Below are 576,716 nucleotides of genomic sequence, written 5' to 3'. Positions count from 1 at the left end.
TGCAAAATACTTTGAAACAAGCTCCATAAACATTTATGGTAGTTACTGGAAGGAAGAACATTCCAGTAAGACTCCTGGATTCAGAAGCCTTATGGTGTGTGATCTATACTCACAGATGCACTTACTTGCCTACCTTTTGGAGGCCTGTGTCCCAGACAGCATCGGTAGCTCTGAGAAGGGTGTCTGAGTATTGACAGCAGTCGGCAAGCTCAGCAAAGAGCTACCTGCATAACCAACAGCAAATACAAAGGTGGAATTTGTGCCTGAAAACATGTCTTCTTGGGGCTTAGGTGTTTAGGCCTAAGTTTACTGCATGCATTTTTAGAGGCATGCAAGGCAGGTGCCTAGTCCAATCTGGAAGCTCATGCTCCCTTTGTAGTCAGTGGAGAATAAGCAGAGAGTGATTCATCCTACCCCAAGACCTGAATAAGCATTTAAGGAAACTTCACTGGCAAAAATCTGTATACCTGGGAAAGATTTTAATGACTGTGTACTTGGAATTCAGTGTTTAATATCAATCTCCTAAAAATCAACTTTTGCACAAAGGCCTGTTGTCTGGGACATCAGTCTCAGAGCCCTATCTGTCCAGCAGGGATACCAATACGTCCCTTTCTTTCACATGGCAACTTTAGGAGGAGAAACACATTTCTGTCAGCTATTCATATTTTGCAGCAATAAGCCATGTAGGTTCCTAAGAGAGATACTTTACATCAAAGGAAAATTGAGATTCTTACTTGGAACCTGCCTTCCAGCTAACCAGCTCTTCAGTTACACCAGTGAGGACTTTACCCTTCTTTTATACAAGCTAAACAGAAAAGCCAAAAAGCGGCCAACAAATTTTCATTACCTTATTCTACCTCTGTATCTATGATCATGGCAGTGTCTCTGAAAAATACCATGGACCTTCTAAATCAGATCCTCCTTAAAATATTTAACTTTCTGCAAAGTTTGACCAGCCTTAAAGAATAACAGAAGGAGAAAAAAGCCCCGCGAACTGCTACCTAGTACAGCACGTTGAACTGTAGGCCCAGTAACGTCAGCATATCAGGGAAAACAGCTCTAGGGGACTTAAAACATCATCCAGTAGAGAGAGAAATTTTGTATACAATGTAAATATTGTCTTTCTATATTGTTATTGCTAAGCTCTTTACTGTTTAACCTGTGTGGTACAGTACCTGTCAGTCTCTGTTGTACCTGAAAGTTCCTGTAAACAAACAGTATTATGATAAATCTCTTGAGTTTCCCTGAGGCATTTTTGCTGCCGCTGGAAGCCCGAGGTCACTGCGCAGTCAGTCCTGCAAATATCCCCCTTGACTATCAACTAAGAGGGCACAAGTCTGGATGCTGTGATACTGGAATGCTTTAATAAAAAACACAACACAGAGCTTCGGGAATCAGCATCTTTAGCAAGTTTGAGAAATCTTTTCACTTCTTCTAAGGATCAGGAAAAAAAATCATGTCTGTCAAACTGTCAATGTGCAGAAGAAATTGTCCCTGAGCATATGCTGTTAGTGAGCAGACAGATCTAGCAGTGAGAGTCCTGCTACTTTATCGTGATCCACTGACAATTCATACAAAGGTGCTTGCCTCCTCCAAGGCTTAAGCTACAGGGAAACTAATTACCAGTTTGGATTAAATAGACAAATGAATAAAATTGGACATTGTTTTTTCACTGATAGAGACTGGAGGTCAGACGCAAACAACCTAACACCTAAAAATGAGATGTGTAGATTTAGCACGATGACTCAGAAAATCTTAGGCTCTTAATGTAGAGCTACTTCTGAAAAGCAACCCGTGTAGCCAGCACACTGACTGTGGAGCATTCTAGAGCTGGACAGTGACTGACTAACTGTCCTGTCTAATTCAGGGCTATATGCTAGAGACAGGACACACCTACCCTAAATTCAGGCATCTGAAAGTCAGTTTTCTGTCTCTAGGCTACCTCTGTAGTCCAACACAAAGAAGCAGGATGGTTAAATCACGTTCCAGGAGACCGGTTCCATGAGGTGAAGTATTTCCCTAGATGTGCCTATTTGTCTCCACTGACTTAGGCTTACATAGATATTTGAATGTAAGCATTTCAGAGAGATGAAAGTCATCGTAGGTGGCTTAAGCTATTTCCCGTCAAGTTATATTAAGTGTATATATAAATATAGTACTATGAGAAAGATGTCACTTACCCTCATTGACTGGACCATTACGGGAATTACTAGTGTTCCCTATTTGTCTATTTATTTATCTGTGTCTGATTATTTTATTTTTTTTGTAACATGAACCAAAAGAAACAACCTGCGGTTTGCTCAGTTGTCAGCGAAGTTGTTCTGTATTTCTCGAAGTATGTCACACTAAGAGAAAACCTGACATTCCTGAGATCACAACACATAAGAGTTTTCTAACTTCATCAGGCAAAAAATACATATTTGCTTATATGAAGCACATGACCCAGTGCAAGTTTAAATCAACACTTCAACGGCTATGCTGTGGCTCTGTTCCCTTCTTCCCCACCACCCTACCCAAATCAAGATCTCTACTGGAAGTCAGAAGTTAGTTTTCAAAATTATCTTATGTCACAGAATGACTCACCTTTCCTATTTTACAATTTATATGTATGACAGGTAATTTTATATCATACATCATTACATGTATGAAAATATGAATATGTTCTACTTACAAATCTTAACAATGAAACTACCATTATCCCACTTTTCATTTCTGAGACAGGAAACAGAGAAAACCTTCTTCCATGTGGACTACTTGGAAAGGTGTGTACGTAAATTAATACTGTTAGACATGAAGAAAAACCCTGAAAAGCTTCCAAGGTCCTTAAAAGTCTTCCTTCTATTTGCAATAGAACTTCTGGTAACTGGAAGAAGACTTTGCTTGTGCCGTTATGAGGACATCAGCAAGATCAGTGTAAAAATGTTCCCATTTCTTTGGATGACTTAAAAGAGCTGGAAGATTAATTGATGATCAAGGAAGACTTATTCAGTCCATGTTTGCAGGCTAGCCTGGCATAGATATGGGATCTGCTCTAAACTGTACATCTGGGAGGATCCACAACACACTATTGCCCATCCATCTCTGTGTCCTTGCTCCCACCAGTAAGGCCTCCTCATGCAACAACCTGGGAAACGATGTAGAGGCTTATATACATTGGGTATACAGCCAATATTTTTTATTACCTCTGCTAACAAAAATTTACACAGACCCAAGCCCTTCTTTCACCCTCGCATTTTTCCATGACTCCTCACTGCTGTCCACGTGGGATGCACTTACACTATCACAAGCTGTATGAAATCCAGAGACCTGTGAGATCTATCCCAAAATGTCTTTAATGTCCTTATAAACAGTATACATTTGCAGTCACTCAGGAAGCCCAAACAGGCTCCTGGGTGCTTGCAAGAACCCCTGGCCATCTTTGTGTCTACAAAACGGAACAACCAAAAGCTTTGTAACATGCTGTAACTACCCCTGACACAGACACATGCACAATGCAAGCATCTACCATTGTGCACCCTGTTACTCAAAGGCACTTCTATCAGCAACCAATGTAGGTGGGAAATTCTTACCACCCAGAAGTGTCTGCTTGGCCAAGCATGATGCAGCCAAGCACCTCTCTCCAGCCAAGCTCTTTGTGGTGGTCAAGAAGTGTCCTACATCCGCTGAGGAAGAACAAACTCATGCACAAAACACCCTCTGCACGCATAGATGCTTCTGTTCACATCTCATCCTAATACCAGGTGTATCTTGTTCTTTACAACCCAAGAAGAAAAAAAAAATGCACACAAAGGAAGCATACGTGTATCTTTGTAAATATAGATCAGAATATCCTTTATGCGAGACAAGTTTTGTTCTGTAATATAGGAAATAACAGCCTTCCCAGAAAATGGTGTCATGCAGATTTCTAATATTTATTATCCCAAGTGAGATGATGAAGTTACTTTTGTTCTCCAAACAAAAGTGGGTGCGGTGAAAATTGTGTGCGAGTTGCAAGCACATTTGTGTTTTGAAGGGTTATTGATGTGAATAGCAGGTGAAGTGTAAAGAAAAGGCTCCAGCTGTTTCTTGTTTTGAATTCTTCCTTGGTGCAAGCACTGAGAGTAAATACTGGAATGGGAAAAGTTAAACTCATAAGTGGCCCAGTTACACTCAAAGAGAAAAGAATTAAAACCCTTTTTTGTTGGTGTGCTATGCAGTTCTGCAACATTGATTTTATTCACACATAGTGCACAGCTGTTTATTGAGTCTGACCCTTGAGGGGACGCTGAAGAAACACTGGAAATGAAACCACTCAGAAAAAGACAGTTTTCCTTTCCTGTTTACTTGATAGATGTTTCATATTTAAAAAAAAAATCAGAAAAAGAAGGAAGCATTTCTTATATAACAGTGACTTGCAAATCATTGTTTCAAATATTAGCATAATTATTTCAATACTTGTGATGTTTTCCCCATCTTATTCTCCAGAACAGTTGCTTTCACAAAAAATGAAAATAGTGGAGAAGCTGCTGTTGTTATTGTTCAGGAGACTGTAAAATAAAACTAAGCAATGCTGTCCTTTATTAGAATGATTTAGTAACCAGACTATCTCTCTTTTTTATACTGCCTTAAACGCTACTATAACCAGCCTTAAATATGTCATTCTTATTCTGTTTGATTGTTTTGTCAGAATAAGATATATAAAATACATAATGGATTCAAATAAAGAGAGATTGAAATGCAGTGAGCACATTCAAATCCCTGCAGATCCAATTTTGTGGGTAGGGTGAATGACTGGGAAGTTGTTGCCTGAGTACTTTTAGCTAGACTCCTGCAGAACCTCCCTTACTTAATACAATTCTTCTTGAATCGAACAGTACCATTACTGGAATATAAAAATTTAAATAAAAATGTGAGCTACCATTTTGCAATTGAAACTCTTCTTTAAATTAATAAAAAAAATAAATGTACAAAAAACGATGCCTTCAACCCCCTTTTTCCTTAGGTGCCTCTAACCTGCCACTGGCAAGATCTGCACAGCTGAAAGCGATTTCCACAGCCACCAATTCTGTTTTCAGTGCTGGGCAATTCATCACAGCAAGAGAAATGTATATTCTATCAACTTGAAATGGCAGACATCTATACTTTGAGACTTTTGCAGGATTCAGATTTAAGAATTCCTTTTCCTTCAGTTTACTTTATATTGCTATAGACTCAGTTCTAGTATATATGTCAAAAACTGAAATTCTAAGTCTTTGAGTAAAGAGAGACGAGCGGTCTAGTGATTGGAGAAAAGAGAAATGTTTTCCTGAAGGATGGCATGATAAAATCATAAACTACTGTGAGGATGCTACCAGCAAAACTACTGTTTGAACCTCTGGAAGGTTTAAAGAGCCAGGTCAAGGGGACTTGACAGAACACAGAATGCAAGATACAACCAGAGACAGAGCTGTCAAGAGCTCTGAAGACAGTTCAAACTCAGTGTTTATTAAAGAGCCAGTGGAACATCTGAATGACGAAACGACTGACATATCAGAAAAGCAATTTCTAGATCTTTGGATTAAGAATGCTGAATAAATGAAAAACATTACTACTTTCCAACAGGATGGTCAGTTGGCCGTCACAGGAGTGGTATGAGAAATGCAGATTTAAATAAATAAATAAATAAATCAGTACATCCTGTTCAGAGTTAGTGGGAAATGCTTCCCAGCGTGTTAACTTTCAGATTACTGCACCAAGACAAATGGGTACAGGTTCTTCTTCCTCCTTTTTAATCCATCTAAGCTGGAGGTCAAATGTTTGGATAAAAGTAAACCTATGCAAATTTGCCTTTTGTTATATATAGACTGTTTTTTTCCTATTACATTATTTCTGAGTTTTATGTTAAAGTTATAATGCTCTTAATCTTTTCCTCTGTGGTATCTACAGGAAAAAGAACAATGGTGGAAACCTTCAGCCTGAATAGTTCAGCAGCTTAGGTTAGCACATGCATTCATCACATGCAAATAATGTCCATGACAGTCTATGTTGTTCTGATTTATTTCAACAAATCTCAAAAGCTGTATTTTTTTAAAAAATAATCTCAGTAAGGGTTTAATATTTTTCTGCAATTAATGCTCTTCTTTGGCTTAAGCATACTGTCCAATCATTAAAGCTCTCCCAACCTCATTGTTCTTTAAAGGATCTGTTAAGTCTTTTCCTCTGAAATACACAAAGGAAATTAGTGTAAATTTAAAAAGAAAGGAAAAGAGTAAGCTACCCATTTAAACCTGCAGATTATGTAACAGTCCCCTTTTACAAATCAAAGCTCAGTATTATAGAGTCAAAACCTCACCTTGAAGAAACTGTGGACTGCATCATCATAGGAGGTCTCTTAAAGCCATTGTAGGTAAGAGGATGAGCCCTACAGATGTGAGCACAGCCCTTCGCTTAGTATTTCACACTAATACTGGCACCAAATGAACTGCTTTTCACATACAATAGTATGAGGGATGTCAGGCAATTTTCAGATCTTATTTTAAGGGCTAGATTCTCCTCCTTCCAACCATGTTGAACTATGTTTTACTGCACAAGTGGTCCACTCTAAGACACTGATAAAGAATAATAAAAGCAGGAGAACTTGCCCTTAGAGTGTTACACATCACTTGTACAAACAGCACTAAAGCACATGGTTTTATCATTAACTACATAGCTCTGTTTTTATTTCAAAAGTCTTTGGTTATTTTTCTAATGACTCATAACTAACTCCTTAGTCAGCCAAACTGCCAAGCACCAAAGAACACCAATGTCTGAAAGTTAAAAAAGACAAATTCATAATAAAACTAAAGATGCACCTTTCTAATTATAAATGTCAATTAGCCATACTGAATGATGTCATGTGATAACTTCAAATTAAGATGGAACGCCTTCCCGAAATTTGTTCTGTAACTCAAGCAAATATCAAAAGATTGATGTGGATAATAGAGAAAAAGAGTCCTTAGTTCTGTACTGAAAACTGAAAGCCCATCCAGACCTAGCTGGCCTAAGGCACCCCAGCTCTTTTCAACAGCACACAAGGTATGAATGTGGCCTAGCATCATATTTAAATGTGGTAGCAACCACAGCAGAAGTCACTGGGTACTCACAGCTTTATAGTAACTGCAGGTTTCATACCTGATCTAGAACAAATGAAAATCTGTAGCAAATTCCTTACCTGGCCAGCTACTATGCACTAGAAATCTAACTACTTGATCATAAGTCATCTGGGATCTTTAAAAGTGATTTTCTAATATTTATTTATTTAATTTTCATTTTCCTTCTTTTGAAGCCCTGCCAGTTACCATTTTTCTACCAGAGCGTCTCCTTCTATTCCACAATTCCCTCTCCCTGCAACAGACAAATATTGTGTTTGTCCCCAGGCCCAAAGCGGATGTCACTGGTCCTGGCTTGAGTCTTAAATCCACTTACTCTTTCTTTCAAATGAACAGTTTTTAAATATATCTGCTGATGGGATGTGCCAGAAGAAGCAATAGGGTTGACATCTCTTCTTTTGCCCAAGCCCTTCAGGATGAAATCGAGGAAATAAATAAACTAAGCTCATTGAAGTGCAGAATGGCAAACTGCTGCTGTAAACCCTACGAGACCCCTCTGCTCCCCATTCCCACTACAGCCTCATTCCTCACCTGCCTGCAGCTTTCATTGCTCTGTCACCCGATACTCTCACACACGACCTTTTAAATCATGTCTATATGGATTTTTTTACCTATCCAAGATCACCTCGTCCTCATTTTTTTTTGCTAAGTTTTGGCACAAACTAAATAATCTGATTCATAGTTTCAGCCTTCCGTTCCCTTTAATCACCTACAACTCAGCACCCACATTTACTCACTTATCATCTGTTTCCAACTAACTGGTCTGTAGCTGAGAAATGGTATTATTGCTGATCAGAGAGGAAGAGAATGGTTTTATGGTCCTGCCCCATTACTGAAATTCTGCAGCCAGATTAGTTACAGGGCAATGGTCCTCACCTCTTTCTGCATCCTCTTCATTGCATAAAAATGGAAAGAAAGATGACGGAGCTCCAATTTAATATTATTCTCCTCCATATTAATAAACAGCTAGCCTGGAAAACCAGTTTCCTCCATAAATTTGCAGATTGTTATAGATGATGCTGCGTATTAGTATTTGCATTTAGGGACTTCTACTTACAGAAAAACATGCAATTATGTCTTTGCTATTAACTATGCCACACAAAGATCAATGTTATTTAAACCTGCTGCGAATTCTAAAGGCCAAAGAGTTTTTATAACTAGGTCATTTTTAATGAAAATAATTTGAGATTGGGCAATTCCCCACCACTTAAAAAGAATAATCAGGAAGATAGAACATATTTAACTTTAGTAAGTTCCATCATTTCATGAAACAATTCAGCATTATGTTGCTAAATCTTACACTCTATGCTTCTCTTTTTTCAAAGAATTAAGACTTAGCCTCCTCAGATCACCTTGGGAAACTTTTCATTGCAAGACTTATCTATAACCAGAACTGAAAAATAATGGGATTATTTTATTTTTGTGCAAATGGCTTCTTATGCTGATATCTTCTTTTGTCTTTTGTAGCTTTAGTTTAGGAAAAGTTAATGCAAAGTCTCCACCTGGTGGCCAACTGTATTTTGGTGAAATCAAAATATTTTGCTACCTGGTCAACATAATATTTTAATCTCTCTTCTAATTAGTCAAGCCATGGCTTCAAATTGGTTGTTATTGTTAAATAAGGAAAAAAAATGGCTTGCAGAAACAATATCCCTAATCTACTGAGTATACAATCCTACTATGAGGTACCTCTCAGGTTTGTAATTTTGCACAGATTAGTACACTACTTTTGTCAGTGTTTTGTTATTTGGTTTTGATACACACAATCCCCAGGGAGCCCAAGCAGATAGAAAAAAATGTGGGGAAGGGTTTGACAAGGTAGTACCTAATACAAACCGAAAACTCTACAAGTATCTCCTGCCAGAAACTGAAAATGTCATAGCATATTTGGAGATAAGGAGTGGAACACTCCCTGAGGTAAAAGAAAACAAAAAAAAATATGGTAATTAGAGGAAGAAGACAGTTGGTCAAAGAACAAAGCTCAGAAAACTCATCTAGCAGTATCACTGGAATTGGCAAAATTTAATCACAATTTTAAAGAAATCTGTTTGTGAACTCCCATTTGCCATGCATGATAGTTGAATAGTCACTTAGCAGTGTTGCAGTGGATGACAATATGCCATCTGGTGATGAAGATATGTTTGTATTACAGGACTGAAGTTGCATAATTACTGCCCAAAAAAATTCTGTTCCAAGTACAAATTTAAAAAATTACAGTCATTGTTTAAATGTACTATAAACTACAGTTTTTTTCTTGACAAAAGCATTGCAAATATATTGTAAGGTTAATGCAAACACTAGATAAATATATTTCAAACAACAACTTAATTTCTCCTCTCTCTAAATCTTCCTTGAAACATTCTTGTGCATGATCCAGCTCTTCATCATTAATCTTTTGTTTTGAGCATCTCTGGTCAGCTAAGCCCATCACTACCACAACTGCTCATTGGTTTTGACAGGGACAAAAATAATAGCATGCCATAATCACCAGGACAGCTTTGGATCTAATGATCCAAAATTAAATGAATGTCTACACTCTCTTTGGCATCAGCTATCAAATCATAAATTGTTGGAGCAGATACTGTGGATTCATATTGCAGAATAGTAAATTTATAGGCCATTGGTTCTTTAGTCATTTTGAGAGTTTGCACCCTGATTGAATACTTGCAAAAAAGATCAAATAGAATGCTGTAAATAGTAGCAAAAATTTTTAATACAAAATCTTTCCTAAAGCCACTGTAGAAGAAACTGTCTCCTCTCATGGAATTAAACATTACAAATAAGGAAAGCTCAGATCATATATGCCTTATGAGTTTATAATGGAGACTAAATTAGCGATCAAAAAAAGTGTTGAAGTTTCCATGTGAACGGGACAGAGAATGTCTGTGCAACTGTACAATGCTGCTCTGTCCAGAATAGCAGGTGAGAAAACCCAACAGCCATCTCAGTTACGCAGTCGCCAACGCTGATGTAACCATTCTCCTACATGCTCTTCTTTTGGGGCTGCTCCACTTCATATGAAATACCTATACAGCCACTGAGGCAGGGAATAATGAAGTCTCAACAAATACATCTGGACTTTTACAGAGTAGCTTCAAGATTAGCCTCCAGGCTCCCTTGTGTACCAATCCAAACTGTGGCTCAGCCCCAGGTATGGCCTGAGATCACTCTCCAGCGCACGCAAGTCTGCACTTTACAGGTATGCTGAGCTCACCACGGGCAGCATTCCTGTCGGCAGAAGACAGCATCATGACCACACCAACCTTCATGCCACCCATGGATACATAGAGTCAAGGTTGTAAAGAAAATCACTTTAACTGTAAATTTTTAACTCTAAAACCAGAAAGAAAAAGGAAGGCATTTGTAGGGATATTTCTACCTTTGTCAAGTTATTCCTGATGTTGTATTAAAAAAGCTATTATTTTTACTCACATTCATTGTGATACGCATCAGTACAAAGACCTATAAAATCCTATTATGGAAAAAAAAGTTCATTTTAAAAATCACACAGAAGTATTGTAGAAAGAAGAGCACCTACAAAACATTCTTATACAAGAATGAACAAAACTTTCCCAGATGCACCACATCACTGAATAAAGCAATTCAGAAGCAAAAAAAAAAATACCTCTGAGGTCATCTCCTTCAGCCTTACAGGAAACAGCCCAAGCTTGCTCCCTTCAGGCACTTCATCTAATCTAGTTTTAAATAAGCCACATAATGAGGCTTCTACAGTTTCCCCTGGGAATTTATTCTACAGTCTAATAGAACTCATTTTCTGGAAGTTTAAATTATTTTTAATTTCCTCCCATTACTTGTAGTTATATATATCATAATATACTTCATACAGTAAAACTTCTTTGAAATACAGTAAATAGAAATTTTTCTTTGTAAAAAAGTAACACTCACCAATCATTAATAAGCTTACTAATTTCAACAAGGTTTTCTTTTGCAAATTAATTTAATCCTGTTGAAAGATTACAAAAGTAAAAAGTGAGTAAAAATGTCTCTGTTTATATATATATAGCACGCATGATAATGTTGTAAGGTATCCTACAAATGTGACCCACTCCAAAATTAAGGTTGTCAGCACCAAGGAGATATGTCAGGTGAGCATCCATTCCCCTAAATTGAAAACCTCCTTGTTGAAAAAGACTTGGAGTGTAAGAATGTCCTGAAAAATAAGGAGGAGGGGGCAAAAACTTACCATAATGTCTTACTGCCTGGATGGAACACTCGTTGACAAAATAAGCTCCCTGCTTATTAGCAAGTCCCATTTACCTCAGCCCAATTTACACTCCTAAGCACAGATATCTATATAAGGCACTTGCTGTGAAAAAGTCATTAACCAGAGGATGCATAAGTTTGAAGGAATATACAGAAAGGGCTTTGTGGTGCTGTAGTATATTATCTGTCATCATTAAATCACATAATGATGGCACCCTATTACTGATAGTTCTGCTAAAGGATATTTGCTCCTGGGGGGTGGGACAGATGTAATTAGGTGTGTCTATACTACATCTACACTATCGTGTATGTATGTGTATTGCTATAAACCAGCTATCCTGAACATGGTGTCAGTTCTAGTATTGAGCACTAACCAGTTGCCCAAATGGGACCAAGCTCTTATTCACCTCAGAGAAACCGTCTGTTCCCAAACTGAATCATCTAAAACTAGTTTAGGTACATCTACAACAACACTGTGCAAAACCCAAGAAAGTTATATTTATCAGAGAGTAACTAAGGTTGGAATGGACCTCTCAAGGCCATTTGCTCCAACCCCTGCTCAAACCGCAGGGGTAACCTGTGAGGGGCAACCTGTGCTTAAAAGCAGGGGTAACTTCAAAGCCAGGGCAGGTTATCCAGGGCCTTTTTCAGTCAAGGCTTGTTATCAACAAATAATGGAAAATCCACAGCCTTTCCAGGCAATCTGCACCAGTGCTTAGCTAGTCTCACTGGGAATAATTTTTTTCTCTTGTATCTGACTGGAATTTCCCTTGCTGCAACTTGTATCCAATGCTCTTCAACCTTCTACTGCCCACCCCTGAGAAGAGTCTGGCTGTGTTTCCTCTGTACCTTCAGTTTAGGTAGTTGAAGATGGTGATTAAATCCATCCCAGTATGTGAGCGGACTTCCTCACCACACAGGCGCACCACTCACTCATATTCAACCTCCCGTCCATCAGAAGCACAAACACCTAATACTGGATACACCCCTCTTTTCCTGCAGAGCTGCCTTCTAGCCAGTCAGTTCCCAGCATGTACAGGGTTGTTCGACCCCAGGTGTCTCTCCCTTGGACTTGTGCACGTCCAGTTTGCTCAAGAGTGGTCCCCTTCCTAATCCGTCCTCAAATACAAGGAAGTGTCACTTTTTGGTGGAAACAAACCAAAACACCAGCAGTAAGTTTAATTCTTAAAATCCATTAAAATATTTCTGAAGAAAACTAACAGCATGAATTAGGGTGCATGGACTAAATTTAATGAAATCTTACAGCAAGCATTAAGCAGAATTGCACTGTCCAGGTTCAAACTTGTTATTTAAAACACCTTGTTCAGCAGCTGCCGTACCTGCAGGCACCTGCAGTCACTAGCTGCCTCCCTGTCTGATTTCTCGACTCCCCAGGCACTGGGAACTGTGCTCCCAAGCATGCCCTGAACTACTTCAGTGTCAGCACCTCAGTGCTTATCTCCCACACACACCCAGCTGGAATCCAAGCGTGGGCCTTTTTCATCCTACATCCTTTAGGGGCTAAACATCGAAAAAGCAGGTGTTCTTACTTTCTAGCCCTTAGAGGTCCCCAATTATGAAAAGGCTACTCCGAGAGACCAGTTAGTATAAATCATGGGGCAGTGCTCTTAGCCTTTTTCTTTTTTCTTTTTTTTTTTTTTTTTGAGTTGCCAGAGAAGACAGCAGCAAACACTCACTAATCAACAGCTTAATGGTTAAATCATTCACCTAGAAAATGAGAGATGTTTTCAGCTTGAGTATCCAAAAACATACCTTCCATCACCCAGCTGTAATGGCATAAGAAACATCTTTCATTCCCTCTTCTTGAAACTGTCCTACTGCGGACAAAACAGTGAACCGGTCACAGAAGCAAGGTTTAGAATATGTATCTTAATTCCTCTAGTTCTGTGCCCTACCAGCTAGGCTACAAAATCATACTCTTTCTTCTTTTGCATACGGAATCCTGAGTGCTTTGCTGCACGGCTGCACAGCTTCAGAAAGAAGGGAAACTGCTCTTTCTCAAAATGCCATATAGTCCATAGGCACGTTCCCTGGGTTGTGTCTATGTTATGTTCTTGGAACTCCTAATATCTGAGCAAGTGATGTGAACAGTGCACACTGTATGAAAAGTTAGCATTACCTTCTTACGTGGTTGTGCTGGCTTTGCCTGGCACAGTTAATTTTCTTCATCATACCTAGTGTGGGGATGTTTTGGATTTGTGCCGGAAACAGTGTCAACAACACAGGGATGTTTTCGTTACTGCTGAGCACGCAGAGTCAAGGCCTTTTCTGCCTCTCACCCCACCGCACCAGCGAGTGGGCTGGGGGTGCACAAGGGGTTGGGAGGGGACATGGCTGGGACAGCTGACCCCAACTGACCGAACAGATATTCCATACCATATAATGTCACACGCAGCATATAAAGCTGGGGGAAGAAGGAAGTGGGGTTATTTGGGGTGACAGTGTTTGTCTTCCCAAGTAGCCGTTACACGTGATGGAGCCCTGCTTTCCTGGAGATGGCTGAACTCCTGCCTGCCCATGGGAAGTGGTGAATTAATTCCTTCTTTTGCTTTGCTTTCATGCATGGATTTTGCTTTACCTGTTAAACTGTCTTTATCTCCATATAGCCTGCAGGAAGGCTTGGCATTCCCCAAAGGATTCTGTGCCATAAAATTTTTGTAAGGCATTACTTCTCATTAAGCACAAAATAAGGCATACTAAGTTTCAGTCAACTTTTCAGTCTGGCTATCAGAGCAGACTCCGCAGCCCACGCCACAGCAAGAGGCAGATGTTTCAGGATATGGTCTGAACGACTCAGGAGTCCAAAGGGAGAAATGCCTAAACCAGCCAACCAGAAACACTGAGTCCAGGCACCTGAGACACCACCCTTCTTTAGCCAGCTTATGCTGCAGGTTCTGGCATCCACTCATTCACAGTCCTGCAGCTCTGCAAAAAATTAGAAGCCTAATTTCTCATGCTCAAATGTGTTTTATCCTTTAAAACGCAAAAGGAAGATACAGTGTATTATGAAGTAGGCTAGTGCATTCAATCCAAGTGAAGGAAATGCAAAGCTAATGCTTTATTTCAGACCAAAGGCGCTGGGTTTTTTTCTTCTCTTATTTTTGTTTTTAATTTTTTTCAGGTTTTTAATTTTTTTCCAGGTAATTCCAGAGCTATAAGGAATTTGATCTCTCTTGCTGGAGGTGTCCTGCTTTGCAGATAAGGATCCAATATTAGAGAAAAATAAAGGGTGCAAAACACAGGGAACATGACTGGATTATTAAAGTCCTAGTGTCTGCTCCCAGAGTTGTTTCATCAATGAGTGTTTCATACAAAAATGTGTAAGAATTCCTTTGAGGAGAAATTGGAGCATACGTTTCCCCTTGCCCCAGAAATTGTCTAGCTCCTAGACTTGACTCCTGTAGCTAGGCAAAGAGGGACATATAACAGCTCTTTAATACTTTTTGTACAGTAAAACAGCTTCAAGGGGGTGAGTAGCAAGCTTATAGCTTGAAGGTGGGAAATGAGAGATGAAGGTTTGAACCCTTGGAGGCAGAAGGGGGAATACTGGCTTAATGCAAAAGTAAGTGAAATTCCACATTATATGGAATGTCAGATTAGAGGAGATCAATGGCTCCATGGCTTAAAAGAAAATGAACATAATTAAATAGCTTGATCATATATTATGTGTTAAGTTCAAACTCCTATGAAATCAGGGTGATTAAACACTAAAAGAATTAATCAGAATCAAAGTCTGTCAAATAGCGTTTTCTCTCTTAACACCTTGGTATTCCTTTAAAGTACAAAAAAAAAAAAAAGAATATTAAACCCATTTCAACCCCACTTTTACTCCATTTCTTTTTTATTTGCAGCAAAATAATTTCACAGAACTAAGTCTAGTTGTATTTCAGGGTCACCCAGTTGGACTCCTAATGTTTACTGCTCACTAAAAATTACACTGCAATCACAGTTTTAATTCCCTCATTATGCAGATCTCGACATGGTAGTCCTAGAAACTTTCTTATTAAATCCACAGGAATCAAGGCAGCTGTCCCTAAAGTCAGTTTAGAGCTGAATACATTTTCTCATTATTTTGTTTTCAGTGTTTATTATTATGGAAAAAATGTTTCCTGAAGAGAAAGAAATAAAAAGAAATTATATTTTCAAATGTGTTTAAGTATTAAAAAATAGAAATTTACTGGGCATTAATGGGAATGTGCATTTTTAAGTGTTTCTGAATACCCAGTCTGTAAATACAGTATCTATCTTCAGAAATCAGGAATTTGCCAACAAACATTTTCTTATATCAGGCCGCCCTTAAAACAGCATCTCCAACCTTTTTCCCCCCACTCTGCTTATTCTAACGTTCTGCCTTTCCTCCGAACAGCAGCAGAGAGATCACCCCTGAAGGCAGCCTGGGAAAGGGGCGCAGGTCCTGCGGCCGCCGCGCAGCAGCCGCGCCTGCGCCCCCGCAGCCACCAGGTGGCGGCGCAGCTCTCGCGCCGCGATCGCGCAGCCTCCGCGAGCGGACCGGAGCTCATCGCCGCGGGTCTTTGAGAGGCACCGCCACCACACAACCTCCTTCTAGATAGATACGAAGAGGAGTTAAGCTAATAACACAAACTCCTTTCACGTCAAGTGTTTCCTGCTGCCCCACACGTTTTGAATGCTAAACAGCATTCCCAGCTGTAACTGCAGCAGCTTTCCTGGTGGCTGCTATTCCCACTCAAATCAGCCAGCAAAGCTCTTCACAGTAGCAGAGCTGTTATTTTGGGGGAATCCCTGCTCCCCCAGGACTGCTCAAACAGTATCATGATACTTTTGCCCAGGCAGATTGCATTGCCCGCCCCCCCCCCCCCCCCCACTTACAAACACCACCTTGACTTTATGAAGAAGTCATCTTTCCTCCCCTCTTGTACCTCCATGAATTTCTGCAGCATCTCCACTGAATCTCGTATCTTATATCAGTGTATAAATCTGAAAACATAGCTGATGCAGGCCTTTAATACCTATGACATGGAGTGCAAGATCAGATAAAACTGATAGATCACATTGGGTGGCAAGACATTTATCCACGCCAAATTTAGTGGTTATTCTGTAAGAATCATATAAAGCAGGTGTCTTCAACAAAAAAAAAAAATCAAATCACTCATTACTTTATATAATAGGGATATTTGCACTCCTATAATCAAAATCTTTCTTATAGAAGATTGCAAGTCTGGGACAATGAGTAGCTGAGCATACATATTCTTAAGAACGATTACCCCTTTGGATTTATGCCATTAGCCAACATACAAGCACTCTGTACACTGTTACCGATCGTTAGTGCAAGAGCCAAGCACACTGCTAAGGCTACAGCAAAGGAATGTATGGAGATGCTTTTAAACACCTTGGAGAGAGAGGAAGGGAGGGAGGGGCAGGGGATGGGAAAGATGAGACAAAAGGAAGTAGTGTTGATAATGCGGAGATGTTTTAGTTGTGCTAAGTAGTGCTTACACTAGTCAAGGCCTTTTTCACCTCTCCATGCGCTGCCAGGTACACAAGGAGCTGGGAAGGGACACAGCTGGGACAGCTGACCCCAACTGACCAAACAGATATTCCATACCATATGTTATGCTCAGTATACATGCTCTGAGGAAGAAGGAGGAAGGGGAGACATTTGGAGTGATGGTGTTTGTCTTCCAAGTAACTGTCATGCCTGATGGAGCCCTGCTTTCCTGGAGATGGCTGAACACCTGCCTGACCATGGGAAGTGGTGAATTAATTCCTTCTTTTCTTTCCTTCTGCGCACAGCTTTTGCTTTACCTATTAAACTGTCTTTATCTCAACACATGAGTTTTCTCACTTTTACTCTTCTGATTCTCTCCCCCATCCCACTGGGGGAAAGTGAGTGAGCGGCTGGATGGTGGTTAGTTGTTGGCTGGGCTAAACCATGACAGACAAACCACCTGGCAGGCTGACCGGCTTTCTGTGTACCTCAACCTATTGGGGCACCTCTGTCTTAGCAGTCTCTTTCCATAAACACAAACTGTTTTGCAAACAAGGCTTTCCTCAGTGGAAGTATCCAATCATGGCTGGAGAAAGCCAGACAGAATACCTACATAGTCCTCAGTCATTTGCCATTTACACTGAAATTGGTAGTGGGGATGGCTTGAATGAAAGTGGCTAATCATGGGCTAAAATAACATTCAGGGACTTTCACATGCTTAATTCCAGAAGCAAGTCTTTGAAATCTACTCAGATATGAGGAGTAGCTGCAGCAGTAACAGGATAATTCAAGTAACAAGGAGCCTCTAGAGTTCACGTAATCAAGCTCCTGCTCAGAGCAGGGTTAGCTATGTGGTCAGACCAGGTTTGTCAGATTTATCCAGTTGGTTGTTGAAAACTACCAAGGATGTGCAGTCTGCCCAATCTCCCTGGGCAACCTTCTGCAATGCTTGACTGTCCTCCTTCTGAAAAGGTTTTGCTTTCCAGCCTAAAACTCTCATTTCAATTTATGGCCATTTGTCCCTGTTACATTTCACCATGTTTCTGCTGCCCTGTAGCCTCCATGTCTGGATTGAAGCCCTTGAGGTGTATCAGCTGGTCCTCACAACTTGGTATAATGTGCAGATCTGATGAGCAGGTACTCCATTGCCTCCTCCAGGTCATTGATACAGATGTTTAACAGGACAGGACCCAGGATAGACCCCTGCAACAGTCCTCTTGTTAACAACCTCTAGTTAGACTATATCCCAGTAACTATCATGCTCTGAACCCAACTATCCAGTTTTTTACCCATCTGGACAGTAACATCCTGCCCCAGGTACAAGAACACTGCAGTAGAATGTTGAAAGCCTTGCAGAAGTCAAGATACATGATGTTCAGTATTCTCCCCTCCAGTTGGTCAAGACTGATTTACCCTTGGTAAATCTGTGCCAATTATTACCAATCACCTAGTTCTCCTTCGTGCCCCCAGAAATGCGTTCCAAGACTTGCTCCATGCTTTTCCCAGGTACCAAAGCGGGACTGACCATCCTGTAGTTTCCCGATTGTCCTTCCGGCATCTTCTGAAGATGGGTGCAACATTTGGGTTTTTTTCTAAACATAAACTTGCCTATTCTCTGTGAAAGTTCATCAGCCAATTCTCTCAGCACCTTTGGATTTAGCATGTCAGGCAAGCCCCATGGACTTGTATGGGTGGAGGTCTCTTGTAGGCTTTGACATCCCTTGAAAATCTGAACTCCAGCTCTAGTTCCTCCTGCTTATATCCCAGGCTGCATGCATTTGTACACACATACATGACATAGCCTCCTTTCCACTGTTTTAGTATTCTGAGGTCTCTCTTGTTCCCACAGCACTACACCCTTTTCTTTCTACCTCATCCACCATTTCTTCACTTAACTGTGAGTCACACTCCCTACCATCATTGTTCCCAGTTTAAAGCTTTCACCACATCAGCCAGATTTTTGGCGTAGATACTCTTTCCTCACTTTGTCAGGTGGATCCTGTCTCTGCCTAGTGGTCCACAATTCCCAAACGGGGTCTTGCTGTCCTGAAAAAAAAATTCCTGTTGATAACATCAGCTGTATAACCAGGTATAAATCCACAGGACCAGTCTGGTCCTCCCCCAGCCTCTTCTCTCCACCCTCAGGGCTAATGATGTCACCAGAATCACTGTATGAGGAAAAGATCCTGCTGGAGCACTAAGCCTCTCAATTAGCTAAAGCCTTTGATGGGAACTGGGACGGTGGTGAGAACTATCCAGGGGTGAAGATACCATGTGAGCACAGACCAGACTGTTCTGTTGCTCTGGTATTGGAAACTGCTTGTGCTTGATTAGGGTTAGGTAGAAGAGTGAAGACCAAGTCAGATAATTTTCTCTAGGAAGCATACAAAGTAAATGAAAGATAAGTAGCATGAACCAAAACATCAGAAGGCAGTCTTGGGGTACAAGGCTGCTGACATCTAGGTGACTGTACAGTAATATCATATAGGGCCCAGACTGCTTAGGTAACACTGTCAGAAATACCAAATCTAGGTAGGGATGTAGGACCAATGAAGAAAAAGTCATCCAGGATGGGTTTTTTATTTGGGAGGAGTGTGGGTGAAGACAAGGTGGCACAGGGGCAGCAAAAGGGCAGGCTTGGGTCAGGGGGGAAAGCAATAAAGGTTACTGTACCTTGTTCAAGCACCATTCCCACTGCAAAAGTGCAGTTGTCTGTGGACAGTGGTGAAGCTTACTGCAAGACTTAGGTCTATGCACACGCAAACATAGATATACAATCCTCTGTGGGCATAAAGGGTAATTAAAAGCAACATCAAAGGCTCTTCTGCATCCTTAAATTTGATTTTATGGAATAGATGATCATTCTAAGAGCTCCTCTTTCATGCTTTACACTCATATTTAATTTCCTATCTTTTTATTGCAAACTTTAACAATCTTCAAATACCAAGTTAGCACTGAAACCTGAACTTCTGCCTGAAAGCCAAAACTTCTATGCTTCCTGGCCTATACAAACATTCAACTACTAGTCAGCCATTTCAAAAGTCCTGAACCACCCATTCCATATCTCCAGTGAAACCTTTTCATTCCTTGCCTTTCTTCCTGCATGAATCCCTAATGATCCCAAATCTCCTTCTCTCAGGCCACTATTTCTGCTGGCTGAGGTTTACTCCTTCTAGAGGTACATAGGTTTGCTCCTAAATCAGCCAGGAAGGATCAGCAAAATCAGCAAGAGGCACTCTTCCTCTAGGGAGTAACACTGCATTTTAAGTTGCTAAAGCTCACATATCTTATTGTACAGTTATACCAATTAAAGCTCCCTTGGGAAAACAAAATAGAAAAAGTTACATGCATGTCCTCCCCCTGCCCTCCAATATCAGGTAAGCTTTATGGAACATTACAAAATCATCTAAATAACCTTTTTAAATGCAGTTTACGTGTTCAGCAATGCACATCTTTAAAAGTAAATAATGGAAAATGTTTCTCAGAGTAACTGCATATAAATCTAAAAAAGTTCTAAGCAATGGCATTACACCAGCGTGCCTGTCAGGCATGGAAGGCCTGGTTGCCTTTATGTAATGTGCCAGCAAGAGCTCATCTGACCAGCACAAAGCAGATGATGAGATGCGTGCCATGCTTGACCTTCTAAAAAGCCATACAAGTGAGCAGGCAGAACGCCTGTGCCATTTGTACAGCATTCAAAGGCAAACCTTGATTCACTGCAAGTAGGCATAATCCACCCCACAGCTGCCAGGCTACAGGGCAAGGATTGCTCCTTGGCACCATCCCACAAAGAACATACTGAGGTAACTTAAGATTTTTTTCCAATGCATTCACCAGCCAAAAAAAGTCACAGAAAGCTTCAAAATATTCAGGATGACTTAGGCAAGGCAAGTTACACACAGAAAATAAGCATTTTATTACTCATGACAAAAGGTATAATACTGAATACATCAGTATACATGGGAACATCTTTAATTCTGAAGAAGTGCCATCGATTATCATTTTCATTGACTAAAAAAAATAATCTAAGTAATCAACAACACAGTATAAACAAATACAGAAATACATTTAGGAAATATAACCAAATGATAAACAGTAGTTTCCAATTAAATTTTACCAGATCAGTGTTTTTGCTCAGAATTATCCTTGCCCAAAAACAAACAGGAAAACACACCTAAACTTCCAAATACTAAATGAATTACATTGTTTTTCAACTAGATTACAAGTATAGCCTCTCCTACTTACAAGAAAAATGGTGTTACAGCTAAGGCTGGGGGCAGGGGAACTACATACTAAAGAAAGAAGACTGGGAATAAAATCCATAGCCAGACATCCCAGCAACTTCTTCTAAGAACTGGAACGTAGCCTTAAAGGCACTTCCGAAAATCCATATCAACAATGGCAACAAAAGACATTCTGTATATTTACAGGTGCAGCACAATCCTGAGAATACTTTCAATTATCTTGTTTTTATCTTGAGCACTGTGGGTGACAGACGTTCAGAAAAGGAACTACTATCACAAGCTAGACTCATTTTGAGTTGAAAATGAAACACACATTCTTGCAAATAAATCTAACGTTTTCAATTCACAGAACATAAAAATAGCACACACAGAGCTCTATTTTTCCTTAACCATCCATAATTTCTAGGCTTCATTTTGTAACATTAGGTAAGCAGGGTTCTAAAACAACAAAGTTAAAGCACAATATGATTTACATTAGCAAAAAAGTTCTCTAAATTATAACATGCGAGTTGTGTATTAATACTACACCAACAAGGCTGGCATTTAGGGTATCCAGATGATCTTTAAAAAGAAAAGACACCCAAGCACCTGCTGTTCCAACTGAATGGTAGCCAGAAGTTAATCAGATTTAATTAACCCTTAAGCATCCATGCCTCTACATGAAAATTAAGTATTACCTGGCACTACAACGAACGTAGCCCAGTGAAGTAAATGTAAAGTTATCGCTCAAGGTGAGTAATGTTGCACAATACAACCTTTGTGCTTTATCATAAGAGCAAGCAGTACGTCAAACTATTGACAAAGAACATGCCAAGTAAGATTATAATTTTAACGGGGAAAAACTTTGAATTCTACAATATAATAAAATGGTGCAATATAAACAATCACAAATGGTTACAAAAAAATCCCTCTATTTAATCAAGACATTAACACTTCTGATAGTTTAGATAATTTATTTAGACATTTATATATATATAATTTATTTAGACATTTATATATATATAATTTATTTAGACAGTTTATCTTACGCATTTTCTGATTTGTTACTAATGGGCATCTTTCACTCGTATGCTGAAAATATTTGCATGCTTGTTCAATAATTCAACAGCAGAGTTAACTTGGTAAAGACCAGCTGGCATTGTCTTATCTCTTATTTATTCTGATTTCCTGGACATATCTCTGTCCTTTAAAAAAAAAAAATATTAAATTCTGTTTCCCAGTCAAGCTTCCAAGTTTTCACAGGAATTAAATATATCATAATATCCTGGGGGGGGGACACGACACGACTGGGGAGGTGGGTATGTTCTTAGATCTGATTTCCCTCTAAATGTGTTGCCTATCATTAGGGATGTATTAATTTTTACATTTCATTTCAAACAATCACAGGGCATACAAAGAAAGCCCCCCACACTTCAGGCCTCTTCATGCTTTATCTTCATCCAAACAACTGAGGAAGGAGGTAGGGGAAAAAATTAAAGGGAAAAAAAAATCAGAGGAACACCTGACTAACTTTTATAATTTCATAATGGTTACTGGGGAGAAAAAAATTTCCAAGAAATATACAGCACATCATCACATTTCAGTTCTCCTGAAGTTAACTCCTTCTGCAAAGAAGAAAAAAGGCTCTGAATTGTTCCCTTCAACATACAGAAAGACTAAGTGCCCAGAGAAAACTTCATTTTGACAGGTGTGTGGGGAGGATGAAAGAGAGATCAGGGGAACAAGCACACTCAGCAGAGTGCAGGACCGCCACTGTGATGCAACTTAGATACCAAGAGAACCTTGAGACAGGCCAACAGCATCTTCACACCAAGAGCTAAATGAAAACAATTTAATGGGTGTCTCTCCCATAAATAGGGATCCAAGTTTTCGGCTTATTGTTAGTAAACTTTCTCCTAACAAGAGAAGATACTTACTGGGGAACATTGGAATTAGAAACAAAGAGAAGAATATGCAAGACACCACCACTGTAAACCAGATGTTACTGCAAATAAAGTTATATATATATACACACACGAATTGTAAAAGCATTCTGCAGAACAGTTTGCCAAAAACATGATTGTCTAAATAAATATAAAAAGAAATCTTGGGTGGAATATACCAAGAGCAGTGTCTGTGGGTTTTTTTAAATACATTGAAGCAGTACTTTCCTAACTGCAGTCTACTTATTATTCAAGTAATTCTTTTGATAATACCTTCACACTGTCTTTCTAGACTGTGGAACATCAGAATCGCAAGTGTCAACCAGTGCTTCTGGTAGCAGATTTACTCTGTATTAAGTCAATTTTATCATCACAATGCTGAAAAGAAACCCCAACTTCTACACAGTATTGTCCAGAGTTTGCAGTTTTTTCTGTCAGAGTTACATGAACTCAGATCCTTTGTTAATGATATGCCAGCACCCGCTTTACCAGACTTCCTTATTTGGAATTTTAGTACAGACAGTCCTATGCTTCAGATACTTTTTTTGCTTCACTTTCTTGCTTTACTTCGGTCAGGAAAATAAGAGTTTTCATCATAATTATAATCTGGTTTACTAAGGGAAGCAGAGTAACTAGAATTTGGATGCTTAGTGTGCAAATCTATTTCTTCTGGTTTAATTCTGCCAACTGGAATGAGGCAGCACCTACTTCTAGAGTAGGCTGCATGGCCAGCCGCAATTAAGGCATGAGCTAGATTGTTCTCCTTGTACAGAACATCCACCTCTAATTTCATGTCAGAGCCGTAATGCTTAAAATGAAATATCAGACCCGGTTTACTAAGAAGCTTCCGAAACAGAAGTTTAGCTTCATCGCTCCAGTATTCCCCCTTGGCAGGAACTGTATCATGTAAAGAGCAAGAATGTGCCAAGCGTGGCAAATAAGACAGACTTTCTGGAATAACTTTAAGTTTATGGATATCGGAGTAAGGGATGCTCTTCAGAAAGCCATAGTCAATAAATGTAAGAACAACAGACTGACTTGTTACTTCACTAACTTCTGCCCTGTTCCACTGTGCTTCCAGTCCAAACTTGATCAAGCAGCTAGCGCCAGGAGCCACAAGCTCTTTTGGCAAAGCTGGCAAATTGTCAGGAAGGTCAGAGAGCAGCAGAGACAAGTTTTTCATGCAATCAAATAAGACTTCAAACTGAATGCAGAAGTTTGAAGGATCGGTAGCTGCAGTTGCAAACCCAGGATACGTTCTGCCACTCTGCAGCAGCGTCCACGTGATTGAATTTACCTTGAATGATGTATCGAACTCTTTACAGTCTGTACTATTAGATTTTTCTGATCCAACATTAGCCTGACAATGACTTAAGTGCTGGTTCAAATACTCCTGAAGCAGAATTTCCCCTATTAAAATATCTACTTCCCAGATATGAGAGGATTCCAAATACCTCAAAAATAAGATCCTTATTTCACGATCCAGGAGTGCATTTACTACCTGGACAAACTGAGTTTTCTTCAGTTTTTTCAACCAAACCCACTTACACAACACTGCTTGTTTAGGAATACTTTTAATATTGTCACTGAGCATCTTTGCATTATTGAGGGACACCATCTCACACTTGCCATAATCCATGAAAAAAACTAGCATTAACTTCTCCCTGACAAACAACTTCATCACTTTTGATCGATACCACTTCAAGTTCCTTTCAGATTTTGTCATACATTCCAATCCTTCTTCAATATCATCCACTCTAAACAAATCACTTCTTTGTGCTTCTTTGACAAGCATTACATTTAAGTCATGTAATATTTGCGAATTTTTAAGTAACTGTACATGAAATTCTCCACTCTCTGAAATACTGATTACTTCTGCTCCTTCTACCTGTCCAGAATTTAGATCCTGAGGAAGGACATTTAAGGGTGTTTTGGAAGTATTTTTCATCCTAACAGCCTTAGTTTTACTTTGACCACCTAAACCACTCCTAGACTTTCTATCCTGAGAATCAAAATTTGTAATCAGAATTTGTTTTGTCCTGTTTTCCTGCTTATGGACTGGTATGTTTTGCCACCTTGTCCTTTTGCCTTTTTTCTGCAGAAGGTCATCAGACATAGACTTTCCATCACAAATCACATCTATTTCCCACTGCTCTCCATGTTGCTGTAAGAACTTGCAAGTGACTGGCTTGTTACTTATTTCACTAACAAAATAGGAAGTACTTTTATTAGCCCAGCTTTTATTAAGAACACTCTTTACTCTGCTAAGAAAACAATGAACACTGAGCCTTGGCAGAGTTAAGAACTTTTTCTGAATCCTGCAGATCTTTGAAGGACTTACAACTGCTGCATTACCATAGTCAATGAACTCTACCTCAAAGGAGTTTCCTGATTGCAGAGTTTTAATAACTGCTCTGTAGTAAAAACAATCAGTGTCATGCTCTGCTAAAACGAGATCCCCTACCTTGAGCTCATCTAAGAAATTTTCGTGACCTATATTCACGATGCTTTCATTTAATTCTTCTGCTAGTTGTATTATTAAGTTTTCATCCTCCGCAAGCTGAACATAGAAACTTGACGGACTATTCATATGAGAAATATAGCCCACTACTTCAGAATTCACTTGAATATCACGTTGAGGAAGACTGATTAATTTAGGTGTATTTTTGTTACTCCTTTCCTGCTGACTTGTATAATTCAGTCTTTTGTTATGAGATTCAGAGAAAGCATTTACAGTTACTTCCTTTGAATTTAAAGCAGGATGACTGAGTGAGTGAGAAGTAGGCTCTCCAACCAAAGGTTCCTCTCTGTGCTCCAGAGAAGCACTGACAGTATTTCTAAAACCTGGTTCTTGACTGTCCTGTAAAGTTCGCGGTTTTGAAGAACCACCACACTTCTGTGTCCTAGGTGCAGTTTGCTCTTCATCTCTAACATTCTGCCCAATATCTGTCTGATCATACTTATACACTTGGCATTTCACTTCAGTTTCTAATTTAGCTCCCTCAGGATTTTTAAGAGCTACTTTAAAAATTTCTTTGTCATCTTCCACACGACATACCACTCCTCTATTACTCCCAACAAATTGTTCCGTATAATTTTTCAGTGCCAATTCTTCCAGTATTTTTTCTTTAATTTTCTGACTTACTTTGAGCTGTCCATCATACAACTCAACAACAATCTGTCCATCTGATTCTTTGGATACAACTACAGCCTTCAGCAGTTTACCAAGGAATGTTTCCTCAAACCATCTAGTAGCTCTTGCTGGAATTTTTGTCTCCCTAAGATCTGACAGACAGCATTTAATAGCTTGCATGGGTGTGAATATTAGGTCAGTGGCAAAGTCTGGAATAGGCATCAACTGGTCTCTCTCTACCATATTCTTATTTCCAAAATCCACAAAGTCAGCACATAGATAGGATGTTGATTCCACAGGAGAAACCAACGCTCTATAAAAGAGACCATCCTCAAAATATCTGGCTATACATAATCGTGTACTGCCGGTATCATATCTCACATTATTTGGCATTGTAGTTATGACACTAACTTTCTTCATCAATGCCTCTAGAGTTTCAGTGTTTCGATTAAGCTGACAATAGAATTTTGAAGGACTATGTATGTGAGTTACATAGACTTCCTCCTCGCTTCCAATTTTTATATTAAAAGACGAGTAGCAAAAACTGTACAGAGAACCCAAAGATGCAAGGTTTCTCAGACCAATATATTCAGACTGGGTGAGACCACGTTCTCTGAGGAATTCCTCCGCACTAATAAATGGAGTCTCTAAGTCAACTATATTGCATAAACAGTTGGGGCTAACAAGAATAAGAGCATAAATTATGCAAGTCAGTGGTCCTCTAGAAGCAGAAATGAAGTCTTCGAAAATGCTACATACTTCAGACCAATTAAGTGAGTCTATCTCTAAGGGTACATTTTTAAGTCTACACTGAAATGCTTGACTCTCCAGGGTTAGGAAATCTGGAATAACAGCCTGAAGATCTTTAAGTAAAACTCTTTCCCGATAACCATAGTCTACAAAAACCACATCAGCTTCATTTCTGGATACTTGCTGCACAACAGTTCCTCTGTACCATTTCCCATCTTTGGGACATTTAACAACACAGGCAACTTGTCCACTTTTGTATGGACTGGTATGCTCTTTATAGTAGATCTGAATTTGTTCCATTAAGTTATTTAGCTCTGGCAGTTTACTTTGCAACTGACATGAAAAATCTGCTGGAGAAACAATGTAAGAACAGACTACTTCAAAAACAGCCCCTGGTTTAAGCACAAATTCTTTGTAAAATAGTTTTTTCTCACATAACGACTTACGGCTTTTAAAGATTGCACCTTTTCCAAAACAGGACAGCACAACAGATTCTCTCAGCACTGAAGGCACACTTAATGATTTTTCCTTCTGAAATTTCTCGCCATTTCCATATACCTTATTTTTAGCAATATTACAGCTGCTCTGTGCATTTACTTTTTTTTTTTTAAATTTGTGGGGATTCAGGGCTCGACATCTTTTTGCCAAATTTAAAACAGAATCTGGTGTCTTTTCCAAGTGTTCAGCATACCCACCTTCAACCATACGCATGGCAACATCTTGCTGTAAACCATTTTTATACCGTGCATTAACAATATACTTGTTGCTTTGCTTTCCAATGACATGAAGCAGGAGCAGTCTGTTAAACACAATGTCTTTGAAGAAATCAGTTTCCTTTTTAACCCACACATCATCAACAGGAATTGTACAAGCAAGTGCACAACACATAGCTAAAGCTGGTAAATCAGAAAACTCAGGAAGCAATGTTTTCACATCATAACAAGGTACTGTATCTGTATTTCCAAAGTCCAAAAAATAAACAGTAATATTTACATTAAGCACTTCAATGACAACACCCCGATAATAATTCATGTCTTTGCTATACCGAGCACAACACAGCAGTCCAGGTTCTGGCTTTTTAAGGACCATTTCATCAGCTCCACATTGGTTATACACATCTGCAATATTTTTCATCAAGGCTTGAAATTCATTCTGATATTCAGATGTTTGAATCCAGAAGTTAGATGGATTTATGACATATACCACAAAGGCATTATGGAAGGAATTCATTTGCATTTCTACTCTTTTGCAGTGGCTTGACAAAGAAATGTCCCATTCAGGTAAGCAGGTTTTTGTATGTTTACGTCCAGCACAATTATTAAACGAATTGCATCTCTCATCACATGGTTTGCGGTTTACAGCAATACTTGTGATTTTTGTTTCCGAAAGCAAGACACACGATGCAGCTGCCTCATTCAGGTTTTCTGGATGCTTAGCACTATTTCCAAGATTTTCATTTTGCAGTGTAATGTAATACAAGCGTTTAATGTCACTGAATAAATCAATATGGACACATACAGAAGTTTGTCCTATCAAGGCCCTTGTAAGTTCTTTCAGCTGAATTTCTATTACTGTTTCATCCTGACTACTGAAACAAGACAGCGCACATGGAAATGAAGTCATTGGCAATGCCATGAACTCTACTTTAAGTTTCTGAATGCAGCTGGATGGCACAGCTTCAATATTGCCAAAATCCATAAACCAGACTTCAACTTGGTCAGAGAGAAGCTGTTTTATCACTCCTCTATGCCACTGTCCAGTTTGCCTTTTGGCAGCACAGAGTAGCCCTAAACTACCAAAAGATTTATTATCTTCTGTACTAATAGCTTCATAGTATGAATGCATAGCTCCTGTCAAATCTTCCAGCTCTTTCTGCCATTTCTGTAACTGACAATAAAATTTATTTGGGCTTATTGCAACAGTTATTTTTACATTTTCTTTACCACCAACAGGTAGTCGTGGAAAGAGGTCATCTGGAACTGGCCAAAAATCTGTCAGTTTCTCAGAATTACTGGAAGCAAGCAACTCCTTGACTGGATACTTCTGTTGCAACAATTGCGGTACTCTCTTACAAAGCATTTCTTGGGGAAATGCTCTTAATGTTTCTACAATAAAACAAAATGAATCTCCATCAATACATTTTCCTAACTGCAGTTCACGAACATCACTGACGATCTTTGGTACTTCTACAATGAACAGCTGGCATGGTAGAACAGCTTTCACATGACCTGTAATCTGTAATCCTACCAGAGATGAGAAATAGTTAATGGCTTTTGGACCCCATTTTTCCCCAGCAGGAACTATGCTTGCAAAAACACCCAAAACCACCTTTGGAGGCAGCTGAAACAATTCATCACAAGCAGAAGCAATATGTGTTTCCTCAACCACTAGCACTTGCCCAGTGTCTATAAGAAAAGCCTCATAAGTATCTTCTCTCTTTTCCAGAACTCTTCCTCTATGCCATCTTCCTTCTGTGTCTTCCACCAAACAAGACCCACCAACACAAATATTATCTTTTGCTTTGAATACACGTTGTATTTCATTTTGTAGTATGTAATAGTCAAGCTCACATCCTGCCTTGTATTGACCCTGGAACACTATAACCAAGCATTCCGGATGGCATTCTATTTGAGTTATCTTCAGATTCATGTCTACTATGTGTGGTGAGGGACTCGGGAGATTCCGTTCTGTCTGCAAAGAAAAAGGGTAAGATCAGCCCGATAATTTTCTGTATTTTTCTTTGTCAAGTAATTCCTTACATGAAATTTGTTTCAAAATGCTTTAATATCATATTATCACACTTCTGGTTAAAATGTACACTAAACATTTAACAGTGTCATGTTTTATGCAACGGGGATACACTTGACACGATTTTCTTTGTAAAGAGATGTTCAGATAACATCTGAAAAAAATACCTCTGGACTTGCTCTTGTGGCTAGACTAATTTTATCACTTGAGAATTATTTGTAATCAGAAAGCTGTTCCCAGAATAAAAATTAAAGAGAATTAAAGATTGTAGCAGAAAACTGAGGTGGGTGGGGCAGAACAACATAACACAGACATGCAGGGACACAGAACAGGACAGGACAGAAGAGCAGGAAGATAACTATTTCTTCTCAAAGAAAAGCACTTCTGCTCAAAGAAAACAAAAGAGTGGAAAGCAATTCATGTCATTTATACAACCTCTGCTCATCTCACAAGTGTTACTTATAACCAGTAAATTTAACTGCAAATCTCTCTAAAGGAGGCCACTTTCAGCATTTCATTGCACTGGACTTAGAGTTACAAGGAGAGTTTACCTACAAAAGTATTTCCAGCCTGCTTCTTTCTTTCTTTGTAAAATGTGAATGACCAAGGACCCCTCCCCTACTCACCCTGCTTTTCCTGTATAAATCACTTCTTCAAATCGATGCATCTTAGAGCTCTGCGCTTTAATGTTCACTTAATCTGGCTGTCTATACGCTATCAGGTATAGCTGTAGCATATTTTAAGTTTTTTTAATTGCAAGGACATACAGAACACATTATCTACATCCAACATTTCTGCACTGCCCATCAACTAACAATCATGCCAGGTGTGTTTTGTACTGTCTCAACACTCCAGTTCTGATAGTTTAAGCATCTTCAAACCCTTCAGATACATGAAGAGCAGAGAAGTATAATCTGGTTTTCAAGATGAGCTTCCAGTTCCATTCAAATTTGTCAATGGATCTGTGATTTCACATTGTTTAAGAAGGCTGTGCACACCCATAATTTAATCAAGCAAATCTATGAAATAAACTGCTGTTCTAACAAAGTAATTAGGGGCAGATCACATCTGTCAAATGCAAAGACAGTAGATAAATACACAAGGATAGCCTGGAAAAAACATATGCTTGATTTATTAATTGCTTATGTAAAGCTGAAACTTTCAGTTTCAACTACAAGTTATTAGAGCAAGATCTTCCTCAGCCAGCAAAAAATCTTCTACAGAACTACCACAATAGTTTTTATCACAAGCATACATGAAGTAGCTAGCAATCATACAGTGTGTTCAGAGTAAGCATCAATGCTTAGCATTTTAGTCCGCAAAAAATAAAATTAATAAATAAATGCGCACTTTTACTGTAAAGCTTACCAGAGAATCTTGGGCTGGAGGAGGAAGGATACATGGCTTCTCAAAAACAATAAAAGAAAACAACCACAAAACAAAAAAAAAACCACTAAAACTACCAGCCACCCAAAAAACCCCAACAACCTCCTAGTAAAAGCAGTACCAAATCCAGACCTGACAAACACCTTTTAAACAAACTCCCCTGATTTTCACTTCTCCAGGTAATAAAATACAAAGTTAAACTCCGAGGATTTTTTAATGAAAGCTAACAGCCTTCAGGAAAGGGTTCTGTTTGCTTGGATCTGATGGTTCCATTCAAACCAATAATGCACCTTATCATTAGAGAGAATCAAACTTTTCAAGATGCACCATTGATGCTTTGGGCACTTTTTTTTTTTTCATTGAAACAAACCCGTGGTTGCATAAATAACAAATGAAAACAATTTGTTCATCAACATTTGCTTGCCCATTGTCACAGCCCAAATAACGGCACCGCATCAATACAGCCACATTTCTACAGTTTATAAAATGACCTTTTGCTTTTTATTCACGTACATACCAGTTAACACTTTTTCATTCAGAACACACCTTTAGAAACCGCAGCCGCTTTAACAACTCTGCATCTCTCTGCAAAGATTGAAAAATCATTAGAAAAATATGCATAAACTAAATTCTTGTACTACTTCTCTAAAGCCTCCTACTGCCCAACAAAGACCCCCCGTCAGAGTTCCTCATACCCAGTTTAACTACAATGTTAAGATTTCAAAAAACGAAGTCACAAAACTGAATCCACCTTCCCAAAACTACGGTAAGGCCATTCCTTCTTCACTGCAGTTCAAGAAACACACCAGCCACAAGAACGCTGCACAGATAACCTACCCCCCAATTTCTAAGCCAGAGCGGTCACGCATTTCTATTTGCAATTGTTCAGCCATCAAAATCTGTACTCTATCGTGCACTACTACCATACAAACAAACCTACATCATAATAAAAGGGCTTTTAAATGCAACCAAACGCAGGAGACAAGCGACAGCTCAAGGTACCTGCGCTGCTCTCCACAGCGGCAGCTCTCACCGGGGCTGTTTGACGCCCGAGGCAGCGCTCGCCTGAGAGGAACACAGCGTAAAGCCGGGCTCCACTCCAGAAGGCGCGGACCGCCGGACGTACGCTGCCGCCGCCGCAGGCAAGGCCCGAAAGCGAAGACCACCAGCCTTCAGCTGCAGCACCAGCTTCCTTGCCACTCACAAGCGCGAAAGCGACATGCGAGACCCAGAACACGATCATTTTACACCACCCCACACCCACCCACGTCCGCCGCTCACCCCTCACGAACAAAATGGCGGCGCAAAGCCCAACTCCCACACGCTGCTCGACAAGGCGCATGCACCGCTACGCCACCGGGAACAGCAAGGCCTCTTTCGTGGCGGGTGGGGCTTAAGGTTGATTGGCGGGAGCTCCCAGCCAATCGGCACGGCCCGGTGGCAGAGGTGACGCCTCCATCTTGGGCTGAGGCAGGGGGGTGAGGCGCGTGGGCTGGTGTGTTGCTTGTCTGCCTGGGGGTGGCCTCGTCTGTGTCGGTTTTGTTTTGGAGTTACGGGTTTTTTCGTTTGTTTGTTTTGGTTTTTTTCTTTTGTTTGTTGGTTTTTCCTTTATGTTTGTGCTTTGTGGCTGTGTGTTACTTCTAAGGTGGTCTCTAAACTTTGTGAAAGTACCTGTGGGTCGCTAAATTTTCTGGAGCTGTCTAAAGAGGATTTGAGAGCTCTTATTCTTTCCCATCATTAGGAAGAAATTCTCCAGGCTGGAAAGAGTACATCTTAACAGAGCGCGAAGTGCTGCCGCATTTTCTTTTGCATACAAGTCTTCCTTTTTGGTGGTTTGTTTTGTTGTTGGTTTGTTGTTTTTTTTTTTGGGGGGGGGGGGGATGGTTGATTCCCCAAACAGCTCCACTTGCTGTATTTTGCACCTTAAGCAGTAATAATCTACATACTTCACTAGAAAAAAAAAAAGAAGTTGGACAACATAATTCAACTACTGGAAAATTACTCTGGAAGACGGAGTTTTCCCTGGTCTGTTTACTTCTTTAACAGAAAATAAGAATACATACTCATTCTGAACTGTAAAGTTTTACTTCCTCTCTACCGCAGTCGTCCTCTTTTGGGCTTGCCTTTTTTTTTTTTTCGTCTCCAACCCACACAACCAACATGCTATTAAGCCAGTCTCGGCTTTTTTTTTTTTTTTTTTTTGCTTCCTAGTGGCAGCAGTATGCTTCAGGGTTTAGATGTACGTACTTCTCTGGAAGGCCTTCCCACAGAAAGCACCTCACTAAGTACCTCTTACAGAAGGTGCAGACTTCGGGAAGCTTCTGAAATCTTACAAGTAAATGAGTCTAACGTAACAAGTCTGGAGTGGTACGTAATTTAGCAGCTTAGTATATGCCACACTTACCTTTTTTTTTTTTTCCCCTCCCCCATTTGACTGTTTACTTGCAAATACTGTGTTTTGTATTGGTGTATTGGCTGGGCTTAAACGGGCTCTCTTTTTAACACTATTCTAAAGTTACATTTCCTTGAATATACATCTTATTACAAGAACTGTTTTAAGGAGATGGACATCCAGTGTTATCTAAAGACTTCGGAGATCCTTACAAAACATCTGAGCGTACTTCTGTCACTTGTAATAAAAAAGAATACCAGTTTATTTAACATAGCAATATACTGCTGAAAACCTTGTAAGACTGAAATTTTCCCTTGTCTAAGGTGTTTTGAAGTTCTGACTAAATTTATTTGTGTAGTTGTACTTAGTGTTAGATGATCGGATTTCACATCCATAGAAACTCCATTAGTCTGTTAAGGCAGAGTTATGTAAGAATGGACTTATTTAGAGAGGAAAGATAAGACCCAATGTTTTAAACAAGTTATATTCTTGCAAGATCAAAACCTCAGACTGAAATCTAGAACCCAAGGTAGGTGTCTTGGCATCTTGTACAGCGTGAAGGGAGGGTGCAGCCTCACAATGACAATTCAGAAGATTCAGGTACTAGATAAGGAGCAGTCTTGAGCTTATGAGTACTAAATATTACAAAGGGGTGTGTGGTATGGCTTTGTTTTTCCCTGTAGCTTAGGCTAAAGTCAGTCCTGTTCTGACTACAATCCAAAACTCACTCCTGAAGGCAGAGTGCTACCACTGCCATTTTTAAAGGCAGCAAGATCTATATTTTTTCCTGCTCAAATTACGTTGGTGATGGCAGCTGTAATGTAATAAACTTACGGTCAGAGCAGTCAGAAATGGATTCTTGGAGCGTGAGTGAGTTAAAAAACGTGTACTACTTCCCTGCAGTGTGCCTTAACTGTGGGCAGCTACTCCCGGTGGAATACAGTCTGTCCCTCTTGTTTGAAGTTGTGCTACTATGGTGGTGGGAGAGGTGGGGAGGAAAAACCAAAAGGATTGACCAGACAATCTGTCAGGGCCGATTGGATGCTGGAGCTTTCTCCCGTTTTTCTGGAAGGAAAAACTTTTTTCTTTTTGTCTTTTTGTTACAGAATTCCTTTGCAATTTACACCGTTTCAGCCAGTGAAGAAATTATCTATTTTCTGACACAGTGTGGGGTTTTCACTAGGTCTTCAGTTTGCTCAAGAGTTGTATGATTCCCTCCCTGCCCCCAGGATGATATCTACATTGGAAAGTGTCAGGTATGTATAAAGTACTGCTAAATCTCGGAAGCAAGCTCCTCTGATAATATTTAAGACATGAAGTGTCACTATAGGCCATTGTTAAGTGTTTGTGAAGCACACAACAGCCGGAAGCAGAAATAAGTGTTCAATGTCCCAGAACACTACATATACTTTAGCAAACTTGCAAAACCCATTCAGTGTTTACATTTGAATTGCAAATGTTTTAAAATATTGGTGAAACTACACATTCCACACTGATTACTACTAAATCTCAAGGGGTTTTCCCAGTTTTGTTTACTGTGTAAGTAGTACAACCAACTCTGAGTTTTCATCTTTTCCACTTTATTGATCTCTACAAATTTTGTGTTGTTGTTATTCCCACAGCAAGCTGTTTTCCTTCCTTGCAGTTATTGTGAGGAAGCCATTAAATATTTCTGCTTTTTTTTCCAGTATGGAAGGTTGACAGACTATAAGAAGTTTATTTATATTCCATTGACAGAAATAAAATTTTAGAAGACTTTTGATGTGTGAGGCTTTAGTCTCTTAACAAATCTTGACTAAGACAAAACTCCTAAAGTGAGCCTCAAGTTGTTTTTTGTCTATATCAAATTACTGAGCAAGGTGGTACTTCATGTGTTCCAAGATGTCTCTGTATATCTACTCAGTAATTTTTCTCATCAGGAAAATTTTGCAGTGACTCTGCTATATGCCTTAAAGTAAGTTAATGAAAATGTAAAACTTTTCACTAAAAAGCCTAATGCGTTCATGGAATGAAGGTGCTTTTTTACCCGGTTTTATTCTGTAAGAGACAGTGGTACGTTTCAGAGTTTTACTACTTTCAGTATGCTTCCATGTGAGATTCCTTGTGAAGGAATAGATAATAGTTTTCCATATAGATTGAAGTGTAGTATAAAAAAAGTAAAAGTATTCTTCTACTACAGAATGTCGTAAATGAAGCTCTACTGCCAGCTATCTGCCAGGAAGTAGAACATAGCACTGTGTGGGTGAGCACCTGTGTTGAAATCAGATATTGAATAACTAATGACAGTTACAGCTAAATTCCAACACATTAAAAAAATTTATTTTGAAGGGAGGGAGCATAAGACAAAGCTATCTTTTGTTGTAAAAACTAAGGGGGATACTGCAACGTATTACCCAAATGATGTTTTTTGGATAACATGGACATTTATCTCCCAGTAGAAACACCAACAGTAGTCTGCAGCCTTCTTAAAGTAGTCTTGGCAGGTGGTAAATGTGTATTTGCTTTTATTTGAGCAGCAGAAATAAAAATGGAGAAACACTGCAATCAGTAGGATACTACATAAAAAGTAGAGAGGAATTATCAGCATCTTTTCTTCTTTTGAGTTTTGAAATAAAAGTGAGGCTAACTGAATTCCTTTGGGGTGGTATGTGGAAATTGGGTAACCACCTGCCTCCAAGGAAGGCAGGAGGAAAAGATTAAAAGAGGATGGTAGTATCTCCAAAACAGAGGAGCAGAGAAGTTTAAGACTTAAACTTCTCTTTAACATTTCCTTGTGGGTGACTCATAATGCTAGTTCTATGCACTGTATGCTGACGGGAATGAATCCCATTTTGAAGCACCTGACTGCCATGAAGAATTATGTAGAGATCATAACTGTTTTGATTCCATGTGGGGGGAGAAGGAGGATTAAGCAACGCATATCCTGCTTTTAATCCCCACAACTGTTCTGAGATCTCTCCTTAGCATTGCTAAGATTGTTTCTGAATATTGATATCATAAAACTGTTACTAAAATAGATAACTGTTACACTTTTGTCATTTTCAGGAAGGATAGCCTGTCATAACAAAGTACTTTGAAATTGTCTCCTGTGGGATTTGATTATGTCATGACATGCTAAAGGGTATGAGCAGAGGAACTTAGGCTCCGTGGCTTAGTTCCATCTGTCTCCAGCTTGTGTCTTGTGCAAACCTGAAAACACATCAGTGGTTTTTGATTGCCAGAAACATTTTTTTATAGCATGTAATCAAATTGCTCTTCTAAAAGGCACTGCAGCATTCCTTGTAATAGCATTTGTGCTTGTCTTTTAAATAAATAGCTTTGAAAGGGAAGGTGTATGTGGCATAACTACGAGTGAGTGGCAACATCACACATACAGGACATTCCAAAGTTCAAAAAATGCAGAGTGAAAGCACCTCCACCTAAGATAAATCTTACAATAAATGGATCATTTTTTGTAGCTTAGGTAAGCCCAGATTTATTGCTTAAATGATGACATTTACATTACAAGTAGGAGAGAGAAAAATAATCATGTTGTTCTATCAGTTTTTTCTGAAAAAAATCGGTGTGTCTTCAGAACCTTTCACACTATGAGATCTGTATAACACTTTTTTTCTCTGAAGTCAGTCCGAAAGGTGTGCTGGATTTTGTAGTAGTAAACAAATTTGAAAAACAACAGAACTCAAAGTAGTAATCTCAAAACAAAAGTTTATGCGCTTTTTCCTATTTTGTCTTTGAAAATGCATCCTCGGTGTGTTCTTAGTTTGCGTTTGTTAACTTGAACGATAGCCACTAGGTGGCAGGAACAACCGCAAGTTTAGCTGGGTGCTTGGAAATAGACTTGTGTTACTTCAGTAGAAGGAAGCACAGGAGCCATTGACGCAGTCTGACCTGTAATGAAATACGAGGGTGCAGGTGCTGTAGTTTCACTAGAAGGGTCGTCACATTAATCACACCGTCTGAAACCACTTTAAGTGTTTTCAGGTAACCTGAACTAACCCTTGAAATATTTTCAATCTATTTACAGTATCTATTTACTCAATACACAGTCAAAATTTCATTTAAAATATTTTACTAGACCACAGGTCAATCTTACCACCACTATATTTTTTTACAATTATGTTAATATCATCACTTATATGAAATCAGTTAATAAGTCGGCAGCTAACAAAAAAAAAAAGCAGAGGGTAGAAAAAGCTTTTATGAAATACTTTGACCAGTAGACTATAGGTATGGTTGCTTCCTAGAATACACATCATGCATTTCAGTGGCAATGTGTGAGAGGTGAGAGAAGATATGCCTGTTACATCAGAAGATACGCCCATTTTACAGGTGAAAGAACAAATTGAGACTTGTTAAACAGTGGGACAAAGTAGAAAGTAGAATTTCTGTTCATAGGGGCCTCCCAGGATGGATGAGTTTTGCCATACAGACTGTATCATACCAGTACTGCTGTGCAGACACAGACCCAGTATTAGTGGTGAGGTTGTGTTTCTCTGCTGTGTAATTTGTATGGTGCTGTGTCGTAAGGTCATGCCACTATGTCATAGAATCATAGAGTCGTTAAGGTTGGAAAAGACCCTTAAGATCATCTTACACATCAGTTAGACCCATAATGCGGAGCTGTGTATAAGACGACCTTGGATACATGTATCTGTTGTGTGGGATGAGAGAATGTCAGGCTCCATCTATGTTAGCAATTCCTGTGGCACAATCAGAATAGGTCTGTGAAGTTAAAGAATTGCTGCTGGTGATCCAATATCCAAGTCAAGAGGTTTTAAGGGAGGAAGGATTATATAAGATTAGCTCTAGTGTAGCCGTGTGGACTGGATGTCTGCTAGCATTTGAAAAGCTTTTTTTGAGTTAGTTTCATTCCAGAGAATTCATTTGTGCATGGTGGAATAGGTCTGCAGTGCTGGTCAAAGCAAGGTAAGTAGGAATGGTAGGGATATTCACCTCCTGTTCTAAACTAAAACTAATATAAAAGCACGCAGAGGGGAGCTAGCATGAGGCACTCTGTGGGTAAATTCCCAATTTTTCAACGTGGCAGTGGAAGAGTAGGGCTAATCGGGAGGTTGAATGACCATACAGGAAATGGAGTAACCATCTTCAGAACAGAACTTTATTAATTTCAATTCTTTAGATTCAGATAGTTCCATTTTGCATAACAAATACTGTATTTCTGCAGATCTATCGGTCAAAAAGTTTGCATTTTGTTTTTTGTTTTTTTTTTAATTCTGAGGTTAGTTTATTCTGAGGGGGAGAAGGAAGTCGTATATGCAGTGGCAGCTCTGTCATTAGAAATATTGAACAATATTTCTGATGAGTGGTGGAACGAGCTATTGCATGTAGTGATGGTGGGTGAGCTAACTGAATTGTGAGTCATGAAATCACAGGATCTAAGAGGTGGAAAAAGACCCGTTGGATCTTCTAGTTGTCTCTGAAGAGGCAAACTGAATGATCTAATAGGTTTTTACCATCATTTGTTTTTATGGTCCGTATTGATTAACTAAGTTCTGGCCCCAGCCCTACAAGCCATATGTGAAGAAAGAGCTGCAGTCTCTTGAAGAGTTTCATGAATACCATGACTTGTATGGAGAAGTATACGTTTTGGATTATACAGATCTAGCAGCACTTGTGTGGCCTTAATTTGTAGTTACGTAAAATCTTAGCAAACCTGTTTGTGAATTTTAGTCATTCAAGTAAAAATCAAGCTTCAAACACTCAACAAAAGAATTCTTTTCCCTCAGAGAATGTCTGTGCATGTGCCCACTGGATGCATAGTGCTTAACGAATGTAATCTTACCTGGAATCTCTATGCACAATTTTCATTTAAATGTAAAAACGTACAGTGGAAAAGAAAAATATTTTGGTTGCTTAAGTTTCTCCATCTCATAGTTCAGGTTTATGATCTCTAAAAGGCCTTTTTATTTAGGAATGTTGAACATCTCTATTTCCCACCATAGCCATGCTCAGCATCTTTTTCAAGCTGACGTCCATGGTTTAAGCTAGTCCCCTGTTTGTTCGTTTTTTCTTAAAAGCCTTTCAATGTTAAGCTTCAGTGTTAATCATTATATCCATCTTGTTAAATATTTTACATCTTGTCTCTGTTTACAAACAGAATGAGTTCTTTAAAACTTTTCTGGCATTTGTCATTGGTCGTTTGTATGAAATTTGAAATCACAGTGCAAACAATACCAATGTTCATTACAACCTATGCTTGCTTTTTGTACTTCCAGCACAACCTGTTCTTTCACGCTAGCGCTCTCAGATGTTCATATGTATGTGGGTGGCCTTTAGCACTAGCTCTGTTTTTAATGAATGACCAAATCCTACCTTAAGATAGGTAGAGGAAGTTTACTGTGTACTGAGATATCTCCATACATAGTTTCATCCATTGAGAGGTGAGTTTAGAAATAGATTTTAGGTAAAAATATCTTAAAACTACTTTTTCTGGTAAATTTTAGCTATTTATACAGCATAAAGAAAAAATATTTCTGCGCTATGGTGTTTCAGACTTATACTGGAAAAGTAGGATATACTACAGCAATTTTAATTGCTGCAGGGTGCTGATCCATCCTTGGAACTGAAGTACAGGATTTTGTCATCACATGTATTAAAGGGGCAAAGACAGGCTGAAAATCACACCAGCACTGGGAAAAAACTTTGTCCTTATTGAAGTCAATGGCAAAACTCCCACTGAATTCACTGGGGCAAGGATTTCTCTCCATATGTTTAATCAACAAGAAAAAGTATTACATGTGTTACTAATACTGTGTGGAAAGTAAAACCAGAAAGGTTTTCAGTATCTGTTTGGCTTTCTGTTGTTTGTGCTGCAGATTGGTTTTGTTTCTCAAGTCCCCTAAAGCAAAAATGATACATAGGTAGTTTTCACTTTAAGGATCTGCTTGCACTGTCTGACTTGCACAAGTGCATCCATGTGCCTGTCAGCGTTTCATTGAATTTTTCATCTGTGAATTTGATTGTAGGACCAAGACTCCAAAGACGACAGCGCCACAATTGAAAGATAGAACGTACTCAGTAGCATGATTTTTCATTTGAAATTCACTCCTGCTTGACCCAGAATTTGGCCACATTCAGGAAGTTATGTAAGTCACACCTCCCGATCCAGACTTTGTGCTAAGCTCTTTTCCCAGCATTCAGTCTACTCTTAAGTTTTCCCTTCTCTGTCATGTAAAGTGGTATTTCTGGGCAGGTGGAGATTTCTGCTTCATATAGTTTACTTTTACTTGCAGTCTAAGCCATGTAAAACACATTCAGGCTTTGTATGTAGTAGGTTTTTGGTACCAGCTCAACTGCCTTAGTGCAAAGCCTAGTCCCCTTACGCACTACACAGACATGCTGTAAGGTTTACCAGTGCATCATACCTTGGTTTCAAAACGGCAACATCTAAAACAGTGGCTAAAAAGGCTGAGTAAACATGATTTCAAATATTACCCTATGGATTCCCATATAAATTCTTATAACAATACTTTTTTTCTATATAGATTTCTTTATATGGTAACAGGGAATGTTCTAAACTAAGAACTCGTAAGGCATTACTGCATGTTGTTAACAGTGTTTCACTTGTATGTTAAGAATAGACTCAAAATACTGAGATAGCCAGTCATCTTCAAAATGAGTGCATTTCCAAGGGGCGGTTATGCACAGCTCATCTACAACCTATGTGTGCACAAAATTAACTGTCTAATTCCAACATACTGCTGAACATACCTATCACCGAAGTGCTTGTACGCATGTTTTATGTGATGCATGATCTTATCTTGCAATACTTAATGTGGTGAGACCAGCATTTAAGATAACCAGTATACTCTTGAGTAATAAATGATGATGACCTGCTAAGATTGCTACTGCTCTATCTACAAGATACAGAAGTAAATGTGAGGTTAATAAAAGAAACTTCACATAAAAATTACATTTATATGTAGTAAATGTAATTTATACTCTATAGGGTTTTTTTCTTCCCTCTTGTATGAAGAAAAAACAGTACTGATAATTAGTGTAAAACCTGAATGCTTTTGAAAATAGGGATATGTCATACAAAGGGATCTCCTGATCCTTCAGATCTAGTCTGTTGCTTTCCCGGGCTGTCTTATGCATGACTCAGCTCTTCGTTTACAGGCTTTGTGTTGAATTTATTTGGTTTGAGGATTTTTTATTTCCTTCTGCTGTCCTTGTTGAAATGTTCAGATACACAATTTTTTGGTGAGAAATAAAATATCTTTACCCTACTTGATATTTGCATGTATGGAACAATGTAATTCTTTTTTGTTTAAAACATAGCAAATAATGTCAAATAAGTAATTGCAATTACTTACAAATTAAAGGAAACTCACAGTTCTGTCACGCTGTTACAGAACATACCTCCATCAGAGAGAAAATATGGTAGTATTTATAGTTTTAGTATACTTTTTTCATCTGGATTTTAGATGAGGTTTGTGGGAAGGGAGGTGCCCTTTCCTATGTTTGATTGCAATATATTATAACTTTATTAAGAGCTCCCAGTTAATAGAAGCTACATTATATTGTCCACTTGGTTAATGCTTTTGTAAATTAGCACAAAACTTAATCATACTTAATCTGTGTAGGAAAAGCAGGACTGTTTAATACAAGTGGAGATTTTCAGGTCTAATTCCTTCAAAATATTATTGAATGTAACATTACAATGTTCATGTGGAAACTTTATTTAAGTCCACAAATTACAAGTGTTTTATATTTAATAAGAATCTTGTTCATATGTAAGTACAACAATGCTGAATCTTTCCTGAATATTGTACTTCCCAAAGAATGCTACTGTGAAACTGAAGTTTACACTTCAGACAGTTCTTGTAGGTTAAAAAGTGACTTGTATTTTAAAAAGTAAAAATTAAATTAAGCTCTAATGCTCTTTTTCTAGTTCGAGTTTAATTGAATGTTAGTATTTGTGAAGCAAGTTGTCAAATTCTTAGTAGACTTGCTGTGTGGAAGTCACAACTGATCCCTGACAATCTTCATAAAATGTTCATGCATCAAACTCTATAATCTATGGAGAGAACTTTGTCTATTAAAAACAAGCAGAAGGAATACTTCACTACCTCTACCATGTTTTAATATTGAAAAGTTATCTCAAAGCTAAATTCAGGTAATATTTTATGAAATTTGCACACGTTATTTCAAAATAAAGAGGAAAATTTACCCTTGTGGAAGTCAGTGACAGATTTACGACTGAATTTGGAAAAGTCTAGATTAGTACACTACTAAGTCTACTAGAGAATAGAAGGTTTAGATATGGTCACCTTGTTTTGGAGAGTAAGGAAGTTTAATGGTGAGGGTACAACTAGATTATACCAGTTGAGTGAAAGGGCAGAGAATAATCCCATGTCCTGTTTGGCACATCTGGGGCACAGATGTAGCATCTACATGTGGATTTCTAAGAACCTGACTTTATATTCCCACTGAAAAGGGTGCACAGTGACTTTTCTAGATATTTCACTGGAAAAACTGTATTGTCACTTCCCTAGTGTAAAAGAAGGGTTATTAAAAGTAGAAATTACTGTCTCCTCTGCATCTGCAGAGAGCACATCCCTGTTAGAAGAAAAGAAGCAATTTCAGTTTTGTCCAAACAAAATCAATTTGAAGCTGAGCTAACATGTTGTTACTGCAGTTTTCTTTGTTACATGGGATAACACAGGGGACTGGAAAAGGTAGGAGGAGCTTGAGGGTCACATTAATCCAAATGGTCATAGAGGTTCATGGAAGTGATTCGTTTTCGTTCATATGTTCTGTGTCGGGGCGACCCTTCAGCTGGGCAGGTCAGTGTGGTCTGAAATTGAACATTATCTGTTGATCTGAGCCCTAAAGTGTTTGCTCTGAATAATTCTTATCATTCTCCCTCCAAAATTACACAATGTGCAATACCTCTGAAAGGTCTTATCAGGAGTATTTGTAGCAAGAAGAGTCAAGCCTTAAAAGGCCAAAATAAAATTGAATAAATGTAAAATTATTCAAGAACTATATACCACTGGGAGTACATATCCAGCAAAATAAAAATCAGAATATAAATACGTATTGAATATGAGCAAGTCTATAATTAGAGTAGCTTTGAACTGGCTACCATGGGTAAACAGCAGGAAAGAGGTGATTGCGCAGACTTCACCATGGATTGTGCAATCACACTGGAGACCTTAGCCATATACTTCAGTTGCTATCCTGCTCTGACATCTGCAGTCTTCAAACAATGTATTTGGTGCTTGCTTAAACCATTTGCTGCTGCAGTCACACCTTCAGATGCAGTGTCAACATATGTAAGAGGAAAAGCTGCTGTGAATTCTCACAAAATAGACTGAAAGTCAAAATAAGTACTAGGTTCTTTGAGTTTCAGTATTCACAAATGTGTAAAAACAAGACAAAAAAACCCCATAGTAGTTGGATCCAAAGACTGTTTCAGTGAAAAATATTGTTTTGAAGATTGATGTTTTTCTTAACAGTCTTGGCATTTTTGGGACTTCCCCCCTAAAAAAAAAAGAAGAAGAAAAAAGACAAATACATATTTGGGACCAATTAAAACATTAATAAAAACTGAAAATCAAACAGAAGTATGAAAAATAACTCTTCTTTACAATCCAGAAACTTGCAAAGAGCTTTAACAGATGGGGGAAATTTTCTGCTAAATAAAAGAAAAATAGCCTTTGTAGGATTTTTGCTCCAGTTTTAAATTTTCTGTGAATACCAATTAATATTTCTGTCACATTAGCTGTGGACTTCTGAGACTCATTCAGAATTCTGTCCTGATCTGCCTTTGTCCTTTGATGCTTACAGCGAGGCTGGGAAATTTCAGGACCAAAGTGTATGTAATGCACTGATACAGATTTTTGTGGTTGCATAGAACTTCACAGCTTAATGGGTTTTGAGGTTGTATAGGCTTTCTAGACTTCTCTCTTAAGCAACTACATCCTGCCGGTTTTGCATTTTAAGTGCAGTTCTTTTTGAGCAGACTAATGTCTCTCTACCGCGCCATGTGAAACCTAACATGTATTTACAACATTATTTGGCTTAGTATTTGCATAGATGCCTTTGAAATCACAGGTGTGGAGACAGCCCAGTCCTGTTAAATTTCTTTTTCATTTAGAGTTTTAATATATATCAAAAAACTCTAATCATACTTGGAGTTCAATTGGAAATCTGACTTAAATGCTAAATGATGGGTAGAGCAGTGCTGTGATACCAGTGGTTCTCTTAAGGTCAGTTCATCTCACAAGGCTTCCACCTTCATGAGTTGAGTTGAAATTGTGTCTCAAAAGCTTTGTTTCACCCTGGATAGGAAAAATCACTATGGAATTAACCACAAGTGATACATAGTACCACATAAAGCAGTGACTGTCATTTTCTATCAAACTAAGAGCAATCTTGGGATTGGCAGATCCAACTCTACGTCTTTCTATTCAGCTACTTCAGACTTGAAGAAGAGGTGATAATTGGTGTCTCATAAGCATGCCTGCTCTAGGAATGTCTCAGTGTATGAGAAATTCTTAGCTGCTTCTGAAGGATATATTTATCTGCTTGTTTTATTTTTCCCTCACTGGAGATGGAAAAGCTTAATGTGTGCTAATTAAGTCTATTTGCCCAGATGCACTGAGGCCACATTTCAGGAATGATCTAACACCTGATGAAACAGTGACTTGAGAAAAGTGTCTTTGCAAACAAACCTGAAAGGTAATGCTGGATTGATAATTTTCAAGGAAAAAAAAAATCATTTTGCAGACAAGCTTCACAAACAGGTCTACAGAAAATAGACTAAAGGGTAATGATGCTAGTCTGTGTGCCTTCTCACATTAACCTTTCCATGGAATCAATAAATGAAGTCAGAGTCATAGTAATTTCAGGGAGTGAATCACTGAAGATAAACAGGGTACCTGATCTAATGATAAAGCAGAATAAATGAAGATTGTTCAGTCGGCAAAACAGGCCCTTAAAACTTGAGAGACTGTCCCTTGAATTTGGTGAACATGTATACTGTAACTATTTGAGCTAATTCATGCTAGAAACTGTGCGTATCTAGAAACTGCAAATCCTGAATTTATCTTGAAGATTGCTGTGTTGCTATTGCTTGTAGATTATTACCATGCAATTAATATTGCTGTTAATTATATTCATTACTGTCCTTGGCCTTGGTAACCACTAATTTGCGTTTTTCTGGGTCAGGGATATAGAGGTATCATTCATTTAATTTGATTTCATTGCTCTTTGCTTACCAAGAGCACTGGTCCAAGTCTCAGACTGCTAATTAATTCCTATTAATTACAATGCAGTATTTATGTTTTGTCACAATTGGATATCATGGAGCTAAAAAACACTGCTGTTGCCTTAAAAAATTTGCATATTGATATCATGACCCTGTCCTTACGTATGTGAGTACTCCTTATTCATACAGTTTATCTTACTAATGCCAGATTTCTTGGCCTGTATTTTTAATTGCCAGTGTTAATTCCAAGAGTCAGAATAATGAAAGGAACTGAACTTAATCAGTTGATGTTACTGAAACCTGGGAAGGTTAGGCTTGGTTGGTGGTTGGTTTTTGGACATTGGAGAACATTAGGCAGAAGAAAAGGGAGCAACATTTTGTATAAAAGTAATAATATCTGTGCTGCCAACAGCTCTGTAGCAAGTGACAATGAATGCTTGTGGATGGCTGTTCTGATAGCATAGTGCCTAAATGTCACTTTCAGATACTTCATCCCCCAGTGTCCCAGCCGTATGGTGTTATTTCTTTTCTGTCACATGATCAGAGGTACTGCAAACACAGAAAGCCTGTGCATGTCCAGTGTTATTTCTGAGTGCTTCTCTGAAACGGCAGATTTTTGTGACGAATTGCACTGCACAGCAACTGTATAGCACAGGCACATATTCATTGTCCATAATCTGCTCCTGCCTGTGCCAGAAGAGCAATTTAGAAAGATAGTGACTGGGAGTAGAAAGCTTCCGTCAGCTCAATTGAAAGTCTGGGTAAAGACAGGCAGAAGTCTGCATGAACTGTTCAGACATCACTATTACTCTTCCTCATCTTCTGTTGCTAGTGTCTCAGTACTTCGCTAATCTTCACACTGCCTACATGCCTCTCACATGACTGGAAAGAGAACTTCAGCCACCTCCAATAAACAGCAGGTAAAAGCTGGCCCCTACTGCAGGCGCATCCATCCTGCTGCGCCTGTGAGACCTGAGAGAAGCAGAGGCAGTGGAAGCAGACCAGTCACGTAAGGCTGTTAAGCCCTTTGTCTTCAGCATAAGCTGTCTTCATATAACCATGACAGTGACTATTACTGCCTTCCACAGAACTTCTAATGTCAGTGTAGCTTAAAAGAATAGCCCATCTATTCCTCTTCTTTAGACTGTTTGAGGAGAAGAAAGCAAGCTCTGTACTCTTATGGAGAATCCAATATGAGCAAAATACTGGAGACATCATTTCACCAGTATTAGAGCATCCTCAAAACATCTTAAAATTAGGGAACAATTATGAATCAATTAATTAAAAATGTAGATAGGAGAGTGTTAGTAGTAACAGACATTGTTTGGATAGCATACTAGGTCCTGGAAAACCAAAATACAAACAGTCACACAGGACCGAAGATATAAGAGGGGACAAATACGATGGGATCATATAGGCAGAAAGGGGAAACTGACAGGAATGGATTACCGAGAGGTTAGACAGTGAAGAAAGGTTGTAAGGAAAGTAAGAAGACATAAGGAGAAAAACATGTTTGGAAGACTTAGACAATTTTGGAAGTTTTAACTAATCAGGAATAAAGATTTCTGTTAATGTTTTTTCTCTGTTTCTAGGAATGCAAAGATATACTGTCAATAATCATGCAGAACAGACAGAAGTCTTATAGAAATATTCTTATTTTCATTTTGGGAAAGCATATTAGGTGATGCTGCAGTAAGGTCATGCCCAAATATTTTCTGCTCTACAAGTAACTAATGAAGATATTAGATGTCAGCCATTATAATGCATACTTTAAAACAAGCATATAGGGACAACTCGCATCCAAACGTGTTTTGGTTGGGTGTTTTTTTTTAAAGCTGCCAGAGGAGGCATCTGCACTTTTAATACTGATTTTAATAAGTCTTCAGGTGCTTCTTAAGAACTGGAAGAAAGCTAGCATTGCATCAACAAGTGGCTATTATTTATGTAGACTGTAGCAAGGTTTCAAAATAGTGTTTCATAGTATCTTGAACCAAAACTGAGGAGGTGTGTGCTAGGTAAGGCGGGACTAGGCTAGACTAGAAGACTTGGCTAGACTGCAGTGCTTCGGAGAGTAACAGTCTGCGGTTAGAGGTCAGCTGATAGTTGGTTACTAGTGACTTTCCTTGGGGCTCAATACCTGGCCTAAGACTGTTCAGCGTCTTTATTAACCTGGACAATGGAACAGAAGGCACTTTTAGCAAGTACATGGGTGGCAAAAAATGGGGGGAAAGTAATAGGTAAGCTGGAAGGCAGGACTGCTACTGAGAAGGACTTTGACAAACTAGAGAAGTAGGCTGACAGGAACCTTTTGAAGTTCCACAAAACTCAGTACATGGTCTTATATCTGGAGTAGAGTAAAACCATGTAACAGAAGAGGCTGGGGGCTGACTTGCTACAGAACAGGCTGGGGGCTGACTTGATACAGAACAGCCTTGCAGATCAGGGTCTAGTGGACAAGTTGAACATGTGTCAGCAATATGGCCCTCCAGCTATGAAGGCCTACCTTATAAGAAGCTGTATTAGCAAGAGAATAGCTAGAAGGCCTAGGGAAGTCTTGTATACTGAGCACTCTTAAAACTACATCTGGGATACTGTGTCTGGTCATGGGGCTCTGAAGTAGAAGAAAGATACTGGCAAACTGGAGAGGGTCTGGAGGAAAGCTACAGCATGGTTAGGAGTCTGGAACACATGATATATGAGGTGTGAGAGCTGGACTTGTTCAGTCTTAGGAAAAGAGAGCTATAGGGTGTCTTGTTGCTGTACTTTATAGTTACATCTTTTGAGAAAATGAAGCCACTTGGTTGTCAGGGATGAACAGTGGAAGGTTGAGGGAAGTAAAGTGCAACAAGGGAAATTACAGTTAGATGTAAAAAAGAAAGTCTTTCAGGGCAGGAGGGAGGAGGACAGTGATCAAATGATAGCACAGGTTTCCCGGAGAGGTTGCAGAATCTCCATCCTTGGAGATTATTCAGAAGTCAGCCGGACACAGTCCTAAGCAACCCAATCTAACTTTGAAGTCAGTTGTGTTTTGAGAAGTGGTTGGACCAGATGGCCTCTTGAGATTCTGGCCAGCCTAATTTCCTCTATGATTCTATGATCTAACCAGTAAAGGGGATCAGCCATTCAATGCTCAACTTCCATAATTTATGCACTTTCTTGTACACAGTTTGGATGGCAGGATTCTGTTACTGCCACAAATTAAGATGGAAGGTGTGTAAGATGTCTGTTTATAACTGTTAAAATAATTTAACTTTTCTGTTAGAGAAGAAAGGAAAACTAAAAGCTCAACTACACAAATACCACAGAATACCTCAAAAATATGAAGGAAATGTAAAGTTAATGGCACAAATGTACATAACATTTTGTCTAAGTTCATATCAAATATAGGAAAGAAATATCTTGTATTTGGGTGGTCCAAATTTGGAAGATGCAGATTTTGAAAACATTCTTCAGATGTCTCAACTGGATGCTTTAAATTCCTGTAATGTCACATAAATGCCTCTTTATTCTGAAATTAGTTTTAAAATGTTTCCTTTCAGAACAAAAGGATATAGTTCAGTCTTGAAAATACCTTCTCACCTTAAGTAGCAGTGACTCCAGTGTTGCTAACAGTATTGGCATTCATGTTGGTGCTTTTGATTTAAAATATCTAATGTAATATGTTTACAATATATCTTTACAGAAACCTGGTAGTGGGGGAGAAGCAAAACTGAAATCCAGTTAGGACCTGTCACAGCCTTATACTTCAGCACATATTTGAGCCATGAAACAGTACAGGGCAGAACCACCGCTGTGTCACCAGCTGCCATAAGAAGTTAAAGGGAACCTATTCTTTGGAAGTAGAAAGACTTTGGTACCAATTACCTATAGCGTGTGGTGGTCTTGGGGGTAACTAGCAGGCATCGCAGTGACAGCTCTGAAAACTGAAAAATGGACACAATAATAATAGGATTTTAATAATTTTTTACTGTTTCCTGGTAACACTAAGACCATTATCTGGAAGTGGAACATAAGTAATTTGTTTTCTGTATGGTCTTAGTCAGGGGTGCGTGAGTGCGTGTATTAAAACAGTTGTCAGTGAGTGTGTGCTTGCTCACTTAGTTATCTCACTTTTCTGGCTAGGTTTTGTAATTTCTTCTGTGATTTTTTTTTTTCATCTACGTATTTTTGTCATCCAGTGGAGAATGAGGCAAGAGTACTTACGATCTCTAGTTAATGGTAGAACAATGAACCTGTCCTAGATATAATGGTTCAGATTCAGTTTCACTGAAGAGACTACAACACAATCACCTGGTGTTTCCTGTCTACTATATGGGCTTGGAGAAGCTCAGGTACATTAGACACTGTAGGTGCAAGTACAGTATAGTAGGTTCTTAGCCAAAGACAACTTTGATAAGCACCCTTGTGAATTTTTTCAGCTGCAAGACCTGTGCGGTATTTGTACAGGGAACGGGAGTCTTATCAATAGTGCTGACTCTACCACTGTTTATCAGTATTTTGCATGTAGGTTAAAACTGGTGTCAGTGGGTGAATGAACTCAAGCCTGAAACCAGTGTCTGCCTGTACCTCCTGTTTACCCCAGTCCTTATCAGAGAAGTTATAAAGAAGCTGTTCTATCTGAACCCATTTGGATTATAAAGAAGCAACAAGAAATACCATGCTTTAATTGCTAAGATCCCAGATACCTGGACTTTGCACATAACAAATCTCTGTTGGCTGCAACCTTTGCACAGCACAATAAATAAGTCTGCTGCGTGACAATGAGCTCATTGAGTTAGTAACAGAAAAACAAAGAAATGGTTTGAAGTTAGTCGTGTAAAAATAATCTTAAATGAAGAAGGAGCCACTGCTTTACAGCAAATGTATGCTCTAATTTATTTGAAGAAAGAAATTACCTTAACAGAGGAAAAAGTCGTTGTCTTTCAGTACTGTTAATTAATCATAGTTTTATAGCAATATTTGAATTTTACTCAGACACGGAAGTGAGATATAAGCAAACAAAAAAATGTACCTTTTGGCTAGAAAAACAACTGTAATGCAAGATGTACTCTGATACACTTTCTGCAAAATTAAAACCAGATAAATAATTCAAATTGGACTGCATTTGTTTTCACCTAAACTTTTTTCTTTTCTGGGAAAAGCAGAGAAAATACACATGATATTTTCATAAATTTCCCCTGTGCATTTTTCAGTCAAGTAAACAGACCTATAGTTATAGCATTAAGAGTTGGAATTTTTAAGGCAACTGGGCCGGGAAGAGAATTTCTTAAAACATACAGGCAACGAAGTACAAGTGACGTAAATGGGGTTGTTTGAAGTAGTGGCATAAATGGAAAACATAAACTGGTATTCCCATTAGGTGCCTTTATATACCACAAGACTCTTAAATGCTTTTGGAAAGCTGGCTCTAGCCATTATTGTGTTTTCATTGGTTTTAATTGTTTTAGATTAGAAAAAGAAATGCAAGCTATTTGCAAATCACTATTCTTTTTTTCTTTAAAAAAGCAATCCAGGTGTAAATTTCAGAAATATTCTTTTTTTTTTTTTTTTTTAATTCCTAGTGTTTAAACTTATCTGGTTATTTTTAACATACATGTTTTACAGGGAGATAATGTAGAATACAGTGCATGGAAGTATACCGGACTAACACAAAGCCTGCATTTCATTCATTTGCTTTCAAAGGGCAAGGTAAAAATAATCTTTGGGCACATGAAATTCAATGCAGTTAGGATTTTAGGCAACTGAGTTCATTAGAGTATTTGGGCACCTAAGGTTTTGTGGGTGCTTATTATTTTAGTGAAAACTTAATTTGGTGCCAAAATGTTTTATGTTCTGTGAAGCATCACTGGCTTGGCTTCTCAGTGCTTCCTTTTCCCTTAAGGCTGTTTATGATTTACAAACAAGGCATTTGAACGCCAGCTCTCTTGGGAGGTCAGTTCAATCAGTGGTCTCTCGGCACCTCTAGCACACATGGACAGCATTTATTTCAACACAAAGTACAGCAGTCACAGACAGTTTCATCCTTAAGTACAGCTGGAGGAAGCATCAGGCTTGTGTATAACAGTCTCGAGAGTTAAACCAGTTGTCCAGGAAATGGAAGTCACAGTTTCCAGACTGTCCTCAGTCTATACATGTTCTGCCTGACTTTGCTCAGCTTTCAGGTGACTGCTCTGTCCCTTAGCTGATAGACAAAAATGCAATGGAAACTAGGCACCACTCCTTTTACTAGATAATTTAGTAAGTAAATTTGAAGAATGTTTCATTTTTACTTTTACTCAGGTATTTTATCTGTGTAGTATAGCCCAGCATTTCATGCTCAGTCAAAATTCCTACCTAGATAAGAAGTCCTGAGCAAGCAAAGAATACAAGGATAAGCTCTGTTTCTTACAGAGGTAACACTGACAAGCCAACAGCATCTTTTTTATTTTCTAGCGAGATGATAATAATAGTGGTAGCATACTGATTTCTTGAATTAACCTGAATTTAAAAGACCATTTTCTGAAAACCGATGCTTAATCTTGTATATTCTTTAGTGGGAGAGACACTGTAAGCCTTTTGCTTTCCAAACTACACAAAATAAAAGTAAAGAAATTAAAAAGAAGCAACCAAATCATTGAACAGTCAAGGAAGTAGAGAAACAGCTAAACTTTTCCAGTGGTAGCTGACTGTTGCAGGGATAAGAGGAGATACAAGACACTCCTTTCGGTTATTGTGCTAGCTATCTCTATTATGAGGGAGAGACAGAGGACCGAGAAGCAGGTTGTGATGCATGTAGGTACTCAGGAAAGGAGTGAGTCACTTCAGATGATCTGAAGATGCAGCTACATTCACTTCTTAATCTGGATCCAGCATGTGCTCCTAAAGCAACCCTCCTGCTTACTCTGCTTTGATTCATGTTACGGAGCTGTCTTGGAGTGCACAAACTGGATTCCTTTCAAATTAGATTAAACCAGGTGTGCACCTTAAGCTCTCCAGTCCTAACTTGTATTGTCTATGGGAGAGTACTTGCTGGTGAAGGTATAGCATGATTAATGCCCAGGAAGAAAGTACAACTTTCTACTGACGGTAGGTGAATCTTGAAGGATTTGCCGGTTCAGTGCCTAAGAATAGGTGGCTTAATAAGATTAGTGAATCTCATTATTTATTCTAGTTTTGCCATTAGCCACAACAGGAGCCTCCAGCTCCTTATTGTGAATGTGGCAAAGCCAAAGTTCATTTCCAAAAGTGTAGCACAGTTAGGAATTATTTGAAAACTAATACGAAGTTTTTCCTTCCTGAGCATTTGTTGTGCATTCACATTTCTTTCATGGTAGGAATTTGTTAACCATTTGTTACCATTTCCATGGTTTCCTCAGAATCCGTTTCCTCAGAAGCCTGGGTTGGTAGAGAGAGCAGTAAGCAGTATTGAGATCTCCCACAGTTTTCATGTGAAACCCCAGAGGAATGTTGATCAGAAGACAAGATACACAGAGGGAATGCAAAAGTGGGCAAAATGTGCCAGCTCAAAATAATAACCTCCTGTGACAAGATAGGACACCAGTGTTAGCTGCTGACAGTGGGCAACGTAGAGAAAAGTAAGCTCTGTAAGCCATGCTTGGAGCAACGTCAGAGAGAACTGACAGGAATGGCAGTTTTTAATGGAAATTCAAAATACATGAGCCAGGCGTGTTTCTGTAATCAAAAAAACACTGTAGCTTAGAAAAATAAAGCTAAAATATATCAGAGAGACAGAGCTTTGGACGATACCAGTAGTCCAAAAAGGTTAAAACTTATGCAGCTTTGAGGAGCAGTAGATGTAAAGTGCAGACAGATGATATAAGCATTGTAACCAAATGCTGGTCCATTTCAGATATCCATGACCATAATACTATATTTACTAAAATAAAAATAAATAAAACCTAAATATTAGCATTTGACTTTCAACTCAGATATAAGTTCAATTTATCTAGCTTCAGAAGTTATTTCATGTTAGCTAAGCTGATCTAGCTGTCGACGTACATATGCTTAACCCTAAGGAGATGTGAACTTAACCTGACACTAAGTTTCCTTTGCTGCAAGCTAGGAGTGAGCACATGGAGAATTATTCTAGTAACTTGGCTGTTCAACTAAACCTTCATTCTATTGCTAGTGGATAAGCATTCAGCCATATGAAAAAAAAACAATACAACTGTGTACCTTGCATATTATTATTTCTTTGGGGTAATAGAGATTGATATTTTTTATAATTCATTACAGAGCAGCGGGAATGGTTCATGACTGAAATTACACTGAGCTGCGACATGCAAGATTTTGAACCCTGAAAACTAATTCTGCAATTTATCTTTAACAAACAATAGTTCATTACACCTTTTTGTAGATGAATAGTGTGGCACATACTGACATTCAGAGAAACAAATGGTTAACGGTGAGGATAGCAAAATAATCTTTGTAGAAACAGTGGCCACCAAATAAATGTTTAACTAAAATAAATTTGCCCTAGATTTCTTTGGCAAAATAACCAGGACACTGAAAAGTACACAGAAGTTTTCCCAGCACTTTTCATTCCATTTTCATGGAAAACAATGGTTTAAAATTAAACAGAAAGATCTCCATCCTCAAAATACTCTGCTTTCTATTAGAATTTGTTCATGAAAAATTCTTCTTAAATCTGTGGAGGGTTTTCTAGGAAAAGTTTTCTGTCTGTAAAAGGCTTTTAAAACCTCACAAAATACGTGATGAATCTCAGTGTAAAAGATCTGAATTCAGTGGTTTTCCTTGTTTTTTACAGTGCATCTTTAACTGTAAATATTTGTGGCTTCAGCCTAGTGTTGGAGGGGAGCAGAGGTGCGAAGCCACCACTGGGAGGGACCATGGCAACATGGCAGCACATTACTGCTTTTAGCAAGAGAGATCTGGTAGAGCTGTGAACCCAATAGACCCTGACTGTAACTTTGGGCCAAAATCTTTATATTTCAGTAGCCTTTACCTGCTGTCACCCATCCTATGAGCAGTTTGAGAGTCTCAATCTGAGTGAGCATGTTCTGTGCCAACCCTTGTCCAGCTCAGATATCTGTGTGAGTGTGCTGATAATATAAGGACAGAGCAACCAGGATTTTTTAGCTTAACCTCTTCCCTTAGCAGATTTTTTAAATGGATAAATAATGAAGGCTTACAGGACTGAAAGATTTTTGAAGAGCCTGGCTAAGGCGAGCTCTATTCCTCTCTGTGAAAACTCAACGGATGAAATCCTGGCTCTTGTAGTTGATGGCAAAACTCCCATTGACTTCAATGGGGATAGGATTTCTTCCAAAGTGCACAGAATATTCCCAAGTCAAAATGTAAGCACACCGGCTTATTAATAAATGCACAATAACACAGCAAGCCAAAGGCAGTATAAATACTTAAACGGAGTGTGATTCAGTTTAAATGCCAATACCAGACTTACTTTTGGAATCTGTGAAGGATCCAGATGCCACAGCTAAGATCTCTCACGTTCAGACATCTGGATTCACTGATTGCTATTCAAAAGGAAATAATTAATAAAGAAAAAGTGGCAGAGTGGTGCTATGTATGTAATGGCACAGGACTTTATAGTGATTATGAGCTTTTTTTTAATGTTTAAGCAAGTGAGAGCTGGATTCTTTTTGTACAGTCCTTATTCCACCTTTTTCCAAGAGAAAGTGAAAAATAACAACTGGAGTTAACAGACTGCATATGAAAACATCAGGAAATTTTGAAATTGCAATTTAAAAACACAGTAGATGAACATTTTAATTAATTTGCTTTCCATTTTATGGCTATCTCTACAAATTAGTTAGCATTTGTGTCTGTGTTTGAGTTAGAGGTGAGTGTTCCATATTGACTGCTTTCTGCAAAGAAACAAGAAATACGTGTTTTGTAGATTCGATTTAGTGTGGGGACATCTTTCCTGCTGAGTGCAATGATCTGTTTGTTTTCTTTGTGCTGCAAAGGAACACCTCTGCTAATTAACTTGATGCAAATGAGAAAACTGTCTTATATTTGAATTTGCATGTTACTTTTCAGTGTCTCTTATCAAAGAGGAGTCTTGAAATCATTATTCCTGCCTGTAAGGGCCACAGAAAAGCTACTTCATGCCTTAAAAGAGAGAGAGAGGAAGAGGAGAGAGAAAGGCCCTTTATGTAAGTTGTTTTTTCTGGGTTTTTTAATCCTGTCTTTGGAGGACTGGTGACCCTAACCAGGGGTTGCAGCAACAACTTTTTAACAGAGGTCTGATAAGCCTGTGAAGTAATCACCTTTTGTCTAATCATTTCCACTGCCATGTCTTATACTGAAAGCATTTGCAAGTCAGGGAGGGAGGTACTTGGTAAAAAAATTTTCTCTGCACTCATTACTACATGATTTTTATTTTAAGAAAATCATTTTTCCAGTTTGTACAACCGTAAGAAGACATATTATACATATGTATAAGACTGACACTTGAAATTCACAGGTCTGCTTGTGTCACTGAGCTTGGAGAAGTGCTTATTTTCTATACTGTAGGTATCAAACATGAGCAAATGCTGACATCCTTTTATAATTTATGTTAAAAGGTGGGAACTTTACACATGAACAGAATAGTTGTTTATAGTGAATTCATTGTCCTCAATACAAGCAATGTAATTTCCCATACACTGCTTTCCTGAAGGAACGGGTAAAGGATCCTATTTCAGATTATAAAAGGCAATGTATATTTTATTCAGTCTCCCAAGTAGTAAATGTTTTATTATTGGTTTAGAAAGAACTGGGAATGATGACATAAACATAGAAAGCATATGCAAAAACAACTTAGATATCTGTAGAGCAGTAACTTAATCTCATGTTCTATAGTTTAACTTATAACGAGGGAGGGGTAATAAAAGTTTAGACCACTTAAGAACACCCAGAGGCTGACATTCAGCTCAGTTTATGTAACTGTAAACACATAGTCATTAGGCATCTGTTTTAAGTGACTCATCAAAGTTAGACTAGGTTAGATGCACAAAGTTATATTAAATAATTCCTAGTTAATTAATGTGTTTATAGTCTTGTTTAATTTCTGCAAGACTTAAGACTCCTGAGGGATGTTTTGTAAAAATTCTTAGACACCAAAACAAGAAAATAAGCACTTTCTGAGATTTTATAAAATCACAGAATCTCTTTACGCTTTGGAATTTAGGAGAATGCATCTTATAAATATTTATGTGTGTAGCATTAAAATGCGAACCAGCTGCCCAGGATACCTTTGTATCCAGTGGAAAGAGGTAGGCACATTTAGCATGAGTTACCTGCTGTATTTTAGCTTTAACTTTAGGAGGAGTTCTGCCTAGAGGTCCCTTTTTCTCCCATTAGGTCTGGGAGGAACCCAGGTTCTAGATGAAATACGTATATTTGTGTTAGAGGTGTTTGGTCAGATTAATCTAGATGTCCAATTTAAGATTATACATACCCAAAATTAGGTGAAAATAATCCCACTTTAATTCCATACCTGTAGGTAACTAAATGCCATAAAGTGTTGCCTGAGGATGTAAATTAAGAGAAAAAACCAAAATGAACAGCAAACTGGAGGTATTTCAACATAAACCATCTTGCTGTAATGTGGAATCTTCTGGTGTAGGGTGTCCCTCTACAAGCCTAGGAGGTTTCATGTAGTTGAAAAGAAAAGACTCACTCCTAGTAGGAAAATACCCTTCCAGGTTAAACAGGAGCGGACTTCATAGACAAGGACAAAATTTAGTATCTAGTGTACACCTAAGTTTTTTGGAATGAGGTGGGTAAATCAGTAATTTCCCATAGAATTTTTTATTGTGCATTGTTTCACTCGTTTTTCTACTTGTAACACTGTGGTGAGAGCATCTACTTTGTTTGTGGGAAACAAACGTTCAGTTCCCTTCTCTGCACATAAAATGATAAAAAAATCATACTAGTACTTGTCAGAAGAACCAACAGGCTTATACAGCACATCTATTTTAATCCTTTCATTTGGCCTGTTCCATTTTGTGTGCTCATCATGAGGAAGAGTCATTTAAAAATGAGAATCTTCATTTTGTTCCTTCTATATGAAGTTAAAATAATTCAGCATTTTCTCTGGCCATGAGATGCATAATGGGACTCGTCTGCCAGTAACTGGTTATGTGTGCATTAACACTGGCCGTGCTTGGAACCCTCGGGGAGATCTACTTTTACCCTAACCAGGAGACCACAAGGACTCATGGTGCTGGGGAAAGTGAGGAAATATATACTTTTAAAGTGAGAAAAGAATAAAAAAAAAAACAAAAATAATGGAAATTTTAGTATAACACAGCTTGCAAATCTTATCCTGGTAGAAGAAGTGTGGCGTGGAAATTTTGCATAGGTTTTACTGAATTGAACAATTAAGAATACTTTGGCTCCATGTCAGGTTATTTCATTATGGGCCCAGTGCAGCCTACCTACTCACACATACTTCTAAAAAACAGGCTGTAATCTTCTGTGTGTTTTTTCAAGATGCTGAACATCATTTCCTCAAATGACTATTTGCTTACTCCTCACCTCCGGAAACGTCATCTGCTCTCTTCAGCTGGGCTACTAAAGAAAGATTTGACATGGAAGGAGTGGTCACATTTGTTGGCTTTGATTTGTCTGTGTTCTCAGGTTATGCTTTTGTCAGATGACAACCCTGTAGTTCAGAAAGCCAACAACGTCCAGAGACTTCATTAATGCTTGCACCACATTTGACAAAAATTAGTGTAGGAAGAACCATAATAAGGCATTTAGTTATCCAGTTTTTTTAGGACACAAAACATCCTTGTCTGCTTCCATGGAACATACTGGTGGTGCCAGTGTCATCCTGGGGGATGAGACCATGTCAGCTGTAACAGAGCCTGCTCTGATATCCCTTGAAGATCTTTCCATAAGGTCTGGCTGTTTTTTATCTAGTCAAATAGCTTCTGTCGACCAATCATATCGTGGCAAACTCTTTCATATCAAAATATTATTGATTTAGTTTCTTCTTTTTTAACACCTTCATTATCTGTTAGGTTACCAAGTTTATGCTGAGTTTCTTCACTATGATCTTTCTTCTTTTTATCCCATGAACTTTGCTCGTTGACCCCTTCCTCAGTTAGACTGAGCTTGGCTCAGCATGTATCTGTATAGTAAGGACCTCAGTGCATAGAAATGATCTTGAACTTGGTAATAGGGGTTCTGCTCTCAAGCAGAGCCAGAGCAGGGCAGAGATCAGTGCAACTTCACTGCCCAGTCATTCATCCAGCTTCCGAGGTGGGGTTTGCTGCTTTCTCTCAACTTTTTTATCATGACTGATAACAATCTAAAATTGCCCTTCACTCTATTTTACTGTTAAAAACCAGAGTTGGTACACTACAAAACTATTATCTTAGCAGCTTTACTGATGCAGAAATAATTGATGCTGTGCATTTTTTTAATGTCTATAATTGCAGAAATACGTTGCACTAAAATAAATGCAAATTCAAAGACAAAGCAATTTTGATGGCACTGCTTACTTTCTTGGAGATATTCTGTGGAAGCAGCTACTGCTCTGTCCCAGAAACAATTGTTCTGAGCCTGTGACTCTCCCCAGGGTTTCACACAAATTCCCAGTCAACACAGGCCATGCATTTCACATGCAGTGAAATGGTATGTCAAGAATTACTACCTTTGAGGATTTTCAGAGGAAATTTCACCATTGTGGACAAGAACTCTGAGAACTAATTTATGCCACAGTTTTCCAAACACGTTAGTGAACACAAAGCATCTCGCTAGTGCCTTTAAAAATACTTTAAAATGAAACCTTTAAAAATGAAAAAAAAAAGAATTAAAGGTATAACTCACTGACAAGAAGTTATTAGTCTAACAAGGCTAAATGTTTTTAAAATGTTAGGCTCCCAAGTCCCTATTTAGTATTGGGAACTAGTAGCCTGATTATCATTGCAACTAATTTCATTGCAACTAAAAGCAGTCAGCTTTTTAAAATTTAATGGAGGCTACTGGATTCTGAAAAAAAACGCCGTGTTGTTTATTTAATTGGTTAAATATGCACCCATATTTAGCACAGTTAGCAGCCTCATGTCTTTTTATCACCATTTTTCAAAATCTTGGCTCAGATCTTTTCCATCATTAACTTTTATGGCTATCTATATCAAACACCAATACATATGTAACTTAAGAACATCTGTCTTTTAACTACATGAATGAGTTTTTCACTGTTGAATTATGCTTGTGCTAGTGAAACACAATGTACATGTTGTCCCCCCACATCACTTGGAAATCATTCCTTGGCTGACATAAGTAGCTAACAGTAAGCCAATGGAAAGAAATCTTTAAAATATTCATAGGAATTATCATGGCTAATGACAGCATAATAAATAGACACCCCCTGCAAATACGAGAATAGTCACTACTTTCTACCAGCAAAGTGTCATCATGAATTTACAATATCAAGTGCTTTATGAAGCTTTTTACATGGTCATCACATTGCCCAAATTGTAACAGAAAGATAAAGTTCAAAGAGAGTTTGATGAGTTGTGCTGTCATTCAGCAGTTCATTGAAATACCTTCTACTCCTCATAATTCTTTTCTTGCCACAGAATGGTACAAATTATCAAGCATGTTCTAATAAACAGCGATCTAAAAGGTTGATTTACTTAATTAAAAGCCCCACTGTAAGTAAAAATTTTTACACATGTTTTGGGAGAAAAGCCAGTGAAGGGCAAAATGGCACCTGGCAAAGTGTGACTGTCAATAGATGTGGCTAACCCTCCTGCTAAAGAAAGTTGGGGTGATCCATGGGTGGCTTCTTACAGTGTTGAAATCTGTATCCGTGGGAACGACTGTCCTTAAATCCTGTCCTGCACTTATTCCAGACATCTCTACATTAATTAATTCTACATTTAATAAGAGCAGTGTTTTATATAGGCAGAGTTCTTGGGAGCAGGCTGACTAACTTGGGTATATCAGATAGTTTAGAATAACAACATTGCCATGCTAAATTATATACCTCCTTGAAAACTGATGTTTTCTACCAGTTCCAGTCACTGTGGAAAAACATGTCTGATTTAATATTCTTTTGCATTATAAAGGCATGGGGTTTTTTGTGAGGTGTGATGAGGCAAGTTTCTTTGGTCAAGGCAAAATTTGACTAAAGATTTTAAGGGAAAGAATCTCTCAGACAAAGAATGTATCCATTGTAGAGCAGTTGCTCTGCCAGAACTCCCAGATTTATTACTATGATCACATGCATTTTGCATATACTGGTAGCCCTGTCTACATCGTTAATTGCAGAGATTATGGAACCTATATGCAGAGGAGAAATACCCCTTAGGCACCTAATTTCCATTGATAAACTGTTCTTGGTGCACTTGAAAACCTTGCTTTTTGTCTTCCTTTCTCTTTATGCATTACCTGACATAATTAATTTAATAAGAAAACATAAAAAGTGCGACACTGGGCCTAAGCATTTCAGTGTCGTAACAGTTTAATAATCTGTGTTTTTCTGCACAGTTGTCAGCTGTTGACACGGTTCTTATTTTAGAAACAATATGCTGGAAATCTCTGGTGTAGGTTTTTAGTGGCATTTTTTGCATTTTTGTTTTTTAAAAATCCATTAGTGTTTAAGGAAAAATACCACCTGATGTTGCAATGAGGGACTTCAGCTTTCAGGGTAATGTTTAACCTTAGGTGTACATGTACACAAACAGAAAAGTTCTTCTGTAAGAAAAACTCTGTAGATTTAGTCTACTGATCTTGTCAAAGAAGTAACTGCTCTGTATTTTCATCATTCTCTTGATTAATTTCTGCTTAGCAAAGTTCTGCAGCGTTTCTGAAGCATAAAACTGGAAAGAACTATTGAAATCCTTAGGACTACAGTCCTGCCTGCTATCACAAGCAACTGTGTTTTCTTATGCTAGTCATAAATTTATTAAAATGGACTCTAAAAATGTTTCGTTTTGGCCCCATAGATACCTCCGTTCCTCTGCAAAGGCTGTAGACTGATGCATAATTTCCAGTCTTCAACCTTTATGTACCTTTGACTGCTTTGTTTTGGGCCTGTAACAACATCATCCTTCAGCTTATATGGCTCTTCTCTCTTCCTGTGGATTTACAGGGGTGAGTCATAGCCCTCTCAGACTTTTCTAGGATAGAAGTGTCAGGCTGCTTTATCCCCTCTTAAAAAAACACTTTTTGTTTCTGTATTGATTGGAAGAGTCCTTCCATTCCCATCTAGTTTGAATTAATATTTGCTAATTATGGGTAACAAGAAGTGCTTAGAATGTTCTAAATGAGGTGCCAGCAGTACCAGGGAAAATAACCAGTAATTACTGTTATATTCGGATGAGGAATAGGTAATACATCGCTATGACTAGTACAAATTCATTGATTCAAAATTCACATTCACTGATAGAGCCTAAGATGGCAGCTGCTCTCCACTTATGCCACAGCTCGCTATTCACAGTTATCCTGCCCATGAATAATATATATACATCCTTCCCTTCCTGTTTTTTTTCCCAATGTACACATTTCTAGCTTAAAGCAGAAGTTCCTCCTATCCGTTCTTAAATGAATGACCTTTCCCTTTGTACTACTGAAATTCATGTTATTCCTAATGTTCTAGTTCTTAAGATCATTTAGTTCCTTCCTGGGTGATCTTCTGATCTCTTCTGTGCTGACTATAGGCTGGATCCACAGAAAGTTATAGTAGGATTCAGTCAAATGTTTAGGTTCACTGTTTTTGCTGATCACTATCTCTGATGGCATTGCTGTTGCTAAGTACCTCTCTCTGTCACTGGAAAGTTCCATAGCAGTTCTGTTCCTGCAGATGCCCCAAGCTTTGATAGTGAGAATTAAGGTCAATGTCAATTTAATTTTCAGACCAAGCTTAACAGTATCTTTCTATCAACTCCTTTCTTCCTATCCTTTGCATTCTTTTTTTTATAGCAGTCATACTTTTCCTCTGGAGTTTTGGCAGTTCTCCCTTAACCCTTCCAAGATCTAACTTTTTTGCTGATCTGCTCCTTTTCCTTATTCATTGTTAACGTTCTGCTTATTTTAATAATATTTTCTGAGGTTATTTATTCAGTTAGGCTTGAAGTTCTTCCTTTCAAGTTTTTTACCCTTGTTTAAAATGGAAATTCCAAAGTGGTATTGCAGTAAAGAAGTTACATTCTTCTTCCACATACTTAAGCTCATGCTCTTCATTTTAATTTTTTCCCTGGGAACAGTCTCTCTTCATAAATGCTTGTCAGTGGCTGAACATTTTTCAGTTACCTAGGAATAATAATCAATAGCCTACCTATATTCTTTCCCTTGTCAAATCTTTATCCTCCTCCTTTGGAAATAAAAAAACTCTGAAATTCCACTAGAAGAATCACTGGAAATAACAGCACTTTCTTGAATGTTTTCCTTAAACTGACATAATCTAGACCTGTTCCAGTATGAAACCACCAGAATCATTGCTTTCCAGCACACCTAGAAGTGAATAGAAAGTTTTTCAGGCTTCCTCAGATTCATATCTCATATCCTTACTTTTGGCAAACATTGCATACATTTGTTCCCTGGATGCACTTTGATGACAAAGTATGATGGCTTTGATGGCTTATTAAATATTTCTTTAGTAAGATGCTTCCCAGGTTTTTAGACCTGACCTTTTCTGGAGTTGAGAGGAATCCCAGCATTTTTCCTCCCTGCTTGTCTTCAACCCTCATGTCATGGCATTCCATTTAATCTTGCAGTTCTTTGTGTATTATCTTCATGTCTTCTTGGACTCTGCCAGGCTACACCTACTCTAGTAAACTAAACAGAACTACGGCAATTGGGCCTTACCTTTTCTCACAGCTAAACAGCACAGTCAACAGCAAGTTTTCAGCTCAGCCTGACAAACACTTTCCCAGATAATGCTCAGGCACCACTTCAGATTTATCTAAAGTCAGGAACCATTCCCAATTCACATACTGTATGTGAGCACTTTGTTGTTTGGTGACATGACAGAATTTAACTTGGTGGACAGGGACTGTACCATGACCCTTGGCCTCAGAGCCAGAAAGTGATCCTTGGCCCATCTAATTTTTTAGTACAAACAAACCTGATTTTCCTCATCACCCATTTCCCCTGGAACTAGTTTCATTTCTCTTCTTCTATGCCAGACATTTTCTGTTTGTATCTCTTTCATATTCTCCACTACAGCAAATCCATTTGTCAGTCAGTCTTTCTGTACTAAGGAGTGTCTTAATTTCTCTTCATGAAAGTTACTATCTGCGTTTGTGGGAATCTGCAGGTTTGTGAATATTTGAGTGGCCCATTCACTCTCTTAACTTCTCTGTTCCGTCCCTATTTGAACACCACCTTTCCACTGCCCGGGATTTTTTCCACTTATATTCTATTTCTTAAAATAGAATATTCATTCAGGTCCCCATCCAAAGACAATATACATTCTAGCTTTCTGGGCCTACTCTCTCCTAACCATCATCATCTTCTCTCTCTGGACCCTAACTTTAAAGAAATAGGGAAAAATTCCCATCCAAGGTAGCCTGTTTGTGGTCTATTTGACTCCTAACCATTTGGTGTTTCAATCTAATCCTACTTCTGTGCTCTGGCTGAGTTAGATGTCCATCAGCAATGATTAAAGGCAGAAAGCTTCCAGAACAGACTCAGCTAAGAGCTGAGATGGAAATGTTAAGCCTATGTGTAATATCATTTCAGAATAATTTTTTACCAAAGTGTAAAGTGATGGGAAAATTTCACTTTCCCAACATAAATCTCACATAACTGAAATTCAACATTAGGCATGATAGTAATCCCATAAAACTGAGTAATAAGAATGCAAACATCTGAATTTCTGAACACAACTGCCATTTCAAAGAATCGGACAAGTTTTACATCCTCAGCTTTACCTGTTTCAAACTCTGCCATCCATCACCAGGGAACCTGGTTCTACACTCTACATTCTTCGTTAATCTACATTCTACACTCTTATTTGGGTGCATCAGGAATTATTTCACTTACGATACAGGAAAATAAATGTCCATCAATGTAAGCCTGTTGAGAGCTAATTTTATGTGAGAACATAATTGAATCTTCAAATTTTTTTTTCTAGCCCCACTAGAATCATGGCTCATGAATTACTATTCAGGCTAAAAGATGGATTTTTGTGAAATATAAAGTAGACATACAGAAACAGCTACACTCTTTCTCCAGAAATGTCAGGTGATTCACAGAGTCAGGCTAGAAGCTGTCAGGAGTTATAGAATTACCTTCCTCTGAAGGAAAATTCTTAGCTCATATGCTTAAGCATGAAAATTTGGATAATTTCAAAACTGTTGTCTGTTATGCAGGTGTGTGCAGGTAATCTAAATGTCTAAGTTTCTGTTACAGACAGTGGAGATCTACGTGTTTAATCAGATCCCTAATCATGAGTGTCTGGTGCTATTTGAGATTCCTTATGTGCTGAAGTAATGGCAGTTATGACATGATGTCTATGAGAGGTTTTTACCCTTTCAGAGAGGCAGCTAAAAACCAGGCAAGATGCTCTAGTATGTGAGATGACAGAAAATGTCCGAGTTTTGACAATACATAAATTAGATCCTTTCTGTATCCTTGTATTATTGTATCTGTCTGTTTCAGTCTCTTTTGTTTGTATTTAGATCACCAGCTCAGTCAAGGAAAGAAGTATTCTTTTTTGTCTTTGTAAAACATACTGTGATAAGCTTCCAGTCCAGATAGAATAGGACATCCAGGACATATGCTAAACCAAGAGGTATGTAAATGAATAGGCTCAAAACAGAGGTCTCCAAAGCTACCTCTGGATCGTGTTTAATACTTGTTTTTATTTAGTTAGTTTAGGTTTTACATTCAGATTTATTGCCAACTTTCAAATTCACTGAAATCAAGAATAAATAGACTTGGGCATCAACTATCATTTTTTACTCAGTGGTTTATCTTCTCTGATCTTCAGTTCCTAACTGAGAAGGGTGCAAATCTCCTGTAAGATCCATGTCTTATCTCCAACCACTATACAGATGTCCTTGATACCCAAAGAATTGAAAATAAAATTGGATGGCTATGTTTCAGGAACTGTTTCCACACACAAACACCCCCCAGATGTCGTCTTGTACTGCAATAAAACGAAACTTTCAGTGCTTTTCATCTTTCTCTATAGTTGTAATTGATTTGTATGTCTTTATCTTATCTCTTCTTATCTCCTCTTCAAAGCAAACAATTACAGTCCCTTCATTCTCTCTCAGACTGGAATATTTTCTGTGGCTCTGACCTGCCTATCTCTGATCCTTCTCAATTTCCACTACATATTCTTTGCACTGGAACCACAGGAACTGAATAATAGCTCTGTTTGCTTCTATTATTATTATTGTTACTGTTGAGAACCTATTATTGTTTGCATTACTATAACACTGTTATAATATTTTTACACTGTTCTCCATTCTCTTCCTTTGTTGTTCCTGCTTTGCTTTTTTGCCCATCTCTACACATTGACCACAGTTCTGAATCGCTCGCAGCGATGTGCACATTCTCTGCCCGCCAAGTCCTTACCATTACAGTGGAATACATCTTATCTAAACTTGCCATCTGAGCATTGTAGGCCTGAAGTCCACATTAAACTAGGAAACTCTGCACAAGCATTGCATCATGAGCTTAGGAGAGTGTTATTTCAGGAAGCTACACAGCAAAGTACTCTGAAGTTATGTGTGTTAATGCAACAGAAGTGGCCATTTTAAGGAGCTGGAGTGGTGTGAGAATCTGCTAGGCTGTTCTCACAGAGGAATTCTTGATAGCATAGTGGATTACAAGGGCTTAGTGAACAGGAAGATAAAGAGGAGATTTCAGCAGTCTAACACCAAAGCAAGACTTAGCAAAATGCAAACTATGAGGAAGAAGTAGTAAAGGTAACATTGGGATAGTGTGGGGTATAGGTGATGTGCTGAAACAGAGAAAACAGGAAGAAGAAATGAAAGATAACACTAGAAAATAAAATTCTTTAAGTGCAATTGTGGCAATGGAAAATCAAACAGAGATACTGGATACAAAGGGAATTATGGTGAAAAGGAATAGAAAGGCAAACGGCAGAGCAGTCAACAGAGAAGTAGCTGCTGAGAGCATCAAGTAAGAACAAAGAGGCAGCTTCAGAATTGAGCCAAATCCTCACATCAGATAGAGTAACATAACTCTAGCATTGTCAACCAATTCATTCCTGCAGAGAAAGGGTCTCTTAGTGTTATATTTCTCTAATAAACCTGTCCTTTTTCATTACTGTGTCATAATTGACATGTTGATATGTTAGGGTTTTATACCAAAATGTATAGTTCAGAAATCTTCATTCTTGCCAGCTAAATAAATATTTAGATGTTTTATTTAACTTGATTAAGCATGTTTTCAAAGAACTTAAAAAAATTAACTTCTGGAAGTTTTCCTTCTGTTACTAAATAACATTTGAACTAAATAAAATCTGAACAACAGGATGTTCCTTTTTCTTTTCTGAGCCCCAGCTGCTATTGAAAGATGAACTTTAACCTATTTTTGCAGTTTATACCTTATCTGAGTGTTAAATGAGGTTTGGTTTCATTTGAGTGATCAGCATAATGAATCACTACCTTGCTGATAGAGGAGAAAATTGGGCAGTCATATACAAACATAAACCAAAATGCATCATCTTCAGTGAACCCTTTATGGGAAGGAGCTTTAGCTTAAGTGGCAACTGTTTGCAGCCTGATATTATCCAGAGAGACACATTTTTCAAAGATTTTCAACCCTCAGACCAGAAGCTGTATACAGAAGGAATTCAGTGCCCAATATGAGAATCTGACCACATAATTTGATACTTAAGATTGGAATCATGATACAACGTCACTCTAGCCTTGGGTCGTCATCAAATGTGTAGGCAATGCTAATAAGGGGTAGCATGTGTATTTCCAGCACCATTTTTTCTGACAGTATACTAAAGTTAACAAAAAGAACATATTTTACCAATTAAAATGTACTGATATTGGAAGTAAGTTTTAACCAAGACTTCAGGTTTGGAAATCTCTTGATTTTGGCAGAAGTCCATATTATCGCATGGAAGCGTGTATCTATAGGCAAGTGAGAAAATAACCATTCCACATGCAAGATGTTCACAGTAGAACTATTTACCATGTGAAATAATGTGAAATGTGAAGTTAGTATTCTGAATAAATACACTTCTCTCATGCTGATTTATATTCCATCAAGGTCATATTCCATCAGAACTGAATTCCAGTTGCAGACATATAACTCTTACTAATGTGGATTTTAGGAGACACATTTCCATCTTTGTCAATACAATAACAAAAAAAGTCTTATCCTAATTGGAAGACTTCTACTTTTTTCCTTTTAATCCAAACTGATAACTTCCATATACCCAGTGCAAGCTGTTGAACTCATTCTGTTCTGCTGAGAACAATTAATTAATTTCTGATCATGGCCACAGGCAGGGCTGGATTTAGGTATACATACGTGACTGACCCACCACAGACCCACAACAGAAAGTATAGAAGACAAAAATAGCCTTCCCCCTTCCCTCCCTTTCTCCTTCTCCTCCTCCCTCCTTCCTTGCTTTCTTCCTCCTTCCCTACCTTTTTTCCCGCATTCCCTCCCTTTTGCATATTAATACTGTATTTTTACCATTATCTATTAGTGGCTTATTAAGTACAGAGTAATCTAGTATTGAAAAGTTACATTCTTAACTGAATGAAAGGAGTGAAAAAGCACTCAGAAATAAATAAGAGCTCATATATAAGCTTGAATTATGCGATAGGGATATAAAGTCCTTAAAAAGATAATACAGTAGAACTGAAATAAGGTGACTTCAAAGAGGGGTTCTGGAACAAAAGCAATATATGAAGAGGATAATATTTGTCACTGTGATTTTGCTGTATGGAAAAGGATAATAAGAAAATAACGAAGAACAGGAAAGAGGATACTTACCAGTAAACTGAAAAATTAATGAAGTGCAGACAAAATGCTTTACTTAAAAAAAATACATTAAAAATGTTTAAGATTTGAGAGCACATTTTATATGAGTTGTAGTTGTGAAGAGTCAGTATGTAGTGTTTTTCTGCACCACAATGTTGCCTCAGATCAGTAAAGACATAAATATTTAATAATTAAACATATCCCAAATATCTGTCTTTAAAATACAAATTTGATTCGTGTCAGTTGGATGTTAAACTAGGCCGCTATATTGAGGTTAAAAAGGAACACAGACAGAGCGTAAAAAGACCTTTTTTTTCAGAGGACTTTTCTAAAAATCAAGAATTTTGGCTGTCATCAGTAGAAATGTGCTGTTTGATCAGCAAAATACTCAGGTGTATGGGTAAGCTGAAGTTACTTCAATAACACAGTGCAAAGCCCTAAAGATCCCTAAAGATAGGGATAAAAGGCAGGGTTTTTTTCTCAAATCTCTGTGACTCTTGGCCTGTCCTAGAATTTAAAATAACAACCGCTACAATAATGTTTCTAATTTTGAAAACATTTTTACCCTGGGAAGGAAACTAAACCCTCTGCTCATTAAGGCTATATTTATGAAGGTGACCAGAAAGTTAAAAGCCTTTGATGTCAGTACCAATAAGGTGAATGACATGTCCCCTTCCTTTCTAACTTTTCAGAGCCTCAAGCCTAACAGGTGCAGTTCATCATCCAGTAATGAAATTTATAACCTGGTCCATATATAGATTAAAGTTCAGTCCCCACCTGACAGCCATATCTGCTATCACTCTTGTGGCTTCGTAGGTTTCGTTATTGTTTCTAGTAATGTCATGCAAAAAGTAAGTGACTCATCTGGGTTTTTCTTCCTTGTATAGCATCAGTGCCTTAGTAAAATGAAAAAAACCCCAACTTTTTCCTCCTCAGATGAGACATTGGGTAACCCTAACTATTTCCTTAACTGTCATGTGTGAGCTTAGTCTACAGAGCCTTCCTTGTGGCCTTCAAGCAGCTAGTATGTCACAGGGGCGTCTTCTGCAGTATTAATTGTCTAACATTAGGAGAAGGCTAGCAGTGAGGGCTTCCTATGTTCTGTAAGGCAAGTTAGTCCATTTGTGGTTATTCTCCCTATTGCTAATGTGAAGACAGAATGTTTTTCCCTAAGGAGAACAGTACTTTGAAAAGGATCAGGAATGGTCTAGTAAAATTCCATGTAATATTGTGTAGAAATTTGTATTGCACAATACTGAACAGTTAAAACTATCAAGTTGATGAATCAGCTCAGACACTGAGTGAAGGCGACCTGTCAGGCTCTTTGACTTTGAGTGATTATTGAGCAGCTCTCAAAAGCAGAAAGAAGAATGAACTGCTCAGAGTGGTGGAAAAATGAGTTCCCAAAACAACTGGAAAAGATTTAAACATTACTCCTCAGTGTATCTGTGAGCAGCAGAAGCCAGCAAAAAGAAAAACAGCAAGGCAGTAGTTCTATAAATTATAATTGTTACATTCAAGGCTTCCATTTAATTGGAGTACAGAAGGTTAAGTATTTAACTGTAATGTGCCTGTTTGAGGAACATGGTGTTCTGCAGAAAATTAACATGTGACAGATAAATATTTGAAAAGAAAGAATAAAAAAAGGAAATAAACTGCTTCCATGTTGATGAACTCAACTTGTAAGTCTGGAAAACAAATCGAGTCTCTGAGAGGTGGTCAGATGCGGAGATGAGGAAAACCATCATAGAAAGCACAGTGGTGGTGTGAATTAATTTTGGGAAAGCAGTTGGAATTTTGCAGGCAGAGATGGCATCCTGTGTACATGAAAGCCTGTGGAGACAGCATGAGCTCTGGCAGTATGAAGATGATGGAGGGTTGAAACCATGGGAGACATGAAGCAAAAAGGCGCATAGATTTTCAAGTTGGAGTTCTCAAAAACCATGGTCACTGAACTACTGACATCATAACAGTCCACTGGAGTATGATATTTTGGCAGGGATGGCAATACTGGAACATTACAAGCTGGACAAAAAGGATGAAAAAAATGCCACTGTTTCAGTGGAAGTTACTAGAACAGCAGCATGTAATTTTTCTACAGGAAATCCCTGGATTGTCATTGTAAAAGTAAATGGGTTATTTCTTAGTCTTACTTTTTTCGCAGATGCACTGAACATCTGTACCAGAAACAGTATTATTAGTACTAAAAGAGACAGTAGAAGATCAATCTTCCAGTGGTGAGCTTAGAAGGGAGCATTTGAATAGAAGTATGGATAATTAAGAAATTGGAAGAAAAGAAGGAAACAGAAAAAAAATGCTGGTTTAGAAATACATTGAGCACTTCACCATGTCACCTTGTTGGTGAGAGAAGATAAAATAGAGGTTTGCAACATCTTTGTAGGAATCTCTCAGCAGAATTCAAAACTGAATTTAGAGATCCCAGCCTACCACAGTTCAAAAGTACACTCTTTGCCTAGGGACAAAACAGAATGAAGGAACTGGGGAGGTTTAATACTTTGTAAAGAGAGTGTGAATAAAAGGTTCAACAGAATTGGTACATTTTCTTACTAGTGCAAAAAGAAGACAGACCTTATGCCCAGGAATATACTCAGAAGAACTAAATAAATATGTAAAAAGGAAACATTTTCCACTACCTACAAGGGGAGAAATTCTGGAGGAGATGGCTTATGCCAAATATTTTTCTACTCTTGATGCCTCAGCAGGCTTCTGGCAGTGGTTCTTAGACAAACAGAGTGTATGTTTATGCACCTCCAGCACCTCCTTTGGGAGACACAGTTTCCTCCAATTGCCATTGGGTTATAGTCAGCACCATAGGTGTTTCGCCAGAAAATACAACCATTTTTCTCTGATGAGGAACATGCTAAGACCTAAACAGATGACACTGTGATCTGGGAAACACAGTAGAAGACTAAGGCCAATGTTTCCAGAGAGCTCCCAAAGAACCAGAGGTGCTGGGCCTTGACCCGCATGAGTAATAAAAAATGTGAACACCATGTAGTAGTGGGTATATTTCTTAGAAAAGAAAAGAAGAAAAGAGGAAGAAAAGTGGGAAAAAGGAAGGTGAAAGGAAGGAAGGTAAGAAGAAAGAGAAAGAGAAGGGATGCAGGGATGGACGGGAAGGTACACAAGGATTCTTTGAAATATAAGCAACTTGGTACCAAGCATAATTGCTTCGTTGTGTCCAGTGAAGGTGTCTTACCACGACCCTCTCTTAACAGTACTGTCAAAACATTTGACCAGTCTCCAGTGACAGAAGAAGGAAATCTCAGTATCATCAAGCAGGAAAAAAGACCATGGTCTATAATGTATGAAGTAACGTAGAATATACAATATAGTATAATATACATAATATAAGCATAAAATATATAATTAAAGGTTAATGGATTTTCTGTATTTATACTAGTATTAGCAAAGCCATTGTTGGCATTGCCAAAACAGGCGCAGCAGAACCAGTTCTTCACTGGAAAAGACAAGTGTAGGAAGGAGGGGGTTCAGTTTCAGATGAGTAATTTGATGCAGCTTCCTCTCTACAGCTGTGGAAAAAGTGTAGTGAAGTGAAGTCTGAAGACAAAATTTGATAATATAAGTTGTTCTTTCTAGAATAAAATCTAGACTCTGAATGTCAGGAGAATTCCTACATCTAAGACTATTGGAAGATTTGTCATACTTCTTACATTTCATAAGATCATTGATTCAGTCCATACACAGTATGTCTGATGAAGGAGTGGACTTTGTGAGCACCCAGTGTGGGCATGAATGTGTAACGCCTTCAGTTTATCCGTCATTCTTTACATATATGAACTGCACTTCGTGTTCTACAAAGAATCTGTGCGTGTTCTGTGTTTTTCATTTTAAATCGTACCAACATATGAACAGGCAGAACATCCTAAACCCATGGCAAGAATTTTTAGGAAAGAAGACGTAATTGGCAGAATTCATGAGATGTATGACAGCTCCAGCTTGCTTATTTCATGAGCATTAATAAATGTCCTGCATTTTCCTCAATAAGCCATGAAACTTCATTTCAGTAATGGTTAGTTACCAGATGCTGATGACATTTTTATCTCCTTTAGGGAATCTTCCCCTTACTAGGTTCTCCTAAGAAAAAAAGATGTGAAGTGTCCAGAAACAGTTCCTTTCTAAACATAATTTCATAATTGTTTTTAATAATTTTTACTATTGGTATTTAAGGTTTTTTAAGGGAATGTTGAACAAACTTAACAGTCTCTGGAAGCACCTAGTATTTCAACAATGCTACCTTACCATGGTGAGCACCAAGGCCCAAACTGTCCCTATTTCTGAGCAATGGGGACTTTTTCCTTTATGGGAAAAAAAAAATCTTAGGGGGAAAGAAATATGGAACACAGTACTCACCTCATATGGTGAGTGATCCAAAGACAGTTGGAGAACTTCCACTTTGGTGTTTGGTTTTTAGATCAGGACCAAATCTGTGCAGATTAGAGATATACAGCATATACGAAAGACTGGAGCTACTTCCAGTGTAGAACATCAGGGAGAAAAGTTTGATGTTTCTGTTGTCCTTTCTCTTTTCAAATCTGCACCAACACACGCTGCCTGTGTCATATACAGTGCAAAAGATGCGAAGATGTGTGACAAAGATACAGACACCAGGTTCCAGAATGGTTCTGTCTCCAAAGTCTTCATTTCACTTCCAAGAGATGCACTGAGAGGAGAGTGGGACTTAGCCAAAAGTAACTGAGAAACACAAAGAATGACATGAGATACTACAGTTTAAAACAGATCAGTCTGGAAGATAAGCTGTGTTCTGGGGTCAAAGCCCACCATTTCACAGAAATAGCTGAAAGAACAACTTCATGTTGTTTAACTCCATGTGAATATTGACTTCTCCCAGTGAGCTGAAAGCACAGGGATTCCTAGATTGAATAGATAAAAGTAGCGTGTGGCATTTTGTGGCACCTGTTGTGAAAAAAATGCAGTCCCTTGACTAGGTAATACAGCAATATAAACCTGTTACAGTAGAGTGCGCACCCATGTTACCTGTGTGCTTACGGGCTGAGTCATAACCCTGTAATCTGTTTATGTCCATGCAATGTCATATTAATACAATCAGTCAGCCTCAACTTGAGCCCAAATACCCATCTGAAGGCAGTGAGGAGACACAGGCAAAATAGGGAAATATTTATTTCCCTATTTATCTGCAGTGCTAAAGTGAACAAATAAATTTTAAGTAATAGTCAAAACCTCTTGGTGTTTGAATACAGAAAGGGATCAAATGCTATGGGCAAAAGTTTTTGTACAGTCTTTTTGGTAGAATTATACTACAAAGTAAAATCACATACTGAAGCAGCTGTACACACAAAAGTAAACAAAAACCTATGTTGCTTTATGGACTTAAAAACCAGTAATCTCCCATTGGTTGTTTTATTGTATCTGTGACTGGTATCCACCAAGGACAGAAATCAAAGCGGAAAAATCTAAGAAATGCTTTCGTCATGATGCCTCAAATACTGATGAATCCATGAAAGAAATTTCTGCAAGCAAGCTCTCTGAAATGGCATGATATTGTTAATGTCATCAGACAAAATCCTAATTGTAAGGAAGATGTCTCCCTATTGGAAAGTATGCCCCATCATACATCAGTCCTTACCATTTGGTTGAACCACTGTTAGGAGTTACGTGATCATAGTGTATCCTGGGAAATGTAACCCAGTTATGAAGTCCAAGAGAAAGAGGGTATTGTGGCAGGCACGCTTTCCCCCCTCCACCCCACCCCGGGAGATTGGGGCTCTTGGCATCATGATCGCTGGCTTTTTGCGCCCTTTGTGATTCACTGTGCCCCCAGTCCCAGGCATGTACCCCTCGGGAGTGAGGGGGGAGAGGTGGCACCCCTCAGCCCACAGCAAGGGTCCACGGTGGCAGGAAGGCACCTTGGTACAGAGAAGCTGCCGCATCATGATCAGTATCAGTGGGGCGCCGCCGGAGACCCCCTCGGAGCGGCCCGCTTGGAGCGGCCGGCCTGTGCTCAAAGCCTCTCCCCCCGGGCTGGGGGGGCGCCCGGGGAAACGTCCCGGCCTGGAGTGCCCTCGGCTTCTTGCGGGTGAGCGATTCCTTCTGGATCTATCCTTGAGTGAGCCCTGGCCCCGGGCGAGCGGTGGTGCCTCTGGGTACCCAGGGGAGGGAGAGAGCCTCCCCTTGTGAGTGGCAGTTCTGGTGTGTAAACCTGTAATAATAATACCCCAACTGACAACTCGAACCTGTCAGGTGTTAAATGTTATCGGAGGGTTGGCTGATTTCAGTTTACCCGTTTCTCATTGGTTTTTATTGTGGTTCTGGTTGTTTTGTGAAATAGAGTTGTTTAAGCTTGTCCTTCTTCTGGGTTGGTTTTAGTGTACCTCCGTGACAGTATGAAGAAATAAGAGACTTTAAAGATAACTACTGTGATGCATGGTACCATGGTAACATTTCAAGGGAAAAGAAATTTCCGCTTAGCTAAGCCAAAATTCGATTTTTGATTCAACAAGCTAAGAGGAAATATTTTGATTTGGGAATGTCAAAACATTTCCATTTGATCAGATATATGAAAATTAAATTTACTGAACAAAATGTTCTTAACTATTTCCACAGTCAATTTTTTAACTGCAGTTAGCTTTGATAGATATTAGTAAATAATTCAAGCTACTAGAATTTCTCATGACATAAAACTAGTCTTTTTTACCAATCCACATATTCATAAAAAGTTTTTTTGTTTCTTTGTATTTTAATCAAGTTTATCTTCTTCATAATTTATCTTCCTTCAGATAAATTTTATCATCTTATTTTCATATTTTTGCTATTAGCAAAGAAAAGGAATTTAATCTAAAAATAAGGAAACAAAAGAATTATACAGAACTTACTTTCAACATGAACATGCCCTGATTTACCAGAATCTTGCAAGTAAATGTAAAATTATTTTTAGAAAGGTACATGACAAAATTTGGTACAACAAAGGAAAAAAAATTGTAAACTTTTCATTCTCCTGACTATAAAGGGAGGATGTCTAAATTGCAGGATGTTCTCATTTTCTCAAGTACTCACACCCTTAAGCCTCTCAACGTCTACACTCAAAGCATGCTGCAGTGATCGTTTCTTGCAGCTGTAATTTATGTATTGTAATCATCCCATGTAGATGTGGGAAATTTATTTGAATACGTTGTTAGAGTCTGTAGCTGAGGGATTTTGCTTTTAAAACTGTTAAAGAAAAAACCCAATGAACTGGAAGAGTGACTTATCTCCAGTATATGCTTCTGCCTTCAGGGACTCCCAGCAACCAAAGCAGAGCATTGTCTGGAGCACAGTGAGGATCTGGGACTCTCACCTTTGGACCTTTGGCAATTTGCTCTGAGCTTTCTAAACCGTTTGCCTCAGCTGCTTGCTACAGACTATATAACTGGAGGTCCAAGTCTGAAGGCTCATTCGCCCTCTGAGGCGGTAAGGGAGAGGTGAAGAGAGGAGGGAAGGAAGAACAGAAGAGCAGCAAGAGGGTTCGGGGCTCACCATGGGCCCTGCGCAGCTCTTGCTGCTCTTGCTGCTGCTCAGCAGCGGTGTTCTCTCACGTAAGTACTGCCTTTTATGTTAGTGGGGTTTGCTGCTGTATTTATGAACCCATTAAAACAACAATAATGCAAAAATCAACAGGACAATGGGTTGTAGATTTCGAGAGGGAACATGTCGCAGATATCATCTCTTCTCTTTGTAGAACTGGGCAATCAAAGGAGGATCCCATCATAGAAAAAGTCACAAATGTTGCCTAGTGTCTTTTGATCAGTTTTAATGTATTTTGCAACTTGTAAGGAATTTGCGTAATTTATTTTGGCCTAATTGTTTCTCTATAATGCTGTCCTTTTAAACCCCCATGGAGATACTATACCTTGGAGGTGCCATACAGACTTACCCCAGCGGTTGCTAATGTGTTTTGCAGCAAATGTGAAAACAGAGCAATAAAGAAAAATGTATCTGGCAGGCAGTACTGACATTTGAAATACAGTTTTGTGTTAAAGGGACATAGTTATCAGTAATGGTAGTAAAAGAAATAGGCCGGTAGAGTTTTTTTTTCCTAAGATCAGAAAAGACAGCCTCGATCAATATAGTGCTGTGAAATGTGAGCTATCCTTGCTTCCTAAGAAGTGTCTTTTTAGAATATGACAATGTAATGTTTCTTAAGACTTCAGGAACCTTAAGGAGGAAAGTGAGTCTGGGGCCAATTATGCAGGTCTGGTTTTATATGGAGATCAAATTAATCATAAATACACCTTTGCTGAACTAATATTTTGTTGTTGACTGATGTTATACAGTTTTAAAGGATGCACTTTTTTCTAATGGTTATTAATAATGTTATTGTAATAGTAATAGTATTACTGTTGCTATTGCTGTTACTGTAACTAATGTTACACTCTATTTCTATAGAGTGGTCAGCCTTAGAAGTCCCAGAAATAAACCTGGGAAGTGTGCAGAGCATATTGTGAAAAATGCTGGCATTAATGTGTGACATCCCAAAGAATGACATAGCATCAAATGAATGCAGTAAATTTACTAGATTTTTAAAATTCTATTTTATTTTATTTTATTTTATTTTATTTTATTTTATTTTATTTTATTTTATTTTATTTTATTTTATTTTATTTTATTTTATTTTATATAGAATCATATGGGACATACCCAAGACAAACTGGAACAAATTATTCTTCTTAACTTGAATAGGCTTCCAATCAGTGTTCTTTTCCTCCAAGGAATGAACTCTCAATATTCAGAAAAGATTTAACGGCAGAGAATTGTAATATTAATTGTCAGACTTGTCCTTTTTTAAATGTACAAAAAGCAAAATATAGCCATTCATCCATTATGCGGTATTTTTGTGTGCTCAGATAGACAACAATTTTTAAAGTAAACCATGTTATAAGGTACATTTCATCTGTCTACCTCTACATCTTGTGCCTATCATTTATCAACTTTCTGTTTCACATAACATAGGGCTTTTAAAAATACTTGTTAACCCAGAAGCTGAACCTTCTCAGTTTAAATCAAAATGATTTAATACAGTGTCTTAAAGATCCTATTCTGAGGTCTTAGTTCACAATATCAAGGCAAGTTCACAATATCAATACTGTAACTCCCTTTAGATTTGACTCTGTACTCTGAATGTTAATAGTAGCTTTGTTACTTACATCAGTGTGCCAAACTACACCAAAAGCTGGTATGAATTAAAAAGGTCTTACAGTGGAAATGTAATTTCCATTTATATTTCCATAGCCCTTGTTTTATAGCTGTAAACTGCTTTTCCAGCTTTTAATACTTGTTTTTTATTCTTTACAGAAGAAGAAACATCTGAAAGTGGAAATCCAGGATGTTCAAGTAACTGATTTCTTGCATCTGCTTTTGTTATTTTATGTTGCTATATTAACTGAATATATCTTTCAAAGCTTGATTTTTCCTATTCCACAAATCTCTTCCTCTGAAATAACTGAAACAAAAACAATGGCAATATTCTGAAGTCTTTATTGCCATCTATTTTAGATATTTAATTATCCATTGGCTCAAAGAATTTCAAAAATTTCCAAAGATTGGAGAAGCTGAGATTGCATTTCTAAACTTTTATAAAGCTCCCATTAAGAAACTACTTTCCATTGTTTTGTTGATTTCTTAATTGACAGGTGCAAATTCCTTAATATAGAAATCCCTGTTTATCAGATGTGAAGCAGGGAGGTTACATACATTACACTTCACTGTGGGCTGAATCTCACTTCTCATGTACCCTTCACAGTGGCTGCTAAACCCACACAATTGCACTTGGCTATCTAAGTAAATACCTGTAGAATAGATCATCAACTCTGTCAGCAAGGATAGCAATTTCTTTAAACAAGTCAAGACTCAAGAAATGCTGACTTTATGCCCTGTCTTTATAATGAACTCTGACTGGCCCTGACTGCTCGGTTAGATACATAATGTTCCACCATAGGGTCAAAGTACCGAATGAGTTGTTTTGTTCTTTGTCCCTTTGGATCTTCAGGGGTTTTTTTTGCCCTTGATGGATGCTTTAGCACCATCTCCAGGCAACTGGGTTTATTTCAGCTGCCTGAACCAGCTCAAAGACTTCTGGGCTTCATTGGCAATTTCTTGTGTATTTTTGATACAATGAATTAGTTGGTATTTGCATTTTTAATCTTATCATTTCTCTATTCCTTTTCCATTTAGTTCTGTTTAAAACCAGGAAATGAAGCAATAATTAGCCTTTTGGCTTTAGTGTAGTAGATATTGGTGTTGCGAAAATTTCTGAGAATGTACAGTTAAGCAATGTTATAGTCCGGGATAGCCAAAAGGGACAGCAATAGTGTTGCATTTTTATAGCAGTTAATTTTAGGATTAATTAGATAATTTAATTCAGTTTTCAGGTGTTTGTAAGATGCTGATTACTGTATGATAGCTAGTATTAATTATATTAATTCTGTTTAGCAATCTCAGTTAAAACACTATTAAAGTATGTAAAGCTTATACAAATGATAGCCCAAGGAGGAAATATGAGATTTATAGTACTGTTATATTACTCCCTCTAAGTATGCAATTCTGTGACATAAAGGGCAAGATAACATTGCCTCTGAGATGACAAATATTTTATAAAAGACAAAGCATGAGCTACATTCATGGTAGGTATAAGCTGGCAAAGTCATACAGGTTTGATGATGGGTGTGTGGGTTTACACCACAATGTCATTACCTTTTTTTTTTCCTATAAAAGGAGATCAGGATTCTAGTATGTTCAGTCACAAATAACCACAGAGGAGCAATTTAGGAAATTGCATCACAACAGCATCACAATCCTAGTGAGCTGCTCAGTCCAAACAGATGGAACCATAACTTCTGGTTCGGATAGACCTAAAGTGCTCTAACACAGTCACTTAAAATGCCTGAACATCATATGTTCGGTTTAAAATGACGCCTGCAGTTATAATGCGAGTGAATTCTAATTGAGGACATTGTTTGGCCTACATTATGCATTCCAGACACCAAAAGAAGATCTTATATCCCTGTATTTGACACTGAGACAAAATCATTTTTTTCATGTCTCTATTACCACATTCATTCCTGCTTGTAGGGTTTAAAACTACAGAATTGCCTCTGCAGCAACAGGGGCATATTAAACACAGGCGAAATTCATCCCTTTGAGGAAGCCCATTAGGTTTGGGGGCTTCCTTTGTTTAAAAAAGAAACACGTCTGCAAATACTTCCTCCTGCCTTCTTCTTACTCATAACCTAGTGCTTTTGCCTTGTTCTGTATGCTCTTCATGTGACTAAAGTTTATCTCCATTAAAAAGAGTCTACTCTAGTAAAATTTGCGGATCTAATAAGTGAATTAGAGCAGATCAGGTTTCAGGAGAGTCTGGGGCAGCAAGATACTCTGTGGATTCAGGTGGAATGGGACTGAGGAATGCTAGTTTTGGTGTTCTGTCTCTTTCTGTGTTAACTTGCTTTCAGTCTCAGTCATGTGACTTAGATAAAGCAGCTCCTTGCATTTGAATTATGATGGAAAACTATGAGCTGAAATGAATCATTTTATTACCAATTTGAAAACTACCATTTGATTGATTTAATTTAAAAGCAATAGGGTCATTTTAAAACAGTTTCGTATCTTAAGTTTTCCCCCTTTTTTGTCATTAACTTAAGTGTGCATGATTTGAAAGCTAAATGGAGTCATATTGTTAGATCTCATTAAACAGAGCAGTGGACCCCAAAACTTACGTTTCCCCAACAGGTTTTGTCATATGCTTCAGAAAGTATCCAGCTGACATGAAGGCATTACTTCTTTGTCTGAAAGTTATTGTGCAAAAGGAAATAGTGGGAGGGTCCTCATGCTTTCTTTATATGTGGCATTCATTTTAGTTACACAACACTAAGCATGTATTGTAAGGACCTACCAAAGTCATAAAAGCACTCTTGTTTTCTCAATTGCAGAAGATGCGACCAGATTTAAACCTCTCAGAAAATATGTTTACTTATATGAAGCAGAAACATCAAATGGGATCACGGGAACAGCAGATTCTCGAAGTGGTTCAAAGATCACTTGCAAGGTAGGGAAAGAGGAGTAAATAAAACCAACTGGGACTGAATAACATGGGAGCTGGCAGCTGGGGAGTGTCCTACAATGTTTTTCCAAACAAGATAATTCTTTTGAAAGGCACATGTTGGAAGTCCTGAAGACTAAGCCCTCCCTGTCCTAGAAAGAAGGCACTGAGGATGGCAGAGGTCCTTCATACCTCTGTGCCAGTGCATTTCAATCCTGATCTGGCTGTACTCTTACACGAGAGGGGGGGAAGACTTGGTAGTTCTGTTTTCCTTCGCTCCCAGACTGCGTCTATCAACATCCATCAAACAATTCTAGAAGTTGAACTAAAACAGCTCACAATGTCATGAGTAACACTTGATAGCCTGTTGATGGTAACAGCCAAGCCAGGTTCAGTGCTGTAGGAGTAAAAGGTCCCGTAGGCCATTAAACTACCCAATGTCCATCCACCTTGCCCAAAACTTTCCCATCATGTTTTTTTTTTTTTTTTCCCTGAAATGGAGTAACTAGGGAAAATATTTTTTATTTAGTACACACTGTTCTGAACATTCATCAGTGTAATGACTCAAGTTATCATACAGTTCTTCTAGTACTATACATTTTCAGAACCTGTGTGGCTTGTTTACCATGTGTATGGTGTCCTCTGTGCCATTAGCCAAGCAAATACCTGTTTTTGTATCTTCTCCCTTAAGTTACCTTAAGCTATTTATTGTACTTTGGAATCTTTCCCAACAGCTGCTAGCAGGGTGATTGTCACACTTTACAAATAACAAGGGATACTGTATTTTCAAATCTGTAACTGGATGATCCTGGAAACATAATGAAAAAAGGATAAACACATCATATTTGTGTTTTCAGGTTGAACTGGAGGTACCACAGCTGTGCCACTTCATCCTGAGGACAATGCATTGCTCCCTGAGGGAGACATTTGGTGTTGACACTGAGGGAAGGGCCATGCTGAAAAAGTCAAAGAACTCTGACGACTTTGCAAATGCCATGTCCAAGTAGGCAATATCAATTATCATCAATACTTGTAGCCTTAACCTGGAACAGGCTGCAGTGTTACAGTGTACCCTGACTATATTCTTCCAGACATAGAACACATTTCATGGTAACAGGGTAGATGTATAAGCTGGTTCCACAGAAAACTCTCCCTGATATAATTTAGGGCTAACTTGGTACAGTTCTCTGCTGCTAGTAGGGAAGGTTTTTTTCCATCCAGAATTTTCACCTGGAATGTTTTTGTCATTTATATTACCTACATCAGGAAACTGTTGGGTAGCCCTCTAAAAGATAATTGCAAGTGGAATGTTCCTCCTTGTAAGCAACTTCTCAAGTGGCTGTGTGCAGCCATTTTAAGATAATTTTCCTTTGCTGACATTGTACAAAGACTGTGCAATAGAAAGGCATTTGAGACTGAAGTCCAGACTTACTATCATGATCTTTAATGACCTATGCAACTTATCTTTTCCTTACTTATCTGCTTTTGCAACATATTGCTACTACCCCCTCCACCCAACTAGTCCCTGGTGCTTGTCAGTGAACGTTTTACCTGTGCACCTTCATGCTTGTTTCAGTGCCACAGTATCCACTCCATGTTGTTTCACAAGCCATAGATCTCAAAACAACTTGAGAGAACTTGTTAAAATATGTTTTTTAGAAAACAATCAAGGTTTTATTTAACGACTGCAACTAACTAGAGAATCCTTCCCATCATTTTGTAACCTATTGCAGTAGTTAATAATTACCTCATTCTAAAAATTTACTTATCTCCTGTCTGAATTTGTGCAATTCCAACATGATGCTTTAGCTATAGCCCAGCAGTTTAATAATCACATGTTCTTCACTGTGTGGCTTTAACGTGGTTTCATACTAATGTTGGGGTTTTTTTGGGCAGGCATGAACTAAAATTCAGCCTTCAGGATGGAACAAAAGTCAAGCTGTATCCAGAGAAGGATGAACCTCTGAATGTACTGAATCTCAAGAGAGGGATCATCTCAGCTCTACTTGTGCCAGCAGAAACAGTGGAAAATGTGAAATCAATTTCAATGGTAGGTGTTTTGAAAGCATTTACTTTATTTCATTGACAAATGGAAGAAATCTCACGTAGCAGATTACTCCTGAACATCATTTTCAAAAGACCTGGAAATCAAATAAGAAAGGGTGCCTTTCAGGTGGATCAGAAAAAGTCTGACAGCATGAACAGAGTCACTGATTTCTTTCTTCTTTCCAGGATACTGTGTACGGAAGGTGTGACAGTGAAGTCGAATTCAAATCCAGAAAAGGAAATGTTGCAGAAGATATTTCAATTAACAGGGACCTGAAAGCCTGTGACAACTTCAGTCCCATCAGAGATTATGTCAGCCCTATTGCCATTGTAAAGGGACTGGTAAGTATACCATTAAAAACTACGTGATAACATTCTTCACTACATCACTTAAAATGATAAACAACTACTACAACAATTAAGTTTTGAATTTATCTTCTAAAAGTTTAAATACATTTTCTGCACCCTTGCATTAGATCAGACTGTGGTTTTGTTGGCAGGCAGTAGAGAAAAACAGATGCAGAGAAAGAGTGTAATTGCTTTCTGTCATGTTCTTCTCATATTTTTTTTAAAGGAGAGCTTTTCATAGATGGAGTTAGTACTGTTGATTACATGATAACCAATCAGATCATATCAAAAATTTTTGTTTTGTGGGTCAAAATTTTCAACATTGCAATTTCATGTAAAACGTAGTCCACCAAAAGCCTGATGTGTTAATGATATGCAGGAGGACGGGGCTCTACATGCCCCGAGGTAAATGGTTTGACATGCTGTTCAGGCTACCTGTTAGTTGACAATGATCAAACGCAGTTCCTTGCATGAATATTGGCAGATTTCTTGGTATCATGGCATCTGTGATTTTGAGTGTTTTCCCTTAAAAAGAATAATTAGGATTTCATATCAAGCTGAAAACACATTGTCTAATTTCTGCCACTTCTACAGCTCGTAGGAATCTTTACAATTTGTATAATAAGAGTGAAAATAAAAAGAGCATCAGCTGTTATGAGGGGCCTGAACTACTGTAAAAATTACAAACTGGTTTCTATGAAGGAGTCCTTTGTAGTATGCAGCAGGGACTCAATGACGAAGTAACTACTAAGCCAAGCACTTCAGTAAGGCCTGAGGAAAAATGTCAGTGGGTTTTTTGCCTGTGAAGAGCACTAAAGATTGATGCTGGCACAATTTTGTCTTTGTGTGAGAGTGATTCCATTTATGCACCTTTGTTTCCAATATGCTGTAACTGTTGATATTACAGTAATACTGTAACAGCCTTTAAAACTATGTTTGTTTCCCATACTATTCTGTAAATTGACTGCCACACTATTTATTGTACAGAACATCCCATTATCTACCCTTCTAAGGAGCACTCAGTTCTGTCATTACAACATTGATGCAAAGAAAAGGCATATAAGAGATGCTGTCTGCAGTGAGAAACACCTGTTTCTGCCTTCCTCATACAAGTAAGTTGCTTATTTATGATTACCCTTTATTATAAATACTCATTTTAAATGGTGATGTATCATATTCTGCCCTGACCTTATCCCCAAATCTGCATTTTGTTCTCAAGAAGGCAGGAGGCATGGCAAGACCCCTCAAACGTACTTAGACCCAACTAAAGCACTGAATTTTTCTTTGTTTGCTAGAAATCGCTATGGCGTGATGACAGAGGTCAACCAGACACTGAAGCTTGAAGATACCCCAAAGATCAATAACAGAAATTTTGATGGAGGTATAGCTGCAATTCTCAATAATACAAATACCGGGGAACTTATATAAATATAGGTTAAGTACAGGGACAATTTTTTTGTAAACAGTAAATTAATTCATTAAAGGTGCAGTTGAAGAAACCAAACAATTCATATTTTTTAATGAAATCTGATCAATTTAGTCAGGAAAAATGTTGGGGTATAAAATGGGAGAACCTGAAAAGTTTAAAACTGCTGTAATTTTACATATTCTTTGTCTTTTCATTTTAATTTTGAAATCATTCTTTATAAATAAAAATTTATAATTTCCTCGGCAAGTGATTTTAATCATGTTGGAAATTAGTTTAACGAACCCTTTTTACTGAACCATAATTTCTTATTCAACTTTTAGCTTCAGCTGCCAAATGTAAACAGTCCATGATTACTATATATTTGGTTCTGAAACACGCTTTTTTTGACTTGCAGTTGTTATTCCTAGTCATAATATTTCTCCTAAGATATATTTATTAAATGCTAATAATAAAGGTGTTAAGGAGTCATCTTCATGAAAATTTTAAAAAATTTACGCAACTAGGTATTGCTGGGAGCTTTTGGGAGAATTACATTTAAATTCCACTCCATTAATTTTAGAAAACTTTCAGCTGTTAAACTTCAACAGTTATATAAAATAAACTACAGATTTTATACTGAATGTATGACAGAAGATAAAAATGAATGTAGCTCCTTGATAAAGACATAAAGAATACTTTTTTTTAAATTGCTAGATGAACTAGAAGAGAAGGGACTTGCACTGGAAAGTACAGATGCCAAATTTCCCAGGCAGGGGGATGCTGTTCTGAAAATCCTTCAGGAACTGCAGAAACTTACAGCCTCCCAGCTGAACCAGCAGAGAGCAAGACTCTTTCACAAATTTGTTTCTGGACTTAGAAGTTTACATAACAGCACTCTTGGCTCTCTTGTACCAAAGATGATGGAAACTTCAAGGTACGTTACAACAGCTCATTGTGCAAGTACACCACATGTCAATGCAGTAGCAAATTCATTCTGAAGTTGATTATTTGCTGCAGGTGGTTTTAATTAGAGGTTAATTAGATGTAAAGAGTATCTTCCAGAAAGATAAGTATCATCTGAAGTATCTAGAGAGAGAAATAAGGAAGAGGGGTTAAAGCCTGTGGATTTCATATTTTTCTATCAGAAATACTCAGTTGTTAATTGGAACTTCATCATTAAATATATGAGAACAGTAAAAGAATTCAAATAGATCTGAAAGTCCTAGCCTTCTATGAAGAACTAATATTGTTTTGATCATTCCCCATCAAATCTTCCGAACTTATTGGAGGACCTGAACTAAAAATTAGAGTATAGCACAGCCCAGTACAGGGTTTTTCTCCCCACCACCGTCCCAAGAGTGTATGCCAGCACAATCCTGTGGATATGTTACTATAGTCAAATATCTTTCACGCAGTTTTGCTCAAGGACGACGACTGTAATTCCAAACTCCCAAGTCTGACTTACAACAAAAAACCACAGTTTTGAAAATGAGCTTTTTGGAGAAATGAGAGGGCACAGTTCTTTGGTCTGACCCTGCCCTCCACTCCCCATCCTTACTCTTCTGTCCTAGCTGGACTTTAGTCAATTTGCACATACTTTATGTCCTCAGTCTGTAGAGGGACTAGAGCCTCAGTCTGGTTCAATATATTATAATACTTAAAGTTTTGGGAAAGTGTTATGAAGAAAAAAAAAGATACGTCTGTGTAGCGGTAGTATTGTTAATACTTTCTTGTTTTGCATAGCTGATCATGCTATTAGCGTAAATTGTAAAAAACCTTATTTTTGATTAGCAATTGTATCATTTGCTTCCAGTCATGCATAAACATACATCATTTATACTACAAGACCTTAATAAACCTGTCAATGCAACACGCACTGATAACTTTAAACAGGGAATTAATCAAATTAATCTCTTTTCTTTCAGTTCCATCACAGTTCAGGCCCTGACTCAGTGCGGGACTCCAGAGTGCTATGGTGCAGTCCTTCAAATACTGAGAACTGGAAACGTGAATCCACTTGTGGTAGATCTGGTCACATATACCCTGGGACTATTGCCTTCTCCAACTCCAGAAAGAATACGGGAAATTCTTAACATGGCCCAGTATCAGCCAAGTAGAGCTTCTTTTTATGGCTTGAGTCATTCTGTTACTAAGTGAGTAATGGTAGCATGTAATTGTACAAAGCAACCTCAAGAAAACATGACAATGCTTAGAGTAAATCCTACAAGTAGTCACTTCTTGAGGATTTTTTGTTATTCTCATGAATGTGCTCTTTGGGAATGAAAAAGAAATAGGCATTTCCTATTTTGGCTTTTTGTTTCTAATGTGTTTCTCTATTTCTTTAGGTTCTACAATGAGAAGATGATTGTGACAGAGGAAATAACAGATGTTGCAGACTTCATGGTATCACTGCTTGGCACTGATTGTTCTGGGGAAGATGAACTCACGTACCTCACACTTCGGGTATTTTTATTTCCCTCCTTCCTTATGCAGACTATTATTTTTAATTGTAGCACACACATTACTCTACTTCTCTTGCTGGAGAAAAAAATTTTATCATCTTTCTGTGTTTTCATCACTGACAGGCTATTGGAAACATGGGTGCAGTAATGGAGAAAGCTAAACCCAACCTGAAATCTTTTCTTAAGACATGTATGAGAAATGAAGCTGCATCACTTTCAGTTCAGAAAGCAGCCATCCAGGCATTCAGGAAAATGACTATTACTGAAGAGGTAAATTGGGTCATGAGAACCAGCATAAACTGTCTTCAGTTCACCTTGACTGTTCACAGAAGTTACTGAATATGTAAAAACATTCCCCTTATTTCATAGTTTTGCTATCTCCCTTTTAGCTGTCTCCAGCTTTTTTAGAACTCCTTTAGTTAGTTTAGTTTCCATACACATATCTGAGAAGTTCTGCAGACTTCGGGCTTAATGGGTGTTGATCCTTTGAGATGCAGTTGCTTTGTATAGATAGTCTGCGTTTAAATGGGAAGTTTCGATCGGTTCCTGTTAGTGTGTCTTAAATGAAGTTCTAATCATTTAAAGGTGGTTTTAACTAACAAATTACTCCAGGTTTAAATGTATTCAACTAAGAAAAAATCAGGTCCCTATATATACTGGCATTTTGTTGTCCTTGTTATTAACAATACTGATTAGATTTATGTTTGCATTACAGTGACATTAAAGCACCTCTTACAGACTAGGTGTCATTATACAGAGCACTTCAGCCTAGTATAGTGAAATAGTTTCAATATCAACAAGTTGCTATCAACTTTCTATCAACAAGTTCTCTAAGAGACATGCTCTTGTTTCCAGACAAGGCTTAACAAGTCTTGGGAGCCTGGAAACACCTGGAGCTCACATACTCGTATTCAGTTTCATTTAAAGAATTTAATTTTTTTATTATTAATTTTCAAATAATGTTTTGAATTTTCCTGCAGTAGAAGATTTTGATCACCTTCTTTTCCTAAATTAAATTATCTTTTTTCCAAAATTTGAGAATTTGTCTGCAGACCAGATACTTCTGATTCCTGACAATCAAAAGTCGGTATTCTAAACAAAAAAAGTAACCTGGCAGATATGGGATAAGAAAATCAGTTTTAATAAATCCATAATTTCTATGGCATTTTCTATCAAAAGAAACTTTATCAAAATATCTTCAGTGAAAAATTTTTGGTCAGTTATAGAAATAATGTATAGAAATAGTTATACAGTCCTGAAAAAATAACATCCTGGAAATTATTTCCCCCTGTATATTCCCAAAATAGTTTAGCAATACCATCTACTAGCCAGCTCATCAATGCAAACCTTTCTTCATTTATACAGGACCGTTCAGCACTTCTGAAAGCATTCCAAGAAGGGGATGCACCCACAGACAAGCGCCTAGCAGCCTATCTCATGCTGATGAAAAATCCTTCCCCAAGTGATCTTGCAAAGATTTTGAGAGTCCTCACAAAGGAGAAGAACGAGCAAGTGAAAAGCTTTATTGCCTCACACGTTGCCAACATCCTAGACTCTGAAGAAGTAGGCATTGAAGAGTAAGTAAAACTTAATTATATACTAGTCTCCTAGGAAGAACAAATTTCTGACCATAATTGCAGTGGTAGTTTTTTAGCAGCGCAATTTTTGCTTTTTTTTGTTTGCTTGATTGTTTTCTTCATTTGAACAAACACATCAGCTGAGTAAAATGATGGCTTTGTCAGAGCAGTGCTAGCTTACACTCTTTCCCTTAAGTCTTAGTTTTACTGTTAATACATGCGGAGAGCTAGCCATTTATAGTCACCTCAGTTGTATGAATGTCTGCAGGTGACACAAGAAGTCCCTCAGCTAAGACTAAATGAGTTTTTGCGATTTATACTAATCACACTTGCATTGCTGTCCTCTTCCCTAGTCTAAAAAGCCGAGTCGAAGAAGCCCTGAAAGGAAACCAGGTTCCAACAGCCAAAGATTTCAGAAAATTCTCACAAAATTATCAGGTTTCGAAAAGAGTTTCTGTACCTGGAGTTGATCCCATCTCTGCCAAAGTAGAGGGAAATGTGATATTTGATCCAAACAGCTATGTTCCGAAAGAGACTATGCTGAAAACCACCCTGAATGTGTATGGATTTAGCCCAAGCGATATCTTTGAGGTACAACAATTATCAAAAAACTTTGCTAGTATTCAGCTTTTCTCTTTCTCATTTCTGTTTTCTTATAACAACTTTCTCTGAATAGTGTATTGTTTTTACAAGCTTTGGGAGAAATCTAAAGATCCCTATGCTTACAAGGGGACTTTCATTTGATCTCAATGGGCTTTAGAGCAAGTCATCCGTTATGTGATGTCACTTGCCACTGACTGGATGGACGACCCTGTTGGAGTTATTAAAGGCCTCAGCTAGGGTAAAATGAACCCATCTGTAACAAATTGACTTCATGCTAATGAATCATTACTGGCACACTGAAGTACTCATGGTAGATTTTAAGTGAGATACAGCCTATGTATAGGTTTTTTGTTGGACCTCACCAGAGAGATAAAATTAATTGCAACACCTAGTATTCTGTATCTTCCCTTAAGAATCATAGACTTGCAGGATACACTTAAAATGCATTATTTGTTCCCCAGAAAGTCTGTTTGTTGTAAAGCTCCAAAGAAGTGGGGAAACTGTCTCAGTTACTGCATTGTCCTGATCATTTCAGCTTGGCTTGGATGGAAAGGGGTTTGAACCAACACTGGAAGCTTTATTTGGAGAGAAGGGATTTTTCCCAGACACTGCAAGCAAGGCCTTGTACTGGGTTGACGGCAGAGTGCCAGCGCAGGTTTCCAAGGCACTTTTTGACTATTTTGGTTACTCCCAGGATGACAAGCAGGATCAGGTACAGCATGAAAACATTCTCTGTGCAGCATGGCATTTCTATCTTCACACAATAATTACAGCACTTCCCTCTTCATTGTATATAAGTCTTCTTCTCTTCTGGCAAGCTAAAATAGAAATCCTCAATGCTATTTAACAATGTTTTTTTCATAATTGTGTGTGGGAAGGGCCTTTGTCTAGAGACAAATCTGTAAGAAGTGCATATGCAAATCAGCTGACATTCACTAAGTAACTGTTCTAGATATATGATCTTACAGATTTCTCCTATGTTTGTTTTACTACTTTCTGACTGAATTTTCAGGATTTCATGAAAGGAGTAATGCTTAACCTTGAAAAATTGCTAAAAGAATTGAGCAACAAGGATGCTCCTGAAGGAAGAGCATATCTAAGAATCCTGGGAGAAGAACTTGGGTACATGAAACTCAATGATTTCAAATTGCTGGGAAGCATGATTTTAAAGAGCGTTAAAACTCTTCAGACTATTCCTGAAATGGTATGTTTCTGATGCACTAATGTGTATTATTAGTTTGTGTTTTTTTCTACAAGATTTTTTTAAGATTTAGGTTGTGGGTTTTTTATTATGTAAAGAATGGGTATTTGATACCAGAATAAAAATAAAATAGTTTAAATAAAATATCCAGGTTTAGTCTGAAGGAGTCTGAGAAACCCATGAAGACTTCTCAGTAACCAGGTGGATTCCTCCTGGAAGATGGGTGAGAGGAAGGGAAAAGGGAAGGTTCAGGTGTTACTGTATGATTGAGATACCTACAGTGCCTAAAATCTTAGTGTTGACCATTATGTTTTACTACTAAATTTCTAAATTTGAAAACGTTGATTAATATTTAGCAATAATTCATCATGTCAAAAAAAGGAAAGAAGATGTAGTATGGTTTAGGAATATTTGGTAAAACCCTTCTTTCACTAAAGTAAAAAAATGCTTTGCCATTGATGTTGGGGAAGCCAGAATGTTACATGCTGTCAAAACCAATTCACCTTTGTATGTGTATGTCAGGGTGGATGATTTGCTTGTATCAATGAAGGCGATAACATCTAGTATTTGTTTAAAGCTGAGATTTTGATGAAGAGACTTCAGTGCATTTTTTTCAAGCAAGGAATCTGTAGAAATTAGATTCTCTACTAAATATGAAATTCATTTTTGGATTACACACTTACAGTAATCCCATGATCAATTTTTAAAGTAAGAAACGTACATATTCCAAAGTGTAGACTTGTTAAGTGTTCATTTCCTTGTTTGATTCACAGATTGCACAAGCCATCTCAAAAGGTGTTGACAGGGATTTGTTTGTCCACTACATGTTCATGGACAATGAGTTTGAGCTCCCAACTGGAGCAGGTTTGCAACTGAAGTTTGCTTTGTCTGGAATAATGACACCTGGGGCCAAAGTAGCTGTGAAGCTTCATCAAAAAAGCGTAAGTCTCAACAGCTGTCTATATTTTGTCTCCTCCTAATAATCACAGTCTTATTTAGAATAAAACTGTAGCACCAGAATTTTAAAGACTACAAAATACTCTTAAAATGAAAAAAAATTGTACTTATTAGAGGCCTTAATTTAATTTGTGGATGGCATTTACATTAAAGTAAGAAGTAATATGTATAATAAATTAAGTATGAGACAATAAAATGTATGAATTAAAGGCGTTTTAATCACCCTTTCAAAAATAATCTTTTTAATGTCTGTTTATGTCTCTCTCCCTGCTCTCACATAGGAATAATACAAAATCTACAGCATGTGAATTTGCTGTTCCAACCAAACAGTTAGCAACAAATTTTGATATGGCCAATTCAAAGTGAAAATTTTTATTTTCAGTTAAAAAGATATAATGAAAATTGAGTTAAATGAGACATTTTTTGATCCAAAAGACAATATTTTAAAGTTGTAACAATTAAAGAGCACATAACACAAAATTAATTCTTTGGTAAAATAAATATTTCCATTCTTTGTTACAGTTTTAATAACTATTTGCTCTAATTTAGTCAATATTTTATATAAATTTCTCAATAGTTTCTGTTCACCTAAATTTTTAATTTTCCACCATATACACAATTTAAATAAAAATAAAACAGTCCTCAAATTTAGTACTGACTGCCTTTTAGTTGCCTCTGGAACCTTTTCCAGAATTTTGCATTTTGTCCCTTTTTTTTTGTAACAGCCAAACCAAAAGCTTGAAAATAAGCTGTTTTCTGTTAAGGAAATTCAAATCTTGGATACATTTCATTTTTGTCAAATAGTTTGCTCATTTTTTATAAAAATTGCTATTTTTTTTTACAATGGAAAACTGGCTGCTGTCTTCAGATTTAAAAATATGTGCAAGTAGTTCCGTGTACAAAATCTTTCTAAAGCCTGAGCATTTTTACATCAAAGTAGATGAGGTTCCTTGGTGCACCCATCTTGTTGTTACATTACAGTTACCGCTTCTGTGGTCCCTTTGCTTATGTGACTTGGGAATCAAATCTTTTGAAGAGCAAAATCACTTATATAAAACCTATCTCTAGATTATTAAGAATATTACATTTGTTTCATAAAACCAGTAAGAAGTGTATTGGGCAAATAAATACACTATTTTGTTTTTATTAAATAGATGCAAGCAGAATTCATTGCTAAACCTTCAGTAGCAATTGAGTTTGTAACGCACCTGGGAATAAACATGCCTGAATTTGCTAAAAGTGGTGTGGAGATGAATTCTAATATATTCCATGAGTCTGGAATTGAAGCACATGTTAGTATGAAAGCTGGACAGCTGAAATTTAGCATTCCTGCTCCAAAGACTCCAACAAAGCTCCTCAGTATCAGGTAATGAGAACTGAATGGGAACTTTTAAGGCTACATTCTTCCCTTCTCTTCTTGTTTTTTATTGTGATGGAATTAAGAGGATGGGAGTCATGGCTTAATTTGTCACTATTTTCTGAAATTTTCAACAAGACTCTTAGTATTTCTATTATTTTGTTTTCTTTCACATAAATTTATTACAATAACAATGTCTATTTTTAGACTGGATTTAAATGAACTACTTACATTAATTTTAGAGAGGGTAAATAGCTCAATGCACAGAATTACCAATAATGATACTTATACCACTTGATCATTTCACCACCAAATGTTATTTCATTAAGCCCCTACCTTAATAAGTGATATTTATTCAGAAAATAACCTTGTTAATCAGACAATGTCTGAACACCTGTCCTGGGAATAAATGGCTCACTTTTCTCTTCCAGCAATACGCTAAATTTGGTGTCTCTAGCCAAAACTGAAGAGATTCCACCTCTAATTGAGAACCGAGAAACCTGGACTTCTTGCAAGCCTTTCATTGCTGGTCTGAATTTCTGCACCAGATTATTGTACTCTAATGCCAGTGAGACAGAGGCAGCTCCATATTATCCCCTGACTGGAGAATCCAGGTAAAACATATCAGTTTTAACAATGTTTATTTTGAGTTAACTAACTTTCTGTCTTAGGGCTTAGGGCTTAGTATCTACAGTACACTCTCACATATAGCTTACCTTTAAAAATCTTTAAAAACAGCCTAGCAGGAGCAGCACAGAAAGAGAGCTATTGAGAACTGTATTCTTCTGTTTGTGGTCATGGACAAAATAGTTACAAGACATTTGTCTACTTCTTTAGATTTGAAGTTGAAATAGTGTCCACAGGTGAAGTGCAGGAATACTCTGCAAGTGCAAACTATGACCTGCAGAGAGAGGGAAATGACCTGATAGACACCTTAAGGTTTGCTCTCCAGGCGGAAGGTAAGAGTCTGAAAAAGCAATATGGTTTACCTCAGTTGTGGGCTGTGTAATTTAATGGGAAAAAGATTTGTATGAATAAATCATAATAGAATTCTTTACAGTATAGAACAGAATACCATTTTCACACCCAAACAGGCCAACACTTTAACTCACATTTAATTTCCTGTATGCAATGCCAGTGCAAGATTTTCATTATCAGAGACTGATTTTGTATCCCAAAAATGCTCCCCCATGATTTAAATAAAAATGTAACATTGGTGAATGGAACCAAGGAAGAGGGGAAGTTAATGTGTTCTATATAAGCAAAAGAAAAATACCATTTCTGATCAAATATGGAAGTAAAGCGTACAAATTGAGAAGAACTGCGTAAACAGCAAATTTTTCAAAGGGAGAATCAGTGGGATGGCAAGTTTTTGTAACAAAAGTAGTGACAGGATTAGTGGATCAGCCCATGGTGTGTTTAGAAGATGAGGAGAAAAAAGGTGACCCAGTTTCTGATTCAGACTCATCAAAGGTTGCTTTAGATCTTCAGGGTGATATAATTTCCAGTTGATTGTTTTTTGAGAAGTCCAAACTGATTCCATACTTGCGAATAACAAAAGTACGGTGCATTTTCCAGGTGTAAAGCAGCATGAGGCCACACTGACCTTCAGGTACAACAGAGACAGAAAGATTTTGACCAGTGATGTCCACATTCCAGACGTTGATGTTGACTTTGGTACAAACTTCAGAATTACTGATGAATCCATTCCTGGGAAGAAAGCATATGCCTTTGTCTTAGACTTTAATAACAAGAAGATTTCTGAACTTACTCTTACTGGCCATATAAGGTAACTCAGAAAACCACTTAGACTTTTACAGATTCCTTTGAATAAGATATCTGAAGGTTTTATTGAAGGTAGAAAATTCTGGGAAATTTTATCCCATTTTGGAGAAATTGGTTATATAGCGAGATATATAAACTTGTCATTCAAACCCTCTTTGAAAACCCTTGAAGTATTTTATTTGCAATCCATCATGTATCATCAAATAAATACATCTAATACACGAACTGATCTTTCCTACTATACGTATATATCTAATTTGTATTACAAGTTCCTTGAGCTAGTTCTTCCATGTTTGCACGGACATGACTACAAGAATGGCATTGTACTAGTGTTATTGCAGGTGTGATAATCCAAGGATATAAACAAGGCAAGGTTTGTTCTGAGAGGTATTATCTTTTACTGGGTATGTTCAGCTCTAAAAAAAGTTATTATATCTCCCCATGAAGAAATCAAATGGCACTCAGTAAGCAACAAAACTAAAAATAACTGAGAGCTTCCTGTAAAAATTCCCACGCTTCACGATGAGAATATTTCCGGGAACATCTACAGGGGAGCTAACAAAAATGTTCAGCCTGCCAGGGTTTCTAAAATTGTCTGCCTCACAAGCCCATAGTGAAATGAGCTGATCACATTCTTTAATAAACCTCAATTTTCCATGGAATTCTGTGATCTTGATGGTGCCCTGGGGAGTCTTTGTCTTTGCTGCTCATGCAGAATTGCCTCTGATATCAGTGGGAGCTTTGGACAGATGTCAGGGACCTCAATTCCCTTTCATTTGCACTAACATAATATTAGAAGTTTGCTCAAGTCAACAAAGTTACAGAGATATAAAATAAATGTGAGTAAAGGAAAATGAAGCCCAGTGGCATAATATATTTTGTCAAGTATTTTGTTTCTGTGTGATTCATGGCCACAGTCTGTATCCTTAGTAAAGAATTCAGCTTGAGTAAGGAGTTCAGAATTTGGTTCAGGTACAACTTTACCAAGACAGGTACATATTTCCATCCAATTGAGTATTATGAGATTAATACAAAATTATTACTGTGTATATCTGCACAGTAGAATTCTAATAATTTACCATAAATTTCCCAAAGTAACTAGCAGAAGCTGAAAACTTTCGCTGAATTGTAACAGAGTTCACAAGTTTGATTCAGTCTATTTTTCATAACACTGATTATGCTTTTACTATAGATTTAAATGCAGAAATTGCTCCTGAACCATAAGTGAAAAAGCAGAGCAAAATGTCTTACATTCACATGTACTTTTTGCTTTCACAGATATGCTGGAATGGAAGAAGCAATGTTAAGAGGCACCATTTCTGTTCCTCGCCTGCAAACCGAACTTGGAACTGAAGCATTGGTTAATTATTCACCAACCAAAGCATATCTTCAGATGAGCTCAACTGCAACAACTCCTGGAAACTCAATTTCAGGAAGAGTTCTTCTTAGATATGGTAGGAGCAAAAACATAATCCACATATATAACCTGTAAATTTAACCATCTTTTTACATTAGTTCATTGTATATCCCTAAATAGAATATTACTAATTTTACTCTTTTCTTTTAAACTAATGATTTTCAGAGTCTGAGAAAGTTGAGCTAGAGTGGAATTCAGGTGCCAGTGCTGCTGTGAAAAAAATATCTTCTGGCTTCCCAGTTGACTTTTCAGACTACCCAAAAACTTTAGAGAAGCATGCCAATGAACTGCTGGATCGGAAAGTGGCTCATACAGATATGACACTGCGACATATTGTGTCACAATTTATCGTGGTATGTTTCAACCTACAGTAGATATTACAGCTTGACCACATAGTCCTGGTGAATTCTCACCTCCCCCTTGGAAGCCAAAAGTGGAACTACTTGTAAAAACACTCATCAGATTCAATGAGATGTATATTTCCAACTTTGATCAAACTGATCACTTCATCAGATGCCTAGGGTTCAGTATGTGGATAGTTACAATGGCTTTCAGATAACTTACTGGGAAGCCCTAAAACTTGTTATTCACTTTGAAAAAGTTGTCTCCTCATTGCAGGCAACCAACACCTGGCTGCAAAAGGCATCAAAAGATGTCCCCTATGCCCAGACTCTGCAAGACAAACTAAGTGTACTGCAGGAACTGAACGTTCAGAAAATTAGCTTGCCTGTTATCACCATTCCTGAAGAATTTTTCCTGAAAAGGTAGGGAAAGATATTGGGACAGTCACACAGGAAACTGAAAATAGATATTTGTTCATATTTTTGTATTATTTTATTTTAGTTTGTTTTATAAAACAGCAGGGAATTGCTGTAAATATTAGAATAAAATTGGGATCATAGCAAAGAAATTAAGACCAGAGGGTTGAAATTATATGGAGGAAATGATGCATGTCTTTAATACAGATTTGACTTCAGAACAGTCATTCCTGCAGTGTGTCAATGTATTCTAAAGTATTGTGGTTTATAGTAATGAGAACTGAACAAAAATACAGTGTTCAACAATCTTTACTCTAAGCCACAGAACTAATGAAGCCAGGTTTCCCATACATTTGTGTCCTGCATCCCTACAGACCCTTTGTCTTTGGCCATAACCCTAATATCTCTACTTTTTTCCTGTGCAGTCCTATTGGACAGTTCTTCCCATTCCCTTGCACAGACTGGTTGACCTCCACCAGTATAGTACCCTGACCTCTTCCCATGTCTAAGTCCATCTGTCACTTGCTCAGAGGCAACACATGCCATGGTTGTACACACATAGACTGGATGCTTGCACTAGTTTGGGCCCATCTCCTCCAGCTAAAAGAGAGTTTCACAAACCTTGGATGAATGTAATTACACTTGAGGCTTTTATCCTTCTGTCAAATTTGATATAAATCATCCAATATGTTAAAAATTTCTAAAAAGTAGGGTTTGACAAACAAAAAAGGAGACTGGAAGGCAGATAGATAATGTATTTCTTCTATTTTTGGGAAATCAGACTGTAAGTCATCAAGAGTGGATCTAGACTTTAAAATGCTCATGCACCTGCCAGGATTTGCTCTCATTACAGTTCCTAGTACATACAGTTCTTACCATTTAGTGTGGATATCACATTGCTGCTCTACCCGTGCATAAGAACTCAAGGAACAGTGTTGCTTCAGAATATACCCACAGCTACCACTGTGATAAATAGAGACACGTCTGTATATTTTTCCCATGAGCTAGGGAAATATTGATGGCTGAAATGAATGTAAAGGACAACAGAAGCTAGTGTACGATTGGATTACAAAAAACAGATGGAGAACAGTCTTGCATTTCATTTCTCTTAGAGCTGTTTTTGCATGTACTGTCTTTCACTGTGGTAATATGAAACTGTATGTTAATGACACACATCTCTTCTATTATGTTCCTTAGCTAAGTCTAAGCAAGGAAAAACTGTATTTTTCTACTATGTTCTTATCAGCAGTGCACATTATAATAATAATAGGAATTTCTACTGCTCTGTGATGTTGCTTTTTTAACCATTTGACGTAAAGGAGCAAATTTCAAAAGCGTTCTCTTACTTTTTACCTTAGGATGTAACTTTAAGTGTAAAAAAGAAGATTTTGTAATATAAAAGACCAGTTAGGGAAACAAGAAAAGCATCTTTGCCAGCTTATTGTTCATGCACAAATTAAGGACTAGTTTCCTCCTGTTTTGCCTTTTCGTAATGACACTTTTTGCCCACGAGCTTTTCAGCTGACAATCCATTTTTTCCAGTCCGAGTTCTTTGTCAAATGGTTAGATTTCTATTTATTTTTATTCAGAATAAAATAAATACAGAATATTTGGATGAAACTTTTGAAACACTTATCATCAGAAAGATAAGTTCTTTATAATTTAGGTTCTTACAACTCCTAATGCTAGTAAGACTTTTCATGCATTTCTATAAGATTGCACCACTTTTTTTAAGAAGAATATAATGGCCTTTTTCTGGTAGTCAGTGTGCCACACTGCACAAGTGCGGCTGTGTTTTTGGAGGATTTTTTTTTCCTATATGTCAGCTGTTTTCATTCAAATTCCTTCAGCTTGAGGATCATTTTCATACCAATACCTCTTTTCATTAATGTTCATAAAGCAGATTTGGATTCTCAGAGTAGAAAATCAAATGCAAGATTTATAACAATTGTGTATTTAGCCTCTTGAATGACACTCTCCACCTGTGAGCTGAAGTTAGTTAAGCTCTGAACAAAGAATCAGGAACCTTTGACTTCTAATGCAAGTTATTACAGAAAGAATGTGTTTCTGGACTACTTGACCTATGAGTCTCCATGATTATGAAATAAGGGGAAAAACATTGACAGAATTCGCTCATATTGAAAGTGCTTTCAGTAAATTCTGGTAGATGAGTGCTTAAAAAGTCCTGTTGGTAATAGATAATCATTACATTTCTCTCTAAACGTGAAGTCAGGACATTGATATAAGCATGTAAGCAAGCTTAGTATCATGGGAATAGTAGGAATCGTGGAATTTTCTGTATGTGCTTCATGGACTTACAGTTTCTAATAGAGTAATTTTTATTTTCTAGTGAAGGCCGGATCAGATACAGCTTAAATAAGAACAGTTTTCTAGTTAATATCCCATTGCCATTTGGTGGAAGATCATCCCGTGACATAAGAGTGCCACAGACTGTTAAAACACCTCCTCTGGTAATGGAGTCAATGGGAATAAGTGTGCCATCTCAGGAATACAGAATCCCAACATTTACTGTTCCAGAATCCTATCCTCTTCGTGTGCCTTTACTTGGCTCTTTAGAGGTCTCTGCTAATATGTACAGCAACTTTTACAACTGGACAGCAGTATACACTTTGGCTAATAGCACCACAGAGAAAGCATCCAGCATAAGAACTACTTATACCACGAACGCTGATTCAGTTTTTGAGCTACTTTCCTACAGTGTGAAAGGTAAGAATGTGTGCTAATACTGCAATGTTGGCAAAACCATTTTAATGACTTTATTTTCGATGTATCAGGTACAGCACATTCATTTTCCTGTTGCTTATTTAAAGAAAGGTGTTGTATAATCTCAAATCACTTTCTCTTTGTTTTTAAAGATATTATGTGAGTCTGTTTATTCAGGCACTAAAGGTCAAGTCAGTTTAATTCAATAAAGACTTTTAGGGTCCATATTTTCCTAGATATTCCCTACTGGAGAAAAAGTCCTTCAAAACTGAAGGCATGATTCTACAAATACTTGTGTATCTGTCAAGTCAAGTGCTTTCAAAATCAGGTGTGCAGGTGAATGTATAGGTATGCTCACAGAGTTTATTTCTTGCTTTATTTTTATATATATACGCACATATATAATTTTTTTAACATTTATATATATCCATATACTGCCATAACTACATAGCAGTTATCCCAGACTCAGACTGGATAGGTCCTACGACTTTTTAAGACTATTTTTAAGTTAGTTCCGCTAAAATTGCAGTTTATGTTCTCAGATTGCGAAAGGACAAGCTAATTTCAGTATTTTCTAAACTCCCCACCATAAATGATGCATGATGAAGAAAACATTAAAAACCACGAATGTTAGATATGGGCTATTCTTGAGAGTATTCTTCTTAATTTAAGTTTAAATAATGACATAACTTCATGTCATTTCACATAATTATATTTAGTAGAGTAGTGTAGAGATTTAATTTATTCATAGTTCAAAACTTTAGCCCCAAATATCAAAATAATAACAATTTTAATAGCAATATTCAGGATTTACCAAAACATTTTGGACTTTAAAGCAAAATCATATAACAACAGTAATTGTAATTCAAGCAGTAACATAAAAACTTAGTGGCATCAGACAAAGTCTTAAAGACAAAAAGGTATAAATTCCACTGACATTTTTTGATTCCTTTTTCCCATTTCAGGTTCTGGAGAGGCATCGTATGATAGGAATGGATTCACCTATGCATATGAAAATCACCTGAAGCACAGACTCTTAACATCAGTTTTTAAGTTGGCTAGGACAAAGAGTTATGAACCTACTCCAATTGCAAACTACACCATATCGCTTATGGCATCCAGCACTCTGGGTCCTCACCTTTCACTTTCCGGTGATATTGTTTCTGAAAAGACAAATAATGTGAATATCAATAATGTCAAGATGGAAGGGCAGCTGGAAGTGGCTTCTGTCTTTGCAAGAAGCATTTACACTCTGTCAAGCTCATACAATGAAAAGAGACAGGTTTTAGAAGGAAAATCAAATCTGAAGTTTGATTCTTCTTACCTTCAGGCTACCAATCAGATATCTGGCAGATACAGTGATGATTTATTTACTGTTACTTCAGTTTCTGATGTACAAAGCGGACTATTAAAGAACACAGCTTCACTGAAGTATGAAAACAGCCAGCTGAAAATGTCATCTGAAACAAATGGGAGGTATCGACACATTGCAGGTGTCAATAAGCTTGAAGTAGTTTTGTCAAAGAAGACGGCAGCACTTCGATCTGAGTACCAAGCCACTTACAAGGAAACCCAGTGTTATGCCTTGTTCACAGGTTCTCTCATTTCCCAGGATCTTGTTTTCAACACCGATATCTCTATAACTGATCAAAGGAATCGAGCTGCACATAAGTCATCACTCAACATAAATCAGTACGGTCTAGCCAGCAGCGCAACCACAAATGTGCAGTTTAGTCCATGGACAATGCAGAGTGAAATGAATGCCAAACTTGATACTGCTGGAGGCTCCATGTCACTGTCCTCTTCTGGGCGTTATGGTAGAAACAATGCAAAATTCAATCTAGGTGGAAGAGTGAGCCTAGCAGAAATAACGCTGGGAAGTGAATATCAGAGTACAGTTCTGGGTATGGACAATAAGCATGTTTTAAACTTCAGACTCAATAGAGAAGGACTCAAGTTTTCAAATAATTTGCAAGGATCATTCAAAGAGATTAAGTTGGAGTACACAAATGATTTGAATATTCCTGGCTTATCCTTAACATTTGCTTCGAAGTTAGACAACAGCTTCAGCTTTGACAAGTTCCACAAGCATGTTTTTGACCTACAGCTGCAGCCTAGCTCACTTACAGCTAAACTAAGCAATAATATTAAATACATTAAAACAGAAGTTTCCAACCAAGCAGAACTACTTCTTGAGCCTCTGAAGCTTAACTTGGGTGGCAATGTCAGAGGAGCCTATGGAGCAGATGAAATAAGGCATACCTACACCATGACATTTGCTGACCTAGCTGCAAACTTTAAAACCGATACAGTCGCAAATGTTCAAGGCACAGCTGTGAGTCACAGAGTTAATCTGAATGTGGCAGGACTTGCTTCCTCAGTTACTATGAACACAAACTGTAATTCCAAATCCCTCAGTTTCAGCAACACTGTGCGTTCCACTATGGCCCCATTTGCGATCACTGCTGACATACATACCAATGGTAACGGAAAGCTGATTGCTATGGGTGAACACATAGGTGACCTTTACAGCAAATTCCTGTTTAAAGCAGAGGCTCTTGCTTTTACTTTCTCCCATGATTACAGGGGATCTACCAGTCATAGCTTGAAGTCTAGAGGAAGATACACTACCCTGCTTGATAGCAAAGTGCATGTGCTTTTTACTCCATCAGAGCAGTCGAGTGCTTGGAAATGGAAAAGTCAGCTAAACAATAATGTATATTCACAAGAGCTCAGTGTTTACAATGATGCAGAAAAGACTGGTGTGGAGCTTAGTGGAAGAGCTTTGGCAGATCTCTCTGTAATGGATACATCAGTCACACTACCATTCACATCTGAAGAAGTTAATTTAATTGACGCATTGGGCCTCCGGAGTGGTGTGTCAGAGCCTCAAGAATTCAGCATCTCTGGCTCTGTGAAGTATGACAAAAACAAAGATATTCATGTTATTAACCTACCATTCTTGGAACATTTGCCAGTTTACTTTGAAGAAATCAGAGGCACCATTCTATCCATACTGCAGGGCATACAAAGTTACCTGAAGAACATTAACATAGAACAACATCTGACAAAATACAAGGCAGCTTTGGATAAGCTCCCACAGCACATTAATGATTACATGGACAAATTAGATATGAAAGGCAGAGTTAGCAGCATGAAAAATAATTTGGTTGCTTTCACAAAAGACTACAGTATAACATCTGATGATCTCCAAATGATGCTGGAAAAAGCCATGGACAATCTTCAGAAAATACTGTCTCAGCTGCAGGACTATCTGATACAAATTGAGCAATACATCAAAGATCATTATGAGCAGTATGACATCGAAGCACTTATTGCACAGCTTCTTGACCACATAGTTGAAACAATGACAGCTCTGGATAACAAATATAAGATAAGAATGACAGTAGTTGAAATTATTCAAAAATTGCAATTTTTTTTTCGCCAATATTATCCTAGCACAATTGGAAGCAGCACTTTGGCTTTTTTTAAAAACTTAGATGATGAGTACAGGATTACAGCTAGGATACAGGAAAACCTAGAACAACTCAAGATTCAGATTCAGAATATTGATTTCAGACACATTGCAGAAAAATTTAAACAGCAGATTAAAATGTTTGATGCTAAAGAACTTTTAGAAAAATTGAAGCATTCATTACCAATTGAAAAAATTAATGAAGTTCTTAAGCAAATCAAAGACTTTATTCTAAATTGGATGGAGGAGTATGAAGTATCTGAGAAGATCAGCGCTTTCCGAGGTCATGTGCACAAACTAATTGTAAAATATGAAATTGATAAGCAGGTATATTTTTTAATAGACAGAATGATAGAACTGCTGAACCAGTACAGAATAAAAGAAACTGTCCAGAGACTGACCATTTACCTGAAGAATATTGATGTAAAGTCATGCTTTGATAAAGTTGTTGCTTTTATTGATGATGCTGTTAAGAAAGTGCAAACCTTTGATTATGAAACGATGATAAAGGAAGTCAATAAGTTCCTTGATATGGTTATTAGAATGCTCAAGTCTTTTGACTATAACCGGTTTGTTGATGACACAAATAACAAAATCCGAGAAGTGACCCAGAAAATAAATGAGGAACTCAGAAATCTAGAACTCCCACAGAAAGCAGAAGCACTGAAACAGTATATGAAAGATTTTAGAGCTGTGATTTCAAAATACATAGAACAACTAAGGGACACAAAGCTTGCTGCAATAATTAACTGGTTCAAGGAGCTCATAAACTCAACAACATTTGCTAATCTGAAAGCCAAAGTAAATGAACATCTGGATGACCTGCGAGACAGGATTTCTGAAATGGATATTTCCCAGGAATTCCAGTGGTATCTTCAGAAGATAAGCCAATTCTATAACTCTGTCGTTACATACATTTCTGACCAGTGGAACATAGCTTTTAAGAAAATTGTTGCTTTGGCTGAAAAGTATGATCTAAAAAATTGGGCTGAAAATTTAAACCAGTTTGTTGAAACAGGATTTAAAGTCCCCGAAATCAGAACTGTTATAGTCACTATACCTGCCTTTGAGGTTAGTCTCCGAAGTCTTCGGGAAGCAACATTTCAAACACCAGACTTCATTATTCCACTGACTGATCTGCATTTCCCCTCCTATGAGATAAATATTAAGAGACTAAAGGACATGAAAATCCCAGTGAAATTTACTACCCCAGAATTTACAGTTCTAAATACCTTTAAAGTTCCTTCCTATACAATTGACTTGAATGAGATTAAACTTCAGATTGTGAGAACAATAGACAAACTCATATCTGGTGAATTTCAGTTGCCAGCAGTTGATTCATATTTTAAAGATCTGAAGATGAGAGATATGCCTTTTTCCAGCATTTCTTTCCCAGAAATACGAATGCCTCGGCTTCAAATACCAGAATTATTGGTTCCAAAGCTAAATCTAAATGAGCTCCAGATTCCTAACATGAAGATACCAGAGTTCCAGCTTCCACGTATCCCACATTCTGTGACTCTCCCTACATTTGGCAAATTGTCTGGTGTTTTCAGAGTCTCCTCTCCATTCTTTACACTGTCTGCACAAGCTGAGGTTCATAATACAACAAAATCTGCAAACAGTCCAGATTTCGTGACCTCCATTTCAGCTCAAACAACGTCCAAGTTAGACTTCCTAGTTTTTAGTGGTGTTGCAGATTTACGTCTCTTGGCCCCTGAGATGAAGCAGCTGAACCTTAAAAATTCCATGAAGATCAACCACAGGTACCTTAAAGTTGATCACACCAGTGAAGTGGTATTTTTAGGGACTTTGGTAGAAGGTGAAGCTTCAACTAGAGTGAACTTACATACAACGAAAAATTCAGTAGAACTACAGAATAATTTAATGGTCAAACTGCAAAGGAAAATATGGATGAAGAGTGGAGTGGCATATTCCCACAGACTGAATATTCCACAAGCTGATTTCTCCAGCCAGGCTGATCTGGTCCATAATATGACAGCAGAGGTAGAAGCAGGACACACATCATTTACCTCTACTGGTAAAGGAAACTGGAAATGGGCTTCTCCTAATTTCTCTGATGAAGGCACTCATGATTCACATGCCATTGTCAGGATTGAGGGCCCCATTATTACATTTTCAGCCAACAACAGAATAAATGATAAGTACCTGAAAGTCAACCAAGCTGTCAGATATGAATGTGGTTTCCTAAACTACGCAACACTTCAGATTCAGTCTGAAATTGAGTCACAGCGTGTGGGACGTAGTGTTCTGAATCTAAAAGGCACAGGACAGCTTGGAGGATTGAAAGTAGAATTCACAAGCTCCCACAATGCTCGGCTCAATGGACGGATTACTGGAACCATAAATAATGAGGTTTCCTTCTTGGCACAGCCTTTTGAAATTCGTCTGTTAACAAACAATGATGGAAATGTGAAAATCAGCTTCCCAATGAAACTGACTGGCAAAATTGACTTCCTGAATAACTACCGTTTTGCACTCAGTTCCTCTGTTCAGCAGCTCAGCTGGCAAGCTAGTGGCAGGTTCAATCAGTACAGATATTCCCATAATATGTCTGCTGGCAACAATGATGACAGAATTGAAGCTCATGCTGAAATGAATGGAGATGCCAACCTGGACTTCCTAAATATTCCTCTAACCATTCCTCAGTTTCAGATTCCCTACACTGAAATCAAAACCCCTCAGCTGAAAGATTATTCACTGTGGGAACAGGTAGGCCTGAAGGATTTATTGAAGACAACAAGACAATCCTTTGATTTAAATTTGAATGCTCGGTATGAGAAAAACAAAGACATGCATGTAATCCCCATTCCTTTAGCAACAGTGCACGAAGCACTTAATAAATATATCAGTTTCTTCAACAAGCATTTTGAGAGAGGAAGAAACGCCGCTTTGGATTTTCTCACAAAGTCATATAATGAAGCCAAAACAAAATTTGACAAATACAAAATACAGACAACACTGAACAAACTACCGCGGACCTTCAGGATTCCAGGCTACACCATTCCAGTTGTGAATATTGAGGTTTCTCCTTTTACTGCTGAGATGCCAGCCTTTGGTTACATGCTCCCAAAAGAAATAAGCACAACAGGATTCACAGTCCCATTTATTGGCTTTTCAGTACCATCTTACACACTAGTCTTACCTTCTCTGGAGCTTCCAGTCCTTCATGTCCCACAGGATCTACGCACTCTAAAGCTTCCTAGATTCAGAATCAACAGCCCGTCAAATCACATCTTAATTCCTGCCATGGGAAACATCACTTACGACTTCTCATTTAAATCCAGTGTGATCACTTTAACTGCAAATGCTGGCCTGTTCAATCAGTCAGATATTGCTGGGCAACTCAGTGTCTCATCATCTTCTGTCATTGATGCACTGCAGTTTAGGCTGGATGGTTCAACAAGTTTGACAAGAAAAAGAGGGTTGAAGCTCGCCACAGCATTGTCCCTGAATAATAACAAATTTCTAGGAGGAAATCATGACAGCACTATTAGTCTCACAAAGAGGAACATGGAAGCTTCAGTGGCAACAAATGCAGAAATCAACACACCAGTTTTGAAAATTAATTTCAGCCAAGAACTTTCTGGAAATACTAAGTCTAAACCCACTCTTTCCTCAGGGCTAAAATTAATGTATGATTTTAATACTCCAAAATATGGCACCAGTGCTAAGGGAGGAATTGCTCACAAACTTGCTTTAGAGAGTCTTACATCTTACATATCAGTAGAAACGTCTACAAGTGGGGATATTGATGGAGTATTTTACACTGGAAATGCCTTTTCTGGAAGTCTCGACCATGAGGCAAACACCTATCTGAATGCTAATGGAGCTCGGTCATCTCTCAAGCTTGAGGCCCACTCGAAAGCAGATGGACTCTGGAACAGTGAAATGAAAGAAATACTTGCAGTTGAAGCATCCACCCGTCGTGTTTATGCAGTCTGGGAGCACAATGGGAAGAATTATGCACGATATACACCTCTCTTCACAACAACAGGGGCTCAGAGATGCAAAGCAACCTTGGAGCTGGCTCCTTGGGGTATATCAGCAGATCTTCAGATTCAAGCCTCTCAGCCAAATTCCTTCCTGGACACAGCCTCAGTTAATCAAGTTGTCATAGTGAAAATCAGTACTGCAAACCAGAAAGTTGGCTGGAAGGGTGAAGGCCACATTCAGTCATTATCTCTCAGTCATGATATGCACATATCAAATGACAAATCAAAGGCAAAGTTTGATATTTCTGGATCTTTGGAAGGATACATGGACTTCCTCAAAAACATAAAGTGTCCTGTTGCTGAGAAGAGCTTATGGGATATCTTGAAGTTGGATGTCACTACCAGCACTGACAGGAAACAGTACTTAAATGGTTCAGCATCCCTCGTATACACAAAGAGTGATGATGGTTACTTTTTCCCCTTACCTGTGAATAAGCTGACTGATGGCTTCACTTTCAGTATTCCCGAGTTACACTTAAAGGTTCCAAGCCCTGTTCTCAGCACTCCAGAGTTCAGAGTTCCTTTTACCACTCTCCAGGTCCCAGCATACACCATTGACTTGCGCAATGTAAAAATTCCACAGACACTAAAAACAATGCCATTCGATGTCAATTTTCCCACACTGCCAAAACTAAGATTCCCCAAAGTGGATGTAGGAGCCAATTATATTACATTAGAAGAATATAAAATACCATATTTTGAGGTGACAATACCTGAATACCAAATAACTGTGTCTCAATTCTCTCTTCCAAAGAGTGTTTCTCTTGGCAGTTTCCATGTAGATCTGGATGAAGTAGCTAATAAGATTGCAGATTTTGATCTGCCTACAATTACAATTCCTGAACAGAAAATTGAGATTCCACCTCTCAAAATATCCCTGCCTGCTGGAATCTACATCCCATCATTTGGTGCCTTGACTGGCTCTTTCAAAGTTGCTTCTCCTTTGTACAATGTCACCTGGAGGACAGACTTAACAAACAAAAAGGACTCTTTCGAACAGTCCATTGACTCTACCTGCAGCTCAACATTGCAGTTCCTGGAATATGACTTGAATGGTAAGGCATTAAAGTTCATTATGCACAATTTCGGGGGAAGTACTGTATACTGGTCTTTTTCAGATTTTTTTTTCCAGAACTTTGAGAATGAAGTTCTATTTAACGTTCACATTAGATTACACTTCTTTTATCGTCAGCAGCATTTTTTCATAAAATATTATCAGAGTCTCAGTCAGTCACTCCAAAGGCTAGCAACTAGATATATGTATATGTATAGGTATACATATGTATAGGTATATGTATAACTAATGGCATACTGTGAAAAACCATGGAAAAGATCTCTTTTCTGTGTAGCAGTTTCTCACTTTAAATTGTGAAAAACATAACATTCCCCCATTACTTACAATAATACATGTAAAGGAGAGAAGTCAGGCTGACTTTTTAATTGATTCAGTTGAGATAAAGAAATACCTATTTTCTTCCTTAGGAATTAAGCATATTTGATTTCAAAAATTACTTCAACTCAGAGAAATCTGGAGTCCCATATAGCCCTGAGTTCTAGACTTGATAATAATACTAAAAATAATCATCAGAATAAAATTCTAAACTCTCAAGAAATTAGAATCCCCATTTATGATCTGCGTGAATACAAACTGTTATATCCATGTTATTCTAAATACAGAGAAAAAATTAATTTTAAAATACTCCAGTTGAACAGATATTTTCATATCTCTTTATTTGAGGCCTTATGGGCATTCAGTTTCTTGATGAATAATTTTACATACTACTGAGACACCCCACAACTGGCCATCTAACATGCAACTGGATATGTATTTTGTATTGCTTGCTGGTAAATTCTGGAAATACACACAGTTGAAATCTTTTTCACAGTTGTTTCAAACTACAAATATGAAGAAGGCATGTTAGTAATGAAGACAACTGGCAGCTTTTCACATCGTGACATGAGCGCAAACTACAAGGAAGATCTTACTATTTCGGGAATTAGGTAAAGATTTGCTCTAATAATATAATATATAATAGACAAAGTTGCCAATGATGTGTTGTTGCTTTGATCTCTAGTGCCCCGGAGTGTTTTGCTGCAATTGATAAGAACCTGTGTAGCTACTCTGTCATTACTGGCTGTGCCTTTTTCCCTCTTGAGATAGCTGGAAAGCTGTTCCCTCTCAGCATTTCTAGAATAGCTCTTCTCAGCAGCCCCATTTCAGAAAACTGCTGATATATAAACACAGTGTTTTATAGTCAGAGCCGTTCTAGATCTGACCATCAACATAGTTTGCGTTTTTTTTTTCCACTGGATCCCTCTTTCACCATAAGCCATTGAAGTAATTGTTATTAACAAGTATCAGTACTAGGGTTTGCAGAGCTGGCCTTCTAACTGCCTGTTTTGCTCTGCAAGTGTTGTTTTGATATATCCAAGGGACGGTGTCTGTGAAGGCAAGTACAAACGCAGATAAAAAGTACTGCTTATACTTGTATTGATGGAAAAAATTGCAGTCAGCTTGTAGAATTCTATAGAAAGCTGACAGTGGTACAGTCACAGGTTTTGTTTTGCTGCCCTAATTTAATGCAAAGTCTCAACAGAGCTCAATCTAGTTTTACCTACAACAGGAAAACTGGGGTGATGTGGAGTTTTGAATGTTAGGCTAAATCCTAAGAAATGTGGATAGTAAAACTCTACATTTTCTTTTGATGACAAAGGCATTGCTACATATATATACACATATATATAAAATAATAGGTGGTAATGTATTTAGACATACTGCATTGGCCTGTGCTTTGTGCATTCCTTCATAGCTGTGTATTCACTGTTGTAGAGTCATGGACAACACTGCATCACTAGACATCATCAGCCCAACTTTTACAGACGTTCATATGCGTTATCGAGAGACTGACAAGAGCTTATCCGGCTCAGTGTCTTCACCCTCTGCTGGGACCTTGGGCTATGTCATTGAAAAGGACACTGACATTCTCACAGCAAAAGTTTACTACCGAAATCGGGTAAGCTTGATATGAACAATCAAAAGCAAAAAGGTTGGGTGTGGTCAGAGGAAAAGTTAAATTTTAAAGTTTGTGTATGTTTGTGGTAAGACATAAGTTAACCACCCTTTGTCCAAAGAAAAAGTGTGTTAGCAGGTTTTTTTTCCTGCACTGGCCTTTCCAGTACTAAAAGTAGCATCTGTGTGAAGAGGCTGTTTCAGCTCCTCCACACAGTTAATTTTGCCCTCTCTTTGATCAAGAAGGCACACCCAATGAAAGCAAAAAAAAGTACAAAGTCACCCATCAGGTTTAATGTATACCCATCAAGCTACTTGTAACTACTACGGAAGTGGCCATTATAGGTATCAGGCCACTGGAAGAGGTCAGAACATCTGTAGAGTGTCTTTTTTAATCCATTAATAAATCACAGTACATTATGAGAATTACATTCTTACTAGATTTGCTAACAAAACATACTGTTATTATTGACATGCTACGAAAATTTCAAACTCAAAATCTTGCCTTCCAAAATGATATACCTATTTGGGAATCACAAGCAGCTCATAATTCACTATCTACTACCGAAAACTAGAAACTTTGTTTATGTAAAAAGATTCTCATTTGAGGATCTTTAATTACTCTTAAGTAACTGTCTAAATTGTCTCATTGATTTAAATGATTACAAAATTAAATCCTCTAATATTTTCATATGAAGACAATGCTTTTTGAAATCACTTTAAATTATTTCAAGAATGAGCAGAAGGCTCATTTTCCTCAGTAATTCACATGCCTTATGAGACATGGTAGGCATTTAATACAAAGGAAGCAAAAATCTTATTTGCAGTCAAATTTTTAAAAAGACCAGACTAAATTATGTTCTAGTCCTGCTGTTTGAAGAGGCACAATGTAGCTTGATGCAGTATAATTTCTTCCAAAATAACCTTTCAAGATGAAAGCAAACACACAGTAGACAAAAAAATGTAGTGTATTTGTCCTAATATATAATAAAATGAAAGGTGAAAAATTAGAGTGTTGAAATACACTATAAATAATATTGGATTTGTTCCATATATAAGCTACATTTTTCTTATCCTGTTCTATACTTTCAGTCTGCTCCTCAGAAGGACATTGACATATTAAAGAGTGAGATATCCTTCAAGAAACCTGACCTGATTCAAATGAAATTCAACTGGAAAGAGGATGCTGCCAAAGACTTGCTGTTGGGTCTAAAAGAAAAAGTACCTAAAATGACAAATGTAGTCTATAGGTATGTTAATCGGTATCATAAAGAGCATATGGGACTGGAAATCAGTGCTGCCACCTTAAAGATGAAGAGTATCATGCAGAATAATGCTGACAAAGCGTACTCATTTGCTGTAAAACAAATAGATCAAATAGATGCTCAGCTTCGCACAGCTGCCAATGAGGCCTCGGGCAAATATCAGGAGATGAAGGTCAAAGCTAAACAGCTATATCAAAAAGCAGCAGATCAAGCTGAACAGTTGGACTATCAAAGATTAAAAGCAAAGCTTTTGGACGCTACAATTGACATAATAGAAGAGTATCACAAGAGAATAAAACATCTAATTGACTCAGCCATTGAATTCCTGAAGACCACAAAGTTCCAGGTGCCTGGGCTGTCTGAAAAGTACAGTGGTGAAGAAATATACCTTATGACTACAGAGAAGGTAGCAAAAAATGCCGATTTATGCCTTTCAAAACTTCAGGAGTACTTCGATGCCTTGATTGCAGCTATCAATGAACTGGAAGTTAGAGTTCCTGCTTCTGAAACAATTCTTAGAGGTCGTAATGCACTTGATCAAATTAAAAAGATGCTGAAACGTTTGCAGGAAAAAATCAGGCAGACATTTGCTGCTCTCCAGGAAGCTGACTTTGCAGGAAGGCTTAAGCAACTGAAACAAGTAGTGCAACAAGTTTTCCAGAAGGTAGAAGAAACGGTTAGAAGCTTGCAATCCAAAAATTTTGAAGATGTCAAAGTCCAGATGCAACACCTGTACAAAAATGCAATGGCTTCAGACTATGCACAGAAACTGAGATCCTTGGCAGAAGATGTTAAAAAATACATTTCTCAGTTCAAAGATTTTAGCCAGAAGGCATTCCAGGACCTTTCAGAAAAGCTGCACCAGCTGCTCCTCTATGTAAAGGCATTGCGGGAGGAATATTTTGATCCAACTACACTGGGATGGTCAGTGAAATACTATGAGGTGGAAGACAAGGTACTAGGATGGCTGAAGAATCTGATAGATACGCTAGTGGACTGGCACAAGTATGTTGGAGATCTTGCTGACTCTGTTACACGCCTGACAGACCAAGTAAGAGAATTGCTGGAAAACTACAGCCAGGAATATTATGACCTTATAACTGATGTTGAAGGAAAAGGAAAACAGAAGGTCATGGAACTCTCTGCTGCTGCTCAGGAAAAAATCCAATACTGGTCTGCAGTTGCGAAGAGGAAAATCAATGAACATAACAAGCAAGTCAGAGAAAAACTCCAGGAGATCTATGGGCAGCTCAGTCATTCCCAAGAAAAGCTAATCAGTGAGGCCAAAAGGTTAATTGATCTAACTATAGAAAATTACTCTGCATTCCTGCAGTATATCTCAGAGCTGCTTCGTTGGTTTGAGCAAATAACAGCTGAAAGCATAAAGCCATATATAGCTGTTCGTCAAGGAGAGCTTAGAATAGATGTGCCCAAGCCAGTTGACTGGCAGACCATTTACCAAATGCCCCAAAAAAGCAGAGAGGCCCTCAGAAAAAAAGTGGAACTAACACATACACTGATTCAGCAAGGCATTGAGCAAGGCTCCAGGAAATGGAAAGAAATGCAAGGGTTCATTGATGAACAACTTGCCACTGAGCAACTGAGTCTTCAGCAGATTATGGAAAACTTACAGCAGCGCATGAAGACCTGAATGGACACCCAGAAGAGGAGAAGTAATAAGTTTGTACCAGAATGTATTTAAAAATAACAGCAATCAGCATACTGGAGCTTCACATAGGTACTGTTTGAATCTGAATTTATAAACGAAAACTGAATAATCTATACTAGGTTGTTTTAATAAGCTTAATGGGCCAATAAATGAGTTCTTTATTACATTTTTGTGTCATTCATTACAGCTACTTTTACTTGGACCATAGGGCTTAATCCAACAATTGTCAAGGTCAATGGGAAGTCTTTGCTTTGCTTTCATTGTATGTTGGATCAAGCCAATAACGTGCAATACAGATTGTAAATAGTCATAAAAGCTATGGAATGCATAGAATAAACAGGTATTAAGATGAAGGTCACGTTCATAAGCCAGTTGAAGAAAGACTTGGAAACACATCTATTTCTCAGCATAGAAATACCTTATTAGATAAGTTTGGGAGAAAATGAAGAGGAAAAGAGCATGTGCAAAAACATGAAAAAAAAAAATATCTGGAAATAGCATCAAAACGTGAAAAAGAACATCGAAAAATAAAAAGATACAGAAATATGACTCCTGGAAAACTGCAGATAATACCAATGTTCTGGTAAGAAAAATAAATTTATGCATGTATCGATTTTCAGAAAACTATGCCAAGAATTTTAGATGGGTTTTCTTTCTACTGGCTAATTTATGATTCAGAAATACATGGGGTTTTTACCTGTTTCCCCATGATATTTCTGATTTCACATAAAATTGTCTAACTTTTACTTATCACGAGTTTAGTTAGCTGTCAAAGTTTCACTGACATCACTGTGTATGATGGGAGTCAAAAGGTTTTCCCCTCAGTCTCCTAGGCTGAAGCCTAGACTTCATTTAAATGAATTCTCGATTTAAAGATGAATTTAAGTAATGTTGAAGAATTCACTCACAAAATAGGACTACTTTTGAGTGGAAAATGTGTGGACCTGTTATGGTTTATTTTCAGCTGTTGGAACCCTATAGATGGTCCTTGAGAAAGGCATGCTCAGGCTGAAGTAATGTTGCCTCTTTGAGAATAAACTCTTTAACAAACGACACTAGAAGTTTTGTGTACGTGTCTGCTTTGATACAGTAAGTTCACTCCGTAATATGATTGTTGCTTGTTCATTAAGGGAAACCAGAGTGCCTGCTCTCATCCCATGGTGTGATTCGTTCCATACGTGAAGAAATGGAGCACGAGTTTAAAAGTACCCGAGTAAGTTTTGTGGCAGCAGATACATATCATTTACAGTGCAGAGCAGCACCATGCAAAGATGCTAGCTCAGGTCCTGGAAGTGGGAGAGCCCGGTGTCCATGCTGAACGGCAATAATGCTCCCTCCTCCAAGGCAGTCCACACCAATCTAGCGAGCTCTCAGAGCAAGTTGGGCTATACAACTTTGATATCCCTACTGCCAGATAATAATATCAGCTGAGTAAGTCTGCCAGTAATGGTTTTTCTCAGATGAGCTACATTAACCCCAAAATCAGAATCTGACAAGCACAGTGGTGTGTACAGCCCTATCCAGCTGTCAGCAGAGAGTGGGCATCCCTTAGCAAGTAAGGTAAATCCATTTTCTCTTTAGAGGTGTCAGCCATCACAAACATAGCTGTAACTCTCAGATAAAGGGATGGATTAGTCCACTATGAACCGTAAAACAAGGAGTTTTCATCCTAAAGAGAAGTAATCTGTGTATGTCACTGTGCCTGGGGGAACCAGAAGTATAAAAACCCCTGTTCACATGTCCTACTGAGTATCCCAGTAAATAAAGAAGATGACTGCAGAGCTCTTTCACCTTCATTCTCAAGGAAACTGAAGCCTATGGGTCATCTGATCTTTATTTGATGTCAGCTTGCACAACTCGTTTCCCTGAATTTCACAAATGTTTAAGCACAACCAGATTTCTCAGACACTGATTCTTGCTTCCCTTCATCATGACAAATAGCCCTGTGAAACAAAGGACAATAGAAGAAATTATAAAAGTTATGGGAGAAGAGAGATTTAAAGTTTTGTTTACTTTTGTTTTCCCCCTCATGGCTGTTTATTTCTGTCCATCACCCATAGTTCTTGGGAGGGTTATAAATTCTAAAAAAGGATTTACTTATCAGGAATGGGTTAACTGAATAATAAATATGCCAAATAGCATAAATATTGGTTCTGTTTGGCAAGAGTGAAGCTTCCCAAGAGCAAACACAATAGTTTGCACACTAAACTGTGGTTAGAGGTTAGAGGAGATTTCCAAGTCTCATAGCAGCGTTGCCGCCAATTGGATTAAAGCTCTCAATCCTGTAATCGATGTGACAGCCATCTTGCAGTCATTCCACAGTTGGTTTTGGGAGGGCCTGGAAGCAGAACACTGCTCTCAAAAATGAGATCTTGCTGGAACGTAGCTGTTGTTAAATCCCCACACCAGAGAGGTCATCTCAAGCACCCCTGTGAAACTCTGGCAATGTTTTGACATAGGAAGGGGTGTGTACGTTTGCACATGTGCAGAGGTATGTCCCAGAAGCACGTACAACCAGGTGTCACTTCAATTTCCGTGGCTTTTCCTGTTGTTTGTTTGGTGGTTTGTCTTTCTTTCAGGTTCCAGCAAATTTTAGCCTTATTTTCCATGTAATACATCAAGGAAATGTAGACAAAACCACAATTATTCAAATTATGATGCAATTCACTCCACTTATGAAATGTCTGCAATATAATAATTTGAAATATTATTAGTTCTATTTTGGCCTCTTTTTCAGTCTAGGTTATATAATAAGAAATATTTCATTAAATTGAATTCTGTGGGAGATAACTGGGAATCAGCAACTATCTGGGGCTCAGTGACACTGTTTCTTTTTTTTTTCCCTATAGTCTTCATCGTCTGAATTCTCATAAATGCCAGAGGGGCTTTTCTTTATAATTTACAGCAAGTATCAGACACAGAGCAGAACTGGTTGTAAAAGTTTAATTATGTGAAACATTTTAACAAGAAATTCAGAGAACAATATGCCCTGCTCTAACTAAGTGATTGTAGAAATAACATTGACAAGAAACGTGTGTGTTCCTAAATGAGAAACTTTTGCAGACGTAGGACAGCAAAAATGTTCCAGAATTTCAGATTATGCAACTAACTACAGCTGATCTATTAAGTGATTTAAAAATACATGCATAATTTGCTGTGTATACAGAGATTCTACACATGCATCCACATCCACACACACCATACAGTGCATTGTCCACCTCTGGCTCTAAATTATAGTATTGATAGTTTTAAAGCAACTGTCATTATGGTCTACTGATACCTCACAAAGTTTATAGTGAAACATTTATTGTTCAGTAAGTGACACCGAATTTTCTACTACTCTTCTGCTGGCAGATTTATTGCTCAGGTGGGAAACCAGAATTTATTAAAGGCCATATGGACATACGGAATTGCTTGTATTCCATTTCTACATGGCCAAATCCTGGCCCAAATGAAATCTATGGCAAAGCGTCCTTTGGCCTCAGCAGGAGCAGGCTTTGGCCGGTTAGGTGTATAACTTGAGAACCACTTTGGGATCCTGTAGTACAAAGGCTATATTATTATCTATAAAAATCTACACAAAAATATTTTTGAAAAGCCATGCAGACAGGAAAATTAATCACTAACAAATTCAAGACAGGCCAGAACGAAGGTTGCCTGTGCAACACTAACCAGAGCCCCTTTATATATTTTTACCCAGTCTTACCTAGTACCACAAAGAAAGTCTGCCAGGGCCAAGAGTCCTGGGTTCTGGTCCCATGCCTTAAACATGGAAATATCCATATACCTCTCATCACCCTTTCCCTCATTTCATTATCCATCCAAGGCATTAAGGGAAACTGGGACCTTGTAGAACAAAAGCGTATGTTGGAGGTTTGCAAGACCTGACTGGGCAAAGTCTTGAGCAATCTGGTCTGAGCTGAAGGTTGCCCCTGCTTTGAGCAGGAGGTTGCACTAGAGACCTCCCAAGGTCCCTTCCAACGTGAGTTACGCTGAGATTCTCTGTGACTAAACTGATACGGTGTTAGGTTACCATACTTAACACCATACTTACCCTTTGTTAAATGGTTTATGAACAATTGGCTTCATCATCATTCTAATATATCATTATACAAAGACGGAGAAGTTTTATGGTATCCCTGCATGTAAATGCATTATAATTCTGCTTGCAGCCATGGGGCATAGGCCCCAGTACTGAACTCGGACACAACCACCAATCCAAATACTAGCCTACTGTTCTGGCAGCATCAAACACCACACATGTATATACCAGTGCATTTCTGATAAAACCTTTATATCCACCATTCCACAGTTCAGTTAGAGGACTGACAGAAACTTTGAATGCTATGGAACTGGTATGATGAAGGCACATTTCAATAGCAGGAAATACAAATAATGTCTTCAAGGCAAACTAGATCGTATTCATCCATCTTTTACCTCCAGTTCAAGCAACCTGATAACCACTCATGGCTGAACTAAGGGGAAGTAGATGTCAGGGCAAGTTTGCTAGGAAAGTCTGTCTTTAGATTAACAGTATGATATTACAATAGCTCTTCCACCATATTTCTATTCCAGCTGTCTTGTCTCCAGGAAATAGCTTCATCCTTAACCATACATAAAATGCAAAAAAACCCTAGCAAACTGCACGATTCCCAGGGTATTACCTGCCAGCTACCTGATATTATTCTTTGGTATGATACATAATTTCGTTTGACCCTCAGTGCCTGTGATGCTCACTTGTATCAACCTGGACCATCTTCTGCAGAAATCTTCCTTAATTTCTCCTTAATGTTTCTGGGTTCCAGGCCCACCAGAATTTGTGAGTCCAGGGGATTTCAAACGTGCTTTAACCTGTAGTGTTGGAAACCTTTTCTTTCACCTACTCTTGCACAAGAACCAACACCTCGCTGTGTCTCTTACTGATGAGGATGTCTCTGCAGTGGGGGTGGGCTAAGGCCTGCCCTTGGCTTTACCTTCCTTAAAGTATTTTTCTCTGTGAGCTTGCCATCCATTTGAATATGTAATTGTGTTCACAACCAGTCAGTCCTATAATACTGGGCATGTACCTACATGAGTATAAGTTTGTAAAATCTAGTGGGTAGTATAGCTAACAATGTAGGACAAATTCTTCATAGCTAATGCTATCATTCCCCATAACCTTATCTTATACTCTTTATCCGGTCCATACTCCTTATGCAAGCATATAATCTGCTGAAGCATTCTAGCAATTGAAATCTTCTCAGCCAGTTCTGCATCTTTCCTTTTCTGTTATTCATGTCAGTTTACACAGAAGTACCCCTGCACCGTACCAAAGTTGAACTTGGCAAGTTGAACATGAGCCATGTGCCCTGGCAGCCAAGAGGGCCAGCCGTGACCTGGGGTGCATCAAGCACCATATTGCAGCCAGCTGAGGGAGGGGATTGTCCCGCTCTGCTCTGCGCTGGTGCAGCCTCACCTCGAGTGCTGGGTGCAGTGTTGGGCACCACAGTGCATTAAGGAGATAAAGCTACTGGAGAGTGCCCAGAGGAGGGCCACAAAGTTGGAAAAGGGTTTAGAGGAGAAACTGTACAAGGAGTGGCTAAAGTCCCTTGGTTTGTTCAGCCTGGAGGAGGCTGAGGGCAACCCTCATCGCAGTCTGCAGCTTCCTCACAAGGGGAGGAGGAGGGGCAGGTGCGGATCTCTTCTCTCTGGTCACCAACGCCAGGACCCGAGGGAATGGCAGGGAGATGTGCCAGGGGAGGGTTAGGCTGGGCATTAGGAGAAGGTCCTTCCCCCAGAGGGTGGTAGAGCCCTGGAACAGGCTCCCCAGGGAGGCATCACGGCACCAGCCTGGCGATATTCAAGAAGCACTTGGACAAGGGCCTCAGAGACACGGTGTGAATTTGGGGTTGTCCTGTGCAGGGACAGGAGGTGGACTTGATGATGTTTATGGATCCCTTCCAACTCAGGACATTCTATGATTCTATGAAACTATGGATGCTTTCCCAGCATGTGGGAACTGACCACAAAAGCATGCTATTATTCTTACCATTTATATTCTGACAGTGTGATTTTGATAGCTGTTAGAAGAATAAACAGCAATATTTATTAGATCTTCTCAGAATGGGTAGAGAATGGTCATCTGCTAGTCAGGGCATTGGCAGAGTGAGAACAAGCACACTGAGCAGCATACCAACAACAACTTATGGAGGTAACAAAGGTCATGTGAGATGCTTACACCATGGTTCTGCTGTGAAGAATTTTCCAGGTGTTTGCTGTAAGCAGAGACCCACCACAAGTTATAACCTCATTTTGATTTCCCAGCAAATGATTTCAAAAGGACATGCTAGAAACAATCTTAAATTTATGAGTAAATCTATACTGCCTTTGGGACTCAAGGAGCAAGGTCTGGTCTCTGAACAAGTGATATGAACTAGCTCAAATGTTATATAGCCTGAAGGAGACAGGACTTGGAACAACTTTCTATTCAGTATCCAAGCTTCCTTAAAAAGGGGACTTTTGTTTTTTTCTACTGAAACCAAAAGCCATATGCAGTATAGATGTCTGGGGGACCTGAGACAGTCTGAGGCAAGGAGTGAATGCAATGGACAGCAGAGAGAGCATACGGAATGAAAATGCTCACTACATCTACTCTACCAATGGCATGATTTGATACTCAAAAGAAGCCACTGAGTAAAGGTGAGTAAAGATGGTCTTAATCAAGGAGATGCATGGGGGAAAATAATGATCTGCAACTCTTTGAGTGCTTCCTGCCACTTCTGTAATTACACTGTGGAAGTAATACTGAAAGAGGCTGGGGACTCCTGGTTTTCTGGGCAACCTGGTTATTCTTACAGAGATAATGTTCTGCTGTGGTCTGTGTACAGCTTTGGCTAAGGGTGGAAAGCAAATAGTCTCCACAGCGTACTTTTCTTTCCCCCCACAGTTCCCCTGCTAGCACTACTTCTGCTACAGTTAAGATGATTCTCTCATTGTTGCCAAGTAGAAGAGAAAAAGTGAACATACACAAACTTGTTATTCTGCAGTAGTACCTTTTTTCCTAGTATTTACTATGACTACAGGTCTTTATTTCTAAAAAGGTTGATAGTGGTTTTATTCAGAACTGTTTTCTCTAGAAAGTGTATTATGGATGTCCTTGTATTCAACTCTTCCACTGCTTTGAATGCACTGATAATTAAAGCTGTATTGGTAGCTTTCATGTATAGCAGTTTTTTGTGCTGGAACCCCCAGAAATCACTCCATCTACTAATATACTGTTTTGTCACCAGTTTCTTAAACACCCCCACATGGCACCCACCAGTGACTCTGAAATGCCAATTGTTTATTTTTCTTCTGAAGCCTTTAATATTCTTAAGCTTTAAATCAGCATGTATCTGGAGAGGCAGTTAAGACCCAAAGCCAGTAACAAGATGCTATTAGACCCCTGTGCTAGGGCAATCGAATCAAGCTTCTGCATTAACCAGAAAATCCCCATTTCACATGTACATCCTCGCTCCCTCACACTTTACACTCCCACCGAGTCTACATCACATTAAGCTGCAAAAAAGGAAGAAAAGTGGAGAGGTGGTATCACTGTCTCCGAAGTTCAGCCTAGGTGTTAATTTATTTCAAGATTACTACCTTTGAATGTTCTCAAAGAGACATTAATAAAAAATAAAGATCTCTCAAACACCTACTACCTTTGTGTTATGTGACACTTTAGTTATGGTTGTTATTACATTTGTTTCTGTAATAAGCCTTTGTTTTTCTCTATGGTAATGACTGGCTTACAACTACTTACAAACAATATGGAAAGTTATGCAAAACCATTTCATTTTAAAGTTACAGAACCAGCCAAATTTGAAGGAACACACATCCCTCACACATAGCCCGTATACACAAAGCTATGAAGTCAAATGCATTACAGCAGTACAAACCCCACCTCGTCTCTCTCTCAGACACATCTGTCTATATGTGCACACGTCCATGCAAACACATGCACACATACAATGTACGTTATGTCAAGTTAAAAGCCTCGGCTAATCCTTAGGTCATCTCCTTCATTTCAGCACATCGAGCCAGCCAAGTCTTCCCAACATGCCTGTCAGCAGTCAGCTGACGTAACTATTCCCACTCAGGTGCCATTCTTTCAGCAGCTTCACCAATGGTGTTCCACCAAGTTCATCATCTAAAGCTTCAATTTTTGTTTAAACACAAAAATCAGAAGGTAATATTTTTTAAATATTGAGTGAGGCAATTTGACTTAATTTTTTTCTCCTTTTAGCTGAAATGTGCTGATTAATTTGACATACAGTTTGTAAAGTGATACAGTTGACCTTATTCAACATTGGCTAGTTCCTCCTCCAGAAGGTTTGAACTGAAATTTTCTAGTCCTTTTGGATACACACTTTTGTTTTAAAAATGTTTGTTGAAACTTTGCTAGCCCGGTAATGACCTGGTGACTTCTTTGTGGCCATATGTTTGTGTGTGTAATCTGGATTTCTATGTCTTCCCTCTTAAGGTTTCCACCGAATGCCACTATCTTTCTGGTATTTACAAATATTCTTAATATACCCCATGTCTGATTACTCTTACAACGTATTACCCATTACAAAGACAGGATCTAATTTTAATAGCTCACGTCCTGCATTGGGGTTCAGTTTCTAGGCCAGTTTTGGATCGACTGCGTGATTTGGTCTCTTCTCAATATTATATATTCTCATATATTAGTTTCCCAGCAGTAAAATGGGAATTTTACTTCTCTACTTTTCAATGGAGTTGTCAGAATAAAACTAATTCATGACCTGGAGATAATCTAATAACTGTAATAGTGCTGAAGGCCATGAAGTAGATAGACACACTGTAATGGCAACAAGAAATCAAGATACTTGTATTGACTTCTCTCTCCCATCATCATGTTTATTGTTCTAGAAACTTGGAGTTGATTTCATGTGCTAAATCACTCAGAAACACTCTCGTCCACCCCAAAACCATCATACATACCAGGCATCAAACATATAACACTCTCATACAGATAAATGATCCGAGGAATGGACTCAACGGCTGCTAGCAGTTAATTTATATCGTGGTTTCGCCATAAACTTTTAACTTTGGAAATAATCTGCCACCCGTTTCAATTTTTGGCTGCTGCATAATGCACCTTTGTGAAGTCACTTTTCTGTCTAATAGAGATGTTTCTTTTTACGGGTGAACATTTGTTTAAAAATAACAAATAGTTATCTCATTTACCGTTCACAAAAAGCATGCCACTTAACCGTATGTAACCAAGCCCCATTTCATCTGGTTTAATGTTTAGCAAGGCATGCAAACCGGTCGATATTACAGGGAGAAGATGATTTATTTAATAAAATTACATTACTTTTTTTTCCATCAAAAAACCAAATAATTGCAACAAAAAGTGTTTAAAGTAGAAAAGCATAGCCTGCAAAGATTGATACCGAAAAGTCAGCACATACTGGAAAGTCTGATGTTAAGCTCAGCTGCCTCTTCACCCCATCTCCACTTCTGCTCCGTATCTGGTGTGCAGCCAGTCTCTGTTTCTGAAGTTGAGTACTCCCATAGTGATTACTGATATCCACCATAATGTAGTTAACAGATAGCCCATTTGTTCCGCTGTGGATAAGGTTGCAACAGAACTTTTTTAAGCACGCATTTTTCCATTGGGAAGGAGAAAGTTTAGGATATATATAGATATAATATGTAATATACAATGTATAATATATACATTTACGTGTTATATCTACCTGTCTGTATTCTGCTTATGGACAAGAAGTTGAACAGGATTCAGCAGCATGGTCTTTTGCCCAAGAAAGCTAACTGCGTACTGGGCTGTTGTAGCTAGCAGGTCGGGAAAGAGATCCTTCTCTTCTATTTGGCATTTGTGAGACCACATCTGGATTACTGTGTCTGGTTTGGGGATCCCCAGCGACAGACAGCCGTGGACATACCAGAGTGAGTTCAGCAGTGGCCAGCAACCTAGCCACAGCTGGAGCACACAGCATGTGAATGAGAGAGAGAGATGGGTTTGTTGAGTCTTAAGAGGAAAGGACTACGGGAAGACATTATTGCTGTCTTCCATGACCTGTTGCATGGTTATAGAGATGACAAAATCAAGCTCTTCTTGGAGTGAGAAGACAAAAAGCAATAGAAAAAAGTCATATGAAGGAAAAAAAATATCACCCTCTGAGTGATCAAAGACCAGCAGAGATTCCAGGGAGGTTGTGGAATCTCCTTATTCGGAGATGTTCAGAACTCAGATGGCCACAGTCCCAAGCAACTTCATCTAACTTCAAAGCTCAATATAACTTCAAAGTTAACCCTACTTTGTGTAGGGCATTGGATCAGAAGATCTCCAGAGGTACCTTCCACCCTGAATTACTCAATATCATGGTAAGACCTAAACCATGTAAGAACCCAAAAAAAGTGGAAGGCTGTGAGTTCATACCTATTTAATGGCACAGATTCTGCAAAGGAAAGCTTAGTTTTGAATGGCCGAGCCTCAGGAAAATCTTCCAGTGGAACTCATGGTCAACTATTCAACACAACTGTGTATTAAATCTAGCTTCATCACTTCTTGTGCTCCCAAAACTATTTAGTGTCATGTAAGTGGAGGAAGTTCCCATTTCCCACTCGTATTGGAAGTCACATAAAATTGCCCTAGATGACATTTTGTGGTCATAGACTCCCTGATTTGCTGCTGTTGTTTATCTTCAACACATGTAGAAACTGTTTTTGGAAAAAGATAAGCCAATAAATGTGATCTTCTGTTTTGACGTAATGCATTCCTTTTACTCATTAGATGCCTTTTTGAGATTAATCTAAGAATGTTGCTCTTGCAGTCAACCAGATAAAGCTTCTTTTTTTTCTTTTGGGAAGGGAGGGGTGGGAAGTCTACAATTTTTTTGGCTAGAGCAACATTGATACTTTATGCCATTGGGCCTTTGTTCTTAAAATAAACACATAAACTTGGCTTAAAACAAGAAGTAGTAGAATTTGTTTGTTATTAGAATGTACTTGTGATTAGCAGAACCATTAACCAGCAGCTGTCCTTTTGCACTGTGTGAGATGACCACACTTTCCCCACATATTTTGAAGGACAAGAATGGCATGTGCTATGATGCTAAGGATGTCAGAAATGTTGAGCATGCCTTTTAAATTACATTTACTTGTCTGTGTTTCTCCAAATGAAGAGGTTTGTAAGAAAGCAAGGAGACTCTGAGACTGAGGAAGACAGGCAGCCTATGCCCAATTAATTTTATCTCTGAGCTTGTCTTCTAATACCCAGTTCTGAAGCATAGGGTTTTGGGGATAGTTCCCTCGGGGGGAAAAAAGCACACAAAAAAAGACCATTCATGCATATAAGCACATCTTTCTAGGAGTGTCTGTAGCACTACGATATGTACACAAACTGCAATACGTGCACCAGAGGTTGGGAACCTTTTTCAGAGGGCTGTAATTGCTTCAGTCCCTTGTATTCAAAGTTGTTTATGTCCTTTTCACATCCCTTTAGATACTGCCCTAGTAGCGTCTGGTAGAAAGTCATGGGGGATTCTCCATATCTTACCAGTTGTTTAAGCCACTGATCTGGCTGCCAAAAGGCACAGTGAGTGACTGTCAGACCATGCCCCTGTTTGTTAAATACTTTCACGGAATCAGAATCACGGAATGGTTGAGATTGGAAGGGACCTCTGGAGGTCATCTTGTCCAACCCGCCCTGCTCAAGCAGGGCCACTGAGAGCCGGTTGCCCAGCACCATGTCCAAATGGTTTTTTAATATCTCCAAGGAGGCAGACTCTACAGTCTCCCTGAGCAACCCATACCAGTGCTCAGTCACACCCACAATAAAAAAGTGTTTCCTGGTGTTCGGAGGGAACCACCTGTGTTTCAGTTGTGCCCATTGTCTTGGGTCCTGTCAGTTAAAAAGGATGCAACACTTCTGCAGTGAACCAAGGAGATGGAAGCTAACCATTGTATTTTGTACCAGTGTCCAACTGAAGTGCATATCACAAGAAAGTCCCTGGCAAAATCTCTGGTTCACGGCAGGGAAAGAAAGATGTGAGTTTTGTGGTTCACACTGAAATTTCCTCAGTGCCATCAGTAACTCGTGGGTGCAGGGTTTGGAAGTGGACGTGTCTTTAATTCAAAGGTGTGAAGTATTACCTTCAGTCACTATGACAAACATTTTTCTTCTATAATTTAACCTTCAAACCCACAAATCTGAACAGCAAGCAGCAGCACAAGTCCTTAAAATTGGGCAGTGGCTACGACATGCTGCTTTTAATTCTCTTTTAACCTATGCTGAGCTGCTGTTCTTTAAACTGCTGTTACAGCTACTCAGTATCCTTCCCCATTATCAGTTTTTGTTTACTATTATTTGATTGTTTCTTCTCGCTTGAGTGGTAGAAGATAATAGCCATGTCACAGTGATGCACCAGCCTGGTGATGTCATGGTCATGTCACAGCAGGCAGCCACCAGCTCCTGGCACCACTCTGGTGATGCAGCAGCCATGTCACAGCAGGCAGAACATTGGTGGTGGCCACATCACAGGCAGATTGGTGATACAGCCAGCTCCAGTGGGTATAAAAAAGGCTGTGCCAGCTCAGGCTGGCAGACAAGTTGGCAGGCTGGCTGGGTGAGCAAGGGCAGGAAGGGGAGGGCAGGGCAGAACCAGGTGGCTACTCCACCTTTGTTGCTTTTCCTATGCATTACAGATAGACACACAGAGAGAAATGCAACAGCCCACAGCATGCTCCTGTCCTCTCACTCTGGAGAGCTGTCAAATCTCTACAGGACATATAAAAACCCCACCTGTACCTCATGACAAACTTCCAGGGAGCTGGAAGGTCTCCAGAGACATGGGCAGAGGGAACTTGCCACCCTTTCACCCTGGGTAGCCGAAGGCTGGCTTGGCCCCACATGATCTCCTGGCTCTATCCCTGGTGATAAAATGGCCTTGTCACAGCGAGCAGGACAGTGGGGTGGCCCATGTAACGGTGGGGTGAGTAGCATGGGTGGCCCACGAGGGGTATCTCCTGGCTATCAGGAAGACATGGGATGGACAGCCTTGGCATAAGACTGGGAAACCACCAGGCAATGAGTCAGGGGCTCTCTGTGGACATGGAGGGCAGCTGCTCCAGTTTCTGATTCTCCTGTCTCTGACAGCTGCATCCCTCAATATGGAAATGAGACCACAGCCTCTGCCACTCAGCCAAAGAGTGTTGCAACTTTCTAAAAGGAAAATGACTTAAGATATAAGGAAACACACAGAGCCCCATTCAGTACCACATCACAGTCCTAGCAGCAGCTGGAGGTTCCTCACAGCCATGGGCAAGGAAGCACCGCACCACCTACCATCTCTGTACCCCACCATAGTCCTACAGGCAGCAGGAAGCTCTATTCATAATAAATCTGCCTGGCACAACTGAACAGACATTAAAGTGTTTAAAGCTAATTTTTCTTTAAAAGCAAGTATGATTTCAATTGGGGAAATATCATTGCTCTATGGATTTTAGGGTACAAACCTCCTGTGCAATACCAGTCAGAAAAGCACAGATTCAGGAAAGGCAGTGCCCATGGAATCCAGATAGTAGCTTTAAGAAAGGAGTATTAGCCAAAAGGACACTGATGATTAAGGGCATCCTGTGCTGAATAGTGAGACAGTGGCGGCTCCAGTGAGAGCTCTGGCCTTAGCTAAGGCCTTATAAATACATGGATGGAATAGGAGGAGGAAGAATTTTCTTAAACCGGTCTTTTCCCCATATTCAGTACATGCACAGACCTCACATTGTGGCTTGACCTTCACTGGTCTAAAACACTTGAAGTACATTACTTTTGGCAGCTCTACAGTGGGGTCAGCAACCTCCAGCAAGAGCCAGTAACAAAGATCTCAGGTGCAATAACATCTTAAATCACAACAGCTGCTTGTTTGGCGTATATGAGTCACAGGTCCAAGTGGATGAGTATAAAAACCTAAAGGTTACATCTATGTTAGTAAACTAAACAGTGTCATGGCCATCAAGCCATCTGGAACAATCTGATCGCATCCATAATGTTAAACTCTTTTAACCTCTAGAACAGGACAGCCGCCTGCATGTTGCCTACTGGCAGTGGTCCCTGGCCTGTACTAAATCACAAAACATACCTAGGGATTGTTTGGGAGTTTGTTAGTTGATCTGGGCCAAAACCACACCAAGGACTGTTCTAACAGTTGAATAGCATGGATGAGTAAGTTCCAGTACCTCTGCCCATGCCTTGACACTGTTTAATTTACCAGAATCCATGTACCCATAGTTTTCCAAATGTGTCACTAATCCATCTGCTGTCCCTACGTATTTTGGTCTCTGAATTTAGATATTTAAAACATATGCAGCCTGACAGTACCTCTTTACTCTACACACTCATAATTGGTATGTTGGCATGCTGCGCCCAAACTTTCCTCCATAAATATACATTTTTTGATGACTGCAAATGAATACATCTCTACTTGGAATAAAACCCCCCATGTCTGGTCAAGCCAAGCATGCTTTCAGAACTGGAGCAGTCTGGAATGCACATCTGGAATGTGCAGCGGTGTTAAGGATCCTGAATACCAGAAGAGCAGCAAGTTGGGTTTCTGAAGCAAAGCACTTACTATATTTGTTGCACAGGATTTGATTTTCTCTGGTTGTCAGGCCTCTATGCTCACTGCTGCAGTGTGAAGGGTCCTGGTGTTTTTTAACCCATTAAGTTTTGGTAGAATTCAGCAAGGTCTCGTATCTGGTCCCACAAACATATGCCAAAGGTAGACTTTTTGTACAACACCCTCCTGGAAATGTGGGGTCTTTTCTGCACCCACCCTAAATGCAAAATCGTTCTTAGAAACCTCTGAAAATGTGCACCCAAGAAGACTGCATATGCGCAGACCTACTCAGACAGCAGTCAGACATTTCAGCCTCCTACCATAGTTCTTTAGAAGTGCACAAGGTCATATACGCCACAGTCCCTCTTGTAACTGCAGCTGTTGCCCAAGCAAAAAACCACAACGGGTGTCCACATCATCTCCGCCCCCAGCATGTTTGCCGTGCTCCCTGCCTCAGCCTGGAGGGTGGGCAGAGAGTTTGGCTTGCAGGCCAGGAAGGGTCCTGAGCACAGATAATGTTGCGGTTATCAAAATTCCTCCTTCCCTACCTCAACGCCAGAAGTACCAGGGGAGGGTGTACCATCAGGATCAAGCCTTTTCAGGACTCAGGGAGGCTCTTGCTAGCCCTGAAAATCATATATGACGATGGAAAATGAAAATTCATCCTCAGACCCTCAAAGTTTTTCAGAGAACCAAAATAACACAGAAGTGTTTTGCCCAAAGATTTTTTTGCTTACTACCAAAACCACCACTGGTTTGAGCATTGCCTGTGCTACCCTCCACTGCTTCTACTTCTCCCATGCAGAAGAGTATGGTGGGTTGTAACTTAGGGGTAGTAAATGCAGAAACCTGAGAATCTGCAAAACAACCCCAAAACACAACTTTTCCCCCTTTAAGTTGTTGCCTTCTTCTTTGCTTTAATCTGCTTCCCTTCCAAATACCACATGCTTTTTTGGAACATTAACATGAAACATGTTTTGTTATCATTTAGTTAGTTCATTCTTATTACAGATTCCGAAGCAGATCTCAGTTCTTGTTATGTGAAAAAATCACCTTTTGCAGAAAGGCCATGAGCCACAGATTGCTCCCCACCTCCCTGCAAGAAAGCTTCAGAAGCAAGAAGTTTCTAACATTTTTAAAGGGATTTTTCCCAGTTGTTTTAACAATGATTATTTTTAATTTGGTGTCAATAAATCCATTCAGGTTTGGAGCAATGTTGTCTTGAATGAATAAGAAAATTTTCAAAAATAACCTTTCTCCTGTATATGTTCCAATAAACAGGGTCATGTTATACTCAATAGTAATTATGAGGTGACCCTATAAATTATTGTCCAGTGATTCATGTTATTCTATAGACTTTAGGTCATACACTTCATTTCAGGCTGAAAGTGCTGCGAAGGATATATTAGGCTCTGGAGGATACAGGGAAAGAATATCGTGTACACTCTGTATTGGTATCATGGGAGACCTGGCTGTGAGAAAGCACTTTCCAGCAAAACTTACTGAAATTACAGCAATGAACCTGAGCTGAAGAAGCAACTGCAGTACATGTTTCCCTATTTACTTGAGAGAGAGGTCCTCAGCTTGTCAGCAGAAGCAATGACAAGAATTAAATCTCCTTTGTTCAGTGCTAGACAGGAGATTAAGCATAATAATATTAACATGGTTTTGCTTCACAACACAATTTATGATGCTGTGACACTGTATAATAAGAATCATCATACTTCATTCTCTCACAGTTTTCTTCAGGCTACCTGAAAACACTTTCTGTAGGAGGCAAATAGACCTTAATTTTAGAGGTGGGAAACAGGCATAAGCAACTAAAAGTGAGCTAAGTGTCCCACAACGACTTAGAAGCCCAGAAATCCAACTGGGAGTGTGTGGGCCAAGGCACATGCTACATCCTTTTGATTTCCTAAGCCATATTTTTCCTGTATCCAACTTGCATCTCTCAGAGGAATCAGTGCTCCTGAAGGAACCGTGATAGCCTCCCTGCTCAGTTGACTGACAAAAAACCACTTACCTCTTTGAGAATCAATCAAAGCTGGCATGAGAAGGAAGGAAACCCTTCACTAAACAAGGAAATCTAGTTTTCCTATCTTGATTTGTTTGATTTTGGAGTTTAGTGAGTCTGTATTTTGCCTTTGCTTTTATTTAACAGCAGAGACAAGTATCTTGTTCCAGGAAAATGTCTCTGTTACCGAAGATGAACAGGTCCCTCCACAACTGATTCTTTCTCCACAAACACTAAGAATAACCAACCCTCCCTTTGCCTCCCAGACTTACAACATTGAAAATGAGCCTTTTTTCCATGTTAGTCCCATCTGGCCCGTCCCATCTGTGGGCTGCCCAGACACTGCTGTGAGGAATTGGCTACGAATCAGGTCAATGGCTCTGGCAGGACCACTTCATCCCAGCTGGTATCTTCCTGGCTCTCTCACACCTCGTATCACATCACCAACGTCCTGGTGTCCAACATATGGCAGGGAAAGGCCTGAGCAGTCCCCCTGAGGAGGGCAGCTGAAGTGGGCTGCCCCAGATAGAGCAGTTCATCCAGCCTAACCCTGCTTCCCACTCCACAGCTTGCAGAACTCAGGAGAGGTGATCTGTATGATCTTCCCTGCAACAGCAGCCTGCTCAGGGACTTCCTAAACCCTGCCAGAGATTATAGAGCAGGAAGGTGCATGTGCTTTACAGTTCATATGCATGAAGGATGATACATCCCCTTTAGGCTGGGTTAAGGGCACAGAGTCAGATCAGCTTTACTGCACAAGCGCCCACATTCCTTACTGCATGATGATAGAGGAATGGAAACAGATAATCTCCAAGTACTTCCAGGGGAGTCACTCAGCCACCAGAATAAGATGTTTGGGCACCTGTGCCCTGAAGCATGGAAACACTTCTGCAGTGCCTGGAGGGTTGTCCTTTTCCCTCTGGTTCTTTCAACAGCATTTGCTACCAATCCACTTATTGGACTATCTGAGATTTCTTTCATGTGCTCCTCTCCACTTTTTACACAGCAGGCAAAGAACAGAGGACGTCTACATGTGTATTGGCAGAGCCCTCAGTAGGCTGCAGGATGTATCACGGTTAATGGGTGCTTTCCAGAAACAAGTTGCTATGCTACTGTAATATTAGTGCTTATATCCCAGTGTTATAGTGTGGAATACAAGGTGAGGAGAAACATGAAGTAATAACTTAATAATAAGGCCTGTACTTTGCTGTGTAAAATTCACTTCCATTACTGCCAGATTCATCACCTCCAAACAGATTTTCTTTGCCCTGTTCAAAAGGTCAAGGAGTTTTGGGCAGGTGTGAGAGCTGCTGCACAAAGCAGCCAAAGGGCTATATAGTGCACCTTTTAGTGGGTGGTCCCACCAAATATTTTTGCATGGGGCCTTCAAGTTGGCCCTAACATGGTTTCCAAAACAAGGTCAAGTTAATGCATTGGAAACTACTGCTGCCATCATTCAAGGAGCAAGCAGCATCAAAACGTTAAAAGTGTGGAGTAAAATGTACCATATGGTACTGCTGTAACCACATCCAGCTTTACCTCTGCAGCTTTATTCGCCCAAAAGATCCAGGCAGCACGCAAAACGCCTTGGCCGAAATGCACCGGTCAGTCAGACGATGGCACTACAGACCCAGCTCCACCGCCTGCCTTCTGCGCTCATTAAAACGTCTGCTTGGCTGTTCATTATTCTGGTTTCATTCTCCATCCTGGTTTTCCCCTGGTTACCTGGTTGGAAACTGTACCCCCTGATAATTCATACGCTCGCGCAGACAGCCCATGGCAAACGTTGCTAAGAGAGGGACTGCCACCTGTTAAGAATCCGTGGTTTGGGGATGCAGTGAAGTGTGCTCCTTTCCCACACTAGTATTTTAAAAGGTTATAGATCATGTGTGCATAATAGGCAGAACATTAGGTCACTTGTCTCACTTACAACAATAATCCATTTTGATATGGGTCAGGTTGACACAAAAGGTCCACCCATACCAGATCTATTGACAAAACTGATCCCTTTCCCCCAAACTAATGAAATTTTCAACTAATGGGTACTTAAGGTAATAAAGTGTGCCACACATCTGCTAGAAGCCATTTGTAAAATAAAGCACTGGAGTTCAATTTTGAGATCATTGACATAATGTTTGAGTGGCATCCCACAGGGCCCCAGCATGGCACCAAATTAAGGAGAGTAACACAATAAACGTGTGAGAAATAACATTAGTATATAAACAGTAAGTAGGAGCTTCTCTTTCTTTAAAGGAAGCGTAATACTACTTGGGGTTCATACCATCACTAATGAATTGAACGGGACAAATCCTGATCTCCCCTCGCAGCCAATGGGCATTTGGACAATGACTTCAATAGGGCCGGGGTTTAACCTGGGGAATTATTCTGACGGAAATTGGCAACAAGCTGGTTCTTATAGCTAAAAAGTATCTTTTCACTGAACTTGTGCATGGCTAAAATTCTCCACTCCACTATATTTTGTCCTTTGTTTTGTGGAAGAAATTGGAGGGAAAAGCATTTCAGCAGAGCCCAAGAGATTTATTCTCTAATTCCTGAAGTTACCTAGCTTGATACAATTCAAGCTAAACATCTCTTAGCAGTCACAAAGCTCTCCTTTTCTACAGGCCTGGGGTATTAGACACAGGAATCATTCTAGAATATCAGCTGAATTTCAATACACCACTTTCCTACGACACTCACTGCAGACCAAGGAGCAGCCTGGAATATCAGTGACTGTTTTATCATCTCCAGTGGTGTTGCTTTTTTTTAAAAAGGTACTTTTCAGAAAGTGCATTATTATAGTTGACAAATATTTTTGCATTAAAAACATTTTCCATTTAAAAATGACACTGAAAAATGGAAAACAAAAAAGTTTTGACCGTAGTATTCAGAATCAATTTTCTTTTTAAAGAGGAAGTCCAAACATCTGAAAAAACTCAACAGATCATTTTTTTTGAACGAATAAAAATCATCTCACTTTCTGTAGTACTTCTGTTATGTTTGAAGAGGGAAACTAGAAAAATTGCTACATTAGTAAAACGAAAATTTTAGTTCAAAAACAGTGAAAAGGATTTGTAGCTCTATTTACTAGTTACTCTGAGAAAAAGAGTTTACCTAGAAGAAAGATATGTTGGTTTAATAAGCAAGATCTTTCAATCTCCTTGTTAAAATATTCCTAAAGCAGTTTTTCAGTGAAATGGGCAGATGCCAAGTGATGGAAAGGTTATACTGAAGAATCAGCAGAGATTATGCCCTGTCTTTGCCACAGATTAGTATTTACTGTCTCATTGCAGGTGGGACGAAACTTGTTCATAGACAAGAGCTCCAGGCCTGCCTTTGCTCTGCAGATCCCACAGTACAACCCTTCAAAATGCTGTTAAACTGTGATTGCATTTGCAACAAATATTGGAAATGATTCAATGTGTATTTTTTCCAAATAAAGCCCCACCCTTTTTAACCTGCTTCATTCAGACCCCACATAGATTAACACTGTAAACATGTGTTTCCCCTCTTTTCAGTCAGTTGTCCTGTGTTTCAGCTTTTAGTTTTGGAAAGCAGGAAACAAATACCCATCCAAGTTCCTGGGCTGAGCCTAAATCTGGTCTTAATCTAAATGTGGTTGAAGCCCCCTTAACCACCCCACACTGGCACACGTTCCCTCTCATCCCTCAGCACATACATATGCTGTTCCAAGAATAATGTTTCTCACAATATTTCTAAGCTTTCCACCATGAGTCCAATTGTCTTTTATAGTACATAAACGGGATGGGGGGCATAGCTGAGGATGAGCAGAGGAAGATGCCACTCGAAAATCACTTGTGTGAGGCTGTTCTTTCCAAGGTGGTTCACTCCAGGATACATTCAGGCAGTAATGCCATATTCCAAAGCAGACCGTTTCTCTATTCATGATCTTATATCACGCAAATATATGGGAACCTTCTGAGCAATTGCAGTGGGTTTTTGAACCACATCCTGCTTTTTTCAATACAAATAACTTGACGTGAGTGGACTCAGGTGTCTGTTGCATCTGCCACAGCTACCCATGGCTGAGTGGGTGTGTGGGCGGACATAGAGTGAAGTCTAACTTTGGTCAGAGCGATGTCCACACTCACTTGGCTCACTCAGCTGCCAACCTTACCTGTTTACCCTGCTCTCAAATATCTCTCTACAGCTTTGCATTTCCAGGCTCAAGTGGCTGTCAGTGCAAAGTGCTAAATATTATTTTACTGAACTCCTCACCAGCTGAATTTGGCAACCTTGAGTCATCTGGCTCTGTTATCATGAACACCATAGGCTGTTTGGGAAGGTGGATCTGGAAGCCCAAGAGAAGTGAGGTTGCAGCAGCTCTCTGCCCCAGGTCCAGCCGGTGTGGAGACTCAGCATGCGTTCCAGGTGGGCATACATACACAAACACACAGAGACACACTCAAAACACACACAAGCACAAACAGCTCCTCCTCCCTCTCTGGCTGATCAGGAAGAAGGTCTGTTGTTGGACTAAATAAGTGTATATACGTATTTGCAATGTATATCCCTCCATCAGCTGGGCTCCGACACTCAGTCATCCCAGCAGCTGCCTGTGATCCCAGTCCCCCCAGTTGCTGGCACTTGAGCATATGAGCCCCCAAGGCAGCAGCCCCGGTTTAGCTGCTGGTAGACACCATCTCACGAACACACACATAAGCACAAGCACACTCACATGTATGCACACAAGCATTCACAGCTTTCCAGCAGCTGGCCAGGACTCCCCTGACCCTCCAGTAGTCAACTCACCCATGGTCTCACTCTCAGAGACCCACAGCACCTTGGCTCCCAGGCCATTTCACCTACAGCTCAGCTAATCCAACCTGATCTGCACCAGCACTGGCACACTCACTTGCACCCTGCACATACTCCAGTTGCTGGCACGACAGACACACAGACCCTCTGACCAACAGTCTGACTCCACGTGCTGGCACTCAGACCCCCGTACACACACACGCACACCATCTCACCCAGAAAAAGAATTATAAATGGAGTTTAATGAGAAGACAGAACCGACTGTGCTGATTGGGTGCCAGATAAGCATACTAGCTAGCAAACTATATGCAACTGACACCTTCTAATGCATTATATTCCCACACTTGTTTTTCCTCAAATCACCTAAATCCCTCCCTTTCCCCACCTTTGGCGGCTCCCCTAAACTTCTCATCATATCTGGTGCAATCCTGAAACTCTTTTCCCCTGCATCCTGTAACATTTCCCACAACCCTAGGGTCAATCCCCCTCCTCAATCCAAAAGGTGCTCCAGCATTGACTCATCAAGCTGGGTGTCACATCTGGACACTGGGGCTGAGGTATTTCCTGGGACAGCCCTGGGAGGGGCCTGGACAGGGTGTCCCTTCCTCTGAGTCCTTAATTTGAGTTCCCAGCTCTCTTTGTGCTTCTGGGCTTCTCCAGGCTTGTGAAGATGGCCTTTGATGGGCTGGTAGCTCCTGGGATGGGCCTCTGCAAAGCCAGAGCTGGGTGCTGCTTGGGCTTCCCCCTCACCTTTGCCTCTCTGTGTTCCTTTGCAGGTGCGCGGATAAGCTTTTATCACATAAGTTAACATGAACAGCATGTAGAATCATAGAATCATTAAGGTTGGAAAAGACCCTTAAGATCATCAAGTCCAACCATTAACCAAACACTACCATGTCTCCTAAACCACATCCTGAAATCCCATGTCTATATGTTTTTTGAACACCTCCAGGGATGGTGACTCCACCACCTCTCTGGGCAGCCTGTTCCAGTGCCTGACCACTCTTTCAGTGAAGACATTTTTCCTAATATCCAGTCTAAACCTGCCCTGATGCAGTTTGAGGCCGTTTCCTCTCATCCTATCGCTAGTGACCTGGGAGAAGAGACCAACACTCACCTCACTATAACCTCCTTTCAGGTACTTGCAGAGAGTGATAAGGTCTCCCCTCAGCCTCCTCTTCTCCAGGCTAAACAAGCCCAGTTTCCTCAACCTCTCCGCGTAAGACCTGCTCTCCAGACCCTGAGGGTTCAAACCCTGTAATCTTAATGAATTCTAACATGCTTTTCTAAACAATGACCAATAATGACGTTCCCAGAGGTTTGGGGATCTTGATGGTTTTTCAACTGTTATCTCTGGCATTAATAAAAAATATTCTATCTCTTTATAAACCCTTCCACAATTACCCTGTTGCAGAATGTTTCAGCTGCAGGGGTCAAATTTCAGAATAGTCTGATTATCATAAATTTTTGTAGTGGAAGAAACAGAACCACAGAGCTGTGCTAACCTCACCCGCAGAGCAGGAGGTGGTAGGGCCAGGAATATAGCCTGGCTTCCTAGGTCCCAGGAAGGGAGGAAGGCTAACCCAACATATGTTTTAAATCTCATATTTGACCTCTCCTGAAATTCTGCGTGTTCATTTCTAGCCAGTAAGGCTCTCCTTCTTCTCAATCTGATTAGACTAAGCCATTTTGATGCCACATGAAAGCTGATGTACTTCTGGACTGGAGAATTACTTACTCGTTTATTTGTTTTCTCTGCAGATGGATCGTCTGTCAATTTTTCATAAGCACACTGGCAATACTCCCTGTCTTGGACTCACCATTAAAAAGAAAAGAGAAAAAAAAAAAAGAGAGAATGAAAGAAAAGGAAAAAGGAAAAAAAAAAAACGATCTATCTTGTCTTGTGACTTGCTCACAGGACTTACACTTTGAGTTAGTTTCAATACATCACGTATTTGTTGAGATACTGAGTGATTTCATGTTGTGAAAAGAGAAAAAGGAATTTAAAAAATCATGCAGATTGAAGAAATTTCCCTCAGTTTCCAAGACTGCTACTTACTCACCTCCTGTTCGGTGAGATCTGAGGAGAGACTGGGCTGGATTGCAGCTGTGCTAAAAGGCAGGAAGGGAGCTGTGCAGGCATGCAGGGGAGAGGAAAGGACAAGGATGGGAAAGGGAACTGGGCAGGTTTATGAGGGTTAAATTGTGGTGGATTTGGGGTATTTGTGAGGTGAGAAAAAGCAGCCATGATGCTGGTTATAATTTTGGGGTGTGTGGTGGGAGTCTGGGCAAATTGTGCTGCCGTATGTCTGTCTGGGTGGTGAGCCTGATCTTATGAGGCAGGTTGGAGCAGTGGGTGATGGGGCTCAGACAACCTACCCTCCTCCCCATCTTTCTGCAGATGCCAGAGGGGCTCACCTGCCCAGCACACATGGCCAGCGCTGGAGCAGCCGGGGGGCTGGGCTGAGTGCAGAGGCCAGCACTGAGAGAGGACCCGTCTGGCAGGACAGGACAGGCAGCGCGACATGGCTGCCTGCACCCCCAGCTCCAGCTGCAGGCCCAGGAAGCCCTGACCTGGGTGGTAGGATTAGGGACTTTGGGTGAAGGGTGGGCGGGTCCTCTTCCTGTATGTTATTCTGTTTCCCTTGTCTCCCTTTTTTTTCACTCCATCCCTCCCTCCAGTGAAGTCACTCCTACCCACTTAATCCCTGCTTCGTGACTGAATTGCCAGATGTTTTGGGTTCAGCCTTCCTTGGGGCTTGTGCGTGTGATGGAGTGAGGATTCTCAAATGTTATCCCGTGTCTTGGTTGCTAGTGGATAAATCCTGGCCAAAAGATGAAATACATATCCTAAACACACACATATATGTGTATACCCACCTTGTTGGGTTTATGCAGGAACAGCACTGCCAGTGTTTAGTTCCATATCTTTTACCTAAAATCTTCTGTCCTTTACCCAAATATGCTTCTTCCTGTGTATTCCTGGACACCTCTGAAATGTTAAGGACAATCCAAAATCTTCTTTGGCCAAAGAGAAGAAAAGATTGTGATTATCTCAGCCATTGTTTGTCCATCCCCTCAAAGCCTGAGTCATCCCAACACTAAACAGATTGGCCAGGCACTTGACAGCTGTGTTCCTCTAGAGGTAAATCTGTGTCTCCATACAACATTTCAATTCAGTCCACATCTGACACATGCTGGTGGCCACTGCAGATGAAACACTGAGGGATGAACAGAGCCTAACTGCTTTCTGATCTGGAGATCTCACTTAGCACTTCCAGTAGTATGAAACCATTAATGGCAGTGGGAGTAGCCCTGGCTGAAAGAAGTCCACATAACACTTGGCAGCTTTCATGGACAAAAGGCTCTTCTTTTTCTCTTTTACTCCCATTTCACATTCAGACCTCCATTGACTTTAACTGATTTATACCATTACAAATGAGGGGAGAAGCCACCCTAGAGGTTATAGTTCTGCACTCTCTACGAAGGTGTGACTTCAGCTGGTGTCTTTGGGGATGAAACTGTTGTAACTAAGGACATAGTGGGACTGGCCTTTACCTATTTGGATTGATCCTGGCACTTGAGGCAATGGAAAGTAATCTCTTCTCCCAGGCTGCACAGTCAGCAGGTTAGGTTTTAGCAAAATTTTCTTGAAATTGCCAAGCATAGCTGATTAACAACAACAACAAAAAACCTTCCCTATTTCAAATTATTTAATTTTGAAGTATTTCTCTTTTCCATTTTCTTGATTTGTCCCCATGTTTCTAATTCAAAAAGCATTATGGGAATAGGTACCAACATTTTTCATTTATCAAATACAGGGGTTTTGACATATGATATATTTTAACATAAACTTCCTTATGCTTTCTATAAAAATATATTTAAATATATTGGGGTGATCACAAATTATTTCCTGGTCAAAACTCATGCCAAAAGTCTACTTGCCCATGCTATCTTTTGGAGGGAAGAAATTGCCATCATATCTATTATCAACTCTTCTTTCTTAGGGAAACACCTGCAGAATCTGCACAGTGAAAGCTGGCAGAACTCCACTTCAGCCTCCTCATGTCTCAGTGTTACTATTACAGCCTGAGGTTAAATTCTGCTGGCAACACACATTTATGTTCTGGAAGCAATTTTTTGTTAACACCTATGGTAGCTCTTAGTGTCAAGTTACCTAACATGACAATTAGTAGGAATCACAGCTCTCTTTTATGCCAAATTCCTACCAAGAAACCAAAAAGGGAATTAACTACATCAAATGAAGAGAAGAAACACCATCTAAGCATCATTTGGAATGAGGAAAAAAGTGCCATGCCCCATGAATTCTGCTGTAACTTTATTTGTGCTGTTGATTTTATGTGAGTAATGCCTAGATATTACATATGCTTCATATATGTCAGTGCATGTTTTAAGACAGAACTAAAAATTCTTTTCAGTCCTTCCTTTCTCCAAGCTTGGGTAAGTTTTTGTGTATCTGCAACTTTGACTTGGTACCTACACCTTCACATGTTTTTTCTCCTGAAAGGTCACATTTTTCTAATCAAAGGGTATTTGGTATGAGCTTAGCAGAAGAACCTTAAGTGTGTCGTAACAGATAATGATGGTTTCAATTTCAGCTCTCACCTCTCTGGACAAATGAAGTCTGGACATCAGACACCCAAAAAGTGATTAAGATATTTTTCATGTGAACTTCAAAATTTGTCCTCTGCACATCAAATCAAATGGAGTTTCAGTGTGCTAGCTGCGCAATAACGACAGCATACACTGCAGACCTCTGGAGTAGTGTTAAGTACCACACTGTGAACACAAGGTGAAATCCCTCTGCAAGCCTGTTCCATGTTCCTAGCACATCACCTTTGAGTACAAAGCTGCCTGGAATGGCTGCACTTCAAAGTATGTGGCCATGATGTACTGCTGCACAGAGGGAAGAGAGGAATCCAGATGAGAGTTTTTTAAGGAGAAAGTTTCATCCTTAAATTATCAGTCTGTTTATACAGTAGCAGGCACAAGCAAAGTGGAAATGAGAAAGATGAGTTCAAGGGATCGGTAGCTGGACCCCATGAGACAATCACGGCCCTTACCCTCAAACACATCTCAGTACCTAAGTATCTTTGTAAATTCTGCTCTCAACATCAACATGAGAAGACAGAATCTGTGCTCAAAGAGGATTAATTCATAAATTTCCTAATTAGACATGCATATTTCTAAAAAGAAACCACAAATTTCTTGGAGAAGAAGAGTGGAGGGACAGACATGTTCTGCTGCAGGGGAACTGGAATCAGATTGTGTAAGCAGCATCAGCAGTCTCGATCTGTAATTGTCATCTCCCCGGTGGGCCACACCATCAAGCATCTCTGAGGTCTGTCATGGTCTCTTTGCTCCGTGGTGAATAAGGATATTCATCAAAAACCTCCAGATTCCCAGCTCTCGCGCATGGGTGGCTCCACTTGGGAGTGAAAGGATACAACTGTAATGGAAAACAGCCACATTATAAATCCAGAAAAGGAAGGGATTTTGTAATAAACAGGGAATATCAGAGACAAATGAGAAATAAAAAAGTAAAGAGCCCCCTCCAGTGTCACCACGTACGTGATTAATGAGACTTAAGGAATTCGCCAATAGACTCTCCAAGCAACTGAGTTTTGTTTCAATGGTATGCAGTCAGGTTGTATTTGTATTCAGAAATCCCAGCTGTACGCGATACCCAGGACTATTCCATATATGTGAAAAGAATTACACACAACTCAGCTAAGAAAAAAAGGAATTGCCATTCAAACATAGGATATTTTTAAGGCCAGGATATTGTTATGGGCATTTTTGCTTTCTAAGTTTCTTCTTTCTTCTTTTAAGTGGAATGAAGGGAAATTAGAAAGAGCTGAAGTTGTTAGAAAGTTATGTTTACAGTGGTCTTCAGAAAAGCTCAGTTTGGATGGTACAAAAGGAAATGAATGTACTTTTTAAAAGAACAAAATAGAAGTACAATGTGCAGAAAAATGAAGACAATGAGGTTCTGCCTGCCTTGTCTTGTTATCTAACTCACATAGTTAGCTTCTCCTTGAACCTGATCTCACTGTCAGTGGAAAGAAGACACACTTTCCTCAGGTACTTTATTTTTCAGACTGCTGGCTTCAGATCTGAAAAGTCCCCTGTGCGTTTTGCACATTGGTCATCTTTCCATGTGCTGGAGGCCACACACTGGGTCTTTGAGATTGTGGGCAGTAAGTCTGAAGACTAATCGACTTCACATCTGTAGAAAACTTAAGGAGAGAAACCTGAATAAATATTTCAAGGGGTGGATAAAGTAGCATTTATACAATTCTGGTCCATTTCTAATACCCACTGAGATCCCTGGCTGTTTCGGTGTGAAGCCGGAAGTAAACTAAAGCTGAGCTCCTTTCCCATTCATAGTTGTTCTGTCCTTATTTAAAAACAATATTTTAAAACATTTAAACCATATGGTCTTTTTATAGATAGTTTACATTTTACTGCAGTGAAAAATGTATCCATCCCTGCTTATTAACTGGTAATACGATATGATGATAATATCTTAATAGTTGTATAAGAATTAATATATAAAATAGGAACAGTACCTAGCCTAAATATCAAGAATCCACATCTTAGGACAATCCAGAAAGGGCTACGGTGGTTGTGTGTAGTTTGGATGGAATGTTCTACGAGGAAAGATTGTGTTTAGTCTGGCAAGGATTCACTTGAAAAGTGGTTTAATGATAGTATACAAAACACAGACAACTGAAATCTGGACAAAAGACAGAAGTATTAGAGAACCTAATTTCTTCAAATACTGTAAGATGATTAAAGTAAAAAAAACAAGCAGATCTTATTCTAACAGACAACTGCTGGTCTTGTGCAGCTCTTTAGCCTTTTAAAAATAACCAGGAGAATTGCAGAACAATTAGTAGAACAAATATTTGTTCTTACGAAAAGCATATTGAATAGATTTGGAACACAGGATGCAAGTAATTATTAGAATCAAAATAGGCTAATGTTCTCCCAATGCTATTTGTAAAGCAATTTGAGTTTCATTATTAGAATGTGTATTTAACATATCATTTTGAATCTCATTACATGCTATTTGGACTAAACTTAATAGGATTATTATTTTTGGCATTCATGGTCATGCAATATCCATAAACAATGTTTCCAAACCCTTTAATACAAGAAACAGACATATGGTGTCAAGGAATGAGCAGACCTTTCTGCATTTTCAACAGCACACTTATAACATGCTTTTCATTCCTGTATTTCTAGGAATATTTGGGAATGTGTCACTGTTAAAGTATTACTTGTCCATCTCTCTGCTTATCTACTCTGTCTTCTATGGATCAGAATGTCCACGGCTTGATTAAAAACCTTATTATATTATTTATTGCCCCCTGTCATGGTTCATTTTGAATTTTTTTTCTAGCACATTTCTGGAGAATTACTTAATGCTTATGAGGTGATAGAGACAAAACGTTAGCACTCATCTTGTTCTAAAAGTACAAGAAAAAGAAACAACATTAATCTTATTTCTCAAATCTGAGAAGTCAAATTGTCTACTTCCCACATCTAGCATATTTTCTAATATACACTGCAAAGCCCTCATGACTTTCAGTGATCTGCACTACAGTGTCTGCACAATGAGGCAATGTCAACAGAGATATTAGAGACCAACCTTGAGTAGCCCAAAGCCAGAACAAGGTGAAAGGTGCCCTGTCCTCAGGTATGAAAGCACCATGCAGGTAACAACACAGCTTAGTGTTCCTCCTATTTATCTACTGGGGTACCTATCCATTACTTCTTCCAAGCTATGGGCCAGAAAAGAAGGAAGCAGAGAGCTAGAGAACAGGAACAAGAACCAAGAGACTGTTACCTATGCTTGAGGTCTGCAGCCACCTGTGAGATCAAAAACTGGGGGAAAGCTGTGACAAAATTAACTTATACATGAAAATTGGACATGGCTTCCATTTTAGGCTGGATGTCCATCACATGCTAATGTTAAAAATGGTCAGTGAGCTTCAGGATTAACATTTATTAATGGATACGTAGACATAGAATCACAGAATCTCAGAATGGTCTTGGTCAGAAGGGACCATTAAAGATCATATAGTCCAACCCCCCCTGCCGTGGGCAGGGGCATCTTTCACTAGATCAGGTTGCCCAAAGCCCCATCCAACCTGACCTTGAACACTTCCAATGATGGGGCACAACTTCTCTGGGCAACTTGTTCTGGCATCTGACCACCCTCATCATAAAATTTTCCTCATTATGTCCAATCTAAATCTACCCTCTTCCAGTTTAAAACCATTGCCCCTTGTCCTGCCACTACATGCTTTGGTAAAAAGTCTCTATCTTTCTTATGAGTCCCCTTTTATATAATGAAAGTCTGAAATAAGGTCTTCCTCAAGCCTTCTCCAAAACGTTAAAAACTTGCATTGTCCATACCCCACCAATCTCTGCTTGCTCTCCATCGCCCATCCCATAGCACCTCTTTTGAAAGAAGCTGAAAAATCACTTCTGTCACTTGCTTCTGCATCATGGCAAGTATCTAACTCAGCCAGCTGGGAATCTGCCATGTTCCACTGGAGATGCCAAAGAAGAACACAGGACTTGGACAGAATAAACCTTTTGTAATATGCCAGGAAGAACTGTTTAGTGGTTTGATCTCTGTGAAGTCAGTCATGATTGCCCTGATAATTTGTGCTGAAGGGAGGGAATGAATCTCCTGACAGGACGTCAGATGGACCCCTCTTTACAAGAGGCTGTATTTTTGCTTGTTTTATCCATATTGTTTAACTCAATGTGATGTCTGTGGTATCCACAAACATCTGTCAATGGATTTTGTGTGGGAGAAGGAAAGAAGAAAAACCTAAATATGCATGAGAATATGGTGATTTTAACCATTAATATGGAGTCAGGAAGAAGTTCAGAAAAGGAACTGAAAACACCTCAGTAAATAGCCAGTGCTGCTTGACATAATGTATACCAACCCCATCTAAGTGATTTCCCTCTGAGTTTTTCCCCTTTAATCTTGCCTTGACTAAGTCTTTGTGCTAAATTACAAACTCTTTGGGAGAGAGACTGTGCAAATGCTTAAGGAACACCTACTGCAAGAGGGTCACAGTTATGACTTGGCAGCATGTAAGAAATAATGAAGAAAAGAAGAATGAGAATTGGGCTCTTGAAATGGCATTGTTCAACCTTCGGTATCCCACAAAGATACAATTGAAAGTAACTAAATAGTAGGCTTAGTCCCACAGGTCTGAAAGAATTCCTGAAAGAATTTCCAGCCTCTTCAAAACAACAAAGGAAGCTGCCAGTCTGGCATGTAAGGATAGATTGGTGCCTGGTGGAAGTAAATTCCTCGTCTGAGGCAAACATTTCAATTACATAGCAGGAAATCCTATAGCAAAGGAGTTGCTGCAACATTCAGGAAGATTATAAGGGCTTGACTCTATGCCTTGCACAGCAGAGAATGCTGACAACATTTCTCTGGCTTATCTGAGCAAGAAAAAGGCTGATACTTTTCATTTACTGCCTTTCATCCTTAAACAGGTCCTGTGATATGGGATCGTACCCAGGTATCAATGAAATGTAGTTCATGGTGAAACTGTGTGCTTGTAAACAGGAAGCAGGGGGAAGACACCCATCTCCTCTGAAACTACAGAGTCAGCCTGCAATTATGCAACCAGAAGCTGGCCAAAGATGCAATGTTCAGTAATTTGTTGTTTCCCACAGTTTGTTAATACATCCTCCAAGATCAGAGCTTTAAAACAAATGTTGTTTTCATTAGAAAATTTTGATTGCTTTATACCAAAATTTTGGCTTTTGCAATTTGGTGCAAGCTTTTAATCACGTTTCAAAAAATGTGTGTGATTTTAACTTCTAGTTGTATTTCAGCACAGTGAAAAACTGAAATATTAAGAATTACCTCAGAACGATGTTGTTCTCAGCTCAAGCTTTTGTCTTACATTTGCAACGTCTCTTTCAGAACTGAATGCTCATTCAGTAACTCATTGGATTAATGGACATCTTACAGAACTCTCATGTGATTTTAAGAAGCACTTCATTATTTGAAAGAGTCCTTTTCCAACAATGTTTTGGCATAAATTTGTTTAACTAATTAAATATGACAGAAACCAAGGCAAAAAAATAGATCGTAGATTTATGAGATTTATAGACAAAAGGAGAATGTTGTGATGATCCTGTCTGACTCCCTGGTGCAAATATGGGATAGCATGGGAAAAAAGGACAAAACACAAGAAGTGGGGTAAAGACAACAGTTTGCAATGGCTTACTTCGCTTTCTCCATTTAGCACAAAAACTGGAGATAAGTCAAAAAAGGCATCTGAACATTACTTGGGAAAAGCTGTAATCAAGCTTGTTATTAAATATGCATTTTTCCTCTGAATGAGAAGAGGATAGTGCTCATAAGAGGTGTTTCAATATGAAGTGCTTGTCTATAAATAGTTTTATACCGTGACTAAACCAACAGAAAATTATGACCAGCAGAATTGGTGCAGCCCCATAGTGGAAAAGGAGATCTCTTGAGGTGTGTATAATGCTATTTATACTGCCTGACATTTTGGTTAGAGGTTTTTGTCTCTGTATCTGTCCATTCACCCAGCAGATGCCATAATGACTACAGGTCCACATATACTCCAAACACCGCTGTGTCCTGGCATTGCTAGTCCCACTAAGAGCTGCAGCATGTAGTACAGTGAGGTTGGGAAAAGGGCTGCCCCAATGTCAGTGTGCCTGGTACCTCTGTCCTGTCTTCACCTGATTTCTCAAGGCACCTTATTCCAAGTGCAAATGGACAAAGGCTACAGGAGAGAGGGGGGCCACATTTATTCTGTATCTCTGCAAGGTGAGATTTTTAGCTGTACAGCTCTGTTCACAACCGAATTCTTCCTTCAGCTTTCAAGATGCTAGTTTGGGTGAAGGCAGAGATATGGGGATTTGGGGGAATATATCATGCAGTTAATTTAAATGACCTAAAGAGATGATGAGTGAAAGTAAGAAGAACAGATAAAAATAAAGCATAAATGTTGATCTGAAGTAGGAAGTCTTTGCCATATTTATGAATATCAATAAAAATTAATTTTATACAGTGCTTAAATATTTAGAACACTTGTGTTTAGAAACTTAAGAAGGCAAAACCATCATTAAAATAGATTTTGAAACAGCATTCATACCACACAAAGTGTACAACCTTTAATAACATTTTCATATCAAACCTGTTCTATAAAAGAAACCACTCAGAGGTAACAGCCTCCACAACAAAAAGTATATCTCTGCATGACAGAAAACAGTATCACATTTACAGAATACTCTTGGACTAATCCAGTCTGCCTGGCCAAATCCTGCCATCATTAGCACTTGAGAAGCAAGGAGGCATGTAGAGAGTCAAGGGTCTTTGAAGGCACTGAACAGCTCAAGTCTTGTTCCCAGGGATGGATTTCAATAATAGCATTGAACAATCCCCACTGACAGGGAACACAACTGTGTCCCTGGGGTGTACTGGGGAGACAGGCGATGCTGTACTGAAGGTAAATGCAGCCTGAACAACTCAAGCTAACCCTCAGTAAAAAACAGCTAATATGCCAGAAATCCAGGAGTCTGAGTTTTATGTATGTTGGTAATGTAGGAGAAAGCAAAAAGCATGAAGCTGCCAAAAGGCATAAAGTAGAAATCACAGTTTGCTGAGCAGTTGGGACTATTTTCGCACTTTACCTTTTGTTACAGCAACCCATTCCTTACCATGTTTCACTAGATTATAAAGCAAGGTTTCCCCCACAAGGAGTGTTTTTCTTTCAGGTGCTAGATACCGATCCAGCATGGACAGCTGCATCCAAACCATCCTGCTGAACTCATGGGACACTGGACTCAATTGCATGGCCACAGCTGGGCACCAAATGCTTATCATTGTCTGGATCAGAAGAAATATAACCAGAAATAAAGGTGTATCCCACCCAAACTAGCTTTTTCCAGCCTTTACCACATCCATCTTGCATCCTCCCACAGGTTTATTTTCTAACGACAACTTGTAGCCGTATGCTAAGCAAATATATTTGCTCATCTTACTCCTCATTTGAAATTCAAACATAAAGAGTGTGTTCCCAGAAGACTTCATAAATAATGAGGGAGGTCAAAAAGTGAGTCCATCTTAAGACCTGCCTCACTCTCCCCACGGAGGGAAATGACCCCTTGCTGATTGAAGCAGTTTGGAGAAACCTGCTTCTGCTGCCCTGGGATCTGCAGAGCAGTGCCCTATTCATAACACAGGCCCAGCTTTTACAAGAACTGGCAAGACACTAGAGAGCTAGACAGCCTTCAAAGTGGACACACTCTGTGTTTGCAGTTTACATTGCCATTCAGTGAGAAAGAAACACAAGTCATTTTCAAATGAAGCCACCAAATCACAGAGCTTGGGTTTTATATGCTTCCACAGACAGTTGTGATTCCCAAAGGACTCATTTCTTGGTGGGGGCTTTTTGAAAGGCACACACTGAGTGTTGTATTGCGTTTTCTGCTACTGCAATATATGCTGGTTGTGTTTAATAGGCAGCAAAGAGTGAAGTGTAGCTTCAAGTTCTGCTTGCCATGGCTAAGATCTTAGAAATTATAGCATCCAAAAGGTCACCTTGTCTTGCTTGAAGAGGATACTCTGGGCTGTGTGGCAAGTTGTTATTTTTTGACAATTTTGTGCTTTGGAGTCTTGGGGTTTTTTTGTTAAACACAGATAATTGGCTGTTAGAAGCCCCCAGAACAACTGGGGAGCCTCTCAGAGCACTATTTGTAGATAACGGAAATATTTGTAAAAGTTAGGTTTATTTATGTGAAATATTTATATTGATAGAATGTTTGCTCATGTTTTTTAAAAAAGAAAAATGTATTTTGCTCTATAGCAAGGATTTGTAGCGTAGATTCTCAAAGAAGGCAGCTCCAGTTTGGTTAAGCTGATATAACTTGCTCAAAAAGCTGGTCTAGACTCTGGCATCAAATATCCTGAATGTCCAGGTCACAGCCTGATCTTGGAAGAACAGAACCTATAAATGAGATGTCTCAGAGATAATTTCTTATAAGCCAGTAAAAAATGATCTGAACTATGAAGCATCTTAGAAATTTTTTTTTGAAAAGGAGGGGACAAAAAGTAATGAGGAAAAAGTCTGGGGTTTTTTTTGTTGTTTTTAGTTGGGGTTTTTTTTTTGTTTTTTTTTTTTCACAAAATCTACCTCCCTAGCTGTTTCCTGTTACTCACACTCAGATTCAAGCCATCTAATTTCAGGCATTTAGCTCCAGAAACCAAGACAGAGGAGCCTACGTGTCTTTATGTTCCTCCTGTGGCCAGTGGATGGAGGGAAGGTTCCAGAGTGTGATGCAGCTTCTGAACTGTCCCCTGGAAGAGTCTTTTTTCACTGACTGCTGGGCATCTAAAGGGTCCTAGTTGTTAAACGGCTCCAGATATGCAAGATGGATCTAGGTTGCAGAACTCAGTGAAGCATTTGGAATTTCAACCTCATTTCAAAATTGCCAATATTCTAAATCAAAATAAGTAGAAATCATTCTTCTAAGTTCTCAAAAACCTGTTAGCCTTTGAGCTCATGCAGACTTTACTAGCAAAGAAAAACAAATGAGAGCTCAAGGCTATAATCAGTAGCTTAAAAAGTTGTTGTATGTGACTGTGTCACTGGTTATGTTTTGTTAATATCATTCCACCTCTCCACCAATGCACTTATGGTAATGAGGATACACATACATCAGGCATGAAAATGAGGGCATTCTTTCTCCTTCATGTGATTTCCCCCTTCCTTTCAATCTTACACTACAGCTATATTCAGCCAGTAGCTAGCTTGCAAATAGAGCTTAAACCAAATATTAAATATATATCATCCATCAAACAGTTTAAATAAACAGCAGTTAGGTTACCAGGTGACAAGTATGCACATATAGGTGTATATAAGCCCTATACACAATAAAAGAAAGTGATGCCAACATAATTTTTAATCTCTCAGACTGCCTAGTACTGACGACAAAAGGTTATTTTGAATGTACATTCAGTTCCTGATAGTTCATCAACATTCATGGATGGTAACACTGCTGTGTTGCTAGGGGTTTTTCTCTTTTTCCTGGAGTCTAATGGAGTGAGTATCTTATTGACATTTATGAGGCAACTTTTCCTTACTTAAAAGCTGTCTTCCATGCAGGACTGACCATGCCAAAATACACACCTGATTTATGTAGTGGATTTGTTGTAGCACAATTGCCACTACACATAGTCATAAATGATGCAAGAAACCCATTAATATCTCTAAGTCAGCATTCAAAGCTGTTTATTTAGATGTAGCCAAAGCCATGAGGTGTCTGGATAGATCCCAGCTTGGACAATGAGTTCAGCCATAGCTCTGCCAAAGACAAACTCCTCCTTTGCTTCCAGGTGCTCGTCTACCACAGAAATTACTTAACACCTAAGCTGTCATTCAGTGACGTTATGAAAATGTCCCAGTTTCTTTAGCCCTTGTCTGCAGAGTGTGGATGGCACCAGCTTAGTCCATCAAAGTGGTGGAGTGAGATTTTCCACTGTGCTCATTTCACTGGGCTGGTGTGCAATTACGTTCAGAGGAAAATAAATCTTTCTAGAATAATCATTTAGCTCAACAAGCTTTAATCCAGCAGAGCATGCTGGCATCACCTACTTATATAATAAATGCATGCCTAATAAGTAAATGTCCAAAGGAGACTTCATGGCAATAGAATCACATTAACAGGGGTCAGGGTTTTACATCAATACCTATTAGAGCCCTCTCCAAAGCAGTAGGCTGCTTTTCAGGTCTACTGTGGCGGTTTTGCTTTCTTACACAAGCGAATGTGGTTCACCTCAAGGGAAGAGAAAACAGATCATTTGATCGTTCGCAGTAGGCCTGCACGGCACACTGCTAATCATGAAGGGCTCATGGAAATACACCAGGTGGAAGGCACCACAATCTAATCCAGCAGACCTTTCCCTGGAGCTCGCTCTAGGGACCAAGTCTTTCAGGGAATAATAAAATTGTGAGGGAAAATGCAAAAAGAAAAAGCAGAAAGATTAATTAAATAAAGGGCATCCTTCCAAAATAACTGTAACAACTCTGTGAAATGTGTTTTCAACACCACAATACTCCTCCTCTGTTTTGTTTCACAGCAAAACCATTACATGTAAGTGTTGCCTTTGAAACTCCAAAGAAAGACACTGATGAATGTTACACAGCAGACCAGAGGCTGCCAAAACTAACAGATTTCTGTTTAGAGACCCTAAGAGAGAAATCCCTGTGAAGTAGCAGAGCTTGAAGAGTAATTAGCCACAACCATAACAAAACAGTGAGCTACTCACCACTCAAATCTCTGTGACTTCTCTGTTGTTATAACTGACATGGATCTTGCACGTTCCTGAGAATGGACTGTCCATGAAAAGAATTGCTTAGCATAAAAACAGCCAAAGGAATAAGATGCAAAAAGGTCATTTCTTATGATACACAGAAATATTGTAAATATTAGTGAGCACCATTTTACCTGCTGCCAGCCTTTAAAGACTTAAGGCAAAATTAATCTAAATAAAATCCCACTCATTCTAGTGGAGACAACACCACGGGGAACGGTGGCCCAGCAGTTATCATTTCATCATCAAGAACTAACTCATAAGCTTTTTTCTACCTTCTCATTAGCTGGGCAAAAGGGAATTTCTCATCAATATTTTTATACCTTGCTTAGGAGAATTTTTGCTAATATATTCCTATTTTTGCCCTAAAAAAAAGGAAACAATCAATAGAAGTCCAGTTTGCGTATCAAATGAACCTACATTTCATTTGCTGTGCTTTCTGCATCTGCTGCGTGTGCAATGGCAGAGTGGTAAGGTGCCGATAGTTGGTTTACAGTGGTGATCCCACACTGGCTGTGATCAGTAGTGTTACACTTCTAACCAAGCACCCAAAAAACCCCTTACAAAACCTCAGAAAACCTACAACTACCTTTTTGGTTCTTCAAGGACAAGGATGGACAGACTAGAAGAACACAAAAAGAGACATTTTCATAATATCATAATGTATTAATAGTAATTAATCAGTAGAAATGGGGGGGTTTCTTATTTCTGTGTTTCTGCTCTGTTTTATTGATTATTTTGTCCATAACATTGTTTGTAAACTAATAAGCACCTGCTTTTCACTTTCTAAATAATTGATCACAAATAATACTAAAATAAAAATTTGATAAATCTGAAATTTAAACCTTATAGAAATGTGAATTGAGTAAAATAATTCCACATTGGATAAAGTAATAGTGACCAGATGTTTTGATAAGTCTGATCGTTATTTTCCCTAACCTCCGATGAAGCACAGCCTCACAATAGAACATATTTAAATTTTGCAGAAACCCAGTGTGAGATTTCCTAACAATTATACAGAGTCTTTACCTAGGACTTGTAAGGGAGACACCTTAAGAATCATAAAAATAGCCTGATCTAGTTATGTTGTCATAGGTTTTTTGTAGAGATGAAAATCTAACGGCAGGCTAGTATTTTATTGAATTTAGTCTGCTTTTTATTGTGCATATTTCAGCCAATTGCCATTTTGACTACCCTGGCCACCCTTTTGACAATTCAGTTTTTCTGTAATTTCAACACATCAGGAGAGCAAACTTGGAAAAATGCCTTTCCCACCAAAACTACCCACAAATTGCAGAATCAACACTGAACTATTTTGTAGTGATTATTCCAGTGACAGGATTTGAACTTAACATCCTCTGATCCAGGGGACTGAGATAATTTATTCACTCTTTATGAAAATAAAACCAGCAACGTCCAAAGGAATTACCCTCTTCTGTAGGCTGAAACAATTATATAAAATGGTTTCCTTGTCAGCCACAGGAACAGTAGTCCTTTTGACACCACCATTTTTTCTAATGCTGTCAAGCATCAGCCTAAATGGAAATATTAGGATTCAACTTTATAGCCTCAGACTTGCTGACTCGGAAGTGTCAGTATTACTGTACAAATTAGTTAAAGCATCATCTTTTTTTCTGCACTGTTATTCTGTTTTATATAGCAGATATTTGTATACTGTGACCTCTGCAATAAAATGCATAAAAATCCAGGTTTCAGAAAAGTCTGATTTCAGATCATTTTGCAGTGGAAAGAGAATTGTGTGCACTCTCTAAATAAGTTTGCCACGTGACATAGTTACACACGTTTCTGTAATCAGCCTGTCATATATCCTGTCGCTCGTTTTAGGACTGATTTTGACATTCCAAGGCTTTGCCGTCACAGATACGTATGAGGAGGCCCTTGCTCCCTTAAGCAAAGTCTGGAGACTTCAGCATAAAATTGGCAAGTTCTAGAGCCCTAGCTGTCCCATTAGCACAGGGTCTATCAGTGGTAACAGTTATGGAAATTACTGAGCACAGGTGTGTGACCTAGACAGCATGGCAGTGAAATATGTCCATCTCCATGTTACAGTTCTTATTTTACCAAAACAATTACTTTCTATATCACATATTTCACTCCTCTTTAGCTTCAGAAAGTAACTTGCCAAAAAGAGCAAGTGCATGCACTGGTCCCTTACTGTTGATAATCCCCTTTTTAGCTGCCTTTAATCAGTAGCTGAGTTATCCCATTAATCTTCACTGTGAGAGAGGAGCCATTCAACCTTCCAGCTCACAACTCATTTCCTCCAGATCCCAGCAGACCACCAGTCCTTCCAGGAGCTTCTTCCTCTGATTTCTCTTGGTAACTTCTCATGAAAACTTTTTCCTGGCACAGCATATTAGACAACAAGGAATAGCTCCAGCAGGACCATAGCAAACAGTAATAATGTTGCTGGGAAAAGATGTGCAACCGGATTATTTCAAAACCTTTCTGAATCTCCATGTTCAGTAAACATGAATTTAAGCTGTGACAGGAACAAGGTCTGTTTTTTATAGGAAGACACGATCAGCACCTGTACAGTCTAGAACATGTTGATCTAGATTTTAAAAACAGAGCAAAGATGTAGTTATTCTTTAAATATACAGAAGCAACACAGGCATCAGGAAAATAAATCTACTTGAAGCTGAAGAAAATGTTGACAGAAGAATAAATGGATATAAACTCTCTATAAATAAATGCAGATAGCAAAGTAAAAACAAACAATGTTTCCATCTTTGGAGTGGAGCGATGTGAAAATGGGGAGAGTGGAATATAAATAGTTCCTACCTCCACTCAAGAGTTTCCAAATTTTATCAACAGAGCTCACTGGTAGGACTGCCAATGACAGCAGTGGGCTTGGTAGTGTCTCTTTCAGGCCTTTTTCATACTCCTTCACCCAGATCCACGACTTCTACAGTCATCACCAGCTCCTCCATGCAGCCTAGAAAGGACAGAGCTGATGGCAAGAAAGAAGCCTCCCCTATTTTTTTCATACTGTTTTGCCACCCGCTTGTCATATGCCATTGCCAAGTACCTCTTCTCACTTGATATCATGTTTGGTCATGTTTTGCAGTAAATATGTCACGACCTCTTCTACAGACGGAGAGCTGAGACATGATTGTTGCTGTTTTGTGTAACAACAACTGACCCTGCCTCTGCCAATTTCTGCTTCTAGAAAATAGGAAAACAGAACACTTTCAAAAGGACAGAAAAGAGGCTTTATTACAGCTTAATTTTCTGTGAGCTACGTAATTACATTTCCAAAATCTTTCTGAAACCTTTCCATATAGCAGTTCTCAATTATCTAGCCAGAGGACACTGGAAAGTGATAATTAGGTGTTAAACACTAGCCATGTTCCTGCAGATAGCCCTCCTGCCAGCCATTTAACACTTACTCCGCTGCTAAAGTTATGAATAATGTGTTTTTCAACAGCATTTAGGTGCTAATAAATTATCAAACGGTTTGAAAGCAAGGGCCTGCCTAGGTGGGAAAGTTTCACTATGGAGGCTGTGGGCAGTGATCTCCCTGACCTGCAACCGGAGCCATCTCATCTAGGGAAGGGTGGGACAGGCTTCTTGGTAAAGTTGCTGTATTTCCGTAGCAGCAGAGGCACCCCTGGACAAGTCAAAGGTGAATGTCCCACACTTCCAAATACCTCTTTTTGAAATGGAAAGCTAACTTATTTGTGGGATTAAATCTTGAGATCCACCTCTTGTGCATCCAGAGGTTTATACTGCCAGACGGGGTTACCCTGTGCAGATAGAGTCATCTAGACAGGTAAATTCCACGTGTCCTCTCATTATTACATACTTCTTGCTTAAATCCTTTCTGAAGCAATACTAAGCCAGAAATGCTACCTGCCAGCCAGTAAAAGGATGTCAAGAGTTATAATTCTTCTGGACTATGAATGTTACATTCACCTCCTTAGCTTATAGCAAATAAATCCTCCACTAGAAATAATGTTTATATGGATTTAGAGTTGAAATCAAGAGCACCAAAAGTACTTCAGCATCTAAACTCCTATCTGGCTGCTAGCACACATTTCGGAGATACTAACAGAGTAGACATAAAGATGTCGTGTCAAAACTGCCCCTTTGCACTAGATACACAAAGTCGTGTTCCAGGACTGGAAATTAATTACTACTTAATGCTTCTTTGCCTATATGCTTCATACCTAGGTAGAATTTGCTGTGGAAGACATACGGCCTCTATAAGTGATCTACAGTATGTGATAACAACATCTCTGGCAGGATTAGAAATGGGCTCAACTGGGCTAAAAGATGATTATCAGTGCCTTGATAGACAAATATCCACATGTACATACCTTCACGTACATTTTCCTGATAAGTGCTTGCTATGTTCTGAAGCTGTTTTTCCCCTCAACAGTGGTATCAATCAGGGATCATCACAATGCAGCAATATGGCTTCATGGGAACTAAAAAACTAAGAGGAATCAGATAAAGGCAAGACCCAAAGTGATACATAACATAGGTATGCCTAAAATAGGTATCTATTTTTGCCTTAAGTGTTTCAGGGCATCCTACTTGGCATTTTTCTGCTGCCTCAGTGTAGCTCTACGCTTCTACGGGAGAACTTATCTTGGGCCGCATATCTCCGGGACACAGGGCTCTACCCACCCTGGGGACAGTGATGCACAGACATCAATATGATGGATACAAAATGTCCGTCTATTTAGCTGCGTCACACGCTTATATAGCTCTCACGCTTCCTGTTCCTGCCACTCCTATGGGGAGGAGTCTATCTTTCCGTCACAGCCCGTGATCTTCCGGTCGCCGATCCCTGTCTATTCCGCTACACCTCAGGAGGCTGCAGGCTTCAGGAGGTCCTGCGTCTTACATGCCAACCTCCTGTGATACCCTGGTGCACTGGAACTGGGTGGGATGGAGGTAACTTTCTTCATAGCCACCTGTATGGTGCTGTGCTTCGAATTGGTGGCTGAAACAGTGCTGATAACACATTGGTGTTTTACTATTCGTAAACAGAGCTTGCACAGCATCGAGGCTTTCTCTCTTTCCCACTCTGACCAAGGAGGCTGGGGGTGCACAAGAAGCTGGGAGAGGACACAGCTGAGACAGCTGACCCCAGTTGACCAAAGGGATATCCCATACTGCACGACATTGTGCTCAGCAATAAAAGCTCAGGGAAAGAAGGAGGAATGGGAGGTGGACTTTCATGGTTATGGCATTTGTCTTACCAAGTAACCATTGACAAAGCCCTGCTTTCCTCAGAATGGCTGAGCATCTGCCTGCCAATGGGAAACAGTGAATAAATTCCTTTTTTTGCTTTGCTTGTGCACACAGCTTTTGCTTTACCTATTAAACTGTCATTATCTCGATCTGTGAGTCTTTTTGCCTTCTACTTTCTCTCCATCCTGCTGAGGGGAGAGTGAACAAGTGGGTGGGTGGGCGTTTGGTCTGGGCCACCCACCACACCTGGACACCTAAGGACAGCACTAGGTGTCTGTATTTAGGTATACAATTTGGTCTCCTACTGTTCACCCTTCAGGAAAGTTTTATGTCAGAGTAACATGTACACACAAAACCTGAAAGAGTAGGAAGAAATGGAAATGAAGCATATCCACAACCACCTAGCAAATACTCACTCTCCATTTGTATGTCTACCCCCAATGTGAATAATAGGACAGGGCAGAGGCTTACACATCTTCCATTCATGTATTACCTGAATCCAGCCTTGTCCATGTCTGTTTCCCTTCCTGATATTGTGTTTGCTCTAAGTAGTTGACCATCTAACAGGGCTAAAAAAGAAGCTACAATCAGGTCTCTGCACTCACTGCTGTGAGAAGTGCTGGCCTTGTTCATTACTGAGTTTATCAGGGGAATCCATTTTAACAGCTAGCCCAAGGAGAACTGCTCACTTATCTTCTTCTGGAAGAAACTGAGCCAAATGTCATATAAATGTACATTTGTACTCTGTAGTGGCATTGTCTTTGATAATCAAGGTTCTTTGCTGGCAACCAAACATCTCACATACTGCAAGTCTTATGTGAAGAAATGAAAACAAACAGTTAAGGAAAAATCACATAAGAAAAAAATTCAGCAAAACTTGACTAAATGGTTTAAGGCTCGTCTTTCTCTGTAAATAAAGTGGTGAAGAAATGAGATGTTTCAGTGAAGTGCTCAGCTTCAGCAGAGGTACAGATGAATGAAAGCAATATACACACAACTAGAAAATGTTGAGTAGGGAAACTGTTCCACAAAATGCCTTTCTTCCTTTCTTATTACCCCCCTTGTACAGGCATTCCTCAGGAAAAGTGCTGTTTTGTTATGGCAAAGGGATTTTGTGAGTATGAATATTCATCTATCCCTTAACACAAGGAAATGCTTGAGGTACAATGTAACTTGTACCACTGTGTTGGAGTGGTCCAGTCAGTAAGTTTTGTGCAAAGGCACTAAATGATTCAGGATTTATATACTCTGACAAAGAAGAACCTTTTCCCATCCTCTGTAAGTAAAAGCTTTAGAATCCAGTACATGTATTCTCATTTATATTATAGATATTTTATCTCTGCTGTGCTAATGTAAAAAGACGCTGAAATAAGTATAATGGGTGTATACGGCCTCTTTACATTGCCAGAACATTTCATAGCCATTTTATAGAATATTTTATAAGATAGAGGCTATGAATCCCCATCGCTGTTAAGTTTTAAGAACAAGCATCTGCCAGGGATTACACAGCTAGTGCTGTTCTGGCCTCAGGGGACAACAGACGAGAGGACATTTTCCAGCTACAGACTTTGTGGCATCTTGCATTTTTCATACAGCGAACATGCACGTATGTGGGTCTACTTCTTATACTTGCACACACCTACAGTGCTACTCACAGGACAAGTATTTCAAGAACCTGGAAAGGGAAGCTGGCATCAGCGACACTTTCTGATCTTCATTAAATAGCCATCACTCTTTCTAATCACCTTGCTCTGCATCAGGTACTATGGGAGGTATTTGCAAATAACTTCTGATTGACTTTCTATTATCATTTAAAAAGGTGAGAAAACAGCTGGAATCACAGTAAGTGAAACGGTCAGGAACTAGCTTTCTGCAACACATTGACAAGAAATTTTGTTACAACACACCTACAGCAGATAAAACAATAGTGAAAAATGTGTTTTAAGTTGTGGAGTAGAGCTATTCCTACTGTTTTTTCATAACTGAACAGGATAGTACAGAAGAGGAAGAGAATTCCATGAAAAATGGCAGAGATGGGTAATAAAGTTGCTGATCTACTAGGTCAAAGGAAAAAATGCCGATTTAAGCTAAACAATGATCTGGACCTTGTATTTTAAATCTTTTCTGCACTTCCTACTATTAAAATAATGCCTAATACATTACCCAGATTGGAACTTTGCTTGTGGATTTAAGTTGCGAAGACATTTTGAATTATTTCAATCATTCAGAAAAAAACAATCTGTAAATGAAAACCTGTATCAGGTTTGGGGTTGAACTCTGGGTTTTAGTTGAGAGGCCAAGAATAACAATTTTATCTACCAAGCTAGGGTTTCGGAAAGCATTGCCAATTTATGATAATTGTTGATTAGAAACCAATACCATAAAAAGGTTGTTAAATTTCCATCTGTGGGTATATTCGTAACCCTCGTAGGAAAAGGCACTGAGCAATATGGTCTAGCTTTGGATTCAGACCTGCTTTGGGCAGGGGCTGGGACCAGATAACCTCCATATCTAAATTATTCTGTGGTTCTATGAGTGGTAAAATATAATTTCTAGGCTGCTGCTATTTATTTATTGTAATTGGGAAGAAACGTATGACCTTTGCTTGCCCTTTGGCTTGCAAACTCCTAATTATTCAGAAGCATTGCATTCTCTCATGACAGTTGATATTAGGGATATCATTTGTGTGGGACACTTGTCATTTTGTGTGTCTTCTTTTTCAAAACCTTTTAAAGGGCACATACCTGTATGTATGGCCAGCAGAGCACTGTGGACCTGAGAGGTGCCTAAACCCCTGGTGGCAACAGCTAGTCACAGAATCACAGAATCACAGAACGGTGGGGGTTGGAAGGGACCTCTGGAGATCATCTTGTCCAACCCCCCTGCTTGAGCAGGCACACCCAGAGCAGGGGCACAGGAACGCGTCCAGGCGGGGTGTGAATGTCTCCAGGGAAGGGACTCCACAGCCTCCCTGGGCAGCCTGTGCCCCTGCTCTGGCACCCACACAGGGAAGGAGTTTTTTCTCATGTTTAGGTGGAACTTCCAGTGTTCCAACTTGTGCCCATTGACCCTTGGCCTGTCGTTGGGCACTATTGAAACGAGTCTAGTCCCATCGTCCTGACACCCACCCTTTAGATATTTATAGGTATTGATGAAACCCCCCTCAGCCTTTTCTTCAGGCTGAACAAACCCAAGTCTCTCAGCCTGTCCTCATAAGGAAGATGCTCCAGTCCCCTCATCATCCTCATAGCTCTCCGCTGGATTTGATCAAGTAGTTCCACGTCCTTGAACTGGGGGGCCCAAAACTGGACACAGTACTAGATGTGGCCTCCAAATGGGCAGAGTAGAGAGGGAGGATAACCCCTCTCAACCTGCTGGCCGACTCCTTTTAATGCACCCCAGGCCTTTGTTGGCCTTCTTGGACACAAGGGCACGTTGCTGGCTCATGGTCAGCTTGCTGCCCACCAGCACTCCCAGCCCTCAGCAGAGCTGCTTTCCATTATGTCAACCCCCAGCCTGTACTGGTGCATGGGGTTGTTCCTCCCCAGGGGCAGGACCTTGCACTTGGTCTTGTTAAATTTCCTGAGGTTCCTCTCGACCCAGCTCTCCAGCCTGTCCCGGTCTCGTTGGAAACAAGTCAACAAGTTAAAAGGTATCAATGGAGTTGCTATAATTCTTCATGCATGCGGTCTTCCCTATTGCAAATATAATGGAATTTAGCTTTAAATGCTCTGTCCCTGACAGCCAAGCTGCATTGCCTTGCCCTTTGCATGTGCTAACAGTATGTCCACAGTCAGTGGGAGCACCTCAGATGTACTGTAGCTTGTCAAGGAACAGTGACAAGATGCTCTATCTGAGCGTTCCCATGCTTCTTCCTGAACTTCAACTACCTTCATTATTAGTCTCCTTTATTATTAATCTACTTAAGAAGGAAAGAAAGGGTGACTGAGTAATCACTGATAAACTCACAGAGCAGTTCTTCAAAAGGTCTAACGAAGCCCAAGCATCAGTCAGATCAGCAATTTGGCACACTGGTGGCTCCAGGGTGCAGTTCTGCCCCCCCTTGAAATCTGTGAAAAGACTCTGGGAACTGGATGATGCCCTAAAAGAACAAGGGCTATTGTTCCACAGATTGAGTGACAGTAAGTATTCCCAAAGGTGGTTTTTTTTTTATTAGATTAGAATCAGTTCTTAAGTCACTAAATTGTGTGGAAATTTCCCATTCCAGAAGTAAGCAAATATTCAAGAGTATATATATTTTACTTAGTAGCTACCACAGAAAAATATACAAAGTGGGAATCTGTTAAATACAAAACCTAACTGGATATAAAAATGTGTTCCCTTGACAGGTCTGTTTCTTTAATAGAGTTTCATTAAAGAGGGCACCATTGTTCTATGGAATATTCTGTGGTTTAATATATAAAATATGCAGCTGTTTAATATATCTCAAAAAGTTCAGTTTCGCATTGTATTTTAATTTTTCCTCAGTATAAGTTTCTCTCTAATAATTCTGAATAAAAATGCTCCACTTCACTTCAGTGTTTATAAAATGCCTTCTTTGATTAGATTTATTACTTCTGAGTCCATTTGTATTTATCAGTTCAGATAGGTGACACTAAAGGTAGAGTTCATTTATTAAGAGTTGAACACATTCTTGGAACTAGATTCTTAGAAATTATAAGTTTAGGGTCACATTAGGGGCCAAAGGGGGTCAAAAAGGTGAAAGCTGAGAGATATTTGCTGAGTTTTGTGAAATATCTTAGTTGTTCCTTTTCTTTTGCCTAGTGGACTGGTATTGATGACGATAAAACTGGAGCAGGCTGTGACTCTCGGTGTCTCTCTGGTCCAAGAGGTGATGCTCCGCTGCCAGACTGAGAGGATGTGAATCAGCCAGGCCCTTTTTAGGTTAAATATAGTTTACTATATATAGGGAACTATATGTATAAGGGAATTAACAAATATGGAAATACTGTATGAATATGTGTATTAGACACATGTGATACAAATGCATAGTTATAGGAATTAGGACTGAGTAGAATAGTCCTGGAAGGCAGAAACAGCTTTATTTTCATTGTGATCCTAGTTGATTCATCATTTAAAATAGATTTAAACAGATAACATCAATCAGTCTAAGTGCTGCGATTGTTTCTGCAACTCTCTGTGCATGCCACCAGCTTAGACATTAGCAGAAGGGTGTGAAGGACAGTATATAACTGGCACATCTTAGGGATGATGGAGGAGATACAACACTATATGTTTATTTTAGAAATCCTCAGTTTCACCTGAGAAATAAATATTTGTAGTGCAAATGCACTTCCAACCTGAAAAACCTCTGCTAATATTCAGAGTAGAAGCGAGACACACATTTCATGCAGTCCCAACAACTTATGTCTGAAATAGCTTTTGTAGGACAGACCCTCCATCCTTTGATTCAAGACTGAAGGTCTTCTCAGCAGTATGCCTTAGCTTATGCTACCCATGCTTGGGTAACACACTGATCCAGGCCCGACCTGAGTCATTTTGTATGGTGTTCTTTGTAGCATATCATACAATGTGATCACAGGAGCCTCTTCAGGTCTTGAAGGAGCAAAGCAGGAGGATATATATGATCTTTCAGGACACTTGGATACAGGGCCTCTGTGTCAGACCTGTCCACTCACAAGGTGAAACAGTTTAAAACACTATCAGAACAAAAAAAGGGACTGATTCACCCAACGCACTGTTACAAAATTCTTAGGTTTGCCCAGTATCGAGCAAAACTGCCAAATTTAAAAGGATACCAATTTAAATTTAAGTTAGTTTATTAAAGAACTTGGCAATATTTCAGACAACATACCTGCCCTCTTGTTTCTCTTTCTTTGTACTGGGGGTTTAAGATCACAGTTTGCTGCATTTGACCTTCAGCTTGTCTAAATTCCAGTTAACACTAATGGAGGTATGCTAATGTACTCCAGCTTGGACCTGACTCACCGAGAGGCTTGGGGATTTTTCACAGAAGTGGTTTGTTTCCCATACAAACGGAAAAGGCCGATTGTGGAAGGGTAAAGTGAAACCACTGCACCGCTTCCACACGGTGCTGTCAAATAAATTAACGTTCCTGTCCGAGAAGGCGAATTTGGTGTGCAGGCCTGTGAACGCAACCGGTGCCCGTTAACACAAACAGAGGGATGGTGGGGGATTTGTGATTTGCCTGCTAGGGGCCATAACCAATTATTTTCCTCACTTTCCCACCGGTTCTCCACTGATGCTCTGGTACTTCTTAACAGTTGTGATGTTTTCAGCCTCTGCTTGCCTCACAGCATTAAATGGCTCGGCAACATTCTGCATTAATAGGTTCCTTTGTGAAGAATGCAAGGTGTAATTTTCACACTACAAGGAATATTATATGTATAGGCTGGCATGCACACAAGCGTACGAGCGTCTCAAACCACTCTTCCACACTCCCCTTCCTACATGACAGGGCAATAAGCCAGTATAAGCATATGTCTACTTTATGTATGGCTTTAATGAGAAGAGGAGACAGCGTAGATCAGCCATGATATAGTTGGTGAGAATGTCAATTTTTCTAGCCAGAGCAGCATTGAATAAATGAGACTTGTTCATTGTAGTAGCAGAATGTCACAGGCTCTCTCATGTCATGTTGTGGAACATGATGCTGCTTTTGCCCTCTAGTCTACCTTTACCAGCACTGTTAAACACATAACAAATAGTACAAATGCTTCCATCAGCCCTACAAATACTCCACTCCCACTTTAACCACATGCATCATTGCAGCAGCAACAGTTTGCAGGCACTGTAATCCCATGCTGGCTTAGTTGTAGTGTCAATCACCGTTTCACTGATTTATTTAATAGAAGCAGAGTTTGGGTCCATGATGAGCTCTGCTAAACTTCAGAAGTCCTAAAAACCCAGACAGTGAAAGAGTGAATTTTATTTTACATACAGAATAGGTTACAAAAATTTTCAGACCCACCACCTCAGTACTGCAGTCAGTTCCCCTGTGTGACTCCACTCACCAATTTCTTGTGTGGAAACAGTAAAACAACAAATCTTAAGCTCAGCTTGTGTTGGGGTACGCCAAGTATCTCAACAAGACTCCTTTTGCCCTGTGAAATACTTGTTTATGTACACTATAATGTGTTGACAACATATAATTACTTTCTGACCACTTGACTATACTGTACCATAGCAATAATAGCACTTGAGGATGCTAAAAGCAGTTTTTTCTGAGACTTATAAATATCATGGGGTTTTTCTCATTATTGAACTTCTAGTTTTGTGAATACAGTCCCTCTATTAAAACAGCAATAAGCCTCCATTAGCAACAGCTGAATTACACTGTTGGTCTTTCATTCACATACTTATTCTGATGCTCTTACTCAGGGAACTCACTGTACCACTGTTAATCTGTCACCTGGAAATGACACTACACTACTTATATCAGTGACAGTGCTCAGAAGTCAGTCACAGACAACCTCTAAAAGAAAATCCATTAAAATTGTGACATGGAATAGCAACTATGCCATGTTCAGGCTCTTTTTCCACTGATTAATTCCAAATTTGTTTTGAATACTGGCTGAGAAAACAACAGGAGAATTAGACCCTAATTCAGCAAAAATCTAAGAATGTAGTTATCTTCCACTGCACAAGTAACATGTCTAAAGTCATAGTGAATTGTTTGCTGAATTTCCTTTGCTTTGATGGAGCTGTATCTGTTGAAAAAAATCTAGTCTGCTGCACTAAGGGGATGTAGTAAGTAGTTTATACCCACAGAAGATGAGTTATAAGATCCGATCCCTTATCCTGCTCTGAGCTACTGTGTGACTCCTAGCTTAACCACAGAGTGGAGGAACAGCACACTGCCCGACCAGAAGACGTTGACAAAGCCTCAACTGTTATCTTCAAACACAGTTTGTTTGTAAGGAGTCAATATTCTGCATTTAGTTTTCTGCTATGCAAAATGGGATCTCCAGACTCCATTTGCTTCTACCGTTCTCATGCAAGCCTATGGTCCAGGACAACTAGATAGGGTCGTCTTTGGGGAACCATAGCAAATACAATAGTCAAAGATATTCCCCCAGTAGGATCCCATCATTTTCAGTGACTTTAGCCCTCACAAGTCATGAAAATTGTTTGATGTTTGCCACCACAACATTATTTACTCTTTTTCTGCACTACTACTCTGCCTTCAGCCCATGTTTGCTGTGTCTGGAGGGATTGCTACCTCCTCTGGCCCAGGTTTACACAAAGCTTGGAGGACACAACCATATTCAGTTCATAGCTCCTCCTTGGCACTTAACTATTGAAATTCAGAATAAAATAATAACAATGTCACTTTGCAATCCAGGGTAAGTGGCTAATCGCAAATAATAAGCTGGGCTTCTTGTAGGTCAGTGGAAAGAAAGACTTTAATTGCTAACTGCCAAATGGCTGAGTGAAGGTATGAATTCTCCCACAGAACTTCTTAAACTTCTATGTAAAATCCAGACATCAGTGCAGAGGCCAAACTTATATTAACTTCAGCAATGCCAAGATTTCACCCTCAGTTTTAAGTTCCAGCAGGGTAGAAAGCCAACTTTGGAGAAAGTGATGGGACTGGGAAAAAGGAGAAATTAGAAAGTTGGGGGTGTGATAACAAAATGAATAATGAATTTCAACTGAGGTAGAGCTGGGAAAAACTGTCAGCACTGACATTGCTCTTTCAGCTGGGATTTGATTCTACTTGTTTTATGAAGAATATTTTAGCGGGACAAAAGCAATTTAGCAGTGTCTTTTTCTGAAAACTGTCCCCAAGTTTGCCCAAAGACAAAGCCTGTTCTTCCTTTTCTTACATATTTCTTAATCTATTTACCTATTTTTACCTTCCACTCGCTAACACTTTTCCAAGTTGCTCAGCTTGGTTCTTCACTCTCTCCATAGTATGAAAGCATTATTGTTCCCTGTGAATGCTGCATCACTTACCCCTCCCAGCTCCACGTTTTGGCACAAATGGCCTCTTTTGAGCTTCTGTGTGAAGACCACCTGCAGCAGACCTTGAAATGACTAACGTGGAGGCAGGCTGAGATCAGCTTAAACCTGAGTTTCAAATGTACTCAACTCTTGCTGTTTCCTACTCCCCAAAACTACTTCATTTCCTACACCAACTGCTAAAGCAATAGTCCCGAAAGAGGGAGCAATAATTTACAGTAACTCTTCTTAATGCATGAACATTAATTTTATTTATTGTACCAAGAACCAAATTTACTAGAGACATAGTCCATGATTGGCATTTTGAAGGAAATATGGTAAATTACTCAAATCTATGGATATAGCTGTAGAGGTTTATAAAACATTGCCTTCAATAGTTAGAACACGATATATGACTAGTACTGAGGTCATATCCAATGTTCATTTTGCTCATTTACTTTTGCAGGTGGAGTTGAAATAGTTGCCAATTCACAAAATGAAGGGATTTTTTTTGATAATAACATATTGAAAAGTATATCTGTGAAGATAGACTAAATAAAACCTGTTACTTAATAACAAAAAAAACTCAGAAACAATAAAAACGATTTGTGACTTTTTATCCTTGAAAAAGAAACAAAATCTATTAATGATCTGACCTTATGAAGACTCAGTACTAGTCAAAGGACATATTGACTAGTCCCATGCTTGGTAGAGAGTGCTGAAAGGGACTACTCACACTAGTTAAGAGTTGTGGCTGATGATATTTACAGGGTCAATAACGATAGCTCAGTTCTCTGGCTACTCTCATGATTGGGTAAGAAATACATTTAAATCAATGAAATTGCTCAGGATCAACAGCAAAATGACTGAGGGTGGAATCAGCCCCAATAGGAAAATTTCTTATAGTTCTTTGTGCTGCTAAGCAGATAAGAAAAAGCTGCTGGTTTCAGATATCTCAGACACACAACAGCCAGACACACGCACCAATGCACATGCTGGGGAAATGAAATTAGCAAGTGGTGTCATTTGTTTTAGCATATGATCACATCTGACAGGCATGAGCTTGTCTCTGATGTGTTTTCTTGTTGATGCTGGAAAGAAGAAAAATGTGAAGCCAGTTAGGAATGGTTCTGAATGTGATGCTCTCCTTTTCCCCCCCTTTCTTTTTCTTTTATTTCAGTAAAAACACTGGAGATGTTTAAAATCCCTAAATCATGCAAGGCATATTTTTAATATCTTGTACTAGGGATAACCTTTTTAATAGTACTGGAAATCCCTATATACCATATCTAGGTGTATCCAGATGGATTGCTTCCATATGAGGACATTTTCTTTTGCCATTTTTCATTCCATTGTACGTATCTGTAACGTATGCTTTTTATAATGAAGGGCTACTCTTAATAACCTTGTATTTATTTTATTTTTTTTTAGAAGAGCAGATGTGATGAAGTGAATGAGAGCTATTGGTTTAATAAAGCACAGTCATCTTCCCTCAGATGTTACAATAAACCAGGTTAGATAGAGCTCTAATGGAGAAAGCTCCAATGTTACTTCTGCTGTTGATAAATGATCTGAAATTTCATTTTCTCTACTCTCTGTATCTTGCATACGTGCTTGTGTTTAACTGTTTAGAATCTGACACTGTAACGACATGAAAGCAAAGAACCCCAAGATCTCAAAATAGCTCGTTATACAAATGATGATTCCTCCCTGATAAGGAGAAGTGAAAGGTGACAAATCCTTCTCTCTCAATTAAATTCATTTCATGAGAGTGTTTAGTACATTTCTGACTATAATGTCAGTCAAGCAATAACAGAAAACTCAGTGTCATTATGGAAAAAAGACATTAAAACCTTTTTGGGGGTGGAGAGAGGGGATATGAGAATATACTTCAAAGAGAGGGTCTTGTTTTCCTTTTATTCCCTCAGTATTTCCATGAAACCTAAGGCAATGACATCACAACAAAACAAGGTTGCCAAGATATACTATACAAAAACATGTTTTCACATGGTTACATTTTCTGCAAATTATAGTTCTTGGAGTATAAATCAGAATAATTGTTTAAATCAGAGTGACTGTTGAAACAGATTTACAGAGATCAAATCAAAAATGTAATAATTCTTGTGGTTTCACTAATGCTCAGAGCACCAAATACTTCTGAAAATTTTGGTTGTCAGTTATATATAGTGTTTACATTAACATGCTGCTTGAACAGAGAAAATATATATTTAAAGATGAAAATGTGAATCCAGGGTTACAAGAATGTTTCTGAAACAGCTAAGTCATCTTGTTTCAAGTAAAACCAGATGTTTGCTTAAAGTGAAAGGCAATCATTTCTTTTAATTATGTTCACTGGTTAGGCCACCAGGAATATCCATATGTGCACACAATGATCCGATTAAAATCAAAGACCTTACGATGGAGAAAGCAATCAACAACTGAAAGACCACCAAATGACATGTGAGGCACTGACCTGGATTCCACTACCTCCATTCACTCATTTTCACTCAGCAAGTCAAACAGGAGAGACTGCTGAAGTCCCCTGGGTGAGTCACGTCCCCAGACCCCGGAGGTATCTTCAGGAGCAATGGCCTCTTAAACAGTTGCTCCAAATTGATGAACCTGGACTAAACATATTTCTCAACTTTGCACAGGGTCGATACCTGCAAAAAACTTTCAGTAAACAGTAAGGAAGCAGCTGCATCGTCCTTCTTTCATCATTTCAGCCTTCAGGATGTGTGATATTTTGGTGAGTCTAGTGGAAGAGAGAAAAATATGGAAACTCGTGATGTGTTTTGCGTGAATACTTCACCAGAAGAGAAGCGGATGGATAAATGGGTCAAACAAGTGGATTTTCCTGTCATCCTGAAATCCTGCCTGCAGATGCCATGTGACTTTGCTTAGCAGAGACCGTAAGCACAGAACATTAGGATCAGGCATCTTAAATAACCCATACCCTAACAGCTCTTCCTGTTCTGAGTGTTTCATATGTACTTATCACCTGAATTTCTGTCAGTGACTGATTGCTTTGAAGTTTTACAACACTTTTCATAGTTTGAAATTTCTACTCAAAACTATGTTACACATGGATACAAGGATCTATTCTTAGTCGTCCTGTGAAGAAATACCAAAAGCTCTGGCCTGTGAGAGATGCACGTTCTGCTGGTTTAGAGAGCAATCAACCCTATTCTGGGAACAGGCATCGGTATACCTATAGTAGGGCCTCCTCAGCTCCTCTGTGATCCTACCAGCAGACAAGTACAGCTCTATATCCATCTATTTCAATGATAACTACATATTGTATATCAAAAATCATGCATTACGTTTATTTACTATATAATATGCACTTATTTGCATAAACACACATGCACACAAGCACTGCATATATGCATGTAATATGTTGCAGATGGATATAAAATAACATCATATCCTCTGATTTTTTAGTAATATTCTTTCTGGAGCTGAACTGTTTCTTGAGGATGACTTGGCCAGTTAATTACTTTTTCTGTACGTAGTTTTCAATTGGTACTATCTCAGCTTAAAGGTACAGAGCCCTTTTATTCTGTGGCATACATCCTATCCAGTGAGCCTACTTTTACCTTTTTCTTAATTTTCCAGTGGTCTTTTTTTTGTCGAACGGTTTCCTCACCAGTTTAGGAAAAAGAAAAGAAAAAAAAAAAAGAAGAAAAAAACTTTGATTTAGTAAAAGATGTTATCTGGCCACATGCAGTCATCAGAAAAGCTGGCATTTTCAGGCCAGGCTGCATACATATTCAGGTGATAAAATGTCTATTAAAAAGACTAGATAAAACATATGGAAGTAAAGTCATTAGGCTTTTTAACCCTAATTTCAATGAGCCCAAGAAACATCTCATTCTATTTTTCCATGCTACTTCTGTCATGGTGGGTGGTTTATTTTACACATACAGTTTCTCTGCTGATGGAGTTCTCCTCTCCCATTTGTGCATGATCTGGGCTCATCAGCCATCGCTGTGTTGTTTTTCTTTTTTCTCTAGTTCACTCTTTTCAGCAAAGTCCCTCACTGAAGGAGAGATCCTTTCCTTCCATCCTCATTGCTCTGCAGGACAACCTTTCCCTCACCCCAACATAAATCTTAGAGTAAGTTCAGCCTCTACAGTGTCCTTTGATAAACATGTATATGCATCTGTAGAGACCCATCTCCATGACAATTTTATTTTGGTCTTGTGGCTGTGTACAGTCTTTTAAACGTTCTTCTTTCACATGGCTTTACTTAACTGTCAGTGTTCTCGCAGGGCCCTTAGTGCATTGCATCCAGTCCCTTAAAGCTCCTCTCATTGTTTTGACTAATAAGCAGTTACATTAAAACTTTGGGCCAGAATATTTAGAGGGAAAAAAATCATGCAGACCTTGCAAATTTAGCAGCAGACACTTGATCTTTGCTGATTAGCTTGTAGATGATGTTGCCAGCAATATCTTCTCCAAGGCATATTCCTGTCTTGAACTATAACATCTTCAACAGTTTTCAACATGAGACAGGAACAGAAACTCGTTAGCATTGGAGTGGATGACCTCCAAGTACCTCTGGCACTGCTCGATGGAAAGTAGATGGCATTAATGCTGATACAGAAGAGCAGCAGGCAGGCTAATTTGTAACCCAGCAGGATCCCAAAATATGTCCAAAATATTATTTATGACTAAAAGTTATAAAATAGAGTTAAGGCAGATTTTATTGTTTACTTATCCAAGTCATAAAATATACAAGAACAGCAAATATAAACAACAGCAAAACAAGCTGAGCAAAGGCAAGCTTTCAGCTAGCTTAATCATCTCTAAATTATAAATATTATCTCATGACGGATGGCTGCTGGAGTCCATGAAGGACTATCCCAAATCCTGTTCCCTGTTCCACGCAGACCACCCCTATCGAAGATACTTCCATCCAATTATATTATCACATATCCTGCCTTGAAACAGAAAATTTCATTTCCTCGTCACCATTTGGTGAGCGTTATGCTGGAAAAGGGCCTACTGCCCACCTCTCCTTGCACCAGCTTTTGCAGATGGGTTGTTCTTGTCCAGTGTCTTTAAAGGAACAGTCAAGAATGTCTCCCTTCATTACTATGCTGGTCTGGGTGAGTTTTTCTAGTCTAGTTTTTATACCCTTTCCATCACAGAATCACACTAAATTCTAAACATTTACCAGTGGTATGTTAAGTGATGCAAGCAATATCTGTTACATATACTGTGTGTTCCTGCTCTTTCTCATTTATTATTCTTCCTTTCCATAATACTTCAGAAGCAGTACCTACTTCCTTCTATAGATACTTCTTCCCATACCACACCACTAAGTATCCTACTGCTTATCTGAGAGTGGCTCAGGAAAAGGACATAAAATAAGAGGATAACATAAAAAAAGGGTCACAAATTATATAAACAGAACATTTAATGTATCTACGTGTCCATGCAGGGTCCATATATTCACCATGACAGACACGTGCATATCTGGTTTTAAATCCTCCAGTGATGAGGACTCTACAGCCTCTCCAGACAATTTATTCCATTCCTTGACTGTGGCTTTTTTTCCTACTATATAACAAAATTGTCCCTCACTGCAAGTTACACTTGTTACTTCTTGTTCTGTGCATCATGGCTGTGAAGAGCAGAATATTCCACTTCTCTGTATTTTAAAGCCTCCTGAAAAAATCAAACACTTGTTTTTGAAGCCCCCTGACTATTTGGGCTGGATTCAGCGTATCTGGAATGATGTAATTAACAGAATTAATACCATATTACTTACTTGATCAATCTGAACCATCACTGTATTTCAAGTTAGGCTGAAAAAAACATTTCTAGAACTTGATGACAAATTGTATTTTGGATGGAAATGTCATTGTAACATATCAGAAGTTTGCAAAATGAATCCATTTTTACAACTATGTGAACTTGGGAAAGTGAGGCTTAAATGAGAAAAGTCCAATATTTGGCTTTTGATCTCCCACCTCTCATTTCACTTAGTCATAAAATAAACTCAGTGTTCAACTGATCAAGTGATATATGTTTTATATCAAATAATATTTAATTACTCCATTTGTTAAATAAAGATTAATAATTAAGCAGCCTGAAATGTAATCACTATTATAGTTTACAGATAAGGGAACAGCATTTGAAAGGATCTTAAGTAAACTACAATAGCATGGGCTAATCTTATGAACAAATGAAAATCCATAATCCTGCTAGGCCATGGTCTGCTGGTAATGCATTCGCAATTAAAGTACTGTGTGATTTATGGAAGTCAAAAAGGAAATTGCTCAAAAAGATCTACACTGAACGCTTGTAACTAGCTCCCAGTCTCCCAAAGGACAGGACCTTAACCATCACCATGGCTCAGCTGAGATCTTTGACTTGTTTTGCAAAATGTTTGCTTGACTTCTTCAACTTCATTGGTTAAATGTGCTTAGCTCAGTAAGATAACTGGCACATAAGGTTACGCGAGACTTGTAATTACAGTATCAATCCTTATAAGATACTTTGTAACAAATGGAGTAGTCTATTTTTATTCTATTTTCATATTCCTTGAGGAAAATGTTCAGACTAATTAATTTCTATTACATCTAGAACTCAACACACCAATAAATATAATTATGAACTCTTTCAATTTTTAAAATTTTAGACTATTTCAGTCTGTTCTAGTCATTAAAAGATCTATTCAGGATATGAATATTAGTGACAATGATAAAAATGGAAACTCTTTTCACAAATAATAAAAATTCCAAAGTTGTTTTAATTTTAAAATCTTTACAGTAGGCTGCTTTTGCCATGTTTTTAAAAAGTCAACATTGTTTAAAGTTTCCACAGTAAAACACTTTGAGACCATTTTCATTGAATATGTAGGTTATAGCAAAATGAATTTATGAAGCCTCAAGTAAAGTATTTGTAAGTTTTCTTTAGTCATGATAATCCACCAGAGATCCCAATGGGACAAAACGCAGTAATATAAGATAAGAAAAAAAGCAACTTGCAATCATGAATACAGGTTGCTCACAACTTGTTGATCCTGCTTTAAGCATAAATTTTTTTATAGGAAAGCTGGGAGTGAACTACTCATTTGTTGGTACTGAGGAACAAGATGTGGTTCAAGGCTTATGTCAAAGTAAGCCCCTGATTGATGCGTATTGACCTGTTGTTTTTGGTCTCCACTGTAGAAGAAATCCATTGTGGAGATACAAGTAGCAGAGCTAATTCACAACACTGGCAGTGTTGGCCTGAGAGACAGAACGGATTTTATGAGTGAAAAAATAACAGTGACCCTGGGAAAAAAAAATCACAAACAAAAACACAGGATTCCATGATACTTCCTGAGCTAAAAAAAGAGAAGTCATCCTCCACTAAGTCTTTTCCTCCTTATTGGTAAGTGCTGATATGTATTTGGACTACCGTAACGGATGGCGGTGATTCAGCTGGGATTTGAAATGACTGCACTTTTAAGCTTCATGAGTACAGTGAACATACAGGATCCACAAATTACTAGTACTTCTTACAGTCTATTTGATCCTCACAATGCTATTGGGAAAACTGAATACTAACAGATAACAAATGCATTTGAAACTCAACAAAAAGCTTTGTTTGGTAAGTGACAACCTACACCAAATGAGATTCTAATTCATCTTTTCTTTTAAAACCTGTAAACGTCAGATCACTGGCTCTGCTCCGTGATCTGCAGGTGACTTTCGGTTAGTACCTGGAGAAGGAGAGCCAGGGAGGGGCTGCAGAACCCAGCTGCAGCGGGGAAGGGGTTGGAAGGACAGGTTGTCCTTAATGGTCCTCTCTAATTACCAAGTGAGCCGAGAGATGGTGAGACCCCAGTTCTGCAACTGCAGACAGAGACCTGCAGGCAGAATTTTGCAGCTGCAACCTCCCAGTCCGTTGATGCTACTCACAGACCACTTCCATCTTGCAGCCAAAAAATTATCACAGTATCATATCAACATACCCAGGAGAACTTGAAGAAACTGTGCACATTCCGATTGCGGCCTGGCAATAGCAGTCTAGGCTATACACACCCTGGTGGGTTTCAGGTGTGGGGGCAGCAGGTAAGGGGAAAAAGCTGAAGGAAGCAGTCTTCCACACACTCCCCACCCCTCCAAGCAGCAGCTCCAGAAAGAGCCTGGAATTTGGGTGAGAAGACAAGAATGTGTCTGTTGGAACTGCCACCATCACTATCACAGCTGCATCTGCCCTGGACTTGAAAAGAGCAGCATTCTAATAAATGTCAAGGAATTTCCGGCATTTCCCACTTTAAGGGATGAAGGCCCTAATTGGGATAGGGGATGTGAGTGCATGGAAGGGTTTTATTTGGCCTGTAGTCATGTTATTTTGTCATATATCCCAGCTTGCCAACAAATTTAAACTTTTTTCCAAAATTCAACCACATTTTTCAGCAGAACAGACAGTTCAAAATATTAAGCTCCTGAAAGATTTGGGAAATAGACTACTGGATCAAGAAAAGACCACAGGTTAGCATCCCTACTGTCCAAAAAGCTGCTGAGTCTGCATGGTGACATTACTAGACACTAGAGAAGCCATTCAGAAAGATTCCCTGCCAAAGCAAGGCTTATTCAGGTCTTGTCTTCATCAGGACAATTTGCATTTTGTTTTTGTTTATTCGTTGCTTGTTCAGGGTCTTCTGAGGGAGCTGAATGCTTACATTTTTTCTCACTTATGATGAAATACTTTTTCTGAATGCAAGACCTTGAAGAAATGTCCCACATTTCCTGGGAAACAACTTTCTGGATGGTGGTAGAATTATCACATCCAATTGACTGGTATTATTTTGTCAGCAATGCACACACACTTTGTCCCACAACAAGCCTGTCTGTTTGGAGTAAATAAGAAACAACGCTTTGTTTTAAGGAAAACAAAGGCGCAATCTCATTTTCCTTTGTGTTCCATGCATTTATCTCTTAAGTGCTCTCAGATATACAGTTTAAAATTTGAAAAATTCAACTTAAGAAAGTTGCACTTTGTTTTTCTTTTACGCTCACAAAACTCTACATGCAGAACTAAAACCACCACGAAACAGGAAACACAGCCTTAGGACGAGTAATATGCAGTAGGTTTCCATAATCTATCCATCTATCTAATCTGTCCAATTTATGTAAGAAAATTCCCATTTCTACAACTGAATTAGAAATTGGCATTATATATTTTATAAGTTTCAGAAGTCTGAAAATGAGGATTTGAAGACGGAGTATTAGACCATTTCACACCAAAAGATTTCTGAATGATGCATGTTCTGCTGCCTGCCTGCATACAGCATTTCTTATCCACACAATGTATGTAGAGCCTTTTGTTGAGTTTTTCAGTCCTTCTGGAATTCTTACAATTTCCTGAAAAGCAAACATTTTTTCCCCCAAAGGAAGTAGCTGAATTGCAACAAACTCACTGTTTGACAAAAATTGAGTTGTGAAGTCAGATAGTAGACCGTATTTACTGGATTAAATCTCCTTCTATTATTTCTGCTTTGCTGTGATGTCTTTTTAGATGAGTTGCACTTATGATCAGAAAACCCTGTAAAAAATTCTGTTCTAATGTAGGTTTCATTCTAAGCATTATGTTATAAATATCAACATATTACAAGATCGAATTACTTAAATTCCTAAAATGTAAACATAAAAATTTGCCATACATTTTGCAAGAAATATAAGCAGTTCCTTGTCATCAAAAGTATCTCTCCATTACCTTCCTTTTCATCTTTCCTGACTTACACATTCTTAGTGTAATAACTGATTAATACACAAAGGTAACTTCTAACAGCTTGACACCAGCTTAGGAGCTTTTCCTTTGCAGAAAATGTACCAGTTTATGCATTGTCAAACTATGGAACATGGTATTTCAGCATTTCTATGTAATAAAATTTACAAAATATTTCATGTAATTACGTAATTTTGAAAATCTTTTGGAACATGAGAAAAAAAAAATTATCCTCTCTTTTTAGGCCCAAGATGTTTCCTCTACAGTGCGCACAACAGTACTGTGTTATTTATACAATGTGCAACTTGCTAGAAACAGTGTTCTTTCTGAGTTTGCACTGTACGAATACAAGCTGGTGTTTCACAAAATTAGCAGGCTGCAAATGGCAATAGAGGGTCAAAATTTAATTTTTTTTTTTTTTTTTTTACATTTCTCATTTTCAGGTACGCTTAGGTGTCTTGAAAATAATTATAGAGGCTCTGATTTTTTCCATTATAGTAGTAGATGATGTTTATCTCAAATTTATGGATATCTCTGTGGCTTGAAGCATACATGACTCTATGAAAAAATAGGTCCTTCCCGACCACGTCTGTAGGTGTCCTCACAACTGAAAGAGAAGCACAGTACTAGGAATACAAGAAGCTTTTATCTGACCAAGATGCTCTGCTAGCTTTCTGCAAGTCCCAGGCAATACATATGACTGTGTCACAAGGAGGTGATCTACAAGAGTGACCTTGGATAACAACACAACACACCTCTATTGCTTCCACAACGGTGGGGACCGAGAATTTCTTAACAAAAGTTTCAGCAGGGAAGGAGGGGTTCCCCTTAAACGTTATGCTAGAGTAATCATTGCAGGCCATTTAATTTCGTGCTTTCTTACATCTAACAGCCCACTATGCACATCTGATCCACTTCTGTGTAGATCACTGAATAAAAGCCTTGCAGCAGTTTTTACTGATACATGCAACATCATCTCCCATATCCTTCTGGAAAGAGCAGCCTCTTTCTTTCAGGAACTCACTGATAAAACATTATGACCCAAATCGTGACCCTGATGTTATATCATGTTATATGATGTTATATCATATAACCCTATATATATATCCCTATATTTCAACCCACGAAAATCCATAAATAATACTTAGATGAAAACTTCAGTCAGTATCACTCCTTCTGCTCTTTACTTCCAGTCTTACGTGGTCTCTGGGCTCAGATTCTGTAACCCAAGCAGATGGTTTTAGCCGTTTAGATAAGTGTATGGAATAAAATAATTGTTAATATTGAAACACTCGAGTATGTCAGTAAATCAAGCTGCAGTTATTTTAGACAGAATTATTCTGGAAATATATTTCAAGCTTATCCTTTGATATACCAGAGGCTGGAATAATGTCTGCATAAAGTGTCAAGAAATCTAGGATCCTTTGATTTTAAAGTATCCTGCAGCATTGATTTATGCATGCAAATATCTATAAATTGTTAAAACCCAACTCTTTATCTTCCTTCTGAAAAAAGGCCTTACTTTCAGGTGAGTTTTTCAGGGTTCAATATACCCTTTGGTGCTCTTCTTTAACTCCATCTTATTGTTCTTCACAGATCTTAGCATGGTGGACACCAAAATAAGGCCCCAGGGTGGGTTGTACCAAATTTGAGGAGCTATTGATGACTGGATGCTTCCTTTTTTTATATTCAAATATCTCGTTCACCTTTGGATCCATTAGTCCACATGGGGAGTCTGTTTGAAGCTGCTTATCCAGCATGATTTTTCATCCTTTTTAAAGATATAACCTTCTTACCTAATAATGATTCTCTGCTTTAAATTATTTATTGGGATCTATTGCTTAGGCATATTACATCTATTTAATATGTTATGTTGATTCCATGGCCTTTGCATCTCTTAAAGAAAGAACATCAACAAAAATGAAAATATATAACACTGACTTTTTCTCTTATCATCAGTGTAATATGTTGCTGTAGTGTTGTTGCTACATTGAAGTATTTTAACATCTACTTTCATAAGCAAATGCTAGTTTTCTTTAATTAAATTCCTTCCATTTATTATGAATAAGGTCAACTAATATATATTCCATGCTTTTGTCTGAAATCAGCATCTCCCCAACAATCCTGTAATGTCCAGCATCACCATATTTATTCCTTTTATGTACAGGCTCGGCACTGTCTTTCTTCTAACTATGGTGTTTCAGAAGTCTTTAAATTCTCACCGAAATTCTTCCCTGGGCAGCTATTTTAAAACTCTCAAATGGCAAAAACCTGGATCTAATGCAGACAGTTTGTTAAGAACTTGGATTATTATTAGGTAATAATATTATCATGTAATGTAAATATCTACCTTTTTCTTTAAATTCAGAACAAGCATTTATTAAACACTTATGTCATTTTATACATTGTTATTTACTGTTCTAAAAATGGATCAATGTTTATTTTCTTTTTTTTCCCCAAAAAACTGTTTTCTTCAGATGTCCTTAACACTTACAGCCAGATTTCCTCTTCACAGTGTCAGCTTCTACAGCCTCCAATATAAAAAAACCACAACAAAACCCACATCATAGATTGGTTTTTTGCTACACCTGTTGTTACAGGTTTTGTTACTGCTGCTTTCATTGGTAGAGCATTTTAGTTCTTTTAAACAAGCTTTTCAGTGTGGGATTATGCTGTTTAGGGTTCGAAGTAAACAGTTTTTAATTACCATTCACGTTTTTCCGATTAAATTTTTCCTCCCAGATGATTTGATTCGTAATTGTTTTCAGCTTTGTGAAACTGATCCTTTTAAAGCACCAAAGGGGATGCACACACGCACGCACACGCGCGCACACATATGCTACAGACATGGATACATGCGTGTGCGTGCCTGAATATTCAGGAGTGCGTGCGGGTGTGTGTCTGCATGTGCATTGTACAGCCTTGCACAGATGGTTAGGATTTTATTATGTTTATACAAAGCAGCTATAATCAAGGCACTTGAGCTGAACCACAAGTACTGGGAAATTCTTCTACTAACTTGATGTCTAACGCAGAGTTGTCCCGTGCTGTATGCAACACTTTCTGACTTACACAATCGACATGTACAATATTTTGAGATTCTCAGGACATTCAGTACTGGCAGCATGCAGCCACCGGCCAGCATTTCCCAACCTCCTGAAGTCCCCCAAAGAAATCCTTCATACTTTGCTAGGCACTGAAGATCATTGCTGCTTACTTGATTTGGTCCTAGTGACCAATACTGACAATAATTTAGAAATAAATTAAGATCACAATTTGAATACCAGCATAGCAGAATATAAATGCAAATTACAGATCTCTCTGTTATTGAATTATGATGAAGTTAATGCTAAATAAGATGGTCAGAATATATTGAAAAGGCAGAGATTCAGAAGTTAAAACAAGCAGGTGATTTCTGTAGTCAGAGATCAAAAAGCCAATCCGATCAAATCCGGTCAAAATTTATACACTCTGTGATGTCAGATAGGATAATTCCACATTAGAAATTAGAAATAAATACATCTGTCTTATACAGATAGGGGTAGTTTAGCATTAGTGGTCTCTGATCAGTGGTATCTGATTTTCCTATATGTAATGGAATAAAAGTATTTATCTTTGGTGAACTTGTAAGAGAACGGTTGGGCTCATTGCTACTGTACCTCAGCAGTTACCCAAGATTTGTTTTGAAACCTAGGGAGAGGTTGCATTGCCTAAACAGAAGGATTCAGTGTAATTTTAGGCACTGAGTTGTGTCCTATCTGGCCTCCACCTGACTCTGCAGAAGGAAGCAGGGTTTCCTGAAGTCCTGAGACCTGTCTCTCAGCTCCACTCAGATATCTTGGATACTTTGAGGCACCTCAGATGCCTCTGGGCACCCATGTTTAGGCAACAGAATCCCACTCGTAGCCTCTAACTTTAGGTTGGGTGCACAGGATTTCTGTCTTAACAGGTTGGCCATCTGCTAAGAATTTCCAAAGTAAAATGTTAAGTTTCACATTTAAACATTTAATCTCTTTTTCCATTTGTGTTCACTCTCCTTTGTTATTGACAAGATTGTGTATTTCATACACTTCATACTAGTGCCACATATGAATTCATATCTTGTCTGTATTGTACTGGTCCTCATTTTCTTACCAGTTCTTGAATTTCAGATTTTAAGTAAAAGTCTGGTCTTAGTTTCTGATGCAAACAATTGCATCATTTTCAGTTCAGATCTGGAGGCAGGGGTGTCAGCATTTCTAGCTTTTCTTCCTTCCCTTTTCTGCCAGCTCAGTGACTTCTAGATGGGCTCGCTGTGAAGTTCCCAAGAACTTCGCAAGTTCTCCTTCTGCAGTGATGCATGTCCGAAGTACATCCTTCTTTCTCCACCAAAAATAAACAAATGTTTCATTAAAAAGCCAGAACCTCACAAAAATTGTGAGTGGATTGGACAAGACGAGATATTCAACTTTCCATCCCATGCAAGAGCAGGGTAATTCCCACACAGCCTACACTGAGACATGACAACCAAGGAGTATCTTCAGTCATGTCTCTTTCTTCCAGAATCCCTGCTTGTGCTCAGAACATAAGCATGAGCCTTTTTCCTGGAGCTATGAGGAACACTGCCTCATCCTGATGCATTCAATTTCACAAAGCTAATTTCTATCTGTCTGTCTATCTGTCTGTCTATCTATCTATCTCATTTAGTTGCCTGGTCATCAGTTCTTCTTTTTTGAATAATAAATAATAATGAGTAATGATGAATAATAGTAATAATAAATAATAGATTCTCCAAAATCCATCACACCCTCTTTAATGCCTAATTGTCAAAATACTTTTCAACCCCTCATTGGTCTCTGCAGTATAACCAGTACTGGTCCTCCCAAAATAGAAATGTTTTCATTTTGCAGAGCCAAGAGGGAAATTTAGGACTGCAACTGCTTATCAGAGCAACCACATACATGCATTTTTAGTAGGGTCTTTTGGGATAGAGCAAGGGGTAGTGGTCTTAAACTAAAAGAGGGTAGACTTAGACTGGATATAAGGAACAAATTTTTTACAATGAGGGTGGTGAAGTGCTGGAACGGGTTGCCCAGAGAGGTTGTGGAGGCCCCATCCCAGGAAACATTCAAGGTCAGGCAGGACGGGGCTCTGAGCAACCTGATCTAGCTGAAGATGTCCCTGCTCACTGCAGGGGGGTTGGACTGGATGACCATTAAAAGTCCCTTCCAACCCAGACTATTCTGTGATTCTATGTCGGATGTGCTTTTAGCCCACTGTGATTTTGAAAGAAAATGTTTATTTAATGGTTCATTTCTTTATAGATGTTAGTTTGCTCAGAGGCAAAGGTATCCATGTTGTACATTTGCAGCATAATCTTCTTAGTGAGCGGCCAGCTAAAAACTAGCAGATTCATTTAAATGCACTGTCTTGTGATCACCCAGTAGTCATCACAAAAAGATGAAGAAATCTCCAGGGAGGGTTCATTCCACTCATTTCAGGATGGAATTAAACAACTTCCTGATGTGTCTATTTCCCTACAGGGAGGATGTAGCTGTATATGTCAGAGATTCAGCATTTAGACAGCTGAAGTTAACTGAAAAGAGTCCCACCCTAAACATTAAAGTGAGAAATCCCCTTTTCTATGTACCATTATAAATGACCATTAAAAAAAATATATATAGCCCCTGCCTTTGCTAAGAGCTTGATTTACAACAGCCCTTAAGACATTATCTACAGATTACTCGAGCAAAGTGTGTTAACAAAATTTATGGCATGCCATATCACAGCTCCAATGTTAGGAAACCGGAGAAAAGAATAGTATGCCTTAATCTTCTGTTTGAACACAGTTTTCATTTGGGCTTTTTTTGATGCTCTGATGTTTATAAAACCAAATAATAAAACAGGATGTATTTACCATAATGATTATGTAGCAGCTTGCATAGTGGTTAAAATTAATGTTCTCATTAACTGCGTCAAAGAACGATCTATTACATATAAGCATTCAGATGCAGTGACAGGCACAGTACATGATTTCAAATGGACCTGTATTGGTTGGGTCAGTGCACATGGCTCAGTCTTGAACCACAGCTAGAGCTTCTGGGACCTGCGGTACACAAGTAGAACTCGTTACCATTAGTAGTAATTGAGAAGGGATGCTCAGCTAGTATCTTCACAGGGAACTACCACACCTTTCTTGAAAGCAAAATTATCTGAAGGCTCCCAGTCTCTGAAGATGAGCTTTAGCAGAACACAAAACATTAAATTGGGAAAAGATGTTAAATAATAAAACAAGTTCAAAATAAATCTTACCCTAAACCCATCGAATCCTACTGTATCCTAACATGGCAAGTTCTTTTCTCCCATCTTGCTAACTGTTCAGCATTTTCTTGATTTGAATAAACCCTACTCATTTCTTTGGGAAAGGCTCCTTCTTAAACTTGCCTATGTATTTGTGCCGAGGTCTTTATAGTCACCACTGTTCCCTAAACATATCGGTTTACCTGTCCCATCACGTCCTGCAGAATGCCTCCCCAGCAAGCGTCCCAGCAGAGCTCCAGGGAAGCCTAACTTGGCTCTCCCTTGGGGATGCAGACTGCAGCAACCTCAGCAAAGCAAATGGGCTGCCTTTCTAGCAGAGCAAAATGTTAACACATGGAAAAAGGTTTAAGCAAGGAAGTTTTCGTAGCACCGACACTAGCATGCACAAACTGAAACTCAGGCAGTGCCACACTGCACATGAGATCCCATGGGACACTCTCAGCAGCCTCTTTTTTACATGAGCAGAATTTTTACCTACATTTCCACTGCTGTTCACAACACGACTCTCCTCTTTCATTAAATACCAGATTGCTCCTTGTCTTCTTGGAAAGACAGGTAGGCACTGTACATGATGCAAAGATGGGAGTTGGCTGCAGAATGATAGCTATGTGCCTATATAGATCTAAACATCTGCACCTGTAATCCTCTGCCTTTCTCTGTTTCTTGCCCATGGGGTGTGTTAGGCCTTATTTCTTGGTCCACATTAGCTATTATCTGTCTCTCGAAAGTGCTTCTCTCCATAGTTGATAGGGCGAGGATAGCTATTGTCTTCTAGAGTGACCTTCCCCTTAAGGACTGATCAGAAATACAAAAAGTCAACAAAAACACACAGATTTTGACTAAACTCTTGTTGGATAACACATTTCTGTTTGTTTTCTAGAAAGAGAGCACCACATTGCAAAAGCATGGAATAAGTGACTGCTCCAAGTGTGCTTCATCCTAGTCGTCAAGGATATTCGAATAGCTCCAAAAACGGATATCTTTCTCAGTGATCTAAATTGGAGAGTAACGTCAGTCATGGTTTTGCCACTGACCTATCCTGTGATCTTGTGCAATTAATTTCACTCTCCGGGCCTGTTTCCGACTTTTTCTTTCTTTCTTTTTCTTTTGTCTGCTTATCCATACGTCTGGCTTTTGATCTGTGTTTGAGCAATGCTTGGTACCTTTCAACCCTGATGCTGGGTGGGGCTCCTACGAGCTACTGTAGTATTATCATCCTCATCATCCTCAGCCACACGTGCTGGTTTTTGACCACGTGTCCTACAATATGCCTGATCATCAATGCGGACTTCCTGAAAGGAGATAGTCATGGCCCTGGCATACATGAACATTACTCCCCCCTGAAATCTCTGGGAGTTATGTGTACCTCTGAGGGCAGAGTTCAGGCCATAAAGTTTAAGTACAAGCATCTGGGCACAATTTTCTCCAGTGAGCAGGATTCCAAGTTTCTGTAACATCTGCTGTGGGAACTATAAGTACTTTATATTAATGTTTTACACTGTGTTAGCTATAATCACCTTTTTAATGGGAAAAAGTGCAGTCATCTCCACCTGGTGATTCCAGTGATGTGGACACCTGTCTGCTAGGAATTGGACTGAGACCATCAATGCATTTCACACAAGCAATTGAAGGCCTATGAGATGGCAATGGCCTTAGGTTATAATTTGCAAGTGACCCATGCGTGCTGGGTTTTTTCCAGGAGAACATCATTTTCAGATATGCTTTTTTTCTCTATAGGGATTTAGCTAGTTCTATCACTTCATATTTTTGCAAACTGTTTGGCTAAGAGATAACAAACGCATTCACACATAGGAAAGGAAAGAATCCTTTAGCAGTGCTGTTTGTACAGAAATCAGAACAATGCTGTAGAATCTATCATGATTCTTTTAATCTGTTTCTTACATATGTAAATATATAGCTACTAATGACGGTGTAATTTTTTCCAATAACATCAGTAGTCCTCTTAGGTTTCTTGATGTTTGTTGTCAATCTCATGCACGTGATCCTGATTAAAGAGAAGCACTTGTCTACATTTTATAGTTAAAGCTAATTTTTCTCATCTATTTATCTAGTTAAAAGAATATTGAAAAGAAGCATAGTCACACTGTCCACACTCAGATGTATGTTGCCATTTGTAGACCTTTATCGATACTTGGGTCAGTAAGGTTAAAAGAAGCTGGAATAAATCTGCACTGTCATTTTTTAACTACAATTGTAAAATATGATTATAATAAAAGATATGCTGCAGTTGAACTACAGATGGAGTTATAAAGAGCTAGGTATGTAATCAGATACATTTTAACTAAAGGTAAATCCTGCAAGAATCTTTGTATTCAATGAGGAATATTTTACCTCTCCTACCCTTATCCTTATTTCAGTTCCAAAACCACCCAAAAGGCATTACTTTCAGCTGCATTTTTTAATTAGGTCTTACTGTCTGGCCAGTGGAAAATGAGTTGAGTTTAAGAAAAATTAAATTTAGTGGTAAATTTTCCCATAGTTTCCCATTTTTTGATGTGATAACCAGCATCCCATTCCCTATGAAAAGGAAGAATATACTTAGGAAAACTGATAGGGATTCAGTCTATTTCAGTACCAAAGGAAGTCAAGCCCTAGATTGCTGGCTGTTACAGTACCAGGCCGTACCCTGGTCTGATGTCAGAATCAAGAGAAGGGGTTTCTGAACTTACAAAGACAGCTGTATGGACATATACATGTGATACATATATAAACAGAATCCGTAAGATGGAATGTGTACATAAATCCCAGCATCCTATTAATAAAAAGCCATGCAGGAATCTTTTTACCACCAGTAAAGAAGAAACCACTGAGCAACTTTCACCTCCCCTGAATTAACCCCGGTATGAACCTCCTGGAAATAAAATCGCCCTCACTCAGAAGAATGGTGCACAAGGGTGTGCCACGTGTCTGCAAAACTGCAGGAAGAAAATCCTCTCAGCAGTTGTAACTCTCAGGTCGCAGCAACTAAATGCAATTCTGTCTTCTTGGATGAATCTGACTTAATTATTGGAGTTTTTTAATCATCCACCGCGTGTTTGTTAAGTTGTAAAACCAATCAACAGAAGTACTTCTAATACTTGCTTCTGAGTTGAGGGTTAGCATGCAAGATACTGATGTAGCTGAGAAAGGTTGGTTTGCTAAAGCCAACTTAAAGTCAATATGGGAGTGTAATTTTCCTCTACTTGTGATTTTCTTCCCACTGATTCCAGCTCCAAGCACTGAGATGGACTGATGAATGCATGTTTTTACTGGATAAGCAGGTAGGGAAGTCACAGACAAAAAAGCTCCGGAAAACCTTTATTTTTACCATACTTAAGTTGTTGCTAAGGGTCAGGTTTTTTTCCATGCAAAATAAAATGAATTTTAATAGATTTAAATTCTCCAGCTCAAACTGCATGTTATTAACACTGGCTAAGGAAAGCCCTAATTTTCTGGCACCTTCAAGCAGTATGCCTTCAAAAGGAAAAATTAATAACTTGCTTCTTACCACAAGAATGGACCGTAAGTGGTATTGCCAGTCAACAGCTTTAAGCTCTTCAGTTGTGTGGACGGGAATGGCCTATGAGAATCTTTCTGAATTCACCAATGTTGTGGGAACCTTCCACTTACACTTGGCTTGGGAAGTGTGAATTCTTATTTTGCAAAGAGCCTGGGGATCTTGCCAAAGCTAATATTCTGGGGTCCGTATGTGTTACGTGATTGGCAATTCTGGAATACAGCATCAGGAAGTCAAACGGGGGAAGCATCTCAGAGACACTTCAGCCAAGGAAAGGAGTTTGGATTTTTTCAGGAATAACTTTAAAGCAGAGAAATGGCCAAGAACAGATCATTTGAATTTTGGAAAAAATTAAGACAAGAGAACTTTTGTCCAGGCTATGTGCATCGCAAGCTCTCTTTGGGGGTGCTCTTTATGGCAGTTTCCTCTGTGTGGCTCTAAGTGACATGAACTTTCCTTACCGTTGACTGTGTGAAATGAAATGTCACTGCACTCAGGATTGTGACCTCTGAGACCACAATAATACACTTTTTTAACTAAACCTTTTCTACATCCATTGGATGTAGATCTACATCCATATGTGCCAGCTAGCGTAAGAATCCTGACAGTGATAAAGCACCAAATGGGCACACATGGTAGTTGCCCATTCATTCCGTATCAAGAATGCGAATCATTGCTGTGTACTTTCTAATATTTTAAAAGAATCTGGCTATCACATTTGTCCACCAAAGCTCTAGATGTTATCTCATACATAATTCTAGGGCTTATAGTTGGAAACACATATTCCTAACTTCACTCCTTCTGAAGTGATGCTCCCATTGATGTGAATGGATGCAGTGATGTGTAGGTTTCTAACCATTTTTAAACACATATTTTAAAATATCTTTGAGACATTAATATAGTTGACTTGGATTGGCCAAAATTTGAGAAATAAATCCAGCCTACAGCATACATATAACAGCTCTGATGAATATCCTCAAAACATGAATTAAACGATTCCATCTCATTTACACAGCAGTTAATATAATCACACATAATAAGATGCAGATTATTTCTATTGAACCTTGATAACAATATTTGCTATACAGACCACTGCTTTCCTGGCTTCCAGAAAAGGCAAACTGTTCTTAGAAAAACACTAAGAAACATTAACACCATCTCTGGGATCATTCCATGAAACTATTTTGATCTTTCTTTGTTCGGTGTGTGGATTTTAGTACATTGCTGTGTCACTCTGCTAAACCAAAATCCTATGTAACATCATAAATCTTCAGGTAAGTAAAACTGGTATTAAACATTAAAACTACACATGTAGACTATCTGAAAGAACCTGGCCAGAAACATACTGGACTTTGACACTTCTTCAATGTATGTTTGATAGCCCAGCTCTAGGAAAAATAATCAGCATTGAAGTTTCAGTTCACTTGATCTGTGGTGACTGCTTAGAGTGAAAAGTAGATATCCCAATTGTTCTTCATGACCGCAGTTTTCTTAACAACTGATGTCCTCTATGTAATATACAATGGCATTGGCTTAGAGAGGTTTGGCATGTATAATTCCATTAAAATGTATGGCTTCATCAAACAAAACCATGTCTCTCTCCTTAGTTAACTCCCTCTCCACAAGTGAAGAATACTTCTACTATGGAAACAGTGGGTGGTTTTTTAAGAGAAGTTGATGTAAACACGGTAACAAGAAGAAGGGCCGGTAAGCAGATGGTCTTCTGACTTCTCATTTTAGAGCTACTGTAGCAGGTGTTGAAAAATCCTTCCACCCTCCTGATGTAAATATGTGGGGAAAACAGCCCCTTAGGAAAACCACAGAAAAGACTAATGACTGCATATTCTGTCATCTATCAGTGGGAAACATTCAAAAATGCAATCCTTTTCATGGAACTGATTAATATTTCAAACAAATGTGTACCACACAAAGGAGATGTGGCTATTCACAGTGGCTATAAATTACTGCAGATTACTCCGGAGAAAGGTCTGGGAAACAAACACCACTTTTCACAAGGGCCAGGATGTTGGCATGAAAATAGTTTGTATTTACATTCTAGCATTTTCATAACATCAGATCAAGCCATTTCAGAGTGAGTGTTCTTCTAATTTTGTTGGATTGCAGCCTTTCGTGTTTTCCTTGGAGGCCTCCCTGTCGCTCACCACAATACAAGTGCATGTACGAGCACTCGCACACACACACAGAGCTAGGCAAAAACAAAAGCACATTGCATCCAGTTGTTAGAGAACATGTAGAATTATCTGTCATGCAATAGCTATGAATATTCAAATACAGAAAAAAAATAATTTCAGCTAATTCCTTTCTTCCTTTTGTTTTCATATTTACTTGTGAAAAGGAGAAGAGCGCAAAGAGGTTGAGGAAAGATGGAATATATCCAGGGGTGTAATACAAAGATTGCCCAAAGATTAATCCAAACCGTTACAGATTTTTTTTTCAAGTCTAAAAACCAACTGAGATTCTAAATTTCTCCTCTCTTCCTTTGGCAAAACATTACTTTATAGTCATCATCCCCTTTTCTGAGACCTAACATACACTCGTGAGGTCAGCTGGCTGGAGAGAAGACACAGTTCCTTCATTTTATTGACTCCATAAATAGTCAAATAAGAATGATTGTGCTCAACTTTCAGGGAACATCTAGTTCACACCAGACAGGCTCAGTGGATTAACATTATAAATCACAGCCTTTACTTTTCTTCATCACAGTATTTCTATGGTTAATCTTGCAATTTGAGTACCTATCTCTACCAGAACTGAATATCTGAATAGGATCTCTTCATAATCCTAAATAACCTAACACCTAATAACTGACACCAATTTTATCAGCATTCATTTAAATCAATTACAAAAATATATTATCATAGTATTCTGTACTTATTCCAGTCACTGGGTTTCACTTACTTCTGGTCACCAGACTTTTGGAAATAATCTCAGATTTTGAAAGGGTCTGGGTTTGCATATCTAATTTGAATATTTTTTATTTTATGGACATGTTGATGTATTTCCCATTTTTGTTAGCTGCAATTGAGTTATAGCTGACCGAGGCCTCAACAACAAACAATTTTTAAAGATTAAATTAATTAGATTAATTTAAACTAAATGAATCTGAGGCATCAAAAATCAGTAGTGATGTCTAAAATCTTTTAGAAACAAGCACCATACTCCTCAGACTAGTACTTCTTTTGTTGTACAGAGAAGAATAGAACACACAAACTAAAAATAATGACTCATTGGAATTGTCTTTTCTTAGTATGGAAAGAGTGGAATTACACAAATGTAGTAAAATTATCTGGTGTAAATACAGGGAAGTAAGTCCAAATAAGTAACAAAATATCTGCCTTTGTGCATTTAGAAATCTCAAGTACTAATAATCTGTGAGGGAGAATAAGATCAGTTTCTATTAGATTTATCCCCTGGTTATAATCATAGACTTATAGAATAATTCAGGTTGGAAAGGACATCTGAAGATCTCTAATCCAAAAAGAATCCCCTACTCAAAGTAGGGTCAACTTAGATTAGCTTGTTCAGGCCCTTGTTCAGTCAAGCTTTAAGCATCACCAAGGTTGGAGGTTGGACAATCTGTTCCACCGTTTGACCACCCTCTTGGTGAAAAACTGTTTCCTAATATGTAGTTGGATTTTCCTGTGGGTATTTTTTGCCTCCGAACTTAATCACTGAGCATGTCTGAGAAGACCCTGGCCCTGCCTTCTCTATACTATCCCATTCTGTAGCTGTAGGCAGCAGAAAGACCCTGGTTCCCCTTCACCGGACTTGATCCAGCATGTCCATGTCTTTCATGTACTGGGAAGCCCAGAATTGGATGCAGTATTCTAGATGTGGCGACAGAAATGCCAGATAGAAGGGAATAGTCACTAAGTTAAAAGATATTCTGTCTTTTCCTTTTCTGTGACTGTTCAGAGAAGAACAAAAATGGTAAGAAAATTATTTCTAGGAAAGCATTTACTATTAAAAGTGAGGTGAAAAATGAACACAGTAGTAGGGTAAAAGCATTTGAAGTATATAAACAATGCAGTAGAAATACTAATTTAAGAATTTATGATGTGGGATATATTTGAAAAAGTTATTTAATATTTTCATCTGCAAGAACAGGTTGTTGGGATTAAATGGTCTAGAAGTCTCCAGCGTAATAAGAGGGAAAGTCCATCCCTTAGCACAGCAAAATAAATGGGACAATAAAGACTAGATCCAGTGCTTTCTGAAGACAGTGGAAAAAATACACCAGAAGTAACAGGATTAGAACTGTAAGGAAGAAATGTTCTCAGTCCTGAGATGAATTGGAATATCACAACCCAGCATGTATCCTTCCAGCTAAATATTCAAACCCTACCCCTTTTAGTGGCCTCATCATAATCCAGTTGTGAATGGCTCCTGGCCCATAGCAACCCCAAACTGTACCCAGGTACTGTCTGGGAAAATGCTATCTAGCCTAGAACTGTGTGAACAACTTAACAATATGAGTGATTGCATGCCAGTGCTTGAGCCGATGACCTGGATCTGTTTGGTCTGCTAATGTAGCCAAAGAATCCTGTGCAGCATCTCAAGACTCCCTTTCCCTAGTGTCCCCAGGTGTTTAAATCCAGAAACACTTAGTAACAGAGTTTAATGAATGTAAGTCATGAAGACCTCAAAGTAAAAATCAAAATCTATGTCCCACAAATAAGCAATTTCTGTCCTTCTGCCAGGAAAAGTAAATAAATAAATCAATAAATAAACCAGACAGAATGTTCCAAATATCTATAAATCAGTATTTTATTGGACAAAGCAGAAAAACGCGTTTCAGTGAGGCAAAGAGTGTATTACTAATAGTCCTTATCTTCCATCAGAGAACAACTAGCTGGAGCGTCCCTGAAGGAAAGAGACATATATGTGGCGGCCAAAGTCCAAAACATCTTCAGCTTTATGGGGGGAAGACAGCATCTTTAACTTCAGCCTGGACCTAACCAGCACTCTGTGAAGTTGCGTCATCCAATTCCTGCGCAACGCACCACTTGCCATAAGAACAGATGTACTGGGTCAGATCAAAGGTCCGTTTAGTCCAAAATCTTTTCTCTGACAGTGGCCAGTAGCAAAAATGTTAATAAATAGGAATGGGTGAAAAACAAAAGCAGGGATCTGAACAGCCATGAACTTTGAAATCCAAATCCTCAGTCAGGTCCTAAATTATTCAGAAAGTTTCTATCCCTAAAACAGGTCCAGTCAATCCCCTCCCATCACCCAGACTCTATCTGAAGGTACTGAATTTGGTGTGCGTCAGTGGGTGTGAGTGGAAAGAGGCAGGAAGCAGAGAGATGAATTCCACAGCTTGAACTCCATGCTTTGTAATAAACATTGCTCTTAAAACATCATGGAATTGGCCCAGGAGAGCTGAATCGTTCTGCTGCTTGTTTCAATAATCTATTAAAGATATACATACTTGTGCATTCTCTCACTCTCTGTCTTTTCATTTTTTGACCAGCTGGATAAATGTTGATAACATGGTAAATACTCCTATTTTTAAAAAAGCTCCATACCTCAAGGATGTGTATTTATAGGATTATTGGACTTCTTCATGACATAATATAAACTCTTTTGCCAAAGGATGGACTTGATGTGGAGGCCAAATTTTAACTGGAAACACCCTTGTTTTTGCAGCAGCAGAATGCCACACACTGTGTGGGAAGACTCTTGTCCAAGTCAGCCTTGCAGGGATTACTGAAATATGAATGCTGTTCCTAAAGAACTGTGCTTGAAAATACTCTGATCACTTGTATCATTGTGGATATAGTTTGATTAAAAATACACATAGGCATCCATCGTCTGGATAACTGGAGCACACAGCGGAAACAGGATGTCAGAGCTATGTAGATTCTTCCACATTGGTGTTTTTGGTGCTGTTATTTACATTGTAACCATCACCACAGAGTTTCACTTTCAAAGATCACACCCATAAATCCAAGCCAAGTGTGCTCCATTTGTTCACTGCTGCCAGTAATGAATCTCAGTCTTTACTCCAAGCACAAATTGTCTTCGTAGAATAAACCAACAAAAATCTCCTATTTCAAACTCAGTTATGACGACAAAGTTTGGCACCTGCAGAGATCAAGGGGCCTAAGAAAGCCATTTTTCCCTAAGAAAGCAGCTCCCACCGTGGCAGAGGGAGGGAAGATCTGTTTATGTAAGTGAATGAGGTGTAGGCAGGCGTGGGCAGGGACAGGCCTCTGGCTCCCTTTACCCCAAATAGCCCAAACAGGTTGGCCACAGGATCAACAAGACCATGTAAGAGACCTTTTTTTTTTCACATAGAAAGAAGTAACATCTCTTCCTTCTGAGTGGGAATAAGGTTTCAGTCCCCTAATTGCCACGTATACACACATTTGTGCATGTCAGTGTATACTCCTGTAAGGATGGCATTTGTTCATGGTCCAGAAGACGCCTTAGCATTGAGGTCTCAATTGTTTTGCTCATCAAAAGGCACCTTCCAACATTTTCTTCTCTCACTGTTTCCATTCTCCTGCAGCTTTCAGGCCTAGGAGACTGACAAGCAGACACTGGAAAGCATTTCAACAAAATGTTTACTAATGCAAAAAAACCTAGCGGGAAGCCATGCATTTTTATGTAACGCCCATGAACTCAAATCAATGAAAATTTCAGTTCCTCTATAAACATTTCAGCCAGCTCTGAGCAATATACAGCTGACACTTCCTTTACTCCAAGAAGCACTAACCAGCAACAAAGGTTTCAGTCCAAACTATTACGTTAATAGAGCAACAACAGAGCGCTGTGCCATCTAGCTGACTTCTAAAGGTCTGCTCATTGCCACACCTGGCAAGGCAGTTTGCAGTGATGCTGCTTGTGTTGTAAAGACAGAAAACTCAGGGGTTACCAGGGGTGAACTATGGAGCCAACAGGCAAAGGAGAGGGACTTCTGCTCTAAAGGTGTAAGCAAAGTACTGATGGTTCTGTTTGAGTTTCTAAAAGTGTACTGTCCCCCACGGTTTTGAGTTTTCAGTAGAAGCTAAAATTTTTCAGCCCTATCCTTAACCACTCCATAAAAACAGTGGGGGATCGACTTGGCTTAACTTACATGAAGGGAACAAGGCTAGCTTTCCAACCTGGCAGTGTCTCTCCTTCGCTTGCCGAAGCCAAGCGCACTGCCAGCAAGCCCCAGGTGTGCGCCACATGAGCAGGTGAAGAAAATAAAAAATGTTTATGTGCATTGCGATGACAGTTCTGAGTCCATATAAAGCATAATACATGACAAGGAGTGTGGTTATCCCAAGATACTAACATTCCTCATGTGCACAAACAGGCAGGAATCCAAAGGCACTATGCCTTCATCTTCTTGGAAAATCCATTGGACTTGCTCTTTTGCATGGAATTTTATTTTATTTTTTTTAAGTTGATTTGTTTTCTCTGCTAAACTTTTTGGTTTTTAAATACATTTTAATTTTTCTCAAAATAAGCAGCAAGGAACCGCTTTACAAGAAGACAGGATCTCATACTGCATTTACACAACTGCATCAATTTAAGTGAGATCAGAATCAAGCACAGACAGGTCCTTTCAAAACCACTAATTAAACCACCCTTTGAAACCAAAGTTTAAATTGGAACTGTCCCTGTGACGAAACCCTCTGTGCTTATAAAGCTCAAAAAAAGAAAGATCTAGCACACAGCTTCCTTTGAGACAGCAACAAAGCTGGTAACGGGTCTGGAGCACAAGTCTGACGGGGAGCGGCTGAGGGAGCTGGGGTTGTTTAGCCTGGAGAAGAGGAGGCTGAGGGGAGACCTTATCGCTCTCTACAACTACCTGAAAGGAGGTTGTAGTGAGGTGGGGTCGGTCTCTTCTCCTTAGTAACAAGCAATTGGACAAGACGAAATGGCCTCAAGTGGCACCAGGGGAGGTTTAGATCGGATATTAGGAAAAATTTCTTCACCGAAACGGTTGTCAAGCATTTGAACAGGCTGCCCAGGGAAGTGGTTGAGTCACCATCGCTGGAAGTATTTGAAAGACCTGTGGTTGTGGTGCTTAGGGACATGGTTTAGTGGTGGACTTGGCAGTGATAGGTTAACGGTTGGACTCGATGATCCTAAAGGTCCTTTCCAACTTAAATGATTCTATGATTCTATTCTATGATTCTATGTGACGCTCCACTGGCTTGTAGGAAGTGTTCCAAAAGTTGATAGTCTGTTGATAAAAAGCTTACATACAACCAAAGCCAAGTGAACTTTATGATAAAAAAAGGAATCTTCTTGCCCTGTGTTCCCATGAGAGGAAGAAAGAGGATTTTTTTCTTTAAAGAACCATTCTGATTATAGTTGTGGTGTATCAGACAAAACCTCTTCTCTTGGGCAAATGGGAATTTATGTCATATGAATGCCAAAATCTATCCACTAACACACATTCTATCAAATTAAAAATAGTGATTTTAAACAGATATGGCAGAAGTACAACAACCAGCAGAACAGACCACCAGAGTCTCTTTGGTACTTATATGACTCTATGAACAGTGAGAGAGAAAGAGATAAATATGCTTTATGTATGACATAAGGAGATGCAGTCTCATATATTAAGCCTCAGGATATTTTATATATCAAACTATTTCAGTTTGGTACATGCTGAAACTTTCTGTTAAGGTTAACATAAGAAAATCACAAATACATTGTCCAACTAATTCAGATTCTAAAATGGGGGCTTGGAGTTGACAGTAATGTTTGTTGTTAGGTATAGAAGAATCTTTTTTTATCTTGAAGTACACTGTGAGATTTGAAAAAAGTATCCAAAATAGTCATACACCTGCTTGATTCAATGCCTGTTTCCAGTATGCTGGTTGGCATCGGGGTGTGTGTATGTGCGCAAGCAAAAGCAAGAGACAGTGCCAAAGAGCATGTGTATGTATGTTTTTCTCTTATCTAAGCAGGGACATAAATTGCAACCACAAGAACGGGCTCATACTAGGTTTAAGTTGAACAACGGAAAAGAAAACTGGCCTCTTAAGATTTTATTACCATCTTCACTTTTAAAAAAGGAATATCCTTTAAATTGTAATCTACAAAGTAAATGGAGTATATATATATCTAGAACCGTATCTGTTTTAGAAACATGAAACAGCCCTGTAGTTCAGGTTGGGAGGTAGAGGGCTGGTGGCTTCCAACCAAATGAGTTACTAGCTACATTCTGTTTCCTGAATATGCACTGGCTGCTCTGCTCTGTGGATTGTTACCAGCTTCAGCATTTTTTAAATATTTCCCATTACCCTTTATTTGATATTTTATGCTTCCCCTCATAAACCCTTTAAGCAGATTAATTGTGCCTGTGATGTTTGTTTGTAAGTACAGCTGCTCTTCCTTCCAGTTTGTTTTATAATTGTGATGTCTCAAAGATATCCTCATAAAACTGACGGGTGGATCTGCAAACAACCAGAGTTTTATCAGAAAGGAAATCCAGATTAAAGTTATTGGAGGAAACATTTGAGTAATTCTCAATGTTTTTTTTTTTAAAAAAAACCACAAAATAAAACTTTAAAAATCCATCATTTCAGCTACATGTTTAGTATATATATTAAATACCGTTAATGATGAGGTTTACTTTGTTCAGAATACCCACATATACAGTTCTGGTAGAGCTGGATGTCTTAGAACAAATAATAAATCCAACCTCAAGAGTCTAAGAGTAATACTAATTGGTTCAGGGGCTGTCATGCTGTACCTTCAACAAGTGCTATATTTCAGGATTCTTTTAGTTATTAGTTGGAAAGCATGGGTGAGGTTTCAGACCAAAGCAATTGCTAACTATAAAACCAGATCAAATAAAGGCTTCAGTTTGAAAGAGCACCTTTAAAGTCCATTTGTGAGATACACTGTTCAGCTGTTAAATGTCTTGTAAGTTTTCCAAGAACTTTGGTGAGCTTTCTTCATAAAATCTATATTATTTTCATTGAAGATTAATGATAGGCTTATTAAAAAATCAAAAACTTGGAGAGCTTTTCTGTGATTATGAGCAAGGGTCATCACACTACATTACTTTGGAATGTTTTTATAAGCTTTGTCAGTAGAACTACACTTTAAAAAAAATCTATAGACCAACTTTTTCAAGCCTGTTTTTCATTTTTAGAGGATATAATCTATTTTTCCTCTTTCATTTAAAAGTATGTGCACAATAGCAAAATATCGTTCTCAGTTCCATCCATGCAGTATCATTGGATCTAATTTCATTATTGTTTGTAACTGAGCAACAACGGCCAAATTGACATGGCTATGCAGGTATAAGACAGGGAGGATGTTGCCTGTAGAGCAGCACAGGGCTGCACACTGCAAATGAGGCAGAGGATGCACGGAGGCAAAACAGACCCTGATCCTCCATTTCGTGGCACAGAGACGGGCTGCTGCACTGTACTGGTCTGACCAAATGCAGGGTAAAGGACGCAGAGTCCCATATGGCTGCCAGAGTGGATTTGTGTTCTAGGATGGAAAACTTCCGTAAAACAAACAAGAAACCCTTTGGGGCTACTACAGGTAGTAGAGAATGCCACAGGAAGCAACCAACGTGACCCAGGGCACAAAGAGTCCTGCCTGTCCCTTGACAGACAATCCGGGTGCAGTGCCTTCGGTGCCTGCTGCAGTACTTCGCTTTCTTTTCCTGCAGAATAAGGAGTAGTATCGACTACTGTCATGTGGTAGAGCCTAGCAACAAAACAAACGAATAGAGATGTCCAGGACAGGGGTCTGGTTAGTGACCTGACTTCTCCTTGTTCTCTGCCTCCATGATGGCGGAGAGGATTACTCTGCCTTTTACCAGGCAGCTGTCTACAATTGTTGCCTCTACCTGTTTAAATGGACTCAGGAATCAGGAAATTATTTAGGTAAAAGCATAAGCCAAATTTTCCACAATGCCCAGTTTGAGATATTCTGAAAGAAGCTGAAAGCTAAGAAAGTCAGCTCCTCTAAGATATGAGAAATGGGCACTCAAAATGTAATTAGCTACCTAAAAGTCCTGGTCACAGTGGCCTGGGTTCATGCCATACTAGGGCACCATGGTCATGAATGGGGTGAGTTTTGCCTTCACCCATCAGTCAGTGCAGACAGGTGTCTGCAGAAAGCAGTTCAGGTCTTAGAGAGGAATTCAGATGCTGACGGAGACTGAATTACTCCTGTGGTGCCTATTTCTCCAGTAATTAGAAAGAGAACAAACTATGGCTGTGATCCTAACCTAGACACCTTAATTCAGTTACCTCAGACCAGGCCTCTGTGTTTAAATATCTTTCTTTAAACGTATGTAACTTAAGTAACCACCTGTAATGGTATGCATATTTTTAAACAACTTTTTAAAACACAAAGTCATCAATCATTGCTACAAAGCACAACGTTTGACAAAGAATATAATTTAAAATAAAGACATCTATCACTTCTACCCAGCGGAAAATTAGGACTGAAATGGTAGAAGCACACTGGATCATTTTGGGTGATTCATATAAGCAATGGTGTCACGATACCATGTCCTGTTGCTAAGTATCTGAGCTTGAAATCAGGGAAGAAGCATAAACATCCTAAAACATTTTTCTAAAAAAAAAAAAAAAAAAAAGCAGCAATGCTGGAATCTGTTTGGCCTCTGAGAAAACCCTGTAGTCATCAAGACACCCCTGCAAACAGTCCTTCCCAGTTTGCCAAAATGAAGGAGAGGAAAGTTCTTACAGATAATTGATAGAAGAAAAATGCAGATGTAAACTGTGGTTATGGAAAATCTGTGCTGTTTTAGAGGACACAAAACCTTTGTTAGCTTAATAATTAATAAAAACTTTATCTATTAGATTAAAATTCCGGAACATTCCCCCACTGTTACACCTGTCCTTATTCAAGGATCTCTCTCCCTCAGTGTGAGGAACTGTGTGCACTTTTTGTCCTTTACCTTTCCCTTTCCATGATGCCTTTCTTCCTGTCCACATACCTGGGTTTTCCCTCTCTTCCCAAGCCATGCCATTTGTGCAGGTGCTCCTCTGTTCCTCCTCTCCTCCAAACCAAACACTGTGATGCTCAGCTCAATCTGACCCAGGAGCCTGCACGCCCCTTCTCTGGCCCATGCAAATGCACAGTGGAAGCCAAAAATTAAATCACAGCTGGTTCTTCAGTCTCTTCCTTCTGTTCTGTAACTGTTAAGTATGTCACAGCAGAGAGAGCAAGGAACCACTTTTAAAAATCCCAGCACCTGCCTGTTTTTAATGTGAAATCAGTAACATTCTGTCTGTTCACACCAAGCAAATTCCTTGAAATTTTGGAATTCATTAGGTACAGCATTTATACATTAGCATATGAGAGACAGAAGCAGAAAAATGACATCAGCCAGAGGAGCAACACCTTATGAATGTTAAACTTCAATTCATATACAATTAATTGCATGCCAGGCCTAGAGATACACATCAGATTTGTTGCCTTTATGAAGCATGGCTCAAACAATTGACAAATCTTATTCCAGAAACTCTAAAGGCACAAGAAACAAAAAAGCCACTATTCCCCTTTCAAAAATACTTAAGTGTAACAAGGAAGACAGAAAACCTCTTAGCTAAGGTCACACAGCTTTCCTTAGACTACTGAATTAATGAGTGCCTGGGCATGTGCCTAGCACCAGAACGTGTGTGTTTGCACCGTCAGCCTGTCAGATGGTCCCTGGTATAGTTTTGGTCTGGGTCAGCTAATACTCCTCCAAAACTGTTCTGAAGCACACTTTGAGCATTAGCATGGGCCAGGGGCCATGTAAGTAGTTTTATTATGATGTCCTGCTCTGGACAGCGAGAGAGCTGAAGGGTGTGGATGTGAGCTAGGCCACGCCAGCTGGTCTCAGTGATAGGAAATGGGTGCCAGCCACGTTTGGTTTCCCTGTTAAAGGCACGGCTGCAAAGGAGCAGGAACAGGCATAGGACTTGAACAGATGCAACTCTCTATACATCTGAAATATGCAACTGTACTCACTTTGAAGTCTAAAATCTATGCCTCTGACCAAAAACTAAGTGGTCTGTTCCTTCCCAAACATGAAATACCAAATAAAAACCAAGATAAACTCTGACACTTTGGCTAGTGTTCTAATCACCTGCTAATAATTATGCCACACAGTTCTCCATCAGTGTGGCTATTGCAATGACAATTCATAATGACATGCATATTTCCTAATACTTCCACACTGACATTCAGTGATGTTCAATCTGCAGAAGCTTTTCCTTTCTCCATCACCACCGAGTTAGGAGTAAACTCCTGACAGGTTCCTAGAGACTGCAAAAGCCAGGAAGTTGTACAGTTCTGTGGAAGAGGTGCTGGGGTCCCATACCTTTGCAACCACCTTCATGGCCTTCTTGGTGACACTAATTCCTGCAAAAGTAACAATAGCCCCTAGCCATCACGCCAATTTAGTCATGATGGTGGTGGACTCTGAAAACTAGAAGGCACCAACCTGCTATTCTCCAGGCACGTCAGCCTGAAGAAAAGAAGACTGAGGGGGGTTTCATCAATACCTATATTTATATTTATTTATATCTAAAGGGTGGGTGTCAGGACGATGGGACTGGGCTCATTTCAACAGTGCCCAACGACAGGACAAGGGGCAATGGGCACAAGTTGGAACACAGGAAGTTCCACCTCAGTATGAGAAAAAAACTCCTTCCCTGTGCGGGTGCCAGAGCAGTGGCACAGGCTGCCCAGGGAGGCTGTGGAGTCCCTTCCCTGGAGACATTCAAACCCCGCCTGGACGCGGTCCTGTGCCCCCTGTTCTAGGTGTCCCTGCTCAAGCAGGGGGTTGGACAAGATGATCGCCAGAGGTGCCTTCCAACCCCTCCCATTCTGTGATTCTGTGATTATTAACCCTAGTCACACACTGCAGCAATCATTTTGAGTTACTACCAGCCTAAGCCAGATTTGAACTGCTGACCAAGAAGTGAAAGGCTTTGTATCCTATTACCAATATCCTAAATCATCCAGCCTCCCCTGCAACTATATATTTGGATTATTATGCAGGAACAATAACAGAATACCCCATAAACAGGTTCTTTAGATATTCAAACATGTCAGGTTGTACTTTCTACATTTTCAGATAATTGTGGAGTAAATATTTGTTAAATGAAGTATTTTACATCTGTCTTGGACCAAAGCGATCTTTCTGTCAGTAATACCACTGAACACTTGTAAAAGTATGCCGGCCATTACAGAGTTATGCACTCTTGGCAAATACAGTCTTTGAACTCATGTTACTGTGCTGCCAATAAAAAATATGTTCTTTTTTATCAACTGGATGTCTTTCAATTATACAATCATTGTCTGACAGAAAAGCAGTTGAAATAGATTTTTAAAAATCCTTTTTTTTTTTAATTTCACACCAGTTGGCAAAAGGTTGACGTTTGTTTGCCTAACTCTCAAAGAGACATTTGGTGTGGTTCAACAGTACAGAGAAAATACTGTATAAAGATCAAAAGGAAAAGAGCATGTACACTTTCCTATGAAAGACAACACATGGTCCTTGCAGAAGGAAATGCTTCATTTCTTTCCCATACATCAGAGCTAGTCCTTCACCTCATCATTATGTTCATCTGCAGTCAAAGTGAATGGTGCTGGAGCTGGAGGCCTGGGCTCACCGATGTTTTCATAACCCGTTTTAATCCTATAGAACACCAAAAGCAAACGTCTAAAAAGTAACTGTGTTTGTAACCCTGGTCTGTAAGAATAACATAGCTGGTTCAGTCTAAACTGCCATTATACAGACACTCATATACACAGCTAATTCAGACTACACATTAAATTGCTAAATTATCTTTCCTACCACTGTAATCACTGAAATTCAATGAAATTACTTTTCAAGGAGATAACAGCATTCAAAACACCTACCGCCACCTATTCAGAACCACCCATGACAGCACGGATGCGCATTGTGTTCCACCACGCTACCACATTTTATCCATTCCAACACAACCTCCCACATATCCAATATCTGCACTTTACTTCATCCATAGATTTACAACAGACAAAATATACTTCCAATAGTACAGATGTACTTAAGGGTGCTGCTATCTTCTGTCTCCTGGGAAGATGGTGCTGTTTCAAGGGTAGTGAAGGTAAAGAGAAAGAGGAAGCAAAGTCTCCAGAAGCCCAAGACAGACACATCTCTTCCTGCCTCTGCTGTGATACATGGGAAACCTAGATTTCTTTCTTCATCCCACTGTCTCTTGCTTATGGCAACATTCCCTAGAGAAAGGAATAGTTACTTGATCCACCTCTACGTGTGGGAGAGGAAGATGCTATAGCGGAAACAGAGGTAAGTCTGAAGGAAGGATGAGTAGAAGGAGTAGTCTGACTACACTTGGGATTGCTAAGGGATTGCCTGTTAAGGAGGCTATATTATCAAAACAGCTTCACACAAAGATTTGCATTTTTTGTATGAGAGATTTGAAGGTGTTGTAAGTATTCTGTAACACATGTCGCACATGGCAACTCCCAGGTAGCAGTAGACACTCCAGAAACTAGCATTTACAGAGAGCTATACACTCCACCCAAGCCCTGAGTCCTCCTTTGAATATACCTGTCTATTTCTACAGCACATAACAGAAACTGTAAGACAACTAAAAATAGTAGGGCAACTTTTGGCAACTGGATTCCTAATTTAAACACAACAGTAAAATGCCTGTAATTAGAGTAACAGCCATCCATGAAGAACAATTAATCCTGCCTACCTAAGATACCCACATTACCTCTGACCCTATTTTGCTGTCTTGTACAGACAGAGAGTATAGATTACTATATTTATATTTGAAATATCCATCTTAAATTGTCTTGTTGAAAAGAGAAATAGACTCCTTCAGAGAATGATAGACTTAACTTAGAGGTCTGTTTTGGTAATTGCATCCTAAAAGTCTCTGTTCCTGTCCACTGACTATAGGAGGAATTTTGATTACTTGCTCAGACTTGTTTGCATTATAGCTACCTACATTTGGCTATATGAATGCTGTCCGAGGTATCTACATCCTTTGACAGGAGGCTTGTGGTATTTGAAAAGCCAGAATCACATCACATGATCCTCCTCAGATAACATACTGCAGCTCTACCAATAAGGGCCATAAGGGGCCCAGCTACAGACTTTTCTTCATTCTTATAAGTTCTCCATAACTAAAAAACTTTCCCATCCTTGTAATATACTTGTGTCATGAATCACCGGAGATCCCACCTTTCTTGTTTCTTTTATGGTATTTGCTGTGAGGCCGGCTCCTTGATAGTAGAGCCCTCCATTCTGCGCAGCTCAGTGGTCCAACAGGATGCAGTGGTCACCTAAATGATCAGACCAAGCAATTAATGATTAGGCATGTTCCTTCTACAATAACTCGGCACAAAAGTTCAAATAAACAGTGGAAAATAGAAAAAGTATCAGTTTGTGTTCTGATCCATTTTGTCTTCTACAGGCACTTCCCACACTTACTCATTAGATATGAGATGCCCTGATGATGGAAAGAGGAAAGATATAAATGCAGAGCATAATCCTGCCAGGTGCTGAACGGTGTTGGGAATCCAGTGAGGTTTTATAGCTAATGGTAACTATGGACAGTTTGCATCCATCAAGACTAAGTTAATATGAAATGTACTTTATGTGTATCTGTGTAACTTATGTGTACATGGCCATCAGGTTCCAGGGGAACAGAATCTCCCAAAGAAATTGTCCTTCCAAGAAACACAATAGAAATTCTACTTCAAGTCTTTCATATCCATCATTCTGAATAGTGAACTGACCTGAATAAACTTAATGTTAATGAGATATACAATCTGTGGAACAGGGTTTCTTTTCACTTTATCATTGAAAAAGTTTTATTATACTCTGGCTTGCAATGTCAAACCCAAAATAAAGGCAAATTCTGCCAATTCTTGAATGAAAAATATTAATTATGACCAACAATTCAGGTGAATTTTTAATGTATTTTACCAATGAAAACAAAGGAGAGCAAAAGTCAAGTAAACAGACATTTTTTTAACATTGATATACTTCTGGCTGTTCACCAACTTTAATAATCTAACCTCTGTTTAAATTAAAATGTTGTGTCAGCTTTTAATACAAACCCTACATGATTTGCAAATTCACAATATGTGTTAAGTCTAAAAAAATCATCATCTTTCATTGCACTATTTCAGCAGTGGCAGCTGGGTGTTTTTAAAAGGTTCCTATGAACACAGATCTTAGTTTAAATGCAATATTATGTTATATTACTCACACTTGAACTGACCTTCATAAATATCAAATCCTTACAATTATAAGTCCTGACATTTAATACTTTCCTGCAGACTAAGCGGGACCATGTTACGTTATAAGGTCACTTGTCATTTGCAGCTTTTAGAGAAACTTATCATTTTAATGAAGACACTACAGGACTCAGACGCATACAGGAATGAAATTGTGGACAAACATACTTCAGATTGGCTCAAGGGTGCATATTCTCACCGCACCACACAGCACCAAAGGACTTTAAAAATGCCTTGCTAGTTCACTGCCCATCTGTATTAACAAGCTGCATATGCTTTGCATCGTTACCATAGGAAATGACTTCTTAAGTGGTCCTAGTGAACACTGAAGGGTTAACCCTTCCTGCTCTCCTGGGATGAAACTAATAGGCTTCCTCAAAGGGCTGACCCTCCCCAAGCAGTAAGCAAGGAAGCTGCTCTTGCTCACCTAGCAATTCAGCCAAGCAACTGGGCAAAACGTCAGATTGATCCATGAATGTGTTGTACCCATAAGCCTAAATTATGCCACTTTAAGTGCTTTACTGAGCCACCTACACCCTAGGCTTCCTCTAGAGTGAATGGCAAGTTGGAGGCATCTCTGGGCAGCAATTCAACCCAGCTAAGAGTGGAACACATTGAATAAAAGACAGAAAATCCTAGCAAAAGCAAAGGTAAAACATGGTTAATTTCAGTGCATGCACACATCATCTTACTTTGACCCCAGACCTGTTGCAATGCCTAAAATATTCAGGTCCAGATGACAACGGAACAACAGTGGAAGAAAGAGGGAATGTTTTCTTTCCTGAGTGCTCCACAATCGAGTTCCTGCAGATATTCCTAATATAAACCAAGTTTCTGACACTGTATTTGCATTTGCTTTTGTATTTGTGGGAGAAAATAGTCCAATATCCACAAGTTAAGCAGGTTATATTATAGGTAATGAAGAATATGGTAGAACCACAAACATAAATAACCAACACACTAGAACTAGAAATGTCATGCCAGGTTGCCTCTGGCTTCAAAGTGCCCTTCCACAGCAGGTATTATAACCTTTGCAAAACTTTCCACTATCTACCTGTTTTTTAATAGATCAACCTTCAAACAATATTAACCTCCACTCAGCAAAAAGCCCCCCCAAAAACCCAGCTACTAAATAAATGTATGGTATGAAAAGAGAGAGAGAGAAATTACCTAAAAAGTAAGAGGTGACTGTTTTTCAAAACATTTTCTTTGCTTTCCAGACTGTCATCCACCACCAGTAACAAGAGTGGAATGGGTAACAAAACAGAGCATAAAGCTGTCAGAGATGTGTCTCCCACATGAAAGCGATATCATTCTTTTCACATTAGCATGGCCTGTATACTAATAGGATTTCCACATGTGCTTAAATTTGTGATAGAAAAACTTAAATCAGTCCAGAAATGATCAGTACAGCCATGATAATTCTTTCAAAGTAGTGACCATTATCATTTGAATAATGTAGAGCACCCAGTCCAACAGATAGTTTTGGAGACATCTTGGACCCATTGACGTTGTGCACCTGAATGACTTCTTAAATAAGGATGCCAGTCATCCTGGGATTACTCTAAAGTCAGTGGAGAGAAAGAAGTGCCTTTAGGCTACTTCTGTACATGGAGCCAGGACATGAACACATGGCACTGCAGCTTGACCAAATTAAGCCACCAGTCCACGAAGTATGCTGACCCAGGTCAACTTGTACTCTCTGGAAATCTGAGAATTAGCACAGGCCAAGGACCTTTTGCCATGGGCAGCTTCAGCACGGCCGTCTTATTTTGGAGAATAAGAGAATTTAATAATACAGATATTATCAAAGAGTACCAGCTGGCCTAAAGGCCAAAGAGGGAACCTTGGCATTATTTAATTTACTAGTATACATAGCCCTAAGAAGGCAGTTCAGATGGGATGCTTGTTGACTTGTTCCCTGGAATTGTCTATCCCCCATCACAGAAGCCTACACTGTTCCAGCTTAAGAGGTTTAGGTAAGTAATATAAAAACACAACTGACAAACAATGAAAATATAGTCTATAATTAGGCCTAATATATTTGGCAGCTGTTATCTTCCAAACTGGGACAGAAAACCAGGAGGGATTTCAGGCATGGAATTCATTTCATAGCATCACCTATCTGCAGTCCTTAAACTGCCAAGAGAAATCTCCGGGAAGATCATTTTTTCAGTGTTGTTTTTTTTTTTCCCACTTAAAGAGATGTCTTTTGCACATCTCACTCTCAGCTGCCTACCATTGACCTTTACATATCTCAGCAGCTTTGGCACACACCCTGATATTTTGAATACCACTCCTTTGTATAACTATGAAATATCACAACCTCAGGCACTATAATGACTCCTTCCCTTTCTGGATCTGGTCCTGGATATCCAACAGCAAGAAATCAAGTAAGGACAATTTATTTCCAAATGGCATGGCTTGACCAGAAGCCCAGTAGGGACAACTGACTGACTCCTTTCTTATGACCTTCCTTTTCCATGAATAGGAGCTAATTGAACTGATCAAGTAGAAAGTAAGCCCATGTTCCTGCACTCATCTGAGCCTTCAAAGGGAACTACTCAGGAAAGGAAAAGGTGCACATTGCCTTTTCTTCAAGGATGACATATCACTGAAGACAGGGTGCACTGACTGGGAAAGCCTTAGGAGTTCATGGTTATAGGAATATCCCTCAGCTTCATTCTTAATGAAGTACAAGGCACAGCCTAGCCCTCAGTGAGCTGTAGTCTGCTGCATTTCAATAATGAGGAGAGATTGCATGTTTCAAGTCCTCTAGGTGATTGGTACCTGTGTAATTTTACACTGCTTCCAATACAGCAAGCAAGTCCTGTGTCTGAAACAGTTTTCAGGTGAATGTGTATATGACTACTTCGTTGGAAACCATATCCAGAAAGGCTGGATATGTATTAAATTTTGAATGTTTTATGTTGCACATTAAAAAAAATATTGTCATTCCAGACAAAAAATAGTCTGATCTTCAAGCACACACCAGACTCTAAACAGAGGTAACCTGTATGATTATTATGAAGAATAACAGTGCACTGAAACAGAAGAAAGACAGGTAAAATGATGTTGCAGTGCTTACTGCAGTGTTTGTTACAACTAACCTAAGGTTCTCATCCTCCCCTAGGAGTTGTGTCTCCCATCAATTTGAAAAGACCCATTCAAACCCCAGTTCAGAATAAAAACAATCAAAATAATCAAAGGAACTGAAACAAGATGCCTTAGGTTGGAATAATTACACATTATAGCTTCCATTGCAGACTTCCTGACAACTCTTTAGGTAATTCCATTTCTTTATAGTCTTCCACTATTTATCTCTGAAGGTATGAGCTTTTTACAAATAAAGCAGATCTGTGTTTATATAATTAAAATCAGTTGCACTTTACCACCAGTATTTACATGTCTCTATGCCTTGTGTCAGACATGAAACCTGAATTACACTCAAAGGCAGGTCGAAGAACAGGGAGATCCAAGAAGTGATAGATTCCTCAAAATCAAATAAAAAAAAGAACAGAGAATCCAAAGGCTGAAGAAGAGGAAGCAGGGTGGTTGTGATAAAACATAGAATGTTCATACAATGGGTATGACCCCCATCAGTAATCCTTTTTTTTTTTTTAAACCATCCGACAAGGAAGAGCAGCAATGAGTACATAACTAAAACTTCAAATTTCTTCAGATTTGCATGGCAAGCCCTCTAAGTCTGCTGTTGCTAATAATCATTACACTAGTCATCTGACTCTGAAGATGAACATAATTTCTTCTTTTGGTTGCAATCCAAAACTAAATATGAGTATAACCTAACGATTCCTTAATGATAGACCTACCTACAATGAGATTTGTGGATCAAGAGTGGTTATCCAGTGTTTTATACCTTCAGAATGTCTCAAAACTATCTTCATCAATAAGACTCTTTGCCTGGCAGTCATAACCCTGAATTACCCAAAATGTCATTGGCAGGATAACAGAGTGATATTTGTCCTTAAACATAACTTTTTCTCTGGACCAGCATGTGAAAACATATAAAATGGACTTTAAGCACGCTTAATCCTGCGTATCCTACCCTCTCTTCTTTTATTTTCCCCTTTAAGTAGTGATGCTGTGAGGTCTTGCCTTTCCACTGACAGCAGAGGACTCCGTGGAGTGCTCTGACTTGTGACCCTTACCCTTGCCACACATCCTCGCTTAGGAGCATGATAACTTTGGACAGCCTGTTGTGCCTACACTGGGATTTACAGTAGCACAGACTAAATATTATCCATTTAAATTTACACATAGAGATCCCAAGCAAGCAAAGCTGGAGACATTTCCTTCTCAGCTCCTAACATCAGAATAAACTAACATGAACTTTATATACATATATATATATACACACACCGTATTGTTGATCCCTCCTTCATGGGCTACACTGGTGGCAGCGTTTTCTGTTTCTAATCGCCATGGCCTTTATGATACTGTACTTAATGAATTATGCTCCTCAGGAGGAGGTCAGTGAAAGAATTAAGCTAAAAACCCCTAACAGTGTTGTTGGCCAGGAGCCAGTTCTTTCGAGGCTGTGTTTCTGCATGAGGTCTACCACAGCTGGAGCGAAACGACTTGCAGGTGGCTCAGTGGGCAACAGATCACACAGTACTGCTCTGTCCGCCCCTCGACAGCAAGGAGGGAGTCACCTATGCCTGCCGTTGGTGGCTGAAAATGAGCAGGAAACGTCTGACAATCTTGATTAAGAACTCCTAAGCATTGAACTTTCCATAAGGAAAAGGCACACTCAGATCTCTCGGCTCTGACATTCCAACTTCCAGTTTAAATACTGTTTGGGCTCCAGGAGAAAATGCTAATGCTTATCCTCATGATGTTAGGCTGGGGATGCCTTCACAAAGGTGATGTGCATGGCCCAGTCAGCACACCAAAGGCTGGGTAATGAAGTTGGTATGCTGTTTCCCCCCAAGTTTCATTCACAGAGAATTTATAGGTTTTATTTTTAAAGTAGCTGAAACATACTAAGTTATTTTCTGGAGTGTTTTTAAACTATTAATTTCTAAATTACATGAACAGATGCATATGCACAGTGGAAAATAGCATCAAATAGCTTGGGGGAACAGAGGAGCTCAAAAACCTGGCCAAATAAAGTTAGGTTCCACTAACAGCCTGCTTGGATAACTCCTTTCACCTCCCTGGGAACCCCACCACTCATTTGTTCAGCTTCACTTTCTTGCAGATTAATCATTTGTGGTTTTAAAAATATATAAATCTTAAATATCTACAGAAATGGAGGAACAGAAGGCTTTTCCACAGCTCAGGGGACAAAAACTACTGTCCATCTGCTGCAGGATTCATTTGAGGCTCCTTAGCAAAACAGTCTTGGATGAAACAGGAGGATGACGGGCTGGAGCGGTGCTCCCGTATGCAGGCTGGGAGCCAGCTGGGCTGCGGGGCAAAGACCAGGGAGCTTGGGCACGGTGCTCACAAACATCTTTCTATCAGTAGCCACAGATAGGTAGGTGCCGGCTGTCACCACAGCAACAGCAGCTTGTAAGGGTCCTCCTAAGCAAAAGCAGACAGCAAACACAGCATGCTGTGTATGTCAAAAGGTATGACTACGCAGTCAAAACTGACTGCACAACTGCAGTGTTGTTATGGGAAGGTACACAGGACCTCAGATTTACATGTGCTCATCAAATCTGCTGCTGCTTTCAGCAACTCAGGTTTTTCTCAGCTACAACCGGTGAGAATTTTATGCAGTTATAGAAATACTGTGGCTTAGAAGCCATACCACTAGTGACCAGAAAGCAGGTGCTTTTCTCCAGAAAATACCAAGTCAATCCCATTCCAGAAATCTGAATGTAGTGTGAGGGACAAGCCTGCTGAGTCTTTGGTGGTGGGGGTCCTTTGGGATCAGCAAAATGTTTTGCTGAGCCTTGAGCATATCCAGTTCTATGCTCCAGTTACAGTGATGCAGGTCGACACTGATGCCATGATCAAAAAAGAAAAAAAAAGGAAAGACCTTAATGATTTCTACCATACTTTTCTAATTGTTAAAATAGCTGCTACTCCTTTTGAGAAAGTAAAAAGTGCATGGCTTGATCTGTGGCCTGTTCTTTTCCAGCCCTCCTTACTAATTACAGTTATCAAATCAAATTATTGTTTCATGAGAAACAATAGCATATGACTAAGGTGACCATGAAATGGTTAAAAAGAACCCCAAAATATGCACAAGATATGAGTGGGGATTACAAGTATAAGAGTTTATATTTCGTTACTGAATATAACTACCAAACAAGTTAACTAAGAGATAATTCAGTCTGTGTCCAAAGAACTGGCTAAAAGTATATAGGAAATAAGGTACTTGGATGAACTTCAATGAGCACCATGTTCTGGCTCCTGATTTACTGACTAAGTCTCACAACATCTACAACACAGTTCCTTCTCCACTTCCTTCGTGCAAAGCCATGCAAATTCACAGGAACCCAACCCAAAGTCCCACACCTCCAGGAATTTTATTATATTTCAGACATGCCCACACGATCTGGAGAGAGCCAGAAGCAGCTAACACTGATAGGCGTGTTCTTAATTATCTTCACACTCATCTCACATTTCAGTACTTGCAGTACTTATGGACAGAACAGACTCTGGGATTAAGAGTAAGCGGCACAGCGAGTAGCAAAGAGCCTTCAGCTCTTCCCATCCGGTCTCTAATCCTCATTCCTGCACCCTTGATCATTAAGTCTTAATTTACTGCAGTTTAAACAAAAGAATTTATAATGAGTAACATACAAGCTCAAGTTGCTGGTAGCTCTCATTCCCTATAAATTCCCACTACACCTAGGAAACTGTGGTTTGATTTTCTGTATTGCTAATTGGGGAGTGCAGCAAAAGAAATTGCTAGCAGGTTTTCATCTCTTGAATTTATTTACCACCATGGAAGGAGAAGGGGGCCATTCCTCTGGGAAGGAGGGAGAACCTGGAAGGATTACATTATTTTGACCTTACATTTGAGCTGACATCTAGCACAGTACTAAATCAATGACTTGGCACAGGCGACGGGATTAGCGCGGGTGGGTTACAAGCAGTTTGCAGGACTGTAGCTGTACTGTGGCTACCAGTGGATGTCAGTAGAGGCTCCACTTGCGAAGGAGCCAAAAGGAAAGAGACAAAGGAAAGAAAACCCTCCAGGTTCCCTTAGTACGGGCAGTGCACAAGTGCTCCACAATGGCTAGTCTCTCTCAGCTAATGATTTAGGACTACGAGCAAGCAGTAGTACATTAAAGGATGCAGCAAAGCTGATTGGGCTGCTTGTAATTCTTTTTGCTTTCACCTTTCAAAAGCAATATTTTTTCAGTTAATCTAAAAACAATGAACAAGTCAGGAGGCCCACTGTTGGAATAGTAGTGACACTGGATGACAGATTGAAAAGAAGCAAAACATATATTATCTGCTCCCTCTCCTCCAGCAGAGCAGCCACTGCTCCAGGAACCCTTAACTGCAACAATAAAAAGCAAAGCTCTCTAATTATTGCTTTGCAGGGGTTGGACTGCAACCTTTTAGTAACGCAAACAATCTGGACAAGCTAAGCACAGGGTTTTAGCTAAACTTTTAACAATCTTAGCTAGAACAAACAAACAAACAAACAAGCAGCACACAAACGGAAAGGATTTCCTTTGCTAAATTATAGTCCATCACCTTGTACAAGCAAAATGTGACCTCACTTCCCCAGTGAACATTCCTGGCAGTGGAGCCACTGATAAGAATGACTGAACTCCCCATTCAGGGACAGATTCTGATGCCATCACTTACGCTGAAAAACACAGTTCTTATGGGCAACGAGGTGCTGCCAAAGAAGGGAACCGGCATCTCAGAGTTTAAAGAGATTTCATCCAAGAAACGTGGTGGAAAAATACCATCACCATAAGACTTTTCCTCAAAGTAAAAGTGGACTTTTCAGGTCTTTCTATCCCAAAGTAATGCAAGATAAGTTCATGTATTGGACAGGAACCTGAAACTATAAAGCTCTGTCAGCGGCTGAAAGCTTCCCTAGTTCCAGCTGATAGAAAGCAGTATCCTGTGACATAAAAACTGAGAATCCCTCTTAGTTATTCTAGGTTGGGTGGATGCTGTTTGGTTTAACTTCTTCTGCTCTTCCACTCTGCCCAGTCTGTAAATACAAATTATTATAGCTTATGTGGTCACTAGAGCTGGTCAAGTGTTTCAAGAAAATATTTTTTCATCGGAAAAATGCAAGTCCTAGAAACTGACATGTTTCATGGGAACATACAAGTTTTAACAAACTTTTGTTGGGAAAAGTTTCTTGGGTCCAGAATGGAATTTTTGGTCAAAACCACAGAGAGAGAGGGAGAAAAACCTACCTCATAATAACAAATACCACAGTGATCATCTTTCCTCATAAATCAATCCTTTGAGGCTTCTAACTATTTTTCAGCCTGGTTTCCTACACAAATGAACGTTACATGATTGCAGGATTGGTCTGTTTATCTCTCAGTCTTCCCTTACAAACATTTGAAGCCATTGGCCAGATTCAGTATTTACAGAAGTTACTTTGCACTGTTTGGGAGTTCTGGAGAAACCAGGGGCTGAGGGGAGGGATGCAGCTACTCTGCCTACTGTGGGAAAGTCTTCAGCATGAGAACAGACATGATGTTTTCTTGCTAGCTTGGGAAAGAGTCCGGCAGATGTGAGGTAGGGAATTGGAGATGCTCCAAAGACACTGCGGGGAGAGGCGATCGCAGGCAAAATGAAGGAAGAATCTGAGATAATTGCTGTGGATGGGTGATGAGAAGAGGAGGGACACAACTCATCCGTAGGAAACCTGAATTCTCTATTAGATCTTCCCAGAACCACTTGCACACTTTTTCAGTAGGTTGTCAGCATTTTCCTGACGATGCTGTTTTCAGAACTGAGCAGCACAGAGGAGAGAGCACAGAGCTGTACAAAGAACATCTGCTACTTTTCTTTTTTTTGAACCCAAAACTAATTTTCTGTATCTTTCAGAACTGCTTCTTCATAGGCATCCCTATCTGCCTCAGGCACTTTCTATTTTACTTTTCCCCGTGTCTTTTTGTTTTATATCACTGGTATTCAAGACTGCATCTCGTATCTCAGGTGCCCTGAAAACATTAGTTTCTGCTTTTCTTTTTCATTTGATTTCTTCTAATATGAGAAGACTCTCATGTCTGAACTGTATTCCTCCTCAGTTATTTCCCTTCTCCCCTTCTCTGGCTGTAAGAATACACTCACTGCAGATTATGAGGCATGAGGATACATCAGTCAGGGGTAAGGCAGTGTTTTAGACAGGTGAAGTAGGACTTGAGAGACCAGTCTCACTGGAGGAAAAAAAGCAACAAGCTTTTGATTCACTGAGAATGAGGAAGCTTCTGTGGAAAAATACTGGAGAAAGCTATTTAAAATGAGCAGGTGCATTGCTGTAACTAAAGCTCTTCTGACACCAGTTTAGCCACAGAAGAGGAAGATTAGCTTCAGTTCACCCTCTGAGTATTTACAGGTTATGAACAGATTTTGCAAAAGCAGGCTGAGCTTCACACAGCCACAGGATACACTCTTTTCAGGGTCTGAACCAGCTTATTTAAAAGTCTGATTGACATTTATTGGCATCTTCAGAGAAATCCAAAGAAATATAAAATAGCGCTAAAGCCTACTCCCTGCTGGTTCATCTAACAATATTTTATCATTGGAACCGGCTTTTTTCTTGTAGCGCTCAGTGCTAGAGTGGGTGCATTGTCCCTCTTAACTAAATTTATCAAAGGGATGTGCAAACCCAAAATAACAAGAAGAGAAAACCAGCATTGTTCATAATGAGTTATTTTATAGGGTGTTTCCCATCTTCAGCTTCAGTGTTCTGGTAATTTAACACATGGAATAATACCAGCTAGTAATTTTGGCTTTGAATGTTGTTATTTTATGTCTTATGAGAAGTTAATTGCATCTTAGGCACAGTCAAAAAGGGGAAAAAAAATCCCTGAGATATGGGACAGATTTCTTTATGCCGCTGCTCCCTATTCATTCAGCACCAGTCCGTGCTAGACCAAGCAGAACTGAAAATGGGGGGAAAAAATGTGGATACAGCAGGTGTAACAGAGAACTCAGACCACAAAAGGGTGCTATCATTTTATAACATGAGCTAACCTTCCATAGCGACCTGCAAAGAATGTGGCCTTTGAAATAGCTCCACTAGAATTAGTAGCCTTTCAAGAAATATTACTATTGTTCTGAATTCCACTTGAAAATTTAATTTGCCCCCTGTTATTTTCAGGCAAATTCCAGCAGAGCTTTATTCTATGAAATCTGGGTAGGTGCATAAGAAACATTGTCTTGACTCAGGAAATTCATATGCCTTTGTACGCAGAGTGATCTATTTATCGTGTGTGTGTTTATCTGCTCATGAAAAGACAGCCTGTGCAGCTGTAGTTAAAGTGTAGGTGTGTGTATTATATATTGAAATAATATGCACTCTATAACTACATGGTATTATATTCTGAAATACCTAATTAACCACTAAGTATTGAATTGTTAAGCAGTAAGTATTGAAATGTGAACTTTCAGAGTTTGGGTTTAAAAACATGCATAATACCAATACTCCAGTACAGAAAAAACATGATGTGATGCAGCTTTTTTATAAAGAATATACCAGAAAAGCAGCTGCCTGCTGACCAGAAGTCTGGCATCAATCCTGAACACTCTTGCTTTAAGGAGTGTAAATCCAGCACCTCTGAGCTGAATCCACTTGTGGCTGTCTCAAAGGCAGCCCAATGCGATGCAAGGATGGCGCAGTTGTCTTTCCAGCATTAGGTCAGGAAGGAGGTAAGCCCAGCTGGTGACATCAGTGTGGCAATCAGAAGGTGCGGTTGGCCTCCAGAGACGTGCTTAAGCCTGTTCTAACAGCATCTAGCAAGGCACCTGTGCCGATGTGGCTGCAGTCCCACCGGCAGAGCACGGGATGCCAGGGTAGCCAGACCCCCCATGTGTGCCCAGTGTCCCTCCTCCAGTGGGCCAGGCATGATCCCCTGGGAGCTGGCATCGCACCGCTAAGCTACAGTGAAGACAGGGCAAGGATCTCAAAGCCAGATGCTGTAATTGATACAAAAGACTGGATTGCATATGCATTGCTAATTCGCAGTGGCTCCAGTTGCACATGACATGGCCCTTTACTTTACTCATATTTTCCCCAAGCTTACAAGGGGAAAAAACCCCACACCTAGATTTGTAACTCATTAGCAACCATCTCTTAAAAACAATTTATTTAGTTTATGAATCTAACCTCTTTTAATAAGATGAAAAACATGAGGTGTAGGATACAATTTGAGAAACACATTAATGAATTGCCATATTTCTCCATTGAAGGATGTCAATGTTTAGTTAAATATGCCAATAAAATGACAGTAACTGCCTAGATCGTCTGTATATTTCTGAGACTTACTACTTTATAAACATAAAACTGATTTTTTTTACTGGATTCTGATGAGCTCAGCTAAACAGTCAAATTTCTCACTCTATCTGAACAAAAAGGTGAACAGATCTTTCATTTATTCTGCTTTGATGTAGTATATATTGTACATTTCTTTAGAGAAATATTGAGCAAATATCACTTGGTTTAAAGTCATTGTGCGGTAAGATTACTGGATTTGTATTTTTGTGTCATGCTAACTTTACTTTTTGCTATGTGAAACAATCTTCAAGTGGAAACGTGGACATCTCTTCCACCCAGCCTTACAACTTTTTAAGCTATGACTGGCTACCAGCAGTCGTGCTGTGTTATTTCCTACTGCCATGTCTGACAAGATGTAAAAAAATATGGCAGAACACAAGACATGTCAGAAATGCAGGAGCTGAAATACACGTTTAAAAAAATACTACTAGTTCTCTGCAAAATCTAACCAAGTAGCAAATATGTGACCATCTAGTTGACAGCCAATTTGGAAAGGAACATACACCACTTCCTTTCCTATCTGTACAATTAGTGGGTGAGAGAGATCTGTCAGCAGGGGAAGAAAAATGTGAAACTAAGGACAAGAAAGTCCACAAGAGCTGCTTACATGGCCCTCACTTTGTTTTGGGTTTTGGTTTTCTTTATTTTCTTTTTTTCCTCTGGTTAGATAAATTAATAGCTCATGGCATTTTCTTTTTTTTCTGTGGAAAATGTGGGTACAGAGAGACCGGACATTTTATGACTTCTAATCAATTCCAACAAATTGTTCATTAACAGAAAAGAACTGGAAAACACCCTAGAAGTTGAAAGATTTCTGGTTTCCCAGCTGAAGTGACTTTTAGCTTTGAAATGTATTTCAAATGTATTTCTTCAAGTGTCAAAAAGTAAAATGCCTTAGGAATCAAAATAACTCATTTTGAGTGAAACAAAGTATTTTTTGACTCAAAATATTTTCATTTTTTTCTGTCTGAATAACAAGCAACATAATTTAAACTGCCTTGACTGACAATTATTTCCCTTCCATATTTTCTGAACTGCCAAGCTAAAACAAAATTTATTATTTTCACTGCAATGTACTAAAATATGCATAAATCTATCTAGCTTTTTGTTGGATGTCAGTCAGGAAAAGCAGGTGGAAATTCAAACTCAGTCTGTACAGGGAAAATAAAATTACGTAGAGATTAACCAATAATCTGTGATAGATAATGTACATTACTTTCGGAAGCATAACTTGGAGAAGAGCTTTTTCTCAAAAGAGCTTGCTAGAATTATTGACAGCGATGCTAAAAAAGAGAGCACTTACAAACTTGCTATGATTTGATCAGAATTTAAATGAAATCAGTATGATAAAAAGCAACAGATATACATATATGTATTTTAATTACACTCCAGTTTCAACTTTCGCTACAAATTTTTGCTGTAGCACTAGCAAAGGGCAAATTTCCAGACACCTGGGGAGCCATGCTTTGCCCTGCTCCCTCTCTCTTGTAATGAGGTCATTACTCACTCGTCACTGCAATAATACTGCTATAACTGCAATAAAGCTTGTAATAATCAGGGTAGATAAAACCCAAAAGGTAATTTTTAATAACCTAAATTATCTTTTATTTTTCTTCACTGGATACAGAAGGTATTTACAAGTCTAGCCGTGGATGTATTTCCTGCCTAAAGTGGTTTGCTTTGACTTGGCAAAACTATGAAGAACTTCTAATAGTGGAACTATCTCGTTCTAGTTTCTGACATTCATGTGTCTGATTGATTTTCTTTCTGACATATGTGGCAGAATATGTATGGTGTGCACATGTACAGCCTAACTGTAATACCTTTGCTGATAAATAGTTCACGTAACAGCTGAGATTTTAGAATCTGCTTGCCCTGCTAACCTTAGGACATGTCTTCCTTGTGCAGTAGACTGCAAGGCAGAAACCTCCTAGACTCTGAGAGATCCAGAATCAGCATCATCATAGCAGATGAGGGTAGGGTGATGGACAAGAAGATAAGCCCTTCTTCTCAGCAGCAGAGACACACACATCTCTAATGTGACTGATCATGCCTCTCATGGGGCTAGGCTGTACAACGCTTATATACCATATGGTGTCGGTGCTAGTTTAGGTGTCTCTGGACATTGTTCCAATGTCTTTATTCATGCCCTGTGTAAGACACAACTTCAGTTCTCGTGTCTGAGATTACTCTTCCTGTAGGCTTTGCTCCTGACCTTAAAAGAGCACCTTTTTTCCACTGTAGTGTCTACTGCGGGGGCACAGTGGTTAATGCCAGCCTAAAACGCTTCCTGGATGTTCACAAGTCCATGGGGCCGGATGGGATCCACCCAAGGATACTGAGCGAGCTGGCAGAGGAGCTCACCAAGCCACTCTCCATCGTTTATCAGCAATCCTGGTCAACTGGGGAGGTCCCAGACGACTGGAAACTAGCGAATGTGACGCCCCTCTACAGGAAGGGTCAGAAGGAGGATCCGGGGAACTACAGGCCTGTCAAGCCTGACCTCAGTGCCAGGAAAGGTCATGGAGCAGATCATCTTGAATGCCATTACGCAGCACATGCGGGACACCCAGGGTATCGGGCTCAGCCAGCATGGGTTTATGAAAGGGAGGTCCTGCCTCACTAACCTGGTCTCCTTCTATGATAAAGTGACCCGCTTAGTGGATGAGGGGAAGGCTGTGGACGTTGTCTGCTTGGACTTTAGTAAGGCCTTTGACACTGTCTCCCACAGAGTTCTCCTGGAGAAGCTGGCTGCTCACGGCTTGGACAAGTGCACTCTGCGCTGGGTTAAAACCTGGCTGGACAGCTGAGCCCAGAGAGTGGTGGTGAATGGAGTCAAATCCAGTTGGCGGCCAGTCATGAGTGGTGTTCCCCAGGGCTCAGTGTTGGGGCCGGTCCTGTTCAATATCTTCAGTGATGATCTGGATGAGGGGATTGAGTGCATCCTAAGTAAGTTTGCAGATGACACCAAGCTGGGTGGAAGTGTTGATCTGCTGGAGGGCAGGAAGGCCCTACAGAGGGACCTGGACAGGCTGGATCATTGGGCTGGAGCCAATGGTATGAGGTTCTACAAGGCCAAGTGCTGGGTCCTGCACTTGGGTCACAACAACCCCAGGCAATGCTACAGGCTTGGGGAGGAGTGGCTGGAGAGCTGCCTGGAGGAAAAGGACCTGGGGGTGCTGGTTGACAGCCGGCTGAACATGAGCCAGCAGCGTGCTCTGGCAGCCAAGAAGGCCAATGGCATCCTGGCTTGTATCAGGAATAGTGTGGCCGGCAGGAGCAGGGCAGGGATGGTGCCCCTGTACTCGGCACTGGTGAGGCCGCACCTCGAATGCTGTGTTCAGTTTTGGGCCCCTCACTACAAAGAGGACATTGAGGTGCTGGAGCGTGTCCAAAGAAGGGTAACTAAGTTGGTGAAGGGTCTGAAGAACAAGTCTTATGAGGAGCGGCTGAGGGAGCTGGGGTTGTTTAGCCTGGAGAAGAGGAGGCTGAGGGGAGACCTTATCGCTCTCTACAACTACCTGAAAGGAGGTTGTAGCGAGGCGGGGGTCGGTCTCTTCTCCCTAGTAACAAGCAATTGGACAAGACGAAATGGCCTCAAGCTGCGCCAGGGGAAGTTTAGGTTGGATATTAGGAAAAATTTCTTCACCGAAATGGTTGTCAAGCATTTGAACAGGCTGCCCAGGGAGGTGGTGGGGTCTCCATCCCTGGAGGTATTTAAAAGAAGGGTAGACGTGGTGCTTGAGGATATGGTTTAGTGGTGGACTTGGCAGTGATAGGTTAGCGGTTGGACTTGATGATCTTAAGGGTCTTTTCCAACCTTAACGATTCTATGATTCTATGTTGGACGTACGAGCCTGTTCTGAAAAGCAGCTGGGCTGTATCAGTGCTGCTCCCTGTTCAAGCTACTAAGGTGTCTCTCTCTGTAGCACACTTTTGAGCTCAGCTGTAGCACCAGAATGTTGTGACAAGGCTGCTTCCTGTTGGCCCGAGGCAAAACAATGGCAGAGGCCATCAAACACTTTGCTGGAACGCAATGAGGGTCCAGCGCTCAGAAACGTCCCTTGGCACTGACTGATTTACAAGCATGGGCCTAGCTACGGAGTTCAGCTTGCTGCAGCCTTGCAGCACTGATGCAACTGATCTCACACATCTAATCTGTTAGACAAATGTGAAGTCAATTTGTACATCTGTAGTAGCCATTTGCTCAGGATATATGAGCACAGGGCAGCTTTACTGGAGCTATTGAGCTTCTCCAACAAGCCTGCCAATTGCCTGGAATTCCTAGACTAATGGCCAAAAAAGCAGCAGGACAGTAGATGATGTATAAAGATTTGCTGCCAAATATGGTGGAGTTGGCACCTGTGACTGGCTCAGGCCTGCAGTTCCTACTGTGAAGATCAGTGATTATTGCTTTAATAAGCAGTTCTTAAGTGAGGTACCTGATATCTGTTGTTGCAAGAGATGGAGTGCCAAAGGAATAAAAGATGGGAAAGTTATGAAAAAAACCTACTCCTTATGTCTCATCATTCAATTTACCTTGGGTTTTATTATTCTTGAAAAAAATTATTTTAATTTTTTCACCAAAAAACAATGCACACAAAGAGATTTCTCAGTGGGTTGCTTATTGATTGAGATTTTACAAGTTGCCAAGAGTGCCCAGATTTGCGAGTCCCATTTTACAAGGATCAAAACTGCAGAAGGTCTCAAAAACTTGATACTAACCTGTTTGCAATAGCACAACACTGTTCTCCAGAGGTGAACATCACCATGGGGTTGATTCATAACTCTGATGCCAGCAGGACTCTGAAAAGATTCTTATTCAGAAACCTCCATTAAAGCCTCTTTTAACATCAGAAGTGAACGTGCATTTATGTAAACATATTATAGGAAGGTGAATTCTGTCAAGCGCGTGTGTAGTTTCCCTAAGTCACATTAACATTAAAAGAAGGAGGAAAGGGAAGGCAATGTGATGTTCAGCAACGGGCTAGTTGCTGTTTTATCTTTACAACAGAAATATTAACTGTACAGTCTGAGACTTGGCAATAATTAATCCAGATGTAAAGAAAGAACTTCTGTCTTTGAATCCGTGTGCTGTGCTTTTGAGTAAATGTACATTAGTGAACTATTTTATATATGACTCATAGTGTCGCAATTGGTCACATATTATTCTGTTAATATAGGGACAATTAGAACACCAAATTTGGAGAAAAAGGTAAAAGGTCAGTGTTGTAAAAATCCCTGTCCTTAAAACCAGAGGTTGGATCTCTTAATATTATCCCAAATAATATCTATTTCTGAAGCACAGAAGGTCACATTCTGTAGTCAAGTAATAGCTCAGGACAACCTGACTTGCGGCATACGTAACTATTATTCCCTGGTCATACACAAAAGTCTCCCAATAAGGTTTCCATTGATAAATGAGGAACAGAAGTTTACAAAGGTAGGTTTGTCTCAAGCTTACCAGCAGATGGAGTTGGAACCAGGGTCTTAATATGCATGATGATTAACATGAATAAGGTTCTTTTCTGGAATAGCAGCATATAGGTGGTGTACTAGTGACATCTCAATTTATAACAGAACAAGCATGCAAGATACAAACTGAGAGAGATTTTTATTCAAATGCGAGTGAGAAAACACCCTTGAGAAGCCTGAAATCTGTGATGAAATGTCTAATGCAATTTGGAAAATGTAAGAAAAAGGACCAATATGGCTTTTTCCATTCACAAGCAACTGACTGTGTTATGAAAGTGATTTGTAAGCTTTAAACTGCTTCCAGAGAAAGTAAGCTGAGACAAAAAAAGCTCTGTGCCAACGAATACATTGTTACAGATCTTCTTTACATACAGTTAATTATTATAGCAAATTTATCTCTGACTTATCTACATTAATAAATCCAATGACAAAGACATTACTCAGCTTGGGACTGAAAACTTTAAGAAGTGATTTAATGAAATCAAAAAGTTACACAATGGTAAGTTAAGAAGATATGAAAGAAAACCTTACATTTCCCCTTCTTCCCTCTCAGTTGACAATGCTTCAGCTGTAGGTATAGATGCTTCTCACCTAAAATAATAATAGAACAAAGAGGCTAATTGCTTCCACTTTCATGAAACATATGAAACAGGCCTCATGCTCTGAGTATCGCATTTTGGTATGAGGACATTCCATGAGTCTTTACATTGGAAGAAGCTGTTCTGATTGCAGACCACAAACCTCTTGTTAAAATTCTTGGAGCAGAAACAGATTATCTGGCTGATACATTACAGAAGTGGACATTGAGGCAAACTTGTTATCTTTATGATATCATGGCTGAGTTATCTGAAAACCAAAGTAAATCTGTACTTTTCCTGTTGACTATTAGAGATGAAAAGGTTGCCGCAAAGAACCCTTCCACTTACTCCTCCCGCCTCCCTCCCTTTTTGGGGAAGCTGGACCATGTACCTTAGAATGAGTCACAGCAGCAATAGAAGTCGTCCCTCAGCATGATTTCCTGCTGCTCTGCAGCTTGTGTACTTTAAAACCTGGGCAAAGTAGGTGAGAAGTGTTGCCATCTGGACTGGCAGTTTTTTACACTCACTCTGTGCAGGTGCAAATGGTTGCAAGGTGTTGGGCAGTGAAGGAGCAGGAACATCCAGTTCAGAAAGATTCAGGAATTTGGTTACAAATCAGTCAAGCCATCCTGCTCACCAGCAGCCCCCAAATGAACTCAGTCAGAGTCAGTGCAGCACTATCTCCCTCCAGATGGTCTGTAAGTAGGTAGGAACAAAGTCGGGGGCAAACACGGAAGTCGGTTAATTCTCAGTGGCCCACCTGGGTACCGATTTTCATGTCAGGGTGACTGGAACCGCTGCTGTAAAGGTAAGGAAGGCTTTCTTTTGAGCACTAAAAGGCTTAACCACACCTGAAAGGAAACTTGTGCAATCACCTAAAACTTTTGCTTTTTGTCCTCTTCCCAGATGCTTCAACTGACCACAGGCATTGCACCTAGGAGCATGCTGTCACTAGGTGGAAGAGTCAACTCTAATTAGTGGGATGTAACAATATCCCAGGGAAATACAAGTCAGCTTGTCATTTACAGGGAAGTTAATCAGATCTATTCAAGATTATGATGGAGCTAAGCTTTTAACAACCCTGTGAAATAATTTGAAAACTAATGCCTCTTTGTTTTCACTTCCATTCCACATCTAATCTGGTATTCCTCTTTAAAGATAAAGCCTGGAGTAAAAGGTTAGTTTGCCTGTGGTGTTCAAACATCACCAATGCACATACTTGCTCTGAACACTGGAAGCTTCTTAGCTGTTCTTTAACTCTGGCATGCTCAGCGGTGCTCTTTTCCAGTTTGCCAAGCATCCAGCCTCTTGCCTTGAGGGGCAAGCATATACCTGACTCTCTCACATCTCTGCTCAAATGAGTTTTGTAAACTAGATACCTCCTAGTCCGATTTACCTGCAGTGTTTAATCTAGGAGGAACCATGTGGCTGCATCTATTCTAGTACCTTAAGTAATACCAGCACCAGCACACTGGCACATGTAATGGCATTCAATAAGCTACTCTGTGAATTTATTAGAGTTCTCCCAGCATACTTATAGACCAGGCCAACCAGCACTCTTCTAAATTTCTGGGCAGAGTCAGGAAGTTAGCAAAAGCCAAGAAATATTCCCAACAGACCGTTTGCATCTGACCATCATGCTCAATACAAGGACGTGGCCAGACTGTGCCAACCGCTGCACTGTTACATTTGCAAGCTGAGATGGAAGCTCAGAGCTTACCTACAATATAAGAACCCAGAACAAATGCTGCAGACCAAAACCTTTCTTGAAAGATACAAGGAGGACAAACTCATTTGGTTTTACTGAATTGCTCAGTAGCAGAAGCTCTAAATCAGGGTCAGGGAAATGATCCTTGGAGGACTCACACACCCACACACGACTGTAGGGAACCATGCTCACTCATGGTCCCTCTTAGCATGAGAAAACGTGAGGTCCTGTATGCAAAGTGGCATAAATTCAATCCTCCCCATTGTAAAATTGCCCAGCACCTGATTCTTTTCAGTCACTTCTCAGGGGAGGAGAATGGATTTGAATCCTCAAACAACTCCTAGCAGTGACCTGATGTGCTGCAAGAAGGAGGGCACCATACAGACAACCTGCTTCGAGAGCAAAAAAAACCCTTCTAAATGATCAGCATAAAAAGAGAGAGTGCTATTTCAACAGAGACAACCAAACCTCAGATCCCGAAGGAAGGGATTTATGTTGCTAATTTCAGAAACATGCAGTTGGCAAGCAAAGGCAGCTCAGAGTGCTGCATACTGGGGTCCTCACTCCTGAGCATCTCTCCACAGGATGCTCAGGCACCTTCTCAAGGCTGTGGAGCCCATTCAAGAGGCCAGGCTCCTTCAGGTGCATTAAGAGCAGCAGGACAGTGACATTCTTCTGTGGATCTTAGGCCAAGGACTATCTGAGATCCACTCTTTTCTGCAAATACTTCTTATAAGCTCACTTGGATGCTTTGCAGCTCCACATATTTCCGTAATACATGCTTAAAAAATGACAGTCCTATTTCTTTTCTCATTACGTGCATATAAATCCAGTACAACTCCACTGAAGCCAGTGAAGCAAAAGTGTATCTAAACAATAGGGAAAATCAGCCCCTGCATTTCCTGGTTACAATTCTTCTATGTGACAAATTATTCTGGGGCCCTATTTTGGAAGTATCTAACTTGAAACAGCTTTTCAAACCAGAGTACTTAATACTGTCTGAAGATCAGTCTTCTGTAGGGCACCCAAAAGTGAAGTTCCCAGTATTGGAAGTCACTCCTACAAATCTTGGCCATTTTTTCAAAGATGTGTCAGTGTCTCAAACAGATGCAAAGCAATGACCACTCAAATAGTTTGCTGTTTACAGGTTCATCAATCAAAAGGAAACACTTTGATCACCTGACATGATTCAAACAACATACTTGATATCTGATACCAGGCCGAGATCATACAGATCTAATAAACTTTTGGCTCCTGCAAATTTCTTTAAAAAAAAAATAAAAGAGGATCAGTTATAGAGAAGTTGATAAATATGCACTCTGCTCAAACAATCCTGAACATCTGTGTATTAAATTCATTTATTAAATTATACCAATCTGTATTTTAATGAGTAAAAGATACTTATTCTGCCATCCATCAAAATAAACTCAGGAAATACTTAACATTATAATCATTTTTCTTGTTTGAACATGAGTTATGAAATATGAATCCCACACTAAGAATGCTGTACTTGCCATTATGATCAAATATGTTTTTACAGGTGCACCAAATATTCTGTTTTCATTTCATTCTCAAACTGTTGAAAATATAAACCATGTTTTATATTTCTTAGGTAGGTAATATTGCCTTTTTCCCCCCACATGGCACCCATTATTAGTGAGTTATTACCATGCCTTTTTTCAAACACACACTACATATCCTAAAGTTGCTTAGTAATGAAAATACAGATTTATGTAACATCTAGTATCAAATAACATTTAGGGCACACTTCGGTATTGAAAGGTTTGGGGCACTAATAACTTTCAAGTGCATGTTAATATTGCCAGATAAGGTGTATACAATCTGTTGGGTCAAGTTCAGTCTTTTACCACTTTGCTTTTTTTGCGCGAGGAAAGTTAACTTTTAGGTACAACAGGATTTAATATATTCATGCATTGAATTTTTGTTTCTTATTATTCTGATAACTGTGATTTTTATTTCCATTTTCTTGGTCTCCTTTTATTAAAAAAAAGAAAAGGAAAAAAAGTTGGCAGACAGACAGCAAGCCCAGCTGGGGCAGCAGGTGAGCTAAGCTGTAGACGTCTTCCCAGTATCAATTTGACACCATATCAAACACTAAGTACAGTCATTTAAAAAATTCCTTCTTTCTATTTGTACAGAGTGAATAGCTGGTTAAAGACAGAGCTTAGCACTGGAAACCATATTCTCAAAGAAAACAGTTTTTGGGAGAGTGCAGTGAGGAAAAGCAAGATATGACTGCAGGGCACAGAGCTTCTCAGCTGGTATTGAATGCACATGCCTCTGGTGACTTCAGTGGAGTACAAGTCCAGTACAGAGGTTTGGCACTGGGACTGTAATAAACAGGTAAAACTCACCATATTAGTAAGCGAGACTACAATACCACTTTCGATAAAGAAGCGGGAACTTCTCCATTGATTTCAACGAGAGTAGGTTCAAACCGTGAAAGGACGTATCAGCAGTAGAGCCAGCACGCTATAAAAAAGCAGTCACGTTCTGGAAAGCAAATGTAAGCACACATCAATCAATTTTTATTATTATTTTTTTTAAGAATCAAGAAATAGGAAATAATATGGCGTTTTATTGGCAAAGGGGGAAACCCCTTCAACGAAGCCATAACTGCATACAGGTGCAACCACAGCGTAAGTTACCACCATGCCAAAATTACAGCTGAGGCAATGTCAACCCTTTCCATGGGTACATGGAAAACATCTGATATGAGGACAGAGGAAAATGGTATAGAGGAAAATCTGTAAACAGAGGTTCTATAGTGAGTGAGAGAGCTCTGTTACAGCTGATTATGTCCAAACATGGCACGAGAAGTGGGGAAATTTATCACTTCTAGCTTAAAGACAGTACTTAGAAAAATAATTTTCTTAAAAGAGATCTCATTGTTGCCACAGCATTTAAGTTTTTTACTCCCTAACTAATTAGCCCATATCACACATAACAATCTAAGTAATTTCTTGTGAAAAAATCCATAATTTTTGTCCTGTTTCAACAGCTTGTGTAGAACCAGAAAGTGAAGAAAAGCCACCAGTATGAACTCTTAAAATATACAGGCCATATATATACCAGATATACCAGAAGCATCTAGAAATCTAGCAAGTTCCAATCTATTGCACATCTACTTAAAAAAGAGTAAACAAATCCCTCCAGTTGGCAAAGCCTTCATCCTTCGTTGACTTTTCTGTACCATAAAGAATAAAATATGGGCATAAGTACATGTGTAAAAAACCACACAGAGCAGTTTATTTAACCAGAGGAGGAATTTTTCCTGAGAGTCATGTACTACTTATTATTTGAAAAGCCCCTTTCTGAACTGCATTCTGTGTATGGGTTGGATATATTTGAAATGCCACATTTATCTACTCAGCTTTGGTGAGACCCCGCCTGGAGTCCTGCATCCAGCTCTGGAGCCCTCAGCACAGGAAGGACACGGACCTGTTGGAGCGGGGCCAGAGGAGGCCACAAAAATGATCCGAGGGCTGGAGCACCTCTCCTACGAGGACAGGCTGAGAGAGTTGGGGGTGTTCAGCCTGGAAAGGAGAAGGCTGTGGGCAGATCTTTTTGCAGCCTTTTAGTACTTAAAGGGGGACTACAGGAAGGATGGGGGCAACCTCTTTAGCAAGGCCTGTTGTGACAGGACAAGGGGGTAACGGTTTTAAACTAAAGGAGGGGAGATTTAGACTGGATATAAGGAAAAAAAATTTTACAATGAGGGTGGTGAAACACTGGCACAGGTTGCCCAGAGAAGTGGTCAATGCCCCATCCCTGGAAACGTTCAAGGTCAGGCTGGCCGGGGCTCTGAGCAACTTGATCTAATTGAAGATGTACCTGCTTATTGCAGGGGGGTTGCACTAGATGGGGTCTAATGTCCCTTCCAACCTAAACCATTCTATGATTCTTTGATTCTATTGTTTAGTTGGGATGATCAACACAGAGTCACAATTAAATGCAAATAGATTATTTATGGAATTTTCTCTCCCTTTTACAATTTCTAATCAATATATCAAAAGGAAAAACTTCAATTGCTGGAATGATTCCTGCATCCCATTGGTCCCAAATGATTTTAGAAGCAATCCTTATCAATATAGAAATCCACCCTTCTTAGCCACAAACAGTGCTTTAACAGTCACAATTCTTATAAACTCCTCAACAATAAACATATAGAAAAAGAAATCTGCATTAAGTAGCAACCCAAAAACTGACTATAGACTGGGCATGTATCAGAGATAATACTCAGTTAAATGCTGAACAAAGTTGTGTCAGAACTATCGAGGATGCTTTAAGTTAATTACTCAATTCATTGAATTCTTTTGGGGAATGTCCTTCAGGTCTCTCGGTGTTCAGCATCAGTTTTGATCATCTTTTTCAGGCCTCCAACATATATGAATATTTAGCAATTATTTTATGACATAGCAGGAACCCCACACTCTTCTATAAACTTGTGAAAGTTGGAATAGTTTGGTAATTTCTCCTCCTCAGTCTCCACCCTGATTTGTAAACCAACTGGCGTAAAACAAAGTAACATTTCAGGCTAAAGCGGTAAAAGAGTCAGTGAGCTACTCTTGGACTATTTCTTACCTGACCCAAACCTGGAATTTAAATTCTCTGCCCTTACTAAAGAGATTGCTCAACCTTCTGTGATCATAAGGAAACTCAAATAGAGGAAAGCTACACTTCTGAGTGTGGCTGGCTGTCCTGTTCATATGAAAGATTGGCAGCAACAGTTTTCTTTCTGTTACTCATTAGGACACCAGATGACCGCAAAAGACTTTTCATGGGAAGAATTTATTAATTTAATTAATTTTTAAGACAACAAAATGAGAGAAGGAAATAGCAGTGTGTTTATCAGTGTTCCACAGAAGTAGTAACTGCAACATCTACAGGCAGAGGAGTACCATCAGGGTGTAACAGTCGGTTACGGACACTATTCCCAAACACTCAGACACATTATCCCCACCCAAGAATGCAACTAACAGTCTTCAGAATCCAAAATGTGTTTTTCTATTTGTAAGCCTTTCCCTTTGCCCCTGATAGTTTATAATGGGTATCTATGAGACATTCTCCATTTTGGTGTCTAGTGGTCATTAAGTAAATGTAAGTTTTGAGTAGAGAGAAAACACAAGCTAAGATTCTTAAGTGAACTGCCTACCACCAAAATATTACATCTACTGGGGTTTGCATTTTTTCTCTTTTCCTTTTTTAAGGATTGATCATCCTAATTATTCTTTATCAAAGAGAATTTAAATTCCTTGTGCCCCAACGTACACTTCACCAGATTTCCATTTTTCACATACCTGTTTTCAATTGCCATCTGAGACCTTTGGCAAGCAATATATTACTGAACCTTTCTAATTGTTTTATTAAAGAGTAAGTTTTTCAAGACCCTCTGAATGCACATAATTAACACAAGGGTGTGGAAAATAAAAATCATGCTAAGAAATAAAAAAAGTATTATTTAACATGAAAAAACCTCTTAGAACAAATAACTCTGAGCAGAGACACTCACTTCACATTGAAAAAGATACCTACCAAGTAGTAATGCTTGAAAAACTTTAGCATAACAGGCAAATGCAAATTCAGTGCAAATTTACAAAGTTATACGGCTGTAGCAGAGGCAAATAGAGCTCTGAACTACATCTATAGGAAAAGGAATGTTCTTTTTTCTTTTATCTCCCAGAAGAGTTTTCTATGGTCTTACTCACCTTAGTCCTTGGAAGTTATTGACAAATTGGAGGGAATTAACAGGAAAGTATGTAAATTGTCCCAGGTTTTATAGCAGCTGATTTAGAATGAATGTGTGGACATCAGAAGATTAAGTGCTAAGCAAAGAATCACACACAGTCCCAGAATCCCAGGTTGGAAGGGACCTCAGGGATCATCATGTCCAACCTTTCTCAGAAGAGCACAGTCTAGACAAGATGGCCCAGCACCCTGTCCAGACGACTCTTGAAGGTGTCCGACATGGCCGAGTCAACCCCTTCCCTGGGGAGATTATTCCAATGGTGACTGTCCTCAATGTGAAAAATTTCCCTCTCGTGTCCAATGGGAAACTCCCCAAGAGCAACTTGTGTCCTTTCCCCCTTGTCCTCTCCATGTGACTCCGTGTAAAAAGGGAGTCTCCATCTTCTTTGTAGCTACCCCTTAAGTACTGGTACACGGTGATGAGATCCCCTCTGAGCCTCCTTTTCTCAAGGCTGAACAAACCCAGCTCTCCCAGCCTATCCTCATATGGCAGCTTCCCAGTCCTCTGATCATCTTGGTGGCCCTTCTCTGGACCCCTTCCAGCCTGTACATCCTTTTTGTATAGCGGGGACCAGAACTGTGCACAGTACTGCAGGTGTGGCCTGACAAGCGCTGAGTAGAGTGGGATAATGACTTCTTTATCTCTGCTGGCGATGCTCTTTTTGATGCAACCCAGCATCCTGTTGGCCGCCTTGGCTGCAGCAGCCACTGTTCGCTCATGTGGAGCTTTCTGTCCACCAGGACCCCCAGGTCCCTTTCCACAGAGCTGCTCTCCAGCCAGAACAAAATAGCAAACATATATTTTGAAGTCCTAAACACTGAAGTTGTAACCGAAGTGGTGGAGTAGGATGGCAGCAGGAAAGTGAGAATTCAGGCAAAATTAACTGAGACACCTATTTCACCACAGAATAATTTACAAAAGAAAGTAGAGGAAGCTTCAGGACTCTGAGTGTCTAAATGGGGCAGTCTAATCTATTCAAAGTTATTCGTCAGAGAATAATTTAATTTTTGCAAGGGATTAAACTAGATCACTGCTGTTTATCCACTCCAGCTGGGTAAGTCACATCTTCCATCAACATTTGGGGAGACGTATGCCTTACCATAAAAGACTTAGTTCACACATTCAATTTTTATATGCATACAGGTGCAGAGCTCCCAGAAACCAGCAAAGCTACTGCACGTCTCTGAATCATCTGGACTGCATGTGTTAATTCCACATGCCTGAATCGTGGATTCATGCTGGTCTTGGAACCAGCACACTTACTGCATGTACATCACAGAGAATCACAGAATCACAGAACGGTGGGGGTTGGAAGGGACCTCTGGAGATCAGCTCGTCCCACCCCCTGCTTGAGCAGGCACACCCAGAGCAGGGGGCACAGGACCACGTCCAGGCTGGGTTTGAATGTCTCCAGGGAAGGAGACTCAACAACATCCCTGGGCAGCCTGTGCCACTGCTCTGGCACCCGCACAGGAAAGAAGATTTTTCTCATATTGAGGTGGAACTTCCTGTGTTCTAGCCTGTGCCCATTGCCCCTTGTCCTGTCATTGGGCGCCACTGAAAGTCCCAACAGAAGTCTACCCAGAAGTGTCTTGGAGTTCTTAGCTGGCTCTCAAAGATGATGTCTGCTATTAACAGTTGGACAGATTACTCCTGGTTGCCTTTTTCTTCACAAGGCAACTTGGGGGGATCCTCATGCTTTGGGGGCAACCTCAACTACTTCCTAGCCACCATCTTTCTTCAAGAAAGACCTTATCCTCCCAGCTCTAATGAGAGGAACATTGCTATTGCTGCAGTAGATAGTTTGAAATATTTATTTTTGTTTGTAATTTCTATCAGATTTACACATCACTCAGAGCCATATCTTGTCCAATCTGTCTGATAATGAGACCATTTTTGTTTATTTCCTGTATACTGTCTTTTTTATTTACTACATTGAGAAAAGCAATTGGCAAAGAGCAGACACAACAAAGATAATGCAACAGTAGAGAAGATAACCATAACTGATAGGTATTATTTACCAATTTACCATAAAGATCTTTTAAGTGAAATATCAACTGAAATTTTGTCTTGGAGGTAGTTGAAAATAGTCCCTTAAAACAAAGGAATAAGAGATTGTTTATAAGAGCTGGTTCTCAGCAGAGGTTTTGGGAAGGAAATAAGCATTCTTCACCAGTTGCACAGTATATTGCCTTAGGCAGAGTACATTGATACTAAAACAGTTTGTCTTATTATTCATCTCTGTTCATTTCTGCAGTTGGTTTTGGTGTTGACATGAAAATAAATTAATAACAGAATATCTAAACAAATGTTTTGTCTAATGGAGATCTTAAAAATGACATGCCAGTTACATAAAATATCAGATTCTCTTCTGTCGCTGTGTTTTGCATCAAAACAAAGTATGTGATTTATGAGGAAAACAATTAAATACAACCCAAAGAGCATGGAAGGACTCTCCCTAAATTCCACAGAGCTTCAAAATGGATTTTTTTAAGAAGGAATAAAAGTTACTGACAAAAATTTTAACCTCGGAAGGCCCATTGGGATATTAAGAAACTCACACTACTCTGAAAAGCAAGACCTAGTAGAAGCTCCACAAAACACTTACAGAGGGGGATGGCAAAGCAAGGAAATAAAAAAAAAAAGACACATAGAGTAGATGTAGATTGGATTACAATAATGTAATCCATTAATATTTTATACATAAGACTACAATTCCCCCAAACATACAATTACAGATATGAAAAGTTTCAAAGTGACCAGTATTTCTATCCATAGAAGAAAACCTTTCCTTCTGTCAACAGAATGATTAAAAGCATCTTAAGTGAGGTTTCAGTCTTGAATTCTTCAGTAGAGTCTAGAGGACTTGCAGAAGTGTGGATTTGCAAGGCCTAGTCCTAGGTATCTCTCCTCTTGCTACAGCTAGGAAAGTAAACACCCATGCCTTTTCATATAGGGTCCTAAATATCTGGTGGAATATGAAAATATTTGTTAGACTTGAATTTGAATGGTACAAATTCCTGCACTTTGTCTTGACTACTCTTCCCAGGTCTTCATTTCTGACTGGTCACCAGCTGCTCTTTCCCACCACTGAGCATGAATATTATCCGATACTCCCAGAATTCTCCTCCACCGTGACAGTCCATGATGCAGCTTATCCACTGATTAATCACTGCTTCAGAATGCATTTCTAATTCCTCCTCTCTTTCAGGGACTCAGGCTTGCCCAGACACATGACTACGCTGCACACTGCCTGTATTACAAAAAGTGACACAAAGCTTTGTGCCCATAGTTAGATGGCCTGAATTCCTGCTGTGAGAACATAAAGTAAATCTTTTTGTCTGACAAACTATGACACCTACAGATCCATTTGGTCCATTAGACCACTGGACCAAGTCAGGAAAACATTCTGGACCAAGTCAGGAAATAAGGTCAAGTGGTGGGGTGCTGAAAATTCTTCTTGGGGTAAAGCAAAGATTGTTGATCAATACTTCTATTGGGGCACATATCTTAGGTTCAAATGTGACTCAATTGCAAATATCTGGTGTCAGGGCCCTGACTGGCCTCACTTGGGGCCATCACCCTTACCTACTGCCCATGGGCTCAGGAGCCCCAGCTCAGGCCTGTGCCTTCAGTTCCTTCATGAGCTGTGTCAAAGGTGTCATAGGTGTACCTGCCTCCATGTCTGACCATGGACCCTGTTGATTCAGACTCAGACCTGTAGACCCAGGTCCTGGCTTAATCTTGGACCATTCTGGGGATCACTGGACTGTGTCCAATCCTAGTTAACATTACCAAACCTGATCCTGACCCTGACTTGCACTCCTGGCTTCACCCCAGTCTGCCTTTCACCATGGACTTACATGATGACCTGGACTCTCAGCTGATCCCAGCTGCCATCCCTAGGCCTGCCTTGCTCCCTTGCTTGGAGGCAGTGGGACAGGGCTGGCAAGGCCCCTGTCCTGCTGGCCATGGCTCCCAGATATACAGCCCTTAGGGAGCAGTTAACCCTTCTGATTTGCAACCTGATACCTGGCTTTGGAAGAATGATCCAGTCTTCCCAGCACAAATGGCTAAGTTCCACTCGATTCAGGCTCCACTCAAGATGTTAAAAGCAAAGCGCTCTTTGCGCAATCGGTCAATAGTAGATGTATTGTTCTCCCCCATGCTCTGCACCCTGCTTGCCATACACAGAATTGCCTTCTGTATAGAAAATTTGCCCCCATGTTAAACTTGAGGGCACTTGAAACATCTTTTGTGTTTCAAGAGAACTCTCCTCAAGCAGACTGTTCAAAATTTTCCATGCCTACTTTCAAGCTGAGTCAATATATGAGCAGGAATGCAAAAGTCACGAGACCAGAAGGGCAGAGGAGGGGATGACCAGTAATCCCCGTGGAAGGGTCACATGTGGAGTCCCAGACCCAATTCCCCAGAACAAACACTGCATTAGGCCATCTCTAGACAAAAGAAATAGAAGCAGTCCAGAGATCAGACATCATCTGTGCTCCCTGTTCCACTTACATTCTCATAGCTATATGAAGATGAAGGTTGCTTTTGTCTTTCTTTCTTTCTTTTCCAAGACATTTGCATTCATAACCACACAGCCAACCAGTTTCAAATGACTTCAGCCTCAAGAAGAGGCGAGTTCCCTAAGCAGTACATTATGAAGGAGACTTTCAAGTGACTTGGGCAGAGTTTGAGCACTTCGGTTCTATGAAGGGTTAACACGCTTATTTTAAGACAGATGCTCCAGAAACTGCAGAAATAAATTTATAATTAATTTATAGGTAATGTTAATTTAATAAGCTGGACAACTGGAGAAAAATGAGTGCAGGGAATGTCTTACACGTTCTAAATAACACTTTTTAAACTCTAAACAGCATTTGCATTCAAAGACACACAACAAAAATTGCATCACACAAATATAAGGTAGAACCCCTCCACACACTTGTAGAGTCATCTGAAGCTAACTGCTTCTCAAATCAAAAAGAATCTTGAATTAAGAAGGGTATGAATTATAAACTAATGCATTCCCAGTTGTTTTAAAATTCTTTCAAATAAAAGAAGCATTATACCAAACTAAGATGTGTGTAAATTGCTGGCAGTTACACCTACCAGTGAGTTAAACCAAAGCAAAACAATATTTTAAAAGCCAAATTTAGAAGAATTTTAATCACGAAGTCAAAATAGGGATTTGTTTACCTGGGGAAATTGAGGCATATTCTACTATAATCACTCTATAATAATTCTACCTATGCAGTTTTTAGAAACATGATGATTTTATTCTTAAGTAATTTTAAGAAGATTCATTTATTCTAGAATCATATTGACCACAGGGCTTTAACTAAATTTTTACTAAGCAGCTGCAAAAGAATACTTAATACCAGATAACTATGCTGTATATACCAATAACTAGACCTTAGAATAACTGTGGGATTTAGTGCCTACTGGAAAAAAATCATGGTTGTGTATTCTTACTATGTATGAATGTATATTTGAACTGATTTAAGTAGTTTAAATTTCTAATGTTCAATCATGGCACTTCCCTTTGACTGAACTATTTATGGGATCATTGATAGCCCCATAAATTCCAAGCACATTAAAACCCTGCTCTCAAACTGAATAAAAATCTGAATGGAATAGGCCAGGTTTCAAGTTTCATTCTAATATAAAAATTGTTACTTTAGAATACTATAGATTCAGAATAAATACACCATTGAGCCCTATTGCTTTAAGTAATTTGATTTACTAAGAGATTTGATATAAACTAAAAAAAAATCTTTATTTTACTTCATATTGCTTTTATTTAAACTCTGCTTTGAATTCACAGAGTTCCAAATTTCTTAAGGTGCAAAGCAAGTAAAAGTTCAATAAATTCATAAGAAATATGTTATGGATAATTGTTTAATTAAAATTCCTGAAGCAGTATGGGTGTTTTGTACTGCACTTACTCTAATATTCACCCATTGCACGTATGTTCATTAATCTTCTTTTATTTGATTCTGTATTCTCTCTCTTTTTGTGGGTTATATAGTATGAAAATAATATTGCTAGTGCTCATTTACATAATCATGTATTCCCATGATTTGTGCATTTTTCTTCTTTAGTTTGATAAGGTTATTAAAATTATAGGCCAGAACATGGCATAATGATTGGCAAAGCATGTTTTCTGAAAGGCTGTGTGCTGGTTAGAACTGAAATTACCATTTGTTTCCAAATGTTCCAGGGAACGATTGCCCACTGAGATAATGTAAGTTAAGTAAAGAAAACTTCAAATGGAGTTTAATGATGAAGTTGTATCATGTATATTTAAGGGAAATTCGATGTGTTTAATACAGTGCCCTGTGTTGCAGAGTGCAATACTAGTCTCTTTAAAGTTTTTCTTCCTATTTTTCTAACAGTACCATAAAAAAATCGTTGTTACAATTGATCATTCCAAACAATCAAGGCTAGCATTTTAGAGAAGCACAAGTAATTATAAAGAAAGGATATGTTATAGAAGTAATAAAACCCTAGTATAAAGGTCAAGCTATGTGAAGTAAAAAGCTTTTATTAAAGAACGTCTAGTTCTGAGCTAGAGACCCTCAAATTCATTATGGTCATCCCTACCTCTGTTAATATTAAATGGTTAGGTCAATAATAATATTTTAATATCTTCAGCATAACTTTTTCTTAGAATGTGCTCTTGAAAGATCAAATCATAGCAATATCACGGGGTTATGTGTGCAGAATATCAGTATTTATTAACAGCAACTGCACCCAGTCTATTTCTCACTTTATTTTACACTTACTTGTGCTTCTGGTTCTTTAATTTAAAGAACAATTTGCGGCCATATTTAATCTAGTCTTAGTCTAAAAATTATGGAAACAAATTTACTCTGGATTAACCTTTTTATATACTCTTGCTAGAGGAGCTAGAAGTTCCAACTTTGTCAAACTGAACATTATAAGATCTTGTAAAAACCACAATAATTGTACCAAAGTTTACAGTAGATAAGTTAATGAGCCCAAAAGGCAGAGAAAATAAAATAACACTGGGAGGATTATGGACAGCAATTGCTCAGTGACCATTCATAACTGATCTCCAAAATGGCTTGTGACCAAAAAAAAAAAAACCAAAAGGATACAAATGTGTATTTGAAGAGAATACAAATGAATACAGTTCTCTGACTACAAAGGACAACTCGTTGACAGCTCACCGTAATACATTCTACATGATTTTACTGCCTTCCAGTGTCAACTCTTGTGTTAAGTATTTTCAGGCTTGTTTCTTAGCTATTATTTTAGCTTCGCTTGTTTTGCAGTAAAATTCAAGGGGAAAATATTTGCAATATAAGCTATTAAATATAAGACTCTTGTAACAGGGTAGTGTCATTCAAACTTGATATAAGATGTTGAATGAGATGGAAGCATGTGGATAACAATAACTGGACGTGTAGTCACTTTTTTGCTAAGCTGCTGAGAAAGCAATATTATTTAGGAAGTCAGCTGGATGTCAATGAAGCGAACGCTGATCTGTAATGGATGTGGAAAAATCTAAGGCTGGTATTTTTTGAACATTGCCTAAAAGGTTCAACAGTTGATGAAATCAATGGGAATTCCACATCTCATTTTCAGAAATGTATTTGAAAACCATTACTTTAAGTGCACTTTTCAACTGGAAGTATGAAGCATTTATGTGATGGAGAATGAAAGTCTTTCCATGTTGTCCTACAGACCTCCCAGGCACTAATGAGAACATCCTTCCGTATTCTCCCCTTCTCTGCATCCACTTTATTCTTCTTCTCCATTCAGAGACACCCTTTCTCAGCATAACCTCCGTGTTTTTTCTATTTTCCTCATCTTTTTATCTCTATTGCTTATTGCATTCGTTAACAGGTGAGCATATGTTTTTATTGAACACCCATGTATAAAAAATAACATTAAAATAACATTTTAAAGTCATATGCAAAAGTGGGAGCGTGCTAGAAATAAGCTTGCCCATGCAACGTCAGCTGATTTATCTTGTGCATATGCATTTTAATACAGGCTTTAATTACATGATCACAAAATTTTTTCAACAGCACCCTAGCCTTTTCAGTGCTCAGATTGGATGGTTCTTGCTTAATGAACAGCTGTTCAATATTTACTTCATTGTTCAATACATGGTCCCATTGTTCAGTGGATGGCCTTATGCCATCTTTGTTGCACACTATTCAAACCCTTCTCTAAAGACATTTATTAACTACCCCATGAGTTTTCTTTTATGATGCTCATCATCATATTTTTGAAAGCTTTGCAAATATTAATTATATCCACAATATCCATGTGAGATGATGGGTTTTATGCACAACCTACAAATGCAGAACTGAAGCAGGGAGATTACAGTTAATAATATCCATTAATTTTGAGCATCTAGGCTGAAATACCTTGGGTTTTATTTACAGCTCCCATTGACCTGTGTTGCAGCTGGGAGTCTTCACTTCTTCAAATTTGTTTCCACAATCTGAGGCTGGGTACCAAGAAAATGAAGCACATTCTGTTAGCAGCAATCTATGCAAAGGTTGGTTTCACTTACTTTCCCAGTATCGCATATCTAGAGCTGAGATAGGAAGAGAATTTAGTTATCCAGACTAGCATCCACATCTTCATTATGAGGCTCTCCCTTTCCCTGCTCTTGTTTTAGTGTCCAAATAAGCCAGAGAGTTTGTCTTTGTCTCTACCACTGTGAGTTAGGGAATGCTCAGTTTCTTGGTGAGGGATGGCACCTACCAAGTAGAGAAAGTTCTAAGGACATTGAGACACCGGTGATGCTCTGGAGTTTTTTATCCATAAAACTTAAGGGTTTTTATCTGCATCTTCACTAAGTAGCAAAAAATCCACCAAAGGCCTACCTTTTCTTGCCAACCCCCTGAAAATTTTCACTAGGTTTAGGAGCACTGGCACATTCCAAAGCAAGGATTTCAAGAACTTTAGTGACATGGGCAAAAATACATATTTTTTCCTTGTATCATTCCTAGAAATGGCAGAACTATTTTGGCTGGAGCTTTCCAGAAAAGTACAGCCTGGGACAGCTACTTGGCATGGAAAACTTTAGTCAAAACAGTTACAGTTTGGCACTATTATAAGTAGACAAAATCAAGGTTTCATAATATAGGAAGCATTAGGTAATTTTAATAATAGGCAGTTCCATCACCTATAAAACTTTTAAACATAACAAAATATTATGTGTGCAAACAAATATCAAGAAAAGTCCTATTAAAAAGTGTTCTAGTGAAATGAAAAGGAGAAAAAACAAACATGCAAAAACACGAAATATCACATCCTGACCCTGAAAAATAAAGACACATGTACTTCTCCACCTTAACACAGCAAGTGCCTTGAGCTTTCTTCACCTCAGTCCAAAAACAGAAGAACACAAAACATAACTTTAATCTGCCAGGAAAAAAAAGAAAAGTAAATATTAAGTCAGAGTCCTTGAGCTTCCTTGCTTCCTTGTATTAAAGCATGGCTAGTCTAGGGCCTAACCTCTGACATTCCTCTGGCTGCTTTAACGTTGCATAATGAATCTCCAGATAATGTATTTTCATTTTCTCTGTGTATTATAATCTGGTGAAGCCTCTTTTTTTTCAGATCTCTCTCTCATTTTCCAATTCTGTCAATACCCAAAATACTCAAGAACATCTGACTGACCTTGATTCCAGTTGGCCAGGACTTACTTCAAAACTTTAAAATGTCTTTTACTGACTTTTTAACAATTTCATTACAAAACACTGTCCTGGTATGAAATACAGTAGTCATATTCAAGGAATATCAGTTTGGAGTACTTCAGATAGTTAAAAATCACATTTTTTCAATAGTTCCCACTTTTTAAAGAAAAGAGGGATTTGTGACAGCCTAATCTGTCTTACATAACATACTATAAATCTCCTACAATAATTTCTGCATTACTGACGAATATTTTATTTGCTACAGAACATGATTCAGAATCATATTCACTCCTAATTTAAAATCTTCATGTAATGGCAAATATAGCATGTCTTTGGAACGGTGGATTTACTCATGAAAACTAGGCAATCCAGCACTAGCCCTACAGTGAAAGAAAACCCACAAAGTGCTCTGTTGTACTGAGTGCGGCAAAGGATTAACTTGAATAAACTGATCACAGGCTATGCGGATAGTTCAGAATTCATATCAACTAGCAGAAAATCCCCAGGATGAAAAGAGTTATCTAAATTAAGTGGTTATATGGATATATACAGTACAATATAACTTGTAAATATTGCGTCTATTGTTTACCGTAATCCTAGGCAGTAAACCCACAGGACCTTGCTGGTTTAAATAAAATGCAAGAAGGAACTGACTGAAGGATACATTTTAATAGCTCTCTGTCAGAGAGAGTTAACACACTTGCACCTCTAACAACAGCATTTTTATTAAATCTTTATTATGTTGTATTAAAAAAAGTCCCCTTAGCCCTCAGGTAGTTGGTTGATGCTGAGTTTTCAAATGAAATATTTATGAAGTTCTTTGTTTAGAAGTTTAATTGTATCTTTAAATGATTTTCATATGTTTATATGCTTTACCCTCCAATATAAATGCCATATGATGCTCTATCATACTGTCCGGAATAGTCATTATACATTTCACCATCACAACTGTTACATAACAATAAGCAGAAAAAAAGGACAAAAGGATAACTAAGTTAAACCAGATCCTATACATACTTATTTTGTTGGTAACACAGATCGTATCTCCAGCAAAATGTGCTTCTAATCATGTAACATAGCACAGTACTGTAATACTTTCCATATTTAAACTTTCGGTCAATGCATAATACTATAAAAGATACCGAAACGTACTCTGGACTGACCTTTCTATTTCTCTGTTATGGGTGGGAGGAAGGAAAAGAGTCTTATGGGTAAAGAACAGGGGTAGAATGAGGAGGCCTAAGGTCTATTCCTTAAATGAAATTCAGTTTTGCTTTCATAAGGGCTGTAGAGATCCACCACTCTTGTGGTACACAATTTAAAGGAAAATCATGATTTAGAAGATTTGTTATCTTTCCAAGTAATGGATGAAATCACCTTCCTGATTTAGGAGATAAAGGGACATTTTTCTAAAGTGAAAGCACGTTAGAGATCCATGTCACTTCATGTGAAAGTGGCGCTGCATTAATTCTGATCCCACTGTCCTGTACAAGGCTCTTCAGGTGTTTCCTATAAAGCAGATTTTGGACATCTGCTCCAGGCAGTCTCTACAGTTAGTATTCAAGGGGTTTATTTCTTCACTGAAAGAGTGGTCAGGCATCAGAACAGGCTGCCCAGAGAGGTGGTGGAGTCACCATCCCTGGAGGTATTGAAAAGACGTGTAGATGTGGCACTTCAGGACAAGGTTTAGGAGGCCTGGAGGTGTTGGGTTGGTGGTTGGACTTGGTGATCCTAGAGGTCTTTTCCAACCTTAATGATTTTATGATTCTATGATAGGAGATCCCAAATAAAGTTGTCCACAGTTTTGCACATGCAAGACACTCACCCATCCACCTGTGCAGCCCTTTCCTGACCTACAGCTAGGGAGTGATATCATGAAACTGTCTCAATTTTGTTGTGAAAAGTGATGCTTTTCTCCATGCCCTGGGCGGGCTTCAGAGTCATCACAGGCAGAAAGTAGAGGAAATAAAAAGATATGAGGCAAACTTGAAGGAATAAAGGAAATTGTGGATTCATTACATGGGATACTTGTTTTAGTAGTTGTCAGAGGGGATGGTGAAGGATATGGTATCTATGGTTTACATTAATGATACATCACTATTATACACTTACAGTATTAATATGGTATATTAGGTCATAATGCTACTTGAATACACTCTGCAGACGACTTATTTGTTGTTCAAGTACTACATTAAAACCCTTTGAGGGGAGTATCAGTTCACGGCTCATGAAAGCCATCGGTTTCGCAAAGCCAGCATAAAAACCCCTGTTGATCCAGAGGACTGTCAAAGTATGACTGCATAACATTCCCTGTCTTTCTAAAATAGCAAATATTGTCTTGCTAAATTTGTTCTCTTGATGACAATTTTCATTGTAACAAATGGCCCCTAAAATCTGTCGTTCCCATATAAGGAGCCTACTCAAGTTATTATACTAACAGCAAACAACGTCTGAGAAATAATCTCACTTATCATTTAAGGTAGAAAACAGTATTTCCATACAATAACATTAGAGTAAAGTCTATATGGAAAAGCTCTGCAAGGTACCTGGAACCATTGGTTTCAGAAATGGAGTTAAGGAGGGTCAATTTGTTTTTTTAAAAGCTGCTGCTAGTTGATTGCAAAGTCCAGCTGCAAGAACTGACAATTTTCCAGGTTTCTATAAAATTGCTCCAGCAACATGTATGTTACTCTGAAGTCCTGCATGTTAATTGCATTAGTTGAAAATTAATGCAACTTTTTTCAACAAAATGCCTGTTTTGGAAAGACAAACTTAGCCAGACATGATCAAACTTGGTCATCTTTTATGTCACACCATAAAAACTAACTGCAAGTTTTTCACTATTTTGTAGTGTAAACAACATTTTATTCTATAATTTTATACCCAATTGACAAAAGTATTTCACCGATTTCAGTAACCAGTTAGTTAAACGTATCACACATAGAAGAGAGCATTTCCCCCCCTATTTTGTTCTCATACAAAGGCTGGATTTTATTCTAGTCTCATTGATATAATTCTATTTATTTCACAGTCATTACTTATTAATGGCAAAGGGAAGAGAAACAGAGCCATTAAATCAGAGTTTCCTCTTTTTTCCTTGATGCAACCTGATGCTTTTTGGTTTACCATGGAATGGCTGCATGGTGAGAGAGACAGATTTGCTTGTGTTTTTAATAATGTGTTCTCTTCAGAGAGAGTCAATATTTGTCATGCCCAGTTTGGCTGGCTTCACTTTAAAAATCCTGTTTCTGGTTTAAAAAGATTGAAGATGGTAGAAAATACATTGCTACCATTGGGAACATGTGACTGAGAGGAATATCCATTTTTTGTCAGAGTATATTATGCAATTTCTTTTGCAAAGTGAGCAAGTCCTGTCCTAAAACTAGATAAAGCCCTTTCCATCCATTGGAATGTCATCCAAGGATGTGATGCTTAAAACCCTTTCAATTCTCCATGACGGACTTCATGACCATTTCATCTCAATTTGTTCCTGGGCCAACACTGTCCAACACCCATTCCTTGTGTGTATTCATCCCTTTCTGATACACTGCTAGACGGCAAGTGTGTACCCGCCTCTGTTTCCTGTACTGAATAAGCTTGGTACTTCCATCTCATCTGGTAAGAATTTAATTCCCCTTATTGTGCTGGACTTTTCTGCTTTCTTGAAAATGCTTACCAGAACAGTACACGCTATTCCAGATAAGGTCTTATCAGAGAGCTGTATCAGGACAAATAGCCTATCTTTATGGAAGAACTGTTCTGGAAGTATTTCAATTGAAGTTTAATGGAAATACCATTAAGCTTTGTTTGGCTTTGTAAAAGGTGATACAAAATACTCTGAATCAGTGCAGCTGAAAAAATACAGTCCTCAGTGATGCTCACTGAGCACAAAAAAAAGAAAAAATCCCTTTGAGATGACTCGGTTAATTATTTTGCTTCTTTGTGACCCAAAATGAAAAGAAAAAGCAAAAAGCACTGTCATTACTCATTATGTACACAATTTATCACAGAATACCGTTCTGCCCTTCTGCTTATTAAGCCTCTCCCAGACATTCTTTTGTGTTCTGGGCTTCTGAAAAAGCCTTAAGTAAAACTGATGCTACCTAACTGAATCACTGCAGTTTCTGCAAACCTCTGAGCTCGCTGCTGTTTTCTTACCAGTATATCAAGCTGATTTGGGATTTGAAATATTTCATGCACTGCATGAAACAAAAGAACTTGATTATTCATGCATCACATGGGTTACTCTTTTTTATTATGAAAAAAAAGTCTGTACTTCTTGTTGTATGTCACTGTGCTCAGGCAGGAGTCTACCCTGCTGACCTCTCCAGTGCAGCCTTCTGTTAGTGAAATACTATACATGGCATGAATGGGCGAGCAAATGTACCACACGAGAATGCAAAGGATCGCTTTGCCTCTTATTTCTTTCTCATTCTCTGACTGATCTCTCCTTTGAGAAACTCTTGTGGGCACTTGCCTTGCAGTAGTAGTCCTCTGCTGCCCCAATAGCATGTAGGTCTGTCAGGAAGATTCAGGTGGGTTGTGTCGATATTAGCTCAAGAGACAAAAGCTAATTGCCCAGTTGTCCTTGGAAGCCATCTGGAGGGAGTCAGCTCCAGCAGTTAGGCAGGAGTGGTGGACAGGAACAGCCCGCAAGAGTTTCTCAAAGGAGAGATCATTCAGAGAAGGAGTCTGCAGCTGTAGAGCAGGGAGTTGCTCTGTTATTGGTCTTGTTCTTTCTTTCTTTCTTTTTTTTTTTTTTTTTAAATAAAGTAGATTATTATTCCTTTAAGTAAATCAGGCTCACCCTTGTCAGCTTTTCAGTTCAGCTCCGAGTGATACACTGGAGCTCTATGCTATAAATCAGGCTGTGAGTTTCAAAAAGCCTAAGGACTTGGACAGACAGAACTCAATTAAAAGCTGGGATATTTTATGTTGGCATCTTTTGACTGATCTTCAACAGTCATGTGGATGAAACAGAATCTGCGTTTGCAGTGAGACCTATGCAATATCTGAACCACATTCCCATTCCTCTGGGCTGCTTCTCCTCCCTCGTACTGCAGAGAACAAACATAAAGGAATGATAAGGCAATGATGTTCTTCACACTCTTCCTCTCCCTCATTTTCCCCTGTGCCACTGCAAGAATGAGAGGGAATGTAAACCTAACACCATGTCCAGGGTGGAGCAGTCACAACCCAGTTTTTGCCCACAGTAGATAGGAAAGGTTCAGCGACAAATGATGAAGTCACAGGCTGAGACCATGTCTGTGGATATGTTTGAGCAGGCTTATGGGCTTTCCTCACCACAAAGTCCCTGGCCATGCCCTGCTTTCCACCCCAGGGAAGCCTTGCTCAGCAGCTCGGCCCCACCAAGCCGTACGACTACGATGCACCATGCCCGGCTGAGGGTATCTCCTCAGAAACAGCTTTGCATGAATGGATGTTGGAATTTGAACCTGAACTTAACACCAGACAGTAGAGGTGGTATTGGGTATTGGTGAATTGCTACTAGTAGTAGTAAATAAAACGTAAACATAGGTAGCTTGGCTTTACAGTGCCTCTGTCTACTGTAAGACATTTTCCTGGGGGTAGGTGTAAGGATGGCACAACAGGCTCCCTCACAGGAGGTGACACTAACAGCCAGCAAGGCTATTCACTTTCTACCTTCTTAGCATAAAAGCAATGAACTTTCCCAGTTAAACTTTTCCTCTCATTTTTGCAAGCTCCAAAGCCCTAATCTTTTTATCGGAGGTGGGGGGTTGGGGTGGGGGTGGGAGGGAGGGAGCAGGAAAGGAAGAAATAGAGAGGAAGAATATTTTTCTGACGGATTCATACAGTTAAAAATCATGCATAATAAAGAAATCTACATGCTAAGGTTCCAACAGAAACAGAGACCTGGCTGACTTCTGCAATCTGAACTTTGCATTAATTAAGTGTCTGGAATTTGATTAGAATAAATTAGCCATCTCATTTGGTCCAGCATTTGCCCCTTTCCAGCCATTTTTAAAACCATATCCGAGATGATCCGGGACACTAACCAGGGGAATGAGATGAAAGAGAGGAAGATGGGGAGTTGAGGGCAGAAAGGGACCAAACAAAAAACCAGTTGCCTCTGCTTAGGTTTTGCATTTGGACTGTGTTTCTGTCTTACCTTGTGAGAGCTGCACTGACAACACTCCCATCTTAATCCTGAACTCGCATATTTTATGCATGTATTTTTTCATTGGAACATAATTATTTTATGAAACTAAGAAACATCAAATAAACATGGTAACAATTATCAGTGCTTTGTTCCTGCTTTTGTTGGATCTTGGAGGCACTTGACAACCCAGACCAGGGCTACTTTGACAATGTTTGAAGAACCAGTTCAGCCATAGGTTGATGTCAACTGCACTAATCAGAACTCTATCAGCTGATAACTGTATTCATATGTTGCACTGCACTAACTACTCAGCTATGCGTGGCAAGCTCCACGGGACACACAGGCTATTCGACATTAGCTTTCCTTTCTAGACTATTTTAAAACTATTAATTCAGCTGTGGTGTTGCTCTGATTTTCCTTCAAATACAGATTCACCCATTCCTGATAACACACACAGAAGCATGACCACCCTACTTATTTTGAAACCTTGGAGAAGAGCTCATTTTTACACCACTGTAGCCTCGTAAGGAGAGCACAGAAGCAGGAGGAACATACCTGGAGTTCAGTTCCCCCTTCAGCTACAGAGATCCTGAATGCTAACCTCCCATTTCCCAGTGCTCTGAACAGCAGGCTATGCACCACGCTTTGTGCAAGCATGCAGCATGTACGCATAGAGCAAAAAGAGGGAAGGTGTTGAAATTTGTTCTGTGGCGCAGCCAAGAATTGAAGATTCAAGACAGACACTTAACCAAGTCGTATTGTGTAATCTGCCAGGCGACCCACAGTCCTGGGAAGCAGAGGCAGAAGCTGCTGATCTGAATTCCCCATCTTCTCCCTTCAGCTTGTATTTTAAGTGTCGCTGTGGCTGTTATGCTCCATGTTGGACTTAACATTGCCTGTGCATCAGGCAGCTCAGGCACCATGCATTGTTTTCTTGTGTAAAAGATATATGGCTTTCCGGGGGTACGGTTTCAAAACATTCAGTTGCAGCAAAAGGTGTTTTAAAGCACAGGCTGCAGCAGAGCTGTAGACACACTTAGAGCTTTTACCAGAATATTTAGGACCCTATAACAATCTCAGTTATTATTCTTGGATATAGATGTTTCACATCAGTTGTGTGCCAGGCAACTTCGTCTTATTCTGGATCTCATCTTAGACATCCACAGCTAAGCAGACCTCTAGCTCCTGCTGTTAACTCCTGCAGTATCCCAGTGCTTTAGGGTTTTCTATTGAGTCGAGCAGAGAGATGTCTGAACTGAGTCCAGCAGTTTGATTACCATGCCACTTAGGAAGTATGTGTTCCTGTTCAGGAACTTAAACACTGATAGAAAAACTGGGTATGCTGAAATATTTCACTTGTCTTTTGATCATCTAGAATATTTTTCCAGGTGCTATACATAGCTTGAAAAGCAATTTTATGCTAAAAACCTTAGCTTTTTTAATGCGGAAGTGAAACAGGGGACCTACAAACAGTTTCCTTTTGGAAAAAAATTGTTTGTTGTCAGAAAATTGCTGTTCAATTGTATTAGGATCTTAGTCCTGATAGAATTTTATCACTTGAAGACTCAGCTCATATGAAGCACGTGACCCATGTTAGCAGGGGGAATAGAGTACGCTGAGCAGAAACTGGTAATAACATGTTTGTTGATCCAGCAAGTTACCACTTGCCCCTTCAATACTGTTGTAATAATGGTAGAAGAAAAAGGTTTCTTCCAGGTTTCTGACTCAGCCATGCCCCTTTCCCCTCTGCGTGGACATGGAGCCAGCAGCCAAAGTCCATGGTCCAGGCATTTCAAAGAACACGTGTATTTTATTTTCTATAAAATTATCTAAAGTTACTATTTCATATTGTAAAATACATTTCTTTTTATGACAACATGACTGTGACATGGCATGTTCCTAACTACAGCCTTTGTCCTGGCCCAAAGCTTATGCATCAGCAAAGCTGTTCTTTGCTTGGTAAGTCTTATTCTGGTGTATCTCGCTTGGAATTTCGTTTGCCAGACGAAGCTCACAACCCCAGTGCTCTACTTATCTGTATTAAGTTACCCATCCTGTTGCTACACAATGAGGAAACTTGGTATCAGCCAATTTAAAATGGATTGCTTTACAATTGTAACACACCACAAAAAGATTTCTGAACACTGTTTATAATAACAAACAGGAGTTTTGTTTCCACCCAATATTTTCCATGATGTCTACAAAACACTTAACGCTAGGGAGAATGCTTGAGTGCTGAGATCACTGTTTGTCATGATGACCAAAATTGTTTTACAGTTTCCCTGTGCTCCCCATTCCCCTCTAGCTATCTGTTGTCTCTTGTCTTATAACCAGATTGTAAATTCCTCCAGGTACCTTCTTTGTTTTTACACCACTTAGCACAACAGGATCCCAAGGACCTCAAACGTTGAAGTAACACTGCAACCAATAATGAATCTTTGGTGTTCAGTCCAGAGTGTTTCAGCTGCAAATCTGTAAAGACAGGGAAAGAACAGAATTATCTTTACAGTTCATCTTTTCCACCTCCTTTCAATATTGTGCACACAGTTCATATTAGTAGGGTTGGGTAGACTGTGTGGTCAGCCCAGCAGTACAGTCTTCTCCAGCTGAGCTGTCTGCCTGCTGTACAAAGCCAAGCTTAATGGCAATTACTACCAGGAACGACACGGGCTATGGCATTCCCTGCCTTTCTAGTTATGTTTGTACATGAATTTTTTTGTTTACTTAATCAAGAATACCCACTCATTCCCATTCATACACACGCAAAGTCATTCCTAAAGATCCTCTTCAGCACCAGAAATGTGAGATTACAGTACCTGACCGACAAGAAAGCATCCACTAACTAGAAGCAGATTTCCACATGGAGTAGCCACAAGAGAAGCTAAATGACAATGACCCCCTTCCTTCTACTACAGAGAAAACATCTCACTTCTGAGACATCAAATGGACAATGCTTGACAACAGAGAATCTAAAGTCCTAGGTTACACCTGAGGAGGAACAAAAGGCATAGGCAGCATTTGTGCAACACAGCTGTGCCGCTCCCATTCTCTCACTGCTCATATTAGCAGACAAAACAATTATTGGAAAATGCATTTGAAGTGGCTGCTGTGAAGGAAAAGGAGAAGAAAGCAGGGCTGATGTAATATTTTGGCAATTGGATGAACAGGTAGGACTGGGTTTTGAAGTCACAATGGAGAAAACAATGACAATAATAAGAAGAGTATTTAAAAAGTAAGAAAAATAACGTCCATCGTGTGAATATAGGCATCGGTGAGCAGGTGCTATTGCAGGTGCTGACAGGTGGGAATGAAAGTGAGTGGTTATGCTTTGGCTGATTCTGCTGTAAGGACAAAATGTTTTGCTGTGTGCGTAAAAAAACCCAAAGTAGGTCAAAGAGGGGATGGCCAAGAGAGAAGGCTCTGCGGTGCCACCCAGAGAGCTAGGAGGCAGAACAAGGGAAGGAAGAGGGGGAATGGGAAGGGGAAAAGGAGAAGAGGGGAAGAAAAGGAGAGGGGAGGGGAAGGGAAGGGAAAGGGAAATGCAGAAAGCAGAGAGAGAGAGATGATCAATCAGCACAATCAGAAACACCAGTGGCCTCAGGAACTTGCTTTTAAAAATCACTCCTGTGAATGGAAAGAACTGAAGAAAACACTCAAAAAGCTTCTAATTTCAGGTTTGCTTCCCTATTTTTAAGTCAGATTTTTTTCTATATTTTTTCCATATGCCCAAAGTAAGTTTCTTGAATTACTCTGTTTAGAAATAAACACATGGAAACAATAAACATCTAGAACATTAGCTTGCATATTTCCTTAATGTATGCATATTTCTCTCCAATTTTCCACATGACATTAGACTAATTCACTCAGATTTCTTGGGATCCACCCTCTGTCAAAGTTTCCATGATTTCAGGGTTAGCTCAGTAGTTGATTAATACCTTTGAGAGGTAATACATAGAGTTGTTCAGCTTGTGCATAGCAGAATATTCACACTGAATTCAAGTGACCTTTATATATTCCTTTATATAGTCTTTGAAATTTCAATGTGCTGGTTTATATTCCACAGATATTTGCAAATGTAAAATTAACTCACCTCTGCTCACGTTCACTACCTTCTTCTGGATTAACAGTGAAAGCAAAATTTTGTTCAATATGAGTGTTCCCTCACTATTTTTTTCTTGCATTCCTGGAGCAAAGAACTTGTCCCCAGACCATCTAACCCTGATGTCTCCAACAGTGGCAAAAGGAGACACACATGACAGCACATGACGGTGGCTACTTTTTGTAGTACATGCCCTTCAAAAACTCCCACACCCGTAGCCATCATATGAGGGATGCCAGAGAACACATACCTGTCCGGTCCTTCTCATAGCTGTTAACAGACTGTTGTCCATTAATTTGACTAATCCTGTTCTGAATGTGCTGACACTGCCTCCACAACGTCCTGGGGCAGCACATTTCAGAATTTCATTACCTCTTTTATAAAAAAAAATCTTTTTCTCATCTCATTTCCCTTTTTTTCATTATTACACCCTGTGACAGTTCAGATTCTCTATAGGTGACTCATGCCAAATTCTTACTGACTACTGTTATGAATATCTGACCCAGTTCAACCAAGAGAGACTATGGCCTGTTTTGCTTTTAATTTTGTAATGACATCAAATTCCCTGGCTGGAAGGAGAGCCTCTCAAGGACTAGTTTAACATATGGCTGGGGTCGAGCAAAGACACAAAAACCTCCTGAATTTGAGAGCCCTTCTCCTCTTGCTTATATTTTCCTAGAATTCTTGATATTGTTTTTATGCTGTTCTAACCCAGCGGTCCCCAACCATTACCAGCTCATACGCCATAACACTGGTTAGAAACAACCTGTGTGTACACCTTCTTTTGGACTTCCTGTCTGATGGATTTCAAATGTCTTAATGTCCTGCAAGCATGAACAATACCAAAACACAAAGAATGTGTCATCTTCCAAAGCAAGATTTCGTCTGTTGAATAGCTTTATTTTCCAAATTATGAACCATTCTTCTGCTCCTTCTTAAATCCTTTAGTTTTATAAAATATGGACATGGAGAATGGACAGAGCATGCCAGAAGTGGCAGTATCAAGTGCAGAAGTTATATGAGTGGTGGAAAGACAGAACACGATCCTCACTTCTGCCCGCTGTTTGCCAGACTCCATGCCACCTAAGCGTGTGCAACCCTGCACTTCAGCTGTCCCGGGGATAGCTTACCGCTTGTTGCTACGGATTCATCATTATGTACACAACTGCTTTAGCAGTGATTTTTCATGTAGGAGATTCCCATTGATGTTTATTTTTAGGCATCCAGCTTATTTTCTTATACTCCGTTTAAACCAGCATTTTCTTCATGATACCTTCTTTTTCTGTGATCGACTGCCAGTGGTCCTCCCATAGAATCTTATCTCTCTACTCCACCATACCCTTAAAGGTTGTTTCATGTAAAGGCTATAAACATGTCAACATGGATTAGCTACATTCATATTTTTAATTACCCAATCATTTGTGAAGGACCCGCTTTCAACTGAATGGCTCTGCAATTGCTTCGTTCCCTTCACTCATTGCTTTTATTAAAACCGACACGCTATACAGCCTCTTTGACAGCCACACAGGAATCACACAGACAGAAGACAAGGAGCTGACAGACTTTCACCCAGGTGTTTTGACATCACCCCATCATATGCACCTCCCTGGAATATAGAGTTATGACTTTCAGGCTTACTGCAGGATAATCAGGTCTGTGAGATGATGCACTTTTTTCCGCTGCTGCCTGTACTCTCAAAAATGGAAGAGAGATTTGCTCTATTTGAGATTAATAAGTGAATTTTAATTTGAGCAGATAATTAATTTCTATAACTGAGCTACAGCTGAATTTACGAGAATAATCCCACTATACTTATGAGTTTTACAACTTTTATAACTTTTATTTTATTAAATATCATTATTAATATCTCAGAAGTCAATATTTCAAAACTTGCCAAGTCCCAAAGTCAAAAAGGGACATTTGAAACTTTTAATAGGCAGGCTCTTGTTTGATAACTTACCTACCTACACGTAAGTGTAAGCTTAAGGCAGAAAATTCAAAGTAGGAGAAAGTACCAAAAGCATTCACTGGAACAAATTACACAGCAATATGATATCTTTTTTCCCTCTTACTATCTTCAGATCAAGACTCTTTCTGCAACTACAGGTTAACCAACCATAAGGTATCACACACTAGAAGGAGTAATTGTTTGAAATTTACTATATATATACTGCATAATAAAATTATATTGAATAACGTAACATTATTCGGGTCACGAACTCCATGAAGTTCATAGGATATACTTATTGCAGTCCATGATAATAACAATTCATTTTTTCTGAAATTCACATATCATTCTGATGCAGTAAAATATATTTTAGAAAGGCAAGCCCAGTAAAACTTTATCTTCAAATTTTGGGGGAAAAAAATTCTACACAAAACAGTTGAACTTCTTGACACAATCCAACGATGTTCTGCCAAGATATTAAGGTAAAAAAAATACTCCAGCTGGGCAGAGGTGCATGAATCATTCTCAGGAGAAAACTTGCTTCTATGACAGTAAAAGAATTAATCAGTTCCACACTTTGACCCTTCTAGAAAAATAAATTTTTCCCACTTTTTTTCTAAACTTTCTCATTGAGTAAAGATTTTTCTGCCCAATCAGATTTATCTATCTGCCTGTTTTCCATCCAGCGTGTTTCTCTGCTCAGATTGCTTAACTGCTCGACTGCTCCTCACAGAAGCAGGAGTGGGAGACCTCAACTTTCCCTATGGCCTCCAGTGAGGTAGTGGGTTGATGGATAGGATGTAGATGGACAGTAAAGGTAGGTCTACTTTACTGGATATCAGATGGAAAACAGGACTTCTTTTACTCTTGCAGCATTCACGTTTCTCCTTTTTGCAGGAATAGGTCCTGTTTGCACTCAAGAGATGTGGTGATACAGAAAGGGCAAACTCCTCCTGACCTATTAGTGAAGAAGCGTGTTCCCAAAACTCTCATCACATTGTAAGCTCTGCAGACCCCAGGTGGCAGTGAGGTAAGAGGCTCACTGCAACTGCTCCTCCTAGAGGCTTTGGTTTCTTTTGTGAGATGTAGCATTTATTTTCTGGATGTCAAGAAGCTGGAGGGGATGGTTTGTTAACAGACACTTTCTCTAAGATACTGAAGTTGAATCTCTGCTGAGGAGCAGTGGAGGCTGGAGGCAATAAAGGCTGCATTCTTATGTACATCTCAAGGGAACTGCAAACAATACTCACAGAGGTCTGACCAATGAGCAGAGGATCCTGGGCACAGCCAATGAATGATTTTTTACCACCTTCCTCCAAATGTATGTCCTGTTCAACAATTACAGACTTGAAACCAAGCCAGACCAGTGGCTGTGAAGGTACATGCAATAAGATTTGGCCAACCCATGCTGTACAGAAGGTGTATGTGATGTGCCACTATCTTCCCCTCTCAATTCTAGCTGGATGTTTCCTTAATTGTTAGCACATCACTTTTTGTTTTGTTTCATTTCTCTTTTGACTACTTTTATTGAGAAAATATTCAGATACCTCCCCTGAAATGGAAGCTGTAAATCAACTTGAGATATGGTGAGGTCAGTCTCTGTTAGAGGATGATCCCTCCGAGCCCTTTCACATACTCAAATTAAATGCTGGCGTTGGAGTGGCATACTTCAGTCCCACAGGTTCAACACAAAACAGATTTTAATCTACAGTTTGTATTTTTGCTAGTAACACACATTAAGATACTTGATATCTTAATTGAGTTGCCATATTCAAAGCACAGAAATGGGAAAAATAGATTTCAGATGGAAGCTAAGGCCCCATAAGCATCCTGAAGCACAACAGCTATTCAGACTGTACGTTTTTCCTTTCAGAGAGTCACACACGCACATGGATTGTTTAAGGCCTCCTCCCAGGCAGTACGTACCTCAGGAACTTCAGCTGTGCCTCTCTGCAGAAAGCACTTTAGTGGCCCCTACAGCAGTAGTGAAATTGAACCACGACTTATTCTCTGCCCAGCTGACATGGTAGAGCTTTCATCCATCCAACTGAACCACCTTAGTCCCCAAACCCGGTGGTACCTCCAAACTGTTTTCTGGGAACCACCTCTGGTATATGCTACCCTTCGGTCTCTGTTCAAGCAGCACCTGGAAGACAGCTTCTTGGCACACGTGAAAAGCATGCCCGAGACTGTGTGCTGACAAACAACGTGGATGGTCATGTCGCAATGTCTGGGCCCGTGCCAGCCCTCGTTATTTTATTAAAGATGGAGCCAATGTATCAAGCTCTAATTATTTACTGTCAAAGTGTTCAGTAGCCATGAGAGCCCAGTCTGGGATACCTTCAGTGCCGCTTTTGGCTGCCTTATCCTCTAAGCCCCCAAAGAGAAATACTGCAATGAACACGTAAGCAATGTCTAGAACGATGCTCGTTTATCAGGATGAATGGCCAGGACAGCTGTGCTTCCAGTAGTTTTTGTTGTTGTAAGTAAACCCAGTGGAGCAGTATTGGTCAAACTGACAGACCATCCATCCAGTCTGCTGTAGAGAACAGAGACTCAGATGTCTTTTGTCTCTGGCAGTAATTCTTCCATAGTAATACAATGCAGTTGAATGGGTGCTTTCCAAACACAGTCTACACTATTCTCACAAGACTGGAGAGCTCTTATTTATCTGTGCAAAATGTTTGTTTTTTAATTGGACATTATGGAAACTCTGACAGCAATGTAAAAGATGATTAGCAATAAAACAAAATATAAACCAATGGCTTCTAAATTTAATAATAGGCTAAATGTCTACATTCAGACATGGTTAATCAAAACCAGTTTGTAAACTTAATTTTATTCAGGTCAGCCAGTCAACAGTACATGTAATGCATACTATAAAACTGATTTAGGGCTTTTGGACACCCAAGCATCTACATAAACCAAGCAAGGATTAACTAGGTCTGTCTACTCATAAATTACAGCACATTGTTTTTAAGTGAACAGGATAAAAAGCAACATGCCGTGAACCATCTACATCATGCTTTTTTCTCCTTTGACCAATTTCCCAGTTACTCTCTCAAATTATCACTCCAGTTCCTTCTTTGTTCATCCCTGTATTGTTTCCATATAACTGTCCAGATCCGCCTGCAAGGCAACTAATCAAAAAAGGCTGAAGCACAAGAACATTGACCACTTGATAGTTTGCCCAGCTTATTAAAAATATGAGTTTGACATCCTGCAGCATGTTTTAACAATTGGTTCGCAAATTACAGCATGGCTAAATACAATTAAATTCATTCCATTGTACACAATAACTATTTAACATATGCTGTGAATCTTGTACACAGATCAGAACTCTGCAGTGTTTTTCTACAGCTGTTAGTCAAGTCTTGTTGCCTTGTGCTACAGTCCCAACAGATCTCGTAACATAAACAGGCTTGGGCTGGGTCACAGCTTGGTGGGGATTTTAACAAAACAAAACAAAACAAAAAACCCTCAGAAACCCATTCAGACACTTTTTGGAAGTGGTGATGGCCTTCCATAAGCAAAGTTCTTCACTTCTCTGTACTCGCTGAAAATCAGTGGTGGGTTCAGTCACTGCTGTGCTTGTAGAGGTGAACCATCACTAACCACTGGACCAGTGCCTTGACTCCTTATCTAAAATAGCTGAACACATGCAGAGCTGTAAGCACTTACCGCTTACTCCAACTGCAGATTTTGCATAACTCTGTAGTACTTTTCTTCCCCTTTCAGAGGTTGAACCTGCAGAGTACATATTTTACCCAGCACAATATATGTGATAATATATTGGCTCACATGAACTAACATGATATAGTATCTGTCCCACAGATATTACATGCCACTCCATATGCACCAGATCTGAGAAGCACGTGATATACAACTCTCAGGGGATATGAAACACATGTGGGTCTGATTCGCCACTTTGTTATCCAACTGTCCACCGTTGCAACCCTAACAAAGTTACACCAGTGTAAAACTGTTGTACTGCAGCGGAGGATTAAACCCATATGTCTTTCTATAAGAGCCAAATTTATGGGACAAAGTTATTCAAATAAATTCAGTAAACATTCAGACTTCTTCAGAGCCCTATACCTGTTTAGTCCTCAGCCAGTACTGCTCCTGCTTCAGGAAAAGCTTTACCTTAAAGACAGCAACTGTTATTTGTTAAAAGGATGTCAGTAACAATCTGAGTTATTAAAAAGAAAAAGCAAAAAGATTGAGACGATTTGTGACCTACCAAACATTTAAAACAAGAAGGCATTTCCTCAAACCCACTCAGCCATGATTAAAACCCCTTTTGCCTGCTTATATGCATACCTCTTTGTATAATTAAAAGCATGACCCATCACCATTTGCAAATTCTTATGATTTCACTGTGCAACTTTTCAAGTGTTTTTTCTGGCCTCTTGCCAGACAGTACACCTGCATATTACTTCAGCAACATTTTACTGCAATTGAATAGTAACTAATTCTCTTTGATTTGGGTTTGTATAAAATTCTGAAAAATTATAAGATATATGTTTATATACTAAGTCACTTACATTTCTCCACTGAAGATAAAAAGACATTTATAAAACAAATATTGGACTGATTCGCATTAAGTGTCATTTAGAAAGAGGCGTCTGTGCTGGTGCTCTGAGACCACATGATTAATTTAGTTGAATGGACAAACCAAAAAATTCAGATTAGCTCGCTATATATTTCTTCAGAACATTTTCCTGTATTCAAAAAGCTGAAATTTCCTTCTGGTTGAAGAAAAATTATTCAATCAGCCTAAAGATACAGGCTTCATTTCCTTTCCTTGATTGCTGCTTTTAATGCTAAACAAAAATAGTGGGGTAATATAATAATGATAATAACAGTAATAATGATTAATAATAATAGTACTAGTACAAGGACTAGTACTAATACTAATAATACTTTCTTTGCAAAACTTTATAAAAAGAGTGGTAACATTTTCTGCTTTACAGTTAGTTTTACAATTCACCAAAAATACATTTTCAAGAAGTTTAAGTCACTCAAATTCTACATTTGCAGAAAAAAGAAGCTTTTTTTCGGGGTGGGGGGGTGGGGGTGGGTGGGTGGTGGAAGTCCGGCCCCAGTCCCACTGTGTTCGATTCCAGTGCTACTTAACTCAATTTGATTACTTAAGGAGTAATTTTTACGTCATATGTGTGGTGACTGCAAGATCAGTTTTTATAGAATTTTCAGGGAAGTTTTACTATTAAAACATTCAGAGTTACTGTTCCAGTGTCAACCAAGATCACTCTAAAATAATATGATGAAAAAAAATTCCTTACGTATTTTAATTTCAAACAATTGTAGCTCAATTCTGACTATATGTTATGAATTCTTTTCTCCTGGAAGTGTCTTTGATAAAGGCAATGGTTTATTTGTTTTCTTAAGTATTTAAAAACTATTCTATACCTCCCTACTTATACCTGCAATGTTATTAGATATGGCAATCAGTAAATAAACTCTGTTAGCAGTTTTATATTTCATTATTATGTTATACATTAACATAGTTATTAATATGGTAACCAAGAAATAGTAGTGACTTCAGTTATTGAGGACCAGAAATAATCTCTCACAGAAATATTATTCATGAAGTAAGTATGTTAGAGCTAGAAGGGCATATCTAAATATCAAAATTTATATTATATAAATGCCTTTGTCTTTTTAAAGAACTATGTATAGACACTTGTTTAGGGTGTGATTCCACTCACCTAATTCTAATACTAATGAATGTTAGGAAGTTGATTCAGTCACTTTTATTTAGGTACTGTAAACTTAGGTGAAGGTGCTGGACACCTCGGGTACCATAGGGGACCAAATGCACCCACAGAGCTGGCAGCTCTGATGTACCACTTACAATCTTCTGCAGCAGCAGGGGGAGGTCAGGCAGGGAACAATTATACTCCCATTATAATCTGAATTTCTAGTCTAAGCAGTACAGTCAGTGGCACTGAAAAGGCAATTGAATTCATCCGGAACGCTTAGGGTAGGATTCAGTTACTTAAACAAAGGCATCTGCTTCCACTGGGAAGCGTGAGGATCCTCTGAGAGTACCATCAACTATTCATCCCATCCTAATGGAGGTGTGTAAAATAGGCCAGAGGATGTAACCATTCCTCTTCATTGAAAATAAAGAGACTTTCATAAAGCTGAATTAGACTGCGACCCCTGGGATTCCATTATTTGTCTACATATAGGTGTCTGGGGTCATTTTAAATTCCCTGTTGTGTCTGAGATGACCACATGGTGATGGACATTCTGCAGCCTTCTTCAGGCCTTCTGCTGCAGCAGTTAGGGTGCAACTGAATCAAGGTCTTATGGTGGGATCCAGGCATTAGAAGACATCTTAGATGCCAGTTTAGATACCTGAAACTTCCACATGGGGCTGACAGATATTAAACAGAACCTATAGAAAAGCCACATCTTTCCCATCTGAAAGCCAGGTGGGATCTCACATAGGATGTCTGTTGAATCCAATCCATACATTCTAATACCATTGTTCCATTCCTACTCCAGATTTGATCCAACATCCATTAGCTGGTAGAAACGCTTGGACTATTGGTAGGAGCTCTGCTGTATGGGAATTTCCTTAACATAATCGACCAGCGAATGCAATTCACCTCCTCCCTAGTCTCCTCTGTGCTCTCTCTGGGGTCGTTCCTGTTTCTCGCAGTCTTCCCACAGCTCTCTGGAGGATGACTGGTCACTTCATGTGTGCTGCTGTTTCCCAGAATATCAGTCTCACTAGATGGTATTTTACCTGTTGTGTTCTCATGGACAAGATCTTACAACTAATGCTGCTAGAAACACATGAATTTTGTGTAGTTTCACCTCTAAAACCTACAGACACTGAATCCAGTATTTGGTTTTTTTCCCCTACCTTTCTGAGGTTTCAGCATTTTTATATGAGATGATTAAGCACCATTCCAAGATTAAAATGTCACAGAAATGGGTAAAGATGGCAAACCTTTGGGTTAAGCCCAGCTAGGAAAACAGAGGAAAATATTATGACACTTTTCTCCTATATCTGAATATGTATCTAACAATTGAATCAAAATAATTTCTACTTAAAGGAGAATTACATTACAGGCACTTTTAATAATACTGCATACAGCATGAGACATCACAAAATACAAAAGCCTTCATGATGCTTTAGAAAAGCAATGAGAATTTAAATGAGATAAAAACCAGACATCTTTTAATCTTTCTTCAAGTTTTGTCCCTTCTTTTCTTCTTGTTCACAACATGACTTGGAGGGGCAGATCCTCACCTGATATAAAACAGTCAGTCCAGCTTTATCAAAGTCAAAGAAGCTACAACACACCAAAGGAGAATCTGACATGGTGCATCTAAACTGCAGATATTACATTAACTGTGGCTAATTGTGAATGTTGTAGATGTTTCCTTCTAATGCATGGTTATGTCTTTACCTGAATATTTTTCTGCTTTTTATTATTAGGCCTAAATTGGACATCAAATGTTTTTTTTTTTTAAATCTGCATGGAAAAATGTCTCTCATTCCCCTAGTACTCTAAACTTCTCCTTCTTACTTTAATTTACTTCTGAGGAATTCAAAACACCTTAATGTCCACAGCAGAAGAAACATCTGTTGAAGACATACGTACTCTATTGGCTGAAATCAGTGATAAAAGACAGCAGAGAGACTCACCAAAACACTTTATTGTTATCAATATAAACAAAAATATTATAAAAAGCAAGCTCTTTTTTTTTTTTAATAAGAGGAACATGGGGAAAATTCTGCAATCCAAATGGACAAGAAAAACTGTGACTTTAATTCATCAAGCTTCACATGACTAGATTATGTACCCCAGCCAGCTAAGGCCTAACCACGCTACAGAAAAGGTTTTTTAATTAGCTAACAAAGAGAAACATTTTTTGAACAATGATACTTCTCTCCACAGGATTTCCTGTTTAGAAGAATTGCTTTACACTAGAATTTATTTTTGCTCTTTCTACCTACTGATCTGTTTTACCACTTGCCTAGTGCAGCCTGATATTAATTACTACTCTTTTTTTTTTGCATAAAATACCAACAAGGCCTCAACATCGAATTTCAGATCTAAGCCAGCCTCCTAGGAGGTGCGTTGGGAAGTATATGCAGCGAATATAGCACTGGCATGTTTTTCCCCTTTTTATTAGTCTTCTCCAGTGCAGCACCTCGCTGCATTAGGCACAGAGAATTCAACAAAGGCGACCACCTGGCAAGCTTACTGAGAGCTGACTGTCTTACTGGCATGACAGTACACAGGCAAATAGTTTGGATGAAGCCTCTGGTAATGAGGAGGAAGAATTGCAAGGTGATACATCTCAAACTTCACATCACAAGTTACAGTTCTCTTGTAGGAGCAAGGATGACTGCATCATGAGAAAGGAGGGATACTTAGCAGGTGTTGTCCCCTTCAGATATTCTGGTAATTTGATACACTTGTCTATTCAATTTCCCTCCACTTGCAAGTCTTCCAGTAGGTTCTAGTTCTAGTCCTTTTGCTCAATTATTCTTTACTCTTTTGTATTCTGACATTCAATTTCCTTTTTTAGTGGCACCCTATCTACTTTTTGCTTTACCTGTTGTTCCCCACACGCACCCTTACACCCTAGAAGGTTAAAATCTGCCCATTTTCTTATTATTGAGTTTCATCTTTTCCTTTTGCAGATTCTCTCTACTTTCCGTTGTCTTTCTTACCCTTATGCACAATTCTGTGTGATTTGCCTTTTCTCCCTCCTGACTCCTACTTTTCTCCCTTTCCTCTTAGCACTGTCTCTTCCATTTTATTTTCCTCCATGTTCATTTTTGTCTAGTTTCTTTTATTTTCCCTTTCCTTTTCTGCTTTTGTTTTTTGGGGCTTTCTGTTGTACCTCACTCCCCATTGTACACACACATTATCATTATAAAGCATGGAATAGGGCAACAAATTAAATGAAGCCTACTGGTCAAAGCACTGGGGATCTGGCTGTCTCTTACACATTTCTTTTCTGCATTTCTCTCCAGCTTGATGGTTGGTTTATTCCTCAATGTCCTTCACATTTTCCTAATAGCATCAGTTGCTTTGCTTGAAGTAAGCAATGTTTATTCAACAAAACGTGTTTTGCTTCTGCATTTACAATTGTGAAAAAAGGCGCAACTGTTAACTATGGATGAACAGATAGGTTTTGCTTTTTTGTGCCAGATTTCTTAATTCCAAGGTTCAGAGGTTTATGACTTTGTTTCTCGTAGTTCCAGATCCGCGGTCAGGATGCCCTAGCGTTCAGTTGGAAGGATATATGGCTTTTTTAAAATATTTTTTTGCATTTTTCTATTTCAGACAACTCTGCAACATTTATGTCAAGCATAGATACTTTAATACATCCATAGTGGCCATGAGGATCTTCGTCATAACCTTTTTTCAAAAGCAAGTAAGCATTCTGTCTCCTTCAGGGAAGCTGCAGAATATCAGAAGGGTACTAAATATATCAGGAGAAGTCAATGTCAATGATTCAGAGCAGAATCTTTACAAAATATAGTTTAACACAGTAAGAAGTAATGTTATAGAGATCTACAAAGTAAAAAGCAGAATCTGTAGTAAAGAGTCGTTGCTACTTGCTCCTACTCAGAGAAGTCTGTTTCTGCACTTGGCTACTTCTAGAGATTCTAGAAACAGCACAGAGCTTCTCTGTTTCTCTACCTGAGTTTCTAATCTCTTCCCATAGTTGTGGGAGAGTAAAAAATGTTTTAGGATTTAAACGTAATAGGATTATGTTCCTCTGCCAAGATGCACACTTCAATGGATCTTGGGTTTTAAGATGCTTATGGATACTTCTGGATTACGTGATGAGCAGAAGCTAAGAGATACTGTCAAGATTCATGGAGTCAGAGAATGTAGCTGTATTGCAACTTTACAATGGAGATTTTAAAAGTCATGCTATTGTTTTTTATTTTCTAAAAAAAGTAGTACAGCTTGGCATAATAAGCAGCATGCCATACTTTCCAGTGTAACATCTTGTTGAATTTCTGTAGGTGAACTACCTAGAGCTGTGCTAACTAAACTGAGCAGCCACACAATCTTATCTCTATAATCTTAGTCATGTATATTGTAAGTTCCTGAGAATACAGACCTACTATATTTATGTCTGTTATGGTGATTATCAAGCACATAATGAGAAACAGCAAATAGATTGGGTCAGTGTTCAAAGGGTAATCTAAGGCAACACACCCACTTGCTGCTGCAACAGAAAGATAGGTTTTTGCTGAAGAAACCAAATCCTGAAGGGACTGTATGGACGTAACAGTAATGGGAGAAACTGCTATAAAATGCCAATATATAATTAAATGTTGCATTTAGAAAAAAAAGACAAAAACAACAAACCAGGATCATTTCACCAGAGCTAAGGAGACCTGAGAACATAAACTAAGAAATTTTTGGCCGCTGGTTATTACCATTTTTGGCTGCTGGTTATTACCTTTTGATGATTTTTCTATAGCCTGTATAAAATGGAAAGGTTATCTTAGTCACCTCCTTAGGACTGCAGGCCATAACAATTCCTTTTGTGCTAAATACTCTTCCCATAGCAACTAATGGTGTGATTTGTCTCACCTAGCTCTATGGCTCGATGGCAGTTGCCAATACAGAGGAGTCCCATGCCATTCCATATGTCTTATGGTGTCTCGTCTGGCTTCCAGATTTGTCTATTGCAGATCGCATGCTGCTCCAGGTGGACACCTCAGGTACTGTAAGCCACAGGCATCAGGCACCTACACTTAGGCAACTGAATAGTTACCTACACTTCCACTGAGTACCAGGGAATCTTAGATACCCAGCTCACATGCAGATGCATAATTATTGACATATATTTAAGTTTAGGCTCTGAATTTGAAATACTGTTCTGAATTTAAAGTTTAATTCTAACCCCCAAATTACAGAGGATGAATCCTACCCTTCATGTTATTCCCCAGCACTTTTATCACACAGAAAGGATGCTGTTCTGTAACGCTAGAACCTAGCTATTGCTATGTCAGGTACTAGTTCGCAAGCTCTTAGGGTTCAAGTCTGTTGCCTAAACTTACACACCTGAGATGACTTGGAGTGTCTGAAACACCCACATGGCACTGGCAGTTATGGCTTAGGAGCAAATGAAGAGGCACGTGTGCATCTCAGATAGCATGTTGGGGCAACTGAACTGCACCACAGCATGATTAGCTTGCTGCTGGGAGTGGCTGTTCAAGATCAGAGATGAGGCATGGTAATAAGGTGATGCCTGTGGAAGTTTATGATGCATTTACTGAATAAAAGGACAACTGGAACATTTCTGTTCCTCCTTTGGTTCATTGGCCTCTGTCAGATTTACAGTCCCTGAGAAAACAGAGGAAAAGCCAACCACGGCTACAGGGCATCTCAAAATTAAATAAAAAGTAGGTTATAACAGGAAAGAATATTTACATCCCCTGGCTTTGAGATGTGTTAAAATAGACAAAATGGTGGGCAGAATTGTATCAACGGTCATGTTCTTACAATTGTTCCCTAAATTATTGTCAGTAGTTCTGGTCAAATAGTGCAGGTATTTTTCAAGTAAGTGCAGCTGGTCTTCAGGGTCTGCAGCCCCTTTACAGCTCGTAGCCTCCACAAACTCTTTGGTTATATAGACCTAAAATGTCAACTATTATTAAAAAGGTACATTATTTTTATTACAGAATGATAGAAGTGAACTCTTATGGAAGTTTCAATGGGATAGACTGGAAATAAAACAGTTTAGAAACAGTAAGATACAACTTCCAGAATTTTCGGATCATTCACCTAACAAGCTCCATACATGTGTCAAAATATGATGAGAATTTTGGCAGATCATAATATGCAAGGCACTCTGTTATGTTTTGTTGCATTACCCAATGCTAGTTCACATAATTAATAGTAACAGTTGCTGTGTTTGATTCAGAGCTGGTAGCCAAAAGGAAGATTTTCTTATGTTATGCTCTTAAGCTGAAGTCTTACCATATTTAAATTCTTTAAATAACTTAAATTCATAAATCATTGACTCTGATGGGGTCAGAATTGTGTCTTTGTTCATGAGGATTTATTATCAGTGTTTTCTTGATTACTGATGGTTGCCTGCAGCAACTGAGCCGTCACAGGTAGAATGGTTATTTCGGCATTTAAACAAGTTAATAGTTCCAATGCTTTATACAATATTGTGCAACAAACTACTAATATTTGGCTTTTCCAGTAATCAGTGAATTGAAGGAAGTCAATGAGTTATAGATATTTTTATTATTTTTGGCTTCTCAATGGACATGTACTTCAAGTTCATATAAGGCACACTAATTCAGTGATAGAGGCTTATCTATCAAAGTACCTCGATACTCACTAACCTCATAAGTAATCACTGCAATATTCAGAGCTGAGTAAATGCAGGGCAAGACAGGATACCTATAATTCACTGAGTTTACCTCTCAGCTTTGGTTAGTCTGGATCAGCTTTAAAGACTACCCTGAACTGATCAGTCATGTTATCAGGATTATTTGCTGTCTGGTAACGTCAAAGAGATCAATGTGGCCTGAAACCCCATTACAGCAAGCACTGTGCCTCCTTTCCTTTAATAGCCGACCTCTGCAGCAGTACTTCCAGACTTCAAAGGCAAGATCATCTAACTTCTTGTAAAATAGGCCAAAGTCTACTCCGAGAGTGCAAAAACATGTGTAAAATTGGATACAAACTGACAAGGTCTTCAGATGTGCTGTAGGTAGTGAAAGAACTCTGAAAACATGAAATACGTGACTGAGGCTGGAGCCTGTAAAATTGCTGTGGTTTTGCCAGCATAACATTCTCCTACAGAGTTGGAAACACACAAGAAATTTACACCTTATAGAACAAAGCTAGGATAAAATGAACAAAAAAAATTAGGATTTTATGCCCTTTATGGTGAATTATATTTTTAGGATTGATCCAACTGACAAATTTCCAAGATCATACAGTAAAAGGGTTCCTATTTAATTTAAGTACTTAATTAGCCAATGTGGTGGGTTGACCCTGGCCTGCAGCCAAACACCCACCCACCCACTCACTCGCTTCCCACTCCTGTGGGACGGGGAGAAGGTAGAAGGAAGGTGAGAAGACTCATGGACTGAGATAATGACAGTTCAATAGGGAAAACAAAAGCTGCTCATGCAAGCAAAGCGAAATAAGGAATTAATTCAATACTCCCCATTGGCCGGCAGATGTCCAGCCTCTTCCCGGGAAGCAGGGCCTCTGCACACGCAATGGTTACTTGGGAAGACAAATGCCGTAACTCTGAACATCACCCTTTCCTTCTTCTTTTCCCCAGCTTTTATTGCTGAGCATGACATCATATGGTATCCCTTTGGTCAGTTGCGGACAGGGACAGCTGTCCTGGCTGTGTCCCCTTCCAACTTCTTGCCCTGCCCCAGCCTACTTTTTGGGGGTAGGGAAGGAGGGAGAAAGCCTTGACACTGCGCAAGTACTGTTCAGCAAGGGCTAAAACATCAATGTGTTGTCAACACTGTTTCAACCACAAATCCAAAGCACAGCACTCCACAGGCTGCTGTGATGAAAATTAGCTCCAGCCCAAGCAGACCCAGTACAGCCAGACCAAAGAGAAGGTAGAATTTGTCCAAGTGGCTGGACAGTAAATACATAATAAAGACTAATTCAAGTACAACTAGTAGTTGATGAATTGTGGAAGGTTGAAGGTTCTAGAAGAGTCACCAGCTACCAGTAAATAAGGACTTAACTGAGGATCTCACTGTCCAACAAACTGCATGCTGCAAGAGCTTCCCATGACCCCACAAGAAGGGAGCAGAGGAAAAAGTAAAGTGTTTCATGAAGGTGAAGGAGCTCATCACCATGTAACAATACAGAACTGGCAGCTGCACCCATTCTGTGGGGAGAAAACAAGGGGGCTGTAATACAAGAAGTGTAAATAGAAAAAGTCTAATAAACATATCCTTGAAAACATTGCAATATGAATAGCATGTGCAAACTCTTCCTTCTGACGAAGAGGAATTATCAAGCCAGAAAGTCAGACAAGTTAGTTCACAGCTCTTCCAGTTCTGAGCAGTTTCCATAGATCTAGGCATACTCCCTGCTTTTCACACTGTTTTACAAGAGAAAGTGGTCATTTTCTTTACATTAGCATTTCCCGCAGACCCAACCACAAGTGAGCTCACTCGCCCACTTGTGCAAATGGAAGTGGGATTTTAAGCCTGGTTTTTTATGCAAAAAAGTTTTGGAACCCTGCTTTGGCCTGGAATCCATTCAAGTGTCACAGAGGACAAAAATTTTGCCATAAAAAAAACCCCAAAACCCACGAAAAAATTTATTTTCTTTGATGCTCTGTACCTCAGATCATTCTCTTCAAGAACTTGGCTTGTCCTGTTCTCAATGCAGATTAAGTTTGGTCACTGTTTTGGATTTCTTGCTATGCACAAAAGTTTTCTCACTATTTTTTGTAAACTCTTCCAAGAATGAATCTGGCAGGGTGCTGACCATTCTGGCTGGATCCAGGAAACCACTTAAGCCTGTCTTTAAGCACCAGAGTAGTTCTAACCAGATTGAGCTCATAATACTATTGTTTTACAAGATGGTGAAATATCTGTTTACTCATTAAAGTCTGAATATTAAGATTCAAGATTGCTCATTATATCCATTACAGATGTTTTCTCCTCATAAATGACAATCAAAATTTCATTTGTTTGATGTTTATATCTTTTTTCAGTTCTCTACTCTATTGGATAACTTGCAGTGAAAAATGCCAGGCTCTTCTTGAACAATTTATTGTTCTTTCCTCTTTCTTCATTATTATTAATGGGAAATTCCAAACTTTGCAGATAAGATTTATATAGTCTTTCAAATGGGTCAGAACACAGGAATATCAGAAATGTTTAAAAAGCCTGTTTTGCAATTTATGGCTTTATAAATAAAAAAAAAAAAAACCCAAACCAAAAAAACAAACAAAATAACCCAAACAAAAAACAATCCCCAAAGCTTCAATTGCTTTAAAAAGCATTAAATTGCCAAATCCTCTGAGACTGATGCACCACAAAGGAATCTGTCTTGCAAACATTTATGTGCCCAATTAATTTTAAGTACATGAGTAGCACACCACATTGTATACTTTCATTAATGACCTAGATAATAGGAGACAGAACATGACTATTACGCTTTCAGATGACACCATGAGAGGAGAATTAACAATGTCATGTTGTAAAAAAAAAGACTTTGTTTTTGCTACATAATAATAGTTTTCTTTCAATTTTTAAAGGGATTTTTCTGCTTTTACTTTTAAATTAAGTGTAATTAAAGTGGGGACCATAATGATCTATCAACATGAAAAACCTCAGACTGAATATTTTCAGAGAGCTCAGCATTGCATTTAGCACAAACCTATTAATGTGAAAAATCTTGCCCAGCTCTAATCTTCAACTACTATCATTTCTTGCAGCAAAACACAGTTACCTCTACATCCTTATTCTCTCTCAGTATCAATGCATGTAGGGTCTTCACTGACAAAAGAGATGACAACAATAAAGTCTTTCTGCCTTCTGCAAGACTTTTCTGACTATTTCTTTGAATTCAGGATTATTCATGCTGATTCATAATCTCTCATCTAGAAATTAAATTGCTGTTTCTTACCAGAAGACCACTTTCAAGTTCAACTTCCATGTCATGAAGTCATCTCACAGCTTTTGAGACTTCAGGGCTAGAATAACATTCTGAGTAACCCCACCCAGTCACTTGTTGACACAGGTTGCATATCACAAAATCCTTTTGTAAATTTTTTCAAATCTGTAACAGAAGGGGTAAATTTATGTGCCCCAACTACCTGAAGTCTTGCAGGCTGCTCTCTGCTCTTGACTCATGCAAAGGCCATGGGTCTCTTTCTAATGCCCAACCAAAGTTAGTCATGGCTTCTTTATATCCAGTTGTCCTTATGCTTTTCTTTAGTTTAATTAGCTCTTTTCCCTCTTCCATGGTCACTTTCTTGATACAGCTAGAGATAGCAATTATGCCCTTTTCCAAACAATCTATTTAGATGCTTTTGTAATCCATTGTCTTCTCATCCTATTATCATGACTGTGTTCCAACTGCACTTATTTTTCTTAAACACAAATGACTCGAAGCGCACAGTGTTTCAAGCAAGTCAATCATTTTCCTTCTTGTATGATATTCCGATTCTCCCTGTCCTGGGGATACTCCTCAGCTTTGTGTCAGTGGATTTTATTAGACATGTCCATGTATTTCTTCTGGACTCTTGAATATTTTTTGCCCTGGAGAGTCCATTTACTCAAGAGAAAATTAATTCAATGATCTTTTTTTTCTGGATTCTCAGGTTTATTTTTCTCTCCAGAAGGAACTGAAGGTAGTGGCTTTTAGGTACAAAAACCACTATGACTTTGGTCATGGAAAATTGATAGATATTATCTCTCTTCATAAAGCATTACAACAGTCCAGCTCACTTGCATGAGAAGACATTAGAGCATACAGATTAAAACACTGAAGTCTATCAATAGCATGGTATCCTCAGTGATATTTTCTGCTCTAGGCTTCCCCATCTTTTTTCCTTACTTTTGGGACAAGGTATGACTTTTTGTAAGACTTTCTTCAAGTTTTTTGTGGAGCTTTTGGTTGTGCCTCTTGAAAAGATGTGTGTTTCTATTTGAGCAAAAATACAATAATTTTTAATAAGCTTCGTATCTAAAAGCATATTGTACAGTTTATAGTACTAAAAGCTTACTACATTTATTAGCTCGAAGACTTCAGATGGGAGGGAGTGAAAAAGAGGGAGCCAGACTCTTCTCAGTGCTACCCAGTGACAGGATAAGAAGCACTGAAACACAAGAAATTCCATTTTAAAAAAATAAAAGTTTTTTTTTTTACTGTGAAGGTGATCAAACACTGGAACAGAAAATTTGCGGAGTCTCCATCCTTGGAGATGTTCAAAACCCAACTGGACACAAAGCTCTGTGCAAGTGGATCTAGTTGACACTACTTTGCAGGTGGGTTGGACTAAGCAATCTCCAGAGATCTCTGACAACCTCAGCCATACTGTGAGTCGGTGACTATGAAACCTGACTGTTCACTGCCGATGGTGGCGTACCCAGCTAGGGTGTGGACAACTGGCATCCAAAAACTACAGCAGTAGAACATTTAGTTAACTTACAAACTCAAGCCGTTCTAAAAAGAAAGATTAATAGGAAGCCCAGCAGCAAAGAGTAAAGAGCACACTGCTGGGATTGTTTATAACCCTACGATTGTTTATAAGTTTATGTTAGACAATCACTGGATAACATAAAACTAGTTTCCGTATTCTTTAGCAGCGAATACTGAATAAACTGCAAAGTCAGGCTTCCTTGTGCTTCCTCTCCTTCCAGCCAATGTAACTTCCTCATTTGTAGGTGCACAATGTTTTAGCTTCATTAACAGAGGTAAGGTATGAACCTTTTTGCTTCTTCCCTCTCTCTTCAGCTCCCAGACAGCTTGATGGTTAGCATACTTTCTTAGAATACAAGGTAATTTTCCAGTCCCTTCAATCCTGTTTGTTAGGTAAATACCTTATCTGAGAAACTGGGGAACTTGTATGCAATAGACATTGCTCCATTGGTTGATGCATGGGGGCTTAAGGTATTAAAATCTAAGTGAGTGCTGACTAAGGAAGTCTTAATTCAACCATGACTAGATGTTTAATATCATAGCCAAATCCTCTTGAGCATTGTTCTGAGTGATAAGCATAAAGGCTTATAAATCAGTTAAGGTTTTTTTAAAAAAAATTATTCTTTACTAAATATATATAACATAGCAAAGAAACAAAGAGTTCAAACACCAGTCAGAGGTAAATGATATAGGAAATATGTGTATATATAATTATAATTTGTGTCCCTGTAAAGATAATCTTTGTTATGGAACAATGAAAACAAACATAGAACCAAAACCACAAAAAATGGGAAAGCATGAGCAGAGAGGAAAAGATAACAAGTAAGATTAATGTAATCTGCAGTATATTAGTCTGCTATCTGATACTCAACCTGAGAGTGTGTTCTGTAACACTGAGCTACAACTCGACGGATCTGATTGGAATAAATGGGTCAGTCAGTCAGTTTGTGACAACCACAAGGTGCAGCCATAACTAGTTTTACATATTCAACTTATTTACATGGAGCAGGTCTTCTTCACAAAGCTTCTTGCTCCTGGTAGAAAATCTTAACATTGCACCATAATATGGTTCTTAATAATAAAAAAGGATATTACTTGGATCATATTTGCATTGTATGCTTCATATTACAAACAGGAAAGTAAAATAAAAAGACTAATCAATTTCCCAGTTTCTGTTTGCAGGTATCACTAATCCTCTTGTACATAACATCTTACAGAAAATACTTATCTTTTTCAGTTGTTAACTTTTCCTTACTCAAGAATGTTTGTCAAAATGTGTCTGGCTAAAGTCACAAGACCAAGGGTTTCGGTTTTCAAAAGTGCTGTACTGTACAGGCCTGCCAGCTTATTTGGAAACAACTCAGGAATCTCTAAGATGGCTCTGTGTAACAACGACAAAAACCTTAACCTAAAAGTGCCATGTCACCTTTGAAAATAGGACTCAAACTCACTTGGCTGGTACCGCTAGAGCCTCTAGTGGATTTTTTTTTATATTGCAAAATGCTGATATCAAATTCTGTGGTTGATAGTCCTGTTATTCTACTGGAGAAACAGCGAAATTTCACAGCTTCCAATATAACTGCCTCAGTCTAAACAATACCATCATGACATGGTCCCTGAGGACCTCAAATATTTTTCTCTGTATGCAAGACTCTTCATCGCTTAGGTGTAACCTTTCACACTACGCTCTGGTTTTGAGGGAAGACTCTGTGCCTTTGCCTGGAAACGGAAAGGGCTACGATGACAAAAATACACATCTTTATTATAAATATAAGGAGCTGGATTCAGCTGCGCACACATAAGCTGCCCATGTCATTTTAGATGAAGCAGAATTTATTGTCTAGCATGTAGATGCTGCTTGACTAAGGCACCTTTTTCCCTGACAGTCTGTGTCTTACCTGCCAGCCTGATGTAAATGTCTCAGATATTGTGAAGTATCTCAAATAGCTATGTATACATCTGCAGGTAACTGAATGGAGCCCAAGCAATGGGATTCAGATTCAGACATCTGAACTGAGGTGTCTACCATATAAAGTACCTACAAGTGAGCTAGATGTCTCCACTCCTACTATAGCCAGTGGAGACCTACTTAATACAATCACCGCAGCCCAGAGTAGTCTCACCTCACAGAAGACACCTACGTCAGTTGCTTAGGTACAGGCTCCACGGAATTCCACCTGGCTCCAGCCATCTACCCAGAAGGCCAAGGAGCCTCTCACAGACCTTTTGTCACATCTGCCAGTCAGAGGCGGTCGTCTCAAATGGCCAAGGGCATCTCAAGTGGCAGCAGATACTTAAGCATAGACAACTGAATCAAGGCCATGTATTTTGCTTACCTAGGTCACACATAGATACCTATGCTGTAGACATCTCAGTTTAGATGGCTGCAGCTGATTCTGAATCCCAACTGGAGTTTTGACTTGGCATCTAATATTAGGCATACATTTCTGTAACCAGAAATAAAGTATTTTCCAAGCCAGCATATTAACCAGAACTGTATTACGAAAAGCTTAAAGGAAGTCAGTGGTAAAATCCCTAAATTTTTACTATATAACTAGAATTAGATACTCAGAAGCTTTGCAGAATACAGTGTTACATATCTACGTGCTTTGGTCCTTGAGTATATTATGTGATGACATCAAATGACCTAATATGCAAGCATAGGACTCCAAAAAATCTTCTGCATTCTCCTGAAGAAAATGAACTTTACAACAAAGTAAATAATTGGCAGGACTAGATTATTTTGTTGAAATACTCCAGAATTTATAAGTAAAAATATGGATGTGATGATTGCACAGTACCATTATGATATGGAGCAGTTACATGCAAAAGGGGTTTTGTGCATCTTGGCCATTATATTAAAGGGACACATTTTTTCTTATACTGATTTAACACCTTTTTAACACTTTCTTATAGTACATCAAATTATCCCTGAAAAAGCAGGGTCACATTTGGAAGCATACAAATTTATTTTGTAAAATTGCTTTCACAATTTAAGAAAATATTTCCCTTACTGAATGTGTTTTAGAGTAATTAATTGCAATAAGATGAAAATTGGAACTATTCTTCACATGTCAGTGGCCAGCCACACTTTTAGTCTTCAAAGCAGAAAAAACCTAATTAAGAAACAACCATGCACTTAAAAATGCCAGATAAAGGGTAGAAGGAGAACTGAAAAGGCTGGTTTTGTTTTTTTTTAATTTTCCCTAGCAGATTTCTTTGAGGATTTTTCATTTTAGAAGTTGATCATTTAATCTTTTTTTCATCATACATGCTTTAAACAGAATCACCATAATTTTCAACAGTCTATTTATTGTGCTACACATCACAATTAGCAATTTAGAAAAATTAAGTTTCTCTAGAACACGTTATCAAAGAATGTGTATGACTCTTATTTACCAGAAGGATTTTTTCTCCCACAAAATCCACTGATGCACATCCAAGAAACCCCTGGATAGAGCCTGCTGAAGATCTTTTGCACTTCATGTATAAGACTACTCAATTCAAATAATGTGTGCAATGCTGAACCTAAAAGGCATTAATGCCAGAAAAAACAACTGCACTATATCAAGCCCAGGAAAAAGTAATGGGACTAGAAAGGGAGATTTTCCAAAAATCAGAGTTTTTATTTCATCTGTAATATAGTTGATAAATGAAAACGCTACCATGCAAAATCTCAGCACTTTTTTGGCCAGGAAGGCACTCATGCTAATATAATGAGTCTGGACTACAGAGGTTTGCCAAGCTTAGATCATGTATAGATTAATAATGATGTCTTTTAATGTCTTAATGATCTCTTAATGAAATACATTTATAATGTTACGATTTGGTGAGGACTCACTAAACATTTTTCATATCAGAACATGATGTTCAAAGCTAGGTTCTTAATAATAATTAACACATGTACTGCACTTTTTCTCTTCAAAGTGCTCTAGGAACATTAGTAATTAGTTAAAAACCTGTGTGCTGAATGTATGCTATCTGTTTAGGCTCTAAGAGGCCCACAGCAATCAAACTGAGCTAGCCAGGAAAGTCCAAGCAGAAAATAGTAATTTCTTCTGTGTTCTGAAGCATTTTAGATAAAGGCAGGAAAGACATGTCACAAGATGAATTAAATGCAGGTGGCGGCCACTTCATACAAATACTATTAGACAAATAATATAAACATAGACTATACTTCAAAAAATGTATCCGGAATATTAAAGCTTAATTAATTTTTTCGAAAAAGAAGTTAAAGAAAAGGCAACCTCAGAAAGAGAAGACTCCCACAGACCATCTGAAACCTCTTATTTTGGTAATTTCTGTTCTCACCATCCAATGTGAGGATTTTAACATAAGCAATCAGAGGCTTGCAGATCTCATTCAAAACCTGCTAATACTCAGTATCTGCAACCTGTAACAAAACCCTATATAAATCATGCACATTTGCTTCTGTGGCTGATACCTGGCAGCACAGGGGTTAACTGAACAAATAAGAGAGCACAGCTGGCTAATTTGCTAGGGCTTATCATCTGCCAGACAAGTACAGATAGGAAAAGAGATCAGTTGTAGCAAAGCAAGACTCGGCCTGAGTACTCAGAGAACATGGTAGCTTGGGAAGAGAGGCTTTCCTTTTCAGATGCACGATAATATGTCCCCCAAACCAGGGAAAACTTCATTCTGAGAAATTCCCTTCTGTGCTAGAATAGAAGAATTGTTTCACAGCATTGTACTGCTTTGGATGGAAGAATTAACTAACCTATGATTACGTGAATTCAGAAACTTTGTTCTATATCTAGGAATATTACAGAATTTTGATTTTCACAAATAATTCAAATACACCTTTGAAAACTCATGCAAGGATCTAGCTTTATATAAAAATCTGAGCTTTCTAGTCAGGCTAGATTTTAAGGTTGTTTCAATACCTAACACAACCAATGTGCTTGTTTTCTAAGTAGAGACAACAGCAATATCACAGGGATGTTGTGAAGATAAACATATTAAAGATTCATCAGTAATAGGGTTATGTTCTTAAAATAAATCTGTAGCTAGATTTAGTCAGTTGAATTTGTGAAAGATTTGGTTGTCTGCTCAAGATCTCAGATTCAAGGAGAAAAAAAATCCTAACTGTTTTGTATTTAGTTGAATTTGAATTTCAGCAGTCCAAAAAAGTGTTAATTTTTATCACTTCTAATTTTCTTTGCCATTTTTCAGTAATGTAAGATTTAAAATACAGAAAAGAGATACTGCAAGCTTAATTAATATGAAGCTCTATGAAAAAAGTCTAATATTAAACCCACCATGTTTTAGCAAAACTCACAATTTTCCTATTTTATTTGAGAAAGGAAGAAGTTAGGGGGAGTGGAGAATTCAGTGATCAAAAGAATGACATGAGATATTCAAATAATAAAGAACTGGTTGTGACAAAGGAAACACCTTTAGTAAAGGGCAGAAGCTGGAAGTCTGATTATTTACACATTGCACCCACTTGGATTTCTTCCAGCCATATACTGTAATTTCACTTTATCCTATGTTAATTTTTTGGCAGATGGCAGTGTGAAGCTTGTGAGGTCATAATAAACATGACCTAGAAAAAGCTGATAGCAAATTCTTGAACACTCTTGTTCTATTTAAATTACACAGATGGCACAATAGAAATACAAGGGAAGGGGAGAAGGTTGAAAAATACAGAGCTAGGCTATGGGATCTCAAGCTGCTGACTTCTGAGTCTGAAGAAAGAAGTGACCAATTTCCATTCTTTTTCTTGGAAGCTTCAGTGAGGCCAAGTTTCATGGAGCAAGACTTGCCCTACCATAGCCACCTCCCTCCTGCCTGCTGAAGAGTCAGTCTACCCAGTAAGGCAAGCAATTCCAATAGACCTCTGAAATCTAAGGCAGGAAATTCCTTTCAGCACAGCTTTCAGCAATGAAACAGACTGTCAAAACATCTTCCCAGAGGATTACAGGGCTCCTGCCCAGGAATTACTGGAGAAAGTTTGGCACTTATGTTAGTACAATGCCCCCAGCTCCACTTCCATCTTAACAAGGGCAGCTTTAACATACATTTATGCTGAGGCTAGTTAACACTTTCAAACTCAGTGCAAGAATGTTACTTTTGTAATATAGGCTATTAAGAACTTCTAAAAATATGTCAAATGTTACAAAATGCTTCCTGTTGTCTAAAGCACAATCTAGTGTGTGTCCTTCCCAGCTTGTAAATGGAATTGTTTTCTTAATTAAACATGCAGTCTTTCTTATTTCTGTCCCATGTCTTACATAATTTTACTAGAGACCTTTTTATACTCTTCCCAAAAATCCCAACCCAATGCATATGCAATCACATTCTGCATGTACAGGTGTCAGTGGACAGGAGGAGGTATGCATATATCTTCTGCCCTCTTTCAGCCATAGTAACTTGGTGAACTTATTGGCCAATTTGGAAATGCTGTTAATTCTAGAGGCTTTTTAAATACAGTTGATAACGTGGTGCTTCTCACTGGAATTCACTCGATGATGGCTGTCTGCCAGGATAGGATTCAATTGCATAAGCATATGTGAAAGCGCTAGACGAGATGTCCCAGTGTATGTCGCTACTGTTCTGAGATGTTTGGACACCAGCTGCCAGACTAGAAAGTGCCTGATGGGTCCTGTCTCATCTGTGTCAGACCCCTGCAGATGTCGTAGATGCACAAGAACCCCTCATATAGCACTAGGTGCCTAGGTTTAGGCAGCCGAGTCCAGTTTCCAATGATGTTGTGAATAGAATGAACAGCATAACTGCCACAACAGCAAAAAAGCTGAAGGATTAATAGAATCATAGAATTATTAAGGTTGGAAAAGACCTCTAGGATCATCAAGTCCAACCACCAACCCAACACCCCCAGGCCTCCTAAACCATGCCCTGAAGTGCCATGTCTACATGTTTTTTGAACACCTCCAGGGATGGTGACTCCACCACCTCTCTGGGCAACCTGTTCCTATGCCTGACCGCTCTTTCAGCACAGAAATTTTCCTTAACATCCAGTCTAAACCTTCCCTGACGCAGCTTGAGGCCATTTCCTCTCATTATATCACTAGTTACTTGGAAGAAGAGACCGACCCCCGCCTCCCTACAACCTCCTTTCAGGTAGTTGTAGAGAGCGATAAGGTCTCCCCTCATCCTCCTCTTCTCCAGACTAAACAGCCCCAGCTCCCTCAGCTGCTCCTCACTGTTCCCCAGTTTCGTTGCCCTTCTCTGGACACGCTCCAGCAACTCAATGTCCCTCTTGTCCTGAGGGGCCCAAAACTGAACACAGTACAGCCTCACCAGTGCCGAGTACACGGGCATGATCACCTCCCTGCCCTGCTCCTGCTGGCCACACTATTCCTGACACAAGCCAGGATGCCATTGGCCTCCTTGGCCACCTGGGCACACTGCCGGCTCACATTCAGCCGGCTGTCAACCAGCATAGCTGCAGTAACGGCCTAACCCACCTCTGTGCTGCTTCAAAAATCATCACCTTGAAAAGCAACAATTCAAAATGCACACACTGCCTCCCCCCCAAAAATCCCACCGGTTCCCCAAGACTATAGTGGAAAATAACCATAGAACATTAAAGAGTATTGCTGAAATGGAAATGCCTCTTTTTATTACCTCAGTATATCTTGCAATGTAACAGGAGTTTGTTTGCAGTCAGGTGCCAGCAATCCACAAAGTAACATTTGTATATTTGTTATAATTTTTGTATTTTTAAATAAGCAGCTGTCCCAGAGTAACAAAGAAAGACCATAACCCCTGGTGCCTTCCCTTTCGTCTCACCAGATAATGTAGTAAATGCACCTGCCTGGGACCTGAATGATAGAACCAGTACAAACTGGAGAGATGCCCCTGTATAAGCCAGAGGGAAAGCCTGCCACCTTTTAGAAGCTTGTCAAGGAAAAAGTGGAGCAATGTTACAGAAAGAAAGATGGATACTCTCTGAAAAGTCTGGGGCAGGCAGCATTCTAGAGGGGGGCATCCAGGAAAAGCTTCTCCTCTATTGTTAAATGACAGAAAATATAAACGAGAATGAACTTCCCTTCTTCTGTACAGGGGAAAAAGATGCCCTGTGAAGTCAGAAACACTACGTACAGGGAAATGGCAGAAGAATTTATCTGAGAATAATGGATGACTCATTCTAGGCAGTTCTGTGCAAACTGTAAGAAAATCTGATACATTGTGTATTGGGAAACTGTGCCAGAAACCATGGCAAAATATCAAAAACCAAGAGCCAGAACTAGCCAGTGGACAAGCTTCTTTCTGATGAACAGGCTGGGACATTAAGGAGGACAACTTTGTGATCTCTGCAAAAGAGAGGCTCGAATGCAAGGAGTTTGCTTTAGAAAGAATAGAGAGGGATCAGCGATTGCAGACAGGGATCAGAGGGGAAATCAGCACAGGAGACTTCATAGCAGGCATCTGCCATAGGCTCCCTTATCAAGAGGACTTTAGCCACGGTTTTGACACTGTGTCCCATAACATCCTCATGGACTCCAGGCTAGATAAATAGGCAGTGGACTGAAAGCTGGCTGAACTGCTGTGTTCCAGGGCTTTGATCAGTGACACGAAGTTCAGTTCAGTTGAAGGCCAGACACTAATAGTGCATCCAGGGGTCAATACTGGGACCAACGTAGTTTAACCTCTGCATTCACGACCTGGACGACAGGGCAGACTGCACCCTTAGCAAGACTGGGAGGAGTGAAAGTAGAAGTGCTGCTATTCAGAGGAACCTTGATGGGCCACAAAGATGGACATAGAGGAACCTCATGCAGTTCCACAAGGCAAGTGTGAAGTCCTGCACCAGGAAAAGGAATAAACCCCCACACCGGTGCAGGCTGGGACCAGCTAGCTGGAAAGCAGCTTTGCAAAGAAGGACCCGGTTGTCCTGGTGGTCTAGAAGTTGAACGTAAGCCCGCAACATGCCCTTGTAGCAAGGAAGGCCAACAGTGTTAAGAAAAGCATCGCCAGCACGTTGAGAGAGGTGATCCTTCTCTTCTACTCAGCAGCAGTGAGGCCACATCCGGAGCGCTGCGTCCAGTGATGGGCTCCCCCGTGCAAGAGAGACATGGACTTACTTGGGCAAGTCCAGCAAAGGCCCACAAAGATGACTGAGGGATAGAAGCATCTGACCTACAAGGAAAGGCTGAGAAAGCTGGGACTCTTCAGCCTGGAGAAAAGAAATCTCAGGGGGATCTTATCAACCGGTGTAACTGTCTGATGTGGGGGAGTAAAGAAGATGGAGCCAGGTTCTTCCCAGTGGTGCCCAGTGACCTGACGAGGAAATAGGCACAAACAGAAATACAGAAAATGTAATTTAAAAAACCCAAACTAACTTTTTTACAGTGAGGCTGGTCAAACACTGGAAGAGGCTGCCCAGAAAAGCTGTGGAGTCTCCATTGTTGGAGAGATTCAAAACCCAGCTGGTCACAAAGCCCTGAGCAGCCTGCTGCAGATGACCCTGCTTTGAGCAGGGGCTTGGTCCATACAATCTTCAGAGGTCCCTTCCACCATCATCCACCCTGTGAGTCTGTGAATTTGTAAGTGTAGCTTAAAAGTGCAGATGAGAAAGGTGAAAAATACAAATTTTGTTTTGTCTGTCCCATGCTTTACTTTAAGAGTAGAATTATATCTACCTACCTACACTTGTCCATGTACGCTATTCACCATTTGTGCAAGGCTCAGGAGCAGACAGGGTGACCTGTCTTTCTTTTGCCATCTAAACTTTGTGTTTGTTTTGGAACTACATCTCTTTCCAAAATGACACAAGGAAACAGAAAATCAAAGTAACTTACTCCACCCTATAAAGTCCTGCACCAGTATAATGGTGGCACGGAAAGGAGAAAGAGGATTTGAAAATGTTAAAACTTTCTTTCATGTAACACCGACGTACATTAAGTGAAAACTGTAAGGCATCACTAAATTAAAAGGCAGTGGTCACAGCATTAGATTGTATTTCACCAACAGAATACAGTTTTAGAATATGAAGAATATTGCATTATTATCAAAGATACAGATGCAACATATATAGCTTTTTAGGGAATTTAATGTAGCTAAACTTGTGCAAAAGCTGTTGTAAAAGAGAACAATTTAATATATTTAAAATGGCTGAAGCAGAAAGAATTTTAATTTACTATCTGCTGAGGGACTAAAACCAAAACATTACCACAGCAGGTCTTTGCTGCATATTGTCCTCAAGGGACAAGTAGTTGCTCGCATCAATAACAAGAATGAAAAAGCGTAGAAAGGTGTTTGGAAAGTTCACCACTTTCTAGTGGTTTAGATTTCACTGTCTCTATTTAACTCTGCATAAGGGTCTATGACTGCTTAGTGGGAGACCACGCACAGGTAATCATAAATAACAGTTCTGAATAAAATTCACTATTCTGCAAAGGCTAAGCAGAAAAGTGATTCATGGGGCTTAGGCAATGGTTAGGGCTACAGCTGACTTTTTGCAACAGGCTAAATTCTATACCTGAGCTGAAACCTGCACCCTCTGAAACACCAGAAAATCTCTGATGAAGACTCTTGGCCAAACCCTAGTGTGGTTTATGACTTATAGTTCCCATGGTCATTTTTAGATAGCAACGGGGGAAGGCAAGGGAAAAAAAAATTATTTGACTATTTCTCAAATGTACTTACAAATGGAATTTACTTTCATGAAATTCAATGTTTTATTTCATATTACAGTTTGCAGCTATTAAATATGAGGCAGTTGCTCTGTGAGTTGTTCCAGTACACACAGCTGCATTAACAGCTAACGACAAATACATTTTACACTAGTGGGTACTTGCAAGAACCAAATGTCTCTTCAGGAAGTTTTACCAGCAACTTTTTTTCATTTATTTATGCAGTTCCAAATAATTATGTATGTTACTTTCCACATGTATGCTCTTTTTTTCTGTCTCTGCTGCTTGAAAACTAATTTCCACTCATCTGTGGGGCAAGATTAACAAAGACACTACCATCTGTTCCTCGACTGGATTTGCTATCGTATAACTGTTGACATGTAAAGGGTATTTTATATTTTGATTGGACATTAATTGTGCTTTCTTTGGATTAAGTATTTTAAACTAAACTATGAAAATAGCCTTAAATATATAGGTCATAGCAATTATTGTGTTATTTACATTACTAAACAAGTACGCAGCAGATGGCCTCCAGGGCCCTGGCCAGAAGAACCTATCTCCTGCAGATTTATTTGGTGCTTGGAGATACTACCAACTAACTTCTCAGACCCGTTGGAATGCCATTGTGCCTCTCGTTTGTTGCCAGCAAAAATATTCTAGACTTGTTTGTTTCAACACCAACATTTCTCAAGTCCTTCCTGGTACCTGGCTATATAAAATGTTCATACTCGGGCCTTGTCAGAGGCCATGTCCCTGCAGTTACATGAAATAGCACCAGGGATCCTTAAGAGACAAGGGGCCACAGTCTGGCCACATGTACACTTCTTAGTACTTGGTCCAAGTCTCCTTTTGGACCCAGCTGGTACCACTGTGGCCATTAGGCTGAACTGTTATATTGTGTAGGGTTTCTTTATTTGTAAGTGCCTGAAAAATATGAAGACTGTATTGCAGACCTCCACTGGGAATTCTCCATTTCATATAACCTAGGTTGCATGCAGCATGAGAGTATGTGGTCATTGAAAGTACGAAGCCTGCTAGGACAGCTTTGGAAGACTATGCGAGGTGAGGAACCCCACATTTGGCTCAGTCTTGTCCATCCTGCCTACTGAGCATGGCTTCTGGTGCAAGCCTGTACTCTGAACTGTGCCCAGGATTGCTCACAAGAGTGTTCATGGGCCCAAAACAGGTTAACCCTTAACCAGTCTGGACAATCAGTAGTCCAGCACTGAAGGACACTCACGGGTCCTGCTTTATGTAGCAGTAAAAACATAACCAGGGAAGTCATGCAAAATACTCAGGAAGATCTGACCTTATAAAGCACTAACCCAAGCTTTTACAACATAAATTCTTTTTTTTTTTTTTAACCTATGCCTCAGTTAAAGTGGCCCTTGTATGTACTTACTCTATTCCACCCTGATCTAGCAAAATTTTTATGCATGCGAGCTGCTTTAAGCTCAGTGTTTGCAAGGGGGCTGTTTGTATAAGCAAAGTCTATGTATGCTCAGAAGCTCTGGGACCATTGCTTTATGTGAGACCATTCACATGCTCATGTGTTTGCTGTACTCTGACTTTATATACTTAAAAAAATAATCATGAGAGCAATAATACATATACGATATAAAAAATATAAAATCTCCAATTAACTTCCATTTCCAAAATGCTTGCAGTTAGCTTTTTTTAGTCTTATAATACAGGAATACATACTAAAATATTATTGCTGCCATTTATGACATGAACATGCTCAAATTCATACCAGAAGGTTCGCATGTGCCCACACATAAGGGTACAATGAGCCAATCAACACTACGTCAAATCCATTTTTTCCCATAGAGATGTGGAACTGGAATAATAACCTTTTCCAACTTAATGTTTCCCTTTCTTACATTAACTACCTGTAAAGCCAGCTTGGTCCTTGGAAGAACTTTATCCATTTGCAAACTCTGTTTCAGTTGTTTTGGGAACTGACGATGCAACTACTTTTGAAATATCTCACTGTCTCTAGGACATCACTTCTAACTCATAATTTTAAAACATATCCATTTCCAACGACTCTGTAATAATAATTTTTTAAAAAGTAATTTGAAAACCACAAAGAATTTATTTTACATACTTCTGAAAAAATCCCTTCAGACAAAATGAGTATGCACACAATAGCTGAGCTGTTCAGTGTGAAAACTACTTCCATGAGCAATCTAAATATTTATATAAACCATGTATATTTTTAAATTCTTAATTTTAAGATCTTGGTTATATAAGGTTTAAGATACTTAATTCTGAGGGAGTGAATTGGTCTACTGAAAATCTATTTGGGATCCAAATGTTGCAATCTATTTTTTGCCTTCCCAGTGCAGTCAAATGTCTCCATTTAGCCAGTGCAGTGTGTGTTCACAGAATAGGAAACATAATTTTTTAAAAAAAAAAAAAAGAAAACGGGATTGTATATAAATAAAAAATTGTCACGGAAGCTGGACAGAAAGATGCAGAGAAACACTCTTTTTTTCTCCCATTGATTAAACAGGTAATTTAAAATATTAGTAACACTTGCAGCGTTGCAGACATGGACTTCTTAAAATACAATTATATCAGTGTCCTGTGACAGATCCTATTTATCATTATTGTAACTCTACCTTTAGTAAAGTGTTTCCAAAAATACTATGCTTTAGCAACATGAAGACTAATATTTTAACTGTAAAAGAACCACTGAATTCTGTTATCTTGACTGTAGGCTACTCTTACGGCATCACCTTTCCATCTATCACCTTTAGTTTATTACATTTATTTCTGTGAGTCCATCAAAGAGGAGCCACACAGACCGGAAAGGCCTTTCCATTGTGTTCAAAGCACCAGAGAACAGAAGAAACAAAGAGCTGGGGAGTAAAGGTATTTATATAATTTGGTGAATACTAAAGATGACTGGGTTTCATATTTACAGATAATCTACTGAAAATAATAAATCATTAGATGTGTCTAATTGACCCATATGTATGTATTCATATATACTGTCCTACTTTACTACTAAACTTATAAATTTTACAACCAGAATTTTGGAATAATTTGTGATCTCCTGAAAACACATTCTCCAGATGGAATGATAATGAATCTTTGAAGAAATCTTTGAACACTGCAGAGATTCAAAATCTTTTATTCTTACATCATACATAGAAAATAAACTTAAGAAATAAATTCAGAAACTGGAGAACTGATGATTTTAAGGGGTTAAGGAGATTTACCCCTTATGTGAGGATATAAGTGATGAAAACATGCATCTAAAAATCAATTATGTCACAGTTGAGTACAGAGTGGCTACACAAGGGATGAGCTGCGATGATGGGCTATTAAACAAAACATGTTGCCCTCAAAACACCCGCTTCACCTGCCTTATTGATTTACATTCTGCCACTATATTATTGATCATTTAGCACAGACACTGGTTTGATTAACCTCTATTTTTATTATTTGTTTACTACATAAAACACCCAGATCAACTACAGGCCTGTAATCCATAAAATTAGATGCTAATTCACAAAGGATACCTACCAAAAAAGCACATTACAAATATCAAGACAGAAAACAAATCAACAAATAACTAGCTTATACTGTATTATTACTACTACTACTAAAACTTCGGTGCATATGAGCAATATCTTGAGCAATGCAAATGCACCACAGAGCCCTGTTTGAACAGAACATACGTGAGATGTTTTAAGCCACCCCTCTGCAGTTCATGCCAAATGCAGTCCCTTCCCCAAGGGAAACCACTATGGAAATTAATGCTAATCAGCTATTTTATGGTCTCACTCAAGAGATTAAAAGTCACTGAGAACCTGCCCTCTAAAAAGCATATACCCACCACACATAAAACTACGGCCTATACTTCTCCTGTGAGGACAACTACCAATTTTCTCAACTATTAAAATAAATTTAAGAAAATAAGCCCAGCCATGTTACAACACAGCCACTGATAAACAGAATACTGGTGTGGTCATAATAGGGTGACCATTCAAACCCCCTCCTCCTGCTTTCTGTCATCTGTCCTCATCACAACTAGCAATCAGATCACAAACTGCTGAGCAAAAGCCTAATGTTGATCCTTTCACAGGGAAGGAGGCAATGCCAGCGTGGAATTTGCATCTAACCATTACAATTTAGGTTGTTTTTTTAACATTTTTAAGTGGGGAATCTAAATGTCAAAACACTGAAATGATTTCTTCAAAAGCAGAAATTCACGTGTGAAATCCAGGACAGAGCTGAGGAATTCTGATTCCTTTGAACATCCCTTCAGAACGGACCAGGGCAAATTGCCTCTCTCTTCTACAACATGAAAGAAAGTATTTTTTGTGACTTCACTGCAGTAACTGACCAACTCCGGTTCATATCAAATGTAATACATGGAGTCACCATTTCAATATTCCCCCATAAGCTTACCTACTGTTAACAATCAAGTTTTATAAACAGTTTAATAAAATGGTGTACTCTGATCGACAGTACCTCAAGCACCTTGGCAGCCCTTTGATATTTTAAATGCAGAGTAGGTAAACTGAGTTCTGGAATAAGAAACAACCTTATCTTGATGTGAATTTCAGAATAAAGCAATGTTACTTGCAAATAGGAACTGAAAACTGTATCAGATCAGGCCAACGGTCCATTCTGACTTTGACAGCAGTAGGTGCCAAGGACAGGGCAAGCACATTGGGCTACTTCCCTGGTACAACCTCCCAAAGACTGATGGCTCTTGGGGCTTCCTGAGCCTTTAAGCAGCATCTTCACGTTTAATAGCCCCTGATGGATTTCCCTTCCATAAGTCTGCCTCATCTTTTTGCAACCCCTGGTAAACTTTTAGGAAACTGTGACATCTCCAGTGAAGTTTAAGACTACATTAAAATGCTTTTTGTGTTGAAACTGCTACCTGTTAGCTTAATTTGCTTTCTACAGGTTTTGCATTAGAAAAGACATTGAGGAATCATGGTCCATTCAACTCAGTTTTGCATACCATTGTATAGGCTTTTGTCATTATTTCCCCAACCTCCTTCTCCCATCAGCTTGTCTTCTGACCTCCATTTCATTTAGTATTCTTTATATGGAAGAATTTCAGACTCATGAGAAATATTGTTGCATTTTTCTATATTACAGCTTTACTGTACCCCTTCTGAGGTGGAAACTGCTAGAGCTGCAGACCCCACCCAAGCAGTGACAGTCACACAGAGAGAGAATTAGGGTGTCCATTTCCAAACTGTTACCAAATCTTACTTGATTTTGACCACTGCCGAGCACAAAGCACCGAGATTCCATAGACCACCTGTTGTGACTCCAAGGTCTCGCTCATGAACAGCAGTCATTTGTTAATAGCCTTTTATTCCATCTAAACGCTCAGTTCTATCTCACATGTCAACACGTGGCTATCATTTCACTGCTCTCAGTTGGAATTCAAAGGTTGCTCTGCAACCTGACAATTACTTTTACTAACTTGAATAACTCAGTATGAACAACAGATTTTACTCCTCCGCTCTCCACCCCTTTTTTCAGACTATTTATGACTATGTTGAACAGTACTGACCTCCACACAAACTCCTGCACAACCCTACCGGTCATGCCAATCCAATGAAAAACATGGTAATTGATTCCTACCTTTTCTTTCCTATCTTTGCACTGGGTATCCATCCACCTGAAGGCTGTAACCTTTATCTCATGACCACTGAGCCTTCTAAGAACTTCTTAAGAAAGCTCTTGCCCAAACACCGTTTGGAAATCCAAGTTCATTGACCCAGCTTGCCTTGCCCAGGTGTGGTAATCTGGCTCCTCCAAAGCCTCCTGCAGATTTCTGAGGCACAATGTCCCTCCATAAAAAATTATGCTGATGGTTCTCCGGTGCATCATATTTATTCCTGTTCCACTCGCTCTTGTCTTTGTTATTCTTCCCACGGATTTGATCGATGTGCACATCGACCTTAGGGGCTCCTCTTGGAGCTGTTCAGGCTTCGGCTACAGGCGGCACTCTCTGGTCCTCCACGCCGTCTGTAGCACGCGGTTACATGGCACGCTCAGCAGTCCAGCTATTTTGTGCCCCAATCCCTCTGTAACTCCTCGATAAGCACCATCTGATCTTGCCAATTTCCTATTGTTCAATTTATTTTCTTTTTACCTTCTACCACGACTTCAACTGGAAACAGCTCCTCCAACTCTTTTTTCCAAAAAGCAGCAATTCAGCATGAAATGGTCCTGTGAGAAACACGGGGTTTAGTTTTTTCATTAACAGCCTTAACTTCCCTGAGCTCCTTTCACACCTTATTTAGCAGACATACAGACTCCATGGCAGGATCCCGGTGGGTTGAGAACTGATCTACTGCTACTTTTCATGACTTTTGCAGATTGATCCTCAAAATTTTATTTTTTATTTTTTTTTTTCGGGGGAAAACTGCTTTACTGTGTTGTTACATGCCAGGTGCCCAGGTCCATTTTCCTGATTTAGAGGCAACTTAAAACATGTTGAAGGATGAGTCTGTGCTGCTGCTACCCGTTTTTCTGTCATCTTTTTTAAGCACCCCAGATTAGTTTGTTTTTCAAAACTACCTTTTTGGTTTTTTTGGGGTTTTTTTCCCCCCTTTTCCAGAATTCCCACAGAAACTGTGGGGTTTGGGCACGGCGTGAATGACAGAGACTGAAGCGAACCCCCACGACGGGTGCCTCGGGGGACCTTCGCTCCTGCTCCCGCCTCTCCCTGGCGGGCGGCGGATGCCGGTCCCCCCCGGGCTGGGGCGGCCCTTCCCGCCGGAGCGGGGGCCGGCGGCCGGTGCAGGGGAGGCGCGGCCGCCTCAGGAGAGCCGCCCCCCCGCCCCACGGACGGCTCGCAGGGCCGCCGCCTCCCTGGCAGAGCGGGGCGGCGGCGGCGGGAGGCGGAGCGGGGCTGCCCTCAGCCCGCCCCGCGCGGCCCGGGCGGAAGGAACGGCCCAGCCGCCGCCGCCGCCCCCTCCCGCCGCCGCCCTCCGCGGCCTCGCCGGCTGCTTCCGCCCGGTCTCGGCAGACCTCGCCGCCGCCGCTATGCTGGGTGCCGGGGAGCCCGCGAAGGGGGAAGGTACGTGCCTCAGCGGCGCGGCGGACTCTCGGCTCGGCGCCGTCCGTGGGGCGGGGGCAGCCTGCGAGGGGCTGCGCCCCCGCCGAGGGCGGGCGGTGGGCCGGGGTGGCGGGGCCGGCCGGGCACCTCGCCGGCTGCCGGGCGGGCCGTCCCTTCCCCTTCCCCTTCCCCTGCAGCGAGCGGCCGTGCCCCCGCGGCCTCGCCCAGCCAGTGCAGACACCTCCCGCCGCTGCGTGCTGCGGCGGCCGGGGAGCCGGCGGCGGGCTGGCAGGGCGCCTCGCTGGGCGGGAAGGGTCCCCCAGCCCTCAGGGAACGGCCGTGCGGAGGTCAGGCTGAGGGAGCCCCGTTCCGCTAAATAACGTTGGTGATCTCTGGCCGTAAGGCAGAGGATGGAGTAAGACAGCCCGCGCAGTAAGCGGTGCTTTGTATGTGCTCCCTCGACTTGTTTTTCCTTGGACTGGGAGGAGACCCCAAGAAACAAGTCCTAAGCAGTGTCTCCCTTCCCAGAAAATAACTGCGGTGATGCTACTTGCAGTGTTTTTTCTATGTGTCAGTTCTTGGTCCTGTGAAACATCTCTTGCAGCTGACTGATGCTTGTTATCAGTGCAGCAAGTTATAAAACAGGCAGGAAGAAAAAAATCCGTGGCCTGAAGGGCCTATAAATGAGGAAAATGATGTTATGAATGCTTAGAAGTTAAAAGCGAGATGAGGTTTGTAAGCGGAAAGAAGGGACTTTTGTCAGAGGGACTGATCTGGCTTGGAAAAGTGGAGTCTCACAGGCGTACACACCCTCCTTCGGGAACCCTCTGCCTGTCAGGTTTGTTCGTAGTGCTGGTTCCGGAGCATCTTCGTTGTGAGTAAATGCAGGTGACTGCTACAAAAGAGGAAAAAATGCCTGCGCCAGACAGGAGGTGAGCGGCAGGTTCAGGAAGCAGTGTCAACAGTGGTATGGTAAAAGAAATTCTGATAATGATGGCGCGCTGTTGAGGCATGACAGTTCTGGAGGGCTTCTTACTGGTAACTTTTTTTAATTGTGTTTGTAAGAATGATGAAACAGCTTCTTTTCTTGCAACTTAAGTATAACATTAAAGCCATCAAAAGACTTGAATGGCTTGAGTGATGTAGACCCTTATTTTTTAAGGTGCAGTAAACTCCTGGCTCTCTGGGACTTTATGGTATCCAATTAGGTCTGGGAGTCCACCTGCAAGGACCTGTTGCAGAATCTGGATATGAATTTGTATTTTGTGTGTCTCGGAGACTAGAAGCCTTCAATTATTAATTAGCATTATTGCAGTTCCCTATTTTCCTGTGACACTTGCTTATGATGCCAATGAGGGAAGTGGTCACACATTTACAGAACTGGGTAAGTGACAGCACGAACACTTAATATTTTCCATCATGGTTTTACAACAAGGATTGTATAAAAGCAATTGAAGTCAATGATCTTTCAAGAATCTTTGACAGTACCCTATGCAGGTGCTTGTGAAAGAGGCAAGCATATATGATTCTTCTTTACCTAGTCCCACTCCGTAAGTATCATACTCAGCCTGCAACAAAGTGCAGGCCAGGAACTTTCTGGAACAGATGTGCTGAAGACTTAAAGTTCCAAAGTGGATTTCCTCTCTATCGGCTCATCCTTGCCTTGCACCCGTGTGGAGTTCTAGTGTTCGCAACATCCAGCCTCAAGCAGTTCTGCGGCTCAAATACACACTGACTCAGGAGGCACCTCTGTTGGTTTTGAACACACTTTCTGCTACTTCTACTTGGTATTTCCTACTTTTTTAATCAGAAGAGACACTGATGGGTTATTACCTATTTATCTGCTTCATGTGACTCACAAAGGCAATTACAATGAATTGTGTATGGGTAATGGTAAAATAAAACGTCCAACATGACTGTCAAGCCAAAGAACTTACCAGTAAATTTGATGGTATTTACTCTAAAGCTCCCTAATACTGCTGTTCTTACTGGGGGTTTTATTATTATTATTGATAGCTTTGATTTCTTTCAAATTACTTTTTTTTCTCTGTTATTATGATTGATCATAATGAGGGCACCTTGTCTGGAAGAAGGAGCAGTCCCCTTTTTGAATAATGTCTAGGTTATATTTACCAAGTATTAGGAGCAGAATTTCAGTGTTTAAGCTTTAGTGGTGGTGTGCATGCATTTGTACAGACAAGGTGCATGCAGGATATGAAGGGCAGGATATGAAGGGCAGGTAGTTTTTGCTTAGTTAAATGGGGCACACTCTTAATAGGGGTATAACTGTTTTTTCTGCCCTTGACAAACCACTGTGTAATACTGAGAATTTTCACTGAAGTGCTTGGCTAAATTTCATTTCAGTTTACACTTTGATAATATTTAGATGTCCACTAAGGTTTGTAAACAAGTTACACTTGGGAAGGGAAGTCATTCTGATAAAAGAATATTCATCATAGGAAACAAGTGTGTAATATGAAAAGTCTGAACTTAACAGAGTCTTCAGCTTGACACAAATCTGGACTTTCGCACCAAAATACTAGCCTGAGTACGTAGTCAACTAGTAAAATGAAAGAGAACTATTTATTTACCTAGCTAGGATTGCACAACCACCTAATGCAGCTGTGCATTGTGTGGTAAATGCCTTGTTATCATATGTTAGGTAATCCTGATGTGCCAGAACAATGTCTAACAAGAGGTGCTACAATTCCAGTTATGGCAGGATTTCTTTCATCAGTATCCTCTCTTCCTCCTGCTGCTGCCAGCAACCATGCTGTTCTTTTGGTTCTCTCCTGTCTCATCTCCTGCTTCTGTTCAGATCCTGTTCTTGCTTTCCTTTGTTCTGAAAGGTTCTTTCCTCAAATTTCTCATTTAACAAACCCCCATCTTTACTGATACAAACTTTTTGTGGAAATCTAACCCTCCAAATTTTAACTTTCAAAAGAAATTGTGGCACTAATTGGAAATAAAATGAATATCACCTGATAACTGGATTATTGTTTGCACCTGTGATGAGAACAGGCTTTGTTTACGTAGGTATTTGTAGGTAGTCCTGTGTTGTCAGGGTTTGGCAGGATTTTTCTGATGGGAGGAGCTGAGTCCCCGTGTAAAACAGTGATACTTCAGGGGCTGCTCTCATTTGGAGGAACAAGCTAGCAGTGTTTCCAGCATGGTGAATTGACTTGGATCCTCTTGTTGCTAGAAGTGTAGGTCTGTATGTCAGAGCACCAGCATGTGCAGGCCTTCCTGCAGCACTGGCTCTAGGAAAAACTTTTTTGCTACTGTACCATTTTCTTCAGCCTGACTGTTCAACTCCTTGTCCCATTTGCCTGATCAGCAGCATGATGAACCTCACCATTGCTTCTGACTGGGAGGGACTTGAACTCCTGGCCTCATATTAATAGTACTGACAATTACATTACTGTGGTGACTAGGAAAGGGATCTAATGCTATCTGATATTATTCTTTGTAGTCTCTTGTTTATGTCTCCAGTTCATTGATTCTCCTGTTTGATTTCCCTTGTCCTTTGCACAGAGCTGCATACAGCCTGTTTGTTTTCATGTCTCTGCTTGCAGTGCCTTTCTAGCCTATTTAGGTTAGTAAATGGATATCAGAATGTACAGCTGCTGCAGTAAACATAAGAAGTAGGTGGTAAGCTGCAGACACAGGTTGAGACATTGCTGGAGAATGCTGTTTTGACTAGTAAATTGGTCTGCTGTAAGTAGAGACAGCATTTTGACCAATTTATTTATGTCCTTGTTAGACAGCAAGAAAACTTTAAGTAGGTAGAGAGTTGAAGGCAAGATAAACAGTTGATATAAGAACACATGCAAGTGGAAATAATAAAATGGGAAGAAAAGAAGTGGTTTGCATTCAGAGGATATGTTAGGCTAAGGGAGAACAAGTGATGTGAAAACATGGAAGAGACATAGAAATAAGGGATAGTTTCATAGGGAGATTCATGCTGAACAGCACAGTGAAGGATGGGGGAAGCCAGGTCAAGAACAGCGTGATGCTAATTGGATTGGTGTACAGGTTTTTTTGCTTTGATATCTGCGTCTTACTGGTACTCATCATGCTCTTTGAGCTTTGCCTTACTTAAGAACAAAGAAAGAATAGTGTTCTCCATTGAGCAGTGAATCTTACTGTGATAGGAGGTGGAAAAGGAGTTATTTAACATAAGATGAAATAGCAGTTGTCTTTTACTGCTTTTGCCTGTCGTTACTGCTGCTGAAAGATGGAAGTTTCTTCAGATGCTGAACTTTTGGGAGCTGTGGTTTAAGTGCATATATAGGTTATTACTTTAAGTTCTTGCTTTTTTGTGTTTTGTTGAATGTTGTCCAGATTACCTGTATAACTTAAATGGCTGTCCAACAGAAATGTGGGGCTTGTAGTTTTTTTATGAAGGAGAAAAAAATAAGAGTATAGAAAATACAGTTGTAGAGCCAAATGGTTCTTTGGCTTTTTTTCTTTTGAAAAGGTGCAAAGTCCTCGTTTTCCCTAGAGATAGCAGGAATCAAGTGGCAAAGAAGCATCATCTTTGTTTAGTGAGCAAACATTTTTTCCAAACCCTTAGACCATATGCAAACCTATTTGCATGTGCATGTTTTCTCTCTCTGAATACCATTTTCAATTTCTTCTTGTGCATGTGTCCTTGATTATCTGTTCTGTCACCTTTTTTTTTTTTGTAGTATGGTCTGCTTGTTCGCTCTCCTACTGAAGCAATAACCTCCTGACAGGCCATGTCAACTCTTCTCCTACATAATTCACATACCTGTTCAATTTTGGATGTGCTCTGTTTTGGGTGGTGATATGTGCTGAAGTTTGAAGGCCACTGATGTTTCTTTCCTCTGTATCCAAACATAAGTTTGATGGGTTCTTGTTCATGAAGTATAACATTCCCACCTCTAACTTCAGCGGGATTTTAACCCAGTCTGTAATCATGGTGTTATATTTTGGTTTTGCCCAGTGGCTCCCAGAATACTGATGTTCAACATAATCCACATTCAAATAAACAATTAAACAAACTACATACTTCGCAGATTTTGCACTATTTGTGACAATTTTCTCATGCTACCCATTCCAAACTATGATTTATTTTCCTTTGATTTTCTAATGTAGGATTCTTGCTTTTTGCTTGCTTTTCCTGCAGGCAGCTGGGAAAGTTCATTTACAAGATTCTGTTGACATGAGTCTGCTGTTTCTGTGAAATTTGCTGGTCAGAAGAGACCTGGCATAGTTTTCTCTCTGGAAACCTTCTTTACCGTGAAGACATTGTACTTCAGCAGCAGTTTTTTTATATTCTTTCACATAGAAATTCTATCTTTACTTGACTGAGGTTTTGCTAACGTTGCAGTCTAATCTTAGAACATATAGCTAAAGTATATTTAATATAAAATATATTATGTCCACCACCTTCTGTTTATTCCTCGAGATTTACATTTTAAACTATTGAATAGATGTCAATACTATGTGCAAATGAACAACTTCTTCTTCCTTTGGGACTAAAAAGTTTCCCAAAATCCTATTTTCTGTTCTGGAAAATACTTCATATTACACCAAATTAAACCGTCCTATTTTAATGCAAATGAGACTATGATGACCACCTTGAGTACGCTTGTTTCTTTAAGCATCAAATTTCTTGCTTATTTCTTTTTAGCTTGTCAATGGAAGTAGCTTTATCTTCAGGCTTACATATTGACTGGAAAAAGGGGCAGTTGCTAGGAGTACAGCTACCACTTTCTTGTAATCTGTGGGATTCCCCACCCTAATTTTGGTTTTTCATAAAGTAACTTCATAACCATAACAAAACAAACTTACACTCTCTTGGGATCATTTTCACATTGGTAGCTCTGAACAGTTTGCAAGCAGTTTGCGATGCTTTAGCTCTTTTGAAAAAGTGAAAGTTGCCATCTGGGTATGATTAAATAGATTGACAGGACACAATCTGTAGGACCTCTTCCACTGTATGCTGAAATGTGTTTGATAAAGCATCTTCTACTTTTAGAATGTCATGTCTTTTTTCTTTTGGGTGCATTTATAGTTGCTGGTATTGTATGAAGCCTCAGGGGACCCTCAGCCACACCAGAGTTGCTTCTCAGGATTTGCTTATGCTTGCAATGACTCCAGTGCTACATGTTTCTAACTGAGTGTTGAAGTTGCAACAGCATGTGGAGGACCTTTTGATCTACCTAGAGCCAATGGACATGGCCTCTGCTCTTTGAGCACTGGGCAAGCATAACTGGGTTTTCGAGATCTTTGTTAAAGGAGCATCAGCACAAACAAAAACTGAGATCTGTGATGCCAAAGGAGAAAAAGAAACCAGACATAAAACTTAGTGTCTTGTTGCCAGAACTGCAATGAAATTTCAGATCCCCTTGCTGACTATGTTGAGTGCTGCAGACCAACAGTTGAGGCTTTCAGGCTTGTGACTGCTTTCATAAAGGCTGCCATTGTGCCTGGTTCCCTTGGAAGTCTTTCATTTGCTTTTTCATCCTGCTGAGAGTAGTGTGGAACTCAAGACCAAGAGTGCTCTGATAGTTCTATTATGATAATTAACAAGAGCTCCATTTTTTTTTATTTTTAGTCATTAGTACATGCTGAACTTTTTAAAGCCAAAACTCTCAGTGAGATGTAAAGACTGGTTAAAAGTTATGGTGGGCCTTCCTAATCCATTTCTCCAGGGTGTTGACCAGCTTCTCTTGTTGAATAATTTTGTACCAGACCAATGTGGACATGTATCATTGTGGGATTTGAAAATGTTTTCTGTTCTCTTGATTCCGTACTCCTGAAATTCTTTCAAACTGTCCATACCAGAGCAAAGTACCTTGTTGGAACAGGGCTGATGGAGGAGCCATCTATTCCTGATTTGAATCCAGAAAATCTGAACCTTTCCAAGCTAACACTTTTTTGATTTGAGACCTATGCTTCTTTGCTGAAAAGCTGTCTCAATAACTGGTTTTATAATGTTTGGCACTGACAAGAGACTGTTTGTCTGGTAAAAAATGATACCCAGAAGTTATTTTCCCTGTTTCCCTTCCACCAGGACAGGACACACTTTCTTGGTGATACGAGGCTATTGGTGGTAATGAAATACAAATTTTGTGATGATACTGTAGGTCCAGTTCTTAAAACTAAGTTTCTTCCTACTGATTTCTATGCACAGTCCCCTGTATGGTGTCTCTGTATGAAGTTCAGAAATGAAAGCTGATTCCAGTTTTCATTCTACACTTCAGCTTTTTATCATTACAGCTCTAAGCATGAGTAAGCTGTACTCCATTTCCATGCAGTTCTCAGATATTTTTGCACAGTCATCAGTGAAATTCTCTGTGCTGTTTTACAGCTGAGGGAGGGGCACGGGGGGAATGACACAGGAACAAAACAAACTGAAGGTGTCAGATTGCTAGGTCACTGAGTGATCCCTGAAAATAAGGCTGCCTAGTTACTTCACTTGTTTTAGACAAAACCAGCCTGCTGCTCTGAACTGACTTAGGTATAGAAGTTTGGGTTTTATTGGGTTATTTCATTTAACTGCATTGCTTTGTTTGATGTGTCCATAGTGTTAACTCTTTAGCTTTGCTTATTTTTACAGATAACACCCAGCAGTTTTTATTTACTAATTCAGAACTAGTGTGAAAGGGAATAGTGGGTTCTTGTCATTATATGACTTTGACAGAGAATTATACTGTAAAGTACAGTGAAGAAATGTTTCAGTTTTATGTGCTACTCGCTGCTGCTGCTGCTTTTCTTAAACAGAATTGGTCAAGATTTGTGACTGATGTCACAACAGCTTGCAAAGTCTTTGGCCTATGTTCGCTGTTTTTCTGTAGAAGATCTGGCATCAACTGTTTGTCTGTAGTTTGTCTAAAGAAACTCTTGAAGAGATCTAGGCATCATGAATTCTCCTCTTCCTCCCCTTGTTCATCTTTGCAGGTTTTCTACCAGGTCGGTCAGTCTGTCCCTTCTGCTTCTAGTTCTTAGCTATGAGCATGTTAGTTCCAGTCTGCAAATCAAGGAGCTTACGTCACGTCTGGATGATTCTCTTCTGGGGGTAATGTTGCAGAAATTGTTAGAGCCTTAGCATAGCAAGCAGCTAAAGGAATCTTGCTTTCTATTGTTCCAGTTACTCTCTTGTATTGTGATATGGAATTCAGTCACATAACCTCACCAGTTAGGCAGTGTTTCTTTTTTATTTAAGCCGGTGCAGCTAATCATGGAATACATCTACTTCAATTTCCTATGTCTGTAGGGGGCTGATTTAGTTTAGATTCCCTTGCTCTGACCTATATACTTATTGTCATCTACTGTATTCACGGAGCCCTCTGCATTTGCTAAGGTACTAGAAAAATTGGCTGAGACCCTTGTCACACCTCACCCTTTGTCTTTTTCAGTGTTTTAGGGCCATAAGAATTTTAAACTGTTGATTTATAGAAAACTGGAGAAAATTTAGTCCATCCCTCTGTTCAGACCAAAATTATTGTTTTGTCCAGCTGAGTCTTAAAAATCTCCAACAAAAGAGGTTCTACTGCCTTTCTAGCAATCTTCCATTGCCTTCTTAGGAAAGAATTTTTTTGTAATCTCTTAAATTGTCAAGACACAACTTGTGGTTGTTGTCTCTTGTTTTACCATCTGCCATTGCAAAGAAAAGTTCAGCTATGCTGTCTTTGCAGGTCTCTTTCAAATAGCTCTAGCTTGCTCTTTGATTACAACTTATCCCTTTCTTGGCAGGCTCAAAAAGCACAGTCCTTAAAGGTTTTCCTTAGATGTCATGTGCTTTAGGCTGCTCACCCTCTGGAGTCATCTACTTGACCCTGCCTAGTTTTTCTATGTCCTTCTTGACCTGGTGGGGTGAACAAAACTGGGCTCAGTGTTGCAGGCATGTCCTCCCTGCTGTTGAATGGAAGGGAAGAGTAACTTCCCTCAGACTACTGGCAGTGCTTCTCAAATTTGTCTGATACATAGTTTATCTTACGGTGTTGAGAGCTCATTGTTGTCTTTCAGTTTGGCATCCATCATGACAAACATCTTTTTCAGCAGGGCTGCTACTCAGCCAATTACTTCTGAGCTGCTTCTGACACATTATGTTCTGTTCCAGGTGCAGATCTTTGTTCTTTCCACTGCTGAGCACCATAAGGGATGTGTTGGCCGAGTCCTTGATGTTCTCAAGGAAACAACCCTCTGAATTCAAACTCTGCTCTGGCTGCATCTACCCTCCCAGATGATGTAGCGTTGTTTGCATTTTTTGTCTCATCATCCAGGTTTCTGATGAAAATGTTGAGCTTTATAGGCTCCCTTACTGACCCAAGATTGCTTAACATGTTTGACATTCAGCTGACAGCCAGTAGCTAACTATCTTTTAAGCTTGTTCAGTTAGTTTTCAAACTATGCGAGTCAGTTAATTCAGCCTGCATTTCCTTAGCCTGGAAAGAAGAATGCAGTGGGAGACGGTGCCAAAAGTCTTAATAAGGCAATGTGCATTACATCTATGTCTTTTCTTTTATTCTTGTAGCCAGGTTTTTTATCATTGAAGACAATCACATTGGTTGAGTATGATTTGCTATTGGGAGATTGGTTTCCCATTCTGTATTAACGCCTTTTCATTTATGTGATTAGAAGAATACATGCTACCATCATTTTTTCTGAGGACTCAGCTGAGCCAGATCAGCCTGTAGTGCTTTGGGTGCTCCTCCTTACCTTTCTTGATTGAAAATGGCTATGATTTTAGATAATCTTTTTCCTGGCTTCTCTCCCCCCGCCCAGCCATGAAGAGCTCCCCTGATTAACTGTAATTCTTTGATAAGCATCAGCCTTGCAATTGGATCAACCAATTCTGGCACTTTCAGTTGTATCTAGTCCAGTTTCATGAATTTACATACATCCAACTTCTGTAGGTCATCCCTAAGCTGTAATCCAGACCCTTCTCAGAAAGGGCGAAGTAGATCAGGTTGCTGAAAGCATTGTCCAGTCAAGGATTGAATACTGCCAAGGTTGAAGATTCTACAGCCTTCTCAGCAAATTCTTCCATTATTTAATAATACTCATTGTGTGTGGGGGGAAATTCTAATGACAAAGAGAGGTTTTCTTTGTTGCAACTTCTGATTGTTGGTCCTTGTCCTTTGGACACACATCACATGCCTCAGCATCCATATAATCTAATGACTCTCTCCAATATGTTGATGTCCTAGTCCTGAGGAGTCCAAAACTGGACACAGTACTCCATATGCAGCCTCTCCAATGCCAGGCAGAGGAAGGAAATCACATCCCCCAATTTGCTCTCTACTCCTGCTAATGCGGCCTTGTATACACTTGGCCTTCATGGTTTCAAGGGCACACTACTGACTCATTTTCAACTTGTTATCAACTAGTGTCTTTTTTTGCAAAGCCACTTGCTAGCCTTTGAGCCCCAGCCTGTGTTGCTGCGCTGGGTGCAGGACTTTCCATTTACCCTTGGATTTCATGTGGTTCCCTCTTTTTCCAGCCTGTCAAGGTCCATTTGGATAACAGCCCTGCCCCCCAGTGTTTCAGCTGGTGTGTCTCCTTCCCCCTCTCAGTCTGGTATTATGCATGCACCTGCTGAGAGTGCGTACTGTCCCATTGTCCAGGTATTTAATGAAGACATTGAACAGTATTGGCCCAGTATTCATCCTCGAAGGACATTCCTGGTAAGTTAATGGGGTTTTTCGTGTTTGGGTTGTTTTGTTTGCGTGGTTTGTTTTTTGGTTTTTTTTTCCCCCAGGAGTCCCCTTAGTCCATATCTCACCAGCTTAGCTGTAAGAGTACTATGGGAGATAGTGTAAAAAGCCTTGCCCAAGTTAAGCTAAACAGCATCTAGTGTTCTCCCCTCATTCATCCACTGAGCCATTCATCTCATCATAGAAGGTAATGAGGTTATTTGAGCACGATGTGCCCTCACCGGATCCATGCAGGGCGTGCTCCCAGTTGCTTTCATGTGCTTGGGTACAACATTGAGGGGAGGGGATTTTCTTTGCTAGATTTCTGAGAACTGAGGTGAGGCTGACTGGCCTGTAGGTCCCTGCACACTCCATCTTGAACATGTGTGTGATGGTTGCCTTTTTGCAGGTTTTGGGCACTTCCCCTTGTCGTTGTGACATGAAAAAGGACAGAGAGTGGCCTCACAGGAACCCTGGCCGTGCGATGGGTTTCTTATGGCTTTGTGGAATCTCATGTCAAATTTGCCTCAGTGGTCCTTTTTCCTTTGCTTTGGTTCCACCACTGCTTCGTGCAGTTTATCTCTGCCCTTGTGGTTACTGTTGCATCTCTTGGTTCAGCATCGTTCTTCAGATCAGGTACACCCACCTGTTTTTCCTGTCTTGTGGTTGGACAGTTTGTAGGCCAAACTTCAGTCAACTGACTCTGGTTACTTTATGCGGTGCTAGACTGAGTTCGTGACAATTCTTTCATTAAATACTATTAGGGATGCCAATAACAAATTTTGTTTTTCCCAAGTTCTCTTTCAAATAACATGTCAAGTCCAAGTAATAGTGTAGGATGGAACGGTTAATATGCTATCAGGACAGTTGCATAAATAATTAAGCACAATACATGCAAAGGAAACTTAGTTTTACTCTGGAGTCAGTTGAACCAAAGATGAATATGAAGAGACGTAGTCATGTGGCAGAAGTAATCTGTTCCTTGTGGATAACTCTGTTTCCAATTATTCTTATCTGAAACAACGACAGTAGGTGGAGTCCTGGCTTCCATAAGAACAGTATCCTGGGTTTCATAAAAAGAGTATCCTGGGTTGCATTAAAAGGAGTGTGGTGAGCAGGTTGAGGGAAGTTATCCTCCTCCTCTACTCCATCCTAGTGAGGCCACATCTGGGGTACTGCCTCCGGTTCTGGGCTTCCCAGTTTAAGAAGGACAGGGAAGTGCTCGAGCAACTCTAGAGGAGAGCTACCAAGACAATCAGGGGATGGGAGCATCTCCCTTATGAGGAAAGGCTGAGAGACTTGGGTTTGTTCAGCCTGGAGAAGAGAAGACTGAGGGGGGATCTCATCAATACCTATAAATATCTAAAGGGTGAGTGTCAAGAGGATGGGGCCGGACTCTTTTCAGTGGTGCCCAATGACAGGACAAGGGGCAATGGGCACAAGGTGAAACACAGGAAGTTCCACCTCAATATGAGGAAAAACAACCTTCCTGTGCAAGTGCCAGAGCAGGGGCACAGGCTGCCCAGGGAGGCTGTGGAGTCCCTTCCCTGGAGACATTCAAACCCCACCTGGATGCGTTCCTGTGCCCCTGCTCTAGGTGTGTCTGCTCAAGCAGGGGGGGTTGGACAAGATGATCTCCAGAGGTCCCTTCTAGCCCCTGCCATTCTGTGATTCTGTGAGTCCAGATCAGTAGTAAGACACCTAAATATATGTCTTGGTTTGTAAGTGCAAGTATATGCCTAAGTTCTCATTACAGGCTTTGCTAACTAGGGGAGAATTTGTCTCATCCTGAGGTAGAAACCTAGTGGCTGGTCCCATAGTTATTCACTAATCGGTCCATCTACTGTCACTTAGTTCTCGTATCCTGTAATAGGAGTCTGTTTATCAGGTAGACACCTATGTTAAGGGTGTGTTAATCTAGTGCCCTAAAATCAAAGCCCATGTTTATGTATTCTAGCAGAATTTTTGTTACTAGATTAAGTACTGTTGACAGAAGCTGCCTTTCTTGTGATATTTTTCCACATATGTTTAGAGAGTTATGGGCAGGGGTTGGAGAGAAGGAAGAAAATATTGCATGTAATAAGGCCTGATTTCCTATATAGTTGCATCTCTCTATTACTTTCCTCCATGATGACTCATATGAAACTCCCACGTGTTAAGTTTGTGGTTCTATCTTCTCCTTAGCTTTTAGAGCTGTGGTGCAAACTGTGCCCTCTCTGCCAGCTGGCTGAGCTGGTATGAGTCTCATCTCTTGAGACCTCTGATCATTAAATGTGTTTGGAAATTGATAGACTATCCTAAGATATTTCTAGGGGAAACACAGGCAATCCATGCCAAAGATAGATGTCTCTAATGGAAAAACTGTTCTTCAAAGCTTCATTTATGAAGAGGAAAGGAGATCGAGAGGTAATTTTGGATATTATTGATTTCATCTTAAAACAGGTCTGAGAAGTATCCTAGGATTATATCCCCTATCTCTTCTCTGTTTTGCTCTTCAGTCCATTTCTGTCACTGAGGGCCATAAAGTTGCAAATTAAAAACTCAACAGTAAATAAAAAAAACCCTCAGATATTATGTAGAGTTAGTACTAGGAAACTTTTTGGGATTCTCAGATGGGCAGTTTTTCAGCAAACCTTCTCTAGTGCACAGTCTTGCTTTCAGGTACTGCAATATTGTGCATGTTAGAAATTAGAACTTAAGTTAAACTGGACGAAAGCTACTACAGAGTCTGTGAGAACCTGAAAAGCCTCCCACTCCAGTCCAAAATGTGTTGCTGAGCTTCCTTTTTTCATTGCTTAATTTATGACCTTATGCTGCAAATGCTACTTGTGAATGAAGAGTTGTGGGGATTTCCATTTGGAGTTGGTCAGTGAAATCAATTCAGATTGAAACTTTGCAACTGATTTTATTGGTTCTTGATCAGAAACTTTGTATAAAACCTACTTTGTTGGGTAAGGACTTGATACTTTTGCTTCTTGGGTTGTAAACACCTTAGAAACACGATGACAAGATAAATGTTTGGTTGTTGATGTAACTGGGTTTCTCTGTCAGAGCTGCTCTTGACTTCTTTGAGCTTCAGATAATGAGGAAATAAAAGCAGGCATAATAATGCATTGCACAATATACCTTATTATAGTTTGACAATATTCCTTCAAGTACTTATGTTCCAGTCACTGTAAGTTAAAGATGATAACGTGGAGAATAATGAAGCAGTAAAGCTGTCTCCTTTGGCATTAAATGAACTTTTTCAGAGGGTGAAGTAGCGAGGTGGAGGGAAAAAAGCTTCATCCAGAGAATTGTGCTGTAATTAAAAGTATTAAACAATGCTTCTCCCTTCCTTCCAGCAGTGTTTTCTGTTTGCGTTATACTAGATTTTTTTCAAGGTACTTCTTAGTTCAAATAAAGCATTATCTCTCTCTTCTGCATTTCCTGTTTTAACCTCATGTGACATCTTCATTCAGATCTGCTCCTTTCAAGTTGTGTAGCACTGGGAATTTTCCGGTGACTTTGTGAAGGCAGTGCCCTCCCACCTCATGGTCCTGCAAACTTTGTACATCTTGGGCTTCAGTTTACATGCCTAAAAACTTCACAAACTGATTAGGAAATAGAATTTGGATCCTTGTACTCAAAAATGAATGGTCTTTTTCACTGAGCACAACCATGTGAAAGGCCTACTGTTATCCTTAACTAGACGCTTTTGATGTTTTTAAGATCATGGGGGTATACAACAATATCCAGTTTTATTGTAGCGTTATTTTTTGGTGCATCTTATTTGATTATATTATCTTTTATTTGAGTTATCCTAATTCCATGTGTTGATGGATCGCTGTCATAGAAGTTATACAGGAAATAGTGGCTGTTGAACTCGAGAAAGTTTAATGTTATTTAAGACGATAATCTTAGGTGGTTGCACTTTTGTCTGTGCATTTCAAGATGAGGCTTACTAAAAAGGTTTCCTGCAGTGGCTGCATATGAAGTCCTTTAAAGTTCCTTTTGAAAATTGATGGCCCATAATCTTGGGATTTTTTCCTTACTATGTAACATAACATATTTCAGTCAACTTTCAGGATGTACGAGGTAGAGACACTAAAGACTAATCTTTTAGATTAGTCATTAGACTTAATCTTTTTTTTCCCCTTGTGTGTGACTTGAATTAAAATTTCATTAAATTGAAAACCGTTAAGTTGGACAGCCTTTTCCATTATAGATGGTCATGTGTTAAATAAAGAATGCATAGTCATTCCTGTAATAATTTAACCAAATTTTCCAACTCTGTTTAAGCAAGATCTGTTGCTTCAGAAGCCTGAAATGTGGTTCTTATAAGACTGGAAATATTGTGTAGAGCTTAAATAGCCCTTGAAGTTGATACAGACAGTTTTGTGGCCTTACCAAGCACTGTTCTCTGTTCCAAGTGCTGCATGTGTGTGATCGTACTCCAACAAGGGCAGGCCTCTGATGCTTCATTTGGTAACTGCACCTGTGGTTGCAAATGGTTATGTTGCAGATGCTTGTGTATGCCGAAGTTCATCTTGATGACATTTTAATTCACAAGTAGTCACCTGATGAAGTAGCTTTTCTACCCCAGGGGGGTGGGGGAGAGCATCGGAAGAGCAAAAGTAAGAGAACTCACGGGTTGAGATAAGAACTGTAATAATAATAACAATAACATAATAGAGGAAAGGAAAATAACAAGGGAGAGAGAAAGGTGAAACCCAGGGGGTGGAACCAACCAAACAACAAATGATGCATCCGTCGCCCAACACCACCAGTCCCTGAGCTGCTTCCCCCAGCCAACTACCTCCAGTTAATATACTGGGCATGACGTCATACGGTATGGAATATCCCTTTGGCCAGTTTAGATAAGCTGTCTTAGCTGTGCCCCATGCTCTGCCGGCTGCACAAGAAGCTGGGAGGGGAGGCAAGGAAAAGTCCTTGACTGGTGTAAGCACTACTTAGCAAGAACTAAAACATCGGTATGTTATCAACTTTATTCTCGTACTAAATCCAGAACACAGCACTATACCAGCTAGAGTGAAGAAAATTGACTCTATCCCAGCCGAAACCAAGGCAATCATTTGCAAATTTCTAGAGAAGTAAATTATGCTGCCCTTAAAATGAGGAGCCCACCTAGTGCTATAAGGCATTGTAGTAATTAACATGTTCCTTTTGGCCTCTGGTATTTTATTTTGGGTTTTATTCTGGCTGGTTTTTGGTGGTTGTTTTTAAGTGATGCTGAGCTCCCATAGTTGTGGCACACAGAACTCACAAAGACATTCATGCAGAGTTCTGTTTGATATTTTTTCTTCTGTTTGCCTTGAACAGGTTTCAGCTGAATCTTTTCAGTGGACAGTGTGAATAAGACATTTAAAATTATTTGCCTTTAAGGTAGAATAGATTTTATTGTTCAAATTATCACCGTATATTTCTGTGACAAAAACTTGAAAGTTGCTTTCTTTTATATAGTAGTAATGTGTCAACTTCTACAACCTATTCAAACATCAAATATTGAATTGGGCCTCTCTTTACTGGAGATGACACCTGTTTGGGGAGGGTGGTTTGGGTTTTTTTACAATTATTCAATGGGAAGGTATAATAGCAAAAAGCCAGCTATGTAAATATTTGCTGATCTAGTATAACAGTATCTTATTCTGTCTAACAGCAAACACAAGGTCAGCATCAGAAGAGCCAGTCCCATTACATGAAGAATTTATCTACTGTTGTGGAGCTGCTACCCATGTCTTAAAGTGTGGGCCCTGGAAAGACCTCTCAAAAGATGAAAGCAAAAATCTGCCCAGACTCTTATTCATGATTATTCCTGGTAAGGGTCTTTTTTTGTTGTTGTTGTAAGTCTAGAAATGCGATGATTGGAAAGGGTATGTTTAATTTCAAAATTCTCTCTTAGGTAAGTGGTAGAATTTGGCCCACACATATGGCCAAAAAATCAATAGTACTGCAATGGCAAAATTTTTGTTATATTTGATTATTACTGTTATCTTTATTCATAACGGTGCTGTAAGGTAAAATTAGGATGTCTCACTTGTTTGCTCTGTGGTGATGGCAGTTTGCTGACAGCACTGTGGGGTTTTTTCCCCATTGCTCTCTTTCCATTTATTTCTTGCACATTAAAGTGGTACTGTAATGTCAGCCATGTGCCAACTGAAAGATGGAAGTAATTATTTTTTAACTTCGATTTTTGCACATGAATTTCTGGTAAGCCTCTTGAACTCAATGAGCATCATATAGTTCTGAGTTATATTTAAATCTGGTCATCTAGCATATGTTAAAATTAATGGAGAAGTCCTAAATTCATTGAAGCTGCCAAAGAACTGTAGTAGTTCTGCCATTAGCAAAAGTAGAGCTTGAGCCCATTGAAACACAGATATTGTGACTCTTTCACTGCCTTAGTGTTTGCAGATTTCTAATGCTTCCTATAGCTTCTTTGAATGTTTTGGATGCTATTGTTACTTCCCCTAAATTAGTGGTGCAAATAATGACTCTTCTGATTATCCAGATTTTTGGCTCACTGTTCCTGTCAAAGTATAGTCTGTTGCTGTTTATGGGCCAGTGGGTGGCTTGGTCCGTCCTTAGTGGTGAAAGAGAGCACAGGTTCAATTTTTCAGGTTTTTTCTAAGGTTTTTGCCCCATTTAATATTTTATGTTAGTTTATTTGGATGCAATGATTTTATGCGTTTGCCTCCTGGATTTGAATAATAATGTAACTTTTAACCCAGTGGCGTTGAAGTTTAAATTCTTTCCTAAACTGAAGAGAAGAAATAAGCCTCCTATGATTACATCTTGTTACTGTTTCATGGGAACAAATCATCAAACACTTTTTCCAGAGGTACAAGCCTGATTTTATGCTTTTCAATTGCTGCTTTCTTCCAGTTGAGGCATTTCTGGAAGGCTTAAATTTGCAGCTAAGGTAAGCATTTCTTTTCCCCCCAAGTTCTGGAGCTTTCACCTGAGTTCAGGTTGTAACACCCTTGCGTTTGGGTTGGTGGTAGAGCCTGTAACTAGGGTAAATCTGTAAAGCTAACTTATATCAGTAGAAAGATTTGTAGGGGAAGAGCACGAAAGTCAAACAGTAGCATCCAAGGCAAGGTACCTCTGCAAGGCATGTAAGTTATTCTGCTCAAAATATACCAAGTCACCCAGACTTTATGGGCTCTATATTCATTACAGTAAACTTTTCGTGCATGAAAATGTAGTGGCATGGCTACATGGAGCTTATTTCCTGCAGAACAGGTCTGTGGAGACTCTTTAATAAGAACATCTTACATTAACTAGATAGGTATCCAGAAATAGGCATCAGTGAAATATTCAGAGTGCTTCTGTCATGGTCTGCAAGCTTTTGCAAGCAGCTGATTTATGGTTTTGCTCTTATTTCAGAATTATGTTGATAACAAACTGGAAGTTCTCTCACTGAGAAAGCAATTAGAAAGGACAGCAATCACGATAATGCTATCTTCATTTTAGATACCCAAATTCAGTAGCGAATTAGGTTACCCAAGCGCCTTGTTGTGGCTGGCAGGAAGCTGACTAGGGCCTGGCATAACGTAATGCAGTTTTGCTTCTCATAAATCAAATGTTTTTTTCTAAATGTATATTCCTCATTTTTAGCCTTCAAGGGAAATTCTGTCTGGCAACACAAGAATACAGCCTTAGGAGGGATCTGGACATTTGGGTCAGCTGGCAACATGTTTATGTACCTAAACAGTTAGGGTTAGATAGCATTCTCCTCATGCTTTTGTAATTTCCTGAGTATGAAATGCAGAGCCTTTCTGGAGTCCAGCAATTTTCGCACTTGAAAGGCATGTATCCCAAGTTGAAATTCTTTATGGAATGAAATAAAGAGGGGCAAAATCATAGCTTGGTACAGGTCAAGGAAAGAAATACCCAGACAAGGGCAACTCTCACTCAAAAAGGAGAGTATGAACAGCCAAGTGTTCAGTGATCTGAACCAAGCATGGGTAGTCCTACTGCATGTGATCTGTTGTTCTGTGTATTGAACTGCTCTGGTACATACTTTTCCAGTCTTAATGAAATTCATGCATATGATTTTGTTTATATGTAATCAAACAAAATGGGGTTGGTGGGGTGCGTATAGAAGAGGAAGATGATAAAATTCTCAGCTTCTGCTAGAACATAATTGTTGCAAGAGATTTGATAATAAATCCTGTATACTCATTTTTGCTGTTGTTTTGAGTCAAATTTCTTCATAATGGGGAGGATTTCTCTTTGGTCTGACATATTTTTTTAAAAACAAAAGTGGGGGGACGGGGAGGAAGCTGACTCCAAAACATTCTTCTACTCTGAAACTGATGGCAAATTTCCCACTGACTTTGAACGAGGCAGGATTCTGCCTCCTGAGGACTGACAGCTCACTGTGCTCAAAGCAGTTGGAATACAGAATGTGCAGCAGAGTTCAGTCTCATTTAACTAGAACAAGCCAATGTTTTATTGATGGCAGTCTGTGTAAACTTAGCATTTGAATAAAGTTTTACTATATTAGTTGAAGTTTTTAATGTGTACTTTTTTGTTCCATAACATTTTTTCCTTGTGTAAGCAAAACCTCCATATAGGAATAATAATGTGTTTACTGAAGTAATTACTGTGTAAAAGGCCCAGTTTTTCCTCAGTCCAGAATATGTGCATATACTTGTTTACCTTTCTTAATATGAATTCTTTTCTATTAAAATCGATGAGATTTACTCATGAGAGTAAAGTTAAATGTGTACAGTTGGAGGATCAGGTCCATGGTTTTCTGGAAATGTAGGTGTTACGGAAAGGACAGGAATTATTTTTTTCCTCTTGTGTCATAAAGTGCTATTTTTCCTTTTACAGTGTTTGTTTAGTGTAAAATTAGCAGTGAAGTATAAAATATACTACAGCAATATTTAACATTGCTTGGGTTCATTGGAAACCAGGATCCACAAAGTGCAATGGAATATTTTTTACTGTTTTCAGAGTATCTGTCTATTTGTGTCTGTGTATTTATGAAACATTTAACTTTGTAAATACATACATTACAACTTTAAAACCACTGTACTGTTTAGCTCATGAAGATTTGCTGTTCATCAAGTTTTTCTCACCTTTCATTGCAGGAGAGCATTGCAATGCCTTTGTTCCAGGCTTCGTAATTTTTGTTGCATTGCTGTAAACGATGCAATTTTGTTATTTGCAATCTTGTACTCAGGAAGTTTAGCTCATGGTTGATAATGTGTAATGTAAATAACATCTTTTGTGGTAAAGCATGCTACACAAGTTTTGTGCATTAATATACAGAAATAACTGGATTCTGAAATTCTTTGTCATGCATGCAGAGTACTCCCTGTGCTTGCCAAGTTCCTTCATCTACCTGCTTGCAGTAGGATTGCTGCTGGTGATTGGATCATCTTATTGTTCTACCAACTCATACAGTGACTTGCTGATGTTTAAGGCCTACAAGGACTTAACCAGGCATATTTTTTTTTTAAGTATAAAGATTTAATCTCCTGAGCTAATCTTCTGAATCAAGAGTTGCTTGTGGTTTTCTGCACAACAGAAAATGGGGGCCTGGATTCTGATCTTTTGCTAGAGGTAGTTACATGTGCTTACTTCACATGACTCTTGTCACTTGAAGACTACTTAACTATTTTTCAGCAGCGAAAATAGTGTAAACAATTTGCCTGAATTATGACAAGTCTTTAATGTGTTCTCCCTTGAAGTGAGACTTCCTGTTAGCTTTAAAGTCCTTGAAGTTCTAATTTTGAGTATAATGTAAGGACTCTGAAGAGCTTTCAAAATATTATCTGGCTTTGTCTTCAGCTGCTGTTTTGGTATTTAACAATCATCACCCTCAGCATCTGCATAAGAAAAGTTACATTAACAATCACTGTATAATAATACTTTGCACTAAAACTAATCGTGTAGCCCTGAAGCTTAGTTCCTTTGTGTTTTGTTTTTTTGACTCCCCCTAAAACAGGAGTTTTTTAAGTTGTTAACCATTCCCTTTGCTCTGCAGAGGTGACAGGTCTCCTGTCACCACCAAGACCAAGGGGTTTGCTTAATAATAAAAGAATCTATTTCCTCATGCTACAAACAATGTAAAACATATTTACTCCAATTCTCTTTAATTTGGTTTTAGAATGTGCTTTAATTTATACAAAATTTATGTGGTTACATGTGCTTGATGGTATGTAATTGGTATGTTATAAACCGTTCATCTGCCAGAACTGCATTGGACCTAGTAAGGACGGATAATATTGGCAGGTTGGTTGCAGTAGGTAGCTTCTGGCAACCATGGCCAGAAATTAGCCCAGAATCCTGTATGTGAATCTTGGTACTTAATGCATGATTAAATCAATTAAAAGAAGGTAGATGAGAAGTGTTATGTGAAGCAAAATCTGATTTTGGAGTAGACACCACTGAGTTACGTAAGGAAGGTAATTCCATCCTCTCAGACACTACTTTTAAAGTCAGAGGCCAGTGTCTCCTCCACCAGGGCACAGTAGTGTTCACTATTTACTTTTGAAATACAGCTGGAGGAAAGGGGAATGCTGCTGGCATGGACAGCCAGGTTTAGAGGAAAGATGACTTTTTACTTCCTGGGCAAGGGGACTTCTGGGTTCTGGGTCATGTTGTGCTCTGTATGCTTTGTGCTCATGGTCACTGAAAGAGCTCCAGCAACAATTCTATGAACTAAGTCAAGAGCCTGTTCTATCTGATTGGGCAGCTTGCATGCTGATGCCTAGTTGTATAAATATCTATACCTAATACATTAGGCAGTAAAAGCTGTTCTTTCCCTCTTTCTGGTTTTGTGGGGCTTTTGTTGTGGGTTATTTTTTTTTTTTTTTTTTTTTTTATTTTTTTACTGAATAGTGACAGGGCATCAGCAGTAGGAAAAAATGTCTGTCCAGCCTCACCTCATCTTTTGCCTCTGCAGTTTTGTCACTCTCAGCCTGGTTATGAGAGCTGTTCTGTGATTTGTTTTCTTGGCTTTTTTTGGTTGGTGTTTTTTGTGGGTCTTGTAGGTTTTTTAGGTTTTTTGTTTGTTTTGATTTGGTTTTTTTTTCTAGGGTCAGGCTGGGTCAATGTCACCTAGTGCAGAAAGGGATTCTAAGGCCCGATTTCATCCAGCCTAATATTAAACACCTAATGAAGATGCTAAAGCGCATAAATTCATAGGTACTTTGTGTAATCAGTAGCTAGGGACGGGCACTGCCGTGAGCATTTCTGCCTACTGGAAGGTTAGGTTGCTGTGCAATGTTGTGAAGTCTCCAGCTGTGAAGATAATAAAAGCTTGACTGGGTGCAGACCTGGGCAGCCTGCTCTAGCTGACCCTGCATGAGCAGGGGGTGGGCTAGGAGATCTCGGGTGATCCCTTCTGACTTTAATGATCCTGCAAATGTCACCCATGGACTGGCCATCCAGGATTCTTGTCCAGACATAAGAAGATAATAAAATAAAATATATGGATAATCTTAGATAAATACTTGATTAGAATTAGCCACTTGTTCAGGAGTTGTAATTTAAGGTACCCCTTCCTTGTCTTCACAGCCATACTGCACAGTCAATGCCTTAATACTGAAATTGGGTTTGTTGAGTGTTAGGAACCAAATAGAATTAAAAATCAGTAAGGAGTGAACTATGGCACTTAAACATAGTACAGAAAGAGTGTGCCAGAAGAGGGAGCTGTTTTAAAGATTAGAAGAAAAATAGAGTGGTTTTTTGAAAGCTTATTGCTGTAATAGCCAGCTATACCATGTACTAGCAGGCTTCAGGGTATCATCTGAATGCATAGGTAAGCACTGTTTCTCTAATCTATGCATATCACAAAAAAATTTGTAGCTTTTAAGACCATTTATGTGACAGTGATTAATTGGTTATGTTGATTGCTGAAGATCATAAAAGTGCTTTTTACTTGTGTTAGGGGGAGTGAAATAAAGGAAGTCCAGCTAGAGCAAAGAATATAAGGGTTAGAGTGTGGGGGCTTTTGTTCCCAGCCTTTCCACTGGGTTGCTTTTCAACAGATGCCCAGTCATCCTCACAAACTGTGTACCAAACCACCAAACAAATCTTATTCCTTCGTATTTGCAAAATTTATATAATCTGTCACCCAAGTCTCTAAGCTAGCATTCAATTACAATCAGCTAACACTAAACAAATAAATTAGCAATAAAAGCATAGCTGTCTAGAGTGAGACAACCAACACTTCCTCTCCTGGAATGTTTAAATCATTGACCAACTCCATGGGCAGCTCGGCTCTTACTGACTGTGTGAAATTCTTGCGCTAGGATGTATATCATCATCTGATTGTACAGCACTAGATACCCAAATGCAATAAAGGAAAGTAACTAATCGCATTTGAGTACTTCAGTTCTGTATTAAAGGACATTCATTTAACTTTGGATTTTGGTGGTTTGAATCCTTTTAGAAGCAATGAGAATTTTCAGATGAAAGTCAGAGTGTAATTTTGAAATAAGCTACATACAACTCCTGTTTACACACTAGTTTGCACTTTATTTTGCTTTATCCTATATCACATAGTTTTGATGACCTGAGGCTGAAAAGCTATTTCCTATGTGGAGGTGTATCTTCCATCATATTAACACTGTGCTTTCTGTATTTATTTTCACTTCCTCTACTAGCATAACACATAAGAAGTTGCACAGGTTCTATTACATGTGCTTATTTCGACCATACCTTCCCAAGCAGAGCAGTGCTGCCATTGTCCATCCTCAGCCGAAGCAACGGACCAGAGGAGGAGGGAAATGTAGGTGCTCAGAAATGAAGGTGATACTATTTAACATACCTGGTCCAGAGAATCAACTTTAGACCCTTGTTTAGCTGGAGTCTTGGCTCCCTTGACAAGGCATGTGGAGGATTACGTGGCTCAAAATGGCATCTGGTCCAGCTGGCACACTTCAGTCACATGTGGCTAATCAGCAGGAACCAAAAATATCTCAATTTGGCATCTAAAATTCTGTTCTGAGGTAGATGTTTATATCCAAATAGCTAAGCAGGATCCCTTCTCTGTGTGTACGTAGATACTCACTGTATTTATTTAAGAAAGGTTTTTCTTTTACATATTAGCTTAGCAGCAGTGTTCATCTGCTCTCTGGTATTTGCAGTGCTTGAACTTAAACTTAGTCCTGAAGATTGTTATACTTGACCAGGGTATTCACTGTAGAACGTCATGCCTAACTGCAAGGTAGCCAGGAGAGGATGGCAGTGAATCTGCAGCCCTTTCATGGAGAGAGGAAGAGAAATGCTATGCTCTTTTATCATGGCTTTCCCTGCACAACTAAAACGTAGGACTTGAAGCAACCACTTGATGCTTTGAATGTATTACTTGCCTGCTGGGCTGCTCTTCAGACGGGCTCTGGGAAAGCTAGCTGCTCTTCCTAAAATTTTCAAGAGTGCCTTTCCCTGATCCCACCTGCCTGTGGGATCACCTTATGTGATTGACATCATGTAATAGGGGTCTTCTTGGAAGGTCTCTACCATTCCTGCTTTATTAGCAGGTGAGACTTAAGTAATTGAACCTCTGTTTGGATTTGGGCAGCCTGTGGGGAGACTGGGTGGCAGGACTGGGCTATTCATAAACCTCTTCCCTTCCGGTAGCTTTTAGAATCATTAAGTAAGGTATAAAGCAGACCTTGCTGAATCTAAAGTAGTGTAGAAATTAGAAACTGTAGAGTGTATATTAAGACCCACCAGGCACTGGCAATCTAAGAGCTTAGTGCTTGAAGCACTTAAAAAACTTCCGAAGGCCATTATTTCACAATCCAAAATGTTTGTCAACAATACTGGCATAAGGTATTCCTGTTCCCACCACACTGTGCCACTCCACCCCTCGGTTATGCCAGAACAATAGTTTGAGAGATCATGCTGTGAATTAAATAAATACATACATTTATTTCTGGGGTCTTTTTAAAGCTGGACCAGTTCCCTGTTTGGGTTCACAGCATGGCCCCACAAGAGTTATGCCAGTGAAATTCAGGCGCTGGTGAGCCATGGTAGGGGGGTGGGAATGACAGTCAGGGGAGAAGGTGGGAGTTCCTTCAGCTGGACTTGCTGCAGCACTTCCTGTTGTTAAATTATGGTGTGAGTCCACAACATGCAGCACATAAATGTGGGTTCACATGCTTAGTCTTGAGACTTCTCTGGAAGGAGTTGGTATGCCACCAGTCACACCAGGTGGTAGTGGTTCGCTGAGAATGCTTCTCCCTTGTGGCTTCTGCTTTTGTTTACACTGAAGCTCCAGATGAAGCTGCCAACTCTTTGCATTTGACCCTGAGTTCTTAGATTTTGACATGAAGAATTTGTATTTTCCATTGCTTTGATTTTTTTTAATTCTCCTGAATAAAAAATTTGCAGTGTGACAGGAGCTTTCCTACTTCCCAGTTACTGGTATACGTGTTGCAAAAGCAATCAGTGGGAACAGACTACACTGTAGAGTTCAATGTTTGTGTAGTGTAGCAATCCAGGTAAAAGGATCTACACAGAGCAAGATAACATGTTTTCCCCTTTTCCTGTGACGACAGGTGGTCTTATCAGCAGATAAAGTAGTAAGAGCACAGCTTTCTATTTCAGTGAGACATAAACACAGCAGAACACTTTTGATACGTATGGTTGCCTGGGATATGTATTACAAATGACCATGTTTTTTAAATTTGCAGTTGAACAGGAGCAAAAGCACACACAAAAAAAACCTCCAACCCTATCTTCCTGATACTTCCAAAGCCGCCACTTTGAACATTTCTAGCCAATTATTTATCTCTAGCATGAATATTCATAGCTTAACTATGAGATCAGTCTTATTTTCAGCTGACCACGTTTTCTCAGATGACACTGCATGTAAGGTACTGTTAACTGGTAGACTTCTTAATGATTAGTAATGCTTTAATCTTCATGCATAGATTATTTGGTTTGTTTATTTCTCATTTATAAAATGGGAATAATGACATCTCTCTCAGTCAAGTGCTTGAGGACTTGTCAATGGGATGTGCTGTCTTGACTCAGGCCAAAGTTCTTTGACAGCTCTCCCCTTCATTTCACTGAGCTAAATAGTTTGACTTCCTGTGAATTTTATTCTTGGAGGATAACACTAATTTGTCTGTACCTATTTCATTTATACTTTTAACCCCCATAAAATTTTAAATACATTGGTCAATTTTCCCCATTTTTTTCCCGAGACATAAGGACTCAAAATGGAATTAAAAAAATAAGAGATTGGCTCGAAGGTGTACATAGAATCATAGAAGTATAGAATGGTTTGGGTTGGAAGGGACCATTAGAGGTCTTTTGCTCTCTACAACTGCCTGGAAGGAGGTTGTAGTGAGGTGGGGGTTAGTCTCTTCTCCCGAGTAACAGGTGATAGGACAAGAGGAAATGGCCTCAAGCTCCATCAGGGGAGGTTTAGACTGGGTATTAGAGAAAATGTCTTTACTGAAAGAGCGGTCAGGCATAGGAACAGGTTGCCCAGAGAGGTGGTGGAGTCACCATCCCTGGAAGTGTTAAAAAACGTGTAGATGTGGCGCTTCAGGACATGGTTTAGGAGGCCTGGGGTTGTTGGGTTGATGGTTGGACTTGATGATCCTAGAGGTCTTTTCCACCCTTAATAATTCTATGATTCTAGGTCATCTAGTCCAACCCCCCTGCAGTGAGCAGGGACATCTTCAACTAGATAGGTTCCTCAGAGCCCCGTCCAACCTGACCTTGAATGTCTCTAGGGTTGGGGCCTCCACTACCTCTCTGGGCAACCCATTCAAGTGCTTCACCACCTTCACTGTGAATTTTTTCTTCCTTATATCCACTCTAAATCTGCCCTCCTTTAGTTTAAAACCATTACTCCTTGTCCTGTCACAACAGGCCTTGTTAAAAAGATTGTTCCCATAGGCCTTACTAAAAAGGTGCTGGTAGAGTACCCCTGAAGGAGAGGTGTGTGTTCTGTCCTGTATTATGTATTAGAAAATTCAGTTCTTTGGACACTGCTCTCCATTATTTTTACTGCTATGGACTACTTGTTTGTGACTATTATTTTAAAATATGCTGACAGTTGTGCTTTGTTTACTGGGTCAGGCCACCAGCTTCCATTGTCTTTAGAAAAGAAAAAAATCTTGCATTTAAAATAAAAGCTTCCTCATGCGAAGAGGAGCCTGTATGTCAGATCTAGGCTTGAAATATGCCACTTTTGTTGAATTTCCCAGTGCTCCAGAAGTACTTCTGATGGGGGCTTGGCACATTTGAGCTTGTTAAGTCTGAGGCAGGGTAATGACAGGATGGTTGAACATCCAACTGTGCTTTTACAATATTTTCCTCTACTAAATCTGGGTGGCAGATGTGACTTACTGAAGTGGCTTACTGAAATTTCTCAATCTACAGCCTTCTTGCAGTGTCTTCTCCCTGCTAATGAGGTGTCATTTTCAGCATGGATCCTTCCTCCCTCGCTGCGTGAAGCATAATTGGGAGAGGAAGTGAGCCCTCTCCTGCTGCACGCAGAGGCTTGAGTTGGATGGAGTTATGGAAAAGTTGTGTTCTAGGGTAATTTGCTTGATTTGACCGTTTAAAAAAGGATCTGTTTCTCTTCATATGATGTCTGAGGCAGAAGGGAAGAAGGAATTACCTACTGAAGGACCTACCTAAAAAGGAAATCCAGTGCTTCCATGTGTACTGTGTACAAATAAAGCAATTAAAATGTTTAAAGCTACAGCACCAGTGTATAATGTACGTCTTCCTTTCTGGCAACTGCTGCCAGAAGGACCTGAGGTGATAGGGATTTGCTGTAATATAAAATATTTTGACCTAGTTATCTCTGAAAATAATAAAAAAGAAATATCTCCTTTCAGATTCTAGTCAACACATGGCCTCATTTCTATCCCAATAGTAATTCCTGTGGATCACTGAAGCTATATTAGAAATAAATTTGACCCATAATATTCAATATCTATGGAAAACAGTAGAGCCAAAAATTCAGTAAGTCATAATAGCTCTTGCTCTTATTTTCCTGTTACAGCATGATGGAAGATTTTGAATGTTGTTCTGATTTCCATTTTTGAAAACAATCCTTGGTTATTCTTGATGGCTTTAAAAACTCCCATATGAATAAATATGTAGTAATACATATTTATGTACTGCCTTCCACCTTTAATTTTGGATCTTTTGTATCTGTTATAGCAGCCTTCTCTTAAGCGGGAGAAGCTCTTCACAAGAGGTCTTAAATGGTAAACATTTGTTCTTGTGAAGTGAGTTCTGTTTATGAAGGAGGAAGCTGTTTGCCTGGATGGAGTGTTTGGGTTGAAGCCTTCGTGGCGCATCTACTCAGGACCAGTACTAACAGCCTAACTGCAAGACCTTTTTCTTCAGTTAGAGATACAGCTGTGTCAGTGCAAAGAATTGTTTCCTAAGGTTGTGGATTGGTAAATATTGGTTTATCCATAGGCAGAACAGTTTGTTCTTTTGCCTTGGGTTTCTGGAGACTGATGAGAAATGGAAATGCAGAATTCATTGGCAAAATCACCTTAGCCTATTTGTCTGAAATATTACATTCCCATGACAGTCTTGATACACAAAAATTGCAGAAACACATTTCAGTCTTTTTTTCTGAAATTATCTGTCTTTGTGTTCCCCATTGCCATATTTTTCCCCATCTGTCATTTTATTCTAAAAACTATCTTAAAAACCAACAACAAACCCCAAAACCTAATAAACCCAAAGCCCCCAAACCCATGCTTTTTTGTAACTCTGACCAATATCACAGCCCAGAGAACTCTGTGATACAGATTTGAAAATGTACTTTCTGGTGCCTTCTGAATGTATTGTTTGCTTCCTCCTTGTATATTATTCAAAAGTGATCAAATCTGCAGAGCTGTTTATCTGCACAAAACAAATAATTTGTGGTTATCTTGTTTTGAATTGTTTATTTTTCCTGTCTTTGTCTTTTTCCTGCTGATGATGTCTCACCAGGGTGGTTGTTATTCAGATGTGTTTCATAGGATTTCTTGTGAACCCATTTGACACCGAGTCCCATGTTCCTCTTCTGCACACTTCCTTTGTTCTCCCCCGTTTTTTCAGAAGGAGGTTTGTTCTGCTGGTCCAATTCTGCTTCAGCCCCTGAAGCCGACAGAAAAATTCCTGCTGGGAATTCTAGACCCAGTGCAGAACTCACTGCAGCCCTCTGCCAGCATCGGTTGTAGCACAGCTTGGATCAGAGAGACCAGCCACATCTGGGGTGTTAAAAGTCGTTAGATCTGTCCTCATCTTCATAAGCGGATGCTTAAGAGACTCTATTTGTGTAGGTGTGTACCAGGAGACCAATTAGATATGTTAAGTTTTCATTTGCTGTGGAGAAAACAGAATAAAAATTATTTAATTCTAAGCACTAGAAAGTCCTGGTTTCTACCTTCAAAAAATGTAGTGAAAAAATTACTATTCCATTATGAACTCCATTTTTTTCAGTTTTATATCTCAATCTTAACACCCTTCCAAGAACCATTAGTTTACAGGCATATTAAAAAATAATTAACAAAATCAAGGCTTTTTTTGTACTTACATATCTCACCTGGTTGAAACATTAGAGGTAACTATTGAAATACATCAGTGGGCTTTATAACCCTTGCAATATCATGTGATCACAAAGTCCAGTAGGTTTGCAGTGAGCAAAATCAGGATTTCAGACTTTGTATCTTATGTGCCTGGAGGGATGCTGCTAATTGTTCATGTGAGAAGAGAGGCATGTGCTGTCCTGTCACAATTTCTAGCCGGGAATTTTTATTCACAGGCTTCAGATGCAATTGTCACTGGGGCAAAACCAGCTGTGTTAGGTTAATTCAGGTTTATCAGGCTATCCATGGGATTTCTTCAGAGGCAAATAAACCTGCATTTGTCCTGAAGGTGGAACAGTGTTAAAGAACAGCAGGTAAGTTTATTTGCTCTGCAGAATGCTTATAAAGGATGTGTATTATAAAATCCTATATGTAAGTTTTATAGCTGCATCAAGCTAAAAACTCTGTGTGTGTATATATATATGGAAAAAATGCGAAATGTTCTTAAAAAATCTCTCTTATAAGCTGTGTTACAGGCACCTGGCTGAATCCTTCTGAGATTCCTTATTTTCACAACCCAAGCAAATATACGAAGGTGCTCTCCAGCCAAATTCATGATTCTAGAGTTAGGGAGGATCAAACAGAGCTTTCACATGTGTTTCTGCATAATGTCCTTGTAATTGTTTGCTCTTTGGCTGATGCTGCTCCCCTGGTGTATGGACTACACAGCACGAAGAATACCAGTCCCCTAGATGTGCAAACAGGTGAAAGCTTAATTGACGTGACTTTATGACGATCATTCAAATGTTATTTGACATGTTTTATTTAAAATCCCTTGACCCTCTATGTCAGAGGAACCTCTGTGTTTCCTTTTAAGGCCTGATCACCATCCGCGGTGTTAGTTTCTGCAGTTTTCTCCCAAGTGTGAGAACATCATTGTGTTTTTTACATGCTCCATTTAAATCCTTCTGACATCTGCGTGGGCTGCTTTCCGTTCATTAACGTAGGGGAGTTGCATCTTCTTCCATGGTGGCTGGTCAGACGCCAGAGGCAGATCGAGTTTCCTTGAGCGAGGAACATGTCATTTAGGCTCTTCGAGCTGGAGCTGGGAGCTTTGGCAGCTCTGTGAAGAGGCAGTAAGAGTCATTGCCACAAAAATGATTTTTGTGTGGTCCTGCTGTGTGCCCCAGGCTTTCAAATGTGATTTATGGCTGCTCATTTAAAAAAAAAAAAGTCTGCTTTTTTTTTTTTTTTATTGCAGGAGATGCTCATTTAAATACTGCAGCTTACACACTTAATTCTGAAACTGTGAATTATTTATAAAATTAAACTCATGTAGTTGCTGGCATATTTTCCAGTTCCTCAAAGTTCTCTGTAAACCCACTGCTAGCTGTGTATTTCCCTTCTTCTATTCATGTAGCAGCCTTTATGGTCCTGCTGAGGTCCCAGAGCGGGCAGAAAGCAACTGCTAGAGAAGTGCATGAAGCACCACAGCTGAATGCCAGCTGCTGCTCCCGCAGATGGTCAGAATTCTGGAGACACGACTGAAAACCCTGGGGAACGTCTCACGGGACAGTGCCCAGAATCCAAAAGCTTGTTTCAAAACAAGGTGCAAGAGATCTAGTCTCTGTTTGGGATGATTTAGCTACACATAATTTTCTTCTCCTTCGCTCCCCACCACTCTTGGCATTTACTCTAGACTGCTTAAATCAGTCCTCTTCAATTTAGATATCCCTTCCAGAACTGCTGAGAATTATTTTCATTTTGTGTTTTAGTCTCAATTTCATTTGAGTAAGCTGTATATATTTTTGACCCACCCCACCTGGAGAGAAGGCTTTTCCTATATGTTTTGGCGTATATCTTTGTTTCTAACCTGAAACATTTTGCTGTTGTGGTGTACCTTGTACGTTCCTCAGTAAGTCTGTGAATTATTTTTGCACAGGGTTATCTAATGCTAGTGCCCTCTTAATTACACTTTGCATTTTGCATTCTGCTGCAGTTTCTGTTGCAGAAGAATTCAAAATGCTTGACAAATTGTAAGCCGCAAAAGCTGTCGTTGCTTGTGGGGAGCAGCTATGGCCTGTGACTTTTTAAATGAGGATTATGTGTTTGTTGTTTTGCATTCAGAATTAAGCCAATAGCATTACACTGATTGCACCCTATGTATAAGTTTAAACTTCCCAAGTCTGAATAACTGAAGCGCAACATCTCAGATATTAGTATGTATTTCTTTTAAGACAGGCCAAGTTTGACTTTATGAGGCTTTGTACAGGAAATCTTGTGAAATCAGGATAAAAGTTATTCTTTGTCAGTGATATGTGGGGCAGATATTTTGTTTGTACAAATTACAGGTTGTTCTCTCTCCACTGCTAGCTGCCTTCCTAAGAAGGAAGTGGTTGGTATTTAAAATCTTGATTTGATGGAAGAAGCATTAACAAGGAATTGTTTGAAAGTGAAAGGAAGGCCAATGCATGTTTTAAGTAATTGTTTTTAACTAAATTGTTTTTAAGTAAATGTTTTTAATTATGTGGATGATTATAGAGTAGTAGTTCCAGTTCTTGAAAGCTTGTAGCTGCAGTATGTGTAAGTGGAGAATATTTACCTCCTAATGTAGTTCAAAGTTACACCTCCGCACATTCAGTTGTCCTGTACCGTTTTGCTTTAGCTGTGGGTGGAACAGATTGGAAAAGGAAGAAGTAGATTCCTGTCTTCAAATTAAAAATAGAAAGACTTTGGGCTTAATGTGGAATAGCTGGATGAAATGCTGTGTATTACAGAGAAGAACAGAAAAGGTGGCAGGAGTCCTTTGGTTATTGAAACTTATGAGTGCACCAAATAAAGTGGCTGCACTGTGGTCTAATTCACTGGCAAATTGTCCCTTTGACTTACTCTTCCCATGAAATGCTTAGAAATCTTTTGCATATTAAGCTAATACGCAGTGTCTTTTAGTTTTGTGTCTTTTTCTGTTACGGTCACCATTTACAGCTATTGTTTAGAAGACTTCTGAAACAACATAAACACTGTTGAAAATTAAGCACAGTTGAGAGTAACTGCTTAAGATGTGCTTCTTGTTTCAGATGACTGCAACTTGAGATTTGCTGGCATGCATGAATGATTCAGGTGCCCTGAAGTGCCTGAGGATTGATGCGGTATTCACGTAACCTTCACATCCTGGAGGTTAACACTGCATTGACTTATGGTTTCCATTTTTTGACACTTAATTGCTGAGTGAAAGAACATAGGCAGTTTTGGTTTGATGTACTGGGAAATCCTGAAAATGCATAAATGAGCACTGCATTGCGTGGGTGCCTTTCTGATGAAGCTGGTAGTTCTTTTCCTGTAAAACCAAATAGTTTAATTGAACAATATTTCAACAGCAGTAGATGAGCCCAAACCATTGGTGATCACGGACTGCTGTGCATATCAAGCCCTAGTTATTTCCATCAGCTCTTACTGTGACTCAGTTGTATATTAAAAAAACTTTATCTGTTCAGGGGTTTTGTTTGCTACCCTTAAAGTATTTTAACAGAGAGCAGCTAAAGTAAAAACATATAAAATGACTGAGATGTGAGTTTGAGCTATATTAGGAGATAAACATTCTCGATTTATACATATTGCAGATGCAAACTTTCAAGAGCAGGGACTAGTAATCTGCGTTTACTTAAGTCAGTGCAAATCTGCAATAACTCCACTGAAACAGGAAGGTCAATAAAAAATACATTTATAGCTGCTTTACGCATGGTGATTTCTCTATAGAAATCTGTGCTGTTAAAACCTTTGTTGTTGATTTCCCTTTCCATTTGTGCCAGAGGTTCTCATTCATACCCCTTCAAGGCATTTTAGAGTATCAGTAGCAGTTCTAACAGCTGACCTGCAGAAAGTCTTTCACCACGAGCAGATGCTTATGAAGAGTGGGGAAAGAGGGTTTCTTTTGCAGTTGTGGATCTTCTCTTTTACCTGCCTGAAATACACATCACATTTATCACAGGAAAAAAAAAAATCCCCTTTCCCTCAAAAAAGTATTAGAGTGCCTTGAGTTTTGTGTAGTATTTGATGCAAAGCCTCACTGTTAATAAGCAGTTCTTACTGCACTGCTCTTCAGATGGTGACTGAATCCTGGGAATACTCACATGGTAGGTTCACCTGGCTGATGATGGGAAAGAGCACCGAAATGTCTAGGACAGTTGTTGCCATTTCTTCCCTTTTCCATGTTGAAGGAGATAAAAATGTAAAGAAAAAAGGCTGGTTTTGAGATTAATTTTGTGATTCCTTGATCTTAAAATACCTAATTGCATTATGTTCCAGGACTAAGCGTAGTGCCAAAACATCATGATCATTTGTACTACAAAAGACACTATATTTTGAATTGCTGCTGCTTTCATCTTCAACCTTGCTGAAAGACAAGTTTCCTCTATGTAACATCAATCCAAGGAGCGTGACAGATGATGTCTAGATTTGATTTAATTGTCTCTGAGGCCCTCTATATTACATATTTTTGATGTATGAACTTGTATTGCAGTTGTACAGATGTGCGTTCCCTGTGAATTTTAAATTGTGTTTCTAGAAATCAGTTTGCCAAAATTTGATCGTGCATTCTGGAGTTTATATATACAACAACTTTTTTTTTTTTTTTAATTCTCCTTTAATGTTAAGCTTACAGAGAGATGCTTAGAACATATAATAACTGATACTGTGGGGTTTGGGTTTTGGTTTGGAGTTTTTTTCCAAATCTCTGTATTCCAGTAAAGATAATGTTGGTTTAAGATCAGTAATTTTATTAATGTTTAAAAACCATCAGAGACACTTTCTGCATTTAAGTGTGGGATGAAGCATATGTTATATATTACCTAGAGTGGAAGGCTTTCCTACTCTGCCCATGTATCATCACTGGTGTGAGCAATGGCATCACCTCCCACGCAGTGTCTGTGCTGGAGGTGGCTTTGGGTGCCTGGTGCACCGCCGCCCTGCAGCGAGTGGGAGGTGCTCTGGAAGCCCTGGCCTGAGGGGATGCCTCTTGGGAGAGCAATGAACGTACTATGTGTTACCTGAAGAGCAAAAGGGTTGAAGTCAAACATGACAAAATGCAAATGCACGCTATAGAAAGGGAAGAGGTGGAATAAACATAGTTTTTGTCTCAACACACCATTTCTACGAGTACTAATTTGATTACAGGTCCGATTCTTCTTCTCTGTCACTATCAATACTTACATAGCTCAACCTCTGTTATTACAATACAGGCATTTACACGTTTTTGTTTTCTCTCATACCCTTTCAGTAATGGATTTGTGTTATTTTGGGATGTCTTCCTCTTAAAAAGTGAATGCCTTTTTACACAATACTGCTCTTGCTGCCTTTTGCTGTTGAGGGTATCTAAACTAAGAATTGCCTAGTGTGTGAGTGACAGACGTGTTACTGAGCAATTCTGGGCTTTCCTGGTGTCTAAATGGTAATAAGAAATCAGTGGAGCTACCCTGGAAAATGGCTAAATAAATATAGAGAAATTATATGTTTTTCTGTCTGTGTAGAATTTGTATGTATCCTGTGGGTATCAGGAAGCAAAATCCGCTTTGCCTTCATGTGGATTTACTCTCCAGTTTAAGTCCCTTGACACTGTCACTACCGATATCCAAAAGAGAGAGAAAGAAAGAAAGAGGGAATCGAGATTAGAGTTTTGTTTGGAAATCCTGAATCCCTATCAGATATATATTTTTATGTATGGGACAGTGTTTTAGTTTCCACTTTGGCAGTCGTACCTGACTTTCAATATTGTCACTGTTAAACACTGGATTTAGAGCAAGGTGGTCTGCTCTCTCAGGGCTAGCCAGATTTATTCAGACACCAGCCACTTCTGAGAAGTTCTTGCTAAAGCTGATGGGCTGCAGGAGGGAGGACAGATTCTCTGTTGTTCTAGAGCACGCGGTTGAAAAGGGGAGAGCTTCTAAGAGGTGTGGAAGAAGACAGAGAGAATATGAAGTTGCAAGCAGAAAAAATTAATTTAGTCCAGTGAGTTTAAAATAAAATCATCCTCTGATTGAGGATCAGTACAGACCTTTGTACTGTCAGGATGCCATACACCTATTTTGAAGTGGTAACACTGAGATATTCTGGAGGGCAGACATCTGGATCAAGTGATATATGCTGTAGTCTCTGTCATATATTTATAAGAACTGGAAGTTTCTTTGCCCAGTTTTCGTGTACCTGTAACTTGATGGGATAGCTAGGCAGCTGGTTGACCTCTAATGGAAAAGGAGATTTTTCTCTTGTGTTGGGCTTCAGTTTTAGGTTCTGCATTTTCAAAATAATTCCGTAAAATACTTCTCATGGATGCCATTGATCAATGGAATTAAACCAGTTCAATAGCGTAGCCCCTGAAATTGGGAAAATAAAAATGCAAACTGTCCTAGAGAAAATAAATTAACAAATTGTTCCATAATGTTTATCTTGCTTTGAAGAAGATTGTTTGCTGTTGGAAGGTTAATATTGACTGTGCTTGTATGTTTTGTTTTTTGGCAGGTAACCCTGGACTGGCAGGTTATTACAGGACCTTTATACAGGCCTTATATTGTGGACTAAATCAGCAGTATCCTGTTTGGGTTGTGAGCCATGCCGGACATTGTAAGCCTCCTAGTGGTATGGAAATGATGGAAGGTACAATACTATAACTTATATATACAAATATTTGTACCCCCCCACCCCAATTTCACTAGCAGAACTTGTGCCTATTAAAAACAGCATGACATGGTTTTTAAATGTTTCCATTATATTTCCACAGAACAGTTGTATGAGAAGTTACTGAGGAAGAGTATTTTTAAGTAAATTAGATTTGCCAGTCACATAAGCGCTATTAAGAGAATAAGAGAGTTTGCTGATCGCAGTCTGTAGAGACAAGTTATAGAGAAGGTCTAGAATGTGTTTATGTTGAGAAGAGTAGATGAGAAAAGTAGATTTTTAAATGAAATGTCCAATTCAGAGATTGAGTACTTGAGAGACTTAATTATCTCTGAACACAAAAATAGTTGCACTAAATTAGTGAATTTCCAGGAGGCAAGTAAACCTTTCTGAGACTGGGGTATGGGGCGTTTGCAGGGCAGAGGTTGCTTGTTTATCCATTAAAAGTCTTTTGATGTGCAAATGGCCCGCAAGACGTGGTAGTCAACTCTAAGTGGATACTGGTGATGTACAGCATTGTAAGATGGGAGGAGCCAATAGCGAATCCTGTCCTGAAAGCTGCTTAGTGTCAGAAGACCTCTGGACTTGGTGCAGCTGCAGTGACCAGAGGTAAATCAGTATGATTCTTTGGGGCAAAAGGCTCAGCAACATGAAGCAAACTGAAAATTTTGAAGAAACTGTTTTAGCTGTTTAGCGTAACTCCCTCACTAACCTTTGCACCCGAGCTTTTAAGCCTTTTTATTGGTTTATTTAATCTCAAGTTTGAAACTGGAACATGAAACCTGTATTTCTTTGGTAAAACTCCTGCCAGTAATAGTGTTCAATGAGTGAGGGATTCACCACAAGGGGAAGGGAGGCAGAAAGTGGCCAGGCTTGCTCTCTGTCGCTGAATATAGCATCTGCTCTTGCCACTCCTGAGCTTGGGGGACTCACATGCCTGAGCCAGTAAAGTGTTTTTTAAACAATGAAAGGACATTTATGAGATTGTTTTCATATTTTATTAGTGGGTGAAGATATTTTGGATAATTCTCCCTCATCCATATGGCACAAAAGAAATGGAAAGCAATTTCTAGATATTAGAAGCTGATTCCCGTATATGTATTTATTTATTTGTTTATTGCCAAAAAAAGTAATTTTCATGAATTGACATAAAGGTGTGATCAAAACCACTAAACCAAAAATTGCGCATCTTTGTGATTTCCCAGGTGACTGACTGAAAGGAATAGGGAGTCATGGACTCATTGCTCATGTTCTGGTCCTTTTCCTGCATCCCACAGGAGTTCTTAATTGACATTTTGTGGCCTTAAAGCAAAAAATCCCAGAACCCCAAGGACCGACAGAAACCCATGCACAGGGACAGATAATTCGGTTCTCTGCAGCTCTTTGTTGCCTTCTAGGTTCTAGATTTCTCAGGCAAAGTTCCTGTATCAAGGATCACTATATATAGCATTGTGAAAACTATGTTAGTTGTTATTATGTTGCATGAAACCAGAAGAAGGGGATATTTTGGCAAAGAACTGGGCACAAAACTGTTACTGGGAAAATTCCATGTATTCCTTCATGCTTCTGATGGGCATTTCATAATGCTTCATTTGAAATAGCCTCATGCAAATCCTCTGAGGAAGTTCAGTATTTCTTGATAAGAAGATGAGGGCATAAGCTGACAAGACAACATCTGAATCTCTGACACCATTGGTTCTTGAGGATTTTCAGATTGGAATCTAGCAAATCAAGAATGAAAAAAAAAGTTGGGGGAAGCTACTAGGAAAGAAGAATTCATACTGATGCATTTAGAACAGTAGTCTACAAACTTTTGGGATCATGCACTCCTATCAGTAAAAAATTTATATCAGTAAAAATTTTTTGACCACCCCCTCCAATATATATTTTTAGAAAAAAAATAGTTATATACATATACTACTGTATTTCTAATATTTTCTTCCCGCACCCCAATGTGCCTGCACCCCACTTGGGGAGACCACTGATTTAGAGTGTGGAAGCACTTAAATAGTACACTTAACATATAAATGATGCTGCCTGTAAAGTAATAAAGGGTTTAAAATGAAATAAACTCCGTTGGAATAATGTGCCTGATTATATTTCGATCAAGTAGATTTTGAAAGTCTCAGAAGGACTAAAGCAAGTTTTCCAAGAGCAGCCATCCATCACAGACTACTTCCTAACTTTTGGAAGTATGTCACATAAGATTGGAAAACGGAACGAAGCTACACCCTTCATTTTTACTTCTGTATGATATCCTTGTATTCAGAGAGCTCTTGCAAGCTGTGCTCCACAGAGACACACATTAATTGAATGTTTCATTGGTGTAATTCTGTTCCTAACAATCAATCCACTGTGCAAAGAGATTGGAAAGTTAGTGAATGCAATAAAAAAGTTTTGTCTCAATTTCAATTTCTTTATCCTCCTCAGCTTTTAAGAAAGCAGTTGTTTTGAACACTGCTGTGACTGTAAACAGGCCAACATCCATTCGTAGGTGTAGGCAAAATTAGAAAAAGGAGAGTAGTTTTCTAGGTCTTTATTTTGTTTAAAACTGGCATAATCTGTATATGCTTTATAAACACTCATATAATCTTAAAAGCGTTGCTTTGCAGTGCCTGATATTGAGACTTTGACTCATAGTTTTCCTAATGATTGAGATGTTCATGCCTCTTGAACAGATACCACCTAAGAACAGGTTCTTTTATAATAACAACCCCCCTGCTTGCTTACTTACTCCAGTTGTTGACCATGCCAAATACATTCTGATTGTATTGTAAGTCTCTTTTGGGTGCAGGTATTTGCACATCATTTTGTTAATTTCTACCTTATAAAGACATGTTCATAAGAAAGGAAAAATGTATATAAATTTATAATAATTAAGATATGGCAAATTTTTCCTTAAAAGTAAAGTACTAGGCAGGTATACCCACAGTTGATTTTTTTAAGTTCCGGAGCTGCTTTTAATGTGTCACTCCACTGAAGGATTCGCATTACACGTCTTTTGAGATCTCTGATCTGATAAGATACTCTCCTACATCTAACCAAGTAATGTATTAGAAGTTGTGAGGGTTTATTTAAAGTACAAGTTATTGTTTCCTGTATGAATGTGTTAGAATTACTCTGTAGCTCATTGCTCGCACTGTCAAAACAGAGGCTACTGCCCGCATGCTGGTATCTGTAAGTTAGTATTTTCCTAGGGATTAGATGGGTGGTCTTTTGACTTAGTTGCAAGACTAAAGGCAGGTCATGTTTTTATGGTATATAGCCATTGCTGAATGTTTAATTTTATAGGTAGTGAACTCACAAGAAAATAAATTGTGTTGGATTGCTCTCTTTTAAACATATGATTTCCCTTAAATGGGAACAGGAAACAGGTCAAGGAAACAACGAAAAAGTACTTTGGTGCTTTTTAAAGAAATTAAATCACTAAATAATGTTAGTCTTAAATACTTTGCAAACTTCTTGATATAGAAAAAAAAATGTAAGGGTACAACTGAAAAATAAAATTAAGGTAAAAATATTCCATATTTATTCACACTCAAATTATTCTGTCAAAATGCCGCTATAGCTGCTCAGTTTGCGGGGTTGGGCGTTATAATACATTATGAACTGTGGAGACTGAAGCTCTGTACTTTATATTGCAAAATCTGGTAGAGTAGAAATGCTTGAGCACTGCAGAATGACTAAAGACCCATGTTTGGGAGTAGCTCCTCTGATGGCAAGGAGTTGTAGCCAGTTGGAAGCCTTTCAACAGCCTTTCAACTTCTTTTGATAGGAAACAAACTGCTAGTTAAAACTAACACGTATCAGTGAACAAATCCTGAAATTATTCGTTGCTAATTTTATAGGCACTGCTAATTCAAGTGCTGTGTTATGGATATCCCCCTTCAAAGTAAGAACTCAAAGGCTCAGTCTTGCCCAAAAATTCTTTAAAAGCTGTGGAAAATTGGGGATTAGATAGGAAACCCGTGATGCTCAATCCCTCTAACACATCCCTCACCCCCCTTTTTTAGCATCCTGCTTGGCTTTTGCCAGTAAAGGCCCTATAGACAGCAGGTGTACATACATAGCCATGTCTTGAAATGGTCAAATTCTGTGGATGCCTGCTATGATTTGGTAAGAAATAGGAAATGCATCTCAGACAGAAATAAGAATAGAATACAGGTTTGGTTTTGTTTCTCCTCAGGACCGCCAAGATACTTTTCTTTGTAGCAAATTAAGATTGAGAAGTAAAAAAAAAAAAAAGAAATCAGAATTAAATGTTTTATTGATTTTTGGTAATATTCTAAGTATGCTAAGTGCTATAGAAATATAAAATAGTGTGATTTGTATCTTGATTAAAGAGACAGTTGATGCATTAAAATATCATATACCTAAAAAATGGCTAGTCATTAGTCATGTCTTAATGACACAATATTTGGTCACATGATAATTGTTTAAAGGTAAATCTCTGAAAGTTTCTAAACTGTACAGATAAGTACTGAGCTATACACAATGATAATACAAATACTTTTCATTGTTTTAGCAAGGCGTGTTTATCCTTTGGAACAGATTGTTTACTGAATTTTCTGTTGTTTCATTTCTGACTCAGTATTAGGTAGCTTCTGAATGACAGGGTAGTTTGAGTGACATTCTTAATAGCCAAGTCCCATGGACTGTAGAAGATAATAGTGTGTCCTTAAAATCTGTTAAACTATCCTTAATTATTTTTCCAGGATAAAAAGAGGTAGGTAAGGATTGATTTATAGTCCATCAGAAGAGTGTTTCCATTGCTTTTGCTTTATGCAGGGGGAGTAGGGCCACAGAACATTTTGGAACTGAATTATGTCCTTAAGAAGCAATATAGGAAGAAGACAGAAGTGGTGGAGGTATAATAACTTATCTGTGAAGACACTGATTATGGGATCCCAAAATGTTAAAGTACCATCAGTGTGAAGTTTTGAAGTGAAATGGAGTTTGTATTAAAAATATTCCTGTGTTACAGGGTGTCGTGGTTTAGCCGGCAGCTCAGCCCCACACAGTCGCTCGCTCACTCCCCACCGGTAGATGGGGGAGAGAATCAGGAGGGTAACGCTCGTGGGTTGGGATAAGAACAGTTTAATAATTAAAATTAAAAGAAAACAACAGTAGAAATGCAATGTAAAGGAGAACAACGAGAGGCGCAAAGCCCAGGGGGAGGGGGGGAGGGGGGAAGGGAGAGGAGAGGAGAGGAGAGGAGAGGAGAGGAGAGGAGAGGAGAGGAGAGGAGAGGAGAGGAGAGGAGAGGAGAGGAGAGGAGAGGAGAGGAGAGGAGAGGAGAGGAGAGGAGAGGAGAGGAGAGGAGAGGAGAGGAGAGGAGAGGAGAGGAGAGGAGAGGAGAGGAGAGGAGAGGAGAGGAGAGGAGAGGAGAGGAGAGGAGAGGAGAGGAGAGGAGAGGAGAGGAGAGGAGAGGAGAGGAGAGGAGAGGAGAGGAGAGGAGAGGAGAGGAGAGGAGAGGAGAGGAGAGGAGAGGAGAGGAGAGGAGAGGAGAGGAGAGGAGAGGAGAGGAGAGGAGAGGAGAGGAGAGGAGAGGAGAGGAGAGGAGAGGAGAGGAGAGGAGAGGAGAGGAGAGGAGAGGAGAGGAGAGGAGAGGAGAGGAGAGGAGAGGAGAGGAGAGGAGAGGAGAGGAGAGGAGAGGAGAGGAGAGGAGAGGAGAGGAGAGGAGAGGAGAGGAGAGGAGAGGAGAGGAGAGGAGAGGAGAGGAGAGGAGAGGAGAGGAGAGGAGAGGAGAGGAGAGGAGAGGAGAGGAGAGGAGAGGAGAGGAGAGGAGAGGAGAGGAGAGGAGAGGAGAGGAGAGGAGAGGAGAGGAGAGGAGAGGAGAGGAGAGGAGAGGAGAGGAGAGGAGAGGAGAGGAGAGGAGAGGAGAGGAGAGGAGAGGAGAGGAGAGGAGAGGAGAGGAGAGGAGAGGAGAGGAGAGGAGAGGAGAGGAGAGGAGAGGAGAGGAGAGGAGAGGAGAGGAGAGGAGAGGAGAGGAGAGGAGAGGAGAGGAGAGGAGAGGAGAGGAGAGGAGAGGAGAGGAGAGGAGAGGAGAGGAGAGGAGAGGAGAGGAGAGGAGAGGAGAGGAGAGGAGAGGAGAGGAGAGGAGAGGAGAGGAGAGGAGAGGAGAGGAGAGGAGAGGAGAGGAGAGGAGAGGAGAGGAGAGGAGAGGAGAGGAGAGGAGAGGAGAGGAGAGGAGAGGAGAGGAGAGGAGAGGAGAGGAGAGGAGAGGAGAGGAGAGGAGAGGAGAGGAGAGGAGAGGAGAGGAGAGGAGAGGAGAGGAGAGGAGAGGAGAGGAGAGGAGAGGAGAGGAGAGGAGAGGAGAGGAGAGGAGAGGAGAGGAGAGGAGAGGAGAGGAGAGGAGAGGAGAGGAGAGGAGAGGAGAGGAGAGGAGAGGAGAGGAGAGGAGAGGAGAGGAGAGGAGAGGAGAGGAGAGGAGAGGAGAGGAGAGGAGAGGAGAGGAGAGGAGAGGAGAGGAGAGGAGAGGAGAGGAGAGGAGAGGAGAGGAGAGGAGAGGAGAGGAGAGGAGAGGAGAGGAGAGGAGAGGAGAGGAGAGGAGAGGAGAGGAGAGGAGGAACCGCCCGCGCCGCCTCCGAGCTGGCGCTGCAGCTGCCCCCACCTCAATATGTTGGTCATGGTGTCACATGCTATGGAATGAACCTGCCATTGGCCAGTCGGGGTCAGCCGTCCCCACCGTGGCCCTGCCCCTCCCAGCCCCCCCCGCCACGCGGCAGAGCGCGGGAAGCTGGAAAGGTAGCCGACCCCCACAGTGAGGAGAATTAACCCCTTCTCAGCCAAAACCAGCACACAGGGAAATTTGGAAGCCACGTGCAGCTTGATTTTGTTTGATACATTGCTTCTTGACTGTTGTTACAATTCATCTGAATGAAATTAGCTTTTCCAGCCCTCTGACTTGTAATCAAACTGCAGAATTGCCTCTACCTAAGGTGATACAAATCTACAAAAAAAAACCTGACTGAAATAATTTGGGTAAAACTGAATTTATACTTCAGCAAGCTAATCACCCTGCTGATTAATAGACAGTTGTCCACCAAATGACAGATATAAGTGTGGGTATGATTAGCAGATATGAGCCAGAAGTTTCCACCATCACGATATGCTGTGCTGGCAGGAAAAAACCTGAAATAGTAGTCTGCGCAAGACAAGGAGCATGGTGTGCTATAATAAGAGGGTTATTTAGGACAGTGATTCCCAAACTGTGGTCTGTGGGCCACTGGTGGTTCTCAGGACACTTGCTTGTGGTCCAAGAAGAGCTGGCTGATCAGATGGACTTGGCTCTCTCACCAGTTTCCACTTGCTAAGCAGAATTAATGGTAGCTAAGAATACTTCTCCAATAACACTTTTTTTGTGCAAGCATTTGCTGCGGTGGCCTTAGAGATGTTGTGCCACCGTGAATGTGTGGTGATGGTGGGGAGTGGGATTGTGGTCTGCACTGCTGCAAAAGGAGAGGAGGAGATGATGAAAGTTAGGCGTTCCAAGAACTGGGTTCCTAAAAATAGGGACTCATCCTCAGTTAACAGCCTTTGTCCTTGTTGTTGTGTATAACCCCAAAGGAGAGTTACAGAAAGGTACACGGAGTCAGTATGCATTTGGTAATTTTAGCTAGTTTGTGACTCTCATTTATTTTAAGTAGTATGGATGTTTTTAGTGGTTGCTGATGGTGGAGAATACCTACATTGCTGAATGAGGTGAATGAGAGCTACTGGCAATCTGTTTAGTCAGTACAAAACCACCTCAGAATTAGAGTCTGTAGTGCTTAGAAGGTTTTTGATGAGCAAATCCTTACCTGGGCTTCAGCACTGTTCAGTTAGATATCGAACAGCAGTAGTAATGGTAGGTATCTGGCCACATTCAGGTACACAGTGACAGGCGTGTTTAAAGGCATTTACATCTTGTGTTATACAAGTGAAGGGAGAAAAGCAGAAGGCAGCTGAGCTGGCATCTCGCATGCATATATTAAGCCTGTGTATACAGACATTTAATTCACATTACACACATTTAATTCACCTTAATGTATATTTCAACAATATTTTCTGCTTCCTAGGCATATAAATTAAAATATCTGAGTCATTTAAAGATGGATTATCTTTACTATAAATTCTTTACATGTTTAGTCATTTATATTTAAATATTACAGACCCAGAGAGCCCTGTAGTCATGTTGGTGTTCCAGAACACATAGCACTGCTTAATTTTAATGCAGAATTCTATGGCAAGGTGTCTCCCAGTCCAGTGGTATCAGACTGTAGATACATTAAAAAGAACCAAGTTGTAAGCATGCCATTCAGGTAGAATTAAGTTAGTTTCATATCAAAGTGTCAATTTTTTTAATCTCTAGAGAGGAGAAGCTTCCTGTTTATGAAGCTGGCCTCGACACTGATTAATCACATTGCGCTCTTCACATGGTGTTCGTCACCAGCGAGGGATCCCACATCGGGGTGTGCGCAGAGAAACTGGTTGTTTTCACAGGACGGGACAGGAACCATCAGCTCCATGTGGTGCAATCCTGCTGCCCCTCCTGATATAGCAATTGCTGCTGCCCAGAAACCTTATTCCTGCCTTGTCTTTGGAAAAGGCAGCTTAAGGAAGGAAGCGTGTATGCATATGTAAGTTATTACGAGGCATTTAAATGCTGAGGTTTTTGTCTTTGCCTGGTAAGATCTGTATTCTACTGTTTGGTTTTAGTGCTACGTGTCTGTTTTAAGGAAACAAATGATCATTTCATGTTATGATCCCACTGGAATGTTATAAATCTAAATGTGTGAAAAGTAGGCAGCCCTGGGGGTGCTTCAGTACTCCGTCGACTGTAACACTTCTTTCCTTTGAGACACGTTTGGTTAGTTATTCATCGAGGTCCCATAATCATGCCCATAATTATGCAAATAGATACTTTGAGTGAAATCTTGGCATTTGGCTTTGACTTTATCAGTTCTGCTTAATTTTAAGCATGTGTTTAAAAATCATGTTCCATTCAAAATCAAAACTAAGACAACAAAATTTTGCCATATGTGAAGTATTTCTAAATCGCTCTGTTGTTTTCTTTTCTGGCCAACTAAAACGATAACAGTTTTAACTGTTCATAGCATCACACCTTAACAGCCATGTATTTATTTGTAATGATCACTTAAACACTGTTTGCTGATTCTGGTACCACTTAATGCATAACTCTATATTCCATTGACTTTCATGGAGTAGCAACCAATTATTACTGGTGTTACTAAGAAGAGGACTTTGTCTTGGCTTTTATTACAGTTATATGAAAAATAGGTTCTCTATTTTCTCTGTTTCTTTGCAGGTTTTCCACTGAGTCTGTCAACTTAATATCTATAGGCATATTATTAAAAAACATCCATGAATAGCTTTCTAATCCATTCTAGTACTTTATTCAATGAATTCCCCTGTTAAAAGAACCAGAATTTTTCATCTGTATCTTCAAATAAGGTTAATATAATTCTGTTTTTAAAGATGTGTTTCAAAGTAACAACTTTTGAAACCTGATACAGTCTTCTGGATCCTTATCCAGAAAACAAGACGTTTTTAAAAAAATTGACATTCATCCATTGGAGAGTATAATGTCTTTACTGCATTCCAGGAAACTTTGGACGTAGGTTTTGAGATTGTTTATGGATCATTTTCCTCCTTTCACCCCATGACATAGGTATGTTCTCCAGCTGATACCATCACTTCTAATTAAATGCAGATGGCTGTTAGTGGGGGGGGGGGGGGGGAAGTGTTCAAGAATGTGAACCCTATGAAAAGGTAACATTTATATCTTTTGGTGTCGTGACTTTAGAAAGCATGTCACAGTTCACTGACATGAGGAGTGCTGTGATGATTCAGAGTAACTCATTTAAATGTTTATCATGCTATTGTAGGAAAAGTAAAAAAGTAAAATAATTTAATAAACTAAACATTGAGATGATTCAGATTTTTTTTCCCCAGGGAGAATGCTGAGGAATCTTTTAGTCCAAGTCAGTCTGAAAGATATACTTACATCTGCTAACAAAATGAAAACGGACTGTCCCCACAGCAGAGAATGATCCCTTCTGTCTGGAGGTGTAACGGGCCTGGGTTGGTTTTGATAGTTGAATCAAAACGTCTATTCATGACATAGGTTAGCTGCAGGAAGAAAGCTGATCAATACTTTTATTTATTATTAATAATAATTTCTAGTTTATTATCTAGACCTTAGATTTAATTTTGATGCCCACAAAGCTTGCAACAAATGGTGCAGATCTTGATGGGATCAATCCAGTGTTTTATTTTTAATTCACAGTAATCTACAGTCGTGAGACTGAGGAACCATCAGCAATGCACAGCATAATTCCAGATTCTAAAAATAATCAGGTTTGGAACATGGAGTCTTTCTGTTTGCTTTGATTTTAAGAGTTTCCCTTTCTTTAAGGAGCAATGTAGGCATTTCAGGGAAGTGCGGGAAACTGTAGGGCAGGCTGTGCAGGAAGAAGTTACTGCAAATGGCCTCATTCTTAGATACTCAGCTTCATTAATGAACTATTCTTACCTGTTGCGCATCTACTTAAATCTCTCAGCAAGATCCAAGTAAGGGCTCCATGCTTTGAGAGATGATAAAGGACAAAATGATACAGTGCAGAGCAAATCTGTGGTTTAGAACACATTGCCACTGAGTCTTCGCTGTCAGAGACTCCACTGGCCTCTGTACTAGTGTTTACACAGTTTGGAGGAAGAAGTTTTATGCTGCAATTAATCATGAAAAGACCAATTTCAGTATTTCTGAATGTACTTTAGTATATATTGAACTTTACATGATCATATTTTGATCCATTTTTGTGTAGAGTGCAGGACAAATTCAGTTGCTATCTTTTTATATAAATTATAGTGTAAAGCCACAGACAGTTTCAGAGTTTGTAATGAGCTTTGATATCTGCTGATGTAAAAGAATGAGATAATCGACCTTCGCTCGGCTGTGACCCTAGCACTGCTTGTGGGTCACAGGTGAATTGGTTTGCTTTCTGCGTAGCACATCTCACCTGCATAAAATGAAGACCAAAGAAATCCCTTATACATCTATAATGACAGATCAGCTTTGTAGCAGTGGCACTTCAGTCTCTATTTCAACTTTAGTCTCTATTTCAACTATAATGCAAAAATCCAAGAAAAAAAAGCCATCACAGTACTGTGGCACGTTGCCACACTTGCTATGCTAGGCAGTTCAGATGGGCGACTAAGAACGAAACCTTCAGCATTTTCTTCAGGAAGGTTAAAAAAGAAACTACTCTCTTGGTAATAGGGAATAAATCTGCCAATTAATTTTTAAATAGAGTAACAGAACACTGGAGAAGAGAAGATAGAAATCATGAAGTGGTCAGTTTGAGAGAAACGTGTTTTATCCCCAAAGGTACAAAATTTGCACTATACAGCATGTGTAGATGGTTATTTAAAGCATCAGCAACTGATAAGGAAACCTGCTACATGTAACGAAAGTACAAGGTGAAGTCCTATTTCCTCTCCTCAGTTTTACCACTGATTTTAATAAATTTAGGCTTTTACATATGCTGTTTTGTCCAATTCTCTTTTGCTTTATGCTGTGCAGAAAGCGTAACTCGGTGGAGAGTGTCAGACCAGAGGACTAGATTCTCGTGGTTGCTGGATTCGCTTCATGTCGCGTCAGCCAGCAGCAGACCCCCTGTTGCTCTGACGTCCAGTGGGGATCGATGCCGGCAGTCGCTGGGCCACAGCTGGTTCCTTTTGCTGTCAGCTTGCACTCCTTGTGCAAAGAGGAGCCCAAGCAGAGACTTTCAAAGCTTTTCAAGACAGGTAGCGATTAGAGATGTTGATTGAGCACTGTGAGGTAGCACTGCACTGCAAAATATTTTGCATACATTTTGTGCTACAGCCCACCGCGCTGGTAGCCCGGGGTCACGTTCTCTGCCGGAATAAACTGGCATAACTCTTTGCAGTCAGCGGTGTGGCACCATTTTACAGCATCAGGGAATCTAAGATAATAATTTTGAAAACTTCTTATAATCCATCAATTTTCAACAATACAGATGAAAGATGGAAAAATGTTTGCCTAAGTGGCTCATTTACTCCTTAAAATAAAAAGGACACTAGACATTATTGTTAAGTAATTTGGATCTGTTTACTGCAGGTAGTTATTCTAGATATTAAATTTAACTTTTGCATGGACAAATGAAGATATAAACATACGCTTTCCTTTATACTTCTATTAAAATAGTATCATCCACAAAGAATATTTAGAAGAGCAAAGAAAAAGGACTAAGTTACACTGAATGCCATCCTAATGCCATTATAGTAGCTAGTGAAGTAGCAAATGCATTAGTGTTATTTTAGTCTTACTCTGAAGAGAGTATTATTTTAATATTATTCTGAAGAGCCATCCTTACTTGAATATTTCAGTCTTGGTCTATATCACAGTTCTAAATAAAAGAATTTATTTAGAGGTAAGAATTACCTTAAGGAACTATGTACTTTGTGTGCATTTTTTGTGGAGAGACTCATACGTCACATGCCTCGGCCTGATGGTGCGACATAATTCACATACCAGTGAAACACATTTGCCCTTGCAGACCTGGGTGATACTTTTTTCAGATGATATGTGAAATGAATATTCATAAGAGAAACATGCAATGTAGACATTTGCAGGAGTACCACCTGCTAGTCAGACAAAACAAGGAAAATAGACCTTTTGGAGAGTCAAAGTGGGTTTGGGAGGCCTAGACTGATTTTTGGAACCTAGTCTTTTTTGTGGTGTAAGCTCAGGAAATCAGCAAGATAATGGAAATGACAAGGTTTTCTCTCTATTGCTTGGATAGATGTTACCGGTACAATGATCCCATCCAGAGGCTCAGACTGAATGTGGAGCCCATTCAGGTAGAAGTGCACATGTAGGTGCACAATTTTTCCTGAAGGTGTTGTTATTGACTTTGTTTTCTCAACCACCAGATCTTCAAGGAGAATCATAGAATCGTTTAGGTTGGAAAGACCCTTAAGATTGAGTCCAACCGTTAACCTAGGACTGCCAAGTCCACCACTAAACCATGTCCCCACGTGCCACATTTACATGTCTTTTAAATACCTCCAGGGATGGGGACTCAACCACAGCCCTGGGCAGCCTGTGCCAATGCTTAACAACTCTTTCAGTGAAGAAATTTTCTTTAATATCCAACCTAAACCTCCCCAGCACAACCTCTGGACAAGAGGCCATTTATTCTTGTCCTGTTACTTGTTACTTGGGAGAAGAGGCCAGTACCCACCTTGCTACAACCTCCTTTCAGGTAGTTGTAAAGTACATGAGCTCTGCTTCTCATTATTATTTTTTATGAAGTCTCTGCCAATGCAAGGCTACTTCATTGTTTTCTTCCTGAGCCCTCTTTTTATCTTATTTTTTCCTGCAATGCCAGAGAGGCATGCTTCACTTTGGCAGCTCGTGTGGGAAGGCTGAGTCTCGTTATGTTCACAACTGCTCTGGTGGCTTGTCTTTGCTGTGGAGCTACTCTGGAATGCCCAGAGACCTCAGCACCCCAGGAAGAGTAATGTGTTCAGGGTTTCCCACTACACTGGTGTTACTGGTTTTGTTTGGTACCTCTTTGTTTGGATGCAGTCCTGACTATTTCAGGCTATGTTCAGTGATTCTTAATGAGCTGTGGTAGAGCTGATTCATTTGGGGATTACTGGAAAAGGGGAGAATTGCTGGAAAGTTTTGAAGGGCTGCCAGTACTGAAATTATCTGTTATTTTATAAGAGTAGATGTGCACACCTAGACATGAGCTGACTTTGAAGCTGGGGAAAAAATGGGTAAAGCCTACGTAAAAGCCTAACTTATGGTAAAGTAAGGACATGCCGTTGTTTTCTTGTGCTCTGTATCTACTTGTCTCATAGAGGGTATTCTGCAAAGTAAAATGGTGTGCTGAGTGGGATACCTGGTGTGTTGGAATGGCCTTGCTAGAGTTTTACAACCAACTCAGCTACATAAACATGGTCGTTTTCTTCAAAGTAATTAAGTCTGCTGAAAAGCGGTCCTTAGTGGTCCAAGTAGTGTGCTGCCATCAGAGGTGCAGCCTGGAAGTGAAAAGAGTATGAGAATAAAAAAGTTACAATGAGTTTTATACTTGTTCCTGTATCAGGATACATTTTACATACCAGTCAGCCCCAGCAAGGAAGTCCCTTCCAGTTTTGTTTGTGTGGACAAGTGAAAAAGGGAATTCACAGAGCCTTTCACTTGGCTTCAGTGTGTCCAGAAAACAAGAAACGTAACTTGAACAACCAGCTTCCCAGAGGCTCAGACCTCTTTGCTTTTGCTCATTGAGATCGCTTTACGATGGAAATTTAGATCTGCTCCTATAGAGTGATGGTTCTTTAACCTCTACCCTGCCAAGTTTTTCTTTTTATTTTGTTTTACTCTTTTTTTAAAATAATATATTAAAATTTCTTATAAAATTGCACTTTCTGTAGTTATTCAGCTTCCTGACTGTAAAATGCAGTAATTCAAATACAGAAGAAAACTTTTCCACCTATGTTGTGTAAAACGCCCACATTGGATTCGCTTTATGCATGTTAAAGTGACTCTGAAGGCATAGGCTGGTGCAGAACTGCGTAATAAACCCCTGTTTAATGGTGATTCCCTTGCCAGGATTGGAGACAACCAACACAATTTTATTTCAAAGTTTGTACTGTTATCTCATCATACCTTGGTAATAGTTACTCTAATCAGTTAGACAGAGGCAAGACTGGGAACACAAAATAAAAAGAAGTCTCTCACTGATATCATAATTTCATAAGTTCAGTGTGCTCCTGTATGCTTTTCATAAAAGTCTGGGGTTTAGTATTTGTCATGTTTATTAGTTCATTCTGTCCAAATATGCTTGTACTAATTTAATTATAATGCAGCTTCCTTTGAAAAACAGATTAGGTGTTAAACAAGTGTACCAGCAACAGGTATGTAGATAGCAAAGCAAATCAGTAGTTCAATTTGTAAATTAAGCTCTTGTTATTTTTCTAATAAAGAAAATAATACATATGATCACTTCAGTATCTTGAGTAAATGCTAATTTATTTGTGGAGGATACCTTTACAAAAAGTAATTGCTCCAGTAAACACTAATGAGTGGTGTGTTTATCTTAAAAGTTACATGAACAGTTCCTGAGGGTACTAAGGCCAGATTAAGGTCCAAGGGTTAATCTAAAACACAGTGCTTTAAGACCTGGTTCCTGGTGTCAGGAGGAGTTCTTCAGTATTTACTGAGCATTCTTCCATGGTTTCCATCCCATTTCTTTGGCATTTTATTGCTTGCTGATACAAACTATCCAGGGTTCAATAATCAAATGAAAGATTGGGTAAAACATTCAGGATTTAAGCACTATATCTTTAGGGGGTGTGTTTTCTAACACATTTGGCCATACTGGATCCACAAACCTGAAATCTCATGTTTTAAGTGTACAGTTGTAGTTAAACATTTTCAGATGGCATCATTCACTTGTAAGGAATTACTGTGTTTTGCTATAGGAACAAAAACAATCAAATGATTTCTTTAGTTTTTAGAATTAGACTTCTGACTAAGCATGCCAGTTTAACAGGTAATCCTTCTGAGTAATTTAGTTGTGGGGTTGCTTTCTGTCTGTCACTACGTGGAGGCAAAAAATGAAACTTTCCCCAGGTTTCTCCATCTAAGCAGTAGTTACTCAGGCACAACTGCTGCTCCTCCCACCAGTGTTTGTCTGTATTTGTAGTGGAAAAAGCAGGTGGGGCGTAATGTCTAAAAGACTTATCCTTACGCGTTGGTTGCATTTACAGTATATGATGGAGATGCAGTGGACTTAATGTGACCCAGAACTAGGTCTCCTGACCTATTTGGTTGGCCGTACTTGACGCTTTGTGCCTTCCCTTTCATACTCTGTCATATCATCACTGACCTTTCAGTATCTTCACCCTCTTTGCTTTTCTTCCTCTTGGTACTTTCTTGTGATCCCTGAGGTCCCTTCCAACTTGTGATTCTGTGTGATGTTACTGCAGTTTCATCTGTTTAAGCTTGTTATTTCTCCTCACTGTTAACATTAAGCAGTGTGGTGATGCATCAGGCAGCTGAAGTGAGCAGGATCTTCAGAGTGGAGGTGAATCTTTTACCAGACCCCGGTTCAGTCTCCAGACACTTACTTGCCCTTATCCTGTAAAAGGCCTGGTTCTGAAAATTCATGACCACGAGAGTTTGTATGCTAGGTTCGTTGGAGTTTGTTCTTGGATACCCTGGTACTCCTAGAGTACATGACCCAGGGAAGAAGATACTGTGCAGGTGGAGTAGTGGTTTTTACCTCCCTTTCCTTCATGGCATGTAATTACAAGTTACCTTTTCACACAGTTCCTTACTTGTTCATGAGTAATTTGGAGGCCTTCTGTATGAGTGGATCCTGGGGCAGACTTTAAAGTCACTCCATGACAGGTGGACAAGTGTCCATATGTACTCAGCTCCAGTGTTCAGTCACCTGCTGCGACCAGGGTAGCTGGGAGTTTGGACACACAAGCATTCCCATGTAAAATTATGGAAGTACAAAGACATGCAGAAATTATATGCACAAATTTGAGGGTAGTGGTAGAAAATCTGGCCTCCCCTATCTTTTGAAATCATCTGGTAAAAAGGAGTCTGTGATTTTTGGAGACTTTTTAATGAAAAGCTATATTTTATGACTCTCCAGTCTAAAGTCTACCCATATAACCGATATGCTTTCTTTTTCCTCCTAAGAATATCCCTTGCATACACAGCAGAAAAACAAACAAACACAGTTCTCTGTTATTTCCCTGAAAACCAAAGTCCTCTTTCCTAGCAAGATTAACCTGTCAACTAATCTTAGAGCAAACACTTTATTTTAATCTATCATTGTTTTCTGACTGTGGTTTTAGCAGAGGTCAGAGAAAGAGATTCATTAAAGTGATTGCGCATTTGTTTTTCTGAAAGTACATCAGAAGATTAATGCTTTGCCAAAGAAAATAAAGAAATACAGTATTTCTTTTAATACGCTTCAGCTAAATAAAGTCTTAAAATCACATGCCTTGGCCCAGACGGGGTGTTTGCAGCATAAGGTACAAGTCATATAATTTCTACTATCTGAAAACTGCTTAAATGAGCTCTGCTTCAGCCATGCCATTTATTCCACACCTGAGGTGAAGTAACTCTGGTCCCTTCTCTGATGTAGAGCCATCAGAGTGCTGACTGCCAGTGTGTTTGTGCAAGTCTGTTTGCTTATATAAAGAACTCATTTAAGCTTCTCCACCCAAGAAATTCATGTTGACTTTGGATAATCCCTGGGTGATTTTGTTCTGTAAAATAAATAAATAAATCCTCCAAACCTGTGATGCAGCCCAGCTCTCACATATTTTGGACTATTAGAAGCGTAGCATTTCTGTTCGGGAAACATGAAATGACACTGAATTTTGTATTTGTCCAGAAGAAAAATAGGGTCCGTATTTCAATATAGGGTTATGTGACATTGGAGTTTCACCTGACGAGAGCGGAGGCCCAGTGTGTGATGGCGAGAGTTTTGTGTGTACCAGACCCCACACTGCACGCTCATCCTCCAGCGTGGCTTCTCTAGGAGCAGTGCCAGTGCGATTTGTTTTGGGAACAAACCAGCATTTCAGAAGAAAAGCAAAAGTTGTGTTAAACAGCTGAAACAAGTCTCTGGGGTCAGCACTGGCTGTCAGGACTCACTTTCAGTCTTGGAGAGGTTGTACCTGTATGTGGCCAGTGGATGTGCAGTCCGAGCATCCTTGCTCTGAGTGGCGCTGGGCAGGGCTGCGCTGAGGGTGCTTCGGCCCAGTGCAGTATAACAGGTCTCTGTGACCATCATCAATCGTAACTAACCCATCCAATTAAAAACTGCTTCTGCAAGCTCTGCTCTGCTCTTCCTTGCTGCCTTAAGAAAGCACTAGTGCACAGGCTTGAGTTGGGTGTGCTGAAGTCCTAAACCCAAGTCTGGGTAAGTGAGGAAAAAGCCCTTATTTTCACTCTACTCTTAATCCCTGCCTGTATGATGCACTTCCTTCCTCAGGGTTCTTGCTGTGGCAACAAAACTGGTTCTGAATAGGCACATCTCTGCCGAAATCAGTAACAGTTGCCAATATTGCCCTGAATCTCAGCGCTGCTTTTTATTAGGTAACTAAATATTAAATTAGGTATGTAATGTCTTGAATAACTGAAGCAAGTAACTGTATTTGTCTAACATAGTTATCTACATTAGCTTAGAAAATGTTGAGACTGTGCTAGACTGTCTTTGCTGTATTGTCTATTAATTGCATTGCAGCAGTGTTCATTGTCTCTAGTAGTTCATTGCCTCTAATGTTGAATTTGTGTAGTAAAAAGCAGCCATTAACCTCCTGTGATTGAACAATGCAAATAAAAACCTGTTTTGTTCCCTGCTTTGTTTCTGCGGTCTTGTGAATCATGAGAAGTTATCTAGAAGCTTTATACACCTACTATAGAAGGAGGTATCCTTTTCCCTTGCTCTAACCTGGAAATAAGCTGAAATTCTTTTAAAATCACTTATTTTCAAGAACTGAAGCTATGAATGGAACGTTAAAAGACATGCTGGTAAATCACTGGAGGTGGCAGTGCCTGACTAAAACAGTATGGAAATGATAGCAAATGTTTACAAAGGAAAATTGACCTGCTTAATTGAACACACGGTAACATACATATAGTCAACCTAACAGACTCTTTCACTTGTTGCTGTGGGCCATCATATTTCTAGTATTCTGTGGTTTGTGTGTGTTATATATACCCTTAATTAGACTTGCGATGTAGACAGCCTACTCCTGCATGAGGTTAAGCTACTGTGTAAATAAATAAAAAGTAGGAAAGGCAGCTTTTGCTAAAAATAGAAACTAAGTTTAAAAACAATGTTTTGGCCTTAGGCTTTTATTTACTGTTTTGGAAAACAAAGCAAGCTCTTTGTTTTCCATTCCTTGTAGAAAGCCTAATAGGCAAAATATTAATTCTCATCTAATTTTGCTTTCTTTGAGTGTGTTTTACTGACTCCCCTTTTCATTTAGAGTAAACTGCTATAAATTATGCTGGGATATGACCATTAGTAGTTTCAGTAGAAATATTAGTTTAACTGAAGGATTTTGTTATGACCTTTGTGGTAATAGCTTAAGCTCACAAGAAAAAGGCATCAGACCACATGCTTTAGCAATTATTTTTCTTCAGTTATGTTTCATACAGAGGATCAAAAAGGCAATATAGTGCCAGCGCACTTAGGCTACCAATTAATACGATCACTGTCATTGCCCAATAACTTCACTACAGCAGCATTAGTAATTTTTAGCATTTGAGGTTACTGACCAATTGCCATCAAATTTACTGACCAGTTGCATCAAAGCGCATATTAAAAAAACAGTCAGTCTTTATAATTTGATGAACTATGTTCACAGGCAGCAGCAGAAAGGCTTCAGTTATCACTTTCTCCAACCAGGCACAAAACCAACTATATCTGAAATGGATCTATGCTGCTAGCTAACTTTCTCTTATGGTAGATTTTCAGTGCCTTTCAGTCTCTTTAATGTATGTATTTTTACAGTGTCTGTGCCTGATGGATACTTTATCCCACAGCTGTCTTTCATGTAGGGAACTGATGCAGAGGACGTCAGAAGAAACCAAGTGGGAAGTTGAACAGCTAATACTTGATGGGCTGGTTAGGGCTGTGTGTGTGCTACCTGTGTTAGCTGCTCCTGAATTGTTGGACGTGGGTGGCTTTTGCCAGGAACTTATGTGCTATCTGTAGGACCATGGCTCAGTAATGAGCCAGTCCCCATCCTGTGTCTGAACCATGCTGCAGGGAAATTTGGCTTATTCCAGACTAAAGCTGCATTGCAGGTCAACGTGTAAGGAGAGTAAAAGGTCAGGGTTTTAAACTGGAGTACGAAACTGAGCCCTGAGATAATAACATGGATTTAAGAGACTAAGAGATATTAGTACCAGGGCATCTCTTTCAGTTAAGCTGTAGGCATATGTTCCGTCATGCTTTCTGCCTCTTTTCCTGCATTCTTTTTTTCAATATTTCTTCTTACAGTCTTTTCCACTGAGTAGTCCAGCTTATATTGGAGTGGTGTATCCTTAATAGAACTTTTATTTTAGTGGGTAGAACACTTTTCTAGCAGATTAAAGAGCTGTGAACCCCTTAGACTGGGGAACTTGAGAGCCATGTCACTCACCTCATAAGCAAGAGTTAAAGATGCCCAATTTGCTGTAAATTGGTACAGGCACCAGATCATCCTTGCCTGTAGACTGGCCAGGAAGCGAGTAGTGAAGTCCTCATCGTAAGTCATTGCCCAAGCTCCTGTAGGAGGTCCCTGGCAAAACAGGAATGAAATTGCACAATAACCTAGAACCATGAAGCTCTAACCTGATCATCCCTTTTGTAGCTGGATTGTCAGTGAAAAGTACCTGCCTAAGTAGGGGTAGTTCATGTAAATGCTAGTGCTCCATGTGACACGCATGCATTTCATACGCTTCCTCATTCCGTGGGACTTTTTTGTGCATCTTTATCGTAAGACAGGAAAGTTTGGATATCTGAATGTTCTTAGTGCATAATAACATATATGATAGTTTGTCTGGAGTGAAGGGACTCTTGAGCCTGGCCAGTATTGCTATTGCAGGTCCTGATCTCAATGTAAAGATGGATTGATTTAAACTGATCCATTGCCTTGAGTTTGGTCTTACACTGAACAAAGGGGAACACAATGCTAGATGGTGTGCCATCAAGTTCCGTGTGTTTCTGTATCCTTCCCTGGTTCTGCAGCTTCACATAAGCTTCACATCCTGTACATGTGATTCATCAGTCTATATTTACCTGTGGTGGTAACTTAAAATTAAATTTTTACGTTTGTGTTTGTTTGTGGGTTTTTTTTAATTAAAAAGATTATTTATTTCAGAGTTTTCCAAGCAAGTGAAAAAAAATTACATACTTGAAATTTCTATTATTAAAACAAAGGACTTCTTTTCTGTTTCAGACACAGATATTAAGGAGCTAGAGGATGTTTTTGGACTTAACGGACAAGTAGAGCATAAACTGAACTTCCTGAAAAAGAATGTGTCAAAGGATATAAAGCTGGTACTGATTGCTCATTCTATTGGTTGCTACATCACACTGGAGATGATGAAGCGAGCATCAGAACTTCAGGTACATTAACCTTATAGAACGGGAGTTATATTATTAGCAAAGCGGTGCACATACTTAGCCTATGGGTAATGCCGAGTCTTTCCTGTGGAAGCTGTATTCTGCTATATACAAACTTTCAACTAAAATAAAATAAAACCATTAATGACTAATCCTAGTAACATATAATAAAGCAGTTTGATGGAAAATAAAGTTTTTACTCTGAATTCGGACCTTTAAATGCCCTTGTAATATTAATTATTAATAATGGTGATAAATATATTTAGGACTTTCTTGTTGTCTTCTCATCTTCAAATAATTTAAAACCAGATCACTAGATATGTGGCAATTACATTATATTACTATTCCAAAAGCTAAGACTGGATACAATTTTAATAGCAGCTTCTTATCTCAAGGCAAGCAGGTTGCTGGCTATAAATGTGGAAATGTATGGAAAGGAATAGTAATATAAATTGTGATGAGTACTACAATGAAGGACATTGTTTTAAAAATTTAATATATATGCATATATCATTGCTTCTGCAACTCAGTCTTGGTTTGCGTGACTCGATGAGAGTGGGAGGTGTTACTGCATGTTCTTGTGTATCTGAACATTTGTCGCTGTGAAGCAATAAGAAGGCTGAGGCAGGACAGTGTCCTTGCGATTCTGGAAATGGCAAACTTAGGGCTCAGTAATAACTGACTCTGCTAGCCGATGATGAATGAATCACACTGAATTTTTATTCCTAAACATTCATTCTTGCTAAATCATTGCCTCTTCCTTTACACTGTAAAATCTTTGGTGTAAGGAAGTGCAGCGTTAGCATAAAGTCTGTGTTTAATATATGCGAGAGTAGGTTCTTCCACTTCTTCATAACCATATCCACTGCACGTTCAACTTTTTTTTTTCCTTAAAAGGAAAACAGCAACTACAAATGTGAAACATGAGGTTAACCTGATATATTTCCACAAGCATATTTCACTTTGTCGTTATAAACAAGGGCACTTTTTTTGAGAGAACTTTTATTTCGGTTTTATCTTTTCAAGAGGGAGTGTTCTAGAAAATATCATATGCAGTAATTCGTCCAAAAATATCAACTTTTCTTTGGTCAACATCCGTACAGTCTTTATTACACAAATTATTTTATCTGGTTTCAATTAAACTATGAATTGTTGAGTAATTTTTTTACACCTGGCTCACTGGATACTGGCAGCATGCTATTCGTCAATGTTTTGAAACGTAGGGATCTTTGGGACATTCTTAGACTGCATGGTGCACTGTGTGCATGAAGTTAATATATGACAAGCTACATTTAAGATGCGTTTAACAATAGAAAATATTTGTGTAAGCCAGAGTGTTGTGCAACCTTTGTCCCTTTGCCAAAAATAAGTTAACTGTTAGCTTTTGTAACATATGAAGTGTGATAATAAGAAACTTGTGTTTCCGTCTCTCCCTTTATTTTTACTGGAATATTTGATTCCCACAAGATTTTGAGCACATATATGTATTTTAGTAGCTAGATCATTTGATTTTATTTTTGTGTAGTTCTTATGCGGTATTCTTTTATTACATGAGTTTTGGTTTTGGTCTTAAATTCTCTGCTTTAAGAGCCTTTGATTGCTTACAGTTTATTATTCTGAGCTAGAGGTTAATGTGTTGTATTTATTGTTCAAATAATTCAGTAAAAGTTTATATTGGGAGTGTATGTTTAGCAGATTTTATTTTTGTTACACAATTTAAAGCCCTTTCATAATCTAACCACATCCAGAGTAGGTTGTCCCTCTCTTGTACAAAGAGGAGGGAGCCTGATGAACTTGAGCTAGCGTGCATGAAAAGGAGAAGGTACTATCTCCTTATCGCTCCTTCCTGGTTGCTCTTCATCTGTTGACTGTGATTGCTGCTAATTTCTTGGGCCCTTGTGCTCTGCCGGCTAATGGGGTACTGTGGTTTTTTCTTCTTAAACTTCTGTGCAATAACGCTTTCTTATTTCATTAAAAGGGAGGTGAAACAGGAATTGCCAGTTTACCCCAGGATAAATTCAATTTTGGACCCAATCCCTATTTCTCTGTTGACTCTCAGGGAGGATTCTGTTAAGAGTTTATTCGAGAGATCCCTTAACACAAGCTTAGTCTTAGGTTGATGCCTTTAACTAAGCTACATCCTCCAGGCATTCTCGTCTAAAATACAGATCCTTACTTGGAGGATTTCCGTGTGCTTTGCTGGTGACACTACTGAGTCTTTCCTAAAACAGTCTGTTTGATCATTAATTTAAATTAAAGATTGACATACTTCCTTGCTAATGAAATTCTATGTGTTACAGCTTTAGTCTTTCATTTGCAATGATGCTTTTGAAATGCCAGCCCCTTTGTGGTAATAAATTAACACTTATTAATGAGTGAAACCATCATAGAATGTAATCATTGCTCTTCCTGTACAACTGATTGAGGAGGGAGAGTTTAAAACCTCTGAGTATGTGTCAGTTTAAGCCAATAAAATTTCTGTAATATACAATTCAAAACTGTGCATTGCTACTGTGTCTCAATGGCGCCAAAGTTTATTGGGTATTGCTAGAACTTAGTTGGTTTTATAAACAATAATCAACAAAACCTAAGTTGGAAGAGTTGTGTATAAAACAAGGTCACAACTCGGAAACCGTCTCACATCATTTCTGTGCACACGTTCGTGTGCATCTGCCTTAGCTTTCCTTCACTGTGTTCTCTTCCAGTCACACGTCTGTTGGGCTGTACTTTCTTTCAAGAAATCTGATGAGTATAACAAAATAACATAGTGAGCATTTAACAATTCCACAAATTTGTAGAGTAGCATAATCATATTTTCATGTTTTTTCTTTTGTCTGTATATGAATTGCATTCAGGTCTTTCACTTGAAGAGCTACAACTTGTTCAGGATCTGGTCACGTACGTAGTGTATAAGGTTTCTGCAGCATGTCTTATTCTTCAGAAATCTGTACTGACTTTCACCCATCAGGAGGCTGTCTGCTAACCAAGCTTTCTTGAGTTAAGCAAACATTTCTTCATTGCTGACTATTCTAAATTATTTTATGATGTCTAAAATGCTGTTGCTATTCATTCACTTTTACAAATAAATTCAACAGGCCTAACAGGAGGTATTGGGCATTTTTTGTTAACCTTTTGAACTACTGAAATTGGCTACATATCCCTCTTGCTGGTTTTCTCTCTGTTTAGCCAGTTTATAATCCATCTAAAAATGTTTCTCTCACCCATTATTAGTATCATTAATGGTCACAGGGATTGAATGACCTCAGTGGAAGCATTTTGTTGGAGCTTTTTGAATATGGTTATTTTAGATGATGCTCCTGTATGTGCATGGTAGCTTTATTTCTTTCTTCTTTTTTAAATTTTTCAAACTAGTTAAAAAAAACGAAGGAGCTTTCATCTATTAAACATTAATGTTGTTACTTCTGAGGTTAGAAAAAGCCAGAAATATATTGTATCATTCTTTTTTTAATTTAGCTGAAAATAGATTAGTCTGTCTTTTCTGTCATTGCAAAGTTGCTGTTGTTGCATTGTTAGTAATAGGGTCTTTTATTACCCCTGGTGCTCCCCTAAATCACACCTTTAGTGTGACATATATAGGCTTCATTTTGTGGCTTTGTACTTCAACCAAAAGGCCACGTTCTATTTGTTGTGAACAGCTTGGGTGGAGACATTGATGGCTTACAGGCACACAACAGAATGACAGATGTCACATCTCTGTTAGCTTTTATTTTTTTTATTTTCTAGAAATTTGCTTCTTCCCGGTCACCTGCAGCCCTTTGCAACACATCTTAGTGGGAGAAGACATCTCTGCACATGGCCCTTCTGACAAAGACATTGTTTGGGATATGAAATTTCAGAAATGCTCTTTTCTTTGACATCTTTTGGCCAGGGAGGTTTTTTTTTTCAGTGTGTGTGAGAAATTACTTGTGTATATAGAAGTAGTTTTCTATAAGCTTTACCCAAATAGTGAAAAATGGCAATAGATAGTTTGCATCGCAGTGTATCTTTGAGTGCGACATAAAATGCAATAAATCATTATTCACTTACAGAAAAAATGAAAGAAATCTCTCTTAAAAATGTGTGAAAGTCTGTCCATAAATACTGTTTTACAGTAAGACAGAATATGAAGTTTAAAGTGAATTAGCTTTCCTGAAAAAGTCACGTAAAACATTCTGATTCTAAACCAAATCTATTTTTCTGATATAGCTTAATCTATTTTAAAAATAGCTTAATTTATTTAATTAATAATAGGTTTGAATGTATTCTAGGTTCATTCTGGACAGGAATGTTCACACATGAATTTAATCAGGAATATTCCCATGTTTAGATATTCATTACTCAGGCTTTCATTTATCAAGTCTGTTGGTCAACGTCAGTTCTGTAAGTTATCAAAGCTTTTCCAAAGTTTACTGGCAGAGATAATCCTCTTTTTGAAATACAGTTTCCCAAAAACAGACACTTCAAGTAGGTGTCTCTTTTTTTCTTTTTTTTTTAAGCTTTTGCTTCTCCCAAGAGCTGAACTGGACAAGGGGAGAATTTTATTTTGTCACTGTTGGCAGATGCATAATTGGCCGTCATAGCAAAAAGTTCCCACCTGCGAAATGAGTTGGTTTTCACATCTTTTTGTGTGATGAGAATAGTTACTTATGGGGAGGGAGGAAGGAGCATGTAGATTGTTTAGTAATGGTTTAAAGTCTCACTTGGACAAATATTAGATTCTCTCACTGCTGCCTTTCAGCCTTGAATCAAGTTGGTTCTTTTGACTCTGGTTAACACTTAGTTCCTTTCTGTTGAAGTACTTGGAAAGCTCCCCCTAATTTTAGTGAAAGTAGAATTAGGCTGTAAGAGAGAGAAACATGTCAGAATGCCTCTGCGAAGTGATTTATTGTGATACAGAATCAAATGCAGTCACTCTTTACGTTAATAATATGGTTTCAGTTGTGTTGAAAACTTAATTATGAATCGGGGAAGCACTTTCATAGTGTTAGGAAAGAGAAGTCACCGTGTTTATAAATTCGGGTGTTTCTACAAGAAAACTAAATTCTTAAGTATAGAATTAGTGGAAATCCACAGGGACTACTAGGCTATGAGATAGAAAGAGGGAGATTTTTTTAACAGTACAGAAACTGCTAAGCATGTCTGACCTTTGAGATGAAAAGAGAATGTTTTCAACAGCATGAATGTATGAGAGAACAACTGTATGAAGGCAATGGCATTTGTTCAGTTCCTGTTTTGCTGAGATTAGTACCTATATATGTAATCCAAGACTGGTGGTGTCATCATTACAGAAAATGTCTTCTGAAAGGACACTAATTTAGCAGGTTCTGATGTCCTTAGAAGTTCTAGTGTATTTTGGAAATAGAAAGAAAATGAAAATATAAACACACCTGAGATGAACAGGAATATAAATTTTTATGCCATTTTTAAAGATTTGTTTAACATAATAGCATCTAATTCAAATGTTGATTACCTAAATTAGATGCCACAGTACTTTAAACAAAGTCGGTTTACATACCTGTTGTCTGGGTAAATTAACTTCTGGTGATCTCACTGATGGTTATCAAGTTCAAAATATGCTTAGTGAACAAATAAATTTTTTACCACCTTTACCACCTCGTTTACAAAAGTAAGCTTATCTCCGATCTTTTGAAGAGTACAGTGAGACTGCATAAAATAGAAAAATAGCCAGAAGATTTCTGAAGAGAGGTAATGTCTTCTCTCATGCAGAGGATTATACTTTGTAGACCTATGTGCCAGGGTGCAGTGTAACCAACAGCACAGCTGATGCGTGAATAAATGCCCTTGGTTTGTGCAGACATGTTTTGATATGTTCTTGCTGAGAACTCTTTGCTCTTGGTTCCTTAATGGATTGCAGGCAGTGATGGGTGGAATATGGATATGTAGTTATGTCTAGCAGTAGGGATCATGATCTGGAGAAACAGAACAGAGAAACACTATTTTTATACAAATTTCATGTTACTTGCAGGCTTAAATGATAAAGTGCAAAAAAAACCCTATAAAAATTAAAATGTTTAAAAGACTTAGAGTAACACAAACCCAATGACAACATTTTGCAAAATTATTATGCAGGAAAAACAGGATGGCTGTACTTAGCAGACTGCAGAAGGGAATTGTTATACATTTCAAATAAATGTGTATCTTGTGAAGAGAGCTGCTTATTTCTAGGCCATAATATAAAACTAAACTCAGTCTGATGTATTTTTCTTCTCTATGAGTCCATCCGTCCGGATAAAGGAGCTACATATTAAAAAGGCAAGGATACAGCATTGGGCTGATATGTACCCTTCATCCCCCTTTAAGTGTCGCGGGAGCAAAAATCAAAGCCTCTAACACAGTTTTACCCAGATTTAATAATTAGTCTAAGTTCAGCTGCCTTCAGTGAGATGTGCATGTTAATTTAACTTTATGGGTGTTTTAAGTTGGTCACTGAATTGAACTGTTGCTATAATATATATATATTTGGCAGTTCTCTCTATCAGTTCTTGATAGATAGCAAGTCTTTTGGAGCATATACAAGGAAGCACAGGTGGTCTGAGCCAGCAATTAGACTAAAATTTGCTTTAGTTGGTGGTATACATGTTGCAGAGTCTGCATAATCCACCTTGCAACAGATGACAAAGTTCTGATGAGTATATTCTCTCAGTGATGCCTCAGGAAATATCAGTAAATCTAGGGGAATAGCCAGTAAAGCAAAGAATATGAACTTGGTGCATATGCAAACATTACAGAGCTCTCTTATTTGGAAAAAATGAGAAGTAATGCAGATGATTTATTAAACCTGACCAAATAAAATAAATAAGATACTGTATCTTTGAAGCATCAAGGAAGTTTCTACAAAGATTTGTGGAGAGACTTAAAAGAAAAAAATGGAAAAAAATGAAAACAACCTTCATATGAAAACCTAAGACAAGCATAAAACCTTCTCTCTTTGGGGTGGGAGGCTGGAAAGCAAAGAGCAATAGTGGGTGAGTTCATGGCAAACAAAGATTTGTTAGAGAGATACTGACTTTTGCCTGAGACACTCATAAAAGGCCACCAGCCTGAATTTAAAAGCTCAACAAAACTTCAGAATGTCATCGGTGAAAGGTTGATAACTCTGGAATGGGGTTGAGAGTGTCAGCTCACCCAAGAGACCACTAGCAACCATTATTTTCACTGGCTGGATGACAGACTCTAATCCTAACGGTCCCAGTCATATTCTTTTCTACCTCTCCCCGCCAAAAAAAAGCTTTAAAAAATGTAAACTCTTAAGAAAATGCAGCAGTCAACAGGCAGATGGGATTTTTTGTGCAACCCTCACTGGACACCGCCTTTGTGAACAGGAACAGGCACTGTCTAGATTGCCATGTGCTGCGTAGGTCTGCCTGAAATTACTGTTCTCTTCACAGACAAACAACCCACCTTGTAATATAGAGGACAAAAGAATGTGAAATGTCTCAAGGATACAAAGAAAAACTCAGGAAACTTAAAATGTAATGAGAAACTGTGGAAGGTGATACATCTTCAGATGTAAAATGCCTAAGGGCAAATAAAATAAGGAATCACCAGGGAGAGACATGCATCTCTCTCCACATTAAGAATATTATTTTTATCAAAGAAAATTGGCTTCAAACCAAAGTGGCATGAACTATATCAATTATGATCAAATAACTAAACCTATCAGGAGCTGAAATGCAATCAACAACTTGAGAATAGTCTTCAGTCATGCTGTGAAGATACCTGATGATTATTGCTTTGTGTCTGTTTTTGTTTTCTGCTTTCTTGTCTTAAGCAGAGAAATCAGCTTCTAATCATACATTGTGTAGTCTGTTTGTTACACATGGTGCCATCTTTTGACTCTTACATTGACCAAATATGCTGTGGTCAACAGTGTATAACTGCCTGCTCATTAGCAATCCAACTTCCTCTAAAATGAGATGACAGGATTTATGCTTTAAAGTTGTTCCCCCCACAAAAAGGAGAGAAAAAAGTAGAAGAGATTTCCAGAGGGCTCTACTTTATAAGTCTGCAATCCAGACTTGTCCTTGCTTGTAACTGTAGAAGTAGCAAGCAAGAGACAATGAAAGGTGAGACTCAAGTGACCAATACAAGATGATAAAATTCTGGATTTTTTGGCAATACAAAACTCTAGGATTAAGAACATGTACATTTTCAAAGTTTCTTGTTGCAAAGGATTACCTGTTGAACTATGCCCTTTCCAAGATCTTCTGTGTCATCGCTGTGGAGATCTTAAACTTCTAACCCAAAACCTAGAGTTTGCCAAGGAAGCATGAATGGAAGGTTTGGATGAGGTTTATGGTGATTGTCAGCCTACTTGGCCAAAGCTCATGCCTGATTATCTGCGCCAAAGAGAGCTTTTCAAAGTTAACCTTGACTTGAATTGCTTTGTTTTAGGCTGCTCACTAGTATTTCATGCCGTGTTTCTGTTATATTGTGTTAGTACACTGTGGCTCAGCTCATGAGAGCCACATGGAAGCTGTAGTTCATCATATTGTCAACACCTGAAAGGGGCTAGCTGAGTTGTGGATTTGCCTGGTTGAGTTCAATATCTGATCAAAAAGTGTCAATATAGAAACTCAGTTTAGAAGAAAAAAAAGCTTAAAGATGGCAGTATGATAGTCTTAAAAACAGCAATAAAGGTATATACATTAAATGAAACAAAAATCATTTTTAAGTCCACTCTTTTTATATCTACCAAATATCGACCAGGGACTATACACTGTCAGTTTGTCTTATCATTTGATTCCTAAATGTCTCTCCTAAAAACAGCAATACAGATACCCGAAAGATAAGGTACAGTAACTATTAAAGCTCTGTTCTGCCTCCTAGAAAAGGCTTTTGACATATGTATGTAATTAATTCTTAATACTACCTTTTATGTATTTTGAAAACAAATAATGCATTTCTGCACAGTACTGCCAAGTGTATACATAACAAACCTTGTGTGATTTTTCAAGTCAATGAAGCAGGTAAGGATCACCTGCTCAGTCCTAGACCTCTGTGAGAAATACTAGATTACATATAGATCAGTACCTTTCTGAGTCAGGAAATCTTACAGTCCAGAAATGCTGAAGATCAGAGGAGACGGAGATGCAGAGAAGACGGAGTTACTGAATGCTTTCTTTGCCACAGTCTTTACTGCTAAGGCTGGCAATCAGGCATCTCAGCCCCCAGAGAGGAGAGGACAAATCTGGAGAAAGGAAGACTTACAATCGGTTGAGAAGGACTGGGTCAGAGATCACCTAGGCAAACTGGATCCTCAAAAATCATGGGCCACGATGGGATGCAGCCACGAGTGCTGAGGGAGCTGGCGGATGTTCTTGCTGAGCCACTCTCCATCATCTTTGAAAGGTCATGGATGACAGGAGAGGTGCCTGAGGACTGGAGGAAAGCAAATGTCACTCCAATCTTCAAAAAGGGCAAGAAGGAGGACCTGGGGAACTATAGGCCAGTCAGCCTCACCTCCATCCCCAGAAAGGTGATAGAGCAGCAACATAAACAGTTATCAGAAACAGTCAACATGGATGCACCAAGGGAAGATCATGCTTGACCAACCTGATAGCCTTCTATGGTGGTGTGACTGGCTGGGTCAATGAAAGGAGAGCAGTGGATGTTGTCTGTCTTGACTCAAGTAAGGCGTTCGACACTGTCTCCCTTAGCCTCCTCACAGGCAAGCTAAGGAAGTGTGTGTTGGATGAGTGGACAGTGAGGTGGGCAGAGAACTGGCTCAACAACAGAACTCAGAGGGTTGTGATCAATGGAGCAGAGTCTGGATGGAGGCCTGTCAGTAGTGGTGTTCCCCAGGGGTCTGTGCTGGGTCCAGTCCTGTCCAACATATTCATCAATGACCTGGATGATGGGACAGAGTGTAACCTCAGCGGCTTCACTGATGATACCAAGCTGGGAGGAGTGGCTAATACACCAGAAGGCTGTGCTCCACCCAGCGAGACCTGGACAGGCTGGAGAGCTGGGCCGAGGGGAACCTGAGGAAATTCATCAAGAGCAAGTGCAAGGTCCTGCCCCTGGGGAGGAACAACCCCACGCACCAGTACAGGCTGGGGGCTCACCTACTGGAAAGTAGCTCTGTTGAGAAGGACCTGGAAGTGCTGGTGGGCAGCAAGGTGACCCTGAGCCAGGAATGTGCCCTTGTGGCCAAGAAGGCCAATGGTGCCCTGGGGTGCATGAAAAGGAGCGTGGCCAACAGATCGAGAGAGGTTATCCTCCCCCTCTACCCTGCCCTGCCCTGGTGAGACCACATTTGGAGTACTGTGTCAAGTTTTGGCCCCCCAGTTTGAGAAGGACATGGAACTGCTTGATCAAGTCCAGCAGAGAGCTATGAAGATGACGAGGGGACTGGAGCATCTCCCTTACAAGGAAAGGCTGAGAGGCTTGGGTTTGTTCAGCCTGGAGAAGAGAAGACTGAGGGGAGATTTCATCAATACTTATAAATATCTAAAGGGAGGGTGTCAGGACGATGGGACTAGGCTCTTTTCATTAGTGCCCAACGACTGGCCAAGGGGCAATGGGCACAAGTTGAAAGACAGGAAGTTCCCCCTGAACATGAGGAAAAACTTCACTGTGAAGGTGACAGAGTAGTGGATCATGGAGATGATCTCCAGAGTTCCCTTCCAACCCCTACCATGCTGTGATTCTCGGAGTCTGGTAAATAGTAGAGTGAAAATTAAAAGCACAAGTGTGAATTTAGTTAAAATTAATGTCTGGTGCAATTAAAAGACAGGGTTCACAAAATCATCACCAGTATATCCGTCAGAACGTAATTACCGAGCATATGAATGCAAATTAGTGTTTTTAACATTGATCACGTTTTTAAGAGTGAGTTTCAGAGCCAATAACAAAATTGCCCTGAGATTAGCTTGTTTAGATCATAAGTCTGTGATAAGAAGGCCTGAGGAAAAACTAATTCCCAAGACTTTCTGAGGAAAATCCTATTTTGTTCATAAAGTTCACTGGAACTTCAACTTCTGTCACCTTGTTTAACATACTTGGTTTAATGCTCAGTTGAATATAGAAGCGATATGAAACCAAGATTTTGGTCTGTGGTGATTCAAAGTAGGAAAACATAAGAAAAATAATTTTGATTTCAAGAGATGGATGTTTTTTATAATATTCTGTTTATTTTGCTGCTAATGAAACTTCTAATTTCTTTTCAGATATATGTAGTCAGGATTCAAATAAACCTACAAGAATTATTTTTTCTAGGATGTTAAAAGACATTAAAGTAGCCAAATGTACAAATGAACAAGGAAGAAAAATAAACTGAAAAGCAGAATCTGTGATCATTCATCAAGAACTCAAAGTAAAGCATGAGAATTAAAAGGAAATGAAGGGCTAAAAATAAAAAGTTGTCTAGAACGGTAAATGGCAGAATAACTGGATTTATCAAGTCCTGTGGATTTTAACAGCTTTGTTCATAAAATCTTGGTATTTTGAATCTCAAAAAATTTTTGATTCATATTGTAATAACTAAGTTAAAGGATTCTATAAAAATGAGGGAATCATAAGCATATAACAAGACGTTAATTTCAAAAATAATTAGGATTCATAGCATATGTTTTCAGAAGAGCTCAACACCCTATTGAAAGCCAGATTTCCCAAAGAACTTTTTATGATATGTGGTAAGAACTTTTGAAGTTCTGTTTGCAGATGTGTATGCATAGCACTTGAAAAGGAGAGACTCATCACTTTGGAGAGTTGGACCAAACAATCTAAGTTCAATGTCAAGATACGTCCACATAGTTTGAATTTGTTTTGGTTTTCTGCTGAAATAATATGCTTTTACAGAAGACAATAGAGCCAGAAATCAGCAGTTTTCATGCTAATTTAAAATTAAGTAGAGAAAAGGGAAAAGCACTCAATTAGATCATTAAAGAATTGTTCCTGAAAGGAACATGCGAAGGGACATTGTGGAGTTCTTGAACGTAGACTTTGCAAGCATGTAGTTAAACTTTGAGCATGATTGTAACTCCAGTAACCGATGTCTGTTCCTAGAAGCTCTGTATCTAATTGTGCTGGCAATCCTGAGCCCTCAATAAAGAAGCTGAACCACTTCATCAGCTCTTGCCTCTCATTGTAGGTGATGCAGTTATTCAAGCAGTGAGGAAGGTCTTGGTTTGGATCTTCCAGTTAGAAGAGGTTACTTAGAATGGACAGTGATATAATTAAAAGTATTTCCTACTCTAGCTTATTGTTAATTTGTTCATTCCCCATCATTTACAGTGAAGTCTAGGGATGCTTACTTTAGAGGCTAGAGTGGAAAAATGTATTCCTCTGCATTAGCTTCTATACTGAGAATGGTGTGCAGGAGTGAAAGAAATCAGAAAAAGAAAGAAACTATACAAACAGTTGTAAGATCACTGAGCTTAGATTGCACGTTCACTGCATTTAGGGCATTTCTAATACACTATTGAATTAAATTCAGATAAATACTGGAGAATTTTTTTTCCCTGTCATTTTAGTATTTCTTTGATTGCTGATTATTTTAGGGGAAATTTTGCAAATGCCACAATGGATCTTTTCAGATACCTGAGGATGTGTTCAGTGAGTGTAAACCTATGTTTAGAGAACTAAATCAAGCCCTAGAATTCCTCTTAATAATCAGCCTTCATGCTCTTTTGACTGAGGTTGTCTTCAAAATTGAATGTAATAGAAGTCCACTTCCTTTTCCATTTATTTCAATATATAAATATTTGAAATGCTTGATTTCTATTGTTTGGATACAAGTCTACTTAACTGACATTTGGGGAAAAAAAATCATGGGAGTTTGCCCTTTCATGTTGAATTCAGGGTTAAGTATACATTTAAGTGGAAGTCCAGCAGCCACAAATGTATTTAATAAACTTGTTACCTTTGGAGTCCTGTAAGAAAGTTCAATTAATGTTAATGAAAATATGCGTCTAACAACTCTGTTACAACATTACTAGTCACTGGAAAATTGTAAGAACATTCCACTCCCTTTCAAATTCCAAAACGAAGCATAATTCTCTATAAGGAGTAGAATTAACCGAGCCCTAATTGTTCTTGAACACATTAAATTTCTGCTCCTCTATTTTAAAACAGCAGTATGAGTACTCTAAGTGTATTTTACTGAAATGAAAAGTACAAAACCGAAATCAAATATAATTTGAATTGCAACCTTAAATGGCAGCTGGCAGAGTTCAGACTTTTTATCAGGCATCAACAATTGAAAGGTATTCTCCAAATTTTTGTTCTCGATTGTACTAAAACCCTTCCTACCAGTTTTATTTGCGTGATAAACTAGTTATGATGATTTTGCTCTTGTAATAGATTCCTGACTATATCCCACGTCATCATTATGAAGGTTAGGAGCAGTCTGTAGTATTGCAAAGGAAGGAATTTTGTATTTTTCCTTTATTATTTAAAATGCTTACAGTTCTGGGAAAGTCAATGCAAAGATGGAGAAATGAGCTGACCGAGAATTCCACGCTCCTTCCTCTCTCTTTTTCTCTTCTCCTGATACCCTCACAAAACTTTGGGATATAAGTTCCATCTTGAACCTCAAATATTCTTTGTTTATTTTCTTCCTTTCACAAAAAGACAAAGTTTGGCTTTGTGTTGCATTTCTTCTCCTGGCTCACTCATCCTTGTGTTCTTCACTGCTATCGCAAGTCAGGACTTGTTCTGCTCTCCATCCTCCAGAGTATGTCATTAAATAAGCCACTTAAAATTATTAAAATGGTAATGGACTGAATGCCTTCCAACATCAAATGCCAGATCAGCTTTCCTTATCTGTCTGCTTACCCTTCTAGCCAAGTAGGGCTCTGAGCTTGGGTTGACTGGATGCTATTGAGGTGAAATATACCCCTTGAAAATGTCTTAAATGGAGCACGTAGAAGTAGAAGTCCAAGGACCTTGAAGCACTGATAGAAAATCATGGCCTTCCCTTTTCGTCAGCAAAATGAGATTATAATTGTAGGCTGGTTTCTCATTCACCTTGTTCAGCCACTTTTCCTTAAACTGAATGGATTGTCATTGAGATTTATTGGTAGGTACAGCTCTACATTGATGACTGCAAGCAGTTGGTTCAAGACAACAGAAAATCTGATTCTTAATACTTTCTTTTTGTTGAGTCGTCTCTCCAATTTAAGGGCATATTACTTGTTCATCTTAAGTGGTAAGTGTCCCAGATCATGTCTACTAGAATCACGTTTACCAGTCATTGTACCACAAGGGTGCCTGCAGATGCAGTGCAGTGATCTCATGGGAGCACTACACTGAAAAAAAAAAAATCCCACCCTCTACTTCCAAAACGAAAATGGAAAGAATTTCTTCTGGAAAGTGGCAGCTGCATTCTGACATTCATGTAATGGGAGCAACTGAAAGCTTTATGGTGTGTAACTGTGACACTGCATTCCAACATAAGCTTCTCCCTGCCCTTCTTCCAACCAATAAACTATTCTTCCTTTCTTTTCACTCTCACCCCTCCTAATCTTCTCTGTTTATATGCTTTAATCATAATAGCAACAAATCCATCCCTGCCGGTATTATCACACCGTTGCAAATTTTGGCCGTCTCCTTTGGCACTTCCCTTGTAGATGGAATGATACTGCCCACTTTGATGGGGCTTAATTCTCTATGTAAAATACTGCTCTGTCAATGAATATTTTCTCTATTAAACTATTTTCAGTCCAACAATAAGATACAGATTTTTGGGAGAACAGTTTTCTCATTATTACCTTATCCCATAAAAAAGCTTTTTTTTTTTTTTGCCTTTTTTTTTTTTTGGTCAAAAATTTTGGGCAGGTCTTCAGTTACCCAAATATTTGTAGTACAGAGTAATTTGCGTTTCAGCCCTGTGAGACTTGTAATGAACAGTCTGTGTGTTTAATATTTTAATATTTTTAATAATTTGCAAATAGTTCAGTATGTAGAGCTGACTTGTTGAGACATAGTTTGCAGTGTCTGTAGAGAACACTTCTGAGTTCTAGTCTTTTGTATGTTTAGCAGAATTCTGGGCTTCATCTGGAAAAATTCTAGGAGTACTTCTTACTGGAAAATATTTCAAGTAATATGAAACAACAGATCATTTTTTCCTGTGCCGCATCTCACTTGAGGGTGAGGTAAGGATGGACCCGCTCCTATTGCCATTAAACAGGTTTCTGCATTGGAAGTCAGATATGAAGGAAGATACTGACAACCTTTTGAAAGGTTTGACTGAAAGCATACTGATTTCAAAGGGAATTGTCAAAAGTCTCAATTTACTTCTCAGTCCAAAAGGTTATTCTGTAACTATCATGATAAGTGTTTTATGGCAGCCATGGTCTTCATCTGCCTATCCAAGAACAGATGAGAGGATCTTGGTCTCCAGAGCTGGGAATGTTGGTGAGATCTACATTGGCTGTAGACTGTCATATTTAATAACTGAAAAATAAATCCTTTAATCTAATCAGAATTTATTCATGGGGCAAAATTAAGGCCTATTACATTGATGGAAATTTTGCCACTAGTTTCAACAAGAGCAAGATCACTCACCCAGCCAAACAGGAGGTGGAATCACAGAGGACCAGAAGCATTCAATAGGGCATCAGGCATGCTGCGGTCTCTACTGTTTCATTTACTCTGCTTGTGACCACTGTTGGCAAAGGTAATTTCTTACTCTTAGCAGCTAAAGTTAGATACTACCAAGATTTCCATGCCTCTCGCTTTCTTGCTACTAAAAGATATATCCTGAGTTATTTTTATCCCATTTTAATTCTTCCATAATTAAACTCTGCAGAGCAAGTTTTAGTATACTCCTAATAACGTTATGCAAAGTTAATACTGTAGAAATTAATACGGATTGTGATTCACATTTTAAAAGGACTCTTCATATGGCTGGTCCACTGAGTTTGGATGCAGGATTCCAAAATATAAGGCTCAGAATCAAATTTATGCTAAGTCAGTGGAAAGAGGCCTTAAAGTAGACATAAATTTAGTCACACCTCACCTTGGTGCAAATGGCACTCGGGCCTACATACCTAAGGATGTAATCATTGTACCCAGCACTGTATTCATCGTTACACTGAAGACTATGGTTTGAAATACAAATACATTATGAAAAATGCTGGTCCTTGAATTTTGTTTCCATCCAAGCGGAACTGCCAGGAAGCACTGGAGGCTTGGGACATTAAAGGTGTACTTCAAATAAAATTGGATAATGTATGTTAAATAAAGAGAGTGCCAGGACATGGAAAAACCTTGTGATCACCGTAGAGCATTTTAAACAGATGAGAAAATTGACTGCTATTTATATCATCAGGTAGAAGCTGAAAGAAAATAGTGAAAAAATAAACCCAAGTTTTCATTCATTTGAAAAATGTGTGGTTTATATATATACGAACATAGTGGGTCAAATGCAGATGTTGAAGGAGATGTAATTTATATGATAATATTGGATATATTAAATGTAAGAAACTATAAGTTAGTATGAGTGATAGATGGACAGACTGGGAGAAATTATAATTTTTAAAATGGTGAGGAACAGGTACATTAACTTTTATTTTCAAGGCAGCCTACTAATTGCTTTTTCTGCTAAATCCTTCTCTTCTTTTTACCACATAGAGCAGAAGCAAAGCTGTGCTAGATACACAGCTGAGTTACAGAGTCGCTTTGCTGCTGACAAAAATTAGTCATAGTTCTGTTGGTTTACACAAGGGAGTTCTGACATTTTCCATCAGCTGAGAAGTTGAGTTTTTCTGTTTTCCTGTCATTGAATAACATCAGCTAAAAGTTAGCATCTACTTATATCTTAAGCTATTCCTGTGTTCTTTTTCCAGGATAGTCTGTACAAGTGCAGCACAGGTTAGCTGCCTATGAGGTGCTTCAGTATATTAATTTTGCTTCTGCATTTCATTACTGTGGAATAGCATGGCTGTTTGTAGCTAGTGTATGTGCTGCAGCTAAAAGAATGCCTTCGACTAACTTGTCCCAGAAATGGTGACGTACCTCAGGAAAAGAATATACCGGGGCAGAGTACGAAAGCAGGACATGCTCCTTAAGGTTTTTTAATAATATTTCTCTGATTAAGTCATTAAAAGTAAGGAAAAGATTTGGCATTGTGAATGAGCCTGTAGAGTGGGGAAAGATAAAAATTCAGTTTGTTGTGGTCCACAGTATTACATATGACTACTCCAAAAGGAAGGTACAAGAAAACTGATGGTTGGGAAATTATGAACTGGCGTACACAAAAAGAAAGTTTCACCTTGAATTTCATTAGCTGTTGCTCGGCTCACATATATTTGTGTGCCACTTACAAATACTGACTTTGTCTAATATCACTGAGGACAGCATTGCCCATACAACTGTTTAATCTTCCCTTTAAAAAAAAAAAAAATCTTAATATGACCTTACATTTTGCAACAGTTAATGCCACAGTAGAATACCATGAAGTTGTGAAGATTATGCAGAGCTTCACAAGATGAATATCAGTGTGTCCTGTATCTTTCATTACCCTGTATCTTGAAGGAAGTTAATGCTGTTGAAATGTTTGGAAGCAATGCATTTCTGAGGTTTTCAGGAAGGTTCATATGTATGTTGTTTCTTAGAGAAACCTGTGGAATGTATAAGGAAGTTTATATGTATGTATACTGTTTTCTGAAGAACTGATATAGGTGATACTTTATGTGTATGTCCAAACAGAAATAGCTAAAAACATTGGATATATGGCTCTCTGAGTTTATGCTGCCCTGAATCCAGTCTGTTGTAGTCTCCAAGGTTCTCTCTTTTGTAATTCGAAGAGATGAAGGCATTCTTAAGTTGACCAGCTCCCTTAAGGTCAGTAATAGTCATGAAGTTTTATAGAGGTGAGAAGGGGTCTGCACGGGTTGTACCTGCGCTCACAGAGAAATGAGAGTGGTCTCTCTCACACACTTTGATAATTCTCATTTGGCCCATTTTATTCAAATCCAGAGTAGGGATTGGATTGGATTGGATTGAATATCCCAATCTATTAGACTATGCTATCAGTAATTTTAACTATAAAACCATGAAGTATGAACAAAGGAGAACACATCAGATGCCAAGAGGCAGACACATCCCTGACATCAGACAAAGATAAACGGAAAACAGCATTTGAACAGGAAACAGCCCTTGTCACACAGCCAACCTGAGCTTAGGATGTGATGCAACACCATATTAAGGCAATATTGTTTTGTTAAAAGTATGTTATGAATTTGTAGTTGCTTTGCTTTGCAGATCTCTAGAGGAGACATTGATTGGAGCTTGGCTACCACTTCTCCCTGCTGACTGTGCTCTAGTTTGACCTTTGAGTGACAATCTGGCCAAGAAACAAGAGAGAGAAGGTTGAGAAGACAACTGTCAGCAGAGCACTTTGAGGAGGCAGCCTCGTCTCTTGTACACATATTGTAAGAATTAAAAGTCTGGGTGCGCAGGAGAGGGACTTAAAAATGTTATCTTCATATTCTCTGTACTTACTGTTTCTTATACATCTCATGAGTCATATTTGCACAGAGGAGGTTTAAGAAAAGCCTGCTCTTCTCACTGCATGCGTGGAGTAACAAAATACCCATCAGTGCTCTTGTGAAGGCGAATGACATATATCACCATGGAGAGAACTCACACACATTTTAGTTTGGCATAATAAGGTTTATAGGACAGAAAAGCTAAGTACTATTGTACAAGGTAGTTTCTAGCCACCTGTGTTCAGGAAAGAGGAATTTAGACTGCAATAAGTAGAGGGAAAGCCTACGAAGATAATAAGGAACCCAAATTATGGGAGGAGCTCAGGATGTCTTGCCTCATTTAACTTCATTAAACAGAGAATATGTATATGAGTGCCTTCAATAAACATTACAAGGAGTAAATACAGAGAAGAAATAGAATTGTTATGCAGTTATCTATTATGTTATGTTAGAATGCAATACTTACATAGGATCAGATGGATATCAGTAAATTCAGAAATTAGAAACTGATTTCTGGACATGAAAATATTAAATCTGAAGTAATCATCCAAATAAGTAACAGCAAGAAAACGGTATTGTTTTTAATGAATCTGTGTAGTTAATGGAAAGGACTGTTAACAAAGGTAAGCGTGTACATTTGTGATGGTTGCTGTAGTTTTTGCACCATGTATAATTATGTAAGTTCATATATTTAAGTGATATAATATAAATGTCATTCATATATATATATGTACAAAATTTAATTATAAGTATAAAGTATATCTTATATTTCAGTACCTAAACTCCTTTTTGTGGACTTTCCCATAGTTGTCCAAGAAGTATTTTTTGCCCTAACTTAAGGTATAGCTTCTGTGGCCTCGATTGCCTTCCTTGGAAGCAATAAAGATTGACCACAGGTAGATAGTATATACAGTATACAAAATTCATCAAAGATTTGAAATCGCAAAGGAATCCTCTGTTGGCACTGATCTCTGTGTTTTGTTTTGTAGCGTTTTCTGTTGGCTGAAAGAAGTCCTTTCCTGCAATTTTTAAAAATATTTTAATTTAATAAGATCCATATCAGAAAAGGGGGCTGGGCCAGTGGTAGTGCTGTGAGTCTGCCGTCTTCTCATCCTGTGCTGGATCGTCGGGTTTAGGGATTTTGGATCTTATTCCAAAGCATCATAAAATATATCACTGGGTGCTGCAGGATTTCTTATGGCTTCATGGGAAGGAAACGCAAAATGGCTGTGGACTGGGTTTAGTGATCAGTCTTGTGCTGGAGTATTAAAAAGTTCATTTTATTAACAGAATTCTTTGAATTAGAGAGAAGTAATTTTTTTGTAGTCTTCTCAACTTTGTGTTTCGTTATGATTTTTTGAAGGAGGTATAAAAACTTTGTAAATAATGTTTGATGTTTTTTCACCTCCTGAAAGGGTGTGTTTCTTTCCTGGGTATAACCACTCTGCAAAGATTCTGCCAGCTTGCTGTATAACTGAAGCATGCTTCTTTTGTTTGTTTGTTTTAATGTGGTAACCATTTACACAAAAGGAGGCATAGAAAGAAAAAAACCCAACATTTTAAGTCACCGCATTTCCTTTTCATTCTTCCTGGATTATTAGTTTAGTCAGTGTATGTAATATGCTGTAATCCCAGGACAATGTAGTTGCATGAGAGAAGTTAATGTATTAATAATATTTTCAGGCCTTATGTTAACTTTTTTACAACTTCCTGTCACAGTGTTTTGGGTTTGGAAATCTAGAGTGTCTGTCACATCCGTGTAAGGTGGCATTTCTCTCTCTTGCACCCTTCTTATTGGTAAAAGTTCTACAGTTGGGACCTGATAGCCTGGTGCAGCATAAAAGCTGATGTCAACACAGACTTCTGATACCTCCTTTAACATTTGAAATTTTTTATTTCTTTTCATCACATCTACTTACGTTGTCCCACCAAAAATATTTTGCATCCTATGCGTTTGTAGCCCTTAAAAATTAGTAGTTACGGTTCTCCACCCCATTGCCTCTTTGCTGCCGCTTTGCCAAGCTGTTCTTATTTCTCTCTGTATATACAACTTCCTTTAGAAATTTTATCATCCAAGCCCTTTATTAATTTTATGCTGTATTTGTGGCCAGCTTTTGGTTGAAATATTCCCTTTTAAGATGTATAGCACAAAATGCAATCTGCTTTGTCTCCTAGGGAGTCGGAGCTTCCTCTGGCATTTGTGATGTGTTTCGTCACTATATGTAACATTAACTTGCAGAGCTTCTCTCTCGCTTACTTTCTGCACCATATCATGTTGCAAACTTCCATATCATTTGCTGTTCACCAGCTCCCATCTGTCCTTTCAGCTTTATTGCTCACCAGTTTTTTTCCCACTCATTCATGCTTTAGATTATTTTTCCTGGGCATATGTAAAGGTAGTAGTAGCTTCTGAGTTGGTTCTGTGAGCTGATTAATTAAAGTACCAAATTTAACTTAACAGAACCTCATTATTATACTGCTTCTTTCCATTTTGGGGTTGCTTTTTGAGGTGGACTGAGGGGGTTTTCTCTGTACCTCTGCTTGGAAAAATTGCCTTAAGTATCGTGAAGCAGATACCCAGAAAGCTGGTGTGGCATGTACCAAAGCACTACATTCATTGGAAAGCACAATCAAGCTCCAGAGGAGAGGTAGTGTCAGTCATTATGAAATACCTGTAGCTCTTCACCTATCTGTAATTGGAAGACCAGATCTGCAAACATTGACCAAATACATAATATGTTTCTGATTTCTAAGCAGGCCAATGTCAAGGTCCTCTAGTGCAAATGCAGACTTTGCTTGACTAAGCCTAGAAGCGAGAGACTGCACAGAAATGAAATGCAATGCAATTGCAGACATCATGCACTGATGTTAACAGCGCTGACCTGCATTTTTCGTCTTGGCATGCCCTTTATAGTCACCATGCATGTAGTATGAAGTGATGTTTAGTAGTTCTGAATCATTCAAGAGCAGAATGCAGGAATTATTGCATACCTGCAGCTTTTAAAGAAGTAAATACTAAATTCCAGTCTTTATACATTGCCATGTTAAGTGGCATCAGTATATTTACACTGTGTTTTCAGTTCTGGAAACAATACACTGCTGTGAACTGGCCTTTTTAGAGAACACTTCCCAAAACACTGCTTTGTAGTAGCATTTGTTCCCCGAGAAAGTACTTCTCCCATGGAGGGGTCTTATTTCATTCTGTAAAATGAAACTCCTAATTAGAAGTCTTAGGTCCTCTGTATCTTTACAGATAGAGATCTCTACAGATACAGATGCTTTCTGGGAAGCAGAAGATTTTACTAGAAGGTGGGTTTAGTTCATTTGATGTCATCTGAGTATCTGTCCATGACTGACTTCAGTTGGGAGTCTTGGGTGATGTAACTCCTACCTTAGGCACGTCAGTTAAGGGCCACAAGCATAGGTGATAAAAATTCTTCTACTAGTTTCACCTCTTTCTATTTACAGAAGGCATACAAAGAGAAAAAGTCAAGCAGGACAGTCAATAATCAGTGCCCCTAATATGATATAGTTCAGGTTATTTCTGTACTGATGCCATTAACGAACACTGTTTCTCGTACTCCTGGCCATAGCTCAGCTCTGTGTGTATGAGCCAACTTACTTTGTTTAATTATGAATTTGCTCTTTTAGTGTAAGATATCATTAATATTCATGTAACCAGTGTATTGGATGGAGATCTCTAGATTTTGCTATATTTATTCAGCAAGGAATCAGAAGCGTGTACCTGGGCAGTATGTGTACATGTGTGTGTGCATTTGCTGGACTTGCCATGTGCCCAAGGCAATACCTAGACCTAATGCCTTAGAGGTAACCACACGGAGGTTGTCAAGCATAATTCAATCCAAAGTTCATTTGGTAAATGGATCTTATGGACTGCTTGCATGCTTTTATGCTTAGTCCTTAAAAGTACATTTGATGTTTACATACTAATGTTTTATACCTTTGGCACTACTGTTTGTATTTATAAATGTCTGTATAAAAGAAAAAAAAATCCTGACTTTTTAAATAATGTTCATCTACAAAAACACGTTCCTCTATGCTGCTATCCTGTTACATTTATGCTACTGTGCTCTCATCTACATAAAAAAGCTGGCTGGGTCACTGTGTGCTTAAAGATGGCATTAAGTAGTTCTGCTCAACTGAACCATAATTTCTTCAGGTACTGAGAGAATTTCTGCCTGTGAGCGTCTGTACGTCCTCCATGTGCCTTCACAGCCCTGTATGAATCAGTTCCCTTTAGGAACTCAATCTCTAGCTGAATCCTCAGTATGCCTATGAAAACTCTACCAGAAGGTTCCTTTGATCAAGAGTCTTGATCCATTCTGTTCTCAAACTATGAAAACTCAAATTCCCCTTAGTAAAGTCAACCTGGCAGACAATGTCGTGATGCTGTTAGCAGCACTCAAAAAGTTTGCTTTTCCCAGGAGATAAGAATTCCTTCAGCACATCACAGGAAAGCACATTGTGGAGGACAGAAGAGGTGCCTGAGGACTGGAGGAAACCAAATGTCATTCCAGTCTTCAAAAAGGGGGAGAAGGAGGACTGGGGAACTATAGGCCAGTCAGCCTCACCTCCATCCCCAGAAAAGTGATGGAGCAGTTCATCCTGGAGGTCATCTCCAGGCATGTAGAGGACAAGGTTATCAGAAACAGTCAACATGGATGCACCAAGGGAAGATCATGCTTGACCAACCTGATAGCCTTCTATGGTGGTGTGACTGGCTGGGTCAATGAAAGGAGAGCAGTGGATGTTGTCTGTCTTGACTCAAGTAAGGCGTTCGACACTGTCTCCCTTAGCCTCCTCACAGGCAAGCTAAGGAAGTGTGTGTTGGATGAGTGGACAGTGAGGTGGGCAGAGAACTGGCTCAACAACAGAACTCAGAGGGTTGTGATCAATGGAGCAGAGTCTGGATGGAGGCCTGTCAGTAGTGGTGTTCCCCAGGGGTCTGTGCTGGGTCCAGTCCTGTCCAACATATTCATCAATGACCTGGATGATGGGACAGAGTGTAACCTCAGCGGCTTCACTGATGATACCAAGCTGGGAGGAGTGGCTAATACACCAGAAGGCTGTGCTCCACCCAGCGAGACCTGGACAGGCTGGAGAGCTGGGCCGAGGGGAACCTGAGGAAATTCATCAAGAGCAAGTGCAAGGTCCTGCCCCTGGGGAGGAACAACCCCACGCACCAGTACAGGCTGGGGGCTCACCTACTGGAAAGTAGCTCTGTTGAGAAGGACCTGGAAGTGCTGGTGGGCAGCAAGGTGACCCTGAGCCAGGAATGTGCCCTTGTGGCCAAGAAGGCCAATGGTGCCCTGGGGTGCATGAAAAGGAGCGTGGCCAACAGATCGAGAGAGGTTATCCTCCCCCTCTACCCTGCCCTGCCCTGGTGAGACCACATTTGGAGTGCTGTGTCCAGTTTTGGCCCCCCAGTTTGAGAAGGACATGGAACTGCTTGATCAAGTCCAGCGGAGAGCTATGAAGATGACGAGGGGACTGGGGCATCTCCCTTACGAGGAAAGGCTGAGAGACTTGGGTTTGTTCAGCCTGGAGAAGAGAAGACTGAGGGGAGATTTCATCAATACTTATAAATATCTAAAGGGAGGGTGTCAGGACTATGGGACTAGGCTCTTTTCATTAGTGCCCAATGACAGGCCAAGGGGCAATGGGCACAAGTTGAAAGACAGGAAGTTCCCCCTGACCATGAGGAAGAACCTGTTTCCTGTGCGGGTGCCAGAGCAGGGGCACAGGCTGCCCAGGGAGGCTGTGGAGTCTCGTTCCCTGGAGACTGGACGCAGTCCTGTGCACCCTGCTCTGGGCGTGGACAAGGGGGTTGGACAAGATGATCTCCAGAGGTCCCTTCCAACCCCTATCATTCTGTGATTCTGTGAAATTTAAGTATATTGTTTCAAGTTTTAACAGCATGTTCACAAAGTTGCATACACTAACTGTGCTTTTGTTTGGAAAACAAATTAAGCTCTGCAGGGAGCAATTTATGCTCCTCATATACAAAGGATTTTCTTAGAAAATTAAAAAAAAATCCTTCTTTCTGTCACTTAGTCTCAAAGATTGTACATAACACAGTGAGAAGTCTGGAATGATATTATGCCAAAGTGAAAATTTGGGCACTAATAAAAAGGAAATTTAGAAAATATACTTTGACAGTGTGAAATCAAGTGCACATGTCCCTGCCTTACAGCAGTATGTTGGGAGGGCGCTATTGAAGATGGTAACAGAAGACTGTCTTGAACTGAGCATCCGGTAATGAACTAAGCCACCATGACATTCATGGTAAAAGAAAAATGAACTTTTCTACAAAATGTTGGTTATTTACATTTTTTTTTACCACTTTGTTTTACAAAAATATTTTAATTACTCAAAGAATAAGCTTTGGTTAGAGCAGAGGATTGTGAATTACCATACAGTTGTTTTAAATCTTCCTACTTTCGCAATGTATATTTTCTTGTGAAGTCATCTAACTGCCCAAATTTCAGGTTTTTTGCCAATTAAAAGCATGCTAAGACTTCTCTGTGGGACTTAAAAGATGTCCCTGCTCACTGCAGGGGTTTGGACTAGATGACCTCTAAAGGTCCCTTCCAACCTAAACCATTCTATGATTCTATGATTAATTCTTATAAGGTACTTTGAAATTTTCAGTGATAAGATTGTCCATTAACTGTGTTTGCGATACTCGTTCTGTTGCCTATTTAATATGCCCAAACCTTCATTTAGATTCACAGGAGATCCATAAGGTAAAATGGAAGAAAGTGCACACAGTGTGTTCTTACTTCACACCAGGAGTCAAATAATTTTTTGTCACCTGTGCTCATTTTTTAGTTCATTTGCTGTCATGAAATCGTGTGCGTTTGTTGGTATTGAGCTGTGATAGACAACTTGCTGATACAACAAACCAAATGGCATCTTGAACAGCTGAGGAAGGAATTATTCAAGATTTTTAAAACATATCTCTATGTGATATATGTTGTATTGTACTATACTATACTATACTATACTATACTATACTATACTATATATAAATCATGACTGAGCAAAGTGAACTGGCAAGTCCAGAAAGTCCCACTCTGGTGAGAGGAGAGCCCAAGCCAGCACTGTCTGGTTTGACCTGTGTGTTTTCTTGGAAATCTGCTCAGCACAGCTGTGGTAATAAAGCAGGGAATACTTCCCTGACCCTCGTTGTTTTGCCTGCAGGTTTCTGCATACTGAGTAAAAGAAATTGTGATTAATGTGGCACTCCGTGTCAAGGGTAAACTGTAGATTACCATTAAGTGCATCATTATGTTATCTTTGAAAAATTTACTAGGTTTCACCTGACAGATAATAGCTTTTCCTCTGCCAACACAACAGTGGAATAATAAACTAATAAATGGGATGAACTAAAATATATCAAAAGAAGTGTTACTTTTGACAGAGAAACAGTTTTTGCTTTTTGTAGCGTTTTGAAGGAATTGTAATGAAAAATTCCTCGCTCATTTTCTTTCCAGCTCTGTGATTTGAAGTCAATAGTGATGCTATCGCTGCGGAGCAGGGGTGTGCGGCTGCAGGGTCTGTGGGTGAGCTGCAGAAGTGTACTTGGATGTTTCTGCACTGAGCATCGGTCAGTGCGACGGTCGGTTATAGAACGTAATAGATTGCTTCCTGCTTCTGCCCGCTGATTTGATCTCTGGAGTTCCTTGTGGGCGCTGAGTTGTGTAACCGGTGCAGAATCTGAGTCTTATGATCTTTTTGTTGGTGGTTATTATACAAAACAGTTCTGCACCCCTGGTGATTAAGCACAGGTTATGCAGCAGGAGCGAATACTTTCCAAAACCTTCCCCACTCAAAAGTCGATGTGAGCCTCCAGCAGCTGCTGCCTCTGCCATTAAAGTGGCATGAACCAGTGGGTTATTTCTGAGGAAGTTTCACTTTCTGATGGTGCAGGAGGGATATTTTCTTCAGCAGGTCAGAGTCTTGCTGTTGTGTTACGACTTCGGTAGAGAGGTCTGACTGTGCCTGTGAGGTGTCGTGGGCAGGGACGGTCTGTCCCTTGAGAGCCAAGGTACGGGACTGACAGAGCCTGGCTGTAATTAATTAATTCACCTACTTGGGGTCTTTTCTGAAACAAATCTTTAAAATGGCTTTTACTCCTTTCTGTCAGTCGGCGTCTGCCTTTTCGCATCCTGCCTGCTTTTCTCTCCCATTTTGTTTCTCTGAGCAAATCACCGCTCCATGGTAAAGAGCAAGCAGCACGGTGTTGTAGCTCTCTCTGGGCCCTCAGCTGAAGTGTTTGTGTGTCATGGTTTAACCCCAGTCGGCAACCAAGCCCCACACCGCCGCTCGCTCACCCTCCCGCCCCAGCAGGATAGGGGAGAGAATCAGAAGGGCAAATGTAAGAAAACTCATCAGTTGAGATAAGAGCAGTTTAATGATTAAAATTTAAAAATATGTAGTAATAATAACAACAACAATAATAAAAAATTATAATGAAAAGGAAAACAACGAGTGAAAGAGAGAAACAAAACACAGGAAAAACAAGTTATGTGACCACTTGCCACCCACCGACTGAGGCGCAGCCAGTTACTGAGCAGCTGTCCCTGCTGGGTCCCTGGGGCAACCCTCCCTGTTTATATACTGAGCATGATGACATATGGTAGGGAATATCCCTTTGGCCAGTTTGGGTCAGCTGTCCTGGCTGTGCCCCCTCCCAACTTCTTGTGCACCTCTTCACTGGCAGAGCATGGGAAGCTGGAAAGTCCTAGACTTAGTATAAGCACTACTTAGCAACAACTAAAACATCAGTGTGTTATCACATTATTCTCATGCTAAATCCAAAGCACAGCACTGTACCAGCTACTAGGAGGCAAACTAACTCTATCCCAGATGAAGCCAGGACACTGTGATCTCCGGAGGGTACACCTGAGGTGCCTGAATCTGTAACCAGCGTTTCTTTTGCGTAATCAAAACTGCCTGATTTCAGAAGTATTGAGCTCCTCTCGTTGGCATCACAGGAGTTAACAGCTCTGAAAATCGAGTACTTTTCTGAATACTGGTTTTAAGTGGCATCCAGTTTTTAAGTGTGGTGCTGTATCCTCAGCACTGCTGTTTACCAGTCCCTGTAACAAGTAGTATTACCTGTTCAAACTTCAAATCGTAGCTGACGAATGTCATTCAACTCTTTCAGTAGCAGGCATTAATGAAAGATATTAGTGTGGGGTTTTTTTGGCTTGATCTGATTTGCATACTTTTAGTGTTTTTATAAAGAAACCATTTAAACATTTTACAAAAATCCATGGCTGGTGTGGTTAAGACTATTAAATTGTGCAGTGATAAACAACAATTTGTTGTAAATGTAATTGTTTGTCTTTTTGTACTCTGTTCTCATTTTAGTCAAAACAAAAAAACTTCCAGCTATTTCCGCAAATCCAAAAACAGTTTGACATATCCATTTTCCAATGAAGACTTGTAGGTACTCAGCTGTCACCTTGTCATCTTGTTTTAGATAGATTAAAAGCAGGATCGAAAGCCCAGATGTACAGGAATGTTTATATTCTTTATGTAGGTAGTTTGGAGGAAGTCTTTGTTGTATTCTTTAACGTTTATATGAAACAGTGATCATATGAAGTGAATCATACTCATTTAAGGATCCTGCCTAAACAAAGCTCCTTGGTCAATGCCCTGCTTTCAAGGAATGGACATTTAATACTCTTTGCCTTGACCAAAGCACATAGATATGTAACACTGTATTCTGCAAAGCTTCTAAGTATCTAATTCTAGGAATATAGTAAAAATCTAGGGATTTTACCACTGACTTCCTTTAAGCTTTTCGTAATACAGTTCTGGTTAATATGCTGGCTTGGAAAATACTTTATTTCTGGTTACAGAAATGTATGCCTAATATTAGATGCCAAGTCAAAACTCCAGTTGGGATTCAGAATCAGCTGCAGCCATCTAAACTGAGATGTCTACAGCATAGGTATCTATGTGTGACCTAGGTAAGCAAAATACATGGCCTTGATTCAGTTGTCTGTGCTTAAGTGTCTGCTGCCACTTGAGATGCCCTTGGCCATTTGAGACGACCGCCTCTGACTGGCAGATGTGACAAAAGGTCTGTGAGAGCTCCTTGGCCTTCTGGGTAGATGGCTGGAGCCAGGTGGAATTCCGTGGAGCCTGTACCTAAGCAACTGACGTAGGTGTCTTCTGTGAGGTGAGACTACTCACTTCTTCTATGAAATAAGTAGTTTATCTTCTTTCTGTCTTGTAAAGTTTCCTGTGCAGGTTGTACATACCTGAGGTTGATGGACTGATAGCTCTAGACACCCAAGTATATAAACAGTGATAAAATGAAACTCCAGAAGTCCCCACACCTTCCTACGCTGGAGTGTGTTGAAGGAATAAAGGGCAGAACATACGGGGCATTTAGGCCATTTTGTCCTCTGGACACATGCTCAGGCCATGCCCTGTTCATTTTTTCACAGATATATACACCACTTGACTAGTGACTAGGAGCTACCTTGGCACCCACATTGAATTATGTGAAGAGCTTGCAGATAACATTAGCTTTTTGTTGTCAAGAAGATCTAAAACTTGCAAGATGTCATATTACAGTCCCTTGAACCATTCAGGTCTTGAGCCCTATGTAATTTAAAGAGTTAAAATTTGATGATGAAAATAGAAACAGCTGCCTGTGACTAACCCAAAGAGTAACTGCGCCTTACACATTGAACTTTAATGTATGCATCATCCTGAGGGTTGAAAACTTGCAATTTAATAGTACGTTAAACCAATAACTGTTAAATAAGTTAAATGACAGTTTTACAAATACTGTTTATTGTCACAACAATCAACAGTGACAATTCCAGTATGGTGTAAGAATACGTGTGCTGTTTTTATCGGGTTGACCGAAGGACAGCAAGGTAGGTGATACAACCCACAGATCTCAGCAACTCGTGGGCACAGGGCATGTTTGCCTTCACTAGATGCACTGGCCAACTTTCAGAAATCCCCAGATCCGCTCAAGTTTCTGTGACTAGTGTCTCTAGTCACCCAGTTCTCTGCCTTACCATGTGCGTAACCAATAAGAATCACTGGACTTTGAATTGGGGGTAGTTTAAACCAGGTGAATCTGGATTTCTCTCTCTAGATATGTGTAATAGTTTTTGTGTTTTGACTGATTGTTATCAGGAGAAACTCCTATCATTATGTATGAGAAGGGTTTCCATAAATAAAGGGGTCATTAACATTTACACATTACTTAATGTATATACTGTGGCATTCATAGGTGTGACAATACCAGGTGCTTACAATAGGCAATGTCCTCCATCTTCAGAATGACTGGTCTTATAAATTCTGAAAGTTGCAACTTGAATATACTTCTGTGCTATCTACTTGATTTTGGCCAGTGTAAATGGCATATAGATTAGATCCTGGCATTTGAAAAGTAAAAAAAATATTAACTGATGATGAGCATTTGAATCTCATTAATTTCCTTCATTTTACCTGTATATCTCTACATCGCTTACTTCAAGGCACAAATATGACGTACTTTTTTTATGAACAAGTGTGTCATTATAACAAAATGTTAAATCTGTTGTATCTGCGTTTGCATTGTAAAAATGTTGAACTACATCTTTAAGCAATTCTGCAGTCAAACGCATATTTCAAAATCCTGTCTTGGGAATCTAGCAGTAAACTAAAAAATAGTTGAAAAGTTTGAAAACCACAAATTTTACATTTCTGTTACTGTCTGCAAAAGATTAAAAAAAGAAAGAAATTAAATAAAATTATCCTCCATCTTACCACCATCTTTTTAATTTGTGGGCCATTAAAAAACGCAGGAATGCATGGGACATTGTAACAGCTTTCTTGGTTTGTCCTCTTTCCTCCAAGGGTTAGCAACTTCCCCCAGTGGTTAGTACAGCACTCCAAGCAACTAATCCTCTATCTATAAACCGTAATGTCAAAGGATTAATGTGTGCCTGGGAACGCAGGTCAAATCTGCTTTAGATCACAACAGTTTGAGTTCAGCTCCTAGCTGAAATATCACGAAACTACCATATAATTTAGTACAAGTCTTGCATTCCTATACTTCAGCTGCTGGTTGCCTTTAATAAAAAGAGGCCCAGGACTGATTTCCTTGAGACTGTATTTTTCTTTGTCTAAAACCAAAGTAGTATCAGCTGGAAAGTAGAAGGATTTCTTAAAATAGTTCTGTACTTGGTATAAATAGCACTTTCAAAGTCTCCTTTTAAAATACTGTAGGAAGTACAATAGGGCAAGTTACTGCTATTTCCTGCATTTCTTTGGTTTGGTGTATTACAATGCCCAGATCTTGTAAGCATCTCTCGGTGGCGTGCCCTGCCTTCCGCTGGACACCTGCTGAGACCAGTGGCGCTGCGCACAGGTGCAGTGGCGTACATTAGCTGAGTCTCATCTGAGAGTACAGACAATTATTTTTAAATATTTTTTATAAAAATATTACTCTAATTTGTGCCATACGTAGAAAGATATGTGCAGTAAGCAGGCATATATAAATATATCTGTTTTATTTATGTTGAGTCACCAACAAAGCACAACAATTTATACCTAACTATCTTCAACTGTAATATCCAGAATCTCTCTTATTTTGCCTTCTTGATACTTCTGTTAGGTCTGTAGTTGTGTGTCTGAGGATTTTTCCTGTATGAATTTTTGCATGTGATTTTACTTGCACGACGATGTGGCAGGTGTTCTTTTAGCATATTTGTTTGATCTTAACATTGAGATATAATTGAGAGTAGGTATATTAATTAACTTTTGGTTAACATGGGTGGGGTTTTTAATTAATTTCATTCCATTTTTAAGGCTACAGAATCTTCTATTATAAAATAATTACCAGTTTTAGAGTGTATCTATTTCATTATTGCATATAAAAAGCAGTATTGTGCACCCCTGTACACATCTTAGCGAAGGGGCTGTGTGCTTAGACACTTGTTCTGAGCTAGTTTACCTATATTGAACTGCAAATTGAAAACCCCACGTGTTGTCAAACTGCAAAGTTACTGTCACAGTGGCTGTACCAGATGAAATAAAAAGCACTGTACTTTTGCTGACATAAAAAATCCGCCGGGACTGAAATGACAGTTCCTGCCTGCTGCCCTCTGGTGGGGTCACCATCCTCCCAGAGCAAGCGGCTGCGCTCGCACTCCTGGGCACTTGTTTCAAAACCGATAGAACCGAGGATTTCATAACCACGTTCTTGTTTGCTTCGTCTTTTAAAAAATTTAATGCAGGCACACGGCAAGCCTGCCTATATGTCTGAGGTGCAACACACCTGGAAACCCAACTTCATTTCCAGCAGAAACTCATTTAAAAATTAAGTCTCCTGGGCTGGGATGCGGCGCTGTACGACTTCGCTGACAGTCATTCTCTCATGGCCTGACAGGTTCTCCGCTCTGTGCTGCTGTTTCCGACGATAGAGCGAATGGCTCAGTCTCCCCAAGGGAAGCTCATGACCCCTTTGCTGTGCAAACTGCGTTATGTTCTGTACATGCCCGTCTACCTGCTGTCCTTCCTACCAGAGGGAGTCAAAGCCTCCCTGGTGCGGTTTGCTCTGCGAGGAATGAAGACCTGTGATGAATCTTCCATAACAACCTCCGTAAATCTCTTCAGCGTGGACTGCATTGGTGAGCACTTACTTTGTTGTTGTTACACCAACTTTTGTATTGTTCTCATTTAGTAAATGTTGATGTGGTTTTTTTGGAAAAACCTTAAGGCAAAAGCATTAATAAGATTTGAAGGACAGGTCTGATCTTTTCTCAAATTAAGACCGTAGGTACAGAAACATCTCAAATGAGTCAATTTTGAAAAAAAAAAAGTCTTGAGGGGAAAATAACAAACAAAATATTTCCCCCAAGAATATATATTCCATAAGAAAACTCTGACCTATACTACTAACAGTATCTCACGTGATTAAAACACTGTTTTACAATCTAGTTTATATTACTTATGTGTGCTTACTTTTTGCATTTCATTCATATTGGATGGTGAAAATAAATAGGTAATCAGTTTCACAGTGTTCTTTACATCTGTTTTTTTAAAGTTGTGGCTTAACCAGCCGTATAGGATTTGTCATCTGAATTGGAATATTGGTATATTCAGAAAAGGGCCTTCAGTCTACAAAGACACATAAAAGTCACTTTATGCACAGAAGAATTTCAGCACTTCTTTGGGCATACAGAGAAAGATAGAAGATTAACATTCCTCCAGTGCATATTGTACCCATATTTTGCACATTTTAGCCAAAGAAACAGCTTTAAGAAAGGGGATAATTTCAGATAAATTATGTTAAGTTTAGAATGAAAACCAGAACGTGGATTGTGCTATACTCCAGGTATTTTGGTAAGTTAGCAGTTGAAAATAATTTGGAATAGAATTGATGTGCTAACACAGTAATAATAGCAAGAAGGAAGTTTTGATTGCATTAATAGTAGTAAAAACACATTCCTACATTTCCAGTTGTGCTCTGTCTTCTATCAGTTAAATTTTGCCTACTAATCGTCCAAACAGATGTGCCAGAGTAACTATGATTGCAGCGAGGTCCTATACCTGTGACGGATATCAGTGGATGTGCTGGTCTGTATTGGAGGCTCGCTGTAGGACTGTAGAGAGACTGAAAGCAGGATGGGCAGTGAGGGTCCTTACTGCCAAATCTAGATAGTCCCATTTATGTCCTGAAAACCTGGTATGATGGCAGTCACTCCACTGCGGTACCCTGAGCCTGACAAAATCAGGCTCCCAGTTGATAAAGTAAATTTCTGCTAGGGGTCCTATGGTTTGTTGCTTGAGTTCTTATTAATTTATGGCAGCTTTATGATGACCAAGGAGAAAGTAAGCATGCAGTCACACATACACTAGGCTTTCAGGCTTCTTCCTTTGATAATTTGGTCTCAAAGAAAGGTATGTGAAGGTCTGCAGGGTCACATCTCCACAAGCCAGGAATCCTTCTCTGGTCCCCACAGATAAACTTTTACCTCTCAAAACAGATTATACACATCCAGGGTTGTACTGGAAATAGTCCTTGGCCTGCATTAACCTCCAAAAAAGCATGGCCAGCCATTGTTTGTGAGTGCTGTTTGGCCCAGACCACAGCAGTGGCAGGAATAATTTAACAGAACGGATTTTGTGTGCTGCTGTTGGAGCCTGACTCTCCGAGCTCTTTAGTCGCCCAGCGAATGAGCCTGGTTGATGTGTGTGTGTCAGCCTGTTGCAGTTTTCTGTGCGCACCAGTGTCTGATCTGTGTCCAAGCTGAAAGGTAAATTGAGGCAAGAAACCAGGCTGAAGGCTCTTTACTCATAGGATGTGATCTCTGCCTATGTTCAGTTTATTCACTGAATTCATTATACCGGAATGAAAACCCCTGTGAGCCAATGTCTTGTAAAACTTGCATAAATAGGCCTTACTGATGCAACTAGTTTCTTTGGGCTTGTGATATCATCTCTCTCAAGCAGAATTCCCCTTTGGTTTCATCTTTGGAAACTGATGATGTTTTACAGCCCAGTGACTCAGGACCACATGTGTGGATTAATAATCTTAGGGCTTTCCGGATATTGCCTGTTAACCTTCTCCTGTATTGTTTGCAGACAATAGAAAATGTTACCATTCAGCAAAAATTAGCTAAACCTAGCACAACAACTGAATCTTTCTTATGGGACTGCTCATCTGTGAGTTACTGAAGCCTCTGAATTTGTGGTAAATGTTTTTCTGATAGATTCCTTGTCCCTTAAAAAACTGCTAGATATGGTTCAGAAACCTTCAGCAAATGAAGTTGTTTCTCCTCTCCAGGAAGGTTGTTGCATGTCAACTCATTAAAAATACACATATTGCCTTTGGCATGTACATCTGTTGCATTACTGTAATTGTAATAAAAGCTGTGATTAAGGGCAGAAAAGATGGTAAAAGTTTCCTTAAAAGTAATACGTCCGTTAAAACAGACCAACCTGCCAGGGTTTTGTTACCACATCCAAAGCTTAGTCACAACAATGTTTTCTCTCCTCTGAAAGGAAATGAGATTTGAAAACTTAATTATAGCAGAACTGTAAGACCGAGTGCCGCTCCCGTTGACATCGAGAGTCAAAAGCACCATTCAGTGGCAGGAGAATCAGGCCCTTGGTTGAAAGAGTCCGAGAAAGAAGAATTATATTACCTTACCTATCTGTCCCACTGTTTCAACTTATGTTTGTTCCTGCTTCTTATCCAAAGTCCTCTTTCCGTTGTCCTAACTTCATAGTTGGTGATACGTGGAAGCCCCAGTCACACAGCAGAAGGTTTTGCAATGACACCGTGCAGAAAGGTGACATAATATGTCTTGTCCCAAAGGAGAAATAGTGCAGAAAGAGACAGACAGCAGGACTGTAAAGGAAATGGATTGTAAGAAAGGATGGGAAGACATAGTGTATAAATGATAAATTACCTATTAGAAATAAGCAAAGGGGTCTGAAGGCAGTTTGCCTACCTGGGTTAAACTTCTAGCAAAGATATCTTAGGGCAGAAAAAGCATTACAAGGAAAAAAAAAAACTAGCATTTGGGTACTTGTGTTCACGAAACTAGGAGATGAATAGACAGAAAAATTGGACATTAGTGACCTTGAGTTATCTGAAACATTGTCACGCTGTTTATTCAGGCTAGCAAAACAAGGATACCCCTATCTAGCACAGTGGTGGTTGTTCTACAAATCATGTACAGTCCCGCAATGCTGGAATACTTTGGCACTCCAGCACGTTGAAATCGGTAAACATTTCTTCGGTGACAGATGCCAGTAGCCGACTTACAGTGACATGAAACCGTTCTGTCTACGCGGGACAGGATTTATTGTCCAGCCATTTGACTGGCAAACTTCCTCCATTTGTTTCTGTAAAATTTCCACAAAAGCACAGACATTACATAATGGGTAAACACCGCAAAGCTTTTTTGGGAGGCGGGCTGGCAGGTCAGAGGTTAATGTCTGGATGACAGTGAAGATACAGATAAGCACAATAGCAAGAAAAACCTCCAACTGGCCCAAACACGGTGCATCCTTTGTGATCTTGAACCTGTGACTTCCCTGGAGGAATCTCCCTGTTTGTTTAACCTATCTGGGGAGCAGGGGAGCATGGAGATCTGGGGCGGGGGGAGGTCTGCTTTGTGCAGTTCAGGCAGGTCGGGAAGGAGGGGACTCCGAAACCTGAAATGAGGGTTTCAGATGGGTTCAGGCTGTTACACAAATGCAGGCCAGAGACAGTAGATTTCCGGTTTAAGCATCCAAGAGATGTTGTAAGACGACAAGGAACTAAGATTAAACTTCAGAGTTTGGATTCAAAGTTTATCTTGTTCCAAGTGTGGAAACATTCAAGTTTTATCTGGGTTTTTACATTTCCCTCATTTACAGAGAAAAAAGGGCATTTTCAGACATGCCCACAGGACTGCATAAGAAGTGAGAGTCCCAGCTGAGGTATTGAGGCTTGTCTCCCAGCAGTAGCTACCTCTCTCTGTTGGTTGTACAGGATGACAAAATTATATCCCTGAAGTGCCATAGAGTAAAAAGCTTTCTCATAGCATAACATTTGCAGAACGGTCCAATAGCATCTGGGAGATAAATTTGTACCAAAAGCCAGTGAAACATAGGCTTCCAGTTGCTATGAAAATGGAACGTAAGCTTTTACATTGACAAAGTTATTTTAAAATTTTATCTCCAGGGAGCCAACTGGAAAATTTCAGTCTGGGTTTGAATTATCCCAACCTTGGGAGCTGTCATGTCTCGAGATCTGTTTCTATTCCAATTCTCTCTTCTTAATCAGAGAGATTTTAAATACGATATTATGGGGGGTCTTCATCTGACCACTGCGACCACTGTGCTGTCCAAATAGTTGGCATCTAAAGCAGGACGGGTGAATCACACCCTACAGGTGACTTTCTCTTTACTGACCTAAAAGGGACCCTGTCTCTACTAGATACCTAAAATTAGAGGAGATAAATCCCTCTCTACCTACTGGCTGCTCATTTTGCTGCAGACATCAGAAAACAATGTGATCTGAATTGTCCATGCAGCCTTTACCCTTGCCGCCAGGACAGTGAGATATCCTGTGCTTTGGCTACATTAGAATTTATAGCTGCAGGTTTCTAGTGAGAGTCCTGTTGTTTGTTTCCTGCCTTCTCTGAAAATTCTTTTTACATCTCGTCCTCCATTTCCTGACAAGTAAGATGGAAAATTTTTTGAGAGTTCTTTTTTGGGACTAAAATGCTGTAGGAATAACCTATCTAACTGAAATACTTAGATAAGGACAATGTGTATTGTAAATTGTATTTGTGGCACTCAATAGTGCCTCCATCTATTCTGTTCCTATGTTTCCGAGTTAAAAAACAGTCTTTAAAGTATTACATAAGCATTTGATAAACAAATTCACCTGAAATGGTAAAATAAGAGGGCTTTTCCTCCCTAAAGAGTATTTTAAAAAGCTATATAACCACATAGGTAAAATTTAGTTTACTTTTCTTTGGTTTTAGATTAAAATGGTATTCTTTTCTTGCATTGAAATTAAAATTTAACTTTTAAAAGTTTCAGTAGGTATGACAAGCACCTCTAAATTCAGCACGGAAGGCAGAGCTCTTTTGATTTTCTTGTATGGAACTGAAAGTCTCCATCGAGACATTGAAGGCCAAGGGGGAGTTGTGCATTATATTCTCATCTAGGTTTTATTATTATTTCAAACACTGTACTAGCACATTTGAAAAAGGATCTGACGTTCAGGCCAAGCAATGAGCTATTGCCCAGCATCACGCAGCTGGTCAGCAGCAGAACCCCACATAGACCTGCATCCCAGGGCAACAGTTTATGCACTGAACCTGCTTAACCATGAGTTTAACTTTATATATATATATACACGTTAGTCATGAGCAGCTTCCACAAACTGCATTGGCTAGGCAGGCTGACAGTATTTAGAAATGCAGTGCATTTTTGAACAGAGACAGAAACTGTTACCAAAAAGGATTTGAAGTAGCACCTTGCAATCTCACAACTACATTTTTCATAGAGGGCGTGAGAATAAAAGCTTTTCATCCCCCTGCCACTGTGCAGTCTTTGATACTCTGTGGGGAAGAAAGAGGTCAAAATGATACAGCAGGTAAGTTCCCTCCCTCTCACTAGCATCTAACTAATTAGGATTCAAAAGAAGTTGTCTTTCCCGAAATCAGGTGACTCCACAGCTGTCACTTACAAGGTGGTTTTTGCCTGTATCTGAATTCGCTACTGCCAGATTTTGCCAAGGGTCAGAAGGCCGCTTTAGGCAGCCCAGCAGTCTGACCCGGCGTGCTAAATCCTCTGCTTCTGCAGGGTTTCTCAGCAGGCTCCTGTTGCTGTCGCAGTTGAGTCCTATCCACTCCTGACATTTTAACTGATGATCGTAATATGTATTTCTGCAAAGTGTTTAAGAGCGTGTTTCCTTACCTGTGGAAACACAGTAATATTTTATCACCTGCTTCGCAGGAAAAGGGGCCAAAGAATAACAGTCTTTAATATTTTCATGTTTCCTCTGCTACTGTTTATTTTCCTGTGTGATGCCTGACTAAAATGTTTGTTTAATGTAGTCGGACAACTCACCTTACCAAGGCAGCACTTGAGCTGACGGAAAAACCTCACATCTGCTTTATTCTTTCTGTGAGCGAACTAAACTTTTCCTTATTTTACAGTAGGATGCTCATATTAAATTACTGGAGGAAGGCAACGGCTTTTATGTATTTATAGTCCTATTTATTTTTAAAGTCAATCTGCTTCATAATTTACCCCATTTCCAAAAGAAAGAAAGCTGTTTAACAAGGACTTTTATTACTTGCAAAAGCGTTTACTTTCCTGTGAAAGCCTTGTGAAAATAATAGTAATAATGTGGAAACTTCTCATTGGATTTATTTCTGTTAATTATTCCTCTTTTTCTTCTTGGGGGGAAAACCCAATGTAAAAAGCTCCCACCATAAATATTACTCATAAGGCGTGAATGTTTTGATAGCGGAACTGCTGATCATTTCCATGAAATGTGAGGCACAGTTGGGATTTGGTTGAAGAAAGGGGATTGTTTTTTCACCCCTGGTGGGGTTTCATCCTCAGGGATACGATTTACTCCCACAAATTTGCAGTGAGTCTAATGATGTGTTGCAAATGGCATGAAAAAGGAAGGGGCAACATCAGCAAAGCAGGAAGGGGCAACATCAGCAAAGCAGGAAGGGTGTTGAAAATAAGTATATGCCAGTTAAGTGCGAGCAGCCACACTTGCATTGTGTTAGCCCATGCCAGAGAGTCATTTGCAAATTGGCTCTTACTTTCCCTGGGCCCAATACAGAGGCCCCTGAATTCAGAGGATGGATTCCTTTCTGCAGTAGGCTCATGCCTTTTGACTCAGAGGTGTGTGTCTAAACTCCCCAGGGAACAGCTGAAGCAGGGCTCATGGCTCTGTCTTAACTTCTGTTTACTGGTTGGGAATTTAGCTTGATTCATCGAACTCCTTCACCATGCAGTCCCACCACAGCACTTAAGCACACACTAAATCCATACCTGTGGGTAAACTATAGGCATTTGTGTCTTGGAATAAGGTGTTTTTGGAAAATGACATTTACAGAGCCACTAACTTATGCAATACCTGTCATTCCGTGTGCCTAAAGGGGACACTGATCCGGATGTAATTCCTACAGTCATCTAAAACAACATTGCAGTCTGCTTTGCTGCTGCTTCTTGTCATGAAAATGTCCACCAGCGCTCACTGTCTCCTCTGCCTAATTCTTTAACGTGACAATATTGACAAGGAGAAAATGCCTGCAGTGTCTTCACGGATCTGTGGAGGAAACGTTGGCTTATCTTGAGCAAACCCAGTGGTGCAGGAGGTTGCTTGCTGGTTAGTGCAATGGTCAGGTGTATTTAAAATGAGCTTTAAAAACAGTGGTTTATGTTTAACAAAGGGTGGTGTAAAGTTCACTTTTCATACCAATCAAAGCCACTCCACCTGAGAGGAAGATCACCTCGTTCAAAGGCGGGGTGGTCCAGTTGCTGAATTTCATCAGGGTTCCTCAAGAAAGAACCAGTGTCAAGTTCTAATCCAGAAAAGCACTTAAGCTGACCTCAGTATAGCTATTCACATGCATAAACTCTGGTCTAGAAGAGCATATTAATTCCCAGTAGACCTCAGGCAGGAACCACAATGTGGAGATGCTAAATTGCTGCAGACACTGTCCATCCTGGCCACTCCCTGTGGGACTGAGCACCACCTACACCAGACCCTTCTACGCCACTCTTGCAGGGTAAGAAATCAGACACTTTCCACGACCAAAAATCAGGACCGTAGCAGAAATCCCATCATCATGACCACTGGCCAGAGTATGTGAGAGCTTAAACTGGAGATTAATTTCTCCAGCTAAGGGACAGTTCTGTCGTTTGAAGATGATGGGAGTTGTTCCAAAGTAACTTAGGGCAGGATTAAGTCCATAGACATTTCAGTTTCCATCACACACCCCGCTTCACCTGCACATGCTTCATCACACAAAGTAAATGAGTGTTTTTCGCACTCCTCAACAAAGCATCTATTGTTTGTAAAGCACCTGGGTATAACTGTTGAATAACTTTTTCTTTTTGTCTTCAGCCTCTACTGTGCTTTCTCAAGCACAGCTGACTGATTTTCTTGGATAGTTCTGATCTTCCTGCAACTTTAATACCAAGCAGATTGGAGAATTCCATTGTAACAATTGCAGCTATTTCTGCCTATTTGTGTCGGTCATGGTTATATATTAACTGGTATGTTTTCATTCTAAATTCAAGTGTAAACTTCAGCAGAACCCAAAGTCAATGTTTACATCTTGTAAACCTCTAAACATCAACATTTTATCTAATGTGTGTGTGTATGTGTGGAAGCACATGTTCCTGTGTTAGTCATCCTTGGTACTAAGCAGTTCCTTCTGTTTGATGTTTTAAACAATAAGTTATACAATATTTCCAAGATTGCTGTTGGCAATAATTACTGGTAGAAAATATGTTTTCCCCATAGGAAATTACACTGCTGTTTGGTATTATTAGTTCTTGCCACTGTTTTCTGCCTCCTTCTGAGGAATGACAGAGATTGCTTCCTCAAGAGCAAAGGATAAACTGGAAAGGAAACCAGTGTTACACTCCTCTGAAGAACATTACAATAAGACAGGCAACTTACTAGGAAAAAAAAAGTGACCAGATAGTAGAACGTTCCCCAAGGAAAACTTATTTTCAAAAATTCAATCTACTTTTGCAGGGCATTTGGATTTATCATGGGAATCAAACCTACAATTGATTAATCACTTTACAATTTAAGCAATTTTGCTTTAGAGTTTAGAGGACTTTTGAAAGAGTTGTTTTAAAGCATGTAAAAGTACAGGTGAGCTCTGTTGCACATGGAAATAGCAGTCTTGGGCAATAATTGTCCCATGGAAGTCAAATTATTTTTTTTCTTCTCTGCTCTGCTTGTGGTCGCTCAGAAGGACCAGCAAAACTCTGCATGCATCCCTGCAACTGGATGTTGAACAGTCATGGATTTAGAAATAGACTGTACAATCTGTGGAGCAGAAATGATGTTTTTCCTGATAGTTTGAGTAGTCTCTAACACACTGAAGCCAACCCCTGACTGGGACCTTTAGCGCTCCCACACAGTATAACTGATTCTTAGTTACAGGCAGTCAGTTAGAACTCTTTCCTTTTGCTGCAGTTACCATCAAATTATCAATTTACTTGTATATTGTCCAGTTTACCTTTACCGAGGCCGGGAATGGGAATTAAAACTTGCCAATGTTTTGCATATTTTAAAATATTTCTCAAGCATTTTGTAATAACAGATTATTGTGAAATTATCCTGCTGCCAGGCAGATTTACTACAGAAGGCGTCAGTGAAGCCTGGTGGGAGAAGGAGACCAAGAACTTGTGGAGGTTCTGTGGGAGTCCCTTGTGTGACAGAAGAAAGCATCGTTTCAGGCTTTTCTATGTGCAGTACTGCCGGTACCTGACAAAATGTGTCCCCGGTCGCTACTGTGGTCCTTCACCAACACAAACAAGAGTCTAAAGTAATAGCAATAATAGCAATTAAATGGCAAATGATGAAATAGCAGATGTGTTCTGTGAAAAAAATTGACAGTAAATGATAGTTTTGTAAGGCAGATCATCAGAACTGTCCTGGGAAGCTGCAGTGTCAACATGGGAAAGAAAGACATATAGAAACAAACTACAGACGGTGAGAAACTAATGACAGTGTAATGAGGTTGGTTGTTTTTCACAGGGCATAAGACATGATTATTAAAACCACTGTACTTCCTAAAAGAATATTTGCAAGTATGCACAGGTGTACAGAGGTTGGAGTCAGACCAGTGTCATGGGAGCTTTGTTTTCCTTAACCATGAAAGGTGATTAACGTTAAGCCATTTAGTAAACAAGGCTTGATGATGAGTTTAAGGTGGTGAAAGATAAAAAAATCTTCTAGATCATTATGAACAAAGAAATTCATAAGAGATCAAAGGAATACTGGCAGGAAGATGGTAGATGAACTGGGTGATGTGCAGGTAATGTAAATTCCAAAAGTATGGAAAATAAAGTAGTGTTGCAAGCCTTTAAAAATCAGCAAAATTATTAGTTAATTGGCTTAACAGACTCAGGTGAGGTAACTGACAGAACTGGAATATCAATATGACGGACATAAATTGCTTGGGAAAGAAGAGCAGGAAGAAAGGAGGAGGATGGATGGACTTGTCTTTAGATCCAGGTATTAACGACAGGGGGACCTGTTGAATATTATATCTGCCAAACCATGACAGAGTCAAGAGACTTTTTCTGAGAAACTTCTGAGCCATCCAAAGTGCAGCATGTGGTGTGCTTGGTGTCTGTAGAGGAAGAAATCCGGCAACATATAGACTGTTCAGCTAGTTCTTATAAAGCATTGCCATATATATATATATATATATATATATATTTATATATATATAAAAAGCAGAGAAAGCAATTAGCAGAGAATATATGGCAGTTTGACACCAGAGAATTTGAAGGTGAGAGGCAGGTTGGCTGAATATATTCACCAAAGAGTAACATTTTTGCTAGGACAGGAATGCTTAACAGGTCTACAACATAGAGCTCTACCTTTAAAATCCTGTCATAGTCAGTGGAGAGAGATAGGTAACACTTGTCTAATCTGTGTAGGTGACTACTTTAGGATGAGATGAATTGTGTTCTTTCCACTGACTGTGAATGAAGAAAAATTAAGCTTTAGATATCCACATTTAATCAGGTGAATCCAATGACAGATATCAAGAAATTATAACCTTCAAGGAAAAAATAAATAAATTATAGTTGTTTAGACTAAACAAGGGACGACTGAAGGACATGGTAAGAGTTTTCAAGTAAAGGAGAATAATATAGTCCACCTGTCCATGGTAGATGAGGTAATGTGTAATGGGGTACATTGCAACAAAGGTGATTCAGATTAGATTTTGGTTAATTATAAGAATGGAATTCTAGACTGGTTTTCCTAGGAAGATAATGATACTTTCAACACCTGTGCTTCCTAAGGACAGGATGGATAAGTATCTGCTGAAAATGACACAATATCATTGATTCTCCTTCAGACAAAAAGACCAAAATACCAAAAAGACCCTTCCAGCCCTACAATTTCATACACTCTAATTAAAGATGCAAGAGTAGCATCCAGAATTTCAGAACTCTAATGAGGGGCAATATACCACACTAAGAACCAAACAAACCAGATGAACAAACACAACACAGAATGTTTGAGGAAACCAAACTATAGGCAGAAAATGTCAGGCATTAGTTAAAAGCAGATCTGAAAGTTCAGCAAATGTCTGAATTAACCTGTATTCTGCAGGTTGAATGCAGGATACAGAAACGTTATATAGTAGGACCTGCCAAAGATAGGCAGAAATCAACTAAGTGAGTATAGGACTTGTGGTAGCACTGGATTATGATGATCTATGCTGTTATTAATTATAATTAATTATTAATTATTAATTAATTTTCTGGCATGGTTTTAGCCTTCTCCAACAAGCATTCTTCTAGTATTCAGGCACGGTTCAGGAGCTAACACTGCCATTCACTCTTCCCAATAAACAGGTTAGGTAGAGGAAAATCTGAATTCTGTGAAAACAAGGCATGCTATTTCAGTTGGCCTCAGGGCCACGGAATAGTTGCTGGCTCCACTTAGTACAACGGTGTAGATATAGCCCATATTTATACCTGCAAAAGCAGCAGGAGTTTGATTGTTGGAAAGCAGTTGTGAGAAAACAGTGTGGAAATTTGACTTCACAAATGTCAAAGCAGAAGCTGAGAAATTGGTAAGTCAAAGCAAAAGATGTTTGAAGGAGAGTAAGATAGACTAGAAAAGGCATTTTACAAAGGTATCGATCAGTGAAAAGGGGAAAGGCTATCAGAAGCAAGCCAGAGGGGAAATATGTTCCTTATGGAGTGCTATTTATGGAACAACAGACCATACTGTTCTGTAACAAATGAGTACTTGATGATGATGCAGCTAAAGTTAGGCAGTAAACCCTCATTTTCCATACCATCAAGCCATGTCTGGAAGAGCTACACTATGCCTGGGTTTAAGAGTAAACCTGTAAGTCTGTAACGTCAAGGAAGGCAAACTAATAGAGAGTTTTGCTCAGAATTTTATGTAAGAAATGTGGACTAACGAAAGAAGTTGTAGCCACTCTTCAGTTTTTTTACCTGAATCTAATAGAATTGATGTTCAGTACTTGTGACCCTGATAGCACAGCACTAACCTAGCAGGATATTTTCTTAAAGATGGTGACAAATATTGCTCAAAAATTAGTTCAAATTGGATGACTGTAAGCATTATCATTCTAACTGAAACACACTATTGAGTTACATAGGAACTAATATCTGGAAATGAGAGCCAAAGTCCGTCCTGTCCAGTCTCTCATTTCCAACAACAGTCAGAACAAAATGCTTCCAAGAAAGGAGCAAAAACTGCAGTAGAAAAGCCTGCCATTTAATAAAGGCATCATGCTTAGAGGTGGAGGCTTAAAGACCTGAAGCTTTTGCAGTAGTATGTAGCTCTAAATTTTGCTTGTAGTTTGTTAAGAGTGTTCTGAATATTTGTTGACTTCCAGTGTCTTTGTTGTCACGTGCTAATTTCTTGGCCCTGAGAGGTTCTTACTGTAACAGGCTGTATCATATGTGCTCTAATGTATGTGCTGTAAAATGGGTTTCCTTTTACAAGTTCTGGTATTTCTACCTGTTAATATTCCTTTGTATTACAACTGAGTTGCAAAAGATTTTTGGAGAACTAAAGGGATCTCTTTTGGGCCTGGTTGCACTTCAGATTTGTGGTTTTTAATCATAATGAGCTGTCTTTTATTAAATGTCTCAAACACAAGGGAGGACAGAGACCAGCTGGAAAGTGTTATTTGACTGAAAAATACATGAATTAATTAAACCACTTTCAACCTGGAAAAATGAAGCTAATAGAATACATACAAAGAAAAAAATGTATCTCAAACATAGGCTCTCTGTAGGAGGGGGAACAGAATCAAGGGAGCCAGAAGTAGTGGACAGGTGAGGGAGGCCAGGAGGGGTGATAAAAACTTTCCATGCTGCAGGGTGTCAGAATACCCGATAGACAATACCAACAGCCTGCACCACAGTCATGAGAGGATCACTGGTCTTTTACGAAGTCCTCTAGTTCTAGCTAAAGAAAGTTTATTCATTTCTTGGTGAAAAAAGACAGTACCTTATTATATGGTGGCCTTAGTAAGACAGCATAAGAAGTCTTCCCACTCTCTGTATTAATCTGCTCAGGGCGTTGGTTGGTCAAAATACGGTAAGAGTAGTGGCACCCGATTTGCGTTTGGGAAGCATGATGACAGCAGGGCTGTGGTGGTCTTTTCTTCTGAATTTGTCCACTCTGGAAAATTATATGTTATGTTCTTCCAAGGTTAATGCTGTTGAAATTGAGTTGTCTGGACCTTGAAGTAAAAATTTGGCTTCATGTTTCTCCCTGTACCCATTCCAGAGCATAGCTCCTACTAACTTACAAAATAGAGCAATATTTTGATGTGTGGGACTTAATAAATTTACACCTACAGCCACAATCTTGTTGATAGAGTCAACATAATCTGAAGCCAACAGCAGTAAGGAAATGAAGTGAGCTCGGGTAACCCTTTGTAGTCTTATGTTTATTTTAGTCTGATGAACAAGCTATTAAAGAATGTGTGTGTGCATCCATGAAAGTGTCCAGATTGGGGCTATCTTCACAACCACTCATTTTTGTTGGAAAAGGAACTATTCTGATTATTTCCTGAAATTCGTTAGCCAATGAAGTTGAAAAGGGTTTTTTTCTTTGTTATTGTCTCTGTTGTTTCATTAGTATGGCATTTCTTTCTGTCTATTCTTTCTGTCACAATAAATTCATCTCCTTAGCCCAGCAAAGAATGCAATATTGTTTTTACGTAATTAAGATACCAACTACAGAGCAAAACCACACAGAACAAGAGCTAGTCATGGCACCACAACACAGAGTTGGTTTTTAAATTAATCAAGGGCATGTATATCTCTCAAAGTTTATCACGGTTAAGTTGGAAGTAAGTACTTAACCCTCTTTTATATTTTACAGATATGTGCACCATGTGTAAGTAATTTTTTTTAAGATTTCTTTCCATACTGACATAGTTCCAACTCATCTTGAATTTCTACAGACAACATAATGTGATCCCTCAGTTTCTAGTGTGAGTTTTTGATTAATCTAGCCCTGATCTAATCTTTTTCTTGCAAGTAAGCAAGCATATGATCTTTGGGTATTCAATAATCCAACAAGAAGTTTAAAGACTTGAGGAAAAGCACAAATTTCAGTCCAAGCACAGGAAATTTCTGTACTGCTTCAAGAATAAAGAGAAAATTTATCTGTCCTGAGTTAGAATCTTGCTTCTTCCCTGAAATTAGCACAGCTTTCCAAGTGCCAGCATAGATCTGTTGATATCCATAGAGTCAACTGACAACATATTGGTTTAAGATATAGCTTTAAACTTGTTAGAAAGTAATAATGCGGCTAGACATGTGTTTCTTCAAAATTGGGGAAGTCTTCTATTTCATATGTTATTTGTTTGACTGCATTGTGGATAAATCAATGTGTTTGAAGTTCAGTTCAATACATACAGGTATTTGTCTAACAACTGGCTAATTGAATTGGTGGTTAAATAACCCTAAGCACTGAAAAGCTTGATTGATTTCAGTCATTATTGTTTGTGAAAACTAATAATTTAGCTGAAGGATATTAAGTCCTTGCTGTGACACTTTGGGTTAAAGAGCTACCAATGATATAAAGCACTCTTTTCTTTTCTGGATCCTTGATTTGAGCCCAATCAGGGTTCCTCTATCACAAAACCCCCACAAATAAATCAAACACACTTTGGCACAGTTTGTCGTCTCTGCTTAGCAAATGTATGAGACTAAACTGACATTGATCCTTAATCACCTTTAATCCATGCAGAGGGAATGATCCTACCAGGGCAGGAGAAAGGTCATTGGCAGGATCATGGGGAGAAACTAAGTTGGCAGTTAATTTCATAAGCCTGACCTGGGAATAAATGAAGGGCTTCTGTTTTCAGGGTAATCTGTGTATATATATGATCTGCATATAAAAAAGTTAGGATATTTAAAAAGGTATTGATGTGTTAAAAGCACAATAAGCATGGTATTTGTCTGTTAAAACTTTTATTCCACTTAAAGGTCTGGGGCCTTTTTGTTTATGATAATTTTATAATTAGCAATAGAGTTTTTTGTTATTAAACTCTGGTGACCCAGTTATGAATTACAAGGGGTATCAGCAACTTGAAATGGAGTAGAATGTAATAAAAATTCTTTGGGGTTCTAAAGCTGTCGCCAGGTATGTTGGCCAGTTTCTGTAGGTTTGCAACCACATTTTCTTTTCTTTGTTTTTGAGAAGTGCTTTTCCTTTGCTAGTTGCTATGTGAAAAACCCACATGAAGGAATATTTACACAGGCCATGATACTGCAGAGATTCATGTTGCATGCTTCACTTTCTGTGCTTTGGATTATCCCGCTGACCCAGGCTGATTCATGTGTCAGTCCAGCACATGCAGAAGTACAGATTTGAAGGAATGGGATTAGACCACAAAAATTAAGAAAAAAAACCACTGAAACTGGCTTTAGACTGTTAAACCAGATAAACAAATTGAATAAGCAAAAATATGCTGGCAGGAAAAACTAAAGAGCTTCTATATGTTCATTTCCTAGTAATCGTAGGCTGATTCAAGACCAAATCTTTAGGAGCCTGTTTTCTAGATGGGAACTGAGAGTGCAGAGGTACTGGGCATTTGCCATGCAGGCAAAGGATGAGAAAATAATAAACCTTGTTCCTCTCTTCCAAAGTCTTTTCAGGAGAGAACTGTAGTTTATGTATCCTCAGTGGATGGAGATAGCTTCTTGAGTCAAATCTCTGCATGCCAGGATTTAGAATTCAGCTCCAGCCTTGATACTACAAACCATCCATGCCAAGTAAAGTGCTCTCAAGTCATTGTGTGGGTCTCTGAGCAAAGTTCTGAAGTGCTCACATTCATGTCCGTGAGAACTTCCTTCTCATTTCAGGGTCTGAGTATCTAAGTTACCAAAGGAACCAATGTATTTGGTGTTCATCTCGTTTGCACATCTCATCATAGCTGTGCTGTGGTGGTGTTCTTCAGATGCTGAATGTTTTCATGATTTATCACTGGTTAAGTTCCTCCTTCAGCAAACAGGCAGAACTGGCTTGCTTTCAGTAGAAAACTATATCAACTGCATAACTTTTCATAAAGCCCATGCAAACACTGCAGACATGCATGCACGCACACGCGCATACACATGCATACACCTTCATTTAATGGCAAGATCTGCTTATTAAAGCTGAATCAAATATCAGTTAGGGATTGATGTAAGACACACCTAGTTCAAACTACAGGACAGTTCTGATCCTTCAGATATTTAACATCATCACTTTAAGAATTCCTGTTAAAAGCAAAGAGGCAGCAGATCGTATGCAGAAGAGTATGTGTGCGCAGTATTGTGTCCTCCAAGCCTTTTGTTCTGGCTTCACTAAGTTTAGAGAAAGATTTGAATTTCAACAAGTACCATTTTCTCACAGAGACACCTCTTGACTCTGGGTGCTTACACTCTAGCCCTTAGCTCTGTTTTTGATGCATTCTTCATGGGATAGCTTTGAAGATTTTTGTTATTTGCTCACTGTAAAATGCAATGTTAAAGGTAGTAGTGGGCAATTCTAAAGGGACGTGATCAGTTTAGCTCTGTAATTTTCATTATTGTTAAAGAAATGTATTTTTCAAGAACTAATTAATAGTCATTACGTTTACACAATGCTTTTCACTTCAAGTATTTTTAAGACAGTCTACAAAAAGCACTTCATTGTCCTAACAGCCTGAAGCATGTTTTTAAAATGAGGAAACTGAGACATACAGATTTTGTAGTTTGCACAGGGTCTCAGAGGACTGCTGTGATAGTTCAGAAAAATTCTAAGCCTCCTGACCTTTCATCCCACATTCAGTCTTATCTTTCACATGTAATGGTTTTTTACAATACTATTTTCAATCTAATTTTGTCTTTACTAAACCCCAGATATTTCTCTCGTCAACAAGTAGTGAGATGTAGCGGTGAATGCCAAACAGATTGAGGCTACATGTTCACTGTAACTTCATGATGGACACCGAGGTCACAACTCTGGTACAACTTCCGCACAGCCCATTATGGGAATTCTCCACGCTCGCATTTTGAGCCAGGGTCCTACAGACTCCGGGGTGTGCTTCAGTTCGTGCACTGACTCATTCTGCAGATTTCAGTGGGACAGCTTCATCACTCAGGAAGTTCAGCGTGTGCACTCTACGTTGCATTTTATATTGTACTTGAAATCACGACAATCAAAACCAATAAACATTTTTCCAGGTCTCTTGGTAATGATTCTGGGAATCTTCAGAGGATTTTAGCTAAAGCAAGCATTAGCACAGGTTGGAAGTCTTTCCAGAGACTGTAACACCAGGTAGCGAGCACTGACGAGGTAATCTCACAAGATGACCTTCCTCTGTATAGCCTAGTGAAAGATTCAGAGGCCATTTGTCTTGTATGTCTCAGCTTCTGGTTGTGCCCAGTTCACAGCCTGATTTTCAGAGCTGCTGAAATGTTCACAGTAACAGTCCCTTGGAGCCTTCTGAGATGGCTTTCTAATTGCACACAAAAAGCAAGTGGATTCTTCTGAGTTATTTCCTTTGAAAAAGCAGTTCAGTATTCATGAAATAAGGAAGCAGAACAAGTTTTTTTGAAAAGGAAAGAACCAAATTAAAAAACAAAAATGCCAAGGTTAGCAGAGTATACCATTAGGAAATAGCAGAGAGATTTCTCCCTGAACTTGTGACTTAGCTTTTGAGAAAAATAGCTTTTCTGAAGAAGCCCAGTTTGACATTCCACAGCAGCAAGAGAGAAGGTTACTGTTCCTGCTCGATAATGCAATATAGCTTTCCATAGACATTAAACATGGATTAGAGGGAAGCAGTAGATATAGGTTATTTTGACCTTAATAAAGATTTTTACAGTGTCTCCCGTTATGTTCTTATAACAAAGTTTGGGAAATATGACATACCTGAAACAACTACTAGCAAGACAGATTGATGACTGTTTGGAAAATGGGATTCAGGACGATTTTTGAAACTGGAAAGTTGTAGCTAGTAAGGTTTTGTGGCAGCCTTATCTTAATTCCTTTACTATTGAGTAGTTGTGTTAGGGATGTGACCGACAGAATACAGTGTGTGTTTACTGAGTTTACAGATTGTACCATGCTAGCATATGCTGCAGATCTGCTGGGGAGGGACGGGACCAAAACGACCTTCTTGAGTTAAGAGAAGTGGTCAGGCAGGGAGAGGAGAATGCTGTCATTCCTGAAAAAGCCATGTTGTTCTCTTTGTAAATTAAATACAAGGATGGTAAATCACTGGTTAAGCAATAGTTCTGCAGGAAAAAAGTCCTGGGAATATCATGGGTCACAACCTGATGTGGGTTAACATGTCGTGTTGTAGAGTGACAGAGATGATCTCGGTACATGTGAAGAGGTGGGAACAGCTCTGCTGTTGAAGTGAGAGACATTCTTCAGCATAAGCTGAAATACCATGTCAGTAAAGTACAAGTGAGGTATGAGCTACTGGATGTATCCAGAGGAAAACAGGCAAGAATGATAGCAGACCCAGAGAACAGTACCTGAAAGGAGAGGCTGCTGGAAGTATAAGTTACATGGCCTCTGTAGATATTTGCCCTAAGGTTAATTACATTAACTGTATTTACAATTAGAGGAGCTCAGGGCAGCGTGCTTAGGTGTGAATGTGGCAAATATGTACGCTTATCAGTTTCCTGTGGCAGTAGGACTCAGTTAGTTGCATATGACATTAAAAAAAAAAGATTCCTTTTATTGCTTTGCATTTTAATGTATTATGCTGTAAGAGAGGGAAAAACAGTGTATTGTGAAGTATCATGAACATAATGGCAACAACACATCTTTAATTGTACCTCTTTGGCTGTTTTCACCACCAGTCTCAGTTTTGCAGTGTCCCACGGAGGTTGTGACTGTCAGCACACACAGTTCTACAGGTGTGGTCATGTTATGTGATTTATACAGCGGCATTGCAGAATTCTGTATCATCATCCTCCGGTTATTTATGAAACATAATATATAATTTTATTGGAATTTTCAGCAAATGTGCACGATGAACAACAGTCACCTTGGGGGTCTTTGGGTTTCTGATTCCATTCCTAGCATTAACTTAGAAGCTCATAAGGGAAAAGAATATCTTGGGTTTTTTCTGCTTGCATGTTGCTTGCCATTTTTTAGTTTGAGTTTCATTTGCTAGCGCATTGATTCTTTTCTGCCTCTAGGACCCTCTCACATTTCTCACTGCCTGGTTCTCACAAACTGACTAGCAAATGCTAGTGTCCTGTGCAAATGCTATCAATAAACTACGTATCCGCTGACCAGATCATTAAGAAAGCTCAGCAATTCTGTATTTAAGGTTTTTCAAAACTCTTAAATGTACCTTCTAGCCCTGATATATTCTCTGTTCTCCACTGTTGTTGCTTCTTGACACCTCACTACCCAAAGAGAAATCACTGTTATTGCCAGAAAGATTATAGAGAGCAGAAACCTCCGGAATGTTTTGAACAAGAAAGGTGCACGGAAAAAAAAGGAAAATCATTTAGCTTCCAAACAGTGTAATTATCTTCTTTAGCTACTCCCTTAGCCTGTACAAATTCTGCTGTAGGCCTCTTGTTTCTGATATACCTAAGGAATATTTTATTGTTTATTTTTAAATCTTTTAATGTTTGTTCTTGGAAACCTAATTTTGCTCTTCGCAATTTCCTCTTACTTAACGCCTGCTGAAGTTTAAGTTCCTGTTTATTGGCTTCCCTAGGATCATGTTTCCAAAATTTGAAGGATTTCTGTTTGGTTGAAATAGACTCTTGAACCTTGCCATTCATCCGGTTTAGCTTAATCCTGCCTTCCTGCTTCCCTTTCTTGCACAGTACACAAGCCTTCAGAGATGGTTCCTGTAGAAGTACTGTCCTTTGCTGTCTTACAGTTGTACTTTTATTTACTAAGTGTGTGAATTCCACTTCACTTCTTATTTTTTACTGCAAAAAACACACAAGCAACTCAGAAATATGAGCTGAACCCATCAAGAACAAGAGGTAGGACAAAGAAACCAGTAAGGTGGGAGAAGAGCAGGGGACGGTTTACGGTTCCCACCTTTGCTGTATGACTGAGCGAAGGTGGAGAGCTGCCTGCAGAATCCCAGTAAAGTTGAAGGAACTGTTACGAGTCAGGTTCTGCACTGACGGCCAGCAGTATTTTCATCCCCACCTACCATCCACTGCTGATGCTGCAAGGTAATGGCAAAAGTTGTGGCTGCAGGTAGGCTATCCATTGTGTCCTGCTAACAAGAACCTTATTCTGGACTGGAAAGCATAAGGCCTGGAATGCTAAAATCCTCATATAATGGATTGGGCACAAGTGCTGTTGCCACAGGTACCTTGCCAAATCCAGCCTTTTGCACTTAGTGCTTTGTGAAATCTCATAAATCCACAGTAAGCCACATCCATCACCTGAAGGACCAGCACCTAGGGTAGCAAGGGCAGCTCTCCATGTTCTGCCTTTCCTTCTGACACAGAGCAGTGCATTTGACAGACAGCTAGCTTCATTTATTGGTAGGAGTTTTGAGCATTAAAGTCATATTTGCCACTTTAGAAACAGAAATCAATCGGAAATTAATGAAATACTTATGGAATTCCTCATTGTCTTTCATACCTTTCACTTAAGATTTTCCTAGATGACTTTTGAAGGTGCATTCTAAGATGTGTGTCCTTCTAAAAACAAAGGTGTATAATGCATCAGTGTTTGGAGCTGAACTGAGAAAAAGACCAGTGTCAGGGCATGAACTTAACAATGCTGTGGATGGGCAGACTTTTGCCAGCTGCACCACAGGATTAGATGACCAGGTTGCTAGACACAAAACTGCACAGAGGCCCCTTTGCCCAATAGAATAGGATGGGACCAGCAAATTTGCTGGACTGTGTATATGATGTCACATCTGCCACCCTTTTGTCTTGTCCAGGAAAGGAAGAACTTGCACGAGCTGCGTTCAATGTTTAATTGAAGAAGACAGAGCTCTGCAGGCATATAACAGAATTGCATCTTCTTTGGCTGGCTCAGAAGTAGATACTACTTCTAGGATTATTTCTTTTTTCAGTTGAAAGCAGTGGCTTTGTCTTTCAACATTTGATCTCTGGAGCCATCACTCATCTCTCTGGTGATGTTCTGTTTCCTTAGAGCACTGCTGGAATTCAGCCAACTTCATGTTTTGGTCACCACCGAAGACCTATGTGATTGCCATTTCCTCCCTTATCACACATTGTGAGAATGTATTACTTCTGTCTCAGAGCAGTATCAGATCCAACGCTGTCATTAACTATTTGTGCACAAAACTTCTTTGGTTCAGATATTAAAAATTGTCAGAGTCCTTCCATTTTCTCCTGTTTTTCAGGAGAGGATTCAGTATTTCAGAATACTTTCAGTCATTTTAGGGCCTGGTAATTGAAATGCTTTAAGGTAATTTAGCCATTCAGGGTCTTCCATTGGTTTGGCAAACTGGTGAGAAAGAAGAATATTGCCCTTCATTCCCACATACAGGTTATGAATGTTTCTGTGATCCAACAAGCACAGAGGCTTCAGACTGTGAGGACAGGAGAGGCCTGGCCATCTTATTAGTACAGTAAGCTGACTGGGCAGAAAAAAAGAGTGAAAGACGCGCTAATTCTTTGGATAGCGATATCTGCACATTTCTTCAGTACGGCACTAATGGAAGTCAGAAATGGATAGCCCCTATTAAAACTGGGTAAGTCCGAACACCCTTTGGAGGACTTCTCACTTTCTGCAGATGTAATGCAACACTGATGGTCAAGTAGCAACTCTTGATTCTGCGGCTGAATACATGAGGTTCATTCTAGCAGTAAAACTCATAATCTGACAGGTATGTGCTTGTTCAAAGCCAGGTTTTGGACTGTGTGCTGAAATTTCTTGCTGAGCTTCTGTAGGCTCTGTTGTAACAGAAGCCAGGCTAGGTGGGCACAGTGTGATCCTTCTGTGTCAAAATGTTTAAATTTATTAATATTTAGGCATCCAGGCAAACTGACCCACTTTTCAGAAGTCCTTAGTTCCCACTGCTGTCTAACATACATTGGACCTGCCAGAACTCAACACCTCATAAAATTAGACTGCTTTTAATTAGGTGTCCAAACATTAGACTCAATCATTTATGTCTCTGAGATAGTATCTTGCAGACCAACTCACAATAAATTACACTGAGCCATTTTTAATACTTTACCTTCCAGAAAGGTAAGGCTTAGACATTTGGTGTCCGGTCCAGTCCTGTCTGGATGAGTACCATCAATATTATGCAGGCCTGCAGTTTTCAATGATACTTGTATTTGCCATTACTTTTATTATGGTGAATATTTGAATGACTTGTGTATTGAAATGTCAATAATTTGTCTGTTGATTAATAATGCCTTTTAATGAATGCTTTGTATTTAAAAGCCCACGCTTGCAAACACTTGATGGGTGATTTATCATGCTTACTTACACCTTTCTATAACTATGTAATGAAGGGTAGTCATCAAAGTTCCTTCACTAGTCAATAGAGGGAGAGTCATCACCATGGGCTGATTCAGAAGTCTGTAAGATAGATGGATAGAGTTATGATCCAAAGGTGTCTTTCCCTTCCCATGAATTATGGAATTAATTAATGGGGGGTGACTTAATTTAGTCTATAAGCCTTTTTGATGATTCAGTTGAGATAAATTCTGCCATTTTTGTCAATGGGATCCTTTTCAGTTGGATTGTCAAGATGATGACTGCTCTAGGTGCCTTATCTTTTTTGCAGGGTTGGGCCTGTATTATTTTTTGTAAAATATTTGCTGCGTAATTACATTATTGAATGTTTCTTTTTCCGCAGCTAACATCTTGTATATGGCAAGCCAAGAAATGATGAAGGTTGTGGAAAGAGACAGTACAACCATAAAGCAAAATTTAAAGAAGGTAACTATTTAATCCTCAGATTTCATGGGATGCCCACATGCATGAGGAAATGTTACATCCAGTTATATTTGTGCAAAACCAGAATTTCATCAGACTTGATTCTACTTCTATGTTAGTGTCATTCCGTTGACTTTGGAGAAGTAAAGGGGTCACTGATCATTAAAGTGTCATTGATCCACACCTTTGTACATGTAGCGGTCGCCTCTATCACATGTAGTATCCCATCTGGTATGTTTTCTTTGGTGGAGTCTGTGTTCTGGCTAAGCCTGAGATGTGGTTCCCAGTGAGGCCTGTAGTTACCTATGTTCTGAACAGGCAGGCAGATGGCCAGCCAGGACATGAGTGCAGACTGATTGACCAAGTCCTCTGACTTTGCTGTTGGACAGGTAAAGCAGAACACGTCCCATCTGCGTTGTGTGGTGTCAGTTAATATCATGGGATTCTGCAGGCGCTAGATTTTTCCATGGCATCAAAACATAATAGAGAGGAGTCAGCAAAATTATAACGGCTCCACAGTTTCAGCCATTTGACTGTAGTGTAAGAGAAAGATACAGAAAGTGCAGTCCTCGGAGACTGGATATACTGCTGTACAAGTAAATGAAGTGCTTCTGGGGACCTTTCTCCTGCACTGAACTTTCTTGTCTGTTCAGATTTATTGTTGAAAGAGATCCTGGTAGTTTTGGTCTGGACCGGTAGCATTCTCCCAGTCAACTCCCAGGCACGGTACAGGGGTTGGCACAGGCCAGGAACTGTTCCTAATTAGAGTTTTGATGTGGTCACCCTGTTTTGGAGGCTGAGAGAATGTAATAGCGTGGCTATGGTCAGGCAACTCCAGATGGCTTATGAGCCAGAAAACTGTCACATTTAATAAACTGCTTTTGGTGTAGCCTCTGTGTGAGTAGATAATCAGTATAATGTATTATTCTACTGTGTCCCCTTCCTTACCTCCATTTTTTCGTATCATCCCTGTCTTTTTGCTGGAAGAATGATTCCAGCACTTTGCACTGGCAGAGATTTTCCTAGCGGAATGGAATTTTGTAGGACAGAGGTCCTCGATCTCTGTAAGATTAGTTTGTGCCTTATAAATAGATATGGTACAAAGTTCACTTCATAAATCAGTCATTCTTTTTTTGACTAAAAATGGATTTATTTTTTACTTATCCCGTTTGCCTTCTCTGCACTTGGAAAGGTATATTCAGATGTTTCAGTTCTAATTTTTTTAAAGGAGTTGAACTAGCACACGTGAAAAAGGAACACAACACTGCACTAGGCATGCCTGGTTTCTCACATTTTTATTGCAGAGTGTTCAAAGTTCTCCGGCACTTCGGAGGAGTCTCGGTGAAGAAACTGAAGGGCTGATCTTGCAGACTGCAAATATTCTAATTGTCTTAAAACTTTCCACAAGTTGATCCAAAGCCCAATGAATTCAAGGAAAATGGATGATTTTACTGACTGAATCACCTCTCCAAGTGTCAGGGAGCTGCAGGGGCTGCCTGTTCCCTGAGGGAAAAGGAACCATGAGCTGAGGGTGACCCCAGCACAGGCAGTGCCCTCACCAGGCAGGGGCCAGTCCCACCGCACCCGAGCCGGGCAAGGTAACAGGGTCCATCAGCTGTCCCAGACAAGGCAAAGCAGTGAACCGGGTCCAGTGTCCCTACAGAGAATCCAGTCAGGAGCAGAAGGAGACAGGGCCAGAGACAGGACTAGAGACAAGGCCACAACGTGGATCCAAAGTCCATCCAAGAGGCATGGCCAAAGACATGACGGGAAGCAAGCTGCAAGGTGGGATCCATCCTGGCGACAAGCTACATAAAGTGTAGGTCAGATGTCAATCTAGGACACAGGGCCAGGGCCAGGGCTATCGACAGAACTCCTACAATGTGGCTTGAGAGGCAGAGACTAAAGGCAAGGGACAGAGATGGAGACCCTGGACACACGGGCAGGGGGTGTGGGCCGGGGTCCCAGGCAAGGCTGGTAGGGCCTGTTAGTGCCCTGGAACTGAGGGTAGGACTGCAGGTTACCATTAGTCAAGGTACAAAAGTGAAGAGTTTGCAAGATCAGGACTTCAGGTGCTTTTGGAAATGTTAATCACACGCATACGTGCTTAAAGTTAAGCATAAAAGCTTTGTTGGATGAGAACGATAGTGGTGACAATCGGCTGCAGCTCCAGTGAATTCAGGTGGTCTACTCAGATGCTTCACATTATAAAAATACTTATTTCTTATACCGAGAGAAGGCCCACAGCCAACAGTAAGAGTTTGCAGGTGTCCTAGTCTGCTTCATGTGTGCTTTTGTTGATTCTTTCAATCAAAGCATGGCCTTGGCAGGCAGGAGCTTTTTTAAACCTGTGTTAACTTTCTTTTATTGATTCTTCTACGTCCTCATACTTTTAAAGTGGCAAACATACTCAAGAAAACAAAAAGCTGAAGCGAGCTTATAAGCAGTTGGCAAGTTGAAGAAAAAACAGGTCTAAAAATGAAGCTAAATGCTTCTCTTTTTTCATCTTCTAGTAATTTCTGGGAATGTAAGAATTAAGGAAAAATTTTTGAGTTGGCATTATGTTAAATTTGAAGTGTATCGACAATAAAAATGGGCTTAACTTATAAAGGTTGGAAGTTTATAAAAACAGGAGCTATAGTCCAAGTTGCTATAGAACTGGCAAGCTGTCACTTCAAAAAATTTATTCTTTTTAGTAGTCACTGTGATCATATGCTAAAAGCCAATCTTAACACCTGACTTTGCCAGCTGCTGTGAAATAGCAAAGTTATTTCTGGATCTTATTTGCATTCTGTGATCTGAAGAAGAAAGAAGAAGAGACACTAAATTATTCCAATCTTTCCATGCCCAGGTTTAACTATAATTATTACTAGTTAGGGACCAGGAGAAATTTTATCTCCAGACCCCAGATTCTTAGTGCAACAACGCTAATTGCTCAGATTTATGTTGAAAGAATGGGAGCTGGAATATTGTTTGGATAATTAAGTGAGGTATTTCACTTATAATCTTCTAAAGACAGAAGTTATGCACTTTAAATAACAGTGGAACTGTATAAGGAGGAAAGAGACCTGTCTTCTAACAAAATAATATATGATAGAGCATTTTAAAAACTGGCTCTAAAGCTGTTCATCTAGATCAAGCAGTACATAAATGTAGGCTTCTTATTGCAATGACACGGGGAGTTGTGATAAATCACATAGTCCAAACAGTAAGGTAGGGGATACAGATATAAGATTTGCTCAGCTTTGATGTTTAATTATTATTAGTGGGTTATACCACCAACTCCCTTTCCTAACAGAAACAGGAGGTAAAGATACTACTGTACTAGAGGAAGTTTACTGTAATTCTTACACAAAAGGAAGTGGGTGTAATTCCATATTCTTAAAAGATGGATCAGCATTGAGCATCATGGAGCTTTTACAAATAGAATAAACATTTAAAAAGGAAAGGGAAAATGGTTATGTTGGGCATACAGTAGCGTGCCTATGATGGGCAATGATATTTCCGTAAAGAGGCTCTCTACAGCACTTAACTTTTTAAGTCTGCACCATGCCACATCCATGCTTAGCCTTATTGACTCCTTCTGTCAAGTAAATTTATAACCCTGTTGTAACTGAGAAGATATTGCATTAAAGGGTAAAACTAGGGTGCTTACAGAGGAAATTATGTTTTAAAAAAATCACCCCTCAGATTTTATATTTATTGGGATATGTTTTGCTCATTAGTTCATGTGTAATACACATTAGTCCTAGTTTTACATGTAGAATCTGCTCCAGAGCCCATCCAATCAGTAGAAGAGCCCCCACAGATTTTGGGAAGTCTTGGATCAGTTTGGCAGTGAACTTTCTGTAGTGGTTCATAATTTCTTAAGACCATAAATCATCTCCTCCAGCAGCTGAAAGTCATGATGCTTTTGGATAGCACGTTGAACCAAAAAAGTTTATATGCTGCTTCAGTTTAGTTTTGCCAGTGGTCAGGTGTAGCAAATACATTGATTGCGTAAGGAAAAAGACAGGAAACATCTGAAGTAGAGATACAGAGATGAAGAAAAACTGTTGTCAGAGAAGAATAATTTTTAATCAAATGGGAAAAAATGTAAACTGGAAGTTCATGGGCACAAGAACCTATTTTCACTCAGGTTGAGGAAGTCTGTGTTGGGCTTAGCTTATAACAGCCCTTAAATGGTGTGGAAGAAATTATCTTCTGAAAAAAAAAATTAATGAAATATATGCTTACCGCTTCCAGCTTATTTCAGTGGTATCTTCAGAATTTAAAGTAATACAAGTTTATATCTCATCAGTAATACCATTAAAAATGTGTTATCCAAGAGTATCAACAAAACAGTGATATGCAGAGATTTAGAGTAAAAATAGCGAAAATAAGTCTTTCCACAGAAAAGCGTTAGGTTTTAATTTTGAAAAATTGTCTTTGCTAGAGAAACTTTTTTTAAAACTGAGCAACCAAGAACTAATTTGACCCCTGAAGCAACTGGGTTGATGTTGCCCAGTGCTTTTTGCTTGAGTCTCTGTAGACGTCCACAGGAGTTTAGTAATTATTCCCAGTGAGAGGAGCATGATCTGAAGATAAGTGGTTAAAAGAATACTACAAATACTGTGCCTGCCCACAGCCTAAGTGAGTTGCTTGCCTACATTTGTGAAAAACCTTCTAAACACTCTTTCTGAATAGGTGCAAAGTGCTCCCTCAAGCCAAGAACACCCCTTTTTTGGCTGGTCTCACACACATCCTTTTTGGCCTGTGCTCCCTGGAGGTGCAGAGTTGAAGTTAGGGAAGTTGCACATGTGCCTGGGGGTTTTGGTGTCTGTGTCATTAAACCAGAAAAACAACTTTCTCTTTGAAGCACCCAGAATGCCTGATCAGGGACCAGCAATTTCTCTCCTCCGTGGAAAAAGGATCCCAGTGAGCATTCAAAAAGTTCAATGCACCACAATATACTTATCTGCAATATTTCACTTTTTCTATAACTGAGCTCCTGTTACCGTCGTTCATGCTGTGTGGTATTCTGATAAAGAAGCAATGACATGAATTTCCAGGGTTTTTGGGATGAGTATAAGGTGTGTGCTGCACAGAATGAGCGAAGACAGCAGTATTTCCCCAGCCGTCTGAAGAATACCTAAGAAGTTACTGTCCAACCCTTACTACCCCTTAATCGCTTACCTTCCCTCCCTCTGCCACAGAGCTCATTGCACGGCAGTGAACAAAACTGCCACATTTGGCCAGAGGCTGATCCTGCTGTTGCAAGAGAGATCTGACTGATTCACCTTAGATAAAGTACCATTGAATGTAGAAAGTGTCAGGCTGATATTCAGAGGGAAATACTGTTTGCAGTAAATATGGTTGGAAGCATCTGGCCCAGTAACGGTTTGGCTTAAATAGCGGTTTCAGGTCTGTTTGTTTTTATTTTGGTATTTATACAGTCTTGACTTCTGAAATATTCGAGTTTCTGACACTTCTAAATATATACCCTCAAAATGCTTTTAAGTGTTTAAAAGTAACATAGATACAGTATAAATAAGTTAATTGCCCTGTTTTGTTGATGCATCCTTTTTAAAAGCAAATTTTTGCTTTGCATTGAGTTTGACCCTTTGTTATCCGTGAGAAAGTGGAAGTCTAAGTGGCCTCACTTGATCTCTTGAATCTACATGCAGAGCTGCTGGTAGCATTGCTAACAAACTGCCGCAATGTTAGGGAGAAGCCCTTTCCCCTTCCTCGATTTACCAGATTTCCAGTTAACACTGACAGAAGCATGGAATCGGGGAGCCTGCGCCTGCCCGTTTGCTAGAACACCGTACCTGACACAGGGAGAGGTGTCATCCTGAACCATGTGCAAAGTAACCGCTCTGCCTGGCTGTGTCTCAGGTTTTGCATCTTAATTTCTCTGAAAGTAAAATGTTTCTCCACTCCCCTTCCAGACAGGGAAGTTGGTTTTGTGTATTATTTATGTTGGTTTAACAAAACTGGCCATGTTCCTATGTTAAATAAAATCACCATAAATACTTGAACTACCCATTACACCTTTATTACAACCCCTACAGTTAGTATTTAAAAGCAGCATTGTGTACCCTGCCTCCTCTCAAAGTGAGTACTCTCTGAGTACTGCCTCCTCTCAAAGTGATCCAGCAGAAAAAGTTTGGCTTCGCACTGCCCTTGGAAAGTTGAGAAATCCCAATTCTGGTAAAACAAGCTGGGAAGCAAGTTCCAAAGACCTTGCCATCAAACTGGCTTATCTCAACCACAGCAGGATCATGAGGGGAGAGAGACGGTGTCTCGGAGAACCAGATCCCAAAGCATTTAGGGCTTCCTAGGGCAATGCCAGCTCTTTGAATTCTTCCCAGAAACTGATTAGTAAAGCCAAAGTACAACTGAAGAAGTCCAAAAAAAAAAAAAGTGTGTCCCAAACCAGTGTTCCCATATCGTTTATACTATTCTTTTGGCTGGATAACGTGGGGACACTTTCATAATTCCAGAGAAGATAAGTCATTTTCTATAAACCTTGATTGAAACTAAAATTAATTCTGTGCCACTGCATTTTAAACTAGTTTTCTCCAAAAGCAAATGAAACTATTTGCTGGTTGCTGTTGAGAGATGTCATGCAGAGAAGCTGCTGTCTCATCCAGTGAATGCATGTGGGAGTAATAGTGATAAAAAGTTAATGTATCAGAGACAAGGATTTCAGCAAGGTCACTGGTACAGTCTTGCTTGCCATTGCACATGTGCCACAGAGATCAGTCCTTCGCTCTTTGCCATCAGCTGGAGTGGTGCTTGCCAATGTAATAAGATCCTAAAGTTGTTATAACATGTACCAAATTCCAGAGAGATACAGGAAACTCAATTTTTTAACTTTTTGGATTTGTTTTTCAGTGTTGACCTATGACAGCCACAGAAGAAGCATAAAAGAAATATCTCTGTAATTTATACTTCTGTGAGCTGTCATACATACTAAAACAAGTGCCAATGGAGTCAACTGCAGGAAATCTTTATTATTTTCTTAGAAACTCTTTAAAATGTAAACATCCTGTTGATATGAATCTCAGATTCTTCTGATGTTTACTTAGCAGCTGCCATCATTGTGCAGTGTCGGAGTACACATACCATATTACAGGGTACTAGGCTGACAGAGCCCTATTCTGACTTGTGTTTTATTTTACAGGAGCAAGGGCTGAAAATACTTCTGAGCACTTTAATGGTAAAAGAGCTTATGAGAACATGGCTGTTATTTTAACACTGTTTGAAACTCAGAATTTGCATAACTATTTTGAAAACAGTATGTAATGGCAGGCGAAGATAACCCACATCCCCTTTACTCTGCCCTCATCATCAGGTCCTGAAAGAGGAGATGTTTTACTCACTCATAACAAGCAGGGTATTGCATCAGGAATCATATAAAGTCCTTGTCATGTCCGGTGGTAGCTGCCATTTCCCTTCTGAGTCAGGAAAAACTGGAAGTCTCAGCATTCAATATTGCAAAAGAACAAAAAATAATCCTCTCGCCCTCATGCAGAACAGTTAAAAAATGCAAATATTGAGACGTTTAAGCCCAGAAGAAAAATAGGAAGAACCTTCTATTTATTGTTTTGTAAATCTGTTTATTTTTAAGTTAGTCTCATTATTTTGGGGGCCTGACTCACCATTTTTGAATGCTTAGGTTGGCATCAGTTTTCCATTGCTGGTACAGTGGTTGTGCTGACTCAGGATTGCTTTACAGCCATGTACAGTCCACAGGAAAATATGTACTTTACAGATCCTTGCAGATCATATAGTGCACGCCAGTGTTTCCTACCATTAATGAAGATCCCATGTGCCTCTGGTTACACATGGTCTGTTAATTATGCCTGCCAGCGTGCTGCAATAGCAAAGCTCCTCATGTTAAAATGAAGATGAGAACATCTGGGTTCTGGAAACTTTTTTTAAAATATGTCTAAAAAGAATCTGTCTTAGTATAATAGGAAACTGGGTAACATCTCAACATCTGTATATTTTGTGGCTCTGTGTGGCATAGGCAAAGAGCACAGACATTTCGTCATTCAAAGGGAGACCGTCAGCGCCACAAATGACAGCCAAATATCTGTCAGCATTCATAGGCCCTGTACTACCATCTGGATCACTGAAAATTTACATCTTAATTGCAATCCTGATTTTAGATTTTATTGCATAATCCATTAATAGGGAAGCATTTTGAAAACAATTCTGAATTCTGTTGGCATTTTCTAATTAAGAAACCTGTGTGTTGAAGTTTTGGATTTGCAGGCACAGACACACAGAATGCACACACCATCTGCACATGAAATAAGCAGACAAAGTAACGGCAGCATCAAATAAAGTTCCCTTGTGTTATAAAACTGTTCTTTGTTAGTTGCTAATAATGTACCCAAACTTTAATTGCATATATGACACAAGTGTTCATTCTACCTTGACTGTTTATTTTTTATTTCAGTCCAATGGGTTTTACAATGTCTACAAACAAGGCTCAGGAGAAAACGCATTGTTTTCTCATGGTAAAAATTCTTGGCTTGGAGAAGAAAGCTATTCATTCCAGGGCAGAGGCGATAAGTGCTGAGCTAGTACAGAGGAAACTAGTGAGTGAGGGGTAAAAAGAGAGGAGGAGGAGGAGGAGGCAGGAAGAACCAAGGGCTCTCTTTGTCTGGCCAAAGGTAGGCTTCTGGTGCTGTATGAGGTGGTGGATTTGAGCTACCCAAGCAAGACTGGCATATGAGACACACGAGCTGTCTGTAGCAGCAGTGGAGACCAAACAGGATATGCTAGCTTATCAGTCTTAAATTGCATGAGATCATAGAATCATTTAGGTTGGAGAAGACCCTCAAGATCAAATCCAACCATTAACCTAACACTACGAGATATTTATGTATGGGCACCTGAATCGTGCTTTATGTGTTTACTTGTAGGAATTTACAGGTGCAATAGGCATTAGAGGTGCAGATGACCCCATTAGAGTCAGTAGAAATCTATTGAAGAAGTCAAGGTGGAATTTGGCCCTTAAACCTGGACATCTGGTTTAATTTTGGACACTGTGGAATATCCCCATCTGGCCTTCAGCTGTTTTTCCAGAAAGTTGCGGGTCTCCTATAAAATCTGTCATACATGCCAGTCTCATGCAGATGCCTCGGATATCTAGAGCATTTCAAATGGCAGTAGGTACCTACACTTAGGCAATTAAGTTCGTAGTGGAGCCTGAAGTGCAGCTTCACCCACCTTACAGTAGACACCTGCTGTTTCAGCTGAATAGCTTTCTAAGCACCAGCAGCTTTCTTGAGTATATCTTTCCTGACTGTGTGGTGGGAATTTGGATGCCTGGCACACATGTAAACACCACAATATCGTTACCTGTATTTAGATGTTTTTATGCTGAACTAAACCCAACCCTGACACTAGGAACAACTGATAGTTTGAGAAGTATTTGAGGAGTAGGGCTGGGAATAGAGGTTCTAGACTGATAAAAAGTGGAGAATTGCTGAGGGGGAAAAGCAGCTAGGGTTGGAACTGAGACTCAGAATGGGATGGAGAAACCAGAAGACTAAAATTTGACTGGTCGGGGTGAGAATGTGGGGCTAGAATAAGAAGCAGAAATAGTGGAAATTGGAAATTACTAGGTAAGGAGATTAGAGCTGAAGCAACGAGCCGAAGGAGGGTAGAGCAGTCCTGACACCAGAAAGGGACAAGACAGAAGAAGTCATGCTTGGAAAGACTGGACAAATGACTGAACAGCAAGGCCAGTGATTGGTGAATGTCCTGCCCTTTTCAGCTTGGAATGGAACCTAAATTTCCAAAATCTTATTATTCCTGTTCTTAGCAAGTGCCTTTGGCTATGTTTGCCTTAAAAACAGGAGCAGCACAATAGAAGAGATTTGTAGAAATAAATAGCAATTTTTGAAGATCTGATGTTCCCAATGTAGGCATCTCAAAGGGTTATTACTGTAGCCAACATTTGTCTGGTCCTATGGACTGAATGTCCATTAGTGACTGGAGCTCTCTAAGTGTGATGCTGAGGAGCATCTTTGCCTTACTTTCAGTTGGAAGGAGTTCATACACTCCAAGACTACTCCACGATGTGAATCAAAGCATGGTAAATCTGGACAAACATGACATTTGCTTCAAAAACACACAATAGATAGAAACTAAATCACTAATTTCTGTGCTGGATCCCCACCCAGTGTGACACCCAGCAGGAAGGTGTCCCATGTTCCTCTGGCCAGAAGCTGACAGTGCTACTTCTTTCAATTACACCCTTACCTTAAGGGATAAAGGCCTAAAGCAGCAGATCTAGAGGTGCTAACACTGTTGCCAGTACATGTAGGCACCACATGTAAAACACCTGGGTTTTGATTTACCTCCTTGAAGAGTAGCACATTGTATACACAAACTCAGCTAAAACCAGCCGATATTGCATTACCAAGTTAGGGAGCACCGATCTTCATTCTGATGCCTTTTATATATGCATTAAGAGGTGGTCTTTAATTACAACATCACCTTTTTCCTCTTTCATTAACCAAAAGAGCTGTGTACTGAGACAGCAGGATGCAGAACTCCGACCTCATTTGTGGCAACTGCGGTAATATGCCTGTCAAAAGACTCAGGGAACTATGTGAAGTAAAAATGGATAGCTTCATGGTAAAGGCACCTAAATTTCACATTCATGAAGTCATTATTGAGTCACATCACGAAGTCATTAATATTTTTCATAGATGGTCACAGTTTGTCCTCACTTTTCTGAGTATCTCATTTAAGACCTTGAAATCTGTTTTACAGACAGGCAGTTTCAGAGCACCTGCAAATGAAGTCCAGAAGTGCTATCCTTTGAGCATAGTCAATACTGTGTAATGCTACGCACACTGGAAAACCAGCTCGAGCTGTTTCAGACTACCCTACATACTTTCAAATTAATGTATGTAGTTTGACATCAATTTCTGTGCTCCCCATCTCCGAAATGGATATAATAATGGCCACAAAGGTGTTACAAAGCCAAATTAATAAATGTGAGCATGCAAATCCTGTAGTGATGCATGTGAGAGGAATGCACATAAGAAAATAAATTCTGTCTGTAATCCATAAAAAATGTAGTAAATAAATCCTCAGACCACACACAGAATTTAAAACGAAAAATACTATCAAATAGCAGCTCATCAGCTGAATGTCATCCTGTCAGTGGATTGAATGAGTCAAGGATCCTTTGGATCATGCAATGAAAGATTAAACTGTAACGCAAATATACCAGAGGCAAGCTAAGAATGCACATAAATCTTTTGTTTAGGCATTTCCAAATCTGAGTTCTCAAGTTTACAGCCCTACCTGGAGAACAGCCCATTTTGCAGTTCATACAGACTAAGCCAAGTATTTTATCCACCTTTGTAAGTGTAGATGACTTTTCATCTTTTTCTAAATGATCATGTGATGACACTCTACGACGAGCCTACCAAAATATCTAATAATTTCAAGGACTACTCCACTAAACTGGAGTTGCTCCATTTCTTTTTTTCTCCATTTCAAAATCTTTATTTTTGTATCTGTTGGTAACAGAGCCCAGGGTTAAACATAATTCGGTCAGATGTTTGGCTTTCAGAAGGCTTGGATGCAGCTGGCCATTTTACGTTGGCTTTTGTAAAGAATTTTTGCTGGTGTGACATCCTGTGATTTATTAATCGAAGGCAAGATCAAAAGAAATTTTCTGCTAAAGCGAATGACATAGCTTGTTTCCAGCAATTAGTGAGTGACAAAGGAAACCAATAATGTTTGTAAATGTGGGATGGTTTATGTTCAATGTTTTACATATACGTAGAAGTATAACTTGGGTTGGTGTCTATGCAACTGAGATATTATGTTTTGGATACAGCCAATAGTCAGTAACGTTCAAGATTTGGGTACGCTTCAACAAGAGAAAAGCAAGTTAGACAAAAACTTGTAACATTTTGTGAAATGCAGTCTGGGCTCTTAGCCCACCTCTGCCCCAGTGGGTGCATTTATTTATATTCCACATGGCTACAAAAATGATGGAATTGAAGATTTTTGTGATGAAAGGAAAACTGCTTGTCCCCTAATTTATGTTAGCATTGCTCAATTATTCACTGAAGTACAGAAATGAAATATGACACAAATGAGAGCAGTGGAATTGGGCCAAGCTGTGTGTGTGATATGTTGAGCAATCAACATCCTTATGGTACCTGCATTCAAACATTTTAGTATAAAGAGTCCTCGTCATTAATCTTGCTCATGTATAGTTTTAAATCCATAGGTTTTTACTCTCTCCCAGACAACCACTCTCCCTTCAAATACTTTACAGAAATTGAAAAACATAGCTAAAGCATGCAAAGTTGAGATGAAAATGGGGGGAAATGATGCCTTGGGAAAGAGTGACATTCTGTTTTTCTAACAGAGGGAATATGACATTTGTCAGGAATTTATTACTTTTGTGCTTAGGTGGGCCCTGTAGCACCTGCTTCATGTATGTCACTGAACAAGGTTATTAGGGCAAGATCAAAACAAAATGGACTTTGGCAGAATTTTAGCTCCACGTTACAATGCAAAAGAAAATTGATCTTGTCCAGGAGGTGCCTGTGCTCTACATGGGCAGCACTTCACAAAGATAAGATAGAGAGCTGGGGTTGTTCAGCCTGGAGAGGAGAAGGCTGCGGGGAGACCTTATTTCAGCCTTTCAGTACTTAAAGGGGGACTACAGGAAGGATGGGGGCAACCTCTTTAGCAAGGCCTGTTGTGACAGAACAAGGGGGTAACGGTTTTAAACTAAAGGAGGGGAGATTTAGACTGGATATAAGGAAAAAGCTTTTTAGAATGAGGTTGGTGAAACTGGCACAGGTTGCCCAGAGAGGTGGTCAATGCCCCATCCCTGGAAACATTCACGGTCAGGTTGGACAGGGCTCTGAGCAACCTGATCTCACTGAAGACGTCCCTGCTCACTGCAGGGGGATTGGACTGGATGACCTCTAAGGGTCCCTTCCAACCTAAACCATCCTATGATTCTAAGATTCTATGATTATAAAATTCTACAAGCAAAACAAGTTTTGCTTCTGAGAATGACTATAACTGATGTTATTCTAACATGGCTGAGTGAATCACCTCTAGTTTGCATCTAACACTGAGGTTCAGAAGAATAGGTGCTCCTCCGCCTAAGGCCTCAGTTGGGCTGGTGGTTTGAGATCACACCTAACAGATGCCAGTAAGACTAAGCTACGCACAAATGTGGAGTAACCTACTTTCTCTTCATTTATATCCAGAAGAAAGCCATAATGGTTAGCCCCTTCAGCTGGGACATAGCATCAAGTTTACCAGTAATTTTGCTGTTTGATTAAATTAAATTAAGTTTCTTAGCTTTTCTAAAGCTAACATAGAAAACAACTAATAGCTATGGAAAACACAGCAGCTTGCCTGGGGTGGGCTCCATGGACAACTAGATGTTTTGATCCATAATAACAAATTTCTTAGGACAGCGAGACTTTCATCAGCAGACCTCTGTTTTCAGAGTTAAGCCTGTATAGTGTTCCACAGTTTTACAGATTAGGAAACTGAGTCACAGAGTATTTCATTGGCTTCATCATAATTGCAGTCTTGGGAACAACCAAGAACTACCAATGTGCTATTCCTCACAGTATATCTTGGGTCATGAAGCATCACTTATTTCCAAATAATTCAGTGCTCTTTGGATATTGGTTGCTTCATCAGTAACTTCTTAAATTAATGATTTGATATGCTTTGATTTCTAGCTGATTTTTTACTATGGAACTGGAGACAGCTGGTGTCCACAGCAGTACTACGATGAGATCAAAATGGATTTTCCAGACGGGGACATTCGACTTTGTGAGAAAGGGCTCCGCCACGCGTTTGTGCTAGATGCCAGCAAGGAGATGGCTGCCATGATTACAGACTGGTTACAGGATGATCTGACCAAATTATAAACATGGATTCAGTGATTAACAAGAAAATGATGTAATTATTTTGTGAACGTGTAATTTTATGTGAGAGAGTCTGTCCTATTTTTTTCTGTTTATTATAGATTATGGCTTGTTTTCTACTGAGATGTTTTAGAGAAAGTTAAAGAGAGACTGGCTGGTCCAAAGTATAGTTTTATTGAATCAGTGGTGATGTACCTTCATCCTGTGTCTTCAGGACTCTGCAGGACTTGGCAAAGGGTGGAATATTTATTGTCTGCTAGCACTCTAGACAGCACTGACACTAGATTCACTGGCTACAAGTGTACCTGAGTTACTACCACCGAACCCACCTGCTGGAGAACTGTCAGGGATGGGTTTGGGGTAGCCCAGCTAGTCTGCTTTAGAAAGAAGTATCAGGCTGCTCTGTATGGACAAAAATCCCCCTGTGGATGGATCCTGGCAATGGATCCTGGTATGCTGTGAAAGACCTGGCCCTCTCCACGTGTCTCATCCATCCATGTATCCCTGGTGCATGACAGCCAGAACAGCCCAAGGCCCCAGGACAACCCTAACGTTGTCTCCTCCAGGTCAGATGGGATTGGTGGTCAATCAGAGGTCGGGCTGCGTTCATGATGAGTGCAAGGGAGATGTGTAGATGTGTAGGGAGATGTGCAGTTTCTTCACGTCTCAGAAGGAGTTTAGGATGCTGCCAGGACTCCACAGGGTATTAAAAATACCATAAGGTAACTGTGGCTGCCAGTGAGAGAATACTTATGGAGCTCTTGTCTGGAACATGGCCAAGTGTTTCTTTTTTTTTGGTTGACTGTAGAGAAGGTAAAGGATGCTGGTCACAAGTGCCAGTATTAAAAGGTTAAAATGGATTGCAGAATCCGTATGTAGCTACTCATAGGTGGCCCAGCTCTCCTAATGAAGTCCATGAGAACAGTGTTTGCTCAGCAGCTTTAAAGAATTAAACCAGTTTTGATGTATGCCTAAATTTCAGTTCTTTGCTCTAAGGACTGAAGTATGCCATTTTCTGCCAAACCACAAATTAGATAAGTCCACCATGAGAAAGTGGCTATTACTGCCATTGTTGCATGGTCGCACCCATGAGTTGGCATGAAATGTTACTCTTGAGAACCGGAGCCTTGCTGTGGCGCATTGCTGACAAGTACACTGTTCCTCGCATTTGTTCATCCCGCTCCTTTACAAATAGCAAAAAAATAGAAAAAACACATCCTACCAGTTGTGGTAACAGAAGAAGCTATAGGCGATAGCTAGAAATGAAAATAATGTGAGGGGAACAGAGCCAAGTGTAATCAGGAAAAGCTTTCTCGCCATGAACCTGTGAAATAAACTCCCTCTGGAGTTCATAGAGACATTTATAAATAAACAAAACACTACAGAATATAGTCAGGGGAAGTCCTGCCCTTGCAAACAGGTTAATTTAGATGATGCATTAGGTATCTAACTCACGTGATTTATTAACAGGTTTAATGCGGTACTAGTGAGAATGGTACTGGAGAACCTTCGCTGTGATGCAGCAAGGCCAATTAATTCCTTGCTTTTCTTACACAATTATATACACACCTTCCATTTCTCTCTAACTCCCCCTGGCATCTTTCACTAATATTTAGAAAAAAAATGTAATAGAATTCTGTTTCTGGATATTTTGGACTAGTTTTCAAACCTGCAGACAGACAGTGGATTTAAGTGACCTTCTTTGCATCAGAAACTGGTTTAGCTTTTGAGACTAGCCAATGGATTTCTGATTACACTGCCGCGTAGCGAAACAGATAGTGATGCTCGAAGCAGAAATGTTGAGACCATAGTTGCAGCAGCATGGGGAGGAACCAGATACGTTCAGAGTGAAGGGACTGTGCCCATGCAACTGATTCTGTTTAGTGGAGAGTCACGGGACTTCCCTTCTTTCTACAGGGCCATATTCAGTCATGATCAAAGCAATTCTTGTGCTCACTTTAGAAATCCATAGTTGTGTGTGTCTGTGTGTGGTTAAACAGCCCCCAGGTGCCGGCATGCATTCCTGTTGGATGGCCTTATGGCAGATGCGAAATGTTTATGTTGGCCTAGGTGCTCCCTGGGGCAGAGTGGGGTGGGATGTTCACACACGTGGAGATATATATATATGTACACGTATATATATACACACATGCACGTTTGTATGTTGGCAACATAAAAAATACAGTTCACCTGGTTGTTTTGGTTTACGCATTGATCTGGTTGAACAAAACATTTGTTCTTCAAAGTATATGGAATCATGTAATCGAGCAAGGACTTTGTAAATGTTCAGCTGTTGTAGTGGATTTCCTGAGGACAGAAAAAATCTTGCATTAACCAAAGATGACAAGCAACTATTAAGGCCTGGAAACTGAAGCACCTATGAGAAGCAGTTGTTTACAGTGCATTATTCGTATACTTTGTATGAGGAATTAATTTAGCAATACTTGTACTTGACTTGTGTATGCCTTTTATACAAATGTTAATCCATTATAATAAAACCTACTGACTGCGTTAAGACCTAAACTGAGCTTAGATCTGGTCAGTGATGAACAGATCTACTGCAGGATAATGCCTTACGATTTTCTTAAATGAATTTTCTCTAAGATTATCAAAACCATTTGATTCAATTGCTACCTTCCTCCTAGAAGCTGTTACTGTAAGGCTAAGATCTGAAAATTTGCTGTTCTGTTCATTGCAAAAAAGCACAGGTCTAGTTTTCACAGCTGTATTTTCTAAGAGGAGCAGATCTCACAATCAGTGAGAATCCAGCTCCCCTGAAGCCCGTGGTGTTCACCATGACCCCACGCAAAGAGTGTCAAAAATGTTTATGGTCCAAACGTGCCAACTTACCATGAAAACCCGGTGTGGTCTTGCCTATTTTAGACTATTTTAGAGTGCTTGGGAAACCTATCGCACATGACTTGACTGTATGCAGTAACACCTAATCTCTGTCATTCACTTTTGTGCTTAATTCTCACCACGCAAGTAGTCCTGCTAGCTTCAATGACTTTGACTCATGCTCAAGTGTTTTGCTAGATCGATACCTTTTATGAAGAAGTACACAACTCCAATAACAAAAATAAAGACATGGTAAAATGTAACTTGATGCTTTATTTTGATAACTTGTTTAGTCTTAGTTCACCTTCTTCATTACTTCATGCACAAAATTTTACAAAAATACTTGCCAAACCCCAGATTGCACATGTGATGTAGACATCTGCTAAATGCGGAGAAAAGCAGCGGGTGGTAGGCACCTGACTCACTTAAGCGTTTTTATCCGGAGCCACTCCAAAATAATCAGTCAGTGTTTCCCCTTGCTCCCTCCAGGTCCGCGTTTGCTGCTTTGAATGAGCTATAGAGTGTGTGGATTAGTGAGGTTTGTCCCTTCAGGAAGCCTGATGAGTGCTTGCCCGGTGTTTATGGTGAAGAATTTGGAGTTGGACTCCAACCTAAACACCAGTTTCTTGACTCACAGGAGATGGATTGCATACATGAGCCACAACAGATAATCTCTTCCCTGCAGTTGAGGTCATTTACATATTTATTTTACAGAAAATGGGTTTATATGTGCATCCACTCCCCCTCCCTTTCTTTGGTCTAGATAATTGCCAGCAAAGGCTTTAAACAAGATGTTCAATGTTATCATTAATAAAGTTGCTCAAACTATTACTGGGTTTGGATAAACTTACTAGACCCAGGAGGCTTGTTTTACTCTGTGTCACAGGTCACACTCAGACTCCCAACTACAATAAGTTTCTGAGGCTCTTCACTTGCAGGGAAATGTTCTCTTTCCTGGCACATTTACAAAATAAGAATCCAGAGAGCATGTGTGAGTGACCAGGAACTATTAAAACAGCATATATTTCTGGAACAGCTGATGGGGTTGGAGTGCAAGCAGCAGATACAGCAGTAACAGTACAAGCCAGCTGCCAGAAGTGATCGTTGCTCTCAGTAGCATTATGCAGAAGTTATGAAACAGGCAAACACGCATGCTCAGATGGGACAGGCAGGGAGAGATTTAATTGAAGATTGTTTTCAGGCTCTTATACTGATAGTAAATGGCCTCGGGTTTTCCATTGCACCTACTGCAGGAATGTGCTTGCAGGACTGTAGTTGTGTTGTGGGAAGCAGTTTGCAGCAGCTGATAAAATGCAGAATGTCGTCTAAAACGCCTGACTCGCTCTGTGCCTGACTGCAGCGTTTGCCAGTCCGGCACTCGACGGAGACTTTTTGCCATCCGATTTGAAGCGATTCAAAATGAAAAAAGCAGCGGGGGGATCCCCCACCTCTCCCAGTTTATGAACATCTTCAACAAAATCACCTTAAAGCGCACAAGTTTTAAAATATGCTGTGCTTCATATATTAAGAGAAATCCTTGTGTATGAAGCTGAGATGGCTCAGATTTGGGAGAAACAGGCTTTCCCAGTGTCAGGACTCGGCTGCCCCTTTTTCCTGACAGGCACACTTACATTTTGATAAGGATCCAGCTGTTCCAGTCTCACTTGTTAGAAACAGGAATACGATTTATAGAATATAAATGTTTTGAAGTGCTAACATCATCTGCTGTCCTCATGCAGGGGCTGCTGGAACTCATCAGTGTTTATTAGGAAGGAACCTGTATTTTCACCCACCAAAAAAAAAAAAAAAGCCACAAACAAACAGAAAAAAAAACAAAACACAAAACCAAAACCAGGTTTTTAAGCATCCAGAGTGAACTGGAGGGTAGAACTCCAATTACAGCCCCAGTACAGCCTCCATAAAGTCAATAGGATTGCACACAGGCTCAGGGAGACCCAAGTGATTGATTGACTGGGACTATGCCAACAGAGGTGATATGACATGAACAAAGGGCTTCAGTACAAGAATATTATGCGCAGGGCAGGAGTTTCCTTCTATGCTCGTATCCCTGCTAGTTTGCACCAAAATAGGACAGTCCAATGCAGCTGGATTCCTGTGCAATTAACACTTCGTGATAATGAGGCTTCACATCTTCGTAGTAATGAAAACAGGCCTGCCTAATATCAGTAATTGAAAATAAGATGAAATGCTCATCCTAGACTACTTTGGGACTGCAGCTGATCCTCACAGCAAACACATGTCCCAGTGATCTCCCCGCACAGCTTCTGAATTGGTCTGCATTACGGAGAGCGGCGTGGGATGGCACATGAGAGGCTTCAGGTAAATCTCAAGCAGATGCTAAAGCCTGGTCCAAAACCTACTGAAGTTAATATAGAAATTAAAACTAATTTCCCTGGACTTTGGATTAGGTGCTAGGAGGAAAACTGGCACTCCAAGCAAAGTCGAGCTGGCTCACTTAACTTGCCCCCGATTCATAGAGCAGTGCTCCCAAAATAGATATCTAAATTCCCTGCCTGATCTAACTTGGATGCCTAAATGTAGGGGTACCAGATCTCCCTCTGGAGGTCCTGGCAGGCACCAACTAATTTTTTTACTACGTAAGAGGCTTAGACATTTGCCTTAGGGTTAAGTCACTAGGTGCCCAAGTCAGACTGTCCTGTTTTAGCAAGGCTCTGAATTTTCTGACATTGTGTCTGTGTGTGACCTTGGGCATCTCACCTGTCTTTGCTGTGCCTCTGATTTCTCTCAAAACTGACCATGACAACGCTTGGCTTTCAGAATATATATGAGGAATAACTAGTTTATGTTGTAAATCGCATGAGTAGTCTGAAGTGCTGTGTTAGTATTATGGACTAAAAGCCTGTCTCCACTGAAGACAAAGCTACCACTCCCATTGATTTCAGTGAAGACATGATGGGACTCCCGTGACTAACCATTTGCTCTCACCCTTCAATGGTTTGATGAAAATAAGTTGTTAAGATAATACTTTACTGTAAAACTGCATATGGAGTGGGCAGGGGGCATGGGGGCAAGTGCCAGCCTGTCTCCCTCCAGATGCCCAGCCTCAGAACTTGTGCCAAGAGACCCACCTCAGCCAACGTGACCGTAAATGAGCATGCGAGGATGCAGGGTACTGCCTGAAAGGTGGCTCGTGCTCGCTCTGTCACTCCATGCGCCACTGGGAATAGAAATCACCGTGCCTCGCTCCAGCTGAGCCACGTGTGGGTGTGCTTAAGATGAAGGGACAGCCTAGAAAATACCAGTCTTGAAAGAATTAATTTTTAAGTCCTTCAGGCAAACTTCTCTCGTCAGTTTTCCATGTGTTTCTCCTGGGTTTTGAAAACCGAGGTTGCTCGGCTGTGGCTGAAACACACACCTGTTGCCTTGAAGACTCCTTTCATGCTTCCAAATGTGCCTCGCTCCACACCTGCATGTTCACGGTATTGCGTGTGGTGGGGATGTGGTGGAGGCAGTCGTAACCCTGTCGCCTTCACTGACCGTCTCCAAGGCAATTTGGTGATGTCCCTTGCAGGAGCACATGCTAAAGCAACTCACTCTCCCTGAAACTTCTGGGTTTGCCACTATAAAGTCCTAGTGAAAGCAGATGAGAAAAAGGTTGTATTGCTATTTGACAGCCCATTCCTGAACGTGCATGACATTAATCTAATGTGATGGACTAAGCTAATCTTACAGATTCCCTGCTTTCTGGATGTCCCATAACTTTTAAAGTTCACCTACCAGAAATGCAAAAGTATTTCATGTCCCAGGTACTAGATGTATCATCATACCGGTGACACGTAACAGGAATGAAACTAGCAGACCTGACCTGGGGGGAAAGAACTCTCTGCTACATTTTCCAGGTATTTTTTTCATTTCCCATATTTTGAAATTCCTAGTTTCTTCCTCATTTCCTAAGAGGATTTTTTTCACCAGCCCTAACCAAATCAGGTTCCTCCCTCACCCCTCCAGAAGACTGTCACCTTGGGCTCCCTCTGTGGGGACCACAGGGAGCCGGGCACCTGCAGGGGCGGAGTCCTGTGCTCAAGTCAAACCCATCAGGCCAGCTTTCTGTGACCACAAACATGATGTGAGCAGGGGATATTCTTCCAGCTCTCGTATTTACCCCCTCAGTTCAATGTTTCTGAGCCTCTAAAGCTTTCTATTCAAGTCAATGGAGAGAATCCTGTTTGGCTGGCTGGAGCTGGGTAGCTACTAGTCAAGGCAGGTGAACCACGTTCAGAAACATAGGGAAGAAAAGGGATGTACATTTTGACGATCAATCCTTCACCAACACTTACTGTTCTTTGTCTGTTTTCTTGGAAAATAACCTGAGCTTGCCAAGGAAGGCAGTTTAAAATGAATGGCTTTTTCACTTTCAGTTTTAACATCTCAGGTAGCCCAGGAAGTAAAGGTGACTTATGAAGGCTGCTCTGAAATGAGCCACCTGGTTTTGCCACCCAGGCACAAGTCTTCAAAAGACAAAAAAATCTTGCAGAGATCTATTTATCAATAAAATATTTAATAAACTTATCTGTACAAAATATTAAAAAGGTTATTGAAGAGTATACAAGAATACTTATTTAACAAATATATACTGCTATATAATATATTCAAGAAAATATAGATTGCTGTTTACAGTTCATTTACAATCCCATATGTACAATCTATTTAAACTTTAGAATACATACAAACAATGCATTTACACCATCACTTACAGAACTATCTTCTTTAGAGATATTTCACACACTCAGACCTGAAAAAGCTGAAGAAATACATGGATAGTTTAGAGGCACACACAGGGATATGAGTATTGCTTCAAAAGTTATAACTACTAGAGATACGGCTATTGGAAATGCGAGTCCTTTTTCATTTTTTGATATTTTCCTTTCTAATCAAAGAAAAGAACTATAAAATATATATAATCAAAGAAAAGACGTATAAATAAAACCACGACTGACCAGCAGAGAGGCTCGTTTTGTCAAAGGAGGTCCAGATAGTGTTGACTTGACTTCAGAAAAAGAGCACACGGTGATGGGATATGTAGTGACTTAGCAAACTGGGTCAACAAGCAGGGCTGACGTTGCTCCTGCCTGCACCTAGAATGGGGAGCACCAAGAGCAGAGCAGGTCTTTCCTGCGCAAGCTTGCCTTCAGTTCTTGTGAGCAGCATCTCCACGAGCTTTCCCAGTGAAGAGCCGCAGCGCAAGATGGAGCTGGTGACTCCAGGTGGGCAAAGCCCCTAACTACTCCTCAGGTTGTAAGAGCTTGATTTGCAAAGGCACTGCACAAATGTGGCTTCGACTGAAGCACATGGGAGCACGGGATGTTCAGCACCTCATAACTCAGACCCTTCTTTTTCAGCGCTATTTAAAAGGTTAATTACTCACAGCACATGGGATGAATGTAATCAGAGTGATCACCCCCCTCCGTGGCCAAGGAGGGGACAAGCTGCCCCTACAAAATGCCCCATCCCCAGCTCATCGCCGCCTACACGACCACTTAAACTTTGGCACCTCTTTGAGGACTAAAGACCAGCCCCTCCATGTGCGACCACCCCTTTTCCTGGCCTCTGGATGTTATTTCACGCTCTGCAGCTGGTGGCTGAGCCCCTGTGAGCTCCTTGGCACTCGGCAGCTCCCAGCTCGCACACAGCTCCCTGGGATGACCAGCCTGGGAGCAAGGCAGCCCTAAACTTTGCCTCTCGGTTTTTTCCCTCCTGCTCCCCCACTCTGTTTTCACCGAGGCAGGATAGAGGAAATAAATGAAACACCATGGGGAACGCTACCATCTCCTGAAAAACTGGGACCAAAGCCAACACCAAAGCTCCCAGGGATGCCAGGCTTGACCCAGCCTCTGCGTCTCATTCATCTGATGGTGGAGACCTCGGTGGCACCAGCCAGGTTGACACCAAGGTAAAGTGGAGGGGAAGGGAGACCAAAACACTCCCACCTTCCATCAGGAAAGTACTTGAGTGTGTGACCTGTTGCAAGCAGGTCCCCTCCTCCCACTGGCTTCAACCCTGCCAGACTGGACCCCTCACGGTCCCCTGCTTGAGGGCACAGACTGTGCCCCAGCCTCCTGCTGCTGAGACTCAGCCTTTCCTTCCTTGCTCTCCCCCCACCCACTAAACACCGCAGCAAGTCTCCACACTCCCCATCCTGAAAACCCAAAGTATGAGCACAAGTATCAAAGCAGAAAAATGAGTTCACAAAATGTATGAATGAACTAATAAGTGGTGACGACAGAAAGACGAAGAGCAAAACCTGCTGAAAAACCGCTGAAAAATGGCTGGGTTTCGTTTTCAGACATTTCTGGGAATGGATCAAGCTTGGCTTTAAGATTTTTCAGTACCAATCTCCATGCAAATGTTCTGCTGCCCAATGCTTCCTACCCTAGTCTGCTCAGCCAAAAGATAGAGTGCACCAGCCAGCCTGCCGGTGTGCTCCTTCCCACCAACACGTAAATCAGGCTCCTCTCCAGCACAGTAAATTCGGGGGGCTGCTTGCGCACTGGTGCCAGTAAAAGGAAAAGCAGCTGCATGGGCTACATGTCTTGAGATGCAAGGCTGCAAAACATCCTTTGAGATGTAGGGTGGGATCCTTGGTCAGTGGGTCACACCAACAGGAGTTCCAAATTCCAAATGTTGGTCATTTTTCAAAGGTCCAAAACACTTGCTGATAGGGTATAACTGATTTTCAGAGAACATCTTTGCACCTCTATGTACTATGCAAAACACTGTACTAGGTTAAAGAGCCTTAAAGCCTGAATGCAGATGGTTTTACCATGGAAGACATAAAGCAGCTTATGACAAAATTCAAGGTGTCACATATACCAGCCTGGTGAAACATCTCGCTTTTTTCACAGCTATTAATTCAAAGACTGGAAAGGCAGAAAAACTCTCCCCGCACCACGCATGGTCACAGGCTCCTGACCGTCAGCAACACCCCATCCACGGGACAGCTACTTCCCCACTACTCTCCCCAGCATGTTTTCAGGGAGGACACGCTGCCAGAGGTGAACACGCTGCTACGCTCCACTCCTGCCACCCAGCATCCCCATTCAGACCCCATGTAGCTATAGATGGATTCCCGCTGCCAGGGAAGCTGCTCTGATGCTAGTGGGACACATGCGGTCTCTCCATCTGCTGGTCATGTTGACTTAAAAGAAGAACCATGCCGCTCAAAGACCAGAGCTTGGTTTCGCCCACACAGGTTTTCCTGCCCACCCACCTCTCCAGAGGCAGATGTGAAGAGTGAGAAATTCACACCACAGCTCCAGGTTCACCCAGGACAGGGGACACAGCAAGCAATTTGGTGGAATGGCCCAACCAAGGTCCATGTGATAGCTCTTCAGTCTGACCATCTTTCGCATCCAGCGGCACAGCCCCATTTCAGGTGTCAACCCCTGTGCAGTACCCAGGCTCTCATTGCCATTGCCCCACACAGGTTTTCTTCTCCACGACACATGGCTGTGCTGCCCCAATGCAGACAAAAGAGAAGGCGCTCATATTTCAGGACATGCTCATCAGTAAACCATAACACTTCCCACCAGGGTCTCTCCAGCGTGAGTATGAGCTGGTTGGTGGATTGGTGTTTATAACGTCTGTCGCATCAACATATGTCATGCATTTTCTGATGGACGCTGAGGATGCTGCTATCGCAGGCAAGCTCATCAAGCTGAAGCTCACAACAAAACTCCTGATAACTCTGGAGAGCAAAGCCAAAGGTCCCATCAGGGCCCCAGGGTGCTCTGCTCTGTTTGCCCAGCTGTAGCCCTATGGAAGCCACATCCCCAGGGCATCCTAAGTGATGCCCCAGCCTCGCTCCTCTCTTCCTGCAAGAAGCAGTGCTGCAAACAGCAGTGTGTCTGTTGTCTTGTGGGGGCCAGCACAGGCGACTCTCCCTAAGCACACACTTTTGGGTTTGTGGGATAAGGACCTAAAACTGCCAACAGTAAAAGGAGCTGCTTGTTTTGCAATGGGAGTGTGACCAATAAATCACCACAGACCTACCCAATTTTCTCCAGTAGCAAGAGCTGTGTAATCAAGCCATGAGTTAAAATCCATATGGTGTAAATAGACACAGAAGTCGCTGGCCCTAAGACTTCAGCAGAAGGCTTAAGGCTTGGGGTTTGCTTTTAATCAGAAGTGGTGCCTTTCCAGTCTTTTCCTTATGAGCACGCCAAGCATCAGCAAACAGCCGAAGAGGACATGGCTCCGTCTGCCAGTGCTGACCAGAAGTAAGGCCACTGGGATCAGCACAGCTATGCCAGGGCAAAGCTGCTGCGAGCCTGAAGCAAGCCCTTTTCCATATGAACAGCCTTCTCCCTGCCAGAGGATACGCATTTTACTTCTGCCATTGGATTTGAAGTATGAAGTAAAAAAAAAGGGGGGTGGGGGGGTGGGGGGGGAGGGTTATAAAACCTGTGATTCCTGGGAATTATATCTAGGCCAGAAGCACCCTGGTCATCAGTTAGTTAAACAGAGCATAAAGCCATTTTGCTTCTGACTGTCCCTGCTATGGGACTCCACTGGACAGGGGCGTTCAGGACACAGCGCAGGCAGCGGCTTGAGCACAGGCTTTACTTTTACAGACCTCAAGGAGCCCAAGGCAAGGCACACGCACCAGTCCTGTCCCGATCGTGTGTGCTTCCCCAAATCACAGCCCCAGCACTTTCAAGTCATATGGGATCGCACTGCGAGTTTCCCTGCTCCTGTGCAATTACGTTCCCATGTAAGAGGGGAGGGAGCCAGTTAAGCATAAATACATAGTCCTTTTCAAATGTTTAATATTTCTAGCTTCACTGTAATTATATCCTGCAGATAAAAATGGTGCTGAAGGTCAAACAAATCCTCCAGGAGAATATGCTCTGCATGGAAACTGTGCTTTTTTAACTGGAAAGGTTGTATAAATACTGCAGATTGAGAACATATAATTATCCATTAAAATCACTCTGCGTCTACTGAATTCACATTTGTCCATGCTCAACCTCTGGTCTCCTATTTATAATGTTTACATGTCCCCAAAAAATCAGCTCAGGCAAGAGGCAACTGATCAAAAATACATTTTTCCTGGACTGTTTCTACAGCATTAGAAAGTGACACTCTATGGACCAGCTCTGGGGCTGGGGCGCTGGGCTGGGTTGTGCTACCACCTCCTGCAGCTGATGCCCTGCTTACGTGCCTCCGAAGGCAGGATTTGCTCTTCCGTGTCCTTTGCAGACGCATCCCCACGTTGCTCCCCAACATGGCAGGGATGCAGTATCTCGGCTGTGGGAACCTCCCTCCCCGGGAGAGGCTTTTGCACCCCACTGGAGTCTCAGCACCTCCGTTTGCAACGGCTCCGATGACTGCATCCCAAGCCTAATCCTGCTGTTTGGGTGCAACTTCTGAACTTGCATGGGGACGGAGAGGCAGCCCTTGCTGCCAGCACGTGGGGATGCGAGTCCATCCTCATAAGGGAGGACTTTTGCCCTGGAAATACTCCTGCAGGAGCAGTGAGCAACGTGACTGCCGAGGGCTGCAGCCGATACACTTGCCCAGGGTGGCAGCAGCACAGTTCCCCACCGAGACCCCCAGCCCCCTCCCTCCAGCCTTGCCCTGCTCAGACGCATCCCCCCGGAGCAGCCCCAGGCAGGGAGCTGCCCTCCTATCCCTGGCCCCTTAGAGATCTTTCACTGGGGCAAGGAGAAAGAGGGTCCAATGCCATCCTTTGCCCTCCCATTGACCTCCGGAGGTTGTTTGCCCAGTAAAGGAACAGATACTCTCTTAGAAGAGTGGCTGGCATGGGTACGAATGCAAAAGACCACATGGCTGGTGTGAGGGGCAGTGCTGGGCTCATCCCGCAGGGATGAAGTTTGCTCTCCAGCACTGGCTGGGCATGGAAAGGGCGGCCAAGGGGCTCCTCAATGTATGCACACCCTCGCTCTCTGCCAAAAACCAAACATGCCTGTTTAGGGAGAGGTGCCTGCAGCCAGGAGAGCCGGGACTGGTGTCCGCATGGGGCAAAACCACAGAAGGCATCGCTGCCAGCAGCGGCCTCTGTGCTCTCCCCAAGTCCTCCCCATCCTCGTTTATTATAGCAATCCAGGCTAGGAAACTGCAGCAACTGAGCCACAGCTTTTCTTGCCAGGGCCAGCGAAGCCATCGTGGGGTGCAGTGCCCCAGCAGTGCACAGCACCCCAGCCCTGGGCTCAGGGTAAAGCATCGCAAAACCCAACCCATCACTCTGCTCTCCATCGAGACCTGAGGTGGGTGACATCTGTCTGTCCATTCCCAGCAGCTGCGGCTGAACAAGAGCCACAAGAACTGGGGGTCACTGCTGTTGGCACCCCCTCAGACACGGTCCTGCAAGAGCAGGTCTCAGGCCACCTGCTCAGACAAAGCTCACAAGAGCCATCAGCCAGCGGGGGCTGCCAGGAGCTATAGATATATCTTGCCTGGATTTGAACTGCCCACGAACCTCCGCCACAAATATTTGGAGGAATAGAAGGGGGTAAAAGAAACGAAAATTTTTTTTAAAATTGTCTCAGCAGTGAGAAAAACTATCAAGCAACCAATGGCAATTGAAAAATTAGGTACTTTGAAAGCTTGGTAACTCTAAATGACGTGGTGTTTCCAGAGCCAGCTGCTCCGGTGCTGCTCGTGCCAACCTCCTTCCCTCCACCGCCTGCTCCTGCTTTTATCTGTGCTAAAGCTGAGGGTAAGAGGAAAGCCATGAGCCCTCCTGCTGACCCCTCCTCACCCACTTGCTGTACCTCGCCCCCCCCAAACATCAACAGTGAGAAAACCCACCGGCACAGACATGCCCCTTCCTCTCCCCTGCTAACCTCCATCTCAGAAAACCCCCTGGGTAAGGGTACATCGCACTTAACACATATTTACATTCACGCTGAGGAAGGGAGCTGGATTTTCCTCTTGGATATGCAGATGCAATGTAAAGCCGGAGGGGCCCCACGGGTGTCAAGGGGGCTGCACGAGACAGGTACCACATTCACCCGTCCTGAGCTGCCGCTGGCCGCAGCCTGAGGCTGTAGAGCAGACCTCAGCAGGGCAAGGACGGAGGGAGGCTGGGGAGGGGTTACCCAGCGGATATAGCACCGTTATTGACGTGCACAGTTACTCCCTGCTGGCGTACTCTTTTCTTGGGGGGTCAGGAGCTGTTGGACCCTCACCGAGGCTTTGCTGACCTTTGAAATCATTTGGACCTCAGCAGAGTTCTTGGAGGTGACCCCCTCTCTGCCCTGGCTCGGCTCAGAGACCCCTATGAAAACACCCCTGCAATGAATGATGACTGGCTTCATATAGAAAAAGAACCCACATTTTCCAGCAAGGTTTTATCTCCTCCAAAAGCAAACTACTGTTGCTAATGAACACTGATGTTTACACACCGACACCTTGACCACCAGTAAAAAACAAACCATGAAAAGCAAAATCTGTGCAAATACTTCTCTGGTCTAAGCCAACCCAGCCATGAAGCTGAAGTTTGGTACTAAATGCCACTGAGGTGCAGCAGAGATGCTTCTCAGCATCCAAAACATGCCTTGGCATGGATGCAAGGCTTCTCTGATTTAAAGGCATAATTTATACTCGGCTCCTGACTTACTAAAATCCTGTAGCCCTTTCAACATGGGTCAAAGCGCCCCGCTTTACCTAGCAGTCTCTGAGGGTGGCATTCAGCTGTTTGCATGGGAAATGTCCGTTCCTGGTGGATCGGGGCTCCCTTAACGGAGGGGGAGAGACAGGCGCTCCAGGGATGGAGTTCGCTGGGAAATCGGTGCCAAAGTAAGGTAGGGTGGAGCTCAGTGCTTTTATAGAGATTATTTGGAAAAATAAGAACCCAAGCAAAATGTCCCTTCCCTGGGGAACTTGGGACCTTTGCTTCTCTCCAGACACACTGGGAATGGCTGTGTGACTCACGGACTCAACACTGGGCACCCAGCGTGCCTTGGAAATGGGGTTTGGGCAGGAAAGGGAGGGGACCTACCACCCAGTACCTCCTGCAGGACATCGGCAAAGGGTGACAGTGCCTATGCCAGCGCTTCAGGCCACGCAGAGCCATGGCATATCCAGTTAACGCCTTGCAGGGCTGTTCCCATCTCCATCACGAGTGTGAGCTTGACTTCAGACCTGACTCTGGCATTAGCCTCCAGTTATGGGGATCATCTTTCCTGTCCCCAACAGCAGACTCGCAAATCTCTCTGCACTGCAAACAGGCCTGGACCAAATGATTTCAACCTCCCATGGCCATGGGTTCTCCACCCCCCACCTTCCCCGGGGGATCCCTCATTTTCCCCCCAGGAGACACTTCCCCCCCCAAGGGCAGCGATTTGAAGGCAGCCAGAAAAACTCCTTTAACTCCAGGAAAAGAGCGTTCCCACCCCCCTCCGCCCCACCGCTGCAGCCGGAGGGTGATGCTGGTCTGATCCCTCCACGCGGCAGCCACTGCTCCGTCCCCGCCCAGGTTGCCACCTCCACCAAGACAATTTTGGCCAGACATTTTCCAAAACCTTTGGGAAAGAAGGTGTCAGCTCAGCATAGGCAAACCAAGCAGATCAGGCAGAGCTTGGAGGCTGAGCAGGCATCCTGGGGGCTCTGCTGGGCTGTGCCACCCCTCCCCATGGGGAGCATGCAAGGCATGGAGATGGGGGCAGCTCGGAGTGGGGAGCCCAGCCTCCCGCCGCAGCACATCATCCCTGGCTGAGCCCCAGAAAACCCAGCGTGGGTGGTGGGGGTTGCTCCTTCTTTGAGAGGACCTGGGGGTGGCCAATCTACAGCCTCGCTCTCTTTGGGGGGGTATCCCCTGTCTCTCCTGGAATCATGCCCGGGGGACCCCAGGAAGACAGGGGACACCTGCTCTGAGCTTGGCTTTTGGAAAGGCACACATCAAAATGTGCAGGTATATATATATATTTTATATATATATATATTTATATTTATATATATAAAATGGGGCAGGGCTGCTGGGCAGGGCAGGCCAGGGTGGGGGGGGCAGAGCTGCAGAAATTGCTACCTGCAGCCACACGTCTCCACGACCATGTCCTCGTACTGTTTGTAAACCACATTGTTCCCGGAGTCTATGTAGAGGATGCTGATGGGGCTGAGCTTGGAGGGCACGCAGCAGCTGGGGGGGGTGGACTCTGGGTCCATGGAATTCATTAGGGTCTGGATGATGGCGTGGTTGGTGGGCTCCAGGTGAGAGCGCAGCGGGAAGTCGCAGACCCCCTCGCAGTGATACGCCTCATAATCCAGGGGGGCGATTATCCAGTCATCCCAGCCCAGCTCCTTGAAGTTCACATGCAGGGGCTTCCTGCTGCAGCGGGTCTTCGCCTTCTTCCCGTGGCCTTTGCCCCCGGAGCGGGCGGCGATGGTGGTCCGTCTCTTCCTCCGCTTGGGGTACGCCTCCTGGCCAGGATCAGGGGGCTCCAGGAAGGGGGGGCTGCCCAGGGCCTTGATCTTATCCCGGATCTCCTTGAAGAGGTTCTCTTTCCTTTGGGTGTGGGAGAAGGCCACGAGCAGGGCTCGCTCGTGGGGCTGCGGCCGGGGCTTGCTGAACCCCAGCTGCCGGGGCGGCAGGAACCTCCCTGACTGATCCGAGATGATCCTCAGCAGGAAGCACAGCAGCTTGCCTGAGGGAGATCTCTCCCTCCAATCCCGCAGGGCTTCCCAGACATCAAACACCTCCCATCTGGAGGAACCCGCATCCAAAATGTCTGCAGCCCTGGAGTCCAGCAGCCGGGGCTCCTCGCCATCCTGGCTTGGGCAGGTGGAGAGGAGGAGATGGTGGAAGGTGCCTTCGGGGGACAGGGCCAAGCTCCGGTTTTCGGGGAGGGCGCGCAGGACCCGCAGCTCCGCACCCGTCACCTCCTCTGCCTCAGGCAGGCTGGAGATGTCAAAGAGGTATCGCTGCTCAGAGGCGGACGGGGAAGCATCTGGAAGAGATAAAACAAAGAAGAAAAAAAGGAAAAAAAAAATATGAAAACCCAGAAAGCTGAAGCCAGGCTCGTGTTATGGAGGTGCAAGGGACACAGAGCTAATGGGGAGATTATCGTCTTGCAGCAAGGCTCGCCGAGCATCCCAGCAGGGACACAGCCTGTGTGCCCTGCATCTGGGTGTGTCACCCTGGCTGGAGGCACCAAAAAAGAACTGGGAGGAGAAGGTGGAGAGGGAGGGAGGAATCATCAGCATGCATCCCCGCATCCCGAGGTGGCTTCTCTGTCTCCTCCCAGGTGTCTCAGCACGCCTGCTGCATCGCTATCCTGCATCACTGTTTCGGCATGGAAAGCCACATCTAAACCTGCACAGCGCAGCCCCGTCCCCAGGCAGCAGGTTGTCACTGATTTCTTCTGCCCCAAGCGTCGTCCCACCACAGCCCGGGCCATGCCAAGCAAAATGCTGTGAAAAATCTCATTTTCCCTCGGAGGCAGGCACAGGCGCACACGTCAGGGACGCAGACGCTGTGTCTCGGGGTGTCTGATAGAGGTGCTCTGCACAGAGCTGAAAGCAAGCCCAGCTGGGAATTTGTCACTATTTTTGGTGGATCCAAAGCCCAAACACAGACTTGCACAGTTTCTGGCACCGATTAAATATACTTGATGTGAATTAAACAAAAAAACCCAGAGGAGGTGGGGTTGGGAAGAAGAGATGAATGAGTTCTGGGAGAGTTGTTTTGATTTTCCCCCTCTCTAACAAGAAACCTGATCTGGGCATGCTGCAAACATTGCTGCTGCACCCGAGGCCCCCGACCCGCTGCCAGCAGAGCCCTGCCCGACACCCCCACACTGCAGCCCCCTCCCGCCGGCACCACCGCTGGGCTGCAGCCTGCACCGCCCTCCAAAGGTTCTTCTCCCCTTCATTGGTTATTATTAATGATTTATTATTATTATTATTATCATCAACGTCATCATTATTATCATTATTATCACTATTATTTTAAAAGCAGATCTAAAAAACCGTCGAGGAGCAGATAAGGGGATCCCTTTGAACAGTTCCTCTGGTTTCTTTTGGCGCTGAAACTTCCCAGGACCTGTGCGCACTTTTCCCCCAGCTCCCCCAAGCCGGACACTGCCCACCCTCCCGTCGGAGCATCCTCCCCCTCTCCCGCCTCGCTCCCCCGCCGTTTCCCCACCAGCTTGCAGCAAAAATCTCCCCGCAAAGGCAGGGTACGGCCCCTGCTCGTCCTGGGTTTGGGATGGGGTTCGGGGGGCTGCGGGGGGCTCCGCACCGCCGGCTGCCGCTCTCCCACCCCGGCGACAGGCACGGGGTGAAGCTGGGGCCGCTTTTCAGTTTCTCTTTCAATTTTATTCGATCGGGACTTCATTTTATTTTCTCCAGCCGAGCGAACTTCGCCGGCAGGGCGCAATGTGTACATATACACTCATATATATGCATGTAACATACACCGTTAAGTGGGTATACGCGTTTAATTGATTATTATCACTCGACCCGCGGCTATGAAGGAGGCAGAAGAGGGGAGGAGGGAGAAGGGGACGGCGATGCCGAGCTCAGCCGGCTTCGGAGCGCGGCGGCAGCCCGGGGCTGAGCTGCCCCCATGGGGCACCGCGACGGGACGGGACCGCGGCCGCGCTCCCTCCCCGGCCCGGCCCGGCCCGGCCCGTCGCCGTGCCCCGGGGGGGGCGGGGGGATTTAGGCTGCAAAAGCTCTTGACCTGGCAGCCCGTCCCCAACAGCATCCTCAGTCCCAAGGGCCATCCTCGAGCCCGACTGCATGTGCAACCCCAGCCCGGACCCCACGGTCCTACACAGCCTCACGCTTATCGCCACCGGCAGCCCTTTGCCCAGCTCCAGGCGCAACCCTTTTCTGTCCCCATCGGGACCCCAACCCCGCGCCCCAGCAGAGCCCCGTTCCCGCCCCGTCCTCGTCTCCATTCCCATGGGGAAACCCAGACCTCCATCCCCGTTAAACGACGGATACGCAGCCCCTGCCCCGTTCAGCTCCGTCTGCGTCCCCACGCGGTACCCACCCCACGCAACCGCCCCGTGCTCAAACCAAGGCACAACCCCGCTCCCCAACCAAGACACGAGCCCCGTCCCCACGCACGACCACGCACGACCCCATCCCAGCCGCAACCCCGCGCCCAGACCGACGCGCGAGCTCCACCGCCGGGCGCAACCACGTCCCCAAACCCGCGCTCAGAGCAACGCGCAACCCCGTCTCCATCCCCAAGCCCGCGCACAAGCCGCAGCTCCATCCCCAAACCCGCTCCTAAGCCCAAGGCCGTCCCCATCTCTCCCGCCCCGACGGCGGGCTGCCGGCGGGGCAGCCCCGCTCCCCGCTCCCGCCGCTCTCCGCGCTGCGCGGGGGATGCGCGCCCCGCACTCACCGCTGCGCGCCCGCTCCGCGAAGCCCGTCACCGTGTCGGCGCGGCGGCCGGGGGCGCGGCGGGCGGCCAGGCGCTGGTAGAGGGCCACCATGTAGTGGTGCGGCACCACCGTGCCGTTGCGGAGAGCCCCGTCCCTCCGCGGCGGGGAGGAGAAGGGGGAGGCGGCGGCGGCGGCGGAGGAGGAGGAGGAGGAGGAGGCGGAGGAAGGCGCGGCTGCCGAGGGTCGCTGGGGAGCGGCCGCCGACGGGCCGCGCACGGCGGCGGCCTCCAGCCCGCGGCGGAGGCGGCAGGCGCCCAGCAGGCAGAGGCAGAGGGCGGCGGCGGCGGCGGCGCGGAGGCGCATGGCGGCGGGCCGGTGCTCGGCGCGGTGCTGCTGCCGCCGCCGCTCCCCGCCCGCTTTTGAACATCGTCTTCGCCCGCCGCCGCCGCCGCCGCTCCCCGCCGCCGCTCCCCGCCGCCGCCTGCCGCCGCGAAGCGCCCCCTGCCGGCCGCCCGCCCCCCGCCGAGGCGCCGCCCCGCCCCCGCCCGCAGGTGAGACCCCCGCGGGTCCCCCCGCCCCGCCTTGCAGGGGGACACCCGCGCCCCCGGGCGGGGGGGGAACACCCGCACCCCTAAGTCGGAGGGGAGGCCTCCTCCCCACAGCCCCCCGTGCTGCGGGGGGCACCCGGGCCTTATTTGCGGGGAGGGGGGGAGCCCGACCCTTATTTTGGAGGGCGGCCCTCGGTCCCAGATTGGAGGGGGGACGCCGCCACCCCTATTTGCGGGGGAGGCCCCTCACCCCATGTCGGAGGGGGGCCTTCACCCCGTACTGGGGAGCCACCCCACACGCCGTACTGGGGGCGTCACCAGCCACCCCGTATTTTGACCGGGGGATCCCTGTCCCATGCTGGGAACGGGGCAGCCCCAGCTCTGGTTTGGGGGGAGGAACCACCTCATATTTCGGACGGGACCCCCCGCCCCATGTTAGAGGGGGACACACGCACACCCCCGGCCATTTAGGAGGGGACACCCCACCGCCCCGGTGCCGGAGGGTCCCGCGGTGTCCGCGGGGGTGGTACCGGGCGGCGAGGCCGGGAGCGGCCCGGGGAGCGTGGAGCGACCAGCCCCCAGGGTCCGGGCTCCTCCGCGCCGCCCCGCGCCCCCCGCGCCCCCCGCGCCTCCATCAGCCCCGGTAATTCCGCCTCGGGAGACCGACACCGGAGCAAAACAAAGCCCCGGCCGGGCTGCGGGCTAATGTTTTCCCTTGCACGGAGGGTTTCCTTGGTAAAATTCAGATGTTTCCTTGGGTCTCGATTAAAATAACAAAGTGGGGTATTTACTAGGATGTTATTTCAAGTCTCTTAAGTCCCTGGTTATGTCTGTTGCGATTTCTCCGCAAATACAAAAACAAGTGCTGCGATGATTTATTTGAAGGAATGTAGGTGTTTCGCCAAAGCAAACACAGCTTCTTTTTTTTTTCCTCTCCCCCCCCAAACAATCGCTTCTCACGAGCATTTGTCACTGCAGCCTCTCGGATTTCTTTCTGCTATAATTTTACAGGTGCCTTGTCACAGTATCGTGAGTAAGTTTCTAATGCCAACCAGCGGATTTGCTCGGTACGTACACATAGCGGGAAGCAACGGAGGCAGCTCCCGGGACAACGTCCCGAGAAACCCCCGTCCCATGCCGCGCGCTGGCCTGGCCCGGAGCCGTTGGCACACCTCGCGTGGCCTTCGCACGGTTCACGTGGCGCTTGCGCGGCCTTCGCACGGTGTTTGCACGGCCTGCACCACATTTGCATGCTTCGCACAGTTTGCACGGCACCTTGCATGGAGCAGCATCCCACAAGACATTCCACCCCCCGATGCCCCACTTCCCACTGGGGCGGGGTGCTGGGGCCCCGGTCCCTCACAGCACCAGAGCAGCAGCACTGGGGCTGAGCACTCAGGGCAGCCCTTCCTGAAGATGGAAAGGCTGAAACCCTCCCTGTCCTGTCCTGCGTCCCTCAATCACACCTCCACCAGCAGCCCCAGCCCCACAGACTGTGGTCCTGGTGCCCCTGCTGCAGGGCACGGCAGCACCCCCGTCCCAGTGCTGCCCAGGAAAGGGACCACAAGGGTCAGCAGAAGGATGGAAGGATGATGTGACGAGAAGGACTGCTGAGTGTTAGAAAATGGGGGGACGAGTCTATCCATAAACCTCCGGGCTTCTTGCAATAGTTTCTGGAGCATTCTGCCTTGATCCCTCTCACGCAGCAGCTTTCATGGGAAACAGTGAAAGGTACAAAATGGCGAGTGCTGGCCCTGCCCTGGGCCATCTGGGTCTGTGCATCCTCCTGCATGTCGGGGTGAGTGTACCTGCCACACGGGAGGGACGTCAGGCTTCTCCAGATTCACAGGGGCTGGAACTGTCACTGCATCTTTTCCTTCCATCTCTTAAAAATTAAAATTACATTGATGCAACAGACAGCCAGGCTGTGCCCTCTGGTTTTTCTTTCCCCTAAACGTTTTCACCCCCAGATCAGTCCTTTTCTCAACACCCAGTGTGGGCAGCAGGGCCAAATCCCCGCATGGTGCGAGCCGGCACAGCTGAGCAATAGGTTCTTCTGCGGCGGTTCACACCACACCATCCCGGTACGGGTGCACAGCCGCCCCCATGGTGCAGCCGTGTGCTGCTGGGTGATGAGAGCCAGATCCCTGTCCTCACCCAAATGCAGGCACGCACATACGCCCGCAGCCCCGAGCGTACACATGCCCACACCAGCTGACACACGTACGCAGCCCCAGGTAGCAAATCCTGCCTGCCTGTGCCAGAGGGGAGATGTGAAACCCCCAAGGCCAACCTCTCAACTGCACAGCGTCTATTGAGGTGCACAAGCCCAGAGTTTCCCATCTGTTCTCCGTTGCAGCTTTGTCTAAACCCTTTTGGACTTTCTTGAATTTCCATCAGCCCATCCCATCCCAGCTGCAGGACCTTCCCAAGCTGCCCCAGCCCTGTGCAGTGGCATGGCAGCTCCTGCCCCCAGTCCTTCCCCGCCCCGAGGACGGGCTCCCCTCTCTCCCAGTGCAAACCCTTTGCGCAAAATTTCATGCTGGCAAAGAGCCACCTTCTACCAGCCCCCCTCCAAAACCAAATTAGCACGCCGCTGCAGCAGCAGAAATTGGAGAGGAAAGGCTGCAGGTTTATTTTACAACTCAATTAGCAGGTTTATACAGAAAAAAACACCCATATAACCAAGGGAGATTTTATGTCTGTTCAGCTTCACCAGCAAATAGACTTGTTCCTCCTGAGGGCACTCCCCATTGCTGTGGGTCCAGCGGTGTGCTCCTGCCCATGGTGGCTCTCAACCAACGTGGTGACGCTGGCTCAGGCCCTGCTCACTTGCTCCACCTCTCTTTGCTCTCACACTTACAAACCCTCTGGGTCCCTCCAGCATGAACTGAAAAACATGGTTCTGAGACTGTCCTGTCACCCTGTTCGCTAAGTATTGAATGATCCAGAAGTCTGCCAGAACCTAACATGAAGGGACACATTTACCTCTAATTTTTCCCTCAGAACATGTCCCAGATAACACGAAGCCAGTGGCTGTATGCCCAGGAGGGGTCCTGAATCCTGTACCTTAATGGCTCGCACCGTGTCCCACCACGGTGTCTCCCTTCCTTCACCAATAGGCCCTTCTGGGAGGGTGTTGAGGAAGAAGGGAGCAATTGGCTCACTAAGCCTGGTTTTTAACTGTGAACATTTTTGGGATGCTGATTCCTTCAGATCAGGAAGGAATCGTTTCTGTCTGGCTGACGCTTGGGCTTGTCCCCTCTGTTGCAGGCTCCCTCCCTCCGCTCCCTCTCTTGGTCCCCAGCACTGCCCTGCTTAGCCTCCTGCATCGCCCATGGTGGTCGGGGACCTTTGTGTGTGGACACTGATTCATTTCCATGTGTGGGGTTGAGTCCTGGGCAGGGTGGACAGGGTGGACTCTCCTACCACAGCTGCATCCTCTTTTGCAACTGTGGGCAAGGTCTCACCCTGGGACTCTTGCCTGCCAGAGAGGGGCTGCCCTTGCCCTACAGTCACTCTTCAGCAAAGGAAAGAAGGGGACATTTAATTAAACCAGGTCCCCACCAGCTGTGTAAGATGACTTCTCAAAGGAGGAAACTGAGGTAGAGAGGAAATCTTCAAGCAATACCCATGTACCTGGTGTCATAGCCATGTTCCCAGAGCCCAGTACATCCACAGATGTTCACCTTTCCTGCCATCAGCATTGTTTGATGGAACAAAAATAAACTGCAGTGACAAATCCCCTCCAGGCTTCAACATTGGAGGTGTTTGTGGCTGTTTCCTTCAGCCAAGCCAGTGGGGCTCAACCAAATTACCAAGTCTTGAGCAAGTTCAGAGCAGCCACAATATGGGTGCTAGTGGTTATTTGGAAGAATATGTTTTCCTGTAGTGACCACACGAGAAGCCTCCTGTGGCTTCACGTAACAAATGCCTTCTAGCGAGATGGCTACAAGGGCGGCAAGGCCAGCTCAGCAAGTAACCAAGCAACAGCATCATTTTTCTTCCCAAATCTTCCAGCCACTCCTTCCAAAACTTACTTAAACTGAGGCCAGGCTGAGTTCTTCCTGATGGTCTGCACAGGGATAGCCAGGGAAGACAAGAAAAATCAAGGTATAAACTCCATGCACGAAGCACCAGGTGGAGTCAAAGACTCATAGGGCTACTTTCCTTAGGCCCAGAGACCTTATGTTGCTGCAATCTGGATGTCTAAAGCTATGCTTGTCTCACATCACTTTCTATTTGAACACTATAGCTAAGGGACAGGAGAATTATGGAAATGCTTTGCTGAGAGTTCAATCCTTCTGGAAATTCTAATCTTGGATTAGACCTTTCCCCTTGGGGAAAATTGTCCTATTCAGCATCTGGTGGACAGGGCGTGGCATAAGAAGACAGCAAGTCAAAACACAGTTGAGCGTTCAGCAATTTTTTAAAAAGCCCATTTGCTTTTTGCTGATTTCAGAGTCAGCAGGTAATTTGTCAATGGACCAAGCCACAGGTGCCAAACTGGGGCGGTGACTCACTCCGAGTGCCCTTATGGTGGAAGTCTAGACTAGTGACTGGTCAGAGAGGGTGGGATTCACCTTGCTTCATTTTGGCTTCTTTCTCAGTCTAACTAATGACCTTCCTCCCATTAACAGTTACTGGAGGGAGAGCCATACCCCCAGAAGGGGATTCCTGCAGTGTTAACCGAAGAGCTCGGCTGAGATAGCTGTTACAGAGGTTTTGGTCTTCCCGTGCAGAAAGACCGCAGTTGCCTCCACATCTCTGGCTGTCCATGTCACCAGGAGAAGTGCTCTCCTACGGCTCTCCTCAAGCTCTGCTCTGTACTTCCATATTTTTACATATTTCACCCTTTGACCTCCACCCAGTCCCTTTATCTCTCATCTGTCTCCCAGATTATTGCATTTCTCCCCACCTTGTTGGCCTCCAGCTCCCAGCCCCTTTGCGAAGGCTCCTCAGACCAGGGGTTATCAGCCAGTCCCAAAGGGACAGTGCCCCAGCTGGGACAGTGTCTGCCAGTGGGCACCCAAGGGAGGGTTAGAAAGGGAACATTACACAGTACTTCAGCCTGATCTTTCCAGTCCCCAGTTATTCCCAGGAGACCCCTTCTCTGCCCTTTCCCCATCCCACCCCAGCCAGTGCTGCTCACAGCTCTCGTGTCATTCTCACTTCTCTGCCACTTGAGATTGAGAATTTCTCTGTATTAAAACTGTCCTTTGCTCTCTATCCCAATGCAAAGTCTGACCAATAACTCCAGGTCTGGCTCACTCATAACTTTTTGGGAGCAGGTATTCACCACTATGAACAAGGAGGGGGGGGGCCTCCCCCCTTTAGGTTATCTTCCCATCCTTGGGTATTGCTTATTCCTTGTTACACAGCTACTTTTGCTCTCTCGTTCACTTCAATGCTTTTAATTCCATGCTTTTATTTTCTGCTTTAGATCATCCAAATGGAGCCAAACTCTGAAGTCCTTAAGGTCAGCCCAGTAGTCCTTCAGAGTGACAGGGGTCTGGCAAAGAAAGTCCTGCCCCCAAGAACTCACTTCCCTCCCTTTTGGGAGCAAGACCTTGAGCAGGAATCAACAGGTGGGCCCATCCTACCTAAGCGCAGCTAACAAAGCAATGTACCTAGCTGGAGACACCACCTTCGGTTTACTTGACAGTTACTCTGGGAACACCAAGGAGCCGCAGGGGCCGGGTGAGGCATACAGAGGGCCAGAGTAGATGCGCCACCCCTCTGCTTCAGCCATCAGAGATCCTTCTCCCTTCACTCCTCTGTGCCTGCTGCTCTGCTGGGCTTTGAGGAGGAGGACGTGTGCAAGAAGGTGGATCTCTGGGTAGGGAAAAAGATGTGGTCCAAAGTCCTGTTTGCAACTTCACATGGCCTGGATTACTTCTCTCAAAGACTATGTCTCTCTGACCTTCTTGCTGGGGTAGTATGTCCTTCCACAACGGAGGGACCATGGGTGATTTGGGCTGGGCACCTGGCAGTTAGGAGATGTCTCTCACCTAAAAGGCCCCACAAAGACCAGCACAGACCATGGCACAAACTGAGCAGCTCATAAACTACTTTTTACCATCACCATATCTTCTGGCCTCCTGTCCAGTTCTGCATTTTAACTACACAGTTTCTGCTTTCCTTTTCCATCTTGCCTTTTCCAACTATTTTTGCAGACATTTTGTGCCCTGGGCCTCTTTCTCCTTCAGCTGTTGAGTAGCATGAGAAGCTCAGCGGAGAAGAAACCGTCCCACAGGGCCATCCAGAGCCACCTCAGCAGCGGGGCTGGGTGGCTGCGGTGGGACCGAGCATCAGCAGAAAGCTGAGTACCGGGGAGCGCCCGGGCATGCAGGGAGGGATCACTCCCGGGGCGGGAGCACCATCTCCCGGTGAAAGGACTTATAGCAGCACACCTCGGTGCAAGGTGTTTTTCCGATGCACAGATGAAATGGGGAAAGTACTAGCAGTCTGGAAGACACTAATTCTGGTTTCTCTCCCCTTAGGCTGTGAAACATCTGCAAAGCAGCCTAGTACAAGTATGTACCGTTTATGAGAGGGGGAGATGGAAAATTGGCTGTGGACAGGAATACATCATGTGGGCACACCCCTTTTTCTTCGTGCTGTGCTGTCAGAGGTGCAGCAAAAGGTAGCTTTTACTGTAGCTGTATCAGGTGAAGCTTCATCTCATTTTGTATTGCTCCAACTCTATCTCAAAGAGCTCTCAAGTTAATAAAATGAGAAAAACACACCTTGCTTAAGGGTCCTTTGCATAGTTTTACTATATAGGTCAAAACAAGCTTTTTTGCCTAGACAGCTGCACTAAAAGGAGCTACATGCAATGTAATAAATCCTGCAGTCCCTGCGTATTTATCTAGTGCTCCCACCAAAGTTAAAGGCAGGCCTCTGGGCAGTGGCAGCTGTGTGGACAAAGCCATAGGTACATGTTACTGGGTGAGATGCCAAACACCCTGTTAGCAACGACCTTTCTCTCCTAATACATCACAGTGGCACATGTTCACAACCGCCCATCTACAGCTCTTCACAGAGACTGCTTGTTGCTGTGGGCTGTGCTGACAGTGTTTAGGTGTCCTATGTTTAGTGTTTAGTGTTTAGGTGACCTATGTTTCTGCCTTTCATATTTGACACAGGCAACAGCTTGCTTTGCCTTGCCTGCCTGCCTGTCCCTACCCACCCAAACACTCACGTGCAGGTTCAGGCACTTGAGACCATCTCAGATGCTTAAATGTGAGCATCTGGTGCCACCTGAGATATCCAGACCTCCAGCTGCTGCTTCAGAAAAGAGTGAGTCTGTTCTACACCTCCTGCCTCATCTAGCAGCACCGTGTGAATGTCTTGGGTGCCCTGCAGCCTGCAGAGAGACCGCTGGTGCCTATTTTAGCACCTGAGCAAAGCACACTCCCTTATGAGGAGATCATCAGAATTTAGTAGGAAAAAAATATGTAAGATGGGACTTTCTAATATTGAAGAAATCCTTGAGGAGCACACCACTGTGTGGGGGTCACTTCAGCAGTGTACGGGGAGCTCTGCCTATTTCTGTGGTTCACACATTGATCCCACCAGGTTAGCAATTCAAAATATGCCATCTTGGGCTCCTCGCTCTGTGTCCAGAAGTGCAGCTGAAAACGATTTGATATCACTGGCTCCTGTATGAAATGAAATGACTGCCTGGCAGGCAGCTGCCGGTTTGCTAACAAGCACTTTGCACTTGGAACAAGAGGTGTTAAATTCTGCCTCTATCCTTTCTGCAGGGCCTCACCCTGCAGTGCGGATTAAGTCTGGGCTGACACTTTTAATAAGAGCCAAAGGCACAAGGACAGTTAAAGGTCTTCCTGGGCCTTGATGATTTAGCGATGTGGAAACTGCACGTGAACCCAGCTCTGAATCTTCTCAGTAGTTCTTTCCTCTGTACAGTGATGGCTTGTGGACACAGTATTTATAAGACAGGTTGTGATTGTAAAGACTCAGCCCATGAGCCCTCCAGGTGGACATAATTGTGCGAGTAGACCTAGACACTTAGGCTACATCTATTTTTAAATTAAATGTTTGTAGGACTGCTCTTTTGCACCAAGGTCAGTTGCTGTGGATCAGCCCATGTCCACGTGGCTAAATTCCCTCAGCTTCCAAGGCTGATGGCCATGTACAAGCTGTCAGCTGCGAATAGTCCCCAGCCTGTGTTATCAACTGAAGTGCCCCCAGGAACCGTTCAGCAGAAAACAGCTGAAAACATGCCAGGGATCCTTTTAACAATGTGACAATTCTGACATTGCTCCCTGGCATTATTTAATTTACTTGTGTAAATGGAGCGCTGGAGACGCCGGAGACCAGGGCAGGGTAGCTGATGGGCTTGTGTGGTGGAAACCTATCTTGTTGTCAAGATTGTCTGTAGTCTTGACTTCATTCCTTCAAAAGCTGATTCCAGCAAGGTTGGGGTGAACCTTAGCTATCCAACAAACAGTGGCTTTTGTTCTGAGGAAAGAAAGGTCCAGACCTTTGGTATTTGGTGGGGAGCCGAGAAGTTGGCAGCGAGAGCAATGAAGAGCATTGCCCTGGAGATGGACCTAAGCCAGAGCTGGCAGAGACCATGGCACAGCCACACTCCCCCACATCTTAGTTTTCCCCTCTCTGTAGTAATGGGTCCTCGTCTGCTCTTGCAGGCAGCTTGGGCAAAGGGTTAAGGAAATACTATAGACAAACTGTTACTGGTTTGTAACACTTCTACAACTGCAACCACTAATATCTTCATTAAAAACCACAGATTTCAGAAGCCCATGTCCATGACTCAGTGAAACCCAGAGTCCGACTGCCAGCCACTTTCTAAGTAAGAACCAGAGCATCTGACTTAGTGTTTGTTGGAAACCACCTGTGAGCAAAACTCAGCTCCTGGATTAAATAGTATTGACCTGGAAAGATATCCACCTTCCTACTATGGCTGTGTATAAATGACCGGTTGACAAAACAGGTTGTACTGGTCGTGCTATGTGACAGAGGCGTACTTACAGATCTCCTTGGACAACTGGGAAGCTCTATCCTGCCTTGCTGGCACCAAGAAATGGTTTGATCACTGTAATCTCTCCCTCATAGCATCTGCCAAATTGGTTACCTTGAATTGAAAACAGAACAGCAGAATGAAAACAATTCAGTTTACCAAAAAATCTGTATTGTACTTCCCTTATACTTCCATCCCACACTGGAGGTACACAAGAAGCAGCTGGCCTACTGGCAAGCCAAATCAAACAGGTATCTGCTGAGTTTATGCTTCAGTCTTTCCCTTAGAGGGACGCAAATTCTGGCCTCTCACCTATTGAGCTGCCAGGTTTTTACTATAGTTGGAGGAGCTGAAAGCTGTCCAGCCATCTCCTCTTCTGCTGTATTTGGTTAAAACTGGACATCAGGTTATTACAGTGTAATTAGGTAGGGAGCAGACAGACTGGCAGACACATGGAGTGACAGACAGAGCAATTGCATACACCTTTTTTTTAGGAAGAGATGCTAAAGAATAACATACTAACACCATCTCACCTCCCAGCCCCTTCTCTTTTTCTTGCTAATCCAGAAAGCTGAAATTTTTCCATTTGGGAGAATTTCAGTCAGGTCCAGAATCACTCATAAATTGGAGGAACTCTTCCAACAGTGTCCCTGAAATATTTCCTAATTTTAAAAAGAAATCCAGGAACAAAATCTGGCCAGCTTTAACTTGACTGTCTTGAACTGTGCTGTGATGGGTAGCTCAGCAGAGGACCCTGGGGCTCCACGAACATCAGCCTTTTCTTACTCCTGCAGGCAGGATCTTCATAAAGGGAGTCACCTCCACACTTCACACAGGTAATGAGCAACCAGGAGTCAGCATCAAGGCCAAGCAGACCTTGGGCTCTTGTTCATCCAACCAAATAAATTAGCATGGACATAAACACTTCCAGACCTTATTTGGTGGGAGTGAGGGAAACCAAGGTAAAGTCATTGGGCAACACCTTAGGTCAGGTGTGTGGTAAAGATGTACTTGAAAAACTTGGCAACATATTTGGGAGTCTACCTGGAAACTTGTGCAATTACTGACTGTTCCTTTACCTTTCCTTGATCTGGGGAAATACTCTTTTCCTTGCACCTATGTAGAGAGTCAACTGCCCCAAAACTATCCTTTTTGTGGAAGAAAAAAGTCTACTATCTATTTACTGTAGTTGTGATTTTGAATAATATAGACAATTTTTTTTATTTTAAGGCTTGGTTTTATTAAACTGGGGCAAACCAGGAAATCTCATCTTTTCTTCCTCACTGGCTACCATGAAATTTATCCATGATTTACCTAGGATCCCCAAACTTGAGAGAGGTGGAATTTTAATTCCAGGGCTGTAGCAGGTCAAGAGAAAGGTTTATCTTTCAGCAGGGATTACCTATGGTTTCTGCTAGATTATTCCTGACATACGGCTCATCATATTACAGGTTAACTGTTTAAAGGGGCATGAGGCATAATGAAGAACAGCTATATAACTCTCCTCCCTTGTCCCCAGAATAAATCCATCCTGAGTTTAGGAGGTGTGTAGCCTTAACAGGCTATCAACAACCTTACCACAAGAGTGAACTTTAAATCTACCATTTTGGCTACCTTTGAAACTCACAGAGAAGCCCAGTCTTAATATAAAATCCCCTAGTGATTCACATCTGGTTTTTGTAATTGTCATCTGAAAACAAATAGTGGTAGGAGCGATAAAGAGACTGGTCATCTCACTGGAATCCTATTACTCAAGTGCAGCCTTTTTCAGTAATTAAATAATATTTAATTACTCCTAATACGAATCAAGGCTGAAAAAAGTTTCACGTTCAGCTTTTAAACTGTGTTTTCATAGCCAATGTATTTTGTTTTTAAATATGTTCCTCTGCCCTTGCTTTTTTTCTCTCCATTTTATATAGTATACCCTAAGCAGGGCTCTGATTTCTCCTCATCCTGCCATGATTACAGGCAGAGTCCTCTGCCAGGGATTCAAAACTTGGTGGATGATTCCCCCTGGGCTTATAAGCTCACTGTTGTTCGCTTGCTGTCTTGGGGGAGATGAAAAGCAAATCCACCAGCTGCCAAGAATCACACCCAGGCAGGGATGCAGTGTTGCGAGAGCTGGTCTCTGCCTGGCGGCTGGGAGACAGACGTGACCCTGCAATGAGTTCATGGGGTCACAGCTTGGCCCTGATGGAGACCCCCCATCCCCTCGTGCCTTCATGGGGAACAGAGAGGGATTAAGCTGTAGGACTGCAGACCGTTTGCATCTAACTGAATGAACCGACCCCAGCCACAAATCGCTCGATATTTTAACAGGCTTTGGGAGGTTTTTCTTCCTTGCTTTAACCCTTTGTGGGAACTCAGGGCCTGCAGAAGATGGCCAGTGGGCAGTTCTCCAGCATATGTGACAAAAGGCTACCTGGTGCAAACGTGCTTCTTCCATGTCCCAGAAAGGGCTGAAGGGGCAGGCAGGACCATCCCCTTCACCTCTCAGGTCTGTGGTCTCTGCTACAGCTGCCCTCCAATGCACTCCTCGCCACCGGTGTTTCCCATTGCCTGCTCACCAAACAGGTCCCCAATTTGGCACCAAGCCATTCCCCAAGGAGGCCAGGACCTGGGTGTCAGTTATCTCATGGGCGTTGGACCATAAGCTCTGCAGAGGACCTGGCTATCTCACAGGTGTCAGATCACAAGCTCTGCAGCCACCTGCCAGCCCTCAAGCCATCTGAGCTTGCCCAAGTCGTTGCAAACTCCTTTCACATGTTTTTTTTTAGGTTGTCACAGGGAGGGCCAAGGGGAGATCTTTCGAGTCACGTGTGACAAAAGAGGGTAAATATGTTTGTGCCCCTTTCTGAGCGCTGGGGCGGGGGATGGTTGCTGCACCTCCATCGTTTCTCCCTATATTTCCTTGTCTGCTCTGCCCCAGGCCTTTGGATGGAGAATGATCTGTTCTCTGGCAGAAAAGTCCTGTGCTAATGCAAGGAGAGATCACAGAGAACAGGAGCTGTAGACTGCTGATTTCTAACCTTAGCATTTCTTTCTTCTCCCCTTTTCTCATCCCACTCCCACTCGGTCCCCTACAACCCTCTTCATGCTGAGGCAGGTGGCTGAGAAAACTCCTCTGGGCTATGTGTCAGTGAAAGGCTCTTAGTTCAGCTACTGGGAGTAAAACTGTGTATAAAAAGTAAACACAAACATCAGCCCTAACTGCTGATGCAGTCATATCACTGACTGGCTTCAGCTCTGTAGAAAATCCTAGCATAACTGGTCCCAGAGTCAGGTTTTGAGCATTAGGTGAGGGTTAGACTGGAGTCATTGGGATTGCCTGTGCAATAACGTGAATGGTGCCAGACGTGAGCTCTGCAGTTGGCTCCCAAAGGGTGAGACACAGCCGGGGATCGCAGTTAGCACCAGCAACCCGCCCATGGTCTATAGGTTGTATTTGAGCGCTCTCTAGTGGTCAGAAACATTAGTCCGGATGCAAATACAGCAAATGCTCCCTCTGCCTGAGCTGGAGTAACCGCCACCTGGGTGTCTCTAAAATCTACACATCATGGGCCAGTGCTGAGTGTCTGGGAGCAAAGTTTTGGAAGGCTTAAAGCAGGGTCTTCTTGATCTGTGACCCTGCAGGGCATAGGTTTGATGCGGGAGCGGTGCAGGGTCGCAGGGGATGCACGCCTCGTCGGATAAGAGCTCACGCATGGAGCACAAGGTAACGTCCCAACCCCTTCCCCATTACACAGCCTTTCAGTGCTTCTCCTCGTGTTGAAGGAAACACCTGCAGGTCCTGCTCCTGCATGTGCAGTCAGCCGGTAGAAGACCTGATAGGTACCGTGGAAGGACAGTAGAAACACTTTTTGGTCATGAAAGGGGTTTCATGAAGAGGTGGGGAAAAATTATGATATCAACTCATTTACCAGCCACTGCTGAGCCCCCAGGAGCCCTCCGCTCCAAAAGCCCTGCCAGTGCTGAACATAGCTGCTCTGAGGGAAGATAGTTCTTGTTTCATAGCACAAAGTGATAACCCACTAGATACAGTGGAAACTTAGAGTACTTCAGTGTGACAAGAAGGTTTTTGTGGAAGTCAGCTCAGGAGGCAGGCCATAAAGTGGTTATGTAGTGGCTGCTCCCAGATCACCAGAACCACATTACCAAACCCAAATGTTCTAAAGTTGTTCCAAAATCAGGATATTTGTAAGGATACTGTATTGTAATTGGAATTTACCTACAGCAGGTATCTGAGTTTTGAATTCTGACAATAACTCATCATATTTTCCTTTTATTTCTGTGAAATGACAGCTAAAAGATTTTTTTTATGGTGGTGATGGTAAAAACTGAAACAGCCACTTGATTCATGAAACACCTACACCAGCTGTGGAGGTTATATGCATCTCTCCTTAAATTCTTTGTTTAAAACCTGGCTTCTCCATTACCCCTCTGTTGTGGGGGCTACTATTTTAGGTTTTAAGGATCATACCGTCTGTCAGCAAGAGCTCCTCTTACACAGACACTCCCAATACTCAGACATCTTGAACACAAATGAAGGTCCTTCAACCTCCTACTGAGCTTAATTACTTGTCTCCCATTCATTCTTTTCCTTCACTTTCTAGAGGCCTTTGACTGAAATCAGACTGGTCTCTTTTTCTTTGAGCATCTTCTACTTGGAGCAGTCATCTTTGACCTTGCTTTATCTAGTCAGAAACCGCTGAGGCTCTAACACCGTACCACACATACCTGCAGTAAAAAAATATGGGATTGTATTGCAGTTATTCTATGCAAATTCATTAATAGTTTTGTTACGGAGATGGTGCAGCTATGCATCATTTAGGCTACTGAATACTGACTGCACGAGTGTGCTGGTTTTGGCTGAGAAGGGGTTAATTCTCCTCACTCTGGGGGTCGGCTACCTTTCCAGCTTCCCGCGCTCTGCCGCGTGGCGGGGGGGGGGGGCTGGGAGGGGCGGGGCCATGGCGGGGGCGGCTGACCCCGACTGGCCAATGGCAGGTTCATCCCATACCACGTGACACCATGGCCAGTATATGGAGGGGGGGCAGTGGCAGCGCGGGAGCGGCGTGGCGTCGGGTCGGCGGGCGCTTCGTTTCCGCGGTTCGTTCCCCCCCTCCCCTCCCTTCCTCCCCTCCCTTCCCCCCTCCCCCTGGGGCTTTGCGCCTCTCGTTGTTCTCCTTTACATTGCATTTCTGTTGTTGTTTCTTTTAATTTTAATTATTAAACTGTTCTTATCCCAACCCACGAGCGTTACCCTCCTGATTCTCTCCCCCATCTACCGGTGGGGAGTGAGCGAGCGACTGTGTGGGGCTGAGCTGCCGGCTAAACCACGACTATGAGTGTGTTGATTCAGTTTGTTGATGGTCCAGAAAGGAAGGGGGGAAAAAATGGATAAAAATAAATCAAGCAACCTACCAAACCAGTCAGCACTGGAGAGTTAAGAGGCAGCAAAAAAGCCAGCAGTCCCAAAGAAGAGAGTCCTGAAACTTAGAGTTTCTTCCTCTTTCCTTCACTCATACACAACTGAACAGAGGCAAGGGAGACCCATGAAGGTGAGAGGAGCAGCTGAAGGTCACCCAAATATTAGCAGGAAATCATAACTTTATTAGTGATGACTGTTATTGATATTGGTTCTCAGATTTGCTGCACGTTCTCCCATAGGCCTTCCCCTGCAGGTTCCCAGTTGAAGATCAGCTACACTAATGAGTCCCAGTGCCACTGTGCCTGATGGCCTGGGTGCAGGGTCTGGCCAATGCTCATCAATGTGTTGTTTTTGGCCAGAAAAGAAAAAAAGGCCAAAAAAAAAAAAACCCCAGGGTCCAATGAAAGACTTTTTCTGTGTAGCATCCAAAGCAGCAGAGGAATTAAACTCCAAATATTCTGGGAGGTTGCTTCTGAAAAAGGCAAGACTGTTGCTCAGCTCCAGCAGACAGCTCTACCAGTATATCACTTCTTTTTTTCTGTCAGGTTGGATTTTTGTGCACCTTTTATGCTGAGATTCACTCTGCACAGTCACGACCTGAGGAAAGACCTTACCCTAACCTCATGGATAAGTCAGCTGATTTTTTCCACAACGTCAGAGGTTAGCAACACTGAGGCATTTGTTTTATTTTCCAACTACATGATTCTTTTGATGGTACAGGCTGTGGAGTTATAAAAATGCCATGTATGATGAGACTTGCTAAGAAATCAGATAAATAGGCAGCGCTTGGGCTTCTTCATGAGCACACCCGCATAGAGCACATAACCTCTCCAGGTTGAAGACAGGGCCCAGCAGCATACTGGGGATGAACAGACACTTCTGTCTGGGGAGAAAAGCCTCTGTTTTTTGAAGCATCTTGTGCATTTGACAACATTTGGACGGACACCATACAACAGGCACTGCCTCAGCACAGGCTCATGGCTCAGGTCCTGCTCTATTTTTGCTATTTCAGGCAGCAAACTGCCAGCTTCTTACTCCTTGTTACTATCTGAATAAATTGGATTACCCAGGAAGCCAACCAGGGATAAAAATGCCATTAGAGAAGTAATTAATTTAGACATGTAACTATTCAGGATATACTTAGGCTTTCAGGAACTCCAGACCAGAGCTTTTTAACCCTTCACAGGCTGCATGAGAGCGATTCATGTTTCAAAAGCATTTTCCAGTGGGTTGCAGCACTTCTGGCAACAACAACTCCTGTGCCACGAAGGCTGCAGCCCTGCAGTGGTATTTATACCCTGCTTAACAAAAGGTTCCCAGTGGCAATAGCCAGGGAGGGAAAACAGCCAGAATTTAGGAAAGAACTCTGCTGATGAAGTCTCCCTTTTTTGTTTGCCTTGTCTCATGAGTTTCATGCTTCAGACTTCTTGTTTCACCAGAGGCAGCAAAAGATTGTTCTGTATCTGCCACCTTTGGATCTCTCTTGATTTTTACAGATTTCCATCAAATCTGTAACTCCTCAGCTATTTCTTTCTGGGATGAAAGGCCCTAATCCACTCACCAGGTCCTCTTCTAGGGGCTGACCCTTTCTGGGGGCACCCCTGGACCCTGCTGCGTACCCACTCGGGGTGCAGAGCCTGTTCGGGGGGGGCGGCTGCACTGATGCAGCGGCAGAGTTTGGTTTCTATTGCTTTTCTAATATTCCCCGGCACCTCCTTAGGTTTCTGCTGCGATACTGAGGCGTGAGCAGCCGACAGCAGAAAGCTGTGCCCGGTGCGAAGCTTTTTTTCCCCTCGGTGCTTCCCTCAGAAGCTCTGCACACCTGTGCAGAGAAGCACCGAGGTAAAAAAGCACCCAGGTGAATGAAAGAAGCGTGAAAACGAAGCGGGGCTCCCCAGGCCAGCTGTGGGTGCCCGTGAGGGGCAGAGGGGGAGCAGCTGCTTGCTGCCTTCTTCCCAAAGTAAAGGTTGGAGCAACCAGCACCTCTGAGCAAGGCTGTGGCCAGGCCCGCGGGGCTTTGCAGCACGGTTTGACTTGACGGTCCTAGAGGTCTTTTCCAGCCTTAATGATCCTATAAGGTTCCCTGCGCCCGGGCGCGCTCTCTGCGCCGGCGGAGGGCACAGGGCTGCCGCCGAGGAGGAGGCGGCACCCAGCCTGGTTTTCGTGACAGCTAACGCTCTCGAGCAGCACCGCGCCGATTGTTTTGCGGCCGATGGATGCGTGGGAGCTGTTTCCACCTGGGAGGAGGGCGCACGGAGGCCGCCGAGACTTGGGGGAAGTGTTTTGGCGCCGTAGAGGAGGGCGGAGGGTGCATTAGTGGGGCTGCGGCGCGAGCAGAGCCGCCCGGCGGTGTAGTCGTGGCCGAGTGGTTAAGGCGATGGACTAGAAATCCATTGGGGTCTCCCCGCGCAGGTTCGAATCCTGCCGACTACGAGTTGAGTTCTTGTTTTCTGCCCTGGCCCGGGCGCCTTCCTCCCGGCGCTCGTTTTGCAGCGAAGCCTCTTGCTGGCCGGCACAAACATCCGGCAGGGCGGCCGCTGCCAGCCCCGGCAAAGGAGGCGGGGCCCGGTGACAGCCGGACGTGGCCTCTCCTCCCGGGCCGGCGCCGATCCGGAGCGACGCCGCTTCCCCGCGCCATGCAGCACAGCCCGGCGCCCGCCGTGCTGCTCACCACCAGGTACCGGGGAGGGTGGTGATCAGCCAGCCGCTCTGGCCGATGCGGCAGCCCGGCGCCGCCTTCCCTTGGCGGGGCAGGGCCCCCGGGGCGGGCGCGGCGGGGAAGCGGCGGCGACGAGGGCGCGGAGGGACGGGACGCTGGGGCGGGTTGCCGGCCCCTGGGTGTGCCCCCAGGACACTCGGGATTTGTGCGGTACCTCGAGGGGTTTTGGCATTTCGCAGCTGGGAGAAGCCGCTGCCGGCGCCTGGCCCGCCCGGTGTAACAGCCGCCTTTCCCCCTGCGGTGCCTCGGGCTTGTTCCCCTTCCACACTGACACTGCTGGGGACGCCTTTCCCTTGTCAGCATTTCGAGGTGGGTCAAGAGGAACTAAAATGGCAACGAAGCTGGTGAAGGGTCTGGAGAGGCGGTTTTATGGGGAGCGGCTGAGGGAGCTGGGGGTGTTTAGCCTGGAGAAGAGGAGGCTGAGGGGAGACCTTCTCGCTCTCTACAGCTACCTGAGAGGAGGTTGTAGTGAGGTGGGGTCGGTCTCTTCTCCCAAGTAACAGGTGATAGAACAAGAGGAAAGGGCCGCAAGCTGCGTCAGGGGAGGTTTAGATGGGGTATTAGGGAAAATGTCCTCACTGAAAGAGCGGTCAGGCACTGGAACAGGCTGCCCAGGGAGGTGGTGGAGTCACCATCCCTGGAGGGGTTCAAAAAACCTGTAGATGTGGCACTTCAGGGTGTGTTTTAGGAGACATGGTAGTGTTGGGTTGGCGGTTGGACTTGATGATCCTAGAGGTCTTTTCCAACCTTAATGATTCTACGATTCCATGCAAATTCGTCCTGAAGCGTACACTGACATCTTCGTGGTGTGGTGCCGTCAGTGCCTTTGGCAGAGCCCCGTTCCCCGCTGCCATGCCCTGCGCCCTGTCCCTCGTGTCCATCAGGCCACCAGGAGCCTGTCTGGCTTGAAGTTAGGCCAGGGATGGGTAAAATGAGTTAATGGGTTTATTCTGTTTTCCCACCTTCTTGAAACTGTGCCCTAGGTGGGTGCAGCAGCGCTGTTTTCAGTTGCATTGTATTTTTAAAACCTGTGCTTCCTAGATGTGGCAAATGAACCCTCAAGAGAAATGCCTCAATAAGACACTTGTGGGCAATCTTTACAGAGAAACAAGAGAAAGATTTCTCTAGGTTTTTAACTTTTTTTTCTTTTTACCCCTGCGAGATATTTGAGAGCATGGAAGCAGTTCCACATCAGATGTGACATGAGAAATAGAAGTGTTGATTCAGCAAGGACCTAACTCTCGCACCTACCTCCTAGGACATAAGTAGCAACTGTTTCAATCACATTAACTTCAAAGCCATTATTTTAATCCTTAAATATTTGGCTGTATCAGGGCCTGACTTCCTTTGGAGCAGTGGCCTTGAACCTTCAAACATATTTGACCTAACATACCTGTCTTGTAGGACTGACTTTATATTGGGTTTAGCCTTGGAAATGGCAAATCTGAACACCTGGATTTATTTTACAGTCAATAGCCTTTGCCACTTAAAAATTGTCCCACTCGTATTGGAATGCTTTCATTGATAAAACTGGATATGTATGTATGTGTGGGATTAAGGCTTTAGCAAGTGAATATATTTTCTAGCTTGTGAAATAAGATAGTTGTATAGTTGTGACCTTTTCCACTCTATGCGTACTGGTTTGGGGAATAGAATTCCTAGTTGCTATGGTAATATAAATAAATAATAATCTGTGTATTTGTAGTTAGACTATACACAGAAATTAAAACATTTGCTGGCTAATTTGTGTCTGATACTTTGCCTTCTTTTAATGAATAAACTAGTTGTACAAGTTTTTTTTTTTCCTCTTAGTATGACCTGGGCCATCAGACTTTGGTCCCCTTTGGGGTCACCCAAGGAAGGAGAAGAGTTGTCGGAGCTGGGTGCTGCTGGCAGGGCTATTTTATCAAGGGAGGAAGTGCAGATGCTGCTCTCCTGACCACACAGACACAGGAATACAGTTTCTCTGGTCACAGCGTTTGCATCTCCTACTTTGCTTTCTTGCTTAGCAATGGCTGCTTTCCCTTTACTCCCATCTTGGCTTTTCATCACAGAAAGCAGATTAGTTAAAATACAAAGCCTCAATGTTGTAGCAAATCAAGACAGGAATGAAAACCTGTGGCTCTTCCGTGAACTGTGGAAACTGTTCTGTTCAGCTGACCTTTATATAGCCTCCCCTTCCTGTGTCCCATGCCAATCCTGCATGATCTGGTTGTGCAAGCACAGTGTTACTGGTATGAATGGTCTTGTTCTGTGAAGTGATTCATGTGCGGGAAGTTAACCATGTGCCTGAGTCTCCCCTGGTCATTCTGTATTGTAGACAAAAGTGTAACTTTTAAATAAGGAGTAGAAGCAATAAACCCATGTGACCAATTTAAACGACGAGATTTCTCTTGTTGCTTCTTTTTTAAAGCTACTAGTGTGAAAATAATTGCATTGATATGAATAATGCAATGAAACTATATTCTGTCTTGGGATTTGTAGGTGCTGCTTCCGTTTGAATAACACGAATAACAGTATCGAATGAATTAAAACACTGGGGGCTGCTTATTTTGAAACTAAAGCATTTAAAGAGCTAGTGTGCACTTTAGGTGTTACGCTGTATCTGTGTCAGCCTCTCTGCTGGTTTCTGTCAATTTGGAATAATTTTTATACTTAAAAAACCCCACAAATCCTGTTGCTATGGAAGAGAGATAATAGTGGTACGTTTCATGTAAGAGATGATAATGAAAGTGATCACAAGGCCTAAAGCAAACAAATATGTATCTATTCTTCCTACCTCTAATTGCTTTCCATTACAATCATTTTATCTGAGACTTTTAAAAACTTTGAAATAAAAACCCCAGGTGTCAGTAAGGTACTTACTAACTTCATGACATTTTTAGAACTCTTTGACGCAGCAGCTCTTCCAGTGAAGTTGTTGTTGGGTCATCTCAGAACATCTGTACGTGGTTGGTATTTTACAGTAAGTAGGGCCATTCAGGAAGGACAGTGTACTGGTGGTTTTTCCTTTTATTTACATCAGGGGTGAAAAGCAGGTTAATTTGTCATTTATATTCTGTAGCTGGGTTAACAGAAGTCACTCACTCCTGAATACCATCCGATAGACCTTTTTGCTGTATCTGCAGTCACAACTTTTGAGTGACTCTGCTGCAGATATATTCTAAAAAACCCAGATCCAACTGATTATACTGGCAGGTGTCCTTTGAGTCAGCATTTTGGCTGCCACTGAAGGAGGCAACACTCCAGATAATGACTGTTACTTACAGGTTCAACAGACCACTGTGTGCAAGCCAGGCACGTACGTATTTATACATAAGCACTATTGATTCTGTGTTTACAGCCTGACAAAGTGTAACTGAGAACAAAATTTTGTCTATTAGTGTAAAGTCAAGTCCTTGCCTGGCAGAAGATGAGAACAGAATTGGAGCAAACAATGGTTTTTAGGTACCTAGTATAGAATCTTGGCGATGGTGGAGCTGCTGTTAAATCCCTAATGTTTTAAACATGGCTTGCAAAGGGGATTGGGTACAACATTGGGCCTGTGCCCTTGTTTGTTGCTATCTGGTTTATAGAGAACTCTCAAGATCTTCTCTTTAAAAAGCTTTTTATTCATTTTTGCATTGGAGATTCAGAGGTTGCCTTCTTGGGAAAACTCAAGATTCAAAAGGACTGGTCAAGTTTTGACATGCTGAGAGGAGCCTTTTGAAACTTTGTTTGAAACTAGATTGTTTAAACATCTTTAAAGTGTATTTTAAGTTTGTACACCTCATGTATCCTTAGGTGAAAGAGCACCTGTGTTAATGAATCTAATCTTCCTAAAGAAAGAGGCAAGAATTCCACAAGACGCCTCTGCAATCCACAGGAAGTCCAGGGAAGATGGGACTTGATATTTCCCATACAGCTAAGGTTACAAAAAAAAACCACCCCAAAAGCAGAAAAAAATGTTTAATGAAAAATATTTTTTTTTTAAGCAGTCTTTTCTAATTTCGTTAAAAAACATTCATGCATAGGAAGGACACACTCAAAAATGTGTTCAGAGAGCATTCAATGCACTGGATGATAAAACTCTTCCTGCTTCTGGCAGAGTATTTGGTTCCAGCGACAGCAGCAGTGAGTGTGCTGTAGCTTGGCATGGGGTAACCTTGGGGGAATGATATCTGATCAGTTTTGGTTTCCAGTCTTTTGAAACAGACTTTTTATTTCATTAAACATAACATTCTCTTGTGCCCCAACAGCAGCTGCTTGGTCTTACTCTTGATGCATGAGCACTATAATAAGATCCTGGCATTCCTCTTGAAAAAATGTCACAAATAATTCCTTGGGTGGGAATCCAGGGGGAAGGTGACACCATGGTTCAGTGGATGTGAAGCTGGCAGGAGAAGAAAATGTGTTGAGTAAACTGTAGCACTAGCGCCCTTGTCTCATTTTCCTCCAAGAGGAGCCATGGGTGGTTCTGACTGTTGGCAGCTCTCGGTGTTTGATGCTGTGGCTCTGTCTGCTTTAACTGGTTATGAAGGGACAGATGGTTTTGTTTCCAGTGGGATTTTCTGTGGGAAAGCTGAGATACTTTAGCTAGTGTACCCTTTTTGCTATTTGGCAACAAGGCTGTCAGTCAGACAGTCAAGACCAGAAGGCAGCTCAAAGAGATCATGTACTCCTTTAACTTGCTCAATCCTGATAGGTGTTTGTCTAATTTTCCTCAAGGACCACCATAGATGCAAACTGTGTGGCTGGCCCTGCAGTCCGCTCCAGCAACTTCTCTCTGTATTTCAGCCTTTAATCTAGCTCCCTGGTTACAAACCTCAAGTTGTCTCTACACTCAAGCAAGCTCCTTCTTGCTTTGGTGGCCCCTTTCAGCTACTGTCTCTGCCTTTTCTGGGGATGTCATGTGACTAAGAAGGGGTGGATAGGGCTTGGTGTGAACTGTAGTGAACAGACCTTTGCTTCAAAAAAGCTGCGATGAGAGATCATGGGATCTTCTCACCTGCCCTGCTGGGTAGGACAACACCTTCAACTCCTGCGAGTGAAGTCCTGTTCTGAAGGAATCCCTATCTCCTGTTCCCAGACATGCGATGTTCCTGGCCTTTTGTCTGCAGTGGCCAGTGGCAGGTGCTTTGGGATAGAACACAGGAAGCAGGCCATATCCAAATTTGTATCGTTGCTGAGTAGGAACAGTGTTGGGGTTGGGTCTGGTGTCCTGTTGAGTCTTTGCGCTGACTTTCTTGAGCTTTGAACTGGATCCTTCGTGCAGGTCAGTGTTTGTGCCAATGCCTGAACTCTGCATGTATTTTCTTTCCTAGGCAAATTCAGAATGTGCACACAGGGCTGGATCTGTCAGTGCCGGAATACCAGGAGATCCGTGGGAAAATGATGTCTGGCCACGTAGAGTATCACATTGTCGTTGTTACCCGACTGGCTGCCTTCAAATCAGCAAAGCACAAGCCTGAAGATGTAGTTCAATTTATGGTAAATGTTTAATCAGTGTTAATGATCCCTTTCTTAATCAGCTTTGATTATTTTGGTCCTGATGTAGCAGGTGCTTTGTCATCACAATCTCCCTGGGTCAAGGTCCTTGGTAGGACAACACACTCTGTACCATTTCTGCAATGGAAGTATCATACATACATTAATTGAACTTTTTATTCCAGGAGCTCAAAGCAACAATGGCTGTTTGTTGTAGCCTTTAAGGCATTTTGCGTTATGGGTTAACAAACAGAAACCAGTTAAGCTTTTTATAAGTCCTGCCACAAAATTAGTTTCTCTGATATATGTACCAGCACTGGGACTTGGTACATAAACATGAAATAAATGTATAATAGTTTACTTGAATGGAGAGAGAATCATGAGGGCAATAAGAGGAATTAGCCTAGCAGTGCATTAGCCTCGATCTAGAAGCCTTGACATGGTTTTTAAAATCCTTAGTAAGAGAGTTTTACAAGGAAGTGTCCGTATAAAACGTTATTGAGTTGGATTGTCTTTTTCATGATACCTGCAGAGTGAAGGTTTGAAAATGTAGCACATGAGATTAATTTCACCTGTTTTAAGTCATCTATAGCATGTGCACATCCGCTTGAGCTGTCTCACTGGGCCTGTCTATTGAGTCAGTAGAAAAAGGTGCATGTAGGGTACGTTTCATTTGATCTGCTTTAGCTGTCTGCTGAACCATTGACTATCAGATGACTCGAAGGAGATGCACCCTATTGCATGCTGTGAACATCTGCTCTTTTCAGTTGTTTTGGGGATAACTGTAATGTCAGTGTGATGTGAGTGCATGGTTACCTGGTAGACCATTAGCCCTAGTGTAACTCTTACTCTGTAGAAGATTGCTGATAAATGGATATTTACACAGTCTGATTTGCAGATAAAGGCACATCTCTCAATGCTGTGAGGAGGTGCCTTGTGAGGAGATTTTATATTTATTGCACTCTTCATGCTACATATAACTTTATGGTAAAAGCAGCAATGCTGGCATAAGAGTTTGTTCTGTTTTCCCTCCTTGTCCCTGACTGCTTGTTCTCACTCCTGCAGCGTTTCCTTCTGTGTGCCAGTGTCATGTGGCTATTCTGTAATGTCAGCTGAGGAACTGGTCCTGGCTAAAAATGGGTATTTGGGGAGTTGTTTTTTAGTACTGATTTACACCCCTTTCTTGAGCCTGAGTTGCACAGCCCTGTTAAAGTTTGTTTTAGGGCAGGGGAAGGGCAGACATGGGCAGATAAGAGAAGGAGATGTGGAATTGCTTTTTTTTGGTCTGCAGCACTGCCTGATTGTATTATGTAATATTTCCATGCAGCTCTGTGCCAGAAAAAAATTGACTGAACCTGAGGTGTTAAACTTGGCTATTGTCACCTAACATGTTTCTTCGCTTAAGAAAAACTAGATAATATCAGCTTGTCTATAAGGAGGAGAAACAGACTCCTACTGTGGCCCCCCTGCTTGCTGAGATTGTCCGTTCCCACGTCGACTCTCTCTTGGAGTATTTGCAGCACTTAGTTGCTCTTCTCAAGTGAAATGAACCTTTCTGATTTCTTCTGTGGTCAGACCTCCTGATATTTTATTCTTCATGAAGAAGAAAACTGGTGTAGTCTGACGGGAATAACATTTATCTCATCAGATACATTTTTTTTTTCAGCTGACTGAGTCTGATATATTATATAGTTTGCTGTATGAGAGTAATTTAAAACCCTGAGCTGGGAGGTTGGAGGATGGATGCTTTGCATGGATTCATTCCAATGAGTCTTTTCTGTATGTATTACTGGAAGGAACAGAAAGATTCACCTGTCCTGACTTATCTCTCTGTAAGTTGGATATTTCAATCTGAGTCTGTCCCTGCTTTTATGGTCAATGGGGAGAAGGGGAATGAGGTGACTCATCTTCTGGAAATGCTTCTCTTCTTTGACCGTAAAGGGAAGTCATCCTACATTTTAGACAGCTGGGGTGGGGGGCTTCAACTCCAGGCTAAAATGCTTAAGGCTCAGTTGAGTTGCACACAACTTGCTGCCTATACCACCAGCAGTGCCCTGGGATTTTCCACCTAGCCTTCAGAAGGTTGTGGGTCTCCCACAGGTTCTGTGTGATATCTGCCCACCTGCTGCAAGGCACTGGGGTATCCCAAAGTGGCATGGGATGCCTGTCTTTAGGCAGAACAATCTGCTGTCTATGATTAGATGTCTGCATTTGCTGCGGATTTCGAAGTTCCATCCCAGTCACTACAGTACTGTTGAGAAGAGTGTAGCTGAGCATCTACGGTGTGGGGGAATCCACTTTGCATAGCATAATCTGCTGGTACCATTTGGGAAACCCTAAGTTGTCCTAGGTGTCTGCATGGGGCTGGCAGATGTGACACAGGACGCGAAGGCATTGGCACTGGCCTGGAACAGAGCGAGTGAGATACTGTAAACCATCCAAGGTATCACCAGCCACCTGTGTTCAGGTGAGCTGAGTTTCAGTCACATCTTGCCAAAATGTAGTGACTATATCCAACTGTCATGAGAGCTGAGACACCTCTTGAGTGTAGGCAGCTGTCTTAATGTGGAGGCAAATCCCAGCCCTGTGGCTGCCAGGTGAGGCGAGTTGCACCCATAGTGTCTGCGTAGTGCCCTGTTCTGCTGGATATTGTACCAGCACAAGAACCGTGACCCTTCCCCAGAGAGTTTGCAGGTGAAGTGTAAGAGTACCAGGGGACTGGGAAACAGTGGAGAAGAATGAGGTTACACTGGGCAGCAGGTCAAACACATCAGATTTGTATAGCAAGGGGGAGTGAGATGAGACATCTGAAGGAGGAAAAAGAGACAACTGTGTGTCTGTTCTGCCTTCCCAAGTGTGCAAGCAGGATGGGAGAGGGAACGTTTTTGTTGTTGTTGAAATTATCAGATTTGAGAGGAGGAAGGAGCCAGTGTCACAGTACTGAGATGACAGGTAGGTTAGAGAAGATGGGCAGGCATGGTAGGATTTTCATTGGCTCTGGATTTTCATTTGGCTACCTCAGGAGCCAGGTCTGTGTTTTGAGGCCCTTTGTCTTTTGTTTTCTTCCTCCTCCTTCCCCTCTTTCTCTCCCTGAAATATTGGCTAAATTGATTTTCCTTGTCTAGCTGTTCTTCAACTGGAAGCCAGTTGAAGTGACTGCCCTCCCCACTCTCATGCCCTAGGTGGCAGCAGCTGTGAGGCTTAGGCTGTGAGCAGCTGCAGGCGGCAATGTGATTGAGCAATAAATATTGCTCAAACAGCTACTCTGTAACCCCTGGAAAAAGGTGGTGGGCAGGACAGAAGTGTCTTCTAATCTAGCTGTGATCTCTGGGTTGCAATCTAGATCACACTGGATTGAGATATGTTAAGGGCCTATGGCCAAAACCAGATGAACAGCAAGAAGAAATTTCAGATCTGACCTGTGGAGTTACTAGCCTTGAGCTCCCTGTTCCCCAGCTTTAATGGGACTATGCAGAATCAGTATCATAGTGTTTCTAATCGAAATGTTTGTGAAGCATTAACAGAAGAAGAAATACACTTCTGTGATGACTTTCAGATCTAAACTCTTAGAAACTGGGGAAATTTTTTAATTTAAAAAAAAATGCCATTTGTAAAGTAGGACAAATGGTTTGTAGAACTGCTTAACCTTGAGGTTATATTTGGTAATTGAAGGAAAATTCAGCTGCATGTCTTTCAAAGTTCAGAATACTCTTGCCCTGTTGAAAGAGTGAAATTGTTTTTATCTTTGGTACTGCATCAGAGGTACTACTGCAAAGCTGATGTTTAATTATTGCCTTTAGATCTACCATTTTCTGTGAGAAGAAAAGGCTTTGTTTATCTGAAGTGCATTTCTGCTAGCCACACCTTACCTTTTGCAGCAATTAACTTCTCTTCCAAGCCTTATTAAAAATCCACCCAGCCTATAGTGCATTCTCTTTCTATCTGTGCCCAGTTTAATTGCTTCTTTTTTACAAGTTACTTTTGTTAGTCAAGTTTGCTCTTTTTCAAAGCTGAACAAATAACTGCCAGTGTTTGACAGGCACGGCACATTTTCTGGGAGGAATTTACTATAGAACTGTCTTCCTCTCATAAAATGTGGGACTGTAAGTATGTGGGTATGTATTCATCCGTTTTCATCATTGCCTGTTTGCATATGTTGGCCTTCTTTCTGTGGGCCTCAAAATCTGTGCATTGGAGTTGCTATTTCCTGACCATACAGGTGTGTTGTGAAGATAAATTCCTTCACATTATAACATCTGTGATGTGAGAGGGGGGAAAAAAATCCCTGCTCGGTCTAGCAATAGGTTCAGGAGCCATTAAGAATTCATGTTAATTAAAAAGAAATATTACAGTGCTTGCTCTTCTGCTGGGCAAAACAGGTGGGGAGAACAGCATGTGGTCGTGTAATTAAAATCTACCATAATGCATACCCATGAGGTCACCAAGCAACATTAATTCTTGTATGGCTTGAATTGGGAGTCTGCAAGTGAAAGCTTGGTTTGTGCTCTCTATGAGAAGGGATGCTTTTGATTCCTGAATCCGAAGCTGGTTGTTATGTAAGGACAATGTTGCTGTACCTCCATTTTGTGACAGTGTTAAGAAGTGGGCTTTGAAAAAGACGGTCATGGTAGGTGTACATATTTCATGTAAGACTATAAAATCAAGAATCCTCTTCCCTAGTGTGCATTGGCTGGCCAAAGAGCTTGAGTTAGATCTATCTGAGGCCTCCATTTCATTGAAATCCTTGCAGTAAATATAAAGCATATGAAGACAAGTTTGAGGTCAGAACTGGGGCCTTGAAAGGACGCATTAAATCCCATTAATACTGAGTGGGATCAAATTCTCCTATGCACATCTGAGAGTCCCAGACTCATATCCTACAGGCATTCTGGTGTGTGTACTTTCATGCATGAGGTTCTTCTGAAAAAGGGGGCAAGGCACATGCACGAGATTTGAGGGATTAGCAACAAACTTCAGGCTTTCGCTTTGAACTCCCCAGTGGTTTTCTTAACCTTCTAGCTATATTTGATCATATTCAACTTACTTATTTGTTCCCGGTGCAAAAAATATTCAACCCATCCCTGTCTCTCTTTCAGTTCTATGTTGAATGTTAATCATTACAGGCAAATAGGGTCTTGACCTGGCAAATATGCACATGCTTTGCTGTATTTGCATGATTAACTCTTTTGAAGCGAAGTAGATTGAGCCTTTGATATTGTGACTTGACAGAACTCCTTGAAGTGCGTGCACTCAGGCTGACTTACAGGTGGTGGGGGTTTAGCTCAACAATACTCACAGAGTTCAGTTAGAGGCATGGAGGGGGAGAGGATAATTGCAAGATCAAGACCTAAAGGAATTACAGGCAGCAGAAGAAAAATATTTGAATATTAATCAAATGGGGCTTTGTATGCTTAATAGGAATGATAAAATGTATTTTAGAGCAGAACTTTTTCTTTTTACCTGACATTTTGGGCCATGGGATCCATTGACTCTTTTCAAAGAGTTGTGAGTGGTAACCAGGAAAAGCAAGATTTCATTTTGTTACATGCTGATAAGCCTTTCTCCTGGAAAATTGCCAGAGGACATAAAATTGAACAGGTCCAAAACTGGCACAGCAAAGCACGTGAGAAACCTGAGGACATACACACTGCGAGACCTGGCCTGCGCTGTGTCACCTCTGTGCTGCTGCGTCCAGCTCTGGGGTCCCCAGTGCAAGACAGACATGGACCTGTTGGAGCAGGTCCAGAGGAGGGCCATGAAAATGGTCAGAGGGCTGGAGCACCGCTCCTGTGAGGACAGGCTGAGAGAGTTGGGGTTGTTCAGCCTGGAGAAGGGGAGGCTGCGGGGAGACCTTATTGTGGTCTTTCACTATAAAAAGGGGGCTTATAAGCAAGAGTCTTTTCACCAGGGCCTGTAGTGATAAGACAAGGGGCGATGGTTTTGAACTGGAAGAGGATAGGTTTAGATTGAATATGAGGAAGAAATTTTTTATTAGGATGGTGAGACAGGGGAATGGGTTGCCCAGAGAAGTTGTGGGTGCCCCATCCTTGGAAGTGTTCAAGGTCAGGCTGGATGGAACTTTGAGGCACCTGATCTAGTGAGAGATGCCCCTGCCCAGGGTGTTTGGACTAGCTGATCTTCAAAGGTTCCTTCCAACCCAGATGATTCTGTGATTCTAAATGCATCAGTCTGAGGTTGGATTCAGCCAGTCTTATTGCTGCATTTCCAGCACCAAAACCAAGGTAAAGATGGCAGTAGTGTTGAATGAAAATGAAGAGGAGCCAGAGGCAGCCAGGGTTTGGGGCAGAGGGACAGCAGGTGAGGAGCCGCAGCTGGCAGGGGTTTGCAGGGGCCAGCACTGGACTTAGGTAAGTGGGGAATGGTTTAGGCTGGAGGTTTAACATATCGCCTGTGTGGTAGGTTATCCCAGCAGAGGGCATCCCCACACTGTTGGATGTTGACTTGCATGGTGTGCTGCAGGCGTTTGGGTAGCACATTAGTATGCTTTGGGTGTAGTGTTTTCACGCTTTGTATGCTGTGTCGCGTGTTATGGTTGGTGGTGTTGTTCAAAACCCACGCAGATTCACAAAGGCTCAATTAGTGATAGGATGTGAGGGTGTGCATTTGCTTTAGGTTCAATGGTGTAATTAGCCATAAATTGAGATTTATGAATAATGTAGAGCTTGATAGAGGAGGAATGAAAATTAAGTGGAGAAAGAAATGTTTGTATGTCTCGGTTCAGTGTTACTTTTTGAGTACTTTAAAGCTGTTTTGGCATAGTCTTGTTGACTGGCTGCTGTCTTGTAATGCTTTCAGATATTAATTTGTTATTTACTATTGAAATTAATTAGATGTTAAATATTTTTCACAAATCAGATTTGATTTTCTTTTTTTTCCCGGGTGGAGGGTAATGTTTATTCTTTTGAAAAGGTACCAGTGGATTCCTCACTGCCCTCACATTTGTGCTTACAGCGTATTTTGGGGAGAGACTCTGGTACCGTGCCCTATTCTGAGTGCTATTGGGACCTAGCAAATGAGATGTGAACAGCAATTCAGAACTTCCAAAATTTTCCTCTCTCTCTTTGGGCTGTCTTTCGAAGGGAGGATTGTCTCATTCTGGGAACATGTCTTTATTGCCATCGCTTTAGTGCTTGGCTGCTGAATTGTATGTCAGACTCTGCATGCAGGGCACATTGTTGCTCACACTTACCTGTGTTGTTTACAGGAGACAAGTTTAAAATTCTTGTTTTTCATTCCCCTGTCAATTACTCAGGTTTGGTTTTGTGCTTCAGATCTTTCCTATAGAACTGCTTGCCGTTTGTGACTGGACACTGAATCCCTAGTGAATGTTGTACAACTGAAATGTGAATATTTTTCAAATCATCTAGCTTGGTTGATAATTACTGCAAAAGGCAGGGAAGCATGACAGCTAAGGTGGTTATTGCTCTTTATAGCCATGTCTAATTTAGTAAACTAGTCGAGGTGTGTCTATTAATGTTAGGACCTGTCCTCTGGCCTTGAGGGCAGCTAGCACAGTCTGGCTGCATCCATAGTATGAAACTTCCTTACGATCTACAATGGGCATCAGTACATAAACTAGCTACTGAGTGGTCTCTGCACCAGGCTAAATCTTGGGCTGAAAAATTATCTGGTCAGTGATAGCTGCCCAGAGTAAAAAATTTGCCAGGCACGGTCATGTTCCAGTAGACACTATAAGGTTCCTAATAGACACTTTCAGGTTCTAGTACCTGGGAATGTGCCCTGATACTGTTTAGTCTGCTAGTATAGATGCAGTTTATGGATTCTGGGTTAATCTGTAACTTGTTTCCCTTCTACTTTTGTGCTTTTTGCTGCGTTGAATTTCTTTTATCACTGTGTTGGTGGAAGAACTCTGCCTTCTTGCATCCCAAGATGTGGTGCTTGAGTGTCTCCATCTTTTATGTTGCAATATTAATTAGAATTCACTCCACTAGACTTTACCAACATGTGTTACAGGAGGACAGGAACTGGACCGCAGTAGAGGATCTGTCCCATATGCACTCCACTAGCACTAGTTTTTGTGTTTTGTTTTTTTTTTAATACAACTGTATTCATTGAAGCACACTAATAGATTAGGGGGGCGTGGAGGGCCATGATGACTATAATGTCTGTGTAATACCACCGTCCCAGAGAGTGACAGTCACTCTGCATTATGCCTGTAATGTCAGAGATAGTGTTTTGTTTGTGTGTGGGCTTTGTGTGTTGAGATTTTTTTTTTTAAGGTACTGAATTCAAAACTTAATGTGGCATAGAAGCCACCCTATTTCTAACTAGCATTCCCATGATTATTGCTTTCCTTGTAATATCTTGGGCCTTATTTCTTCTCAGGCTTCCTGTCTTTGTCTGCAGAAGGATTGACTCCATTCACTGTTGGCGTCTTCTCCCTGTCTATGAATCTGTAGGCCGTAGCCAAGTCATTGGCTTTTATTTTCTCGTGGATAAACTGAATAGTCGGGGGTCAGGTGAGGTCTTTGCCTTTCAGTTTCTGTATTAGGTGCTCAGCAGGGCAGCAAATGTGCCAGTTTTTTAGACCTTAACAGCAAGAAGGGCACGGAAGCCTGCCAGGGCTGAGAAATGGGTCTTCTCGCTCAATCATGAAAAGATTCGGGCTGCTTTCTTCATCAGATACCTACCTGGCTGGGCTTCTCTTCCCTCCCTCCTCTCAGGGCTGGGCATCTTATAGTTCATTTTTAGTGGACAAGGATTTTTTGCTGTCAGAGAAAAGCATCTGAAGCAGCGACCTTCTCAGTATTTCTTTACTTGATGAGTCAGACAAATCGACGCTGGATATCTGGCAATGAACTTCAATTCCAGTAGGGAGTGATTTTAATAACAGAATTAGAAGACCAGCAACAATGCCTGGGGATTCGCTGTGTAGATAACAGGCTTTTACTAGGCTATATATAAAGCTTCTAGGTAATACATGTTTTTCCACTTCAGCTTCCAGGGTTAATGTTTCACAGCATTTAAACTGCTGCTTACTGCTTGTGTTTCACCTGTAGAGAAACTTACCCAGGCAGCATGTTTCATTGCAGGTTTCCAAGAAGTACAGCGAGATAGAGGAGCTCTACCAGAAGCTGGCGGCACGATACCCACAGGCTTCTCTTCCACTCTTGCCTAGAAAAGTCCTTTTTGTGGGGGAATCTGACATCTGTGAACGGAGAGCTATGTTTAACGACATCATGAAATCCATCTCAAAAGATGAGGATCTAGCAACGAGTCCTGAGTTACTGGAATTTTTAGGTAACTAAAAGATGTGAGTGTCCCCTCTCCCATGCATGTGCTTGATAAAAGCATTCTTAAGTTCTTGACTCAGGTAGTCAGAAATTAGAGAATGCCAGAATAAAGGCTGTCACTGAAAATATCCTCGTGTGCACCTTCAGTACTGCATAATCGTGTTTGCTAGTGTTTTCTCCTCTTCTCAGTGGACACATGCCTCATTCAGAAGTGTTGATACCACAGTGCTCACTTTGGTATCTATCCCACTGTCTCTGATTTCCCTTAGGCATATACCTAAGCTGTGGTTCAGAACATGTAAGTTTAGAAGGCTGAATAATCATATATTGTCAGTGGAGAGATGGAACCTAAAGGGGCAGTGCAGGGTCTCCCTTTGCGATCAACAGTTCCACATTTTGTCTGGTTTTCATTCCTAATAAAACTGCTAGGCTTTGCTGAAAAGGGTCCTAAAGCAAATTATTTGCTTTAGATTTGAATAAAAGGCAGATTCTTTATTAGTTAAACCCATTCTCTAGCCTCTTTTTTTTTATTTAAAAATTTTCCTTAGCCTCGTGTCCAGCGTTTGTTGTCTACTCCAGTGATTCGTATAGTTCCTTTCTTATGTTGCTTGGGCATAGCAGGGAGTCATCGAATGAATGGAACAGATGGGCTCTCTGCACTTAATTCATCTGAGGGCCACTGAGCAGGGAATACTCCAGCCTGTGCTGTGCAAGATTCTCAGTGTAGAGTTAGTTTTAAGGAAGTGAAGTTGCAAGGTGCTACAGTCACCATGTGTGAACAGCCGATTTTGCCAGAGTGTGAAGTGTGGCTAGCTCTGTGAGACTGGCAGCTCCCTAAAGTCAAGGGGGGCAGAATTGCACAATATTTGGCAAAATTCTTTTGCTAATAAGGTTTTGGAATTTTTTTTCTTTTTCCCTGGCAGTGTTCTCCTGAAAGCAGACCCTTTGCCCAAAGAATTCAGAATTCCTGTTGATTAACCTTTGCATGCTGATTAACCTAACCATGGTGCACATGTCTACAGCTGAATTAGTCTGGACTGTCTTTATTCTGTGGACAGATAGGGTGCAAGTAATGTGACCTGTGCATTGAAATCTGCCTTAGAATAATATAAATCTTACCCTACCAAACAGGTGGAATTCAGTACACACACTGCAGATCCTCAAGCTAGTTGTGTACACTTTCCTTACATACGTTGGAGATATAGTTGATACATTCAGGGGCATTTAGGGAGAATCAACATAGTAAAACACAGGTGACTGTGAGGATAAGATAAGCAACATTCTAACACCCACTGCCTACCCTGGCCAATACTCTCTTGCCTATAAGGGGAGCATAAGACTACTTGCTCAGCATAGACACCCACATTTAATCAATGGAGTCTGTCCTGGGTGATTTGGAAGATGCAAGCATGAAAAGCAGGGTGAGCTTTTATGCTATGTTACTTTTAACAGTCAAAAGGATGAAACTGTGTGGATTTTATCCATCATGGTTTTCACTAGCCTGTTTTTAGCTAGTCTCATTAATTTAAATTGCTCTTCTGATCATCCAGAGACTCCACAGCAGGGAATAGTTCCCTCCTCTTCTCCTGGGCTTTGTGTATAACAGGTATGGTGAGAAGATTTGGTCAAAGCACGTGTTCCATTTTGCTGAATTTGCTCAGTTGGATGCGTCTTGGATACTGAAGGGAGTTAGAATTCAGGTTCATTTTTTGAGTGTAAATTGAAGGGCTGCTGTGGAAACTTTTTCGTGCTCTCCAATGCTCTAATTTGAGCCTGAATGAATTAAATCAGTAACAAAAAGTGGACTTCATCTCAACTAGCTATATGAAAGTTAACTACCTACACCTAAACAGAGTATTGATGGCATCTCTGTAGCCAGTGGAGAGAAATAGGCACGTCAGAGGGAAACTCCTTCTCAGACAACTTTATTTGGATGGGATGAATCACCACGTAGATATTCTATTGTTTCTACAGGCTACAGAAGGAACATAAATAAGCATGATGCGCTGCTATGTCTCAGGTAAAGTTCATTTCCTCTGTCTTTCTCTACTTAAGTACTTTAAATCAGTAAACAGATCAGACACTTAAGGAGACATCAGTGGATAGAAGAGGCAGTCAGGAATGTTGAGATTTCACAAAAGCTGATTGTGTCCTTCATTCCCCAAACAAAACCATCAGAACAGGTGTGAGGTATTAAATAAAACATAGTTGTTCTCCTGTATACTCAGTTTTGCATCCGTTTTTGTATTTTGCAGGAACAAAATGTACTAGTGCCATTGACTTCAAGGGTAAAAACACTTCTGATGACAAGGAGAAAGATGATGAAGAAAATGAGGGATTGGATTTTTTCAAAGAGGAGAAGACACCTGACTTAATCTCACAGCTTTCATCCTTGGAAAATGCCAAAAAAGGGGAGAAAAAAGAAGAGGAAGAGGAAGAAGAGGAGGAAGAAGTTTTAGACCCTCTCGGTATAATCCGGTATGGCTGGTAGTGCCTTTCTTATTTGGTTTTTAGCCTAGTCTTCTAAACAACTAAGACTCTTCTATGTTACTGCCCCCTTATCCCAACATTTTATAACATCAGCTGCTTTCAGCTGAATTTCACAGAGGGGGAGAGGCCTCTGCAGTTCATGAAGGAGGTGCCCTGGTAGAGGAAAGAGACTTTGCAGTGCCTCTTTAGTGCATTCCTCAGGAAATCAAAGTGACAGAAGGACATTGTGAATGCCTTAATAAGTCTCAGCTACATTAGGCACTTTACTGGACACTGCACAAAGCATAAATCCACCAGGGTCCATTGGAAGTGCCGCTCTGGAGTACACTGGTGTTTGCAGTGTCTGGAACTGCTTCTGGGCTCACTTGTGCCTACAAGGAAGTAAAGTTATAGCAGCATAAAGACCAAAAGAGCCAACACTTAAATCATGATGTTCACAAATACGCTTTCTTTCCTTCTTCCCTGATCTGAAGGTGTCACATGCTAAATGCTGCCAAGGCATAAGCAATTACATCTTGAGAAACAATAACTGAATCAAAGCTTGCTGATGTTAGTATCTGGGTTTGCTTGCCTGTCCAGTAATTTTCAGACAGTTTTTTTCTTCACTTCAAGATGGAATTTCTCACTTAATTCCCAAAAACATTTCTCACTACTGAAGCCTGGAAGCAAATGTAGTTTCTCATTGGCTGTGATGATGAGTAGTGACTACTTTTTTTAGGATGTCTCAGGCTTTAGATGCCCAAGTAGAAAAGGCTTAGCTGTTCTTCATCTTCTTAAGCACTGACCGACCTGACTGAGTTGTTTCAGCCACCCACAGTCACCAGCCACTACTGAATGTTCTTTGTCTTGGACTCAGACAGTGCTTTCAAAATGCTTCTTCATAGCAATAGGAAGTAACTGATAGTAACAAGCCAGAGCCTTCTCTTGGTGTTTCCCAATTACCTTGAATCATTTCCAAGGGGATCATTCAGTCCAGGCTCTAAGCTGGAGCCTCCCACACTAAGTCAGGACAACTACAATGACTAGTACTGGAAGCGCCATTCGGACTTTGCTCCTGCTATTATAACCTTATGTAATTGTTGATGTCCAGATATTGTCCTTTTTACTGGAATTATTTATTCCTTTACATATCACTGGAAAACTTTAAATATTATTCTTCTGACAAAGCACATGCTTAATTACTCAGCACCAAATTACTCTTTTGTTGAAGAAGAGTTTAAAAAAGTTAAATAACTATTTACAATGAGAAGTTAGATAAAGCAGTACTTCCCACAAAATGGTCCTTAGTTGGTAAGTTTAGAAAAGAAACTGTCCTTTTTTGGATTGGAAAATGATCTATTGGGTTAGCAAATGCAATGCTGTATTTTCCAACTTACAACAAGTATAAGCTGTAAAGAACTTGCTGTGCCAAAACAAGCAAGAAGTTTGCTTTTCTGCTCTGCATGGTTTGACATAGCATTAGAAAGTCTTGATTATTTTGGTCTTCTAATGCATTGAAGGTTGGCAAGGTCTAGTCTTTAATCCTCATTTAGTCTACTGCTTCCATTCCTTTTGAGAACAGAATTCTTACTGAATCAGAATAACTTCATTTATATAAGAAGTATTGTCTTTACTGGTACAGAGCTGCAGCATGACATGTTATGCAGTCAGATGTTTTTCCCTCTAAACCAGTGGTTGGCTATCTATCTTTAAAAATATCTCCATATGTATTTTTATTATTTTTATAAATCTCAATGTACAGTGTCAAGGCAGAAACATGACAGTGGAAATGAGAATCCTGATTCTGATTGCACATGGTCTCTATTCTCCTGTAATTCACCCTGCTTCCATAGAAGATATTTTCCATTCACATCAGTGGAGATAGGATCGGACATAAGCATCATATCCCAGCTTTATGCCATGTAATAACAGGTGTCTAGGTAAGAGGCCAAAGGCAGGGGCTTAGCTGTCAGTGGATGGACATTTCTTGGGTGGCCATTTTAGGGTGTCTACTGTGGCCATTAAAATGTTAGGTGCTTACACCTAACATGCAACATGAGCTTTCAGGCCTCGCAGCTTTAGTGCTTCAGATGTACTTGAAGTTACTTTGGGATGGGGATGAATAAAAAAGGAGGTGGCTCAGACCAGATGAATATGTTTAGTAGTAAACTGCTCCCTAATGTATTGTAAATTCAGGTTAAAAAAAATAAAAATCTGCGATCCTTTCCCTTGTGAAAAACCTTTGAAAAGATGTAAAGTCAGCACTGAAACAAGCCAGTCTATTCCAAGCAGTATCAGTGGCCAGAGTGCTTTGAGCAGCAGAGCTCTGACCTAAACTGAATCATGTGTTTGGCGTAATCTTACAGTTTTGGGGTTGTTTTTTTTCTTTCTGGATGAGGATGAAACTGCTCCAGTAGCACATATGTTGTCAGCACACTTCATTTGGTAACAACTTTTCCTCCTGGGCCAGAATGCTGTGACTTGGATTTGGCCCAGCACTGCTGCTGTGCTGCTGAACCACCACATATCCAGTTAAATGTACTGGCCTTAGGGGTGAAATGCTAAACTAGGGTCTATTTTCTGGTTTTGTATTGCTGGTGATCATCCAGGTGGAAGCTCATAATGGTGTGGTTCCTTTTGCCTGGAGGAGACATCCCAGTTGTGCTGATTCTCTTCCTCACAGTCAAGGCTGTGTCCAAGTTGCTCTTTCATGTCTGGTGGGCAACTCACTTGCCAGTTCTGCTTTTCAGCTTTTGTGGGTATAACAATGGTCTACAAACTTTGTGTTTCTTTGCTAAATGATTCTCATGCCCAAAAGCTTTCTTTTTGTGTTAGCAGGGTGATCTTGGGCCATGTCTGCGATTCTTAACAACAGAAAGACTGTTTTTTCCCCTTGTCCAAATCAGGGACATTTCAAACACCATTATACATGTTTCTGATTAAGTTTTCAGCTTTTAACACCCCTCCTCCTTTTTCCCCCCATCCAGGCCTAGTTCTTCCTAGAATAAGAGATGCTCAAAATCAGGTTACATTTGTGGGGTGCATTGTTGAAATTCATTTGAAATATGCTTTCAAGGGGTATATCTTCTCTTTTCTCATGGCCTTTCTTGATAGTTTGGAGTATTATTATTCCAATGTATTGTCACCAGTTACTCTGCAAGTTTTCCTGGACATCTGTAGAAATCTTTTCAGCTTTGGACAGAATATGCAGGTCCTGTAAGTACAAGCACTCCTAATACTGGTAAGATTGTCCCTTGACATCAGCTGTGCAGCAGGGAATGAATATAGTGTACTCACTTCTGTAGCAGTGGCAAATTTCTAGCTCTATTTCATTTTTCTTGGCAGTGTAAGTGTACAGTGACTTGTAAGTCACAAAGTTCTGATAGCCAAACTATTTTTTTTAAAAGCTAGCATCTCTTTTTTTCTTTTTCTTTTTTTTTCTGATAAGTCACGATCATTAGAATATCCCTTTGTTAAAAATGTTTTAATTCCTTTATAATTGGGAAATTGATATGTATTTTACTTTGCATTTTCGGGACAATATTAGGTACATTGACTTGTCTTTGTCTTTATTGTTCTTCTTAAACAGAGTGCAATACTGCTCTTTAACTTATACCTAAATCCATCTATCTCAATGTTTGCAGAAACATATTTAGGTGCTCAGGTAGGCTAACATGAGCTTTGACAATATACCTGGCTGTTTAGAGGTGTGGTAACTTTTAACACTGCTCTCTTTTAAAGGATTTTCCTGGTGAATTACAAAATATTACTATGTGGCTAGTCACAACTGCAGGGGTTTATCGAACTGGAATGCCTTCAGGAATGAAAGAAGCAGGAATACCAGATCTGAAAGAGGCTAATCGTGTGAAGCAAAAGCCACGGAAGACGGCTACAAGGCGGAGGAGCTATTCACCCGCAGCTAGGATATTCTTAATGATACTGCTGAAAATTCTGCGGTGGAAAAATGGTGTAATTTGCTAGTGTTTAAGAACAGATTTGAATGGAGTGAAGAAAGGTGTGTGAAGAAGGAATTCTGAGCAGCATCAATGCTAGTCGGCTCAGCCATGCCAGGGTGTGTTGGCTGAGGCTGACTGGGCAGTGTCTGGCTATGCCTATACTGTTACATTCCCCTGTCCTCCAAATTACGTTTGCTACATCCAGAATGCCCTCTGGAAGTGGCTGCTGCCTGTGCTGCCTCCTGGGCAGTGATTAGGATGGTTTAAGAGAAAGCAAGTTGTCCTGTGCCAGGCAAGCACCAGAGACTGTCTTAACAGTTGAATTGTTGAACTGAGCTCTTGTGCTCAGGCCCAGGCTGTGAAGGAGCTGCTAAAAAAAATAATATGGCCCTGAGCTCTTCTTCCCACAGGGGTTAGCTTTCTGCCTGCTGCTGTGTTTGCTCCCAGTCTGCCCTGAGGGTTCCTTAGGGTTTTGCTTTCTGTATGGAATTCATGCAACTGGTTGTGGATTTTTTTTTTACTTGATCTAAGCAGGATCAAGCTAGGCATTTCCAGCTCTGAATCTTGAAACAATTTAAAAAACACATTACAGGAACTGAACTGGGTTTTTACTTCTCCCTCTGTGGATAAGCTATGCAGTTTTATTGTTTGTAGGTTGAAGCCAAGAGCTTTAGCATCTTTCTCCTCTCAATTTGTAGTTAAAAGAACTGGATTTAGTACTTGTATTCAGTTTACTCCAATAAACCTGAGACAGCAGCTGATTAAAATGACTGAGAACCAACTCCTCTGAACAAAGCAGCAACAGTTGTGCAAAAGGAGCATGACTGCTTCACGGATTAAAGCATGCAGCAGCCCCTTGCATGCATTTCTTCAGTTGCAGTTAACTTCTGAGGTAATATTCGCTCACCAGCTTGGGAGAACCCACCTTTTCCTGTGCTTTCCTTTCCTGCCTCCATCAGCTCTCTTCAGCCCTCGCAGGAGCCTCTCCTCCACACACAGTTTCCTCCTTTCTGTCCTTTTTCTTTTGCCTCCCTAAATCTTTCAGTGACAGCGTATCCTCCCTCAGCCCTAGCTTTTTCCTGGCAAACTGCATAGAGCCCGGAGGCGGGTATTCCCCAGGCAAGAGGTCTTCTGTCTCCTCCTGACTCCTGGAGAGTTTCTGTCTCCACTCTCTACCTTTGCTATTGTTTCAGCAGATTTCCCTTTGTGGCTTCTCCTCATCCTAATTTGTACCTTCCCCAAGGAGTAAAGGCATGTGGGTAGGTGGAAGCTTTGCATCTGTTGTGTATAAGCACAGATGCAGCTAACTCCTGACAATAGTTAGGAAGGGATGGGGCTGGCGAGGGCTGACCTTTTGGGGGCCTGCTGCCAAAAGTTTCTAAAAGCTCAACCCTACCTGGCGCCACAGGTTTGCCGTTGCTGGGTTCAGTTGGTAAAGAGATTATTAAAGGACTCTGGGCCTTTTCTGGCTACAGATGAAATGGGCAATTGCTTTGAGCAACAGTTTGGCAGGGAAGGAGCAGCCAGGCAGCCAACCCTGGCCTTGCCAGAGCCCTGCAGAGCCAGGCTGGCTGCAGGAGGAGGTAGATCAGCACAAAAGTCAGCAGTTATTTCTAGGTTGCGTCCTACTCCTTCACATCTCCCAGCCCTTAATGGCAGCCAGGCTAGAGTTTGACTCCTGAGCTGTTCATCCCAGTGCTCCCTTTCCTTTCTTTTTCTTCCCTGTTGTGGTAGAAGAGCCTAGGAAGTCATCAGCCTTTTGTCTTTGAGGGAGAAATGAGTGGCAAATATTTGATCTTGCTTCCTCTGCCAGAAACCTTGGGCTGCCAAGAATGGCTGATGAAGAGACAGAAATCGGCTTAAGGGGAGTCCTGCATTTACCATCTTTCCAAGTGGTTTCATTGATGGAGTTCCCAGAGCTGCAATAGGCGAGGGCAGTGTGCTTGTCGGTGGATTTTCACCTCCAAGGAAGAGAATTTCTGCAAGCTGGAGTGGTGTGTATGGCACAGCTGCTGTCTGCTGGACAGATGGCCTGGGGCAAACTTCTCAAAATGTGTGTTCAGCTGCTGTGCCTTCTGGTCCTTGGTTGGCAGGGTTGTACTCCTGCCACTCCTCAGGATGCCAGTCCTCAGGCATCCTACTCCTCAGCCACTGATAAATTCACAACTTCCTTTAGGTCTAGCCAGGTATATGCATAACTTTCCCTCTGAATCCAGTAGGATTCATGCACAGCAGTAGAAACACTTGTCTGTCTGTCCTGATTAGCTGAGAAAGAGTGAAGGTGTCAAAACATCCAAGAAGAGGGAGCATACAGGTTATTTTTTTCTTTAATGAAATTCAGATAGTTAAAACAATGAACAAGAAAAGAAAGAGCAAGCCTTGTTTTCCTGGCAGTGTGTGTATCCATGCTCACAGCTGTGAAGCCTTCAGAGATTTAAACAGGCAGATCTTTATTTTCTGTCAGTTGTTGAGTCACAAGCTTAGGTTGCAAGGCATGCTCGACCGTCACTTTGCCAAGTGACACAAGTTTTTGTCCCAATTCCAATCCAGCTGCTGTCAGACTAGCAACTTGCAAAATCCCGGTAAACAACCCCATTGGTCTTCTACTGAAACATTTCTGACAGTTGAATTTTTTCTGAAAACCAAGGACATCGTCTGGTATAGTGTTCTTCCTCATCAAAGGGAGCAAAAAGTGTGTATTACCCATCCAGGTAAAGGATAAGCCTTACTTTCCATTGATTGTCTGCTCTCAACCCTTTTTGGGACAACCTTTCAGCCTTGGAGGTGTACGCGTAGGAGGATAGGCTGGGAGAGCTGGGTTTGTTCAGCTGTGAGAAAAGGAGGCTCAGAGGGGATCTCATCACCATGTGCCTGTACTTAAGGGGCAGCTACAAAGAAGATGGAGACTCCCTTTTTACACGGAGTCACATGGAGAGGACAAGGGGGAAAGGACACAAGTTGCTCTTGGGGAGATTCCCATTGGACACCAGAGGGAAATTTTTCACACTGAGGACAGTCACCATTGGAATAATCTCTGCAGGGAAGGGGTTGACTTGGCCATGTTGGACACCTCCAAGAGTCATCTGGACAGGGTGCTGGGCCATCTTGTTTAACTCTGCTCTTCCTAGAAAGGTTGGACCAGATGATCCCTGAGGTCCCTTCCAACCTGGGATTCTGTGATTCTGTGTTTTAATTGAGTGGCTAGGGAGTAAAGCAGGATGTCAGGGATGCTCTCCTTGCCCGAATTCAGTCCCTCCAGTCTCTCCTGAACATTTTTTTACACTTATAGGTGCTTTGTGAATGTTGTTTTCCCATGCAATGGGCTTTCCTTTCCCTTCTGCCTCCAGTCCCACCTCCTCAGCACAGCTTCCCACATATTTATTGGAAATCTTGCTGTCCCACCACAGACGGAAGGTCACAAGTGATTGAAAGACAACAACTCAAAATGAAACCATGTTTAGCTGTTGAATCACAGAGAAACATCCATATTTGTTCTGTGTTGTGTCTTCTGAGTGATTGCTCTTGAATTCTCCCAAGGAAAATATATTTCTACCAAAGCCTGGGTGGCTCCAGGTGGTGGAACTGAGAACCTTTTCTAGCTGTACTTTCCAACCAGGGGAATCAAGTTGGATGCTCGGCCCTCTTCTCTCATTACTGTTCTGTGGTAGTGCTAACTGATTGTGAGTGCATTCAAAAAAACTGATTTTCTGGTGGTACTTGGCTTGTAGCTGGCGTAGGTTATATCTGTAAGCACTCCTTCAGGAAAGCATATTTGACAGATTATTGCAAAAGCCCTCCTGCTATGTCCACTTCTGGCAATCAGAAAGAACTGTACCTTGGGATCAGAGCTAGGGCACTCAGACTGACAGAGCGCTTTGGAGAAGAGTGGATGCATAACTTACAGATCTAAAGTTGGCTGCTCTGTGTTTTCTTTTATTCTGGAAATAGTCACTTCCCTGACCTAAGGAAACCTTGTGAGAATCGTCCCCTGTGCCAGCATTGTCCTTATCTGCATTCATACTTCCTGGTCTAGTGTTGGATTTTTGGTCCCATAAGATTATGCAGTCATTATATCCCCAGGTTTTATGTTGCGTGTTGAAGCAATTGCCTTGGTTACACTTCAGTGATGAGTTTCTGTCATGGCTGGCTTGAGTGATTCCAGTACATACACAGCTGGAACATGAGGATCCTTTGGGAAGGAGTTGAAGTAATTATTTTAATGTGCTTCATTTTCTTTCTGATTAGAACACTGAATATACTTCAGTGGGTTTTATAAATAGTAAATTTGTGTTTATACCGTCATCCTAAACCCAAAGGACTGCAAATGACTCTATAGCCTGTGTGGTGTTATAGCTGTGTATGGCATGCGGCAGTGTTTTCAAGCGGAACGCAAATGTAACTACACCTGCAGTAAAATGCAGCAAGGACTTAATAGCTTAGTGCAACTCTTCGTTGCAGCATCAGATAGTAAGTGAACAACACGTAATTAAGCTGGAAATGCAAGGGTAATTGCACTGACATAAGTGTAAATACCCAGCTTGGAATGTGACCAGCTTGCTGAAGTAGATATGTCTGCTTTTAAGAAAGATGTCATGGGATTTTTAACAAACCTTGTTCATTGTTCACAATGTATTAAAGCAATAAAACTTACCACACACTTTTCTATGTATAGAGGAATTGTAGAGCCACGTATTGTCAGGAAATTGGAATGAAATACCATTGCCACTAGCTGGCACCAGCTTTCAAACAATTCCCATAGTCCTTTCAGTGAACTCTCAGCTTTTGATTTTCCCGTCCTGTTTAACAGCAATGTGCGGTCATTTGTAGCAGTGCAGAACTAAACAGAGATGAAGGCATGCAGAAGCTGCCATGAACCATTCTGCAGGCATATTAAGCAAGTCCTTAGTTAACTGAGACAGGTTCGTAGGAGGCAGGAGATCCTTTAGTAGGGGTAGAGGATAAATTTGCAACTACACAGAATTAAGTGTCGTCTTTTTTTTAACTTCTGCTTTGGAAGAGGATTGAACATGATGTAATTGGGCATATTTAAACATGTTTTTTTTCATGGACCTTACCATAATAGGATGACTCAAGGCCTTAATTAGAATAAAAAAGCATTACCTCATCGATTAGCCTGCTCCTTTCACCAAGGCACGGGAAATCTTTAATCGGCAGACCCAGGGAACTGCTTGTAGATGAGACAGACTGCTAATGAGGGATGGATTCAGAGCCACACTATTGTTTTTCCATTCACCAAGTATAACAGAATTGTTTGCTCTAGAAGAAGATGTCTGTGGGGTGAATGTGTGCTCAGTTTAAATCAAGATAGGAGACTTGCTTTTCCTTTCATCTGATGCTGTCAAGCTCCTAACTTAGCAGACTTAATAAAACCATTGTTCCTTTTTCCCCGTGGACCTGCTGCAGAAATTTCTGTCTTGGTTTCAAAGGACCAAAGAACTGACTTTTGGAAAACCACTTTTGGAAGCAATCTGTAAAACCTTGCCAAAAATGCATGAATTAGCTGTTGTAACTATGGGCTGGTACTAATTAACACACCTGGGGATCACGTCATCTTGCTACTGCCCCTTGCAGCAGTTGGCCAGATCTGGAATCATCTGAAGTGCCAGCAAAAGAAGGAATGTCTTTAAGGACCGACACACATCTGGGACTCAGCAGCTCTTCATTCTGTGCTTGAATTTCTCAGGTCGCATCTTGGGTACAGTACTTAAAAGTTAGATCTCTCCATTATGCCTTTGGTAAAAGGGAAAAAAAACTGATTTCATAGGTCTGCCTGGGGAAAAGTTTCCCTTTGCACAGAAATGTGGCAGTCAGATCACTGTTAATGGCAATTCTTATTGAAGCGAACTAAATGCTTTCTTTTACCTTCCATAAATTTTGAACAAGACTCAAAACCTTTTGTTTCATATTGCCTGAGATGGCCAGTCATGTCCAGATCATAAGGGGTAGTCAGATTTATCATCACAGTGAAATACACAGCTGTGGAAGGGTGATTTGACCGTGGCTAAACTAGTAAATAAAACTGGACAGGAACTGTAGTATTGCTCTGTGCCAACTAAGATGAAGCAGCTTCTGTCCAATAGCTAAATCCTTACTACTCCACAGAGGAAGTTGTCCACGTCCAAACAGGAAGGGCCCTGAGCTTGTACTGACCCTTAAACTATGTCCAGGCATCATTTGGGAAAGTAATAATTAGTCTGGGCCAAATTCATGCCAGGAAGCATGCTAAAAACTCACAAGACAGACATTATGTGTGCCATTATCTCAGCCCAAGTGCTGACCATGTTTATTTGCTAATATAGATGTTCGCTTTTTGTTGTCAGCAGGACGGCCTGAAGAAGTGCACATTTAGGGGGCCGAATTGGAGCCAGCGGTCCTGTAACAAGGGTTTTCTTGGTGCAGGCGGTGCTGTTTGTGTCTGGCAATTAAGGATGCCCTGTGAGCATAAAACACCAAGGACATTTTGCAGCAAGTATATAGCTGGCTGCTGTGGCTCCTAACAGATAGCACTCTTTCGGGTGATGCTAGGTTTAGCTCAGGAGCTAGCCCAGGACTGGACAGATGCAGCCAGCCTCTTTTGGAGTGTAACAGAGGTCAGCCATGGGGATGTGAGCTGTGGTGCATCAGTTGGCTGGGAAAAGATCTTGACTTGGGTTTTTGCTAGTATAGGCTATTCTCTGAGGTCTGCTTTCTGAACCATGGTTTTCTGTAATAACTGCTACTTATTTGGCACAGTACGCAAACTGGTCAGAGTGGCTTGGATGGAAGATTTCCAAGCTTCTCTCTGCCTTGCTTTATTGTCTATTGTCTATTATAGCATCTGAGGCATTCTTGAAGGCATCATTAAATACAAAACATGGTGTCGTGCCCTCAAAACCACCGTACAACATTATCTAGACCCATTTGCTAAAGATGTCTCATTTTTCATCTGTGTGATGGGTTATCTGCCAGCATAGGCTGTTGCCGTGTATAACAGTCTTGTCCTGGAAACTTGTTCCCAAGTCATCCATCTTTCTCATCTTGGCTATGAGTGACAGAGCTGTGGCTCCAACTCTTTCTGTAATATGAAAAGAAGCAAATGCGTCCTTAAGAGGATCCTGAGGTCTAACCCTCACTTCCTCCCTCAGGAGCTGTTACAGCAAACCCTGACCTCACTGGAGTTGTTTTTATTTGCTCAGTGCTTTGGCACTGCCAAGAGACAAGGGCAGTACCACACAATGCGGGATGCTCAAACAGGAAGGCATGTGGTCCGGAGCTGCTGACCATGGTCTCAGGGGAATTAGTTTCAATTCTTCATTTCAAAGACATCCTGTTTAGGCTGCGGAGAGCTCACTTCTTGTTTTCATGACCATGTCTCATTCCTGATCTGTAAACTAAGACTGCTGGCATAAGCTGCCACACAGAGGTGAAGAGAGAGTGAATTCTGAAAGGTTGTGAGGTGTTTGGGGGCTATTGCAGTCTGTTGGCAATAAGCATTGTTTCAGGTGCCCTTGGGAGGTAGTGGAAGATGTAACCCAGCCTGTCATATCCCTTACTCTTGTGGAGGAACTTGCTTGGTCTGCCAGATGTTTGCCAACTGTTGGCAGCACACCACCACTGCTCACTGGAGGGGAGCCATCGTGGTGCTGTTGTGCGCTACAAGACAGATGCTAGTGATGGATATTATTGGAGGATGCCAAGGTATCTTTAAACCCTACAGAAAAATGGACAACATGACAAAGGACAGTCTCCTTTCTGCTCTCTGCTTACCTGTTCTTCCTGAGAGGGGCTGGTACCCAGGATCCCTCGCAGGGACCATTTCCAAAAGGTGATATGGGAAGTCTACGTCAAGTTTGTCTCCATACCTAGTCCTCTGGCAGTATCTCATCAAGCTTTGCTCCTTCAAACACCACCACGTGCCTTTGTTCTGTGCCCAAAGCATGCTTCAGGCTATAACTTTGCAGAGCTCTAGAACAACCCTCACATTATTTCCAGCACTTTGAACTGAAAATCAGATGCAGAACAAATAATAATTCCAGTCCACTACACAGAGCCAAATGTTTTGTAGTATGGATACAGTCCTGCCCCAGCCCTCTTGTTCAGCAGGGTAGGCACGTGCTGCCTTCTGTGCTCATGGCACCTCTGCTGTGGAATTCTGCCAGTCGTGGGAAGGTAGGCAGCCTCTAAACCCTTCCTTTCCTTGGAGGGACCCCAGGCAGGTGTGGTGGGTTGACCCTGGCTGAATGCCAGGTGCCCACCAAAGCTGCTCTATCACTCCCCCTCCTCAGCTGGGCAGGGGAGAGAAAATATAATGAAAGGCTCATGGGTCAAGATAAGGACAGGGAGAGATCACTCACCAATTACTGTCATGGGCAAAACAGACTCAACTTCGTAAAAATTAATTTAATTTATTACCAATCCAAATCAGAGTAGGATAGTGAGAAATAAAACTAAATCTTAAAACACCTTCCCCAACACCTCCCTTATTCCCAGGCTTAACTTCACTCCCAGTTTGCTTTACCTTCTCCCCTCAGTGGTGCAGGGGGACAGGGAAGGAGGGTTGCAGTCAGTTCATCACACGTTGTCTCTGCCGTTCCTTCCTCCTCAGGGGGAGGGCTCCTCACCCTCCTCCCCTGCTCCAGCATGGGGTCCCTCCCATGGGAGTCAGTCCTCAATGAACTCAGCCTGCCTCACCTTGGTGTTTACCACAGGCTGCAGGGGAATCTGCTCTGGCACGTGGAGCACCTCCTTCCTCTCCTTCTTCATTGACATTGGTGTCTGCAGGGACACCCCTCTCACATATTCTCACTCCTCTCTCCAGTTGCTGTTCCGATGCAGGCTTTTTTTTCACCCTTCTTAAATATGTTACCACAGAGGCACTACCATGTTACCAGTGTCTTGCTGAGGAGGGAGAGTTTTGTGTCTCTGGTGCTCCCTGGTGTGACTGTTCCTACAGTCTGACCTCGAGCAATGTCTGCAACATCAGAAGTGGAATTGCTTTGTGGAATAGGTATATCTGTGGCCTGGGGAATATTTTACCCAGAGCAATTTTATCTTACCTCTGTTAAAAAAAAAAACAACACAAGAAACCTCTAGGCAGGAAAGCTGCGTTTTCTTTTTATGGAAGAGGTTTTGATCTCGTAATCAGGAGGAGAGGCAGCAGCCGGAGCATGGGGCTGTGTCTGCAACAGCGGTATCATTTAGCTCTGACAATGTCTTACTGTGTCCTTTGCTATTTTATTTCCTGTGGAGCCATCTCTGTGTTGCGGTGAGAGGTTTGTTTTACCCGTGGCGCAGCCAAGAGAAAAAAGTGACCTTTGTGAACAGCAAGATGTGGGGGAGGGAAGACAGTGAGAAACCAGGCTCAGCCCCATTTTCCCAACTCAGGCTGTATCATGGAGCAGTCGAGACCCTGCACTTTTGAAGCAGTCTGCCTCTGAGTGCAAATCCTGCTGGGCTACTGCTGGGATGTGCTCACTGCCTTGGTAACCGGCCCTTCCCTGGCTTTTCATAAGCTCTCTAGATGTGGTGTGACAGCTACGTCAGGCAAAATGTTAGACTGGAACATCACTTCTAGTTTGCTAGAGGTTTTCCGTAGGTTGGGGGTGGGACCATGCAGGTACCAGGCAAAAAAAAGAAGGGCACCTTTCAGACAGAGTCTTACACAGAGCCACTAGGATTAGAGGCCAGAGGTTTTTTGATGCAAACATCCTCTCCAGGTTATCTATTTGACGCTTTTCTGTTCACGAGCAGATAAAAACTAGAGTTGTGCCTGCAGTCTGTGTTCTCGTACCTGTTCCGCATTTGGGTGCGGTGAGGAGGGAACTCATGTGAGGCAGCAGCACAGGGGCAACGGTCTCCTGAGGAGCACATGAGGCTGGGAGGCTGTCAAACGCAGGTGGCAGCAGATGTTGGCGAATATGATGGCATTCTGTCTGTGAGGGGGTAAAGATTAGGTAACAAAATTAAACCTTTGAAAAGTAGATGTGGAACAGTCAGGCTGCCTGTCTTTGGGAGAAGGCACCAAGCAGCTGCAGGTCCTGCTGGTTTGACTTTACCAAAGCCTGTAGTGACAGGACAAGGAGCAACAGTTTTAAACTGAAAGAGGGTAGGTTTAGATTGAACATAAGGAAGAAATTTTTTTACAGTGAGGGTGGTGAAACACTGGAACAGTTGCCCAGAGAAATTGTGGATACTCCATCACTGGAAATGTTCAAGGTCAGGCTGGAGAGGGCTTTGAGCCACCTGATCTAACGAAAGATGTCCCTGCCCATGGTAGGGGGGTTGGACTAGGTGATCCTCAAAGGTCCCTTCCAACCCAAACTAGCCTGTGACCCTATGGTTCTATGATTTAGAGGTGTGAGTGACAAATAATTCTGGAAATGAGGCATCAACTATTCATGTGTTCAGTGCTTTTTCCAAAATTGTTCAAATATGTCTAACAAAAAGCTACAGTGCTATCACAGAATGGTAGGGGTTGCAAGGGACCTCTGGAGATCGCCTCCGTGTTCATGTGCGTATTTGGCTTTTTTCACCATTTCAGTATTGAAGAAACCAATCGCTTGGCCAAAACAGTTGCTGTTTACATTTGCTGGTTTTACTTGCTAGTAAGAATTCTTACCACAACATTGGATACTTCCAGTACCATCAATTCCCTGTTTGTGAGGCCGCCTTTTTTTGTGTTTGCTCCTGAATCTGTTGAGCATGTGGCAGATAATGTGCTCGCTAGCTAGTTTTTTTCACACCTTCCTTGTTTCAGCTGGGTTGACTTTGATTGTGAAGCTGCTCAGGACATTTGGTGAAGAATGTCTCACAAAGGAACAATGTTGGTAGGTCAATTTCATTACAGTTGTCACATTTATATTCTTGTTGCATATTTTATTGCTGAGTTATATGTCATGTAGACATTACTTTACAGGCATGCAACACAGTCCTTGCCCAAGAATTTGGAGCTACAGACCTGTAACAATTATTGATTAGTGTAAGGGAATGGATTTTTTGCTTACAGTGTAATTTTTATAGGGTCAAAAGCTAGGGCCTATTCCCGAAAGTAACTCTATTAGCTTGGATAGTAATCTTAAAGGAAATAGATCAAGGAATAGCATCTGGCGGAGTCTATTAAACTGTTTGTCCTGTTTTTTTCCTGATAAAGCTTCCTTCCTCCAGAAAGATTTTACATTTAAGATTTAACATGAATTTTACATTTCATTGAAAACTGACTGGTAAGCATCCTTGTTTATCTTTGGTGGTCAGCAGCTATAGCTGGTTATAATTCGTGATCAGCTTCAACCACTTCCCTTCCTCTGTCTTTTCTAACTTGCCTACTGTCATCTCTGCTTAACTGAATCCCTTTTTTTTCTTTACCTTCCCTTCTGTATTTTCCCACTTCCCCTTGCAGCTTCCTGTTTCTCCTTCAGTTACAGCCTGTGGTCTTTTTCAAAAGCATAATTTGACCAACAATAGTAATCTTTAGAGGTAAAGCAGAAAAAGAAGGCTCCAGAACAGAGGTCTGGAGGGTAAGAGGCACATGATGCGGATCAGGGGAGAAGAGGGATGAAGATGACGAGGAGGCCTAATTGTCAGTCTGGAGGATAAGGCAATACTGCAGATCCTGGAGGTGGAGCAAGAAAGTGCCTGATACTGGCCAGAAATTTGGGGGATTGGATTGAGGAGGGATGAAAAGGGGATATAGGATGATATTAGGCACAAATTGCAAGGACTAGACACAGGGAAAATAGAAAGTGCTTTGGAAGAAAACGGTGGGAAGTCTCAGGACTGCTATGGCAATCCTTGGATAAGATACCATTACTAACCAACCCTGTAGGCTCATAAAAAGAAAACAGCGGCATAATTCTGGCAAGGCTTTAGTAATGAATGCTTTTTTAATTAATTACTTTATTATATCTGGTTACCTGCTTTTCTTTAACTTTACCAAGCATCAAGACAATGCTCACCAGCTCATGCTTCTTTGTGTTGTATCTTTCTAACTTTTCTGATTTCTGAAATAGCTTTATTTTTGGCCCTCTCTAACCTCCCTAAAGTTCTAAAATGTGTTGAGTAGTTGCACCCAGGGTGCAGAAAGATGCCTGGCCAGTTTTTTCCAAAACAGGTTAGTGCATGTTATCTGGTATTGCATATTTGAAAATGTGCATCATTAACATGAGTATTAGGATAAGAACTATTTCACTGCTGTCAGAAACCCTGGAAGTACCTTTCTGCTGCTTTGCAGATAAAACCCAAAATACTAGTGAGTATTTTTGGCTTTCTCACATCATTATTGGCAACTTTATTACGCCTGTCTTGCTCTGGACCCATGTCCTCGCTGTGGTTTAATTTAGTCATGATTATATTTTGAAACTTGTCTTTTGTTGTCCTTACCTCGTTTCAGCAAGTCTCACATTCTGGTTTGGTCTAGAAAATCAAAGGAAAACGATAAAGAAATTTCCTTTATGTTAATTTTCCTTCTTTGCAATCTACTCTGTAACCCTTGTTCCCTTGCCAGGCATATGGGTGCCTGTATGCTTTATTAGTTATTTAGTTAAAAACATTTTAGGAGATGTTTCTGCATGATGATTATTACTAATGAGCTGTATACTAAACAAAAGTCCATCACTGGTCTTGTCATTTGTTTTCAAATTATACTGAAAAAGAATAAAATCAGAAAGCTTAAGGACAGATTATAAAAACAGTTTGGCTTCTTTTAGGAAGAACAGATACTTCTGGGTGCTGCTGAGCCCTTCAGCAAAATCTCTGCACAAAAGCAGGTCCCTAGATGGAAGTTGAACTCTTGAAAATCTATTCCTTCAGGCTTTCTCTCCATCTGTTGCTCTGCTGAAACAATAGTCCAAGGCTGGCCTAATCGGGGGGCTGCAGCAGGAGAAACTTTGCCTGCAATTGAATGCTGTCCTTCCAAATGATTTCTAATAGGAGACTTATTCCATCTATTATGCATTATCTTATTTTGGGATATGCCAGGGCTGTTTAAAACACTGTAAGTTACTGTGATGCCCACAAGAAAAAGATTGCCATGTGAGGTAAAATATCCCTGCAGCCAGTGCTTGTCAGGGTTGCTTAACGCTTAGCCAGTCAGGCTGTGTTGAGCTGACGGGCTTAGAATTTCTATTCAGCATTCCTTGCCCAAAGCAGATGAGAATGACCCCTTTTGTCCTGTCTGTTATTATCAGGTGGCTTTGGAAAACGAGCACTGTTGAATGGAAAGAAAGCGGCAGATGACATTTTGTTTTCTGCATGAACTACTGTATAGGTTTTTTGTTTTTCAGAAATGGTTTTGAAGAAGATGTGCTAATATTGCTACTATTTTAGCAGTAGTTCTTTTGTTCAAGCCTAAACTTAGATTTGTGGAAGTTGGGGTGTCCCTTTATATTAGTGAGCTCTTCCCTTGTAAAATCCCATGGATACCTAAACTATGAATGTGTATATTCTGAATAAGTATTTTTTAATATTACTGTAACATTCCTTTCCTGGAGCATAATCTTATTTCTATGAAAAAAAGATATGGTCATATTTTCAGAATAATAAGTTCTGAAAATTTTGGCTGTGTGCTGAGATTACACTTTGAATAATGACACACACTTACTCTGAATAATTACACGCACTGTTTTAACCCAGTGGTGAGCATGGGTTAGGCACTCCTGTCTGTATTGAGCACAGTAGACATGCCCTTTGTCTTAAGCTATGTGTCACCAAGTGTTAGGCCTGGAGATCCAATATTTCAAAATACAGCTATCACACATACAGGTCTGGAAAGCTGACTTTGGAGGATCTTAGTCATCCTCGTTGCTGTTTCCTACAACTGTCCGGAAAGATTTTCTGCATTATTGATGTGCCAGTGAAACAGGAAGGCTGCCAAACAAGTGACCTACATTGTGTCTGTAAACAATAACATGAGAACTCACAAAATGGGTTAGGTTGGAAAGTGAGTGTCTTCTGCGTACTGGGGTTTGTTGACATTTTCATGGGTGATTGAGAATCATTTTGGAGCCAGGAGTCTCAGCTGGATTTTCAAGTGAGCCAGCAGCCTGACTAAGTGAATTCATATACCCCAATTTTTAATTATCCAGTTTTGGTCCATGTCAGTTAGGAGGCTAGTCTTTATCTGCAGCCACTTATGAGGCAGTTCGGCTCATTTTGGACTCAGAGCAGAAGATGGTAGCGTTATTTTAGTCATTCTCACAGTGCTTTGTGTATAGAAGTCAGTGAGGTCAATTGGATAAATAAGTTCAGCTGAACAAGGGATACATCATCTTTAGGGCTGGTTTGGTTTTTGTTAAGATGTTTAAAATTCGCTAGAGTGATGTTCCAAGGTTCACTTGTTTCAGCAACAAAGAAATAGCAATGACATGGGTCATCTTCTGACAGCTGGGTGCAGGTAGTTTCAAAATGTCCAATACCCAGGTTGTGAGTGTGATGTATGAAGAAGGTGCTAATGAAGTGCAGGGCTTGAGTATAGTAATACTTTGGGAGACTAAATGTTTCTTCATTTCTGTCTTCTCAAAAGCCTCTGCATTCCTGCATCAGCTTACTGCACCCTGGCACATCATGATCATTGAATTAACTATGCTTGCAGCTTTTTGTCTGCATGTCTACCAGTATGTGGCTTCACAATCAGCTCAGTTCCAGCGAAGTCCCTGGTCCCCTGCTTAGGGGGAGGTAGCAGGAATATATAGAGAGGAGATGGGTGGGCAGGCAGACGTACACTCAGGCCAGCTGAAGCTGTTTGTGAAACCAGAACCTCAGACAGGCTCCGAAACTTCTTACATACCCTTTCTCATCCATTAACCTCTACTCAGCAGTGCACAGCCTGGACTGGCACAGCTAAATACAGAACCGTGGGAATCCTGTTTCCCAGTTAGAGACTGACCTCAACAGAGTCCCTGTATGGATATGCTGGAATTCCTTGGCAGTGCAACCCTGGCTTCCTTAGAAAAGTAGTGAGGGGAAACAACTTGAAGGCAGAAAAACAGCTTCTTCATGTTCCTACTGGTAGCAGTCAAGCCCTGCAGGTTTGACCCCATGCCCTCTAACTGCCAATGGAGTCCCCTGGCAAAACAGAAAGTGAGCCAGTGTAAGCGGCCTGGTTTGATGGCTAGACTAAACAGAGGGTTATGACCAGGACCTTTCAGTCCAATTAATTTTGTTTTACATGCTGATATTTATGATGCTCTCTATGGTTCTCTTGCCTTTCTTCAGTATTTCCCACCATTCTGGTACTCTTTGCTGGAAATACTTCAGCTTACTATTAGTAAACTCCTTGTTAACTTCACTAGGCTGGAGGCTTGTTACTTGGAAATGTAGTGGTTCATGTATGTAAGTACCTGTGGCATAAGAAGCTCTTATGCATCAGGAGAGCTGTTGTAACTCTCTGAATGGACAAATGATCTTGTCAGCGACTTCTTGGCATTCTGTAGATTGGTAAATCCTCATCTATATTGTCATTCACTCTCAAAGAATACTTTGCAAGGCATGAATTATGCAAATAAAGGTTGTTCCTTCCCCAGTAGATTGGATTTATTTGTGTCTACTAATTCTATTTTTGATCAATTTGTCAGCTAAGAAAGACTCAGTCTTACCATTCTTCTGGTTTTATTGTTAAATATAATGGCTCTCATTTTTTGCCTTTTCCTTTAATACCTAGGTTCATTTCAGTGATAGATTTCTTACCACAGTTAATGAAGCAATGAATCGGAGTTTGTGTACAAATCCTGTGTGAAAGTTGTCTGGCTGGTACATATTATAACTGTAGATTTTGTCAGATTTTGGAAGAAGGCTCTTCTACAAGTGCTTCAGTTTGGGGCAGTTCCTTGGAGCTGACCTTTCAAAAGTAGCTCAAATTCAGAAGTCACTCAAGGCATATCCATAATGAATATGAATATGAAAAAAAGAAAGTCACGGAAGTGTCTCCTACTTTAAAAAGGAGGTTTCTATCATAAATAGTTCAGCAAATTAGTCACTGACAACTGCGGATACCTTTAGGATATTGACTAGGGTATATTTCCAAATAAGGCCCTATTTAAGTTCTGCATGGGGCTTGCTCTTAGGCCTCTAAAGTGCAGCATTTCCCATTGCTGAGATGAAGCGCTGGTAGTAAGGTAGTATCATCCCTGAGGTCTATTTTGGTGATAATAAACTTGTGAAAATAACTAGAAGTAACTGGACTCCATTCTTTTGTGTGCAGCTGTAACTGTAAGAGGATTTTACAAGATTCTAACGTAGTTGGAATGTATGTGTACTCTTTTGACCTTGTTCTTAGTTTTTGATGACTATGGCATGTTAAGTGCTGATAATTGGGTTTGCTCTAGGCTGAAACCTGACCTGCTCTCTGCAAAGGAGAAGATCAGATCTTCTGTTGTAAGAGGCACTCAAAGGGGCTACCGTAGAAATTGCAAGGCCACGACTGCTAAGAGTAAGCATCTCTGAAATATGGTAGTTTCTTAGGAAGGACATGCTGTCCTAAGAAATGTTGCTCTTTTGGCTTAGTTTGAATTGGACTTTTCATCCAAAGGTTTTTGTCCTGTTCTCTAAATATTCTTTTTTATGCCATCTGCTTTGCCTCATAACTCAAGCTGCCCTACTGTGAAAGCTTCCTTGTAGCTTCAGCTAGTGGAACATGACTCCTAGGTGTGAGAGAATGAGGCACACACTTTTCACTGGTCTTGGAAGGGGATTCAGCTCTCCTTGTTTAAGCCATGTGCGAATGAGGCCTCTATTCCAAACTAGTTTTTAGCTTCCTTCTCCAGCCAGGGGGAGAGGAGGAGATCTTCAGAGATTTATTGCATCCAAATATCAGTGTTCAAAAATAGATGGGATTAATTGTCTTATGGAGATGTCTGTCTCTTTCCACTGAGTTGAGAAGCAGCCTAAAAATTAACTTTGTCTCACTGTCAAATTTTTAGAAGACTAAATTTAGAGGAAGTCAATCCTGTCTTTGGTTCAAGAAAGTACTGAGTGACATTTGTAAATTCTGCAAATAGCAGTCTGTCCAACCAAGTATCTTCCAGTCCCTGCTTGCTTCAGCTAAAAGGTGAGGTAGACTTCATATCGTGCCTCCTCTGAGGGGGATGAGGGGAGTGTCTAACACCTTTATGAAAGCAGTGTACAGGAGTCAAGAACAGCAGCAAGCAAGGAAACGGAGCCAGAGAGATTTTTAAAAACTGTCCAAAGGAATGAGCGTGATGATCCAACCTGCACTTTCAAGCCATCCCTTTTCTGTCTGTTTATGACAGTGTTGCTGGAACTGCTCATCTTTCTTATTTTAAGCTTTCTGTAAAACTGCCTAAAACAAATCCGACTGAGTGGTAGTTTGCACAGTACAGCATTGTTAGCCCTGGTCTTCCAGTTCCCACTGGGTTTCTTGATAGTTCTTAAGAATACTGAACATCAGTCCCTCCAGCTCAATATCCTGTTCTTGCCGGTGACTAACAGATGCTTATGTACCTTTCTCTAATCCTTTCCCAGCTTCCATCTATTTTCAGCTTATGAGACTTTCTAGCCATAAATCTTTCTTGTTAAATGAAGAATTGCAGCTGACTTTCTTGTCTCTTATGTTTTAGAACTAAAAAACCAAAGAAGGCATCTGCTCCTCCAGCCAAGAAAGAAAAGCCCAAATTAACCATTTTTGAAGAGGAAGCAGATCCAGACGAAGGACTCTTTGGCCCAGAAAAAGATTTCTCATCAATTGGTCCCAGGAGGATGAATGAGAGTAAATCTGTTCTACATTTGTATATACACAGATTGTTTTATCTAAAGCATGTGTATAACTGAGCTTTTAAAATATAGTGATACAGAGTATACAAGCTAAATAATGACTTGCAAATGTTAAGGCAAATCTTCAGCTGGGGCAGAATCATCTAGAATCATTCAGAAAGAGTAAGACCTGTAGTTCCCATAGCTGTTCACTGTTGACATTTTTGGGCTGGGATATTGTAGGTCTGTGGGAGCTGTCTGTCCCACAGTCACTCAAGCCACACTAACAAGAGCGATGTGACCCACTTCTGAGTGCAAGAAGAAAGCAGGTTTAGCAAGTCCTGAGAGTGCAGAGTATCACTGCACATTGTGAATTGGGAGTCCTTGTAAAATAATATTGTCTACATGATCTTTTATTTCAGCCCAGTAGCCAGGTTTACTAGCTAGTGTTAATGCAGGTATTGTATTATGTAGCATGATTTAACTACAGCATTTTCTGGTTCCCTTTTCTAGATCTGAAATTATTTGAAGATCCAGACCTTGGCGGGGTGGTAAGACTGGGTGACTCACTACTGCTTCCGGCTGCCTGTAAGAGCAAGGAGTATGTGCTGAACATGGGTCCTGAAGAGGACACTGAGAAACTGCTGAGGTACAAAGCTCAAATCTGTTGTGTGGGATGATGATGATCTGAGGAGTTATTTAGACCTCAAAAGAGATTAATTTGAGGGCAAAACTTAAATACTTTGAATGCTAACTGGGAATCAATATTTGTACTTACAAGTAAAAGGTAAGACAGATGTCATGGAGTTTGGAAATCAAACACATTAAAAAGGAAATTAGGAAGACCCTTTGAGAAAGACAGGGTGCAAGATATTCTGTGACTCCAAAAGAAGGGTCTTAAAGGCAAGGCATGCCTTCTAGTCCTTGTTTTCTGACATGACACTTCCACTTTCTGCAAGCGATCCACAGGGTGTGAAAACTGACCTCCGTTGTCAAAAGTAAGAAACAAAGCCCAGAAGCATAGAGGAATTCAGCTTCAGTGAGCTGAAATCAGGGGCTCTTGCCACAAAAGGAATGATTTTCTGCTGGTGGCTCACAGATCTCCGTGCACGCTTCCAGGAGCAATCCTGTGTACACCTCCACAGCTCATTAAAATTTCTATCACCCTGCATTTAATTTTTAGTGGAAAGGAGGGCTGGAGCTCAGAGTTACAGGAAAGAATAATGTACTTGCTCTTACGCTTACTGCCCCCCTTGATAGTGTAGCACTGGAACATATCATCACATAATGTGTTTTACTCCTGACATCTCTCACACACGGATAGATTGCCTGCACTGATAATCCTCAAGAGATCAAGCAGGGAGCCAATGCTCAGAGAGACCAGCATCACCAGGGAATCTGTGCTGCAGTACAGTGTCAAATTCATGCCTTCTAGATCTTGGTAGCACCTGAATGATGAGGCCAACCTGCTTCCAATGCTAATTCTTGCCAGCCAGCTCCTTTTAGGATGTATGATTTCCATAGCAGGTACTAAACCCAGGAGAGAGAATCTGTGTGTAGTTTCAAACCGTTCCTGAAACAAGTAGTTTTGCAGCTACTGCTTTCTGTGCATGTAAAAGTGCTAGCTATCTGAGTGGTAATATCTGACTTAATTTAAACAAAAGTTATATTGGGTTGGGTGCCATCTCACATTACATTCTGACAGGCCACCTGACGATTATAGAAGCTGATGGGGCAGGACATGACCTGATTTAGTGCTGTGGTATATTGGGAGCAAACATGTATGTGCTTGCAATATTTTTGTGTTTGCTTTCTCCTCTGCTAGCAATCTCAGCACACGGAGCTTCATCCAGGTTGTTCATATGGCTAGAAAAGAACTGTCTGTTTTAAGGCAGTCCTTTCATTATTATCCACTACTGGAGAGAGCTGCTCCATCTGTCCTGTCCTTTGGATTATATGTTTTCTCTTCCTCTGTGGCAGAGAAAGGTCTCTGAAGTCTGCTCTAAGACCAACAGACCATGCTTTTAGATCAGTTTGGGGTCATCAATATTAGCAGCACATCCAGATGGTTATGGAAACCCATGGGAGAAGATTCCATTTCTTTTGAATTCCGGTAGTTTTCATTTATTCTTGAGTTGTCCCAGCACCTTTAGGAGTAGATAAGTCGTCAAGATCCAACTGGAGATGAATACACATAATGAAGCAGAAAATCATGCCAGTGGTGCAATGGGAAAGTTGCTACAGGAATCCAGGGACAACTCCTGGCTGCACAAAGAGGTGTAGGCAGATAGGTCAGGATCTGCTGACTTGTTCAGGTGCCTAACACCCTCTGAAATCCCCCTGATGAACCTAGTTCATGGTCTAATTTGCGCATCATAGAGAACTGGTAGACTGAATGCAAGGTGATTGGGGGTAAAGGAGTAGAAGAGGAGTGGCAGTGCTGTTTTAACCTTCACCTTGCCTCTATGTAAATTCATTGCAGTCACCAGAAATCCTGTAGCTGAACTTTCTCAAGTGGCTATTTGCAATGCCCTTTGTTTTCTGTTCAGCTGGAAGCCTTAGCGGAACTGTCAGGTCTCATAAAAGTGGGGGCAGCATTTGAATCATCTCCCACCTTCCTTTACCACCAGACTGGTGTTACATGTTCTTGCAGGGCAGTGCCACAGTATCTTTTCCAGGCAGTGACCCTTTGTGGTGAGAGGAAATGTTCAACGTGAACTGAACCCTGCAACCTCTCTGGCACTGGGGGCTTGAGCATATTTTGAAGCCTAAGAAAAAATATTGCCTTTTCCCTGTAGATGTTGACAATCCCCCTGCCTTCACAAAGGAGACTGAAGAAATCTCTCCCCAGCCCTCAGATCAAAGTAGGAGCTGTGACGGCCCATTCCTTTAGTAGGCTAGATCTGGCTAAGTGACTAGAGTAAAACTGATAAATGTCTTGATCTGTTGGATGTACTCTATTACACCACACAGAAAATTTGCCTGGACACATTTTATCAAGCCCTAAGACTGGCCTGAGCTATGAAGCACGATCAGGTCCATGGTAGGTCCAGAAACCTAGGCATGTTCACTGTACACAGATGGATTAGCTAAACAATGCAGGTGTGTTAACTCTTGACTTACGTAGTGTACACTTGCGTGTTCCACATGGTCTGCACACATGCATGTGGTATATCCGAGAAGCGTCTGACTTACTGGAAAAATGTACTTTCCAGCAAATCATGAGCAGAGGTAGGAAAGCGCTGCCTAAGGCAGAGGAAGACAGAACCACCTTCTTCCAAAGGGAAGATGGGAAAAAGATGATGTTCAGAGCAGAACACAGGAGCAACCAAGTCCGTCATGATCTTTATGGTACCTGAGCGGTTCTAGCAGCAGTAGCAGCACAGCAGTGAATCCTCAGCAGTGATTGTAACTCTTGAGGAAGAGACTGTTATGGAGACAAATGAGTCTGCAAAATTTGTGTAGGCTGTGCTTGTCACAACGTGAGGGAGAAGAGAATATGATAAACGTTCTCACTGCAAACTGAAGCCTGTGCTCTGTGTGGATACCTGCTCAAATGAAATGAGAATTACTGTTCCAAATGGAATCACGTACTTTACATTAAGTGGTGAGCTTTGAGAAGAACCAATTGCTTCGTAAATATAATGAAAGATTTCTTTTTATGACAAAATACCCATATCCATTCAAACAAATATCTTCCCTCTTCCTGTCCATTGTCCGGCACTTAATGGTTACTAATTTCTTGGTTTACTAACAAAAATTAAGCAATGGTGATGGAGAAACTAGGTGAGCTACCTCACTTTAACCACTGGCATTATAGCTGCAGGTACTCTTTTGTACCACGAGATCTGCTGTAACGCATTGGTGAGGTGCCTGTTGAGCACTGTACTTGCATGTCCTTCCAGAACTTGTGGACAAGAGATAAATTGCTCTGGTAGGAACCAGCAAGGTCAAGTCCCATCATGTTGCCTTCAGGAAAAATGGAGCACATCATATTCTTCCTTCATGGGATGTGCTTTGAGAAAGGGAGGGATAGGTAACCAAGTCTTTTTGGCTCATCTCTTTACCACAGGGATACGGAGGAACCCAGACTCTTCTGATAAGTCCTGGGTCCCATTGCTTTTGACTCTTCCAAGGTGCAAGGTGACCAACCGCAGTGAGATGAAAGGGTAGCTGATCAAGCCTTTCCCAGGTGTTTAAAATAAATTAATTAATAATTAATTAATAATTTGGTTTGATTAATTATCCTTGGGAATGGATTTAGGACTAGGCTTCTCTTTTCTCCTGTTATTTTCCTGGGTCATGTCATACCATATGAAGATAACTTCTGGATGCATTCAGCCATTTGCCTCTATTCTCAAAGCTCCTCTTCAGGTCTGATTTCCATTTTAGCTAGAGGCAGAAGTCAAATTCTGCAGAAATCAGTATCCTGCGGACTCTCCCATCACAGATTCTCATGCTGTCTTATTTTCTCATCTCCATCAACCCAGTGGCCCCAGATGTGCAAATTAAGTTTTCATGCAGCAGGACTGCAGTCAACCTCTTCTGCCTCATTAATCTAAATTGTGCCTGCCTGGTGTGATGGATCAGGTTTTTGTGGAAAACCAATGCTAGAACTGATCCTGTGAATGGTGCAGCAGCTCAGTGAGGCCACAGAATTACATAAATTATCACACATCCTAGCCTGAAATAATTATCGCAGTTGTCTGAGAAGCTTTTTAGGGGAGATTTAATTAGCTTCACCTTTGATAATGAATAGGGAGTTGAACTGGAAGGAAGCAGCTGTCAGCATAAGATTTCTCTTTTTCCAGTGCTGAGAACAGTGTCAGTAGCAGGATGCCTGTTCTGCTGCCCTGTGATAATAGGCCTGGTGTATTCTTTCTTAGGATTACACTGATCTAAGACTGCTGGTGTTGAAAGGGACAGTCCAGCTCTTACCTTTGTGCTACAGCTGCATCATCCTGCCTGTGCCCTTAAAAGATTAATTTTACAGGTTGATCTGTATTTACAGCCGCAAGCTATGCCATCGGTGATGCAAGTGATGACTCTCTCCTTACACTGTTAGAGGGTGAAGCTGTTTGTGAACCCACATCCTGACAATGGCTATTTATAAATACCAGTCAGTGCATACAGCTTCTTGAGCAGGTTTGTTAGCTTCAGGTGTCCCAAGGAACTGTGGCCACCCTTGAAGCAGAAGTTTGCATGTTCTTCATTCAGAAGGCCATTAGCAGCTGCTGAATTCACAGTGCAACACTTACAGCTTCAGACGAGCCAGGAGTCATATGGGATACCACCTCCAGGACCACAGGATGAGAAAATCTTTCTTGCTCTCCTGAGGATATGAGAGAAGGAGCTTTGAGAAACTCCAGAAGGTTTAAATCTGGATCCTTTGGGGAGAGAGTTGTTTGGGTGATGGGCAGATGGTAGAGGAGGTTGCAACAGCTGAGTCAGAAATGTTCTGACCACTGTAGGGCAGTTTACCTTGCTTGTTGTGACCTGACTGTAAGGAAAGAACCTTGATTTGGCTGCAGTAGCTTTCAGTAAACAAATAAATAGCTGCTGTTCTTTTCTTTACCAGTTCTTGGTGGGTTTTCTTGCTGCCTGCTCTCCCCTGCCGCAACTATGCCTTTGCCCAACGATTGGGGAACTTGCTAGAGAAGCAGGAGAGAGGGGTTTGATCTTCTTTGGGCTGGGGAAAAAATGAACCACCCCTCTGGTTCAAATTGGAAAAATTGAATTGTCTAATTTTGTAGGTGAGTGATCTAACCAGTAAGCTGTTTTCCTCAGGGGCTTCTTGTGGGCATATGCATGTAGGATTTATGTGTACTAATAAGTCTATTCTCTGGCCCTCGGCCAGGCAGCACCACCAGGCTGCATCCATGCTATTAGACACTCTCCAGCTCCAGAGCAAGGTGACTGGACGCAGCTGCCTGCTGGGAGCGGTCCTTGTCCCATGCCAGCTCCGAGTTGTGCCTGAGAGTTTTTTGGTACTGGCGGGCAGAGTAATCTGTCCCAGACTGAAGGTGTGCCAGTGGTTCTTCTAGCATTTCAACAGTACAGACTCTTCACGTTCCAGTGTCCAGACATATTTCCTGGCACTGGTTAAAGTACCAGTATGAATTTACCTGTAATGGATTGCAGGGGAAAGAAGGAGCAGGAGGGCAGATACCTCCTACACATCCCTCTGTGCTTTGCACTCCTGTGGCTAACTCCAGCCTGTGTAATTTCCACTGGCATTGTCAGGCATCACACTGTCCCTACTGACCATAGCAAAAGTGATGGTCAACAGGTACTTCAAAGCCTCCTGCCTGTTTTGGGGCATAAGTCTTTTCCCAAGTCATATATGTGATGTTACACCTCTCCCCAGGGCTTCACTAAGGTATCTCTCATACAAGGAATTAACAACAGACAAAATAAAGACACTGATAAAAAGATAGGGCAAGATAAAAGTCTATTCTGCAAGAACTGCTGTGAGTTGCATAACCTAGCTTCAAGCACGATCTTGTTGGATACTTCAGCAAATCATGCAAGTCTCCGTCTCTTGCTTTCATTATTGAGTCTCCTCATTAGAGCATTTCCAGCAAGCAGAGGTCACTGTCCCCATCATGCTGGGTGCCATACATGCACATAGTCATTCCTGTCCCAAAGATCCTGTCCAGATAGAAAGGACAGAGTTCAGAGAAGTGGCATTTCAAATGTTGATGTTCTGATGGCAGCTGTGTCTGTCTCCTAGTCAGAACTCGTTTACTCTGTTGAAGTCCACATGCTTGCAGTCATATCACAGGGCTTTGTGACAGTCTTCAGTAAGGGTTTTGATTACTTTCTGTGTCTGGAAACAAAGAGATTTTCCAGCAACAGAGTACGTGAATCAGCACAACAGTATGGTAGGAATTTTAAACAATGTGGCACTGCTTTTCCTTTACAGAAAAAGAAAGAGACTAATTAGAGAATGATTAATTACATGGATTCTGTGACTGATTGTCTATAAAAAGATGGGGATGGGAAGGTTCTTTTAATCTCCTTGTTATTTCAGAATAGTTGCTTGATTTTTTTTCTTCCTCCTCCTGCCCTGGAGTTAAATATGGTGGTAGTTATGCACTGTAACAATTCATTTGCTTCTCAAGAAAGAGAAATCCTTGTTTCTATCTCTGCCTGAGGCATTTTCATTTTACATCTTTAGTTTTCCAAAGGCAGTTGTCTCTCACATGATCAAATGGCAGTGGATCAAACAGTTTGCCTATCACTGCAGCACTGAAAAGCAGGTTTTGAGACAAAGACCACATATTATCTCCTGTGTTCTCTGTAAGAGACTTCTGTCTAACCAAGGTCTTTAAAAAGTCCAAGACAAAAAAAGGAGATTTACATGATCAGCTTCCCAACTTTGAAAAATCATCTCCTGCAGAAATTTTGGCCTAAAAGCACACTACCAAAAAAAAAACCCCACCACTACCCCGCAAAAAAATTCCGTAACCTATGGGACTGCATCTTTAGGGGGTGTTTTATGACTGTGCTAAGTGGTTTTGTTGCTGTGGTTAGCACAGAAATTAATATAGAGCCACACAAGAGTAGAGAATTCAGGAAGGTGAACCATCTGGTCAGGTTAATGAGCTGTATTTACAGCCCCTAGGTGCACCCTGCTGGGCGGTGCACCTAGTTCTCAGGCAGTGCGTCTAGTTGAAAATCATGCTTCCTCCATATGATCTACATGTATATGTATGTATTGTTCATCTGGTTATTATGGTTTCTGTTGTTTATGACCAAAACTTTATGGCATGGACACTGATTCATTTGGTATTTGTTTATGCCAAGGAGGGAGGCACCAGATCAGCTAAAGAAAGCTAGGCTTCAGAAATACCAGCCTTAACTTGTTTTGTTTATTACACAGCAGAGAGAACAAGAACATGTCTTGGCAATGTGATCACAGGTGTGATATCTCTTGGATATCGGAGTTTTCAGCAAACAAAAATGCCTGATCTTAAATTAAATTACTTTCTTCTATGTAGATGAGGAATCCAGAAGGAAGCAATACACTGACAAGGTGTTTAAGTTAGGTGGGATATGTCACCCACAGGGAATCACGGAAACTTAAGAGACATCACAAATCTTATTATCTAAATAAAAGAGAATATAATCTCCAGAATTACTTGGGCTGTGAAATTTGAGGTAACAGCAGGAGCTGCCTGCTGGAATGCAAAGTCCACAAGGTAGAGTTCAAGGTGCAGAGCTCTGAGACAGTGGCCCAGCTCTGTCCACCAGTTGGTCCGTTTAGGTGTTTCCTAGTTTTAGACATCAGTGTTCAGACAGTTGATGTTACAATATTAGCTTTGCTTAAAACTGATCCTTTTTAGATTCCCTTTGGGAGTCACAAGAGGATCTGACTTCAAGACTGGTTTTATCTTAAAGTGTTCTGACCATCTATACAGCAGAAAATTCAGGCTAATCCCTGTTCATTTTATGGCCAATTCAAGGTAAGTGTGGCTTGTTTCAGCCTGAACAGTGCAGTCATAAGTTCCTCACAGCTTTTAATAAGGGCAAACGTAAAAAGAAACCCTTGAAATTATGCAATTTTTCATAATAATAGTGGGATTCTTAGCTGAGGGTGCTGGAGCTCTTTAAGTACCTGTGGTTTTAACATTCAAACAATATGCACTAGGGCTGGAGCAATAAAGTATCTCAGATACGTTGACTCTTCTGTTGATCACGTTCCCCATGGTCCTGGCCAGTTGCCTGAATAAGTCACTTCCCAGATTATGGAAGAGCTCAGCTTTGCTTTAACTGCCTACTTTATTTTAACTGGCTGCAGAAGGCCCCACCAGTAGTTCTGCCATGTGGTAGAGGCATTTACAGTATCTTTTCTAAGGCGACCAGTGAACAAAGAGAGAAAGGGAGAAATCACAGTCCCATTTCATCAACAGAAGTTACCCCAGTGGCTTCGCAGGGCTCTGGATGACCCCTGCCCCGAGATGGCCTCGTTGCCTGGCAGTGAGGAAGATCTAAATTACAAAAGACAAATGAGTGGAAGGACCAAAAAATGCCTGACATGAAATGAGGTGAGATTCATTCATGGTCCAGGGAGTGCCTACCTATGGGGCTTGCAAAAGAACAGACTAAAAAGGCACCTTCCTTAGACTCCCTGTATGGTATCCTGTTCCAGTCAGCAGGGCTGTTGGAGAGCTGCTCCAGCAAACCACTTCCAGTCACCAGGGGCTCAAATGAGGAGCTTAAGAGAATCCTCCCAGAGATAAACAGCTGCTATTTGTTCCCTTAGTCATGTCTCTGTTTGCTCCTTGCCATTTGCCATGAGAATGGTTATGGGTGCTGTGACCAACAGAGAGCATCCAGCCCATCCTGCTGGATGGAGGGACTGTGCCCCCTCTTGCTGTAGTGCTCTAGCAGAGGCAGAGGGAGAGGATGGGCTGCACATATGCTGCCAGCTTTCTTCTTGTTTAAGAATCACTTGACCTGTCTTTCTTATCCTCACAAGTCCTCTAAGAGTGAACTAAGTAAAACTATTCGAAGGAAATTTTAGCACCAAAGAAAATTCCAGTCCCTTTAGAATAGCTCCTGCACCTTAATTTTGTCTCCTAGTTCATTTGTAGCTTCCCTATCAGGCTGCCCTTTGGCTGAGGCAGAGGGAGTTTCACTGCTGGCACTGTTACAGCGTAATGGGCTGATTGAATTGATATTGAGGTTTGGTAAAAACAGTTCTTACATCAGTGCTTGTAAGCAATTAAAAAGTTAAATCATTTCACTGCATAAGACACTACCGTCGTAAAGTAAGTGTATCACATCAGGGCTGGGGTTTGGCAAGGAGGTACCTACATACTGCAGACCTGCTGTTCCTCTTGATCTTTGGCTCCTGGTCCCCCGTGTAAAAGTTTTGCTTGTACTTCTTGTGTTTTAGCTGTCTTGATTTTGTGCGCTACAGTTAGGGGTGGAGCCTTTGGGAAGTCATGTATTTTGTAACCGTATATGAGGTGTGCATTTTATCAGGGGCTTCACTTTTGTACCTGGTCATTACACAGCTGATGATCTGCATGGATTGCTGTTGGGTTTTGACTGCTTAGCAATTATTTATCAATCAAGCATTTGGGAGATTAACAACTGTGTTTACTCCTTGTGGTATTTTGTATGACCATTGTGCTCAGAGGACCAAAACAAGAGGCTATTTTGATTCATAGCAGAAATTACTGTGGCCTGTAAAGACTTCTCTAGCTATGCTTTTACTTTGCCATCCCTGCTATATCTTTTAGAGATGTGATGTGTCACAGCCTTCTTTCTGTTTTCTTCACATATTCACTTTCAAAGGCAGCTACCTCTTGGAGTCACAAGACTATCTGTTAAAAGGGCTCTCTCAAACAGCTTCAATGGGAACAGAGTTGGGCACACACAGTGTGCTGTGTCTTTTGATAGGGTCAGTCAACACAGGTAGAAAACATACTTAACTGTTTCAGGTGTTCTGGGATATTTCACTAGGAAGCAGGACTATTTCCTAGTGAAATAGTCACCAAAAAAGAGTTGTTGTATACATTCACAGATTGCAAAAATCCTTCAGTTTCTTGGAAGCAGATGTGAATATTTCTAAAGCCATTAGAATTTCCAGTTTCTCATGATTGAGCATGGGGGATGCTCAATTGCAGTCTCAGGGGATGGGGATGAAGAGGAAGCAGAGCTGAACGTGAAAAATTTTACTCTACCCTGAACATTTCTGAGGTCTTGAGGAAGCAAACCATCCTGTCACAGATCAAAAGCATTTTTTTCCCAAATTAATATCAAGTTCTTTTTATTTCAATAATTGCAGATTGCTTTTAATTTAGAAATTTGAAAACATGCTGTAAAATTAATTAACTTGCATGGTGAACTGAAAAATCGCATTATAAAAAGACAGTTCTTAATTTTGGTAACGTTGAAACTTATGGAAAGTTTTCTTAAAAGAGAAATTCATCAAAGTTGGGCCTTTCCTGCAGAAAGTTTTATTTTGCAAGAATGCATATTCTTACAAAACAAAAAGTGGTCCAGAAATTCCCCAGATGTTACTGATGTTTTCTTTTCATTCCAGAGTTGAAGATGATTTAGAAAAAGTCTTGAAACTAACCTCCAAACCAAAGCCTAAGGTACCACCAAAACCGCCATTGCCTCAGAAGCCAGCAATCGCCCCCAGGAGCACTAATGCACCTCCACTGGCAAAGCCAAAGGAAAACAGGATTCAGACAATGAATGAAGTGGACATTCTCCAGTATATCCAGGAAAATGAATCTATCAACAACCAAGATGCAAGTCTGTTTTGAACATACATATTTTTAAAATGTAGTGGTGCCTCTTTGGCCTAAACTCCCAGTGAGCTCAAGTGACGGTAGCAAGAATTGACCAGACGTCTTTACTGTCACAGTGCTCATTTGTGTTTCATCATATAGAAAGCAGCAGGTTTGACTAGCAGAGGCTTGGCATGATGTTTTCAAAACAGTGCAGTTGCGGTATAACGTGGCCTTAGATTTTCAGGGTTTCACAAGGAATGTGGACAAAGACATAGCACTACAGATTGTCTACTACTATTTTAGTATCAACATACTACAGTTTCGGCCAGCTCAGTCCTGACTGAAAATGGTAAGCATATTGCACACATGGCAGCTATGAATAGTGTCCAACAAATGGTCTGAGGCAGGCCAGGATGCTGTTCCTGTAATTTTAGACAGTGTATTTCAGCTCACTGGAAAGGTCCTTTTCCCTTTATCCTGTGCATTTTTGTAGCAGCCCTTTCCTCCCTGACTGGTATTTCAGTAATTTATAACAGGGAACTGTTAAGTATACATAACAGTTCCTCTGTAGTTCAGAGAAACACTGAAATCCCAGGTAAGCCTGACAATCTGCTGCCTTTGTTGTTGCGCAAATGCCAGCTTGTAAGAGAACTTGTAGGACTGCAAACACTACATGCTATGCATCCCTGGCCCCTGGGGAGGATAGCAAATCACTGAAGATGGCTAAGAGTGCGGCTCCAGCCATATGTGGAGGTTGCAGTGTGTAGGATGTTTGGATGCTGTAGGACTCTGTGAACCTACTCAAGATTTACAAGGGCTAATTTTTTCCAGCCAAGTCTTCCTGAGCTTTTACTGTAGTTAGTGGAGAGAAAGAGACTTCTCCGGGAGGTGATTCATTGCAGGCGCCCTAATGGAGGAACTCTAAATTGCTCTCTGGAGTCACTCACTCTCTCTTTCTCCTTCCCTTCTCCGAGAACTTAAAGAAGCAGCCACGGTGATTAATTCCACTTAAATGAGTTTTTTGATAAAATAGTGCTCTGCTTTTTCCAGTGGCAGTGGTTAGAAAAAGGTAGGACAAACTTGGGATTATCCAGAGTGAAAAATAGGAAGAAAATATACTGGAGAAATTTTAATATGCAGGAAAAGAGAAACATGGTAGAACAGGCAACACAGACTACCCTTCTTCCCCAGCTCAGGTAAAGCATGCTGAATTTATGTGTAATGGGGGGTTGATACCTGCTGTCATGTAGAGACATGTTCCTGAACTCACTCCATGTGGGCAAGCTCCCCAGAGGGAAAATATAATATATTTAAGCCATATCACTATCCCCAAATTTGCCTTTCTAATATAGAGCTAAATAAATAAAAAGCTTTTTATATATATTTTTTAATAATGAAATTATCTCTATTAGGGTTTTTTTTTAAGCTAACAGAAAATATGATAAAGGTGTTTTGGTTTGATGGGACAGATAAAACATAACCATTGGCTCTCATCTATGTACAGTATATCACAGCATATATACAGTATAATAAAACATTTTGCTAACCTGCAGGTGTTGTTGTTATTGTTCTCTAGGTTGTACAGTGGCAGCAAATCAGAGTTAAAGGACAGGTTCCATTTAAGACATGAGGAGTGTGACATGGTGTTAAACTGCACGCTCAGCTAAATGTGTAAATAAGCATGAAACCAAGAACGTAGCTGCCCTCGTATTGCCTCTGAGAGCAGCTAAAGGTAAAACTACATATGGGCAAAGGTAGTACCTGATCCTGTCTGTTCTCACAGTGTCCTGGTGCAATTAGGAAGCTTGCACCCATCCTGCAAAAGGGGAACAAAAGCATTGAGGAGAAAATAAATGATGTGCCAGAGAGCGGGCAGAGAAATTAACTCCGGACAGCTTTCCTGTTGCACTACCTGGTGTCATGAAAAGCCACTGTATATTTAACTGAGGACTGAGGAATCTTGATCTCCACCTTATTCAGTACTATTCAGGGAGACTGATTGAGTTTCTGTATTTTTGGCCTACAGCCCATCACATGTCGTCAACATGGCTAAAACTACCATACTGAGGGCCATGGATTTAACGATCAGTAGTCTGAGTGCGGATCTTCACCCTTAGTGGGGGATCAACAAAGGAAAAGGATTAAAATTTCTTGAAGTAAATTAGAGTAATTATAGAAGAACAGGGCTGGCAGCAGCCTGGGAAGACCAGTTTGTCCACCGTCCTGCCCTAAGCAGGAACATCTGGCCTGTGTCCTGCTGGTGGTAGTTCTTACTGGCCAGGACAAGGTGTTACTGATGTGAGGCTGCAACTGAAAGAGTAGGCAGATACCAGAGCAGGCCATGGTGGCTGAACACGGTTAGGCTGGAGAGAGACCTGAGCATGGGCACTGAATTAGTCTTGCAGTGACAGTAACTATGCCTTTGTTATCCCTCATAGACATTTTTCTAACCTGTCTTTCAAAGTTTGGCTGGAAAGCAGCACTGGAGGTGTCAGAGCCTCCCTGGGTGTGCCATTAAATTCTTCACCATCCTAGTACAAAAGTTTTTGTACTGTTTGACGTAACTGTTCCTTCCTGCAACTTAAGCTTGTTAATTCTAATTCTCATCACCACAGAAACAGAACGCAGTATATTCTTTTCAGTCTCTTTTCTAGACTGAACAGCTCTGCCCAGTGAGGGTGGCAGCAAAACAGGACAGGACATCACTACAGTACCAGCTTCTCACAGCTTGGTGTGCCCTACATGAATGTTGCGTCTTGCATTGGATTTCTCCTGTTTTTAGAAGAGTTGCTACATATCCACACACCAATGTACCAGGGGCAATAAAGGATGCCAGCGTCCCACACCCTTTCATTAACACCGCTTGCTGCAGTGACACAATGTGCAGCCTTTGTTCCAGCTGGGACTATGTTTTTCCTTCACTGTTCCTCATAGCAATGTCATCTGTCTGCCTTCCACCACCTCTAAGAGCTCCACTCAGAAATGGCTCATGCTTTTGCAAAGCAGTGGGAGGGTAGATGTTATACATTACCACCATAACCATGGGAACATTCCCAGTAATACCAATGTAAAAACAGTATGGCTGTATCCATTTTGAATGGCCAAGGAATACTTTGCCCCCCAGCCCTCCCTAAAATTGCCAAATTACCTAAACAACACAGGGAAGGAAGAGCTGTTAATTGTTTCCTATGCTAGATTTTTAAAGATGATTTTAAGGTCAATATTTTACTTCAGAAAAAATCTATCTTTCCTGTCAAGGAACTAACATAAAAGGATCCTTCATAAATCCCAGTGATACGCATTTGTTTTACAATGCAAATGTCTAGCTGCAGTAATATTTATAGGCACTTAGAGGTGAGTTACAGTCCTTGAATAAATTATATATAATGAATCTTTATTATACAAGAGAAGAGTGTCAGACAAATGTAGGCCAGAAAAATTGAACATATTATTTGGAATGACATGGAGAAACCGCACAACATACTTTGCATCCTACCAGACCAGAACTTTTTTTTTTTTTTCTTACATCACTTCTAGTAGAAGCTATTTTATTAGCCTGCTCTTGATGACTCTTGAAATTCAATTATGGACTCTAATGTAGTTCTTGGCTGACAGGCATCACCTTTCGACATTAGTAATAGCTAGCTCATCAAAAGATTGGAAAAGCAAGAGAGTTATATTTAAACCCATACAAAAGATGTTTTCTTTAGTGATTAGAACTCATAATAGGTATCTCTTATGCTTAAGAAGCTGCTTCTTGTTTTGCATAACCTTCTGCTTGTTATGTGATACAGCACTAATTAGCAAATAAAGCTATATACTTCATTATTTGGGTCAGTTAAAATACTGATTTCACCAAGCTGGCTATTTCACAGATGACCTGTGGGTCATCTGCTCAGGTCTGTTGTGTTGCTAAATTTTTAAGAAAGTTAATTCCCATGTAGGATTTAAGGCTTAGTTCTGTCAGTGACAATTTGGGTTGCGTCTAAAAAAATATATTAATTGAAACTGATATTTCTGCTAATCTTTGCCCAGATGTTAGCTTCTGCAAGGAAACTGACCTTGCTACAGCAGAATACACAAATCAGCTTGTGATTTAAGGTAATGAAAATCCAGCATGCGCATGGGGCGCTAAGGCATTAGCTAATGAAAGGAGACTGAATGACCAATCCCCATGGTCGTTAGATTTAATATAGAGTGCAAGAAAGCGCTGATATTTCACTTAAGAGTGTGACTGTCACTAATGTCACCAAGGATTCTTGAATCTTTGTGTGTGTGTGCATCAAACACGTTTTTACTGATCGATGTGATCGCACATTTGTGACAGTTTAAACCTCTGTAAGTCAAGAAGGGAGGGGGCTTTTTACTGTGAGGTTTTATCTATATTCTTACTTTCCATTTCAACAGCAATAATGGGACTGAATAAAGTAATTCAGTTGCTTTCCATATTGTACCTGTTCCTTCCTTGATTCGTCTTTAAACCCTTCTGATCCAATTTTTTCAGCCCTCACCATATCACTGATCTTCCTTTACAGCCTTCCGCATACTACTGGTATTTAATGTTATGCATTGAACCTAATGAAGAATTCAAGTGAAGAGAAATCATGTACCTGTGTTTCTAGAGAACCATCTGTAGGGTACACTGCTTTGAGTAAAACTACTAGCAGTGAAAGGTGATGATGGTAAATTAAATTAATAGGCAAATCAAATGCTGCTGTGGAAGTTCAGAAGTCAATGAAGCTGCTAAAAAGATTGATTAGTCATAGATATTTAGGGACTAAGTTTGATTCATTACAAGATGTTATGGGTGCTAAAAATTTGTATGGGGTCAAGGAGACACTGGTTAGACTCATGGAAAAGATATGTGTCAAGGTTTATTAAAGATGCCACTTAGAGCCTGGGAAGTCCTTGAGCTACAAGTTGCTGGAAACGAGGAGAATATGCAACCAGCAAATATTTCTGTATTTCTCTATAGTCATCTGCTTTTGGCTGTTGTGAAGAGTACTATACTGGGCTAACCCAAAACTCACGCTGAATGAGTCACTCAGTGAGGATTTGTTGACTGAAAGAACGGAACAACCTCAGTGCTTTGTCGTCCTGCTTCCTGGCACCCTCAATTTCAACCGTTCCTGAATGCTTCTCCAGACCCCACCTTTTATGGCAAGATTAACAGATACTACAATTTGCCAAGGAAGTTAAATGTAAAAGATTTGCCAAGGGTAACTAGAAAACAAATGGCATCATCAAAACACCCAGCAAATTTCAGTGGAATAACCCCTAAATAGGCTGTCTGGTGCTATGTTACGCTCTTTTTCAGTGAAGTGCTCAGGAACCTCAGAGTTTGAAGTCATCGCCAAACACAAAAAGACATAACAGCGCACTACCTCTGCTGCATTAACAGCCACCATGGTTTGTTACCCTCAAGTATATTGCCTTTATTATCAAGTACCTAGTAATCATGGTATCAAGTTTGGAGGTTTGGAGCTGTTAAAGCCATGGGTAAGCATGGTGGCCAGTGTGCCTTCTTAAAGTGGAAGCTTCAGTCACCCAGTCAAATCGGGACTATGTATGAAAAACATCATTTCGTTGTTTCTTGGTGAAAAAAATGCAAGACAGTCTCTCCTTGAACTCATTAAATACCCTTGGAATACGATTTAGCCATTTTCTGCCAAGGGAAATGTTTCCATGCCATTTATGTCACCGAAGGATTGCTTCCTGCGACTGCTGGGAGAGTCGTACAGTCAATCTAATCTGTCAAAATCCCATGCAGATCATTAGAAGCCTGGTGATGCTGATGCTTGGGAGAGGAGGTAAAGGAACCAGTTGTGACACCACTGTTCGAGCCTGATTAACGTGGAGAGCACCACTGAGAATGGGAGAGAGAGGGCAGGATGAAAGAAGGCATCTGCCGGATTTATACACAGAGCTCCAGAGCCTCTCACTTCCCTTGAAAGATCGGGGCTGTAGAGCTGAAATGAACGATTTGTTTAATGGTTCTTTGGTGAGACAAGTGCCGTGATTTTTCAAATGAACATAAAAGCAAACCAAATAAAATCACAAAATTCTTGGTGTATTTACTGAGCACTTTTCTTACCTCTCTGCTAATTTCTCTACTTTTTTAGTTCATCCAGGGAATTTGTGCTAATGATCACAAACTTCTCAGATTATTTTGTTGGTGGTGATAATTTAAGGCCACTGATTTCACCTCAGAGAAGGTCATAGAAATGGTTCATTTTGATAATGTCCGGGTTTGTTAACAAGTTCTTACCATGAACAAAAATAATCATTTCTTTGCGTTGAGTGCTGAGAAGCACAGCTTCCTGGTGCTTTCCCCGCTTATGCAATCAAATCCGCAGGCTACTATGATTTGTTTTCCTGCTTATGCCTTTGTGTGTCTTGACCTTTAATAGTTTATATATTCAATCTTGGTGTACAGTCCGTGAAAGGAATTTTTCTGTGTCCAGAACTGCTGGCTAATTATAGTTGCAGTTCCTTAACTAAAAAGAAAACCTAATTCTGTGTGGAATGATGTGGAAAATTCATCTTTTTCATGAGGAATGAAAAAGAAATCTGGGGCTGTCTTCATCAGTGGTTTAGTTTAGCTCAAAGGAGCACTTTCATAGCAAATCTTCTGATTGGCTCCACCAGCCACGCACCGGTTCCCATCACAGAGCTGCCATGGAGCAAAAACCGGCCACTTGGGTCCAGAGGACCAGACTAGAAGTAGAAATAACTTTCCCCAGATGTGTACATGTGGGCAGTGGGTACTCACCACTGGCTGTTTCACTTTGCACATCCTATCCTGGTATGCTGCCACACTTGCTGATGTCACCAGTGCATGTCTGGTGGTAAAGTGAGCCCCAAACCCAGCTGAGCTTAGCCTGTTTCCTTCCATCTTTGCGGTAACGGATTGTACTGAGGGAGCAAAGGGAGGAAGGGGCAAAATGACAAGGAGGTTCAGGTGTCGCCTGGTCTGCAGATGCTGGAGTGGATTTCACAATACCCAGTCAGGTACCCTTAATGTAGCAGCTTAGTCTCTGCTCATCTGTCTCTGCTCTCTAGGCTGTGAACAAGTTTTGCATTAAGCAAACATGGACTGAACTAAAGGAACAATGTTATATCGTGTGGGAGCGGCAGGGGGAGAAAACAAACTCCCACATCTCCTACTCCCATGTAGATGTCCTTACTAACTATAAAAACCCTGTTTCTTCTTCTAGGGATCCTATTTCTTTCTAGTTTCAGCAGGGAAGGCAAAGCAGGATTTTGGCACTGCCTTGCTTCATGTTTGCTGGAGAAATGGGAGATGGAGGTTCAAAAGTCCCTAAGGCTGAGAGAGGCAGAAGGCCCACAGTTCTCCCCTCCTGGGTGAGTACTGGGAAGCTGGCACCTCCCAAACCAGGCGGGGTCGGGTGGCAGGGTGTTGGTACGGCTGTGCCCCACACTCCCAGGCTGCGCCCGGAGGAGCACTTTTGGCTGAGGCTGGCAAGCAACGAGGCCGTTCTGAACAGTGTTGCACTTTCTAGGTTTACCAGCTCCGTATTTTCCCATATTTGCAAGTCTGTGCGTGACGACTCTGTCTTGCAGAGCAGTCATGAGCTGACCCATTTCCTTTTAATGCAGTAATTACCAGATTGACTGCCTTCCCCTTCAAGATACTGACCTACAGTGGCACATCCGGTAATTACTGTGGATGAAATCTGCAATGTCTGCATTTACCACAGCTTTTAAACTCCATTTCTGTTGCTGGGGGGTTTGGGGGCTTTTTTTTTTTTTTTTTCCTTTTTCCTTTTTTCTCTTTTGGCTTTTGGGTTTTTTTCTCTCTTTTTCCCACTTGACCTGCAGATTTGCCAGCTTTGTGAAAGAAAATCACATGGGGGGGTTTTGGCTCAGCCATACAATAAGAAGGGAAACCTTAGGAGTTTAGTGGAAAAAATAAAGCTGTTTCCCTAGAGCCATATTTGAATAATGAATCCCATTTAATTTTACCAGAGATCCACCCAGGGGGTTACACAGGGCAGTGCTGGAAACCAGTAAGAGATCCCAGCACAACAGGTATCATTGTTGTCTGCTCTCTTGCCTTGCTGTGAAGACCGTGCTGTTTGGCAGGGACGCTTCAAAATGCACTGGACAAGTGACAAAATGAGCACAGCGCCATGTCCCTGCCCGGGGGCTGGGGTATTCACCTGTGTAACTGTCAGAGACCTGCTGCCTCCCTTTCCTTTTCCTGCAGCTATTTTGATAATAGCTGTTTCATGAAAACAGTGTTCGGTTGTTTTAGACACTTCAGTAGAGACTGGGATTTAAGACTTTGGAGTAATTCCTAGGTTCTGCGTTTCTCTGTCTGATAATATGTATGTATATAGTACATATGAGACCATGGAAAAAACAGAGAGGTTCATTAATCTTCCCACAGTTAAACAGGGATTCTGTAGCAGAGCCAGCAAAAGATTGGTCTGTTTCCTATCTTGGCCATGAACCTCAAGGATAAACTAAAAATACAAACAAAACAATCTTGTGAGTTAGGGGATTTTTTCTGGTTTGGTTTTGCTTTTTTGTGATGTGCATAAGGATAAGGACGACCTGAAATATTTTCCCTCTGAAAAAAACTTTTCCCTACCTTTTCTCTGTTTTGTTAGAAATTCAGGAAGGTGCTTTGTCTGCTGGACAGCAAGTGAACTGGTGACATTGCTACAGATGGAAGGGAGAGAAAACTAGCAATAGGACAGGATATTTTGGTATTACAAGTTTTAATTTCTTTTCCAGTTGAATTCCTGTTTCAGTTTAAAATGTCTAACAATGTTTGTGAGAAAAACAATATTTGTTAGGATCGCTAATGAGTTTTCCCAATACTAAGGGTGTGAGAATCTGGGTTTCCTCCTATTTTTTCCCAAGAAAATATAAGAAGGAAATGAATGACCTTTAAAAATAAAAGAGGGAAAGCTTGACTGTTTTCTTTATTATGTCAGCAAAATAGGCCCAAACTGCAAATTCCTTTAAAAGCCACCTTTCTTTTCCCCATCTAGTCTCCAGTCCCTGAACCAGTCACAGTTCGGTCACTACAGACTACTCGGAATTGGTGTGAATAAGGCTTTTACAGGACTTGTGTCAGAGCACTGTAAGACAGAATGTTTTAAAGGAAACATTTTTTGAAATCTTAGTCAACTTGTCACAGCAAAAACCACGCATACCTTCAGAGGCATAAAAACTAGAAAGCCGTCCGTGTGGCTTTCCCCAGGACTGTAGCCTTTGTGGTTTCCGGAAAAAATAGGGACTGGCGACAGCTATGGGTTAGGCCCCTTTTTTCTGGAGGTTTTGCACGGCTTCCCAGAATCGGGGCTGCTCTCTGAACAAAACAGAAAATACTGCTGCCGTTCAGCATGGGCAGGGGTGTAACCATGCCTGAAATGGAAATGGTGTCAGCTGCCGCAGAGGCCGAGTTGAATATTCTCTTGTTGCAGCCTGAAAGCAATGTCCTGATGGCAGTCTTGATTCTTAGAAACATGGTTATGAAATACTTAATGCGTGATGAAATGCTGACTAATGAGCAATTATGTAGGAGCATGACTATGCACTGCACGAGAAGGGAAAGCAAGGTCAGTGATTTAACTCAAGCTTTCGGGTCACTGAAGCATGGTGAGCTGATGGCAATGGGCTCTCTGCCATTGCTGCACCTTGTTACGTGGGTGTGCAGGGCAGGGGACTTGCAAGGAGAGTGAGAACTGAGATTCTGGAGTATGAATAAAAGCATGGTTTGCTGGGATCTGAGTTTTTCTAATCATTGGAGGCTTCCTGCTATTCTTTCCCTATTGATTACCTGTCGCAAATGAGACAATTATCCCATTTGGCACCTGGTTAAACCAATAGGAACATGATCATTATTAGAATTAAGTGGCTAGTTATTCCTGCTGCAGATAAACATGTCTAGCCACTTCCTTTATAGGACACTTCTTAGTTCCCTAAAGTCTGACAGAGTTTAATTGTTCAGGATAACATTTCACATGCTCAGTTATTTGGCTCCAGTTGAGATATTAAGAAAGCTGCAGCTCAAACAGCTCAGCAGCCTTTGGATGAGGAAGTTGTAGAAAATTCTTCTTTTAGTCCATACAATTTTTTCTTAAAACTGTGTGAATGAGAAGGCTTTATAATCCTGTGTCTTGAAAGAAGGGTTTGGTAATCGGTGTAGAAATCACTTGGATGTCAGAGTTGTGCCTTTTGCCTCATTAATTAGAAGCAGACAAGTAAAACCCAAACCTTCTGAAATTTATCTATATTAGAAAAAGAAAAAGGAAAGGGGAAAAAATGTAATGTATATTCTGGCAGTACTAAAGTACTGTGGGCAATTCTGTAAATTTTCCTGTGAATGTGGTCTCCCCTGACAGTGCCCAGCTGCAGCCAGCCTGTGGACACCTCTGTCCTCCATAAGCCCAGCATAGGAGGACGCTGAGCAAGTCTTGCCCTGGCAGCACATCTCTTGGCTGCCAATGGCCAGCTCCAAAGTGCCTGTGGCACCTAGCATGTAATCGTCTTGGAGCTGGGGGGACAAGAAAGACTTTTGGGGGCCAGCAGCCGCAGACATCCATGTTTAGGCAAAGGAACCAAACCTGAAGGGTGGTGTTTCCTGTCTCAGAGCTGGCAGCTGAGAACCCTTTTTTAGTCAATGAAAACTACTGGTGTTACCAGGCTGCTTCATCTGACCTTCATCCAACCTGGGGTGAGATGAAACATCCTCTAGAAGTGCCTGTTTTCCTCTAAAAGGGACCCAGGACGACTTGCTCAGCTGCAGACTATAGGCATATAAACTTAAGTGAAATAGACCCCGCCCAAGGAAACTTTCACCCCAGAAGTCATGCTGAGTCTCCCCTGAGCTGAAAGTGGAGGAGGCAGTGGCTGCCGCCCACCGGCAGCCGGAAGGCTGCTCCAGGCTGGGACCCATCGGCTGGAGCCGTGCCACGAGCATTATTTTGGGCCTGTTCCTGCACATGTGCTTCGGGCCCTGTGTTAGCAGGCAAGCCAGCCAAAGCACGTACCGGCAGCGGGTGCGCAAGGAGGTTCCTGTCAGCCAATGCGGGGAAAATGGAGAAATGCTGGCTTGTCCCAGGTGGGACTTGTCTCCTCTCAAGCCATGATGGACCATCTCCTGTGGGTAAGCAGAGGTCTGTCCCTCTCTGCCATGTGCTTGCCTTGTGGCCGAAGTGCATTTTTACAGCGAGTCTTTAAAAGATTGATTCATACATATTAATCCTGGGAAAGCTGTAGCTGAAAGTGTTGGGGTGGTGGATCTGCTTGTAGTGAAGTCTGAAGGTTTCAGAAAACATCTTAGTTTCAAACTGCCACAGAAAGGCAGAATCTCAGACAAACAAAACCTCCTAATCAAAACTGTAAAAGAAAGCACCAACCAGAAACAATGGAAGTAGGTTTTCATTTGGAGTATCACTTTCCCCTAAAACTATAAAATTATAACTTAATTTTAAATTTGAACCAAAAGCCAGGGATGAGATATGTAAAAAATCATGACAGCTCTTTTAAAGAAAATAAAAAGTTTTAAAACCAGAAGTTCATTCAGGAAGACACTGCCCTGTTTCAATTCTGTTTCAATAAGGTTTCATTTGCGGGTATCAAAACTGAAGGAATTTTCTGCCCTGCTACAGACCTCAGCTGTGGTGTGCCACTGCATCCTTGGAGGGGTGTGACTGCTAACCTGTGATGGGTGCACCCAGCCCCTTCACCAAACTACGGGTAGTTTGGTGGAGGCTCCAAAGGAGGTGAAGCCCTGAGCCATAGACAAGCCAAGAACTCCTCTGGTTTCAGTCTGTGCTCTCAAAACCCACAAAGGAGCAGTGACACAGCGAGCATCAATGCATATGAGCTTGGAACAGTGATCACACAATAAACACATGAATAGCTGGTGGCTTTTCAAAGACTCATTTATCAAAGAACAAAGAAACTTGTGGGCACAAGGAGTCTCATGCATACCTTTCCCATCACATGTAATTTGACTACAAGCCAACCACTTTATTCCATAAATATGACAGCCTAAGTGAGCCTTCTTTGAGCTCTCCCTGCGGGCCAGCGTGGCCACGTGGTGGTGATCTCCCCTTCAGCTGGGACGCCTCTCAAGGTGGCTCCTCGAGGCAGAGAGACCTTTTACCAGTGGCAGATCTTTGGTAAGCGACCAATATCGGGCATAACTTTGATTTTGCCCTCGTAACTTTGATCTGTGCCTTGGTGGTTTTAAATCATTGTTCAAATGATTGTGTGTACAGTAATAGGGTGAGCCTTGCCATTGAACTTTGTTAAGTTGCACTTTTACAACATCATATTAAAACCACTTTTGCTAATACCTTTGATGGTGATTCTTTAAGTGATCTACATCACCCATTCGCAACATATCCCCACTTCAGCAGGAGGAGGGGAGCCGAGCGCCGTCTCCTTGAGACTGACAGCTCATGTGACGAGCTGCCTCCCTAAGCAGAAGAGCAGAGGGCTCCAAGACTTCCTGTCAGTGGGAAAAAAATGTACGTTCTCTGGCTCTGAAGGCATTAAATATTTACAGCGTCAGGTGGCAGACCACGGCTGTGGTTTGACATTGGTGGATTACCTGGCCGTCACGAAGGTGGTGTGCCAGGGATAAACCTGAACCCAGGCGCGTTGGTTCCTCTGCCATTGACCCCACCAGCACTTCCTTGTCACCGTGACCCAGTGTGGGGAGCAGGCGAGGGGAGAGGATGTCTGCGTGTCTGGCAGTGGAGGTGGGATAAGGTCGTGGCACAAAGAAGTTCATCCAAGTTGTGTGGTGCAAAGCTCATGTTGCTCTGCAGTTTTTCAAACTTGCATGAAGGTGAAGGGAAAATCTTTGCAGAGGGTTTCCACCCTGCTCTTCTGCACAGTTCATATGAACTCCAAGTTCCTTTCAAACCCAAAGTGAAGAATGCTTTAAAACCCATAAGGGGGAACACTTGAGGACAAAAATATCTTTTGCTCTCCTGCAATCGGTTGGATTAATGTTGTATTTTTGGAAAGCCTGGGTAATAAATATTTCAGGAATAATGAAAGGGGACTGTACCTGCAGCTGGCCTGTGAGATTTTAATGAGACAAGCTCTCTGATTTACACTGCAGCATTTGCATCCCAAAAAATAAGCACCACCCTGACTTCCTTGTGCAGACAGGGGCCTGGAGAGTAGTGCCACCACCTCTTTCATTCCCCCAAAGGGCTTTTTTTCCTGATTTTCCAAAAGGTGCATTGGGTGTCATTACATCTAGCCAAAGATAAGAGCTGCTTACCTCATGCAGTGATGGAACAATATTTTACTTACAAGCTACCCAAAGGACCATGCACCTACATAAAACCTTGTAAGTGTAAAATTAAGCTCGTGCCTTTCCTCCATGTGTCCTGTTACAGAAGCTCCAGGCTCTTTGCAAACAGTAAGTACGCTCGGTTTGTTGAAACGAACACAAGACACAAATAGCCTGTCATGCCTCCTGTCACACCAAAATGAATCTAACCTGAGGTGGGCACATGCTGCTTTGTAAAGCAAAACCCCTGAGCCCCCTTAAAGAAACGCAGGGACACCAGAGAGAGCTCTGGGATGCTCTGACCTTCTTTGGGCGCTTCATGGATGGCTCCAAAGTTACCTGGAGATGATCGCTCAGCAGCGGTGCTGGTCCTAGGGGCTAAACAAAATCCCACGCATGTGCCTAAACCCAGGCTGTGCTAGTTCTGCTCCCCAAGGCGGGACAGCAGAAGTTATGCCCGGTGATGGACACAGAGGGAGCCCTTGGCCTGTTATTCCATTTTTCATGTGCGTGCAAAGAAACCCAGCCCAATCCCATCCTGAGACACTGCCTTGAGCAACTGAGTCAAATAAATACAACATGCTCTTGGCAATGGGCTCGGGGGCCCTGCCTTCGCAAACGGTCACGGGAGGCTGGCAATCAATTAGGGGGGTTTGTTCCGACAGCAGCTAACAAGGAGCCCCACTTCTCTTGCCAGCTCCCTCCAGGGCCTCCTTGGGTGTCGCAGGCAGGGTGGGAGAATTGCTTGGAAATACAGTTCTGCAAATCTGTATTGTATGACAAGGAAGGGGAAATGTGGCGGGTAGGTGGGAGAAAGAGGAGGCAGATGGGGTGAGGGGAGCAGGGTGGGCTTGTGAAAGCCAACATCAACACCCCACTGTCTACTCTGCGTGGCTGGGTTACCCTGGGCGACCTCTTGCACGTCTTGTGGAGCGAGGGCCCTTCAGGAATGCCCTCCAGGGCTGTGACATACAGTCATTTCATCCCAAAGACTTGTTATTTGCTCCGGGACCTTTCCTTGATGTGAACTGAAGTAGTAAGTGGGGAGAAGAGGGAAAGTCTTCAAAAGTTCACACTTGAGATCCAAGGCAAAACACAAGGTAGATGCACCCACGTCTCCTCTGCTGGTTTCAGTTGGGAGGCTCATATGGGTGCAGACATGCAGGTCTGGGTGTTGCCTCTGTCGATGGGATGAAATAGATAATTTTTTGATGATTGAAAGTACCTGTTGCTGTTAACACCAAAACAGTGCCACCAGGGGAGAGCCAGAGATGGAAAACAGCAGTGTTCCATTTTGCTGTAAAATGGCTGAAATGCTGTTAGCAAACCCCAAACACTTCCCTCGCTGTCTGGGTGTGCCCACTTCTCCCTTCGGCTTTTAGGACTAAGAAGCAATGGGTGTTGCTTTGGCAGTTTGCTTGTCTGTTGCAGCAATCACTAGTTCCTTATTTATTTTCCTGTTTTTAATGACTGCCACTGTTGCTACCTGCCTGGGGACAGACTGCTCAGTAACATGGTCATCGGGGAGGATTTGACCTGAGCCAATTTGCAGCCTAGGAGCTCTGTGGTCAGCTTGTAAAAGCAGAGGCAAGGCCTTGGGAAAGCGACAGAATAGGTAAAATATAAGGCTAATCCAGTCCGAGCATTTGAGGGGGCAAAGCAGCGTATGCAGGCATGGGGCAGAGGACTGGAGCCACTGCAAAGCACTCAGCCTAGCACTGAGACACCTCTCTTCTAGTGTCTGTCCCGGCTCTGGAGTGTGCACACTAACGGGCCGGAATTTTGCAGATGAGAAGCATTAGCTGCAATGTTGTTGCAGCGGTTGTGATCTAGGGATGCAGCAAGGTGAGATTTGTAGGGAAGGTCTGTATTTTTCAATAGTCCCATTGACATAACTGGGGAAAAAATGAATCTACTTCTGAGCATGTGATCCAGGTCCTACCTCTTGGAGGGAAGTCATACACAAAAGTAAATTCCTCAGGGAACAGATAGACTTAGTCTCCACCTCCCTTTCCCTTCTCTCTCCTTCCACTCCCCACAGCAGGGCTGGAAGAGACACTATCGTGGACTGCTTGGCTAATAAGAAGTCTCTAGACGTGGGAAAACATAGTTCTTTCTCCCCTGTGACTGAATTGATTTTAACCTAATTCACTATGTTAAAAATTGTTCTGAAGTTTGCTATTTCCCTAAACATAAACACTATTTCATGGTTTTGCATGTATTGGAGAAGTAAATGTTCTTTAGGCCATCAGGTGCATATAAATAAGAATGCCTCTGTAATGTAGACATGAGGGCATGTATTTGATTTTAGCCCCCACCTAAGAGGAATGAAGAGATGTGTATTTTACAGTAGCTACCCCCTGAAGTGGGATTGATAGCAGGTCTCCCTACATCAGGCGGTATACAGCATTCACACCCTTTTTGTCCCAATGAACAGAAAATAAAACACCTTTAACAAGAAAAACTTACTGTATCCCTGTCCAGAGTCTCTGCTGGCTGGACACTTAAAGCATCTGCCCGTTAGGAAGGAGGCACAGGTTCGTCTCCCCTAAGGGAGGCACAGCTGTGCATGTTTCCCCTGGCAGCTGCCTAACCACTGACCTAGAACGTAAAGCCTGGGTATTGCCACATTCTCCCCAGATGTTTTACACACAGTTTGATCCTACTCAGCAAAGGAAAAGGCTGAGGCATTTCTGGGTGTGCCCAGAAACATTTTAAATCTGTGCATTCAGTTTTGCCAATTTGCAGACCTCAAGGTGGATGTCCACCTCCGCGTGATGAGAAAAAGCCTGCTGACAGCGGACCTGGTTTTCAGCAGCCGCTCTGAAATTTGAAGAGGTAGGCATCAAATCACAGATGCTGTGAACCACGGATGGAAAATCTCTGACCTGGGGGACCCAAATGTCAGTGTCTGAGGGGTCTGCAGACACTAGATAAAGCAGGACTAGGCAGCTGATGAGTTTTCAAAGGTCAAACTCTGAAGCTACATCCTTCAAATGGCATTTGGGAAGCCCAAGAGTCACCTGAGTCTTTTTGTGCGTCATAGTCAACTAAAAAGGTTCTCAAATGTATACATATATGTATACATATATATATATTTCATCCTTTGGGGCAGTGGCTCCTAAGGGAATCTGACAAATTTTTGACATCTAGCTGGATGTCTGGACTCAGAGAAACAAGGAGAGCCAGCTCCCACTGGCTCACATCTTTAATGAGGAAAGCGTGACAGTGCTGTGGGGACTGTGGAACGGACAATGCTGGGGAAAAAAGAAGGTGGTTTATGCCTTTCTCATCTCATTCTCGTTTACATCTTCAGGAATGCGGTGCTGTAATGCAGCATGCAGATTGTATATGAGGCTGATAAACATGAGAGAAAGCTACATGTTCCTAAACATCCAAAAAGCTGCACGGTCTCCATTTTCCTAGAAACAAATTTCCATCTGTGTAGGGACATGCCTTTGGGATTGTTCAGCAGATTTTTGTACCCAAGGACAATGCATACATTAAGTTGGTTTGTTTCTTATCTGCCTCTGGGGCTTTTCCACTCTTTTCAGTATGTAAATTGCTCCATCCTTTTAAAGGCTGCTCTGCCTGTGGTATGAGCAGCTCAGGATGTCTCCTGCAAGGCACCATGAACTGAATACAAAGGGGAGCCCCTTTTTCCGTTAACATCACTGACTTTGATAAGGTCTCTAATAGTCAGTCACCTCATTCCTCCTATGAAAGTGTGAACATGACAGCCCAAAGAAAGCACTTACAGACGCGAAAAGGGAAGTGTTTTCCGTGCTCTGCTTTTGCCACACTGGGATTTCCAGCAATGAACCTCAGACTGGCACAGGATGCCACAGCCTGGCGCTGGGGACCGGCGATAAGCAGCTGCTCGCACGGGCCGTAGGGAGACGTGGCCATGCGGCCATGGAGGCGATGCCTTGCTGTGGGCAGCAGGACCTTCTTGCCCTCTCCAGCCCAACACACGTGAACGCAAGCTGCCACACCGAGACTCTGCTACTGCCTTCCTAACACCAGCCTGACACATCAACAAAATAAATACAGCAAATGGGAGCAGAAGCGTCAAAAGAACCTGAAACGCATGACTGCTTTTAAAGAAAACCTCCACAGATAGTTTGATCTTAAAGAGATTATCATGTGGCTTTTGTATCTCAAGGAATTATGTGGCATCGTCTCCATGTCATATAGGAGGGACTGGCATTTAATTTAATTGAAGTAATTGGCCGTGAAATGAAGAGCAAAAGGACAGATCTGTATCTCTGTTCCCAGGTTCTCCCCAGTGTTGAGATATTTCTCCTTTACAGGGGCTGGGGGAAAGCCAGAGTCCAGCCCCCGTGCTCCACATGGACAGACACAATACTTGCTTGATTTGTAGCATTATGCAATTAAAATGGCAAGGAATGTCTTGCTGGGTATCACTATTTCTCATTTGCTCCTATAGCCAGCTTCCATTCTCCCATAGAAACAGCTAACAGAAGAGATTTGGAGGTTTCCAACTGTTTCCCTGTCCTTCAGGATAAAACTTCTGGGTTTAGAGGTTAGATTTAAAGAATCAGGAAACTGCTTCAATAAGCTGAAATTTCTGTTGATACGGAAACCTTTCAGAAACCTTTTCTGCATTCTGCCAATTTTGGCTCTAATCTGAGTAACTCCTCTACCACCAGGGTTTAAAGGAAAAAGGTCAGGTTGAGATGAACATGGTCTCTCCCAAAGCTAACAAAGCCCTCAGCTTCACAGCTGGCCTGGAACCACACATGAAACCAGAGCTGGGAGGGCTGGACAGCCAGAGTGCATCAGCACATCCCTGGGATAGCAAATGCCAGTGCCACTGCGTCCTGGGGACCATGACACTGGGTGTCACAGCAGAGGTGCTGGCCCTGAGGGTGGCACATCTAATCACAGGCTGTGGTGGGGGAGCCAGTGCAGAAGGGCTTTCTCCTTCAACACCCCTCCTGTGACTGCTGCTCCCTGATGCACATCCCCATCGCTCCAGTGGGGTGGGTGCAGTTTTGTGCAGAGCTGTGCTCCAGGCCAGCCCTGTCCTCAGAGGTGATTTACCTCTGCTCCATATCCTTCTATCCAGTACGAATTGCATCTTCCTGAAGTCACATTTCCCATTCTTGGCCAGCCTCCACGGCCCACTGGTACGTAACCACCTTTTGGCAGAGGCAGACCCCTCCCATACAGAGAACAATTATTTTGTCTATTAGCACACCAGAGGGATAAAGACATCATTGCTTCAACACACAAACATGGGTCTGAGTTTTTGTTGGAATGGCCCAGGAGTTTGCTCTGGCCTGGGGTTGCAGGCGGCCAGCGGAACAGCCCCATCCACCTCCCCCATCCCTGCAGCGCAGGAACGGGGACACCCTCACATCCCAGCTTTGGAGCATGGGGCTGGACTGCTGCAGCTGGCACATGGAAAGAGTTTGCACCTCAGTTCTCTTTCCTTATTAAATCATCTGCCATTACCATTGTCTACAGCAAAGTGCCTTTGCTCCCCTGTTGCCTTTTGCTCCTCCCAGCTGCAGGAGGACACCTGGAGCAGCGGTCCCCTTTGCTAATAGCAAAGAGCTCCTTCCCCATAGTCCCAGGATGTCTGACCCTTCAGGAGAAGCCTCTCCCAGGCCTGATCCTTGGATTTAATTGTACACAACCTCAACAAACACTGAGAGTAGGGCAGCACGACTGAAAAAAACAGGGAATGCCACTGACTGTCCTGCATGAAAAGGCCTCTCTGCACAGCAGCGTCACCCTCACAGTGACACTGTGCCCTCACCTGAGCTGGGCCAGATTTTTTAAAGGCTAATCAAGCTGGGAGACAACCAGAGCTTTTTCAGCCAGTCTGATGGATGCCGTCAGGGCAGGGTGGCTTCTGAAGTGCTGTTGCTTTGGCCTATCTGTTTTGAATGACTCTGGATCCAAACAGTGATGTTCTGGGGTGGGATCCCTGGAGGTAGATCTTAGGTCTGTGAAGCTGTGCTCAGCTCTACACCAGCCAGCAATGCAGAGGTGGGACCACGGGTTATTCTGGTAGTTTCCTGAAACCGAACTTCTTTGGGCGTAAGCTGCCTTTGCAGAGGGCTGGGCGTATCTCTTGCTGGTAGGCGCTTTGTCCTCACGCAGCGTGGAATGGTGGTGGTGTCAAGCCCTTCTTTTCCCTTTAGAAATGCTGTGTGAAAGAGTTCCCCTAGAGAAGACAGACAGTTAAAAATAACCCTGTGGACAGTGGTGACTAATATGCTCCTACAGGCAGAGCTGCCTCCCCTCCCTCTGCTGCCGATGTCATGTCTCCTGGGCATGTCTGTGGTCTGCAGCCTCAGTGGGGGCTGCAGAGCGAGAAATGGATTTACATTCACTGGGAGAACATCCGTTATCAGCAATGCTCTGGGATTTAAGGTCTTCGTGTTGCTACCTTCACAATTGCTATAATCTGGTGGGAAAATCGTCTAGTTTCTAGCAAGCACCCTGCTCAAAGGCCGTGTTATGATGGATGGTATCCTGGTGATAGGAATGGTGGTAGCCATTGTATTATGATGCCACCTGGCCCCGAATTCAGCCCCACAAAGGAGAAAGTTGTTTGCTGAAGAGTGATTTGTACATGCAATAAGAAAGAAAGCTCAGTGTCCTTTTTCAGACACACTTTTTCATGGCCATGTGCGTCAGCAGGTCTGGTTGCCCTGTTCTGGGGAACATCTTTTCAACAATACATCCTCCAGGATTCCTGCCTGGGGTGGCAAAAATCTCAGCCTCTGCCAAGGAAAGCTTGACATGGCATTGTAAGGCTCAGACGTGGTGTGAGATGGTACCTCCTGCCATGAGAGTGACACTCCCTCTCAGTCCCCAGCAGTGCTGCCTGACCTCTCCTTGTACCAGGCTGTGCTACTTCCATCCTTTCTCTGCTGGCCCAGGACATGCCCATGATTGTGAGCTGAGCTCAGGCGCAGGTCTCAGCATGCAAAACCAGCCCTGCCTGATGAGACATGCACACCCTGAGGTGCTTACTCCAGGTATATACAGCCATGGCTGCCCTCTCCAAAATCATCGACTGGTTTATGCCAAAAGCACAAATGCTTTAGCTCTGGGGGTGCCTTGTCTTGCCCCAGGGCACCCCAGCCATAGGACACAGAGCAGCTTCACATGCAGCCAATGCAGGGCTCACACAGCAGAGGTGGTCCTGTGCTCTTCTGACCAGAGTCCCATCAGGCATAGCACAAAGCAGAGCTGTTGCTAGTCCTCTTCCCCCCTGCACAGTTCGGTGTTCAAAGAAAACATCCAGGACTAGTCACGCTTAAGAATAAGGTGTGGCATTTGAGCCGTTTCAGTGGGCCTGCATCTGCCATATGAAGCAGTCTCTACTCTTCTCCTGAGTCCTTCAAGGACAGACTGCACCACTGCTGCTGAGAAAGTGTTTAGCTGAGAGACAACAGCTTTCTCTTTGCAATGTGGCAGGCATGTCTGCTGTGCTGGGGCCTTTCTCTCCTGTAGCTGCACCTGGGCACTGAAACACCTGGGTTTTAGTAAGAAAACCTCAAGTATTGAAACCCAGGACATGGACAAGATTGGTTTTCAGGACTGCAAAGTTCTTGGGGAGGAAAGGAGACAAGAGGAGATGGATTGGCAAATGACCTGATTATGGTCTAATAATATTTACAGGAGGAGCTCATATCTGCTAATGAGCAGGTTCTGAGTCTACCTCTTTGGGGAGCAGATTTTGTTCCAAACTGGGAGGTAGGCACAAGAGTATTCAGGTGTTTATTAAAAAGCACCTTACAACCCTACTAGTAGATGATCACCTGCAGGACCTCCAGCCCTGAGACCAGTTGGCACAGGGGGACAATGCTATTGTAGGAGTGGTCCATGGTGTAAGCTTGAGCTGGCTCCCAGACCTGGGGAGACAGACCATCAGGGCCAAACATGTGCCAGGGCCCACCAACCACCTCAGCATCATAGGCAAAGTCCTTCTGGTGCCTTCTGGTGCCTGGCCCCCAGGGCTGGTGCAGGTTGCCTTTCCCCAAGTGTCTGATGCAAGTGCTGGGCCTGCAGCCTTGCTGGGGCATTTGCTGGTAGTTGCAACATGAAGGAAGAGCACAGCAGTTCTCATAGCTGCCTTTTTTCTCACTATGCTACACAAGCTTTTTACATTGACTCAGTCCTGCGGAAGATGTGTTCTAAATAAAAAAAATAATTCCCAAGAAAACCATGACTTCCCAAAGGAACTTAATAAAAAATAATGTACTCACCATGACGAAAGATGACTGGCAAGGACACGTGGAAGATAGTGAAACTGTTTAGTGGCACATGAGCTCAGAAGGAAAGATCTGTTTCCCATTACACAGCTCAATTCCCATAAATCTTACCTTGAAGTAGTTACTTCAATGACTGCCAGCCAGGCTTTTTTTTTTCCTGTACATTTTTGAGTAACGCATGACTAACGGGCCTAGCCTTGCTGATAAGTGCGCAGAAGGCTCGTTGCTGATGTTTTGCAGTGGTGTAACTGACTTTTATGGAGTTGCTCCTGATTTGCACTCATTAAGAGGCTCTGAAATGTGACTGCGTATTGGCAAGTTATCACACAGCACCTCAGCAGCAGCACATGCTCAAGGGTGATCTGAGCCTCTGGCAGCAGAGGTTAGGTTTGACATCATTTAGCTTGCAGTGAAAGAGGATACAGCTACACTGAATTGCCTCATATCTCCTGAAGGCTGAAATGTTGGCCCAGACAGTCATCACAACTCCCACTACGCATGGGAACGAATGTGTCTGACTCTCTGCCGGGCCTAATATGCCTCCCATTCCTCAGGACACTCTCCATGCCCTTGTCATTGCCCCTGGCTATTATAGGATGTTTTCTCTGCTCACATCCAGCAATGCTGGCTCCAGCCAAACGACGTGTCCTGCCACAGACATGCCATGTGCTGGAGCTTTATACTGGCCAGTGCAAACCAAGGTCTCATGGCTGCTTAGCTTTGTCAGTGAATCTGAGCCTACTGAGGATGGCTGGTCTCCAACCGTCGCAGCTGGAAAGAGTTAGTTGGCACGTGGGGTGGCACGTGGGATTGCTCTGCACCTTTTGGAGGTGCACTGTTTCGTGGCACTGCCTCCCCAGAGATCTCTGCAACCAAAAGCATCGTCCAACCCCTGCTGTGAATAAGGAACGAGACGTCCCTGCTAAAACCCAGGGGGCCCTGCACTAGCAAATGACAATTTTAGGACATAAGACCAAAACCACAAATGGGCAGCAGGAGAAAAGTGCTGGTGTCTGCTTTTGAAGTCAATGAGAAATCAGCCTGGTGATGGGCTCTGCTGACCCATGGGCTTAGCCTATGACTGCGACTCTATAAACCTGCTTCCCACAAACTGACCCAGCCCCTAATAACCGCCAGCCAGTGCCTCACCGTGCACATTGGGTTGCAGACCAAAAAACTGCACTGGCTGTGTGCTGGCCTGCCAGGGACCTTCCACACTAGGCAAGAACCCTGTCCTGTTTCAAGAAACAGACCTTCTTTCTTGAGCTGTAACCTACAGCAAAGCTACATTTAGTAGGATTTTTCACCTCGATCAGGCAGCGGGTGCTGCAAGCTTGAATGCAAAGAGGAAACAGAAGCAGCAGCAAGGATGGTGTGGAGGGAGTTGGTTAAGCTTCATGCAAGCCAGGGAATGGCTGGTAGAGAAAGAGAAACATTGAACTTTTGAATGTTACTGATAATTAATAGTTAAAAACCTCCAGCAAAATAAAACATTTTAAAATATTGTATGTTTCATGCAGATTTTATGCATGGCATTTTTTTCCAACGGTCCCAAGTGTTTAATAAATTGTATTTATCTCTCCTTTAATCTGCCCTTTTGTTCGTGAACTAGCTAAGAGAAGCCAGAAAGGAAGAATGAAAGAGCATGTTTGGCAAAGGGAAGCTTTCAATATGTCACATTTAATAGAAGTGATAAGTACACAAAATCCCAGGATCTATAAAGGGCTTTGTACAGGGAGGTTAATTTGCATCTCTATGGGATATCTCTCCCTAATTATCTTTTTGTTGTTGTTGTTCTTACTTGGTTTACTGGGTGGATAAGTATCAAGGCATTTCCTCTGCCAAGTGGGGAACCAGTGACACAGTTCACTGCAGAGCTGGGACCCTTCAGCACAGACCAGTCATTGAGAGTGCTGCAAGCTCTGTGTCACGCCAGAAGTGAATCATTAGGGAGAGACACCCACAGGGACTTCAACATCTTTTTCCCTGTCTTTGCACTCACAACATTTTATAGCCCATGAGATTGCCTGAGCAGAGGCATGCCAGATGTTATTTGTGAATCTGTGTACGGAGTTGAAACACAGGCGGCTAGAGACAAAAAAAAGTACTCAACCTGGTTTCTGAGGCACCCTTTTATCTCTGAGGTGTTTTCAAATATTGAAGCCTGTTCTGTGCCAGCAAGGCCAGGCCAGAAAAACCCTCTCATACATTCAGTCTCTTCAGTGATGATGCTGGTTTACCCCTTCTTTTAAGGACTGGCATATTTTCCCATAAAATAGGAATAAGTGCCCAAAGCCTGGAGAAAAGCAAGCGTCACTCCTATCTTTAAGGACAGGAAGGAGGACCCAAGGAACTACAGGCTTATCAGCCTGAACTTCATCACTGGAAACCATTTCCAGATACATGAATGACAAGAAAGTCACCAAATGTAGTCACCACAATTTCATTAAGGAAACATCATGCTTGACTAACTTGACAAGCTCATATGATGAAATGACTGGCCCGTGGAATTTCTGTGGAAGTCAGAGAGGACTGAGGGCAGGATAGGAGCTGGGGTTTACACATCATTTTCGTCACTGTGGCTCCCCACCACTTGCATTACCCATGCCTTTGTTCTAGGTGGAGAGGCTGCCTGTTATCACAGCCCTCTTCACTGAAGCTACCGTGTTTTGCCTGTCAACTTGCACTCAAATCCCACGCTGTTTATCAGTGTACTTATTTTCTCTGGAGGAAGGTGAGCAATTTAATTAATGCTGAATTTCAGCTTGTAAGAAGGCAGGCTCTCTCACTAACAGATGAAGATTAATGGAAATCCTTTCCCTTTCTCAAGACTTTATACTTGGCTGGCCTGACTCCTTGCATGGATGCAGCCTGCATGTTTGAACAAGGAGCAACTGTTTTTCAGGCATCTTTGGCTCCTGCTGTGCTGAGATCTCCTTTGTTTTCTGCAGCACAGTGGTGACTGATATATTTTGCACCCATGCCAGTGCCTAAAGCTCAAAAGCTGAGGATGCTTAGCAGGCTGGAGCTGGTGAGCTGCAGGGACACCAATGAGTTGCTCTTTAGCACCCTCCAGCCATCTAAATTACAAAAAGGAAGAAGCACTAAAATGGACTTTTTCTGAAATACTGAGACAAATGTTTTGAATGCTGGCTGTTTCTGAGCAGCAGAGTCCACACTGTAGTTTGAACAAAATCACACCCACCCCACTCCCCAGCTCCTAATATTATGCCCAAATTACGTGGAGACCAGCACGGACTCAGCCATGAGCTAGGGGTGACATTTGGTGCTGTCTAAATGGGGAAAGCCTGAACCAAGACCAGCTGGGAGGACTGATCCATGGTCATCCCTGCCTGCAACTGAGATGGGGTGGCTGTGCTGCTCTCACCCAGGCTGCCACCCACTTTCTTACCTGTTCTTGCACCAAAATGATGCAATCAATGTTGGGCAGGTAAAATGGCCTTGAGGTCCTCCCTGGGCTACACGCTTGGGCAGCTGGGGTTTACAGGCCACCTGCTGTTGGATTGCCTTTATAACACTATAGACTGGTCTTATTTCCACTTTGGCTGTCCAGAAATGGGAGGGCAAATCCGACTACCTGAAGCGACCCCTTCAGATATTGTAAGTGTATAGTCAAGAAGAGGAAAGGAAGAACTATAGAATCATAGAATCATAAAATATTTTGGGTTGGAAGGGACCTTTAAAGGTCACCTAGACCAACCCCACTGCAATGAGCAGAGTCATCTTCAATAGATCAAGTTGCTCAAAGCCCCATCCAGCCTGACCTTGGGTGTTTCCAGGGATGGGGCATCCACAACCTCTCTGGGCAACCTGTCCCACTATTTCACCACCTTTTTCATTATATCTAGTCTGAATCTACCCTCCTTCAGTTTAAAACCTTTACCCCTTGTCCTATCGCTACAGACCCTGTTAAAAAGTCTGTCCGCATCTGTCTTATAAGGCCCCTTTAAGTATTGAAAGGCCCCAATAAGGTCTCCCCAGAGCCTTCTCTTCTCCAGGATAAACAACCCCAGCTGTCTCAGCCTGTCCTCACAGGAGAGGTGTTCCATCCCTCTGGTCTTTTTTGTGGCCTCCTCTGGACCCACTCCAACATGTCCACATTTTTCCTGTGCTGAGGACCCCAGAGCTGGATGCAGCACTGCAGGTGGGGTGTCCCCAGAGGAGAGGGGAGAATCATTCCCTCGACCTGCTGGCCACGCTGCTTTTGATGCAGCCCAGGATACGGTTGGCCTTCTGGGCTGTGAGTGCATATTGCCAGCTCATGTCCAGTTTTTCAGCAACTAGTACCCCCAAGTCCTTCTCTGCAGGGTTGCTCTTAATCGCTCATCCCCCAGCCTACCTTCACCCCCACAGATACTAGGGGTTGCCCTAAGGCAGGTACAGGACTTTACACTTGGCCTTGCTGAACCTTATGAAGTTCACATGGGCCCATTTCTTGAGCTTGTCCTGGTGCCTCTGAATGGCATCCCATCCCTCAGGCACGTCACCTGCACAGTTCAGCTTGCTGTCATCTGCAAACTTGCTGAGGGTGCACTCGCTCCCACTGTCTATGTCATTGATGAAGATATTAAACAGCACTGGTCCCAATACAGACCCCTGAGGGACACCACTCAACACTAATCTCTATCTGGACATTGAGCCACTGACCCCTACTCTCTGGAAGCAACCGTCCAGCCAGTTCCTTATCCACTGAGCAGTCCACCCATCAAATCCATTTCTCTTCAATCTAGAGAAAAAAATGTGGGGGACTGTGTCAAAGGCCTTACAGAAGTCCAGATAGATTACTTCAGTAGCTCTTCTCTGCTCTACTGTTGTAGTGACCCGACCATAGAAGGGTACTAGGTTCGTCAGGCAGGACTTGCCCTTGGTGAAGCCATGCTGGCTGCTTTGAATCACCTCCCTATCTTCCATGTGCCTTAGCATAGCTTCTAGGAAGATCTGTTCCATGATCTTCCCAGGCACAGAGGTGATGCTGACTGGGGCATCAGTCCTGGAGGAGGCTGCAGAGAAGGAGAGTGCTGGAGCCTTCCTCCCGCTCTGCAGCATCACACCACACCCTGGGAATTGCTGAGGCCTGGGAGAGAGCTGGGCTTCCCTGGCATTTGTGGAGCTTTGCAGAACCAGGCCCAGGAGACGAAGGAGCAATCTGGTCACCCAGCACTTTTGGTAGCTCCTCACATTGTGCTGTAGATGTGTGGAAACACAATGTTACTGCGACACTGGGGTATCACCCATCTGAAGATAACATGCAGCAGACCTGTAACAGGCATGCACCCACAGTTGGCCCCTGCCTCATAGCCCAAGAGGCTCAGCAAAGCTGCAGTCCCCCCTTTCCTCTGCTCCATCCTTCCTGCTTCTCCACAGGAGTCGAGCCAAGTCCCATTCCTGCCTGAAAGAAAGTAAGAGCTTACTTTCAACCAGCTTGAAATGCAATGACAGAAATAATCCTTCTCTAACCCTTTTTCTCTAAGAGGGATCGAATCGCCTCTTTTCAGCAGGGAGACTGCAGTTTGACTGCCTCTGCTTTGCCTAACCTTCAACATGCTTTATGCTTTATTTTGATTCCTTTTCCTTTTCACCTCCTAGAAGATTCTGCTGTGGCCATGACTTTTCAAATATGCTTACCTGCCTTCAAAAGGGCCTCATTTCCACTTCTTGAACTGTTTACATTTTTGTAGTGACCTGTTAAGCCGAACCTTTACTAACATCACACAGCAACAGAACCAAGAGATGGTCCTGTGCTCAGCACATCGCCATCAGACCCTCTGTGTTCGAGAGGGCGATGAGCAATTGACACTCATACGCTCAGAGAGAAGCAGTCCTGAGGCACTGGGTGCTAAAAATAAGTATAGAGTCGTAGCTGGTTACCTGAGCACTGTCAGGCTCTCTGTGTTATCCACGGGGAGAGATGAGAACCTCGAGAGGATAATTCAACCTCCTTAAGATATATATTGTTTTCTGTTTGTCTCCCTTTTCTCAATCTCATCTTATCTGCCTTCCTAAACATTTCTGCAGAATTTAAATTTTCTTCAAGGTGGCATTTAAGGTAAAATATCCATGCAAATTAAGTTAGTTCTGGATCGTTAGATTCCTTCCCAATTTCTGAGCAAACACCGCCAACCATTTTCAGAAGTGCCATCACCTGATGAACAAACCACTATTATCCTTGCTGTTGCAGACTTGTCATCTCCCGAGATGTGAGCAAACAGCCGGCGTTATTCTACACCAGTTAAATAACATCATTTCACAGATAATTTACACTAACGGAAAGCATATCAACAGGTGTTTTAATACCTGTGAATGTAGTTTCCAATTTGGGAAAATGAGAACTCTGGGAAGTGGCATAAGCAAAATGCCATTAATGCAGCTAAAGTGCAGTTTACACTGAGCTTTGGGCTTAAAATCATAGAATAATTGAATTTGGGCACCACATTACTTTTCCACGTGTCACATTATACCCAGGCTGCTGATACCACTCCATGTCGTCCCACACCCAAGGCCTCAGCAGTTACTACTTGGGCATGCCCGGCACAAACCAAGTGTATTGCTGTCAGCAGTGTTTTAGCATAGCATAATGTCTGCGTTCAGGAACATGCTAGCAAAGCTGCTATTCATCTTCTGCGTGACAGCAGTCCAAGCTTTTACCTGGGTGAAAGACCTATTTTCTTTACTTCCTTTGCACCCTCCTCCCCAAAACCTGAAATCACAGATCCTGTATGCAGGAACACTTTAACCCCCTACAGTATAAGGATATTTCAGGAGAAAAACCTCCCCAGGACTCCCACAAAGGCTATAAGGTTGGGAAACAAGTCTCAAGGCTTGGGTTTGTGAATGATGGATGCCTTCAACCCCCTGAGTTTGGAAAGAGATGGATAAGAAAATGCTTGTGTTGGCAGGGTAGTGGGGATAAAAGCCTTTCCCTGTCTCCTTAGTGGGTTGTGCTGTCCATCTGTGGTCCCTGGGGATAAGGATGGGGTGGCAACAGCAGGGAAGTCTCTCCTGGTAAGGCAATTTGCAGTATATCCTCAGTTATCTCGGGTGAAAATGAGATGTGTGCCGAGAGGGCACAGCCTTGCCTACCTAATTACTGCACAGGGATGTGCTTCAGGCAGCTTCTTATAACATGCAACAAGCAGTTTCAGAAAGCATCAAAACTAAATCAGTGACCAAAATCCCACTGTCAGGGTCCACAGAGAGCCAGCTGTCCTGTCTGAACGCACAGAGTCGTTGCAGCATTGCCTTTCAGTGTCCCAGGGGACACGCAAACATTGGCCACAGATAGAAGATCTCAGGACACGAGGTCACATACATCTGAGCGGCACAAAGAAAGCCCGTCAGCTGAGCCAGACTGCTGCAACAAACCTACAGTTCCTGACATGTACTATTCTGGGACAAAGCAGCCCTAAATACTCCATTTAAACTCTGGCTTTGAAAGGCTCCTATTTAAATTACAGATGGGCACTGCCGAAGCCAACACAAGTGACACGAAGGCACATGGGTGCCTGGCATTTTTCCCATTTGGCATTCCATTTACCCCTCAGAATACATGAAACCCAGCGTCCCATTTACCAGAAATGGTCTGGAAGGGCTGAATCGCCCTTGACTATTTGTGGAAAGGGACTCTTAACTCAAAGCATCCTCCCAAAAACCAGCACACAGAAATCTGCTCGTCCCCAAAACGGGGTGCGCCAGCCACAGTACTAACGAACGCAGCTGGCAGAGTTGCCTCTCATGCTGCTAAATTGCCAGTGAACACAAGCATTTTACTTTCTGGACTCAGGGAGGCTCAGGAGGAAGGTGTGACACCTCTCTACCGAGAAGGACCCTGTGCGTCCCCCTTGCTCAGAGAGCACATGCAGGGAGCAGAGCTTGCGGTGCTGGGAAGCTGCTGCATTAGCCCTTGTCGGGGGGACTGGACTGGATCCCACAACAGCAACACAGTTCCTGCCTCGAGTTTTGCAGTACAATAGTCGTTTCAATTAGTGATTAAACCAGTATCTTTACAAACTCCGGTTATTTCTGGTTTGCAATTGGCATGGATAACGGTTTGTTGCCCTTTTTCTTGTAAGCTGGTTTTACAGTAAGTGTTTTCATCTTACTGAGCTCTTTTTAATGAAATACTTTGTTCTTATTTAACTGGTGCACCAGCTTGTCTGAAAGCAGTTTGATTTCTATTCAGTTATTAATGTGCCTAACTAAGTATTGCAAACAAAGGGAAGATGGGTAAAGGCACTTCCAAATTGGTGAATTGATTGTGGTCTCCTTCCACCTTCAATCTTCAGCTGTTGCAGCAATAAAACTAATCTTCTCTTTGAAATTGAAACACAAGAATCTAATGTTTTTTATGAGATTGTTATCCTCAAACCCGAAGAGGTGATGACCGAAGTCGGAGGAAGCACAGGCTCTCCCTCTTATCCCCGCAGGACACAACCCAGACATGAGGAGGAGGAGAGGATCATGGCTGAACTTTAGAGCCTAAAAATAACTGTCAGAGAAAGGACTGGAAATCTTTTGGTCCTTAAAGAGCTCAAGCCTTGTAGTAAGAGAGAACAAACTTAAAGGGCAGTAGGTGCTGGACAAACCCTGCTGAGCATGGTCGGAGCAGACAGGCAGGGCTATTCCCGCTGCCGACGCTGGGAGCAGCGGGGATTTTCAGCCACCCTGAGGCAGCTGTGCTTGCGGGCACAGGGACATGCGGGATGGCTGGGACAGGGAGAGCACCAGCCCCTCCCCTGTGCAGGCTCTGCCTTCTGCCTTTGCACTGCAGCACTGGGCAAGAGCAAGTCCCAGTAACATTGCGAAGGCTGATGTTAGGGAGTGTCACATACCCGCATATCTGCAGTGGTAGCTGATGCCTCAGCAGCCAGCTGACTTTTAAAAATAGTGGGGGGGGGGGGGGGGGGAAGAGAGAGGCAGGTGCTCTCTGGCTTTCACACTGGTCCTTCAGCTGCAGGCTCAGGAGAGGCTGATTCAGCCTGAACTTGGTCTTCTGTCCAGTGAAAGAAGAGCAGTCTATCAAGACTAGATCCAGGGCTTTGTACTATAGAAGTAAATCAAATGAAGGTAAGTAATTGCTGACGTTCAAAATATGAGCCTGGGCTGAAGTAGGCTCTTTTTATTTAATGAAAATGGGAAGAAAAAGAAGGTGGGCTTTTAAGATGGTTGGTAACACCATTTTCTGTTCCTGGAAGGCTCATGTCTGTGAGAGTGCTGTTTCCCAGGAGTGGAGGTGTGCAGGTAGGCTTTCAGGGCCACTCACTGCAACGCTGTAGATCTCACAGACCCAGAAAGAAACCTGTGCATAGGAGAGCCCTTAGCTATTGACTGCTAAAGGTAAATGCACAGGAGAAAACCACTGAGTAAAGGGCTTTTTGTGAGGTGAGCAACCTCAAGTGGCAGGCTGGGGCAGCAAGCGTCCCACCATCTGGGATGTGCCGGGTCCTGGCACCAAAACCCATCAATGCCTCTGGTCTCTGGGCAATGCCCAGAGCCTGACCAGCAAACATCCTAGTGCCTGTGTGTCCCAGTGGTACACACACCCACCGCTCCCCAGAAGCCCTTTTTAAAATACTCCTTAGCCAAGAAAACAACTGGGTGAGAAGTCATGCTCCTGAGCAGCCCAGCTTGGGAGGTGTCCTGTCCCACAAGCTGCTGTCACTGTGGGTTGTCCCTAATGCCTCCATGTGAGGAGGAGTAGTGTATGCTGCCCAAGAGTAGGGAGAAGCCAGGAGAGCAACGTCCCTGTAGAATCTTACTTTAGTGTTTTCAAAGCCATTAAGCTTTGGTCAAACTCAGCCAGTACCAAACTTTGATGGGACCAGAACTACATCCTGCTAGCAATGGCAATTAACCTATAAATGGTTTTTCTGCACTTTGAAAAGTGCAAAATAATAATGTACGAACACAAGGTCTTGTCATTAAAACCAATCTTGTCCACATTTCTTCTGCATAGCCAACATTTTTTCCCCAAAAGCATTTAGACCTCAGCTTGCTGTTACCACGAATCAGGAAAGTTTAACAGTGGTTAGACTAAGCTTCCTTGGTTCATTTACAGCCACCCTGACTGGAGCCTCCTTGTAACAGACAACATGATTTAAATTAGTGGGAAGAAGACAAATATGAGTTTTATTTTCTTCTGAAAGGCAGTGTGCATTCCAAGCAACTTTTAAGAGCACTTCCAACACTAGCTTTTAAGAGAAACTTTATCACACTGAGATTAAAGGATTAGAATTTAAAAAGAGTTCCTAGACAAGCCTGAAAATTTACAAAAAAAGGAAGAAACATGCTAGGAGAAGAAAAGATCCATTGTGAACACGGCAATGTCTGTCTCTAAAAATTGTAGAAAAGAGTGATTCTCCACAACCTGATAAGATGCTTCTTCCTTTATCCATTATGATTTGAGAAATTGAAACCATCCAAAATGAATTTCATCTGGCTGGATTAAATGGACGCCGCAGGAAGTTCTGTTTTCAGTTGCTAATGGCAAGGATTACACAGTGTGCGTGTTCCCAGCGGATCCTTTTGCATAAGCCTTGATTACCTTACGGAGGGAAGCCTGCTCACCCCAGCAGCCACTCTGCCCAAGGGGCATGGTGCATTTATAAAAATGCATAATAATACACAATTACAGTGTCATGATACAGAATCCTTGATAGCTGAATCTGTAGTTTATTGATGGGATCGGATTAGAGGCTTAGAGCATGCCTAGGTGAAGGAGGTTTTTTGCTAATGAAACTCCAGGTAAATCCTACAAGTGCCTCAGGAAGCCTTCAGGCAAATTTGACTCTGCTCCTGGCACTACTCTTCTCCCTCTGGGCCTTGTTCAGCAAAGTACTTAAGTACATAAGTGTATACCCAAAGCTAGGCAGGTAGGTGATGATAGCTCTGAAAATGAACAGGGTTTGTTGTGCTTCTTTGAGGTACTAGTCTTGCTTGTGCCTGGGATAGATGGTGGCCAGCGAGTGTAGGAGCTGAGCTCTGAAGAGGTGTGAGAGGCACAGATGTTCTTCAACAGTGCAACCAGGGAATTTGCATCAAGAGGACTTCACTAGAGCAAGCCTGTGAACCTAGGGGGTTAAAACATTCTCCTGGTTCCTATCCTGCTTCCAGATCTCTTCTGCGGACATCTGAATGGTGAAGAAAGCCTCCATTGAGTATGAAGAAAACTTTCAAACAGGAGAGGGGAACATCATCCAGCTTCACTTTCCCACAGGCTACATGTCAGTGACCTTCCATGCATGCACCATCCAACATGGGTGACAGTAACAACACTTAACTCCTCTCAACTAGTTTCAAGGCAGGAACGAGCACATCTAGACCATCCCTGGTGAAGACTTGTCTAACCTGCTCTTTAAGATCACCAGTGGAAGAGGTTCAGGAACTCCCCAGGCCACTCCTTCCACTGCTTCACCACTTTACAGTTAGAAATATTTTTCTACTATCTCATCCAAATGTTGTTTGTGGCAGCTTCAGTCAAATATGTTTTGCCTACTGCCACCAGACAGAGAGGAAAAGCTGCTTGCTGTCCCCCCCACCACATTCAGAGAGACTGCTGCCTGCTCCTCTCCCCTCAGTCCTCTCTTTTCCAGAGTAACTTTCTGCCATTCCTCCAGACTCAAATTTCTTAAACCCCTGGACAGCAGCCAACCTTTCTTAAACCGGATTTAGCATGCAAGCCAAGACTCACCAACAAAGAGCAGAGCAAAACCACAGCCTGCAATGTTCTTACCGATACAACCCAGAATACATTTTCCATTTTATTTAACATTTCATCTTCTAATATAAACTCGTGCTTGGGGATGGTTTGGGAGTTTTCTTTTGGGGGGTGGTGGTGGTGCTGTTTTGGTGCCTCTTTTGTGTTTGCACATCTGATCCCCCTTCCCAAATTCAACATTTTACTGCATTTGACTTCGTTGTTTATGCTTTTCCCCTGACTTACAGATTGCTCTGAGCCCTGCTGTATCCCTCAAGTAGGTTTGCAAACTTCGCTCCAGGGTCTTAATCTCTCCACAAATGAAAGTGCATCCTCTACTCCATTGTCTGAACTGGAAGTGAAAACCAAAATTACCAAATTTCTGCAAACTTTTGCAAAGAAAAAATTCATTAGAGAGTCAATTATTGACAGCTTGCCTTTGGGTGCCATATGTCAAGCAGTTCAGCACCTACCTTTTTATGATTTAATCTCTTTCGCATTCCTTTAGACTGTATATAAGAACATCATCTGGCCATGACAGAAGCATTTCTGAAGTCATGATGCAACAAAGCTACTTTTCCCCATTCATGGGAGCAGTTATCCTGTCAAAGAAAGGCGTCAGACTGGACTCATGTGACCTGTTTTTGAAAAATCTACTTTTGATATATTTGCGTTTTATCCTGCTGGTGCTTATAAAGTTGTGAATAATTAATGCAGAATCCAAGTCTGACTGGTCTGTCTTCTCTCCATCCATATCCTTCCTCCTTTCCTGCTGCTGTCTGCGCTTCTCCAGCCTGCTGGGATCTCTTCCACCCTCATGCACTCAAAGATAATTGCTAATGTTTCAAGGAGTACTTCAGCAGGTCCCTCGCTTACTCTAGGGTGGTTGTCATCTGTCCCTCTCAGTTTATCTAATTTCTCTAATTTATGCCTTACATTTAAAACATTTAACTGATCTAAACATTTCAACACTGAGGAAATTACAGGGGAATACCAAATAATGGTTATTATGCATTGATTTTTCAGTCTGCTGACTCAGGAGAAGTAATAGATCTTTTATGTCCCATTACTTTCTAAGATTCTTTCAAATAGAGATAAACATTGGATTTACTAGGTCTAATGATAATAGTATGTTTATAACCCTGTTTTCAAAATAATATTTTCTGCTACAAAGAAATAATGAAAGATCGAGTTTGACTTTCCTCTTTATATGGCTGTGACTCCTTCAAAGGCTATTTTTTATCTTTTATAAAGCCAAAATCTGCTGTATTTTTGCTTTAAAATCAAACTACTTTTTTAAACCCAATGGTAATGGAAGTTCATAATTTTGTTTCTTTCTCAAATCAGTCAAACTGTTGCCATGGAAATAATTCTATATGGAGATGGGTCAAGAGAAAATAATCTCTCGGAGAAAATTGCTACTTGAAAAGCACATAAATTATAATAATTTAATCAAAAGCATAAAGTAGTCAATCTAAAAACCTATGCAAGTATAATAATTCAATTCAACTGCCTGATCTTTCTCTCCTGTGCATATCTTCTACACTATTGTTAAAAATCCATTACTAATTAATCTGCTAATATGGTTTTCCAGGACACAGCCCAGTTGGCCACTGAAAGTATTCTGCAAAGGAGATGAGAAAGGATTCCTGTTCGATAAAATAAAGAGCATTGTTCTCACACTTGCTTGTCACTTTGAGATAAATGTGATTTCTCCTGGATATAGAATCCTTTATCTCCCCCCTTTCTGCCCTGCTGTAGTGCTTTGGGAAGGCTTGAGACACTTAATCCGATTCTCAGCTGTAGCTCCACATCCATTGTATTTTATCTCCAGGAACCTGGTCCCAAGCTCAGTGGAAAAAAACCCCAAGAATCTTTGGAAAGAAAACATTGCTTTTTTGAAGTTAGAAGTGGTTGTAGATACTATCTGCATTGTAAACTAATTTGCTATTGAAACTGTTTTTTGTGTTAAAGTGAGGAAATTCCATATTAGATTCATCAAGGAAAGACCTGATTATTTGGGGGTAAAACTAATGCATTCCAGAAGTTCCAATTTACTTTACTTTTGTTATTCTCATTAGTTCTCCTGAAAACACTCGTGGTGTATCTGCCACATCTGTGTCTGTGAGCTGTATTAACAGAGATTTCCCCTGGACTTTCTCCTGACAGGTCACATTGTCCTCATCGTCCCTCTCACTATCTATTCCCTGCATAATTTTTTGCCTGGGCCCAGCTACACTTTTATCTGAGAGCTATCCAGTGCCCTTCACCTGAGGCTGTCCAAGGCATTATGCTTGAAATGAGCTGCAATAAGAGACTGGCAAAAATTCTTCCCATTTCAAAGACAGCTGACCCAAGATGGATTTGCTGAGTGAGTTGCTCCTGGCTGTTGATCCCACTCTGCCAGAAGTAGGTAAAAATCCAAAGCACCCAAATCCAATGTTATCCTCCAATTCAGCTTCTAATGCCATATCGTTTCAGTTTCAAAGGTGACCTATGAATGTGTGAGACCTGTTTTTGCCTAAAAGCTTTGCAGAAATGTGGAAGGAGAGTAAAACTTGAATAAAGCTACAAAATATAGAAGAAAAGTGCCAAAAGTAGGAGCAAGTGTACCAGGAAAGCAGGATTAACCAACAAGATCTGAAGGCTGATGGTTAACATCACTAACAGAGAAGTGGTTTTTCCTTGCAGGAATGATATAGGAGAAAGTATAAACTAAAAATAATGGTATAGCAGAGTTATTTGGCCATTGTTTGTCTGGTTTTAAAGCAGAGAAGGGAAGGTTTTTACCTAAACTGGTGATAAGATTGCTAGAGAGACAGAAGCAGGAAAATAAGGAAGTCTATAAGACAAATCCCAAAATAGCTTGTGATGGCTTTGAGCCTCTTGGTATTGACAAGGCATTAAGTGCAGACAACATCCGTCCGAGGGGGCACAGGGAAGCGGGGGTGGGATGGGGAAAGGTCCAGGAGATTTTTTTCCAAGGTCACACATGCCCCTGTGTGTGGGATGGACCAAGTAAACATGGACGAGTCAAAGGCACCAGCAGCTGCCAAGGCTGTTCAATAGCAGCAGTGGAGAAAATCCCAAAGTTTGCAGGAATGTGTTGGGAAGGGCTGGAGAACGGAGGCTGTTTGGTACCAAAAGGCACATCTAGGCTTTCTGCAACCCTCCTCGGCAGCCCCCAGCTCCCCCCATTAAAGGTGTAGGGAACACCAGGAAATCACTTCTAGCAGAGAAGCGTAAACTTCGGCAGCATGAACATGCTTCTCCTCTTTGCTTTTCCTACCTGCACCTACCAGCGGGTCGCCAGAGTGAATGACAGCTCACAAATACACACTTCAGCTCAAGAAAGTATCCAAATTTAAGAAAAACCCTGGGCATTTCTTTCAATTTCACTGAACTTAAAGGAAGCAGACACACATCTTAAGAGTTTTATACAAATTCCTGAATTTGAGTCAGATTAATTTAGCTGTTGACTTTTTAATCAAATAAAGCATATCTGAACTAATCAAAAAAGAGATTTATTACTAATATGAATTTACCAGACAGTTTCACTTTTTTTCAGATGATTACTTATTCTGGCATGACAAGTCTGAATATTGATGGTTAGGTTTAATAACAGATTACCTAAAGGATGCTGTAGCGTTCCTGTTCACCAACTGGTTTTGGCTTTTGAGCAGAATAATAAAAAATAAGAGCGTATGAAGTGCTACAGGAAATTCAGACTGGTAATGCTCTTGTGCTAAAATTCTAAAATACTAAACCACCTCTGACCTCTGAATAATTAATTGTTACCAACAATCAATTTAATAACTCTAAAAGACATATATCACAACACAAGTAACATAGTCGTGATACATCCTCCAAATTATTTATATGTTCACATATCCTACTGAACTTTGTCATATAAGATTAAACATTTCAGGTATGAAGGTAGCCTTGTGCCTGGAAGCTACCATTGTAAAGATGTGTCGTTGTAAAAGAGCGCTACTGATCTTCAGAAGCTCTTTGTAAAAGCACTGTCTTGGCTTCATTAAAAATTGAACAGCTTAGTATAGCAATATGTCTGGAAGAGAGCTGAGATGGGCTGCATTTAGCCTCTAATGGAGTAAAGAAATAAGGCGAAACCCCAGTAAAATGTGTGGATATCCTACTGGGACTTGGGGTTTCAGTCTTAGTCAAGCTTAGACCTGCATGTCTGAAGATATCTCCGCAGATGCTGCCTCTCTGTGGAGGTACCTGAACTCCATGAGCAACTCAGGATTTTACCTCAGGTTTTCCAAAGAACCAGAACTTCTTCACTGAGTGCCTAGAAATGTGATTTTAGCTGGGCTAAGTCCACCTTACACCTTACACCTAAACCTGCTCGTGATCCAGACAGCAGATGTACCCCTGCCCTCCCTGGCTGGCTCAGGGTGCTCGGGGTTGCTGCCGTAGCAGACACTTGCCTCCACGGTCACGCTGCTCGTCTTTGATAACCTAAAAGATAATTCCTGACAATGCCTCATTTCAGTGTCTCTTGGGTGTGCAGGTTACTTCAAACCCCTATTTAGGACTCAGCTCGCCACTGTATGGGTAAGGTCCCTAGATCTCCAGAACTCATATCAGATGTTGCAGCATGTGGCAGCAGTGATGAGCAACCCGCCATCAAGGCCTGTTGTTGGATGCTCACTCTGGTCATTCCTACTGGTTTCGGGCACCTTCAGAAGTTAGGCAGAGCCTGAGAGATCAGCTGTCCATGGCTTTCCAGAACTCTCTGGTGTTTAAACTGCTCTGGTGCAGCATCTGGGACTTATGAGAGATCAGCTGAGCTCTGGGTTGGCAACTTGGTGTCTGTGTGACCTGGAGGTTCTTGATGTTTATTGTCCTGTCTGACAGATAAGGCCATACAAATGCTACATAAACCTCAGAGGTGAAGAACAAAGTAAAAGTCTCAGACAGGATTTCTGAAAGTTTTAAAACTTTTTCCATCAGGCCATTCCCAGCAGGCAGAAAAATCCTGGCTGAAGAGTAAAGGCTCCTGAAATTAATAGCATAAAAAGATGTCTTTTATTATCTTGCTTCAAAGTACAGATCATGACCATTAAGTTATTCAGGACTACAAGTTCCAGACCTTCTTTTCCCCCCTCTTTTCATCCAACCAGAAGAGGAAAAAGCTGTAACAACTCCAGCATTTAGCACAAGCCAATGCATCTTTCTCTAGAAAAAAACATAACCCCTCCAAAACCCCAGAAATGACCCCCAGCCCCCAGTCAGCCTTATTTCAACATTTGTGCAATGTGAACAATAGCAGAACAGAGGCAGCGGAATTTGTCAGCCGTCTCCTCACTGACCTTTAGATAAGAGCAGCCTTCCCCACTTCTGGCCACCAGAAAGGAAGAGGTCTGCACTCCAGACGTGCCCAAGCCGGGGAGCGAGCTGCAGCTGGTGGCTTCTCTTTCCCAGTGAGCTGGGCTTTTTCACCAGTTGCGGTCTGGAGGCTGGGAGCAAGCCCCCCCTCCATCTGCACAAAGCCATACTGATGTCTTCGCTCAGGCATCTGATGCATAAAGTTAAAAACGTGAGTGTCCACTGTCCCTGGCCCCCCCACCCGGGGAGGCTCTGCCAGGCTGCTGGAAACCCTCCTCTCTGCCAGGAAGGGGTGGCAGACACATCTGGTTGCTCAAAAAGCAGCGTGTAGGTGTCCATCTGCCACCCCACCAGGCACCTGCAATGGCATCCCCAGGGACCAGACACCTGGTGGGAGGGCACATATCACAGAATCACAGACTCACAGAATGGCAGGGGATGGAAGGGACCTCTAGAGAACATCTCATCCAACCCCCCTGCTTGAGCAGGGACACCCAGAGCAGGGGCACAGGAACGCGTCCAGGTGGGGTTTGAATGTCTCCAGGGAAGGGACTCCACAGCCTCCCTGGGCAGCCTGTGCCACTGCTCTGGCACCCTCATGGGAAAGGAGTTTTTTTCTCATGTTCAGGTGGAACTTCCTGTGTTCCAGCTTGTGCCCATTGCCCCTTGTCCTGTCGTTGGGCACCACTGGAAAGAGTCTGGCCCCATCCTCTTGATACCCACCCTTTAGATATTTATAAGCATTGATAAGATGCTCAGTCTTCTCTTCTCCAGGCTGAACAAACCCAGGTCTCTCAGCCTTTCTTTATATGAGAGATGCTCCAATCCCCTGATCATCTTCATAGCTCTCTGCTGGACGGTCTCCATTAGTCCCCTGTCTTTCTTGAACTGGGGAGCCCAGAACTGGATGCAGTACTCCAGATGTGGCCTCACTAGGGCAGAGTAGAGGAGGAGGATAATATCCCTCGACCTGCTGGCCACAATCCTTTTAATGCACCCCAGGGCACCGTTGGCCTTCTTGGGCACAGTGCTGGCTCATGGTCACCTTGCTGCCCACCAGCACTCCCAGGTCCTTCTCAACAGAGCTGCTTTCCAGCAGGTCATCCTGCTCCATGCAGCATGGCTGTAGGATCCCGCTGGGTGCCAGCCACGCTGTACACACACATACACACCTACACTGTAGGTGTCAGTGTCCCAGACCCCATCCTGCCTTCTGGTATGCCTTTGACCTGAAACTCCCATGGTCTTTTCCTCCAGGGGGTTACTCTCCCCCTCTTCTGCTGCTTTGCTGTCGTGGAGTCAGTTGGAAATTAGCAACTTTAGCACCTCTGCACCAAATTTGGCTAAAGATGCTGGGCAAATGTCTCAAAAGCTGGGTCCTGGTTCTACAGGGAGCAAGGAAAAAAATCCATAACGGGTATGTCACTGTTGCCCAGAAAAAAATATCTTTGCCTGTAAGGCAGGCAGGAATGCACCTGAGGCAAAGCAAAAAGTTGAAGAGACAGGAGAGGTCATATCAGTGTTTATCCTCAGCACCTCTCATACAACTGCAAATGGCTTCATGGCAGCCTGAGCAGGTCTCATGATTGTCCCGCTCCCTCCTCTCCCTGCCTTCACTCCAGCTCTAGGGTGCGTCAACTTCTCAGCACCCTCATCCAACAAAGCAAGCAAATAGCTTGCAATGAGATTAACACCCTGAAATAGCTCAGGCAGGCTGTGGTGAAAGCTGGAGTATGCATCTACAGGAGAAGATGATGGTGAGTTACTGGGGTAAGGCAGAGGGCAGGCCCCCAGGGGCCTGTAATTAAAGGGTTGGGACCACCACAGCAGCTGTGATGAGCAGGAAGGGAGCCTGGGCACTAGCAGCTCTCACATGTACACAACGAGCATCCTCACCGGTCTCAATACTGGTGCTGCTAGCCAAGAAGCATGAAACAGGCTGTTAGATACTTTCACGCTTTTTGCAGCAGCTGACTTTCCACTTTAAATGAGAGTTAATTTGATTTCTTACTTCAGATAAGACTACAGTCTGTTGGGCTCCATAGCAGGAGGTTACATATGGAAATGCAGAGGAGCATAGATGAAATATAAACTATCCAATCTAATATATTAGCATATTTTTGAGTGATGAATGGCCATTGCCTTGCGAACAGCTTGCTGCTACATCAGCCTTCTGCAGCAGCAAATATATAATATGAGCTATTTGCTAGCATCATATTCAGGCTTTTTGAGCCTCCTGCATTCATGCGTGGTTCCCAGCAATCTGGAGCAATCCATATATCACCTTCACACCCTCACAAGGCTGAGCTGAACTGGTGGCCTTGTGAGATGATGGCCGTCTTCCGAATGCCTCCAGCTCCACTCCACTTGAGGGTTTTGCATGCCCTGGATGTGCTGTGGCTTGATGCATGGATGTAATCAGCAAAGGCTGGCTGCCAGCTGGTGCTGCCCGCCTCGGCAGGGCACAGCGGGGCTGTGCGATGGCTCCCTGCCTCCCTGCCTTGTGCTGCCAGCCTCCGGCTGGGCTGGGGGAGCAGGGAGGCGAGGCTCATCCAGCAGCATGGCCGACTCCCACCCCTCAGGGCTTATGATTAACATGTGTGACCGGGGAGAGCAGGTGGAGGCACTGAGCCCTCAGAGCGTCCGAGGTCGTCCCTGCTGTCAGCACGGTGACCGCCGCACACCAGCTGGCTGGCCACTCTTGAGGTACTTGTCACCAGGAGGTGATGGGGCAGTAACACCAGATAGATGGCCCTGCGCCAGGGCTGGCGGCTCTGCAGCCTCTGTGGTGCTCGTGAAGGAACTAATTAGCGAGGTAACTGCCTGCGTGTATCAACGGTGATACCACAACCGCTACCGCCATCGGCCAGCGCTGGCAGCTACCTGCAATGAGCTTATTAAGGCGGTGGAGTTGGTCAATGAGGCAGCACATCCTGGCTCTGCCACCACTGTGAAACACTTCGGGGCAGGATGGAGCAGGAGATTTCCTGAGCAATGTGTGGGATTGCTTGAGGCACATGCTGGATGAGGCCAGGGCCACGAGGCACCGCGGGACGCTTGTCACAGCCATGCGCCTACGTTGCACAGCCGGGCCCACATGTGCAAGCCTGGGCAACTTCATAGTCCAGGGCGCAGCAGGATTTTTGAGGGAGGTATGCTGCCGGTGGCATGAAGGAGAAAGAAAGAGGTGCTTGCTGGTTTAGGCCTCTGCATACAACACTGCATGGCCAGGAAGGCAGGCATCTCCACCACCCTTTGCTTTTGGTCTTCATGACTGGTGCGTTTTGGGATTGCTTCTTCTCTCCTTACTTCTTGGGAGCTACAGCAAAAGCAGAGAGGGCCCCGGTGAACTGTGTGCCAGAGGTCAAAACAATGTCCAGTTTTGTCAGGATCATCCCCAAAAATGCTGTAGAATTTAGAAATAGGAAAGGAGAGAAAATGTCATGGAGGAGGAGTGGAGCTTTATGCTGGGAGTGGAGCTTTATGTTGGGACACAGAAGTGTGGCTCCTTTGCAGCACGGCTGGTGCTCCCTGGCAGACCTCCCTGGTGCAGCGCTACGTGCAAGGTGTTTATAAGACATTTTTAAAAAAAGCTTTCCCAAATGTGTCTCTGATAAGTTCCAAGGCCAGCAATGGCCTCATGTGCAGTCTGGTAGGTACCAGCCAGGGAATTTTGCTGTGGCTGCACCTTAGTCTTTACAGCACAAAGGAGGGAAACATCCCCTGCATGAAAAAAAGACAGCATTTCCATTTAAAGGCAGTCCTAAAGGATGCGAGACAATTTGTGTGTGGCCACAAGGCAGCCCATTCGAGACAAAAAGGAAAGCTGTACAAGAGCAACTTTCCCAGACAGACAAGCCATAACTCAGAGCGCCCTTTTGCCGTCTCCTGCTACGAGCTTCCCTTTAGCTGCCGCAGCTCCTCTCATTCATTTCCTCCCCTCCCTCTCCACTGCTTCTTTCATTACCCATTACAAGACCTATTCATGGACATCCCCTGAAATGTCCCATTTGCCGAGGGGGTAGCAGCGCTTGCGTTCACGTCCAGCTACTGGACATTTTGAGCCAGGGGCCCAGTCCTAGGTAATAAACATCGCCTTTGTCAAAACGAAGCAGAGTTTAAGTACCAGCAAACAGTGTCTGCCTGCTAGATGGGGGGTTGGTCTGGCCTTAGCCAGCTATTGAGATGTCTTTGTGCCATGTTGCCATAGCTACCCTCCAGCTAAATAGGGAAAGAACTCCTTTGTCCCACATTAAGACCAGCAGACTTTTGGAGCGGAGCCTGCCGGAGACTGTGGGGAAGGAGCTTGTCTGCAGCTGCCGGGACTTTTGCATTGCTGTTGTGTGTGCTTTGGGCGGGGCAGAAAAGGAGGCAGAGGATTGCTTGAAATAATTTGATTTTATGTACATATATATGTATGTATGCATATGTACATTTATTTTATATATGTATATGCAAAGAAGGCTGTGGAATTGTGGTGGTCAAGGGACAGGTTTGCCAGCAAAGGAGGTGAAACCTGAAGAAAGAGGACTTGAAATAAATCAAGCAAGAACCCTTGCAGCACTTGACATGGGCCCCAGGCATGACAACCAAGCCCCTTGAAAAGTCCTGACCAAATAGGGTATTTCCCGATAAGGGTCCCAGAAAACTCACATCAAACTAGCAGGCCCTGTCCTTTCTCCTGTCTGTGCTAAGCAGCTCACCACCCATCTTTGCAAACCCATCGGTGCCTGGGATGGGGGGGTGCCTGTGTCTTTGCAGCCACTGCTGCAAGGGCAGCGAAGCATGGCCAGACCAGGTCAGCAGGGCAGGCACAGCAGCTGAGGGCTCAGGATGGACTGCAAAACCCTCATGGAGAATCATGGAAGCATTTGCCTAAATACTAAATACAAAGGAGATTAGCCCACAACCGTTATTTTCTGCCTCGACTGCACCTTTAGCTCTGTAAAAGTGAGGCTGGGTCTTCCCACACTGCACAGTAGTGCTGTCGGCCGACAAGGGCAGGGCAAAATCACAGTGACCAGTAAACACTTGTATCTTGTGCTTGCTGTTTCACACGTGCATTGCAACTCCACGTGCTGCCATTACTTTCTTCCTAAGTGCACTGAACAAGGGGATGTTCTACTGCTTATTTGCTCCCATTAAAAGGTGGGGGTTTCCAGACAGATAATGAGCAGCCTCAGGATCAACAGGCCTGATCTATCTCCAGCTCTGAGTTTTGTTTCTGCCCACCATAGACTTCCTAAAATGACCCTGTTTCTTGAGGGTGCTCAAGCAGCAGGGAGAACTTCAGACCTCCTGAGGCTGGGATATGCAAGTAACATGGGCTGCTTGGGGACTGAATTCACAGGAATTCTGAAAGGGATATGTTCAGCACAAATTTTGGATTACATGTAAACTAATTTTGAAGGAAGGACTGAAGACATGGAAGTAAAGGAAAAAATACGATAAAAATAGAACTTTACCAAGGTCTCTTGAGTAAGGCTAACTTGATAGTTTTTGGTGATAAGAAAAGAGAAAAAAAAAAGAGCAAACAAAGTACTCCATGGGCTTTTTTAGACATGGGAAATGCTTTAGATCTAATCTGTCTGGACTTCAGTAACACTTTTGATAAAAGAGCCACATGGGAAAATATTGTTTGTTTTGGAAGAAGTGGGGACTGGTATTTGAGCTGAAGGTCTGTCAGGAAATAGCCAAGAATAAACACAACAGGTTCTTCTGAAAGGAAAATTATAGGAGCAGGGGGACATTATGGGTGAAATTCCTTGGAGGGAGTTTTAGTTAGTTTTCTTCTGGAACAAAAAGTAAGCAAGGGCTAATGATATTTGCAGACAATACACAGTTGGGAAGCATCAGTGAGTATCATAAAGGGAAAACGTGCTATGTTTGAGAGCTGGAACAGCCGACCTGGAGCAAGGAGTTCAAAGTCCCCTTCATGCACTAAGACTCCCTCTACACCAATTAATTAAACCGAGCCAGGGCAGGTTTATGAACTGCCCTATGACCATTGGCAAAGATAAATGTTTATGTGCCTCCTGGCACATAATGGTTAGTGCCCCCTGGTTTGACTGGAGCCGACCAGTTGCCTGCTAGACAATGCCCAGGCACGGTTTGGGGATTAGCACCAGCCAGGGACTGCTTCCAACAGGCTGTTTGGATGAGGTCATGCTGGTTTAGAGATACTGAGAGCTGAGCTGTGTGGATGCGAGCCATGCCATGCTGTCAGGCCCTGGCTCACTTTACTGGCCTGCCGTAGATGTGGCCTAAGAATTTATATCATTTTGCTGTAAAGTGGAGTGCACTGATCAACCACAAAATGGCTGTGAGCACCAATGCAACCCACTTGCACAAGACAGCAAGTACAGTCACAGCTTGCATTGGGAGAGAGGCTTTTGAAAGAGTGAAGGCATATTTTTGCTCCTTTACAACCTCTTCTGGAAAAAATGTGTGTAATCGCGGCCTCCCCTAGCCCAGAGTCATTCCAACTGGAGCAGGCTGGCATGCAAAGAAGAAATGTTGGAGGGAGCAGCAAACATGTCCAATGGGGAGTTGAATGAATTTGGCCAGTTTAGTCTGGCAAAACAAAAGCTGAGAAGCAATTCACTTGAGCTGTCTATTAATACTTCAAGGAGGTAAACACCGGAGAAAGAAAAAAACCCATGTAAACTAAAGACAACTGTTGGCACCAGTACAAATGTGTATCAGCCAGTCACAAATAACTTTAGGCTGGAAATTAAAAGTAGTTTTCCAGTCAGTGGAGGAGAATGCTTCATCTGCAGCCTTGCAGGAGCACCGGAGGCAGAAATGGAACTTGGTTTAGGAGGTGATGGCTGCACACCTGGGAATACATGTCACAGGGTGGCTTGTGACAGCAAAGACTGGACCCACAGACCCACAAGGGTCCCCAGTCTAGCTTCTCTTCCTAAATAATTCATAGGAAAGCCTGCCAATAATGACCACAATAAGTGATGCTGAGCTTAATTGTTCCCACCATCCATCAAGCTCTTTCATTGACCACTGCCCTTGCGTACATTAGATGAAGCTGGGCTGCTAATGGAAACTAGCATTATGATATGCACAAGTGCCAAATGCTGCACTTGCCCCTGAATTGCTACTTGAGCATATTGCTTCCTGTAAGACTTGGCCTCACACACATTATTAGAAATGAAAGCACGTGCAAAAAAAATAAATAGAAATTAAACAAAAGGGGTTCCAGAGCACGTGCAATAAACTGCAACCTGAAGATGGTTTCGAAGGCAAGAAATTGTGATAATTGTTCTGGCTAATAACTCTGCACATCCAATTTACTTTTTTTTTTTTGCTTTTCCCATGCTTGCTTGTCTCAGCTATTAGTACTGTTCTGTTCATTAAACCAGTGCTTTTCAACCTGTGGTCTACAGATCCTGAAGGTGTTTGGGCTACTTGTAAGCAGTCGTGCAAAAACTAATTAAGAGAAGGAAACCTGTTGTAGAGCACTACATTTGCTATACAGAAGTCTCTGTTGCGGAGCAGTCCAAATCCCTAACTAGCAGAGTTCAGTTGTCCCCTGAACTGTGTGGGAGCATGACTGCATTTGCACTGTGTCCAGCACAGTCAGACTCTATGGACACGTCCATGGGCATACACTCTCTCTAATGTAGCCCAGAGGTGTAGGGCCTGCCCTCAGTGTTTCCAAGATATAAAATATATATAAAGTACCTAAAGCCTACAGCTGGATAGGAAATACATATCCATGTGAGAGAAGTCAGTGAAGGGTCTTTGCATGTCAAAAGACAGCAAAACCGAATTAATTTGCCCTGCAGTACCTCCTGTGCTCTCACAGTGGGAGATGTCTCTTAGGGATTTGGGAAGCAGTCAAGAAGCCCCAACGGTTGCGGAGGAGGAGGAAAGGCGGTAGTAAAGCAGCTGCTCTGTTTCAGTGCTTCTTTGGACACTTGTCTTTTAGCCAAGTCATTCAGCCCCCGTATGCAACAGTCATAACATCGCATAGTTTAGTTTTTATTTGTTATTTAGCCATGACCTAATGACCCAAAAGGCAAAATCAGCAGCACCATTCAAATCCTCACGTAGGAGTGTCAGTAGCTCTGAGATGTCTTCTGAGACACAATTTACAAATCCCTCCTGCTTTGTAAGCATCAGCTGCAAAGTTTGCATACAGATCCAGGGTTATTTGGATCCAAGAGTTTGAATCTATTTCTAATATTTACAGTGTGAAGCCAGGTGCATGTGCCAACTTCTGTTTATTTAAAGCTGCCAACTGGTTACAGGTGACACTGGAATAGAGAGGGAAAATGAACCAATGTTTCAGGTCTGGGGCTCAGGTGAAGCAAGTTCATGTCCCTGCTGTGTCTCAGGCAGGGATAAATAATTTAAACTCTCTTTTTCCTATATCCTGGGCCACTATGAGCAAAAATTAGTTTAAGAACTTGGGAAGTTCAGGCTACAATGATGGGAGCCTTACAAACAGGCTCCACATCTACAAAGGTCTTTTAGGCATGATTGATTTCAGAAGCATAAAGGCTCCCAAATACTTCGGTAGCTCTGGGAGTGACAGCTTGCATATATGTTGAGTAGATTTCTTCAGCATTGTATCTACCACACAAAAGGAGTTGCCTCCTTCACTGGAGGACAGCATAGGGGCAGAGGCATTGCCTTGGCCATCCACATGGGAGCAGAGGACTGCAGTGGCCGCATAGCTTGCATTAAAGCAAGCACTGCTTTGCCAGCACAGTTGGTTGCCCAGAGAAGTTGTGGGGCCTCAGTCTTTGGAGACATTCAAAACCTGAATGGAGATGGCCCTGAATGACCTGCTATAGCTGACCCTGCTCTGAGCAGGGGTTTGGACTAGACGATCTCCAGAGATACCTTCCAAACTCAGCCCTTCTGTGACTTTGTGATAAATACATACATAAACACACATGCATATATATACACACATATATATAAATATATGTATACACGCACCACCTTATGGCTCGGACCCAGAGCTGAGTTGCAGAGCTCAATTAATTACCATCCATCAGCTGATGCCAGTGGAGCTCATGCACACATCTGCAGATATCTGCGTGTGCAACGTAGTGTAAAATTTTTTTACTGAGGTTTAAAATCAGTCACATTACTCCTCTCCAGAGACGGGCTGGAAGGACACACCTGGACTACAGTAGCACAGTCACCATGGGTCCGCTGGCATGCAGTAACCTGTGAAGCTGTCATAGGCTAAGTGGGTTTCTGAGCCTTGCAGGTAAGTAGATTCAACTACAATGACCTGTGTTCACTGGAGCAATGAGGAGAGGTGGTGAAGGTTTGGTTAGCTTAACCTGATATAGATTCAAACACATTTAAGAAAACAAGATATGTGCACATTCTGCCACTTCCTGGACTATATTTCACTAGTAATTCTTATGACACCTCTCCCTAGGCCTTTATGGGAAAAATGTTCTCTAAAACTTTCATGAAAAAAAAAACTTTTGTAAGATATTAAAAAAATATGTTTGAGTAATAATGCAGTAATGCACAAAACACTGTTGCCAACAGTAAAAGCTCCTAATCTGCATCAAATAATGATTTAAAGGAAAAAGAAAAAAGCTCTTCAAGAAGATTGCTCTTTAGCAGTTGAGTACTGGGAGCCAGACTCACCACTGAGCTCCATCTGCTTTGTGTCACGCTGTGACGCAAGCCCAGATCTCAGCATCACCAGGACTGTGCGGAGCAGCTGCAGTAGGCAGGGGAGGCTGGGCCAACAAGCCTTCATGAATTCTTAAGTGTTTTACACTTTTGTTGAGGGGGGCATGTGCTTTGGTCTGTTTCTTATGGCTGCTCTTCAGATACCACAATGACGGCCTCCCAAATGCCAAATCTGCCGAGCTGTGGGATGGTACAGTGGCTGGCCTGGCCTCTCAAAGTGGGAAGTTTTCTGCTTACAGAGTAGTGAAGGGAGACACTACTACAGAGTTTCCATCCTCAACCATGAGCCATATGCCCTCTCCTACCACCTGGCTCCCCATGAGGGAAAAATTGACATCACGTCTTCATCCCCGGCCACTTCTTGTCTGTATTGGAGAACAGAAGATCTCTGAGGACAGCATATCTCTTGCCAGGCTCATACAGTGCTGTCCCCCCAGGGCTTGTACTGCAAAAGTAAAGGAAGACACTTGCTAAGAATTTGAGTAGTATCGGCTATCTCTAACAAGAAACTTTGCTGGTGCTGTCTGCAGAGAGCCTGTATACATAACCTTCTGGGAGGAGACATTTAGTCAATACACTTGGTGTGGAAAGCAAAATGCAGGTAGGAGCAAGGAATGAGAGCTCCCTTAATCATTGTCATTGATTTTCTGAAATGGCTCCGTGTCTGTTCATAAGAAGGATGCAGTGACATCCTATGTTTATTCAGTGTCTGCTCTGGACAGGAGAAGATGGCCATGCCAATTATGAAGTTTAATTAAAGCAGCAACCTTTTTGTTCCAGAGGTGGGAGCCTGTCATCTGCCAATTTATTTTCATGAATAAGTCATTAAAGCAGGAGCTGCTGAGGACTCACTCAACAGCTCAGATTTTTAGTGCATCTTCCCTGGTTGCTGGAAATCATTGGAGAGCCGATATCAAGGCCTTGTGAAACTCAAGAATACAAGTGTAAACAGATCAGAATTATGTCTGTGATGTTTTACTGCAGTGTTGAAATCTCTGAAGAGCAGGGGCATGCTGTTACAGTCTATAGCAAGATTAATATAACTGAGCTTCATCTACATGTCACACCCAATAAATGTTCAGAAGCACCCAATTCCCATTTTTTGTCTTGTTGCTCACTGTGGTGCTTACCTCTGCATCAAAGAGGTGCTTATCGTCTCTGAGCCACAGCTGGCTGGCTGTCCATCTGCCTGTGATGCTCTAAGTTCCTCAGTGAACAGATGTGACCAAACTCGGTGCTGTGAGAGAAGAATCAGAAATGACAGCTTATGACCTTGCGATGAATACCTGATAAATTAATTCTATATTCAGATGAACAAGCTCAACTTTGAGTCCAGGCTGCTGTCAACTACCTCTGGAGGTTACTTCATTCCACCTGATTCACTGCCTTGAAGCTAATAACTCCTGCCATAGTTGGTAGAGGAACACTGGTCTGCAACTTAAAGTATTACTGTTTTGTTGCATGGAGGTGAACTCATGAGCCATAAAACCCCCTATTTCTTAGAGATTTGTTAGCACTTTGTGACTATTTTGCTGCTTTCCAAAGTACCTGAATCATCTGTACTGAAGGGCAAAGCTTGTCCCCCTGGACCAGGTGAGACCTGAGTCAGCATCTGGGTGCTGCTCATCATCTCTGTGGGCTTCTCCAACCAGTCTGTCTCTTTCACTATTAGGATAGCCATAGCTCTTCCAAACCAGCCTACAGATGAGGAAAGACTGGCATTAATGGAGAGCAACTACACGAGAAGCAAAGCTGATCTGCTTCCAGAAGCAGCAGCCAGTCCAGCTTTGTGGGTATTCATCATAAGCAAAACAGGCAGAAAGGTCATCAGTATTTCAGTGTTGTTGGTTTACACATCCTGATGCTTCTTCATAGTCTGTTGAATGTCTACTATACTCTGCAGACAAAAAAAAACCCCAGCCATTTTGTGGAACTGAAGAGTTGCCCCCATAAAATGTCAGTCCAAACAAATTTGACATGCTTATAGACACAGATAGGACAAACCCCATGGGATTGTGTTGATATATGTATAGGTTTGTACAGGTACACATGTAGGCCTGTGCATGCAAGTACTCATGCACGCTACAAAATACATTAAGACTCAAAATTAAGCAATTTGGAAGCTGGCCTAGTCACTGACTTGACAGTGGCATTAAGAAAATATTTAAACATTGGAGGGGACTCAAAAAAACTTAGTAAAATCAAGTTGGAGGCTGGGATGGGTGTCCACTCTGTGGAATGACAGGAAGAACCAAACAGCTGAGGTTTCCAAAGCTAATTCAGGGTGGCAACTATACAGCTCCCACACAAATAAATGAAAAATTACATGGCTGAATCTTCTGGTCTGTTCCTGGTTTTCTCCATTACAGCTGTGGCTGAATCCCTGAGCCTGCTTTGCAAAACTGATCCAAATGTCCAGGTGAGTCAGACAACGGCAGAAAGGCTTTGTGTTGGAGGCTGCGTAACACCAGGGTTGGAGAGCCTAAACTCAAGCTGATTCAAGCAGGTATAGCTGGAAGCAGTGAGGCGAAACTGAAAAAAAGAAGCTGCAGATTAAATGTCAGAACTGCGTTGTCCAAAGCCAAGCTCTATTAACCTGGGGGACATCGTCCAAAGAGAGTTATGGAATCCCCATTAGCCAGCCCTTTTAAAGCTTAGCTATACTGATAATGCTCAATAATACATTTTTTGGAACAAACTTACGTTGGCAGAGAAACAGGAGGTGGATTAATAGATCCTTTCTGGCTCTGATTTTTATAACTTTTTACATTGAATCCTAATACAAGAGGTTATCTTTATAGCAGGCAATGAAAGATTGTCCCTGAAGATTACCACTTGAAAAGTACATGCTGCACGTCTTTAAAGTACAGGACATTTTATACTTTCATTTGATTTCAAGTGACTTGAGTACTCTATAGCCAGCTTCAAGTTAATATTTTAGCAAGAATCAATGGCATAATTAAACTTTATGGATGTCCCTCATCAACAGTTCCATGTGACCAAGTTTACAACATGGTGGTAGTTGGATAAATCATTTTGTACTTATGGATGGCTCATAAAATGGCAGGATGAGGACTTAGCAACAAGGGATGATGGAGTAATTACACTGAGTGCTACGGTTTTAAACATAAATGCAATTTGTTATTAGTGCTATGAACTGAAATGTGTCTGACTTAAAGGGACAGTGCTATGTCATTTAAAAAGCCTCATGACAGGGCCTGGTGTTTGGTTTAGCCAGTCTTACACGTCACCTCCAGAAGGATATTCCTTTCTAGCTTTCTGTCTCCACTGGCTTGAAATGTCAACATGTGAAAAATGGTCAAATTTTTAGAACCATTCTGGGATGGTTTCTTTGTCCCAGTGGAAAACACAACTGGACATGGATATCAGATTTAAGTGGCCAAGTCAGGCATTGTTACAGATGTCTATTTTCCCCTCTGAAAGGCTGATTGCCTCTAAGTGATCCCAATTGCTCACATGGAAGGCCAGGACTGTCTGGCCTGGGCAGCTTGTTCTTCCTTCACTGGTTAGCCCTCTTCAGTCTCACAGCTACCTTCAGGACCTTTTCTGAGCCCATGGGACAGAAAGGATGTATTTTGTCACAGCTGTCCCAGCAGGTTGGGCACTCCTTTCCCCAGCTCATTTCCTGCTGTTGAGTAGCACACGCAGAGCTCAGCCTTAGCATGGCTTAGCTCGACGGGAGCTACCTGGGATGGAGAAAATCCTTGCTAAAACCACCCACACTGAAGTATATCTTCAAATGAGAGACAGCCTTCCTTGCAACTGACCATGACAGTGCCTGGAAAAGCAGGTGGGTTTGAGGAACCACAGTTGCTTTGCCACTGCTGGGGTTTGGGTCAGAGTGGGACATGCCCCCTAAGGGCCCAACGAGGTATGTAGGCTGATTTCCTACCCCTCCAGGGCTCCCTAGCTGCATCAGGATACTTGTGTCCCAACCGAAGTGCAGACTTGGTGCAGCTGGACATTGCACCTCCTCTTCCAGCCCAGCTTCCCAGGTATTTTTACCAAGGACTATCCTGCAGTGCAGACAGCGGCAGCCTTTGATTCCTAGGAGAGACAGTCATTCTGCCATGTAATTGTAGAGCAACAGCTTACTCCTGATTAATGGCAGTATAAATTAATTCTGATTAATAGATGAGAAGAAATTAAGAACGAGCAACCTGAACATCGCTGGCACAGCTCACTGTCTTCTACTGTGACAAATGTGCAATCTTTGCAAGGTTTTTATCCAGTTTCCTCCTACTGCTTCACCATTTCTTCCCTTAAAAAATAAAGGTAACAGTTCTGATGTCTGCCTAACTTCTAATGAGTGCCTTCCTTAAGACAAAGGTAAATGAAGATTGCCTCTCTGCCTAATATACAGCCCTGCTACTACTGACTCCTTTTGCTCACAGTGCAAGGATTTTCATGGGGTCATGCTGGCAAAACTGTAATTACAAAGGATGGCAAAACGGGGGGTAGGTAGTGTTGCTGATCTTGAAGCAAGTGAGGAGATGGAAGATGAAGGAAGAAACAGGTTGGAAAGGAAAAACAGGGAGGAGGAGGGAAAGGGTGAATAATTAATGTTGTAATTTGTTACATGGGAGTAACCATCTCAGTTAATAAAACCTATAGTGCAGAACAGTGATTTAACAAATCCCTTGTAAACCTGATGTGCTCCTCGCACGTGTGCTTGTTTGGGGGAGTGGGGTCTCTAGGTGGTTGCTGGCAAAAGCCTAAACACCTCTAAACTGAACACTTGCCTATTTGGTGCTATTGAATGAGCACACAGCTACCAGGGAGCAGGTTTGATGCATCAAGTCCTTCCATTTTTTGAGTGAAAACCATGAAAACCACTGAGCTGTGCAGCCAGAGCTCTATGCATGGTCTTTGAAGAGGCAGAGCACCTCAGTGCTCAGCAGGAGCGGGCAGAGCACCATCTCCTCCACAGGCAATGCCACCCACTGACAGAAGCAAATTTGAGAAAATATGGTCATATTTGGGCTCTTTTAGACATAATCTGGAATCACTAGCAGGGTCTATGTTACAAGTGTAAACAATATCATCAATATTCCAGCATTTTTCCTTAACGTGAGCCTTCCTCTCTTTGGGAAAGATATTAATTTCAGATACCTGTACTCTGATAAGATAGCTGTGGCCTGGGCCATGCCGACCACTGTTTATACCGGCCTGGAGCTTTGCTATGGTGCATGTCAGTCTTCTGAAAGCTACAGATAAACTAATTTTAAAATTTATCTGAATTTATTTAAGTACAAAATAACCTGTCAGATGGAGTTTGAGTTTTCTCTGACCTTCACCTGATGCACAACTACAAGCCTGGCAGTATGTCAGTATATTTAAATCTGGAGTGTAAACACAGACAGCCTTGCTGCACTCCCATTTTAAAGGGCTGTGTAGGTTTCAGAAACCAGCCATGGAGTGAAAGAAATTTGTTCAACCAATTCATTGTGTTTCCTTCCTAACTAACTGCTGCTAATCTGCTTAGAGAAAAGGTGCCCCTTTTTATGTTTGCTGGAGGTTGCAATATCAAGGCTCAAAGCTGCCTGTAGGGAAAATAATCACTTATGAGCTGAGATGCACTTAAAGTGGTATTTTGCCAAACAAAATGCATCACTGCTGTTGTGCCAGGGACCCTCTCACTTTGCCCATATTTAAGCATCCAGAGAGGACCTAATTACAGAGTAGCTCATATTCTGTTGGGGATATTGCAAATGTTCTTGGCTGGGTTTTTTTGTTTCATTAAAAAAGCTTTTTCCTTAACATCCTCATGAAACTGAATCTTCCTGGCAGCTTTAAAGCACAGGGTTAGTGGCTTTTCTTTCCATCCCACAAATTCTTCAGTTCCACCTCCAAATATTTCTTATTCATTTGGAAACATGTTGAGATTGCAATCTGTTTCCAAGGACAACCAGGTCCCCAGCGGCAGTTTTACAGGCTCCTCAAAACAATGATACTCGGTGTCATACAACGTTGAGTATGAGAAAGAAACAGGAGCCTATAAGGAACCTAAAATTCCCAAACTGGAATTGTTCTGGCTGGTTTCAGAAAGGACAGGGACTGAAGAGTTGTGTAGCTGGAGCTTCCTTCTCAGTCCTGAGCTTGTGCTTTCTGGCCAGGTGCTTGAGTGCTTCCTTGGGTGATGGCACAGGGAGCCTTGTCCTACCACTGCTCCCTCCTGACACCTCAGCTCTCACTCAGGATCACCCAAAACAATGACCCCATTTGCCTTACTGTTATTAGGATGGCGTGTCCCATCAGAAGCACATTGCCCATGAAGCCAGAAAGGATGGTGGTCACCGCATATCACCCACACAGTGCTACCTCACCCAAGTTCCGACCGCAAGGAAATGTTAGCTATCACTTGGCTGCTGCCTTGGTGGCCTGCAGTGTGTGTGGGGTGTTAGCTAGCAAATTATTTACCTACAGTCAGGGTGTTCTCACTCCAGACTGCTCCTCTGCTGATTCAGTAATCAGGTCTTCCTTTCAGCCAGCCTCTTCAGCACCACCCAAAGAGCATGGAGGAGAGGGGAGCCCTGTGAGAGCAGCCTGCCAAGCCACCCTCCTGGCGAGTGGGAACTTGCTCTTGAGTGACATCCTGGATGGAAAGGGGAATCCTTTGTCTTGTCTCGTGTCTAGGTGGAGGGCAGGTGTATGGAGAAGAGGATCATCCAGTTTGGTGATTTTTTTTGAGATTTCACAAAGAGAAAGGCAGATCAAAATAGCCTGTAGTAGTTAGTGAAGCAGTTGCCTGAGCAGTGGCATTTCCAGAGTAATCTTTGCTCTAAAGGAAATGGAGCTGAACCCAATCTCTAATTTCCTGAGTGAACAGTGTAGTAATTCAGGAGTGACCGATTGCCAAGCCTACTGTGGAGCTACAAATCTTTATTTGAACAAAACTAGTATGCTTCCATTAAAAACTTCTATCTCAAAAAGCTGATATGTAACAGTTAAAAAACGAAAGTTGAAAAATTCACAAATGGCTCCATTTTGGATCTTCTCTCTTCCAAATATCAGGGTGCTGTGATAAAATGGAAGCTTCTTGGTATAATTTGTAATGTCTTAGACATCTCTGGTTTAGAACAAAAAGCATTCTTTGAGATTAAATAGCAGCACTTTGTCAACATTTTGGAGTTTCCACTCAGTGAGTACGAGGATTAGTTCAGTGATCCAGCCAGCTCAGCTCATTGCCAATAAGAACATTATAAATACAATACTAAGAAGACTTTTTTTTTTTCAACTTTTGACCTCAAAGTAGCAACTGCAGTAAAGCATGAATACAGCTGCACATGGCTTGCAATGGAGGCCTGAGTTGTTTTCTTGCTTAATGCCAGCTGATATGTGTGTGTTTGTAATATCTCATGCGGGGATGCATTAAGCAGAAGAGTTAACTAGTGTCAACTGATGACAATGCTTAGCGCTTCCCCTGGGGAAAGCCCTAGAAAAAGGTTGGGTAAACACCATGCAGACTGCAGACAATATGGCATGTTTGCTGAGGGGGCCTTAAACTGATGATGCACAAGCAGTCTACATAAAGTGGTCTCTTCTGAAACAACAGGCTCTTACTCCAGTCGAATGTGAATCTGTTCTTCTTGGTGACTCAATGGCACCAGCAAAAAAGATGAGTTTTTAGGTTAGTCTTTAGCAACAACTTTGCAAGTGTTGCCAAACTCCAGCTGAGTCCCCTTAACCTGGCAAGTCTGCAAACAGCAGATAAATGGTACAAACAGTTGATGAGTCAGGGAAGTATTTTTCATACGGTTTTGAAGAGGTCAAATATGCAGTTTTCCCAAGTGGGTCATTCCATCGTACTTTACCTTGTGCCAAACACTTTCATCAGTTTATTTTTAACTGACTCTTTTTATATATTGAAAGGTGTTATATCTTAGTCTCAGCATGTCTGGAACATAAAGGTTGTGTTAACCCTTTGCTACCAGGAGAACATGGGAAGAAGCCAGAGAAGCCATTTGTGGGTGGGCAGGATGGATGTTTTGACACATCTCCATGGGATTCCTGGTTTGCTCAACCCCTGTTGGTGCTTAGAGTAGGTCTCAGCTAAGACCAAGGTGCACAAGGTTTTGTACTCCCATATGTAGTAAGAAACCACGCAATCTGAAAAGATTCGTCCCAGGTCCTCCACATTATTTGGAAACTCTGTTCTCAAGTTACATACCCGACAAATTTAAGGACCTGCCCTGCAGCCTACATAGATGATGAACAGTTTGACATAGGAATTATGACTGAGTTTTATGGCTTACAAACTGATACAAAGAAATTCAGTGGCTTAGGCAAGGTCAGCAAGAAGTCTCTCAAGCTCTGATCCACACATCCAAAAGATCACCCAAAAGATCAGTTGCTGAGTGTGAGTAATGGATAGGGAAGGGGGATGTCTGGAGGCCAGTGTAGAGGAATAGGACAAATGAGTTGCTGAGCTGATGGAACTGAGATTGGCTAGAGAAATGCTGGAAACGGAGGGATACAAGGGATGGCTTGGACAGGAGCGGAGCCCCTCAGAGGTGATAGAAGGGGTTTGTCTCCAGTCCTAAGCCCGCACACCTCAGAATACCTTGCACATACCCCAAAGCAGTGCAGGCTTTACTAAAGCCAGGCACATCAAAGTGGAGCCAACTGAGAGCCTCACCTCTAGGTAATTGCCCCAGACCTCATCAATCACTTAGCTGTAGCCTCCCAGTGAAGGACAACACTTGCCTATCAGTGTGTTTTAAACCCACTCCTTTATGGTCATGAGTTTATTTAAACTACATTTATGTACATAAATATATTTACGTATAAATTATTTATTACTAATATTATATTTTATTGATTTTTGTTTAGAAATTATTTATAAATTTACTTATTTACATAAATTCTTTTTAAGGCAGAGGCAATTTTTTAAAGAGAGGCAATTTACTGCTCCCTCCCTTGACATTGGGTACCAACCGAGCCATCAAACAGACGGGGTAAAACCACCCCAAAGGGCAGGTGGATGGAGCTGTGCTTTTCCTGCACAGGGCTGTGATATATGGAATCAACTGGGGCTGCACTGCTTAATCTGGTCTGGCAGGAAGGCCATTTAGCAGCGTGTCCTTGACATGAGTATCTCTCCTCTATGGTTATCACAGAGCCCAGACTCAGTGGGTTTCAGGGTGTGCAATACGGTTCAGACACGGAATTTGGTTCTTTTGGGCTTTTCCGATGGGAATATGTGTGTGCACAAGGGGGAAGCTGGCTCTCAGCCTGCTCAGTACATATATTATTGATCTTGAGCAGGGAGGTTTATGTGCTCGATGAGGGGATGTGAAGCTAATGAAAAGGGATTTCTTTTACTGTGGTTGCTATTTTTGCATGGATGTTGATCTAGCAAAAAATATTGCTTTGGGTTTATAAATTATGGGCGTCCAAAAGGAAGGACTGGTAAAACCTCCCTTTGTCCTCATGTCACTGTTTGTTACACAGAGATGGATTGGTTGCTCCTTTTGACATGAGCGATGAGGCCAGAATTTTCTCTCGTTATAATTGATCATGTAAGTGGACAATACAAGAAGGCACTTCTCCAGCAGATCTGTATTCCTCCTCTGCAGCACTGCAATTTGTTACTACCTGTAAGTAGAAGCTCTGAGCCGCATGTCTGAGTCTGGCTCTGCAGCCTGTGCACCCCTATCAGCCCACTCCCAGGGCTACTCAGACCTCTGGCATGCAAAGGTTAACTTCACCATTGTATCTCAGTGGTTATTTTTGTGCAGCCTGTTTATCTTCAGTCCCCAGGTCATTAATAAACATCCTCTTTCAAATACCTTGGACATCTGGAATATGGCTTGCTTGTCTTCTGAGACAATGATATCCTTTAGGGCTGGTAAGGGAAGGATGAAGACTAAAGCTCCCCTTCTTTGGAAAAAACACAGTTTAAATTGTCTTCTCTTTCACTCCAATGAATTCACCTGTCAATTGGGATTGCAGTCTGCAGGAGCATTTAAGCAGGGATCTAACTTCCATGAACATATACAGCCCCACTGGTATCACCTCCCTGTCACCATCACTGCAAAATTTTGTATTTGCACCCTGAGTGCAAGCAGAGTCATTTGGAAAAAAGCAACATCTGCTCCTGTTATACAAGACTAATTAGTAATATACATGCAATATTAGTGATACAATACAATGAATCTGGTAATTTTCAGCTCTTCCTTTAATACTTGCTTAAACAAGAACATTAAAAATTATTTTTCCTTTTTTTCTTTTTTAAAGAAAAATAACCAACATAAGAAGTTCTTCAGACAAGATCTAGGAGAAATACAGAATTGTTTTACAGGCCTGTTCTGCTCACAGGGGTCAGCTGCAGGGCTCTGAGCGGGGAATTTGTCTGATCCATTTTACACTTCTACATGAAAATGAACCAAATCCTACAAGTGTGGCTTTCTGTGTAAAGACCAGAGAGGGAATTTACAGTTCCTAGCTCAGACAGAGCAGGCATCAAGAGTTAAGTGAAATGAATCCCTCCTCTCCTGCTTCAGAAGGATGTGATCAGAGCCCTGTGGTCACTTTTGTGCTTTGAATGAAGCTGGTCTTGTGTGTTGCACTGCTGAAGCATCTGCTGCGATTAGTGGGGTGGTGGGACAAGGCTCCAGGTGCTCTAAACCCTAAATCATGCCTGGGAGGTACAGGTCTGTTCACTGTCAAGTAAACCCTACACAGTTCAGTATACATTAATTTTTAGACCAATCCCTTCCTGATGGGCTTCACTTGGCAGGCAAGATCACAACATTTAACTCAGGTGGAAGACACCAAAAAATAGCCCCAGGGTTTGCAGTGGGAAGCTGAGTCTTGGCCTTTTCACCAGCACCTTGTTGGGGAGGCTGGAAACACCTGTGCATGTGTGCACCCTCTCTCTGCAACCCAACCAGTCATGCATGCTTGGCTGACCACATCAGACATATGAATTGAGCAGGCGTGGGCGCTAACTTCAACATTGCACCTCATTTTCTACCTGTAGTAACTTTTGCTAGAAACATTTTAATAAGGCCTTCTTCGGCTTGTAGCTGCCTCCAAAATACTGAACTGCCTGTGTAAGACCAGCAGCTAGCAGAGCATCTGGCTAATTATCTATTGATCATTCATTAGCCCCTGATAAACTATGAAGATTGAAACCTCTCACTGCACACTCTGCAGATGTCTGCCATCGCTGGGGAAATGTCCTGCAAAATGAACATGCTTTTTGGGACACCCTCCACCCCCCTAGGCTGGGCAGGAGAGGAGAAAAGCCCCTTTGTGAGCCATCTCCCACTAAGCCCTCTCAGCACAGTGTCGCCTTAGAGGAGCAGTATTTTATAGACTTCAGTGGTTGCTTTTCATCACTCCTCTTTGAGAAGACCTTCTCTCCCACAGAAGGACGGCAGGAAAATTGTGCCTGGAGCTGGAGTGGGGTTAGGGGTCAGCAGGCAGCCCTGGGTGACTCAGGGTTGAGGAATGTGCAACCAGACCCTGCTCCAGTGGCAGGCACAGTCCTCCCACAGCGCCCGCTTCCTGCCCGGCATCCAGAGATCTCCTTTCAGGGTGAGCACCCTGGTGTCACCTTTGCTAACTGGAGCAGCTCCCATGGCATACTGCAGACCAGAAATGGCTCCTAAGGCTTTCCGAACCTCATTTCTCAATATGTGGTGCAAACGGAAGATGAACTGGGCTTGGGTAGCCTCTTTGTCACGCACATACCCCTGCCCCAGAGCGAGTGATGGTGACAGAGGCTGCAGAGGTCTTTGTTGGAAAAGACGCAAACAGACCAGCTATTTCAGCCCGGATCAGTCTGTTAGCAGTAGTTTGTAGCTCCAGACAGTCATCCTAGCCTCTCATCCCTTCCAGTCTCACTGCCAGAGATTACTGCCACCTCGGTTTTGCCAGATTCATTTGCCCAGCTGTGTAAAATGACCCAAGTTTAAATAACCCTGTTAACCTTCCAGAGAGGGGCTGCTCTGTGCTCCCTGCATAAGAGAAATTCCTGGAGATGATGATGTAAGTCTTGGCTGGTTCAGAAATATGGTCTTTCTTTCTTCCTACAGCTTTTTGCCAGATCACATCTTTATTTACTGCCTCAAAACCAGTGAAATACTAGTGAAAATTTTTTGCTGATAATGCCACTGGAGCTTAGAATCATAGAATCATTAAGGTTGGAAAGACCTTTAAGATCATCAAGTCCAAACATCAACCCAACCCCCCCAGGCCTTCTAAACCATGTCCCGAAGTGCCACGTCTACGTGTTTTTTGAACACCTCCAGGGATGGTGACTCCACCACCTGTCTGGGCAGCCTGTTCTAATGCTTGACAACCATTTTGGTGAAGAAATCTTCCCTAATATCCAATCTAAATCTCCCCTGATGCAACTTGAGGACATTTCCTCTCATCCTATTGCTAGTTATTTGTGAGAAGAGACCGACCCCCACCTCACTACAGCCTCCTTTCAGGTAGCTGTAGAGAGCGATAAGCTCTCCCCTCAGCCTCCTCTTCTCCAGGCTAAACAACCCCAGCTCCCTCAGCTGCTCCTCATAAAACTTGTTCTCCAGACCCTTCTCTAGTTTTGTTGCTCTTCTCTGGACACGCTCCAGCACCTCAATGTCCTTCTTGTAGTGAGGGGCCCAAAACTGAGCACTCGAGGTGCGGCCTTACCAGTGCCGAGTACAGGGGCACCATCCCTGCCCTGCTCCTGCTGGCCACACTATTCCTGATACAAGCCAGGATGCCATTGGCCTTCTTGGCCGCCTGAGCACACTGCTGGCTCACGTTCAGCCGGCTGTCAACCAGCACCCCCAGGTCCTTTTCCTCCAGGCAGCTCTCCAGCCACTCCTCCCCAAGCCTGTAGCGTTGCATGGGGTTGTTGTGACCCAAGTGCAGGACCCAGCACTTGGCCTTGTTAAACCTCATACAGCTGACATTGGCCCATCAATCTGGCCTGTCCAGATCCCTCTGCAGAGCCTTCCTACCCTCGAGCAGATCAACACTCCTGCCCAATTTGGTATCATCTGCAAACTTACTGAGGGCAAACTCAATCCCCTCATCCAGATCATTGATAAATATATTAAACAGAACTGGCCCCAAAACTGAGCCCTAGAGTACACCACTTGTGACGGGCTGCCAACTGGATTTAGCTCCATTCACCAGCTTGGCTCATTCCCCTACCGTGTCGGAACTGTCTGTGGCAAATGCACATAGTAAATGTTCAAGCGGCATGGCAGATAAAGTAAAAGGAAGTTTCATGGCCTTCGATTCTCAGAGGTAGCCCTAAATACCCAGGGTCACTCAGGGCCTCTGTAAAGCAGCATGTTGAAGCAGGGGCTCATTGAAACATGGAGCTTGCAGCAGCAGCTATTTGTGCAGGACCAGCTGTGGCTTTCAAGGTGAGAATGAGGGGACGCTGGCACTGCATCACTGAGCACAGAGGGAAAGGAGCTGGTATGATTTTGAGAATTCAGGATTGCGCTATATCCTCTTTTTGTCTGCCATATCAGTGCTCCTAAAGCCATAGGTCTGCCCTTGAAAAATGCACATATAAATCCAGATCATGTCTGGTCTGCGGAGTCATCTGATACCAAACTAAAATGGTCTATATATGGTCAGGAAGGTTTCTGTGCCAAATTCTCACACAACCAAAATATGCCTGGCTGGTGCTCCTCACAGTCTCAAAGATGTTGTGAGACGCTGAATCAAATTAGCCAAGGGCAGCATATGCCCCCATAAAGCACTGCCTAGTCAGCCTATACTTGGTGTTCATGCGAGAGGGGAGTGCATGGGTACAACACAGCCTCCTCCTCTCCCATCCTGTGCTCTGGGTCTGCATCCCTCCTTCAGAAGCAATCTCTCCCATGGGGTCTGCTGCTGGTTTCAGCTCTCCCTGTAGATGCACGCAAAAGAGGTGCAATTTCAGCCTGGGTCCAGTGCAGGCAAACTGTAAATATTTTGCAGTGGAAAAGGGATTACCAGGAGAAACTCTTATTTTCTGTGTATACCTGTACAGACATGTCTACCCTCATGCATATTTGAATAGAAGGGTCAGCTCCACTGCCTCTGTAGACTAGAAAATTTTGCATTATTTCTGCTGTTTCATGTGCTGTGAGCTTGGCTTGTCCGAGATTTATCTCAGCTCCTAATGTATTTACAATAAGATAACTCTTGGCATGCTCTTTCCAATTACCTAGACAGGATCTATCACTCTAGGGATGTCAAATGAAATGCAGGACCCTAATAAAGAGTATGCATTTCCATGGCATTTGTATAAGAAAAACCATTTGGCAGATGATGCATTTGTTTTTAGCGTTCCAAACTATTGCAGACATCATGGATCAAGGTTTACTGAGCAAAATTACATTTGCTGGTGACTGCTTGGGTACATTTGAGACAGATGAGTTTGAACTGGGTTGCTAGGGAGCAAGTCTTCTTTGTACAGAACTGTATCATCAAGGCACACTGTTTATGGTCTTTCGGGAGTCATGTTCTGCAAAGGCTTTGAGTTTTAGGTGAAATGCGCAACTCCCACATAGCCCGATTCCCTGCAGAAATTGATAACCTCCCCTCTTTCATATCAGGCACTTAAACTAAGGTCCTGACCATTTGCTGTCCTTAAGGATTACAGGACAACCCTCTCAAGAGCTATGCCATTAATTAGAGGCTCTTGGTCAGATTCCAGCTCTGCATTCCTGTACTGTGTCCATGGTCTCTGCCCTTCTGCTTTGAGTGGCTCCACAGTGCTGCCATGCACTGTGAAGGTGCTACAACACACCCAGAACACCACATGGCAGCATCTCACTTGTTGGGGAGAGATGACTTTCTGTCACAAATTTCCACGGGATAATAGCATCAGAGAAAATCAGCCTAAAAGGGAATTCGAGAGGTCACAGTGCAGATCCCTCACCCCAAGACAGGATCAAAGGTATTGAAGTGAATCCTGCCAGGTACTTCTCTAATTTGTCCTTAAAAAAAAGACGGTGATGTGAAGACTACACAGCTTCCCTTGGGCATCCAACTCAGTGCTTCATTATTTCTAGGTTGAGAAAGTTTTTATAATTTCTAACTGTAATCCTTTTGCTGCAGTTAAAGTCCATAATCTTTGACCCCTTTCAAGGCACAAAGACATATTATTCCCTTTCTTTCTGAGGGTACTTTTGCCTAGATTGAAGCATTTATGTTTCCCTGGCAGTCATCTGTCCCCCAGACTGATGTTCCCCAAGTCCTTTGACTCCACAAACCTTATCTTCTAGACCTTAAAACGTTTGTGCTGCTCCCCTTTGAAGCCCCTCCAGTGGCTTTACATCCTTCTTGAAGTGCAATGACTGAGCTGCATATGAGGCCCTGGCCAAGTCCTGACAAATGCCCATGCTCCAGCTGTCATTGGGATCAGCCCTTCAAGAACACGGTGACCAAGGGATGAGACCACCCAAAGTTCTCACCATCATCAAGAAGAAGCACACTGCGGGCACTGCAGGCATGAATAAATACCCTCAGCGTGTGAGTCACAAATATAGTTATTGTGTGGATCAGTTGGCTGTTGTTGCTGTGCATCCTTCACCTGATTTGTTAAATGTTCAGATTTAACAAATTAAAATGTACACTGAGACATCCTGAGATCGTGGCTGAGCCAGGGAGCTTGGGAAGCCAGGTTTCAGGAGGCTTTTATCATTTTTGCAGATGTTACATTGGACTGAGAATGTGTGGGCAAAGAAGGGTATTAACAGCTCACTTCTGCAAAGTCTTTGTATGTCCCTTAAGAGAGAGCCTTGCCCTTATACCCAGCACTAGGCTGAGAAACACAGACTGCTCCTTGGGGGCCCTGGAGTGTCACTCTGCCTCTCTGCCTTGGTGCTCCCATCCTGCTCCAAAACGAAAGGAAGAATTATTTGCTGGACATACTAGCATTGACTAATGAAGAGAAACCCATGCCACCAGAAGGTGATTCATGCAAGGGGAACATATGAGCAAAAAAGTTGTGCACTATGTCAGTTCTGATCCACCAGAAGACAACTTTTTTATTTCTTTTCCCCTAAGATAGTTTTCAACCAGATCTGTTCCCTCATAGTACAACTGCATGAGCCCTAAAATGTCATGGGCAGCCCTGAGGGAATGAGTGGTCAGAGCCAGAGGAGGGAAGGTGAGGATCACCTGCCCCTTTTAATAGTGACCGTAACTTAATGCTGACTAAGGTTTTGTGATTTGGGTGATTCCCACCCAAACCGCCTGCTATCTCCTCTGAATCTTTTGACACTGCACCCTGTATTGGAAAATAGGAAGCACATTTCTACAAGGGATACAAGTGCCTCCCTCACTCCTTTAAGGTGTGGTGAACATCTGCAAAAGACCTATTCTTCCAACACACAGAGGCACAGCAAAGAAGCAGATTTCCTTTTTGTTTTCAGGAGATTAAAATATCTAAAGGTTCAAGTAATTTCATTTATATTTTTAAAAAATTGATTCAATTTTGTGAGGCATATGCAAAGCAAGAGAATAAAAAGATAATATCTGAAAGGTGCTTTTTTTTATTCTCTTCTAGCAACCAATGCCTCAACGCCTCAGAGTAGGCAAAATTTCCCTTTAAGAATCTGAATGCTGATATGTTTAAACACAAAAGAACCCTCATCATAGTGCTTGTTAAACTTCAGTCTTGGCTACACCAGTGTAATGAATTTATTAAGCCATGACAGAATTAATTGCATTAAATGTACAGGCTTCATGCTGTCTGGCTGTACAATAATTGCCATTTCATTCTGCTGGGTTAGGCTGGTCATGGACTTTTTCTTCCTAAACTGTTACCTTCTTTCAAAAAAAAGGCACATTTTTGGTGGAGCGCATCAGGTAGCTATCAGCAGGGAGAATTAATTTTCCTAATTTAAACAGTGACTGCCAATAATTTAAGTGCTGAAGCCTTTTAAATGCTGACTCCATGCTTAGGTTTCACATGACCCCCTTGGCCCTCCTGGCTTTGAAAGGTTGGATGACAGCCAGCAAGAGATGCTTCTCCTTCCCAGTGCTTGGGCATGTGCCCCAGCCAGGATCTCCATCTGTAGCCAGGCAGGATCTAGCCAGCAACCTTCCCATCATCACAAGGCAAAGGATGAAAACTCAGCCATAGGGCTCAGGTGAGGACTTTGCCATGATGGGGTGGTGGGTCATTAGCTGAGGGACACTCTGCAGTCCCCTGACCCTAAGAAGAGCAGATGCAACCCAGAGTTCCTCAGAAGTGGTGAATTTTTAGATCCAGAACTGCAACCTGCAACTCCCAACTCACCCTGGGGCATCTAAACTCCACCAGTGCCTCGTGTTTTAGCTTCTGATTTTCTTCAGCATCTAAAAGAGAGCTGGCCCAAGAGCTGCTCTGTTTTTGACAGAGTTAAGCAGATGGATGTGTAACTCCTGCCTTAGCCCCAGGCGTTCCCAGACCAGCCCCAATAGCTCTGGGGGCTCTTTCCAGAGACACTCCAGAAGTTATGACGCAGTATTAAAATCTTAGTGTAGACAAGATTGTTTTCAACAGTTGATCAGCTTAGGAGAAGCCTATGAGGGAGAAGAGAGTTGCAGGTAACACTATGACAGGCCTTGCTGAAACTTTAAAAACAAACATATATCCTCAGGGCTTTTACTGACAAAATTTTGTGAGTCTTATTTGTGCTGTTCAGGCATCACAGTTTCATCTAAAGAGAAAACAAAACACTGCCAGAGCACGTTTTCTGTTCCTGAAAGCAGCCAGCATGGTCTAGTCATGTCTAGACCACTGAGTCCTGCCGGTCTTCAAACAGGAGGGGATGGTCCGGGGCCTGTGCTGGCCCTGAGGTGCCAGGAGTTGTTTGAAAAGGACAAGTTAACCTCAGATAAGTCTGAACCAGGGTTTTTTATCGATTTAAGAGTACAGCTGGTACAGTTTGTAGTGCCCAGGTCAAAGGCTCGTTATTGAAATTTACTGGCAGAGTCTACAGTACATTTTCCCCACACCTCTGGCATGAACTTTGGGACCTTACCCAAACCCATCCTCACCACCACTTCAAGAGGAGAGGCCTTGGCATGTCCCAGACCATGGCCCACTTTCCTTTGGGACAATAGGGTCATCTTGGCTAGTGGCTCCAGCACTTGTTGGATAATTTAATGTGATCATCTGTTTGTGCTAAAGGACCCACTTGTGACTGGTTCAGATATTGCCTTTTCTTTAAGTATGTCTACCCTCTGAAGCCTAAGCAGCACGTACAGCAGGTATACACACCTTTAAAGGTATTGTGCATTTCCTAGCAGAAACTATCCGCAAACAAACAGTGTTTTCTCAGTGACTCAGGAAAGAAGGCCATTAATTTTAGGTCTCTAAAAATAATCTTGACCTTTGTGTGCCTCTGCTTGCTTGCTGCTCTAACTCTTCCAGCAGCTGTGTTTGCAGGGTGTGGTACAAATGCCTCTCCCACAGTGCCTGGCACGAGCAGGGGCAAAGTACCACTGCTCTGCCCGGCACCGGCTGGCTTCAGTGTCCCAGTTCTCTACCAGCTTCAGTCATGACATTTGTCTTCGCTGCCACCTCCCTGCACTTTCCTTCATGATTCTGCCCTAGGCTATGAAATTAATCTTGTGCAGGAGTGGTAGAAAGTACAGTCATTAAAAGCGGATGGTCATTATTATGGCCGGAGAGGCCAAACAGCGCATTAGGGAAGGCTTATGTTGCCTTAACTACGGCAGCAACACAATGTCAAAGGGCACTGGAGCAAACAATCTTCTGACATTTCCCTTATTTTAGGTTGGTTTATTTCTTCCTTCCTGTTTCTTTCCTGGTTGCTTCACTATGTACTGCTTAGCAACTTTCAGAGTCTTATGCTTGGACATTGCACAACAGCATGCATGTCAGCTGGGAATCTATATTCAAGCAAAGAGATTTCTGGAGAGTAGCAAGAAGCCTGCTCACACATCAGTGGCTGTATATTCATCAAACTTCGCAAGTTGGCCTGGGATGTTTCTGAGAGAGAAATGAACATTTCTAATTTCAATGGGTGTGTGCTCTTTTTCATTGAGAGTACTGGAATAACTTTTGTAGTCTAGCTTATTTGTTTAGTTTGGCCTAAGGGAATACATGGAATTTCTGGCCTTTGGTTGTTTATTACTGTCCAAAATTCAGATTGCAAAATTAAAATCTTGCAATTTAGTCTCCAAAAAAACCCCATCTAAAAACACTGTTATGGTAGTGGACCATTTCATTTAGTCCCCGAGTGTTTCTACCTTCTACTCCAAAAGGGTCTTCTGTATGTCTTGTGCCATGCCTGGAAAGTCCTGTGTAGATATCTCAAACTGCCCCGAACTCCTCAAATGGCACCAGGCATCTATTAATATGCAACTGAATCCCTCATTTGGAGTGTGGTTGCTCAGAATATGCATTAGCCAGCTGAGAACACTTCGAGCCTGACCAGAAGACTCAGAGAGTCCCAATACTTAAATGTTTGTTGCAATTGGTAGCATGGCTGTCACCTCCCAACAATGATCTGCTTTGAGTCAAGATCAACATTAAACTTCATTTTCCCTTGGTGGCACAGTGCTTTATGGGAGTTATATATATATATCTATATATATATATATAGTTTATGAGACTGCACTTGAATTTGTCTGACTTCAGTTTCCAGCCACTGCTTCTTGTCATGTCCTTTTCCATTAGATTAAAAAAAGCTCTTTAACATTTTAACCTTTTTATTGACTGTAACTGAGTTGCCACTAAATCTTCTTTTCCTATATAAATCAAACTCATCATTTTAACTCTCTCAACATATTTTTCCAGGTCTCCAAATGTTTTTTTTCCTGCTTCTTCTGAATATTGGTTCCATTTTGTCAAGTCTCTCTAGAAATGCACATGCTAAGATGCAGGTCTCCTTCTGTGAGGCATCCCAAAGACACACATCTAAGTCTGACCGCATTGTTCAAAGCAACTTTCAGTTGGTGGAGGGAAACAGACGTCTCCAGAGGGCAATGCATCTGGCTTGAGCTTTCTTTTTTTTTGCATGAAATGAAACACTGTCTGGAGGAGGCTGCATCAGTCATGAAGGCAGCTGAGAGCACAACAAGGCAGATGGGAAAAACGTGGGAAAAAAGTCTGCCAGGAAAGTGTCTCTGGGTGCAGATCCCCCCATCAGTCAGCCTCCACCAGGGAAATTACAGGAAATCCCAAGTGAGGCTGAAGCCTCATTTCCTTACTTGGTTAAGGTAAACGTGGTCAGAGTAAATTGAGATGGCTTCCTCTGTGATGTGAGTCTGTGTCTCTAAAACTGAAGTTCAATGGGATAGTAAACCTGGATTTGGAGAGTGTTAGCACTGGACCAAAAAAATGTGATTGAGACGTATTCTTTGCAAATTTTTACCAAAAGGAATTGCAAAAGATCGGCAAAAATGCAAAGAGCCAACAACGTCCAAATGCCAGCTTTCCTTCATCCAAAGTTTGTTGATATTTTACTTCAGCAGCCCTTCTAAAGCTGCCTTGGGCATTCCAGTTAACATGATTGTGTGCTCACAGGTGCTCCAGAGACAGCTGTGCACGTGCCGATGCTACCAGTCAAGAAACCAAGCTGAAGTGTCAGGAGAGCAGGAGTAAATGGAAGGGGATTCAGGTGGTGAGCAGAAGGAAGCTGACCAAAAAGTCATTTATACTGCTTTGTGCTCATGCTTCATATACAGAAATGAACAGAAACTGTGCCACTGCAGACAGCACGCATGGTGTGAAGTAATGAGAGACCCTAGGGAGTGGTTAGAGAGGTTCACCTCCCTTCCCCTCCCCAGGTCTTCCTTCCACGTGAGCATTACCAATAAGGAGAGTGATGCCAGCCCCCAGGGTACCAGGGCATCCTGCTGCTACTGCCTGTGTTTGGTGCCTGGACACCACGGTGGCAAGGTGCACATAGCATTAGCACTTTGGGGGCGGAAAATAGTACTGTGGCTGATGCTGGTCATTCAATGACAGGATGATAATTTTGCTTTATGCCTGTTTTAGCTGCAGTCTCTCTGCTATCACGAAGGAAAATACCAATTACCCCCTGTAGGGAGGACAGATTACTCGATGCTGCGTCAGTCACTCTACCACTGGTAGCGGGATAACACAAAATCATTTCCCAGAGGTCTCCAAACATCTGTCAGAGAATAATGACTTTCAGTTGCTACCAGCCCACACCAACTCTGAAGCAGCAACCTAGAGGCAAAAAGACTGAGTCACGTTTCAGATCCCTTCAGCTCCTCCATTTGTGACTCCATTTGTTCTCTACCACCAAAAGATTTAATTAATAGGAATTCTCATTTTTCACGGCACCTCTCATTTGTGAAAAAAATTGGTCTGGACACCAATTTCTGAGAACTCTTTCTTGGTTATTTCTCCTGTGAGGTATTTTTCCTTTAAGGTATTTTTCCTGTGATGTATATTAGCACTCTCCCTAACAATATTTTTTTTTCTCCTGTTTTAAAGCTTCAGGAATAAAACCTAACCACTCAATAAAAAAGTAAGCTTTCTTAATTGAAAACGGGCGTTTTTACATGGAAGAGAAGGCATATAGATAAAAATACTAAGTCATGCATCATCAAAGAGCAAGAGTTCAAAGCTAAAAAGAATCAGTTGTAATGCCACGTTAGGACTTCTAGATTCCCCTCAGATTCTCACATCCCATTTTTGTTACTTTTTATGTTGTGGTTGAACTGAAGCATCCATTCCTTGGTTTTAAGTTTTATTTTCATGTCTGTTCATCCTCAGTGGCTGGGGTCAGACTTGCCTGTCATTTATGCTGTTCTTTGGAGAAGTCTCAGTGAAACTGCTGAGATAAAGCCAAAAAATATGAAGAATCAATCAGGTGCCCCAGCTCTTTAAAATTATTTCAGGTGTTATTTCCCTAGCAGACAGACTGTGGTCATGGTCATGTTATACTCACGCCACTAAAACTGTGTTCAGAATCTGCCGTTGAAAGGTTTAGTGTATATGGTACATTCCCACAGCAATAGCTCTTGGTGACAGTGACACTTAGGTCTTGCAGGCACAAGAGGGCCACTGAAAGATGGAAAATGAGAAATTTTGCATCAAAATAACAAAGCAGTTAAAAATAAGCAGGTTTTACTGTGTAAAAAGTGAATGTAATACAGTGTGTTTTCACTATGCAAATCTAGATGAAAAAAAGGATTATATTTTTTTCCATTACATTGACAGCTAATGTTCCAACCAGACTGAAGGTTTAAGAAAGCATGCTGCTGCTTTTGTGACTGCAGCTGGCAACTGGCTCTGGTACGGGTGGAAAGAGCCATGTGCTTACATCAAAGGAGCAGCAAAAGTTCACTCAGGAAGTCCTTTGGGTTTAGCAAAGGCATTGCTTGATCTTGCAATCCTATCCCCAGTGATTTTAATAATCACTAAATAGCAAGTAAAAAGCTTAATCCTTCCAGCAGCACAAATCCACTAGAGGGAAATCAATTTAGGGAAATCTCTACAGAGGCAAATGAGCCATCCTCTTCCTGCATGGCTTGTGAAAAGAGCTGGAGGCACTGACAAAAATACCATAATGCTTCAGCAAGGATAAGAAGAAAGGTCATAGCAGCCAAATATTAACCAGCAACCATAGTCCCTGCAAAAGAAACACCACCAGCATCCAAGCAGCAACAAAATCATTCACATATACAAGCAAAGGCAGCAGAAGAGGACCTGAGCACCTCCAAGATGTTTGGTAGGATTCATTTCTCTTTACTTGGCACATCTACAGCATAAATGTCTATTCCTGGGCCAGCTACTGTGGTTTCCTTCTGTAGCCTGGCCATCCGCAGTGTTAGGCCATCCACAGTGTTAGACCATCCAGGCTGCTGGAAGAGTCCCCAACATTATTTCGACCTGGGCCACCTAGTGGTCTCCCAAAGGCCCCGTGGGCTCAGGTCAGGGTAGGACTGACTTTGGGGCAACCTCACTACTTTTGAGGGCAAAAGCATTTAGTGACATTCCTTGTCCCTCATCTTCAGTGCCAGAGAATGATCCCCGGCGTTTTAGTTTTCTAGTGCAGACATAGCCTGGACATCTGCATCAGTGCTAGTCACTTCAGGTTCCCCTTACAGCCAGTGGAAAGAAACAGGCACTTCTAGGGTGCAACGTCAGAACTGTTAGGATTAGGACAAGGAAAAATGCATCCTGAATTTCTCCTGTATTTCTCCATTGACTATAAAAGCAGTCTAGACACTTAGCTCATAGGCAGAAATTTACAGTGTGAACATCTGGAGTTGGTCAGACAAATCCCACCTCTCCTGTCAAACATTTACAAGCTTCTTCCATAAAGACACCATTAGTGAGGACTGCATCTGTAGCACACTTGCAGACAAAGATATTTTCCCTTATTTGTTTACCCCAAATTTCAAGTAGAAATTTACTTCTCTAATCTAATGAACAACAACAAAAAAAAGGACTGTAGCAGGAGTTGTTATGAAAGTGCATAGTTAAATACAATGCTTATTTAGAGATAATGCAAAGCTTAGTCAAATAAATGGAAATGTTTTTTGAGGTTAGCACAATCTGCTTTAGAAAATGGTTGCAAGTGTTACTCACTAGGAAATAGACCGAGTTCTCAAAAACCATATTGGTAGAATAGTCTCTGCCTGATAGTTGAGGTCATCTACTATGACTGTTCCATCTGACATGAAGCTGGAGTGACACAAATAAAAACTGTCTGATCCAATATGAAACCTGCCTATAAAAAGTTAACTTATCAAAATGATGTGAACACAATTGAATTAGTGCACTAAATTTATACCAGATCAGCATTTTGCATGTCTGGCTGCAGTGTTTCTGGTAAGACATGTACTTACTGTTTTTCTGTGCTCTCTGGGATGCTTCCACTGAAACTCTCAGTGGTTCAGTGAGGGGAAAATTAGACAAAAACCTATCTGAAAATCTCATCATTAATCCCATTTTAAATGTACAAAATTACATTAAGTTTAGCCTCAAGCACCAACGGAAAATCTGGATTTAAATAGGTGTGGCTAAGCTAATGCTGCCCTATATTTTATCACCTTCACACCTTTATTTATTGCAGACAGCTCTTTAAGCATTCCTGTGGCTGAAATCTTTCCTGCATGCTGAGTATGGACATGATTCAGTGTTGATTCAGTGAACGACAGCGTTTCTGTAACTTGAAGCTTCTTCCCTGGGAGGAATAATTTGCAGTAGAGGTTATTTTATGAGGTGAGCAGGTAGTAAAATGCTTAATGCAGCTCGTGAACCAGTGCAGGGAGGGACTTGATTGCCCTGACCAGAGTCTGCCTTTGTGAGCTGTAGAGCTGGGATGGGAGGCTCCCCTTGCTTCCAGCGGCCAGGGAGGGCATGGTGCCAGTGACCGTGAACCACCTCCTCCACTGGTACGACCTGGCTGTAGCTGGTCATTGTGGTGGGGCAACCTGCACCCGGTTTGTGGTTCTACTCCAGAAAAACATTCCCAAAAGCAAGAGAGCCTGTGGCTTGTTTTTCCAAGTATAAGGGATTAATGGCAGATGAACATTGCATCTGGGTTCCTGGATGACCTCATCGAGGTCCCATTAGATGTCATTGGGTTCCCCGCTGGCACCAGCAGCCACCCTGCATCTTGTTTTCTTTCTGAATGCAGGAAATCTCCCACCTCAGGATTCACTTGGACAGGATGGATGATTCACTCAGTGCTCCACTGCCCCTTCCTCAGACTACAGATGGGGACTTTAAATAGAAAATTGTCTCAGACAGATTGTGCACCGGGGAAACCCTTTTATGACCCAGAATATACTCTCCGCACAGTATCCGTTTCATTGTCAGGGGCACAGACTTCCTGAGCTCCACCCCCTCTCCCTGGCCTCCGGCTGCCTGACGTCAGCAGCATTTCCTTGCATGCCTGGGATGCTTGACATCGTTGGGGCTTAGCTGGGAAACAGAGAGGATTTGGGGAAACAAGGGTAAGATTCAGTTTTCTTTCCTATAGGAGGAATTTGTTACCGGACACCACTTTGTTACGCACTGGCTGTGTTTACTCCCTGCTTTACCACAGTTCATTTGACCACTCAGGCTGCCGCAGTCTCTGAAGCAGATGTTTCCTGCCCAGATCCTGCTCTGTAAGAACTGGTGAGGTAGAAGATGCCCCAGTAAAAAAAGCGACTCTTTAGTTTTGAGCTGATGTGTCTGTGAAAAGTCTGGGAGCAAGAGACCACAGAGGTAGCAGCACAAGTACTGCCCAGCAGGTATAAGCCCCCCTGGTGTGGGCACAGACCTGGGCAGGGGATGCAGCCTGTTGCCTTCCCTCCACCATCAGGAGCCCTCAGGCTTTGTATGGAGCCTTAGGTAAGACCTGTGGTACTCCCAGGGTGAGGCTCCATCTTCTAGAGAAAATTAGACTGATATTTTCCCTACATAGCTTACTGAAGTTAGGTAATCTGGGTCACGTCTGGTTTAGAAAATTGATTAGGACCAGGATGCAGGCCTGGAGCCTGCCTTATTGATAGGACATTAGCTCCATTGCTGGCATGGTTTTTGTCCTCAGATCACCTAACACTCTTACAAGCAACTGCTGGACAGGGCATGAACCGTGACTATTACCAGCAGGGATTTTCTCTGTGTCTGCCTTGTTTTTAGGACAAGAATGTAGCCGTGAGCCATTCCCGGGCAGGTGGCCTCATGATGCACGACAGAGTTGCACACACACCTGGCTGGAGAGAGGAGCGAGGCTGGTGAACCGGTGACTGCGTAGAGCAGCAGTGATGGCGCGCACCCAAGGCCTGGGAAGGTACTAGTGACAACTGAGTTATGTCAGAGGTGGAAAAGGACTAGTTCACACCACAGGGCTGGGGTCAAAATCAGTGCTTTGGAAATGAGAGAAGCAGATTCGAATTGCCACCCAGCTGGCCACCATGTCCTGGGAGCAGTGTGTCTTGCCAGTGGTAGGACATTGGCAGGACATTGCCAGACAACAGGTCTCAATTGCTTTCATATGAAGAATATCTTCCATGAAAGCAGATTTCTAAGACAGTGGCATGCAGATGAAAACCAACCTCAGGACGAAGGCAGGCGCAACAGCCTGGCCTGGCTCTAACTCTGCACCCTCTGCAGCTTTAATCACTCTTGTAAATGCAACAATGAAAGCCCAGTCATGGCCCTGGCAGCAACAGTGCTGGGGGAAGACCGAAGGACAAATACATCTGCAAGAAGCAGGCACTGATCCAGACCAGCAAATGGTCTGCAATAATGATTCCATAAGGAGGTTTTTCAGTGCTAACCAGGCAGAGCAACAGCTGGGGGGACACTGACGTAGGTCTAGCAAAGGCTCTGTCCCTGGGGAGGGGTTTCTTGGGGCCTGATGGACCTCAGCCCTGGAAAGCACTTCAAGACGATTGTGTATAAAAAGAGCTGCTTAAAGGATGACTGCCATTCTCCTTTAACAGCCAGGTTTGTAAAGAGAGATCTAATCTTTTAGATTCTTAGATTCATTGAGCAAAATCCTCAACTCCTCATGGGTGCAGTAATGCTACTGCTACCACACAGGCAGCATTGACCACTGCAGTTTAAAACACAACCTACACATTTCAGAGGAGAGTAAAACCAGCTTAAACACCAGAATCTGCTTCCAGTAATCTGAGAGAGACTTTTCTTTCTCTCCTTACAGTTCCTGCCTTGCTTGTAGCATCAGACCCTGGCAGTCACACAGCTTCATCTCTTTGGTCAAATCTGCCACCTCCTAGATATCTATTGTCATGCTGCCCTTAACTCACCTCCCAGAAAAGATGCCCTGGAGCCCCAGTCCCCTGCCTCCACCTTGCTGCCCCCAAGAAGGGAAGAGCGAGCAGCAGGTCGAGCCCGACAGTGAAAAGGAGCAGCATGCTGAAACAGCCTTGTACTCTCACGCTGTCATCAGTAACTAAGAGACATGTGGGAAGCCTGCAGCACTTTTGTTAGGTAAGCAGGACAAAGCAGAGAAGATTTCTATATAGGAGCTACTTCTCTCTTTTCTCTGCTTTGGAAATGTTTTTTTTCTCTGTCCTGGTTGTTTGTTCTGATCCATTCCCTGCTTTTCCTCCTATTGCCTCTTTCCTTCCTGTATCTCCCTTTTCCACTTTCCTCCTCCACCACCAGTGAAAGTATTGTGGAATAAGCTGATACGTGTGTTTCTCATGGTTTGTGCTGCCTAAAGTGTCATCCTCCTTTTATCAGTCCATCACAGGCACTTTGGCTCTGACTCATCAGTGCAGACCCATCCAAACAGTCAGCAGCAGCACCACGGGGACTCACACTCAGGTAGTGCCAAAGAAGTATGGGTATTAGCTTGGTTAATCAGAATTAGGAAATAAACCATTGGGCAAGAGAAGACCGAGACAATATTTTCCGTGCAAGCGATGTTTTCCACCATTGGTTTCTCAGATAAAAGGCAGGAATTGCTTTCAAACAGATTGTAGGGCACAGGTCAAGGAAATGATCTGTTTATAATTTCTGCTGTCAAAACAGTATATGTACGTAGATCTCAAATGGCCTTGTAATCTGTGGTTATCTTTTCTATGTTTGTTTTCCAGCTGAGACCTTAAATGTCTTCTTGATTGTGCCACTGTGCAGTGGACAAGTTTCAGCTCCTGAGCCCTCTGGTGATTAAACCCATGTCCCTCCATGCCACTGCTCCTAGGTGGCATGGCTCTGCGGCCCCAGGCAGGGTGTGGAACAGCACCCCTTTGCTTCTTTCTCTGCTTCAGCCAGGGGAAACACACAGCTTGGAGTTTCTGCCATTCACTGGCATGACAGGATAATTTTGGGAACGCAAGTGCAAGTTCTGGGAGTAAGGGAAGGGAGCCCCTCTCTGACTAGTTAAGCTGGTGATGCCACAGTATTAAAATGCCTACTCATACTAAACCAAAAGTCACAGTGCGGGATGGTTGTTCAGGCACAGCAGCAAGATGAATGTCAAAAGTGGCCTGCTGTGGGAACCCTGACCTCGTGGCTGGCACCAGACATGTAGACAATGCTACATTTCTATTTCTAGAAGCACCTGTCACCAAGTCCCTATCTGACCAAATCACGTTACCACACAGCCATTGACGCCATCCAGTACAGCAGCATAACACAAGGTGACGTTAATGCACTGAGATACCTCAGGGAAGCAAGAAGGCAGGGGACAACAGGCTGTTTACATGCCCTACATACCATCTGACAATGCAAGGACACCAGCTTGGCCACCATATTGCACAGCGAAGTGTTTACAGGCCCAGGGAAGATAGTCCAGCACCTTGTCTTGGTTGTGACTATACTCACTAGCACCTGCCTTCAGAGCATCAGCAATGATGCTGTTACTAATATTATTAGAGATAGACATTGGTAGTTATTACTAGAGGTCAGGACTCTACAAAATAGAGGGAAAGTCATTAGAACATGTACGCCCATGAACCAACGTTGAGATTGACCTGCTAACGTCATGTGTGGAAAGAGTCAGCAGACTGTGCTCTTCTTCCATCGCAGACTCCTGTGCACAGAGCAAACACGGCTCTGGGACCGAGGCAGATTGTGGCAGTGCTAAGTGCTGCCCAGCAGCTCTGCTCCATTGCAAATAACTAAATATGCGCTCTTAGGTGGGACATGTGTAATGAAGTTTATCCTCCTTTCATGCCCTATTATGGAAGCAGGACAAGTCCCAGCTGGGGACATGATTTGTTTTCAGGAGAGTGAACACAACCCAGAGGTGTGGGGATAGTTTGTGTTCACTCTGCTGGCTTGGCGCTACAGGAAGGGCATTTTACCCTATTTCGCCTCCTCAGGCAGAACTGGGGATGGAGCTTGGTCCAGCTCTGCTGGCTCCCACATGCCAGGCAAGCTGCTACCTGTGGTAGATCTATTGGGTCCCTATTACTAACTTGCAAAGAAAAAGTATATCTGTTTGCAAAACACATCCCTGTTTTGGAAAGGTCCTCTTACAGGGCTAGTTGGCATCCACAAATTTCATTTCTCTCAGTGAGATAAGGGTGTTTCCAGGAGAGAGGTGGTTGTACAAGAAGAACCCTAACAGGGGTCTTAGGAGATCAGTCTTTAACTGCTCAGTCTGCCACAGACTGGCACAGGCATGTCCCCTCATCTCCTTCCCTTAACCTTCCCAGCCCATATATAGGTATAACAATAATGTTACCTCCCGCTTTCTACTTACCTTGCCTGTGTAGATTGTAGGCTGTTTAATGCTATGTATTTCCTCACGGTAAGCACAAAAGGAGTGATGCATTAGTGCTCCTAGCAGAGACTATAAGGTAAGGAAATATGAATAATCTTGTGACCTGAGAAACTTGAGATATGTAAGTTCAAGCAGTCAGGCAAGGGATAGCAGCAACCCAGCCTGCACCAGCACTCCCCTCCCTAAAAGGAATCTAGCCTCCACCCCTCCAGGTGCCCGTCCTGATTCCTGTTTGATTTTATGCAGTTAATTTTTCATTCATCTTTTCTATCTTAATTGTAACTTCATTTTGGAAAGAAAATTTGGGACAACTATGAAAAATAATGAGGACAATTTCTCTGCTAGAATAAACTGACTGTGCTGAATTGAAGCAGAACACACCTACATACACCAGCCAAATCGCTGGCACCTAACATCAATACTTATTAATTTCTGTACCAGAAATGCTAACAGCAAGTTTCTATGTGGTGAAAAGCAAATATTGATCTGTTTGCTTAAAAGTGAGATTAGGCTGTGTCCATAGGTACATATTCCTCCTAGCAAGTAGATGAGAAGTTGTTTCCCCTTCCCCCCTCCCAAAGGCAGCCAAACCAAATTTTAAAAAAAATCTGTTTGATACCTTGTGAGTTTTTAATTAAGAAGGTACCAAACCTGAGGGAAACAGAAGCCCTGGGGAGCTGCCAAATTGCTGTTCTGAGTAGTTCTGAGACAGGGAGTGTGGCTCATAAGGACAACCACCCATTGGTGCCTCCACTCTTTCTGAGCAGGGACAAAATGCTCCTAGGGGAAACAAGATCAAACTTCTTCATGATAGGGGCAAAGGGTCTCAGAAAACTCTGGCAGAGCACAGGCATTTCACATTTTAGGCTTCAGTTTGCTCCTCAGCTCTGGTGCTTCAGGGTGATCATTCCCAGCACTGACACATCCTCCCCTTTCTCCTGAGATACCTTGCATGGACATAAAGATGTAAGGCCAGATTCAGCCTGGAAGGAGACCTTTGCACAGCACCACCAGCTTTTATGGCTGTGTGGCAGTCTCCTGCCAGCACCCAGAAACCCATGCCAAGGCCACCCTGAATCCATCACAAGATGGGTTACAGGGATTGCTGCAGGGAGGTGGGAGAGCTGTGGGATGACAACAGAGGCAGGTCCCCAGACTGCATGTGTCTCTGTGATTAATCCATTGTGTCTGCACAGGGAAACCTCAACTCGGTAAAAGCCAACCCACCTGACAAGCTCCTGGAGTGCTCCAAGGGTTGCTGAAGGGAAGGGTTGCTCAGGAATTTGCCAAACATTAAATCTGGCCAGGGGATAGCTGCTTACTTTTTGTGCTTTATGCTGATTTTGCATTGCTGCTCATTTCCAGCCCAGCATAAGGTGTCTTCAGACCTGATGCCACACACCTCTATTTCCACCTCCATAGCACTGGGGAGATATCAGCCTCTTGGCTTCCTGAGGAGGCAGTTCTCAGTTCCCAAGAGCTGTAAAAAACCTCCACCATACCTCTTGTCCACCGAGAAGACTCTTTCTCCACCTCTGTCCATCATCGTGGCAGCAGTGGTGGATGGGCAGGCAGGACATACCCACTCTTTGAAACCCTCTCACGCAGGGGTTGGTTATACATCAGGAGTGGGTTCATCCCACCTGACAGGGATGAAAGGCTGAAATAGGACCTGAACGTGTGGTTCCAGCGAGTGCAATTAGTTCAAATAGGCTGCTAAATATCTCATCAGCCTTCAGCTAGCAACAGCAGGTAGCAAACCACTCTTGTGAACACCTTCCCTGCAAATAAAACAAACCTCTTGCTTTTATTCTGCTTATTTTCCTTTCCAGTATGGAGGAAATCTACCAAAATTGGAGGCAAATTCATCGGCTCAGTTTAGTTATGCTGTGGGACTAAGTTCAGCTTTAGGTCATCTTCTCACTCCAGAAACCAAGACAGGACTGTAGTCAGAGGTTTGCTATTCAGAGCCACCCAAGGCTGCTCTACAGCCACCTGGGCTGGTTCCAGAGGGACTGGTTTCCTGCTGGGAGAGGGGATGGAGTCATTTCTCCCAAAGGGCAGGGGCACTTGCAGAATAGGGTAGCCCAAATTGTGAGCGCTGAACACTCACCACAGCTGGAAACTGCTCTTTGCTGGTGCATCTTGCATGTGTTGCTGGTGGGAACTGAGTTACTCAGTGTTCAGATGTTTCAAACCTGTGCACAGCAAAGACAGGAGCTGTGAGACCCTATTTACTGAGTGGTACAGTCACATGGACTCCCACGGCTCCTCTCCCCGCTCCTTCCCAAGGGAAGGCTGCACAGCACCAACAGTCTGACTTGCTTCTGCCTCTGTTCCCTAGATTAAAAGCTAGTTAAAATGCAAGTGATGCTTTTGTAATTCTTGAAAAGCACCTGAAGAATGTTTTGTCTTCCTCTTGCCTCTGAACAAGGCCTGTGATTTCTTGTTTTAACCTGTAAATGCTCTAGTGTGGATTGGGTTTTGCTTCATACAGCACCTGGTACACTGGGGATCTCATCTGAGACAGAAACAATTAGGGCATAAACCAAATAAGCAGCATCTTTAATCATGTATTTCCCCTGGTTGCTCCATCTCTGCCTGTAGAGAGTGGCACTTAACCCAGGAGTAGACTGGATAAGCAAAGGGTTATTTCTTTCACAGTCACATCAGGAAAGATGCGAATTTCTCCTGTGGAGGCTATCTCAATGAGTAGTCACTTGTTCCTAATCTCCCAGACCACATATTATTTTACAAGTTCACATTAAAAAAGGTTAATGGGGGAAGCAAGCATTGACAGTCATTTTCACTCCCCCAGAATGATTTACTGCTTTGCTGTAATTCAGCTCAGTGTAAAGCTCCAAGTAATACCTACACAAACAAAGTGTTCTAAAACCTTTTTTGTTTTTTGCTTTTAGCAAAACCTTTTTTTTTCCCTTGACCCTTCTTTGGATGAACTTTGTCTTGAATAAACAGCAACATCTGGGATTCAGCAAAACACACCATAAAGGGAATAATATGTCCACAGTTTTGCTGAAAAGGACAAACCCATTTATTACTCCAATGAAAAGTTACGATTGCTAAATGTCAGATGAAATTAGAAAAAAAAAATTTGAATCTTCTGTGAGTGTCCTTTGTGTCCTTGCCAGCTCAGTGTGTATCGAAATCAGTCCGTCCGTTATCGCTGTTCTGTCCTTTTTTCTTTCTGGCTTTGTTGAAAGCCTGTGAGGACTTGCTCACTGCAGACACACAAGATCAATTTGGTTACCTTTATGCTGAGCAGAGTTGCAGGTGGTACTTTTTCCACTCAGATAAGGAAAACACATCAGACAGAGTGTCCATAATCAGACCACGCTGTGACTCTAACTAAGCTGTATTCTCATGCCCCTTATCTTGTTCAGACTGAACTCAGAGGCACAGCATCCTTCAGGCTGGGCTGGCTGGTGAGCTAGTGCTCAGAGGCAATCAGCCACTCCAGGAACCTACCAGGGCTGCTGGGGACAGCTGAGGACACACAGCTAGTGGGGTTCTGGGGGGATGAAAGCACTGAGAATCTCAGAAAGGGAATGGCAAATATTGTCTCTCCATCTCTCCCTCCTCCCAGCTGAGCAGCACACAGATGCTCCAGGAGGAGCAGCACCTCCTGCATGCTCTGCGATCGTGACGGCACGGGGCACCTGAGCCCCAGGAATGGGGCACACAGACTGAATCCATCTCCCTTTGCTTTGTTTTTCAGTGGATAGCTCCTGGTTTCTGTCCCAAACTCACTTTCTTCAGAGCATGTGTTGAGGTTGTGAAGTCACCACTCCCATAAATCAACAGAAGCCAAACACATTAATCCAGAAGCAGAAGGTCTTCAGCTAGAT

At 41.3% G+C, this 576,716-nt stretch overlaps 5 protein-coding genes, 4 long non-coding RNA genes and 1 other non-coding gene across 13 annotated transcripts in view; 7 read left to right on the top strand and 3 right to left on the bottom strand.

Moving 5' to 3' along the window:
- Positions 1–22,038: 22,038 nt before the first annotated feature.
- TDRD15 (tudor domain containing 15) lies at positions 22,039–32,342 on the bottom strand. Its single transcript, XM_064448127.1, has 3 exons — positions 32,283–32,342; positions 31,519–31,586; positions 22,039–29,558 (listed from the first exon to the last, which is right to left on the bottom strand). Exon 3 carries the CDS (start codon positions 29,514–29,516, stop codon positions 23,535–23,537), a length of 5,982 nt encoding a protein of 1,993 aa, XP_064304197.1. The 5' UTR covers positions 29,517–29,558; positions 31,519–31,586; positions 32,283–32,342; the 3' UTR covers positions 22,039–23,534.
- Positions 32,343–58,381: 26,039 nt separating this feature from the next.
- On the top strand, positions 58,382–67,062 carry LOC135312902 (uncharacterized). The gene is made up of 3 exons (XR_010372524.1): positions 58,382–58,504; positions 61,564–61,711; positions 65,242–67,062. It is a non-coding gene; the product is annotated as an uncharacterized LOC135312902 (long non-coding RNA).
- An 8,934-nt stretch (positions 67,063–75,996) lies between these two features.
- On the top strand, positions 75,997–113,769 carry APOB (apolipoprotein B). Of its 2 annotated transcripts, none has more exons than XM_064448126.1 (29): positions 75,997–76,137; positions 77,897–77,932; positions 80,527–80,642; positions 81,494–81,639; positions 82,533–82,686; positions 82,869–83,024; positions 84,018–84,142; positions 84,326–84,411; positions 85,153–85,372; positions 86,364–86,591; positions 86,784–86,901; positions 87,024–87,170; positions 88,266–88,477; positions 88,831–89,068; positions 89,616–89,792; positions 90,093–90,284; positions 91,055–91,222; positions 92,393–92,604; positions 93,027–93,209; positions 93,433–93,554; positions 94,174–94,384; positions 95,659–95,834; positions 95,963–96,150; positions 96,416–96,561; positions 98,906–99,282; positions 100,245–107,825; positions 108,657–108,771; positions 109,601–109,784; positions 110,873–113,769. In XM_064448126.1, the coding sequence occupies exons 1-29, from the start codon at positions 76,080–76,082 to the stop codon at positions 112,694–112,696; spliced, it is 13,896 nt and encodes a 4,631-aa protein (XP_064304196.1). In that variant the 5' UTR covers positions 75,997–76,079; the 3' UTR covers positions 112,697–113,769. The 2 variants fall into 2 exon arrangements, with proteins under 2 accessions (XP_064304196.1, XP_064304195.1); XM_064448125.1 differs by having other exon boundaries at positions 77,894–77,932.
- A 113,626-nt stretch (positions 113,770–227,395) lies between these two features.
- LOC135312684 (uncharacterized) lies at positions 227,396–281,700 on the bottom strand. 2 transcript variants are annotated; one of them, XR_010372375.1, is made up of 3 exons: positions 280,836–281,700; positions 233,939–243,833; positions 227,396–230,286 (listed from the first exon to the last, which is right to left on the bottom strand). It is a non-coding gene; the product is annotated as an uncharacterized LOC135312684 (long non-coding RNA). The 2 variants fall into 2 exon arrangements; XR_010372374.1 differs by having other exon boundaries at positions 227,396–243,833.
- A 140-nt stretch (positions 281,701–281,840) lies between these two features.
- On the top strand, positions 281,841–411,481 carry LDAH (lipid droplet associated hydrolase). Of its 2 annotated transcripts, XM_064448121.1 has the most exons (7): positions 281,841–282,279; positions 298,588–298,746; positions 317,969–318,103; positions 339,140–339,309; positions 371,197–371,437; positions 394,364–394,446; positions 408,192–411,481. In XM_064448121.1, exons 1-7 carry the CDS (start codon positions 281,856–281,858, stop codon positions 408,381–408,383), a joined length of 1,404 nt encoding a protein of 467 aa, XP_064304191.1. In that variant the 5' UTR covers positions 281,841–281,855; the 3' UTR covers positions 408,384–411,481. The 2 variants fall into 2 exon arrangements, with proteins under 2 accessions (XP_064304191.1, XP_064304192.1); XM_064448122.1 differs by lacking the exon at positions 317,969–318,103.
- On the top strand, positions 282,294–288,267 carry LOC135312685 (uncharacterized). The gene is made up of 2 exons (XR_010372376.1): positions 282,294–283,190; positions 287,411–288,267. It is a non-coding gene; the product is annotated as an uncharacterized LOC135312685 (long non-coding RNA).
- Positions 411,482–415,741: 4,260 nt separating the features above from the next.
- On the bottom strand, positions 415,742–428,031 carry GDF7 (growth differentiation factor 7). Its single transcript, XM_064448123.1, has 2 exons — positions 427,579–428,031; positions 415,742–425,167 (listed from the first exon to the last, which is right to left on the bottom strand). The coding sequence occupies exons 1-2, from the start codon at positions 427,919–427,921 to the stop codon at positions 424,245–424,247; spliced, it is 1,266 nt and encodes a 421-aa protein (XP_064304193.1). The 5' UTR covers positions 427,922–428,031; the 3' UTR covers positions 415,742–424,244.
- A 16,864-nt stretch (positions 428,032–444,895) lies between these two features.
- Positions 444,896–444,977, top strand: TRNAS-AGA (transfer RNA serine (anticodon AGA)). Its single transcript has one exon. It is a non-coding gene; the product is annotated as a tRNA-Ser (tRNA).
- A 106-nt stretch (positions 444,978–445,083) lies between these two features.
- HS1BP3 (HCLS1 binding protein 3) lies at positions 445,084–496,936 on the top strand. Its single transcript, XM_064448120.1, has 7 exons — positions 445,084–445,221; positions 450,567–450,732; positions 459,804–460,011; positions 462,260–462,482; positions 483,997–484,145; positions 484,643–484,778; positions 495,189–496,936. Exons 1-7 carry the CDS (start codon positions 445,181–445,183, stop codon positions 495,415–495,417), a joined length of 1,152 nt encoding a protein of 383 aa, XP_064304190.1. The 5' UTR covers positions 445,084–445,180; the 3' UTR covers positions 495,418–496,936.
- Positions 496,937–568,353: 71,417 nt separating this feature from the next.
- The window catches only part of LOC135312901 (uncharacterized), an 8,433-nt gene continuing 70 nt past the window's right edge, over positions 568,354–576,716 (top strand). Inside the window, exons 1-4 of the long non-coding RNA XR_010372523.1 lie at positions 568,354–568,615; positions 569,289–569,439; positions 570,316–570,605; positions 576,587–576,716. The exon at positions 576,587–576,716 is cut by the window's right edge and continues 70 nt beyond it. This is a non-coding gene — a long non-coding RNA (uncharacterized LOC135312901). The remainder of the gene's footprint in view (positions 568,616–569,288; positions 569,440–570,315; positions 570,606–576,586) is intronic.

Source organism: Phalacrocorax carbo, chromosome 3 (genome assembly GCF_963921805.1).
Source record: "Phalacrocorax carbo chromosome 3, bPhaCar2.1, whole genome shotgun sequence".
NCBI lineage: Eukaryota > Metazoa > Chordata > Aves > Suliformes > Phalacrocoracidae > Phalacrocorax > Phalacrocorax carbo.
Note: the sequence above shows the minus strand (reverse complement) of the source record. Positions and strands in the feature narration are given on the sequence as shown.

Coding starts and splice junctions, on each gene's coding strand:
- TDRD15 (XM_064448127.1), bottom strand. CDS start 29,516: ATGAATCTGAAGATAACTCAAATAGAATGCCATCCGGAATGCTTGGTT.
- APOB (XM_064448125.1), top strand. CDS start 76,080: ATGGGCCCTGCGCAGCTCTTGCTGCTCTTGCTGCTGCTCAGCAGCGGT. Junction 84,143..84,325: donor TTTCTGCCTTCCTCATACAA/GTAAGTTGCTTA, acceptor TTTGTTTGCTAG/AAATCGCTATGGCGTGATGA. Junction 96,151..96,415: donor TTGTGTCACAATTTATCGTG/GTATGTTTCAAC, acceptor TCCTCATTGCAG/GCAACCAACACCTGGCTGCA.
- LDAH (XM_064448121.1), top strand. CDS start 281,856: ATGACAGAGACTGAAGCGAACCCCCACGACGGGTGCCTCGGGGGACCT. Junction 371,438..394,363: donor CTTCAGCGTGGACTGCATTG/GTGAGCACTTAC, acceptor CTTTTTCCGCAG/CTAACATCTTGTATATGGCA. Junction 394,447..408,191: donor TAAAGCAAAATTTAAAGAAG/GTAACTATTTAA, acceptor TTTGATTTCTAG/CTGATTTTTTACTATGGAAC.
- GDF7 (XM_064448123.1), bottom strand. CDS start 427,921: ATGCGCCTCCGCGCCGCCGCCGCCGCCGCCCTCTGCCTCTGCCTGCTG. Junction 425,168..427,578: donor CGCGGAGCGGGCGCGCAGCG/GTGAGTGCGGGG, acceptor TATCTCTTCCAG/ATGCTTCCCCGTCCGCCTCT.
- HS1BP3 (XM_064448120.1), top strand. CDS start 445,181: ATGCAGCACAGCCCGGCGCCCGCCGTGCTGCTCACCACCAG. Junction 460,012..462,259: donor TGAGTTACTGGAATTTTTAG/GTAACTAAAAGA, acceptor TGTATTTTGCAG/GAACAAAATGTACTAGTGCC. Junction 484,146..484,642: donor TCCCAGGAGGATGAATGAGA/GTAAATCTGTTC, acceptor TCCCTTTTCTAG/ATCTGAAATTATTTGAAGAT.